Source organism: Notamacropus eugenii, chromosome 7 (assembly GCF_028372415.1).
Source record: "Notamacropus eugenii isolate mMacEug1 chromosome 7, mMacEug1.pri_v2, whole genome shotgun sequence".
Classification (NCBI taxonomy): domain Eukaryota; kingdom Metazoa; phylum Chordata; class Mammalia; order Diprotodontia; family Macropodidae; genus Notamacropus; species Notamacropus eugenii.
This window is the reverse complement of record NC_092878.1, coordinates 37,791,763-38,359,527: the sequence shown is the minus strand read 5'-3', so window position 1 is coordinate 38,359,527 and position 567,765 is coordinate 37,791,763. Positions and strand designations below refer to the sequence as shown.

The 567,765-nt window shown below is 39.0% G+C and overlaps 1 protein-coding gene and 1 pseudogene across 1 annotated transcript; one reads left to right on the top strand and one right to left on the bottom strand.

Moving 5' to 3' along the window:
- Nucleotides 1–38,457: 38,457 nt before the first annotated feature.
- Nucleotides 38,458–39,068, bottom strand: LOC140514649 (arginine/serine-rich protein PNISR pseudogene; annotated as a pseudogene).
- A 214,006-nt stretch (nt 39,069–253,074) lies between these two features.
- On the top strand, nt 253,075–550,281 carry SLC24A4 (solute carrier family 24 member 4). The gene is made up of 17 exons (XM_072624485.1): nt 253,075–254,217; nt 256,565–256,675; nt 438,642–438,718; nt 445,426–445,500; nt 447,509–447,593; nt 451,033–451,136; nt 453,355–453,429; nt 457,302–457,327; nt 460,689–460,742; nt 461,918–462,060; nt 469,289–469,458; nt 484,371–484,584; nt 513,653–513,819; nt 519,119–519,233; nt 534,198–534,310; nt 536,863–536,928; nt 540,660–550,281. Exons 1-17 carry the CDS (start codon nt 254,055–254,057, stop codon nt 540,810–540,812), a joined length of 1,911 nt encoding a protein of 636 aa, XP_072480586.1. The 5' UTR covers nt 253,075–254,054; the 3' UTR covers nt 540,813–550,281.
- The last annotated feature ends 17,484 nt before the right edge of the window (nt 550,282–567,765 follow it).

Here is a 567,765-nt window from a genome sequence, read left to right as displayed (position 1 = left end):
AGATGACTGGGATACAGTGGGAAACCTGGGCCTTTTTTTTAAGGTAAGGTCTTCCTAGGTCTCACTTCAGCTGAGGCAACAGCCATTCATTGATTAAGGCTGGTTAAGAAGTGAGTGAAGGAATGGCCCCTTTAATAGGGGTGGGTGAGTGGGGAGGAAGAAAAATTTTATCCTTGAAGCAATAGGAAGTCTCTAGAGTTGATCTGATCCATACTTAAAAAGCACTTTGACAGCAGAGTCAATCATGCATTAAACACAACTGCTATTAAGCACTATGTGGTGCTAAGAACTAGAGATAAAAAAAAAAAAGTCAAAACATAGCCTGTGCCTTCAAAGAGCCCACAATTTAATGGGAATACAACATCCAGAGAGAAAATTGCAGGCATAGGGGACAGAAATTGAAAACATAGTTAAGAGATGACGTGTGTGAAGAACATCATGGAAAGAAGTAACGCTGGGTAGTAAGTATGTGGTAGAGAAAAGATGTAAGACTGTAAAGGTAGGAAGATACGAAAAGCTTTAAAAGCCAAACAAGGTTTTGTATTTGTTCCTAGAGCTAATGGGGAATGTCTGGAGTTTATTAAATGGCTGTGGTCAGACTTGTGCTTTAAAAGTTCCCTTTGATAGCTAGATTGGAGGATGGTCGAAGAACAAATCCTAGGAATAATATGCAAAAGAATATTATGATGAAGCAACGTAAGATTTCTGGGATGTAGCTAAAGACGTTGTCAGGAAAAATCACATCCCTATAAACATCCTTAATAAATAGGAAAAAAAAGATTAATGAACTGAACTGAATACACATTATTAAAAATTAGCAAATCAAAACAAGTATGCACAAAGGAAGATATTAAAACTAGATGTGAAGTAAATGCAAACAAAAATATAACAAAACTAGAAGCTGGTTCTTTGAAAAGATTAATAAAATGAATGAAATTAGCTAATCTAGTTTAAAAAGGAAGAAAATCAAACCAGTAAAACAGCAAATGAGCAAAATCAGAAGAAATGAATAATTTACAGTTGGATTAGACCTCAGGTTCTGCTGACTCCAGAGCTGGTGCTCTATCCACTGGGCCTCTTAATTCTTTTAATATTAATGATATGAAGGTGTGTTGTTTTCTCCATACAGCAGTTGATAGCTTTGCCTTCTTTTGACAACTGTCTATATTCTTTGACCATTTGTCTATTTCATATGTTTGTAACACTTCCCTATATATGTTTGCCACTTTAAGGTTTCCAAACGTGCATATGTGCACACACACAAGTATACATATATCCATATGTACCTATATATAAATATACCCTTGTTTATCCTTATAACAGTCCTATGAGGCAATTGCTATTATTATCCTCATTTTATAGGCTGAGAGGGAAGTTGTGACTTGTCCAGCGCCACATGGCTAGTAGCTCTCTAAGACAGGATTCAAACTCTGGTCTTCCTGACTGCAGGTTTAGTGTTCAACCAACACTATGCCATTTCCATATCCTAAGTATCAGACCTTTCTCAGAAATTTGCTGCAACAATTTTCCCTCCATTTGACTGTACCTTTCTAATTGTGACTACTTTGATTTTGTTTGTGCAAAACCTTTTCAATTTTATGGCAATTTCCCTTTTTAAAGTGATGTAGCCTAGATGCACTGAAACTGAATCCATTAATCATCCTTAATGTGATGTCAGTGGACCAAATACTCAAGACAATGAGGGTTCATAACCTATCAAGGCAACAATTAATGACAGAGCAAAGTGTCAAATGTGGTGCCAATAAGTGTGTTTATGCCAGAACAAAAGCCTCTTCTTTTAATGTTGTTAACCTGGTTTCTCCTGTGCACACCTTCTGCAATAAATCTTCTTTTGGATGTGTTCAGATCTAGTTTACAAAGTCACAAATAATCAAAAACCCTTTCCTACCTTTCCAGTCTTCTCACCTTCTACTCCCTAGTATGGATTCTACAGTCCAGCCCAGCAACATGATCTCTTGCTGTTCCCAGGCTACGCCCCCCCCCCCCCCCCCAGACATCTGGCTTCCCTCAAGAATTAGTTTAAATACTACTTTCTGCAATAGGCATTTCCTGGTCTCTTCATCTGGCAGATGGTTATCTATCCAAGATCTAGAGTGGCTGCAGAAAGGGCCATAGAGTGGTCAACATGGTGTTTGCTGTCAGGAGAAATGTCAAGAGCACGAGAGAGGTTTATACACAATATTCATTGACCTGGCCAAAGTCTTTGGTACTGTCACTTGTGAGGACCCATAGAAAATCATGGTGAAATATGGTTGTTCAGAGAAGTTCAGCAGCATTGTATGTTGCTTTCATGATGGCACGCTTGCATGGGTTCTGGATAAAGGACGATGCTCTCATATTTTCCAGTCACCAATGGAATGAAACGGTGCTGTGTGCTTGCTTGCATGCTTTTTAGCATAATCTTTTCTTCCATTTCAGATGCTTTCAACATGGAAAAAAATGGCACTGAGGTCAGCTATTGCACTGATGGTAAATGATTTAATCTGAAAAGGTTACAAGCCAAGACTAAAGTGGAGGGAGAATTGTTGTGTGACTTTTTCTTCACAGATGATTGTGCACTCAGTGCAGCCTCTGAGGCTTAAATGCAACAGAGTATGGATCAGTGCTCTGCCTCTTGTACTAATTTTGTCCTAACAATTAACACCAAGACAACAGAGGTTCTCAGTGCCAGCACTGCACCTTCTATATGTGGAACCATTGGAGAAATTTTGAATGCTGTGGATGAGTTCATTTACCTTGGCAATACACTTTCCAAGGATGTCCATATAGATGATGAGGTTAACACATGTATTGCCAGAGCTAACTTAATACTTGGAAGGGTCTAGAAAAATGTGGGAGAGAGAAGAGTTAATAGGTTGTCTACCAAAATGAATGGTCTACAGAGCTGTTGTGCTGATTTTATTGTTGTATGTCTATGAACCTGGACAGTCTACCAGTGCCATGCCAGAAAATTGACCCACTTCTATTTGAATTGTCTTTTTTAAGATTATGAAGATTACCTAGCAAGATAAGGTACCAGACAATGAGATCCTTTTTCAAACTGAGTGACCAAGCATTCATTCTACTGCAGGGAGCACAATTCCAATGGGCTGGCCACATTGTTCGATTGTCAAACCTACATTTACCTAAAAGACTTTTTACAGAGAACTCAGGCAAAGCAAGTACTCACACAGAGGTTAGAAGAAATGATACAAGGACACTTTCAAGGTCTCTCTGAAGAACTTTAGTTATCAATTATGAGACATGGGAGACACTGACACAGGACTGCCTAGCATGATGGGCCCATATCAAAGAAGGTAGTGTGCTGAATGAGCTTTTGCTGAGAATTTCAGTAGCTCAAAAGAAATGTGAGATGCACAAATTTAGAGACAGCTCTATTCCACATGTTGAAGTGGACTATTGATAGTCAATGTGTGGTAGAGTTTTCTGAGCTCATATTAATCTGATCAGTCACAGTTGAACATGCCTTGACCGTAGAATTGTGATGTCATTTCAAGTATGAAGAAGCAACAATATCTGTCTATGCTACATGTGCGTAGTTGTTTGTATATTGTCTCTCCCATTAGAACGTGAACTCCTTGAAGACAGGAACTTGTTTTTGCCTTTTTTTAATTTCCAGTGCTTAGCACAGTGCCTGGCACACAGTAAGTGTTTAACAAATGTTTATTGACTGGATGGATCAATGATCATTGATTATGATCTTTTAAGGACTCAACATGATTACTATAACAGTTTATTCTTGACTCAATGATTTTTGACCTTTTCAAGCTTTGCCACAGGGAGAACCTTTGAAACAATGGGCCATAGGCCCTGAAGACAATTCCAGAAGAGGACTTGTAAGAATTTTATCAATAGTGACAACATAAGTAGAAGAAGCATGTAGCCTCTCTGGGTGACATTAGTTTAGATGTACAATTCATGAGGAGTGTGTTTTGTGTGTGTATGTGTGTGTGTGTGTTTTTACAGGCACATTACTTTGCCTCACCCTTCAGATCAAGAGAATAAACCGTGTGGAGAAGGTCTATGACTTGAAGGAAGTGAGTTTTAAGTAAGCCTGGTCTTTAAAAAATAGTGAGGAGGGAACACGATCCAGACTAAAAAAATCAAAATAAGCACAACAGCGATTTTGATGAAGTGATGAGGAAAATTTTTTCTTCTTTTTCCCCCCTTTTACAGTTTGCTGCTTTAGCCTTCTGGCTTAAAAAAAATTTTTTTGGTTACATTTTGAGTACTAAGCCATCTCCCTCCCTCCGTTCCAACTCTGCTCAAGAAAAAGCCAACATTTGACATAGATGTAACTATATGAAACTACACAGTACTTAGTTCCATATATCAGTTCTTTTTCTGGAGATGGATAGCATTTTCCTGTATAGGTCTTTTGTAGTTTATTTGAATATTCATAATACTCAGAATAGCTTAGTTATTCACAATATGAATAATATTGTTGTTATTGGATGCAATGTATTCTTGATTCTGTTCATTTCACTCTTCATTATTTCATGCAAGTCTTTCCATGTTTTTTCCATGTTTTTCTGCTCCTCATACAGCACAGTATTATTCCATCACAATCATGTACCACAGCTTGTTCAATCAGTCCCCAATTAATGGAAATCACCTGTTTCCAGTTCTTTGCCACCACAGAGAGAGCTGCTATAAACTTTTTAGAACATAAAGGTTCTTTTCCTTTTTCCCTGATCACACTGGGAAACAGACTTGATAGTGGGTCAAAAGGAATGCAAAGTTTTACAACTTTGGGGGCATAATTCCAGATTGGTCTCCAAAATGGTTGGATCAGTTCACAGATCCACCAATAGTGTATTAGTGTCGCTATTTTTCTACATCTCCAACATTTGTTATTTTTCCTTCTGTCCTTTTAGTCAATTTGATAGGTGTGAGATGGTATCTCAATTTTATTTTAATTTGCATTTCTCTAATCAATAATGATTTAGAGAATTATTTTCATATGATTATATATAGCTTTGACTTCTTTCAAAAACTGCCCACTCATTGCTTTTGACCATTTATCAATTGGGGAATAACTCATATTCTTACAAATTTGACAAAATTGTCTATATATTTGAGATTATGAGACCTTTATCTGAGAAATTTTCTATAAATCCCCCCCATCAATTGTCTGCTTTCCTTCTAATTTTGGCTACATTGGTTTCATTTTTACAAATCTTTTTAATTTAGTATAATCAAAATTATCAATTTTACATCCCACAATGCCCTCTATCTCTTGTTTTTTCATAAATTCTTCTCCTATCCATAAATCTGATAGATAATAAGTTCCATGTTCTTCCGATTCTAGTTCGAGTCTCTGACTTTGCAAAATAGCTGCCTCTCACTTTGAAATGAAAATACATGAGCAGTTTGATTCAGTTCCATGTTAATGCTATTTTATAGCTGTCACTGCAAAACAAAGACTTAACTGTGGCTGTCATTTTGCATCAGTTGGATCTTCCACCCCCTCTACAAGATCACTTGTATGAGTAACCTCTTCAAGTTTTTGGAGCATCAGACTCAAGCTTATAATGAAAATTGGGACTTTCTTTTACTGAAAAACCAGTTATGCCTCAATTCCTTATGAATAGTCTTAGGTGGGAGGACAAATACTGTACCTGTAGATAAATGATTCCGAGGTAATCAAAGACTAGTGCCCCATTATGTAACAAATATGGATTATTTTGGTACAATAATCATTGGAGTGAATTCATTCCAGTGAGAAAATAGCCTAGCAAAGCCCTAATAATTTATGCATCAGAGACTTTTATTCATATGTTGGAAGCTGTTGCTCAAAATCATTTGTATGGAATATTCTAATATTCAATTAGCCTCTTTCTGTCTAGTAATAAAAAAATGCCTTTATGTTAGTGGATGTGGTACCAAGTTAAAAAAAATTGAATTTGCAAACTTTTATCTTTTCAAGCTAGATTCTGTTTAGAAAATATCAAAAGACATTCAGAGTCAAGTATAGTGAATAAGTTAGCCATAATATTATTTTAGGTCCCAACTAAGATGACCATAAAATAATAGACTGTAGAACTTGGGCTCCAAAGACCTGGGTTCAAATCCTGGCTCTGCCATTCACCTGTGCAACATTTGACAAATTACTTAATCTCTCTGGGTCTCAGTTTCTTCAGCTGTAAAATGAGGTGTGTTGAACTAGATGACCTTTAAGGCCTGTTCCAGTTCTGTATCTCTGAGACTTTTTTTAATTGAACAAGATTACTGATTAAAATCCAGGAAGTTTACCAAGCATGGTTAAAATAATGTAGAATGAATCGTGGAGCCAAGATACACAAATGGTAGTAAGCAATTTAGTGAGCTGCCTCACAAACTTTTCCAAACAGATCTAGCAAATGCACCAAATCAAATCTCTTAGAGAAATCCAGAAAAAGTTGCAGTGAGTCATTTGTATAGCACAGCTTGGCATTGGGGATAGGAGCACTGAGCAGAACACTCTGGCACCCAGGGAGAAGCTATGCACTAGGACAAGAGGAGGTTTCAGGCTCAGATCAAGTCACCTGCAGACCCATACAAGAGCATTGTGATGGGTACATGTGCCAACTGCCAGCTTTGTCACCTATCATCCAGTTCAGGGTCACAGATCTAAGACAATCTGAGAAGAGGACCAGCAACAGTACTTTTTAGCAGGGAGACCCTGAATAATGCACTGAGAAAGGAGGAAGTTCAGAAACCAGTTGTAGCAGCAGTGAGACTCAGACCTCAGACCTGGAGTAGAGTCACACTTAAAGCATCTAGACAAAGTCCACAGAAGAACAACCAGGGCTGGAATCCCAGATTAAAGAGGATCATGGAAGCTGAATCCAGCAGCAGTTTACTTTTGCTCAGAACCAAACTCAGGTCAGGAACTTGCAGAGCTCAGATGGGGTAGGGGTGGGGGGGAAAGAGAGTTATGGAAGAAAGAATTGGAAAAGGAATTAAAAACTTGCTTATCACAGGTACAAAACCTTGCCAAAGCAACAAACACTGAAAATTAGAATTGGCCAAATAGAAGCCAGTGATTCCACAGGGCAACAAGAAATGTTAAGACAAAGTCAAAAAGGCTGTAAAAACAGAAGAAAATGTAAGGTATCCTGGAACAAAATTTAGGAGAAAAAGAAATTAAGAATCATTGGACTATATGAACATCATGACCAAAAAAAAAAAAGCCTAGCTATCACAGTTCAAGAAATCTTAAAAGAAAACTCCCCATATCTCTTAAAGCCAGAGGGCAAAGTGGAAATGGAAAGAATCCACCAGTCATCTCCTTTTAATTTATACCCACTCCCTCTATCTATGTATATCTCTTTTATATTTCATAATAAATATGCAGTTCTCAAGATGAACAAGTATCATCTTCCCTTATAGGGATACAAACAGTTTACCCATATTGAGAAACAAGTTTTTTTCCCCTGTTTATATTTAGATACTTCTCTTGAGACCTACATTTGAAGATCGAATTTTATATTGAGTTCTGGCCTTTTCATCAGGAAGGTCTGGAAATCCCTTATTTCATTGAATGTCCATCTCCTTGCCTGAAATATTATACTCAACTTTGCTGGGTAATTAATCCTTGGTTGTGGTCCCAGCTTCTTTGCCTTATGGAATATCATATTCCAATTCCTTCGATCTTTTAAAGTAGAAGATGCAAGGTCCTGTGTGATCCTGACTGTAGCAACTTGATATTTGAATTGTTTCTTTCTGACTGCCTGTAGTATTTTTTCCTTCACTTGATAGTTCTGGAATTTGGTAATGATATTCCTTGGTGTTTTTAGTTTGGGGTGCTTTTCAGGAGGTGAACAGTGGATTCTTTCAATGACCATTTTGCCCTCTGGATCTAAGATTTCTGGGCAATTTTCCTTGATGATTTCTTGGATGATATTGTCCAGGCTCTTTTTTTCATCATGGCTTTTTGGTAGACCAATAATCCTTAGATTTTTCTCTCCTGGATCTATTTTCCAGGTCACTTGTTTTTCCAATTAGATATTTTACATTTTCTTCTATCTTTTCATTCTTTAGATTCTGTTTGACTGATTCTGGATGTCTCATAGATTCGTTAGCTTCTACTTGCCCAATTCTAATTTTTATCAAATTGTTTTCTTCAGTTAACTTTTGCATCTCCTTTTCTATCTGTCCAATTGTTCCTTTTGAGGAGTTATTTTCTCCATTTAGGTTTTGTATTTCCTTTTCTATTTGTCCAATTGTCCTTTTAAATTCTTCTGTGATTTCTTTTTTCATATTTTTAAAGTCATTGGCCAGTTTTTCTTCTATTTCTCTAATTTAGCTTTTAAAATTCTTTCTGAGCTCTTCGAAGAAGGCTCTTTGTGCTTCAGACCAGTTCATATTCCTTTCTAAAGTTTCAGATGAGAGTATAGTCTCAATGCTGACCTCTTTGGTATTTGTGTTTTGGTCCTTGTCCCCATAGAAAGATTCTATGGTCTTTTCTTTTCTGCTTTGCCTCTTACTCATGACAATTACCCTTTTCCTGGCTTTTAAAGTAGATCTCTGCATCTGGGGCATAGGGGTCTCTGTCTCACAGTTCTTGTGCTTAAAACTTGAGGTTTTGTGTGTTGTGGCCTCTGGTTCTTTCAGCTAGAAGCTAAAATGCTGCATCTTACCTGGTGCTGAACTGGCTGGTGTTGGAAAGCAGAGGCCAGGTGAGGTCTTTTTGGATTTCCCCACAGTTACCCTGGAGTTAGCTCATTAAGTGTGGGGGAAGGATGGTTTGGCCACAGGAGGTCTCCTCTGATGAGACAGAGCATAGGCAAGCTCAGTGGTTGGTGATCCCATCTGCACTAGTATCTTTTTGATTCCCCTAGGGTGCTGAAGCACACCTGGGGTCCTGATGTTGGCAGTTGCGGGCTTCATCTCCCTGAGGCTCAGGATCTTCTCCTGGTTTGTTGAGGTGGGATTGTCTGGGACAGCTCTGATCCTGCACTGGTTCCCTTCAGCCACAGCGAGAGGGACCTTCCTTAGTGATCTTCCTAGCCTCATGGGCTAAGGACTGTTTACCCCTTCTGCTGCTCTTACTGTTCCAAGATTTTTCCCAGGGAGATATTCTCTGGGCTTTTCAAGGTCAACAAAGGGAGGGAGATAGCAATTATTGATCACTCCGCCCTCTTTCCACCAATCATCTTCTGAAAGAAGTCCTAAAATTAAAACTCCCTGGAACATCATGACCAAAATCCAAAGCTTTCAGAAGGTCAAAGAAAAAAATATTGCAAGCAGTCAATAAATAATTCAATCAATAAATATTTGTTAAGTACTTATCATGTGTCAGGCACTGTGCTAAGTGCTGTGCTTTCTTTACAAAGAAAGAATTCAAGTACTAAGGAGTCACAGTTAGGATCATTCAATCAATTAATACTTATTAACCAATCAATAATTATAATCACTATGTTCCAGACACTGTGCTAAGTGCTGGGGATTCAAAAAATGCACAAGAACAAACAGTCTCTGCCCTCAAGAAGTTCATGACCTATTGGGGGAGAGAACAAGCAAACAATTATGTATAAATAAGTTATATAGAGGATAAATAGGAAATAATTAAGAGCAGAAAGGTACTAGAATTAAGGGAATTTGGGAAAGATTTCTGTAGATGATGAGATTGGGGGTGAGGAGCAGGGATCTAAAAGAAGTCAGGGAAGCCAGTTGGCAGAGATGAGGAAGGAGAGCATCCTAGCTGTGGGAACAGTCAAAGAACATACACAGAGTTGAGAGATGGAGTATATTGTTCATGGAACACCAAGGAGGTCAGAGTCACTGGATCAAGTAGTACCAGGTGGATAATAAATTATGGTTATTATCTAGAGCTAGACATCTGGAGAATGAAGTCAAGTGGGCCTTAAGAAGCATTGCTAACAATGACTAGTGGAGGTGATGGAATTCCAACTGAACTATTTAAAATCCTAGAAGATGATGCTGTTAAAGTTAAAGTGCTGCACTCAACATGCCAGCAAATTTGGAAAATTCATTACTGTTCACAGGATTTGGAAGAGATCAGTTTACATCCTAATCCTAAAGAAGGGCAATGCCAACGAATGCTCAAATTATTGAGCAATTGCACTCGTTTCACATTATTTATTTCATCATTATGATCAAGATTCTGCAAACTAGGTTTCAGCAATATGCAAACCAAGAATTATCAGAAAACCACGTTGGTTTTCTAAGAGGCAGAGGAGCTAGACATCAAATTGCCAACATTCCCTGAATTATGGAAAAAACAAGGGAGTTCCAGGAAAACATTTACTTTTGCTTTATTGACTATACTAAAGCCTTTGATTATTTGGATCATAACAAAATGTAGATTCTTATTTCCTGAGGAACCTGTATGTGGGCTAAAAACAGCAGTTAGAATGGAACATGGAACAACTGATTGGTCTGAGATTGAAAAAGAAGTACGACAAGGCTGTATATTGTCATCTTATTTATTGAACTTATATGCAGAGTAAATCATGCAAAATTCTAGACTGGATGAATCTAAAGCTGAAATTAAGGTTTCTGGGAGAACTACCAACAATCAGATGATAACCACTGTGATGGCAGAAAGTGAAGAGGAATTAAGAAGCTTGTTGATGAGGTTGAAAGAGAAAAATACAAAATCTGGATTGAAGCCTAAAAAAAATCCAAGATCTTGGCAACTGGTCCCCTTACTTCCTGTCAAATAGAGAGAGAAGAAATGGAAGCAGTGTTAGATTTTATTCTTGGGCTCAAAGATCACTCCAAACGATGACTGCAACCATGAAATTAAAAGACACTTGCTCCTTGGAAGGAAAGCCATGGCAAATCTGAACAGCATACTTAAAAACAGAGACATTACCTTGCCAACAAAGGTCCCTATAGTCAAAACTACGGCTTTTCCAGTAGCAAAGCATGGTTGTGAGAACTGGACTATAAGGAAGGCTGAGCCCTGTAGAATTGACACGTTCATATTGTGGTGCTGGAAAAGACTTGATGGTCGTTTGGAGAGGAACGGGATCAACTCAGTCAATGTTTAAAGAATTTAATACAGACTATACATTGGAAGGCCAAAAACTGAAGCTGAAGCTTAATTACTTCAGCCTCATAATGAGGAGACAGGACTCATTGGAAAAGATTCTGATGTTGGGAAATATTGAAGGCAAATGGATGAGGATGAGATGGATAGTGTCATGGAAACAACAAATGTGAACTTGGACAGACTGTGAGAGACGGTGGAGGATAGAAGGGGCTGACATGCTATGATCCATGGGGTCACAAAGAGTCGGACAGGACTGAATGACTAAATAACAACAACAATGTAGGGCGTAAAAAGACTAGAAATGTAGTAGGGGCTCAGTTATGAAGGGCTTTGAATATTTTGTATGTGATCTTGGAGGTAATAAGGAGTCACTGGTATTTATTTAGTTGAGGAGTGGAGGGATGATGTGATTGGGTCAATCCTTTAGGAAAATCACTGTGTTGGCAGAATATAGCATAAATTAGAGTGAGGAAAGATCTGAGGCAGGGAGATTCACCAGTAGGCTATTACAATAGTCTAGGCATGAGGCCATGAGGACCTACACCAGAATGGGGGTAGTGTCAGAGGAGAAAAGGGGGCATATTTGAGTTGCATAGGTAAAATCAATAAGCTTTGACAACAGACTGGATATGGATGGTGAGAGACACTGAAGAGTTGAGAATGACACCTAGTGTGTGAGCCTGAGGTACCGAGAGGATGGTGTTGCTGTCTGAAGCAATAGGGAGAGCACTGAAGGGAAGGTGTAGGGGAAAAGATAGTAAATTCCATTTTGGATATGCTGAATTTAAGATGTCTCCAAGACATCCAGTTTAAGATATCTGAAAGGAGATGCAATATTAGAGGTCAGCTGAGAGGTTGTAGCAGGATAGGAAGATTTGAGAATCATTAGCATAGAGATGGTAATTAAATTCATGGGAGCTGATGAGATCATCAAGAGAAATAGTGCTGAAAGAGAAGGCAGAAACCCTAGAGAACACGTATGAGATCAGACTTGATTTAGTAGCCACTACTATAAAGAAGTGGAGAATTTGAAATACAATATTCTAGAAGGCAAAAGACATGGACTTACAAACAAAAAATAATTTACCCAGAAAAACCTGGATATAACGTTACAGGGGAAAATAGATTTTTAATGAAATAGCAGACTTTCAAGCATCCCTCATGGAAGACCAGAGGTGCAGAGAAATGTTGAAGTTCAAAATCAGAAGTTAAGAGAAGCATAAAAAAGTAAGTATGAATGAACAGTGATAAAAGACTAACTAAACAAGAATAAATTACTTACATTTGGTACTGGGACATGATACCAGTGCACCCTCCAAACCTTAATTTCATCATTGTTCATAGAGGGAATTCAGTTAGACAAAGCCTGGGTATGATTCTGTCATGTCTTGATGATCCTAAGAAAAGAATGAAAAGAAAGGGGAAGAGGAATACATTGGAGAGAGAGGGGAGAGGGAAAGAAAAGTTAGGGAATTTTTTTTTATATAATCAGTGCACAAGTAGACAACTATACAAAGAGGAGGGGGTAGAGGGGAGCAGCTAATACTTGAACCTCACTTTCATCTGAATTGGTCAAAAGAAGGAAGAATATGTGCATACACATGCACAAAGTTGGCTACAGAAATACATTTTACTCAACAGGGAAAAATAGGAGGGAAGTGGAGTCAGACAGAAGAGAGATTAAGGAAGGGAGTGTGTGTTCGTCCTTTGTTGCCGAAGAAGACCATGCCATCAGAAAAATAATGACATGACTTGCACTTGACTTTGTTTTGAGTGAGGGAGGGCTGTGCAGGTCACTAGCCTCACTTCTCCTCCTAGGCCATCTGGATCCAGTGACCAGATATTCATCAGGATGACTGGAGATGACCCAGGATGAGGCATCTGGGGTTAAGTGACTTGCCCAAGGTCACACAGCTAGTGGGTATCAAGTGTCTGAGGTAAGATTTGAACTCAGGTCCTCCTGACTCCTGCACTGGTGCTCTATCCACTGTACCACCTACCTGCCCCAAGGGAGGGAGTAGTCCTAAGCAAAACACATTCTAAGGATGTACAAAAATATAGATCTTTCAAAGTGGCAAAGAATGAGAATCTGGGGGGGGTGCCCATAAATTGGGACTGGAGTAACAATTTATGGTATATAAATGTGATGGAAAACTATTGTCCTAAAAGCTTAACCAGGATTCCAGAACACTACTGAAGAAACATGTTACTCATATCCTTCCTGATAGAGAGCATTTTTTCTTCCATTCACTCCTTCTCCTCTCCCCCTTCCTCCTCCCTCTCCTTCCCCCCTCCCCTGCTTCTCCCCTTAAACCTTTGGGACTCTGAAGTCCATAGATTGGACAGCGTTAGCTATTTAGTTATTTTTTAGTTATTTAGCTATTTTTTTAGTTATTTTTAGTTATTTAGTTATTTTTAATTTGGCTCATTAAAGGGACCATCCGCTGACTACTTCTTAAACAGGCCTATTCACTGAATGGGCATTACCTCACCCTAAGTGAGTACCTGGATAGGCCTTGGCCTAAAGGGGCCAAGGTCTCCCAGTGCATCCTGAGCCATCTCCAGTCATCCTGATGAATATCTGGTCACTGGATCCAGATGGCTCAGGTGGAAAAAGTGAGGTTGGTGACCTTACACAGCCCTTTCTCACTCAAAACAAAGTCAAGTGCAAATTATGTCATCATTCCTCTGATACGGACTTCTTCAAAAACAAAGGATGAACACAAGAGAGGGGAAGGACACAGAGTGAAGACCAGGAAATATTTTTTTGAACATGGACAATGTGGAAATTTGTTTTGATTAACTATATATTTTTAATTGGTTTTGGTTTTTTTATGTTCTCAATTGAGGAAGAGCATTAGGGTGGGAGGGTGAGAAAGCAGATCTTGGCTGATAAAAACAGATAAAATGCTTTTTAAAAAATTACCATTGGGAATAGTCCCAGCACATTAAAAAAAAAAAATCTCCCTTTTTTTTTAAAAAAAGAAAATGTTTACTTTTTTCATTTGTTACTCAGAAATAATCCAAAATTTTAAGTGTTCCAGATCAAACTCTATACAAAGATTAACAACTCTTTATGTAGTGCACTTTAGGGTAGGAGAAAGGCACTATATAAATGAATATCTAATCTCTGAGTATACCTGGCAAGATTCTAAGATCAATCATTAAAATCATTCAAATGGTGAAGTGTGGTTTTGTGTAGTATCAAGTCTGGCATTTTATGTAGCATAATTTTTAAGGGGTATGTAGAGCAGCACAATTTAAAATGGAATTTCTGGCCTGCATTCTACTCCATCTTGTGTCCCTTTGCCAGGCATCCAAAATTGGAATTGTGAATGTTTGTTGTGATGGTCATTAGGTACAAATTCTTCCTATTAGCTGGAGAAATTTTTTGAGGGAAATTAGAGGTTCCCTTTGAATTTCAAAACATGTAAATATAGGGTAGTTCAGAGTGAGCAACCTGAAGTCAGGAATACCCAAATTCAAATCCTATCCTCAATAGCTGTGTGATCCTGGACAAGTCACTTAACCCCATTTGCCTCAGTTTCCTCATGTATAAAATGGGCTGGAGAAGGAAATGGCAAATCACTCCACTACCTTTCCCCAGAAGTGGTCACAAAGGGTCAGGCATAACTGAAAATGACTAAACAACCAAAAAGGTGGTTTTCAGGTGACAAGAAAATCAAAGTTATGGCAGCATTTTTCCTTGGGGAAAGAGATCAAAAAGCAAACACACAATTGCTGCTGTTGCTGATAATATCAGCAAGGAAGAATTTGGTCATAAAGGACCCAAAATTCACGTAATGAAAAACTGACAGGTTTTATTCTAACCTGGATTTGTACTTAAGAAGAATTAATCAGCATTTATTAAGTGCCTACTACACCAGGCACCATGTTAGGAGCTGGGGATACCAAGAGGAAAGTGAAAAAGTGCCTACGCATAAGGTTTATCAATCAGCCAATCAATAAGCATTTATCAAGTCGTTATTATGTTTCAGGAACTGGGCAAAAAGTGGCAAAAGATAGTCCCTGCTCTCAAGGAGTTTACAATCTAATGGGCAAGGCAACAAACAATTCTGTATAAAGCAAGGTATTTACAGGATAAATAGGAACCAATTAACAGAGGGAAGATACTGGAATTAAGAGTGGTTGAGGAAGGCTTCTTGTAGAAGGTGGGATTTTAGTTGGGATTGAAAGGAAGCCCGAAAGGTCAATAGGGAGAGGGAGAGCTTTCCAGGCATGGGGAATAGACATGTTTAACATGGGAGACAATGTATACACACACACACACACACACACACACACACACACACAAGAATGAGAATTACAGAAGCATGTATGGATTGCAATTAGCACTGGAGAAAGGATTAGCCACACACATGAAATCAGAAATCCACCAAGGTATGATCCTATAGATTGTTGTTGTTCACACTTCATTCTTGAAGAGGAGCATGACATCAGGAAGGTGATGCCATGACTTCCAAGTAAATTGGATTTAAGTGAGGGAGGGCTGTGCAAAGTCACCAGCCTCACTTTCTCCTCCTGAGTCATCTGGGTCCAGTGGCAAGATATCAGGAGGACTGGAGATGGCCCCTATGATGCTATAGTGCTGGCTAAAGGAATACTTAGGTAGGTGAAGTCACAGATCCCTGAGGTAATGTCTGGAAAGCCCAGGGGGAAGTTGTGAGAAAACACGAATAGGTAATATTTGTATATCATTCCGCCAATGAAACATTTTGCAGACTTGACAGTGTTCTACCGAATCTCTGGAGAGATGTCACAAAAAATTCAGGTAGAGCAACCTGAAATCATTGACAGGAGACAACAATTAATTCAGGTTGTCCTACCTTAATGTTTTGTGACAGCCCTCCAAAGATTCAGTAGAACATTGGCAAATCTGCAAAGTGTTTCACTGAAATTTCTAAAATACAATGCTGAATTTTGTACTCAGGCTATAATTGAAGAAAGAATTGTTTAATTTGTTTCTGAATTTACTCTTATGATATTTAACACTAATGAAAGAATCCTGTCTTTAAAAAACACAAACTGTATTTTACTTCAATATTTTTAAGGCTGTATGATTTCTTTGGGGTGGATATTTCCTCTGCTATATCACAAATCCTCCCATTCACTGAGGCTTACCCCCTAGCTATCATTCTCAACTCCTCCTTCCTTCCCTGCCCCCCACATCCAATCAGTTGCCAAGTCCCATCATTCCCACCTTTGTTACTTACCTCTCTCATATATAGCACCTTCTGTCTTCTGACAATACCACCACCCAGCTGTAAGTCCTCATCACCTCACACCTGGACTATTGCAATGGACTGATAGTTGGTCTTCTTGTTGGCCATCCTCCCCATTCTGCTGTCAAACCAAGAAGAAATTATCTGACAACCTAGCATGGTAAAAGGAGGGTGGGAACGTGATTAAGGCACTGACTCCTCTATATACTGACTTCTTCCTGGAGTTTTTCTCTTTTCAGGGACCTTTGAAACCCAATATTTCCTCTCTTGAACCTGGAAGCCAGAACAGAGTCTCTTCTCCCAAGCTCTTGTCAGGTTTGCCCTCACACAGGCTGGAGAGTGAGTAATCATTCTCCACTAATAAGGAGAGTCTTACACTCATGCCCTTGAGTCCTGGCTTTCATTTGTACACTGTACAAAGAGCTGCACACTTTTTATGTGAACACTTTGTCAATAGCATATTGCTCAATGCCCTCTTCTAAACTGAAGGAATGTTCTCCAGATGTTGAGAGGGACATTCACCAGAATGTCTGGTGCCCAGAGATAGAGTCTATTGTTCACAGAATAGCCAGGAAGCCCATGTCACTGGATGGAAGAAGTCATGTTAGGGAGTTCATTAGGTGGTTTGCCTGAAGTCACATAGGTAGGAAATTGAATCAGGATTCAAACTCAGATCCTCTGACTCTAAAATCTAGCACTCTTTATATTATACCTCAATGCCTACACACATGTTTCTGTGCTCAGAGGAGATGCCACAAGGCTGATCTTTGTTGGAGCAGAATGGATGAATAGCTCCCAAGCAACTGACCTGGATCAGTCCTGACACTGAATGCAAACTCTCACAAACTCTTCAAACTATATGCAATAGTCAATTTATTTTGATGGGGTTTAATCACAGATTGTATGACATTTCCCCTTTCCAGATTTCTTGGCAGTGGAGAAACACTTAATGCTACTTTACCTACAATCTTGTACATCATTTTCATGCTGTTAACATAGCCACTCTAAATTGAGCTCAACTCAGTGAGCTGAGACAAGGAAGGTACCAGTGATGAATACGAATTCAACAAGTAAGTAATATCTGTCCAAGTAGGAGGACAGAGATGTACTTGACATAATGATTAAAAGATTACTGGAGATACGTGACCTAGTTTCTTTGGTCATTCTTTTCCTACGGGGAAAGCCCAAGAGCAATTAAGACAAAAACCACTTGGCACTAGATATTAGGCTTTTTCTTAATTGGATGACTCTCAAAACTTGGACTAAAATTTTACTCTACCATTCTTATGGGACATCACATGTGAATATGCTGTCTGCGTATTGTTAGATCATTGACTTGATAGGGCAAAGATCAAAGAAAAGACAGTGGAGTGTTATGTTCTCTATATCTTAGTCAAGTACAGAGTCTGGAAGTATATGTCTGTATTTATACAATATATATAAGGATATAAATCTGCGAGAAAGAATAATAATGAAAAATATTTCACATTCAACTGTAATAGCTTTAAACAAGTTTGTTTTGTCATTTTCAGTAGTGTCTGACTCTTCATGACCCACCTTGGGGTTTTCTTGCCAAAGATACTGGAGTGGTTTGCCATTTCTTTCTTCAACTTATTTTACAGATGAAGAAACTGAGGTTAACAGGTTAAATGACTTGTATAGGGTCACACAGTTAAAGTGTCTGAGGCCAGATCTGAACTCATAAAGGTGTGTCTTCCTGAATCCAGGCATGGTGTTCTGTCTACTGTGCTGCCTACCTGCTTTTTTAAACAAGTTACTGATAATGAAAAGTGGGTATCAGACCCTGGAAACTGTGTCATCACCAATTAGAATACTTTCATATACAAGTTTAATATAAGCAAATCAATACTTACAACTAAAGAGACCAAAAGATGGGCAGGATGGATGGAGGGCAAGCTGTATCATTGGAGGGGACATCCAGATCAATGAAATCTCAGATTAATTTGGATGCTGAGGTAATAAGTTTAGAACTGGAAGGCTTAAAGTCTGATATAAGAATTTTAGAGAAAACTTTCCAAATGGTTTTCTCTGAATAGGAGAGGTTATTATGAAGCATTTAAGACCATAGTTTTAGAGAAAGAAGAGACCACAGACATTATCAGTCCAAATTCTTTATTTTACTCATAAGGAAGCTGAGGCCAGAGAGGATAAATGACCTTCTCAAATGACCATTCACATGGTCAGTGAATGGAAGAGTGAGGATTTGAACTCAGGTCCTCTCTGAACTCTGAACTCAAATTCAGCACTTTCCCACTGTATCATGCAGCTTCTCAACGCTGAAGCCTATTGCTGGACCTCAACAGTGAAGGTTGGCTAATGACTTCTTGCGGAATGTTGTAGAGGCAATTTTGGATTGGGTATTGGTATCCTGAAGCCAGCTCAAACTGGCTCTTGGGAATCATTGCTTAATTGTCAAAGTGAGCATTTACATCTCAGAAATTAGCAAAAGGTCTAAATCAAGTCTTAATGCATTGTTTTGTTGGCTGCCTAGACTTAATAAAGTGATGGAGAAAATTTCAATAATGCAGATTAATCTTTTTTTTTTTTTGGTGGAAGTTAGGATTAAGTGACTTGCCTAGGGTCACATAGCCTTTAAGTGTCTGAGGCTGGATTTGAACTCAGGTTCCCCCAGGCTGTTATTCCAATGCAGATTAATCTTAAAGGTGAGTCCTGCATATATTTTCTCCCCACCAGAGAGCTAGTTATTAAGCCAGTTACCAGTACCTGACTGATTACATGACCTCTGAGATATCTTCTAATTTTAAGATTCTATGATGTCTCAGGATAAAATATTACCACAAAATGACCTTTAACAAATCTCCTAATCCCTTTATTTCAGTTTTCTTTTACATAAAATGTGTAAAATGAAGGCGTCGCATTAGGTAATTTTAAAAATTCCTTCATAGTCTGATATTTATTCAACAAACATTTATTAAGTGCCTACCTTATATAAGACATTGGGGAAATTAAAAACATATCATCCCTGATCTCAAAGCATTAGATTTTTAGGTGATATCTAGTAGAAGATAAAAGACATGTATGGAAATACCTATCATTTAAATAAAGTGTGGTAAGGGAATATTCGAGTTAAGCATAAGGTAAAAATGATAATTAACACTTCTGTAGTGCTTTAACTTTAATTTTAAAAATAAAATTATTTATTTTTAGCATTCATATTTTAAAAATTTTGATGCTTTATGTTTTATGAAAAGCTTCCCTCATGACATTCCCATGTAATGTGTTGTTATCTTCCCTTTATAGATGAGGAAGTTGTAGCTTAGAGACCAGTCCGTGCAGGGTTGCATAGTCCAAAAATATCATAGAATGGACTCAAAACCAGGACATGCAACTCTAAGACTCTTAAGAATAAGCCATCAATTCCTCTTAAAAGTATATTTGTATTGTCCTTTAAAGTTTATAAAATGCTCTCCTCACAGTGATCACTTTCCCTGTCATTTAGCAGTAGGTGCTCTCTAAAAGTATGATTTTTGTGCTAAGCAAGTCATCATATGAAAGAAAGGAAGGACAGTTCATGAACAAAACACATTTATCCAATCAAGATTAATTGAAAGATTTTTTTTTTAATAGCTAGCTGAAATTTCAAGGACAGAAGAAATAGGGAACTGCAAATACTTCTGAGAAGCTGCATGTTATTTCAGGAGTTATTGACCAAACCGACCAGGTTGGTTTGTGGAAGGCAGCAGCAGCACAAAAATTATCTTTCAATTTTCCTCCAACATTTGGGACAAGTCTTATCTCTTCCGTTTATTAGTGATGATTCATAAGTTTTTTCCAAAGGCTTTTAGGATAGTGCCTTGTTGGGAGATAGGGTATTATATGTCACCTCTGCTTCCAGCGTGTTGCTTTGGGATCTTTGAGCATTATAATTGATCACAGAAATAAAGGAGGGTGAAGATGGAAAAGAAAGAGAGCTGAATATGACTTATTCCAGAGGTGGGGGACCTGTGGCCTCGAGGTCACATGTGGCCCTTTACGTCCTCAAGTATGGCCTTTTGACTGAGTCCAAGTTTTATAGAACAAACCCTTTTATTAAGGGGATTTATTGAGGGGATTAAGGGAATTTTCTGTGAAGTTTGGATTCAGTCAAAGGGCCACACTTGATCTAGAGGGCCACATGTGGCCTTGAGGCCACAGGTTTCCCATCCTTGACCTGTCCTGTGATTGAATTTTCAGATTTATTGTTCATTGAGTTGTGATGGGGCCTACTCTCATAGCATTGGCTGGAATCTGAGACCTGGGGCTTACTGCTCTACATAGATCACCATTATACATATACCAATAGCTCATTGGGGGTTAGGATAAGGTGTTTCATAAAAATACAAGGTTGGGAAATAGCAAAAAAAGAACAAAGATGCCATTAAATTTTGTTCATAGCTTGGATTTCTGACTTCACTTTTAACTCTCCTGAGCCAAAAACATGCTCTCTATAGAGTTGTGAGTATAGAATTACACGTGTATGTATATATTACATATGATATAGAAATAGTATTATATTATTATACCATATTATTAAATATTAATATTATTCTGTAAATATATTCTACAATGCTATAATACTGCTCAGGACTTTAGCTCAACACTTCATATGTTGGGCCTTTTTGATTTGATCAGTAGATAAATACAATACTACCAGAAGTGGCCTAGAGGCTAAGTGGTTTGGCAATTATTAAAATAAATAATTGTGCTGAGAGGCATTACATAGTAGAAAGAGAAGGGATAATTATGGAAGGCTTCATGGAAAAGGCAGTTTTTGAGCTAAATCTTAAACTGTGACTAAAATTTTAGTGTCATATGTTTTCCACTACTTATAGAAAAGTAAGACATACTTGTAAGGCTTAAATGATCATTTTTCAGATCCCAAATATTTGGAGGAACAAGTTTTGGAAGAAAACATCTGACAAGTGAATATATTCCCTAACCACCAGCAGAAAGTAAGAGTTTATTCCTTGTTTTCTCCTGTTACCATAGCAATGCTTCTATTAGATTATGTATTAAATGAATTTTACCTATTGTTCTCAGCAAAGAGGAAAAATTGCTTATGTTCGTTCACTGCTCCCACTGATGTACCTTTGTTGGACTGATATATCTCCGCCTTACACTTTAACTGCGAGAAAATCTTTCTTGTAGAAATTGCTATCCCCTGATGGTATTTTCATATTAAAACTACATTTAGTTCTTAACAAATTGAGTTTATTACTAGTTTTAAATAGCAGCAAATTTAAAGGATTCATTCCTGACATCTAATCTTTAAAAAGGTAATTAGTTGGATTTATCAAAAACTCACTATCCTACAGATTTTTGAAAACTCATGCAGAGCTCCAGGAAACATTGATTTTTTAAAAAAATTTTTTTTGCTGCATAATAACCTCAGCAAATGAGATACCATTTAGAAATGAGTAGTCCTATAAAAAAGGACTTGAAGTGATAAATCTTTAATGCCATGGATGATCTAGCTCACTATTTTCAACTCAGGGAAGAAGATATAACCAAAAGAAGTAGAAATAGAAATGTTAGAAGATTGAAACATGTACATATAACTAGAGAATGTACAATTTAAAAGTCAGGAAAGGTTTTTTTCATTGGCAAGGAACTAGACTAAGAGATGTCACCATTTGGAAATATTAAAAACAACAATAACAACCAAATGGAAAAAATACCACCCACCTAGAAAGGAACTAAAAGATTCTTATTCAGTCAAATAGCCCTGAGCCAGATTCACATGTCAAGCTTATGGAATTACACCCATTCAAACTGAAACAATCTGTTTTGTGATCAGAAAATATAGAAATGGAAATGTTATAATGCATGCGTATATTGTCCCTTGACTACAAGAAGCACATGAAGAATCTTGAATGTGTTAATATCATAATATTAGCAGACATTTATTTATAAGGTTATAAAAAGGACTTTCTCATCCATTATTTAATTTGATCCTCACACTCCCTTTAGGTTGATGTCAATTAGGCTCTATTTATTGATGAGGAAATTGAAGCACCAAAAAGTTTAGTGACTTGTCTAAGGTCACACTGCTATGAAGTGGTACGGAAGGAACCTGAAACCCAGTTCTTATGATTCCATGACCAGTGTTCTTTCCATTACAACACCACCTCAGACATTAACACTGAAATCACCCTAAAAGTTTGATTGATACACATTTTTAGTCACTCAGCACTTTTGGAGAATTGAGCTAGTTTTGTGGCAGAAATTAAAGACAGAGAAGACCTTGTTCTGTCACTTGAGGACCATACTGGCTCATTCAATGAAAGGATTATATCTAGTCTAGACATAGGTGAATAATAACTATCATTTATCACTTCAAGGTTTGCAAAATACTTCACAAATATTATCTCATTTGATAATTATCACAATAACCTTCAGAGGTAGGAGTTATTTTACTTTTTTTATTTATTTATTTTATCCCTATTTTACAGATAAGGAAACTAAGGCAGGGTAAGTCATCCAGTTAGGTAAGTGTTTAAAGTGGAATTTGAACCCAGTCCATCCTGACATCCAAGCCCAATGCTTAATCTGCTGTGCTACATAGCGCAATGAGACACTCACATGTGTAATTTGAAATGAGGTTTATTCCAAGTGTTTCAGGGACTGGCACACATAAAAGGTACCTCTGGCCGCGTCTCCTCAGGTGGTGAGGCTGGGAGCTGCTTCTGGGCAGGTTGTGATGACGTGTAGGAAAATTCTTTGGAGAGATTGTTGGAGTACGGACAGACATTTTATAACTGGTTCCAGTCTACCGACCACGTGTCTAAGAGAAACCTCTTTGATTGACTTTACAGTGAGAACTGGGGCACTTTCAGGAAGTTTTAGTTGGCTTGTAAGTGGCGAGGCAGCTCTCACTCTTGGTAATTTTGGGGAGGGGCAGAATTTAGTAGTGTAACTAGAAGCACCAGGCTAGTCAATTGTATCAATTTGATGCATTTTTTTAATATTTAAAAAAATAATCTTATTATAATTTTACCTATCTGTGGAAATATACTTTGAACAAAAATAATTATAAGCAGATATAAAAATTTTACTATAAAATTAAAATTTCCATTCCAGTTTTCTAATATGTGCAAATATATTCTATCAGTTGATGCCCTTTGATCATTTGAGCAATTCTTAAATTTTTGTCCTTCTTAAATTGAGTATGGGATGTTTGTATTTATTTTATAGCCAAGTGAGTATTATCTTAAAGTCAAAGGGAGGACTCATCCCTTTTAGAAGAAAAAAATGAAAAAACTTGAGGGGTCGCTCTCCAGATTATCAAGGACAATGAGATGGTCTTTTTAGAAGCCAGATGGTCTTCAGTGTGAAAGGACATAATTAAGAAAAGAAAAGAATCTGAAAAGGCAGAGAGGAATCTTCTTTTTCTTGGTTCATATATATTTTAATATGTTGAAATCAAGATGTCATGGTTCCTCCTCCTTGCCCCCAGCACCAATCCAAATTCACAGAACCCTTGAAAGCACAGGCTAAGAGTGCCTGCTCCTGATATTTTGTGATATTTTTGGTGGGTTCTGTGGGGTGGCTCAAGAAGCTAGTTTTGGTTCCACTGTCATATTTCTGGTGGTGATTTGCCTGTCCTTCTTGTCAATGACCTTTTGCAGAGAGGAGGTGAAGAATGAAAAAAATGTCATGTGGAGAAGGAAAGGAAGGATAACTGAACATTTAGGGCTAAGAGACAAATTTGAGGAGCTTCCTAAAGAAGAAAGAGGTAGTTGCTTTGAGGAAGCAGTGGCTCATCTTCAAAGAAGATCCACATCTGTTGTCAGGTAAGAAATCAGCTGCTAAGTTTCAGAAGGAGACAGGAAGAGAGGTAGTTGATGATTCCCTGCAGAAGGATGCTGAGGCAGCTATTTGTTCACCTGCCAACAATGATGGTAAAGGGCTGTTGTCTTCTTGGAGAATGGATCTGTTAAAATTGATTATCTGACATAAAAAGGAAACTGAGGACAAAGTTACCGAGCTACCTATGATTTAATTTGCAGAACTAGCATTTACATGTTATACCAAGCCAGCTGCCTCCTCAGAGGTCAGAGACAAGGAATGATTTACAGAGATAATTTTTATAACAAAAACAAAAAAAACGGGAATAAAAAAATGACACACACTTGTTTTGAACATAATTCAATTGGACAAGGCAGGTCATCTGACTAGTTAGCTTCTCCCAGATGTTTCTTAATCCTATGCTAGATGTCCTTTCCTCTAGTTGGTACCTTTTGTAACTAGGAAGTGAACTGGGAAAGAGGAACTTGTGGTCAGTGTTAGCAGTCACCCCACCCTCCCCACTCCCCGACCCCATCTTCCTTAGCAGAATTCATTACTAACTTGGAGTGTAGCTAAAGAAAAAGAAAAGGGGGCTCAACCTACCTCTGGCAAACCTTTCTCCAGTTGCTATAAATGGGAACTTGGCCTCTGGTCAACCCCACTTTCTGCTGGAAAGGGGTACTTTTAAAAAAAACCTTAAAATCTTATGGTTATTTGATTCTTTTAAATTTTCTGCTGCTAAATGGTAAAGTCTTCTCAACTTATTTATTCACTAAATCTACAGGTAACTTAGACTTAAGAAACTATCTGTGTTAGGCTGGCTTGGCTTAGGGCTAGCTCTTTCTACAGAAGGAAGCCTAATCCTGTAATCAAACTCAAAATAAATCAAAGCAATCAAAATGAGCTTATTCCTTTTCCATATCCAAGTCGTGAGAGAGAGAATCCCAAAGACTTGTCAGGAAAGATGGCTGCTACTTATTTGTGGTGATTCACTTGAGCACTAATGAAAAGACAGTATTATCAAAGATTATAAAATCTTTTTTATATTAATTTTATTTATTTTTAGTGTTCTATAATCACTACTATAAAACTTAGATTTTTCCCCCCCTACCTACCGCCAACCCCTCCCCCCCACCCCGAGATGGCATCCAATTTTATAGGATCTACACGTACATTCTTATTGAATACATTTTCATTATAGTCATGCTGTGTAGAAGAACTAAAATGAATGGGAGAAATCGTATAACAAACCAAAACATAATACACACACACAAAAATGATCTGCTACATTCTGTGATTGACTTCCATAGTTCTTTCTCTATATGTGGAAGGCATTTTGCCTTAGAAGACCATTGGAAATAAATTTTTTTTAAGTTCTTGCATTACTATGAAGATCCAAGTCTACCAGAAAAAACTGTTACGCACTGTGGTCATTGTTGTGCACAAAATTCTCTTGGTTCTGCTCGTTTTGTTCGGCATCAGGTCATATAAGTCTTTCCAGGCCTCTCTGAAGTCTTCCTGTTCATCATTTCTTATAGCACAATAGTATTCCATTACATTCATATACCATAATTTATTCAGCCATTACCCAATTGATGGGCATCCTTTTGATTTCCAGTTTTTGGCCACTACAAGGAGTGCTGCTATAAATATTTTTGTGCATGTGGGACCCTTTCCCATTTTTATGATCTCTTGGGGATACATCCTAGAAGCAATATTGCTGGGTCAAAGGGTATGCACATTTTTGTAGCCCTTTGGGCATAGTTCCAAACCACTCTCCAGAATGGCTGGATGAGCTCACAGTTCCACCAACAATGAATTAGTGTTCCAACTCTCCCACATCCTCTCCTACATTTATCATCTTCCTGTTCTGTCATGTTTCCCAATCTGATAGGTGTGATGTAGTACCTCAGAGTTATTTTGATTTGCATCAATCTAATCAAAAGTGATTTAGAGCATTTTTTCATATGATTATAGATATCTTTAATTTCTTCCTCTGAAAATTGCCTATTCATATCCTTTGATCATTTATCAATTGGGGAATGACTTGTATTGTTGTACATTTGACTCAGTTCTCTATATATTCTAGAAATGAGGCCTGTATCCCCAAGATTAGCTGTAAAAATTCTTTCCCAGTTTTCTACATCCCTCTGAATTTTGGTTGCATTGGGTTTGGTTGTGCAAAAACTTTTCGGTTTAATGTAATCAAAATTATCCATCTTGCACTTCATAATGCTTTCTATCTCTTCTTTAGTCAAAAATTCTTCCCTTCTCCATAAATCTGATAGATGCACTATTTCTTGCTCCTCCAATTTGTCCATGATATCAATCTTTATACCTAGATCGTGTACCCATTTGGACTTTATTCTTGTGTATGGTGTCAGGCATTGGTCTAAGATTATAAAATCTGAAACAAGCAACTAAAGACTGCCTTGGAACAGGTAATTTTTAAATGAATGCTGCCTATTGATGAAAAAAGGAAAGTTGAACTGGGAAAGGAGGAACCCATTAATGGTGGTTGCTGAGAATGAGATTTGAATTCCTAGACTCACAGCTGAAAATATAGGAATATCACTGGCTCTGGTCAAGGATAAGGTGCATCTAACCAGGGTTGAATGTAATGATATTTGTGCCCTCAGGATGTTACAGATTTTTTGGGAAAGGTCCCAAATAACACCAAAATATTCATAGCAGCATTTTTTTGTAGTAGCAAAGGGCTGGAAACATAGTTGATACCCATTGATGGGGAGATGATTAAATGTTACAGGGACAAACCCATAGAACATACGCTGTGGGGATCCATGGGAATGGAAAGGGGCTTTGGCTCCTTGCTAAAGGCACAGTGCTTTGGTTGGTTCCTGGTTGGTTGTAGGTTCCCAGGACCAGGTGCCATGTCAGGGATGATTGGTGACTTTGCTAGGATGAACTGCCCCATCTGTGTTGTATAAGAAATGTGGAAAAAGTTCCATTTTCCTCTCATGGTAAGCTGGTACTCTCTTGTGACACATCCAAACTGGTCCTCTTCCTCTCTTCTAAACACAGGTATGGTAGCCTGAAGTGAATATTTGACATTGATACTAAACATGTGCTTGCTTAGGTGAGCCTGAGGTAGGACCTCAAGTCCTGGGCTATTTCTTCTGGTTTGTATTTCAGTACCTGAACCCAGGTCACTGAACAAACATTCTGATAGATGGGCATTTCCAGTAGTTGCCTTACAAGTTTGAGAGGTCTGGAGTCCCTAAATTGCCCTGTGGTAGGTGCTTCTTGCAGTTTCACTGTTCTTGGAAAAGATAACCACTTGCGGAAGAATGCTACAGGTAAAAGAAAAATGAAAATCCAAGTCATACCTAGCTGGAAAGAGTTTCTTGGGCAGTATAGTTCCAGGATGAATGTGAGTATCTATTCAACAATCCTTCAAGGATCAGAGGACCATGAGTCATTTCAGTTGTGTCTGACTTTTTGTGACCCCATTTGTGGTTTTCTTGGCAAAGATACTGGAGTGGTTTACCATTTCCTTCTGTAGATCATTTTGCAGGAGGAAACGGAGGCAAACAGAATTAAATGACTTACCCAGGGTCACACCGCGACTAAGTATCTGAGGCCAGATTTGATTTCAGGAAGATGACTCTTTCTGACTCTAGGTCTGACACTGTGCCATCAAGCTATGGTTTAGAGGACCATATATTTAGAGGAATAAAAGTGATGGGTTACTGTTTCATGCTTTAAGTATTGGTTTATGCTTACTTATGAGAGGAGGGAGATGGCAGGGTTTCTCTGATCCGTTCAGCAGCATCAAGCAGCAGCAGCTCTGGCCACATCACCCACAACTACTCCTGGGACACTGGAGAAGCAAAAGCTAGAGTGAAAAGGTATAAAATGGTAGTTTTTTAAAAAATAAAATTTCTGTTGTTTGCTTAGGCAACTGGAGTGCTGAGATCAAAACAAAATAAAATAAAAGCCAGGCATGCAGGTACTAGGCAACCTTATTGTCTTCCCTGGACTGAAGACAGGTGAGACATTTTCATATTAGTCATTTTATTCAAGAAGATGAAAGAAAGAAAAAAAGAAAGAAAAAGGAAGGAAGGAAGGAGGATAGCATGCTTTGGTCTGCATTCAGACAACATCAGTTCTCTCTCTGGAAGCGGATAGTTTGCTTCATCTTTAGTCCTTTGGAATTGTCTTGGATCATTGTATTGCTGAGAATTAGCGAAGTCATTCACAGTTCTTCACTGACCAATATTGCTGCTATTACATACAGTATTATGCTATTATTACATTCATATGTATAGTATATGTATGTATTCTCCTGGTTCTGCTCACTTCACTTTGCATCAGTTCATGTAAATCTTTCAAGGGTTTTTCTGAAATCATCCTGCTTGTCCTCTCTTACAGCACAATAATATTCTATCACAATCATATACCACAGCTTATTTAGCCATTCCCCAATTGATGGGCATCTCTTTGATTTTCAATTCTTAGCCATCACAAAAAGAACTGCTATAAATATTTTTGTGCAATTAAGTCTTTTTTCCTTTTTTTATGTCTTTGGGATATAGACCTGGCAGTAGTATTGCTGGATCAAAAGGTATGCACAATTTTATAACCCTTTGGGCATAGTTCCAAATTATTCCAAATTTTTAAAGGTTGTTTGCCAACATAAATACCTCTGACCTTGGGTGGCTATTGTGGGATCCATATGTAAGGAAAATCAAGGAATCTTAATCTGGTTCCATGGACCCCTTGGGTTCTGTGGATAAATTTCAGAGTGTCTATAAATTTGGTTAGTTACATCTTTGTTTCAATGTAGTTGGTTTCCTTTGTAATCTTTGGTACTTTATTTTATGCATATGAAAACATTATTTTGAGAAGTCTACAACATAAAAAAAGGTTAAGAACCTCTACTATGGACAGTCACCATCTGAGCAGAAAAAAGAATCATTTTCTGGCCTTTCAGTTCTGGGAATGTAAATGGATTTGTTTTGCATGAGCATGGACTGAATATGAAAATCCTGATTGTTCAAGAACTTGAAAGACAAAGTTCAAACATTCCACCTCCATTTCTGACTCCCTATATCCTGACTCTTGCCTTAATATCCCGGAGAAATGGGGAGACTACTGAGGTATCACTAACATACACCAGAAATGAGACTTTTTCTCTCCATATAAAAAGACCTCCTCTCATGTGGCTGCCATCTCAGGAGCTGAATCTGTGGATGTATAGCCACTGACAATACAAGACTTAACAAGTCTGGACAAGAGCATATGGGAAAGCATGTGAACAAATATCAGCAGTTATGTTCTTAGCATTCCCTCTTTATATGAGACCTAGTCAGCTCTTTCATTAAATTTCACTAGTATATCTAAGTTTAAGCATCACTGCAACCTTTCCTCTACTGTGCTGGCAGACATCATAAAACCACTTGTTTAGAGAGCATTTGCTAAGGAATGCTGGGGAATAAATAGGAAAGACTTAATCCCTGAAAACTAGCCTTTCAATCCCAGAATACCACTGAGTATGTATGTGACCAGAAGCAGATAAGATAGTTGAATAGTGAGAAAGAAGTGAATGCATAGATATCCTAGGAGTGCTGCTTTGACACCCCCGAGATACCAACTACGTCAACAACAACAAATAAACAAAGGAAAGTCTTCATATTATTAGATTGATCTTTGGAGTATTTATTGAAAGATATGGACAAGAATCACAGAGAACGAGCAAATCTGTGTGTCTGCGTGTTTGTTGGGGGTGGGGGAGTAATCTGCATTGATGGAAAGAATACCTACATTGATGAAATAATTAAGATCATGCATCAAAATATACTTTCATACTTATTGAATGCTAAGGAATCTGATTTAGTGTTTTTCCCATAGAGGTAACCAATAGTAAGTAATAGTCTTAATAGTCTTAATGACTGATGCATCTACGTAAGTTTTCTGTCACATCCTTCATGATTGTCCTGACTGTTCATATCAGTCAATGTACCACCATCTCCTTGCTCATTAGCACAGGAATCCTACTATCATGACATGTTTGGTTTTTTTTCCTCTGAATCCCGTAACAGACCCCTTTGTTCCTGATGGAATTTATGTATCACCTTCTATGGAGCATGAGAAGCTGCTTTCTCCTCCTGACGCATTCTTTCTGGTGTAACACCAGTGGGTGGCATTGTAGAATGTATGTGATCTCTCAGCTCTAACTTTCCTTCTAGAAGAGAATTCTAGAGCCGAATCTCAGCTTTACCTGAGCCTCACTGTCTTCATCTGGACTTTATTTTTCTCACACAGAGATTGGAGATTGAATCAGCCATATCCTATCACAACAATCAATTTAGGACAATATAATGGCATTCGGATCTCTCCCTTTCTCTGCTGTTTTATGGAGTTTACACCAGATAGAAATTCATTAAATAATTACAATAGCTTAGATCCCCCAGTTAGAAAAATTCAGACAGAAGTTTGTTCTTGGCCCTAATTATTTTTTCGCATATATCTCCTTCTGCTTTTTGTTTATTGACTGACTGATTTCTCTGTATTTGAGTCCGTTTCATGACCCAGGGAACATTTAAGAAAGAGAAATGTGCAGAATATAGTACAGTGTCTGTTATTAGACAGCCATGGTAAGAAGCTGGGGAAAGAGCAAACTTTTTTTTTTTTTTTTTTTTGCAATTTCCCTCAGATTTTGAAGAGGTTGGTACCACTGGTAATTTCAGTCCAAGTCCTCTATTCCAAGATTCCTCTGGATTTCTCCTTTTCTTGTAGGTCAGCTCTCCTTTTCGGTTTCTCCTGTTGCTCCTGTTCTCCTGATTCTTTCAGCATAGCTAGTTAAGTCAGGCTTGGACTCTCCATAGCTTTCGCAGTTTCCACTCCTTTGTATCTGCTCTCTTGAAGGCTATGTTTCTTTTTAAAACTCCCAGGCATGATTCAAGCCTTCCTTGTGGCTTAAAGAGGGTGAGAGCCTAAATTGTCCTTAGGGTTGTGAGGGCGTACTTGTCCCCTTGAACCACAAATCCCAGAATGCAGTTCTCAAACCTCTGTTACGACTAATTTTGGAACTCCAATTTCGCAGATATACATTTCACATTCTTTCTTTGCATCAGTTTCTTCTACCTTTTAACCTCTTGATGTGAGGACACTCCTTTTTGGATCCCCCTCTTTTTTTCTTATTTTTTTTCTCTTAGAATCTTTTATGTATATATATTGCTGAGGGAACCCTCTATTTTTCTTAATAAGCCGGAAAGTAGAAGGACATACCATTATCCTTTTATCTTCCTTTCTAGGACAGAGCCCAATTCACACTTAGTACACTTATTATTGATCACCTATGGCAAAAATAAACATAGCGTCATTTCTGTAGGTCGTTGGAACATTTCTCCTGTCCTTCCCAAACCTTCTAGAAACTGAGATCATTTTGTCATTTGGGGCACCTCTAGCCATCCTTACTACTACCCGACAAAATAACTTTCCTGTTTGCTGTGCCTGTGTTTTTCCTCTCTTACAGCTGTGTCAGAGTGGGTTTAGGAGCCCCAGATTTTATAGGCTGTCGAAGTCCTCTTCTCTTGAATTTTCTCTCCTAACCTAGTCTTCTAGGTTGAATAATCACAATACTCAATACCCCAATTACTCCCTAGTATTTTCAAAAGCTTCAATTAGCTCTCAGAAGAGCTTAGAAAAAAATTTAATGTCACTCACTTCTTCCTTTGTCTTCTCTCTTCTGTTACCTCTCAGAAGGGGGATAAGTGATTATATAGTACAGTTAATTCTATGCCTAACTGTGGTCAGTAAGGAGGAACTGACTTGTGAGTGAAAGCAATCTTTGAAGGCTGTAACCATTCCAACTTAGAGTTAGTGACTGATAAAGAAGGAAATGCTAGACCTCATCTAACATTTATATTAGTGTTTATGGGAGCAGATTTCAAAGTGTGCTGAACTAGGATCCCATTCTTGAGATTCTATATGGGAAGTCATCTCCAGACACATGGAATGTTTTCAAAAGCAGAATTCTGCTGTGATGATCCCAGTGAGACGTCCAGAACTCAGATTTTAAAAGAACACATGATACAGCGGAAAGTGTTAGATTTAAAGCCAGGAAAAAATGGGTTCACGTCTTGCCTCTGCCACTTATTATGAGACCTTTGGCAAGTTGATTAACCTTTCTGCACCTCCATTTCCTCATCATTCTTTTTTCTTTTGTGAATAATTTTTAAAAAAAATTTTTAAAAACATAAACTTTCTATGTACACAGCAGAACATAAGAGAGGATTCTATACAAAACAATAAATCTCCATTTCACAAAAACCTATGTAATAAATCCTATACTTTGTTTCAAAGCAACCCAGCCTTTCTGTACTTTCTTCTAGGTTTTATTTTGTTCTCTGCAGCGTACTTTTCATTTTAATTTTTTTCCTTCTTCCCTCCCCCCCACCCTAGAGAAGGCTACAATTAAACACAAATATATACATATATATATATACCCATACATATCCATAAGCATACACTCATACACACACACATACATGAATACACACTTAAACATATATGTAAGGCCATACTATGCATATTCCTATTTATCAGTTCTCTCTCTGGAGGTGGATAGTATCGTCTTTCAAGGTCTGAGTCTTTCCTTGTTTTTTTTAATCAATCAACTCATAATTTCTTATATCACAGCAGTATTCCATCATAACTATCTATCTATTATTTAGCCATTCTCCAATTGAAGAGCAACTATTATTTTAGCCAAACTGATAGTGTAAGATGATATCTCAGTTATTTTAATTTACATTTCTCTAATCAATAATGATTTAGAGCACTTTCTCATATAATTATATATTTTTTATCTTTTTTAAAATTTATTTAACTTTTAACATTTATTTTCACAAAATTTTGGGTTCCAAATTTTCTCCCCATTTGTCCCCTCCCCCCACCCCAAAACCCTGAGCATTCTAATTGCCCCTATTACCAATCTGCCCTCTCTTCTATCATCCCTCCCTTCCCTTATCCCCATCTTTTCTTTTGTCCTGTAGGACAAGATAACTTTCTATACCCCATTACCTGTATTTCTTATTTCCTAGTAGCAAGAACAGTACTCGACAGTTGTTCCTAAAACTTTGAGTTCCAACTTCTCTTCATCCCTCCCTCCCCACCCCCTCCCTTTGGAAGGCAAGCAATTCAATATAGGCCAAATCTGTGTAGTTTTGCAAATGACTTCCATAATAGTAGTGTTGTATAAGACTAACTATATTTCCCTCCAACCTATCCTGCCCCTCATTGCTTCTATTCTCTCTTTGGATCCTGTTCCTCCCCAAGAGTGTTGACTTCAAATTGCTCCCTCCTCCCCATGCCCTCCCTTCCATCCTCCTCCCCACCCTGCTTATCCCCTTAACCCCCACTTTCCTGTATTGTAAGATAGGTTTTCATACCAAAATGAATGTGCATTTTATTCCTTCCTTTAGTGGAATGTGATGAGGGTAAACTTCATGTTTTTCTCTCACCTCCCCTCCTTTTCCCTCCAGTAATAAGTCTTTTGCTTGCCTCTTTTATGAGAGATAGTTTGCCCCATTCCATTTCTCCCTTTCTCCTCCCAATATATTTCTCTCTCACTGCTTGATTTCATTTTTTTAAGATATGATCCCATCCTCTTCAATTTACTCTGTGCACTCTGTCTCTGTGTGTGTGTGTGTGTGCATGTGTGTGTGTGTAATCCCACCTAGTACCCAGATACTGAATAGTTTCAAGAGTTACAAATATTGTTTTGCCATGTAGGAATGTAAACAGTTCAACTTCAGCAAGTCCCTTAAGACTTCTCTTTGCTGTTTATCTTTCCATGCTTCTCTTCATTCCTGTGTTTGAAAGTCAAATTTTCTTCTCAGTTCTGGTCTTTTCATCAAGAATGCTTGAAAGTCTTCTATTTCATTGAAAGACCAATTTTTCCCCTGAAGTATTATACTCAGTTTTTCTGGGTAGGTGATTCTTGGTTTTAGTCCTAGTTCCTTTGACTTCTGGAATATCCTATTCCATACCCTTCGATCCCTTAATGTAGAAGCTGCTAGATCTTGTGTTATCCTGATTGTATTTCCACAATACTTGAATTGTTTCTTTCTAGCTACTTGCGATATTTTCTCCTTGACCTGGGAACTCTGGAATATGGCCACAATGTTCCTAGGAGTTTCTCTTTTTGGATCTCTTTCAGGAGGTGATCTGTGGATTCCTTGAATACTTATTTTGCCCTCTGGTTCTAGAATCTCAGGGCAGTTTTCCTTGATAATTTCATGAAAGATAATGTCTAGGCTCTTTTTTTGATCATGGCTTTCAGGTAGTCCCATAATTTTTAAATTGTCTCTCCTGGATCTATTTTCCAGGTCAGTTGTTTTTCCAATGAGATATTTCACATTGTCTTCCATTTTTTCATTCTTTTGGTTTTGTTTTGTGATTTCTTGGTTTCTCATAAAGTCATTGGCCTCCATCTGTTCCATTCTAATTTTGAAAGAACTATTTTCTTCAGTGACCTTTTGAACCTCCTTTTCCATTTGGCTTATTCTGCTTTTGAAAGCATTCTTCTCCTCATTGGCTTTTTGAACCTCTTTTGCCAGTTGAGTTAGCCTATTTTTCAGGGTGTTATTTTCTTCAGCATTTTTTTGGGTCTCCTTTAGCAGGGTGCTGACCTGCTGTTCATGCTTTACCTGCATGTCTCTCATTTCTCTTCCCAGTTTTTCCTCCACCTCTCTAACTTGATTTTCAAAATTCTTTTTGAGCTCTTCCATGGCCTGAGCCCATTGAGTGGGCTGGGATACAGAAGCCTTGACTTTTGTGTCTTTCCCTGATGGTAAGCATTGTTCTTCCTCATCAGAAAGGAAGGGAGGAAATTCCTGTTCACCAATTTCTTTTCCCTTTTCTGGGCATTTTCCCAGCCAGTGACTTGACTTCTGAATATTCTCTTCACACCCACTTCGCCTCAGGATCCTCCCAGCCAGTGCTTGGGGTCTGAGATTCAAATGCTGCTTCCCAGCCTCAGGGCTTTGGGCGGGGGCAGGGCTGCTACTCAGTGTGAGATCAAGTTTAGGTGCTCAGGTGGGGGCAGGGCTGCCTCAAGGGCTCAGTTCCCTCAGGGGGTTTATGCAGAGACCTTCAACAATGGATCCGGGCTCCTGCCTGCTTGGGAAGCCCCAGTCTGCTCCTGTCTCCGCTGCTGCCTCCCAAGGGGGCCCGAGCCACGGGGACACCCCACTCCCCTGTCGGCCACCCAAAAAGACTCTCTCACTGACCCTTGTCACCTGTGGGTGGAGGGACCCGCTTGGCCGCTGGAGATTCCATCCCTGAAGCCTGCTCGGATCTGCTCCTCTTGGTGCTGGAGTGGCCACGGCAGGGCTGGTCTGGGCTCCTGGTCCGGGATGCAACGGACCTTTCTCGTGAGGTCTGTCTGGAACAGAAATCTCTTACGCTCCATTGTTCTGTGGCTTCTGCTGCTCCAGAATTTATTGCTCCAGAATCCTTTTTACAGATATTTTATGGGCTGTGAGTTCAGAGCTAGCATATCTGCATCTTTCTATTCCACCATCTTGGCTCCGCTCCCGAGTTAGCCTGTTTTTCAAGGTGTTATTTTCTTCAGCATTTTTTTGGGTCTCTTTTAGCAGGGTGTTGACCTGCTTCTCATACTTTTCTTGCATCTCTCATTTCTCTTTCCAGTTTTTCCTCCACCTCTCTAACCTGATTTTCAAAATCCTTTTTGAGCTCTTCCATGGCCTGAGCCCATTGAATATTAATTATAGATGTTTGGGATACAGAAGTCTTGACTTTTATGTCTTTCCCTCATGGTAAGCATTGTTCTTCCTCATCAAAAAGGATTGGAGGAGATATCTGTTCACCAAGAAAGTAGCCTTCTATGGTCTTATTTTTTTTTCCCTTTTCTGGCCATTTTCCCAGCCAGTGACTTGACTTCTGAGTTTCCTTTCCACACACACACCTCACCTCCAGATCTGCCCAGCTGGTGCTTGGGGGCTGAGATTCAAATGCTGCTTCCCAGCCTCAGGTCTTTTGGCAGGGGCGGGGCTGTTATTCAGTGTGGCTTTAAGCTGCTCAGGTGGGGGCAGGGCCACCTCACGGGGCTCACTTCCCTCAGGGAGTTTATGCAGAGACCTTCAACAATGGATCCTGGCTCCTGCCTGCTTTGGGAGCCCTTGTCTGCAGCTGCCTCCCCTGCTGCCTCCTGAGGGGGCCTGAGTTATGGGGATACCCCACTCCCCTCTTGGTGAGCCAAAAAGACTCTCTCACTGACCTTTGGCTCCTGTGGGTGGAGGGACCTTTGCTGCTGCTGGAGATTCTGTCCCTGAAGCCTTCTTGGATCTGTTCCTCGCGGTGCCTCATGTGGCCAAGGCAGGACTGGGCTCTGCTCCGGGTCCAGTGCACAACGGACCTTTCGTGCATCAGTTTTTCAGGTCTCTCTGGAACAGAAATCTCCTCCACTCCATTGTTCTGTGGTTTCTGCTGCTCCAGAATCTGTTGGGAGTTCTTCTTTACAGGTATTTTATGCACTGTGGGTCCGGAGCTAGGATATGTGTATCTTTCTACTCTGCCATCTTGGCTCCTCCCCCTATAATTATATGTAGTCTTGATTTCTTCACTGAAAAACTGACTTTTCATATCCTTTCACCATTCATCAATGGTGGTATGACTCGTATTCTTACAAATTTGACAAAGTTTTCCATATATTTGAGAAATGAGCCCTGTCTGAGAGATTGCCTATGACAGTTTCCTCCCAATTTTCTGCTTTCCTTACAGTCTTGGCTACATTGATTTTATTTATGCAGGAGCTTTTTAATTTAAAATGATTGAAATTATCCATTTTACAACTCAATAATGCTCTTATCTCTTGTTTCTTCACATATTATTCTCCTATCCATGATTCTGATAGGTAATGTGGGCCGTGTTCATCTAATTTTCTTATGTTATCTCCCTTTATATCTAGGTCCTGCATCCATTTTTACCTTATCTTGGTACATGATTTAAGACATTGGCTTATGCCCTATTCCTGCCACACTGCTTTCCAGCTTTTCCAACAATTTTTTACCAAATAATGAATCCTTATCCTAAAAACTGAAATCTTTACATTTGTCAAACACAAAATTGCTATAGTTCTTTACTACATTGTATGTCTATTCTGTTCCACTAATCCACCTCTCCATCTCTTAGCCAGTATCAGATAGTTCTCCTATCTGTTTCCATTTTATGCGTAAATTCATCCCATTTACATTCTAAATTGTAATTTTTGTGAATTTTCTTCCATCTTATTTTTCCTTATTATCCTTCTCCATTTCCTCATTTTTTAAATGAAAATGTTTGTGTATATGACTTCTAAGGTCAGTTCTAATTCTATGATAAAAGTCTAAAATATAAGAGCAACTGAGGATGAAGAAAAAAGGATGGCAAGATCCTATAATACTAATGTTAGGAGACTGGTCAGATGTTGTAAAAACGTCTAGCTCCCCAATGTTCCCATTAAAAGCAACGGTAGAAATGCCAAGCAGAAGGGAGGAAAATTATAGAATGAAGGAAATAAGAGATTTGCCTACTCTTATTCCCAGATTTTTTTTTTTTGTCAGCGCTAAAGCAAGTATTTTTTGAAACATATCAAATAATAGTAGAGAAAATGAAACTCTTTGCTTTACCTCCAATCTGATTGGAAAGGCCTCTAGGGTTTCTCCATTACAGTTAACATTAGGTCTTGGTGTTAGATAGATAGCATCGACCATATTATGAAAAGTTCTACTAATCCTATACATATTTTAAATATACCTAGCATACTTTGTCAAAAGTCTTGTCTACTTCTCTTAATGTATATAATGTATTTTTTATCATTTTAAAATTTAAACACATACACATGTTCATAATTTCCCTAACATTTTGCCAACCCTACATTTCTAATGGGAATCTACCAGTTGTAATGTAGAAACTTTTAAATATTTAAAAATTTAAATATTTAAATTAGCAAATAATTTTTGCTAATATTTCATTAAATGTTTTTGCATCCATATTAATTTATTGGTCTGTGGATTTCTCTCTCTCTCTCTCTCTCTCTCTCTCTCTCTCTCTCTCTCTCTCTCTCTCTCTTTCTCTCTTTCCCCTCCTTTAGGTACTGGGACCTATATCACAGAAGGAATTGTCTTCTTTCTCCATTTTTGCAAACACTTTATGTAATATTGGAGTTAATTACTTTTTATATATTAGGTAAAATGAACTTATAAATCTACCTGTACCAGAGGTTTTTTTCCTTTGAAAATTCCTTTATGGTTTATTCAATTTCTTTTTTTTCCTGCTAACTTAGGAAATCTAATACCTTCCAAAAAGAAATCTGTAATGCTTTTCATAATAAAAAGTAGAGAACACCATTTAAAAAAACACACTCATACCAGTGCTTGTTTTTACAGGTCTATAAAGTAAAACACACATCTTAGATATTCTTGGTGGGACACCAACAAAGTTCAGGTCTATTAAAGTATCAAAAATATTTTTTACCTGATAATTAAACTGGTTCACTGGCCTCATTACAAAAGTATTGGATAACCTACCAAAGTTGCTGTTGTTATGGTTAAATATATGCTATGGTGAGGGTACAAATTCTCCATTATCTTGACTACTGCCATCTTCAGAAGGAGGGACACTATCCATTGGACCTAGTATTGGTAACATCCATGAATCTGGAAGGAGGTGGAGGGGCTGGTGATGGATTACCTATTCTGGTTGCCATATTCTGCTGTATCTCCTTGAAAATTCCCATAGTTATTTGGACCAGATTCTATCCCAGACATGTCTTGCCCATTTGGCATTATTCCCAGAGGCTACACCATCTCACTTTACTGACCTGAGGTTCTTTGGGTAATTCATGCTTGAGCTAATGTTGCCCAATCAAACTGACTTGGATTCTGTTGGTGCTGGAATGACTACATCTATTATTGATGAAAAGGCCATTGCGGCCAAGGCTATCCTTCTCTATCCATCATTTTGCTTGATTATAAATTATATTTCCTATCTTAAATGTTTACTTTACCTTTAAAACTCAGACTGCCTCACACATATAATTTAGGATAATAGCAGCAAGTTCATTTGTATCCCATTTTGGCCATGCCACTACTGTGGTCACTATAGCATCTTCTCCATCTGCTTTACTCCTTTCACTTTTTCTTGAACCCTTGCTATGCTTTTTCAATGTGGAAAGAACAAGAGGAAATGGATTTAGTTAAGGCATAACGGATAATTTCCTGTCCACAAGGACAGTTCCATATTGAAATGTGTTGCTGACAATGACTGTAGATAGTTTCTTATGGAGGCTTCTTAAAGAGGAAAGAATTAAAGTTTATTGAGGGACATGCCTGGAGTTGAGTTGTTGAAATATTTCAACATATTTTTATTGCTATCTTTTGTTTTTATATCACTTTACTTTCTCTGACTTCCCTTTCCTCCTCAGACAGCCACCCCTGGTAACAAATAAAAAATAAAAGAGAAGTGAGAGGAGTTCAGCAAAATGAATCAACACAACAACCCTGCTTGACAGTACACGCAATATTCTAGACATAGTCCCTTACTTCTGCAAAAAGTCGAGATGCATTTTGTCCTCTCTTCTTTGAAATCATCTTGATCTTTATATTTGCACTTTTGTTTGGAACTTTTAATGGTTGTAGTCATCGCATATATATTTTTTCCAGATTCTGTTTACTTCACTTTGATCAATTTATAGAAGTCTCTGCATGATTCTCCGTATTCTTCATATTCATCATTTCTCTCAGCAGAATAATCTTATAATCACATTCATGTACCACAATTTATTTAGTCATTTAGGTTAATAGATACCTACTTTATTTACAGTTTTTGTTGTGAAAAGTATTGTTCTGGATATCTTGAGACTTCTCTTTCCATCTTTGACTTCCTTTGACTAACATGCAGGTATGGACATTTTGATCACCTTATTTTAGGCTAATTCTAAATTACTTTCCAGACTTAATGACTAGTCCAGTATTTTCCCCACTACATCATACTTAATCTTCCAAGTTTGGAAATGAGACAGAATGCACAGGTGACATGCAACTGTTTTCATAATGAGCAGATTCCCCCATGTTGTAATCAACCAAGTTAATTCAATAAACATTCACTAGGGGCTTATCATGTTCATGAGGTTATTTTCAGTACTTGAGGTACAAGCATAAAAAGGGACATAATCCTTGCTTTTAAGATGTTTACAATCTGATGGAGGAAAACAACATATACATATGAAAAGGGAGACTATGAAAAGAGCAAAGATGACATCTTCAGTGCTTCTTAAACTGTGGGTTGTGACCCCATATAGGGTCACAAAAAGTTTGGCAACAGTAAAAAGTTTTTGAATGCACAAAGACCAAAAATTAATTAAAAATCAAACTCATAATGAATCCAAGGTGCTTCTGGAAGGGCTTGTCCCATCAAGCAACTTCACTGATACCTTGGTTCTGAACCTAAAGCATGTATGCTTGGCACTGCACATGTCCTCAAGCCATGTGATGCCAAAACATAAAAAGAGGTCCCAAGTAGAAAGAGTTTAAGAATACCTTATAAAATGCTACAAGAAACTTTCAGAAGAAGGCTGGGGGAAGTGTGAGGGGAGAGGGAAAAATCTCCAGTGTGTGAGGATGAGCCTAGCTCCTGGAAGAGGTGATATCTGAAGTAGACCCCCAAAGGAAGAAAATGATCTCATTAGATAGAGATATGCAAGGAGTGTGTTCCAGGCATAGGGGAAGAATTGTGCTAATGTCCAGAAGCAGAAAAAAATCAGGGTGAGATTAGGAGAACAGTTGGTAGTCCAGCATCTTTCTAATGAAAGTATTATGTATTAATATATTTTTTTTACTCCTCCACAAAATTCCAACTCCTATGCCTCCTACTGTTATGGAGGTAAACTTGGTTTCTTTTAGCAGGACCCCAACTGGAAAGACTAACTTCATGCCAGACTTTGTTACCTGAAGAATATTAAATATAAAAATTAAATTAATAACATGTAAAAAAACCACTTAGCCATTAGGTTGACTATGGCAACTCATGAAACAAAGACAAATATAAAATGCCCCTCACTCTCTTTCTGTTTTCACAGTGGTGGTTGTAGAGTGGCAGAAAAGGGGTCAAAGAATACTAGGAATCATTTTTTAGACAATGTACATACATTAACTTAACTATCATTACTATAAATGTGGGAATGTGATCCAATAACCCGACACAATATTGCAGAAAATAAATGTCAACATTGACACTCACATTATAAATAGTATATTTGCCTAATTCTGAAAAGGTGCTCAATTATTATTTTTATGTCTATTTCTCTTTGTTATTTGATTAACTTTTTTCCTTTAGTATGTAGATGCTATGTCATTTTGTATAAATATTAAGTATCGTAAATATTTCATTATCTGTCATATTATTTCATTACCTATGGTGGAATTAAGGATGCTTTGTTTATATACCTATTTTTTACTGTTGCCTTTTCTGAGATGATTGCTACCCTTACTTTTAAAAAATTCATTTGAAGCATATTAAGTACTGTTCCTGCCCCACAGTTAATTCTGTGTAAATCTTTGTGTTTCAAATGTTGAACAACATATTTTTGGATTTTGACTTTTAATCCATTCAGCTATACTCTTGAATTTTTACATTGAGTTCACTTGATTCAATTAATATGATTTCAATTGTGTATTTCCCTCCATTATAGCTTCTTTTTTTTCTTTTCTCTTATGCAACTCTTGGTAAAAAAAAAAATAGAAAGTAGAGATAAAGAAGGAATCTGATTGATACTATTTATCTGTAACTGATATGGTCAGTTCTTACTCCTCTTTCTTCATCAAGCACAGGATATGATCTCTTAAATTGTTCTTTTTTTCTTTTTAATCTCCCCTTTATGATCAACCATATGATGATGATGTTTGCTTTGTTTGTGGTTATTCCTCCCCAATTCTGCCCTCCCTCATCCTTTGTCCATCATTTTTCTTGTTGAATTTAATGTATTTCTACAACAAATTCTCCTTTGCTTGATTCAGATGTGATTATGAGCAAGGTTCATGAGATATCAGGTTCTCTCATCTTTCTCCATTTTTATATACTTTTCTTCTCCTATAACTCAATTACTTGGAACAATACATTTCATCCCATCCACTTCTTTCTTGTTGTGTTAATTTCTTATTCCTTTTTTTTCCTCCCTCAAAATCAGCAAAAAAGATCAAAACCATCGTCATTCTCTGTGTTTTTGTTACTTAGCCCTCTCTGTGGCCGTTGGTACAACGGGAGTCTGAAGGCACACATCTCTTTCCTCTCTACTAGAAACACTTCAACATTATTTAGCCCCTTCCAATTGCTCATGTGTACTTACCTTTCCAGGTTTCTCTTGACTCCTGAGTTTACACTTCAAAGTTTCTGCTCAGCTCTGGTCTTTTCTCGGAAATGTCTAAAAATAATTTATTATCCTAAACATCCATTTTTGTTCCTGTAGGATTATACTCATTTTTGCAAGGTACAATATTTTTGGTTGTAAGCCAATACCTTTTATTTTGGGGCATATGATATTCCAAGAGTTTCACTTCTTTATGCATGTGTTGTACATTTACTCTCTTTGTCTGGGCTTGTTATTGAGGACTTCTCTTAATCTATAGTATTTCATTGCATTTGTTTTATTTTTGTTTGCTTATTTTCCCTAATATAACCCTTCTGCCAAGCTTGCAGGTTTCAGACCCATTTACCAGGATTTGGACTGAATTCCCTGGTTTAATTCCTCTCCTACTCTAGTCATATATATATATTTTTTTGTCAGTTATGGAATGGATGAATGTTCTTGCTTCTGTTGAGGGTAGGGGGAGTATATTGTTGTTTGATCTGGGAACCTCTTAAGGTCTTTGCTCCAGTGTGTGTGGAAGAACCAGATACCTTTAATCCCTTCACATTGTTATCAATACTCCATAGGATGATGTTGTAGGCAGTAATCACCACTCCCCGGGGTAATCTTTTGAGGCAGATATCAGGAATTTTGGGTCCTGGTCCTACTACTACTACCGCTACTACTACTACTACTACTATTACTGCTACTGCTTCTACTACTACTACTACTGCTAGTACTTCTCCTACCACTATTACTGGTACTACTTCCACTACTACTACTACTGCTGCTACTTCTACTACTACTGCTACTACTACTGCTACTCCCTAATTACTCTTCCAGGCTGTCTACTTTTATAGGGCAGTGGAAGAGGAAAAGGGTGCATTTGAAATTGTTTCCCTAGTGGCTATCTTCTCACAGGACAGGTGAGGGGTTAGAGGATGGAAGGGTTGGCATTAGATATCCAGGAAGGAAAGCAGGTACCCACGGCCCCATTCAGCTCTTGATGATCTAGGCTCATGGTGAGGGCTGAGGATTTGTTATAAAAGACAGAAAGTGTTTAATTGTAGCTTTCTGGCATATGCTCCTTTATACATGAAATAAGAAAACATAATTTCTGATAAATGGAAGGATGTCTTAAAGATTACTTTTGGAAAGGATAAAAAAAGAAGTTGCTAAAGTTGGTTTCATCATGTGTTCAAAGGCAATGCAAAACATGAGTTCATAGGACACTCAGTCATCTTGCTTTTAAGTGCTCAGAAGCTGATAAACAAAAAGATAACCTTAAAGGTAATTGCAGCTTATGTCCCCAAATCTACTGCAATAGATGAAGAAGTAGAGAAATCTATGAAGCACTCAGTGAGACCCTCCAATTCACTAAACACATACCTTAATACTTGATAACTTCCATGGAAAGGTGAGCATAAGGGAGGATAATGAAAAATAAATTTTAAAATATGACTCAGGATTAATTTTTTAAAAGATATCAAAGGCTTATAGACTGTTCAGAAGTGCCATACATTTATGACGAATACTTTCTTCAATCAGATAAACAAAAGATACTGAATATAGTGAGCACTGAACATCACAAAAATGAAATGGCTATCTTAAAACAGGAAATGACTTTTAGGCTATGGGAGTCATTTTTTATTCTGTTGTCTGTAAGCAGACATTAATTCGTTGGAACAAAGGTCAAAAATCAACACTAAGCTAGAAGAAAGGAGAAAAATAACAAAAAAACAACCCAACAATGAAATTCTAACAGTTCCAAACTGATCTATTCAAATAAGCTATTAACACTGAAGAAAAATGGATTTTAAAATGACTTGAAATATCATCATTTCCTATAGGAGTTTAACCTACAGAAAGTAGTCACAATAACAGAAGCCAAAAGAATAGAGTCTACCTCAGCTACCAGCTACTTCACGTTGCCAAGCAGGGAGACATAACAGTCAAAAGTCACACTGGTTTCACTTACAAATTCAGTGGCAAAACATTTGAGAGAAGAATAGTAGGAGAATGTAAGCAACATCACCTCACAAAACACCAAAGTATGATGTAGTGAATTTGCAGAAAGCCAGGAATGAGGACCAGTGGAACCAGATCATCCCAAGAGCATTTGAAATGGGAAGGAGGTCAACAAACATAAATGGAACAGATCAGTTAGAATTGCCGCAGCAAGCTATTTTTTATTATTGGTGATAATGGAATCACAATTGGTACAGTAACACATCAATTGCTGACATGCTACGTGAAGAACAAGAAATGACCCTAAACAGATGAAGATGGAAAAAACAGCTGGATCAGACTAAGTACACACACCAGGAATCTTTGCTGGAAGTTGTTGGGATTGGAAGCTCAATTCCGTGTGGACAGTCTCGGGCGGGTAAAGGTGGGAGCTTCTAAATCTTAGAGCTCTCACGAGACCCCCCCCAGGAAATGGCAGGGAATCGAGGTGAACCGAGCTATCTCGAGTAATTCCGCCTCTTCTCGTGAGAAACGTGATGGGAGAGAGATCTCCCCGCCCTCGAGATTGTCCCGGATCTGGGCACACCTAGTTACCTAACAGCACGGTATTCAGATTCAAACTATGCGGCTGAAGGTTAAGTAGGATTGAGGAAGCCTGAAAGCTCTCTTAGCACGTGAGGAGCCAAGAGGACAGTAGGCTCCGCTTCTCTTCTCTTCTCTCTCCCCTCCCCCTCTCTCCCCGCTTGTACTTCTACTTCCAATCCCTTAAGATCTTAGCCTCCTTAGGAAATCTCCCCCTCTTCCTCCTAAGGAAGACCCCCCTGCACTTGTAACTAGACCCTGAAATAAAGCTCAACCCTTGTTCGACTCCGGAACGTCCTTTCTCTCATATGAGCATCCGGTTTTGGCCAACCGAAGACCTCGGAGGTGAGGTAAGAAGACTCGGGTAGCCCACACAGGCCTCTAGGCCTGGCAGGAAGTAACACAATTTTAAAATATCAAGGAATTAATTTTCAATATATCCAAAAGAGAAAGAAATAATTGAGAAAAAATTTGTGGCACTATTTTTTTTTCAAAAAGGGCAATTTAAGGAACAGCAATAACTGTCAATCAATACTTTTACTTTATAAATTTTTTTGACCTATATATGTACCAAGGGACTCAAACATAAGAAAATAACAAGAATGTATTTTTTTAAAAAACCCTATTTTTTTTTACAGTACACCATATTTTTATAGTTCCATAAATAATAAAAAATGGATCCCCTTGTGTTTGACTCCCCCAAAATGAATTCTACCTGATACAACAAAATGCAACTGTATTGAGATTATAGACCTCCTCTCTCAACTGATATGTATATTAATTAGTCTGATTCTCAGAGCTAGAATCATTACATCATGCCTCAGGATTCTTTTCATTTTTTTGGTTTTATTTTTTATTAATTAATTAACTTGTTTTCAGTTTTCTACAATCAGTTCCATATATCTTAGATTTCCCCCCCTCCCTTTCCTTCCCTTCCCCTTCCCTCCCCCCTCCCTCCCTGAGACAGAATACAATTTTATATATGTTCTACACATACATTATTATTAAATATATTTTCACCTTAGTCATGTTACATAGAATTAAAATGAATGGGAGAAACATGAAAGCAAAACAAAACATAACACAAGAGAAAATGGCCTGCTTCATTCTACTATCCAGTTCCATAGTTCTTTCTCTGGATGTGGAAAAGACATTTTGCCTCAAGAGTCCATTGGGAATTTTTTAGGTCCTTGCATTGCTGTGAAGGGCTAAGTCTGTCAGAAAAATTCCTTGCACACTGTGATTCTTGCTGTGTACAAAGTTCTCCTGGTTCTGCTCCTTTCACTCAATATCAGATCATGTAAGTCTTTCCAGGCCTCTCTGAAGTCTTCCTGTTCATCATTTCTTAAAGCACAATAGTATTCCATTACATTCATATTCATATTCCATTACATTCATATTCATTACATTCATTCCCCAAATGATGGTCATTCCCTTGATTTCCAGTTCTTGGCAACCACAAAGAGAGATACTATAAATATTTTTGTACATGTGGGACCCTTTCCCATTTTTATGATCTCTTGGGGATATAGTCCTAGAAGCAATATTGCTGGATCAAAGGGTATGCGCATTTTTGTAGCCCTTTGGACATAGTTCCAAATTGCTCTCCAGAATGGTTGGATGAGCTCACAGCCCCACCGACAATGAATTAATGTTCCAACTCTCCCATATCTTCTCCAACATTTGTCACTTTCCTGTTTTGTCATGTTAGCCAATCTGATAGGTGTGATGTGGTATCTCAGAGTTTTGATTTGCATCTCTCTAATCAATAATGATTTAGAGCATTTTTTTCATATGACTATAGCTAGCTTTAATTTCTTCCTCTGAAAACTGCCTGTTCATATCCTTTGAACATTTATCAGTTGGGGAATGACTTGCATTCTTGTACATTTGACTCAGTTCTCTATAAATTTTAGAAATGAATGCTTCAGGATTCTTGAGACAGCAAGAACATTTATCTCTTTTCTAATACTATTTGCTTGTACTCTTATTCTGGTATCTACTCCCCCTCCCTACCTCAGTTAACCACTAAGGATTAATATTCCAGGTTTAATCAATTAGCTTTTATAAAAGAATATTTATAGTGAAGATATGGATTACAAACACTCCCTACCAATACCTGGAGGCAAATTTTCCTCTATAGCACTTGAGCCCTGGGTGCAGTGGGCTCAAACTTAGCATTTAGCTCCACCTTAACATTTGCCCTGCCAAATTCTGTTGGAAATTTGGCATAGCCATTGGATGAATCTTAACCTCAGTTACTTTTGGTCTAAGTCTCTCAGGTCTTTTTTCCAGGACTCAGTGCTGGACTGGCTGGCCACAAACCTGACATGCACTTTAGCTCCTGGACCTCTAGCTTACCATTTTTACCTTCTGAGTCTCACAAGATTTTAGCATTCTCCAATACTCCTTTACCTAAAAACAGGAAGAGACACAACAGAAACAGAAGCAACAGCAGGACCATATGCTTAGGAGCCATATGCCAATACTCAGAGGCCTTGTTCTTCATTGAGGTCTAAACAATTTCTTGTTCCTGTGCTTGTTCCTGAAAAGATCAAAATGAAAAAATGCAATTGATTTTATACTGTATTGATTTCTATAATTGAGTCTGCATCTGCCTAAAGTTAACTTTCTAGCCCTTGAGTTGAACTCAGAAATTTAGCTTTCTGGAATTCTGAGTTAAAGTTATAATTAAAAGAAAACTTGTTATCCCTCATACTTTAAGCTTCTGGAAAATTGTAGGACATCTATTTATCAGTCTTTGAAGGCCTACAAACTGAACCGCCATATCAGTTAGGGGAGTTTTTAATCTCTCCCAAAGAGGCAATAAGTCTGGTAGTTTTGATCCTCTAGTAAAGATTACAGAATGTGGATGGGTCCCATAAAACAATGAACACTTCTTAGTTGTCAGCAGAGCTAGGTGATATAGTGGATAGGGAACTGGACATGGAGTCAGAAAGACCTGAGTTGAAATCTGGTCTCAGACACTTACTAGCTATGTGACCCATGAAAGTTCTAAATGAGGTCATAAAGAGTTGGACATGACTAGACAACAACAAACCAAATCTTTCACAGTTGATCATCATTCCAGCATTGCTATTACTGTGCACAATCATCTCCCGGGTCTTCTCACTTCACTTTGTACCAGTTCAAAAGGTCTTGCTGTTGAGGTCAGGGAACCACAATGTTGAGGTTTGAGATGCTTGGGATCCCAACATACCAACACCCAGGGTCCTGCCTGAATGAATTTGACCCAAGCCTTCTTTCAGTCAAAGTAAAACAAAGTTTATTAAAGATTTATCATTTGGGGTTGACTCTTAAGAAGCCTCACCATTTGTGATGCTTGTATTGACAAATGGGCCAGATTGAATCTGAGCACCTTTATGGAGGAGAGAGGGAACTTATATACAGAAAGATTGTGGGAGGGATGTAGGAGTGGTCTAGTAGTCTGAGATGATGGGAGGAATCCAAGGAGGATCTTAATGGGACTGAGGTGACTACAGGTCAGAATCAAGAGAGTGGGATTCTGATGTGATCAAGGGTGGGAAACTGCTGGAGGCAATCAGGAAAGTAACAGACAGTGGAGGGTTGGGGTGGGAAGCAGGTGGGGCAATCCAGAGGTAACAGACAATGGAGGGCCAGGCTAGGTTAAGGATGATAGATTTGGGTATGAAAAACTGGATTAAGTGGAAAGATTCAAGGAGAGTTCAAGAGTCTATACCCCATCATTGCCATGATTTTTTTCTGAAACCACCTCCCTTGCCATTTCTTATAGCACAATAGTACTCCATCATAATTATATGCCACAACGCAATTGTTGAGCATCCCTTCAATTTCTAATTCTTTGCCACCACAAAAAGAGTTGCTATAAATGTTTTTAAACATATAGAAACTTTTCCTTTTTCTTTGATCTCTTTGAAATATAGACCTAGTAGTGGTGTTTCTGGGTTTAAGGATATGCCCAGTTTTATAACCCTTTGGAAACAGTTCCAAATTACTCTCTAGAATTATTAGAAAGTTGACAGCTCTAATAGTTTATTAGTATACCTATTCCCTCATCCTGTCTGGCATTTGTCATTTCTGATAGGTATGAGGTGGCACCTCAGAATTGTTTTAATTTGCTTTTCTTTAATCAATAGTTATTCAAAGCACTTTTTCCTATGACTATGCATAACTTTGATTTTTTCTTCTGAAAACTACCTGTTTATGCCCTTTGACCATTTATCAATTGGTGAATGGCTATTGATTTTCTAATTTGACTCAGTTCCTTTGTATTTGAGAAATGAGGCCTTATTAGAAACTTATTGTAAAATATTTTGATATTACTTCATTATTTATAGGACCTTTTAGAAAAATAGTTACCCTGATTATCTCTTTTAATTAGATCTATTTTTGCTTTTGCTGTGTCCCAGACCATGATTGCTACCCCTGCCTTTTTTACTTCAGCTAAAGCATAAGGGATTCTGCTCCATTTCTTTATTTTAACTCTGTTTGTCTCTCTATTTCAAATATTTTTTTTGTAAACAACAGTTATTATTCCCACATCAATGGGGAGGGTCACTAGGACCCTGAGATCTGGAAAATCCCTGTAAAATTTTTTGGCCCTCACTATCTGAGTCAATTTTTTTTCTTTCTTTTATGGGTTGTTTACAGGACCTTCTTGTAAAATTTGGGTTAAATATTTGCTCATAGGCCCTGTGTCTTCTGCTGGCTTTTGCAAATTGAGTGAGATGAGGAGATTTTGAAGATTTTTCATAATAAAAATATGGGGAATATTGGATTTTCTAAATAAAATTTCTCTTCCATAAGGCCTCTCTCCCTGGATACCTGAAACTCAGGTATCCAGGGTTTGTGGTCAGTCAGTTGGCTTCTCCCCCCACAACCCCCATCAGCTACCAGCTTTCTTTGTGAAAATGCTGTGGGCTGTAGGTAAAACTTGGAAGTTACTTAAATCTCGCCTTTGTTTGTGGTACTGTTGCCACATTAATGTTACCAGCTCTCGCTTCTCCCCCTCCCCTCCTTTCTAAAGCCACATCAACAGTTAAGTTAGATATTAGATGAGGTAATTGTGTTGGGATAGGTGAAGATTTCCTGAGGTTTGTCTGGTTTTTCGCACTTAGATTGTGAGCTTGCCTCCCAGCCAATGGAAAGGTGGGATAGTGGGGAGGTGGGATTCTCTGCGTTACGGTATAAAAATTATGCTTCAGTTTCTGTAAGTTGCCTCCTTCCATCAGATTTCCTGACCCGGTGGGGGGACACCCCTTTCTCAAGAATTGTAATAAATCTTTTCTTTCTGTTCTTATTGAGAAGCCTCTTCATTTATTTAAAATTTTGAGTAAGAGTCTTTTTATCCCATACACAAGTCATCTGTGATTTCCACAAAACTCCCTCCAAACTCCCATTTAATTTCTTATGCTGACCCATAATATTGAAACCTCAATGGAGAAAGTTATGGTGTGGAAGGGACAAACTATTGTTGGATTTTGGTTTCTAATCCATTCTGCTATGCCCTTCCACTTTGTGGGTAAGCTCACCCCATTCCCATTCACAACTATGAGTACTAACTCTGTATTTCTCCCCATCTTATTTTCTCTATTTATCCTTCTCTCTTTTTATCCTGTCCCTCCTGAAAAGTTGGTTTTACTTCGGACCACTATCTCTTTTAATTGACCCTCCCTTTTATCATCCTCGCTGCCCACCCTCCTGATCTGTCACTCTTGCCCTGGTCATCTTTTTTCCCCTTCTACTCCTATTTCCCTATTGGGCAAAGTAGATTTGAGTACCCAACTGAGTGTGTGTACACACAGACACACACTCCACACAGACATGCATATATACATTTTATATATATAATACAGATATGTATATATATATAAAATACAGATATATGTGTGTATATATATGTATATACCCATAGATATTCTCTTCTCTTTGTCTCTCTTTTTTCCTCCACTATAAAAACCCTTCTTTGTGCATCTCATTTATTTGAGAAAATTTCCCCCATTCCACTTCTCCCTTACCCCTTCTCCCAGAACATCCCTCTTTCTCACCTCTTCATTTTTTTCAAGATCATCCCAACATTCTCACATTCATGCCTTCTGTCTATAGAGACTCCTTTTAACTGCCTTAATAATGATAAAGTTCTTGAGAGTTACGTAAATCATCTTCCCATATAGGAATGTAAAACAGGTGAGCTTAATTGAGTTCGTTATGATTGCTCTTTCATTTTTACCTTTTTGTGCTTCTCTTGAGACTTGTGTTTAATGTCAAATTTTCTATTCAATTCTGGTCTTTTCATTAGGAATGCTTAAAAGTCCTCTACTTCATTAAATTTCCATTTTTTCCCCCCTGAAAGATTATACTCATTATTGCTGGGTAAGTTATTCTTGGTTGTGATCCTAGCTCCTTTGCCTTCTGAGATATAATATTCAGTCCCTTTCCTCTTTAACACACATCTTGTGTGATCCTGACTGTGGCTCCATGATACCTGAGTTGTTTCTTCATGGCTGCTTGCAATATTTTCTCCTTGAAATGGGAACTCTGGAATTTGGCTACAATATTCCAAGTAGTTTTCATTTAGAGATCTCTTTCAGGAGATGATCAATGGTTTCTTTCAATTTCTGTTTCATTCTCTGGTATGAACCTGTTCCAGCATACCCTTAGAAATTCTATCTGGAGGATTTATGAGAAAATGTGAACAAAAATAGCCCAGGATGAGAAGAGTAGAAATCTACATCATTGAAGGGGATTCCCATATTATTGGGAGTAAGAATATATGTAAGTATTTGTAACTCTTGTGTCAGAGGCTCTCTCCTGACACAAAGGGTATGGGTACATTTTGGGAACTTTTCATTTCTCCTGCTTATTACTTCCGCCAAGATGATCTGGAAACTTTAGAATAGGATACTCTCCAAGAGCAACCAAGAACTTCCTTTCCAAAGCACTCAAGGCTCAAAATAAAAACATTTTAATTTAAAAAATTAATGAAAATGAATAGGACTTGTACCTGAGCCCACAGAAATAATGATTGCTATCTTCCCACCTCAAAGGAGCACCCTTCCCTCAAAATTATCCATGTCTAGTCTTCATGCCTTAATGTGCTAACCAAAATGGCAATTCAACTTCATGGAATTGGGATTTGTTCCTTTGCCATGATCCATAGCTCTTCCCTTTTGCTATGTTGCTTTCTTCCTTGACTCTTTTCTTTGATCACTACACACCCAATCAGTGGCCAATTGCCATGTCTTCTGAATTCTCCCTCCATGGCATCTCTCATATCTGCCTTGGTCTCTCTGTTCATATGGCCACCACCCTAGTTCAGATTCTTATTTGGACAATCCCAATAGCTTTCCAGCTGGTCTCCATTCTTCTAGTTTTGCTCTTCTTTTATATATCTTCTACAAAGCTGCCAGATTAGTATTCATAAAATGCATATCTGAAAATGCCACTCAATAGTCTTGATTGGCACCCTGTGGCTTCTGGGATAAAACACAAATTCCTCACCCTGGCATTTAAAGCTCTCCACAATCTTACTCTGACCTATTTTTCCAGACTTACTTCACATATTTCCCTCTCACACACTGTTTCAGTCAAATTGATGTTTTAGAGAGGGAGGTTTTTAACCTTTTGGGGGGTATCATGGACTCCTTTGGCAGTCTAGAAAAGCTAAGAAGTCCCTTCTCAGAATAATTTTTTAAAGAAAATTTTTAGAGTAATTAAAAATAACTTTAATGATAATTGAAGGAAACACTAAATTTCAGTTAGAGATTAGTGAAAATACAGATTGAACTTTCCCCCCATCATTTCATGGACTCTGAAAGCTATCATGGACCCCTTGGAGATGTGTGGATTCCAGATTAAGAATCCCAAGGTCTCCTAGCTTTTTCTCAGACAAGGCTCTTGTTGCTGTGTCTTTGTATAGACCACCTTCCAAGTCTAGAATGTATTTCCTTCCTCACCTCTGCTCAATGAATCTCTATTTTCTTTTAAAATTCATTTCAGGCCCTACATCTTATATGAAGTCTTTCCCAATGTGATTCCCATCCCACCCCTAACTATTAGAATTAGCTCCCTTTTGAAATTAACTTTGTACATCTCATATATCCCCTTACTCCCACCCCCCACCCAGAATAAAATAGCATAACCTCCTTGAGGCCGTAACTATTTCCATGCTTTTTTTTCCCCCTTTGCACCTGCAGTGCCTTGACCATAGGCCCTTCATAATATGTTTGCTTGATAAATGTTTGCTGAATTGAAATAAAACACTTCCAGCTGCTCGTTGCCTCCAGCTAGTATACTGGTTTATTGTTACACTCTAGTCCACCTGCCCCTTATCCTTCCTGTTTGTGGTTTTCTGTAGCTTTTCTCTCTGCAGTTCAGCTCTCCTCCTGAAGACAGCTTTTATGACCTTTTCTAGAGGACCAGCTCACTGACCTGGCTTATATGTGGTAAATATCTAAGGATATTTTTTAACAACTCAGAAAAAGCATACCACCAACACTTTTAAGCATTTTTTGGGGGGGGGGGGGATGGGGAGAAGGCAAGGCAATTGGGATTAAGTGACTCATCCAAGGTCTCACAGCTAGTAAGTGTCAAGTGTCTGAGGCCAGATTTGAACTCAGGTCCTCGTGACTCCTCTGTGTCACCCTGCTGCCCCATTAAGGCCTCTTTTGTACATAGTCTCCACATCCTCAACATTCAAATGGCAGGTTTATGGGGTTGGGAGTGGTGATGGTAGTGGCAGCTGGTGTAATAATCCCTTTCTTGCACCACTTAAATGTGTCCCTATCTCATCTTCCATACAGAGAGGTAGAAGAAAAGTGTAAAGGTGATGGAAGAGGAATCATCAGAAATCTGGGTTCAGATTCTGCCCCTGACATTTCCTAGTTGTGTGACCATCGTTAAAATATTTTATCTCTTTAGGCCTCAGTTTTCTTATCTGTAAAAATGGGGAAGATGATAATACCTGTAGTGTCTACTTCCTGGGATCATCATAAGGCTCAAATGAGATAAAACATATCTTAAAGTGCTCTATAAATTTCAATTATTGTTATTATTGTAAGCTCATAGTGAGTCAGTACTGTTGACCTCATCTCTTCCCTAGCTGCCAGGTAGTGCATCTCCTATCCATATCAGCAGCCCTGGCCCCATTTGCACTATACCTCAGATTCTACCTCCATCCCTTATCATCTGTGGCATCTGGGCAGGGTAATTCAAACTATTCCTGAGCTGCTTCATCACTGTGCCCCAAGGCATAGTGAATAGAGTGCCAGGCCTGGAGTCAGGAAGACCTGAGTTCAAATCTGACCTCAGACACTTACTAGCTATGTGACCCTGGGCGAGTCACTTAACCCTGTTTGTCTCAGTTTCCTCATTTATAAAATGAGCTGGAGAAAGAAATGGCAAACCACTCCAGTATCTTTGCCAAGAAAACTCCAAATGGTGTCATGAAAAGTTGGGCACAACTGAATGATTGAACAGTTCTCCTCTGAGTGCCTCACACACAGTAGATGTTGCTGAATCTAACAAGAAACCATACCTCCCATCCATTCATATGGCTCCACACATTTGTTTCTAGACCACAGTCAGGAGGGCCCCTCAATACAAACTGAACCCTATAGTAAATACTGATTTTTGACTAAAGGTGGCGCCAGCTCTTTGCAGATACTTGGGAGGCTTTATCTAGTCCTGCCCCTCCACCCTCCTCTAAACCTGAGCATTTAATCTTCAGAGACAGACATTCCATTTACCCATCAGAGACAGCGAATATTTGCATCTTTATTTTGCTACTAGCTGGGATGAGAGGAAGGGTGCAACTTTTTTTAATTGAAAAAACCTTTTCCCAAATAGATTAAAGCCATGCATTCTGTAGTCTCAGACTTGGTTTTTATTTCAGAGCTAAGGAAAACTTGCTGCCAAGAAAACAACAAAACAACCCCCAAAAAAGATAAACCCAAGGTTGGCAACTTTCGGTTTGCTCGTTATTAATGAGCCACATTGAACACGCACCTTGGCAAACTGGGAGCCCTGGCCTGCTTCCTGTGAGTGTGCTAATGAGAACAGATCCCCACTAATGACTATTTGTTTATTTTTCTGCAAAAGACAAGCAGGAGTGGAGACAGGCAGTTCTTCGTTCCTCAGCACTACCAACTGCTTCTTTGTTTAGAAGAGCTGCTGAATTTATGTCAGGCTTCCTTATTCCAGCACATGCTTTCCAAGCACACCTGGTGGCCCCTTCCACCTCTAAGGCTCCCACTAGGGATGCAGGGACATAGCACAGGTCCCGAGTACCAGAAGAGGTGATTCAGTTCACAAATACTCCAGTGTCACTGGGTCTTGGCCCAGTGAATGCAAAAGAGAAAGATGTTTGGGAAGGGAGTGAGGGCGGTATGAAGGACTGAGGGATGTAGCAGGTGTTAGGAGAAGTATGCTGGAAAACACACTGGATGAGCAATCAGGATATCTGGGTTGAAATCTTGCCCCTGCCCCTTGCCATCAACACTCCACTTTTTTGGGCCTTAGTCTCCACATCTGTAAAATGGTGGTAATGATTACTGACATAGTTCACCTGGTCTTTGTGAGCACCAAATGATGTGTAATGGGGTTTGATCAGGGACTGGTCCTTTCGGAGAACCCTGGGAGTTGGAAAGTGGGGCATTCCCAGATGCTGCCGACATAATGGATTTGAAAAGGCTTTGTAAACTGTAAACTCCATATAAATTTAAGGAATTAGGGTCAGGGAACCTGCCACTTTGAGGCCACATATGGCCTTCCAGGTCTTCGTCTGCGACCTTTAGACTGAGTTCAAGTTTTACAGAACAAATCCTTTTCTTAAGAGGATCTGTATGTGAAGTTTGGATTCAGTCAAAGGGCCCCACTTGAGGACCTAGAAGGCCACATGTGGCCTTGAGGCTGCAGATTCCCCACCCCTGAATTAGGCTTTAGGGAACAATGTTCAAGCAGGCATAATTTCATCCACATACCACCTTCAGCTTTCCTTTCCTTTTCAGAACCTTGTTCACTAATGCATCTTATTTTGACCTAGCAAACACTTCCCAACATTCACCCCCTGACAGATTACATTCTTCCAAAACAGTTCAGCAAAAAACCCTAATAGTCACTCATAGTAGATATCACTTTCCACTTCTGTAGTTAATTTATTGGTAACAGAAAAGGCAGGATGTATGTTTTAACTCTGATTATATGGTGTTAACACTGCTAAATGTGCCCAAAGTTTCATCGCCTTTTAGTGTGGACTTTATGTACCTAGCTGTAGTTATTTTTATTTTGGTTCTTCCCTTGTCATTTTTCCTCTCAATTCCTCCCATTCATTCTTCCTTACAGACACTTATTTTTGCGGGGGAGAGTAGGGCAAGGGAAGGACAGGATCTGTGATTTTGTCACTGTAGGGAGTGACTGCTGAGGAATTTTCTCATGCAAAGCAGATTTTTCCTTCTCTGAAGTCTTAGAGACTTGCCTAGAGACAATGAAAAGTGGCTTACTCATGGTCTCACAGTCAAAAGGAGAGCCTGACTCTGGGGCCAGCTTTCAATCTACTATATCATATGTCCTTTTTAGTTATATACCACATTTTTCCTCCAGTTTTTCTCCTAGTGTTGGGCACATTTTATTTCTAGCTTTTATATTATTTCAAACAATGATGCTATGAATATTTTAGTGCTTCTGGAACTTTTCTCATTGTTATCAACCTCCTTAGGGTATAAATCCATGCTATGATCTCTGGGTCAAAGGATATAAACAATTTAGCATTTTTTTTTTAGTATCGGTTCAAATTGCTTTCCAGAACAACCGGACAAGATGAGCACTTATTAGCCATGGATTTGCCGGCCTGCCTTCCCATAGTACACCAACATTAAGTTCTCCCATATTTTCTTTGCCAATTTAATGGATGCAAACTGATAGCTCAGTTGTTTTAATTAGCACATCTCTGATACTAGTGATTTTGAGTCACTTGTGAAATAGACATTAAATTTGCATTTCTTCTTTTGAAAAATATTCAGACTTTAACAATTTATCTGTTAGGGGTGTAGCTCTTAATTTTATGGATTTGTAGCTTTATTTTCCATAAAGGCTTCCTCCTCATTAGTATACTCTCTATCCTTGGGTGCCAAGTCTCCCTTGACCCCCACTGCACTATGTTAACTAGGTCAGGTCTCTCCCCAGCAGTTTGCTTCCCATTGGCTCTTTCTTAATTCCATATCACCCATACCTTGTTTTCCAAACATATATTGGCTCTATTCTATTTCTTCAGTCACTGTAGCAAGTCAATGGGGGAGGGCAGAAGTGCTTAGAATCATAGCATGTGTTCAAAATCATGTCATTCTTAGTCAACTAGGCAAAGGATTGAACAAGGTCATCCTATGTAAGTTCATCATTGCTGCAAAATGAATCAGGAGCAAATCCCGAAAAAACTCTCTGTGTTTTCTCCTTTTAGGTGCCAAAAGATTTCAGTTATAGGGCTTGAAAAAAAATCTGGGCAAAAGTGGTGATGTCCAAATCATGAGCCAAAGATGCCTAAACTAGTGGCCAAGTTGTGTCCTGGATCTGGTGAAGGAACTAGATGTAATACGCCTAGAGAAAAGAAGGCAAGGAATAGGAGAGACATGACAGCTGTCTTTAAATATTTGAAAGGCTAGCTCCTAAAGAGGTATTACACTTATTTTCTTTGGTCCCTGGAGGCAGAGTTAGGAGCAACGGGTAGAAAGGCAAACCAAGACTTTCTGTCAGAACAAACTTCCTAACAATCAGAATTTCCCAAAGGTAAAATGGATTGTCTCTAAAAGTAGTGGGTCTCTGGTGAGTAGAGGTCTTCAAGCAAAGGCTGGATGACTACTAGTCAAATACATTGTAAAAGGGATTTTTGATTGGGTAAGGGTTGGACTAAAGGGACTCTAAGGCCTCTTCCAGATTTTGAGATATTGTGACATCAAATCACAGAAAACTCAGAAATAGGAGCAGAAATTTCAAGCCAGGGAAGTCTGCGCTTACCAGGAAATGTCTGAAAGTGACTGTGATATAATCATTTCCCCTGAAGATTCAGATTTTCTCTGGTAATGATATGCATCCTGCCCCTATGTGTCCCTGATGGAGGTAAGGTGGTGTAGTGGAAAGGACACTGGAAAAGGAATCAGAAGACCTTGACTCAAATCCCAATTCCACACTTGTTAGCTGTGTTTTTTACTTATTTCAGTTTTGCCCAAGTTTTTGTGATTCCACTGGGGATTTTCTTGGCAAAGACACTAGAATGGTTTACCACTTCCTTCTCTGGCTCATTTTACTGCTGAGGAAACTGAGGTAAGCAGAACTTGCCCAGGGTCACATAACTAGTAAGTATTTGAGTCCAGATTTGAACTCTGGAAGATGATTCTTCTTCCTGACTGTAGGCCTGGCACTCTATCCACTGCACCACCTGACTGCCTCTCTCTTCTTAGCTATATGGCCTAATCCCAAGTCATTTCAACTCTTCAAGTCTTATTTTTCTCTTTTATGAGATGGAAGAATTATTGTAAGAAAAGTGGTTTGTGAACCTTACAGAGTTATTTAAACATATTTCTCTTCTTAGAGAGAAAGCTCAGAGTGGTATAAAAAACACTGGACTCAGAGATAGATGATATGAGTTTCCATCTTGGCTTTGATACTTACCATATGACTTTGGGCAAGCCATGTGTGCTTCCTGAACCTCAGTTTCCTTACTTGCAAGATAAGAATGCTTTTACTACCTACCCCACAGGGATATTTTTATTACATAAATGTGCCAAGTCACAACATGCCATCATGGCATGAAGTTCAGCCTTTTCTTTTTTCTCTTTCCAATTTAACGAAGTTGATGATCTTGTGGGTTAACAACCTGTAGCAATTACTGCAGCATACAACGGTGATAACTGACAAGAAATAACACTAGCACCATGCTCTCTCTATAACACTAATAGTTCACATTCAAACAGTGTTTTAGACGTATAAAATACTTTCCTTACAACAACTCTATGAGGAAGGTTGTGTCCATATTATCTCTATTTCACAGATTCATTCAGTCACCAGAAATTTATCAAGTGCCTACAGATGAAGGCATAGAGGCTCTGGACAGTTAAGTAAATGTGGTCAGTAAATACTAGAGTTGAGATTTGAACCCAAGTCTACTGATACCAGATCCAGTGCTCTTTCAACTCCTTCCAAGGTGGGGGGACAGGGAAGTCATACATAATACAATTGTGAAGGGAGAGTCTTTTCTAACATCTATCTCCATTTGGAAGGAATTAAAAATAGCAGATACATACACACAATCTCCAGCATGTGTGAAGAGACTTTCATATTTCTTGCTGTTCATCTATTATTCCTTGCCATCTTGTCTAAGGTCTGTCTGGTGTTCACATTTTGGAAAAATATGTGCAATCCCATCTGTGCCCTTCTGTCTCCTTAAGAATCAGCAGACAAGACTTTTTTCAGTCCTAGGAGCAGGCAGATCCCATAGGGAACATTAAGAGGAATGAGAGACAGTCTGGTACCAGTAGGTTCAGAACTTTCAGAGTAGATTGGCATCTAGGAAGATGGGAAGGTCAAGGTTAGGGTTGGTGGAACTAGGGAGAAAAGAAATGGAACATATTTTAAAACCATGTCTGCAACAATATTCAGATTCCTGCTTCACCTCCATCCATTTAACTCTGTGTCCAAATAAAAGAAGAGTGATGTACTTTCACCCCTTATTCATGGAGTTTCCACCTCTGATTTCTAGCCTAGATTGTTTAGGGCTTTCACCTCTACTTTTAACAATTCAACAAATGACATGGGATATCATTTTATCTCTTTTTCATCCACCTTTCCATCCATTAACTTTCTTCAATACTCCTAAAGTTCTATGATTTGATCTTTGCGGGCTCTAACTCCATTCATAAAGATAATAACTCCTCTGACCTTAGTGGGCCAGTTTCATGCATTGCTCGGGCTAAAAAACTTCATCCCTAGAAGGCCAATGTCCAGAAGACACCTTACTCTCTTTTGTCTTTGTGCTTCCCTGTGCCTTAATTGTGCTTCCCATTGCTCACTCATTAATTTTCTGTCTTTTAAAACTAAACTTAAATGCAAACACCGATATTATGCTTTTTCTGATTCCCATCTTATCCAAAGTAGACAAAGATCTTGTTCCTCAAGCCTTCTGTAACCTTTTTTTCATACCCCACCAAGTCACTTATGCTTACTATGTATAGTCAGGCTTCCAACTGGGCCTGGATCATTTTGTTTGAAGCTGTGTTTGTGGAAGGAGATATGACTCCTAATTGGTGGAGAGAATGCTGAGGTGATACTGTGTACCTGGGGGAGAAGGGGAGGAGTTGGTGCGAAGATTTCTTTAGAGAGAGACATGTGCCTCCAGAGACTCTTTAGGAGACAGAAACAAGGAAAGATGAGATTCTGGGGAGAGGAGGGAAAGACTTAGGAAAAGCCAAGCATGTAGGCAAAGCCAGTTCCTCAACATGTCCAAGATTTTCACCCTAGAGACTTTCAAGGGATAACTTTCTCTTGGGTGAGACCAGGCTCTCTCAGCTTGAGCCAAGATCTCATCCTGCTCCTGGCTAAAGAGTTCATTCATAAATGTATATTCTTTGGTATATTTTAATTTGTATAACCTCTCATTTCCGTTTGCTATTTGTTTGGATAAATGAGTTTTCTTGAAAATTGTTATTTGTGATGGTCTTCTCTGTGTCAAGCATTTGGTGGGAATGAATGAGCTGATGAGTGTTAGCTTGGGGCTACTTGTCCCTAAACAGGGAAGCAGATTTTGTTCTTGAGTTATTGTACCCCAGACCAACCATATTTGAGAGGGAAAATGGATATAATTCTACTACAATATTCCACTTAGAGACCGGAAAAAAGAGTATCCAGCCTCATAGTCCTCCTGATCTTCTCCTTCCTCCAGCTAATTTTCTGATGTGACAAGCATGGTCTCTTCTCCCTTCCTCTCTGTATATGTGGGCCAGATTCCAGAGACATTTCTCTATACAGATAGTCACTTCCATATATTTACATAACCCATGCAGACACACATATCTTGTATGGGAACATACATAGCCTACATATAGTTATTTAAGCATCGAATTTTAGATTATTCTCTTACTGAACTACTAAACTGTAAGGTCCTACTAAGCTCTAAATTCTTTTTTTTAAATTTATTTACTTATTTTTAGTTTTCATCATTCATTTCCACAAGATTCTGAGTTCCAAATTTTCTCCCTATCTCTCCCCTCTCCTCACCCCAACAAACTATGCATTCTGATTACCCCTTCCCCCAGTATGCCCTCCCTTCCATCACACTCCTCCCTTCCCTTATTCTCATCTTCTCTCTTTTCTTGTAGGACAAGATAGATTTCTATACCCCATTACCTGTGTTTCTTATTTCCCAGGTGAATACAAGAACAATTTTAACATTCATTACTAAAACTTTGAGTTCCAACTTCCCTCCCATCCTCCCTTCCCACCCATCCCCATTGACAAGGCAAGCAATTCAATATAGGCTATATATGTGTAGTTTTGTGAAAAACTTCCATAATAGTCATGTTGTGTAAGACTAACTATATTTCCCTCCATCCTATCCTGCCCCTCATTTATTCTATTCTCTCTTTTGACCTTGTCCTTCCCCAAAAGTGTTTACTTCTAATTGTTCCCTCTTCTTATTTGCCCTCCCTTCCATCATCCCCCTCACCCTGCTTATCCCCTTCTCCCCTACTTTCCTGTACTGTAAGATAAGTTTTCATACCAAATTGAGTATGCATGTTATTCCTTCCTTGAGTTAAATGTGATGAGACTTTTTCCCTCTCATCTCCGCCCCTTTTGCCTCCCTTGAAAAAAGCTTCCTCTTGCAACTTTTATGAGATAATTTACCCTATTCCATTTATCTCTTTGTCCTCCCAATATATTCCTCTCTCATCCTTTAATTTTATTTTTTAGATATGATCCCTTCCTATCCAACTCACCCTGTGCTCTCTGTCTATATGTGTATGTGTATATGTGTGTGTGTGTGTGTGTGTGTGTGTGTGTGTATAATCCCTCCAACTACCCAAATACTGAGAAAAGTTTAGTTACAAATATTATCTTTCCATGTAGGAATGTAAACAGTTCAACTTTAGTAAGTCCCTTATGATTTCTCTTTCCTGTTTGCCTTTTCATGCTTCTCTTGATTCTTGGGTTTGAAAGTCAAATTTTCTTTTCAGCTCCAGTCTTTTCATCAAGAATGCTTGAAAGTCCTCAATTTCATTGAATGACCATTTTTTCCCCTGAAGTATTATACTCAGTTTTGCTGGGTAGGTGATTCTTGGTTTTAATCCTAGTTCTTTTGACTTCTGGAATATCATATTCCATGCCCTTCAATCCCTTGATGTACAAGATGCTAGATCTCATGCTATCCTGATTGTATTTCCACAATACTTGAATTGTTTCTTTCTGGCTACCTGCCATATTTTCTCCTTGACCTGGGAATTCTGGAATTTGGCTACAATATTCCTAAGAGTTTTTCTTTTCAGATCTTTTTCAGGAGGTGATCTGTGGATCCTCTCAATATTTATTCTAGAATATTTGTTCTAGAATATCAGGGTAGTTTTCCTTGATAATTTCATAAAAGATGATGCCTAGGCTCTTTTTTAGATAGTCCCATATTTTTAAATTGTCTCTCCTGGATCTGTTTTCCAGGTCAGTTGTTTTTCCAATGAAATATTTCACATTATCTTTTATTTTTTTATTATTTTGGTTTTGGTTTGTAATTTCCTGGTTTCTCATAAAGTCATTAGTTTCCATCTTTTCCATTCTAATTTTTAAAGAGTTGTTTTCTTCAGTGAGCTTTTGAACCTCCTTTTCCATTTGGCTAATTCTGCTATTTAAAACATTCTTCTCCTTATTAGCTTTTTGGACTTCTTCTGCCATTTGAGTTAGTCTATTTTTAAAGGTGTTATTTTCTTCAGCATTTTTTCAAATCTCCTTTAACAAGCTGTTAGCTTGCTTTTCATGATTTTCTTGTATCGCTCTCATTTCTCTCCCAAATTTTTCCTCTACTTCTCTTATTTGATTTTCAAAATACTTTTTGAGCTCTTCCATGGCCTGAGACCATTGCATATTTATTTTGGAGGTTTTGGATGCAGTAGCCTCGACTTTTATGTCTTCCTCTGATGGTATGCATTGTTCTTCCTCATCCAAAAGGGTAGAAGAAAATACCTGTTCACCAAGAAGGTAACCTTTTATAGTCTTATTTTCCCCCCTTTTTGGGCATTTTCCCAGTCAGTTACTTGACTTTTGAATCCTTTGTCAAGAGGAGGGTATACTCTAGGGATCTGTAAGTTCTCAGTTCCTCCAAAGTGGCACAATCATGGGAGAGGAGTTTGCTACTCTCTTGGCCTGTGCTCTTGTCTGGGAGCAACCACAAGCTTTTCTGCCTAGGATCTGTGAGTAAAATTCCCTCTCCAGAGCCTCCACTGGCTCAACCAGGCCAGTGCTCCTCCTCACCTCAGGTCTTCCACTCAGGACTGAGACCCAGATCAGCTGCTCAATTCCTCCAGGGTCTTTAGACCAAGGGCTCCAAAAAATGGATGCTGCTGCCACTGCCTGGGACTAGGGCTAGGGCAGGTCCTTGCTCCTCTCTCACCCAGGTGAAAGAGCTTTCTCACTCACCTTTGAAGCTGTCTTTGGCATTTGTGGGTTGAGAAATCTGGGAATCGCAGCTGCTGCATAGGATTCTGTGCCCTGAAGCCTGCTCTGGTCCTGTCCATGCCACGTGGTACAGCCAAGGTTGGGCTGCCCTCTGTGGGATGCACTCTGTAGGCTGTGCTCCACTCTGAGCCTGGTGTGATAGACCTTTCCTGTCAGCCTTCCAGGCTGCCTTGGGCTGGAAATCTCTTTCACTCTGTCATTTGTAGCTTCTGCTGCTCTAGAATTTGTTTAGAGTCACTTTTTACAGAAATTTTATGGGCTGTGGGGGGAGAGCTTCTACAGGTTTGTCCTTCTACTCTGCCATCTTGGCTCTCCCCACAAACTCTAAATTCTATACCAAATTATAAGCCTTATGGTGATAGAGAACAATTCAGCTTTATCTGAACTTATGTTTTCTTCCAACAGTATTTTATACATAATTAGAACTTATAAAATATTTGTTGAATGAATTATTTTGAATTCTAGTGTCAGTGTGCTGTACTAAAAAACAACAACAACAAACTTGACTTCATGTGATTTAGATGCAAATAAGTCTTGACCATGCCACTTAATAACTCTGTGATTTTGGGGCAACTCATCTAGTCCTCTCTGAGACTCAGTTTTTATAAAATGGTTGTAGTGATATTTGCATTACCAACCTTATAGTTGTGAGGAAGTTTGTTTGTGAACCTTAACATGTGAGTTGCTGTTATCTCCTTCCCATCTTTTCAAAAGATGTTCAAACTAAAATGATTTTTGGACAAGTTGCTATCCTGTTATTATTTCTTTACATTCAGTGTTCTAGGCACTATTACACAGATGGATAAAATAACCTCTTTCTGTAGTTGAAGAAATATATTAGAATATTAGCTTATATTCTGTAAGCTCATTGAAATCAGGCTCAGAATAATTCTAGTAACAGACAGGACAACAGGAATGATAGATACCTCATCTTGTTCCCAAGTGACATTGATTTCCTTTGTCTCCTCTACTCTCTATCCTTTGAGAACTTTTCATTCCATGTATCTAGGAAATTTAGAGTATTTGGGGTGGCAACAACTATGTCATAAAGTTCTTAAATGTTTATTAATTAATGTTATGTCTGGTTGATTGTAAGCAATAGTTTGGTATGCAATAACAGTTTAATTCCAGTACAGTTTGTCATTTGAGTTTTCCAGTATATTTTGAAGTCCATATTTGTAGAATGGGAATCTGTCATCTCTTATGACAGCTGGTATCAAATAGAAAGTTTCATACATACAATTCTGACACTATATCATGTCTCACTGGGTATTTGGTAGATGCTAAATTTTTACAGCCTTCACTGAAATGTTGCAACGTCTCCACCATTTCCTTGCATAATCTACTCTATCATCAAGTTAAGGTAATCATTTTGTAGTTTCTAGTGGTAATGATCTGGTCTTGAATGGACACCATAAACCCTGCTGTTTCCTCAAACAAATTTGCATGATTGAGACATTTGTTTCTTTCTTTGTTAACATATTGCTGGCTGAGTTCATTGTATAGATGTTGCTTGTGGAGGGTCCTTTAATTACACTCTTGAATCTTAATTGTTTCATAGACTCCATCTAGAGGTAAGCCAAATCTCAATTATATTCAGCAAATCCAATGACAGACACTTGTTGTCATTCTTTACTACTGCTCAGTAAAGTGATATCTACTTATTCCAGAGGTATTCTATAGGTTTTTGACAAGTTTGTCTTATACTTGAGAACCATCTTATTAATGTTTTTCCTCATTTTGTTTTTGTTCTGGAAGTATTCTGCAGCTGCCTAAGAGTGGTGGGTCCTATGTTTTGTCAACATTATACAGATCTTTATTATTTTCCAGATCTGTTACAATTCTTTTGTAATTTCTAAAATATCCATTTGGATTGGTATTGTATTGATGTTAATTGCTTTAAATATCTTCCCATTTAGCTTTTATTTCAGAATGTCAATAAATCTCTTAAAATATTTGGCCATAGTTTTCTCGATATCTCTATGTTAATGTGTTTTTCCTGGAGGATGCCAAGATATGGTGGTGTCAATGGAAATAATAAGGAGGGGCGGATGTAAGAGCTATTTCAGAGGTAGAATTCTACCCCGATCATTTTCTTGCCATCCCTAGTTATCATAATTTCCCCAAGACCACTGACCCTTGCTACCTGCCTGGCTGCTGTGACTTCCAGGGAAACATTCCTCTGAGCTCAGGAACTCCTTCACTGGGATGCATACCATCCTGATTGGGAAGTATATTACATGACATATTTTATTCAGCAAGCCCCAGCCATATTCAAAAGCCATTTCCTTGTCATCTGTTATGGTTGCCATAATGATTGTCATAATCCATTCAAGACCACTGGACCTTGCCACCTGCGCTGCTGCTATATATGTATGCTCCGTCTCCTTAGATTTTCCTTCAGCCCAGTAATGACTATTATCCTCCTGATGCAAGCAACCCTATATGCCCTATCTTATGACTTCTTTTTAAATAACTACCTAGAAGTATGGGGGCACAGTCTCCTGGGAAATGGAGTCCTGATCAGGTAAGCTTGTACAAACCACATAGAACCCTGGGAAATATAGCCCTGCTCTTGTCTGCATCCTGTCACCACCATTTTCTATCTCTAGATTCATAATAAAGTCATTGTTTTTTAATATATATTTTTTATTTTTCAAATTTATTTACTTTTTCAATTTCCAATAATCACTTCCATAAGTTTTAAATTTTTTCCCCCTCCCTCCCTCGTATTTTCCCAAGATGACATACAATGTTACATGGGCTATACACATACATTCCCATTAGACATATTTTCCCATTAGTCATGTTGCATAGAAAAAATTATAGCGAATGGGAGAAACCACGAGAAAAACAAAACAATACATAACAAAAGAGAAAATAGTCTGCTTCATTCTGCATTTCAATCTGTAGTTCTTTCTCTGGATGTGGATGTCATTTTGCATCATGAGTCCTTTGGAAGTGTTTTAAGTCCTTGCCTTGATGTGGAGGAGTAAGTCTATCAAAAACAGTCCTCACAAACAGGGACTGTTAATGTGTGTAATATTCTCCTGGTTCTGCTCATTTCACTCAGCATCAGCTCATATAACTCTTTCCAGGTTTTTCCAAAGTTCACCTGTTCATCATTTCTTATAGCACAATAGTATTCCATTACATTCATGTACCACAAGTTGTTCAGCCATTCTCCAGCTGATGGGCACCACAAAAAGAGCTGCTATAAATATTTTTGTTCATGTGGGTCCTTTTCCCATTTTTATGATCTCTTTGGGATATAGTCCTAGAAGCGAGCCCTGGTCTTCTTAAGTCCAAAGTCAGCTCACACTAGCACAATACCATACTTCTAGGAACGTAGTAATCTACTAATTAAGTAATTTTTCATTCATTGATAAAATCATTAGTATTTGGATATGTGGGAAGAAGTTCCCTTTTATAACTCTGGATGACTAGAAGAATTATGCTGCTATTGTAAGATAGAGGAAAATTAGTAAGAAGAACAGAATAAAGGGAAAAGAATAAATTTGGTTTTGAAGAAGCACCCCTTGAGGGAATATGGTGAGTTTGAGAGTTGATGAGACATTCAGGTGAAGACATGGAGAAGAGGGTCAAGGAAGAGCCTTCAGGAATGTCTGTATTAAGAATGGCTGATTGGTTGTTGCCCTTCATTCAAGAAGAGGACCAAAATGACATCACTGTGTTAGATTCAAGTTGTAGTGTGTCCAGCTGTGGATGATCAAAGCAATAAGAGCTTGGAATGTTCTACCACACATTGGCCACAAATAGTCCATGTGAACATTTGGATTTTCTAAATTTGTATATCTTGCATTTCTTTTGACATCTAGCCCCTTTCTTACACCAGGAGGTGAGCAGTGCAATCCTGAAAAGGCTGCTCAGACACTCAGGGGGCTGCTGAATCCCACTGCTACTTCCAGTGAGAAGACAATCCTGTGACCTGGGCCACTTGTGTGCAGGGTTGTGACTACCACTTCTGGTGTATCCACACTTCCTGCTTTGTCACTTGCCTGTCACCACAGGATTTTGAGATAGGTAAATAGGGTAAAATGGTCTTTTGATTCATGCATAAGTTGTATTTAAGTGAGGCAGTGTTGCACAAAGTCATCAGCCTCACTGTCTTTCAGAGACATCATAGTCTAGTGGTAGGATAGTCAAGACAACTGGTGATGGCTCAAGATACAGTGGATGACCTCCAACCAAGCGCCTGCTTCAGCTGCCTTCATGGCTATCAGAACAAATTGTTCTCATCCATCCATTCCACAAGGTAATGGATGTTTGGAGTTGACATCCCCCTAACTCACCCATGGGTTTGAGACCCCTTGGTTGTCCTCAGTATGGTTTAGCCCTTCTGCCAAAATGGTTTACCAGGATGTGGCTACTGAGCATGCTACAGCTTCTTGGAACCACAGGTGAGAGCTAGGTGGAACAGGTGTACACCAAAGATGGAAAACAGACCTCACTTCAGAGGTACTAGTCTTCCCTGAATAATCCCTACACCCCATGTTAAGAGTATGGAAAGAAGGGAAGTCAGCAAAGAAGATAGAGAAGTAGGGGAACCACAAGATTATGATATTGTAGAAGCCAAGAGAATAGAAAATATTGACAAAGGGCCAATGTTTAGCAGTGCCAAATATTTCAGAAATGCCAAGGATGATGAAGACTAAAAAAATGTCATTAGATCTAGTAGTTAGTGATCTCTGACAGAAGAATTTCAATGGGGTGATGATGGATTGGGTACCCAGGTTGCTGGGTACTGGAGAACATGTGGGTAGTAAGTAAGTAAGGGTAGCAAGTATGGGCTACTAGTCCTAGACATCTAGCAGTGAAAAGGATAAGAAAGAAGTGGCAGTAGTTTGAGAATAGAGGGCATCAGCACACATAGATGGCTACTTATCACTCTGCAAAAGGGTAGAGCAAGACTGATTGGCCTATGAAATGCAGATCTTATGACTGGTCAAGCGAAAAATTCAGTCTTCTTTAAGATGCAGCATTATTGTGCTCCAAACTTGTTTGGTTAATCATGGTTTCCTGAACTCTTTCCACTTTGTTCCCCTTCCAGTGACTGGATCTTCATTACTCTAGTCGACCTTTGCACCAGATCCCATATTCTACAATTTTTTTTACTGCTGCTATACTTTCCATACCTAAGTTATACTTCCAGCTAACTCTGTGAGAGGGTCTTCCATTTGGCTGTCATCTCATATACCCAAATGACATCTTCCACATCTCCTGTCAGGTTACTGTTGGGGCATCCATATGATTATGGGGCTCAGGATCAATAGTGGAGTAGGAGGAAGGTAAGATTTTTTCCCCAAAGGATTAGGGAAATCTGAGTAGAGAAGAAGTGGTAGAAATAGAATATACACAAGATAAGATAGGAGATGCTTGGCAGAATGAAATCTTAGAGTCCTCTGGCCACAATTTTTGTGAGTTTGCAGATAGAATAACAAATTTTAGAACTAGAAAAGCTAGCCAATCAGGAGTTAGCATATTGCTGTCTTCATTAAGTTGGCATTAATATGGTGAGCCCCATTAAGCAGGGAACCACCAAGTTGCCTGAAGTGAGTCAAACTAGCCTAGGTAAGAAAATAAGTAGTTCATGACTCCTGTGCTGGTCAGTAGTGAGATTAGGCACATTATCAGTCCCTGTATTTCTACCCTGCAAGAGATAGAGAGACTCAATGTTAAACAAAACAATAAGGAAACTGGAAGGGAAATTAGAACATCCCATACAATACCCACACTTTATTTTTGGCTTATGTGCCAGATAGCAAACTCTCATGAGTTTGAGTTCATATTTGTTGAGGACATCTTCTCATAAATGTATTTCATGTGGCTCAAGTTCCAACTTCCTTGTCAACTAGGGAACCTCTAAAATCAACACAGTCTAGATACTTAGTTATTATCATGCTAACAAAAACTCAGGCAGGCAATAGTATAGACTCAGTACAGGCATACCTTGGAGATATGGGTTCACTTCCAGACCACTGAAATAAACCAAATATTTCAATAAAGCCAGTTTCCTGAATTTTTTGGCTTTCTAGTGCATATAGAAGTTATATTTACTCTATTATGGTGTATTAAGTAGATAATATTATGTCTAAAAAACAATGCACATTTCTTAATTAAAAATACTTCATGCTAAAAAATGCTGACCATCATATAAACCTTGAGCAAGTTGTAATATTTTTGCTGGTGGAGGGTCTTGTCTCAATGCTGTGGCTTCTGACTGATCGTGATAGTGGTTACTGAAGGTTGAGGAGACTTTGTCAATTTCTTAAAATGTAACAGTGACATTTGCTGCACCAATGGACTCTTCCTTTTACTTGAACACTTAGAAACCACTGTAGGGTTATTAATTGTCCTAATTTCAATATTGTTGTGTCTCAGGGAATAGGAAAGTCCATGGTTAGGGAGAAAGACAGGAACCACCAGTCAGTATGCACACAATTATTGATTAAATTCCCTTCTTATATGAGTGTGATTCATGGTACACCAAACCAATTACAATAGTAACACTAAAGATCACTGATCAACATAACAGATATAATAAAAATGTAAAAGTTTGAAATATTGGGAGAATTACCAAAATGTGACTCAGAGACACAATAAAAGCACATACTGTTGGAAATTTGGAGTCAATAGATTTGCTCAAGGAAGAGTTGCCACAAACTTTCAATTTGTAAAAAATGTAATATCTGCAAAGCACAAAAAAGCAAAGTGCAATAAAAAAGGTATATTTGTAAAAGCATTGAAAATGAAAAACATTAGGAACATTTTCAACACACATTCTTCAGTTGAAAACATTTCAACTCTTTTCTTTCCTGTCATAATTGGGAGGGAATTTCCCCTGGGAAGGTTCCCATTTGCAAAATGCAACAAACAAGTCTCAGAAACCTTAATATTTATAATTTTCCCAGTCTCCTCTGCAGCTCTGATAGAAAAACCTAGGAAACAGTCATCTGAAAAAAGATTCATTCAGGTATGGGAAAAATGGTCTGGAAAATTGGTCTTGGCGTGGCCAAGTGAAGAGTGGCCCACTCTACCTATGTAGCATCTGACTCTCTAGTTGGAGGATACTCTTGTCTCACTTCCTCTCACAACCTGGATGTCTAGTTTCTTTGCTACATAGGCACTAAGAAATCTGTCTAAATTCGTGGGTCCCATTGTAGTATCCTTCTATATAGTTCTCCTTCTTCCCCTAGCGCGCTAGTCTCTGTTAACCCCTTGATGCAATCACTCATTTATGCCATATATTTCTCTTTGTTACACAATCTCCTTGCACTGTGGGCATGTATTCTCCTGGGAAATGGAGTCCTGATCCTGCCACACAGCACACACTGGGGAGTGTAGATTTACCTTTCTCTGAACCCCTCACACACTTATGAGGAAACTAAGATCCAGGGTGATGCAGTAGATAGAGTTCCTGGTCTAGAGTCAGGAAGACTCATCTTTGTGAGTTCAACTCTGGTCTCAGACACTTATTAGTTGTGTGATCCTGGGCAAGTTACTTAATCCTGTTTGCCTCAGTTTCCTCATCTGTAAAATGAACTAGAGAAGGAAATGGCAAACCACTCCAGTATCTTTGCCAAGAAAATCCCAGAAGGATTTCAAAGTCTTGGATGTGAGTGAAATGACTGAACAACAAACATACAACAGACAAGTTACAGAAATGAGAAGTGATTTGCCCAGGGTTATATAGTAAGTTATATAGCCATACATAATTATAAATTTGGGGAATTTCTTATAGTAAAGTAGTGCCTGAAAGACGATACCTGAAATGCTGATTTCATATTTCAAGTTAAAAAATTGGTTTGCTAAATAAATGTAGAAAATATCTTCTACCTTTTAGAGTCAAATTCTTCCCCCCCAAAATATAAAAATTTATTTCATATGTCTTAAAATAACAATAAATTTATCTATTATACTACAATATTTTTTTAAAAGACAGTGCAATGGGGGTGTAAATCTCATGAGGAAAATTGTGTTTAAATATTCTCAGCTCAGAGTTATAAAGCAGGAAAATGGAAAATAATTAGAAAGAAAAAAGTTGTATGTACAACTATGTTTGTAAAAAGAAGATACATTTTAATAAAAACAGATCCTAGGAGCATTTTGAAGTATTTTTTAAAAATGTCTACTATGAGTATGCTTTTTAAAGGAAAATCTTACTTGTGGACTTGTATTTTCAGGGAAAGAAATTTGAGTTTATGTACAGTACCAGAAACATTTTTAGTGGTTGGTTCTAAAGTATTTTCCCCATGATTACATTTTAACAGTTTTATAATTTGTTAAAGTCTAAGGAGATATTGATAATTTAGCTGTGGTCTTTGTCCTATGCAAAGAACTGTACTAAAAATAAAACCTAGCCTTTTTTACACAAACACACAAAAGTTGTAGTCAAAATCTGTATTAGAATCCAGGTCTTCTGTTACCCAAATAAGGTCTCCACCATGCTAGACCTTTTGAAACCAGACAGCTTTGCAAATGTGAGTTTTAACTTTTCACTAGTTTTTCCTGCCCTGGTTAGATTTCCAGGGGTCAGCTAGAAAATGATTCTCAGGGAATCTTCATAATATGGAGACAATACTTTTTAATCTCTGTTTCAAAATCTCATTATATTCTGCTTAATTGCATTTTGAAGGACAATTCTGCTAAGCTTGTTTGTAACTAAAAGGAGATTGAATCAGAAGCTGGTTTATAAGAGCTGAGGGCAGCAAGGGTCATTGCTAAAGGGAGGGGAAATGGAAGATGTGTTTGAACTAACAATAATATAGACCTTAGAAATTAGCTGCAACAATTCATGGATAAGGTGAAGCAGATTAAGAGTCAAAAAAGACCTGCAATCCTGCCTCTACTTGAATATGTCTCTCCACTTCAACCGAATTATGAACAAGAAGGTCAAGAATACTAGTTGAAATGAAGTGACACACACACAAAACTTGAGGATCAAAAGTCAGAGACCAGATGAGCTGGAGAAATCGAGAGGAAAGTATACATCAAAGAGACAAGACAGTGGGGTGTCCAAAGTCAGCAGCCAGAAGACCAACTGAAGATGGAGACTAATCATTGAATCTCAGAGATGAAATGGATTTTAGAGATTATTAGGTACCAACCATTTCTGAACAGAGAAATTCTTTACAATAGTATTATCTAATGGGTTTAGAGACCAATGATGGTTCAGTTGTTATTAATACCCTATCTTTTGAGGCAGCGTATTTGACTTTTGCACCCCCTGCCCCAACCAACAACACAAAGAATTATTTTCTTATATGGAACTGAAATCTGCCCCTTCCATATGCCATCTATTGCTCCTGATTCTGATCTCTGAGGTAAATTAAAACAAGACACGTCATCCTTTCAAATTTTTGGTGGTACTTATTGTGTTCTCCTTAAATCTTCTTTTTTCTTCCAGGTTACTTCAGATAATCCTTGTATGACATGGTTTTCAAGCCCTTCATATGCCTGGACATCCTCTTTGCATTCCAGTTGCTTAATGTCCTTTCCAAAATGCAGCAGTTAGAAGTGATCGCAATCCTCCATATGAGTTGTAACCAAGATAGGGAACATAGGATCAGGCACCTTCATCACTCTGGCTACCACAAAGACTATTTGTGCAGACTAAGACCGCATTAGCTACCATGCCAACACAGGTGACTCTCATACTCTGCCTGCCATTCATCAAAACCCCTGGATTTCTTACATGGGAACAGTTCCCAAGCCACAATTTCCAAATCCTGTAATTGTGTAACCAAATTTTTGAACCTACGTGTGGAATTTTACATTTACCTCTATTAAATATCATCATATTAGATTTGACTCATTCTAGCCCATCATGATCATTCTTTATCTTGACTCTATCATTCAAAATATTAACTTTTTCTTCAGGATTATGTTAAGAATTGTTTAACAATCAGGAGGAGGAAAATGTATTTGAGTCACACTTTTATGTTTAATCTACATTAACACTTTCTTAAGCCTTGACAAAAATCAAAATAATAAATCAAGTCTTGATCTGTATCAATGAAAATTTATCAGTTCATTTTCTGGAGCTGGTTCAGATTGGCTCCAGCATACCTCTGTCTTCCTCCTAGCTTCAGGGCACATGCTATTATGATGAGCAAGTGTCCTATGGACTTATCCAGATAATATAAAGATATTGAACAGCCTAGGCCATTACTAGATTCCTGAGGCACTTTGCTAGAGACTTCCTCTTAAGTTGGCATTGAATCATTGAATCAGATGATAGTTTGTTTCTAGTCATTTAATCAGTCCTGAATTCACCCAGTTTTGTCCTTAAGGATAATCTCTCTCTCTCTCCCTCTCTCTCTCTCTCTCTCTCTCTTTCTCTCTCTCTCTCTCACACACACACACACACACACACACACACACATCACCTGTTTTAGGTTCATATGGGCTTCCCACATGACCACTCATGAAAATGGAAGGAGAGAGATGAAGAATACCACTGCCAAACGCTGCTTTGAACTCCACAAAGAGATATTTTCTTGGTATTGTCAGGCCAAAGGTAGAACAAGAGGCAGAGAATTGATCCATACTCTGCTGAATTTCAGCCTTGGAGGTTGGACTGAATGCATGATCATCTGTGAACAGAAAGTTGCACACCAATTCTCCCTCTACTTTAGTCTTGGCCTGTAGCCTTTTCAATGTAATTTATCATCAGGGCATTACTCAACCTTGACGCCATTTTTTTATCTTTGTTAAAGACATCTAACAGCTTCACTGAAAACATGCTAAAAAGCACTGGAGAAGACATACAACCCTACTTCATTCTACTGGTGACAAGGAGCACAAAAGCATTATCAATTATCCAGAACCAGTGCGAGTATGCTGTTGTGAAACTGGTGTACCAACTTTTGTCGTGATCTTTCAAAAGTATGTTCTTAAAGTATGGCACTTACCATGTCACCCCTTCCCCACCATTCAATCAATTCCGCTGGCTCCCTATCACCTCCAGGATAAAACACAACATTGTGTGTTTGACATTCAAACCCTTCATAACCTTGGCCCTTCCTACCTTTCCAATGTCCTTGAAGGTCACTCTCCATCATACACTTAGATCCAGGGACACTGGCTTCCTTGGTACTCTTTTTATAAGACATTCCCTGTCTACACTCTGCATTATCACTGTCTCCTGTGCCTGAAGTGTTCTGTCTTCCCTTCTAGTTTTCCTGGATTTCTTCAAATCCCAGCTACAACCCCATTTCCACAGGAGGCCTTTCCTAATCCCCCTTAATTCTAGTTGCTTCCCTTTGAGATTCTCTCCAATTTGTTCTGCATATATCTTGTTTGTACATAATTGTTTTCATGTTATCTCCTCCCTTAGACTGTGAAGTCTTTGAGAGCAGGGGCTGTCTTTTGCCTTTCTTTATATCCCCAGGACTTAACACCTGGCACACAGTATGAGACTAATAAATGCTTGCTAATTAACTGACAGAAAGCAGAGAGTGTCTTTCCTTAATATTCTGTTTTACCACAGTAGAGGCAAGACACAAGGGAGCCAGATGGAACATGGCAGGGTCCATCTCATTAATTGGCAACCTAAATAGAGTGAATATATTGTTTCTGGCTTGGACACCAAGATCTGCAAATAAAATGAATGATCACACAATATAATGTACCAAAGTTCCATAAGTCTTGGTACACCACCTTGTCACTATCCTCAGTCTCTCTGATTGAAGGGTGGAGCCATGAACTCCAAAACCTCCTTTTAAGGAGAGATCAGTGCAGAACATCTCATTTCTCATCTGGCTTCATGACTTTGGGACTCCTCTGACTTTTCTACTGTGACCCTGAGTTGGGCACCCCCTCTTCCTCTTTTCAGTTTCCTTTTATGTGGTGTCTTCCCCTTTTAGATTGTAAGCAACCTGAAAGCAGAGGCTATCTTCTTGTATTTGTATCCCCAGCACTCAGCACAGTGCCTGACCCATAATAACTGACTAATAAAGGTTTATTGATGATTAAACTGGTAAGTTATTCTGTGCTTGATAAACGGACTGCTAGAGGCAGTTCCCAGAGTAGATTCCAGACATATTCTGTGCAATTCATTTGGTTAACAATGCACTTGTATGGAGCTACACAGTTTTAAAGGCATGTTCCTGTATGCAGTAATGAATAATTATTCATATTCCTGTACATCAGGTTAACAAAGCACTTTCTTCACAACAACCCTGTGAGGAAGAGAGTGCCAGTAATCTTATCATCTCTATTTTAAAGATGAGGTTTCCAGGGATGTTGACTGACTGTGAGCACACAATTAGCAAGAGTCAGGACTCAAACTCAGCTCTTCTGGCTCCAAGACTGGAGTTCTGCTCATTTGATTCCACTGCCTTTCATTATTTTGTTACATAGCATACCAGACCTCAAATTCAGAAGGAAACTCAGAGAACACCTAGTCCAATTTCCTCATTTTACAGGTGAGGAAATTGAGGCCCAGAAAGGTGAAACGGCCCAGGGTCATGCAGCTAATAATCAGAAGAGTCTGAATTTTAGCTGTTGTTGTCTGACCCACAATCCAGTGTTCTTTTTTGCTATGCCATTATTTGTACTGGCTCATTTGTTATTATGATATATGTCATTATTTTATAGTCAAACTTAGTAAAAAGATCCTGAGCACTACAGGTGCCACCAAAGATTATATTATTCACTTGTACATGATACTGTTTTTCTTCTGGGGACTAACTCGCTTATGACAATCTCTTCCTAAGGTCTAGACAAGTAGCAGTAATATCAGCGCACTGAAGCTACATCTTAAGCATCTGTGTGAGTTTCACCCATCAGAGATTCTTTGACAGCTTACCTGGTGTAGGCAGCCTCAGAACAGGTTTCTTCATCTTTACACCAAGCTGATTTCCCCTAAGACAGATGGGTGTAGAGCCATCTGGAACCTGAGATATTTCTAGTAAAATCATCCCAATAAGATAGACCAAGCACTGGAAAGTTCATGGTAAGATTTTCCACTTATAGATGTATGCAATACGTTTCATTAGGATAGGAACATAAGGGATTTTATTTTATTTTTTAGAAAGGTGAACACTCATTGAAAATGCAATTGTAAAAAACATTATTTTTATTCTCCAAGCAAAACAAACTAAAGCTTATTTTTTCAAACAAATGGCAATTATGTTTTATTTTTAAAATACAAATTTTAAAAATGAAAGAAAAAATAATCAATTCCTACTTGATAATGAGGTACATTAAAAATACAGTGAATTCTCATGATTGTTATCTTTAACCTGATATTGAATAACAACCCTAATTAGCCAAAATAAAGTTCCTTCATCTTCTCATGCTACAGAAATTCCTATCACTGCATTATAATTAACTCTTTATTCAATATACAAAATCATGAGTGAGTCAAAGCATTGTTGGGACACTATATTTCTGCTTTTTAAGTACATTTCTTTTTAAAGGGCTCTTTCTCATGATTAGCTTGTAACAGTCAAGACTGAAAAGCACTAAATAAATTGTAGAGCATCTAGAACACGGAAGACTAATGGAATTTCTTTAATCATGCCATTCTCTGGTGGTGTTTGTAGGAAAAGATTCATCAAAACCCTAAACCATCTGACTTCAGCTCCCAATGCATCCAACTTTACATTTGTTGGCAGGGTCTAGTTCCCTAACAAGGTGTAAGCTCAGCAGTTTTCCCATTTCAGCATAATTTTGCAAGTCTCCTGTTCAAATCACTGAGCAAAGCCAGCTACCATTGAGCCTATGAATGGGTGAAATGAAATTCTTCCCTCCTGCTCCTCCCTTTGTTTCAAAGTTATACTCTCATCAATATGAGTAGACATATTTCTTTTCATAATGGGAGAAATTCATATATATCATTCTCTACACACGTTTCCCCACCCTCATTGAAAGCATTTCCAGCCTTCTTCTCACTGTAGCCAAAAAGTTTTTTCAATCTTTTGCTCCTCTCGTTGAGCTATATCTATAGTTAGTAACTGGGTCTGACTTACATTTACCATCTTCCACAAAACAGTATACATCATGTGAAAGGCAAAGATAAACCCTAATGAGTTCAAAGTTCATGGATGAGGACCCTGGCTCTTTTTAAGCATCAGTAAGATGAGTTGTATCATTAATCTCTTATAAAGCTTATAAAATGATGGAGAAATTGTCTAATATCAGATATTCTTTCTGCTCTGCGTGTCCATCTTGTGTTTGACAGCATCTTCAGAGTCTTTAACTGGAATCTTCATTCTGGTTGAGATTATCTCCATTACTATATGCTGCACAGAAATCTACGAAGGAAGACAGTCTGAATGATATTCCTCTCGTTCTCCAAAGTTAGATAGTTTAATTTTGTTCTTGAAGAATATACATTATTAGTGTGTAGTTCAAATGATGCTCATAGATTATTAAGTATCTGTTTCTCTCTTTACATTCATTTAAACTACTAAAGGAATCCAGATATAGTAGATATATCATTAAGATATCACTAGTGCCAAGCGTGTTATTTAATTGGTCAAAAATGGCTAGGCATCAATTACTAATAGTCCTTGGACAGATTCAAAAATGTTCAGCTGGACCATGCTTTTTATTGTCAAAATGTCATACTACAATGGGCATATATCTATTCCTAGTGTCCATGGTCAGTAGCACTATGTTATTGTTTACTCATTTCAGTTATGTCTGACTTCCTGTGACCCCATTTTGGATTTTCTTGGTAAAGATACTGGAAGAGTTTGCCATTTCCTTCTTCACCTCTACAGATGAGAAAACTGAGGCAAACAAAGTTAAATGATTTGCCCATGATCACACAGCTTCTAAGTTGCTGAGGCCAGATTTGGACTCATGAAGATGGTCTTTCTAATTCCAAGCTAGTACTCTATCCTCTGTACCACCTAGCTGCTCCAGTAGCACTATGGACAACTATTAATGCCTTTTCCCTCTCTAATGAAGACATATTCTTTTGTCATACAACAGTTATGAATCAGGCTTGCCTGATTCAGGCCACTCCAGTGGTTCAAACTTGGGAATGAGATGATATGAGAAGCTCACAAAAGGAAGTTTACTTGACTATAACATGGAAAGTGTATTCCAGCAAAGATACAGTGAAGTATATACAGACCCCTTTTTTTTACACAGAAATATGTTTAGCCAGAAGGGTGTATGGACTCATATCACCATGGAACATCTATCAAGTCTAGCACTGGGCATTCGACACTATTAAGTCTGGACATTGATTCTCTCTGGGCCAGCCTTTTTATTCTGTGAGTGATTGGAAGCCCTGTCAAAGACTCAGGCCTTACCTTCAATGTACCAACAAAGTCTAAGGGGTAGTTCCCTTTCATTTAGCCCAGCCTCTGTGGCCAGGCCTTCGGTAGCTGTTACTCCTGCCACAATGACATTGTGCAAGGCCACAATTAAGTCTCTTTGAACAAGATATTTGAAATGTTTGAGAGTTGTTGTACAAGCTTTGCCATTATGGAAAACATTGGATTGGAGCATGCTGACAAAATTTAGATATGACCTTTTCTCAAAATTGCCAGCTTTTTCATTGTGATCTGCGAAGAGCCTCCCATTTTCTGCCAACATAGAACAATGTTAATCAGTTGTGCTCCATTACAAAGCAACATTCTTTCTCTTTACTTAGATCAGTAAGACTGCTTGCCTTTATCCAATAATACATCCATAAATTTCTCTTCATGAGAACTTGATCATGAGGAACAGCTCAACACATGAAGGTTTGAGGGTTGGTGGTTTTTAAAAGTTTACATAGAACCCCATGCTAGTGTGGGTCTTCCTTACCAATAAATCTCAGATCATTGTGACCTTCGCTTGCTGCAATAATAAAAATAAAATGCTGCATCCTTTGATGGGTTGTATTAACTGTCTCTACGTATACCACCCGGACTAAGAACTTCTTTGTGAATTCTCTAGTTTATTTTTAGAAAACATACTTAACCTATGTTGAAAAATACTGCTAGGTAATTGAAGTTGTAATTTTAATTTTTTTTTAAAATATTGCTTTCTGGGTCATCAGATAGAATGTTTGATCACTTGGAATAGGAACTACACTGACCTTGTGAGAAATGAATATTTCTCTCATATTTAATAACTAATTAATATATTAGGACCAAGGTTTTTCCCTTTTTCTATTTCCTCCTCCAGAAATCAATCAGTATGAGAAATCTCTCTTAAAGACTTACCCAGGCCGAGATTTCACACAGTAAAAACAAAAAACCCCAAACCCTTTCATGGGTATATCAATGTATTTGCTCAGAACGGCCTGGGAAAATGTTGATTCTTCCTATCATCAAGACAAGTAAGATGGAAATTGATATCTCTTTGGCCAAGATTTGAGTGACCTAAATAAATCACTTACCCCAAGATAGCCCACCTCCCACTTGTTAACCAGTCAGAATTGAGTAGGCACCCCTTGGGAACACCTCCTCTTCAAAGGGCATGTAAACTGGGATTCCAGCGCCATTAGCAGGTCTTTGGTTTAAAAGAAATGTCCAAATGACCATCCTTTTATTAATAACCTTCTGGTCTTATTAACAAAAATGATAAAATTACCAGAAACTATGTCTCTTGAACCTTTTTAAACATCATAACCTGAACCAAGAGACAAAGTTTGTTTTTATTGTTTATTACTCATTTAATTGCATTTACTTGAATTGGCAGCAACATTATCTCCAAGTAAATTCTTTGCCAAAGAATTAAGGATCGGAACATTTATTATCATTCAGCTTGTCTGTTTTTTTCTTGTCTTAACAACAGAACAAATTCAATCAATCAATAAACATTTATTAAACACTGACTATGTTCCAGATACTATGCTTGGTGCTGGGAATATAAAAGAAGCAAAAGACAATCCTTGCCTCAAGGATTTTGCCATCTAATAGGGGAGACAAAGAGCAAACAAATAAAAACAAAGGAAGCTACATAAAAGATAAACAGGAAATAACTGAGAGATGGCTAGGTGGCCCAGTAGCTAAGGGCTGACCTGGAGTATGGAAGACTCATCTTCCTTTGTTCAAATCCAGCCTCAGATACTTACTAGCTGTGCGACACTGGGCAGATGACTTAACCCTAATTCTCTCCATTTCCTTGTCTATAAAATGACTCAGAGAAGGAAATGGCAAACCAGCCGAGTACCTTTGCATTGCACCACTTATCTGCCCAACCTTCTTCTCATGTATGTTTTTGGAGGTGTTTTTTTGAGCTGTCCACAGAGACATACACTCTACATTGTTGACTAAAGTACTAGCTGCTCCTCAAACTCATCATCTGACTCCTGAGTTAGTATATTTGCATAGGCTAACTAATCCCCACTGGAATATACTGTTACTTCATATTGGTCGTTTGTGAATGGCTGCTGAGATTCCTTCCAGTTCTCCATATCTGTGATAAATGCTGTGATCAAACAAATTGTGGTGTGTGAATATAACAGATGTATGGCGTATTTCTTATTGAACTGAAAGAAACAGCAAATATGAATCAACCCGTGTTCCTAGCATCCTTTCCTCACCTCTAGCAGATTGTCCTCCTCCATCATTCTTTCCCTTTCTTACTTTCTAATCTTTAATCTCCTTTTCCACTGGCTCCTTCCTCCCTGCCTAAAACCATGCTTATCTCCAACTTTAAAAAAGCCTTTCCTAGATCCTACTATTTCCTTAAACTATTGTCCTATGTTACTCTAGTTCTCAAGTAAATTCCTAGAAAAAGCAATCATTACATTTATCTTCTTGCCCTTTCCTCAATTCTTTGCAATTCAGCTTCTAGACTCAACATTCAACTTGCATTGATCTCTCTCCAAAGTCATCGATGTCCTCTTAAGTGCCAGATCCAATGGTCTTCATCATCGTCATCATCATCATCATCATCATCATTACACTTACAACATGCCAGGCACTGTGATAAGCACTTCACAATTATCTCATTTAATCCTCATACTACGTAAGCTCTGCAATTATTACCTCCATTATACAGATGAGGAAACTGAGGAAAACAGAGGTGAAGTGATTTGCTGAGGGTCACCCAGTTTCCTTCTTGACCTATTTGTTGATCACCCTCTCTTCTCTGAGTTTTCCCAACACTGCTCACTTTTGATTCTCCTGGAGTATGACTGACTTTCCCTTTTCAGTATCTTTTGCTGGATCATTAACCATGTCATGCTTCCTCATTGTGGGTGTACCCCAAAGATCTGTTTGAGATTTTCTTCTCTCTTAGTGACCTCATCTGTTCTCACAGGTTTAATTATGCAAATGACTCCTAGATCTATGTATCTATCCCTCTTGGCCCCATATCACCAATTTCCTATTAGAAATTTTGAATTGTATGTCACATAGGCAATCCAAGCTCAATATGTCCAAAGTAGAAGTCATTACATTTCCTCTCTTCTGAAAGTCCCAATTTTTGTTGAGGGTATCAGCATCTTTCAAGGTAGGTTCTCAGTTTCAATGTCATTCTTCAGTTGTCTCTTTTACTCACACTGTATTATCTACTCAGTTGTCAAATCTTGTTATTTTTACCTCCACACATTTCTAGCATCAGTCCTAATGAGGGCCCTCATTACCTATTGCCTGAACTATTCCAATAGCCTCCTAATTGGCTTTCCTGCCTCATGCTTCTTCCCTTTCCAATCCAGCTTCCACATAGTTGTGAAAGAGGTTTTCTTAGCATAGGCATGAACATGCCACTCCTCTACTGCATAAACTCAGTGGCTTCCTATTCCTTTGAGGATCAAATATAAATCCCAGTGTTGACATTTAAAACTCTTCATAAAGTGCCCCCAGCCTAACTTTCCAATCTTATTAAGCATTGCTCTCCTATAGTATGGAGCAGCTGAGAGAGATGATTCATTGAGGACCCCTACTCAAAATCTAATTGGTATTAGTTCATTATGATTCCATAAGGGGTAATGATCATTTGCAATTGTTTTACTATACTCATCTAGTAATACACATTTAGTTAATCATCTAATAATGAATATAAGAAAAAGCAATGCATTAATCCATATTTTGTATCATCACATAGGAATATAGGTTCTAACAGAAGGAACCTGTAATAGGCCCCATACTTTAATGTAATATTCACTGCATGTTTACCAGCCATGGAACTTACTTGTGTAACCACTAGAATGTTGACACGTGTATCTCCATCTTGTTTTGTTCAAACTGCATGACCAAACCAAGCATGGGGGACATGGTATGGAAAGTCCCCCTGCACCCCGATATATTGTTGGAGCATATATGTAGCTTGTCCCATCTCCTCTTGCCTAACTTAAAGGGAAGTCCATCTATCTTGTGCATACCTAAGTATCAGAGATGTTCCTGCTTCACTCAGTCTGTGACCCTGATGACATGCAATGTTTGTCATCGTGTGTCAACATGATGTCATCATATGTCAACCAATGGTATTCTTTACCATTGTACTTTGTGTAGTCTTCTTAGAATGTTCGGGTAATAAATCAGGGATCAAGCATTATAGAAGTAAGGCATTGGAAGGAGGGAGTATCTCAGCCCATGTGGAAGGTCTGGGGACCCACTTCATTAGAGGGGGCCAGGTCCTGTTAATAAAGTACTTTGGATAGGAGCTCTGCCTCAGTTTCTCTTTTAGTTGTTTGAGGTGATTTTTGTCCCCACACAGCAAAAGTGACTTTCTTACTTATTTAGTCATGTCTGACTCTTTGCGACCCCGTTTTGGGGCTTTCTCGATAAAGACACTGGAGTAATTTGCTATTTCCTTCTCTAACTTACTTTATACATGAGGAAACTGAGGCAAAGATGATTGAGTGAGTTTCCTAGGGACACACAGTTAATAAATGTCTGAGATCAGATTTGAATTTAGGAAGATGAGTCTTCTTGACTCTAGGTGCAGTGCTCTATCTACAGTGCCACCTAGCTGCCCCCTATTCTTCACATTGAATGTTACATCTCCCATCTTTGTATCTTTGAAGCCTAGAATTCATTCCCATCTCATGGCCATCTCTAAAATCATCAGTTTTCTTCAAAGCCAGGCTCAAATGCTACCTCCTACATGAAACTTTTCTTGATGCTCTCAAGTGCCTTCCTTCCCAAATTACTTTGTATATTTTTCTACATTTATACATCTCTCCCTGATATAGTATAAGCTCTTGAAGGCAAGGCTGCTTCGCTTCTCTGTTTATAGCTTCATTTCTTAGCACAGTGCTTCACACATAGTAGGTACTTAACAATTGCTTGTTGATTGATTCAGAGAAGCAATGGATAACTTTTATGAAGTGATGTAGAATGAAATAAAGAGAAAACAGAAAACAATATACAAAATGACAATAAATGAACCATAAAATGAAGCTGAACAATTTGTAGTTATAATATCCAAACTTGGCACCAGGGAAGAAATGAGAAAATGCATCTCTCTTTCTTTATTGAAGAGGTGGGAGACTGTGGGTGTAGAGTGTTGTATGTGTTGTTGGGTACAATTGATGTGTTTGGTTAGTTTATCGGAGCTGTTATTTTCTTTTTTAATCTTTGTTATAAGGGAAGGCTTGATAGATGGCAGGGGAGGAAGGGACATTTTTAGAAATTAATGTATCATAAAAACAAAAGAATTTTAAAAAGAACATTGAGATAGGAATTAGGAGAGCCTAGGCTCTAGTACCTGCACTGCGACTCCCTAACTATATGCCCTTAGATGATACACTTAATGTCCTAGCTCTGTAAAATCAGCACAAAAATAGTTGCCCTTCCTACCTCACAGAATTACTGTGAGGCAAAATGCTATAAAAGAAGCAAAAGTACTTCAAAAAGCATAAAATCATGGCACGAATATAAAGTCTTGCTAAAATAGTATTTGATTTACATTTTATTTACAGGTTAATTCTGATTGCCAAAAAAAAAAAAAATCAAGGTCCACCTATGTTCACTGACAGAAGGTTATACAATAGATAGACATTGCTGTCTGCTGGAAACAGTCTGTTTTGTATAGGGTTGAGTCCCATTAGAGATATATATCAACAGCATAGGAAGCATGTGATAAATATTTGTTAATTGACCGACTTTGAACCATGATCCCAATGTCTGTTTCATGACTCTTACCAAAATCTCTGGATTTTTCTTTCACCAGTGATCTTTTTGACTTGTGTCTGGAAAGTATTCTGATGAGTCTTTTGGACTGTGGCTATGATGGTGTCCTTCCTTCAAAAAATGATCTCCCACTTCCGGGTCCCTAATCACTGGCGTGAGCTGTCCCCATGTTTTTTTTACACAAGCTGTTTCCACCTTTTTATTGGGCAAAGAGAAGAGAGTGATGTAATTTATTTTGTAGCAATAATGCAGCAATAACTTGGCTATATAATTTAATTTCTTGTAAGTGCAGAGAGTAGGTTCTGAATGTTTTCTCCTTATTAACCTAAGGAACTAGAATGGTGATTACTAATGGCGATGATGATGATGATGATGACCAAATTTGCAAATGTATGCTTGTGCAGAGACTTTTACTTTACTTTGGACAAGTCGCATAGCCAGCAAGTGTCTGAGGTTGGATTTGAACCTAGGTCTTCCTGACTCCAGGCTTAGTCCTTTATCCAGTAAGTCACCTACCTGCACTAAAACATAAATGGTAAACACTTAATAAATGCTTTCTGACTGATTGAATGAATGACACCATTTAGTGTGTAAACTACCAATTCCCTTTTCAAACATCCAGTTCACAAGGTTCAAAAAAAATGAAGAGGTTGGTTAAACTTTGGGTCATCACCCCATAAGGGGTCACATAAAGGAATGCAGAGGTTGCAAAAAAATTAACCATAATAAAGAGTTTTTGAATGCACAATGACCAAAAATTAATTCAAAGTCAAGCATGTAATGAATCCAAGGTGTTTCTGGCGGCATTTGTCCATGTTGCATTACACAAACTTCACTGTAGCCTTGGTTCTGAACACACAACATGCACACTTTGCACTGTGCATGCCTTCATGCCACATAATGCCAACGAATGCTGCTAGAAACACTTCCAGTCAGATTGGAGACTACTGTATGTTTTGAATTACAGTGTTTTTACTGAACATATAAAATTTTCTGCTCTTATAGAAACATAATAGTTTAATTACAGAAAATAAATATTTTTTAATATTTTCCTACTGTTATCTAAGTATCAAATTAGTATATCGTTGGATTGTATTATGTTACAATGTTTGATTTTAAAAATTGCTCTTATCTCCTTCTTTTACAGAAACATATATGTTTAACTGCAGCAAATAAAGACAAAAGCCCTTTAATATTTCTCCACCATCACTGCTGTATGTGTAGATAAGTGTGAATAACAATTTCTAAAAATTTAGCACAAACAAATGTAATTTCATACTAAAGCTAAGATTTATTTGATAAATTATTAGCAATATTTATTTATATTTTAGGACAAAAATATTTTTCAGTTATGGATAAGTGGCTAAATTTAGACAGAAAAGGCAAAAATACTAACGACAGTGTGGCAATCTGTGCTGCCAGGCTGTAGTACACCTAAATTGACAAATAAAAGAAAATATGTCAAATCATTTTTGCACTATGGTTTTACTTCTAATAATGATGATGGTGTGGAAAAACTTCTTTGCTTAATTTGTAATGAAATTTTGGCTGCGGAGAACATGAAACCAGCCAAACTAAAATGACATCTTAATACCAAGCACACACCGTACTGCAGTAAACCAAGGAATGTTTTGAATGACTTATTTATTTATTTGATTTTTAACATTCATTTCCACAAAATTTTAGGTTCCACATTTTCTCCCCATTTCTCCCCTCCCCCCACCTCAAAACCCCAAGCATTCTAATTGCCACTACCACCAGTCTGCCCTCTCTTCTAACATCCCTCCCTTCCCTTATCCTCATTTTCTCTTTTGCCCTGTATACCCCATTACTTGTATTTCTTATTTCCTAGTAGCAAGAACAGTACTCGACAGTTGTTCCTAAAACTTTGAGTTCCAACTTCTCTTCATCCCTCCCTCCCCACCCATTCCCTTTGGGAAGGCAAGCAATTCAATAAAGGCCATATCTGTGTAATTTTGCAAATGACTTCCATGATAGTCGTGTTGTGTAAGACTAACTATATTTCCCTCCATCCCATCCTGCCCCCCATTTCTTCTATTCTCTCTTTTGATCCTGTCGCTCCCCAAAAGTGTTGACTTCAAATTGCTCCCTCCTTTCATTGCCCTCCTTTTCATCATCTCGCCTACCCTGCTTATCCCCTTTTCCCCCACTTTCCTGTATTGTAAGATAGGTTTTCATACCAAAATGAGTGTGCATTTTATTCCTTCCTTTAGTCAAATGTGATGAGAGTAAACTTTATGGTTTTCTCTCACCTCCCCTCATTTTCCCTTCACTAAAAAGTCTTTTGCCTGCCTCTTTTATGAGAGATAATTTGCCCCATTCCATTTCTCCCTTTCTCCTCCCAATATATTTCTCTCTCACCGCTTAATTTCATTTCTTTAAGATATGATCCCCTCCTATTTCATTCACTCTGTGTGTGTGTGTGTGTGTGTGTGTGTATGTATGTAATCCCACCAGCTACCCAGATACTGAAAAGTTTCAAGAGTTACAAATATTGTCTTTCCATGTAGGAATGTAAACAGTTCAACTTTAGTAAGTCCCTTATGACTTCTCTTTGCTGTTTACCTTTTCATGCTTTTCTTCATTCTTGTGTTTGAAAGTCAAATTTTCTTTTCAGCTCTGGTCTTTTCATCAAGAATGCTTGAAAGTCCTCTATTTCATTGAAAGACCATTTTTTCCCCTGAAGTATTATACTCAGTTTTTCTGGGTAGGTGATTCTTGGTTTTAGTCCTAGTTCCTTTGACTTCTGGGATATCCTATTCCACACCCTTCGATCCCTTAATGTAGAAGCTGCTAGATCTTGTGTTATCCTGATTGTATTTCCACAGTACTTGAATTGTTTCTTTCTAGCTGCTTGCAATATTTTCTCCTTGACCTGAGAACTCTGGAATTTGGCCACAATGTTCCTAGGAGTTTCTCTTTTTGGATCTCTTTCAGGCGGTGATCTGTGGATTCTTTCAATACTTATTTTGCCCTCTGGTTCTAGAATCTCAGGGCAGTTTTCCTTGATAATTTCATGAAAGATGATGTCTAGGCTTTTTTTTTGATCATGGCTTTCAGGTAGTCCCATAATTTTTAAGTTGTCTCTCCTGGATCTATTTTCCAGGTCAGTTGTTTTTCCAATGAGATATTTCACATTATCTTCCATTTTTTCATTCTTTTGGTTTTGTTTTGTGATTTCTTGGTTTCTCCTAAAGTCATTAGCCTCCATCTGTTCCATTCTAATTTTGAAAGAACTATTTTCTTCAGTGAGCTTTGAACCTCCTTTTCCATTTGGCTAATTCTGCTTTTTAAAGCATTCTCCTCATTGGCTTTTTGAACCTCTTTTGCCAGTTGAGTTAGCCTATTTTTCAAGGTGTTATCTTCTTCAGCATTTTTTGGGGTCTCCTTTAGCAGGGTGTTGACCTACTTTTCATGCTTTTCTTGCATCTCTCTCATTTCTCTTTCCAGTTTTTCCTCCACCTCTCTAACTTGATTTTCAAAATTCTTTTTGAGCTCTTCCATGGCCTGAGCCCATTGAATATTTATTCTGGATTTTTGGGATATAGAAGCCTTGACTTCTGTGTCTTTCCCTGATGGTAAGCCTTGTTCTTCCTCATCAGAAAGAATGGGAGGAGATATCTGTTCACAAAGAAAGTAACCTTCTATGGTCTTATTTTTTTCCCCCTTTTCTGAGCATTTTCCCAGCCAGTAACTTGACTTCTGAGTGTCCTCTCCACACCCACCTTACCTCCAGATCCTCCCAGCCAGTGTTTGGGGTCTGAGATTCAAATGCTGCTTCCCAGCCTCAGGGCTTTTGGCGGGGGCAGGGCTACTATTCAGTGTGAGATTAAGTTTAGGTGCTCAGGTGGGGGCAGGGCCACCACACGGGACTCAGTTCCCTCAGGGGGTTTATGCAGAGACCTTCAACAATGGATCCGAGCTCCTGCCTGCTCTGGGAGCTCTTGTCTGCTGCTGCCTCCACTGCTGCCTCCTGAGGGGGCCTGAGTTATGGGGACACCCCACTCCCCTCTCAGCGAACTGTAAAGCCCCTCTCACTGACCTTTGGCATCTGTGGGTGGAGGGACCTTTGCTGCTGCTGGAGATTCTATTCCTGAAGCCTGCTAGGATCTGCTCCTCTCGGTGCTGCGTGGCCAAGGCAGGGCTGGGCTCTGCTCCCTGTCCTGTGCTCGAGGGACCTTTTGGGTCAGTTTTTCAGTTCTCTCTGGAACAGAAATCTCCTCTGCTCCATTGTCTGTGCCTTATGCTGCTCCAGAATTTGTTGGGAGTTCTTCTTTACAGGTATTTTTATGGGCTGTGGGTTAGGAGCTAGCCTATGTGTATGTTTCTACTCTGCCATCTTGGCTCCTTCCCCTTGAATGACTTTTAAAATCTTCAAATAAAGAAAACAATGTTTTGAGAAATTTGTTTGTTAATGAAAAGTATTTATTTGTAAATAAACAAGCACATCCATCTTAACAGTACGCAAGTTTGCTTTTATCTTTAATAAATGGTAAGACTGTATGTTTATTGAAGAAATTTTGAAAAAATAAATTTCTTTATGATTTATTATCAGTAAATGTTTAATTTGTATGCCTATTTTCATACCTGTATACTTGGGGTGATGTAAAAATTTCTCTGATCTAGATGACTAGTAAGGTGATTCCTTCTAGCTTTAAATTTATCATGCTCTTGAATAGGGTCCATATGAGGGCACATAAAAAAAATAACAGCATCTTTCATTGGGTAATCCTTCTTAAAGGTCTGTCATCTCGGGTACTTAGAGCTCTGCTGAATAGGCGTTACCTCAGGGTGGTTATTCAATACAAGGTTCTGGTGATGCTTTTCATATCCCTTGTTGGATGCCTGTAGTCAATTCATATTGGTACTTCCCTTCTCCACTTTTCGTGGGGAAAAATGTCAATCTCTTCCCAAATTGTTTCTTAGTCTCCCACAATTTGTTTTTGCTTTTATTTATATTTCGAGTTCTTAGCACAATGTCTGATACATAGTTTGTAGTTGTTGTCTAGTTATTTTCAGTCATGTTTGATTCTTTGTGACCCCATTTGGGGTTTTCTTGGCAAAGATACTGGAGTGGTTTGCCATTTCCTTATCCAGCTTATTTTACAGATGAGGAAACTAAGGCAAATAGGGTTAAGTGACTTGCCCATGGTCACACAGCTAACAAGTGTCTGAGACTGGATTTGAACTCAGAAATTCCTAACTCCAGGTCCCTTACAGTATCCGCTGTACCACCTCATTGTTCTCTTCTACACAGTGAGCACTTAATAAATTCTTATTAACTGCCTGAAAATTCCTCTTAGGTGTAAGTGTGAGGCTATGCAAATTACCTAGGGCTGTTTTGGTATTGTCATATACTAGACAGAGAAAATGTGTGTGCATATGTGTATGTATGTGTGTATTCTTTCATAGTTACAAGGTATTTTCTCATAAACTATCTAATTCAACCCTTATAATGCAATGCCACATACTGGGAGAGGAAATACTTGTACATATGTATGTATACACACATATATCCTTTTACAGTTACAAAGTATTTCATCATAAATTATCTAAAACATCTACCACAAAGTATTTTTATCACAAATCATCTAACAATAACTCTTTGAGGCAGACAGTGAAAATATTATAACTGTTTTACAGATGAGAAAACTAAGGCTCCAAAAGAGTAAGTGATTTGCTTAGGATCACACATTTAGGAAGTGTTAGAGATAAGATTTAAACACAGATTTTCAGACCATAATAAGTCCATTGTTCATTGCATTACAACATTCTGACCGCTTTATCCTTAAATGTTCTAGTCTGCATCTATTTCACAGAATCATAGAATTCCATAATTAGAAGAAATTTTCTAAGTCTCTTAGTTCAACTCCCTGCTCAGTACAAGAGTATTGTCTAGACTGTCTCTGACAAGTGGTCATTCAGCTTTAAGATCTCCAGGGTGATGGGGAATTCACTACTTCATAAGGCAGCTTTAATTTTGGCTTGTTAGAAAGAGTTTTTATACCAAACAGAAAGTTCTTTCTCTGTAACTGTCATTCACTGTTCTTGGTTCTTTCCTCTGGAATGAAATAGAATTAAGCCTAATCCCTAATTTCACATGAATGCCTTTGACCTTTCCTTGTGATTTGAACATGCTAAGCAGCATTCCTCGATTGTACAAAAAACATTCATGCATACAAACCATCTGTACTTAGAAATCTGTCACACTTGGAGATGGAACTAATGTCCAACTGAGATACATCATTGACCTTAAAATCATCCATCAGCATCTGCAGCAGTCCTGACTATCCATCAAAACCATTTGGAATCAAGTTCTTGGTATTCAGAGTGAGAATCATTTTTTACAATCTCAGGGCAAGGATCTGAAATTAAAATGTCCAAAGATCAGAAAACCAGAAGGTGACATTTTGTTGGACTTAGCAAGCCACTAGTTTTTGAGACACTAGAGTTTCTATCTGCAAGTGTGTGACTTTGTGTGTGTGTGTGTTTGTGCGTGTGTGTACTCAGATAGGGGAATATAGGGGTGAAGGAATTCAGCAAACAACTGAATTTCCAAACTAATTTGCATCTTGACCACTCGCTAAGATTTTGCTACAAATGTCAAACAAATAGACACCCTGTTTAGCTTTCTTCAATATAAATCCAAACATTCTCCTCCAGGTCAGATTCATGAATATAATATGGTGTCTAATATAGTCAGTGCCTGGCACATAGTGGGCACTTAATAGATGTGCATTGTTTGATTGATTGATACAGCCAAGCATTTCAGAACTTATGGTATTATTTTTTCTTTTTTGGGGGTAGTATATACATATCTTAGAGATTATAGTTTCCTTGGATAGTAGTGGGGAGGAGGATTAGGACCTGGTAGCAAATTGATTTGGCTAATTTATTAATCTAGCCAGTTTAAAGGAAGCTAAAAGGCAGGGTTGATTATATAATTTAGCTGAGTGAAAAAAATTCAGGTTCTCATCTGAAGCTAGGGGCGTTGTGTGATTTGTAAAATATCATATCGGTAGTAAGCATCAGAAGAATGTTTTGAAATTATGTCCTATTGAGGTCATTCACAGAATGTCAGAGTTAGAAGGAAACTCAGAAGTCATTTTGACATTATTACACCCCTTCATCCTTAAGGGTGATTTATCTTCTATACTATCTATTGTGAAGTCTCTCTCTATAAAACATGGTATAAATAGATATACTATATAATATTATAATACCACATATAGTATTGTAATGTTATATATGTTATATTAATATGTGATGTATTAATATATAATAGAATTGATCGATTAATCCAGGGATATCTTCTATAATACCTACTGTGAAATCCACCATTGTCTCTTCTCTCCAACTCAGAACTTAGATATTCAGCCATCTTTTCTCTCTTCTCTCTAGTTTCCGAACTTTGCCAGGACCAACAGCTCTGCCTGGGGTTCTGATACTATCCACTCCCATCTCCTATGACCTAATGACCATTCTCTCTTGTTTAGCCATCATCAGTATCTCCCCCTCTAAAGGATCCTTCCTCTCTTCTTACAAACACCTCTCTTCTAAAAACAAAACAAAATCCACCTTTCTTTGATCCTGCCAACCCCTCCCAATTCCTCATGCTATCACTTTATTCCTCTACTCCTAACTGCCAAACTTTCAGAAAGAGTAATTTACATTGCTCTCTGAACTTCCGTATGGCCCACTTATTCCTTGCAATTTGGCTTCTTTCCCCACCACTTTAGCTAAAAAATTCTCTCTGAAGTCATTTATGACCTCTTTATCATTAAACCCAATGGATATTTTTTTCTCCAGTCTTAGACATCTTGAGTGCAATGATTGTACTTAGAACTCTGTCCCTGGTTGTATTGTCAGATTTTTCTTTAGTGATGATAATACATTTCTGAAACATCCTAGAGCTAACATATGTGCTATGGCATTTGTCCATACCTTCAACCTTGAGGGTGATTTGAGACTCCCATATATAACAGCCTGGTGTGATGTATGGATTTGATGCCAACACATCTGAATTTGAATTTTGTTTCATATGTTTACTGGTCAGGTGACCTTGGATAAGTCAAATAGTCTCTTTGAGCTTCCAGCTTCACACCTATAAAAAGTTAAATACCAGTCTCTCCCCACTTCAGTCCATCTTCTACTCAGATATCAAATTAATCCTTCTAAAGTATGGAACTGACCATATCACCCACCCCACCTCCACATTCAATCAACTCCAGTGGCTCCGTCACCTCCAGGGTAAAATACAAAAGCCTCAGTCTGACATTCAAAGCCCTCGTTGCCTGGACACTTCCTCCCTTTCTAATTCCCTTATATTTCATTCCCTATGATAGTCATACATCCAGTGACACTGGCTTCCTTGCTATTCCTTGTACAAGACACTCCCTCTCTACACTTTGCATTTTCACTGTCTTCTATGCCTGAAATGTTCTTTCTTCCCTCCTCTCTCTTCTCTTCTAGTTTTCTCGAATTTCTTCAAGTCCCAGCTACAATCTGGCTTTCTACTCCTCCTCGATGCTAGTGCCTTCCCTTTGAGATACTCTCCAATTTATCCTGTAAACATCTTGTTTGTACATAGTTATTTTCACGTTATCTCTCCCATTAGACTAAACTCTTAGAGGACAAGGACTGTCTTTTGCCTTTATTTATATCTTAAACACTCAATACAGAACTGGCACACAGTAGGAGACTAATAAATGCTTGTTTATTGATCAACAGAAAACAGAAAGTATTCTGTTTTACCACAGTAGAGGCAAGACACAAGAGAGTCAGATGGAACATGGCAGGGTCCATCTCATCAACTAGTAATCTAAATAGAGTGAACATATTGTTTCTGGCTTGGACACCAAAATCTGTGAATAGAATGAATGATCACACTGTATAATACTGCAAGGTTCCATCAGTCTTGGTACACCACCTTGTCACTATCCTCAGTCTCTCTGATTGAAGAGTGGAGCCATGAACTCCAAAACCTCCTTTTAAGGAGAGATCAGTGCAGAACATCTCATTTCTCACTTGGCTACACGATTTTGAGACTTCTTTGACTTTTCTCCTGTGACCCTGAGTTGGGCACCCCCTTCTCCTCTTTTTCAGTTTCCTTTTATGTGGTGTCTTCCCCTAGATTGTAAGCAACCTAAGGGCAGAGGTTATCTTTTGGTATTTGTACCCCCAGCACTCAGCACAGTGCCTGTCCCATAAAAAGTGATTAATAAATGTTTATTGATTGACTAAGCTAGTGAGTTGTTTTGTGCTTTGTAAACCGACTGCTAGAGACAGTTCCCAGAATAGATTCCAGACATATTCTGTGCAATTCATTTGGTTAACAATGTACTTGTATGGCACTACATAGTTTTAAAGACATGTTCCTCTATGCAGTAATGAATAATTATTCATATTGCTGTACTTCAGGTTTACAAAGCACTTTCTTCACAACAACCCTGTGAGGAAGAGAGTGCCAGTAATCTTATCATCTCTATTTTAAAGATGAGGTTTCCAGGGATGTTGACTGACTGTGAGCACAGTAGCAAGAGTCAGGACTCAAACTCAGCTCTTCTGGCTCCAAGACTGGAGTTCTGCTCATTTGATTCCACTGCCTTTCATTATTTTGTTACATAGCATACCAGACTTCAAATCCAGAAGGAAACTCAGAAAATACCTAGTCCAATTTCCTCATTTTACAGGTGAGGAAATTGAAGCCCAGAAAGGTGAAATGGCCTAGGGTCACACAGCTAATAATTAGAAGAGTTTAGATTTTAGCTGTTATCATCTGATCCATAATCCAGTGTTCTTTCTTTCTATGCCATTATTTTCTCTGGTTCATTTGTTATTGTGATTTATGTCATTAATTTGTGGTCACATCTAGTAAAATGATTCTGAGCATCATTTTTCTTCCTCATTGGCATTGTTTCCCTTTTTTATTTCTTCAGAATGTATTTCTTGAGCATCTCCCATCACTTCTGGCTTGACTCTCCCTCACTTTTTTGGTCCATAGCAGCCTCCCTGCTTCAGGGAGGACTAGCACCTCTGATGGGAAGTCTTACTTAGCCCCTTTCAGGTCTACTCATCCACTTTTGGAGTCCCATCTGTCACTCAGCACTCATCTGTGGCTTTAAGAACCTGCAGCGTACACAGAGGCTGCATCTTTGTAAAAACCATCTTGATAGACAGGCTAAACCAGGTTAAGGGTATCTGACAGGTCTCAAACCTGTCAGTGAGTTAAGAAGATGCCTACTCCAACCATGTGAAGATGTACCATGGTAGAATGGGTGTTTAGGAATGATTTTTTCCAACACATGTGAAGGTGGCTGAAGCAGGTGCTGTGGAGGGTCTAACTGGGTCAGACATTGAAGATGCCAAGATCATCCAATGCATCACGGACCCTCACCAGTTTTCCTCAGTTTTGTCCTACCACTGGATTTCTATGACTCTGAAAGAGAGAGTAAGGCTGACAACTGTATGCAACTCTGACTCATTTAAATCTGATTCACCAACAAGTCAAGACATCACCCTGGGATGTCACTGGTCCTCTCCAAAAACAAGGTCCTGCCCTGAAAGAGTACACAATCTAATAGATGAGACAACTTACAAACAACTGTGTACAATTTTTGAGGTTTATGCAGGATAAATTGAAAGTATTATCAGGAAAGAATTTGTGCAGAAGATGGGATTTTAAGAGAGACTTTATGGAAACCAGGAGACAAAGATGAGGGTAGAGGGAGTTCTACAGACAGAACACAGTCAGCAAAAATGCACAGACATGAGAGACAGTGTCCTGGATGAGGAACAAGAAGAAAGCTTGTGTCATTGGATGGTAGAGAACATAGAGGGCAATAAAATTTAAGAAAAGTGGAAAGGTAGGAAGAGGTCAGATTATGAAAGGTTTCAAAAACCAACAGAAGATTTTATATTTGATCCTAGAGGTGAAGGGAGCCAGTGGAATTAATTGAATAAAGAGGTGACCAGGTCAGACGTGTGCTTTAGGAGGATCAGTTTGACAATTGAGTGGAAGATAGACTCGAACAAGGATCAGCTTGAAGCAGGGAGACTAATCAACAGGCTATTTTAATAGTTCAGGTATGAGGTATTAATGACCTATATCAGGATGGTGGCAGTGTCAGAGGAGGGAAGGGGAAATATATGTAAAAAGGTAGAATGTGGAATCAAAAGAACTTGACAATAGATTGTATATAAGAGGGTAAAAGTGCAGTAGATAAGGATGATACCTAGGTTATGAGACTGGGTGACTGAGAGGCTGATGGTATCCTTGATAGTAACAGAGAAATTAGGAAGAGGCGAGGGTTTGGGAAAGATGAGTTCAGATGTCTAGAGGACATTTAACTCAAGATGTGCAATAGATAGTTGGAGATTTATCCATGATGGCTAAATAAGTTGATCTGAGAATCATCTGAATGGAGATGATAATTGAATCCATGGCAGCTGAACCAGCAGCTTAGAGATCATGAAATGAAATGATATACAGGGAGAAGAGAGGAGCCCCCAGGTCAGAGCCTTTGGAGAGATCAACAGTTATCAGGTATAACCTGGATTATAACAAAAGAGATGGATCATTCAGATAGGCAGAGGGAGCAGGAGAAAGAAGTATCTTGAAAACCTAGAGAGAAGAGAATGTTAAGGAAATGAAGGTAGATGATAGTGTCAAAGGTTACAGAAAAATCAAGAATGAAAAAGAGAAAAGACAGTTAGATATATGAATTAAAGGATCACTAGTAACTTCGGAGAAAGCGGTTTCAGTTGAATGATAAGGTTGGAAGACAGACTGCAGGGAATTAAGAAGAAAGAGGAGGAGAAGTGATAATTCCTGCCCTTCCCACCTCAGAGGGATATGTCCAGGAAGAAATTACATAATGCACATGAAAAAGTGCTTTATAAATTGTAAAGCACTATCATAGTATTATCAAGTAATAAGTATAAAGACTTCTTGATGGATTAATAATTGATTGAGGTTTGATCACCCAATTTCATATGTTATCAAAAAACCAAGTGGCAACATTCAAAGATGAAGAAGCAGAAAAAAATGGAAACTTTGTACAAAGTGTCCTCTAGTAAAGACAGATTGAAATCATAATTATGTTTAGGACAAATTTAGACATCCCTACATCCTAGGACAGTTCAAAGTATATAGATTTTCAGTTTTCTGGTGACCCATATGGCAATGGAGAGAGACACATGGCGACTGTGAAAAGGCTGCACTTATATTATAAAAAACGACTTACTTGAAAAATGTAGAGTAGAAGAAATTAATTATCACTAAAGAAAGTGGTAGGCAAGGTATACGGGAAAAATAAGGAATAACAACAGATGGACAGCCTGAATGTTGTGCTAGTGTCCATAAAACATTAAAGGAATTAGAGGTAGGCCTCCTGTGGATTAGGTGAATCAGCTAAGCAGGTTTTATAGAAAGATACAGTTAACAATGATCAAAAAACAAAACAGCCCCACCCTTCCCCCAAATCGATCAAATATTCAGTATCCCATTTTCCAGAATAGCGTTGTTTTGAGTTGTGCTTAACATAATGCCTAGGGTTTGGCTCATAAAATGCCCTAAATAAATAACTACTGAGTGATGGGTTGTGATCGAGCGGTGGAACAAGAGACTTTTTTCAGAGTTCATCTGAGCGATGGAAGCCCTGAGTTGGCTCCTGTTCAATCCCATCTCACCTGTGAGGGTTTGGAATAGAATATGAACCTCATGCTTGTAGAAGGTTATTTTCCTTTTGCAGAAGGAAAGCTTCCTGATTTTGAGAATAAAGAGTCTAACAAAGCCTATTAAAATATTTATAAAGACTTCCTGAATATCCAGTAACTTTGTCCAAGAAGTGATTCAGTGACTGATGTTTAAGAAACTCCAGAAATGTACATATTAGAAGTCCCCAGAAATGTATGTTTTTAATGCCTGTGTTGCTTCTCTCCTTACAACTCCCATTTTGCCACAAGCTCCTCTCTTCTCTTCTTGCTCCAACATCTGACATTCTCCATGCCTGGCTCCTATTTTTATTAATTCTTTTATTTTGCTTCTCCTTTTTCTGTCCTCTTCCACTTGAGTTAACTGCTTTCTTGTTTTAAATCCTTTCTCAAAACTCTCTGCCTCTGTAAGGTCCTCCCATCTGTTTTTGTCAAAATTGTTAAAGCACTTACTCTGGATGAAAAACCCACAGCTTAAATTAAGCCAGTCTCCAACTAGAAGCAGTATATGTTTTTTCTCCATATGTAGGACACAAGCAGGGCTCCCCAGCTCCTTGCAAAATTATGAACTAGGCAAAGTTTCCTTCATTTAAGTCTTCTTCTGATGTCTCATTGTGCCTTGGAAGTGAGCTTGATTTTTTTCCATTTGTCTGTTTTTATTTTTATTTGTAAATAGTATTTTATTTTTTCCAATTACATGTAAAGATAGTTTTCAACATGGACTTTTTATAAGATTTTGAGTTTCAAATTTTTTCTCCCTCCTTCCCTCCTAGCTCCCCTTCCCAAGAGAGCAAGCAATCTAGTATAGGTCATACATGTGCAATCATGTAAACTTGTTTCCACATTAGTCAAGCTGTAAAAGAAAAAAAAGAACAAAAGGAGAAAGCCACATATACACAAAAAGTGAAAATAGTATGCTTTGATTTGCCTTCAGACTCCATAGTTCTTTCTCTGGATAGGGATAGCCTTTTCTATCATGAGTCTTTTGGAACTCTCTTGGATCATTGTATTGCTGAGAAGAGTTAAGTCATAGTTGATCATCACACAGTATTGCTATTATTATGTACAATATTCTCCTGGTTCTGCTTAGGTCACTCAGCATCAGTTCATGTAAATCTCTTCAGGTTTTTCTGAAATCTGCCTGCTCATCATTTCTTATAGCACAATATTATTCCACTACATTTATATACCACAGCTTCTTCAGCCATTCCCCAACTGAGGGGCATCCCCTCAATTTCCAGTTTTTTGCCACCACAAAAGAGCTGCTATAAATATTTTTGTACATGTAGGTCCTATTCCCTTTCGATGTTCTCTTTAGGATACAGATCTAGTAGTGACGTTGCTGGATCAAATGGTATGAATAGTTTGATTGCCTTTTGGGCATAATTCCAAATTGCTCTCCAGAATGATTGGATCAGTTTACAACTCCACAAACAATGCATTAGTGTCCCAATTTTTCTACATCTTCTCCAAAATGTATCATTTTCCTGTTTTGTCATGTTAACTAATCTGATAGGTATAAGGTGGTATCTCAGAGTTGTTTTAATCTGTATTTCTCTAATCAAGAGTGATTTAGAGCATTTTTTTCATGTGACTATAGATAACTTTAATTTCTTCATCTGAAAACTGCCTGTTTATATCCTTTGATCCTTTATTAATTGGGGAATGACTTGTATTCTTATAAGTTTGACTCAGTTCTCTATATGTTTTAGAGATGAGGCAAAAACTGGTTGTAAAAATTACTTGCCATCTTTCTGATTTCCTTTTAATCTTGGTTGCATTGGTTTTGTTTCAGCAAAACCTTATTAATTTAATGAAATCAAAATGATCCATTTTGCATTTCATAATGTAATCTCTTGTTTGGTCATACATTCTTCCCTTCTCCATAGGTCTGTCAGGTAAACTATTCCTTGCACTCCTAATTTGCTTATAATATCACCCTTCATGTCTAAATCATGCACTCATTTTGACTTTATTTTGTTATACTGTTTAAGATGTTGGTCTATGCCTAGTTTTTGCCATAATATTTTCCAGTTTTCCCAGCAGATTTTGTCATATAATGAGTCCTTATCCCAGAAGCTGGAGTTTTGGGGTTTATCAAACAGTAGATAACTTGAATCACTGACTACTGTGTCTTGTATACCTAATCTATTCCACTGATCCATCACTCGATTTCTTAGCCAGTACCAAGTGATTTTGATGATTGATGCTTTATAATACAATTTGAGATCTGGTATGGCTAGGCCACCTTCCCAACCATTTCTTTTCATTAATTCCCTTGACATTCTGGACCTTTTGTTCTTCCAGATGAATTTTGTTATTTTTTCTAGCTCTATAAAATAAATTTTTGGTAGTTTGATTGGTAGGGCTCTGAATAAGCAAATTAATTTAGGTAGAATTGTCATTTTTATTATACTGGCTTGGCCTACCCATTGACATTTTCCCAATTGTTTAGATCTGATTTTATTTGTATGAAAAGTATTTTGTAATTGTGTTCATATAGTTCCTGGATTTGTCTTGACAAGTAGACTCCCAAATATTTTATATTGTCTACAGCTATTTTAAATGGAATTTCTCTTTCTGTCTTGTCTAGTTGATCTTTTTTGGTAATATATAGAAATGCTGATGATTTATGTAGATTTATTTTATATCCTGCAACTTTGCTAAAGTTGTTAGTTATTTCAAGTAATTTTTTAGTTGATTCTCCAGAAATCTCTAAGTATGTCATAATATCATCTGCAAAGAGTGACAGTTTTGTTTTCTCATTGCCTAGTCCAATTCCTTCAACGTCTTTTTCTTCTCTTATTGCTTTTGCTAACATTTCTAAGAGTACAGTATTGAATAATAGTGATGATAGATCTTGAATTCTTAAAGACTGTGTCAGTGTAGTCCAAGTTCTGGCAGATGGTGCAAAGCTGAAATAAATCATGAAGCATTTATTAAGCACCTACTATGTGCCAGGCACTGAGATAGGGACTGGGGATAAAACGACAAAAGCAAAAATGACCTCTGCTCTTCAAAAGCTCACAATCTAGATGGGGGGGGACAACATGTGCTTATAAGTGTGTGTGCATGTGTGTGTGTACCTGTGAATGCGTGCATATGTGTATGTGTGCATGTGCACACACGTGTATGTACATGTGTTTATGTATGTGTGTTTGCATGTGTGTACATGTGTAGGTATGTGTGTACACACATGAAATAGATACAGAATGACTTTTAAAGGATAGGTACCAATATCTGGGAAGAAGATGAAGGCCTCATGTAGAAGGTAATGGCTTGAGCCAAGCCTTGAAGCAAACTAGGATTTCTGAGAGAAAGGTAGGAAGAGAGTACATTCCGGGCATAGGAGACAATTAGTGCCAAGGCGTGGAGATGGAACTTCAAGTAAAGACCTGGTAACAAACTATATATATGTTTATCATCCATGAACCAGACTATCTAAGTTCAGAAAGACTTATTATCTGAAGGCTAACTACCAGGTTTTGATATATATGTGTGCATATATATATATACACATATATGCATATATATATATATACACATACATATATACATATACACAAAATGTGTACATATGTGGGTATATATGTACATAGGTATTATATATAATATGATACCTATATGGGTATTATATATTATGTAGGTATTCATAGATGAGTGTATATATGCATATACCCATGTATACATATGTATTATGTATACACATGTATGTGTGCATGTATATATATGTACAGATACATACATCAGTTGGAAGAAAAATGTGAAATTAAAGTTTGTCCTCAGTGACATCCCTTGCCCGGCCAATTGTGGTACTTATTGGAGAGGTGGAAGATGCTATACGTATTGCTGGGTACAGTTGACAGATTGAATGAGATTGATCTCATGATCTTTGAATCTGGATTGTTTTAAGCATCACATGGATTACAAATGTCAATAATTAAGGGCTATATGGGATGACTCTTATGGGCTCAAGTGAATGAAAATTAATCTTTCATGACAAAAGGCCTTGAAGAGTAAGCATGCAGATCACGAGATATGGAACTTTGAGTTCTAATTTTATCATAATATAAATGTATATATATTTTTAAAAACTCAGTATTAATTATCTCCGAAGACCATTAACTGGTTGCACCCATCTTGCCTTTAAAGGTTGCTTAAGTCTTTAAATGGCAAGTCCATTTAACAGATATTGAGCGCCTAGGATGTTAAGAGTTGGAAGCAACCCCAGAATGTAAAATGTTTAAGCTGGAAAGAACCTTGATCAAAAAATGTTAAATCAAAGAATATTAGAATTTGAAGGGACCTTAGGGATCATTTAGTCACACATACAATATCACAGAATTAAATATACTAATATGTAATATATAAAAGCGTACAATTTAATATAATATGTAATAATATGCAACATCACATAATTCAATATATTAATATATGTCATACAATGTAATACAAAATATATATGCAATGTATAACACAATATCACAGAATTTAGAATATAACATATACAATGGTATATTGTGATACAATATCACAATATTGTGATGTCTGTGATACAATATCACAGAATTTAATACATGATATATGTATAATATACAACGTAATTAAATATATTAAATATTACAGAGTTAAAAAGGACTCCAGTGGCTTTCTGATTTCAATCATATCTTATAGTAATTGTCACTCTAATATACCTCCATTTAAAGTCCCTCAGTGAAGGGCAGCTCACCACCTCCCAAGGAAGGCCTTATTTTTTTGGATAGCTCCCCCTGACAATGATGGTTTTTCCAGACAGTAAACTAAAATTGGCCTTTTTGCAACCTCCGCCCACTGTCCTTGATATTTCCCTCTGGAGCTAAACTGAATAAACCTAATTTCTCTTTCACAGGACAATCCTTCAGATACACTCAAAAATAGTCACCATGTCTTCCTGTGGGTTTTTAAATTCTGTAAGTTAACAATGCCCAGTTTCTTGAACCATCTTCATATGACATAAACGAAAGGTTCTTCGCTGTCTGGGTTACTCTCCTCTGGACAACACCCAACTTATCCATTTACTTAAACTTTTATATCCAGAACTAAACACAATGCTCTACTGGTTTTGTAGTCTCTTCTGAATGCTGCTTGAATAATTTCTTGCACACTTAACCTCTTTTTTCCTTAGTCTGTTTAAGTGTTCGACTACTCTTCCTCAAGAAAAAAAATAGATTCAAGTTCCTAGGCTTTTTTCAACTCTTTTAGAAAAGGCAGAAACCCTAGCTGAACCAGCAAAAAGCTTCTCAGGTTTCTTCTCTTTTATTTCCTCAGCAGAAGAGTTGTTTGAAATCCAAGGGCCAAGCTCTTTAGAACATAGAGCAGGGTTCCCCCAGCTATCCCAGACATAGCTTTTTCTTTGGATTCCTTGTGTGGTCTAGTAGCTTGGGTCCCTTTGTCAGAGATCTCACTTTAGCTCATGGTGAGCATGCATTATACTTCCCAGTTTCTTACCTCTGAAGACTAAATTATTAACCAAGGAATGGTGATTAGCTCAATAATGACCAAAGAACTCTGGGATACAGAGTAGCCCATACTTCTTCCATTTCTGTGTCGATGAGTCAGTGGAAAATACTCTGAAACAAACTAAACCTAGAAGGAATGATGAGTGACTAGATGCATTCCTGACTCTAGCAAAGATGTAGCCAGTCCAGAACCTCAGAGGGGACTTCTTGACATGTTCTTCTAATTCCTTTTTTTGGCAGCCACATCGTCACATTACTCGTTCATATTGAACTTCGGGTTCAGTAAAACCTCACATCTTTTCCAGACAAGCTCTTCTTCTAAGCATGCCCCCCCATCCTATAATGATGTTGAGTTTTTGTGTTTTTTCATCCAAGTATAAGACTTTACATTTATCCCTATGGAATCTTATTAGATTCAGTTCAATGCTTTTGCACATCAGGGTCTTTTTGAATCCTGAGTGTCAACCTGAGGTTTTAGCTAGCATTTCCAACTTTGTGTCATTTGCAAATGTGATAGGTTCGCCTTCTTTTTATCCAAGTCATTAATAAAAATGCAAACTCAGGGCCAACTATAGATCTTTGGGGACAATCCACTGCATAATACTTTCCAGGTTGACAGTGGAGTATTAATGGCTTGTCTTTGAGTCTATCCACTTAACCAATTCTAAATTCATTGAATTTTATTACTATCTAGTCTATATCTCTCTATTACCTCCACGAATCATGTGGTATACTTTATCAAATAACTGATTAAAATATAGGAAAATGACTTCTATAGTATTCTTCTGATCTATTCATTTAGTAACACTGACCAAAAAAATAGAAACAAAAGCAAAAAAACACACACCATCACAAGGTTAAGCTGATACAATTTATTCTTGACAAGAATAGATTGACTCTTTGTAATCACTGGTTCCTTTTCTAGATTTTACTAATCCTCTCTTTAGTGATTTGGTCCAGAATTTCCCCAAGAATCAAAATGATGCTCACTAGCCTATGGTTTACTAATTCTTTTTTTTCCCTTTAAGAAAAAAGGAAAAAATGCTTTTTTTCAACCATTTAATTTTTTAAAATTTTATTTTCAAATCTGCATTCAATACCTCCCTGACCCCCTTCCCTCATAAGAAAGCAAAAACAAACAAACAAACAAAAAAACCCAAAACAAACCTTCTGTTACAAACATATATAGTAAAAAAAACAAACAAACAAATTCCTATGCTGCTCATGTCTAAAAAAAATAATGCCTCAATCTGAACTCTGAGTCCATCACCTCTTTATTTGGAGGTGGATAGTAGATTTCATTTTGAGTCTTCTTGAATTGTGGTAGGTAATTGTGTTGATCGGAGTTCCTAAATCTTTCCAAGTTGTTTGGTTTTTTTTATAATATTGCTGTTATTATATAAATTGTGCTTCTAATTCTTCTCACTTCATTCTGAATTTGTTCATACAAGTCTTCCCATGTTTCTCTGAAAGCATTCCCTTCATCATTTCTTCTAGCACAGTCCATCATAAATACCTTCTCTTTCCCTTCTTTTCTTAAGATTATCAAAGTGAAACAAAACCATTCCTAAGCTTTGTTTAATTAGACTCCTAATGTCTCATCTAAATGCTGGATAACAGGGTTGAGAGGATACACATTTATCATTTCCCTATATTTGTATGTAAATAGTTTATCCTTATTTAGTTGCTTGCAATTGTTTATTTGATTTGGCTTTTTCTGTTTCTCTTAAGTCTTGTGCTTGAACTTCCAAGTTTCTATGCAATTCTTGGGTTTTTTTTATCAGTAATGTTTGAAAGTTCCCTGTTTCATTAAAGATTAATTTTTCCTTCTGTAAGATTATACTTAGTTATTCTTGGCTATAAGTCTCTATCCTTTTCCTTCTGGAATATCTTATTCTCTCCATTTCTTTATAGCGGTGGCTACTAAATCATATGTGATCTCGACTGTGGTTCCTATATATTTGAATTTTTTTCTGCCTGGCTGCTTTTAATATTTTTTCATTGGCTTGGAAACTCTGGATTTTGGCTGTAACATTCATGGGAGTTTTGTTTTTTGTTTTTTTGTTTTTTTTAGGATGAGGTTGGTAGACTTTTAAAATTTTTTCTGCTTTGCCCTCTGGCTGTAAGAGATTTATGGGTTTTTTAAAAAGATTTTTTGAAATAGGATATCTAGGTTCTTCTTTGGATCGTGGCTTTCAAGTAGTCCAGTGATATTTAAATTATCTCCCCTGGATCTGTTTTCCCAGTTCAGTTCTATTTATTATGAGACACCTTACATTTTCTTCTTTTTTCAGTCACTTGACATTATTTTAATATTTCTTGTTGTCTCATTGAGTCAGTAGCTTCTATTTAGTCTATTCTAATTTTATGGGAATTTTATACTTGGGTAGGGTTTTGTTCCAAGCTGTGAATTATCTTTCCAAATCTTTCTTTCATAGCTCTCATTTCTTTTCCCATTTTTTCCTCTCTAACACTCTCACTTGGTTTTTAAAAGAATTTTTAGCTCTTAAAAAAATCCAACAACTCCTGTTTCATCTTTTCCAGGAATTCTTTTCCATTTATGTCCAAGTTGGATTTTATGTTGAAGCTTTGCTTGTAGATATTTTAGTCATTTTCTTTTTCTGGCTTATGTCTTGAATTTCCCTGTCATCATGTTGGCTTTTCATGTTGGGATTCTTTTTTTGTTTGTTTGCTCATTCTTCTAGCCTACTTTCTGACTTTGGACTTTATGTTTAGGGTTGAACTGTGTACATTTCTGGATGAAATGTCTGATTTGTTCTTGCTGTTACTTCCTTGGAATATTGAATGTGATATTATTCCAGGATCTCAGAGATAGCTCAGGCTGGAGACCTGCAAGCTTTCAGTACCCCCAAAGTGGTTTGATCCAGGAAATAGTCTGATTGTTGTTCACCTGGTATGAGCCCTGCAAATTCCTGGCTTGGGTTTGGGTCTGAGCAATATGCCTGTGGGATTGCACCTGGTTGCAGTTCCAGTAGGCTGCTACTGAGCTGGGCTACTATCAGTCAGGTGAAAAGATCTACTGGTTCAGAGCAACAGATAGGCAGATTCTCTTTTAGTCTTGTCTTTCTGAGCTGGTTATTCCCCTACAGGCTTCAGACTGGGTTGGAAGTCAGAATAAGTTTCTCCTCTGTGCCTAGGATCAGAACAACATTGCTACTGCTTGTTTCTTTACTTGATATACAGCCTAGGACCCACCACCATTCATTACCCTGGAATACTACCTTTGGCTTAGGTCTCTTCCTCAGTCTACCTTGGAGCTGTGAGCTAGAACTGGGTAGTGAGCAACAGTCCTGCCATTTTGCAGCTATTCCCATACCCTGAACAAGTTTAGGCCCCTCTGTGTTGGAATTTGAACCCCTCCTTGGCCTTATGTACATATTCTTCTCTGTGCCATAATGCTCATACAGTTCACTCCTGGCTAGATCTCAGTGTCTGCAGACCTTTCTGCTTCCCTAAGGCAATCTAGACTGGAAAAAAAATTACTGTAATTATTATTTGAATTTTCCAATCAGAACTCAGCCTCGTGCATTTTCTAGATCAGTTTGGTGCAGCTGTGGGAGAGCACTTGGCTATATGTCTTCCTGCTACTCTACCATTTATGATAGTATATTTTCAAATGTATGTATGTATTATGTACGTATCTATGTTCATCCTTTGTTGCCAAAGAAGATGATGCCATCAGAGAAATGATGACATGACTTGTACTTGACTTTGTTTTGAGTGAAGGAGGACTGTGCAAGTTACCAGCCTCACTTCTCCCCCAGAGCCATCTGAACCCAGTGACCAGATATTCATCAAGGTGACTGGAGACGACCCAGTATGAGGCAATTGGTGTTAAGTGACTTGCTCAAGGTCACGCAGCTAATGAGTGTTCAGTTTCTGAGGCATCTGAGGTGTTTTCAAATACTTCATTCTAAAATGCCAAAGAAACAGCTTATATCATAAAGGGTAGAATGATAGATGTGCATATGGAATGTGCCATCTATGTCCAAGAACTCTAGAATATCTCAAAAATGTTATTTCGTCTTTCATTTTTAAGTTGTTAAATGTGGTTGTTTATTTTTTAAAATTAAGTTTAAATTTTATTTTTTGTTTGATGCATAAAATAATGTCCTTTATGATTGAGTATTCAATAAATGCTTGCCTTCAAACATTTTCCTGAATACATACTCTTATGAAATAACATAGTACAGTCTTCTGGGTAGAATCTTGGTAGAATTAGAAAGACTTTGGTTCAAACCTCACCTCCAGTGCTTATTAGCCGTATGATCATTGGTACATCACCTAATCTTTCTGAACTTGAGTTTACTTCCCTAAAAAAGTGAGAATTAATAATTGTTATGAAGCCTAGAGGAGACAATATAAGTAAAGCACTATACAAAAACAAGCTATTTTTGCATGATAAAGAATTCGTTTCCATATCTCTCCTCATTCTTCCTTTTGCTCATTTGCAATTAATTTAATGTTTCCTGTGCCCTTCCAATACTATGGAAAGGAAATTTAATATTGGAATAAAATTTCTGCCTAATTTTAGACTAACTCCCTCATTGACACATGGGACTCAAGTCATTTTTTGTACTTTTACTGAATGTTTTGAACTTTTCTCATTGGAATGTGGTAATAGAGCAGACTCCCTGACTTTCAAATGTGAATCTAGAGAAATTTCAGATCACTTGGGGTCTTTGAGATTGATTTTTAATGGCAAAAGGGGACAAAGATTGGCGTGTTTGTTTTTCTCTTCCTTTTCCTGAAACCCAATGGCTCAAGATCTGTGGTCCTAACATGTTCTGTTGGATTTAAGATCCATAGACAAAATAGAAGCCATCCTTCCTAAGTAATGGTGACAAATGGGTTCTGCTCCTGGGGAGGAGTGGTAGTGGTGAGTGGTGAGTAGTAAATGAATCAATGAGAAGGAACCATTTTTCTTTCTGAGAGTGAACCATGGCAGAAGTGGCCTCAATGCTAAATTTGTCATTTGTTAAGGAATATGGAGTAATAGAGCTGGGGAGTAAGTACAGGTATGACATAAGGGCGGTTGTGAAGAGGCATAAACATTTGTCTGTTGTAAGCGGATTAGAGTGCTACATGGCTGGGAGCTGGAGGTATAGGTAAGTAATACAGGTAACTGTGTGGCATAACTGGGGGTGGAGGAAGTTTCCTTGACTGATTTTCTTGCAACGAAACATATTGTTCTGTGTCTGAAAGAAAATTTATTTGGAAACCAAACCAAAAAAACATGTTCAGGAAGTACAAAGCAGGAGAAAGCATAAAGCATGAAGGGTTGCAATCTGTATTAATAGAGGAAGTATTTATGATAATGAAACCATGCATGACTGATTCAAACTAAAATAAAATTAACCTCTTTATTTTTTTGACCATACAAAGAAGATTCCTTTTACAGAGGTTTTCAGAGTGGATTAGACAGGGTAGATCTTGAAGGCTAATTCAGAGTTGGACTAGGTTGAGTAATCATGGGAATGCAAAGGAGAGGCAGTGTGGGATAATGGAAAGAGCATTCAACTTAGAATCAGAAGTCTCATATCTTATCTACCAGATATGTGCCTTGGAGCAAATCATTTCAATGCTGTGTGCTTCAGTTTTTCTTGTAAGTCAAGGAGGAATGGGCTAGATGGTTTTTCAAGTGTCTTCCATGACTGGGTGGCACATTAGATAGAACACTGAGCCTGGAATCAGGAAGATCTGAGTTCAAATTTGGCCTCAGATAACTTTCTAGATGTGTGACCCGGGGGAAGTCACTTAAAAAATTTACTTGCCTCAGCTTTCTCCACTCTAAAATGGAAACAATAACACCACCTGCCTCCCAGGGTTGTGTGAGGATAAAAGGTACTCAGCACAGTGCCTAACACAGAGTAGGCACTACATATATGATTATTCCCTTCCTCTTCCCTAATGATCTGTGGTTTTATGAGAGTAGCTGGCTTGAAGAGTGGCTCATTGTAGCACCCAGGCAATATTCATAGCACTGGTGGTGACTGCGAATATGCTGCATAGTTCAAAATCGCAAAATCTAACAGACTCTCCATATAGAAGGCAGAAGAAAAACATTTATTTAGACACTAGAAAGCCAAATCCTAACATCAGAAAGCCAAATCCATCATAGTAGCCAAGAAGTCAATACACATTATCACTGCAGGGGATAAAGCCATTTCCAAGCCTCCTCCTACCCCCTTCCCACAAACAAACACTCACAAGCCTAGCTGTCTGCTTGCCTGAGTCCTTTCTCTCCCTCCATCCTAACTGTTCTTACTCACTTCCTCTCAGGTCTGCTCTACCCTTCCTGTTTTATCTATTCAGCAAGTTCCTCCCACCACATGTGACTTAGGCTTCCAAGATTTAAGCAGGTCACATGGGCCTATTAATGAATGGGAAAGATCTTCCCATTTAAATTGCCATTACATTCATAGACTTAGAGAATTGTAGATTTAAAACTGGAAGTGATCTCAGATTCCATACCCCTCATTTTATAGATAAGGAAGCTGAAATCCAAGAAGTTTGATTTTCCCACAGTCTCACGGGGAGGAAGTATCAGAAGCTGGGTCTGAGGTTATCTGAATACAGAGATCATATACCTTCCACTGTACCATAATTACAATAGCATTATGCAAAAGGTATGTAAGTGCCAGAGAATAAGAAGAATCCTGGTATATAGGTGATTTAGTGCTGGCAGCAGCTGGACTTTGTGGTGAGAGAGTATACTGTGATAGAGGATTTGGTGAGGCAGGAAAAAGATTGCTTGAGGAAGGTAGAAGCTGGCAGGTTTCTTCTTTTGGTCTCAGCACTCCTTTCTCAGCAGCATCAATTGATCAACATTTATTAAGTGCCTGCTTTGTGCCAGGCACTGCCCTAAGCTCTAGGTTCACAAAAAGAGGCAAAAGAGAGCCCCTGCTCTCAAGGATCTAGTAGGGGAGACAACATGTAGAATAAAGAGGATAATGGGACACAACAGAGGGAAGGCACTGGAATTAAGAGGGGTTGGGGTATGTAGGGGGGGCAATTAATCGGCAAGCACCTATTAATCACCTGCGGTGTGTCAGGTGCTAGGAATACAAAGGCCAACCCCAAATAGGTCTTGTCCTCAAGGATCTTATGCTCTATTATAATTCATGGGTTCTTGTGTCAGATCAGATTCATAGTTTATATTGCTTCAGTGCCCCTAGAGAGTATATAGCAGCACTATAGAATCAAGCAGTGATGAAAATTAAAGTCAGAAACATCCTAAAGTATGTGAGTTGGACCAGCTGAGTTTGCTTCCCAATTTCTCTTCCAAGAAATAGTTGCTTTAGAGCACTTGGCAACCTATGACTTTGTTCTCTCCCACTTCCCTGTCTTCCCAATCTGTGTCCTTTCCCTGGCTTTTCTGTCTGTAAGCATCCAGGCTTTCCTGATTCCCTGGCAGAAGGGTAAAGAGTCAGAACTTCTTGAGCCATGGGACATACCTCCATTTCTCTCTTTCCTCATAAAAGGACTCTGTGAGGCAAGAACTTAGGTCCAGGCAGTAAGTCCCCAATATTTAACTAATAGCTTACTATGCCAAGAGCTCTAGGCTGTGGCCTGTAAGGGATTGATGAAGGAAGAAGACATGATCCTTTTCCTCAATTGGTGCCTCTTCTGAGACTGCCAATATGGGTGCTAAGCAGAGCCAAATGATTTGGTTTGGGATAGTGAGGATCCCAAAACTATCATGACAGCTTCAACCATCTGGTCCTCCATTTTGAAAGCATGCTAATTCTGTCTTGAATGCATTGACACTATCCTTGGATCATCACATACCTAAGTAGGTTAGAACTGTTATCTTCTTGCCCATCCTTGTGTCTAAACTGCTGACCAGGTAAAGGATAGAGGTGCCTCTTTCATTTCTGATCTAGTAGGTAAGTGAGAGTGCTTACTTTTTTTTCTGTTGTTTGGGTGATGTTTATTTTTACTTTTTTTTAAAGCAGGAAATCAGAACTCAGTCAACTGTGTAAAACATCAGCTTGTTAAATGAGCTTGAACTGGGGGGAAAATATAGAATAAAAAAACCATTCCCTGAGCAAATGAAATGAACAGGCAGCCAGGCAAGTACTGTGAAGGATGATTCTTCCTCCCATCCACACAAAGCCCTGACCCTCTAACCTTGATCCAAATGAAACTCATTTCTCCAGTTCTCCAGGTCAACGGCTTCTCGGTCTTCATTAGACTGGAGAGAAGCAAGACATTTTCCTACTTAATACTGAGCAAACCTGGGGGATGGTAGCCAGAGTATGAGGCTCCATCAGGAATGTCTTTCAAGCTATTTAAACTTGTGGAATGACATGCATACACATATTTATAGAACTATGCCTATACATACATGTACATATAAGATGTTGTGAGAGCAGATAATACTAAGAAAAAGGATATGATACAAATGAATCAGAGCAAAGAAGACAGTATATCAGGAAAGTGTATAAAATTAGAATTTTTTTATAGAGTGAAACATTGAGTGAGAAGATGTAATTTGCTCAAATTCACGTGCACCTGCTTAGTCTTTTTCTATTTCCTCTGTCTGAAATAAATCTAGATCCTGACTCATAACCTTACCCATGCAGCTTGGACCCAAGACCACTGCCTCCTTGCTAGAGATCAGTAGCCAGATCTGTTTGGAAATGGAAGAAAATGACATCAACACATGTAAAGTAGTCTCAGAGCCATATGGATAAGAAATCTGAGGAAAAAGCTAAGCACTTGCATTATCATCTGTATCCCCAAGGAGATTAGCTTGGGGAAAGAGAAGACAGTGGGAATAATTTCACAGGGTGAAACTTATCAATTGTTACTCTAGAGCATGAGCTCCATATATATTGTGTCTCTACCTGTTTCCATGTTGTCTCCATGTAAATTTCCTGATACCAGGGATTGTCTTTTAACCTTTTTTGTATCTCCTAAGTACAGGGTAGATATTAAGCACACAGAAAGGGCTTAATAAATGTTTGCTGTGTTAACTCGAACCTTCTTTTCTATTCTGCTTGGTTTAGGGGAAAAGGGTTTCTATGAATCAGATCTTTGATTTTATTGGAATCAGAAACTCTACCACTATAGATGAATACTTATCTGGCAATTTATAGTCTTAGTTTTCTAGGCCACTGAGAAATGAGATGATTTTCTCAGCATCAGATAGTCTTTATATACTATGGATGGGGCTGAAACCCAGGTCTTCCTCACTTCTTTTACTGTCTCCAAAATTCTCATTCCTAATACTGATCCCCCTGCCTAGAAGGGCATCCCTTTTCCTCAGTCTACCAAAGTTGTGTTCACCCTCCGTTCAAATCTCATTTCTTACAAAAAGCTTCAATCAGGTCCCTGAGACTCACTCTAATCTTTATTCTCACATTCTGTTCATTATCTGAATCACTCCTTTGGATGGAAAAGGAAGGAGAAGGGAATAAGCACTTATATAATGCCTACTATCTAATTTGATTCTTCCAATGGCCCTGTGAAGTAAGTGTTTATACCCATTTTATAACTGAGGCAAACAGCATTAAGTGACTTGCCCAGGGTCACACAGACAGTAAGAGTCTGAAGCCAAATTTGAACTCCAGTCTTTCTGATTCCGAGACTAGTGCTTTATCCACTGAGCCATCTAGATGCCTTTGGAAACAATGCCATCCTGTTTCACATTAACATTTCTTTGTTTCATGTGTGTCCTCAGTCTTGGCTCCTCAGTTCAACTGGGACCCCCACAAAGGAGGGCTATGCTCAACATTTCTTTTATATCATTCTGAGTGCCCAGTTGGGACATATTGCTTAAAATGAACTTACTGAATAATTGAGTATCCAGTTTGTCTTGCTGTGCCCTTAATTCAAACAGTGGCAATGGGCTATCTGCTATAGAATTGCTTACCAGATCATCAATATGATTAGATTTGCTAGAATCAATAGGCTTAGTGAGTGCCTGAAGTGTTCTTTTCCAAATAAAGCACATGAGTTACAGCACATGGATTTTGTGATGTCTCTTTTGGCTTTTAGAGCAGAGAAAGAAATAGCATTAAGAGAACAAGATTGGGAAAAGCAACTATATTAGACCAAGTGTACACAGAGGAAGGCTATGCTGGAGGCAACATAGTTGTGAGGGCATTGAGGGATCCTTTCATTAGGAATATGAAGGAAGAAAAGATACTAAAGACACTAAAAAAATTCTCCAGCCTTATTAATGCCAAAATAAGGGACCCAAGTAAACATAAAAATCCACTAACCTATGTGCCTATTTTCCAATATTACTATATATTTTCATGAGAATAATATACTTTGAGGAAAGTATTAGTAGGGAATAGAAAGACTTTTGCAAACAGTTTCCCATAGGAGACTACATCTTTGCCATTATACAATTGACTGAAAGATGTAAGACATACAGGATCCCACTCTGCTAGTTATTTGTTGACTGTAAAAAGATTTTGACTCAATAGAGCAAAATGTTGCTGTAAATTATCTCTGTCAATGAGATGTTTCTCATATCTATCCTTGAAAGACGTAACAACAGAATAACCTTGCTTGATGATCCTCTGATAATTAATATATGGGTCAAGTTATAAAGCAGGAAGATCTATGTTTGCTAAACATGTTCACTGTGACTGAGAAGATTCAGTTTGGAATTCATGTTGAAGAGGGATTCCTTATAGACGGTAACCTCTAGAGCATTATGTTTATGAATGACATCATACTGGCTGCATCAAGTCTCTAAATGTTGTGGAGGTTCCTGGACAAGCTAACATAACTGCTTAAAAGAGATTGGCTTAAAACAAATGGGTGAAGAATACCCACTGTGCAGATGATAAACACGCAATTAGATGGACAACCTATAGAATGCGTTCAGCAGTATACAATTCTTGGGCAGATAGATAGTGCAAATGGACACTAAATTGAACCCAGAATTAAACAGGAGAAGGGAAGACTAGATCATCTCTGGGAAATTGCAAACTCCTTTAATAACCCCCAAAATTTCCCTTAATGACCTATCTTTTTGAAACCTGTATTCTATTGATTTTGGCTCACTCAAAGACATTCTTCTTATGGCTTTGAGTCATGGAGTGCTGCCCCCCCCTCAAAGAATTAAAAGGAATTCTCCCCTAAGCTAATGGAGAGACTCATGATATATATGAACAGATTGGGAAACAAAAAAATAATTAAGAAATACTCAGAAGGACTGAAGTAATAGATGTCATCAAAGAAATGTATGATTTAAAAGAATGGGCTCATCATGTGGAAAGAATGAGGGAAACCAAATGAGTAGCCCACTTATTCACATAGTGTAAGAAGAATTTGGAGAAGGCTCATGTTATATTAGCTACAAACTTATGGAGAACATGGATAAGAGTCATAAAGAATGCATAGGCATGGATTGGTTGCAATCTGAATCTCTGGGGGTAGTATCCATATTCTATGATAAGACCACAAATTCACTTTAATATTTAGTATTTTACTTGCTACTTTTGAGATAGTAGAGGTTTCCAGATGAGCCAATTCTTTGTAAATGACATGTTACTGTGCTTACGTAATACCTTCCTCTTATGTCCTTTAAAAACAAATATTTATAGTTAGAAAGGATGGGCACAAAGAGAATTATGGAAATTGTTGTTCCTAGTTGCCTTCATTAATAGGCTGAATACCAGAGGCTTCTAGCTACAATTTCTCCTCTGACTCCAAACACTTGATAAGAGTAATTGAACAGTGGTTAAACAATTATACTTTTTACTCTTAGCAAATAGTCATTCATACCTTTTTAACTGATCTGACTAAGCCTTCAGAGAGTGGTTCTTGCTGTGTTTAACAGGCAGAGAGTTTAATAATCCTATAAAGAAGCAAAGATATATTAGAACTATGAAATATAAAATTATGCACATCATTTTGTGGAATTCCCCACCGAGTGATCTTGGCTTTGGAGAGATGGAGTCATCACAGGGATTCAGATGTAAAGCAGAAACCTAGGACCCAGCAATGAACTTACATTACTTCTAATTTTATATTATACACACATATGTATATATGTATGTATACACATACATATATACATATAGGTATATACACTATATATGTATATATGAGACAGGAAGGGAGGAAGAAAGAGGGAGAGAGAGGCAGGGGGCAGAGATAGAAAGGTAGAGATAAAAAGAGATAAAGAGACAGAGACAGGCAGAGATAGAAATAACAAAAGAAACAGAAAGTGAAAGAGATAGAGACAGATAGATAGAAGAGTGAGTGAGACAGAGCAACAGAGAGACAGAGACAGAGTGGAGATAGAGCCGCTTTGAGGAGTGCCATCTCTGGTGTCAGAGAGAGAAAACGAATTATGGATTCAAAAGAGAACTAGCACTGGTGATTAAGAGCCAAGCTGTGGAGAGGAACAGGTACAATGAGCACAGCTGAGCAACCTACCCAGAAGAGACATTGCGCCCAGGGGGATGCAGGGTGAGGACAGTGTAAGTACAGAAAGGACATTAACATTTCAAACTTCCCTATGCCCCCTCCAAACTTCTACTGTTCTCAAGGGCACTGTTATCTTCCCAGTCCCCCTGAGTTGAAATCCACATATCATCCTCTACTCATCATTATCTCTCACTGTTCTCCTCAATCCTCCCACCCACCTACTGCTGCCATTCAGTCTATTACCAAGACCTATCTATTGATTTCACATCTGTTGAATACTCCTCTCCTCTTATACTGCCACTATCTTGGTGCAGGGTCTTATCATCTCTTGCTTGGACTATTATAATAACCTGCTGGTGAGTCTGCCTGACTCAGGTCTTTCCCTCCTCCAATTCATCTTCCATTTAGCTGCCAAAATAATTTTTCCTAAAGCAAAGGTCATACCACATCATCCATCTACTCAATAAATTCCAGTGGCTCTTTATCACCTCCAAGATCAAATATAAAATCCTGTTTTGGTGTTCAAAGTTATTCATAATCCAGTCCCTCTCATTTACCTTTCCAATCTTCTTATACCTAAATCCCTAACACATACAGGATTCACATATGATTCAGTGACACTAGCCCCTTTGCTATACCATGATCAAGGTATCTCTTTTTCGGGCATTTTCTCTGGTTGTCTCCAGTGCCTGGAATGCTCTGTCTTCTCATCTCTGCCTGCTGGCTTCTTTGCTTTCCTTCAAGTGCCAACTAAAATTCCATCTTCTACAAGAAGCCTTTCCCAGTTCCTCTTACTTCTAGCGCTGTCCCCCTGTTAATTTTTCCATATTTATGCTGTGGGGCAGCTAGGAGGCATAATGGATAAAGTACCAGGCCTAGAGTCAGGAAAACTCATCTTCTTGAGTTCAAATCTGACCTCACATGCTCACTAGCTGTGTGAACTTGGGCAAATCACTAAATCCTGTTTGCCTCAGTTTCCTTATCTATAAAGGAGCTGGAGAAGGAAATGGCAAACCACTTTGGCATATCTGCCAAGAAAACCCCCCAAAATATATTAAAAAATCAGACACAATTGAACAAAAATGAATGCTGTATATAGTTTGTGCATATTTGTTTGCTTGTTATCTCCCCCAGTCAGATTGTGAGCTCCTCAAGGGCAGGGACTGTCTTCTCTCATAATCCCTGGCACATAGTAGACATTTAATAAATACTTATTGACTGATGGATGGCCCTTCAGTACTGGGGGGGAGGGGATTGAGTTTTCTAGGCCACATGTGTTTACTATCGTATGCCTCACTATCAATAGACTCTAATGACTTTGTGCCCAATCTTTCCACCAATGTTGTGTCTATTTGTGGGATAGACCACCCTGTGTTATGGCAAGAGGAGGATTATAGCTACTATTCTTACTAGGTCATTTGAGTAGATGTCTTTTCTCTCAACTAATTTTGTCTCTTGGCTGACTAACACAGGTAAGCTCCCTGTTAGGGGCTTGTGAGTTATAGTACTAGGAGTATGAACCAAGCTTAGTGTCATCTGCCTGGGGACCCAAACTGTGAACCTTCAAATTGTGAAGAAATCCCCGAGGCAATACTGCTGATACCTTCAGAAAAGTTACATGAAATTTGAGTAGGGTGAGAGAATAGGGAAATAGAAAAAAATATAAACGATAAAAATAGTAATAATAGACCATTTCTAGAGTTCTTTCAAGTTTACAAGGTGCTTTTCTCTTAAAATCCCTGTGAGATCCATAATATAATTGCTAATATTCCCAGTTGTTACATATGAAGAAACTGAGATCTATAGAGGTTAAGGGATTTACCCATGGTCACATCTCATACATCTAGCAAATGTCACAGCTACTCTTTAAACCCAGATCTCTGGATTCCAGGTCCTGTGCTTTCTGTACTCCACCATAGGAGAAGGACCTGAAGTTTTTTCAGTCTCTTTTTCAGTCATGTCCAATTCTATGTGACCCCATTTGGAATTTTCTTGGCAGAGATACTGAAGTGGTTTGCCATTTCCTTCTCCAGCTGATTTTATAGATGAAGAAACTGAGGCAGACAGGGTTAAGTGATTTTCATCTTTGTAGTCTTAGTGCCTGAGGGCACATGGTCTTGCCAACTATAGATACTTTATAAATGATCATTGTCTTAAATTTGTTAAATTGGACCGAAAAATCTGTGCTGTAGTGCAGAGGTTACTGAATTTGGAGTCAGAGGGTCTAGGCTTAGATTTCCGGTTCCACTATTTGATACTTGTGACCTTGGACAAATCATTTCCTTTGCCTGGACCCTTGTTTCCTGCTTTGTAAATGAGGTTTTTGGCCTAGTTCTCTAAATTCTTAATCAACTCTAAATTATATATCCTGTGTTTTAAAGAAATGTAGCTTCAGTGGATTTTACTATACCCAATAATACCCAATAACTAGAATTACAATTACAAAATATTATCAAGTACAGCTATCGCTGGGCCAGTTTTAATGATTCAATAGGATGAATTTGTAATTAGCACGTTGTTTGAATGCCAATAGATGTTGCTTACAGACTTGAAAAGTGTTTTCTCTTCAGTTGGTTAAATATCCCCTTGACCAATATGCTTACAGTGATGGGTTTCTTTTTAAATAGTGAAAAAGTAAATATTAGCTCAGCTCTCATCTAAAAATCCTGAGGAAGCATGATTTTTTTTAAAAAAGGTTGCTTTTTTAAAAATATATATCCAGGAATCTGGGCACATTGTTAAGACTAATGAAATTATAAATAGTCCCATGCTAAAGTAGATGTGTCACTGATGATATCAGCTGAACCTGTTCCTTTGAAAGAATGTTTCTGAGTTTGGGATTCTTCATAACTCTTACCTACTGAGACAGTCTTTTTATATGTATCTAATGACGGTAGTGGTGATAGTGATGAGTGTATGTGTTGGTGTATGTTTTGGGGTCTGGGATTTCTCATGAACCCTCTGGAAATGAGAATCCTCAGGGAAGACTCCCTTCCTCATCCAATCTGTAAATATTCCATGACAACCAGATTCATGGGCTATCCGAGTCTCAGAGCTGGAAGATATCTCAGAAGTCATTCAATTTAACCCATTCAAGAATAGGCCTTGACCCTGATTTATAGTCAGATACTACTTGTCTCCTCTGGTTCTCCTCCTATGACATAGCTAAAGAGACCATCTAGTCTTTGTTGAAGACCTCAGGTGATAGAAACTCAATGCTTCCTGAGACAGCCCACTGTACTTTTTATATCACTAATGGTTAGGAATTCTTTCTTAATTTCAAAACCAAAATCTCTCTGTAACTTGCATGCACTGGAAGAGAAGCTGCATGATGGATTGGAAAGCACCCAGAAGAGAGCTAGAACCAGAAGAGAACTAGCTTTAAATGCTGTCTCTTATACTTAATAGCAGTAACATTTAAAAGATATTTTTCCTATTACACGTAAAAACAATTTTTAACATTTGTTTTTAAAAATATTGAGTTCCAAATTCTCTCCCCTCATTAAGAAGGCAAGCAATTTGATATATGTTATACATATGCAGTCATATTTCCTTGTTAGCAATGTTGTGAAAGAAAACACAGATCAAAAAAGAAAACAAGAAAAATGAAGTTTAAAAAAAAGTATGCTCTGATCTACTTTCAGATTCCATCAGTTCTTTTACTTGGGATAGATAGCATTTTTCATCATAAATCCTTCAGAATTGTCTTAGATCATTGTATTGCAGAGAATATCTAAGTCATTCATAGTGGATCACCACATAATGTTGCTGTTACTATGTACAATGTTCTTCTGGTTCTGCTCCCTTCATTTTACACCATTTCATACATGTCTTTCCAGGTTTCTCTGAAAGCATCCTGCTTGTCATTTCTTACAGCATAATAATATTCCATCATAATCATATACCATAATTTGTTCAGCCATTCTCCTATTGATGGACATGCCCTCAATCTCTAATTATTTGCCACCATAAAAAGAGTTGCTATGAATATTTTTGTATATAAGGTCCTTATTCTTTTTAAAAAATCTCTTTTGGATACAGACCTAGCAATGATATCACTAGGTCAAAGAATGCAATAATATTGATATTACAAATATGAGCAATTTTGAAGACTTTAATAAACAATTTATATAATAATGCTATAAAGACAAACAACTTTGAAAGTTGAAAGAACTATGATCAATCTAATAACTGTCTATAATTCCAGAGGACTAATTATGAAGCATGTTATCCACTTCTTGGCTGTGAGTTGATGGATTCAGTGTGTAGACGAAGACATCTATTTTTGAACACAACCAATTAGGGAATTTGTTTGCTTAAATATGCATACTTGTTACAAGAAATTTTGTCTCTTTTTTTTACAATGAAGTAAAGGGTGAGATGGAGAGAAAATAAATTTCCACTAATTAAAAAGATAAAATTTTAGTAAATAATTCATCAGTGTAGCCAAAAGTTTTCTCCATCTGTAAAATGAGAAAAATAACAAGTAATATTGAGAGTGTACCTGAACATTTTCAAAGTGCTTTACAAATATTTTCTAATTTGGCTTGAATCTCACTACAATCCTGTGAAATGGATACTATTCATATCCCCATTCTACAAATGATAAAACAGGCTGAGAGAGATTAAGCAACTACCCGGGGTCACACAGTGAATAGATATCTAAGACAGGATTAGAATTCAGGCCTTTCTAAGATCCAGCACTCTATCCACTGTGGTGGCAGCAGCAGGCAAGCAACACCACCAGCACCACCACCACCAACAACAACCTCAAACTACCATCATTACGATTACCACCAGCAACAACAACTACAAACCATCACCACCACCAAAAAACAACCACAAACCACCACCAGGAGCAACCCTAAACAACCAACAACCCAGCATTCACCACAAACTACCAACAAGAACCACAAACTACCAAGCACAAACCACCACCAAAAATAATAAGGAACCACCGCCAACAGCAACCATAGAACAACCAAGCAACAAGCACCACCCACCAACCACTACCAATCAATCACCACAAACTACCCACAACAATAAACCTCCACCACCACCAATAGCCACAAAGCAGCAGCAGCAACACCACCACCAACTCCTTCCCAGGATTCTTGTGGGTATCAAAATGATCTAGCAGATGTAAATAATTTTGTAAAACTTAAAACATAGCTCTCCCCTTTGGAACCACGCAGAAAAAAGCCAGAGAATTACCAAATATATGAGCTTAAAGGGAGGCCACTTAGTCCAGTCCCTAAGTAGAATTCCTCCTGACATACTTGACTTCCAGAGATTTAAAGATGGCTATAGCACTGCTCTTAAATGTCTTCTTCTGATTAAGTATACTGAGTTCATTCAAATGATTTTTGTATGGCATGCTTTCCAGTTTCCTTGTGATTCTGGTCATTCTCTACTAGGTATGTCTCAGGTTGTCAAAATCCTTCTTAAAATGTGACTTCTGTTTTTGCTCAGAACCCAGACCACTTTTCTCAATAAGCTCTTTGAATCATTCATACCCAGTGTAGAAGTTAGAGAAAAACAATTTTGCATTTTTCTTAATAAATAGTGAATCACCATGTCTTAACAAAAGAAACAATTTAAAATTCATTAGAGACCAATAAGTGTGTGTGTGCATGTGTGTGTGTGTGTGTGTGTGTGTGTGTGTCTGTGTTGGGAGTGACAATGAATAGGAAATAGGAGGGAGAAATGGTTTTAATGTATGCCATTAATTAACAGTCCTCTAAATTAATCAAGGTGTAGGTTAGTTTGATGGTCTCTGAAAATACATTGAAAGTGGTTCATTATGTTTCTCAGTCACTGCTTCAAAAAAAGGCAATGGAAAAATTGCAGGGACAAGGCATGTGTCTTATACCCTGGCAGTACCAGTGGATTCTCATCAGTTTTTTCCCCTTACCAAATGAACTTTGAGCCTGGTACTTTGATCATAAGGGAAATAATTTGCTCCCTCTTTAGAACTGTATTAGTTTTGTATTAGTTTTTTCATTCCATAAGGAAATTTCATACCTAAATAGGATTTTCTACTTTTTTTCAAATTATCAAAACACAGTGTCTAGTTGTAATAATCAGTTATTGAGGAATAGGCAGTGAATGTGCCATTATTCCTATTTGACAGAAGAAGAAATCAAGGCACAGATAAAATATTATACTTTCTAAACAGTTTTTATAGTCATGAGATTTGTCACACATATAAAGAGACCTAGAGCTTAGTCAGGACATTGAGATACTATCTAGTTCCTCAACTGTACATAAGTGAATCCTCTTCTCATGATTATATAAGCACAAACCTCAAAATGAAAAGAGAACTGAAGAAGTCTTTTGATCTAGACAGACTTCAGGGAGTTAAGGTATTATTATTCCTATTTTATCTCAGTTCAGGGTCTGAAACCCAAAGAGATAAATCTACTTGCCCAGGGTCACATAGGTACTAAGTAGAGAATGTATACTTTTTTGGTACTGTAGTCTTTCCTGCCTTGCTCTCAGGGAAAAAAGATGGTAGACATCATAACAATTAGTCACCCATGCCAATGTTTTCTCATCCTGGCAATCAGGAAATCTTTCTTTCTGTTTCACAAAAGTTATTTTTCTTAGGCTGTCATTTGGTTTTTTCAATTGGCAGAAGCTTTCTCGCTGAAGAAAACTCAGAAGAAGTTGGAAGGCAGGCCTAGTTGCAAAGGGCTAGATATATATTATTTTAGAAGGGAACTGAGACAACTATTTTTCTATCTCAGAGCTTTATTGCTTAACTTAGTACCAAACTAGTAAAGCCTCATCCCATGGAGTCTACTTCTTATTCATCTCCTTGAATTTTCTTGAGACTTCAGATTTTAACCTTGGCTGTGATTCAGATATTGATTGCCTCTTAGGTCGCTTAAAGCACCGTTGCAAGGTGTCAGCACCATGGCCAGCAGTTGTGGCAAAGCTGAAGAGAGGTTGATAAATTCAGCACTAAAGCTGGGGATAGCAACATTATTGCTCAACATTTGCAGGATGGTCTTCCTGGGAGGAAGATGGTTTTTATTAGTGCTGGTTGATTTAATTAGAATTACTGATCTTTGTATTGTACACTAGACTACTTAAGCATTTAATAATAATAATAATATTTTTATAAATATAATAATATTTAGTTTGAAACATTTAAATGTGAAAAACAAACAAGCATATGGCATATTTCATGCTCCCCACTGCCATTTACAGACATTCCCATTGCCACTATCTTTAAGCAACCACTTCTAATCCTTTAAAATTTACTCTAGTCTCTCCAGATCCTTGTTGCTGTCATCTGTGAATGTTCAGATCACTCCCCCCTTCCTCAATATGCTAATACATGGCTAATAGTCTTTTAAAAAAAGTTCTGTTGATGTGTTTCATTTTTATTTTGCAACCATTTCCAAATTATCCACTCACCCACCTGCCCACACACCATGGGAGTTCTCTTGTAAGAAACTAAAACAAGTAAGCAAAACTAACAAAGCAGTGACCTCATCTGAAAGTATATGCAATATTCCACACCTTTATCTCCTCAACATCTCTTTTTAAAGTTTTCAAAAAACCAACAGACATCTATTTTCTCTCCTTCTGAAATCCAATTCCATTAAAAAAAAGATAACATAAAAACAAATTCTTTATAATAAATACACATATGAAAGTAAAATAAATTTGTCTGATTATATACATACATATACATACTCGTATGTCCCAATCTACATCTTAAATTCATTACCTCTCTACCATCTGGTAAAGAGTGAGTTTCATCATTGGCCCTCTGGAATAATGAATGACCATTACATTGATCATAGATTTCAACTTTCAAAGTTGCTTGTCTTTATAGAGTTTTTTTGTCATTGTATAACTTGTTCGTAGTCTTTCCTACTTCAACCCCTTTTCTCTATCAATATACTTGCATCCTAATTCCTCAATCTTCTCAACTCCCATGACTCCTGTCTTTCATCTACCTCAATCATAAACAAGACTGGTCACAACTTAGATACTGTAAGTACAACTGAATTTCCCCAACATGCCGAATCCTTAGTTATAACACTGATAATTCTCAACTCTGCACTAACCTTCATTTGGGGTAGGCAGAATAGCTATTTATCAGCTCAGATTATGTTTCATATACATAAAATTTGATGCATCACTGGGAGAACTGCTTAGAAGACTCCCAAGTGTATGATAGTAATCAAATGTAAGATAGGCAAAGAAACTTTAGTTGAACTTTGGGAGGACAACCACAGGCAGGCAAGTTTTCTAAAAACTCCATATCAGTGGGGGCATTCCTTTGACTTAGTAATCTGTTCTCACAGATTGCCTGGTTTTCGGTACTATTTATTTGTGAGCCCCAAGACAGCACTGTCAGCAGGTCCATGCTCCAAGTTTGGCCCTTCTCTTTTCCATGCTTTGACGGACCCATGTTTTAATCTGTGTCTTCCATCCACTATTGTAAAATTCATTCAACTCTCATTCTGCACACTGTGCAATATTTGAGTTTTTGTTCAAGAATACATGTCCATTCCTTTTTGAAAGTCTTCCATTGAGGATTGCAAGCTTATGAAAGCCATCTTCTGATTCATTTACTATCTCATGGATTCCAGTGCAATACCTGGGCTGTCCTTCTGCTATCCCTCCCTTATGATACTTAAATGGACTTCCTGTTTTCCTGGTCACATATATCCTTTCTAAGCACAAATTTAATAAAATACCTTAGTAATATACAATAAAAAAAAGTATCAAATGCTCTCACCAATATATACATTCTAAGTAGGAAGAGTGAACATGCACAAAGATCATTCCTGAAACATACACATATCGTGAACATGTGAAATCAGGGTGCCTGAGTGAATAGTTCATGTACTGAGAACATAGGTAGTCAGCGGGCACATATAGAGGGGGCATGCCTATAATGCTGGACTTCTGATTTCTTCTGAAGATGTTACCATGTTGCTTTTTGCTAGGTCACTCTCCATTAGGCATCATGTCCCAGATGTCCTCGGTGGGTATCACTTTCCACTGATCTTAGGTGAGCCTTGCTTTCCAATGCAGTTGGTCTTTAACTACCAAACTATCTTAAGGATGACCTAGTACTCTGTCCACTTTCTACTGGGGATTTTGTGGAAAGTAAGCCTGTCTCTTTTAGGGGAAGGCTACAGTTCTTTTCATTCAGCTCTTATAGATGCCTACTAAGCTTAGTCATAGTTATAGTATATAGTTATAAAATGTAGTTATAGTTATAAGCTTTAGTATATAGTTACAGTTATTTTAAAATCTGCTGATACTACACCTACCATCCTCTGTAGGAGTGGGGAACAGTACCATAGTTAAATAAGCCACTCCCCAGCAGAGGAGGTCTACAATTTTTTAGTCAATAGTAATTTCTGTAGGACCCCCTTAAACTGCCACTAACACATTCATTTATAGTATCTAGTACGTAATTTCAATGGTGTTTCTTATGCTGGTTTCTTAGAATTTTGTAACTTCAAACATTGTCTTTCCTCTGGAAATGTAAATCAATTGCTATAAAATATATACACAAACGTATATATATTTATACACAACTATGTTAATAATTGTCATAGGAGCTCTCAAAATAAGTAACTTCATCTTGAATTTGTAATGAGCATTTACACTCGAAGCTCCTAAATATGAAAACAACTTGATCATGTAGGTTTGATAATCTGATGCTTGTGAGGAGGACTCTAGTTATCTGAACCAAATGCTTTCTACACTAGTCAGGATGGTCACTTCACTTTTTCATGATTTCTCTTACACACTTAGTCACTTTGAAATGTGACATTTTTATGCATTAACACAACCCTGGGCAGCACTTACATCAACTGAAAGTGGACTAAACAATTTTTCATTACAAGTACAATACACTGAGTCCAAGTTGCCTTTCCTGGTAATGATAGAATATTATTGCTTTTCAGTCATGTCCAACTCTTAGTGATCCCATTTGGGGTTTTCTTGGCAAAGATACTGGAGTGGTTTGCCTTTTCCTTCTCCAGCTCATGTTACAGACAAAGAAACTGAGGCAAACAGGGTTAAGTGACTTTCTCAGGGTCACACAGCTAGTAAGTGTCTGAGACTAGATTTGAATTCATGAAGATGAGTCTTCTTGACTCTAGACCCAGCACTCTATCTACTGTGTCACCTACTTGCCCAATGACTGAATAATAAAATACTAAATAGAGATCAGTCATGTGGAATTAGAACTACATTCATTTGTAATGACTCAAAATTTGAGAAAAATAAAAACCACGTCAATATCCTATGACTTCATAGAATTCAGAGAGGATTGATTGAAGCCTCGTTAGAGACCAGACCAGGTCCACATCTTTTGGGTCTGTTTGTATGCAGCTCCTCATACCCTTCACTCTTGAACTTCCAATCAAGAATTATTATTTCCACCATTCTGGGGATGGAAAAATTATTCTGAGAACTTTGAATGATATGTTGTTCTGGATATTCTTTATTGTAAAGCTCAAGGAATTAAGATGATTTCCAACATGCTGTGTGGGAATCAGAGAAGGGGTTTTCCTCCTCTCGATTAAGAAAACTGAGTGAAGTAACTGAGTGTATACATAGATTGATTGATCGAATTAGCCAGCATTTTGATTTTCTTTGAAAGATAGCAATCTCAATTTTGGCTATTCTTTTCCACATAACGTCTTCAGTACTTACACTCAAGATGTCAAGTAATAATAGATAATGTCAATCAAGGTAATGATTGATATCTTTTCCCCCATGTTATGGCCTTTGTATAATGGAAATTTATTTCTTCCTTCTTTTATAAGTTGATATTTATAAGTAGAATCTTAGGAGGAAAAGGTATAAGAATTAGTCTAGTGTTCAATAGTCTCAAAGACTCTAGCTACTGGAGTAAAAAATTGCTAGAAAAATTGGAAAACTGTCCGACAGAAACTAAGTTTGTATTATCATCACACATCACACACCAAGATAAACTCCAAATGGATACATAATTTAATAAAAGATTACATTCAAAGGTTTGGTAAATGGTTGACAACCATCTCTCTGAAGGGATACTGGGGTGGAGGGAGGAAGTGGGGAAAAGTAAGAGGGTATGGGGATAATGTGTACATGATACTTTTAAGTTTAAGCTGTATTATTAGCATTTTATCCATCACTTTCTTAAGTCTAGACAATCAACAAAACAATAAATCAAGATCTGATTTGTTATATTTCTAAAGCACACATGCTCACGCTCAAAATTTAATTCTCTTGAGCTAATTCCAGCATACCCCCAGAATTATAGACAAATTAAAGGAAAAGAAAGAAATTTCCTTTCCCAATTAACCTTTTTCTTTCTCACTTAGACACACTGGATTTATTTGCACAAAAATTTTAAGAATTTTATATACTCACAAATTGTCCATTTTATCTTCTGTAACCCTTTCTATCCCCTGTTTGATTATGAACTCTTCTGCTATCTAGGGAAGACCTGACTGGAAATTTCTTTCTTCCTCCTCTAATTTTTTTTATGTGACCTTTTAATATGATATATTCATTTAGAGTTTCTCTTGGTATGTGGCATGAAATGATGGTTTAAGCCTAATTTTTGTCAATGTGCTGTCCAATTTTCTCAGCAGTTTTTGTCACAGTTCATCAAGCACTCAGCTACTAGCTTCATTTGTTTCTATATGTTATGTTATTAATCTGTTCCACTGATCAACCTCTCGATTTTTAATTAGTACCAAATTATTTTAATGATTATTGCTTTGTAATACAGTTTGATATGTGGTACTGCTTGGTCCCCTTCCTTCCCCCCCCCTTTTTTTTTTCATTATTTCCTTTGAGAGTTTTGATCTTTTCTTCCTCCAAATTAATTTTGTCATTATTTTTTCTTGTTCTATAAAATAATCCTTTGGCTGTTTGATTGATATTTATATAGAGTTGTAATTTTGTTGCACTGGCATGGCATACGAATCAACAATTAAGCTATTCAATTATTTAGGACTATTTTTAATTACCATAAAAATTGACTTGTAGTTGTATATGAATGGTTCTTATGTATATCTTGGAAGGAAGGATCCCAATCTTTTATGTATTCTGTGGTTATTTTGAATGAAATTTCCCTGTCCCCTTCTGCTGGATTTTGTTTGTAATATAAAGAAATGCTGATGATTTATGTGAATTTACTTGGTATCTTGCAACTTTGCTAAAGTTATTGTTTTAATTTATGTTTAGGTAAATATTTAAGATTTGCTAAGTATATAATTATATCAGCTATAAAAAGCAATATTTTTCCTTGTCTATCTGTTTATTGCTTTGATTTCTTTCCTTGTCTTGTTTCCATTGCCAAAATTTCTAGTGCCATATCAAATATTGACAGTGACAGTAAACATCCTTGAGTTTACTGGAAAAGACTCTTATTTTTCCTTATTATATATGGTTTCAGAGCCACATTATATAACATGTTAAGGAGAGGTCTGTTCACTTCTATAGTTTCTAGAAGTGGATGTTGTATTTTTTTCAAAAGTTTTTTCTTTATTAATGTAATCACGTGATTTGTTATCCTTATTATTAATATGGTCCATTATGCTAATAGCTTTTCTAATATTGAACCAATCCTGAATTCCTAGTATAAATACATCCTGATCACAGCGTATAATTTTTATGGTATGTTTCTGTAGCCACTTTGCTAACGCTGAAAAAATTTTTGCATCAGCATTCATTTGAGATATTGATCTATGTTTTTATTTCACTGTTTTCACTCTCTCTGGTTTAGATATAAAGGCTATATTTGGTATTGTGGAAGGAATATAATAGGATCTCTTCTTTTTCTATTTTTGCAAACAATCTGTGTGATATTGGAATTAATTGTTCTTCAAATGTTGATAGAATTTACTTATAAATCTAACTTGTTCCACAGGTTGTGTGTGTGTTTTGTTCCTTTGGGAGTTCATTTATGGTTTAGTGTATTTCTTTTTCTGAGGCTGAATTGTCTAAAATCTTCATTTGTTATTCTGTTAATCTGAACATTTTATATTCTTGTATATATTTGTCCATATCATTTGTCACTTTGATTGTCATATAGTTAGGTAAGATAATTTATAATAATACTTTTTTATTTCTTTTTTGTGAATTCTTTTTAATTTTTGATGCTAGTATTTTGGTTTTCCTCTTCAGTTTTAAATCAAATCAGCTAACAGTTTATCTATCTTATCATTTTTTTAATTCTTAGATTTCTTAGTTAATTCAAATGTTAAACTTTTGATTTTATTAATCTCTTCTTTGATTTTTAATGTTCTATTTTGGTGTTTAATTAGGGTTTTTTCATTTTTGTTGGCTTTCTAGTTATTGTTATTTGAGTGGCTTGCCCAATTTGATGATCTGTAAATGTTTAGAGATGTAATTCTACCGTTTCTCTCTGTAAAATAATATTCATTTTTTTCTAGGCAAGCTATTCCTGGCTATAAGTTTATACACTTTATCTTTTGGAATGTAATATTCCATGCTCTCCACTCTTTGTAGAGGTAGTTATTAGATCTTGTGTGACGCTGACTATAGTTCCTCATTAATTGATGTCTTTCTTTCTAGGTGATTGAAATATTTATTTTTACCTGGAAGTTCTAGCTTTGCCTATGACATTCTTGGGAGTTTTCACTTTGAGATTTCTTTAAGGAGGTGATTGGTAGATTCTTTTTATTTTCACTTTGCCCTCTTGTTCTAATATTTCTGGGCCTTTTTTTAAAAAATTATTTATGACCCTTTTATGACTCTGTTTTGCTGGCCAAACTCTGTTAGGATCATTGGGGTTGAGTGCATGATCATGACCCATCCCTATTCCATAGTTGTCCTCTTCACTTGACTTTGGTTCAAATTTGTGATCTTGGGCTGCAATGGTGGCCCACTGTGGATTCTTTTCAGATTTCCCAATCACCACTCTGTGAGGAGTTCTCAGAGTTTGTTCAGAGAATAGTCCTGGGGGGAGATTATAGCAGCTCCTTTTGAAGTGGCAAAAAACCACCAAAAAAAAAAAAAACCCAAACTGGAAACTAAGGGGGTGCCTATCAACCAGGAAATGACTGAACAAAGTTGGTATATAAATGTAATGGAATATTATGGTGTTATAAAAAATTGTGAAAAGGCAGTCAGAGAAGTCTAAGAAGACTCATATAAACTGATGCAGTGTGAAATAAATAGAAGCAGAACAATTTGTACAATAACAATAATGTAATGACAAATAACTTTTTATTTATTTTATTATTATTATTTTATTTGTTTTTAGTGTTCTACAATCACTTCCACATATTTTAGAATTTTCCCCTCCCTTCTCTCCTTCTCCCCTTTCTCCCCCCTCCCTCCCTGAGTCAGCATACAATTTTATATAGGTTCTACACATACATTCCTATTAAAAACATTTTCACTTCAGTCATGTTGCATAGAAGAATTAAACTGAATGGGAGAAATCATAAAACAATCCAAAACATAATACAAAAGAAAATGATCTGCTTCATTCTGCAATCAAATTCCACAGTTCTTTCCCTGGATTTCGAAGGCATTTTGCCTTAAGAGACCACTGGGAATTATTTAAGTTCTTGCATTGCAGTGAAGGGCTAAGTCTACCAGAAAAATTCCTTGCACACTATGGTTGTTTCTGTGTACAAAGTTCTGCTGGTTCTGCTCCTTTCAGTCAGCATCAGTTCCTATAAGTCTTTCCAGGCCTCTCTGAAGTCTTCCTGTTCCTCATTTCTTATAGCACAATAGTAATCCATTACGTTCATATACCACAGCTTGTTTAACCATTCCCCAATTGATGGGCATCCCCTCAATTTCCAGTTTTTGGCCACTACAAAGAGTGCTGCTATAAATATTTTTGTACATGTGGGACCCTTTCCCATTTTTATGATCTCTTGGGGATACAGTCCTAGAAGTGATATTATTGGGTCAAAGGGTATGCACATTTTTGTAGCCCTTTGGGCATAGTTCCAAATTGCTCTCCAGAGAGGTTGGATCAGCTCACAGCTCCACCAACAATAAATTAGTGTTCCAACTCACCCACATCTTCTCCAACATTTATCATCTTTCTGTTTTGTGACAAATAACTTTTAAAAGACAGTATTGCTAATATATTTAAGTTTCTAAGATTCCTGGGAACTGATAATGATGCATGTTGTCCATGTCTGATGGAGAAGTGATGGACTTAAGATGTAGAATGAGATATACATTTTTGAATATGGCCAATGCAGGAATTTTTTTTGGACTGCCTATGCATATTTGTTATAGGGGTTTTGTTTATCTTTTATTTTCTTTGCATGGGATAAAAAAAGAAATGCTTATTAATAAATGTGAATTTTACTTTTAAATAACACCAATTTAGTTCCATATTTTCTCCTCCTTTTTCTCCCTTCCCCCTCCGAGAAGCAATTTGATAGAGTTTACACATGTGCAATCTTGCAAAACATGTCAAATGTGATTTTTATGAAATTTTATGAAAGCTGTAAGCATCTCTATCTGAGGACCTCTGATCCTCCCTTGAGATGACCAGGGTTATCTTCCTGGCATTGGCCAAGCAATTTAGAGGCAGAACTCTTTGGGAAGACTTGTGTCCGTATGAATAGATTAATATAGCTTTAATTGCTTCTCATTTTCTTTTGCTTTCACCCCTAAAACCAGCTGAGATACTCTTAATCTATTTCTCCAATTATAATTTCCTAAATAAATGCTTACCTGAACTCAAAAATCTCAGTAGTCCCTGAGATTCGAAATGCAGTTTTCCACAACTCATTCATTGTCAACCTTGAGCAGATTGGGAACTATTCAAATTCTATATTCTTATCCTCTTAACCAATGACTGTATTCAAAGGTTCCAAAGGATAAATGGGGTGGATATAACTGATAGCACTTTGTTCTCCATAATTTGCCATCCTGGAACCCCATGGAAGGAGGGAGCATCTCTATATCAGAAATTAAACTTGTTCTGTACAAAAGGGGAAAGCTGGGAAGCCATTGTTTGGAGCTACCATGGTGCTTCCTACCTCCAATCTTTAGCCATTCTGAGGTTTCCTTTAATAATTATCATTTGGACATGTAATTTTTGCGTGGAGGTTTTCTCCTTTTCCTCTTTGTAGGGTCAATGCCAAATTCCCATATGATTACTTATAAAGAAGACTTTGCTGACAAATGTAGGAATTGAAATGGATAGAAGCTAACCAAGTTCTTATTTTTAAAATCTTCAAATTCATTTGGAGATTTCCCATTTCAATAGCAATGAGTCACTCTAATTCACTTGTGAATCACTTTCCCTCAGCCAGGATGCACCAGAAGGTAGCATATAACAAGGATAAGAACATGTTTTCTCTTTGAATTACTCTCTCCTTCGTTACCTCCTCAGATTTCCTCAATTTAACATATCAGAATCCACTTTAATTTTTAGCTCTTATCGTATTTCCCCTATTGAGGCAAATATCCACATGCGTTTCTTTTTTTAATGCTTCCCAGTGGGTTTTTAAAAAAATTATTTAGTATTTTATTTTTCCTCAGTTACATGTAAAAACTACTTCGAACATTTGTTTTTAAAACCTTGAGTTCCAAATTCTCTCTGTTCTTCCTTCCCCATTCCCCGTCATCGAGAAGGCAAATAATTCAATATAGGTCATACAGCACAAGTATTTCTTTAAACATGAAATGAAAAAGACCTATGTGATATTGTGATGAGGAAACTGTTCAATTTCTCCATCATGCCTTTCTGCTCTATGCAAATCCCACTTCTTCCTAGGAACAAATTACAACATAGTCTCTGATTACTCTACATATTCCAGAGGAACATGGAGCCAGAGAGGTTAAATGATTTGCCCACTGTCATGCAAATAATACATAGTAAAGCCAGGGTTTGAACCCAGTCCTCTGCAGAGACTCAGGGCTTGATCTATATTCATGTGTTCTCTGCTTTAGGGAGGCTATAAAGTATGAGTTAATCAAATTTCATTTGTTCACTCTGAGTCCCCAGTTTTGACAGGGAAGGATCCAGCAGTAATAGCATCTCTTTTTCTCTTTCTCTTGTGAATCTCACCACCCCTTGGCTTTCTCCTATCTGTACTTATCCCAGGGACACAAACAAATCTATAATGCAACATTATCTTAGATAAACCAATCTATTTTTTTTAAAAAATGAAGCAGAAAGCAAAACAAACTTCAGGAGCAAAGATTGGGAAAGTAGTCACCTATCTGGCCTAAGAAAAGCAGAGCATGGGAGAATATAAATGACCAACTCAATCTCAGCAGCACAACAGGTAGGTTACTTGGCTCAGTGCTCCTGGTCACATAGTCTTTGACTCACTGTCCCAGAATCCTCTTTGATTCTGTACCCCTGGACTGGTACCTCTCATATTGTAGTATTCATGGTAATGATGGAGCAGAAGGACATAGCCACAACAGCAACTATTTCTTTCGTAGTAGCTGCTGCTGCATGTGTCCTGCACTTACATCATTCTCAGTGGTAGTGCCAGCTTAACTTCTGCCCAGGGCCACCTCTGTTTTTGTGCTTGGCCCCTGCTGTAGCATTCTCAGTGGCCTCAGCTTTCCAGTTGGGCCCACGTACACTTGCCGTGTGTCTTGTTCTCAAATTGTTTCTGGTGTCCTCTCTCTTTTAGGATGGAAGAGATTAGCCGTTAGACAGAATCTCAACCCATTCATTCTGTAGGTTAGGGAATATTGGAGAGTTTTTATTTTGAGAATAGATCTCCATCTCTAGCATCTATCCCAATTCATTAACAATGAGCATCGGGCAAGACATTTAACCTCTCTGACCCTCAGTTCCCCATCTATTTAATAATAGTGCCTACCTCCCAGGGTTGTTGTAAGAATCAAATGACATAATATTGGTAAAGCTCTTAGCACAGTGCTTGACACATACTAGATACTATATAAATGTTAAGTATTATTATTTGTATCTATATATTATAAATATACTAATACAGGCTGTCCCAAAAGTCTTAGTGCAGTTTAATAGCTATTAAAGTTTAAAACCGTATTAAGACTATTGGGACACTCTGTACTGTGTATGTACCCATTGTCTCCTCCATTAGAGTATGAGCTTCTTAAGGGCATGGTCTGTTTTTCTGTCTTTTGTGTCCTCAGCACTTAACACTGTACCTGGCACATTGAAAGCACTTAATAAATATTTGTTGATTGATTATTGATTGACTGATGAGCCCTCTTGTCCCACCTCCCAGCTGCACATCTTTAAACCTTTCTACATTATGACCCATTCTCTCCTACTTTGCTAGAGTTTTAGAAGATGAGATGCTTTCCAACCTGCTAAGGTATGACCTTGATCCCATCTTCTCCCATTTCCTTCATAAAGTAGCCTATTTAATCATTCCTTTTAACTCTTTCTTTGATATCTACCTACTGGCTCTTTTTCCACTGCCTACAAGCATGATCAGGTCTCTAATTCACTGGACCTTATCGTCCCCTTAAGCTATATATTGGCTCTCCTTTGCTGTCAAATCCTAGTCATCTCTTCCTCTACTTCCTCACCAATACCTCACTTCTCACTGCTTGCAACAATGCTGCTGACTTTACCATTCCATTGAAACTGCAATGGAAAATGAAATGGAGGAGCATTTATTTAGTACTTACTACGGATAAAGTACAATGCTAAGTTCTAATGGTACAAAGAAAAAGGTGAAGTGGTCCCAACTCTCAAGGAGATCTCACACTAATTGGGAGACACACAAAGGAGGGTTCAGTTAATGGTAAATGGAAAGGCCAGTGAGTACTTAGATTCTGGCAGGTCCTATGGGAAAGCCTCAAAGACCTGGGAAGCAATGACAAGACAGAGGGATCAGCATTTATCTTAGAGTTTGCATCCAGTACCTGATGGCAGCTGAGTACTGGGGGTTTGGTTGGAGAAGGAGATGGTCCACAGCTCCCTGACATAGAATCTAGTGGTGTTGGATCCTCTGGTGTTACTGGTCCTAGTCTTGATGATCAAGTCTCCCCTTGACAAACTAGAGTGGAAAAAGGGGAGATTTATGACATCATAGCAAGAGACTATCAAACTTGGACAACATCTTTAAGAGTCTTCTTGACTGGAGGGTCCATCCAAGAAGTTCCAACTCTGGCTGCTCCAGCTTCCTCATGGAATCTTGACTCCTCTGGAGAGAAAGCTAGGGGCAGTGTCAGCAAGAAGCCTACTAAATCCAATATTCTTCTCTCAATCTTTCCCTTTCTTTTTACATATATTACCACCACTCTAATTTGGATCCTCTTCACTTCCCAATAAGTTCCTAATATCTCACCCCCCAATATATCCAGATTTCTTAATTCACTTTTCACATACTGGCAAAGCAATCTGCCTAAGGCAAAGATCTAACTAGTTCACTGCGCTGCTCAAAAACCCTTAGTGACTCCCTATTGTCTCTAGGATAAAACGGAAATTCACAGTTGGACTCCAAAATATCTCTTCAGCATCATTTTTCATTACTGTCCTCCATGCTTTCCATGTTTTAGTTAAGCTGAACTGCCAGTAGGTATCCCCAGGTACCTAAGTGGTGAAATGAATAGAGTGATGGACCTGGAGTTGGGAAGACCCTAGTTCAAGTCCTGTCTTAGACACTTACTAGCTGTATGATTCTGCATAAGTCATTTAACCAATTTCTGCCTCAGTTTCTTCAACTGTAAAATGGAGATAATCATGGCACTTTTTAGTCAAGATTGCAGTTAAGGTAAAAGGAGATAATACATGTATGGAACTTAGCACTGAAAGTGGCACATTGTAAACAATCAATAGATGTTCATTCTCTTCTCTTCCTCACCTGAACCCAAAGTCTCATTTCCTGCTTTTGTGAAGTTGCTCAAGCTGTCCTACATGCCATCTTCACCTCTAATTTTTCCTTAAAAATTTAGCTCACTTGCTCCATCCTTCATGAAATCTTCTCTGATCCCACTGGCATAAATTAATACTTTCTACTTTGAGAGAAATGATTACTAATAACCCATGATTTGGGGAGATCCAGAGTTCTCTCCCTTTTCTACAGTTCTCATTTCAAGGCTCAATCCCTGAAGGACAGTACAAATCACAGCAGACAGAATTAGCAATGTCCTCAATCTAGGCACCACTACACCATTCAACTGTATAAAAGTGACACGGGCTGTCTTTGCATCCCATTGTCTGGCACATAGGATGTGTAGAATATAATTAAATTGAGGAGCTAGTAAAATGGGAAGTAGTTGGATAAGGCATGCTCCATCCACAAGATTTAAAGAATAAAACATTATTGGAGTTAATCTGCCTCAAAGCTTGAGATAGAACTTAGCATTCTAAATTTCTATTTAGTCCTGCCTTCTCTACAAGCTAGGACCGTAGTCTTATTAATTTCCTCTCTCTGTCTCTCTCCCCCTCTCCCCTGCTCTCTTCATGACCACCCCCCTACCCCTACTCCCAACCCCAACAAGTCTTTGACACAGGACCTTAATAAATGTTCATTGCCTGGAACAGAATGAAATCAGAGACCCCCAGTAACAACTTCTTCCACAAATAAATGTATGAATGAATGAATACCTGTGTTTAAGTCCCAATTTCCACACTTACTAGCTCAAATCCTGTCTCTGTAACTTTCTGTTTCTATACCTTTGAGCAAACCACTTCCCCTTCTCTGGGTCTTGGTTTCCTCATCTGTAAAATGGGCCTATTCCTTCAGTACCTAAATTGTGGGTTTGTAATGTGCCAAGCACTACAAACATGTAAGTTATTTGTTAAGGAAGTCATGTGTTATGTTGCCTTCAAGGTTTAGTACAGCACCAGACTCCTGGAAGCTGCCTGCTAAGAACTCAGTGCTTGATTGACAGGGAATGCTTGAGAGAGGGGAAACCCACACCCTGCAATGTTAGTTGTTCTGGGTGGACCGCTCACAGCTCCAGTTGCTTTGCTATCTAATATGTTGCTATGTGCAATTTTCTTAAAAAATAAATGAAGTCTGTCATGTGCCCACCGCATGCTTCATAAGGAATGCCTAATTACATATTTAAGTGAGAGTCTGGAACCACCTCCCTCTCCTGGGCAAATAATAATCTACCTAATTGTGTATTGATCTAAGATACATTTTCTCAAGTAAATACCACATAGTTTAGAAGCATCCTAATTAGATATTTACCTCAGAGATAGTAATGGCCCTTTTCTGCTCCCTGGGGTGAATATTAGATTCTGTATGAGCTCTGACACAGACTGAAAAACAAAGATGGACACCTCCTTCCCCCCCAAAAATACGAGTAAATGAACTGTAAGGATGATTCCATGGGCAACCCTGAAATATATGGCCAGGTGTCTGGGCTCCGATGAGCGGGAGGAAGGCTGACCAGCACATTCCAAGTAGGTTGAGTCTCTGGAGGAAAGCCCTCTGGAGAAAAGGAACTGTTGGACTGTTTCTTTGCCTTAAATCTTGCTTGGCCAGAAATGTAAATTTAGAACAAGACCAGTGGCCTCAAGGGAAGGGTTTTTTTCCACTCAACTAACTTTTACCCTGGTAGCTTTGTGTAAACCTCATTCTACTTATTTGTTAATGGGGAGCTGCAAGTCCCATTATTTGGAAGGAAGGTAAAAAGGGGGTAGTCAGGTTCACTTAAGTGGTCAATTCAATTTCTTTCATTTTTTTCTTCCAAGTAGTTCTTTAAAAAAAAAACCAACTTATTTTTTTAATTAATGTCTCTAATTTTTACATCACCATCATTTCCAAATATATCTCTTTCCATTTTCAACTTGTTCCTTGTAACAAAATGTATATATGTATTCATCCTTTGTTGCCGAAGAAGACCATGCCATCGGAGAAATGATGACATGGCTTGCACTTGACTTTGTTTTCAGTCAGGGAGAGCTGTGCAGCTCACCAGCCTCACTTCTCCTGCAGAGCCATCTGTATCCAGTGACCAGATATTCCTCAGGATGACTGGAGATGACCCAGGATGAGGCAATTGGGGTTAAGTGACTTGCCCAAGGTCACACAGCTAGTGAGTGTCAAGTGTCTGAGGTGAGATTTGAACTCAGGTCCTCCTGACTCCTGCACTGGTGCTCTATCCACTACACCACCTAGCTATCCTTGTAACAAAAGTACAGCAGGAATGAAGGAAATACACATTCATTAAACACCTACTGTGTTCTAGGCACACCACAAATATTTTTACAAATGCGACCTTGTTTGATCTTCGTAACAACCCTGGGAGGTACACGCTATTGTTTTTCTCACTTTACAATTGAGAAAACTGAGGCAAAAAGAAACTAAAAGATTTGCCCAGGATCATACCACTGGTAAATATCTGAAGCTGTATTTGAGCTGTTCAGTTGTTTCTGTTGTGTCCAACTCATGACCTCATTTGGAGTTTTCTTAGCAAAGATACCAGAGTGATTTGCCATTTTCTTCTCCAGCTCATTTTACAGGGGGTGGGGAAACTGAGGCAAATAAGGTAAAATGACTTACCCAGGGTCACACAGCTATTAAGTGTCTGGGCCCAGATTTGAATTTAGGTCTCCCTGACTCCAGGTCTGGCACTCTATCCACTGCTCCATCTACCTACCCAGGAAGGACACTAACAATTCAATCAGAAGTGGGTGATCAGGATGTTGAGAAGATTCAAATCCATACTATATGAACATTTGTTAAAGAGCTAAGAGACTTAGTCTAGAGCAGATTTTTTGAAAGCCATGTGGAATAGTGGTAAAGACAATGATTTCAGAGAGAGTCTTAGATCTGATGCTCTGCTAGCTTTGTAAACTTGGGCAAGTCACTTAATCCCCAGAGAGAAGAAATAACTCACCAAACTCATACAGAGAACCAGGACTTGAACCCTGATCTTAGGTGGAAAATTTCCACTACATCATGCTAGTTAGAGCAGAGGACTGTGCTGAAGAGTATTAGAAAATGAGGCTAGATGGAAATGATTAAGACCTTAACAGCTACTCAGAGGAACTGAAACATTCTGAGAAAACTTGGGAAGTTCTAGATTAGGGAAATGAGCTGATCTGGGATAGATTGAAGTAGTGGAGAAGAGGAAGAAGAACACTTTGGGAGAGGAGCAGAATGCTTCTGGTTCTAGGCATTCTATTCATTCATTCATGTATTTGCTTACTTATTCATTTATTTATGTATGCATTCATCTACTTATCTATTAATTAATTTATTTATCCATCCATCTTTCGGTCCATCCTTCCATCTATCCATCCATCCATCTCTCTCTCTCTCTCTCTCTCTCTCTCTCTCTCTCTCTCTCTCTCTCTCTCTCTCTATCTATCTATCTACTCTATCAGACATTCAGGTTTAAGTGACTTGCCCAGGGTCACTATGATGGGGTGGTTGGGTGAATGTGCTTGGACCCCAATTCTAAAATCACATTTCTTCCTAGCCTGAAAACACTGTCTCATGCAGTTTCTCCTCAGCCCAAGGACACAGCCTGCCCCAGTGACAACTGTTATCTCACTTCCTGCTACAGTAGGTAGCTGTACCTATAGAATTTATTAGTCTGAACCAGCTGTGTACTGGCTGAGCTAGTTGTATACTGGGTCATAATGACATTTAACACTCACTGACTAATCATACGTGTCCTAGACTTAGACATATATATACTCCCTTACATTCATCTAGTCTAATAAGAAATTGATGAGAGTAGCCTGGTATTCCTCACTCAGTCCTGATCTCTAGTTGACTTAGTGACAATTCAGAACTAAAACCACACCTCCATGTAGCCCTTTCTTGGGCTACTTCCTGATGAACTCTGGGTAAAATACCTTCAAAGTAGATACTAAAAGTGCATGTTAAGAACCAACCACTCCCTAATCCCACCCTGCATCACCTACTTAGCATATTTGGAACATATTTTACTATATTATATCCTATATAAACTTTACCTGTACCCCTCTAAGTTTGCAGGTTCCCTAAGAACTCTTGCCCACTGAAAAGCATAATAAATCTTTACCTTGACCCCAACAATGCCTGAGTTCATAAACTCTTTTCCAGATGGCCCACACAGGCAACTCCAGTCTCTATCTCTCCAGTCCTCATCAACACAACTAGCAAGTATCTGCTGATTCTATGACCAGTGTTTTATCCACTGTGCTATCTGCTGCCTTTTTTTCTTATTTATTTATTTACTCATTCAGTCATTCATTTTGGAGGCAATTAAGCATTCTAAGTAAAGACAGAGACTGCTGAAAACTATATCAACTCCTTCTTCTCCAGTTTGTGTCAGAGAAATAGTATTTCCAAGTGGGAAGGGACTGCAGAGATTATTTGGTTTGTAGGTTTCCAAAGTAGGCAAAACTGCCCTGTGTGGGGGGTGCTGGAATCATCCATGAGGGACAGTAGTAGCCTTGGGCACAACTGGGGTGAGCTTGAATAAAAAGAAGGGGGCAGTGGAAGCATAAGGAAAGATGATGAGAAAATCTTGAAAAACTGTTTGTACATGTTTCATCTGTTGTCCTACTTAAACAGGCCTATTTATTGAATGGGCATTACCTCACTCTAAGTGAATATCTGAATAGACCTTGGCCTAAAGGGGCCAAGGTCACCCACTGCATCCTGGGTCATCTCCAGTCATCCTGATGAATATCTGGTCACTGGATCCAGATGATTCAGGAGGAGAAAGTGAGGCTGGTGATCTTTACACAGCCTTCCCTCACTCAAAACAAAGTCAAGTGCAAGTCATGTCATCATTTCTCTGATAGCATGGTCTTCTTCGGCAATGAAGGATGAACACAGCAACAGAGTTAAAGTCATACTGATTACATTATTTTCCAAATAAACACACAAAAAGCAAGTTATAACCAATCAGTGATCAAGTCTGCCAACAGGTCTCAATAAGCAAGTGTTGGCAGGCAAGTGTGTCATACATTGTTGGGAAGTCTAGCACACATCAGCAGGAATATGTGCATGTAATGACTTATTTACAGTGTGGTATTATAAGATTACATGATTGCATCATCAAAATTTCAATGAAGGAAAAACTCCCACAAATTTATAATAAATTATTAAATTTAAGATGTCATTTGTTTAAAATATTTGATATTTTTTTGAAATGATGCAAATTTCCAAAGAACCCATTGAACAGTTAAAGAAAGTAGATTTCCAGGGGGGTGCTGAATAATTTTTTTTAAAGGGAGGGTAGGTCAAATAAGTTTGGAAAGCTCTGATTTAGTCCAACCCTTACTTGATCTGAAATCCCCTTTAGACTATCCCAAATAAATTGCTGTCTAGCACCCTGTGTGAATACCTCCAGAGATGAGAAGGAAAGGAAAGGATAAGAAGGGAGAAAGGAATAATCATTTTTAAACACCTAGTATATGCCGTGCCAAGTACTTTACAAATGAAAAAAACTCATTGGATCCGTACAACAACCCTACTAGGCGCTATTATTATCTCCATTTTGGGGTATGGAGTGTACAGGGAGGACAAGCAGCTCTGGCGTGAGGGCTCACTGAGCTCTTTGCAGGGCTGCTCGTCCAACTTTGAAGTCCACCTGTTACCCAACTCTCACCTGTGACTTTAAGAAGCTATAGCCTGTGCAGAGGCCACATCCCAGTAAAACTGTGTTGGCAGATGGACTAAACCAGGATAAGGGTAACCTATAGGCCTCAAATCTGTTTGTGAGTTAAATCCCAAGCATATGAAGATTTCCCCCAAAGGAATGGACAGATGAGGACAATTTGTTCCTATAGCCTGGAAGGTGACTGAAGCAGGTTCTGTAGAGAGCCTAGAACTTGGTCAGATATTGAAGACACTAAGGTCATCCATTGCATCCTGGGCTATTGCCAAACTTCCTGACTTTTGTCATGCCCTGGGCTTCAATGACTCTGCAAGATAGAGTGAGGCTGACGACTCTGTACAATTCTGCCTCACTTAAATCCAGTTCACACATGAGTCAAGAAATCACCCTTTGATGTCATTGGACCTCTTCAAAAACAAAGGACAAATAACAAAACAGTCTCCATTTTACAGAGGAGGAAATTAAGGCAGGCAGAGATTAAGTGATTTGCCCAAGGTCACATAACTAGTATCTGAGACTGGCCTGGAATTCAGATTTTCCTGATGCTAGGCCCATCACCCTATCTACTGAGTCACCTAGTTGTCCATAGGTAATTTGCTATTACCTACAGAGGCAGCCTCGTTTCATGTTTTGTACTCATTTAGTTATTAGGAAGCTTTTTATTACCTCAGCATAAGAGTTATGTCCTACAGGACACTTTCTGTAATCCACTCCCATCCCATCTAGCTACTAGAAACTCCCCTCAAATGTGTATGTGTGTGTGTGTACTAGTTGGTGCAGTGAATAGCGTACCACTCCTGGAGTCAGGAACATCTGAGTTCAAATCCTACCTTAGACACTTAATAGCTTTGTGATCCTGGGCAAGTCACTTAACTCCCATTTGCCTTGGTTCCTTATCTGTAAAATGGGGACACACAAGAGAAAAAAATGGCAAAACTTTTCATTATCTTTGCCAAGAAAACATGGACTTTATCCATGGGGGTCACATAGACTTGAATACAACTGAACAACAACATATGTATGTATGTATACACACATATGCATATCTATCTATCTATCTGTTTATATCATTGTGTACACTGGATCTTTCTGTCTTCCCCCACAGAGCAGGGATTTAAGAGCAAGGATCATTATATTTTTTCTTTGTATCCTAAACATCTAACTCAAGGACTGTTATATAGTAGGCGCATAATAAATACTTGATTGAATGACTACCTGGAGCTGAAGTCATCTGAGATCTCCTTGCGCTCTAGACCTGTGCTTCTAGGAATTCTGCCTCCTTAATACCTCTGTGTACTACTTCTAGCTTTACCCTCTATGGCCAAATAGAATCAATGTCCCATATAAAAGTCCTTCAAAGAATGGCTATTATGCTGGGGCTCCCAGCCCCCAAACTAAGTATCTCTTACCCAGTCTATGTATCCCCAGTTCCTCCAACTGATTTGTAAGGAACAAATCTTTGTGATTTTGATCCTAAGTCAGCAGTTCATAAATAAAACCACTTTACAATGCCCGGTTCTGCCTTCTTTCTCAGTTAACCCAATGCAAGCACTCATGTTCGAAGCCCTGGGACCCATCAACCCCTCAAGAGGAGGCCAAAGCCCCAGTGCTGAGACCTGTGGGGATCAGGGTAACTTAGACCTGGCCAGCTTAGGGAGTAACTCAAAGGCAGAGGTGCCGGCCTACCTGCTCCTCCCCCATTCTCCCTTGAGGGGCAGGAGACTCCTGTGTATGTGTGGTGGATTCTTGAACTGAATTTCAAATAGCATTTTTGGAGTAGGCACTTGCTTCCTTCTAAGGGGGTTGCAGCTGGTGCTGTGAGGCAGGCTTTGAGCTACCCTTGGGTGGAAACTCCTTGTTACTAATGTTTGTTTCTTTTATTTTTTATTTTCTGTTAATTTATGTGTTTTCAGTTTTCTATAATCACTTCCGTAAGTCTTAGATTTTCTCCCCTTTCTCCCCCCTCTCTCCTTGAGAAGGCATGCAGTATGGGTTCTACACACACATTCTTATTATACACACCTTCATATTAGTCATGTTGCATAGAAGAATTAAAATGAATGGGAGAAACCATGAGAAAAACCCAAACAAAACAAAAGAGAAGATATTCTGCTTCATTTTGCATTCCAATTCCATAGTTCTTTCCTTGGATGTGGATGGCATTTTGTCTCAAGAGTCCTTTGAGAATGTTTTAGGTCCTTGCATTGCTGTGAAGGGTTAAGTCTACTAGAAAAACTCCTTGCACACTGTGGTTGTTACTGTGTACAATGATCTCCTGGTTCTGCTCTTCTCACTCAGTCCTTTCAGGCCTCTCTGAAGTCTTCCTTCCTTCCTTCCTTCCTTCCTTCCTTCCTTCCTTCCTTCCTTCCTTCCTTCCTTCCTTCCTTCCCTTCCTCCCTCCCTCCCTTCCTCCCTCCATCCCTCCCTCCCTCCATCCCTCCCTCCCTCCTTTCTTCCTTCCTTCCTTCCTTCCTTCCTTCCTTCCTTCCTTCCTTCCTTCCTTCCTTCCTTCCTTCCTTCCTTCCTTCCTTCCCTCCTTCCTTCCAGCACAACAGTATTCCATTACATTCATATACCACAACTTGTTCAGCCATTCCCCAAATGATGGGCATCCCCTCGATTTCCATTTTTTGGCCACCACAAAGAGAGCTGCTATAAATATTTTTGTACATGTGGGATCCTTTTCCATTTTTATGATTTCTTTGGGATACAGTCCTAGAAGCGACATTGCTGGGTCAAAGGGTATGCACATTTTTGTAACCCTTTGGGCATAGTTCCAAATTGGACATAGTTCCAAACTGCTCTCCAGAATGGTTGGATTAGCTCACAGTTCCACCAACAATGAATTAGTGTTCCAGCTCTCCCACATCTTCTCCAACAATCCTTGTTACTTTTTACTGAAAGGTAATTAGGTGACATTGTGGATAGAGGGGACAGAGAATTAGAAAGGCTCCAGTTTATATTCAGCCTCAGGCACTTACTAGCTGTGTAACCCTGGGCAAGTCACTTCACCTCTGTCTCAGTTTCCTTACTGAGGAAAATAATAACAACCACCTCCCAGGCATTATTGTAATAATATTTGCAAAGTGCCACATAATTAATTATAGCTATTATTTTTATAACTCCTATTATTACAAGATATAATTATTATTCCTCCTACCTTGACACCAGGCAGTAAAAAGTTCTGGGGACATATGCAAACTTTTCCTTTAGCACTTTCCCACCACTCTAACCTGGCCCTCCTCTCTCAGGGCCTGCTCACCCCTAGGTCACAGGAGTTCTTAAGGGATCCTAAAGGGATACATGGATAGATTTCAAGGAGTCCTTAAATGTATTGTTTTTTCTTTTCTTTAGCATTTTGATAAATATATTTCAATATTCTAGGTTTCCTTTGTAACTCTATGTATTTTATTTTATTTATTTATAAACATGATTTAGAGAAAGGGATTTTTTCCCCCTGATTGCCAAAAGGGTTCATGTAGGGGTGCACTGGAGTCTGGTTGCACCAGCTCTCCTGTCAACTGTTAAATTTTCAATATGAGCATTTACACCCAGGAAATCAGTAAATACTATAAATCAGGGCTAGACTTATTACAGGAGAAGGGAACCTGGAACCCTGAGGCCACACGTGGTCTTCTAGGTTCTTGGATGCGACCTTTTAACTGAGTCCAAGTTTTACAGAACAGACCCTTTTATGAAGGGGATTTGTTCTGTGAAGTTTGGATTCAGTCAAAGGGCCACAAGTGACAACCTAGAGGGCCACAAGTTCCTTACCCCAGTAGACTTAAGAAAGTGTTAATAATACAACTCAAACTTAAAAATGTGTTAGGCGTGATTGTTTTTTCCTGGAGAGCTGGTTATTAAATATTTACCAACATACCACTGAATTAACCATGACACAAAAAAAGATTTAAAATCCTGGGCTAAGGACGATGCTCAGGGATCCTAAATTACCACTACCCATCACCAGACACACTCACACACAAAATCCAGAAGCAGCAAACTCCTGTTCCCTCAATGCCCTGTTGTCAGTTTTACTATCTCAAAGGAAATTGAGCTGGCAAACTAATTTATAGTAAGGTATGAATAACTAATAAAAGTTTATAGCCTGATTTAATGAAAAGAATATTGGATAATAAAACCCTATTCCATTTTTGGACACTTCTAGCTATTAAGAAGCTTTGAGATCTTGTCTTAACTCTATCACCAACTCACTCTTTGACCTTGGGTAAGTCACTCTTAAGGCCTTAGACTCCCCTGAAAAATAGGGAGGTTACCACTTGCTCTCCGTACATCATACAGCTGCCATGAGCATGAAATGGAATAATGTATATGAAGCATTTTGTAAACCATGGCATCTTCTATCAATCTGTGTGATATTATTCTTATGGTTATACATAAAATAATGGAGTTAGATAATTTCTTTTAGCTAACATTTCATGGTTTACTTTATGGCTCACCTACTCTGGGGAATATTTGAAAAAAAGAGACAAGTTGGAAAAGAAATGCTAAGGAATAGACTAATTTGTAATAGAAAGAGGCTCTGTATTGTAGTGGAAAGATCACTGGACTGAGAGTCTGGAGGACTGGTTTCAAGTCCTGGGTTTATCTTCTGGTTGTTGTCCTCTGTCTTCGAAGAGGACCAAAGTGATATCACCATTGTAAAGTGAAATTTCAGTGTGTCTGACTCTGGCTGATCAGACCAACATGAGCTCAGAACGCTCCACCACAGGTTGGACACAGATAGTCCATGTGAGTATTTGGGGTGGATATCCCAAATTTGTGTATCTTGCATTTACTTTGTGCTGTCTCAATTCTGCTTTGCTCAAAGAGCACAGCACCTTTTCTTACGTGGGCACACCATGAGCAGTCCTGTGCCAGAGTCTCCCATGTGGCAGAGTCTAATCCAAAGTTCTTGAGAGTGTCCTTGTATCATTTCTACTGGCCACCATGTGATCACCTGCCCCATGCAAGTTCTCCATAAAATAGTCTTTTTGGCAAGTGTACATTTTGCATTCGAACATGGCCAGCCCAAAGGAGTTGAACTCTCTGAAGCATAGTTTGAATACTTGGCAGCTCAGCTCGAGCAAGGGCTTCAGTGTCTGGTAACTTATCCTGCCAGGTGATCCTCAGAATCTTCTTAAGGCAGTTGAAATGGAAGTGATTCAGTTTCCTGGCATGGCGCTGGTAGACTAACCTAGGTTTGTCTCCTAGGTGGCTTTGGATAAGTCATTTTTCCCCTCCCATCCTCAGTTTCCTGTTATAATATGTTGAAAAACTCCAGGAAGTAGAGTGTGTGTGAATGTGTGTATATGATTATGTATTCTTGTATGTATGTGTGTATCTGTATGTGCATGCAGGCATGCATGTGTGTATGGGGGGGGGTGTTGATAGCCCTAAAAATCACACTATTAAAGGCAATTTTGTTTATGAGCAAGGCCAGCCTTTCCTCCCCAAAAGGGTAAATTTATTTATTGGAAACTGCTCATTGACCAAGAATCATATACCTCTCCTGGAAGTTATTAGGCTCCAGGGACTATGTCTGAGTAAATGGAAAAGAAACAAGAGGTGCTAACTTTGAAAGTCTCCATTACAGGAAGCTAAGAACCTTTGGTTTTGATCAGCATCCTGGTTACTAATGGCAGTGGAGGTAGGGAATATTACAACCAATAGACAAGTCAAATACTTTTTTGTCAACAGTTTAACTTTCTCCCTTGATTTAGAAAACTTAAACCGATTTACTTTTGGCCTCCCTCACCTCCTCTCTACCTTATACCCTGGCTTCTCTTAGTCACTCTCGGGAGAGTGGGAATAAGCTTTAAGAGAAAGCCAGGGCTCACTAATCCCTAAACTGGTAAATCAGGCTGGGAATAATGATGGGTTGACAATGTGGGGTTATGTAGGAGGAGTTTTTGTACCCAAAGCCAGACTGGGGCAACCCTTAACAAAATTGTGAAGGAAGACGGATTTTTCTTGGGATAGTTTTCCTGTAACGTCTTTCCCTCTTCTTTCCAGCTCCCACTTTTAGTCTCATCCCACCTCCACCCAACCTCTACCCAAAAGTCTCTATCTAAACCTGTTCTCAGGTTATATATAAGGTAAGAATGCTTAGTTAATCTGTTAATGAATATTTATTTAGCATCTTCTATCTGCCAGGCACTGTGTTAAGCGCTGAGAATACAGAAAAAGGCAAAAGACAATCCCTCTTTCTTAAGGGGCTTATAATCTAATAGTGCAGGCAAATGCAAATAGCCATGTACAAACCAGTTATACACAGGATACATTGGAAGTAATCAGTAGAAGGAAGGCACTAGTATCAAGAGGAGTTAGGAGATACATTGTTGGTGGAACTGTGAAATGGTACAACCACTTTGGAAAGCAACTTGGAATTGTACAAATAAAGTTCATACCCTTTGAATCAGAGACTCCATTACTGAAACCATCAATAAGAAGAAAATATTCCATATGCTCTAAATTATTTACAACAATACTTTTTATGATCGCTAAGAATTGGAAACAAAGTAGATATCCATCAATTTGGGGGAATGGCTAAACAAATTCTGGTACACAGATGTAATGGAATACTATTGTGCCAGAAGAAGTGATCGGTATGATGAATACAGAGAAGCATGGAAGGATCTGTATGAACTGACGCTGAGTAAAGTAAGCAGTCAAGAAAGCAATATACACAGTAACTACGGCGATAACTGAGAATTAGCTAATGAGAATCCAGTCCTGAGAATATGTACAGGGGACCTATGATGACATTTGGTGAGCCTGTTCATGTTGACTTGGAATGGAGGGACAAATTAGAACATTCTCTATTTTCATTGAGTTGGGGGATAAAGGTCTTTTGGTCGGCTGCCAAATCAGTACTGAGTATGTGCACAAAGGGCCTTGAGTAGACAAACTGTTCTCTTTCCCTGGCTGTGTCTGAGTAAGGAGGATGAAGTTCTGTTAGCCTCTGGATGGGGAGGGACACTTCAGACCTTCATGTCCCCAGTTGTGGCCCACGAGTGCATGACCTTGCTGTTGTTTCTGTCCTTGGTGCATTTATTCCTTCCTACTCTTAGGTGAAGGAATTTTGGAGATGGGACAGAGTAGGCTGCAACTTAGTTAGCTTTGAAAGTTCGGGATAGTCACTGGGGTTCAAGAACTGGGAGTCTGTCAGTAGCTCAGCCCAGTGAGTCACCAGTACAGAGGAACAATCTGCTTGACCCATCCCAGGATATAGCAGCAGAGCCATCCCATGTCCTGCAGCAAGTAAGTGACATTCAGTGGTTATACCACATTTGGAAATGAATTTGGTTGGGTGAATCCTTTTAGCAACCACCTTAAGTCTGAATTCAATCTCTTCAGGAACCAAGGTGGTAGGGAGGAAGAATCACTGTGCTAAGAACTTTATAAGTATTGTCTCATTTGATTTTCACAACAACCCTGGGAGTTAGGTGCTATTATTATCTCTATTTTAAAATAAAGGAAACTGAGGCAAATAGAGCTTAAGTGACTTAGCCAGGGTCACACAGCTAATAAATGTCTGAGATCTGATTTGAACTGAGGTCTTCTTGAATCCAAGTGCTTGACTCAATGCTCTTATCTACTGTACGTCCTACCTCCTCTAGCTGTTACAGGGAAAAGAGTGTCCCTGGTGTTGACAGTGTACACACCAGTACAAGGGCTTAAGCCAACAACATAAAAAATATATACCAAACCTTTGGGGGTATCCCTGGATCATTGAGGAGGAGATGGAGCCAACCTTGCTCGAGGGACCTGACCTTTCAGTGGATTTTGAAGGTGGGATAAGGACCCCTTTGTGCATAAGTCTAAGTCTCTATAGGTATGTCTATTCATACTTAATAACTATAATAGATATATAATACATTATAGACTTACAATATAACATATTTTATATATCATATATAATATGTTGTAAGTATATAATACATGTTCTGCTAGTGTGTGTTAGTGTGTGTTCGTCCTTCATTGCCGAAGAAGACCATGCCATCAGAGAAATAGTGACATGACTTGCACTTGACTTTGTTTTGAGTGAGGGAGGGCTGTGCAGGTCACCAGCCTCACTTCTCCTCCAGAGTCATCTGAATCCAGTGACCAGATATTCATCAGGATGACTGGAGATGACCCAGGATGAGGCAGTTGGGGTTAAGTGACTTGCCCACACCACTAATGAGTGTCAAGTATCTGAGGTGAAATTTGAACTCAGGTCCTCCTGACTCCTGCACTGGTGTTCTATCTGCTGCACCACCTAGCTGCCCTATAATAGGTGTTATATAGTGTAGGTATATATTATATTATTATACATTTGTGATATTACAAATAAATATACTATGTATTACTATATTTAATATATTACATCTATTTCTGTAATATCTCTCACGTTTATCCCTTCTCTACCCCCACTGTCAGACCCTCATTAACACCTATCTGGATGATTGTAGTAACTTCCTTATAGACTTTCTTGCCTCATCTACACCACCACCACTACCATCCCCACAACCACCACCACCATCACCACCACCACCAATCCATCCTTCTCATTCATGCTGCTAGATTTATCATATATATAGAAACATAAGAGATATTACAGAGATAGATATTAGAATTGGCGATCAATTGGATATGAGAGGTAAATCAGAGGTAATTGATTTCCTAACATAGCAGTGCCATAGATAGAAATGGTAAAGGCAGAAGAGGAACAGATTTTGGTGGAAGATGATAAGCTTGGTTTTGGACATGTTAAGTTTGAGCAGCAGGTGGGATAGTCATGATGATTTAAGTAGGAGTTATAGACTCCATTGAACAGTATGGCACATTAGACTTGAGATGAAAAGGAATGGGTGGAGAAGTATTTGCTACCATAGGGTTTCTCATGCCTGAGGTCGGGTCCCTTAGGGCTCAACCCTAAGCCATTAGCAATTTGATTTTTGAATGTCCCAGGAAAGATTTTTACACACTATGTCTGATGAAGAAAGGGGCATCTGTTAATTGGGGGAAAATTTCACTAATCTCTAACAACTAAGAGGTATTAATTACTTCTGGATTGAGTAAGAAAGGGGAGAGATGCCCCTAGCAATGAAGTTTAAGACACAATCCCCAAGCTGCTCATCCAAAGGAATCTCTCCCAGCAGGATTTACTGCCTCATTCATGAAGCCTGTCAGCATACGGAGCTAACAATCCCTGACCTGCTTCCTTCACTCACAGGGTTATAGTGAGGAATAAATGAGATAACGAGTACGAATACTTTATAAATTGTAAAGCAAAATACAAAAACAAGAAGATGATCTGTTCATTCAGCAAACATTTCTAAGCACCTAATATGCACGGAGCACTGGGCAAGGTACTAAGGAAGATGCTTAAACATAGATAAGAATTAGTCCCTACCCTCATTAGACTTATGGTCGTCACTCCACTTATGGAGTGGGGAAAAATAGAAATGTACAATTAAGATACAACATATTACATCACAGGATAATTGATTTAGAGCTGGAAGGAATCTCTGAGGCCACCTAATCCAATCTCCTCATTTTTCAGATGAGGATATTGAGGCTGAGTGGTTAAGTGATTTGCCCATGGTCACACAGCTAGTACGTATGAGAGGCAGATTTTGAAGCCAGGGTTCTTGACTTCAGAGCTAGGGTTTCATAGGCTTACAGCTACAGATCTGGAAAACTCCTCAAAGGACATCTAGTCTAACCCTTTTATTTCACAAATGAGGGAATTAGGGCTGAAAAGGTAAACAACTGGTCTTAGATCACACAGGTTCTAAGTGTCAAGGGCATGATTTGAACACAGATTGCCTAACACTAGAGCCAGTGTTTGTTCACTGTACCACATTTTCTCCAGGTACATTGTTGTTCAGTCACATCTGATTCTTGGTGACCCAGTGGACAATATCAAGGCAATCCTGTCCATGGGGTTTTCTTGGCAGAGATACCGGATTAGTTTGCCATTTCCCTCTCCAGCTCATTTGACAGATAAGGAACTGAGGCAAATGGATTAAGTGACTTACCCAGGGTCACACAGCTAGTAAGTGTCTGAAGCCAGATTAGAACTTGGGTCCTCCAGGAGCAGTGCCCTAGCCACTGCACTATCTGGCTGCCTCTATCAGAGGTTTATAAATAAAAGTGCCATGTGAGGTCCAAAGCAATCAGAGAAGGATACATGGAAGAGGTGAGACTTGAGTTGGTCTTTAAAGTATGGATAGGAATTCAGCAGGTTAAAAAAAAAAAGTCATTCTAGGCATTAAGCATAATGAGTGAGGCAACCAATCAATGGGCATTTATGTAGCTGTTCTAGATTCTGGGCATACAAAGACAAAAATGAAGCTGTTTTGCCTTCAAGAGGATTAGATTCTATCAGAAAGACAACATGTATGTACAAAAGATACACAAGATAAATGTCAGGTTAAATAAAATAGAAGGTTGAGGGCAGGGAGAGAATGCTATCAGCTAGAAGAATCAGGAAAGGCTACATAAAGAAAGAAATACTCAAGCAGAGTTCTTAAGGAAACAGGGGATATTAAAAGGCAAAAAAGCAAGGAGAGCATTCACTCAAGACCTGCATGGTAGAATGGGCTAGAAATATAGAGGAACACAGGGTACCTATTCCTACTGAGCTCCTGATGCTTTAGAGAAGCTGATCAATGCTCATTTGTTATCTGGTAAGAAGAATGATTGATTACACTTTAGCTTTGTGCTGGAGCCAGCTTGGCCAAGAATCGATTGTTAACAAATTTCTACTCCAGAGTGAGCATCTACACCTCCAAATTCAGCAAATACTATAAATGAGGGCTTGATTTATCAGGAAAGTGATTGAGAAAAATGTCAATGCAGATTAAATGTAAAAATATGTCTTGACTACATTATTTTCTTTCCTAAGGGTCTGGTGGTTAAATCAATGTTTACCAGTATCCGTGATATAGTTTTTCAAGAGTGTGGAGATCCTGGCCAATGAAGCCAGTTTGCAAAAATAATTATTTGGGGTCTGCTATGGCCATGGTATAAAGGTGTTGGTATTGTGTCCAGCTCATAAGATTTCAAGGGCTTTGGGATGCTTCAGTTGTTTTGTTCTTAAAATTGCCCTCAAATACACCTTCTCCCAAGGGAGAATATCCTGAATTGCCTAAGATTTTACATGCATTCTGATGTCCCTCTATAAGGGCATTAATAACCTCATTCCATTGCTTAGAGATGAGGCAGTATGTGAGTAAGGGCTGAGAACAGTCATTTTGATAAGTAAAATCTGAGTGTCAGGGGACGTCTAGTTTGAGGAGACTCTCTTGGTCAGGGACCTTTACCTTTTGAGGTGAAATGGACTCCTTGGCAGTCTGATGAAACTTACAGAATCCTCCAAATAATAGTTTTAAAGAATTGAAGGAAAAGCTACATTTTAGTTAGAGGTTAAGAAAATAATGATTCTCTCCCCTATCCAAGTTCATATATCTTGTGAAATCTCTCCACAATCCCCTTAAGGGTCTTAGGGACCCCAGTTTAAAGACCCCTGCACTAGATTACTAGGAAAGATACCTGAGTTGGATTGCTGCTCTCAGACTTATTGAGTGATCAAGACTTTCATTTCCCCACAAGTCCATCAGACAAAGAAATGTAAGAGAAAGTAATCATGTCTCAAAGTTCTTCCTCTTCATGAGGTTATGGAAACATTTACCTGAGGACAGCCTTCAGATCCTGGGACCTCAGGGTAGACAATACTACCTGAGTGTCCAAGGGTCATGGAGTCTTCCTGCAGCTGGGCCCCTTAGGCAGCCATGGACCCTGCCACCCACTCTCAGGTGGGTACAGGCTCTGAGATGCTGGTGGATTGATTGTTAAGACTGGTGGCATGTGTTGAAGAGTATTGGATCAAAGAGACCAGCCTTCAGAGAAGGTCAATGGTTGTGGAATAGGAAGTGTGTAAGAAGAAAAGATCACATAGTTCTTGGGTTTGTCTTGGCAGGCAGATTTTACATAATTGTGCATGTATAACCTAGATCTGATTGCTTACCATCTGAAGGAGGTAGGAGGGTAGAGAGGGAAGGAAGGAGGAATAGGAGTGAAACTCGAAATTTTATTTAAAAAAACTACAAATGTTAAAAAAATGTTTTAACATGTAATTGGGGAAAAATTGTGTGTATGTGTGTGTGTGTGTGTGTGTGTGTGTGTGTGTAAAAGATCCCATGGAAGAGTGAGAAGAGTCTTGCTGGGGAGAAGCTTCCAGGAGTGGAGCCTCCAGGCCACAAATGGATTAGTTCTGTGAAGCTGTATTCAGTCAAAGGGCCACACTTGAGGACCTAGAGGGCCACATGTGACCTCGAGGTTGCAGGTTCCCCACCCCTGCCAGCTAGATGGTATTAGTACTGTGGGTGGGGGAAGGGTATTACAATGGAAAGATCACTAACTCTTAAAGCAATAGAGCTGGGTTGCAATCCTGCCTCTAACATTTATTCCTTGTGTGATTTTGTCAAGTCACTTAGCTTTGTCAGAAGTCAGTCTCCTCATGTGTAAAGTGAGTGACTGGGACCACTACACGGCATTTGAGGTTCTTTCTGAGATCACCTCCCACCTATTCAGATGTGTATTACAAACCTGCCAAATTAATATTCCAGAGACACAGGTGTGACCCTACCACTTCCCTGCTCAAGAAACTCCAGTCAGCTTCCTTTTGCCTCTAGCATAAAACATCAACTCTTTTCTTGACTTCTTAAGGCCTTTCAGGTCTGGCTCCAGGTTTATTGTTCAGGATTCCTTCACTCACTCCACTTTCTACTGTCTTACTTGTTCCCTGCTCACAACACTCCATCTCACATCTCTCTGTATCTTTGTGGTGGCCATTCTCCCTCTTTGTTTCTGCCTCAGAGAATTCCTAGTTTTAAATCAGCTCAAGTGCCACCTTCTACAAGACACCTATCCTGCTCATCTCTGTCCCTAGCTCCCTCCTTCACCCCCAACCCCCCTCCCCCCACTCCCCTACTCTCTCCAGCCCCACCAAGATTACTTTATATCCATATGGTATTGATTTTGCTGGGCTCCAGAGGAGGGATGGGGGGGGGGAGAGGAAGGGGAAAACTAGAGCACTTTTCATCTTTTTCCCCATCAAGGACCCCCTCTCAGCTTTGGATCCATGTATTTGTGACCTATATTTCCACCCCAGATCCCCAGAGTAAATTACTTAAAGCTGAAGTGTGGCCTATGCTTCATCTATGAAATAAATGGGTTGTATTTGATGGCCACTAAGGTTCAACTCTGAATATATGATTCAATGGGAGAAAAGAAAGCAACCCTATTCCTTCAAAGGGGCAGCTAGGTGGCACAGGGGATGGAATCAGGAAGACTTATCTTCATGAGTTCAAATCTGGTCTTAGACATTTACTAACTGGGTGACCCTGGGAAGGTCATTTAACCTTGTTTGTCTGTTTTCCTCATCTATAAAATGAGCTGGAGATGGAAATGGCAAACCACTGCAGCGTCTCTGCCAAGAAAACTCCAAATGGGGTCACGAAGAGTCAGACATGATGGAAACAACTGAACAACAATATTCTTTCAAAAGTCACCTTTTCTGATCCCTCCTTCTGAAAGTGATTTTTCCCTCATCAAATTTTCAATCTCCTCTTTATCACTGTCACACTTTACCTTGTACCATGCTTATCAGTATTCATATAATGTTCTCCCTCCTAGAGTGTAAGTGCTTTGTAGGGTGAGTAGGTAGGCTGGAGGATGTATTTGTGGATTTATTTACACAGTTGCTATACTGGAATAAAGAAAACATTTTTTAGCAAGTTGTGCACTGGTATTATCTCAAGTATGCTTAACATGTCATATTTATGATTTACATTTTCTAAGTCAAAGGCAGTAACCATTATTAGGTGAAGCTATTAAATTTTGGTTGATATTTTTATAGCTGCTTTATATTTGGAGAAGTAACACTTAAGAGATTCCCAGATTACTGTAGGTTCTGGTGGCCCATTGGATCCTGGTAAAGGTTAGTTAGTCAGGATCAATTTGTCAGCAGCTCAGCCTGAAGATCATGCTGAAATCCTCTGTCCTTTGCAATATGACTTGGGGGAGGTGGGAGAAGGGAAGCAGGAATGCACAGCCATAAGCAAACAGAAGGCATTTGACACAAGGAGGAAATAGCTAGTTTTCTCTAAGAAGCTTTAGAAAATTCTTTTAAATTACTTTAAAAGGTCTGAACCCTTGTTGGTGTAGGGACTCTGGTCAATTACGCCAGACTGCAGCAATAATTATGAGTGTCTGCTATGTACAAAACCCTGTGCTAGGTTCTAGGAGACGATGTTTAGATGATCCAGTGATCAATAAACCCTTTCCTTATGAAAATTATGGTTTGATAGAGGGATGAGGCATCAATTTTGTGCTTCAAAGATCTGTCATATTTTGGAGGGGGAGGTACCATGAGTGCAGAGCTCAACATCTCTTTGTGAGTTGTGATGGCAAAAACTCCATTTCTCTGGGTCTAACCTAGTAATGAGTCTCCCGTAACTTAGTTAATCTGGTTCTTGGATAGCAGATACTGAGGTCCTTGGTAGGACCTGCCATAGTTTTTCCTCTGCTAGTGTAGTCTTAGAGAACCTGAGGTCACTTTTACCCCAGGACAAGGCATCAGACTGGGACTTTTACAAGGAAGACACTTACCTAAGTAAATATAATAATACGTAGTAAGTTCATTAGAGAAATTCAAAACAAACCTCTATCTGAGATCTGAGTGGCAAGGTTGGTATTGACAATCGGAGAAGGAGCAAGGCAGGACTGCACAGGACATAGAATCCTGAAATGGGAGTCAGAAAGCCTTAGTTAGAGCTCTGCCTCTCCTAGCTGTGTCATCAGGCAAATGCCTTGGCCTTCCTGAGCTCCAGCTTTCTCAGCTGTAAAACAGGAGGATTGTACTAGATGATCTATCTCTAAAATGTTTTCCAAATCTAACATTTTATTTTCAACTAAACAAATATTCATTTTCTCCCCCTCTCACTGTACCTCCTCCATTGAAAAAAAAGAAATAGAAAAACCAAAAGTCTTCTAAAAATATGTATAATGAAGTAAAACAAATTCTCACATTGGCCATGTCAAACATATATCTTATTACACCTCGTAAGTCTATCATCCCTTGGTCAGGACCCAGTCAGTCAGTCAGTAAACACTTATTAAGCACCTACTATGTGTCAGGGACTCTGTTAAACTCTGGAGATGCAAAGAGAGGCTGAAAACTAGCAATGCCCTCAAGGAGCTCACAATTTAATGGGTAATTAAATTGTGACCATTCCTCTGGAATGGTAGTTGGGGATTGCATTGATTAGAATTCTGAAGTCTTTCAAAGTTGTTGGTCTTAACAAAGTCTTTGTATAACTATTTCTTTGCCATTATAAGACAGACCTACCATTTTTAAAGGCAGCTTGGTGGTGCAGTGTCTAGAATGCTGGGCTTGGAGTCAGGAAGAATCATCCTCTTAAGTGCAAATTGGGCCTCAGACACTTACTAGCTGTGTGACCCTGGGCAAGTCACTTAACCCCATTTGCCTCAGTTCCTTATCTGTCAAATGAGCTGGAGAAGGACATGGAAAATCACTCTGGGATCTTTGCCAAGAAAACCCCAAATGGGGTCATGAAGAGTTGAATACAACTGAAACAACTGAACAATACAAAACCTTTTTCAAAGGTGTTTCCTGTGAGATACATACATATATACATACATATAATATGTATATGTGTATGTGTGTATGCACATATACATATATATATATATATATATACACATATATTGTGTCTGTGTGTATACAGACCCAGAAACAGACACACAGAGACACATACACACACACATATATCACCAGGTAGTCAACTTTCTAGTGGCAGGCAAGTCACTTAACCCTATTTTTGCAGTTTCTCTGTACTTAGCTAGGCTGGTCATTTCGTGAAAGACATAGCCTATTATTGGCTCTACACTGAAAGTCAAAGACTTGCTAGACCTTATGCTCTGCTGGCATTAACCTTTGAGAGCCCAAGGTCACCTCTAGGCCTTGTTGAGGCACTAGAGGAGAATGTCAATGGATGGAAATATTTGGACACTTCTAATGAAATTAAATGCAAGCTTTCAGCTAGTCCATTTAAAGACACAGTGGTTAGGTTTCATTTACAAATCCTAGGTACCCTGTCCCAGGCAGGTGTGGCAGTCTAAAGGGAATGCCGTTCCCCCAAGGTGACTATCTCCTTAGATATGAAGTGATTGGGAAAAGCAAGCCTAACTTGAATAACATGTTAAAAATAATGATCTTGTTACTTAAGGCTGAATTGAAGTGGAAATCCTATAGATGCATTTCTGACATTCCCATTAATGCTATGTGGGCTCATTATGATGGATGGTGCTAATAAACACCCAGGGAATAAGAAATGATTGATTAGGCCATTACTTTAAAGTGTTGCTGAAAACTGCCTTGCAAAGTGTACTTGCGTCTCTGTAAATGAAAAATGTATGTTCAAATAGTGTCAGTTGTATTAAATTATCTCCCTTCTGTCAGAGTGTATGTAAATTTATGGGCACATCCACAGCTCAAGAGTGAGGTGGGGTATTTTATATGGGCATGCATTTACATGGTTGGGGATGCATCCCTATTTATAGTTACTATGAATAGAGCTGGCTAGCTCAGTTTGTTATCACATAGTACTTGGGAGACCACTATCTTAGTATAGTCCCATATGGTGCCTTAGCTCTGTTCTCTTTAATGGCCACAGGGTGCAACCCAATCACAAATGGCTATTGTGCAAAAATGTGTCTTTGGTCACAAGTGAAAATGAGTAACCGTCTAGATGGATCCATGTCAGTTCTTCATTACTACCCAAATACCAGTACCCTAAAGGGCATGACCTATTGACAATGGGATGTCATCTTTGAAATCAGAAATGTTTAATATATGTATTAATATAACTCAAGGTTAAAGATTCACCCAGCGCCTGGCATGTACAAGCAGGCTCATTGGTTTGATAATAGCTAATGTTTGCCATAGGTAAGAATAATCAATAATGATCAAATATGATTTTGTTTACATCGCCATTTTAAGACTGCATTTATTTTAGACTAGATTTATCTTAAATAAGACTAACTAGATTTATTTTAAGTAAACTTTTCTATTTTGATTAAAGAAACCAATGGATATAAGCGACAGCACATTTAAGTACACACACCCTGAATTTCATGCTAACGGGCCAACTACAGCCAAATCTTTCATATCACAAGGTTTTTGATACTCTATTACCTGTCACAATAAACAAAAGGATAACCTTTTCTTGATTATTTTTTCTGTGAATATTAATTATAATTATGATATGATTCATTAGTAATATTTAGTTATAACTTACAAACAGGGTGATTCTGAAGTTAGCCTTATTGAATAACATGTGAACTGTCTTTAACAGGGCAGTAGAGTAAGATAATAGCAATAATCCAACACAGGAAGATATCGATTTTCTCTAGATTGAGAAGGACCCCCAATATTTCTTTATCAATGAGGGGGAATGCCATATTCTTCTTCTCCTAAGATGGGAGGAATGGCCTTATATTTACTGTTCAGAAAGGCTTCAAGACCAAGTAGAAAAAGAATCCCACCTAAGTGGCTAATTGGGTGTTTAAATTCTGGGGCAGCAAGGTGATGGGTAGAGTTCTGGGCATGGAGTCAGGAAGACTCATCATATTAGTTGTGTGACCCTAGGCAAGTCACTCAACCCTATTTTTTCAGTTTCCTTATCTGTAAAATGAGCTGGAGAAGGAAATGGCAGACCACTCCAGGATCTTTGCCAAAAAGAAAAAACAAATAAAAACCCAAACCCAAATCCAAATTGGGTCCCAAAGAGTCAGACACAACTGAACAGTCTGAACAACAAAATCTTATGGGCTTTAGGACATCTGCCTGGTTAGAATTATTTGTACAATTAGACAAAGTAGATTTGGTATGAGGACCAGGGAACCCCTTTAGAAGTAAGACCGATAAACACTAGTGAGTGAACTTTTGGATATTTCTTTTGACTCTTCAGAGTCTGAAATTGTATTAATTTTTATCTAAAATGCTTGTTCTTGGATGGATTTGGATAGGTGAGTGAACTAGACAGACAAGGGGCCTCTGGATAAGTGATGGATTGCTAGATTTATTTTCTGACTGGAAAATGCCACTCCAAACCTTCTTTCAGCAAACCATTTCTGTTTATTTTCCAGAATAATTCATTTCCAAGGCAAGCTAAATGCTGCCTCTCTGGAGTCTTGCTGGGCGTATCTAAGCAGTTTCAGGGCTGCACACCACAAGCATCTGGTCTAAATGTAACATATTTTACATAACTAGAAAGCTCCAATAGGCAACTGGGGCTTTCCTTGGTTCTGGTTCATGGACACCCATATTGAGAGCAGCCAGAAAGTACAAGAAAATATAGATTTTAGAATAATTGCTATAATTTATGTATAAAGGTAATGAAACATGTTTCATGATTAGCTAGGACAGAATGTGAAAAAAGGAGGTATTTTTAACTTGGACACTGAATGAGCCAACTTGGAGGCCAGAAGATAATAAATGCTTGAATATGACTATGCATATGTATAGTGTGGTGAGGCAGTGTGGATAGGGAGCCGGCCTTGAAGACAGAAAGACCTGAAACACGTGGACTATGTGACCCTAGGTCATGAACCTCTAGGCAACTCTACGTTGGTGTAAGGAATGTCCTCATCTGAGAGTTCCCTTTACCGATGAGTGACAGACCTCGTTCCTATAGCTATATAGGTAGGGTATGCATTATCTTTGTATGTGGAAAATATTACCACTCTCTTACCTCTGAATTAACAGGTTTATCTTCATTAATTACCCATTCCTCAAAGCCCAGTTCATATGCCATCTTCTCCCTGAAACCTTGATTGAGTTCCAACCTAAAACTAATCTTTCCCTTATCTCATCTCTTAATATTTTGTATTCCTCTTATACACTCATCATCATCATCATCATCATCATCATCATCATCATTTTCTTTTTTTGAGTTACTTTTACATTTCATGAAAACAGAAGCATGTGATTATAATACCTGGGGTACTGGGGTGAAGTGATTTGCCCACAGTGACACATCCAATACGTGCCAGAGGCAGGATCTGAATTTATGCCTTTCTGACTCAAAGGTCAGTTTTCTATCAACTACTCCCACTGTCCTTGAAAGGTAGTAGTAGCTAGGCACGGTGGCGCACCCTTATGATTCTTGCTACTGGGGAGGCTAAGGTTGGTGGACCAATTGCACTTAGGGGTTCTGAACTGCACTAAGACTGATGATGAGTTGCTACACTAAGTCTGCAACATTATGGTGAGCCACTGGGAATGGAAGCTGCTGGAGGAGGAATGAACCAGATCTGGTCAGAAAAGAAGCAGGTTAAAGCTTCCTTGCTAATTAGCAGTGGGATCAGGCCCAAGAGGGGTTGATGCACTTCAAGCCTGAGTGAGATAAAGTGGAAAAAAGGAAAGAAGGAAGGAAGGAAGGAAGGAAGGAAGGAAGGAAGGAAGGAAGGAAGGAAGGAAAGAAGGAAGGAGAGAGGGAGGAAGGGAGAGATGAAGGGAAGAAGGAAGAAAAGAGAGAGAAAGGAAGAAAAAGAGAGAAAGAAAGAAAGAGAAGGAAGAAGAAAGAGGAAGAGGAAGGAATGAAGGGAGAAAAAAAGAAAAGGGAAAAAACACCCAAATGAAACACTCCAGCTGTCCTACTCACTATACACCTCCTTTTTCTAAGTATACATATCCTGGATGATGTCTCTGATGCTATTTCTTAAATGTGAGTAATTTTTTAACGCGTTGTAGCTTACTTATCTTTATGTCACCCTTTGGAGCATTTATGGAAAGATACAGACAAGAATCATGTAAGTGAGCAGCGTAGATAGGTAGTAATCTGGTCCAAGAGAGGAAGTACCCCTGCTGATAGATTCATGAATCCATTAAAAAATTATTCACGTTTACATAGTTTTGTCATGTTTTATTTTATTTTAGGTATTCATGACAACCATGAAAGATATGTCATCCCTATTTTATAGATGAGAAAACTGAGATTCAAAGTAGTTAAGTGACTTGCTTCTGATCAGAGTCCTAGTAACTATCACAGCTGATAGATCATTTGCATGATGGACTGTAGGTTGTTGGGGACTTGACAGGAGTTGGTAGGACAGATGAAAATTGGTACAAGTGTTCAATCTCCCATGTCAGAGAAATCTTTTTTTTTAAATTTTGGGGATGCAGGGTAGATGAAGACACGCTGCAGATGATCTGAAGTGAAGAAGAGTAAATGAAATGAAGTTACTCTAATTCAAATAGGAATAAAGGATGGCTGGACACCATGATGCACACCTGTAGTTCCTGTTGCTGGAGTGTCTGAGGCCGGTGGATTGCTTGAGTTCAGGAGTTCTGAGCTGTAATAGGGCTAAAGTCAATCAGGCATTTGTACAAATATTGGCACCATTATGGTCAGCTCCTAGCAGCGGAGGGCCATCCGGCTGTTTAATTAGTTGTGGTTAGAAAATCAGAGCTTTGGATGCTGATCATTTTGGGGTGTGGGTTCATGAGTGGCCACTGTAATTCCAGCCAGGACAAGTAGAGAGACTGAGCCTCTGAAAAAAAGGGAAAAATAAAAGGGAGTTAAGGAAAGGCTGGTGAACTTCCACAGGAAAGAGTGAGTCAAAGAAGTCACATAGCTCCCTTTTGTATACCTGTGAGACTTCTTAATGGGTAAGGTGAAGAATGTTACTAGCCTGGAGAAAGGTTGTGCTTCAAAGAGTTATAATACATCTTAAGCCAGCAGAAATAGTGACAGAAGCTTCAGGGGCAGTGTGACGATTCATAGCAATGGTTCCTTGTCTTGTTGAGAACTAAGAATCACCAGAATTCCTGGACCATGCAAAAGAACTGTGTGCTTAAGGATTTCTGGGGATCTATTTCTACCTCCAACCGCCACTGTAATAATCTGCAGAATATCATACCTATTTTTGTATTTGGGGCAGGGGGTGCCAAAAATGACTCCATTTTTAATTTCCCCTCTGTTATTTACCTTGCTATCCTATTCCAATTAAATTTTTTGTTATTTGACTTAAGAATCTTGCCTGGTTTGTTAATGGAGTATGCATGAGATGGAGGCGTTGTCTAATATTATCTCCACAATGAACCCAAGTTACTGTGGAATTTCAAAGGTGAGTCAACTACCCATTACATAATCTTTTTTTTGCTCCTTACTTCTTTGAATTAAAATCCAGTTCACCATCTTACTTTGGGCCTTTGGCACTTCCCACCTGTATTACAACACAAGAGCAATTAATAACTTTTTCCCAGACTCAGGCATCTCATTTACAGAGTTCCAAATTGGGTTTAAGAGCCGTGAAATCATATCCTACACTAGAGAGAGAAAAATTTGTTCATATAATTGCTTTGAATTCCTAACTTTCAAAAAAAATTTATTTTTTTCAATTAACAAGCATTCATTTTCTCTCTCTCCACCCCTTCCCTCCCAAATGAACAAAGAAAAAAGACAAAGAAAGCCTTCATAGCAAATATTGACTATAAAACAAAACAAATTCTTACATTGGTCCCATCCAAAAACACTTGCCATTCTTTAAAGGACACCTCACCTACCCATCAGGACCCTTAGTCTGTATCTGATACACTTAGTATATAACTATTGTGGACTATCCTTGTCCGTGTCTGTTTCTTATTCCTTGGCTCAATAGTTTTCTCCAAAAGATCAGTGACCTTGGTTTATCTGCCATATCTTTCACAGGGTCTTGTATATGTTGGACATTTTATTTATTATTATTTTTTCAATAAACAAGCATTTATTTTCTTTCCCTCCCAGCTCCCGCTCTACTGGGAAAAAACCCAAAAGTCTTATAACAAATATATACAGAAAAGCAAAACAAATTCTTATATTGGCCATGGTCAAGAATGTGTGTCACATTTTTAGCATACTTTATTATTGATCCTCTGGTTGGTCATTGCATTGATTCATGCATTGTTTCCCTTTACAATGTCACTTTTTAAAAAAATTACTTTTTTATAATGTTATGTTTAGAGTACAAATTGTTTTCCTGGTTTGGCTCACTTCACTCTGCATCAGTTTATACAAATCCTCCCAGGTTTCTCTGCGATTGTCCCTTTCCTAATTTCTTATGGCACAATAGTATTCTCTTACACTCATACATCATACTTTGTTCAGTCATACTCCATTTGCTAGGGACCCTGTGGTAGACATTTCACAAAGTTTGTTAAACAAAACCGTTTCTAAGCCTGTTTGATGTACAATATCTCATTTAATCCTCATGACAGCTCTCTCAGATAAGGAGGAATTATCTTCTCCTTTGAATAGTAGAAGAAACCAAGGTACAAAAAATTAATATGAATTATTCAGAGGCACACAATTTAGCGGCATTTAACTGTAAGCAAGGTCTCACTGAAAACCTCAGACCTATTGGCTGTCACGGATTACAGTCTCTTTCGCCTTATTACTCATACAAAAGTCCTTTGATCCTTATATAGAATGAATGAATAATGAATGTAGGCTTTGGACAGTTAGTGCAGTGGATAGCAGAGCACCAGACCTGTAATCAGGAAGACCCGAGTTCAAATCTGGCCTCAGACACTTAGTAGCTGTGTGACCCTCGGCAAATCGGTTAACCCTGTTTGCCTCAGTTTCCTCATCTATAAAATGAGCTGGAGAAGGAAATGGCAAACCATTATAGTACCTTTGTTGAGAAAACCCCAAATGGGGTCACAAAGGGCAGGACACAACTGAAATAAATGAACAACAACAAGGCCTTGGATTAAGTAGAAAAGATACAAATTAAAAAAAAACACACAAAATAATTCCTTTTCTTAAGGAGTTTGCATTCAAAAGGAGTAAGATTATACATATGGGGGGAGGGTGGCCAGGGAAATCACAAAGATGATGATGAGATGATGAGGGCATTAAAGGAGCTAACCCTTTCCAAAAGCAACAGTACTTACTATTGATTTGATTACTATGCCCAGAGCAAGATGTGGAAAAACAAAGTTGTCCCAGGAGACAAAAGGCAGATGGCAAGATGGCCTGGTTGGACATCTGGGTGGGGTATGAAGCATAGTCTGGTCTGCTGTGGGGCCAGCTGGATATTGTGTACTAGGTAAGATATAACTCAGGAGGAATTTGAAAGTCACGTGGATTATCTTGAACATAGCTTCTATCAGTGCACTAATCCAGGTGAGGAGAGGTGGAAAAGCAGGATAGATGAATATGTGGCTGGAATGTGAAGCAACGATCCATGATGAGAAGCAGTTAGGTGGCATAGTGGCTAGGGTATTGGACTTGGAGTCAGGAAGACCTGAGTTCAAATCTTGCTTCAGATATTTATTAGCGATAAGGTCCCAGGCAAATTACTTAAATTTCTCTGTGCCTCAGCTTCTCATCTATAAAACAAGAAGGACCTCATGACCACATGATTTTAACTCTATAATATAAATCTATAATCCTATGATCTCCTTGATGTAAGCCATCACTCTACCAACATAGATGGCAACTCCTCTGCAACTTTATATCCTTGGTAACTCTTTCCTTGATAGCCTATGGATGAATCACTTATACTGAGGATCTGTCCAAAGCACTGATGGAGTAGGGGGTGGGGGGATTCTTCTGAGCCTTTTAATATCTCATGGTTATCAGCACATCCAGAGTTGAACTGTACATGGGGGAACCGAGAAATGGCCAAGCAGAGGGAGAAATGGGAAGGTCACAGTAGCAATGAGAACAGTAAGACTGGGAAAGGGGAGAGGCACAGAGGGAATCCTTAGGGGCAGCTAGACCAAAGGGAGTCCCAACTTTCTCCCCTTTGGAGATTGGAAGGAAAGCAGGTCCTGAGAGAGGGATATCATGGGATGAGTCTCTGGGGGCTTCAGCAATGAAAAGTTACAACCTGTGCCTTCTGAGGACCTCAAGGTGAGATACGGGGATGGATGTTGACTTTTGGAGTGACAATCGACATACCACCTGAGTTTTGGCACCTTGTTCATCCAGTGGTGCTTACAGCTCAGCGTGCAACACTCAAGTTTTCCAGCTTTTACCCAGACTAGTTTTAAGAGGTGGCCATGGTTTAGTTGTTAGAACGTTGGAATCAGAAAGAACTGAGTTCAAGTCTTACCTGTGACATGTGGCAGCTGGGTGGCTTGGGGTAAATCATTTGAACTCCTTGGGCCTCTGTTTCCTTATCTGTAAAATGAGAGGGACAGAGTAAATGACCTTTGAGTTTATTTCTACTTCTAAATCTATGTTCCAATGATCCTAAAATGGCACTTTAAGCATGCCATTTCCTTACAAAGGTGCCCCAGTCACCCACAGAATTAGAATCTAGATTCCTCTGACAGACTGTCAATAACACATATCTTCAATAGTTTGGCCCGACCCTGTGTATACAATCTCCTTTCACGGTATTTACTTGTAAAATTCTCTAACCCTGTCAACCTGGTCTCATCATTGGTCTATGACAGAAATGCCATCCTTACCCTGCCTGGATACCTTTGTTACTGCTCCTGGTCCAGCCTAGACTGCCCTCCCACCTCCTTTTCACCTAACAAAGGTCTGTCTAGCTTTCAAGGCCTATTTCAAGTTCCAACTCCTGCTGTAGTAGCTCAAAGTGATTTTTCCCTTGTCTTCTCTATTCCCTTTACAATTTGAACCTTACCAGGTAGTACCTGATTATAAAGTCTTGTATTAAGCTCTAATTATTTTTAATGCACTATTCTGAGCTTTGTCAGCTTGACTGTAAGCCCCTCAGGCACAGAAATCATGACTCTACTTTCCTTGTGTCCCCCATGTCCTTAACCTAATGCTTGGCACATAATAGGAGCTCAGTAAATATAATTTAATTGACTGAATTCTCTCCCCATTTATTATTCACTTCTCTGTGTCTTCCTTTATGACTCTGGCTCTTTAATGACTGATACCTATATAACTCTTTATGATTTAGTAAAGTCAAGTCAACAAGCATTTATTAAGTGCTTACTGTGCATGGGCCAGGCATGGTGCTAAGCAATAGGGATACCAATACAAGCTGAAAGACAGTCACTATCCTCAAAGAATTAGAGCAAGGATGGGGAATGTGTGGCCTTAGGCTACATGTTGGCCCCTAGGTCCTAGACCATGGTCCTATTCAGTCAAAGGGCTGAAGGGCCGCACTTCAGGACCTGGAGGGCCACGTATGGCTTCAAGGCCACAGGTTCCCCACCCCTGGCCTAGAATCTAAATTTATAATCTTACTCAAAACCTGGTTGACATGGGCATTCACTTGAAAATGAAGATTCTGGGAAGACGAACCATTTAATCAGAGGGAGAGGCTGAAGGGGTGGAGGGTACTTCCAATATGAGAAACCCAGGAATGCATTGAAACTTAGAAGGTGAAGAGGTTTCTGTGGCGTATAGTAAGAAAAAGTCCTGGGTAGAGTCAAGGGGAATGAAAACAATTGACAAAGGACCAATCCTGTGACATAGATAGTGCAAGTATTCTCCCCCTACCCCCCCCCCTCCATTTTACAGATTACATTTTAAAAGGAAAACTGAGGCCTAGAGAGGTCAAGGGGCCTGCTAATATGTCACATGACTTACAAGGATAGGAGCTGGTGTTCAAATCCAGGCCAGAGGATCATAGGATTTAGAGCAGGGAAGGGTGTTAGCAATCATGAAATCCAATCCCCTTATTTTACAGCCAAAGAAATAGCCTCAGAGAATTTAAATGATGCCAAGGTCACGCAGCTAGTAAGCAGCAAAGCTGGAAGTCAAACAAAGGTCCTCTGACTCAAAGTCCAGTGATCTTAGGACTCTGCCTCTTTAATAATATATGACTTCAGATTTCCCCACCCCCAGCTGCTCTAGTAAGTGTCTGTGTCAGTGGTTTTACTTACAGTGAAAGAGAAGCTTCAACCAGACAGGCAGAAAATGTTGATTCAGGGCTGGGCAGAGGCTGGATAAAGCCCTGGTGACCTCAGACCCATAACTGTTCCCTCTAGAGCGTCAAGCTCATTCCCAGGGCCCTACACATCATAGAAGCCAGTTAAGCATAGGGGGGGCCCCCTCTAATCTCGAGAATCTCCCTGCCCCTTTTGCTACCCTTTTTTTTTTTTCATTTCAGCTCAAAGGCTGTGCCGAGTTGGCAATTAACTGACAATAGCTTTTCGGGACTGAATGGGAAATGCTGTCTTAGCTCTTAATAACAGGTCAATAATAATGATAATCAGAGCTGACATTTATATGGCTCTTTAAAGTTTGCAAAGGGCTTTACAGGCATTTTCTCATGTGACCCTCACAACAACCCTGTGAGACAGGTATTGCAAGTGTTCGTTTCCTCCCCCCCTTTTTTTAAAGGTGAGGAAACATGCCTTGGAGAGATTGACTGGCCCCTGGTCACACAGATTGATAACGCACAGGGCATGAGATGAGCCAAGATCTTCCGGACTTCAGTATGTATAGCACTCTGTCCACTACCTCTTAAGTGATGTCAGTTGTCCTTACTCACGCTTAATGAGTGCTTCAGTTTCCCAAGGGCTTGGTTAGCCATTCAGTGCCATTATAGGATCATAGGATTTTGAGATACAATGAATCTCAAAACTCAAATAGTCTAACCCCTCATTTTACATATATGGAAATTGAGATCCAGAGGTGTTAAGTGACTTTCCTCAAATCAAAAAGAGTTGGCATTAGAATCTAGGTTCTCCAATCCCAAATCCAATGTCCTTCCCAATAAACTATTGCTTCTTATCTCTTTTAGGGAAGCAATATAACATAATGGGAACAGCGTTAATTTGAAGTGTCAAGAGACCTGGATCTAGCCCTACTTCTGCCCTCTTCTTTCTCTGGGCCTCAGTTTCCTTACTGGCAAAATAGTGGGTGAACTGACTGGATGATCTCCATGGTCCCTTTAAAATCTAAGGTTCTAAAATTCATTTTCTTTGTATTCTTTACCTTTCCTTATTTTTAAAATACTTTCCCTAGTAACTAGTAACTAGTAATTTTCCCTAGTAACTAGACAGGAGCTAAGGACAAACTCATACCTTACTATTTTGTTACTTTGAGAAAAGGTTGATGGAGGCATAGGTGAAAATCATTGGTAGAAACAAGTATTTCTGATTATCTGTGGCTTTCAAATTTCCGCGCCACTTGGCCTGGTACCATGCTCCTAATTGCCCCAGATATTTGAGAGTTGGTTGTAAATCACTACTAGCAAGAGGACCAGAAAGAAACACCACCAACAACATAGTTTTCAAGGTGCACAGAGAGAGGGAGAGTAGAGGAGGGGTATAGGGTTAAGACTGTTAAGTATTCTTCATTTGACTTCCAGTGCCTTTCCTTGGAGTTACCATTAGACACAAGTTGGAGACATAATTGGGTCTTTTTTTTCCACTCCAATGTACAACATTGAAAGAAAGAATAGGTCTGGGAAACACACCAAGAATGGGCACTTTCTTGTTCAAATTCTTGCTACACTACCATGGGCTAAAAGCCATTTTGTAGGTCATACCCGTAAGAATGTCCTTGAAGAAGGGAAAATAAGACATCCTTGTTTTTAGGTATCAATTTGGGCATTTTTTCCCCCTGACAACCTTTCTTTCAATTCTTCCACTCCAAAATGTTCAAGAACTCATGGTGTGAAAGTGCTCTCCACAAATACAAATTGCTATCCCTCCACATTTATGAAAACATCATCATGATATAGAGAAAAAAGCAATGAACTGGGAGTCAGGAGGTCTAGCTTCTTTTTCTAGAATTTTGTTTTTCTCCAGTTACATGGAAAAACAATTTTTAACATTCATTTTTAAAACTTTGAGTTTCAAATTCTCTTCCCTTCTCCCTCTTCCCCCCGCATTGAGAAGGCAAGCAAGTTGACATAGGTTATATATGTGTAGTCATGCACAGAATGCTTCAATCTGCATTCAGGCACCATCAATTCTTCCTTTGGGGATAGGTAGCATTTTTCATTCTAAGACCTTCGGAGTTGTCTTGGGTTGTTGTATTGCTGAGAATAGCTAAGTCATTCACAGCTAATCATCTTATGTCATTGTTGTTACTTTGTATATAGTACATTTCACTTTGTATCAGTTCATGCAAGTCTTTCCAGGTTTTTCTGAGTGCATCCTGTTCTTCAGTTCTTAAATATACCACAACTTATCCAGCCATTCCCCAATTGATATGCATCCCCTCAATTTTTAATTCTTTGCTCTCAAAAAGAGCTGCTATAAATATTTTTGTACATATAGGTCCTTTTCATTTATGTTTTTAAATTTCTTTTGGGATACAAACCTAGTAGTGGTATTGCTAGGTCAAAGGGTATACATGGTTTTATCGCCTTTTGGACATAGTTCCTAATTGCTCTACAGAATGGTTGAATCAATTCACAGCTCAACCAACAGTGCATTAATGTCTCATTTTCCCCACATCCCCTCCAATATTTGTCATTTACCTTTTCTGTCCTATTAGCCAATCTAATAGGTATGAGGTAGTACCTCATACATATATAATGAGAAAGATCTTATGAGTTACAAATATCATCTTCCCATGTAGGAATGTAAACAGTTTAACTTTATTAAGTTCCTTATGAGTTCCCTTTTCTGTTTACCTTTTAATGTTTCTCTTGAATCTTGTACTTGAAAGTCTTTCAATGTCTATTTTACCCTCCAGTTTTAGAGTATCAGGGAAGTTTTCCTTGATAACTTCTTGAAAGATGATGTTTAGGCTTTCAGGTAGTCCAATAATTTTAAAAATTATCTCTCCTAGATCTGTTTTCCAGGTCAGTTGTTTTTACAATGAGATATTTCACATTGTCTCCTATTTTTCCTTCTTTTAGTTTAGTTTTGTTTCTTGATTTCTTATAAAGTCATTAGTTTCTATTTGTTCCATTTTAATTTTTAAGGAATTATTTACTTTGATGGGCTTTTCTGCCTCCTTTCCCATTTGGCCAGTTCTGCTTTTAAAATCATTCTTCTTTTCACTGGTTTTTTGGACCTCTTTTACCATTTGACCTAGTCTGTTTTTTAAGGTGTTATTTTCTTCAGCATTTTTTGGTGTCTCTTTTACCAAGCTGTTGACTCATTTTTCATGGTTTTCTTTCACTCACATTTGTCTTCTCAATTTTTACTCTCCTTGTCTGACTTGATTTTCAAAATCCTTTTTGAGTTCTTCCATGTCCTGAGATCAATTCATATTTTTCTTGAAGGTTTTGGGTATAGGAGCTTTGACTTTGTTGTCTTCTTCTAAGTTTGTGTTTTGATCTTACTTGTCACCCTAGTAACTTTCTATAGTCAGAGTTTTTTTTTCTGTTGTTTGATCATTTTCCCAACCTATTACTTGACTTTTAGGTCTTTGTTAAAGTAGGGCTCTGCTTCCAGGATGGAGGTTATACTGTCCCAGACTTCATGGATTTTGTGCAGCTATTTTCAAAGATTCTTGTAGAGACCTTTAAGTTTTCATTTCTTCCAAGTTGGTATGATCTAAGGAGAGGTGTTTACTACTCTCCTGGTCTGTGCTCTGATCTATGAGTGACCATAAATACCCTTTTCCGCCCTGGAACTGTGAGGAGGGTCGCCCCTCTATTGTGACTGTAAACTCTGCTATACTAGTGCTCCTCCTCACTCTAGGACTGCCACCCAAGACTGGGACCCAGATCTGAGTACAGGCAAAGCCTCAGTGATAGCAAAAAGACTCCTGTAATCTCCTTCTGATCAGTTGTTCAACCCCCTTACTTTCTGTGGGCTGAGAGCTCCAGAAAGTCACTGCTGCTGCTACTGCTGATTCTATCACTCCCAAAGCTTGTTCCTGGTTTACTGGAGTTAGGGCTTTACTGGCACCACCTGTACTAGACTGCACTCCACTCTCACCTAGGTGCAACAGACCTTTCCTGTTGATCTTTCAAGTTGTCTTGGGCTGGGAATTTGTTTTATTCTGTCTATGAGTTCAGCTGCTCTAGAATTTGTTTAGAGTCATTTTTAAAGGTATTTGGAGGAGTTTGGGAGAGAATTCTGGTGAATTCTTGCTTTTACTCAACTTGGTTTTGCTTCAAATGATGACTCTGATACCTCCTGAATGGGTGACCCTGAGTTAGTCACTGAAGCCCATATGAGCCTCACTTTATGCATCTGTAAAATGGTAATAATAATTCTTACACTGTGTCCCTCACAGTGTTGTCATGAGGAAAAAGCTTCAAAACCGTTAAAGCACTATATGAGTATGTGAGTTATCTTCCTTTTCATGAGTGTCTATTTCCTCCCAAATTCATCATCTGGTAGTTAAGTCTCCAATAATGAACTTTTCTGCATTTAGCTTTCCTTTGGACCAGAAACACATAGTTGAGAGTTGTTCTCAATGCCTTCCTAGCTTGTTAGATCCTGGGAGAGCTTACCCTCCACAAGCTTTTGACACCTCTGTCCTAAATCATTCCAGCAGAGCCATATGTATAGGTAGATTCTATTTTACAATAGGAGCACATAGGAAAGGAATTTTAGAGGAAACTCATGTCACTCACAAGGAAAAAGAGAAGAAATCATAAGATCCCAGATTTAGAGCTGGGAGGGACTTTTAGAAAGATCAGGAAAATGATACCCAAACAGGGAAGTGACTTGACTAGGGTGACATAGATAATAAGTAGCTGAGTCAGGATTCAAACACAGGTCCTCTGGTTCCAAATCCTGTGTTCTTTTCAACTATGTTACAGCAACTGTTAAAAAAAATTGGGAGGGAAGAAGAATTGTAGTAAAGAGCCCGCCACAGTGTATTTAAAGAGCTTTCCCTTTTCATAGGTATGACAATGCACGCCATGATTTATTATGCATGAAATAAAGATTTGTGTAGCAGTCTAAACAAACATCATCCTTTACTTTTTATTATTGTGAACTAGAGACTATCAATGCCTGCTAAAGGAATTTTAATGTCAAAATTTTAATGTCAAACCAAGACAGAATAGTGGTTGATTTCTGAAAAGCAATTGTGTGGAACTTATGCAGAAGCTTATCAGTAGAAAATTCCCTGTAGAGACAAATCTACAAATATAAATCCTTCGTGGAAGCCCATCCATTATTTTTGTTCATTTCCCAAATGTGGCCTTAAGGAGTATGTATGGTATAGGTATAAAACTTCTACCCAGTTGGAGCATGAAGGATAGATAGTTTTATTATCTGTTTATTTATATTTATATATAATATATTTACATATATAATATATAAATGTATGTATTTATATTTAATATCTATATTATCTATTATTTGTTACAATTATCATTATCAATACTTAGTTTTTAATACTCCAGTATAGGCAAGCTGGGGGTTGTACTATCATGGGTACCACTGAGTGATCCTCACTTATGAGTGACATATTACCATTGTCTATCTTAGGGACTGGGAGTCTGAGGACCTAGGGTGCCACATGTGACCTTGAGTTTCAGTCAAAGGACTGCACTTGAGGATCTAGAGGGCCACATGTGGCCTCAAGGCTGCAGTTCCCCACCCCTAGACTCTATCTGATATACTTCCTTTCTCAATTTTCTCCTTTCTTGCTTACTCCCTCTATCTCTCTCCCTTTTCTCTTCTCCTATCCACCTTTTCCTTTTCCTTCCCCCATTTCCCCTTTCCTTTGCCTTAGCGAATAGACAACTGAATCTGGAGTCAGGAATTCTAGAGTTCAAATCCAGCTTCAGACACTGACTAGTTGTGTGATCCTGGTGGGCAAATCACTTAATCTCATTCTGCTTCAGTTGCCACTATTGTAAAATGGGGATAATAATAATACCTCCCAGGGTTATTGTGAGGATAAAATGAGATAATGCTTGTTTCCTTTCCTAGGCTGGCTACTAGTGGCTGAGAACACTTGGGCATTATGATTAGTCACACTAGTGATACTAAAAGAATCAAAAATTAGTCTATCTGCATACCCAGCAAACTCCAATTCTCTCTCAGTTTCAGGCATGCTGATTCCCCAGCTTTCTAATTGAAAATCATGCCTGTTCCTCCATCCTTTTCAGGCCTGTTCCTCTTGGATCTCAGTTCTGTTCATTCTTTCCATCATGCTTTCTGGAAAACATCTTAATTTCTTCATTTTTAAAATGGAAATAATACTGGCTGCAGCTAGGTGGTGTGGTGGGTAAAATGCTGGGCCTAGAGTCAGGAAGGTTCATCTTCCTGAGTTCAAATCCAACCTCGGACACATACTGGCTGTGTGACCCAGGGCAAGTCATTTAGTCCTGTTTGCCTCAGTTTCCTCATCTATAAAATGAGCTGGAGAAGACAATAGCAAACCACTCTAGTAATTTGCTGAGCAAACCCCAAATAGGATCACAAGGAGTTGGACACAATTGAAAAAGAGTGAACAACAATAAAAACTGGTTGCATTCCTTCCCTTCGTTAGGTTGTTGTGAGTATTGAATGAGATAATGTATCCGAGTCTTTACAGCCATAAAATGCAAATAATTCCACATCTCTGAATCCTAGTAAAATTTGTAAAATAAGGATAATAATACATACACTATTTACCTTTCAGGATTATCAAAAAGAACATACTTTGTGGAACATTGAGGTGTGGGCTGGTATAAAGAAAGGAGCCCCAGATTTGGAGTCTGGAGACCTGGAGTAAAATCTCGGCTCAGACACATACCAGCTCTGTGTGCATGAACAAGTCATTAATATTCCTATATCATAACTGGGTTAACCATTTCCCAACTGATGGATAATCCCTTAATATCTAGTTCTTTGCCAAAACAAAAAGAGATGCTATAAATATTTTTGTACATATTGGACCTTTTCCCCCCTTTCTTTGATCTCCTTAGGAGTAGAGACCTGGTAGCAATTTTGGGGTTAAAGGGTACATACAGTTTAGTCATTTTGAGGGCCATGGTTCTAAATTGCTTCACTGTTGTTTTTTTTCGTTTGTTACAAAAGAAGTATTACAATTGGTGAGCAGGTGGGCAAGTTTTATCTGGAAACTGTTGTGATGAAAAACAAAAGGTATCAGTAAAACTTAAAAAAACATCTTTTTTTTCAAGGAAAGCACATCACAAAACAAAATATTATAGAAATACGAGCTGGGAGATACTGCTACTAAATAAGATCCTTATTTATGTACCTTACTGGGTCATAGGAAACAGTGGTCTGGAAAGACTGAACTGAACCCCACATCAAGGAACAGAGCTTGTGCTATAGAGTCGAGGTGAGCCCCCAAGTTAAAGAGCTGAAGTGACCAACGGAATCAATGGAAATCAAAGGGTTGAGTCACATGCAACATCCACCTCATTAGCAACCAGTAGGTTTAAAGGGTTGTAGGAGCAGATCAGGACAAGTGGTCAAGGGGCCAGGCAAACACATTTAGGAGGGTCAGTGAAACAGAGATCAGGAAGAAAGAAGGTGGCAAAACACACACACACACCAACAGGAAAGGAAGAATTTCAGTAGAGAGTCAATTTGTTGCCTCATCCTCAACTACCTTTCAACCTGGTTAGAACCCACCTGGTTCTAGACCTGAAGGTGAGAATGTTGGCACATCTGGTGTCTGGGCACTGAATGCAGAGGTGGAGAGCAAGCAGAAATTTTCTTACTATGGGACCTTGGGCATAGAATCATAGATTTCAATCTGGACAGGACCTTAAATCCAACCCCCTCATTTTATAAGTGAGGAAGTGGAAGTTTTAGCAATTTTTAGTTAGTTTCTAGTTTAGTTAATTAGATTTTTTTGTTAATAAGGTTTCAAAGAAGGATTTGAATCCATGTTCAACCCTCTGATCATTGTATCACCTAGCCAACTCCACATAAGTAACTTCTCTAGGCCTCAGTTTCTTTATCTGTAAAAAGATGATATTGGGCTAGATGACCCTTGTTCACTTCTAGACCTAAATCTTTTATCCTATGACATCATTCTCTTGCTTCTAGACCTAAATCTTTTATCCTATGACATCATTCTCTTGCCTCTGGGTAGACTCTTCTTTCCTTTTTCTTTGGACATCCTCAAAAGCTAAGTAGTGGGAGCTGGCGAAATCTTTAGCATCCTTAGAACTTCGGAATAGCTTTATCATGGTCTTGAAGGTTACACTGGCCAATACCCACTGGAGTATTCTTAGGTTGAGTATTTAACAAGGCATGTATGAAATAACTACATCTGTGTGCAAGCCCCATACCACTACTATTTTGGTTGTTGTTGAAGAGGACCAAAGTGACAACAATGTGTTGGAGGCAAGGCACAGAGTGTCCAGCTAGCTGATCAAACCAATACGAGCTCAGAAGGCTGTACCACAGGTCGGACACAAATAGTCCATATGAACATTTGGGGTGTACATATGTCTAAATTTGCAGATCTCACATTTCTTTTGAGGTACTACAATTCTTCTTTGCTTATAGAGTACCACACCTATTCTGATGAGGGCATGCCATACTGAGCAGTCCTATTTCAGTGTCTCCCATATCACACAGTCAATTCCAAAGTTTTTTAGAGAGACCTTGAGAGTGTCCTTGTATCACTTCTTCTGACCACCATGTGATCACCTTCCTTGTGTGAGTTCTCCATAAAATAGTCTTTTAGACAAGCATATGTTTGGCATTTGAACAACATGGCGAGCCTCTCAGAGTTGTACTTTCTGCAATAGAATTTCAATAGTTGGCAGTTTAGCCTGAGTGTCCAGTACCTTATCCTGACAGATGATCTTAAGAATCTTCCCAAGACAATTCAGATGGAAGAGATTCAGTGTAGGGTGTGTTCAGGGAAGCACCTCTGGTGTGAGGGCTATTGAGCCCTTTTCAGGGCTTTAAAACACCCAAGAAAATCTCAGGCTTTTTTGAGTTGAGGTAGCAACCAACCCCAATGTCTATTGGCAGAAAAAATAATGAAGTAATTGGGGTATATTTTTAGGGCTTTTCCATACATATGAAAGCCCCTATCCTTCCCCTTCATATCCCATCCATACCCAGGTATACAACCCTTCCTCACTCAGAATGTCATCCCATGTTAGTATCCAATACTTTGATGCTTTTAAAAAATTATTCAGGTATAGAGATATGTTTTGCATGACTATACATGTTTAACTTATATTAAATTGCTTCTCTTCTCAATTCAGGGAGAGGAATGAGAGGGAGAGAATTTGGAACTCAAAATTTTAAAAACCACAGTTAAAAATTATTTCACATGTAGTTGGGGGACAATAATAAATACATGATTTAAAGTAATTTAGGATTTCATTTTACCCTCTCCCCAGCCATTCCTTTTCCGATTTTTTTCTTCCATTCCATTGAAATTCACTAATCCTGTGTCACTTTTCCTGAAGTCTGGTAGGTGATAGGCTAAGATGAATAATCAGAGATAAGATTTTATTACAATAGTTTATTCTAAAACCACAGAGTACTAGGGATCATTTAGTCCAGTCCCCTCATTTTATATGAAGTTCCAAAGGTGTGGTGACTTGTCCAATGCTACATGGCTAGTAAATGGTAGTCATACCAATTAATTTATTTAATAAGCATTTGTTAAGTACCTATTGATCAAATGAAATATGAATTAAATGCCTAGCACAGTGTTTGGCATGTGGTAAATGCTTAATAAATTCTTCCCTTCTCTATTGTCTGCCAGGCACCGTATCAAGTTCTGTTTATGGAGGAGCAGAATAAATGCTCATTTCCACTTATGCTCCAGGGAAAGTGTTTCAATCCAAACATCAGCTACAAAGACAAAAGTGAGCAGCTCTGCCCTCAAGGAGTTTACGAGATAGGCAAGGGTGGAGTGGAGGAGAAAAGCTGTGTTGTAGTGGAAAGAGCATTGACTCTAAATACTCATCCATTTCATTTAGGCTGTCAGTTTCATTGGCACAGAGTTGGAAAATAAATAGCTCTTAATAGTTGCTTTTATTTCATCTGCATTGGTTGTGAATTTACCTTTTTATTTTTCATATGTATAATTTAGTTTCTTTTTTTTAAAGTAAACTAGCCAGTGGTTTATCATCTTATTTTTCAACAAACAGTTTCTCTTTATTAGTTCAATAGTTTTTTAATTTCAGTTTTGCTAATCTCCACTTTAGTTTTCAGAATTTCTATTTTGTTATTTAATTGAGGGGTTAATTTGTTACTTTTAAATTTTTTAGTTGCATACTCAATTCACTGATGTACTCTCTCTTTTATTGAGAAGAGGTTCATGGTTTGTAACCCTCTTCTAACATTATTCATGTCATCTTGGACAAGTCACTTAATCTCTCTGAGTCTCAGTTCCCTTATCTGTTAAATGAAGAAATTGGACTAGATCAAAGATTCTTAACCTTTTTATGACATTTATCTCCCTGACACTAGAGAAGCCTACAAACATCTTCTCAAAATCGTTTTTAAATGGATAAAATAAAATATGTAGTATTATAAAGAAAATAAATTATACTAAAAAAATGTATCTATCTAGATATCTATAATATATATGTATGTATGTATGTATGTGTATATATTTAAAGTTCAGAAACCCCAGGTTAAGCCCCTCTGGACTAAAAAGGTCTCTGGGATCCCTCCCAGTTCTAAAACCACAATCCTATAAAAGATACAAGAAATTTATAAATAAATGAGAGCCAGTATTGGAGTTAGGAGGGTTCAAGTCCAGTCATAGATCCTGTCTGTGTAGCCCTGTATATATCACTTAAACACGCATTGCTTCGGGGAATTTTTGAAGGCTGCAGATTAAAGAGTAGTCACAAATCTCTACTGGTAGATAGAATTCCTAATATCAAAGAAGTCATAGCTACACACACACACACACACACACACACACACACACACACACACACACACACACACACACACACACACACACATAGTAAATACAAAGTAAATTCCAAGAAGACAGGGCACTAGGAACTGAGGGATAAAGGCTAAGCATTGGAGCTGTGCCTTAAAAGGAGTCAGGATTCAAGCCCATGTTTTCTAACTCTAATCCCATTCTGTTCCCTATACTGTCACATTGCCTCATCTAATAAAAATTAAGATCCCAGCTGATAATTGCTTATTAGTGCTTCCCATGTAAAGTGAGTATTAGGCTCCTAGAGCAGTAGTTCCCATTCAGTGGTTTGTTCAAAGAATTTACACTAAAAATTCTTTAGTTATGCCTTAAGCAGTAAATAATTGTAAAGAACATTACAGTTTTTTCTCTAATACAAAGGGCAATATGAACCTGGGGGTTCATGATAAGTTGTTGCTGTTGTTGGGTTTGTTAGGAACCACTGCCCTGGAGTTTATTTACTGGGGATCATAGGATGGCAGTAGAGGATCTTGAGAGATGATCTAGCTCACCCATCGCCACCCTTTCCCTATTTTACGTATGGAGAAAATAATGGAAAGTGACTTGCTTAAGGTCCCAACTGCTAAATGACCATTGTTATCGTTCAGTTGTTTTAGCGGTGCTCAGCTCTTTATCAGCCCATCTGGGGTTTTCTTGGCAAAGATATTGGAGTGGTTTGCCATTTCCTTCTCCAGTTCATTTTACAGATGCAAAAATTGAGGCACACAGGAGTAAGTGACTTGCCCAAGGTCAGACAACTAATAAGTGTCTGATGCCAGATTTGAAGAGGAGTCTTCCTGACTCTAGGCCTAGCACTCCACCTGCTACACCATCTACCTGCCCCCAACTGGCTAAGCCAGGACTAAAATCCTGGTCTCTTTTTTGCAAGTCCTGCACTATTTTTTTTAATCAACCCATTACCCCATACTAGGATACAGAGTCAGGGCAAAATACGTGTGTGCTCTCAACAAGGTTTAAAATTATACCTTCTGTCCACTGAAGGCTTTGAGCTTTTGTTTATCATGGGAAAAAATCCTCAAGTACCATGAAGAGACAGGAATTTCTTGGCATGACACATATATGTGCACTGAAGAAGTTATATTGCAAAATGTGTCTTGTGGTACCCCTTGGGGCAACCTGAGAATTTCTCCAGCCTGCTTAGCTGGCACCTCTTCAGTAGCTGTCTTCGCTGCTCAACTTTGAGCCTGGCTCTGACAGAATGATTTAGGGCATAAGTGTCAAACCTGTAGCTGGGAGGCCACACATAGATCACAATGCTACCAAGTGCTCCAAAGTAGATTAAAAACATAATTGGGAAATGGTTAACAAAATAAGGAACAACATAATAAAACATAGATAAAGTTAATGTGTGGTTTTCTAAGTGAACGTGCAACCCACATGCATCCTTATGTGTGTTTTATGGTTCCTTTGAGTTTGACACCACTGGTTTGAGGCATTGTCAATTCCTTCAGCCTTTTTGTGGCATTGCCTGGGTGTGAGCCTAGGTAAGAGAGGAGGGATCCAAGCAACTTTTCTGAGTCAGGATATCTGTACCCTAGCTGGAGAAATTCTCAGGATGACAGGTAGCTGAATGCAGCTGGTAAGGGTAGGGCTCCTAGGGGCTGGTGATGTCTTGGGTCAGGTCATGGCGGCAGAGATGGAACTTTTAGTCCCAGAAAAGGGCAGGCTGTCTTCCTGGGGCAGATGCCTGAGTCCCTCTCTGGGGACCCTTCCCTCTCGTCTTGTTTGTGTTCCCTGCTTCACTTGAGGCCTCCGTGAAAGCTGCTGGGTTAATTAGCAGAACAACATATAAACGAGGTCTGGCTCCCAAGAGGATGCTCGTTTTCCCTTAGAGTCAGTGGCTGAGTAGACTTGATCTCATGCTCAAGATTCCTCTTCAGTTGTTGTTACTTTTCCTGGTTTAGTGCCCCAGGTAGCAATGTTATTGTCACGTTGCCAACAGACATTTCCCCTCTTATTCCCTGGGAATGCCTCAACTTGTGTATTTCCTATATGGCCTGTTTGCAAAAGAGAGATGACCTTGCCCCATTGTCACTTCAATACAAATTAGAACTTTAAAAGGTCGTTGAAGGGAACTTAGAACCCAGAATGTCAGAACATAGAATATTAACAATAGAATTTGGAAAATAGACACTGGAACTTAAGACACTGAAATGTTAGAATGTAAAAAGAAAAAACAACAACAACAACAAAAACCTGAGGACACAGAATTTTTGAAAACCAAACTAGAAAAAAACATCAAAGAGCATATGAATTCACTTCCCATATTTTACTGATTGGGAAACTAAGGCATGGGAGTTTAAATTCAGCTGGGCCTTCTTGGGAAGCTAGTTTTCCTTAAGCCTTGGTTAATTGTAAAGCAGATCCATTGTTTGATGTTCAAGTTCAGCCAATCAGATTTTTTTCTTCAATCAAATACACTTCCATCAGCATCTTCCCTCTTGGGTGGGAGAGAAGTAGGAAGACTTTCCACCATGATGAGGGCTATCTTTTATTCCCTGACTTTTTCTTGTTCTCTCCTCAAACCCAGGATCCCCGGAACCCATCTGGAGGCTACTCATGTGGCTTGAATGGGATGGCAGTCATAAACTGCATTCTTTCTGTTGAGATGGAGAACCACGAGGTCTTACCATCTGCCCTCCCTTTACTGCCTCCCCCTCCTTCTCCAAGTAAGGACTTCTCAGCCTTCCCAGATTCCTTCTACTCCTTCACCTTTAGGATTTTCACTTTTTCCAGCTGCCAGGCAATTGATCCTCCTTTTATGTGTTCTCTTTCTCAGTAAAGGTCCCTGGAGAGTGGGGGACTATCTCTGTTTTTTCTACTTCTACCTCCAGAACTTAGGACAGTGTTTGATACATGGTGGACATTTAATAAATGATTTTTTGTTTCTTAATTCGTTCATTCACTCAAAACAGCTGCAAACATTCTCTCTTCCTACTGAGAAATGAAAGGCAGGTACGGTGTGGATCTGGAATCCCTATGTTAATGAATATAGGAAAAGGAACACAGAGTGATTTTATTCATGTATCCCTTTTTTTCTCACCTTCTGTAAGTGGAGGATTAAGTACATTTGCATTCATGTTTGCATATATATATGCACATATATCTACATACACAAGCATATATATTTATATACATATGTATAACAATAATGGCAGTTAACATTTATATAGCAGTTACTCTGTACCACACACTGGGCTAAAGGCTTTGTATTATTATCTCATTTGGTTCTCACAACAATCCTAGGAGGTAGGTACTATTATTCTTATATTATATAATAACAATATAATATTAATAATAATAATATAATATAACATATTATTATATACTATTATTATCTTCCTTTTACAAATGAAGAAACTGAGGCAAACAGAGGTTGTGACTTGCCCAGGGTCACTCAGCTAGTATCTGAGTGTAGATTTGAACTCAGGTGTTCCTGACTCCAGGCCTGGTGCTCTGTCCATTGTGCCACCCACCAGTTAACTAAGCTGCCTATGTATGTGTATAGAGATGGATGGAGACTAGACCTGTGATTTCATTGATATCCGGAATTCCTTCTCCAATGAAAGTCAATGCTTTTCCTATAATTTATAGTCTTAGAGAGTTGCCTAGAACACACCAAGAGGTGCTTTCCTAGGGCTACACAGTCAATATGAATCAGAGGCCTGATTGGAACCCAGATCTTCCCAGCTTCAAGGCTGGTTTTTTATCCACTGTCATCTTGTTTATTCCCTCCCCTCCCCCACAATATATGTTTACAAGTTGCTGAGCAGTCTTTCATTTGCCCTTAAAAGGGTTTAATTTTAAATATTAAAAAAAGACCAATCTTCTATTATTGCATATCAAGGAAATAAGGGTGTAGAATGGATACAGTTGTTAGAAAATGCACATCTGTCCAGGTCCCAAACCATCTGGCTCCTACCCATTAGCTAGCTCCAAATGCACAGACTGGGAATGTTGAAGATTTCCCAGGGTCTGGTGGCAAGTAAATCTGCCTTAAAACTACAGGATGACAATATGAACTCTTGAAAAATTTCCACCTTGGATACCAGGCCTGGATCTTCTCTCCTCCGACCTCCTCAGAGGCAATAGTTTTAATCCCCTTTTCCCCTTCTCCATCTCTACCCCACACTACTCCTACAGCTAAACTACTTTCAAGAAGTAAACCAAGTGATCTCAATGCCAACTCTAATCTATTTGCCCTTGGCTTATTTTGTTAAATAAAACTGAAATGACACCAGAGTAGCACCTAGTAAACCACAAATGGAATATCTCTCTGCCTATTGCTGCCCAAAGCCTGTGAACTGAACCACCTTTGCAAGTCGAGGTTGTTGCTGAGATGTTTCCGGTCTGTCCAACTCTCTGTGACTCCATTTAGGGTTTTCTTGGCAAAGACACTGGAGTAGTTTGCCATTTCCTTCTCCAGCTTATTTTACAAATGAGGAAACTGAGGCAAACAAGGATAAGTGACTTGTCTAGAGTCACACAGCTAGTGTGTCTGAGGCCAGATTTGAACTCATGAGGATGAGTCTTCTTCATTCCAAGCCCAGTGCTCTATCCACTGCACTACCTAGCTACCCTGGCAAGTTAGGGACATTCACATTATTTTCACCTTTTGCCAGGTGATAGTTACTGCTTTACAAAGAACCCAAAGTGATCACTGTGAAAACTCCCAAGGTTAGACTTATTTACAGTTTTCTGGGTTGGACATTTGACTTAGTAATTAGGACCAGAGGACAAGTTTTTGAAACTCAGAAAGTGTCAGGGACTGCCACTGGTCTTGACTGCATGATGCCTTAAAATGCTGTGTCCTTCCCTCTGCAGAACCTTTTATACTAGACCCTAAGGGCCTTATAATTAAGAAAGACAAAACAAAACAAAAAGTAAAAATCCTGTGTAAGGAGAAAGAACATAGTGAAGAGTATAGCAAAGTACTCAGATGATACCAGGTAAACAGATATTATGAGGCAGCCAGGTGGCTCAGTGGATAGAGCACTGGGGCTGGAGTCAGGAAGACCTGAGTTCAAATCCAGTCTCTGACATTTACTAGCTGTGTGATCCTGGACAAGTCACTTCACCTCTGTTTGCCTTAATCCACTGGAGAAGAAAATGGCTCACCACTCCGGTGTCTTTGCCAAGAAAACCCCTTGGCCAGCCTTGATCCATGAAGGGTCATGAAGGGTCAGGCATGACGGAACAACAACAAAAAGACGTAACAGAATTCAGAGCTGGAAGGTAGGGACTTTAGAGATCTGATTGTATGAGGAAATGCAGACCCAGAAAAGAGACTTGCCCAAAGTCACGTCGTGAGTCGTAAATCCAGAATTCAAACTTAGGTCATTTGACTCCATATATAAACCAAGAAGCAACAGAAATTGAAATCAACCGATTAATCACTTATTAAGCACCTACTGCTTTTAAATACACAGCTCTATGTAAAGAGAGAATAAAAAGTTTAGACAAAGCACCTCTTTCTCTCTAGGACCTTACTACTGAAGACCCTCCCAAACAGACAACTATAATACCCCAGATATCATATAAATATAGTAATACATAATATAATAAAGATAAAGATATAATATAATAAATAGAAACATACTATATTTCTTATATATTATGTATTATTATTAATATATTGTGTATTATTACATATAACCTTAGTAATTCACCTTATTAATGTAACCTTAGTAACACTAAGTGGTGACAATGAAAGTCAGGCTCATCATCTTAAATCCAAACAGCGCAGTCAGTGCGTTCGTTAGAGAGGTATACAACAAAGTGCTATGAACTGAGGGTGCACGAGGGGGAGAATCAAGAAAAGTTTCAGAGCCGATAAATCATCTGAGATGGTAAAAACTGGTAAACTGGCTGACAAAGATGAAGAAGGCACATTCTAGGCATAGGAACTACGCTGGGTAAAGGTATGGAATTAGTGAATGTTCAGAGGTGCACAGAGATATTTAATTTGTCTGGAATATAGCATGCCTGGAGAAGAGTAACATGGAATAAGCCTGGTATATTGTCATGACAGATTATTAGAGGCCTTGAACACCAGGTGAAGATTAACTTTTATTCAGGTAGCAATCAGAAAGAATGACATGGTCAGATTTATTCATATAAAGCATTCTAAATCTTTGTAATAAGGAATGACTCTCTAGAAGGTGAAGGGGAGAGGGATATAGAGGGAAATTGAAATGATATAAAAACAGAAGATATTAATAAAACCTTTTAAAAAAAGAAAATATATTCTAGCAGGAGTACGAAGAATAAATTGGCAGAAGCATGAAGAATGGATAAGAAGACTTTTAAGAAGAGTAGGTATATGGTAATAAAAGCCTGAACTAGGGTGATAGTAATGGAATGGAGAGGTGAGGACAGGTTCCAGAGATGTGGCAGAGATGAAACCAACAAAACTCAGACATCACAATATGCTAAAACATCTTGATAGGCTAGAAGGATTAGGCAAATCCAATGAGATGGCATTTGGTAAAAGTGAAATGCTATGCTTGAATCCCAAATATCTACCTGATAAGTGTAGAATGGAGAAAGGATGACTGGACAATCATTTATATTAAAGAGGTAAAAGGATATGGAATATAAGTTCAAAATGTGTGAAATGATATCTAATATGGGCTGCATTATGTAGAGTCTGGAATTCAAACTGATAGTCCTGAGCTGGTCAGACCACAACCGGAGTATTGTGTTCATCTCTTGGCATCATATTTGAGGAATGACATTGATAAACTGGAGTAAGTCCAAAGGATTACCATGATGGTGAGGACATTGGAGACCACACCACAAGAGGAATATTTGAAAGAAATGAGGACTCTACCATCCTCCTAGCTGACTGATCTTGCCCATCAAGTCTTATCTGATTAAATATAAGTTCGTTGAAGTCAAGGACTGTTTCATTTTTAATCTTTGTATTATTTAAGTTGGAGAAGAACAGACTTAGTGGAAGCAAATATAGCCATCTTTAAGTACTTGAAGGTTTGCAGGTGGAAGATGGATTAAATTTATTCTGCTTGGTCCCAGAGAACTTTGTCATTTGTCTTTTGTTCTCAAAGAGGACCAATGACATCAAGAATGTGATGTCTTAATTTACAGGTGAATTGGATTGAAAGGTCTGTGGAAAGTCACTGGCCTCACTCTCTCCTCCAGAGCTATCTGGGTCCAGTGGTAAGATATAGATCAGGACAGCTTGGAGATGGCCCCAGATGCAATGGGAGATCTCCGCCTTTTTAAGCTAAAGTCTTTCCCATGTCTTAGTTTGTCTGAGGCAACATCCATTCAGAAAAAATGAGGCAAAAACCCAGAGGGTAGGACTGGGAGCAAAGGACTGAAGGAGGAGAGAGCAAATTTTGGCTTCATTTAAGCTTCCTTCCAATCGAAGCTTTCCAAAAGAGCTTGTCTCAGGCAATGAGGTTCTGATATTTTTAGGTGAAGGTCAAATAGCCACTTAGTAGAAAGGTATAGAAGAGATTCTTGCTTATGTACAGGTGACTCCTGAGATGATTCTGTGGGAGAAGTAAAAAAATGGTGGAGAGGAAAGAACCAAAAATAGCCCCAAGATTATGGACCAGGTTTAAAAAAAGTCATTGGTGACTTTAGAGACTTCTCTCAGTATTAGTGGAGGTGGTAACCCAATTTCAAGGGATTGAAATGAGAGTAGATAGTGAGAAAATAGAAGCATTAGATGTAGAGAACTTTCAAGAATTTTGACAGTGAAGAAAAAGGAAGAAAAAAGAGAAAAAACAGGAAGAAAAAGCTGATTTTTCTAAAGTATAGGTCAGACCATGTTATTTCCTCTGTCTCTAGTAGCTCCCTATTGCTACCAGGATCAAATAAAAACTTCTCTATTTTGGCTTTTAAAGCTTTTAACAACTTGGCCCCTTTCTACCTTCCTAGTCTTTTTTATACTGTACTCCCTTCATGCACTATCTGTGATCCAGCCATGCTGGCCATCTTGCTGCTCCACACACTTACATGACACTCTGTTTCCCTTTGGTCTCTGAGCCTTTGCACTGTCTGGAACTCTCTGCCTCTCAGCCCTGCCTCTAGTTTCTCCAGCTTCTTGAAAGATTCAACTCAGATCCCATCTTAGGAAGAAGGTCTTTCCCAGCTCAACTTCTTTTCCTATACCAGTGCATTTCATCTGATTTTTTCCTTCCTTCTACTCTATATACCTAATTATTTACAAGTTGTCTTCTCTATTGGAAGGTAAACTCATTAATGGTAGGCACTGGATGGTTTGTTTGGTTTTTTGCTTTGTTTTACCTTTATTTTTACCCACAGAGCTTAGTCAGTGTTTGGCACGTAGTAGCTCTTAATAGATGTTTGTTATGGTGAGGACATTGAAGACCATGCCAGAGGAAGAATATTTGAAAGAAATGAAGATTTTTTCATCCTCCTATTCTAAAGATCTTACCCATCGAGTCTTGTGTGAGGTCAGGGACTGTTTCATTTTTTACCTTTGTATTGTTTATCCTGGAGAAGAACAGATTTAATGGAAGACTAATGGATAGACTAAAAGGATGAAGGGAAAGGTTTTTTTTTTAGTTCTATAGAGACCTAAGCATGTCTGGAGAGGAGTCACTCGGGAGGGAGGGATTGAAGATGAATGACAGAGAAGAAATGACTTCTAAAGCAAAGTTCTAGAAGAAGATGAATCAAAGAGACACTTAGAGACTTGGGGAGAGTAGGTAGAGATATCTCTTCTGTAACTGGAGGGAGAAAGAACGGAGAGGGTGGTGATGCTAAAGCATATTTAGCAGAGGAGGAAGGGTGCTGAGGAAGCCAATGGCAGATGGCCTTAGTCTTCTTAGTAAAGTAAGGGTGCAGTTGGTAGCACAAAAAAGGTTTGGAACATTCATTGTGGGAGAAGACAGAAGGAGTCAATAAGGGTAGAAGAGAAGGCTTGTTAAGCAGAAGGGAGGGTGCAGCTGTATTTATGTAGTGTGAATTTGTACTAGCTTGATTTGGTGATTTTCTCCATCAATGCTCAGCAGCCCCAGAACAGAAGCAAAGAAATCAAATCTTGGTTGTTAGAGAAGAGGGTTTTAAAGGTAAGACCATAAGAATATTAGAGGTTTGAGGGATTCTGGGGTATAAGCCAGGGAGGCATTTAAGCTGTCAAGACTGGATATGGAGGAAAGGAAATGCAGGACAGAAAAGACAGAGTAGGAGAATAGAGATTGTTTAAATGACTGAATGTCATGACAAGGGCAAATAGAGGTTTAAGTCTGACAGGAGATATGAGGATAATATCAGTGAGTTGAAGAAATAGGAGAGGAGGTTACATAGACTTCAGAGTGGAGTTTATTTGTAAATTTCAAAATACAGTTTATCTTCCCCAAAACCTGTCTTTCATTTAGACTTCCCTATCTCTATTAAGGACACCCCCATCCTCCTAATCATCCAAATCTGTAACCTCAACTTTTCCTTTTCCCTTGAGTTACCTTATTTGCTGGGGATGGAAGCTCGATTCCATGTGGACAGTCTCGGGCGGGTAAAGGTGGGAACTTCTAAATCTTAGAGTTCTCATGAGGCCCCCACGAAACACCAGGGAATCGAGGAGTGAGACCGAGCAATCTCGTGTATTTCCGCCTCTTCCCGTGAGAAACGTGATGGGAGGAGCATCCCCCTCGAGACTGACCCGGATCTGGGCACACCTATTGTTATCTAACAGTCACGGTATTCAGGTGCAAACTATGCGGGCCGGAGAGCTTAATGGGATCAGGAAAGCCTGAAAGCGTGCTTAGGCGGGAGGGGCGCGGAGTGGACAGGACAGAAGGCTCCGTTTTCCCTCTCTTCGCTCTCCCCTCCCCCTCTCTCCCCACTTACACTTCTGCTTCCAATCTCTTATTGTAAGATCTTTGCCTCCTTGGGAGATTCTTTGCTCCCTCCTAAGGAAGAATTCTCCCTGCACTTGTAACCAGGACCCTGAATAAAAGCCTAACCCTTGTTCGACTCTGTAAAGTCTCTTCTCTCATACGTTTATCCGGTTTGGCCAGCCGAAGACCTGCGATACAGGTAAGGTAAGACTCGGGTAGCCCTCAGGCCTCTAGGCCTGGCACTTATTGATTGAAGGAGTCCAAGTACCTTTCATTTCATTCTGAAACCAAAAAGCAACTCCAAATACTGATCATCTCACTCTCAGCCATCCTTTCAATGCTGTGATTGGAAGCAGAGCTCCAGCACACTCAGATCTAACTCACATCAGGCTGATACAAGCCCCCTTAGTTGCAAATGCTCCAGCAAAGCGTATCAATAGCTTAAGTAAAGGGACTGAGGAGCTCACCCCTTGCTAGAGGGGAATTGGGGAGGTCTCAAATCAATAAACAAAAGTTATGTGTCAACTTTGTGTAGTAGAAAGAACATTGGATTTGGAATTGAAAAACTAGAGTTTGATTCTGGTTCTACTATTTGCTAGCTGTGTGACCATGGGCAGACTAGTTTACCCTGTGGGGCCTCGGTTTCTTTATTTATCAAATAAGGGGGTTTGGACAAAGTGATTCTAAAATCCTATAAACCTATACACAGCTGAAGAGCGCATCGAGGGACCTAAGTGTAGGTCAATCAAAGGTTGAGAATGTAGCTGGGATATAAACCAGAAGTGGAGGAATCAGGCAGACAGGACCTGGGAAACCCTACCTGACTGCATGGGAGCTGATCTGCAGAACATATCTAGGTCAGATGTACATGGAAACTGAGGCATACAGGAATAATTGATGAATTCTCCTTCTGTTATTTATCCTTTGTTCTCAGCAAAACTGTAAGTTCCCAGAGGGCAAAGATCATGTCTTCTACTTTTTTATATCCTCAACACCTGGCACAATGGCAGGCATACAGTAGGTGCTCATTTGCCCAGCGAATGAATGAATATAACTTAAATCATTCCAACTAGTTAACCCATCACTATTTATTAAGAAGTGGATGCCATGTAGGAGTAGAAAGAAGCAGAAGATACATTCTAGGGGATATTGTGAATCCAACCTTCCTTCAAGGCTCAGCTCAAACTCTGCCTTCTCTATAAGTCTTTCTGATCCTGCCAGATAGTGTTCTCCTCTTGCCCCTTCCCCACTTCCCCCTCCTTACCCTTTCACAGCACAAAGTTGATACCTCCCTGATGCATAGAATTTTTTATGTCCCTAACTTATCATCTCTACTAAACTATTAGCTCCTTGAAGACAGATACAGTATCTTATTCACTTGTGTTCCTTTCATTGTAGAACCCTGAACATAAAATGACATATTTAAAAAAATTTTTTTGAATTTACCTTGACTATTTACAGACATTTACCTTGACTAGTACTATTGACTGGATTAAAGATGAATGGTGGTGGTGGTTTTGTGTGTAGTGTGGTGTGTGTGTGTGTGTGTGTGTGTGTGTGTGCGTATGTAGTATAAATTGTCAAAAGAAATGGTTACCTCACAATAAAGGTTTGAATTTTGTAAATGATTTGAAAGTGTCAGTGTTTTTAATCTAAGAGCCTCAAAAATCTCAACATGGGAGCCATTAACATAAGAAGACCAACCATTGTTGGAAACTGAATATGGGTTAGAAGTGACCTGTGATGAACTTTCAGCATCTGTTCTGCTCTCAGGTTGCAGACAGAGTAGGAAAAGCTCGCATACTACCTGAACACTTATAATCCTAATAAATAAGGAACACAATTGCCACTGTCAGAAACACTGATGGAAGTTGCAGGGGACCAGAGAAGCAATTTGTGCAATAAATCCTGTGAATTCTCATTAAGATTTTCAGACAGCCTAAAAATAAGAATTCCCAATAATCATATGTGGAAAACAGAAAGGATAAGGTAGAAATTTGTCAGCCGGGAACCCCTAGTTATCTATAAAGTAGCAAGCAAAAGGAAGCTATGTGTGGTGATGTTTTCCAGAATATATGGTAATGTATGCCAAGGAGCCAAATTTAATTAGACAAACTTTTTAAAGTGGAAGCATTGAAAAATTTCCCCAACTTCCTTCTACTTGGAAACATAATTAAAGTCAGTAGGAAGAAGACCAGGTAAGATTTAATTGTTAGTCTTACATCCTATATCTGTGTTATAAAATTTATCTTATATAATATTATATATAGATTCAATTTTTATGGTTAGTCCTGTTTTCTATGTCTATATTCATATCTATGTAATGTCGTGTAGGTACATACTGTAATATATACATTATGTTATGTTATATTATACAATGGTATATTGTACATTGTTTTATAAATATATTATCATATAAAATATTATATACCTAGAATATAATAATGTAGATAAGAGAGGGACTAACAGTTGTACCTGACCTTTCCCCTACACACACACACACACACACACACACACACACACATTGTTGTTCAAGTGCTTCAGTTGTGTCTGACTCTTTGTGACCCCATTTGGAGTTTTCTTGACAAAGATAATAGAGTGGTTTGCAATTTCCTTCTCCAGCTCATTTTACAGATGAGGAACTCAAGCAAGCAGGGTTAAATGACTTGCCCAAGGTCATACAACTAATAAATGTGTGAAACCAGATTGGATCTCAGGAATGTGAGTCATCCTGGTCTCAAGCCCTGTACTCTATCCACTGTCTCACACAGCTGTCCCAAACAGATACACACATATGTATGTCTATGTGAGTGTGTGTGTATGTATAATATTCTATTGGATGAAGTGACAATTAGAATATGATTACATATATATATGTACATATATGTAAAATGAGATATTTGTAAAGCACTTAGCACAATGCCTGGCACATAGCAGGTACTATTTAAATGTTTATTTCTTTCCTTCCTTTCCCTTTTTTTCTCAAAGAAGAAAATCCTATTCAAATGCCCCGTTCAAATGACTTTGGGGAAGGCTTTTCAGAAGAAACTTTACACACCCTGGCGTTGTCTCCTCTTTATGATCATTAGCGATCTCAGAGGAATATTGTATAACAGAGGAGGGATGTGTATATTGGTGTCCTTGGCAAGGTCTCTGGGAGCCAGTTACCATATTTACCGTATTAGGTCTCCTACACTTCCCCTGACATTTTCTATGTAAGATAGGGGAAATGTACCAGTGTCTGGAATCTGCTGTAACTAAGAGTAACTAAGAGTAAAGGAGACAAAGTATTTATTTTAAGCCCTCTCTGGGAAGGTGTGTATGTGTTAGCATGTTTTTGCTAAAAAGAGAGAAAGATAAGAGAGGGAAGGGAAAGAAGGGATCCCCAAAGTAAATGGAAAGGAGGGTTACATAGAGAATTTCCTTTCCTTTCAAGTTTCAGGTTTTAGACTTAAGTATTTTTAGTTTGAAGAAGGATCAGTCAAGTGGAGTAGTTCCAGTTCACTCTTCTATCTGCTGGCAAAACTGAAGGGACCTTGTTTCCTCTCTGATACTTTTCACAGTTTTTGTCTAGTCCACTTTAACACAGCAACCCAGGAAAAGTAGGTGAGGAAAAAAAAATGTTACAAAGAAATGGAACAGAAAGGCAGGTTGGAGCGTACAAATTAATGAATATTAATTCATTCTCCATTTCCCCAACCTTAGTCATTATTAATCACATTGTCCTGTTTCTTGCCACTGACTGAACCTGGTCTGGACCATTTGAGTGGGTCCAGAGACAGGGGCCCTTTATAGTGTAGAGAGGAATGGGCACAGTGTCCCAGCCCCTTGACCCAGCTAGGGTATCTTAATTTTAGACTTCTCAACTCAAATTTTGATATTGTTTGGTTGTTTTCAGTCATGTTCAACTCTTTGTGATGCCATTTGGGGCTTTCTTGCAAAGATCCTGGAGTGGTTTTCCATTTCCCTGTCCAGCTCATTTTACAGATGAAGAAACTGAGTCAACCTGGGTTAAGTGACTTGCCCAGGGTCACACAGCTAGTATGTATCTGAGGCTGGATTTGAATTTAGGTCTTCCTGATTCCAAGCCCAGCAGTCTGTCCACTGTGCCATCTAGCTGCCCCCAACTCAAACTAAAGAAGTCTAAAATTAAGGTAGCTTTTGTATCGTGGGAAGTCTACTCTTTGCTGCTACATGTTAAATGGATTGGTGTTATTAAGGCCCCCAAGGAAGGTGTGGCAGCTGTGATGGATATTTCAAAAAGAAGAGGAAAAAGTGTGTTTCCAAGAGTGAATCTATTTGTGCAAGTGTATTGGAGAAGGTAAAATAAATTTAGATGGGGGCAGAACAGACATAGAGTTAGATTACCTAACAGGGACATTCAAATCACAGATGTAGAACCAGAGAAGACCTAATAAATCACTTGATCCAGCCCCCTAATATAACAAAAAGACTAAGGCCTCAAAAGTTTAGTTGACTTGGATATAATCACACAACTAGGAAGAGAGAGTAAGAAATTAGAGGTTAATTCATTTTGCCCTCACTCAGTTGGTAAGTCGATGCATCCTGAGAACCTATGATGTTCAGAGCACTGAACTAGGTGTTGTAGGTAACATCCAGAGAAAAACAAACAAAACTCAAAACGATAAAGAATAAAAGACTCAGTCCTTCCTCATCTGACAGTTTCTAATTCCAATTTTTCTGTGAGCACATAGACAGATCTTTACCTTCTTCTTAGCTGAGGGTGTCCAGTGGCAAATCTATGGTGAACAAGATGGATAAAATTCAATATCTCATCTATGAAATGGGCCAGAATGATCTCTAAGGTCTCCTTATTATGGGGATCAAATACCAACATTCTATATAATCAAATAATTCAAATTTTTGCAATGGTTTACAACCCACAGAGTGTTTACTTCTCAATAACTTGGGAAGTAAATTGTATAAGTATTATTATCACTGCTTTATGGTGGAAAAGTGATGTGTTATGACAGATTCCAGACTCTGAAACTTACTAGCACTGTGATAGTGGGAAAATCCCTTTAATTAACTCTCTAAGTCTTAGTTTCTTCATTTGTTAAATTGAAATAGTTGTTCTAACTCTGCCTACTTTATAGGGTTATTATGAGAAAAGTACGTTATAAGCCTTAAGGCACTACAACATTACAAAGCATTAAATGTGAATTCTAGGAAAACTGATGCTTTAAGGAATAATGTGCTTTGCCTGTGGTTACACAGCAAGTAAGTATCAGTCAGCAATGGACAGGAGTATCAATTTCCTTTCGTGCCTTCCCTTATGGAGGCCAGAAACTATATTTTTCAACTTTCCTGCCTCTTCTTGTGTATTGTATCCACTCCCAACCCCACCATTAGATTGTAAGTTCCTTGAGGCTGACCGCCTTTAATTGTAATGTAATTGTAATTGAGTCCTTAGCACACAGCAAGTACTTAATGAATATTTGTTGGACTAGATTGGATCCACTGATCCCAAGTCTAGTGATCTTTCCACTACACCACATTGCCTCTCTATTCTGAGAACACAACCACTTTATTTTATAGTATATAATTATACACATACTTTCTCTCTCTCTCTCTCTCTCTCTCTCTCTCTCTCTCTCTCTCTCTCTCCCCCTCCCTCCCTCCCTCTCTTTCTCTCTCTCTGACTTCCTTTCCCTCTATCCTTCCATCAGTGTCCCGAAAGTTTTAAGGTAGTTTCAAGAAATTAAATATTAAAACTGCACTAGATTTTTTGGAACACCTTGTATAATATATAGTTATTCATATTCAAGTTTGATCTTCCTTAGTATTTTTAAGATTAATGAGATAAGGGACTTGATCTTACTCATTTTTGTATCCTCCTCAGTGTTTAGTGTTGTGTGTAATTTACCTATGGGAAGTGCTCAATGTATTCAATTGAATTGAATAGCTTTGCATAGTTCCAGATAGATGAGGAGCTGATGGCATATGGGATAATTTTTTTTTTATTTGTAGGTGTACTTAACACAGTGCCTGGCATATAGCATGCAATATATAGATGTTCATTCTCTTCCCCCCTTCCTTCTTTATTTTATTTTACAATAAAGAAATATGAGGCAAAAATAAATTACTGTTCCTGCTCTGACCTTACCATCACTTTATCTTTTACCTCTTTAATCCCTTTACCATATATAATTTAACTTGTGTCAGAGTCCTTTCTGATACCAAAGACCCACACGCACACTTTGGCGTAATAGAAACTTCTCTGACTCATTTGCTCTCACCTTTTTAAAACTTGAGGACTTCAGCATTTTATTTATTTTGTTATAATTCTTATTTTATTTTATTTTTGTCGGTAGTGGTATAAACTCCCCTTATAAGCGTGTTGGCTCACAAAGCATCAAATACTTAGTAAATTTTTATGCAGTAATGGGTAGAGAAATGATTCATATCTTCACCAATAAAGATTTAGTAAAGCCTACTTTCTCTTCCAGAAGAGGGAGGAAGGGAATAGGCATATATATATATATATGTATATAAAATATGATAGCATATGATATATTATAATTATGATATAATGGTATTATATATTACACATATATACAATATTATATCATATTATATCACATCCTATCATATATTATAAGCATATATTCCAGTCAGTGTGCTAAGTATTTTACAAATATTTTCTCATTTGAACCTCATAACAAGTCTATGAGGGAAATGATGTTATTATTCCCAACTTACAGTTCAGGAAACTGAGGCAAGCAGAGGTTAAGTGACTTGCCCAGTTAGTGTCTTGGGTTGGATTTGAACTCAGGTCTTCCTGGCTTTGGCCTCAGCACTCACTCTGCTATCTAGCTCCCTAATTAGCTCCCTTCTCCCCACTCCGGGGACCTGTCCTATGGAAACAACCTTTTTTTCCTTTGATATGACTGAGATGATCAAACTATCCATTCTCTAGTGTATCCTTGATATAGTTCTACTCAAGATGAAAGATCAGGGTTGCACCTACCATCACCCTTTAAGGTGCAGTTGCCCTGTCTGGTGTTATCTCTTGCCAAAGTCTTCCCTGCCTAGCCAGCATCCTAGTCTTTCTCCCCACTGCTCCAATCTCAGTTTTGCCTCAATTTGATCCTCTGGATATTTGCATTCTTTTGTCCAATGCTCCCTAGCATTTATCCCTTCCCTTCAGGAGATAGGGCCAACTCTCAAACAGATGTGTTTAACTTGGATAGCAGATGACATCGCTCTAGGGGTGAGAACACCTCTGGCGTCAGAATGGCTCTGGCCTCTTTATGCCTTCTGTTATTTTACACCATCCCCAATACTCCAGAGACTCTTTGGGGATTGTGGAAATCACCTTTATTTTTCCCTCCTGCCTGAGGTGGTTAAGCCATCCCTTTCTCCTGCTTGGTGAGAAACTTCTACAAATCTTTTTAGAATGTGCAAATGAGCTTGTGTTCCCTTTCTGTTTGCCTTTCTGCTTCCAATATTCTTCTAAATGACTGTGCTAAGCCGTACAACTGATCTCTGATGCTTCTTCAAGAATCATCAGAATATTTGTAATTCTCAACAGCCCTGGGCGAAATAGTAAGTTCATGCAATACAGAAAAGAAGAAGTGATCCAGGAGCTCTCTGTGTTGTATCCTTCAACTCATCTCTAAGCATAAGATCAGAGACCATGCAATCCTATATCTTCTCTGACACCTAGCATAGTAGTATGCACCCATAATGCTCTTAATACATCTCCTAAGTGAATGAATAATGCTGTTGTAAGCCTGTCCTCCACAAAGTCCTACTCCAATGGTTTCATCACACTGGGGACGTGACCCTGAGTTTTTGAAAGCAATGACAATAGGATGCAAGCTTGGCAGGTCCTACCATGTTGGAAGGTTTTCAGATATGATATTGGCAACAAACTGTATCTGCTATTTGAGAATCAGCCTAGTTTGGCACATAGGGACTCACCACTAGCAGGCAAGGCACTTAGTGATAAATTCTTCAGCTTTGGCAACCCATGAAACAAAGAAAAATAGAACATGGCCTATGTAACCTCTTTCCACACCTGCTTTGATGGTGGCAGAATGGTAGAAATAGAGAAGAAGGTTCTAACAATTATACTGCTTTTATACCAACTATCAATATTAACTAGACTGTTGGCACTCTAACTATGAGATCAGGTTTGTGTCATGACAAAGGAGAGGTCATACTACTGAAGTACTTGAAACCTATTGATTTTGACGGTCTTGTCATACATGAAACCCAAAGACAAAGTTGCAACCAAATGAAAGAATGGCTTGCAGGATCTTGTAGCAATAAATAAACGAGTGTGTGACATAGATTTTAACACATTTCCAAATTTCACGGGATACTTGACATCTTGACTATAGTGCTCATAATCAGAATTTGCAGAGAGATGACCATGAAAACAATTTCAGCTTATGGGCCACCATCTGCTGCAGAAAATGAGGTGACAGAAAAATTCCACAAAAAAATTCTTTACCAGACACTCCAAATTAAGTCAACATATGCTTTAATACTTAGCTACTTAGATGCAAAGATTGGCTAAAGGGAGAGAAATATGGGAAGAGTCACTGGACTAAACCAAAGATAGAAGAATTTTGAGCTAATGATAGAAAAAAACATTGGGAAGATGGATAGATTGATTTTCAAGATATTTGCCTGGGGGGAGGATACCAAAAACTTAGATAAAAAATCAAAAAAGGACCAAGAATATGTTGGAAACTACCAGTTCTAGTGCATATTTTCCCATCTGTACAAAATCTTTGAGAATAATCTATACACAGAAGCAAACATATTTGTGTACAAGTATACACACTGAAGGCATCTCTTTCAAAAAGAATAGGAAGGCATTTGCAAATGAAATTTGATAAAAGATCCCTTCTTTACAATTACACAGTTAGATTCAGGTTCTAGAGAATATAAGGTAGCACTATTTTTTTGTTTGTTAATGATTTTTTTAAAGCCATTGTCTCAATAGAGCATAAGGGTGTCTTGAATTTCCTCCTCTAGCAAGAAGTTGCCACGGACTTGCTGCAGGGGCTGCCAATTGTGAATGCTGAGAGATCATGAAAGAGGAAAAGACACGGGCCAGGCGGAGAGGGTAAAGAACAGCTCCTGTTTATTATTCTAACAGTAAGGGTTTATATAGTCTTTTTACAGGCAAACAAGCAGGGTTATTCCCATGAGGACAGTTTTAGTTTACTTCTTATACTTCCTAATCTAGTTCCTCCAGCAAGACCACCTCGGGGTGCACAGGCAAGGTCAGGATGTTCTTATCCTTGTATATCATGAGTGGGATGGTGAGCCAATTTTCCTGATAATGTCAGCCCTCATGTTAGTACAAGTCTCAAGTAAAACCTGAACAGTACCTCACATTCCAGACCCCATCAATACTGGCCCTCTATAAGAAGTCAGTCAATGAGCATTTATTAAAATGTTACTATGTGCCAAGCATTGTGTTAAGTGTTTGGACGTTTGTTGTTCAGCAATTTCATTCATTTCTGACAACTCTGCACAGCTCTGCCTCACTTAAATCCAATTCATTTGCAAGTCATGACATCATCCTCCTGATGTCATTGGCCCTCTTCAAGAATGAACAGCAACATCCCAAACAACATTCATGTCTGACCCTCTGTGATCCCATTGGGATTTTCTTGGCAGTGCTTTGCCATTTTTTTTCCAACTCATTTTACAGATGAGGAGACTGAAGTAAACAGGGTTAAGTGACTTGCCCAGGGTCATGTAGCTAGTAGGTGTCTAAAGCCAGATTTGAACTCAGGAAGATGAGTTTTCCTGATTCCAAACTCAGTGTTCCATCTACTGGGCCACCTATCTGGGGGAACAAAGAAAGCTAAGAATAGCCCCTACCTTCAAGGAGCTCATGATCAAATAGGGCAGGCATTTCATGTAAATGACTGTAAAATAAATAAATAATGAAATGTAAATAAAGAAATATCTAAATAAACACAAGATACATACAGAATAGGCAATGGGAAAGGAAGGTACTCACAACTGAGGGCACTAGGAAAGGCCTCCTGTGGAAGGACTTTGAGCTAAGTACTGAAGGAAGTTAAGAAAACTGAGAGTCAGAAGGGAGGGATAGAACATTCCAGACATCGGGGAAAGTCAGTGGAAAAGCAAAGCAATGGGAGGCAGAGGGTCATATCTGAGGAGTCGTTTGTAAGCTATTCTAGTGGGATCATGGAAGACGTTACGGGGGAAAATGTATAAGAAAACTGGAAAGGTAGAAAGGTTATGAGGGGCTCTAAATGCCAAAGGAATTCATATTTGATCCTAGAAGTAATAGGAAGCCACTGGAGATCATTGATTAGAGGTGTGATATGGTCAGACCTAATGCTTTAGAAAAATCACCTTGACAGTTGAGGATTGTTTGGAGTGGGGAGACACTTGAGGCAAGGAACAACCCCAGATCTGCAGGCCATTCAGGGCATGACTTGGGCTTTCTTAGTCCTTCTTGCCACATCATTTGGATGGCATCTCCCACTGAGCAGTCAGCATCCAACTCAGAAACTCTTCATTTCTTCTTTTTCTCTTGTGTACTGAAGCAGGCAGGTACTGTGGAGTGCTCACAGCATGGTCAGATGTAGAAGATACGGAGGTCATCCACTGCATGGCCATCTCCTGTCATCCTGACTTCCATCCTGCCACTGGACTTTGACAACTCTGGAAGACAGAGTGAGGTTGATGACTTTGCACAACTCTGCCTCACAAATTCAATTCACACATAAGTCAAGACATCACCTGTAATATCACTGGTCCTCTTTGAAAAGGACAAATAAGAAAACAAACAAAATACTCATCATCAGGTTACCACCAGACCTGAAACTATCCATTTCTCAGTATTGTTGGGCCCTGGCCCTTGTGTTCAGGGAAGAAAGTGAAATGCAGAAGAAGGAAGCCAAGGACTTGGGCTCACCAAGGCAAGTACATGTACTCACTGCCAAGTGTTTGCTGCAATTGGGGCTGGAGAGGAAGAATCAAAAATTTCCCTCCCTTTCCCCACCTCCCTGACCCAATTAGAAATCCAAAGGAGAGGAAGTGTTGATTAAGTCCCCCCAACCCCCCAAAAAAGAATGAGCTGTTTCTCCTTAAGTTTTCTTAGAGCCCACTGTGTAGGTGACTCCTCTTGATTCTGTGGTCAATCATTTTCAGTTCTACCCGCATCGCTGATGACCAGTCTGAAGCTGCTGTGTCACCTCAACAAAGCACATTCTCTCCTGCAGGGGACCAGAGCACATGGCCCACAGAAATAGACCAGAGCACACAGAAAGCTTTATAGGAGGTACCCAGTCCATCAGATCAAGGGGTTCCTCTGATTACTCCCATCGTATGTCATATGTAACAAAGATAATACCCAAAGCTGTTTACCACTGCCAGAGAGGGTTACCAATAGGAAAAGGGTTCACTATAGATAATGAAATATTCCTATATTTCTATTTGAAAACAACATTATGCTGATTGTATAAAGCCTCAGAACAATATAGATCCTCCCAAATGAGATCCATAGTCTTTCAAAAGAGTTCATCTACTTGGGATGTATAAAGTGGATGAAGCATGCCTATCACCCAGACTATGATATACATCTGGATCATAAAACCATAGAGCTAATGTATCATATACATAGCTTGAAAGACACTGCAGATAAACAATGATCTGAGTGAAAAATTGAATGTGAAGAAAGAGTAAGACAGAAAGCCTTTGGGAATTATGCAATATTTTAATGAACCCAAGTTTCTCCCTGAAACAAAGGCCCATATTTTTAACATCAATATTCTTCTGACAAAGCTGTATGACTGTGAGTCATGGAATGCTACAGGCTCTGAAGAATAAAGGTTACCCAGAGGGCAATGGAAATGTGTATGGTAGGTATGAGAAGGCCATACCATATTACCAAGGGAAAAAAAGGTATGTAGATTTTTGTATATAGCTAATGAAGGAATTTGTTTTGTTTGATTATGTACGCTTGTTACAAGAAATTTGTTTTTTTTTCTCCCTTTTTTAAATGGGGGATGGGAGGGATAGAAAATAGATTTCTGTCAGTTAAAAAACTACCAGTTTAAAATAAAGGGGGAGGGGATGCTAAAAATATGGAACGTTGACTGAACTTTCAGATGAGGCCACTGTATTGTCAGTTTGGCTTAAATCTATTTTTTGTTGTAAGAGACTTCTCATGGAGTAGGGTCAATATGTAAATGCTTACAATGGCTAAAAAAAGTATATCAATAAAACTTAAAAAAAGATGAATACCTCACTGTTTATCAGATGTAGATCGTAGGCTGTCACAGATCCATTTACAGATGAGGAAAATGAGATTCAAGGAGATTATTAATTCACTTACTTATCTGAGGTCACCCATGTAGTAAATCAAAAGGAAAATTTGAACTCAGGTTTTCCCAGAGCCAATGTATCTTTACCAACAAAGGGGTCACAAACAGTCAGACAAAACTGAAACAACTGAACAACAAAAAGGCATTCCAGCTAGGTCCCAATTAGCAAGAATAATAAATACTGTGAAATGGGCATGTATCTGAGTTCATACTATTGGAAATTATAATTATGTAACTAGTTCTAGCTCAATGGAAATATACAGTCCAAATATGAATGATATGACCACTTCATGGGATGTATTATTCACAGTAATCCTAGCTATATTTCTTTTCTTTTGAACCCCTTAAGAAGCCTTTAACTGATACTATACCTTCACTGTCTGTCTCATAGAACGAGAATTTTAGGTTGAGAGGGACCTTGAGAGAATTCAGTCCTATCACATCATTTTAATTTAATTTGTAAAGACCTTAACACAGTGCCTGGCATATAGTAGGCACTTAATAAATTCTTGCTCATTTCCCCTCTCTTTGTTAAAAATAAGTTTTATTGATGACATCTTTTTTTTATATCAGTCATTTCTTGATTTATTCACTTCCTTTTTCCAATTCATGAAATGTTCTCTTTTAACACAAAAACAGAATTTAGCAAAACCCCCTCTTTGAAGTGATTGTATCTGACACTGTATGCAAAATTCTACAACCACAATCGTTCACCTTTGTGCAAAAAGGAAGCAAGACCAGCAAATTTAAAGGAAGGAACCTTAGAAGCCATCTAATACAAGCCCTTCATTTTACAGATAAGAAAAGTGAGGCCCAGAAAAGTGACATGACTTGCTCAAGGTAGCAACATAAGGATTTGAATCAAGTCTTCTATCTCTAAATCCAAAGTACTTTCCCCTGTGTCACCTCACAGTGGTAGGTAGGTGGTGCAATGGATAGATCGCTGGGTCTGGAGTCAGGAGTTCAAATCCAGCCTCAGACACCTACTTACTGTGTGATCCTGAGGAACACACTTAACCTCTGTCTGCCTTTGTTTTCTCATCTGTAAAATGGAGACAAAGCACTTTCTTCACAGGGTTTTTCTGAGGATCGAATGAGATAGTATTTGTAAAAAGTTTATCACAATGCCTGGCACATGATTGTTGTTCAGTCCTGTCCAATTTTTGGTGACCCTGTGGATCATAGCATACTAATACATAAAAGTACTCACAAAACTATTTTTTTTGTATTTAAATTTATTTAAGTTTTCAAAATTCATTTCCACAAAATTTTGGGTTCCAAATTTTCTCCCCTTTTCTCCCCTCCCCCCACCCCACAATGCCAAGCATTCTAATTACCCCTATCATCAATCTGCCCTCACTTCTAACATCCCTCCCTTCCCTTATCACCATCTTTGCTTTTGTCCTGTAGGGCAAGATAACTTTCTATATCCCATTACCTGTATTTCTTATTTCCTAGTTGTATGCAAAAACAATACTCAACAGTTGTTCCTAAAACTTTGAGTTCCAACTTCTCTTCCTCCCTCCCTCCCCACCCATTCCCTTTGGGAAGGCAAGAAATTCAATATAGGCCATATCTGTGTAGTTTTGCAAATGACTTCCATAACAGTCGCGTTGTGTGTGACTAACTATATTTCCCTCCATCCCATCCTGTCCCCCATTTCTTCTATTCTCTCTTTTGATCCTGTCCTTCCCCAAGAGTGCTGACTTCTAATTGCTCCCTCCTCCCACTGCCCTGCCTTCAATCATCTCCCCCACCCTGCTTATCCCCTTCTCCTCCACTTTCCTGTATTGTAAGGTAGGCTTTCATACTAAAATAAATGTGCATTTTATTTCTTCCTTTAGCCAAATGTGATGAAAGTAAGCTTCATGTTTTTTCTCTCACCTCACCCCTTTTTCCCTCACTGAAAAGTCTTTTACTTGCCTCTTTTATGAGAGATAATTTACTCCATTCCATTTCTCCCTTTCTCTTCCCAATTTATTTCTCTCATCCTTTAATTTCATTTTTTAAATATATGATCCCATCCTATTCAATTCACCCTGTGCTCTCTGTGTGTGTGTGTGTGTGTGTGTGTGTGTGTGTGTGTAATCCCGCCAACTGCCTAGATACTAAAAAAAGTTTCAAGAGTTACAAATATTGTCATTTCCTGTAGGAATGTAAACAGTTCAACTTTAGTAAGTCCCTTATGATTTCTCTTTGCTGTTTACTTTTTCATGCTTCTCTTGATTCTTCTGTTTGAAAGTCAAATTTTCTTTTCAGCTCTAGTCTTTTCATTAAGAATGCCTGAAAGTCCTCTGTTTCATTGAAAGATCATTTTTTTCCCCAGAAGTTTTATACTCAGTTTTGCTGAGTAGGTGATTCTTGGTTTTAGTCCTAGTTCCTTTGACTTCTGGAATATCATATTCCACTCCCTTCTATCCCTTAATGTAGAAGCTGCTAAATCTTGTGTTATCTTGATTGTATTTCCACAATACTTGAATTGTTTCTTTCTAGCTGCTTGCAATATTTTCTCCTTGACCTGGGAACTCTGGAATTTGGCCACAGTGTTCCTAGGAGTTTCTCTTTTTGAATCTCTTTCAGGAGGTGATCAGTGGATTCTTTCAATATTTATTTTGCCCTCTGGTTCTAGAATCTCAGGGCAGTTTTCCTTGATAATTTCATGAAAGATGATGCCTAGGCTCTTTTTTGATCATGGCTTTCAGGTAGTCCCATAATTTTTAAATTGTCTCTTCTGGGATCTATTTTCCAGGTCAGTTGTTTTTCCAATGAGATATTTCACATTATCTTCCATTTTTTCATTCTTTTGGTTTTGTTTTGTGATTTCTTGGTTTCTCATAAAGTCATTAGCCTCCATCTGTTCCATTCTAATTTTGAAAGAACTATTTTCTTCAGTGAGCTTCTGAACCTCCTTTTCCATTTGGCTAATTCTGCTTTTGAAAGCATTCTTCTCCTCATTGGCTTTTTGAACCTCTTTTGCCAATTGAGTTAGTCTATTTTTAAAGGTGTTATTTTCTTCAGCATTTTTGGGGTCTCCTTTAGCAGGGTGTTGACCTACTTTTCATGCTTTTCTTGCATCTCTCTCATTTCTCTTCCCAGTTTTTCCTCCACCTCTCTTACTTGATTTTCAAAATCCTTTTTCAACTCTTCCATGGCCTTAGACCATTGAACATTTATTTTGGATGTTTGGGATACAGAAGCCTTGACTTTTATGTCTTTCCCTGATGGTAATCATTGTTCTTCCTCCTCAGAAAGGATGGGAGAAGATATCTGTTCACCAAGAAAGTAACCTTCAATAGTCTTATTTTTTTCCCCTTTTTTGGGCATTTTCCCAACCAGTTACTTGGCTTTTGGGTCCTTTGTCAAGGGTAGAGTATACTCTGGGGATCTGTAAGATCTCAGTTCCTTCAAGGTGGTACAATCAAGCGTGTACACTGGTCTGGGAGTAGGGAGAGATTTTTGTGCCCAGAATCTTAGCAGAGTTTCCTCTCCACAGCCCCCTGGCCTCCAGTTCCACAGCCATTCAGTTTGAGATAAAGATCAGCTCCCTCAGGGCCTCTGCACAGGGCTGAGGTAATAATCAGCTCTTCAGTGCCCCCAGGGTTTTTACAATCCAACAATGGATGTGGCCTGCTCTAGGGGTGGCTGGGGAACTCCTGTGGCCTGCCTGATGTGGCCTCTGTGGCTGCTGCCTGAGGCTGGAGCTATGGGAAGGTCCTTCTCCCTTCCTGGCCAGCTGAAAAAGCCCTGTCACTGACCTTTGGCACCTGTGGGTTAAGGGATCTGCAAACTGCTGCTGCTGTGACTGGAGGTTCTGCCCCCAAGGGCTGTTCACTAGCTGCACAGCCAAGGCTGGGCTGGGCTCTGCTCTGCACCTGGTGCAACAGACATTTCCCGTGGGCTTTTTCAGGTCACCCTGGGCTGGAAATCTCCTCCACTCTGTTGTTCTCCACTTATATTGCTCCAAAATTTGTTGAGAGTCCCTCTTCACAGGTATTTTATGGACTCTGTGGGGAGAGCCAGCATCTCCACCATCTTGGCTCTGCCCACAAAACCATTTTTGTTGTTGTTGAGTCATTTCAGTCATATCTGACTTTTCATGACTCATTTGGGATTTTCTTGGCAGAGATACTGGACTGGTTTGCTATTTTCTTCTCCAGTAAATTAAGGTAAATAGAGATTAAGTGACTTGCCCAGAGTCAAGCAGCTAGTAAATATCTGAAGGCAAATTTGAATTAAGGTTTTCCTGTCTCTAAACCCAATGTTTTATCTACTGAACCACCTAGCTGCAAATATTAAGCACTTAATAAATGTTTGCTGCCTTCCCTTCCTTCCTCTTCCTTTTGGAATGTGACCTATTTAATCTTACTCCTAGACTTCATTAATTGTCACACTCTGGGACCAGTTGATCTATGGATTCTAAACCACTTAACTGTACTATCATTCAGTTCACATGTTCCACTTTATCTAATGTTATATCATGACAACTTTATCAAAGAGGGTTTCATTCACATCTAGACACAGATCTGTTCTCTGAGACTAAAATTCAACCACCTCAAGTTAAAGATGAGGAAATTGAGACCTGAAGAGGAAATGTGTCTCACAGGTTAAGCAAATAGTTTGTACCCAGGTCTTCTGATTCCAAATTCTTTGTTTTTTCTACTTTGCTCTCACTCTATTAATGTTTCCAGATTTACTTTGGAAAGTTTTCTGGAGGCTAAATTCAAAATTCTGAGCCCAGATTTTAGCAAAATAAAAAATCTACTATGCACTTTAAAGAAAATGATCTCCCTTGAAGAATATATACTTTAACATCTTCCAAGGTAAGGTTGTGTGGTGCTATAACAGAATGACATAATACTTTTCATATCAACAGCCTCATTCAGTAGCATTCAAAAATCCTGCAGCTTCCTCTTCATATCTTCATTATAATTAGAGACTTAATTAATTAGGTAGATTTAAGTGATTTAAATAACATTTGGTTATTAAAGCTAATCAAATATTCCAGAATAATTCCCTCAACTATTTTTATGGGCTATTATCATCTCTAGTATTGTTATGATAAAAATTCCTAGCTTAGATAAAACATTGTTCTATATTATGCATATCTCAATATGGTCAGAGTCAAAATGTACCCAAACCAAAATAGCTTTTTTGGGAGAATTAGTCACAGCACGTGATCACAGCCAGAAAGAGTGAACCTACTCTGAAAAGCTCTTCTCTTGTAGATTAGGTTCCATTTGAGAAAATGAAAAGCAAGACTGGGTCTATGGGCACAGCTTCTAAGACAGCAAGTCAGGCCCTCCCCTGACCTGTGGTCTGGTAGAAAGAGAGCCAGACTGGACCTTAGAAAACGTAGCAAAGAGTCTTCATTATGTCACTAACTAGCTATGTGACTTTGGGGAAGTTGTGGCACCTCTCTGCCTTTGAGTTTCCTCAATTTATTTAAGCAAAAAAATTGAAATAGATGTATTCCAAAGGTCCATTTTAGCTCTAAGGGTCTATATCAGGCCTGCACAGCATTTGATCCACAGACCACTTACAGCCTGTGAAACGATTTCAGGTAACCTACAAAAAATATAGATGATCTAAAACAGGCCTGGACAACATACTTCCCACAAACCATGGGCCATATGTTGTACAGGCCTGGTCTATATTCTAATATTCTATGTTTTAAGATTTCTTCTAGCTCTAATAGTCTAGATTCTAAGTTGCAGGTAGTATTCTAAAATTTCTTCTAATTTTAAGGTTCTATGATCTATCCATGTAGTGAAAATGGCTTTGAAATAAAAAGACTGAAGCTTGCATACTGTTTTTTTTCCCTTTCACTTATTAGCTAAGTGACCTTGGACAAGTCACTTAATAAAAATCGTAACTGACTTTTCAGTAACAGTTTAAGGATTTCAACTAGCAAAGAGACAGCTGGTTAATACCTTGTGTTTATTTATCCATGTAATAAACGTTGTTTCACTCTGGAAAAAACAAAACTCCAAACCTTTAAGCCTCCACTTAAAGCTTTCTGTGTTTCATTTTTCTCATCTGCAAACAAAAAGGGAGATATTAATACCTGCATTACCCACACCACAGGATTGTTATAAGAATTCAGTTCAATTCATGCTGCATTTCTTAGCACCTACTATGTGTCAGGCACTGATAAGTGTCAGGGCAAAAATGAAGCTGCTCCTGCTTTCAAGTAGCCTGTATTCCATAGGGATTTTCTTACCTAACCTAAATCACTGAATGGGTGTTGCCTCACAAGACTTTATTTTTAAAAAGACTGAGATCTCCCACTGCATCCTGGGACCATCTCTAGTCTTCCTGATCTATATCTTGCCACTAGACTCAGATGGCTTAGGAGGAGGCAGTGAGGCTGGTGACTGCACAGCCCTGCCTCACTTAAATCCAATTCACTTGCATGTCATGGCATCACTTCCCTGATGTCATCGTCCTCTTTGAGAATGAAGGACAAGCAACAACGACAATAGAGCTATGATGAAGAGGAACCAAAACACTTGGAGCACAGTATTAAAAAAACACAAAATATTAGCAAAGTGACTCCCAGAGAGAACACAGGTCTAATAAGAAAGTCAAATACAGTGGGGAATACAACACGGAAGGACAAGGATTGATCAGAGATCCACTGCTGGCAGGAGACCTTAGAGGTCATCTAGGCTAATCCACTCATTTTACAGATGAGCAAACTAAGGCAGTTAAGGAGTTTCTCCAATATCCCAAAGGTAGTAAGTGTCAAAGTTTGGATTCAAATTTAGATCCTATAAGTCCAAGATGTGTCATTTATTTACATTGTACCACAATGCCTCTCTGGAGCAAGATAGGAACACTGGAAGGAGAGCACAGATATGAATGGATATGAATGAAATTAGGTAATTTATGTAAAATGTTTAGCCAACTATAAAGCGATACATAAATGTCAGTTATTATTAATTACATACAAATTATCTATCACCATTAATTAATTGGCTAATTAATATTAAGGTGGGCAGCTGGGTGGCACAGTAGAGAGAACGTCTGGCCTGGAGTCAGGAAAACTCATCTTCCTGAGTGCAAATCTGGTCATAGCCCCTTTCTAGCTGTGTGACCTGAGGCAAGTCACTTCACCCTGTTTGCCTCAGTTTCCTCATCTGTAAAAAGAACTGGAGAAGGTAAGGGCAAACCACTCCAGCATCTTTGCCATGAAAACCACAAATTGGGTCACAAGAGTTGGATATGACTTAAAAGAACCGAAAAATAAAAATATTAAGGTCTCTTCCAATTCTAACAGTCAATGATTTTGATTCAGGCCCAGATCCAGAAAATAAACATAAAGACTTACTTTATTTCCTCACTTCACAATATATCTCTGCTTATAGGAAATGTTCTTGCTGTTCCTGGAGCCTAGAGATTAGTATCTCACAGAAAGGGCACTGATAGGAACAAACTGTGTGACTCTTAGAGGACATTCTAGGCATTCTACCCACTGTGCTGCCAAGTTGCCCATCCCACAACCCATTAGGCCCATTTATTTCCTACAAAATATAGACAGGTGTGGAGTGGCATTTGACACAATGGTATACCTGTTGTTGTGAGGTGACTAGGAAATCAGCGTGCTGTGTTCGTGAGGCTTCCACCTTTCATTACAGCTGTTTAGAGAATGATATGTCAGCTAACAGTTTACAAGGCTTTGATACTGTCAGACAGTTGTAGACTGTCTGTGGATATTTTGCCTACGTCCCTCTAGAAAGTCATCTTGGCCAAACAAAAGTAATCTTTCATCCACTGAAAGATCATAAGATTTAAATCCGTAAGAGATCTCAGAGTTCATTTAGTCAAAGTATCAACAGGTAGCAGCATATCCACAACAGGAATGTTCCTGAGGAGCCCAAACAGTAAAGAAATGGTCTTCCTAATAGTCTGATAGATTGAAAAAACTAGTAATGTCTAGTCTGGAGAGAAGAAGATTCTACACTTTCTTGATTTACAGATCAGTAAACTGAGGCCCAAAGGGAACTGACTTTCCCACAGTCACAGAGGTAGTCAGTGGCAAAGCCAGGATTCAAAGTCTTCATTCTCTGCCTTGAATCCAGGGTTTATTGTCCTTCTCACTGTGTCTATCTTAAACAACTGTCCACCTTTCTCAGCCACCCTTGGACATCCTTTAGGGTTGTCCAAGTTAAAAGTTAGGTTCCAAGAGATAGCATTTAACATCTACCAGGCTGTAGCAGACATATTTTCTAACTAGTGGGAAAAAAATTAGGAAAGAAAGTCAGATATTTGGAATTATTTAATGTACCTAGATATGAAATGCATAACGACTTGCAGAACCATCCATGTATTCATCAGTAAGGGTTAAAGTGATAGAATCAGAGACATTTAGGGTTAAATGCTGCCCCTTTTAGGCCATCATCTTTATCTATAAAATGAAGGAATTAGAGTAGATGATTTTTACGGTCTCTTCCAAACCTAAATTTTCAACATTCCATTGAGTACAATGAACTCTGATATGCTGTTAATCAGAATCTGACATTGATTGGCACTTCTACAGTCATACTGTATGTTGATAAGTAATGTTCAAAAGAATAGTCTGGAGGTATACAGTAGTTTTTAAATGATAAAAAGGGTTAATATATATTCAGCACAGTTTTCATTGTGGATTTTCTTTTAAAAGTACCATGCCAATGGACATCATTTTAACTGAATGTTTAGTATAATTTTTCTTGTATGTATTCTAATTCTTTGAAAAATAGTGAACCAGGCATGGAATATATGCTAATATCAAACTATTGACTCCTGTCTGTATTTTGTAAGAAATAAATGGACCTAATGGGTTGTGGGATGGGCAACTTGGCAGCACAACGGATAGAATGCCTGAAGTCAGAAAGACTCATCTTTCTGAGTTCAAATCTAGCTTCAGTCACTTACTAGCTGCGTGATACTGGGCAAGTCACTTCACCCTGTTTGTCTCAATTTTCTTAACTGTAAATGAGCTGAAGAAAAAAATGACAAACCGCTCTAGTATCTTAGCCAAAAACCCCAAAGAGTTGGACATGTGTAGCCTTGCTTGTTTTATTACTTGCCCTCTTTTGTATCTCCATTTCTTCTTCTATGAAGTGAGACTATTTAATAATGTTTGCACTCCTTCAATCCTTATGTCATATCTGGGGTTCTCAAAACTATCTTGAAGATGATGGGATAGAGTGTCAAGCACATCAGAGATGCAGCCTGAGATGGTTCTATATGACCTTATCATTTTAGACTAGGCTGTTTGAGAAAATTAGCTGTCACTGGTAAGGTAAGGAAATAGAGTCATTATATACTTTCCCCTCTGCCACCTTCCTGAGGGTCTTTGTGTTAGGAGAAACACACAGCAGCATACCCATATCGGGGGATTTTCCTAAAGAACCCAAACAATAAAGGATGACAGATTTGATGAACTAAAAGGGATTAGCCTTGAGAAGACTCTGAGAAGACTTTTCCCACCTTCCCAATCTACTCAGTTCAACGTGATATGTATGTGAAGGGCTTTCATGTGCAAGAGGGATTAGCTCTATTTGCTCAATCCTAGAGGGCAGAACCAGGAACAGTGGATAGAAGTGGCAAGGAGGTAAAATTGGGCTCGATTTTAAGAAAAGTTTCCTAACAAATAGAGATAACCTAAAGCAAAATGGATCACTTAAAAGAGAATGGGTTTCCACTCACTGAAGGTCTTCAAATGGAGACTGACCACTTGGGTATGTTATAACTGAAGTTGGAAGGGCTGGAACTAGTGTTAATTAAGGTCTACTATATTCCAGGCATTGTGCTAAGCACTTTACAAATTTAATTTAATTTGATTTAGTTTAATTCAAAATGGGGGATTCCTTTTGAGTATAGATCATAGATTTGGAGCTTGAAAGCACCACAAAAGGTTATCTAACCCCTTATTTTATATGCAAAGATATTGAGGTCCAGAACAAAGTTCCTTGCCCCCACTGGGATTCAAATCTAAGTCTTTTGGTTTCAAACTCACCATTCTTTTCACTAAACTAATCTAACTCCTGTGTTGGACGACATAGATGTCCACTGAGAATCCTCCCACAGGCTTCTTGTAAAAGGTGATATTTTAGCTGGGAATTGTGGAATCAAGGAAGCCAGGTGGTAGAGATGAGGGAGGGCATCACAGACTTAGGGAACAGTCAATGGAAATGATCGGAGTGGGGAGATGAGGTGTCTTGTGACACAACGTAAGACACAGTATGCTTCAGAGGTGTGTGTATTTATGTATCTGTGCGTATGAATATGAGTGTATACATATTATGTGTGTATATATATATATGTTCCATGTATTTATATATTTATATGCTATTCTTGCAGTTCAACTATGCCTTTGTTTCAGCCCTCATTTTCACTATCCCTTTATACCTTTCAGCCTGATTTTCAAGCTAACAGTCTCTTTGTCCTAACAGTTAAATTTGAATTTTGAGTCCCATTCATCTATTTCCACTTATCACCAGCTGCAGTTACAAGATTCACATGATGGAAAGGGGGAAGGTAAAATCATCTTCTTCTTGGGGAAGTAATTTGTGTGCCTGCCACTTAGGAATTATTCTGAGTTTGTGATTTGTGGAAGGGTAGCAAGTGCTTATTGGAATGGAGCTAACATGTCTGATGGAGTCAGTTCAATTCATCTAACTTTTATTAAGTGCCTACAACATGCAAGGCTATCTCCAAGTTGGGTTGTTTGATAGGGAATGAGTACCTGCTGCCTCCTGGCTTCCACTTGGGTCCTGACCCAGGAACATCTGGGTGGTAAGGAGGAGTATTGCAGGCAATGATAAGACCCTTTCCCCAAGCCTCCTCTCTCTTCCCAATCTGGTTCCTTCCAGGTCCCTGCTCCAGGACCATCTCCAATAGGGCATTTCTCTCCAAGAACAAGATCTCTTTTCTCTCCTGTCCCCCAAGGCCTTCCCCAGGGGAGGCAAAGCAACCACCTCCCTCCCGTTGATGGAGACCCATACATCCCTTTTCTCCTGCTTGTTTTGAAGTGGACCTCTAGGGGGCCTCGCATGACACATCACCACCTTTCACAAGGTTGAACCTCAACAGAAGACCTCTCTTCTATCAGAAGAACTGATATTCTTCCTGGACTCATTCCTCAGTGGTTAGCGTAGTACATGTATGCTTTGGCAGGCTTCTTATCCTAACTCTCATTCACACTGGTGAATCAGATCATCAGAATGTGTCTGCTATGGCCCCTGAGGGGCCTACTTGTAACTCCAATGGGATGGTTTCTAGTGCTAAAAGTTATAAGCCCCTACTAGTGTGCCTCCCATCATAATGATCAGTTGATATCAATGAGTTAGCCAGACTTAATTAACTTTTATAAATCAGTATTTACTAAGATGATAGAGTGAGAATAGTTGATGTAAAATATCCTCCCCAACCCTTACAAATGGATGACAAACTCTTGCAAACACTATAAAGTACAAGGGAAAGTGAATTCAGGCTTAGAGAGCAAATATGTCAAAGGTATAATGCCCAGCTCCTGGGAGTCCTTTTGCTAGAGTCCCTAAATGAGGAGTGTTATTCGCTTTACATATGGTACAATACTTATACCAGGTTCTTTGAAGAGCCCATCTCTTGAATTTGCCTTTCTTCAGTGTGTCTTGTTTGTCTCTAACTCTCAATGCAGAAACTGCCAACTGCTGATGTGAAAATATAAATCCTTTGGACTTTTAAAGTTCACTAGGGCCTTCTCCAGTCAAGGAATGGGAAAGGGAGATTGGGGATAGGAAGGAGGAGAAGGAAAACTAGACTAAGGCTAGGGAGCTCTCCTTGACCCCCAGCCCCAAGCAATTTCTTTTCAGGGGTGGCTCTTCTCTTCACCAGACACTTGACTCCTTGGGTTTTGAACTAAGTTCTCATTTTATAAGCTTCTTCTGGAGAGAAGGCATGATGAAGTTCCTTAGTCAATCTGAGGAAGACTTCCTTTTATATCTAGGGAATTGTCCAGCTCTTGTTTATGTCCTTACTTGATAAACGTATCAAGGTTTGACATCTGGACACTTACTTTAAATGACATGGGGGATTTTATTTGACTTACTCATTTGACCCTCACCCACCCTTAGACTGCTATACACCTACTTCCTTATAGTTGCCTCACCTCCACAATTCTGATCCCCTGGTGGCTATGTAAAACTCATCCCTACCCTCAAGTTCCCTTATTCCTATATGCTGTTGTTTAGTCATTTCAGTCATGTCCAATGCTTTGTGACCCCATTTGGGGTTTTCTTGGCAAAGACACTGAAATAGTTTGCCATTTCCTTCTCAAACTTATTTTACAGATGAGGAAATTAAGGCAAATAGGGTTAAGTAACTTGCCCAGGGTCATACTGCTAATACATGTCTGAGGTCAGAGTTGATAAAGATGAGTCTTACTGACTCCAAGCTTGGCACTTTATTCACTGTGCCACCTACCTGCTCCTACTCCTATCTACCACAACCCTAACTCCAAATGTTTCACTCTAGATTTCGCCCATCCCTTTCACTATGTCCTCTGTAATGCCTATTCTGAAATGATCAAACATCTTTTTGTCTTCAAACTTTTCCACATTCACTCATTTCACCTTCAGACACTAAGATCTGGCTCTTTCCTGAAGATGTTTCCTAACCACCTTGTCCAACACTGGCTATGCTTTCTCTCATACTCCCTGACTCACTTGGTTGTGGTGATGGAGTTACAATTGTTCTCAATTGCTATTGGTCTAACTTCTTCAGTAAGAAATCCCTTCTCCTATGAGAGTCATACTCTCTAAATTTATCACTGAATCCAGATCTTTACTGGCATTTATCCATTGACTCTCCAAACAATTTCCTTCCAGCATGAGTGAGTTCAGTACCTGGTCCGTGGTCTTGCCCCAAGCCATCTCCTATTCTCATAACAGGGCACTCTAACACCTACGTTGAAGCTACCCCAAATAGTTTAATTTCCCATTTTCTCAATCTACTCAGTTCCCATTACCTACTCCTCCCATATGCCTCAGCTACATACAGAGATGGTCGTACTCTTGATCCTGCCATCATTCATGATTGTTCTATTCCTATATTCACAAAGTAACTGATCACACTCTTTTACTATTCTATCTCTTCTTATTCCTTTGACCTCCTAAGTTCTTTGTTCTCACTATGACCTCCATATCTGTCACCCTTATATTATTCCCAAGGTCATCACTCTGCACTTGTTACCCTCTACTCTCTTTCTATCTTGAACCTTTGGTAAGTAAACTTAACCATTCTTCTTCTCCTTTTGAATTCCTTGTCCTCACTTCCTATTGCCTCTCACACTTTAGCAAACCCATCATGGACTACTCCCATCATGTACCTCCTTTACTCCTATTCACACACTGAATGCAGCTGGAGGAAATCACAAAACCACACTAACTGGGTCCACTACAAATGTGTTAACTAATTTATACGGTCCCTTACTTTAGCAAGGTAATCATTCTGTTCCTGCCTAATCAACTGGCAGTTCCACTCCACAGCAGCTGTTCCAACCCTTCTTGTCTCTTTTCAAGTCTCTCATGCCACCTTCCTCTCCAGCCTCTTAGGGGAGAACCTGGCCTAATACTTCATAAAACCATTCACAAAAACCTTCCTTTTCTCTCCTCCTCTTCCTCCTCCTTTCATCCTATTCAACTGTCTTCTCCTTTCCTGTGTCTGAAGGGGAGGTGACTACTTCTTGCCAAGGTAAACACTTTCACATCCCATCTCTTCTTGTAGGGGTATGTTGGAGCCAGCTCTAACTGGCCAATGAGAGCCAATTGTTACATTTTTAGTGTGAGAATTTACACCTCAGAAATTGGCATCACTCTAGATCAGGGTTTGACTTATTATTTTATGATTGCCTAGATGTAATAAAGTGTCAAAAGACAGATTAAATATAAAATTGTAGGGGCATTCCCACGTAGATTCTGATTGTTAAACTTTCACCAACGTGCCTCTATATTGCTCTATAAACATAACTTAAGCTCAGCAGGAGTGCAGTAAAAGGCTCAGTTAATGAAATCATCACCAGACTAGTACAATAGTAGTAGTAGTAGTAGTAGTAGTAGTAGTAGTAGTAGTAGTAGTAGTAGTAGTAGTAGTAGTAGTAGTAGTAGAAGAAGAAGAAGAAGAAGAAGAAGAAGAAGAAGAAGAAGAAATAGCAATAGTAGTGGTAATAGTAATAATTAATAATGATAATTGGTATTTATATAGCACTGTAAGATTTGCAAAGTGCTTTGCATCCATTATCTCAGTTGAATCTCACTACCCTCCTGCATGTAGCTGTGTTGTTTGAAAGTATTTTTGCTCTCCTTCCAGTCATGTGCTTTCCTCCATTGGAGCCGGGGAATCTGGTGCTCACAGGTGGAACACCTTTCACTCTCAAAGGTGGAGGGGAAAAGAGCATTCTCCAGAATCAGATGAGTTTAAATCTCATCTCTGACTATTAATATTTGTGTGTGGTGTGTAAGTCACCATTTCCCTGGCTCTCAGTTTTCTCATCTGAAATATGAAAGAATTGGGTCTATCAGCTCATGTTCCTAAGTCATTTGCTTTGGTTCTTCATTAATTAAATGAGGGGGTTGGGAAATATGAAAATTAGTTGAAGGAGCTCATGATATTTAGTTTGGAAGAGACTAGTGATTAGATTTATGCTTAATTACATGTGACAAAAGTAGGGCAGAAGTTGCAAAGAAATAGATTTAAGCTCAGTATGAGGAAGAGTCAAAACTGCCCAACAATGCTAGCATTTCTCACAATGCCTAGCACATAGATTAGTTATCTGACCCCCCTCTCCTCCCCTTCCCCCATCATTACCAGGGGATCTTCAAGCAAAAGCTGGATAACCACGTGGTAGGGAAGTAAAGACAACAATCTGCGCTCAGGCACAGGATGAACCAAGTGACCCCTAAGGTCCCTTCCAATTATGAGACTGCACAATTCTGTGATTTTTTTCTACTCGATGGTTATCCAACAGCAACCGCTCCATAAACAAGCTAATTTTTTGGCTTCTGTAGAAAACACAAATTTATTTCCCTCTCCCAATTCTCGGATGGAAACTTAGAAATTTCTCTAACCAAATCCAGACTGGTTAGTAAAGTTCAAGGGAGTTTCTTGGGTAAGTTTTTTTTAATCTACCACCCTTAATGAATGCATAGAGACTAGACCTGTAATTACATTGGCATAGGAAACTACCCCTATACCTCCTCCATAATTTTTAGTCTTAGAGAATTGCCTAGAGCACTAAAGAGATTCAAATGTGCCCGCTGTCACCCATCCAGTACGTGTCAGAGACAGGATTTGAACCCAAATTTTCCTGGCTTTGAGACGAGTCCTCTAATCACTACAGCATGCAGTGTCTCCTCATGAATGGACCTCAATCGATCAGATCTGCCAAGGACTGTGTGCAAGTAAAGAGCACATGTTCCTTGTCCCTGCCAGGATGCCATACTGTTTCCCAGAGGGTTGGTCATAACTATTGGTGGACTGGTACCAACATTGTTCTTTGTCTTTGACCTGAGTTTTGTTCCCTCTCTCTGTGTTGTCCTTATTTGCACTGTCAGTCATTTAGTATATTATTTCTTTCTTCCTATATTTTTCTGAGTTTTTTATATTTATCATTTCCTTATGGGTGTAGTATTCTTCCATCACATCCATGGGCCACAATTTGATCAGTCAAATTTGTTCATCAATCACTTGACAAACATTTTGCTTCAAATTTGTTTTGTTATTACAGATCATGCCGCTTTGAAAAGTAGGAGGACCCCACTTTTAAGGTGAAATTAGAAAAGTGCTGTAAAATAGGCAGCCTAATATTGTAGAAAAAGCACTGCACCTGGGCTTATGTTTTAACTCTGAGTGACCATGTAAGTATATACGTATAAGTACATATATAAGTATGTACATAACGTTGTTCGAGTGCAAAACATATGCTTGCCCAAAAGACTATTTTATGGAGAGCACACATAGGACAAGCATTCACATAGTTCAAGTCTCTCTTAAGAACTATGGAACTGATTACGTGATGTGGGAGACACTGGCACAAGACTGCTCAGCGTGGCGTGCCCACATCAGAGAAGGTGCTGAGCTCTCTGAGCAAAGCAGAATTGAAACAGCTCAAAGGAAATACAGGCTGTACAAATTTAGAGTATCCACCCCAAACGTTCGCACAGAGTATTAGTGCCCAATCTGTGGTAGAGCTTTCTGAGGTCGTATTGGTCTGATCAGCCACAGCTAGACACATTGAAACTTAACTCTAGCATGAGTGAAGGACATCAACCAACACACATATGTATGTATAAGTACATATGCTTAACCTCTATGAGTTTCATTTTCTTCATTTCTCAAAAGGAGAGAATAATTTGCATTTCTGACTTCAGGGTTACTGTGAGGAAAACTCTCATTCTCTTCTCTTCTCTTCTCTTCTCTTCTCTTCTCTTCTCTTCTCTTCTCTTCTCTTCTCTTCTCTTCTCTTCTCTTCTCTTCTCTTCTCTTCTCTTCTCTTCCCTTCTCTTCCCTTCTCTTCTCTTCCCTTCCCTTCCCTTCCCTTCCCTTCCCTTCCCTTCCCTTCCCTTCCCTTCCCTTCCCTCCTCTCCTCTCCTCTCCTCTCCTCTCCTCTCCTCTCCTCTCCTCTCCTCTCCTCTCCTCTCCTCTCCTCTCTCTCTCTCTCTCTCTCTCTCTCTCTCTCTCTCTCTCTCTCTCTCTCTCTCTCTCTCTCTCTCTCTCTATTATAAAGCCAATAAGGAACTATGATTGGTTCCTGTACTTATATGGGACTTAGGGGATTTCACAAAAGAATTGGGCCAGCCAATAAGTCACAAAGCAATAGATTTTTCATTACAACATGTTTTAATTGACATGAGAAAAGTTTCAAGAGCTAAAGCAAAAAAAGAGTTTGAGGGAGCTCATACAGGAGGAGAGATTTAGGGCAAAGCACACAACCAGGTCTCAGGCTTTGGCCTCTGAGAACTTGGAGTGAAATTGTCTTGAGGTCACAGCAGGAAGAGGAGGTTCAACAATGGTTCTTCAGAGAGGCTGGCCCAGGATTTGGCATACCAAGCTTGGCCAAGCTCGGCCATTTCTCCAGTATGTGTGGGATGCTATGTCTGGTTAGCAATCACCTTCATTCCAAGGAAGCTTGCTGAGGTGATGCAAAGTCATGGGCTTTATAAGGAAGGGCAGGGTCCCACTCAGGCTCCTCTGATGTCACAGGCAGCAAGATGCCAGGAACTGGCTGGTATTGGGGGTGGGGCACAAGCAAAGGTTATGAAAGTTTCCAGAAAATATCAAGGAAAAGGGTATCAGGTAGGAAGATGGGAAAAGTCAAGTGTTCAGAGACAACCTGCCACAGCCTGCTTGCACCCTGTGGATCTTAAGAAAGGCCTAGAAGCTTAGGGAATTGTGAACTATCTCATGCTCTATTTTTATTATTATTAAGGTTCCAAAATATCTCCCTCACCAGCCTCCCTTGTTTGAAGTAAAGATTAAAATCAATCTTTTGAGTTGATGTTCAATAATTATAAATAAGAGGAAATGTAATAAATCTAAAAATTTCCAACCTAAGAAAGTTTTGTGAAAAAGGCAAAAAAATTTTCTTTCTTTCCTCCAGTCCCTCCAAAAGGGTGATACACCCCTCATCACAGCAGGGGGTGGGAGTAGAGGCTGTTTGGCTTGAGGAAGTATAAGGCATTCCTTCTCTCTAACCCCCATCACCCTATGGGAGGAGTGACCCTTTCCCAGGTCCTCCTTTGTGGCTTTGTGAGGATGAGTTTTCCTCCCAAGATGAAGAGCTGAGTGAGGGGCTTTTTAACCTGTTGGTGGGAGGAGAGAGAAAACAACAAAGCTAAACTTACCTGGGGCCACGGACTCAGAGGATACTTCCTGCACTTCTACTTATGAGCCACCTTTCCCCAGAACACTGCTGATCTAGTGTGTCAGTGATCCATGATTATCTAATGATCAATAAATTCAAGGAGATCTAGATTAATTTAATTTTCCCTCTGCTTTGGTGAGTAATAATAATAATGCAATAATACCTAAGACACAGATAACTTTAACATTTGCAAAGGACTTTATAAATATCATCTCACTTGATCTTCACAACAGCCCTGTAAGGTAGGTGCTATAGTTCTTTTTACATACCCAGAAATTGAGACTGGAAGGTTAAATGACCAGCTGGGAGCCACACAGATTAATAAGTATCCAAGACTGGATTTGAACTCAAGTCTTTCTGACTCCAACCCCATCATAGCCCAGAGATGCTTGGGGAGTTTCCTGAAAGATAACCAACATGTGACTCCCTAAAGTGACTCCAGATTGGCTGAGAGATTTGAGATAGACAGGAAAGGGGAAAAGAGAGAAACAGAGATGAAAGAAGGGAGAAAAAGAGACAGAGAGGGAGGGAGAGGAACAAAGAGACAGACAGACAGGCAGAGAATATGCCCTGAAGCCACAGGTATGTGGAAAAGGCTGGAGCCTCCAGTATGTCCCTTAATTTCCAGCTCCTATGAAGAGCAAATGTCTACAGTGAGGTTGTTTTCTATTTGACTGAGAGGCTGGACCACAAAACACTGTAGAGGCAGGGTTTCTCCCAGGAACAAGATCAAAATCCCTTACTCTCTGAACATTCTTAGAGTTGCAAAGCTTTGAAGAAACATTTAATGTCCTAAAGTGGCCCAACATAGTGGTTTTCAAACCAGCAATGATCAGGGATCCCTAACTGGTTCTTATGGACTACTGCTTCTTGGGACTATTGCAAGAATAAGTGGAGATGTTGCCTGTTGTAAGTAGCCCTCAATAGCAAGTATAATGTTGAATGCAAACACCTGATGGGCTGGCCATGTCAGCACCATGGCCAGAGGCTTGCTCCAACCTATGGTTGCTGACAAAGTAAGCACATCTCCAAAGTTATGTAAAACTACACATGGTCACATGAGTACAAGGCACCACACTACCATGGAACTTCTTATCAATTAGCAGGCCCTCTCCTAGTGTGATCCTACACCTGAACTAGTATATGCAACACAGGTAAGTTTTGATGGGGGTCTGAGGGGTGTGGGTTTTGGAAATGAGGAAAGAGAGTGATAAAAGTTTACAACACTCCAAGAAATATAGGGAACTGAGGAGAGATGAGCCAGGCAGTGGTAGAGGAGGTTGGGAAGGTGGAGTGGATGGAGCAAATAAAGGCAGCTGTGGGAGAGAAGAACCAACTATAGAAAGAGACAGTGTATGGCTACCAAGCTAATCTAAATCAGGAAAGTCTTTACACCAAAAGGGGGGATCAGCAGAAAACTAAAGCTGAAAATTCAAAATAAAGTCCAAATTCTAGACTAAATAAATAAGAACAGGACTGGAAAAAAGCTTTTTTTCTAGTTCTTTATCATAATAAATTTGGGTACTTACCCATAGAGATGTCCTAGGCTCTATTCTCTGTCTTCTCTCTCCCTTGAGCATCTCATCCACTTCAAAGACTTCAAAAATCACCTAAAATTCTACCTTCTACAAAAAGCCTCCCCAAATTCCCCTTAATGTTAACATTCCCTCTATTGATTATCTATAATTTATTCTACATATACATCTTGTTTGTACATGGTTGACTGTGTGTTCCTTGAGAGTAGAGACTTCTATCTTTCTTTGTATCCCCAGAACTTAAAACAGTGTCTGGAACATAGTAGGTGTTTAATAAATGATATTACCTAATTTCATGCAGATGACTACCCAATCTAGCCCTAACTTTCCTTGAATTCCAATCCTATATTTCCAACTTAACTGCTAGACATTATCAGTAGATATCCAACCAGCACCACAAATTCATCGTGTCTAAAACTGAACCAATCATCATTTTCCCCAAAGCTTCCCCTTACTCTGATGTCTCTATTTCTGTTGATGGTACCACCTGTCTCCCAATCATTCAGACTTGAAACCTTGGAACCTTTTCTGAGAGTGTGGCACCATGTAAAGAATTTGGAATCAAAGGACCTGGACTCAAAACTAAACATCCCACTTAGTACCCATGTGACATTTTACAAGTCACATTACCCCTCCAGCCTTAGTTTTCTTATCTGTCAAATAAAGGGGCTGCATTTGATTACCTCCAGTTCTAGATCTTGGATCAAATTAGCTTATTTCTCTCACCTCACACATCAGATAAATTGCCAAATCCTGTAGGTTCTAATTTTACATAATTTCTTACTTCTCCTCTTTCTATTCCCATGGTAGTCATTGTAGTTGTATCCCTTATCTCCTTCCAATTGCGTAATTATGCTACCTTGATAACTGGTCTTCATGCCTCTGGTCTATCTTTGCAATCCATCCTTCACATGACAGTTTAAGAAATCTTCCTGTTATACTACTATGATCACATCACTTCTCTATTAAAAACAAAATATAAAAACAAAATCAAAACCCTCATTGCTTAAGAAATAAAATGTTAATTCCTGATCCTGACTTTAACTCTCTATCTAGTCTTTTCTCCTACTGCCACCCACTCACACACTAGAATGCTCTCGTTCATGTTCTACAATCTCCTGTCTTTTTCTTTGCTGATACTATATCCATGACTAGAAGGAACTCTTCCTCTCCTATATGTATTTGTTATTGGTCATCTAGTCCTCCAGTGCCCAACTTAGTTTCCATAATGCCTTTTTGGATCTCTCCTCTTACAGAGCCCCCAGCAGTGAAAATGATTTCTTTATCCTCAAAATTGTCTTTGAATGTTGTGTAGACTTCTTTTCACTTATCATCCCCCTCCTTTTTATTATATTTATTTGTATACACATCATTATTCTCTGTTATACCATGAATTCTCTGAGAGTAGAGTCTGTGTTGGTTTCCATCTCTATCCCCAAAGCACAGGTTCTTAAACATAATAGCTACTCAATAAATCTTCATTGCATTAAATTCAGCTCCTAGAGTCAAAGATAAACCAAGTTTAAAATTGCTAGAGAAGTTAATCAAGTATGGGAGCCCAGGGTTGTTAATGAATTTGAAAGTTTGCTTGCTCAGCACATGCTAAGGGATCCTTTTAGGGGCAGATTTGATTTTGTTGTTACACTCTCTTCTTGAAGGCACAGATCTATTTTTTTAAAAAGACTACAAAAACCTTGCCTTGTGAAGCTTTGACACTGAATATTAACTAAATAATCAAACAAGCAAATGAAAATGAAAACTTCACACCTTCACAATTTCACTAAAGAACAATTTCCTAACTTAGGAAATGTTAAAATTTACTTGACATTCTTTCTCACAAATAAATGTTATTGCTTTTAATCAACTAGTAATCTCCAGTTTTAAAAGGAGGGCCATGTGTGGATATTGGTGGCCTGCTCAAGAGCATGATTTTTTTATGGAAAGTAGCCCAAGAGTATATTTCACATGTTTAATATTGGATTGTTTTCCTTAGTATTGAGTTGCCACCTCGCTTCACTGTTTCTATGGCAACATTCCTCAAACATCACTTTATACTCTGAATACAAAATGTAAACACAATCTGTGGATAGGAAGGTTTGCCTATTTAGGTGGATAAAGCCAAAGCCTGCAGGCACTATACAGCATACACAGCCAGCACCAGGAAACTTCAGAGAATCTATTTCATTGTTGGATGCTATCTTCTTCTAAATAGGATGTAGTTGAGGATCCACATGTGTTGACTGTGGGATACAAGAAGATCTTATTCTTTTAAAACAGCTAGTGAACCACAGAGTCATGGATGTTAACATCAAAAGGGACCTTAGAATCATAACTCACAGAGTGTTAGAGGTAGTAAGAAAAGACCTTGGAATATAGAATATTAGCACTTAGCATATTAGAACTGAAAGACATCTTTAGAAATCCAATACTCACATTTTACAGAGGTGGAAAATGAGACCCAAAAAAGACAAGTTACTTCCCTAGGGTCATATAGGCTAATTAGTGGTAGGTTTGGGGTTAGACTAGGATCTTTGACTCTCAACTACTATCCTGAGGCTAAAAACTGAAAAAAAAATATTGAATTACTTTGCATTAGAGGAAGTGGAAGTAGATTCAGAATTTTAATCCTGTGAAGAGCTCAAAGTACTTTAAATATCATGAACTTTCATCATGTTTGGGTAGTTTTGGTTAGATATATATCAGGCTCTCAATTGTTCATGCTAATGGATAATTTTTTTAAATCCTACATAATTCAAATTATCAAAAAATTTCTTTGCTTTTTAGAGTCATATACTTCCAGAATTTTCCTGTAAAGACACTCCTCTTCTCTAGAGAGAGGTAAAATGTTTAAATGTCAGCGCCCCAAAATATGCCAGCATAAATCACTATATTTAATTCAGTTAAACATATTTATTAAGCCATGCAAGGCAGGAGATACAAAGTTTAGATGCAGGATAATCTCTGCCCCTGCTAGAGCTTCTAGTCTAGCAGTGGTTCCCAAAGTGGGCAATACCACCCCCGGGGGGGGGGGGGTGCTGATTCTTTGGGGGAGCATGCAGCCTTGAGCACAATTGGGAGGTGTTGAATAAAAATAAGGAGGCAATGGATTCATAAGGAAAGAAGAGAAGATAAAATTTTGAAAAACCATTCATACACATTTCATTTTTTGGGTAACAGCATTCAAGTCATGGTGATGACATTATTTTCTGAATAAATACACAAAATGCAAATTGTAACCAATCAGTGATCAAGTCCACCAACAGGTCTTAACAAGCAAGTGTTGGCAGGCAAGCATGTCACACATTGTCAGGAAGTCCAGAATTCATCAGCAGGCACATGTGCATGTAATGATTTGTTTACAATATGATACTATATGTTTATACTATGCAATACGGCATCATCAAAACTTCAATGCAGGAAAAAATCACAAATTTACAATAAATTATTTAATTTTAAGATGTACCACTTTTAAAAATATTTTACTTTTTTTTGAAATGACTCAATTTTTTTTTAAAAAAACTGTTAAAGGTTAAAGAAAGCAGATTTCTAGGGGGAGGCACTGACTAATTTTTTTTTAAAAGGAGCCAGAAGGTAAAATAAGTTTGGGAACCTCTGGTCTAGTAACTATGTAAATACCTGGTAAAGACAACATAATAGAGTGTAAAGAGTACTAGATTTGGAGTCAGGAAGCCTGAATTCAACTAAGTTATTATCTATTAGTAAGTAATTAAATAATTAGTAACATACTTATCAGTGCAGCTCTATGGTGAACATTTACAACTCAGAAACTAGTAAATGCCACAAATCAAGACTCGATTTATTGTTTTGTTGATTATCTAGATTTAAAGTTATTGAGAAAATGTTAATGATGAAGAATTAATTTAGAATTGTGTCATGCTTTCATTTCACACCCCTCCCCAGAGAGCTGATTGCTAAACATTTAACAGAATAATGCTTATAACCATGTGACCACAAGGAAGTCAATAACCTTCACTGAGCCTCAGTTTCCTCAGCTGTATAATGGTAAAAACAGTTACACCACACAAGTGTGAGCCATATGACCATGAGTATGCCAATAACCTTCACTGAACTTTTAGTTTCCTCAGCTATGAGATGATAATACCTGTACTACCTAATTCACATATTTTTTGCTTAAAACACTGTGCAAACCTTAAAGAATTATACAAATGTTGGTTTTTTGTTGTTCTCACTACTACTATTTATGCAATCTTTGAGGACAAGGTCCACGCCTTCCTCATCTTTGTATCCCACATATCCCAGTAAGTGCCTTGTACAGAGAGAATTCTCATTTAATGTTGAATTAATTTGATTTTGTATCACGGTGGAGGGCAACCAGGTGGAACAGTCAAAAGTTCACATCAGACCTCAGATGCTTACTAGTTGTGTGAGCCTGGGCTCATTTTGCTTATCTGTAAAATAAGCTGGAAAAGGAAATGGCAAAAACATCCCAGTATCTTTGAGAAGAAAAACCCAAATGGGGTCACAAAGAGCCAGACACAACAGAAAAGCGACAACTATCACCACAGTTCACAAAGTGTGTAATGCATATCCCCAGATTTGAGGTGACTTGTCCTGACTGACTCACACTCACCTCAGACTCTACTGCCAAACCCCTTTTCTTCTTAGTCCCCCAGTTCCATTCCCATTTCTTCCCTTTCTGAGAATATCACCCCACTTACCACTTTACTGAGATGAAAGCCATTCCTTTTGAGAATCTTCATCCACCCCTCCTACTGAGTACTCTAACCTCCCTAGGTTGTCAGAACACTACTCTTCTCAATTTCATTTATCTCATTTTTGCCTCATAAGTATAAATATCCTCCAAGCCTCTCAGACTTTCTCATTTTCTTCTACATTCTCTCCCTTGGTGATCTCATTCACTCCCTTCAGTTCAATTATTATCTATAAACAGGTGAATCTCAAATCTATACAGACACTTAATAAATGACTATGGATTTGAATTCACTATATATCCAAGCTATTAAATTCACTATGAAAAAAAGAGTCAGTTCTAGTACATTCACCAGTGACAGAAGTATAGACACTTGATAGGATGTAGAGAGATGGAAAAAAAATGAGTGAGCAAAGAACAAAATGAAAATAGTCATGAAAAAGAAAAAGAAAGTATTGAAGCAAGAAAGAGGGAAAAGGTGGAATTAAGAAGGAAGGGAAAGATAAACTCAAAAATGCTACAAGAAAGGGAGGAAGAATGAAGTTTGGAGGACTTTGATTTAAATACTGCCTCTGACTTTGGACAAATCACTTAACCTCTTTGGGTCTCAGTTTCCTCATATTTAAAATGGGGGGAGTCAAACCAGATGGCCTCGGAGACCCCTTCTGGCTGCAGAGATCCAAGACTATCATAAATTCACAGAATTTTAGAACTGAAAGGAAATAGAATATTAGAGCTGAAAGGGACCTTGAAAAATGAAATCTTAGAACACAGAATAACAGAATATTACAGTTATAAAGACACTAGAATATAGATTATCAAACCTGAAAAGAAACCTTAGAACATGAGCTATTTGAACAGAGAATCCTATGGTGTATCCTCACCATTAAGACACTTTGCTTCAAAAAGCTTACCTATACCACTCCCTTGAATTTTACAAGGACTTTTGAGAGTACATGTCCCATTCACTCATTTATTCAAACTGCACGGCTGAAATGGGTCTACTTCATTTGGCAGAGGTGTTTAGGGGACTCCATTTTCAAAGGAGATTCAGGAAGTGTGTCCCTGAAGTTCAAAAGAAGATAATGTTTCAAGAAAGAATTTGAATCATTTTTTTTTAACTACTGTGCTTGTGCATAGCTTGTAAATAAGGAGGAAATTATAAAGTCTAAAACCTTTGTGTATAATTTCATGCTAATTCATTTGGTTTTGGTTAGCAAAAATTAACTTCCTGTCCATTGCAGAAAAAATGACAAACAGGAACCCAGGGTATGGGGAACCTTGGGGTAGTGGAAAGTACATTGACATGGGAGGCAGGAACTGTGGGTTCTAATCACAGTTCTGTCACCAACCAGCCAGCTGTGTGCAGGGGTATGGTGGAGCTAGCTTAAACTGGCTCTCAGAAGCTGGTTGCTAAAATTTCAGCATGAACATAATTGAAATTGGTGAGCTACTGATCAGGGCTTAGTTATTGCTTTGTTGACTGATTAGCCTTAAAAAAGCAATGGAGCAAATGTTAATAAAGCAGATTAAATTTACAAGTATGCCCTGAAGAAATTTTTTTTCAGAAAGCTGGTTGTTAAATATTTGCCAACACACCACTGACTTCAACCCAACTTTTCCAGTTTCTCCCTCCTCTGGATACCTGTAGCAAAGATATCCATACAATTCATTTGTCAATTAAACTTTTGGCCTCAGAACAGCTCTGCTATTGCTTTCTTGGACTGCTACTGAAACGATTTATTGTTCAACTTTCCATTAATAGGCAATGTGGAGTAGTGGAAAGACATTTGGCTTCCGAGTCAGAAAAATCAAATTGAGACCTGCTTCTGCCACATATTAAGTGTATGCCAATGGACAATTTGCTTGATCTCTTAGTGCTACAGACAACTTCCTAAGACTTGAATGTGCAGAGCAGGTGACTATCTGTATCAGTAAAGGGAGTGTCCTCATCGGAGAGTTTCCTATAGAGAATCACAGATCCAGTCCCCATTCCTATTTTTTCCTGCAGATGTGTTTTATTTCCTGATTTATAACTGATTTGTAAACTCTTTGAGGACAGCAATGATATACCTTTGTGTCTGTCACAGAAGCTAGCACTGGAGGCTGCTTATAGCAGGTGTTCTGTGGATATTTGCTGATTTGGTTACATCTACCTGAAGGATTTGTTTACTCCTGTTGTCTGGCTCCCAGGCTAACACTGGTACAGCAGCAGTAGGAGCAGTCAAGCCTAGCCAGAATAAAAGACCATCTTCTTGGTCAAGGAAATTGCTTAAGTAAGACAAACTGTCATTTTGCCCACTACCAAAACACTGCTCCTCACTGTAACATGTCCTCCCTGAATATGTGAACTTCCCAGCATTAGATGACACTTGAAACTCTGGTGAACTTTTGGCTTAACTTGACATGGCCTCAAGTTTATTTTCTTTCAAATCATGACTTGGACCTTTTATTCCTTTTAATATGAAGAGGAATTTTTTTCCCCTCAGGCCCTGGTGATTACCTTAAATCATTTGTGGGCCCTATTCCCACCTTAGTAGCGTCCATTCATTGCATGCCCACTCTGGACCAAGAAAATTCACTCTCTGAAGTTGGACTGGGCCACCAAAAAAGTTATGATGTCCCCTTCCCCTTTCCCCCATAGACCACATAGGTCCCTGGGAACCCACAAGAAAGAATGAACTAGGGACAAAAAGCAAATAAAATATCAACTCAATTTAGGTAAAGTATAAATATGTTTTTTCCTTTTTTCATACCAAATTTAGTGAGCAAGTTATTCCTTCCTTAAGCCATAGGAGGAAAGAGTAGCTTCACTTTTCCCCTCTCCCTTTTCTCCTCCATTGAACAAGATTTTTCTTTATCTCTTTTATGAGTTATAGCCTGCCCCATTCCATTTCTCCCTTTCTCCTCCCAGTATTTTCTTCCCTCACCCCTTAATTTTTATTTTATATCTTTTTTTGTGGATATCATCTCTTCTGATTCAACAAGCCTGTACTCTGTGTGTGTGTGTGTGTGTGTGTGTGTGTGTGTGTACAATCCCTCCACCTACCCAATACTGAGAAAAGTCTCAAGAGTTATAAATATTTTCTTACCGTGTAGGAAGGTAAACAGTTCAGCTTTAGAAATTCTTTTATGATTTCACTTTCCTGTTTACCTTTTCAAGCTTCTCTTGAGTCTTGTCAAATTTTCTATACAGTTCTGGTCTTTTCAACATGAATGCTTGAAAGTCCTCTATATCATTGAATGACCATTTATTCCCTTGAAGTATTATAGTCAGTTTTGCAGGGTAGGTGATTCTTGGTTTTAATCCCAGTTCCTTTGACTTCTGGAATATCTTGTTCCAAGCCCTTCAATTCCTTAATGTTGAAGCTGTCAGATTCTATGTTATCCTGATTGTATTTGCCCAGTACTCAAATTGTTTCTTTCCAGCTGCTTGCAGTATTTTCTCCTTGACCTGGGAACTCTGAAATTTGGCCACAATATTCCTAGGAGTTTCTCTTTGTGGGTCTCTTTCAGGAAGTGATCAGTGGATTCTTTCAATATTTATTTTGTCCTCTGGTTCTGGAATATCAGGGCAGTTTTCCTTGATAATTTCATGGAAGATAACGTCTAGGCTCTCTTTTTGATCAAGTACTACTTCCAAGTGGTCCCATAATTTTTAAATTGTCTCTTCTGGATCTATTTTCCAGGTCAGTTTTTTTCCAGTGAGATGTTTCACACTATCTTCTATTTTTCCAAACTTTTGGTTTTGTTTTCTAACTTCTTGATTTATCTCATAGTCATTAACTTCCCTGAACTCAATTCTCTCTTTCAGAGAACTATTTTGTTCAGTGAGCTTTTGAACTTTCTTCTCCATTTGGCTAATTCTGCTTTTTAAAGCCTCCTTCTCCTCATTGGCTTTTTGGATGTCTTTTTTCCAATTGAGAGCCTCTTTTTAAAGGTATTATTTTTCTCAGCATTTTTTTGGTTCTCCTTTAGCAAGCTGCTAACTTGTTTTTCAAGCTCATCTATTGCCTGAGGTCAATTTAAGTTCACTTTGGAGGCCCTGGAGGCAGGGGTCTTAACTTCCGGTGATAGTAAGCCTTGTTCTTCCTCATCTGAAAGGACGGGAGGAGACACCTGTTCACCAAGAAAGTAACCTTCTAGGGTCGTATTTTTTTTCTCTTTCTTGGGCATTTTCCCAGTTACTTGACCTCTGAATCCTTTGTCAAGAGACTAGCCTCAGCTGCTTTGTTCCCCTGGGCTTTGGGTGGGGGCAGGGCCATCACTCAGGGCTGGGGTTTAGATCAGCTGCTCCCTACCACCAGAGTCTTTAAGCTGAGCTGCCTGAACAATGGATCCAGATTGCTCCCAGCCTCTGTAGCTGCCTACAGTCTGATGCTGTGGCCTTTGCTGTTGCCTAGGGCTATTGCTGGAGAAACCCCCATTCCCACTCACAGAACTGGGAAAGCTCCCCCACACTGACCTTTGGTGCTTTCTTTGTCACTTGTGGGTTGAGGGATCTGGGACCTTCCCTGCTAGGAACATTGTCCTAGAGGTTTGTTCAGGTCCTGTTCCTCCCACCTCACGGCCAGGGCTGAGCTCTGTTCTGGTCAGCATCCTGTGAGATAGACCTTTCCTATTGGCCTTCCAGGTTATCTTTGGCTGGAAACCTCTTTCACTCTGTTGTTCTGTAGCTTCTGCTGCTCTAGACTTTGTTGAGAGTCCTTTTACAGGTATTTTGTGGGCTGTGGGGGAAGCACTAGAGTATATATATCTGTCTACCCCTCCATCTTGGTTCCACCCCCATGCTTATTTTTTTAAAAGAAAGATATTGTTTTCCTTTTTCAATTGAGGTAGGAAGAGATGAGAGTAAGAGAAAAGTGGGGAAAAAATTAAATAAAAAATATCAATGGCAAAATGAAATAGGGCTGGTATATATAATTAGTGAAATAGATTTACCTTCCACTTCTTCTCTTCATCTCTTGCTTCCCCCTTCCCTGGCAAGAGAATGCCTAGCAGCCAGGAAAGTTCAGGTAGGTAGTCTAGATATTGGATATCTGGATACCACATTTACTTTTTAAAATCACATGGTTTTAACTAGATAACTAGATTTCTACTTGTGAACCAGATTTTATTTGCTCGTTTAGGTTTTGTTTTATTTCTTAAGGTCACTTCCTGATAAGTAAATTAAACTTCAAGGTGCTTCCTTTTGTTTCCTCTCCTAAGTGAAAACAGAGAGCATAGCAAATGGAAGTACAGGGAGATAGCTGCAAATTTGCAAAAAAAGAAAGATAAGTGAGTAGATCTAATTAGGCAAGACAACTGGATTACTGTTTGTGGATCAACTTCTATTTGTTCCTGTCCACAAGAATATGTGTACTGCCAATTAAAGGCACTGAGTATTCTACATTGGGTATTGCCAGAAAAGAGAGGAAATCTACCCTTTAAATAAATTAATCCTTATTCAGGAACCCCCAGAAACTGAATCCTCAATGTAGATGTAGGAAAAAGTATGCAAAGAAGGAAGTTTGTCACAGTAGTTAACTATAGGGATTAGCCAAGAGAGCTACAGATTGAGAGAGAGGCAGAGACAGAGACAGAAACAGACAGAAACAGACACACAGACACACACACACACACACACGCACACACAGATAGACACAGACAGAGACAGAGATACAGAGAGAGAGAGAGAGAAATTCCTGCAGAACTTGTTTTGAGCAACTATTGATGGGAGGAGAATTTGCTGCATTTGTTTTTCTGTTACTACCAAGTAACTCTTACTTAGGTACACAATGAAAGCTGGTCTCTAACCTAGAAGATAAAGTGAAAAGGCTAAAGGAATGTGCCTCTGCTTTCCAAGATAATAAAATGTTCCTTGAAGGAATGGAAGAAGAGCTCAAAGAAGACAAAAAGAAGAAAAAATACAGGAAAAAAGCAGAGAGAATTCTTTTCTATAGCAGATTGGTAAGAAGAAGGGAAGGTAGGTGGCACAGTGGATAGAGTTTCTGACCTGGAGTAAGGAAGACTCATCTTCCTGAGTTCAAATATAACCTCAGACACTTACTAGCTATGTGACCCTGGGCAGGTCACTTAACTCTAGTTGTTTCAGTTTCCTTATCTGTAAAATGAGCTGGAGAAGGGAATGGCAAACCACTTCATTATCTTTGCCAGGAAAATTCCAAATGGAGTCATGAAGAGTTGGACATGACCAGAAATGACTAAAAAGCAACAAAGAAGAAGGGATACCTCTTCATGTGGGAAAGACGTGAGGGAGTGTATATATCCAAAATTGAACTCATAATCCTTCCTTCAAAATCCTGTCCACTTCCAAACAGATGAAAGAAGTGGACAGGTCTGGAGAAGGACACTGAAAGAGTAAGATTTAGATAGGAGAAGAGAGAACAGGCAGTAGGGGACAGGGAATGGGGATTTGTACAACAACATCTTGGGGCTCAGGATCACTGGGATGGGGAGGTATGGCAGATGTGGGAATATGTTACCCTTTGAGTAAAGAGCTCAGGTAGATCAGTGACTAGAGAAAAATTCATTGAGGGAGGGAAATTATTAGACCATTAGACTATCCCTCAAATCCAGCCTTTGTGCCAGGTGGTGATATTGAGTTCCATGAGGCCCAAGAAGTCTGTTTCACAATGGACAAGAGTAAATAAAGTTAAATCCAGTAGGAGCAGGAGGAGTTGGGAGGAGTCTGAACAGGGGGCAGGAGCTGGAGATTTGAGATAGGCAGAACATCTGAATGGCATCTACAGAATTCAAGAAGGTACTAGGGGTGGAGACAGAACTCAAGAGACATGAGGCCTGGTTCTAGGGCAACCTTTGGGACAAGGAATCTTTGGAAAAAAAACTCAGAAACAAGAAGGCCACAAGTGGGTGGAATGGATGCTAGGCTTCATGAGAAAGGCCTGTCATAAGGACAGTCCAGCTGGATGGGGCAAAGCAGTGATCCCTTAGAAGTCTCAGAGCAAAAAAAATGGAAACTAGAAGAACATGACACAGAAGTAAGGGAAGAACAATTGAACATCTGATGCTAAGTTGTCAGATATGGAACTTTTCCTATAGAGGGGATAGCTGGACCATCTCAGGAGAAAGCACCTTTGTGTACTTTGAGGAATGATTATGGGGATCCACAAGTGTCATGAAACAGTAGTCAGAATAAGTAAAAGTAAGCAATAATGACTGGTAGCTCCTTGCTGAGAGGCATCAGGTTAGTTGTTTATTGACCTGACATAAGCAGAAAAACCTGTAGTCATGGAGAGCTTCATGAGACTTATCAAACTTGATAACTGCTAGTCACTGCTGGTAATTCATATTAGAAGAAGAAGCTAGCTAAAGAGATAGTGTCTGAGAATTTGAATTTCTAGACTTTGTCTTAAATTAGAAATCTCTGTGTTCTTGGCCAGGTATGGATTGAACCTAATAAGAGTTCCAGCAGTTTCCTAGAGTCTTATAAATATCATCAAAAGGGCTCTAAATTGGAAAAAAGAGATGGAGGTAGGAAAAGTCAGCCTACATAGATCTACCAAGCTTGGTACACAGGAGGAATGGCAAAAGAATTAGAAATTTTAGGAAGACAATATCTAAACAGGAGTCAACAATAAAAACCCACCATCTAGGATATCTGTATGCAAATTTACAAAGGATAGATAACACACAGGGTCAACTAGAGTTTCTGACAGCAGGAGGAAAATATGACCTAATTATTATCATTGAACCTTCCTGGGACTTTTCATGGCTAGACTATAGATCTAGAACAGTTTCCTAATTTGAGATCTACAAATATACACAGACACACACACACACACACACATATATTTGTGGCTATATGTTGGCTACATGTTAATATATTTGTATATAATGCATAATGTTTATAGCATATTTTAACTTAATTTGTTTCCTTTATGATCCAATATATTTATTTATTTATTCACTTATCTATTTCTTTATTCACTTATTTTAATGTTATATAATTGTTTTATTCCAGATTTCAGGACCATGGGACAAGAGTAGCCCAGTTTTCTCCAAGGACCAACTTCAGAGGTTTTTGATTAACTGATAGGGTCAATAAAGAAAACATCTTATCTAGTTTGGTTTGAGGAAAGGCTTCATTAAAATCCTTAGTGTTCATCTGTTCAAATGGAATTATATAACTGATCTTGTCTAGCTGTTTCTCAAGTTATACAATCCTAACATTTGAAGATTCTGTGAAAGCAGAGCTATTTTTTTACCATCTTTTTTTTCAGTATTTGTGATGAATTTCTCCTCTGACAAAGGAACCTACAGGGCACTGAACTTCTTAGACTCATCCACAAGGTCAGCCTTGGCTACCTCATTCTTGCAGAAAGACTAGTGGGTGATTGGTGGCATCTCCATTAGAGAAGCTTAACTCAATGACAAGATATTCATGAAGAGATTTCAAGGAGCTAGCAACGACATTCTGGTTTTTAGATGTTAGCTCCCCAAATGTTGACCAGACAATATTTTTCTGAACAAGCTGGTCATCTTGAAACTCTTCGTTAATTATAGCAGGGCAAAGCCCTCCTATTTTATGCATTTAATAATATTTTCCAAGAAAGAGACAGTATGTGTCACCAGACTGCTAAAGGAATACATGACACACACACACACACAAATTAAGATACACAAATACCATCCTAGAAGGTATGCTTTATTCAAAAGGAATATAATACATATACATATATATTACATATAATTATAACTTCAAATAATGCTACTTCAAATACATGCTACTACTTCATAGGATTCATTATTTGCCCTAATCAAGACCTAGCTGTACAGATGGAGGTGTATAGAGCATGGTCTATAAAAATAGATTCCTGTGATGAAATCCAAGAACCTGAAGAGGGCAACATAAGATATTAAGAATGGAGATTTAAATTTAAAAAAAAAACAAAAGGAACCCAGAGGTCATCTCTTCCAACCCTTTAGTTTTACAGATGTGGAAAGTTAGATGTTGAGAAACACAATGACCTCCCAAGGTTACTCCATACATACAGGTAAGTGGGGGGGGGGGTTAGGTGTAAACTCACACCCTCTATAGAAGATAGTATTTGTATGAGTATGAATGGAGAGAAGAACAGAAGCAATATTCTCATGGGAGTCTACTATAGACAACCTGGACAGAAGGAGGAATTAGATGAGAAGTTTGGGGACCAGTTCAAACACCTGGAAAAGAAGCATAATACTGCAGTAATGGGATATTTCAAGTAGGTATCTGTTAGGACACGCTTCCAGTCAAAAGCAGAATGGTCAATAAATATATGACTTGCGTAAGTGATAAATTTCATCTTTTTAAAGGTGGAAGATACAGCATGGAAAACTGCTATTATGATATCTGCTGATTCCAAACAGCAAGGAAGAATGATTTGCTGAAGTAGAAATAATGGGAGCCTTGTGGGTGAATAACTCTTTGATCACAGAATTTGCAATGGAAACATAGAAGAAAGCCAGGCTTTCTTCATAGGAAAGAGAGTAACTATATGTCACAGTCTGACATGTTTCCAAGATTTTAGCAGAGAAGATTTTAAAGAGTTTTGAGAAAAAATTGAATCCAATGACTTAAATTTTATTGATCAATATACTATGTGAATGCTGAGATGAATGCTTTTTTGTGTAAGAAAATTTGGAAGTGCATTCACCTGAATTGGTAATGGTTGTATTTCAAATTTGAAAAACATAAACACATAATATTTTATGGCATGATTAATACTTCTAAATTTTCTTTATTGTGTAATTTGGTAAATAATTGTCTAAGCTATGCTATTAGAAAAGAAATCTTATAATCTAGATATTGCTAGATTAAGAATTATACTATTTAAAAAGAGAGAGAGAGATTAAATGCTATTAGGCCATTCTATCAGCCTTGGTGGCAATGTGTTATAATATTCTGAAGTACCATAATTTAAGAAATTATAAATTCTTGGGGGCAGAGCCAAGATGGCAGAGTAGAAAGATGCATATACTCCAGTGCTTCCCCCACAGCCCACAAAATACCTGTAAAAAATTACTGCCAACAAATTCTAGAGCAGCAGAAGTCACAGAACAACAGAGTGAAAGAGGTTTCCAACCAAAGGTAACCTGGAAGGCCAACAGGAAAGGTCTATCTCACAGGACAATGAGCAGAATGGAGCCCAGCCCTGGCCACACTGCAGTGGGAGGAACAGGACCTGAACAGACCTCTAGGGCAGAATTCCTAGCAGAAAAGGTCCCAGACCCCTCAATCCGCAAGTGACAAAGAAAGCTCCAAAGGTCAGTGTGGGAGGGCTTTCCCAGCTGGGAGGAAGGGGAACAGGGTTCCTCTAGCACTAGCTACAGTGGCCAAGGAAGCAGCCTGGGTCCACTGTCCAGGCAGCTCAGCTTAAAGCCTCTGGGGGAATTGGGCAGCTGATCTGAACCTCAGCCCTCAGGTGGCCTCACCCCCACCCAAAGCCCCTGAGGGAGTTGAATCAGCTGATCTGAATCTCAGCCCTGAGTCTAATACTAGAGAGAGGAGGTGCACTAGGATCCTCCTCTTGACAAAGGACTGAGAAGTCAAGTAACTGACTGAGAAAATGCCCAAAAAAGGGAAAAAATAAGACTATAAAAGGTTATTTTCTTGGTGAACAAGAGTCTCCTTCCATTCTTTTGGATGAGGAACAACAAGGCATACTGTCAGAAGAAGTCAAGGCCTCTACCTCCAGTACCTCCAAAATGAATGTGAAATGGGCTCAGGCTACAGAAGAGCTTGAAAAGCATGTCAGCAGCATGCTAAAGGAGAACCAAAAAATTCTGAGGAAAATAATACCTTTAAAAAGAGGCTAACTCAATTGGAAAAAGAGGTCCAAAAAGCCAATGAGGAGAAGGAGGCTTTAAAAAGCAGAATAAGCCAAATGGAAAAGAAGGTTCCAAAGCTCACTGAACAAAATAGTTCTCTGAAAGAGAGAATTGAGTTCAGGGAAGTTAATGACTATGAGATAAACCAAAAAGCTAGAAAACAGAACCAAAAGTTTGGAAAAATAGAAGATAGTGTGAAACATCTCATTGGAAAAACAGCTGACCTGGAAAATAGATCCAGGAGAGACAATTTTAAAATTATGGGACTACTTGGAAGTAGTACTTGATCAAAAAAAGAGCCTAGACATTATCTTCCATGAAGTTATCAAGGAAAACTGCCCTGATATTTCAGAACCAGAGGACAAAATAAATATTGAAAGAATCCACTGATCACTTCCTGAAAGAGACCCACAAAGAGAAACTCCTAGGAATATTGTGGCCAAATTTCAGAGTTCCCAGGTCAAGGAGAAAATACTGCAAGCAGCTGGAAAGAAACAATTCGAGTATTGTGGAAATACAATCAGGATAACACAGGATCTGACAGTTTCAACATTAAGGGATCAAAGGGCTTGGAATAAGATATTCCAGAAGTCAAAGGAACTGGGATTAAAACCAAGAATCACCTACCCTGCAAAACTGATTATAATACTTCAAGGGAATAAATGGTCATTCAATGATATAGAGGACTTTCAAGCATTCATGTTGAAAAGACCAGAACTGTATAGAAAATTTGACTTTCAAACACAAGAATCAAGAGAAGCATGAAAAGGTAAACAGGAAGGAGAAATCTTAAAAAACTTTCTAAAGGTGAACTGTTTACAATCCTACATGGAAAGATAATATTTGTAACTCTTGAAACTATTCAGTATCTGGGTACTGGGTGGGATTACACACACACACATGCACACGCACACACAGAAAGTACAGGTTGAGTTGAATCAGAAGAGATGATATCCATAAAAAAATAAACTAAAGATTAAGGGGTGAAAATACTGGGAGGAGAAAGGGAGAAATGAAATGGGGAAGGCTATAACTCATAAAAGAGATAAGAAAAATCTTGTTCAATGGAGGAGAAAAAGGAGAAAGTGAGAAGGGAAAAGTGAAGCTTACCCTCTTCACATATGGCTTAAGGAGGGAATAACATACTCACTAAATTTAGTATGAAAATCTATCTTACACTACATAAAGTAGGGGAGGAAGGGACAAGTGGGGTGAGGGGGATGATAGAAGGGAAGGCAAATGGAAGAAGGGAGTAACTAGAAGTAAACACTTTTGGGAAGGGTCAAGGTCAAATGAGAGAATAAAAAAATGGGGGGGACAGGGTAGGATAGAGGACAACATAGTATTACACAACATGATTATTATGGAAGTCTTTTGCAAAATGATACATATATAGCCTGTATTGAATTGCTTGCCTTCTCAGTGGGGAGGGGTAGGGAGGGGGGAGGGAGAGAAGTTGGAATTCAAAGTATTGGAAACGAATGTTGAGAATTATTATTGCATATAACTGGGAAATAAGAAACACAGGTAATGGGGTATAGAAATTTATCTTGCCCCACAAGAAAAGAGAGAAGATAGGGATAAAGGAAGGGTGGGCTGTGATAGAAGGGAGGGTACATTGAGGGAAGGAGTAATCAGAATGCAATGTATTATGGGGTGTGGGTGGGGAGAGATGGGGAGAAAATTTGGAACTCAAAATTTTGTGGAAATGAATGTTGAAATCTAAAAATAAATAAATACAATTAAAAAAAGAAATTATAAACTTTCAGGTTTTGTCTATATTTAAGATGATGTTCACCTAAAATTATTTGACCATCACATATGAAAATGATCAGATTGTTAAGTAAGTTACTTGGAGTTATTGTTTTAGTCAAGTATTTACATAGGTACTTTAAAAAGGGAAAATTGGCAGTTATACAGAGAAAAGTAAACCTGCAAGGATTCTTAAGACGATCTAGTTGTAAATTCTTATCAACCCTGTGCAAGAGCTTGTTGTATTGTGGAATTCCTACTGAGTAAATGGGAAACAAAATGGGGGTGTCATTTTCAAGTCAGCTTCCTCTAAGGATATAAGGACATGTACTAATTTGGAGGCTTACAGTAATTGGCCAGTGTTCATTTTCTAGGGGTTTAAGTGAAGTATCACATTTTCCCTCTCTATGAGAGATTCCAGAATGTAATTATCTTGATTTTTAGTGAAATATTTTAGGACAAAGGGAACAAAAAATATTGAATAAATTTTTAAAGGTCTGGTAAACTTGGTGATAAAGCTAAATTAATCTGGTATATTGTTGTTTTTTGACTTAGAAAAACTGAATCTCCTCTTCATCATAAACACTTTTTGACTAGAGGAAGGTAGTACTAAGAAATTTCTGATGATTAGGTATTTATTTTGGTTTTTAAGACTTTGGGGATTTATTCATGATACTTAAAGACTTTTAATGTTAGCTTAGCTTTGATAAATTCCAGTTTTGAAGATTTATTTTTGCTTTAGGGCTGATCATTTTCATATGTGATGGGGAATAATCACTAAGTTTAGAGGTTTCCAATTAATTTACTTTGTGAAAGTTTAGTGATTATTCTTTTTAACATTAGGATAACTTTTAATCATTTTTTAAGAAGGAGAAAAACTTTTAGGAAGAAATATTTAAGTAAAATAATCTTTTGCAAAAAAACAACAACCTGTTGTGTAATTTTTAGACAGCCTGCTAATTTATTTGTAAGCTAATTTAATAGTTTTGAATTGTAATAGTTTTACAATATTAATAACAATTGTGTCCAGACCTATTGTGATCAGTGAGACTTTTTTGTCAGAGGGGAAAATTTTTCAAAGATCTTGAATATTCTTGGGAGTTTCATTCTTGATTTGCTATATCTTTGGATCACCCTTAAATGGTCTCTTTAAGAGAAAGGTCAGCAGTCAACAGCTCAATGAAAGCAACATCTAAGACCCAAGTCTAGTGAATGTATGTTCCTGGGAATAAGGTAGGGAGGTTACCTTGGGAAAGGTTGGACATTACCATTCAAGAAATTTGTCCACCTGGTTCCATATTTTAGACTACATATAATGGTATAGACCTTGAGGATCAATTTTCAGGCTGTTTAAATTGTCCTTGTTCTTAGCTCTCAGAACAAATTTCTATTATCAGAGTAGACAAAAACATGGAAGTTTACCATTGTAATACTGAATCTATCAGTTATTACATTAATACTAAAATATCTAAATTACTGTAGGAAGCTGTAAGTGGGAAAGATCCTACGGTTTTGATTTGAACTTATAGTCATTCCATGGCCTAAGCCAGAATTATATTAGTATTTGAATTTGTCATATATATAAGATTCAATTCCTAAAGTATCTCATTCTTTCAAAGCGATATCATTAGACAAAGGTCAACAAACTTGTGAAACAAAGATGTAAATCTATTACATTGTGAGGTTAAAATCAGAAACCTCTTTTGTTTATGTTTTAAGAAGTAGGGATTTCAGTACAGACAGTTATATTAGTAAAGAGTAGCAATTTATGAACTACGTTGAGTCAGCCTCATGAGAAATCTGACTTTGCTTATGTTTGTTAATTAATCTGAGATTCGAACCTGTGTGTAGAACAGGTCCTTATTCCTTGAACATGCTGATTCTTAAAGTGTGGAAATCCTCTGGGCCTTTTTAGGAGATTCACAAGGTCAAGGATATTTTTCTAATAATACTAAGACATTTTAATTTCAACTATAGTAAATATTGACAGGGCAGTTAGGTGGGTAGAGCCTTGGGCCTGGAAACAGGAAGACTTTTCTTCGTGAATTCAAATATGGCCTCAGACACTTTCTGGCTGTGTGATCCTGAGCAAGTAACTTAATCCTCTTTGCCTCAGTTTCCTCATTTGTAAAATGATTTGGAGAAGGACATGGCAAACTTCTCTAGCATCTTTGCCAGGAAATCCCAAATGGGTTCATGAAAAGTTGGATGCAACTGAAAAAATGACTGAATAACAAAATATAGGCAGACATAACTCATATAAACAAAAGCTCTTCAGAGGGTTCTCAATAATTTTTAAGAGAGTAAAGGTATCCTAAGACTTCAGTTTGAGAACCACTGCCCTGGCTGCTATTGTCTTTGTCCCCAGTTTCTCATTTATCTATTTGGTATAAACAAACATACTCACATGTAACCTTTCCCATTCTAGCCCTGCCTAGTTTGTTCTACATATCCCCAGTTCTTAGCAAGTGCTTGGCACATAGCAGGTGATTCATGAATGTTTGCTAATTGATTCATTAATTGAAGGTCAGTTAAAGAGTTTGTCTAGTTCTTTGGTGATCAGTAGACACCTTAAAGGCAGCAGAGATTAGGAGGAATGAGAACCTAGATAGGCCCTCTGTTATGGAAGCATACTTAGGAAGAAGGAAGAGAATGCTGAGAGATGGAGAGACACCACAAAAATACACACATCATAATGAGCTGGTCCGGACACCCACAACGCCTCCAAATCCCTTCCCCCGTCCTCATCCCTTCCACTAAAAATCATCTCCTGTGGTGCTGCAGGTTGCCAGCCCCTACTGGAGAATATTAATGCCAGGGAGCAGGGAAGAAATTGCTGACTCTTTAGAAATGTTTTATCTCTTTCAGGTCACTAGGGTCCCATTTATTTAGTTACTACTTGAGGGCACAGTTGTTTTGAAAGAAAAAATGTATCTCCCCAAATGTCAGCAGTTTTCTCTCTGCAATGCCAGAAGAAAGGTACTTTTAAGCCGAGAAATATGTACCAGGGTTAACTTTGTGGTTGTTAATAATAATATTTCACATTTGTATGAGACTTCAAAGCACTTTCACAGAACAGCATCTCACATAAAGTTGGACTTGAAATCAGAAAGGTCTGCACTCAAATGGTGCCCTCTCTGATACCTTTCTGTATCAGATCGCTGTGTGACCATAGGCAAATCATATATCTTTCAGAGTCTGACTTTCCTTACTTGTAAAATGGTGATAATAACCTCTGTAATATCTGCCTTGAAGGGTAGGGATGCACATCTCCATTTTACAGAAGAAGTAACAGTTTTAGACAAGTAAACTGAATGACTTAGGATTCACCTAGCTAATAAGTGGAGGAGTCAGAATTCGAACTCTGATCTTCTGACTCTGAATCCAACTACATCAAGTTGTTTCAGTTAAGGAATCCAGCCTGGACACATGATGATCTTTCATTAGGTCATCAGAGTATTTGTGAGGTGCCCAAGAAGATCCAAATGTATTATTTGTAAAACTGAGAATAAAAGACTCTCTAAAGGAGCAATTCAATCAATATGCAAATCCAAACTTTAAAAGGAAAAGTTTTAAAGTTCATGATTCTGGCCATTTAGTGTCTTCATCACTAGCCTTTGAAATAGACTACTAATCATATTGTTATGCATTATTATTTACTAGGGGCCTGAGGGATTAATGGAGACCAGGCTTTGAACTGAAACTGACTGTTTCATGCACATGATTGAGGGGAAGTTAATTTCAGCAGCTGGTCCTGGAGTATGTGCTTAAATCACAAAAGATCTCTTCATTCCACCCTCTTCCCTTCTCTCTCTTCATTTTCCCTCCCATCATCCTTTCTCCCTTTCCTTCTCACTCTCTTTTTCCCTTCTTCTTCTCTTTTCCTCCCTCTTGTATCTTTCTCTCCTTCTCTCCTATCCTCCTTTTCTTTGTCTGTCTCTCTCCCTCACTGTTTTCCCTGTCCCTGTCCCCCTTCTGCCTGGCTCTGCTGCTCTCTCTCTCTCTCTCTCTCTCTCTCTCTCTCTCTCTCTCCTCTCTCCCTCCCTCCCTTTCTCCTGCTCTTTAATTTTTCTGTTACTTTACTGTCTCACACTAGCCTATGCATCTCCACCATACAGCTCAGTATTCTAGAAAGTTTGATTTTAAAACCTTAAAAAAATAACAACACAAATCCAACTACCAATCCCCACTGAAAAAAAATCTTTTAAATTAATTTTAAATGCTGAGTCATTCAGAACACACCAACATTATATAACCACCATTAAAGCATTAGTATTACTACTGGGGGCACTTGATTATGCAACTGAATAGTAAATCTCCTATGGGGGACTCTTTCAAAAAGAGTTTCAATTCGCCAATTTATTTTCAGGCTGCTAACAATCATTTCAGCGTCCCTTTTAGCTTTTTTAGCTTCAGGGAGAAGGTGGGTAGGCCGTGCTTTGAGATAATACCAAAGAGTTGAAGTATGAAGTATACATAATAAAATTGTTTTTTCCTTTCCAAAATACTTGAGAGGCAACCCCATTTTCAGGGCTGTCCTGAGAGTGGAGTGACCTCTGTTGAGACCACCTTATAGTAAGCTAAACCTTTAGGTCTTTGGCCCCCTTCAAATGTTAGCTGGATATTTAGGGCAAAGGACACAATGTTCTTTGCTTGTATATCCAGGGAAGGCCTACCTGGCATTGAGGCAAACTCGCTGTGGGCAGCTGCCCAGAGCTGGCATTGCTGTTCCTGCTGCCCTCTGACCTCTGGATAATGGTCCATGGTAGTTCTACCCAGATGCCAAAGGGCCTTTCTGAGGATGCCTGGGCAGCTGTCCATGTTCAGAAGACATATTAGTTAAGTCTTCTGTACCTCTTCCCCTAACCCCTCTCCCACCAAAAAGTCTGAGCCTTCAGACTACAAGGAGAGCTGGAATTTGTAGGAACATTTTATGGCTGCTTCTAAAATAAACAAAATGGAACTTCTTTTCATTGTCTGTACCTCCTCCCACCCCTACCACTAGACTTCCAAGCTCTCCAACTTTAGGATGTGCTAGAGAAATTCCTGCCGCACGTAGTTTGTTTCTGAGAGGGAGTTTAATTATAGTCTCATGATTTCCAGTAGTCCTGGAGATGTTAGATAATCTCATGTGGTAAGGGGAAAATTTGCATTGGTTGATTGGCCAACAGGTTTTTAAAAAGAAGAGAACTTAGGAAAGTAGTTGTAAAATTTTGCAAGGTCCCTTACAGCTCCCAAGTCCATAAATTTAGTAGTTCATAATATGTTGTGGATGGGTTAACAACTGATTAACAGGTAGGACCCTATTAACCCATCCGGTAAGTGTGGCATATTTTCAAAACAGAATGCATTTTTCCAATCATTAAGAGTAATTAAAAAGTAGTCCCAAGGCTAGAATCTAAATGGTCACAAGATAGCAATCCAAGGAGCTTGTGAGCAAAATGAAGCCTGAGTTTAGAACAGCAAATCCAAAGCCAGGGGGTGGCCCATACGGAACTAGGTCAATTATACACCATGGAGAAGAAAAAACAAAGGGGGAGCTCACGACTAAAGGCATCACAACCATAGGCTCAAGCACACAATCCTTAATAGAATAACTCAAATATGCAAAAGACTATAATGTAAGTTATGATAAGTGCATGGAAGAAATCCAAACAGAATCAGGAATACATAGATTGTCCATAGGTAGAGGAATCCTGGAAAGCCTCATGGAAGAGGTGGTACCTGAGTAAACCCTGAAGAAAGGGAAGTTTTCCAACAATCAGAAATGTCATTGCTAAATATATTATGCACAAAACTAAGAATAAAAAAAGAGTGTCTAGAGAAGGGACCAATTAGTGCATAAACTCAAAGCCTCAAATGTAAGTTCCAAAGTTCATTTCTAGAAAAGGGGAAATAACACGATGAAGCGACTAAGATGTGGAAAATAACAGGAAAAGATGAGAGTATGGCAAATAGGGCAGTCTGGATGGAAGAAAGAGCATGTCAAGGATAGTAGTATTATGAGACAAAAATGGAAAATCAGGTTAGGACTGGAAGGTGCAGTATCCTGAATGCTCGGTTAAACAAGTTGACTTTTTATCCTACAGGCAATGAGGAATCATAGATCTTTGAGGGGGATTCATTTGTATGCGTGTATGGGGGAGTGGTTAGCGCTTTAGTTAGATCATAAGGGTAACAGTGTGAAGGACAGAGTGGAAAATAAGATATTGGAAACAAGGACACTATTCAGATAGTTCAAATGAAAGATATGGGCAGTGTGAATGGAGAAGAGAGGATGGAGGCAAGGGATATTACAAAACTGTGCTACTTTCCAGAAGTGGTTTCCAGAAATGGAAAGCCTGGGTGAGCTTACCATTAAAAAAAAAGAATTAATAAAGTAGATGAAATAGTCTATGTTGAATTCTGATGGGATGAGATACAAGATGAAAGAGTGTGAAATGGATGCATAGCATTTTATTAAATGCTTAAATTTAGGCAGCTAGATGACAGTGAATAGAAGGCAAGGCTTTGAGTCAGAAGACTTGACTTCAGCCCCTGTCTCTTACATTTGGTACAATTGTTCAAAATTGTACAAAAGTTCAATTGTGTCTGACTCTCCCTGATCCCATTTGGGATTTTCTTGGCAAGGATGCTGAAATAGTTTGCCATTTTCTTCTCTAGTTTGATTTACAGATGAGGAAATTGAGGCAAACAGGATTAAGTGACTTGCCCAGGATCACATAGCTAGAAAGCATCTGCAGCTAGATTTGAACTCAGGAAGAAGAGTCTTCCTGCCTCTGGGTCCAGTGATCTATCCACTCTGCCACCTAGCTGCCCCACCTCTGACACTTACTAACCAGCAAGTCAACCTCTCAATCCCAGTTTCTAAATCCATAAAATGGGCATAATACCAGTACCTACTTCAAAAAGTTGCCCTGAGTATCAAATGAGATAATATATGAAAACACTGAGCAAACCTTAAAACACTAACTTAGCTATTGTTAGTTTCACTACATATTAAGCACTATGTTTTATTCTGGGGATATAAATATAAAAGCAAAACAGCCTCTGTCTTCAAGGATCTTTCATTCCAGTATGAGCAAGTCTCAGAAGGGCACTTTGGTTCATGAAGGCACAGAGACAGTGAGTTACAGGCGAGTCATTTGACACTCCCTTTCCAGAAGCAGCAGTTGTACGCATTTGATTAACATTCATGAAGCAAGAGATAGAATGGAAGACAGCAAAGGGATGGCTTGGTGGACTAGGAAGTGTGATCTGGGATCTGAGGCCAGCTGGATAGAGCTGGTCATGTTGGTTTGTGATAACTGATTCACTAATCAATACAGCACAATCCTAGGGTGGTGGTCCCTCACTTAAATCAAAGTCAACTGCAAGTCATGTCATCATCTTGATCCCATGGTCCTCTTAGAGAATGAAGGACAAACACAACAAGAACAACAAAGAGTGGTGATAACAAAGTTGAGTGTAGATGGATTGCAGGCTGAGCCTTGTACTGTGGGCAGAGTTCCCAGGCAATGGAAAGCTACCTGGGTTTAAAGGGAACGTTGGTTGACTGTCTGGTCATGGTGGTGGTAACAGAGAGTCACAAAAGAAGAAAGAGACCAGTCACACCTACTCCACAGTTTTTGCCAGTGGCTACCCCTTCAGACCAAATAAGCAATTATCTCTGCCTGTGTTGTTGTGTTGGAAAGATAATTTTTAAAGTAACACAATATACATATAATGATAGCTTAATGATAGCTAGCATCTCTATAGAGCTTTTAAGGTTTGCAAAACGCTTTACAAATAGTGTCTCATCTTATCCTCACAACAACCCTGAGAGGTAGGTGATATTATTATCCCCACCCTGCAAGGTAAATGCTTCATTATGCCCATTTTACTGTTGAGTAAACTGAGGCAGAAAATCATCAAGTAACTTGCCCAGGATCACATAGCCAATAAGTATCTGAGAGAGGTGGCATTTAAATTTAGGTCTTTCTGATTCCAGGTCCAGTGCTCTATCAACTAAGCCACTTAAGACTGTTATTTCATCATAAAATTAATAGCTATCCATTACTACCAACCTACTACAAAACAGAATGATAGAGCTGCAATGAGCCTGAGATTTGTTGAATTAAAAAAAATTTATTCTGAGAGATCTGATCAATCTGTAGATGAGTCTACTCTCATCCAACAGATGAAGTTTTAACCTAGGAATATTAGTTAACAATGGTTTGTAGTGATGGTTTGGGGTTCATCAACAATTTTGTCTCATGCTATGTTAGTTTTTCACTTATATTTCCCCAACTACACTGTATCCTTTTTGAGGGCGGGGAACCTGTTTTATATAAAATTCTCCCCTTTGCACTTCAGTTGATGAGCACGATGAGATAGGCTCTCAGCAAATACTTGTTGGAGGAAAATAAGTGTATAAGACTAAGTGAATATTAAGGACCCTTCCAGCACTGACAATCTGCAATTCTGTGAAAGAATGTAGACTATAGATGGTTGATACAGTATAGGGATAAACAGGATCCTGGTTTGGTAACTGTCTCTGCCTAAGCGAGGCAATGAGAAGATGTCCTGAGAATGATCCCCAAGGAGTGACTTAGAACTGAAATAAAATTGGGACTGATAATTTTTTTTTAAGTAGCCTACAAATAAAATAAACTTCAAATAAATTAGCAAAAGGAAAAATAAAATCATATACAAAGCAAATTATAAACAATTTGCCAATTGTTTTTAAAATGTATGTACAAGCTTTAGCAAAATAATTATGTTGTTCAGTCATTTCAGTTATGTCCTACTCTTTATGACTTTATTTGGGGTTTTCTTGGCAAAGATCCTGGAGTGATTTGCCATTTTCTTCTCCAGCTCATTTTGCAGATGAGGAAACTGAGGCAAACAGAGTTAAGTGACTTGTCCAAGGTCATACAGATACTAAGTGTCTGAGGTCATTTAGAATTTGAACTCAGGAAGTAAAATAGTTGTAAAATAGCAAAGTAACTGTTAAAAAATTGTTACCATACTTTATAATCTATATATTTTTCTTTCTGTAGATATTGTCTGATTTTATTGCTTTTATCTGTCTAATCATCTAGTTAGCTATGTCATCTATCAAGAGATACTTAGTCTTCCAGTTACTACCCTCCCTTAATACCTTATTATCGTATAGAGGTGATCTAAGTTCTCAAAGGCTATGTGAATGAAGTCCAGGCTTTTGCAGGTTCTACTAATCTGGAAAGATTTGGAGTATGGCCCCAGTGATGGACTGTCTGTCTATAACCTAAGAAGCAGCCTAGCTAAGTCTGGAAAAACTCGTCCCTCACCCCCATCTATTACTGTGGTTCCAAGGTAATGAAGTTTCCAGACTCAGCAAAAAGCTACAGAAGATTATCTTCCAAATGCTAGAGAGGTTACAGTCTTCATAATGGAGGAAGCATCCACATAAAAGGAGATAGCTCTCTGAAGCAGAATCATGGTATTTGAGAATAAGTTTACTCGGCTTTCTTGTCTCAGCTTCACTTCTTTCTCACATTTCTTTATGTTCTTCATATTTGCCACTGGAAGGTCAATTTCTAGCTTTGTCCCATATGGCAGTTCTTCAACAGGGGAAACTATGACCTCAGTCTAGATGGTAATCCAGGATACCCACCCAGAAACTCAAGAAGGGAGTTTTCCATGAAAACCAACTTCAGAATATGTCCCCTAGTCTCATGTTTAGGGTCTGTGGCAAGCCATGGTAAATCATAAATTTTCACTGGCATCCCATAATGGGAAAAGATGAAAATTGAAAACAAGAGAAATTGTTTTTGAAAATATTCTTTACATTCAAGCTTTTGTACACATCAGAACAAACTCCCCTTGGATGATTAGTTACATTGGTGACAATAAGTAGGAGGCCTTAGTAGTTGTTTATTATTGAGCCTGTGATATACACGGTCTTTAAAGTTTAGTTTTCTGGAGTGGGATGTAAAATGCCTTTATTAAGCACTTTGCTATGTGCTAAGCATTGTGTTAAGTGCTAGGGATACAAATAGAAAAGCAACACAGTTTCTGCTTTCAAGGAACTCACATTCTAATTTGGAGAGACGACATATACAAGAAGTTTCAGCTATAAAATGGATAGAAAAGCACAGTGGTCCTTAGGATGCTATGGCAAGACAGATTTCAAAGTCCAGGAGGTCGGATACAGTGCCCAGGGGTCCAAAGGACACTGCATCAGGATAGATGGTAAGATCTACTAGTGCATCCTCTTACAGAAAGGATTACAGGTAGAAATATCCACTCATTCAAGCAGTGTGGACAGCCTTGTCTCTAACAATTGTTGGAAAAGACCTAAAGGGGGTGAAGCAGAGTCTTGGGATCTAGGTGGAATACAAGAGGTGGAATAGCATCTAGCAAGGAGTCATTTACCCTCTTTGGACTTTAATTTCTTGATCCAAAAAATGAAAGAGTTGGACTGAATGGTCCCCACCATCTCTGAGTCTATGATCCTATGAATTCAGCCAAAAGAGTCAATAAAATTTGAGAAAGGAGGGCCTCAAAGTTCAGTCAATAGCCATCAATGTTATATAGCAAGAAATTCTAGATCTAAAGGATTTTAATCAGATATATAACCCACGGTGAGCCTAGGAACTAATTTTCCATGTTTCCAGGTTCACTGATTCAGAAAATGCTTTTGCATTCCTTGAACCTGAGAAATACTTAAAGCCAAATCCTGGTCTGCTGCACTGAGTCCTTAGTACTTCCGATGATCCTTAAATGAAGCAAAATATACAGTTTCAAATAAATTGCTTTTTAAACTGTCAGATAACATGACTCCATTTGTGCATGTGAAGTGATTTAGAGGATTTTTACTGTTAGCTGAAAGCAAGCTAAAATGAAAAAAAAAGCTAAGAATAGGGAAATACTCCTGAAAGGAATGTGTGGCTTTCATAGTGGCTTTCATTTCCATTATTTGTTGAAAGACTTTCCTCACGACCATCCCTATGATGTGGTTAGCATGGACTAATGGGAAGAAATGACTTATCCTCATTTTACAGAAGAGGATACTGAGGATCAGAGAAGGAAAGCAACTTGCTGAGGGTTACACAGTTAGTAGTTGCGTGGGCCAGGCATCAAGCTCATGTCATCTGATTTCACACCCTACCAAAAGACTGCCTAAATTTAAAGAAAGAAAATGAATGAATCTTTCTAGAAATTTCTTGGCAAAAAAAAGGTAGTCTAGAACATGGACCACAAAGGATGTAAACTCTTGAGTTTCATATTCATAGAACTCTAGAAATTCTCTCTCCCCTTCCCCAAAATGCAAATATTTTCCAACTTAACTATACTCAGGCCCCAATTACAAGTGTCTTCCTCTTCTTCCCTGAACCACCCTAATCACCCTAGTTGTACATGTATGTTTATGTGTGTATACACACAACTAGTGAATTATATATACCTGTGTTTATGTATATAGAGAGAACAAGAGGGAGAGAGGGAAAAGGAGGAGGGAGAGAAAGAGGAGAGAGAGAGAGAATATCCTTTCCTTGCTTCCTCCCCCGTGCAATTTTTTACAGACAAGGCATTTCATTTTGCTATCCAAGCACCTAGCATTGTGCTTTGTGCATAGTAACCACTTAATAACTATTTGGTGGAATGGATTAATTTGAGTAGAGTACAGGGGATTCCCCAAGATGACTCCTTGGAGGTCTTCTCTAGCTCTGAGGTTCCACAAAACATTGTGGTTATTTTCCTTTGGCCTAAAAGTTTTGCCAAGATTTGTCTGCTGGCCATCCAGATGGCACTCTGTCTGTTGCCCTGCGATTGTCTAGTTTCTCTTTTCTACGGGAATTACTGAATAGCAGCCTGAAGAGAAAACAAGTCTTCAAAAAGTACACGGAGATGAAGACCATTCATTTTACTTCCACATGAATTTATCAAGTGCCTTTTCTGTCCAAGGCTTTGTTTTTGGAATATGTGTTTAATATAAGCATAGAAGTAGCCAAGTGGAACTGGTGGATAGAGCAGTGCACCTGGAATCAGAAAAATCAGAATTCAAATTCAGCCACTTAATTCAGACACTTACCAAGTGACATCTGAAATGAGGATAATAATATCACATCTTCCAGCATTGTAGTTATAATGATAATTATTATTATATCTGTATCATGAGTAAAAGCTGTTTGTACAACGGATTGCATTTTAGACCAAAGGAAGTGAGCTCGTTATGTAGGGAGATGACCCCATCACCAATTAATCGGCAAGTGTTTTTAACTCTACCTCAATGATACCTTTCAGTCCTATTGTCCAGTAAGGTCTCGTTGTTTCTTATTCAGATCATTGTAATAGCCTCATAATTGGTCTCCTTGCTTCCAGACTTTCCTTTTTCCAATCCGTCCTCCACACAGTTGCCCAAGTAATCTTCCTAAATGCAGGTCTCATTCTCCAGTTCAAGAAGTTTAAAAGTCTTGAAGATTCAATGTCTCTCTTCACTCTAGGATTAAAATATATGTAAGGTGGGAGATAGAATGGATTCACTGAATTGTTTTTTGATGAATTCTCCACCCAACCTAATGAGATTAAATGAAACTGCTCCCCCAACAACTTAATGAGATCTTATAGGGTTCAGAGTTGGGCATGGCTATTGGCATCTTGTGGAATTGGTTCCTGGCTGCCTACATTCTTTCTGAGACTTGGGGAACAGACTCTCATCATAGTAGCCATCCCTCCACTTGGCAAAGGCAGTTTCCCTCTATTCCCCTCTGCCTCTGTCTTTCTCTCTTTGTGTGCCAATGTACACTGTCCTCTCTCCTGGGAGCAACTGAACATGACTTGTGGTTGAAACACAGCCAGCAGCGCACCAGCTGAACAGCTGGTTTGAGAGGGGAGTTCCTGGGCCTTGTGTTCCTAGCTGACTGCTGCCTTTCTGTTTTTTCTGGGCACATGATAGACAACATTGAAAGTTGAGATTTCCTTTGGAAGCAAATGGTAGAAGCAGATAGGGACATGCTTTCTTGCCTCTTTGATCTCCATGATGCTGGTGCAGACTGTAACCCATCTATGTCTTTTCTTTTTATATGAGTTTTGTCATTGTTTTTCTGTGCATCTCAGAGAATCTATTAAATGTACTGCCCCTAATTTTCTGAACATTTACTGCTACCAGTATAGCATTCAAATCCAACTAACAGTTAATCCCTAGCTCTCATTACATAATGGGCCTATGTCCTTTTCCAGTCATATATGTCCAGAATGTGTGTATATGTGTGTATATGTATTTATATATATACATATACATAAGTAAATGTATATATACACATATATACATATACACACAAATATTTCTTGATACATATAAGTGTGGTAATTACAAAGGGGAACTAAAAAAGCTACAAGAAATTTGAATAGAGATTTGTTCTAGATGCAGGGAGTTGAGGGTGTATTTGTTACAGGGATGGAGAAGGTCATGGAGCGGAAGGAGCAGTGAAAGAGAAGTTAAGGAAGACTTCGTGGAGGAAGTAGAACCTGACATTTTTTTATTTTGTGATCACATAATCTTCTTTTATTCATTTGTGCCTGCATATCCTTGGCCCTTGGTGAGAAATACCTACAGAGGGTATCTAAGTAATTTGTCTATCCATGAAATAGAATACAGTGGCCCAGAAACACAAGGCCAGGCTTAGAAAAGAATCCTGACTCTTATGTATGACCAGACCTTTGCTTAAGTTGAGATTACAGTCTGAATGGCAAACCCTTAGGTAGATTAATTAAGATGAAAGAATCATAATTGGATGTTTCTTTTTGAGATAATTTCTTAAAATGGAATATAAAACTTTTAAATAATGCTAAGAGAAATGAATAAATTTAGCATATTAGTTGCTCTAGAATTTTCTGTGAATACTCAAGTAATTTTCCATAGCATTGGAAGAAATATTTTAAAACCTAAATTTGGGGAATTCAAAGACTACATTTTAACATACATACATTTCAGGTCCCTGAATTCATAGGCTTCTAATAGTGTGGGCTCCTTTCATGGTAGACGCTATTACTCCACTCATTAATTTCTATGTTTGATACAAAGTAAGTCAAATGGAAGGTAAGTTTTGGATATTATGTCTATGCTGATGACATGGATTATTTCCCTTGGAGTTTTCTGATATAGTAACCTCTGTTTTCAATAAATCCAGTATTTTGTAGGCTACTGAAGCAGTTTTGTGCTGCTACAAATAATTATGGCCTCTGTTACAAGTTTTGGAACCTCAGAGTAAAGTACCAGTGACATCGCCTCAAGGGGAGGCTGGGAAATGGATAAGTAACTGCAGAAAATCAGCATGGTACAAGGAAAAGAACACTAGGTGTGGTGTCAGAGGCTCTGAGTGTGAGTCTAGATTTGCCACCTGACAGCTCTGTAATTTTGAGTAATTCCCTAAACCACTTAGAAAGTTTCCTCTTCCATAATATGAAAGTTTAAATATTTGTATATTCTACCTCAAAAGTGTGCTGAGGGGAAAGCACTTTGTAAACCTTAGAGTACCATGTAAATGTGTTATTTTTTCTGAGTTTCCAATGAGACTGTGTATATAAGTCACAATATAAATGAGCTATTATTATTATGAAAATTTGAATTGTTAACTATCTTGCAATATAAATATAGGATCTTGGACCATTCCATTAAACTAGGGGAAAAAGGACCTTGTTACAAAACCTCCCCTGCAGAAATTTTGCTGCACCACTGTTTACAAAAATACCACTGATTGAATGAAAACATGTCAGAGACTCTGTTTCATAATTACCTCCTCTTCCCCTCCCCCATCATTTCTTTTCTCAGTCATTTAAGATTTAGAAGCTTGGGTCTATCACTGAAAACACACAGGCTTGTGAGCACACACATACAACCCTTGAGAAATAGACTGAGCAGCTTGAGAAATTTTCATGCTTTCTCTCAGTGGAGTATGTAAAACCTAGTCCCAGGGACTTTTTAGCCAGATCCCTGCATTGGCTTAACTCAACTTCACCAACAGGTGTCCTTTGGGAGAATGCCTTAGGAGGCCAACGCTGATGTTTTCTTGATGGAGTACTGTTTGTTAGCAAAGTTTCTATCATCCATTTTCACTTATTCCTTTGGTACTCCACTCTGCTCACATGCATGGAAGGCAGAAGACCTAGGTTCCATTCTCTGCTCTGTTCTTTGCTACCTGTGTGACCTTAGCAAGTCATTTACCCTCTCCAGTCCTCTGCTTTACCATTGTTAAAATAGGCCTCTTCCAAGTCTAAACGTTATGATCCTAAATAAGAGGCTGGCAATGAAAACAGAATTTGAGGATATTAGACACAGGAGTCAGCAAGTTTGGACTGGAGTCAGGTTATGCCTTGTTGTTACTTTGTATGCCTCTTTGTAACCCCATTTCTTGGCAGAGATACTAGTGATATCCCATGTCCTTTTCTAGGTCATTTTACAGATGAGGAAACTGAGACAAACAGGGTTAAGTGACTCTCCCAGGGTCACTTAAATATATATATACATATACATATACATATACATATACATATATATATACATATACATATACATACATATATATATGAGGCCATATTTGAACTCAGGTCCTCCTGACAACAGTGCCATACCAGTTGGCAAATTTACTAGTTTACCAGTTGGTTCATTCACCTTCTCTGGATCTCACCTTAGCATCTCCATCTATAAATCAAATGGATTGGATCACAGCATTTAAAGCTCAAAGAGACCATAGGGTTCATCAGGTCCACTGATTTTACAAATGAGGACAATGAGGCCCGGAGAAGTGATTTTCTCAAGGTCACACAGATTTAAGTAAGAGTCAGGGATTTAAGACAATTTCTTCTGCTTCTAAATTCAGATTCTAAATTCAAATTTTCCAGAGTATCTAAATGATATCTAAGATCCTTTGTAGCTCTAATGGTCTATGATATTTTCCTCCTCAAGTTTGCTAGGCTGCTGCAAAATGGTATAGTGAAAAGAGCTTGGATTTGGCAGTTAAAGAGGATTTAGCTTTGTATCTCAGCTGTACTACTTACTGCCTAGGCCAACTGAGACTAATCGCTCATCAGCTCTGAGCCTCAGTTTCCTTATCTGTAAAATGAAGGTCCTGGACTACATTATTTCTAAGGCTCACATTCTATGACCCTCTGGGATAACCTCTGGGAAAGGGGTTAGCTCTATAACTATAAAGATTATCCCAACATAAACTGGTCCTGGGTGGGGAGGGGTGGAGGGCACCGATGGTAATCAGAATGAGCCCTTGTGGGAGAGAGCTACTCTGCAGAAATCTCAAATTCTAGATCTACTTAAGGTTTTAAAAAAAGAGCTGCAGCAGCCGAGGATTGCACAGAAACATTGCATTTCTTTACCAGGGGGCGGAGAAGGGGGGGGGGGGGAAGGAGAGGGAGATTATTTACATTGGTCACTAGCTAATCCTGGGGGCGGGGGCGGAGAGAAGCGTGAGGGAGAGAGCGCCCTGAGGGAGTACACACGTGTGTGTGTGTGTGTGTGTGTGTGTGTGTGTGTGTGTGTGTCTATGTGTGTGTCTATGTGTGTGTGTATAGACACAGAGACAGGGAAGGAGGCGCTGAAGCATCTCCGACGCAGGCGCCAGGAGTCGGGGAACCTTGTGAGAAAGTTACCGGGGGAGAACTGGGGCCCGAGGCAGGAGCTGGTCCCCTCCCAGCCCTCCCAGCCATCCCGAAGCCAGCCGCCCGCGGGGTCTCCAGGCAGGAGTCGGGCCCGGCCCCGCAGGCCCGGGGCTGTTTGGGGCTCGGGAGCCCGGGCCGCCCAGTCCCCCGGGCCATTTTACCACCTGCGCTTTGCACACCAGAGGAGAGCAGGAGCAAGCGCGGGCGAGCGGGTGGCTAAACTTGGAAGGAGGATGCTGCCCGCCGGAGGGGCGATTCCCGGGCGCTGAGCCTCGGGCATCCCTTGGGGCTGTCAGCTCTAGGACCCTCCCCTCCCGGAGCAGGCTGCGGGGGCCGTGGGCTGGCCGCGATCGTGCCCTCCGGCTGAAGCCCGAGCTCCCCCGGGGAAGCCGGGGCGCAGCAGCTGCGGCGGCAGCGCCCGGGGGCCGAGCTAACGGAGGCGGAGGTCGGTCCGGCAGGTAGCCTAGCCGGGGTGAGCCCCGAGGGCTCGGTAGGGAGCGGCTGCCGCCGCCGCCGGCTCCTCCTTTTGGTCCCCGGGCCATGGCTGGCGTAGGGCGCAGGGTGGCAGCCCGGCTCTGAGCGCTCTGAGCGCTCGTCTCTTCCCTTTTCCGACTCCTCCAGCAGACTTCGCCTCCGGGCCATGAAGACCTCCCCGAGAGCCGCTCGCTTTTGAGAACCCCCGCTCTCCTCTTTCTCCCTTTCCTCGAATCCGCGGGTTGGCCTCAGGGTCGCTCCCCATCTCCGACCGCTCCGGACCCTTGTGCCCAGGCGAGGCGGCGCTCGCCGGGATGGCTCCGCTGCCCCTGCCGCTGCCTCCTGCGCGCGGGCTCCAGGGGCTTCTCCAGTCCCGGAAAGTTCACAGGAGGCGAGAGATGTGGCTGCAGCAAGTTGTCTTCGTCTGCGGGGTCCTGTCCTTGGTGTGGTGCGCGACCAGTGTGCTCGCCAGCCTCGGTAAGTGGAGGGAGGAGGAGAGTGGCGGGGGGTCGGTTTGAGAGTGAGGGGGTCGTGCGAGGGAGGCGGAGTTTGCATCCCTGGAAGGGCATCTCCGAGGTCACCCCTTTGCCTTAGGCAAGGTGCTCACCCACTCCTCCCTCCCGGGTTTGTGAGCCCGGAGAGTGCATAGGATTTAAAAGATCTGAAAGGGATCCTAGGGATGATCTCGTCCAACCTAGACGTTTGTTTTTGTTGTCACGTTTGGCTTTGAACAAAAGGGGAAACCGAGGCTGAGAAGCTGAGGGACGTGCCCAAGGTCATACAGGTAGATTGGAACCAAGATCTAGCTCCATGCTCCCTTCCCCTATCGCCAGCGCTAGTTTTGCATTACTGAGTTCCCTGGTATTCTTTCTAAGCACCACCTCCCACCACCCCCACCACCATTTGCTACTCGGAGTGCCAGTTTACTGTGAAAAGCAAATCTAATATGCCCCAAACCAGACCTGGTCGAGCTCCAAGCAGATGTATCCTGGTGGTAGGGATCCTAGGGTAGTATCCAGCTGTGAGAACCTTTTTCAGGGAAAAGGAAAGGTGAAAGCTTGGGACAGTGCATTTTTTCCAGGATCTCCTTTCCTTTTTGCTCTTTGCTTTACCTGATAGAAAGAACCGAAGGTACACCGTGCCATCTTCCCCCTTGAAGTGCATCACGAAAGAGAGATAGAGGGTCTTGGAAACTGTCATATTTCATTCCAGAGACTGGTCATCCATTTGGGGTGGAGGTGTAGGGAAGAGACAGACGAAATCAGACAGGGGAGCAAGGAAGGACGTATGAACGGTGATGCCATTAGCTAAATTAATGAAATCTTTCAAATCCCCTGAATGCCTGTGCCCCAATCATTCCGTCCCTGTTGTTCAATGTCCAAGAAAGGCAGAGGGTTACAGTCTTTGCCAAGAAGTCAGTGCGTCAGCTAGCATTTATTAAGCACCTACTGTGTGCCAGACACTATAAAGCTTTGGAGAAGCAAGTCCAGTCTGCTTTTCAGAAAAGATAAGTAATAGGGATCATAAGGTACTGCTGGAGAGAGTGAAATAGGGTGGGACACACGCTAAGCTGTTATGTCTAATTTCTATTTTAAACTACCTGTACTAGACAATTTGAGGACACAGTAAAAAGTGGTTCTCTCAGATGCAGACAAAAACCAATTATTTATGTTTTCAACTGGAGCAGTCAATTGAATACATTGATAACGGCAGCTTTGCAGTTGGATGCATGTGATGCCTTTTCTATCCAGTTATGTACTAGAAATAATAAAACACTGTACGGCCCCTAGATGATAACATTTATTCTGTATCCTCATATCTAACTTAACAGCATTGAGTCGAAGATGCTTAGAACTGAAAGAGATCTTAGATATTGTCTAGTTCATTTACTCATTTTACAGCTGAGAAAATTGAGACCCAGAAAGAAGAAATTACTTACCCAGGGTCACACAGTTAGTTAACGGCAAAGCCAAAAGTAAAATTTCACCAGGTTGCCTGGTGCTTGGTCCAGTACTTTTTTTTCCCACTAAGCCAGCCAGAGAGAAAAGAGGAGCATTTTCCTCTAAATAGAGAATGATGTAAAATGATCATTTTAAATATAGATCAGGAGTAACTCTTAAAATACTTATGAAAATGTATACAATTACTGTCATGTATGTACTAGACTGCTTGTGATGTAAATCAATGACTATGCACATATTCTAGGCATATTCGTTAAAAGAATGTCCTACAGGTGGAACAAAGAAATAAAACTATCATATTTGCAAGAGAGGTAGTTATGGAGGCTGGAAAGAACACTTCTAACTAGAGTAGACAGACTGGAGCTCGTGTGTCTTCTCTGCCATTTTACTAGCTATGTGATTTGTGGCAGTTCACAAGAGTGCTCTCTGAACCTCACTTTCTTTTCTTTTAAAATGGGAATGTCCATTTTCAAGATGCCTAACTATCTCTGAAGGAATGATGGGAGAAAAGTACTTTGTACATTGTAAAGTACTGTTGAAATGCCTGTGGTTATTCTACTGATTGAATTCTAGATGATCAAATTTTGTGACTCTAGGGAACATGCCGAGATGTGAAATAGAACTTGGTGGTCCTGTGAATAGTGCTGGATCAGGGGTCAAGGAGAACTGAGTTCCCTTAACCTCTATTTGCCTCACTTTCTTCATCTGTAAAAGGAAGATAATAAAAACATCTGCCTCCCAGGGTTATTTTAAGGATCAAATAAATGAGATAATAATTGTTAAGCTCTTAGCACAGTGCCTGGCACATAGTAAACACTATGTAAATATTAGCTGTTATTAATATTATTATTATTTGCATATAGAACATGAAACAGCTTCCAAAGACAAACATCGAATACCTGAAGTATGGAGGAACAGAAAGCTGATGGCATCAGTTAATGGAACTCAGGTGGCCAAAAACTGCACAGATCCTGGTAAGAAACCAAAAATCAACCCCCAGGCGCTTATTAGTCCCTTGGAAATACGGTATATGGTACGGTTATGGTGAATAACCACAACATTGAGTTGTGGTAAAAGATTTTTTAAAAGAGTAAAATGGTAGCTTTGTGAAAGGTAATTTATAAAGAGTATAATTCCGTGTGCTGCTAAGCAACTCAAATACTTTTTGTATTCAGCAAGTGAAAAGGTCATGTGCAAGAGAACAAAAAATATATATATTTATTCTCACAGTGCTTCTAAAAGCTAAGTGTTTTCTCATCCCCTTGGATTTACTCTTGTGTGTGTGTCTGTGTGAGTGTTTGGTGGTTTTGCTTTTTGTTTATCCTATCCATTTGCCCTTCTCTCCAGGGGCATCCAAACAGACAATATTCATTTCAGAAGCTAAACTGTTCCCCTCTCGTCACTGTCTGTGAATATATTTATGAGCCTAATGCCTGGAATGAACTCTATCTTCTTCAGTTGAAATTTCTTTTTCTTCAAGATACAGATCAGGTGCTAATTCTTCCATAAAACCTTCCATGATTCTCCAAGGCATTCAGTTCCCTCAACCTCCAGCCCCTCTTGCTTCACAAGTCATGTGCATGTGCACACAGACACACACACATATGCACGAAAATAGTATAGGATGCTAGGATTTAGAACCGGATTGCATAATCCAACTCCATTTTAAAAATGAGGAATCCTGAGGCCCAGAGAAGGGAAGCAATTTACTCATAGTTCCAAAGTTGAGATTTAGACCCTGGCACTATGACTCTAAATACAATGCTTTTTGTCCACTGTTTTGGGATATCTCTGTTTATCTCCTCAATTTCCAGAGAACTTTGACTCTTTACTTTGTCCCTATCACATTATGTGTTGTATGTTACACCAGAAATATTGTCAAATTTGGATTCATAAGGACTGGGGTCAGACACCAGCTCTCCTACTTACTATTTGTGTAACTTTGGGTAAATCACTTAACCTATTTAGGCTCCAGTAAGGGGTGGAAGAGGCTCAGATTAGATGGTCCTTTGAGGTCCCTTCCCTTCTAGCTCTAAATCTAGGACGCTCTGATTTCTCCTAACTTCTGCTTGTATCATCCTTATCTGTATACATACCTTATCCTCTCTGGTAGTTGGAGAATAGGGACAGTTTCATTATTGGGATTGACTCATTGTTCTTTGGCATCTAGTCCAGGGCCATGGTATATTGGATGCTAAATATATATTTGTTGAATGCCACATCAAAGTGGCATGGCATCCTCTATAAAGCACTAGATGTTCTTGGTGGGATAATCTCTGTCTCTTAAACAGTTTAATTATTGTATAATTAAACTTAAAATTTGCTCCCTTTACCCCATACTGTTGGGCTGGCTCTGTTATTAAGGCAGTGGTTGATTATTTTTAAATATAGTAATAGATCAAATTTTATAGAGTGCTTTTTTTACAAAGTGCTTTCCTAAATAGAAGTAATGTCAGAAAATCAAGAGAACAATAGTGATCACCAGCATGTGTTGGATTTGGCATCAGGAAGGGCTGGGTTCAGATCCTCTCTTCAAGGTTGTGTGACTATGGGCAAATAATGTGTCATTCTTTGAACTTCAATTTCTCATCTTTAAAACAGAGCTAATAATACTTGCTGTATCTATCCCAGAGAGGGTTATTGTGACATTTGGATGACATAATACATATAAATCTCTTTGCAAAATGTATATAAATGTCTATTACTATCATTATTATTTATCACATTTTTTTCCTGAGGCATGCTTTACCTAAACTGCTTCAAGACAGAAGGTATCCTGATTTTTCCTATAGAAGAAGGAGCCCATGGGGAGATAACGTGGTGTAATTAAAAGAGTACCAGAGCAGCAGTCAGGTATCCTGGGTTGTAGTCCTGGCAAAGTTCCTATCTTGATGTCATAGCAAGGTAGGCTAGGTGCCCAGTGGTTAGAATGTGGGCCTAGAATTAAGAAGATGTGAGTTCAGATTCTGTCTTAAACACTTATTATGTGTGACCCTGGGCAAGTCACATAACCTCTGATTACCCAAGTTTCCTTAATTTTAAATTTGGGATAATAATAGCATCTATCTCTGAGAGTTATTGTGAGAAATCAGATGAGACAATGTCTTTAAAGAGCTTAGCAGTGTCAGACACATAGTAGGTAAGCACTGTATAAATTCTTGGAAGCACCTAGGTAGTGCAGTAGATAGAATGCTGGGCTTGAAGTCGGGAAGATTCATCTACCTGAGTTAAAATCTGGCTTTGGACGCTAGCTGTGTGACCCTGAGCAAACCACTTCACCCTGTTTGCCTCAGTTTTCTCATCTATAAAAATGAGCTAGAGAAGGAAATGGCAAACCAGTGTCTCTGCCAAGAAAACTCCAAAAGGGATCATGTCAGACATAACTGAAACAACTCAACAACAACAAAAAAAACCCATCATATAAATACTTATTCTCTCCTCTTCCCTCATATTGAACAAGTCACTTTCATTTTTTTTGGATCTTGGTTTGCGCATCTGTGAAACTAGGGGAAGAGGGTAACACCTGCCCAATCGTGTGTGTGTGTGTGTGTGTGTGTGTGTGTGTGTGTGTGTGTGTGTGTAAGGATAAAGGAAGAGAAAGTACATAAAAGCACTCACAAAACTATTTTTGTTATTGTTCTTTTGTTTTAGTCATGTTTGAGTCTTTGTGATCCTGTTTGGGGTTTTCTTGGCAAAGATATTGGAGTGGTTTGCCATTTCCTTTTCCAGATAATTTTACAGATGAGGAAACTGAGGTAAACAGGCTTAAGTGACTTGCACAGGTTCACACAGCTTAGAAATGTCTGAGGCTGGATTTGAACTGATGAAGATGAGTCTTCCTGACTTCAGACCAAGCACTCTATCCATTCCACCACGTAGCTGTCCCCACCCAAAAAACTATAAAAATAAATGTCTGGCATATTATTCTATTACCTTTCATAGCCCTGTCCAAACTGTTTATGCTTCATTTGGCGTTCTAAGTAGATAGCTTTCCTTGCCCACTGCCGACCTTCTGTGGGTAAGGAAGGGAGGGACAGATATCCAAGAAGGCAATGGCTCACAGAGGCTGCTGCTGGGACTTCCCATAGTGTGTGTTTTCTGTCTATTCAGGTGCTTCTATTTCCCCCACTTACCCTATTGCCTCCTTATAACTTAGTCAGCTGTAGCTCTGACTCTGTCACCTAATTTTTCCCAGTGCGTGTTTCTTCACCAGTCATGAGTGGTGGGTGTATGTGCAGAAGGGAGATACATGCTGCTGAGGGCGTCAGCTCTGCAACATTGAGAGCCCCAGCTTGGAAGGAGGGGGATGTGGGAGTGCTGGAGCCTTGGTGAATCACAAGCCCCCTTTCCAAGGTCATTGCCCAGGGTCAGGGGAGAGTTAGATCTCTGTTCCTTCAGAATCTAAGTGGGCAAATTCTTGCCAAGCTCAATAAGAGATGAGGTGAGCAAGGCCACTGCTCTTCAGAATTTACATGGGAGTGGGTAGATGGGGTTAACAAAATGACCTGTTAACCCTTCTCCCTTTTGGATGATGCCTTACGATTAGCAAATTGTTTCACAAACCATATCTCCTATCTCTTGATCTTCACAGGAACCCTATGAGGTAGGAAGGACATAGGTTATTCTTCTTCTCAAAAGGGCTCAGAAATGCCAATGGACTTGTATGGAGTACATAGTGGGCAAATAGCAGAGCTGAGGCTTCATCCCTGATCTTCTGTTTTCTCTTTCAGTATTCTTTCTACTATATTTTCTTTCCTTCCATCTGGCCTAAATCAAATCTGTAATGGGTGTGGGGAGGGAGTCTGGAAAGGAATATGATTCTATGCCTCTTTGATCTCTCCTTTCTGGCTTATTGCTATCTCCTGGACTGGGAAAAATGTGCTTTTTCTGATGTGACAAATATGGTATATATCATTGTAGTTTAGCTTAAGCATGTCCATTCATACAGAGCATATCTATAGAGCATTGTTCTGGTGAAGAGCCTCCATCTCTATATCCATGGTTCTCAGTGCAATTTTCAATCAAGTTGATTTACTGACTCTTAAAATACTGTTACTAGGCAACTACTAGGCATTAATTCTTCCCCTTTTATGATTGGGGAAACCAAGGTACTCGAGGGGTGAGTGAACAGGAGTATGGACCCAGTCACAATCTCCTGTCCAGCCTCCCAAGCCTTGTATCAGTCATGAGAGACAGAACAGGATAGAGGAATGAATTTGGAGTCAAGAATCAGAAGATTGAGGTGCAGGTGTCATCTCTATCCCTTGATAGCTGTGTGATCCTGGCCAAGTGACTCCACTTTTAAGCTTCCTCTTCTGTAAGATGACAATGATTAGTGCAATTATTAGCTACCTCAGAGGGTTGTGGAGAAAAGTACTTTGCAAACTCTGAAGTCCCATAGAAACATGAGACATGGCAATAGTAATTATTATTAGATGATATCTGTTAGTTGAATTGATCCAGTAAGTAAGTATTGTGGATCTGACCTGGGACAAGTGTGACATAGTCCCCTCTAGGAGTTTGTTGTTTAGTCCTTTCAGTCATATTCTTGGTAAAGATACTGGTGGGCTTTGTGATTTCCTTCTCCTGCCTATTTTGCAGATGGGGAAACTGAGGCAAGCAGAGTTAAGTGACTTGTCCAGAGTCTTAAGTGTCTGAGGCCATATTTGAACTCAGAAAAATAAGTCTTCCGACTCCAGGCCTAGCACACTATCCACTGAAACACCTAACTGCCCCAGGAGATTAGAATCTACCATATTAGGCTGAATAAAAATTGTACTTTTCTCCCCAATTGTAACATTTATACAGCCTGAACCCGACTTATTATTGATATTTTTCAGTGTATACTCATATTATGTCCATTTCAAATAGAACTCATTTTAGAAGAAAGTGAAAGGGCAGTATAGGAGGATAAGGCAGTATAGGGAGGCCACTGAGTAGTTCAGTGGATAGAGCACTGGGTCTGGAATAAAGAAAACCTGAATTCAGATTCACCTTCAGTTACTTAATAGCTGTTTGACCTCTGGGCAAGTTATTCAACCTCTGTTTGTCTTAACTCACTGGAGAAGGAAATGGCAAACCACTCCAGTATCTTTGCTAAGAAAACCCAGTGGACTGTATCTGGGTGCCGTGGTGCACGGGATCACTAAGAGTTGTGCGCTACTGAGTAAACAACAACAAAGGGAGTACAGTTATTGCCTATATTTGAAATGCTAACCTTTTTGCCTATATTTGAACTAGCACCGCAATTAGGAAGACATATATAATCAATTAAATAATAAGGAAGATGTTATTGGTTGATTGAACCAGATAATAAATGCTGTAGTAGTTCAAAAAAGGGAAAGGTCCATGTGGGCAGCTTCTGATAGCCCCTTTTCTGGGTGGGTATCATGGGCTCCTTGTTTTAGATATGAGTCATTTTTAAAGATGAAAGAGAGAAGAGCATAGGCTGAGATGTCTAGTGAGTATACTAAGGGACCTTAGAAGCCATCTGGTTCAATCTTCCTGTTTTATAGAGGAGGAAACTGAGGCCCACACTGGTTAAATGATTTGCCCAAGGTCATATCAGTGATGGGATTTGAACTCAGATCCCTTTGACTCCGGGGACAGTGTTGTTCCCTCTATTGGCATTAATAGAACCACTCAAATGAGCACTGAATTCTAGAGGTGTACCCAGCATTGTACATCACAGAGTTTGCTACCTTTTTATCATTTGAATTTCCAACCATCCAGAGCTGTGCTGGAGCCAGCTTGTACTGGCTCATTAGAGCCAATGGTTAAAATTTCCGAGTGAGTATTTACAGAGGACTTGATTTATTGCCTTGTTAATTGTCTAGACTTAAGAATGTAATGGGAAAAAATCTTAATAATGCAGATTAAACTTAAAAGTGTGTTGTAGGCACAATTTTTCTGGGATACCATTGAACATTTACCAGCACATCCCTGCAACTGTCCTTCAAGGATGAGCTGCTCCAAGGTCATTTCTTCTATGTAGCTCACTCGAAATACCTCACCCTTCGCCTCCCATTAGAAATGATCCTTTTTTTTTGAACTTTCAGCGTATGTTGGATCTCTCTTATGCATTGTTACACTTTTGATTATATTTTGCAAGTCTTATTTCCCCAATTCCCTTGTCCTTTGAGGACAAGGGCTATGTCTTATTTCACTTTGAATCCCGCCTCAGTGCCTGGCATAGTGCCATTGCAGGGAAGAGAGTGGAGACGGTCCTTCCAGGTCCTCAGCAGCTTTTACTCCTTCCTTTCCTCCCATCCCTAATGTATCCCTCTGACAAAATCTTTCCTGTGGATAGAAGGCTGGGCCTGGAGTTAGGAAGACCTGAGTTCAAATCCAGCCTCATACACTTAAAAATGTGTGACTCTGGTCAAGTCACTTAACTCTAGTTTGCCCCAGTTTCCGCATCTGTAAAATGGGGGTAATATAGCACCTATCTCTCAGGGTTGTTGCAAAGATCAAATGAAATGAGCACTTTACAAAATGCTTAGCACAGAGCCTGGCATATAGTAAGTGCTATGTAAATGTTAGCTATTACAATTTTCTACTGCTTGACAGCATCTGTACCAGGATGTTCCTGCTGGTCTCCACTGGATCATAGATTTAGAGCTAGGAAGAATTTTATAGACCATCTAGTCAAACCCTCCCACTTTGAACAGATAAAGAAACTGAGTCTCAAAGTGTCTGAGTCACGTCCCTGAGATTACACACATAACAAGTCACAAGCAGAATTTTAACGTTCTTCAATTCTCTTCAGCCTCACTGTTCTTACTCCCCAACACTGACGTCATAGACTTTTCCTCCTCAATGCAACTTTCATCTCTTTTTTTCCTTTTTCTATATAGAGGAAACCGTCATCCTTGAGCCAGTTTCCCAGCCTCAAAATCTCAGAGTCCTCTTTGGTCCTTGCCTCTCCCTCAACATCTCATTGATTTGTCCTATCATATTGGACTTCCAAAGCAAAAGCTTTGAAAGGAAGCAACTCCTATGGAGACAGGGCCTGCCATCCCTGTATCCCAAAAGCAGTCACTGGCAACTGTCAATGATGAGCATTTATTAAGCATTTACTGTGTGCCAGGATACATACATATACGCCAGGTAAACTCCGGAACCCCAAGAGTAACCCTGCTACCATCAGCCCTGCTACTAGCCCAACCCCCTCAGCCATGGTGGCCTGTTGCAGCCCCTGCTTCCTCAGCATCCACAGAGCTATGAAGAGAAGGAAGGAAAGCTCTTAGCCTCCAGTGTATGCATTTTTTTCCTGCTCCTCACCTACCTGGGTTAAGCCTCAATCACCTCTTGCACTGAATATTGCAATACCCATCTTGTCTTCTTGTCACCAGTTTCTCCCTTCTCTAATCCATCCCTCAAGCAACTGTCAAAATACCCTTTCTAATTGGGGGGAAGGGAGAACAGTACTGCTTAATGGGCATTAGGAGTATTCTCACTCTCCTTCCAACTTCTCTATTCTGCAACATGGTTGTTAAGGAAAAAGCACTCTGATGGTCTTCATATCACTCTATAAACCTGAGGAGTTGGCTTGTTATACATTCTCAGGTATTCTCAGGGGAATAATCATGCCATTCCCCTGCTCAAAAACTCTCAGTGAATGAGTAAACATAGGAAAATACATTTTTTAAGCACTTACTTTTCACACAGCATTGTGCTAATTTCTGGGGATACAGAGAAAAGAGAGACAGTCTCTGCTTGCAAGGAGCTCACATGGATTGTGGAAAATAGGGGAAATGGCACATAGAGGAAATTTCAACAGTTAGTCTGATGGAATGGCCTCATGGTCCTTAGGGTACAACAGCAAAACAGATGGTAGTGTCTTCTCATCAATGTGACTTCTGTAGATAAAACCATATGGATTTCTGAAGTTGAGTCCCTTGACAATCCACTTTGCAGAGTGAAAATTTTCTTGTCCTACTCTTCTGTAGGGGTGGCTGCCAAGGGGCAGGGGCTGAAGCAGGCAGAAATAGTTGACAGGTGAACCCTCCACAAGGATTATTCCCCTAGATCATGGCTGGGGGAGCTGTGTTAGTAGCAGAGTTGAAGGCCTGTTGGTGACAGTTGGTGTTGGTGAAGGTGGAGATGACAGATCTTCTCCACGGGGTACTAATCCCCTTGGTAGTAGCTGTGGGGGTCAGGCTGGAAGCAGGGTCCATGGTCACTGGGAGGAGGAGAGAGAGAGAGAGAGAGAGAGAGAGAGAGAGAGAGAGAGAGAGAGAGAGAGAGAGAGAGAGACAGAGACAGAGAGAGAGAGAGACAGAGAGACAGAGAGACAGAGACAGAGACAGAGAGAGAGAGAGAGAGAGAGAGAGAGACAGAGACAGAGACAGAGAGAGAGAGAGAGAGACAGAGAGAGACAGAGACAGAGAGACAGAGAGACAGAGACAGAGACAGAGAGAGAGAGAGAGAGAGAGAGAGAGTATGTGTATGTGTGTGTGATTGTTTCTTCTAGGAATATCTAGTAAGCACTGATAAAGCAAAGCAAGATGTTTTATAAGAAAGCATACAAAAAGGGCATTGGGGGGCAATGACATTGAGCCACTTCCTGTTATTTGGAATCTCTCATCAAGTACGTCTGCTTTTGGGAGCTGGCAGCAGCTTTAGAAGAAAATTGAGAGGCCTGAAAAGATGTAGGGTTGAAATCATATGATAAGAGATTTGGAGTACTTTCGGGAACACACTTGCGAGGGCATGATAAGAGCCAAGCATCCTGTTGAAACATTTCTGTTTCTCCCTACCTGGAAATAGTTCAAGGTTCAGCCTTTGTTTGAAGGGTGGTGGCAGAATTCACTACATTTTAAAGACTGGACCAACATTAAAAAAGAGAAACAATGAACTGGAAGGGCATGTTTTTTCACCTTTAATCCTGGATTTGGAGGTGGAAGGAGCCTCAGAGATCATTTAGTTCAACCTTCCCTCTCATTGTATAGATGAAGAAACAGTCTCAGAGAAGTTCATTGACTGGCCTCAGATCACAGAGCCAGGACTCACCCCCAATCCAGACTTCTTCCCTCTCTGCCACATTGATGGTGGTTCTAGTTGAAGCTGGAAAGGATGGTTTTTTGGGGTTCCCCACAAAATATAGTACTTTCCCTAAGCTAGAATTTTGGGGTTTTTTTGCCTAACCAGTGATCTAAGAGGTTGATGGAAGCTAAATTTATCAGAAAATGTCTGTGGTCTGCTACCTGGATCCTCAAGTCAACTGTTATCATGAAACAGATATCTCTAAGGCCAATTTATGCAATGCTGATGCAGAATCATAAAAATATCATAGCTGGAAGGGACTTCAGAGATCACTTTCTTAACAGTGTGCATGTGTGTGTGTGTGTGTGTGTGTGTGTATGTGTGTGTGTGTGTGTGTGTGTGTGTATGTGGAATTAGATGCCTTTGGTATCTAATGAAATCTGTAAACTCTTTCTCAGATTAACAAATAAATAAAATACACAAGATGGCAAAGGAAACCCATTACATCGAGACACAGGTAACAAAATATTTTTTTAAGTTCACAATCCCAGGTTAAGAATCATTAAGTTCCTAATCCAACCTTGCCATTTTATACGTGATCAGGCGGAGGCCCAGAGAGGAGAGGTAGCTTGTCCAAGGTCATCCAAAGACTAAGTAGAAGAGCCGGGACAGGGATAGTATCACTCAAAAAAGGAGGTGATCAGGCTAAGAGTAGAACTCTAATTTAATTGATTCTGCCATGGTAGAATGTTGAAATGGACATGTCCAAGAGAGGACTGGGATGTGGGGGAGGAAGAGATATGAAGAATGGTGAACTTGGGTAACAGTGAACTGCGAGGAGTGGATATAGAGGTGAGGAAACATGATCAGAAGTCAATTTCTGATTTCTTGTGACTTATGAGCAGCCTGGTTCCAGAGGATTTATAGATGCAAAGCTAAAAGAAACAATTGAGGGTGACCCCCTCATTTTAGAGGTGTAATAGATGGAGCCCAGAAAGGCCAGGTAGGTCAGAGATTGAATTTGAAGCCAGGCCCTGTAAATCTAAAGTCAGTTGTCTTTCCCTTGCCTCACTCTTAAAGTCCTCATTTGGGGAATGGCAAATGTCCAGGCTAGTTGTCTTTTGGTTTTTCCATGAAAGTAAAGCCTTATTTAGAAGAGGAGGGAGAAATGCAGCTACCCCAGAGTGGCCTGAAACTGCCCTCCCTGAGGAAACTCTTAAGGAAGGAGAGTTATTTCAACTAAAACTTGGGCAAGTCTAGTTTAGGAAAGTACCATGTTTTGTGGGGCACCCCATGCTATTCTCTTTAATTACATACCATATTTCATCTCAGGAAAGGTATCACATGGGGACACCTCGGAAATCATAGACCATAGCATTAAGAGCTGGAAGGGACCTTAGAGATTAGCGACAATTCTATTATTTTACAGAGCAGAAAACTGAAACCTGGTGAGCGGAAGTGATTTGCTGGGATCACATGGCTATTAAGGGGCAAAGCAAGGGATATAGATCTAGGTCTTTTGAATCTAAATTTACTACTATGTCTCTTGATTTGGGGGATTTTAAAATGGCAGTACTCCCATTAAAAACCAGCATGGATAGGAAATATTTTCCCCCACCAACTAAAATGAGAGAATAGGTAGTCATTTTTTTTCTTTTTCCCTTGGAATACTGTCTTAATTAGGATAAAATCAACTGAAAATTAAGAGACAAGGGCTCTAATCCTGGCTCTGTCACTATATTAACTTGAGCAGGTCATTTCTCTTCCTCATTTTCCTAATATATGAAGACATAATATGGTACAGTGAAGAGGGGACTTGGAGTTAGAACGTGTAAGTTTCAGTCTCTTTTCTGCGGCCCACTACTTTGGGTGATTTGGGGCAGGTTGGTTTATCACTCAAACTCTGTTTCATCATCGGTTAAATGTGGAGATTAGAGTAGACCATTCTAAGGTTCCTTCCAATTCTAAGTCTTACCACCACTAGATGATTTCTTCCCCTTTCAGGGCTAACTCCAGTTTCAAGTATATTGGGAGTCAGGAGATCTGGGTTCTTACCCTGTGTGATCTTCTTACCCTGTGTGATCTTCACCTCTGGTCCTCCATGGTCCCATTTGTAAAATAAGTCTGGACCACATGACCTCCAGAGTCCCTCCCTGATCTCTAACAGTCTATGGTCCTAACTCAAAGTAAAGAGAAGGAAGGTAAAAAAAAAAAAAAAAAGAAAAGGAGGGTGATATAAACTACAAGTTTCAGGCCCTAAAACCTACCCAGGTGACTCTCTTGGTGTGTGTGAAACGCCTGTCCATTATAGCAGTAAAAGTATCCGCGTGGGTTGCGTTTCTTAGTATGTTTCTAATACCGATTTGTTTGCAATCAAAAGTTTTTTGTCTTATCCAAACTATCAGTGCCATCTGCTAGCAATCTCCCCAGCTTACAGGCCCATCTGCTAACCACCAACTTACAGATTCCCTGCTCTGACTGCCGTGTTGCATACCTCCCTTGATTCAGAGAGCTCCCACTCTGTTTGCTCCAGAACCCTGAGAAGCATTTCTCACAAAGCTAAAAATGGAAATCATTAAATATTACCATGTGTTGTCTTAGGTGGACTAGATCCAGACTTGAGTCAATTGAATACTATTAGAAAAGTAAGACAGTGGAAGGAGGATCTTTTATTAAGTCATCGCCCATTATTAATTAAATTGGCTGCTCAAGCATAATATTTTACGTATTTGAAGTGTGAAGTATATTTGAAGTATGAAAAATAAATGGACCAGGATAATTTGCTGTTCCTGATGAAAGAGCAGATGCTACATTTTGAAATGAAAGGAACTAGAGGTCATGGGAAAACCTGGAGATTCAGAATAACTGTGATCTGCATAAGAGCTCTTCGCTGATGGTTGAATCATTTAGCAAGCATTTGTGGAGCACCTACAAGGCCCTGTGCTAACTTTCTGGAGATATAGAGAAGACGACAAAACAGCTCTTGCCCTCAGGGAGCCTATGTAGGGTTTCCCAAAATTCTAAAAGCTTAAAAGTGCACTCATTCTTTTGCAACAGCCTGTGTTCCGTTGGGGTGCAAACATGTACATGTGTAAGAAAACACAAAATGTACACAAAGTAAGTAAAAAATAATTTCAGGGGGACACTATCAACTGGATGTGATCTGCTTCCTGCAGGAAGGGACACTTGAGATGTGCTCTGAAGGAAGCAAGAAATTCTAAGAGAAGATTCAAGGAGGGAGTGCGTTCCCTTTGTGGAAGAGAGCCTGTGCAAAGCACAGGGAAAGGAGGCTGGATGTCATGTATGAGGAACAACACGGAGGCTCTGTTAGCTTCAACACAGAGTGTGAGAAAAGGAAAAAAACATCAGAAATTTACAAAGAGACACGAGAACCAGTATTAAAGACTTCAAATGCCAAACAGAGAAATTTTTATTTTTTCATAGAGGCAATGGGGAGCTTTTTGAGCAGGGGAGTGATAACAGTCAGGATCATAGGAATATTGGTTTGACAGCTATGTGCAAGAGGGATTAAACAAAGGGGAAGACCCAAGGCCCTCAAGCATTGATTTTTGCAGCTTTGTTGGTGTTATCTTATAAAAAGTTGTTGTGTCCAAGGCTTCCTAACTTCACTTGGGCTTTTCCTGGTAAAGATGCTGGAGTAGTTTGCTGTTTCCATCTCCAGCTCATTTTACAGATGAGGAAACTGAGGCAAGCAGAATTAAATGACTTGCCCAGGGTCACACAGTTAGCAAGTATCCGAGGCTAGATTTAAACTCAAGAAGAGGAGTCTTCCTGATGCTACGCCCATTGTGCTATGCACCGAGCCACCCAGCTTCCCTGTTGCTGAAGAGCCTGAGGATTAAAGAGAAATGGTAACTTATCCAGAGTTACTGAGGGAGGGGGAAAAAGAAAGCCTCACTAAGCCATAGCAGAATCATTCCCAGTACCTGGAGGAATGCTTACTAGCAACCAGTGCATCTTACTCATTGACTATCCAGGGGTAAAGAGAAAACAAACCTCTCCTAAGATCACTGCTGCACAAGTGTGAATAATTAGGCTTTGGGGACTTAGTGAAGAGTTCGGTTCTCAGCCAGCAGAGAAGTCTCATAGCTGCACGCTGAATCAGATGGCGTTGATGCTTGGGAGAAGGAAAGTGAATTTGGTCCTGTGGGTGAGGAGGGCAATGTGGCTAGCCTGTTACACTTGGCTATGGCATTTGTGAGAAGCCAGCTAATCTGAGTTCTTTATTTATTTAATTTTTTACCCCCAATTACATGTAAAAACAGTTTTTAACATTTGTTTTTTTAAAATTCTGAATTCCAAATTCTCCCCCTCCCTCCTTCCCTTTCCTTCCCCTCATTGAGAAGGCAGACAACTTGATATAGGATATATATGTGCAGTCATGCAAAACATATTTCCATATTAGTCATGCTGTGAAAGAAAACAGACCAAAAAAATTGCAAGAAAAATAAAGTTTTAAAAAGTATCCTTCAATCTATATTCAGACTTCATCAGTTCTTTCTCTGGAGGTGGATAGCATTTTTTCATCATGAGCCTTTCAGAATTGTCTTGAATCATTATATGGCAGAGAATAGCTAAGTTATTCAGTGTTCTTCATAGTACAACACTGCATTTACTGTGTACAGTGTTCTCCTGGTTCTGTTCATTTCACTTTGAATGACTTCTTGTAAGTCTTTCCAGGTTTTCTGAGAGCATCCTGCTCATCATTTCTTACATAGTACAATAATAATTCCATCATGGTCATATTCAGCCATTCCCCAATGGATGAGCATCCCCACAATTTTCAGTTTTTTACCACTACAAAAAGAGCTGCTATAAATATTTTTGTACATAGAGGTCCTTTCCTTTTTTGTGTTTTTTTCATCTCTTTGGAATACAGACCTAGTAATGGTATCGCTGGGTCAGCGGATATGCTTGGTGTTACAGTCATTTGGGCATAGTTCTAAATCGCTCTCCAGACTGGTTGGATCACTTCACAACTCCAGTGACAATGTGTCAGTTTTCCCACATCCCTTCCAAATTTGTCATTTGTCTTTTCTGTCATATTAGCCAATTTGATTGGTGTCATATGGTACCTCAGAGATGTTTGATTTTGCACTTCTCTAATTAATAGTGATTTAGATTAGTGCTTCTTAAATCATGGGTCACAGGCCCAAATAGGACCTCAAACATTTTGGCAACAATTAAAGGTTTCTGAATGTGCAGTTACCAAAAATGAATTAAAAATCAAACTCGTAATGAATCTGAGGTGTTTCTGGAAGCGTTTGCCCATGTTGCATCATACAACTTCACTACAGCCTTGGTTCTGAACACAAAACATGAACACTTTGCACTGTGGTTGCCCTCAGGCTACACAAGCCAGTGACTACTGCCAGAACTCAAAAAGGGATCAGGAGGGGGAAAAGCTTAAGAAGCATTAACCTTTAGAGCATTTTCTTATATAACTATAAATAACTTGGCTAATTTGAGTTCTTATCCCTGGAAAAGAAATTTTGTCTCCTACCCATTTTTAATTAATTTCAGTGGTCAGAGGTTTTTGGGTTTTTTTATTGTAAAGAGACCTTGTAGGGGTCATATAATTTAGGGTGTCAAACTCACATAGAAATGGGGGTCACTAATACATACATACATAAGAATCCCTGATGGCTTCATATTCCTTAGTTTTAAAATGTAACATCTGTGTTTTATTATATTTTTATTTATTTTGTCAAATATGTCCTAATTAATCTGGCTCAGACTGCAGTTGACGGTGTTGTGGGTCCCCATGTTTGACGTCCCTAATGTAGTCCATCACCATCATACATACTTAATTTTACATATGAGGAAACTGAGGAGCCAATATTCTGTGACACTCAGGTAGAAGTAGTCAAGCCAGGATTCCAACCTAGGTACTCCAATTATAAATCTAGCAATCAATCAGTGACCATTTATTAAGTACCTACTAGGTGCCAGTCAATTAAAGGCATTTCTTGAGAACCTACTATGTTAAAGTCTTAATTCTGACCCATCCTGGCTGTATTGACCCTGGGCAAGTCACTCTCTGGGACTATTAAGTTGCAGAGAAGTTACTAACCTGTATTGGTAGAGTCAGTTTCCTCCTCCAGGAGTTCCTTAAATCAATGAAGTCACAGACTCAACTCCTATCCCTATTATGTGCCAGGCACTGTGTTGGCATAGAGTAAAAAAAAAAATTTAAAATTTAAAAATTTAAAATTTAAAAAATTTAAAATAAAAATTTATAGTAAAAAAATTAAAATTTTAAATTTTAAGTCTCAAGTTCTTTTCTACTGTATTGTGCCATCTCCTATGAAAAACTCCAGGAATTTTCACATATGCCTTTGATTTTTCTTCTTTTCTTGCAAAATAGGGGAGAACAAGTATTTTTCTTTCCTGTTTTTAACAGGTTTGTTCATAGCACCGTACCAAATGCAGTTACAGGAAACACAAAAGGCAGCAATTCTATCAATAGGAAAAATGGAATTTGTCTAAAGATCCTAGTGTGAACGTACAGTGAACTTGTTTTAAGGAACCCATTATCATTAATGTATGCACTCCTCAGATACAGCACCATCCATGGCAAAGTGATTCCTTCACCTCAAATTAGAACTAAATTTAATATAACAGATAATTTATTGACTGATTGCCATGTGCAAGGCAGTGCCAGGGGTGTAGAGTTGAATAGTGTGCGATGTCTTCTGTCAGGGAGAATACAAGCTAAGAGGAAGGAAAGAGTATTTCTCAAACAGTAGTACTCAAATAACAGGCAATACAAGGCAAGCTATAATCTGTCAGAAGTACAATCATATAGCTATAGTGGTTAAGAGAGATTGTGTCCTGCAGGAAGATCAGGAAAGCCTTAACAAATGGAAGTGGAATTTGAAGATTTAATATTTAATATAGGCAAACTATGAACATCCCCTATGTGGGTGTTACCGCCTTCTAAATGAGTACCTGAAAAGGCCAGCCTAAAAAGGCCAAGGTCTCCCATTGCATCCTGGGCTATCTCCCGTCATCCTGATGCATTGATGAATATCTGGTCACTAGATCCAGATGGCTCAGGAGGAGAAAGTGAGGTTAGTGACCTTGCACAGCCCTTCTTCACTGAAAACAAAGTCAAGTGAAAGTCATGTCATCATTTCTCTGGTGTCATGGTCTTCTTTGAAAATGAAGGACAAACACAGAAATGTACACAGATGCTTGAATGTTTGCCCAAGCTCATAGAGGGAGTAGATTGTGTCCTAGAACCTTGACTTGTCAGCTAGAACCTCATGCTCTAACATGTGGTCCACGACTCACAGCATGGCTTATAACATTCGCAAGTGTGGTCCAAACCAGGTTAAAATATAGTTCCTATCTAATCTTAATGTGATGTTGTGATAATAAAAAAAGAAATATATGAACTCATGGTTTTCTGAGTCAATATGCAGTCCTCAGGCCCTGGTTTTTGTTTGAATTTGACACCTTTACTCTAGCTTGTTGGAAGATGCTGTTGTTCTGTGTGGGTGATTAGAACCTTGTGAGAAGACTTCTAGAAAGGAAGAACGGCCAGTAGGCATCTTTTGTGTCCTGGGCTGAGGCATTGGCATTCAAGACTCAGAAACGCCATGGCAGCCTTCCCTCTAGCTTCCCTGTATTACTGTAGACATTCTGAGTCCCATTCTCTCCCTGTGAAATAAAGTGGAGATCTGATTTTCCTCTCAGGCATGAGGAGTAAGTAATAAAGCATCATGAGGCTTCTTACATTTGTAAGATGCCAGGAATAAAGCTCTCCTCTCTGATATTGAAGTTAACCACTTTAAAAAAAAATCAACCATCTCAGTATATAGAACCACAGCATCCTAGGGGAAGAAGGTGGGAAGGTGGTCTTGGAAGAGAGGTCCACTTTGAGGTAGCTTCTACCTCCAATTACTTTGTTTTATAGATATCTCTCTACATTATCTTATCTTTCCAGTTAGATGGGAAGCCTGTGAGGTCCAAGGAATATGTTCTACTATTTTAGAGTACCAACTCAAGTCAATAAGGATTTATTAAACATCTCCTATATGCCAGACTGGTGGACACAGTTGGTACAGTTTTGTGATTTTTTTCCCCTCTGTCTTCAGCAGCATATGAGTAGGAGCAGTAGATAGTGGGGGTAATTCAAGACTGAGGCTTGGCCGGGCAAGATTGGAGCTACAATAAAGGCACAACAGACTTCAGAGTAAGGACAGTGTAGAGTTGAACTGGGTCACCAAGGGACAAGATGGGGAAAGAGAGAGAATGTAGCAGTAGAGAGATAATAGTCTAGGAAAGAACTGAGGGTTGAAAGGACTGGAAATCTTGGTAAGGACAAAGAATAGGTTGATAGAGGATGAGGAAGCGGTGAAATGACAACACATTCTGATCAGATAAAGAAATTTTAGAGTTCATGAACATGGAAGTGGTGCATTGGTAGGTGAGGGCAAGACCAAGGGTAAGATCCTCTCTCTGTGGAAGTGGAATGGAACAATACATCATGGGAAATGAATAAGTTGAGTTAGTACATTTGAGGGAATATCGATATGTACATTTCCATGTACACAATTGGTTCTGTGACTTAAAGCAACTCACCTTGACTTTTCTGGGCTGCCTTATCTGTAAAATGAAGGAATTGGACCAGATCTGGAGTTTTTTACTTTTTTTGTATCATGGACATAAAGTCTTTGACAGTCTAGTCAACTTGGGACCCCTTCTCAGAATAACATATAATTAAAATACTTATTGAAATATATCTATTAACTATTGAAATCCTGTTTTGACTATTATAAATGTAGTATATATAATATTAACACATAATATATTGATTGTATATTATATAGTAATATAATTATTAATATATTATATAAATATTATGATTGAAAAATTATACTGAAATACCACTATTAATCAATCCATCAATAAACATTTATTAAGCACAGTGTCAGCCATTGTGCTAAGCACCAAGCATTCAGCAGGAGGCACCTATCCTAAGGGAGCTCACAATTTAATGAATTACATTTTTTTTAAAGTTTACAGGCCCCAGGTTGAAATGACCTTTCTCTAAAATGGTTTCCACTTCTAAATTCTCTCTTTCAAGATCATGTCCAGATGTGAAATGTTTTGATTCTATAAATAAATTCAATTCTGCCCTCAGTTGAATACACACTGTATGGCCATGGGTAAGTTGGTTAACTGGTCAATGTTCCAGACAACTCTCTGACTGTAATTAATAGATAAGTTGTTCATCTCTTTTAGTGCCTAAGTTTATACAGTCAATAAGCAACAGAGATTAGATGTGAATCCAAGTTTTCCTGACTTAAAGTCTTCTCCAACACTCAGCACTCATCCACTATACCACTCCAGTCCTCTTGGCTTAAATACCATTATTCAATTATACCTGCATCTGAGCCCACTCTGTTACTAATTTCCATGGGAATTTTGGGTAAAAGCCAAGGCCTCCATTTTCTCATTAATAAGAAGAACCTCTCAGGCTTCCTAAGATCATAGGAATCAGTTCTAGAAGGGAAGAGATGATCAAGTCCTGGAAATGGACTTAAATTCAAGTGCATGCCTTCTGTGTATCACGCTTTCTCTCATTTAGTCATGCATTGCCTCTCTAGCCTTGAATTTTTAAACACAAGGAAATTTAGACCCAGAAAAGGAAGTGATTTGCCCAAGGTTGCATTAGTAATAAAGGTAGATTCACACCCAGGTTCATTTGCTTTCAGAGCCAGTGATCTTTCCGCAACCACAACGTGGTTAAGTGATAAGGCAATTTGCAAAATATTCAGTGTTACATAAATGTAAGATGGTATCCTTCCAGCTAAATAACTTCATTTTCTGTAACCTTTCCTCAAACTCTCTGTCCTCTTAATCACCTCTGAGCCTTCTCTTAGAACTTTCTCTATTCTCCTTGCCTTGTATAACCCAGGACTATGTGGACCCCCTGTTTAGGAATAGTGTGTCCAGTGCTAAACATAGTGGGAGGTTTGTTTTTTTGATTTCATACTACAGTGTGCACTGCTCCCTTTTATATCACAGGGGTCAATTGTCATCTACTATGACCGATGGATCTACATATGTTTCCTCTAAAACCCTATCATATTTATAGGTACCACCTTCTACATTATGGCAACCAAATTTATTTTATATTTCTTAGCAGCAAGACATCATGTTCCTACACAGTTTCAAGGTCACAGATTTACTCTTTAGCACTTTTATTTCAGGCTTTTGATTCATATCCAGAAATATAATTTGAATGACCAAGTTTACTCTTGAGAAGGACATAAGAAAATAACATCTGAAGTAGGGGATTCTGGGTATGGAAAATTGCATTCATTGGGTTGATGTGGGTTTTTTTGGAAATTCTTTTGTTCTTCTTTTGTTATAAAAGATGGCCTTCTGGTAAAACAGGGTTATATTCAGAAATGAAAATTATGTAAAGGCAAAAAATAATAATTTTTAAAAATTCATTATAAATTAAAAATATTTTTCAAATACTGATAAGATTAATGAAATTGGAAGTATTATTCATTATGTGGTATACTGTCTGATCAGGAATCAAAGCCTTGGAGCATTTAGGGCAAGGCCTTGAACATAGTAGATCTTCAGGTAATGTTTCTTTGTTTATGGTTCGGACTTTTATTTCATTGATATAGGGAACTCAGGTGGGGAAACTTCCTCTCATGGAGTGGGCAGCAAGTTCAGCAACTTATAGCCTTAGATTATTGCCTGGAGAGAGCAAGGGCTCACCTAAGGTCACAGAAAAAGCTAGTATGTATCAAAAACACAGACTGAAGGTCAGATTTCTGCCTACTCTGCCACCTATCCTTGAATGTGTTTGGAATGACTCCTAATTCCAGTTCCCCCATTTGCTAGTCTTATAACCTTAAAAGTCATTAAATTCTCAGAATTTCATTTTCATTCTCTTCTGTAAAATGGGCACATAGATAATATTTTCCCAGCAGCACTCATAGAGTGGTTGTGGGGATCAATTGAGATTATGAGTATAATCTACTCAAATGTCAAGTAGTGTTATGTGAAAAAGATTCCTAGCTTTTTTTTCTAGAGGATAGAAATGGACTCATGTTTCCTTTCCATCTCATTTCCTGTCCTTCTATAATGGTCATTCCTCTGGAGAGACCCTATGTAAAGCCAGTAGAGGGCTCTGAAGGAAGGTAGTTTTGTGGAGGAGGAGGAGGAGAAGGAGGAGGATGAGGACGAGGATGAGGACTGGCCTTAGTCAGGGGACCTGGACTGAGGTCCTGGCTGGAACACTTATTAGCCATATAACTGTGGGCACATCACTTTAAGCCTTAATTTCCTCATCTGTAAAAAAAAAAAAGGATAAATGATATTTATTTTACCTACTTCACAGAGCTATTATGAAGAAAATGCTTTGTAAACTTTGGAGGACTGTAGAATATACCTTGCCATTATTTCGTGACACAGTGTGTAGAACATTCAGCTTACATACTAAATATCTACTGTAAGTAATTATAATTATCATATTATGTTATATTACATTTATTATATTATAGCACATTATATTACACTATACTATATTATATTATACCATATTATATCATATTATGATTATTATATACGATATACACTAAAATATATATAGATAATAGAATGTTGTACCTTCTCATCTTTACTTCTAGGCTTGAAGCAGATAAAATTCTACCTTCTATGTGAAACCTTTCCAATCCCCCTTAAGCTAGTACTATCTTTGCTCAAGTAATTATCTCTAATTTATACATACATACATATATGTGTGTATAGGTATGTATTGTATGTATATGTATGAGTATGTGTATGTACACATATCATTGTTATTGTCCATTTTTTTCAATTATGTCCTAAATCACTTGCCCTGACCCCATTTGGGGTTTTCTTGGCAACCTGGAGTGGTTTGCCATTTCCTGCTCCAGCTCATTTTATAGATGAGGAGACTGAAGCAAGCAGGGTTAAGTGACTTGTTCAGGGTCACACAGCTAGTAAGTGTCTGAGGTCAGATTTGAATGTAGGAAGATGAGACTTCCTGATTCTACTTCTGGTGCTCTAACCACTGTGCTACCTAGCTGCTACATCTACATCTACATGTATATGTGTATGTATGTGTGTGTATACATACACATGTACATATGTATGGATAAAGTTTGCACATAGTCGTTTGCTTCCCCTATTAAACTGTGAATTCCTTGAGAGTAGGTCTTTGAATCCCCAGTGGTTATTACAGTGCCTGGCACATAGTAGGCACTTAAGAAATGTTTAATGACTGGCTGTCATGAGTGTTACACAAAGCAACAAAAATCACAGAATTTCAGACTTAGAAGAGACATCAGCAGTCACTGAATCCAACTGGTACCCAACACACAATTTCACTACACTTGAGGTTTTCAAATTTTCTAGGTTTACTGTCCCTTAACTTCTCAATAATTGTTTTGTGGCATGCAGAAATACCTAATAGTTTGGTTTGTTAAGTTTATTAAGTATTAGATCCAAACAACTTAATAGCCATTTGTAAAAATAATAAATATGAATTTTTAAAAGACCTTCATTCTTAAGCAACTATAGTTACTTACTAATGGGATATATGAGCCTGTTTGAACATTGCACAACTTTTCAAACCTTGGAATCAAGTTAGACATAACCATCCTCATTTCCTGTTCCACATTGATTTTCTGGAAGCATTTGCTCATTTGTCCCAGAAACCACTGCCACCTCCAAAAACCCAACCTTGCAAAGATATGAGGTCACAAATGAGAAAGTTCAAGGAGTTACCAGTATGGCCCAAAGCACAAGTATACAAAAACTTGTCTCAAACACTAGAAAACTTCTTGAAAAGTAATATAGCCTGATCTAATGTTAAAACTGAACTACCTCAGCTGGTGGCATACTATTCTACAGATAGTGAGTAGAGTTGTGTTTCCCTAAAAAATATAAAATATCCTGAGGCTGCACAGTTTGGGAACTGTAGCTTTACATTACACCTCACAAAAAGTCAGAGGGCAGGGATTTTTAACCTGGGATCCAGAGACCCCCCAAAGGATTGATGGATAGATTTGGGGTGAGGATTCTATAAACTTCTATGAAATAGCCTACTACCTTTCTGAGGTGTGATCTATTACACTTTTGCATAGTTTTAACTGTTGAGAACAACTCTGGCACAGTGGATAGAGGGCCAGGCCTGGGGTCAGGAAGACCTGAGTTCAAATGTGGTCTCAGACACTTCCTAGTCATGTGATCCTGGTGGGCAAGTCACTAAAACGTGCTTGCCTCAGTTTCTTCATCTGTAAAGGGAGCTAGAGAAAGAAATGGCAAACCTCTCCAGTATTTTTTGCCAAGAAAACCCCAAATGAGGTCACAAACAATAGGACACAGTGGAACAACAAATGGTTAGGATGTTTTCCTTGACATCAAGACTAACTTTGACTCTTTCATTTTCCACCCATTGCTACTCATTTTACCTCCTGGGGACATACCGAAGAATTCTGAGCTCCTGTCCACACACCTTCAAACACTTGGAAACAGAGTCTCAGCACTGAATTTGGATTTGAAAGACCTAAGTTCCAGGTCTAGCTCTCCCCCTATTTGCTTGATCTTGGGCACTCCCTTTTCTTGGTCTCATTTTCCTTATATAGAACAGGAGCAGGTTAGACTGGGTGATCACTAAGGTTTGGTTCCTTCTGGCTCTAATCATTTATGAATCTGACTTACTCTGGAGCTTAGGGAAAGCACCAAAAATTGGAGCTGCCTTGTTTTTAAAATGTTCTCTTTTTAGGGAAATATAGTAGCAGGAGAAGTAGACAATCAAGGTGGAATTGAAAGAATACCAATAAAGGCGATTAACGGAATAGATAGAGTGATTTATAAAGACAGATTAAGGCCCTAAGTAGCTCTGGCTTTCCTAAGCCCCAGTGAAAAAAGGGATATGTTAGCAGTGCAAACACCAGAGAGTGTTTAGTGATAATTTTACAGTGCAGGAGTGACCTAAAGAGAGAATGAAATCAAATCGAGGGAAGAAAAAAACATAAGCTGGCTATACAACTAGCCCCACGATTGAATTCCAGAATTCTGGGAAAGCCTCCCCCAAGAAAATGGACAAAACTCCCATCACCTGGGATACTTCAATTAGATTGGACAAAACACGGGAGGATTTATTATAGAGAGCCATCTGTGCTGGTAGGGGAATGAACTGAATGCCCTGTTAAACCTTTTCCAGCTCTAATTTCTGTGGCTTTCTTCTGTGGACCAGAGCTAGAGCAAACCACTGAAAGGACTGCTTTGAAATTTCTCTGAGTATTTAAACAGATTGCTTTTTTATCATCTGAAAATCCCAATACTGTTTGATATGGTGACTATCAAAATGGCTTGAAGACTTAGACTAACCTCCTAAGAGGGGCAAGGTTGGGATAGGGGGTGAGGACGTGCCAGGAGGAAGCAGCAGTCTTTTTTGTTTCATACATCCCTTTGGCAGTCTGTTGAAGCCTATGGATACTTCAGAATAATATTCTTAAATGCATGAAATAAGATACATAATATTACAAGGAAATCTTTTTATTGAAAGAAAGATGTGATTTTTTTTCATTCAAGTTTACAGACATCCTCACCCCAAATCTGTCCATCAGTCCTTTGGAAGTCTCTGGATCCCAGGTTAAAAATCTCTGCCCTAAAACAAAGAGGGAATTTAGGGATCTAAATTCAAGTTTTGTTTTCTGTGGGAGAAGACTGAGGCTTCTCCTACATTGGAAGAAAGAGGGAAGGGTTAAAGTCAGCCTAGTTGGCAGATACCATATGATGAGCTGTTTTTGCTCTGCGCCCCAAACTCATAGTGACTATTTTTCCAATCTGACAGTTTACCTCTGCTTTTTTTCATTCCTAGCTCCCCTCAAAGCTTAGTTCAAAGGCTTCCTCTTACATTAGACTTCTCCTGATTCCCATGATTCCCAGAAAATATTTTGTATCTCTTTTGCATATATTTTATTTGCATATCCAAGGACATGGTTTTTCTCCAGGGGAAGACAAGCTTCTTTAGAGCAGTCTTTTGTTTTTGTCTATGTGTTTCCAGTACTTGGCACATGGTAAGTGTTTATTAAATTCTCATTGAATTGAATTGGTGGGAAAAAAACCTAACAACCCACAACCAAGTACAAGTAGGTATTTACTATGTACCCAGAAACCATCAGTTTCTGCCCCAAAGCAACCTGTGAAGCCAAGGAAAGCAAAACCAGGGACGTAAAACAACTGGAGGATTCCAGACCACAAAAGATGAGTGCTAGAGTGTGTGCTTTGTCCAGCAATCCAGGGAAAAGCCTGAGTTTGGGTCCAAGTTCAGGCAGCAATTTGCTGTGTGGATGGATTACTTTTGCTCTCTGGGCTTCTTCATCTATGAATTGTGGGTGCTGGAGTAGATAGCCTCTTACTTAAGTCCCTTTCAGCTCCGTGGTTCAGTATGTATCCTTATTCCTCTTTAACCCTAGAAAAACGAAAAATTAGGAATTTTATAAACATTTCTGGTTTTTAAAAAGGGAAACAAAGTTGTTATATAAATAGAGTAATATATTTATAGTCAATAATTTTATTTATAGTCAACCTACAGATTTCTTTGCTTGGCGTTGTCTGTTTTAAAGATGAGTTTCTCTTGCCCTGATGGCGTCATTCCTGTGGGTGACACGTGTGGCCCTTTATTGCCTGGGCTCTTTCTTACTCAAACGTCTTTTGCTTCCCCTGGGAGAGGAGCTACTGAAAGATTACTTGGAACCGTTTTAAGTGGGCCTTTTGAGATCAGCCAACAACAGTTTAAAGGCATACCATTCCTGTTTAATTTCAAAGGTTTCAGCATCTTTTCTATTTTTTTAAACATTTACATAGCATTTCCTATTTAAGCACTTTACAGTTATTATCTCACTTGATCTTCACACAATCCTAGGAGGTAGGCGCTGTGATTATTTATCCCCATTGAAGGTACAGTGATTATCCCCATTTTCCAAATAATAATCATAGTTCACATTCGTATGGTGCTTATTATGTGCCAGGCACTGTGCCTCTTTACAGGTATTTCATTTGATCCTCATAACCATCCTAGAAAGTAGGTGATATTGTTCCTATTTTATAGATGAGGGAATTGAGGCTGAGATTTAAGTGACTTGCCCAGGGTCACATCTAGGAATTGTTTGAGGATGGATTTGAACTCAGGTCTTCCTGACTCCCAGCCCAGCATTCTATCCACTGCCCCACAATGCACTTGATGCAGACCTCATAGATGGGAGGTCCTAAAAAGACTGACAGGACCTGTAATGATTGTAGGTGGTTATTTTTTAAAGCCATTCTTAACTTAGCAAAAGATAAATTCATCAGCTTTTTGTATTGTTGTATCTAAGTAAATTCCTAGATCTATCTCCTCTTCCCTTTCTTCCAAAGACAGGCAGTTGAAATGGTAGATAGCCATAAGCCCAACAGACCTCAACATTTTGTCACAACCTGTCAAGGGGAGGCCCTTGGGCATTGAGATCACAAGATGAACTCTGGGGTAATGTGTGCATTTTCCCAGGTTGACACACAGCTTTGTTGGAAGGCATCAAACCCATAGTAACTGAGCCTGTGAATTAACTTGAAGCATAGTAACCAAAACCCAACAAAACTGAAGTGTTCTTAGGGGAAGAAAGATACTTTAAATTCTTTTTTTTTTAATGGACCTAAAGTGTTTGGTTTTAGTGTTGCACAAGGAGCTATTACACTTCTGTTTACTTTTTTTCTAAATGTTTTTTGCGACTAATGTGATTTTATAGAATTGGTTAAGCAAAATTTTTTCCTGAACTATAAGCAGGAAAGATTATGAAATATGCAATTTGTTATATAGAAATTTAAATTGTATTGTTAATTTGTTATAAGATTTTAGTATACATAGCACAGGCGAGTAAAAGTTTCAAGGGAGTATATCTCAATTCAAAATAAAGGTAGGATTTTCTGATAATTAGTATGTAATCAACAATTGACAAGCATTTATTAAGCACTTATATGTGCCAGACACATAATTACAGCTGATCCACTGTGGGATAGGCTGCTTGGGAGATACTGAATTCTCTGATATTAGAGGGTTTTGAGTGGAGGTTAGTAGCTCCCTTGTTGGGGTTTTTGCACAGGGGATGCCTTTTCCAGTTAGTGGTTGAACTACATGGTCTCCAGGGTCCTTTCCAATTCAGAGACTCTGTGAAAAGGGAACATAGGGGTTCCTGGGTACAGTAAGAGTCATAGATAGTAGGGAAGCTTAGAACTGGAGATAGGATAGCCTGGCCTTCAGGCTGATTTATCGTGTATAACCTTTTGAGCATTGTCACAAGCTCTCTGGTCTTACTTGGACCAGGTTCAGTCTTGGGAGATTCTCCCAAAATTCCCTTCTTTGGTTTGTATTACACCCATCCAGAGTTACCTTGGGTATATCTTTCAGTACAACTTGAACAAAGCTCATGTCTGGGTCTCCATATGCATGAGAACAAGTTATTCCAGCAGCCACAAGCAGGCACTGTAGAGCACTTATAGCTTGATCAGACATTGATGATGCCAAGGTCATCCATTACATCCCCTGGATCCCCCGGCCATCGCCAGTCAACTTGACTTTTGTCTTGCCACTGGAAGAGAGAGTGAGGCCGATGATTTTGTTCAATTCTGCCTCACTTAAATCCAATTCGTATGCAAGTCAATGTGATATTACTGGTCCTCTTTAAGAAGGATGAACAACCATATAAGCACTCAAAGTAACAGTGGATATTAAACATAGGTCAACTTGTAGTTCACCCACAGAAATTGCAGAGAACTTAATAAGGACTCGAAGTGACCCCAAAACAATTGATACCTTTTTTCTCCTTTTCTAATGAGTCATACTTTTTCTGTAGAGCCCTATAGTGAGAATCATAGCACCACACTATAATTTTGACTTTCTTTAGATACTTTTGGATACTTAGACATTCCAGTGAGTTCTGCATTCATTCCCAAGAGCCCACGAAGCATCCAGTCTTGTGGTACTACCCTGCAATCTTGGATTCTTCCTAGAAGAGAAGTATGCTTGGAATTATTGTACAACCAACCCCTTCCAAATTGGAACTACCCACATAAATTAGGATAGCAGCAAAGGGCAAGGTCATGACTTTTTACTCTCTCATGTTGTGGCTTTAGTCCTTAACTACTCTTCCAGTTTGAGGGAAGGAGTACACAATCCTCCTTTCCCCCAGGAAGGTGGAGAAAAGGATACTCCCTAGCTTCTCTAGAATGGGGCACAGAACTCTCAGATTTGCATTTAGTAGGGGAAATCCCAAGGTCAGCCCTGCCCAGGATCTCCATTTTTCCCTCTAGAAGATTGAGGTTCAGAAATTCCCATTGCTGAAACTTGCGGTTCTCTTCTCCTGGAGCTATTTGATTAAGAGCATATGTTCTTGCCACTGCTTCTCCAAAGCTGGGTCTAGTTTCTCCAAGTTCAAGAACAGGAGGTTCAGTAACTCTCAAAACTCCTCAACTACCTCAGCTTCCATAATTCCTTTTCACAAAAAAAAAATTACTTATTTTTTAGAGTTTTCTTTTTAAATTTTTAAATTGAGTTCTAAATTCTCTCCCTACCTCCCATTCTTCCCCTCCCATTCACTGAGAAGGCAGGCAAAAGAGTATATGAAATCATGCAAAATATATTAGCTTATTACCCATTTTGCAAAAATAAACTAATTTTAAAAATTCAATTTGTACTCAAATTTATCAGTTCTCTTTCTGGAGGTGGGATACATTTTTTTTCATTATCAGTCCTTTGGAATTTTCTTGAACTGTTGTACTGATTGGAGTTAATCAAATCTTTCATGGTAGACTGTTGTTACAGCATTGCTGTTACTGTGCACAATCATCTCCTGGTTCTTCTCACTTCACTTTGCATCATTTCATATGTGTCTTCCCATGTTTTTCCTGAGACTACCCCCATCCTTGTCATTTCTCATAGCATAGTATTACACTGTTATAATCATACATCACAATTTGTTCAGCCATTCCCCAATTGATGAGTATCCCCTCAATTTCTAATTCTTTGCTGCCATGAAAGAGCTGTTCTAAATATTTTTATATAAGTCCTTTTCCTTTTTCTCTGATCTCTTTGGAGTACAGATCTAGTAGTAGTATTGCTGTGTCAAAGGGTACGCACAGTTTTATAGCGCTTTGGGCATAGTTCCAAATTGCTCTTCAGAATGGTTGAACCAGTTCACAAGTCCACCAGCAGTTTATTAGTGAACCTATTTTCCCTCATCCTCTCCAGAATTTATCATTTCTTATAGGTATGAGGTATGCCTTAGAGTTGTTTTAATTTGCATTTCTCCAATCAATAATGATTTAGAGAATTTTTTCATATGACTATAGACATTTTTTATTTCTTCTTCTGAAAATGCTCATGTCATGTTCATGTCATTTGACCATTTATTAATTGGGGAATGGCTCTTATTTTTATAAATTTGACCCAGTTCTCTATATATTTGAGAAATGAGACCTTTATCAGAGAATCTTGCTATATAAACATTTTTATATTATTTCATTGTTTATGGTACTTTTTGTCAAAATGTAGTTTCCCTGATTGTGTCTTTTAATTAGGTCTAGTTTTGCTTTTGCTTTGTCTGAGATCATGATTGGTACCCTTGCTTTTTTTTACTTCAACTGAAATAGAGTCTGCTCTATCTCATTTTTTCACTCTTTATATGTGTCTTTCTGATTTAAGTGTCTCTTGTATTCAGCATGTTGGATTTTGGTTTCTAATCCATTCTGCTATTGCTTCTGCTTTATGGGTGAGCTCATGCCATTCATATCCATAGTTATGACTATTGTATATTTCCCTCCGTCCTATTTTCCTTAAAAGTCAGTTTTGCTTTTGACCACTGGCTCTCTTAATCTGCCCTCCCTTTTATCATATTCCCCCCCACTCCATCTCTTATGCCCTTCCCCTTCTATTTCCCTCTTGGGTAAGATAGATTTCTGTACCCCAAGTGTTTGTATATGTATGTATATGTGTATGTGTGTATATTTATTTATATGTAGTCTTCACTCTTTGAACCAATTCCAACAAGAATGGGATGTAAACCTTACCTGTAATCTCTTTCTGACCAGTTTTCCAACCCCCTTACCATCTCTGAAGCTGAGAACTCCCAAAGCTGTTGTTACCACTCCTATTATATTCCTACCTCTGAAACCTACCACTTTTGCTATTGTGTGCACTCTAGGCTAACCCCCCAACCCAGTATCACAGACCTCTCCTTTCAACCTCCTAAGTTGTCTTAGGCTGGAAAAATGTCTCACTCTGACCTCTGGTTGGCTCTGCCACTCCAAAATTTGATTTGAGGAGTTATTTTTAAGTTATTTACAGGAAAATATTGGGAGAGTGCAGCTGGGTTCCTGCCTGTATTATACTATCTTGGTTTCACCCCCTGCCACCATATCTTAAACCAAGAAGCTGTTGTCTCTGAGGCTGAGACTTGGGGGGGGGTGAAATAGGCAGTCTGGGGTGGCAGGCCTCTGCTGGCAAGGGTTGAGTCTTCAATGAAGATTCTCTTTTAAAGGCTGAGAACAAAGGATTAATTCCATCTAACCAAACCAATTCATCTCCAGTCTATCTGAGTCAATCATTCATCCCCACAGATGAGATTTAAGGATCTGACCTCATTTTCAGTTTCAGTAGAGTATTATTTGGTAAGCAGCATTAAAGGTCCTGGAAAAATCTTACTTAAGATTGTCAATAGGTATATCTATTCCCTTCATGGGAATCCATAATGTCCCAAAGTCTTGCTTCCCTCTAAGTTCATCAAAGGAATCAGGGAACTCTAATGATCAATTTAATACACACACACACACACACACACACACATTTACATATATAAATACATTCAAACTTAACTCTCTAAAAGAAGCTTTTTTAAAAAAAATTATTATTTCCAGAGTTATATCTCTGGCTTCAAACCATTCCACAATCCTGTCGTCCCTTTTCCTATCACATATTAACTATTCTTGTCTTTCTTCTCTCAACCATCCCTGTAAAATGGATTTGAAAGGTCATCATAAATTAGACAGTAAAACATGAATATTTGCTAATCCTGGTTTCAGGTCAGTTTAGGACATGTCTCTGAAAAGCTGCTTAATTTTAAAACATCACAGCCATTAAAAGATAATTTCATAGTACTACGGCATCCATTTTTTTTAGCAGGAGGTCATGAGCAAAAATCTATATGTGTTTGGGCCACATTTATTCTCTTTTTCCCTTAAATCCAGACCTGTGATTTCATCATTGTGGAAAATCCCTCCACTAATGCAGATTGGCAAATTCTCTATAATTTAGTCTTAGAGATCTGCCTCTGAACGATGAGTTACATGACTTGCCTATCGTCACACAGTCATTGTATCACATGCAGGATTTGTAGGTCATCTTGACTCCAGTGCTAGATCCCTGCCTACTATGCCACATTGTTTTCATTCAATTTTTACAACTACTCTGGAACTAAGTTTCATACTATCCAGAAGCAGTCACAACATTACTATAGTTATCACATGAAAAGCGTAGACCCTACTGGCCCATTGGTTCATAGGTGCTAGCTAATAAAGCAAATCATTTTTGGCTACAAATCTCATGTATCCCCATGTGAAGTGGACTATATTCACTTTGTGGGACACTCAGACCTCAGAACCTGAGTTTATTAAGTCATTATCGTTGATACCATTTCCATAGGTTATTATGTGCACTAAAAAAGAAACTCAATTAGCTAAGATTTATTAAATGTTTGCATTGCGTTAAACACCGATGCTTTACAAAAATGAAATGGCCCATTTTCTCAAGGGGTTTACTTTCTAATGGTGAAGATAACATGTACACATATAAATAAATATACATGGAAATATGTTTCCAAATGATTGGAAAGGAGCTCAGAATCAAGTAGCTGAGGGGACCAGGAAAGGTGTCATATAGAAGGTGGTGTTTGACATGAGTCTAGAAAGAAATCAGGGATTCCATTTAGCTGAGGTAAGGAGAGATGCCCAAGGATGGCGCATAGCCAGTACAAAGGCATAAAGACAGAAATTAAGTTATCTTCTGGGCAAAATAGTAAGGAGGCCAGTGTGACTGGATCACAGAGTTGTAATGAAGGAAGTAAGGTGTGAGAAGAAAAGTTGCGAAGAGATTTAAATGTCAAACAAAGGAATATAAAAGGATTTTTTAAGTTAACAAAGTTGAATATATTCTACTTTTTTTGCTTATTGTCTTAACAATTATGGTTTGCATAATTTGATGGATTTAAAATCTATTGTGCTATTGAACTGGACACTAAATAGTAGCATATTTTCCAGAATGAGGGCAGTATTAGGCTTCTGTTCCCTGCTCTGGTCTGATGACAGTGGGAGGTTTTGGGAGCCACATTTTAGAAAGGACATTAACAAGCTTAAGTAGGTCCTAGATAATAGTGACCCAGAACATAAGGGTATTGGAAACTATTTTCCATAAGCATCACTAGAAGGAACTGAAGATTTGGAGACATGATAACTATTTTTAAGTATACAAAGGGCTATCATGGTAGGCAGCATGGTGGTAATCATAATAACTACCTTTTATATAGTGCTTTTAAGGTTTGAAAAGTATTTTACAAACATTTCATCTGATCTTTACAACAACCCTAGGAAGTGGATACCATTACTATTTCCATTTTACAGATGACAAAACTAAGGTAAACAGTGTGACTTGCCCAGGGACATGTAACTAGTGTCTGAGGCTGGTTTTGAACTCAGATCTTCCTGATTCCAGGTCCAATATTCTATGCAGTGGCTAGCTGCCTCTAGAAAAATGGAAAGAGTTCTGGGTTTGGAATCAGAGAACCTAGATTTAAAGCCTGACTCCACTACTGACTCCACACTACCTGCACGACCTTGGGCAAATCATTTAATCTCTCTGACCCTCAGTTTCCCCAATTGTAAAAACAGGAGCTGAGCCTTGATGATCCAGAAGGTCTATTCCAGCTTTATACCTATGATCTGATCTATGATTACATTTACTCTTCTTGTCCTAGAGGGTAGAATCAAGAACAATGGGTAAAATAGAGTCAGATTTTAACTTAATGTTAGGAATGTTACAATACACAAAAGTAGAATGCAGTGCCTCCCCCCATAACCAGAGATCTTCAAGCAGTGGCTAATGACCACTCAACTAGGATACTGGTAAAGAGATTTTGTACTGGGTACCATTTGGACTAGAAGATGATTTTGGAGGTCCCTTTCAACTGAGATTCTCTGATTCCAACAGAGAAGAGCTTTCATACAGAAAGTAACATTATTCAGTGTCCTAAGAGGGTGGAAAAATGGAAGATGACCTTCAACTGGAACAGAATGGAAATGTTAAAATCACCATCATCATCATCATTGTCATTTCTCTTATTTGTATGGCGGTGTATACTTTACAATGTGCTTTCATATTCATGATCTCATTTGCTCATCATAGCAATGTAATGAAGTAGACAGGTCAGGATTAGTATTTCCATTTTTTAGATTAAAAAAACCACTCAGAGATAGGGACCTGTTCAAGGTCACACAGCTAGTGGGCAGCTGGTAGCAAAGAGATTTTTATGCAACATCTAAAAATTGAATTTAGTGCTTTTTCCAGTTTAGCTTTCAATTTCCTCTTCATTTTCATGAAGGAATATATATCAGTTATAGCTATATGGGGAAATGTAACTTTGAAATGACTTAGCCAACTCAGTCCTTGATATTTTTTGTCGGTAATGATTTTTAATTTGCATATGTATGTATTCGTTCACTTTTGTAAGTATCCTTTGTGTTAAAGCTCCAGCACAATAAATGTACATATACACACATATATACTTGAATGTCACTATCCATTTTAATTTTAGCAACTTGATTCCACTTCTGCTTGCATCAGGAAGGATTTGTTAAAATTTCTATCAAAAAATTGTCATCACTTACCAGTGTTATGTGTTAATGGAAATGTAGCCCCCTCTCAATTATAGGTAGCAAATACTTCATTTCCTCTTGGCTTATTCTGCCACATGGTATATATCTAGACAGCTTTCTTCCTCTTCTCCCCTGCCTTCCCATTACAAATCTGTATCTGCTTTATAAAGGCAAAATGAACACAATCCTTTAGTGACACAATTGGGAAGCAAAGCCTTCCTTGCCTGCCCAAGTTTAAAAAACACACAAACAAACAAAAAATGACACTACTACTAAAGAAAACCAAATTAAATAAAAATAATGATTGGATTCTCCACACCTCTGTTACTGCCTTGGCAAGAGTGTCAGGAAATGCAATTTCTAGGCCTGTAACTAGACATTTTTCTCCTTGTAAAGACTACAAATTCATACCCACGACAATGGCAGGAAATATGTCTTGAGTAAGGGAGAGAGGAAACTGGCCACTATCTTGTGTGAGGGACGGGGAAGAGAGCCTCCAGGCCACAGGTACAAGGCTGCTGCTGGGAAGGCTTCAGTGAGGTAGAAGGGAGGGCAAAATGGTCAGGAGCTCAAATTCCTGTGCCCCGGGATAGTTTCCCTATTTTAATGTGTTATTTCGGATAACTAGGTGCTAAGCTCTGCAGTTGCTGAAGATCTGAAAATAATGTGGGTGCTCTCCAAATATGGTGCCCTGATCACCTTGTCTTAATTATGGCTCTTCCTTTCATTCACTTTCCTTTTCTTGTGAAAAGCAGCTATTTTGTGCCAAGTCAGAAATACCTGAGTATGAATCCTCCTTCAGATATATAATGACTGTGTGGCCCTGGGCAAGTCACATATCCTTTCAGCCTTAGTTTCCTCATCTGTAAAATGGGGATTATAATAATATCCTATCTCACAGGATTGTTGTGAGGCTCAAATATTTTGAAATACATAAAAAGCTTTGTAAACCTCGGTGCACCATATAAATGATAACATTAAAAGGAGGGGTAAAAGCTAGTAATGCTTTCTTAGATTCCCGAGATTCTATGAATTTGACAGTATGAGTAATCAAAAGTTGACCGAATGTCATATAATACCGTGGAAAGAGCACTGGCTTTGGATTTGTAGGACTCAAATTCAAATCATTTGTGACCTTAGGGAAATTACATAAACCTTCTGAACCTCTATTTTCTTATCTTGTAAATTGAAAGACTTGGAGTAGATGACTGTCAATGTCCCTTCCAGCGCTAACTTTTTCTTATGAACTTTATAAATACTGGGTTTGCCTAATAAAAAGTTATTCTGCTGAGGAGAGTCACTAAATACTGGGTGTGCTGTTCAACGCTACTGAAATAAATGTTATGCAAACAATGTGGAGGTGCTGGGTAGCCGATATGTGGAGAAAAAAGGAAAACTGGATAGGTTTTGGAACTGAGACGGAGAGGTCGTGCCAGGCCCTGGAGGACAATTAGAAGAGACAATAGGAGGTACTGGGTCGCATTACTCAGCACTGTGCTTTCTATATTCAGCCTACTGTCAGGCTAATGGAATAGATTCCTTGTGAAAAATCTTCTGATTCTCAAGGAAATTGATCTCTCTCTCTCCCTCTCCCTCTCCCTCTCCCCCTCCCTCTCCCTCTCCCTCTCCCTCTCCCTCTCCCTCTCCCTCTCCCTCTCCCTTTCTCTCTCTCTCTCTCTCTCTCTCTCTCTCTCTCTCTCTCTCTCTCTCTCTCTCTCTCTCTCTCTCTCTCTCTTTCTGTTCTCTCTTCCTCCCTCCCTCTTTTTCTTCCCCTCCCTCCCTTCCTTCCTTCCTTCTGTTTAAGAGTCATCATATTCTTCATTAAGATAGAAGGATTTGAAGCCACATGTAGAGAAGTCCAACCAGTAATAATTAGACCTATAAAATCACAGAATTATCAGTGCTAGAAGTGACCTTTGGAGATTATCTAGTCTAAGATTCTTATTCTGGTGTCTATGAACTTTTAAAAATAATAATTCAAAATAATCATTTTCCTTTGTAACATAACGTATTTATGCATTTAAAAACAATATTATGACAAGGCTTCACCAGACTGCCAAAGCTGGCCATGATTTGCACAAAAGTTAATCTAATCTAGTCCCTTATATGCAGATGAAGAAGCAGACATCCAAAAAAGGAAAAATGTTAGCTCAAGGTCATTCACTTAGCAAGTGTTAGCAGCAGAATATGAACCGAGGTCTTGACTTCCAAGCCAAACTGAAATCTTGGAAAATAAGGTAGAAGCTGCTTTTCTTTCCTTTAAATTTTAGTTCACCAAGACTCCAGGGGGTGAGAGAAAGGTATAAACAGAGCTTTACTTTTATTCTATAACATAGATTAATATTAAAGATGATTTTAATGTTAGATATTCATTCACTTATTCAACAGTTATCAAATCTATTAAGTAAAAACATATTCTCTTTTTGTAACTAAGCTACAAAAATAAATTATTCATACCCTCTGCCCCAAGTAGTTTAAAATCAGATAGGGGTGATCAAAGATCTATGGTTACGTGGTTTAGTAGATATAAGACCTCATCATTGTGAGTACTCCCTCTTAGTAAGAATGGCAACCTCTTTGTGCCTTCTCATCTTGTGTAGCTCTTGTCTGTGCCTTTTCATTAATTCTTCACTCAGAGTGCACACAATACACTGGTCTTCCTCCTGATGTTTCCAGAGCAGCAGTGAGGCTCTTGTTATGTAGTTTTTTTCATACATACCCCTGATGATGATGATGCCTCTTCAAGACTAAACCTCCAACAATAATAAGCTATAGCTTATTATTATTAATGAGCCTCCTTGTGCTCACTATATGGCTTTCTATTGTCCTTTGAGTCACCAGCAATTTTGATTATTCTCAGATAGAAGTGTTTCATGATTTACCTACATACAGCATCTTAAAGAGAATAGAGCAGTAAGAAGCTTGAGATATTGAAAAATTTTGGAATTTTTCAAATGTATTCTAGCCTGAATACATTCAGTTCTAGACCCAACTCATTGTCCATTTATAGTAGATTAACTAAATCAACCCTATCTATATGTGTATCTATAGTATTTTACATGAATAGACTAACTTAGTGGGCTGCCCCTCCAGCTGCACATAACAATCTGGGCAACATGTGTTTTTCATCCACTTTGTTTTTCCATTATGTATATGTAGTCTAATCCCAATTATCCCCACACAAGTAACTAAAGTATTAAGTAAAATGTATAATAAATGCATAAGAGGAGTTTTAAAAAGTGCTGAAATCAGATAAGAGAGCATAGGATCATAGTTTTAGAGCTGGAACAAATCTTAGAGATCATCTGACTCTCATAAGGTCACAAGTCAGAGGTCATCTGACTTGCACAAAGTCAGATGTAGTTAAGTGGCAAAAATGGACCTCAAACCTAGGTTTTCAAACTCCACATCTATTACTTTCTTTCTTATTCTCTCTTTTAAGCCACGATAGAAAATCTGATGGTTTCAAGGATCCCAAAGATAATAATATAATAAAATAGTGTTAACATTTGCAAGGTAAGAACTTTCAGCTGGAAGAAATTATGAAGGATTTCATGGAGGAGGTAACATTTGAATTAGGCATTGAAAGATGAGTAGGATGTCATGTTGTTGTTCATTTGTTTTCAGTCATGTTTGACTCTTCCTGATCTGATTTGGGACTTTCTTGGCAAAGATACTAGAGGGGTTTATCATTTTCTTCTCCAACTCATTTTACAGGGAGGAAACTGAGGCAAACTGGGTTAAGTGACTTTCCCAGGGTCATGTAGCTAGTGTCTGAGACCAGATTTGAACTCACTAAGATGAGTCTAACTGATTCCAAGTCCACGGTTCTATCCACAGTATTTTAGATGTGATGACATCTTTACTTGTGAAAGTAAGACTTTTACATCTATGAGCCACTCGCACTTGAAATTTAGAAGGTTTTATTTTTGTCTTGCTTCAAATGAAAACATTTAGCATAGAGATTTAAACGGTCTTGATTGTCCTGAATGTGGCTAAATATTGTCACAAGTATTCTTGGATTGTTCATAGAACAAGTGCTGTCTAATCTAAGCTAGTGCTGGGATGGTCAGGCTGTTGAGAGGAGTTAGTCCTTCCTAATTCCATAAGGTTTTAGAACTAGAAGATACCTTTGAAGTTATCTGGTCCTTCTAACTTTCCTAGTCCAATCAAGAACATCACCATCCATCTGGTCAACTAGCTTTGCCATCTAGGACTCATTTTCAGCTCTTCTCTTGTTCTCGCTTACATACAATCAGTGACCAGGTCTTCTTTTTAAAAAAAAATCATTACATTTTAAGTTCCAAACTGTGTTCTTCCCTCTCTCCCCATCCCACACTAGGGAAATCCACAATTTGGAATAGATATGTAAATATACGTAAAGCCGTACTATACATACTTCTATTTATCAGTTCTTCTATGGAGGTGGATAGCATCCTCCTTCATAGGTCTTTGTAGCTGATTTGAATATTTATAATATTTCAGGTAACTTGGTTGTTCACAATTATTCTTCAAACAATTTTGCTGTTACAATGTTCTCTTACTTCTGTTCACTTTGCCCTTCATTATTTCATGCAAGGATTTTCATATTTTTTCTAAAATCAATCACCTCATCATTTGTTACAGCACAGTAGTATTCCAGACCAAGTCTTCTTGATTCTATTTCCATATCATTTCTGGCATCTGTTTCCTTTTCTCCATTCATACCACATCCACTCTAGTTCAGATCCCACCATCTTTCATCTATAGTATTAAAGGAGTCTCTTAAGTCATTTACCTGTTTCCAGTTCCTTCTATTTCTGCACAGCTGTCATGTTCTAAAACGCTTGATTTGACTCCCCTGCTACTGAAGCTTTGACAATTCTGTATTGCTTCTTGGATAAAAGAAAAATTCCTTTGTTTGGGATTTAAAGCCCTTCACCACCTGGCTCCAAGCTACTTGGAGGCATTTTATACATTACTTCCCTTCAGTTCAGACTGGCGTATTTGCTATTTCTCATAGACACCATTCAGTCTCCCACTTTGGTGGCTTTATACAGTCTGTTCCCCATGCCTCAATTGCTCCCCCTTCACCTCGTTTGAACCCCTGGTTCCTTCCAAGACCCAGGTCAAATGTCACCTCCTCTCCAAGAGTCCTCCATTTGTCGGTACACCCTGCCTATTAATATTTATTTGCATATATTTTCTATTTTTTTTCTAAGCAATTTCTACCTAGTGGCATATAAGCTCTTTGAGGACAGGTACAGTTTAATTTTTATCTTTGTAGCAGTGCCTAGCACAGAGCGAGGACTAAATACTTGCTGAATTGAATTGAACCCATCCATCATTTTATAGATGAAGAAACTGAAGTCCAGAGACATTAACTCAGGTAGCACATGAGAGAGTCACAATATGGACAGCTGGAGATACTCTCTCCATTCCATCACATGCTTGAGTCCTCTGTCTGTTAGACCCTGGACAAGTCACTTAACCTCTCTGACACTCTGCTTCCTTATCTGAAAAATAAGCATAATAGCACTTGTGATGTAACTGTGTATCCAAAATCTGTTACAAGAAAAGTTTGTTGGTCAGTCCGCAGGTACTTATTAAAGACTTACTATGTGCCCAACTTTGTGTTGAGCTCTAAGAGTACAAAGAAAGACAAAAAAACCATGTTTCCTAAGTTCATGAATGAAGCTTACATTCTAAATGGAGAAAAAGCATGCAAGTAACTATACACATATAAGATAGATGCAGTTTAAGTGGAAGGTAATTTAAGAAGATAGGCTATACTAATATTGAGAGAAATAGCATAGTGCCTAGCACATAGTAGACACTTAATAAATGCTTATTGATTGATTGGTTGATAGGATCAAGGGAGAAAGACCTTTGGGAAGTGGGGCTTGAGCAGAGACAATGCTGCCATATTAATGACCTTTCTCAAACATCTAACACTATAATCTCTTCTGTGTTCCATTTTCCCTCCCCTGCCCCCATATTTAGCCTTACAAATAATAGGGACTTAATAAAGGTTGGTTGAATTGCATTCCACTAAATCAGGAGGAAAAACAGCAGGAAAAAAAAATCTTGCATATTAAGAAAGGCTCCTGCAGCTTGATTAAGATTTAGCTTTTGAATTTTCCCAGTGTTTCAGAACTGAAACCCTAAGTATTGAAAGGCATTTGAAAGACATGCTTTTGTTCAGGTAGAGCATTTGAAAAGATAAACTTTCATAGATTTTATTTTGGAGGGGTGACGTTGGAAGTGGGAACAACTACAATTTTTAAAAGAAGGCCTTTTCATAAGAGTTGTTAATTTCTTTTAATTATGTGCTTTTTAAATATGATCTGCAACCATGAATCTTGTTTCTAATAGCAAAGTGTCTCCTCGCTGAATTCTGTATGAAGGACACATACAAACTGATTATGTTTCTAATATGGCAATATTTAAGTTAGTTGGGGGGAGAGGGGGAGGGAGGTGTGTGGAAAGAAGAATTATAGATGGATAGAACAGTTTCATAAGCCAAAAGTTTTCTATTCTTTTACCTGCTCGAGAAATTTTAGAAATGATCCTTTCTAAAGGAACTGTATTTGGAGTCAGAGGACGTGAGTGAGAATTCTGGTGTGCTCTTGATCATTCTCTCCAAGTCTCAGTTGCAAAATTGGAGTGTTGGACTAGGTGACCTCTGTTACCTTGCAGCTCTAAATTTGGGCTCCTGTGATCTCATGAAGAGGGGCATTTGGCCTGACATTCAATGTGATTGTGGATTTCCCTTCAGGACCAATAAACTTTGACAATAGAAGAATGAAGAAGACAGTTGAATATACTCAACAGTAAATCAAATAAACTGATCCATCATTTATGAGCTCTGTAATGATAATAATTAATAGCTCATATGTATGATATTTCATAGTTCTGTGTTTGAGACAACTGGGTTTTTTCCTTCTAATTTTTTTGTAGCAGACACAGTATCAACTTCAGACAGAATGTCCTGTGCTGTAGTTCAGTGATTCTCAAAGTGTAGTCTGCAGACCCCTGGGGGTCCCTTAGATCTTTTCTGGAGGTCCTTGAGGTCATAACTGTTTTCATAATAGCACTAAGACATTATCTGCGTATTAAAACACTCCTCCCTTTTCCAACTGCATGTCTGTGTGAGGCCATATATCTCAATAGATTGAATACAGAAGCAGATACAAGAATTCACTTGTCTTCTATTAAACCAGACATTAAAAATATTTGTAAAGCTTTGTGCCACTGTCCTCACCAAATGTTTTTTGTTTTGGAAAATATAGTTATTTTCAGAAAAATGTTATTTTTATTAACATTATTAGGTTTATTATTTTAAATAAATTAATCAATAATTTTAAATAATTTTAATTTTGAATATGGCAAATATCAATAGATTGACTCACATAAACAAAAGCTCTTTGGAGTCCTTAATAATTTTTAAGAGTGTGAAGAAGTCCTCATTCATATTACACAATGTGAAGAGGCCCTGCGACCAAAGCACTAGAGAACCACTGATCCAGGAGAGGATCCATTGGAGGACTGTTTGCTTTGTATCATATTTTTTTAATGCTTTACAGATTCTTTTTGTTTCATATGCCCTTCCATAATTTCCCTCCTTACCTCACCATCCCTCCCCCAGAATCTTCCCTTTCAAAAATGAAAACAATCAAAGCCAATGACCATGTCCCACTTTTGTCACAGTACCTGGCACATAGTAGTCCCTTAATAAATACTTGTTGACTTGTTTGCCAGCAGCTATATCCTGGTTAAAAAAAGTTTGTGGATTTTCCAGGACTCCAGACCCAAAATAGAGGCAGGGGAAAAGAGATAAGCCAGAGTCCATTTGTAGAGGAATTCTTCAAACACCAAGTGTTTCCTAGAATTGAGCATATAAAGTGGACCAGGCTTGCCTTTTAGGAGCAAGAATCTCTACAAGGGATTGGTTCACCTTGGGTTTGGTGATTATTCAAATCTCTTATTTGAAAGTTAATTTATTATAATAAGGCTGCGTAATCTGAACATCAATGTTGTTATGAAGAGGCTGCTTAGTACAATGCAGAATAGTAGTATTGGAGGCAGAAGAACTGAGTTCAAATCCCATCTCATCTGTATCATTTAATTTCTCTTGTTCTTAATTTCCTCACTAGTAAAATGAAGGAGTTGAACTAGCTGGTCTCTAAAGTCCATCCCATGAAGTTCTAAGAGACTTAAAACTATACGGACACTCCATACCTGTAGTCTATCACCATTGTAATTGGAGAAGGGGAGTGTTTTATCACTGTATATACATCATGTTTATTATTAGGATAGAAAGATTGGAAGCCCAGTGTTATTAGATTCAAGAGTTACAAGATATCAGGGTTGGAAATCATCTTGTCTGGGCCTCTCATTTTTATTTTGTTTTTGTAATTGGTCATTTCAGCCTTGTCCAACCCTTTCTGACACCCTTTGGAGTTCTCTTGGCAAAGATACTGAAGCGATTTGCCAGTTTTCTTCTTTATCTCATTTTACAGATGAGGAAACTGAGGTAAACAGGATTAAGTGATGTGCCCAGGGTCACACAGCTAGTAGATATCTGAGTCTGGATTTGAACTCAGGAAGATGAGGCTTCCTGACTCTAAGCCCAGCACTCTCTCCACTGTACCACGTCTCATTTTAGGGGGTGAGCAATGCAAAGTACAAAGAGAAAGTTATTTATCTAAAATCAGACAGCTAGCCAAAGAGGAAAACCATGTCTCAAACCCAGGGCTTCTGGCTCCCAAGTGCAATGTTATTTTTATCATGTCATGCTGACTTTTATACGATCACTACCTTTAAGAAGTCAACAGTCTGATTTGGGGAGACACTGCATACATTCACAAAAGATTAAATAACAGTGCAAGGCTATCAAATAAGACTTATTGCAAGATAGTAGTAGCTGATAAGTTGTCAGATGGATAGATAGCTTTTCATGTCCTCAGTTTCCTCCTCTGTAGACTGAAATCATGCTAGGATCATCAATTTTAGAACCCCAAAGGATCTCAGATTATCTGTAATACAATCTCAATGGGAAATTTAAGAATCAGAGAAGTGGTTCGGTCAGAGTCACAGGGCAAATAAGTGAAAGAGCCAGGCTGTGAACTCTAAATCCTTTGTTCTTTTCACTGGACCGTGAGGTTGGAATAGATGACTTCTGAGATTCTTTTTAGTTCTATAGTGCTTATGTTTAGACAACATTTCTAATTCTGAACATGGTCCCCCAAGAGCATCACGGATCAAAACAATAATAATTGTTTTTAAGGTTTGGGCTTGGTTTGGTCCAAATGAATAAAAAATGCGAATACTGAGACAGAGCACTAGTGAATCCTAAAGACAAAACAGAATAGTGGTTTGGGCATTGGTACCTTGGTACCAAAAAATTAGACTGCTACTGTGAGACGCTTTAGCAGAACATGCTATTGGATCATGTGACCATTGGTTTTTTTAATTATGCATTCTTTCTATTTAATATTTTAATTTTTTCCAATTATATGTAAAAATAGTTTCAACATTTTCAAAAAAAATTTGAGTTCCAAATTGTCTCCCTTCCTTCCCTCCCCCCTCCTTGAGAAGGCAAGCAATTTAATATGGATTATACATGTACAGTCATGCGAAGCATTTCCATCTTAGTCACGGGAAAGAAAACGTAAACCAAAACAAGCAAATAAATAAAGAAAACAAGAAAAAGAGTTTTTTTAAAGTTTGCTCTGATCTGCATTCAGACTCCATCAGTTCTTTCTTTTTTCATCAGTCTTTCAGAGTTGCCTTGGATCATTGTACTGCTAAGGACAGCTAAGTCATTCACAGTTGATCATTGTACAGTGTTGCACAGTGTTACTGTATACACTGCTTTCTTGGTTCAGTTCACTTCACTTTGCATCAGTTCACGTAAGTCTTTCTGAGAGCATCCTGTTGGCTATTTCTTATAGCATGTATGATAATAGATTTAAAGATAAAAGGGCTATCTGGTTTAATGCCTGCACTTTATAAGTGAGGAAACTGAGGCTTATGGAGGTGAAGTAACTTGCCCAAGGGTTGTGGATCAAGAACCTGGTGGATTGGGGGAAGTATGAGTTAATCTCTCCCTTCCTCTCTCCACCCACTGCATATACTCCAAAATATGAGCTAGGATGGCTGTGAACAAGGAAGTTGTGGTGCATACTTGGAGCATCTGGGGTTAACTTTGCAATCACTGGATTCATATGGAACCCAGCTGGAACATAAAGTTAACAACAAGACTCTGACAAGTTGCTCCTGAGATCTTCGGGAACCTTCTTGCAGACTGATTTTAACTACCTTGCTTTTATTATCTTGAGGTTTAAAAAACTGCCTTTGTACTGCTTTTACTATGGGGTGTTTGAATATATTTTTATTTAATGGATTATTTGCTTTAACCCTTGAGTTCTGAGTGATCCATTGAATCACCTCTGACTTGGATAACAAGGTCACACTTTAGTCCTCATACTCCAAACTCACAGCTCTTACCCACTCTCCCCAGCTGAGTTGGAATTGATACTCAGACTCCCAGTTAGTGGTGGGAGGTTTACAAATCAGAATGGTTCACTGGAGAAGAAGAATAATGACTTGAAAAATAGACCTCTTAATAATACAGGCATGCAGGGACTTTGAGGATGAGAAGGCAACTTAAAGAAGCCTAGCTCTCCCGCAGAAAATCCTGCAAAAATCAGAAAGACCAGTGATAAATAAAATCAAAGAAAAACAGAAGTAGGCTCCTCCATCTAGTTTTGAATGGCACAAAGAGATGGCTAGAAGCTGGTGGATGGGTTGTACCAGGGAAACCAGAATGAGCTCAGGTGAACAAACCAGAAATTAGTGGAAGGGGAGAAGGGATAGCACCAGGAGCTGTGGGAAAAGCTGGTAGAGGGAAGGTCAGGAGACTTGCCAGGGAAACTAGCATAAGTTCCAGAAAATGGACTTGAAGGCAAACTACAGTCAGAACAGGGGTTTCACAAGTCAGCAGTAATAAGGGTCCTTAAGTTGAAACAAGATTAAAAAAATAAAAAGAAATGAAACAAGATTAAAACAAAAACAAAATTAGCATTTGGGAAGAAAAAAAAAGAATAGCTTAGAAAAGAAGGTAAAAACCTTAGCTGAGTAGTGGACTTCCTGAAAAACAAGAATGTATGAAACAAAACGCAATTACTCTATGAGACAATGATAAATATTAGAGCAAAGTCGGTGAGTGAAAAAATAGAAAAAAGGTAAAAGAATGTAATATAAAAAAACAACAAACCTGGAAAACAAGTCAAGGAGAGGTAACTTAGTAAATCATTAGACTCCCCTAAAACCAGGACCACACAAAAAAGCCTGGACACCCTCTTTCAAGAAAACATAATAGAAAATTGCCCAGATCTAGTGAAACTGGATGACAAAGTGAAAAATAAAAAGAATTTACTAATCTTTGTGGGGGAAGAAAGTGGGGGATGGAGGGGTGCTGTGTCTTTGAAAACATCTAGGAAAGTCAAAGGTAAAATTCATAGTTTCCACATCCAAGGAAAAAATGTCGTAAGCAGCCAGAAAGAAAGAGTTCAAGCAACAGAGACCCATGATTAGGATCACTCAGTACTACGTTACAGTTATTCTGCAGGAGAGAAAATAGAACATAATACCGAAAACCAAAGAGAAAGAATTTCAACCAAGAGTAAAAACTTGCAAAACTAAACCTAATCCTACATCTTCTACATTTTGCTATATACATGTATATATAAAATACAGGAATTTAAGCATTCCTTATAGAATAGAAATGAGTAGAAACTTTGAAATGCAAACACAGGAGTCAAAAGAAATCCAGCATTTAAGCAGTTGGAAGGAGATAAAAGATAATAAAGTCTTTATACTTTAATAGTGGAGGAAATGACAGATGTCCTTTCAGAATTCTAATGTCTTTAAAAGTCACAGTGGGAATCATGGAAAACAGACATAGGGCCTGAGTGATTTTCCTTCTGTTTTGTTTATTTTAAAAGAAAAACAGAGAAGGAAAGAGGAATACACTAGGAGAGGAAATGAATTTTTTTATATAAATGAAGGGAATATTTAGAAAAACAAGGATATACAAATATGAGCAAGTGGTAGAAATATAGGTTTCTCATGAAAACACTTAACTGGACAAAAGAAGATTTAGCACACAATTTGGTGTAGAATTACATTAAGCTAAGTAGGGATATAAGGGGATCAGGAAGAGGGGAGAGAAGATTATAAAATGGAGAGTAGAATCAGGAGGGAAGTCCTAGGCAAAATAGATGTCTGCCTGAGAGGGTAGAACATGAAGTGAGTGTTAGAAAGAAAGAAAATGTTAAGGACTAATGGTCTGGGCTTGGTGAAGACAGGAGATGCAGAGGTAGAGAAACAGACTACTTCATTTAAAGAATGATATTCTTTTCATTCCCTTACCCCTTTCTTGAGTAGGGCAGGAGGAAATGAGGAAAAATAAAAGCAGTAGTGATGAATGAAAAACATTTTTAAAGCACTTGCTCCATGCAAAAGCTGTGTTAAGTGCTGGGATGTACATAGAATGGACATGTGATCCTATTCCTTAGTAGCTGTGGATGCTGAGGAGCTGAAGAGTAAAGCACTTAGAGAGGCAGGTGCCAAGATGTGTTCCCATAAGGGCTGCTTCACTGGATAATGGATAAGAGGGCCAGGCTGGTAACAGGGTTTGTGCTCTTGGGTGGGAAAGAGGGCATCTCTGTTCCCATGACTCTCGGATTCATCTGTTTTTCAATGGCACTTGAATAACATTTGCCATGGTTGTTGGAGGGTATGGTAGATCCCTTCCCCACTAGGGTTGCCCCCTTCTGTGATGGCTCTAGCAGCTGGACTGGAAACAGAATTTGGGTTTGGGGGTTACTGCTATGCCTGGGGTTCTTGATGGAGGAAAATACTTAACAATCATAATAGTGAACATGCGTGAAATAGACTTACTCATTAAAACATAGAAGGTTAGTGCAATTGATTAGAAAGCAGAATTCAACAATGTTTTATAAGAAACATGTTGGGATTGGAAGCTCAGTTCCGTGTGGACGGTCTCGGGCGGGTAAAAGTGGGACTTCTAAATCTTAGAGTCTTACGAGGCCCTCCATGAACAGCAGGGATTCGAGAAGGTCAGACTAAGCTAGTTCGGCTAGCTCGGGTATTTCCGCCTCTCCCCGGGAGATACGTGATGGGAGAGAGATCTCCCCGCCCTCGAGATGGTCCCGGATCTGGGCACACTATTGTTATCTAACAGCATGGTATTGAGATGCAAACTGTGTGGCTGAAGGTTAAGTAGGATTGAGGAAGCCTGAAAGCTCTCTTAGCACGTAAGGAGCCAAGAGGAGAGGACAGTAGGCTCCGCTTTCTTCTTTCCCCTCTCCCTCTCCCCCTCTCTCCCCGCTTGTACTTCTACTTCCAATCCCTTAAGATCTTAGCCTCCTTAGGAAATCTCCCCCTCTTCCTCCTAAGGAAGACCCCCTGCACTTGTAACCTAGACCCTGAAATAAAGCTCAACCCTTGTTCGACTCTGGAACGTCCTTTCTCTCATATGAGCATCCGGTTTTGGCCAACCGAAGACCTCAGAGGTGAGGTAAGAAGACTCGGGTAGCCCACACAGGCCTCTAGGCCTGGCAGAAACACACTTGAAACAAAGAGTCACACAGGTAAAGTAAGAGCTAGAGCAGAATTTATTATGTATCAGGCAATTAAAGAAGTGGCAGCAATCACATTTTAGGCATAAAAACGGTAATCAATAAAGAACCTTTTATTTTTATTTTTTTTATTTATTTATTTATTTATTTTAATGTTCTACAATCACTACCATAAAACTTAGATTTTTACCCCCCACACCTATTCCCCCCCACCCCCCTCCCTCCCCAAGATGGCATACAATTCTATATAGGATCTATGTATACTTTCCTATTGAATACGTTTTCACTACAGTCATGCTATGTAGACGAACTAAAATAGATGGAAGAAATCATATAACAAATCAAAACATAATACACACACACACACACACACACACAAGCATGATCTGCTACATTCTGCAAATGAATTCCATAGTTCTTTTTCTGAGTGTGGAAACTTTTGCCTTAGAAAACCACTGAGAATTTTTTTTTAAGTTCTTGCATTATTACGAAGTTCCAAGTCTACCAGAAAAAACTCTTGCACATTGTGGTCATTGCTGTGCACAAAGTTCTCCTGGTTCTGCTCCTTTCACTCAGCATCAGATCATATAAGTCCTTCCAGGCCAACCTGAAGTCTTCTTGTTCATCATTTCTTATGGTACAATAGTACTCCATTACATTCATATACCATAATTTATTCAGCCATTCCCCAATTGATGGGCATCCCCTTGATTTCCAGTTTTTGACAACTACACAGAGTGCTGCTATAAATATTTTTGTACATGTGGGACCCTTACCCATTTTTATGATCTCTTGGGGATACAGTCCTAGTAGTGATATTACTGGGTCAAAGGGTATGCACATTTTTGTACCCCTTTAGGCATAGTTCCAAATCGCTCTCCAGAATGGTTGGATGAACTCATAGCTCCACCAACAATGAATTAGTGTTCCAACTCTCCCACATCCTCTCCAGCATTTATCATTTTCTTATTCTGTCATGTTTGCCAATCTTTGCATCTCTCTAATCAAAAGTGATTTAGAGCATTTTTTCATATGATTATAGATATCTTTAATTTCTTCCTCTGAAAATTGCCTGTTCATATCCTTTGACCATTTATCAATTAGGGAATGACTTGCATAGTTGTACTTTGAGTCAGTTATCTATATATTCTGGAAATGAGGCCTTTATCCCCAAGATTAGCTGTAAAAATTCTTTCCCAATTTATTACATCCCTCCGAATTTTAGTTGTATTAGGTTTGGTTGTGCAAAACCTTTTCAGTTTAGTGTAATCAAAATTGTCCATCTTGCATTTCATAATGCTTTTTATCTTTTCTTTTGTCAAAAATTCTTCCCTTCTCCATAAAACTGATAAATACACTATTCCTTGCTCCTCCCGTTTGTCCATGGTATCAATCTTTATACCTAAATCGTGTACCCATTTAAACTTTATTCTTGTGTATGGTGTCAGGTATGGGTCTATGCCTAGTTTCTGCCACACAATTATCCAGTTTTCCCAGAAATTTTTGTCGAACAGTGAGTTATTATCCCAGAAGCTGGGTTCCTTGGGTTTATCAAACAGGAGGTTGCTATATTCCTTGCCTTCTGTGTCTTGAGTGCCAAGTCTGTTCCACTTGTCTATCCTTCTGTTTCTTAGCCAATACCAAGTGGTTTTGATAGTTGCTGCTTTATAGTACAATTAGAGATCTGGTAGCGCTAGGCCACCTTCCCTAGCATTTCTTTTCAGTAGTTTCTTTGATATTCTGGACTTTTTGTTCTTCCAGATGAATTTTGATATTATTTTATCCAACTCTAGAAAATGGTTATCTGATATTTTAATTGGTATGGTGCTAAATAAGTAATTTAGGTAGAATTGTCATTTTTATTATAAAGAACCATTTAATAAAGGATTCAAACTTAGAAAACTAGATCATTTTTTCTGAAAGAGTTGGTTGGTCAAAAGGAGAAATCATTGAAACAATAGATAATTTCATTAAAGAAAATGACAACAGTGAGTCTTCTTTTGGGATGAAGCCAAAGCAGTCTTTAGGGGAAAGTTTATATCTCTAAACACTTTTGTCAACAAAAGAAAGAACAGATAAATGAATTGTGCTTGCAACTGAAAGCATTAAAAAAGCATCACATGAAAACCCCAGCCAAACACAAAAATAAAAAGTCTAAAAATCAAAAAGGAGATAAAATTGAAAACAAAAAAGTCATTAAATTGGTAAAACTAAGAGCTAGATATTTTTAAATGAAATTAGTAAAATAAACGATGATCTATTCTTATTTTTTATAAGACCGTGAAAAGCAAATTGCCAATCTCAAAAACTGAAAAATGAGAATTCACAATAAATGAAGAGAAAATAAAAGGATCATTAGAAATTATTTCATCCAAATTTATGCCAACAAACATGGTAAACAAAATGAAGGAATATTTCAATGAGTATAAGGTATCAAGATTAACAGAACAGGAATTTAAATAGTCTAATATTGAAGAAAGAAATGGAATGAGCAATTTTAAAAAAACTCCCAAGAATGACCCAGCATTAAATGTACATACAAGTGATTTCTATCAAAGTATATTTAATTCTAATGTTATGTAAATTAGTTGCAAAAATAGGTAAAGAAGTTATCCTGTCATACTCCATCTATGAGACAAATAGAATACTAATACCTAAACCAGGGAGAGATAAAATGAAAAAAGAAAAAAATTTGATAATTTTCTTTATTGAAGGGTAAAATTACATATTAAAGAGATTATGCACGTTGGATTTGTGCCATGAATTTAAGTTTGTTTCAATATTAGGAAAACTATAAATCTAATGAACCATATTAATAATAAAATCAATAAAAATCAAATGATTATATTAATAGAGTAAAAAGACTTTGACAAAATATCCATTTATGTCTAAAAAATTAAGAAGTTTAAAAATAAAGTGATCACTCCGTAACAGAGTATATACAATCTATCTAAAGCCAAGAGATAGCAGTATCCCCAATGGAGAAATGCCAAAGGACTTTTCCAGTAAGATTAAAGGTGAAACACAGGTGTGCATTGTCACCACTGTCATTTGTTATAGTTCAGAAATGCCAGCTTCTATCAATAAATTAAAAAAAAAGAAATCAAGAAAATAAGTACAAGGAAAGAGGAAACAAAATTACAGCCTTCTGTAGATGATAGGAGGGTTTACTAAGAATATTTTAAAGATTCAAATGCAAGTTAATTAAAATGACAATTTCATATAGCATATGAAATAAACCTGTAAAAATCGGGTCTCTTTTTGTTACCCAGAAAACTCCTCAAGAAGAGACAGAAAAAGAAATTTCTTTAAAAATAGCTACAAAATGCCAGGTATTTTGCACATCTTGTAATATCTGCTACTGAAGTAGGCTAAGGGTAGTGGATTACTTGACTTTGGGAGTTCTGAACTTCAATAGAGCTAAAGTCAATCAGGTGCTTTTAGCTAAATCGGACACAAACATGATGAGCCCCCTGAAGTAGCCAAGGTCACCAAGCTGCTTCAGAGGATAAACGTAGAGGAAAGGGAGACAAAAGAACCAGTCCAGGTCAGAGAAACAGAGAGTGTTGAAGCTTCCATGCCTGTCACTCTTGGTATTGAGTCCATGAGTGGGTACTGCCCTTCCAGCCTGATAGAAATAAGGAGACCCAGTCTCAGAAACAAAAATAACAACAACAGTAACACAAAAAAATGCATAATACACTTAGGAATCTAACTACCAAAACACACTTAGGAATTATAACAATATAACTATATTATAACAATATAACTCTTTACAGAAATTGACAGATTTAATAATTGGAGAGGTGTTCATTTCTCATGGCAGGGCTGTGACAACATTATCTAAATTAATTTGGAATTTTAGTGCCATACCAAACATTTGGCATTAGTGCCATGCCAAACCATTTAAAAACAATTTTCATGTATAAAATTGTTCATTTTTTCTTCTGCAATTTGATCTTTGATCCCTTTATAGGACTTGAAACAAAATCATTATGATGAATAAAAGATCAAGAATCTCAAAGAAAAAAAAATTAAGTAAGAGGGAAGGGGACCTAGCATAATCAGATCTCAAACTAGACAACAAAATATAAATCATTAAAACTAACTGTATTGGTTAAAAAGGGGGAAAGTTATGGAGAGAAAGTGAAAGCAGATTAGGGACACTGGATACAGAAGCAAATTAATATAGTAGTGTAGTATTGGATAATCCCAAGGCCTCCAACCACTGGGATAAGTTCTTAGTATTCAAAAAAAAGCAAGCTGTATTGGGAAAACTAGAAAGCCGTCTAGCAAGAACCAGGTTTAGACCAACATCTTGTGCCATATCCCACAGTAAATTCTAAATGAATACATAAGCTAAATATAAAATGTCATGTCACAAACAAATTAGTGACCAAGGAGGAGGACAACTTTCACAATAGAGAGGAAAAGAGTTCTTGGTCAAAGATAGGTAAGAGAGGATCACAGAAGATAAAATAGACAATATTGATTACAGAACATTGAAAAGTGTTTGCTCAAACAAAATAAAAACATTAAGAATTAGATGAAAAATGGCAAACTAGAGAAAATTTTATAGTAAATTTCTCTAATCAAAGTATATTATCCAAGATATGTAGAGAATTAGTGGGGGAAAAATACACAAAAACAAAAATCACCCTCTCCAATAAATAAATACTCAATGGATATAAACAGTCAGTTCTCAAAAAAAAAAGAAAGAAAGAAATCCAAGCTATCAGCAACCAAATAGAAATATGCTCCAAATAACTCATAATAAGAAAAATGCAGATTGGCAGGAATGAAAAAGGAAAATTAAATTTTTTGTAGGATGTGTAGGAGAGCAAGTATACTGTGCATTGTTGGTATAGCTGTGAATTTATCTGTTTTGCTAAGCAATTCAGAATTCTATCCCAAAAATCCCTAAGGTTTTATTTATTTATTAAAAAATGCCCTTTGACTGAACAATACCACTACTAGGTAGACATATGTCCCAAAAAGATCAAAGAAAGACAGAAAGGATTCATGTTCATAAAAATATTTATGACAGCAATTTTATTATTATTATAAAATATTATATAATAATATAATATATTCTTATAAAGTGTTAAAGCATACTTTAAAGGCAAAGAGGTTCCCTATCAATTGAGGAATGGGCAAACAAATTATGGAATATGATTGTAATAGAATATTATTGTACCAGAAGAAATGATGAAAGGGCTGGATTTGGAGAAATGGGAGGAATTGCATGAACTGATGCAAAATGAAGCAAGTGTAACTAGAAGAACAGTTTATTCATGATAACATTGTAAAGGAAAACAATTGTGAGAGTTTCAAGCTATGACCAATGTAATATCCATCACAGCTTAGGAAGACTAATGATGAAGCACACTTCCAACCTCTTGACAGAGAGGTAATGTACAGACATGGTATATGTGGATTTGTTTTACTTGACTGTATATGTTTGTTACAAAGGAGTGCTTTTATTTGAAGAGATGGAAGGGCATTAATGATGGTAATACTAAAAAGGAGAGAAGAGCATGAATGAAATATTTAAAAATACATCAAAGAGAGTAGAAGGAAAGTTCAGAAAGACACAGAGAAGCCGGACAGTGTCAGAACTACCATATTAAAATGGAAATTATTCCCAAATCTTTCAATACAGATTTGCAGTGTAATCAGTAGTGACCTATGATTTAGATCATCAACAAAGATCATAATCTTTTGATAACTTGTCATCATACAGAATTGCCTGAGGCTCTGAGAATCTATGTGATTTACCTATGGCCTTAGAGTTATTGAGTATGGAAGGCAGGATTTGAAAACGCAGTTTTTAACAAAACTCTAAAAGGTAGTTTCTTATCTTCAGGAGAGTTTCTATTGAAATGTGACCAGTGGAACCATGACAACAAGCTTAAAGCAAGTGTAATAGATTAGATCAGAAACATTAGCTATTTGAGAGATATTTAAAAATATGCAGAAACTTCATTTTAACATATTTTCTGAATTGAAATTTAGAGACTAAGTAAGTGCTAAGAGTTATGGGAGAAGAGAGACAAGGGATACCCAATCAGGGGCATATTATTCCCAAAACAAAGGACTAAGTACTAGATAAGAGTTCTCAAGGAGAGAGTCCTACTACTCTTAGGAAAAGGGTAAAGTTTTCTTGGCTTAATAGAGAGGGGTTAAAGGTTTTCAGGGGGAACCTTAATCAAGCCTGATTAAAAGCTCTACAATGTGTACCAGTCTGTGACTTGAGGCAACAAAAACTCATTGAGAATGTTAAGAAATAGCCTAGCACATACATGAACAGAATCCCCTTGACAACATCCCAGACAAGTGGTCATCCAGTCTAGTTTTATTTATGTTCTAAGTTTACTGAAGTAAAAAAGTATTTTGTGTTAATATTCTTTTCCCCTAACTGACCTTGAGTTATCTGGGAAGACAGTATGAGATCTTACAGCAACACAGCAACAACTCTGTGCTCAAGTGAACACACTAATTATACACCAGATACACACCTATAACAACATTCAATCAACAAACATTTTTTATGCCCATATTCTGGGTCAGGTAGACATTGTGCTTAAGTACTGGGGATCCACAAAAACAAGCCAGTCTTTGCCCTTGAGGAGTTTCCAACAGAGGAGAAATGTACATAAATAGGTATAGAAAAAGACTGATGTAAGATAATTTGCTGAAAGATTTATAATTGATCTTTGAACAGAGAGTCATTAGAGTTTAGTCTTTTCAAGTTCTTACTTTGAGTGTGGCAACACCCATTCAGTGAATAGGCATCTTTAAGAAGTGAATCAATAAATAATAGTTAAATGATAATAAATAATAAATTAATTTAAAAAATTAAACTGGAAGGGGAAGACCCTCAGGGTTGCTGGCTGAAAGAAAACAGTTACCATTTACATTCACTCTGAGCAAAGAGGGCCCAAAAACTAACTAGTAAGTGGTACAGGGACCTACTGTGGTCCAATCCCTGAGATCCAGAGTGAATTGGGTTTAAGGTTTAGCTTAAAAGGGACCAGCTCTCCCACTGCATCCTGGGCCATCTTCAGTCATCCTGATCATGATATCTGACCACAGGACCCAGATGGCTTTGGAGGAGAAAGTGAGACCGGTGACTTTGCACAGTCCTTTCTCACTCAAATCAGTCAATTGCAAGTCATGTCATCATCTCCCTGATGTCATGGTCCTCTTGAAGAAGAAAGGACAACCATAACCTGTGAGTAGTCTGAGCTGCTTGAATGGGGACCCAGCTGGCCAGTTCCATTTGGCAACCTAGTTCTTCCTCTCCTATCCTACCCTCTCCCCACCTCTCCTCACCTCTTCTGTCCCCCTTTCTTCTTCATAAGTCTTTTGTCATTAACTTGGGTATAAAATGACTTATTCCTTCAAATTTGTTTTTTAAAACAAAATTGCTGTTACTGTATACAACATTCTTTTGGTTCTGCTTATTTTGTTGTTTTTGTTTCCACGTTTTACAGTTTTGAGTTCCAAGTTCTCTCCCCGTCCCTCCCCTTCCCCATCATTTAGAAGATAAGCAATTTGATAAAGGTTATATGTACAGTCAGGGGCAGCTAGGTGGTGCAGTGGATAGAGCACCAGTGCAGGAGTCAGGAGGACCTGAGTTCAAATCTCACCTCAGACACTTGACACTCACTTAGCTTGGGCAAGTCACTTAACTCCAATTGCCTCATCCTGGGTCATCTCCAGTCATCCTGATGAATATCTGGTCCCTGGATTGAGCATGGCTCTGAAGGAGAAGTGAGGCTGGTGATGTGCACAGCCCTCCCTCACTCAAAGTCAAGTGCAAGTCATGTCATTATTTCTCTGATAGCATGGTCTTTTTTGGCAACAAAGGGAGAGCACAGATCATTACAGTCATGCAAAACCTATTTCCAAATTAGTCATGTTCAAGCTTCAAACATATACTTTGAAAAATAAATCACTTTGTCAGTTATACAGAGATGGGATTGGAGTGGGTAGAGATCAGAGTTGGGAGTTAAATGATCAGGTTACTTTAATAGTCCAGGCTAGAAATGATGAGGGTCTGAACTTATGTGATAGCCATGTTAGTAGAAAGAAAGGGACAAATTCAAGAGATGTCATGGAGGTGGAAATGACAATATTTGACAACTGCTTTGATATATGAGGTGAGTGAGAATGAGTAAGTTGAAAATCGCACTGAGGGAAGAAAATCCAAGACTTATGGAAGTGATTGTAGAAAACTGAAAACAAATTAATTTTTTTTAAAAAAAGAAAATAACATTGAGGTAAAGTAATTGGAAGGAACATGATGCATATAATAGAAATATAATATATTGTGATGCATATAATAGAAATAGTGAAGGCAGACAGGGGAATAGAGGATTTAGAAGAGGGACCTTTTTTGTGCCATGAACCCCTTCTTAGAATAGTAAAATATACAAGATTATAAAGGAAACCAATTATATTGAAATATAGTTAACAGTTAAAAAAAAAAAGTTCATAGGCCCAGATTAAAAATCCCTGGTTTAGAGGGAAAGATAATGATGTTTTGGCCATATTGATTTTGAGAGGTCTAGGAGACATCTATTTCTAAATTTCTGACAGTCATTTCTAATGGGCAACTAGAGCTTGGGAAAGAGAAGAGAGCTGGATATATAGATCTGGGAGTCATTGACCTAGAAATGGTAATTGTCCTCATGTCAACTGATGAGGTCACTAAAAAAGAGAGAGTATAGAGAGATGAAAAGAATGTCTCAAGACAGAGCCCCACAATTAGGAGACAGCATACGGGGATGATGACCCAGCAAAGGAGACTGAGAAGTAGTGAGTTAGGAAAAAAAAGCAGCTTCTCCAATTTAGCTGGACCTGCCTGAACGAATATTTCACTGGTCTGGGCATCATCTGCTAGGACCTCCCCCATATTACCTTGTAATTTTGTACCTGTTTTCATATATGATATATATATATATATATATATATATATATATATATATACACACACACACATACATATGTGTGTATGTATATGTGTGTGTTGTGTGTTGATACATATATACACATATGTATGTATATAAAAATAGCCTCTAATAGAATATATACTCCTAGGAGATTGAGGCCCAAAGACATTTTTTCTTCCCTGGCATCAATCACAGAGTTACTAAGTATAAGAGCAGGGAAACTTGGACCCAGGACTCCTGTTTCTGAGTCCACTCCTCTTTTCTCCTTCTGTGCTTTGTCACCAAGAGAATTTACTGCAATATTTTGATGAATGGCATGTTTTAGGTTTTAGCAATAATTGATGGTAAAGCTTTTTTTTTTGGCCCAATGTTAAGGTTTGGAGTAGAATTAATTAATACATTTGCATTTTGTTCCTTTTAACTCTCTTTTTACTTTATTGAGTACTCATTTAGTAATTACATCCTTCCCTCAGTGTTTGGGCTATTTTTAATCCATTCTGTGTGGATTTAATAGAGCTATTTCATCAACTTTGGCTGATTGATATAACAACATTCTAATTTGGAAAGATTGGCTCCCATCATCCCTGGCATTGCTTTAATTTGTGTGTCTGTATTCAGAGCAGTTCAGGTCCAGTGAGTACTATTCTGGTAAATAAAGATACAGACAGGAAGCTTTATTTATCAGACAGATACCCTGGTTTATAAACAGAAATGGAGGCATTTAATTGACTTCTATTAAGGAAAATTAATTCTGAGAGCACAAGTGGCTCTACCTTGGCAGTCACAAAAATGCTTTCTGATCCATCACAGGCAATCTTTGGTGAAATGAATTAAATAAGGAGCTGAAGCAGTGTCAATGACTCTTGCATGGCTTATTATCAAGAATTTCATTTATCGAAAGTGTCTAGGACAGGTTATTAATGGCTTTCTGTTTGAGATTGCTGGGATGGAGTGGAGAGAAAGCAGAGAAAACAAAGCTGGTTCTTTCCTTACTGACAGACGCCTTTTACCTGGAGATAATGTTTTCCAATTTTTGCCTCAAGGAACATAGGATAGAAAAGATGTAAAGGTAACTGGGGAAAAAAAGTTGGTGTGTTTAGATGGGCCATTTATATATATTCCACCAGGAAATGGGGTATTTCTTCCATTTAAAGAGGAGAGGTTGGTGACCTTTTTAAAGAAGAAAATATAGATGTATGTTTGGCATCATTACCATGAAAAATATGGTTTTGTGGTGGTACAAAAACACAAGAATCTTACTTTAAAAGCATTTTTTCTCTCAAGTTGTCCTTTCAGGGGATAAACCTCTTCCCTCTCTCCCCACCAAAAGCATTATGTAGAATCATATAGAATGTCAGAGGTAGAAGGGACCTCTGAGGTTGGCTAATTCAATTCCATCATTATTCAGATGAGGAAACTGAGGCCAGAGAGATGAAGGGATTTGCACAGAGGGAGATAGGTAGTAAGTGGCCAAGCTGAAATTCAAGCCCAGGTCTTTTCTGACTCCAGATCTGTACGTCATCATGCCACACTGCTTGATCATCCTAAATCACTAATCTGACCATTTGTTGTAGCAAAGTCATTGCAGTCACGTCTGACTCTTTGTGACCCTATCTGCTGTTTTCTTAATAAAGGTACTAGAATGGTTAGTCATTTCCTTCTCCAGCATTTTTTTACAGATCAGGAAACTGAGGCCAACAACATTAAGTGACTTGCTCAGGATCATACAGCTAAGAAGTGTCTGAGGCCTGACTTCCAGATTCCAGGTCCAGGGTTCTATTCCCTGTGCCTCATAGGTGCCTCTTGTGCTACTTAGCTGACCCTTATCTCTCTCAGAAGCCTCCTTTTTATCTGTAAAGCCCTTCATAACTTGCCCCCTTCCTACTTTTCCAGCTTTCTTATGCTGTACATCCTTCACCCACCCACTAACTGAGATCCTGAGATCTAGTTACAGTGGCTTTCTTGGTATTCCGGAACCAGACACTCACCTCCTAACCCTGAGCATTTTCACTGGCTAATCCCTTACGGCTGGAATTCTCATCTCCTTCCCTTCATCTCCCTGGGTTTCCTCAAGTACCAACTAAAATCCTAGTTTCTGGAAAGAAGCCTTTCATGAACCTCCTTAATGTGAGTGCCTTCCCTCTGTTACTTACTTACAGTTTTTCCTTTATAATTGACCTTCTATATATCTAATTTGTATGTAGGTTTTTCATGTTGTTTCCTCCATGACACTGTACACTCCTTGAAAGCAGGAGCAGATTTTCTTTGCATGCCTGGTCTTTAGTAAAGTGCCTGGCACATAGTAGGCAGTTAAGAAACGCTAGTTCACTAATTGTGTGGCATTGAAAAAGTTTGAGAGAAGTAATTTCTGGGTAATTAGTCATTTTACTACTAATGCCAGCATTTTGATAAAACGTCAGTGGCACTATTGAATGCCAAAGACGTTCATGGTGGGGCTCAGGACTTATATGCCCTTGGAAGAGCAGGTGTCACAGAGGATGGCAGTCAACTCTGATTGATTAACAATTAATGAGAGAATGAATATGATAATGAGGGGCTGGGCTATATTCCAGTGAGAGTCTTGAAGGTACATCACTTGGATCAACCAATCTTGGTCAAAGAATCTTACTAATTTCCATATCATCTTTCTGACAAAAGGGAAAATCCACATTTTCTCAGATTTGTTTGAGTAAGGAGCAGGAATCCTCCCATTAGACTAAACTTAGAATTTCTTTTACTGTCTGATTAGATCTTAGCCTGGGTAGGTCTTTACCTAAGATTTCCCACACTGGTTGATTCTTAGATGAGGAAGTAGAAAAGGGGAAGAGTCTTGGTCCTTATTCAATAATTAGTTATTAGTAAGAGAGAAATAATCATTTCTTTTGACCAAATTTGTATTCTTGTCAGCCAAGGGAAAATTTGTGTCATGTTACTTAAAAGAATAAGAAATTCCTATTTAAATATTGAGATTGACCAAGTTCATGGGTATTTTAAGTGTTAGAACTAAATGTGTGTGCCTTTGAACTAGAGTTCTCTGCTAAATATGACTAGGTTTGTAGAGTAATTAGGAAGTATGTCTTTGCCTCTACTCCCCTTCTTCCTTACTCAACCGCTGAAGTGGAAGCTGGTAACTTGAGTTTTATAGTGGTGTTCCACACACTGTGTGCTGTGGAATCCTAGTGAATTGCACCCTAGGAATAGAAGTTCTGCGAGAAAATGTTGATGCCAACAATATTTTGCTTTCTAAAATGATACATGGCATAAGGCGTACATCTAAAATATTTCTTATGACTCTTTTTTGCGGTGTGAAAGGTTTCATTTCCTCTATTTTGTTGCAGAAGTTTCCTAAGCCACTTATCTTTCCTGACCCATCTTTTATAAACTCAAGGGAATTCTCTACTCTCACAATCTCCTAGCAACTTTTATGGGTTACATCTAGAGATTTCAAGTCCCAAGCTATTCTGTGGACAAATGAACTTGGGAAATGTTGGCTTCAATTGTTAGCCTTTGCAAGTATACTGACACTATATTTAATAAGACACTTGGAGACAAGAAAACCTTCCAGATAGCCAAAGGACTTGATCTCACATGGTAGAATTTCCTAGATTTTAACAGGGTGGTAAGGGAGATGTTTGGGAAAGCCATTCCAGTTCCCTTCAATCCCATGACATACTGTTCTCTAATGAAAGAATTACAAAGATGTTCTTAACCTTGTTTGTGTCATGGACCTCCTTGTTAGTTTGATGAAACCTATAGACTATGCAAAAGATTCTTCAGTGAATAAACTTTATTCATTAAGAAATAATATTAAATGAATACAATAAAATACATAGAATTACAAAGTAAGCTAATAATATTGAAATAAACTTTCAAAATATTTTGGGGAAAAAATCCAGACTCTGGGTTAAGAAGCCCTCTTTTATGGCATTTATTATTGTTCAGTTGTTCAGTCATGTCCAACTCTTTGTAATCATGGTTTATATCATGCCATTACTGTCCATGGGGTTTTGTTGGCAAAGATACTGGAATGGTTTTCCATTTCCTTCTTCAGGGGATTAAGGAAAATAGAGGTTAAGTGACTTGCCCAGGGTCAAGAGCTAGTAAGTGATTGAGGCTGAATTTGAGATCTTCCTGACCCCAGGCCTTGGACTGTATCCACAGAGTCATCTAGCTGACTCCAGTTAGTTTGATAGTGTAGTAACAATAATAATTATAATTAAAATAGCTATAATAAGGATAATTATTATAACTAGTATTCACATGGTCCTTTAAGGTATACAAAGCACTTTACAAATATTATTTCATTTGATCCTCCCAACATCAAGAAGGTGCTTTTATTTTCCTTATTTTACAGAAGAGGAAACTGAGGCAGACAACAGTAAGTGACTTGCCCAGGGTCACACATCTAGGAAATATTTGAGGCTGGATTTGAACTTGTCTTCCTGACTCCAGGCCCTGTACTCTATCCACTGCACCACTTAGCATACAAAATTAAGATGAAAACTCTGTAACTATAATATTATCCTTGCATCCTCACTATAGAAAAATAATTAGAACATGGAGGTTGAAGTCATCGAAAGACACTTCTCCAACAAAGATGCCTTATGGGAGGCATTGTGGTACAATGGAAAGAACACTGCATCAGGAATCTAAAATGAGTTTGAGTCCCAGCTCTGCAATTTATAGTGTATATTAATGGACAGATCACTTGACATCTCTGAGTCTCAGTTTCTATATGTGTAAAATTGGGACAACAGCTATCTTACACACCAGCATCATTGTGATAAAAGTGAGTCTGCCTGTGTCACCCCCCTAATCAGGAAACTTCAGTGGCTCCCCATTATCTCCAGGATCAAATATAAAATCCTCTGTTACCCAAAATTTCTTCTTACATCTCAATCCCCCCTATATTATCTGCCGTCCAGTGGTACTGGTCTCCTTGCTGTTCCTTGCAAAAGATACTCCATCTCCTTTCTCTAGACATTTTTACTGACTGTCTCCCATTCCCAGAATTCTTTCCTTTCTCCTTTCTATCTCTTTACCTTCCTATGTTCCTTCAAGTCCCAGGTAAAATCCCATATACTTTCCCTTTCCCCCCTCTCTTGATTATCTCCAGTTAATCCTATGCATATATTGTTCTGCCTAATTGTTTGCTTGTTGGCTCCCCTGTTAGATTGTGAGCTCTTTGAAAGCAGGGACTGTCCTTTGTCTTCTTTGTAACCCCAATCTTTAGCACAATGCCTTGCATAGAGTAAGTACTTAACAAATGCTTACTAAAGAAGTACACTCTTAACAAATGGTTATTATGCTTTTGGTAGTGGGTGATGTTCATTGTCTAAATCATAAAATAGATGACAGCTAGATAGCTCCCAGTGTGCTGTTAGGCCATGGTCTTCAAGTGAGAAAGCATGAGTTTAAAACACAGGTAAATTTGTTGTTTGTCCTTCATTCTCAAAGAGTACTGTGACATGACTTGCAAGTGAATTGGATTTAAATGAGGAAAGGCTATACAAAGTCACCAGCCTCATTCTCTCCTCTGGACCCATCTGGATTCAATGGTACAATACAGATCAGGACGACTGAAGATGGTCCCCAGAACACTGGCCTTTTTAAGTTAAGGTATTTCCCAGGTCTCTTTGATTGAGGCAACAACCATTTAGTGATTAAGGCTAGGTAAGAAATGAGACAAAGAATGGCCTCTTTTACCTAGTGAAAAAAAAATCTATCTGGGAGGGGAAGACCAAAACAGAAACACCTGCTACTTATACTCACTCCAAGCCATTGGATCCAAACAGTGACCAAGTCACAGGTATTTAAATGCCTAACAATATGCCAGACCATTTCAGAAAGATTTCCAAAGGTTAATGGTCACATATTTCTTACCTAGAAGGAGGTATTGACCACTTGTAATACATACTTCCTACTAAAGATAGCATTTAAAATTGAGAAAAATGTCAAAAAATGCAGTCTTCAGACTTTCTCCTTGGAAAATGTCATAGGGGAGGGAAAGAGAAAAATGAGGAAGCTTATTTGAAAGCATCACTGTCTAAGAATTTATAAATCACCATATTGATAAGTTGTCTTAAGTACCATTGTGAAATCAATGAGTAAAGCAAAATGCAGATGTCTAGATGAAAAGTAATGGTTTCTTTAACATAAAATGATTATCAAAAATGTCTTGTTTATTTTATGCTCATAAATCTTTTCTAAAATGATTTGAGAAATGTAGATTGTTTCCTACTATGTTGTGATAGGTTGAGAATAATTTTACTTTGAATTATTTTCTTTTCCTGGCCAGGGATGAGCTCAGAAATCACTGAGATTTCTTTTGTCCTTCACATTTGAGCCCTTGTATTCAGGATTTCTTTCTTCTGGGAGAAGTGACCAGAATGAAACAATGACTCAGGGCAGCTTTGTGTAAAAATCGGGAAATTATGAAAGATGGATGATCATTTGATGAATATGAGCTTTCTGATTACCTGGGACCCAACTTGGCTAAATACGTACAAGCCCATGTCCAGTAGCTCTTATTTCAACACAGCTATTGTTGTTAACCATAGGCATTTTGTTGAAGGACTGTGAAACTGTTCGATATTTTTATGATTTGTTAGCAGAGAATTTGGCATTTTAATAAAGTAACAGAGGGGTGAGAAATGAAATAGAAATATACTATCAATTATCATTTTAAAATATGGGGTACTTAAGACCTATCTCTCTTTTCCCTGAGTCCTATCAAAGTCTTAATTTGCAGCTGTGTTTTTTAAGTGGCATCTTAGAAGTGGAAGGCAGTTTAGTGACACAGAGCTAGAAAAGACTTCAGAAGTCTTATAAATCCATTACCTTCATTTTATGGATGAGACCCCAGTAGGGAAATGACTTGTCCAAGGTTTTACCATTTGTTAAGTGGTGGAGAATAAAAATGAAGCAAATATTTTGTACAAATATCTCATCAATTTCAAATAGTATTTTTGTTTTATCCTTTACTTCAATTCTATGCTTTGTATAGTGCTGAGGATTTGGAGGATAATGAAGAAAAAAGATTTTCTCTTCCATTATGGAGTCTATAAGTAGTGGAAACAAGACTAATTGAATATGGAAAAATTATATGTGAGGCTATATAATGAGCTTGGTACAGGAGTTAAGAGAAAGTAAGATTGACTATGGACTAGAATAGTTAGGGAACTCTTTGAGATCTAACTTAGCTTCTAAATTTTTTCCTAAAAGGCCCAAATGGGGGAATGCTGTTAAGTTCAAATTGGAAGACTAGAGAAGAGACTGGATTATGGAAGGCCTTGAAAACAAGGTGGAAGAACTTATATTTCAAGCATTAAAAAACTTGAGTCTGTTTAATGTTTCTGAGGGGAAGAATGACATGATCAAAGTTGTTTGATGTGGTGAGAAAGCTAAACAAGATTTAAGTTTAGATTCCAATTCTGCCATTTAATATTCTATCATCATCATTATTATTCTATTATATATTACATGTAGATAGGTACATATATTCATTCATGCATACATAGACACACATGTACATACTACTCCTTTCTATTAGTATTTAGCAAGTCCTGAAATTTCACTGGGCCTCACTTTCCTTGTCTGTAAAATGCCTATAAGATGGCCTATTAGAGTCCTTAAGTGCTGACATTCAATGAATCTGCTCTGATGGCTTTGAAAAGTTAGTCACTGACGTGTTTGCAAGTTTTTTTCATCTTTTCTGAGACTCAGTTTTCTTTTGGAAGCAAAAGGCCTGGAAAGAAGAGGGAAAAACATTTATAATTACCTACTGTGTTCATGGTGCTGTGCTAAATTCTTTACGTTTGAGGAAATTGAAGCAGAATGAGAAGTTTAAGTTAATATGGCTTACTTCTGCCAAGCAACAAGGAGAACTTTTCCTAAATCTAAATCTGTCCATTAACAGGGGGCTCTATCTGTTGATAAGAAAAGTTTGTTATTTTTTGGTGTTATGTGACTAACGCCTGTGTTTTGTGCCCATGTTCTTGAATGTTGCAAGTTCCCTGCTTTGTGGTCACATCCCTGGACTTTGTAAAGTGCCCAACCCACCTTCTTCTTCTTTCCTGTCTCCCCTTACACATTTGTTTCCCCCTTCCCAACATCTTTCCCTGTGGTTAACTGCCCATGCCCATATACCCGTAGCTAGCTGAGTCCCCAAAACTTGGATATAAAAGCAAACCTCTGTCTTATCTCAGGCTGCTAGTACTCCTAAGGACTAGCCTGATGCTTTTGTATCAATGAAGCCCTCTTGACTAGGAGAGATCCTCTGCCCCCTGAATTCTTTGTGGACAACCTGACTCTGAGCATCATAAACTTTGTCCAAGTGACTTACTCAGGGTCACATAGCAATTAAATGACAGATTTGAACTCAAGACTATATGAATCCAGCCTGTGTTTTCTACGCACTGTGTCACCTAGATTCCTCTGGGTAGTTTCTAGGGTCCCTTCATGGGACTACCTTTATTTTATGCCACATAGACATCAATCATTTCTGGATTACACCGTATCCCTTCCCCTTCTGCCTTCCCACTATTGAACCCTCATGGGTAATTAAGAAAAAGAATGAAATAAAAAGAACTGATGGAATGACCACATATGACATTTTATGCAACATTCTGCATTTGCAGCCACCTGAGTATCTGCCATATTGGAGCTTTTGTCTTTTCTCTGGGGCCAACATCAATATCAATATTAATAAATATATTGTTAGTCAGTAGGATTTTGTTATTCTTTCTTAGAGTTTAGATCTCAGGATCCATGGCCAGAACAATCTCTAGTTCCCAGGTATTAGATGATATTTTCCAGGCCTATTTCGACTGCACAGTGAGATAAGGGGATGACATAATGTGATGTTTGCTAGGCTTGCACTGAATGATAATACTGCTAAAGTTAACCTGTGAAGTTATTGCTGGCAATACGCCTTCTTTGTGTGCTGCCCTGTAAATCAAGGGGGTACTGGCCAGTAACTGGGGATTTGTGATTTGGGTGATGCATAGAGGAATGCATGTACCTCCCTGGACCAGCCCCTACTGAGGCTTGGGGAAATTTAGGGCAGTGCAAAAGCTGGAATGCTATGCCAGTCTCGACTGACCCCATCGAGTCTGCCCCCTCTTCTTGCTGGCCCCTGTGAGAAGGGTGATTAGGGGATCCTGTAGGAGTTAGTGCTCCATTATTAGCAACCCCTTGTGAGAAGAGTAGGCTAGAATAAAATAAGCTTAATTAAATGCTTATTATGACTGTTCCTGTCTTTCTGTCTGCTGGAACCTGTGCTAGAACACCTGTGAAACACGTTTTAAGTGCCTACTCTATGCCAGGTATCATGCTAGGTGCTAGAGAGAGAAAAAGACGCAGCAGACTGTCCCTACCCTCAAGGAAGTTATGATCTAATGGAGGAGACAAAATGCAAATAACTATTAACAAAATTAGCTATATATAGGATAAATAGGAAATAACTGTCAGAGGGAAGGCATTAGAATGAAGAGGCAGTGGGAAATTGTTGTTATATAGTTGTTTTAGTTGTGTCCAGCTCTCTGTGAGCCAGTTTGGGGTGTTCTTAGCAAAGATAACAGAGTGATTTGCATTTCCTTCTCTAGCTCATTTTACAGATGAGGAAACTGAGGCAAATAGTTAAGTGACTTGCCCAGGGTCACATAGTTATTGTCTGAAGTTGGATTTGAACTGAGGTCTTCCTGACCCCAGACCTGGCACTCTATCCACTGTGCCACCTAAAGGCAGGATTTAAGTTAGGACTTAAAGGAAGGTAGGGAAGGGAGAGCATTCCAGGAGTGGGAGACAGCCAGAGAGAATGCCCAGATATGAGAGATGGAGTATCTACATCATGGAATAGTCAGGAAGCCAGAGTCATTGGATCAAAGACTATATGGTGGGGAGTAATATATAAAAATACTGGAAAAAAATAGAAGAGGGCTACCTTAGCAGTACAACAACTATTGGTTTTTCAGTTACTTGGAGTTCAGTTTTCTTTTAGTGATCTTTTCATTAATATTGGTGTTATCATTGTGTGAATTCTTCTGAGTCTGTTTATTTCATTCTGCATCAATTTATACAAATCATTCCATGCTTTGATGAAATTTTCATATTCGTCATTTCTTACCTCACAGTAATATTCCATTACGTTCATATACCACAGTTTGTTCAACCATTTCCCAATCAATGGACACCATTTATTTCCAATTCTTTGCAACCACAAAAAGTGCTGCTATGAATTATTTTGTATATTTTGGACTTTTGTTTCTGTTTTTGACCTCCTTGGGGTATATGACAAAGAAAGTGCACATGGGGTAGAGGGCATATGTCAGAGTGGCCTGGATGGACGGCTGAATGGAATGTGAAACAGAAAGGATATTTTAAAAAATAAGTAATATGTATAGCTAGGGAATATGAGCCCCTCCCCAATATTTTTAGAATGTGTGTGTATATGTGTGTGTGTGTGTGTGTAATAGCTACAGGCTACGTGTTTCTTACATGTGATATTATCAGAAGATGACTGATCATGAGGAAGTTTTGGTGTAATTGGAAAAAAAACATTGAACTTGGAGTCAAAACATCTAGATTTGAGTGTTGTATCTTCTATATTATCTAAGTTTGTTACTTTCATCATCTACAAACATTAAATCAATGGAAATAGCAGTTTGCAATCTGTGCTCCCATGGGATTTAAGGAGCATGAGGCACTATATTAATATGGATTGTTAATGTTATTATAATAACTGCACCCTGGTCCATCATGTACATATAGGCATAAACTGCTAGTTTTAATAAATGGAAAAATGGAAGTTAAAAAAAACAATTCAGCTTCTAATTAAAAAAAAACAACCAGATTTCAACATTTATTAAGCTCCTGCTAATAAATAGCATTTAATTAATAATTTAATCAAAGCATTGTAGCAGGCGCTAGAAATGTGAAGATGTAATTGATGCCCAAATGCATTTTGCATCAATTACTTAGTCACTTTCACCTTGAGAACTGTTTCTTAAAGTGTAGTCTAGGGACCTCTGAAAGTCCTTAAGATTCATTCAGGAGGTCTGTGAAGTCAAAACTGTTTTCCTAAAAGTACTAAGAATGTTTTAATTTTAGCAGCAAATATCAATAAATACAACACACATAAACAAAAGCACTTTGGTGTTGTTGATAATTTTTAAGGTCATAAAATGGTCTTGAGACTCAAAAGTTTGAGAACCGTTAACCTAAACCAATGCTAGCTAGGCTTTTACTCAATAGCCTGCCATAGTTATTGAGGCTATTTATTAATCTAATAAATGAGAAGGTATTTCAAACAGACAGCTTTGCCTGGCCACTTCAGGAATTGTTTAGGATGGTCATTAAAATTCCTGATTGCTCTGTTTGAAAAAAAATCTTTGGTATGAAAATTCTTCCTGGCTTTCAGAGAAGGATTATATGAAGTCATATTCTCAGTGTGTATCGTAACAGAAGAGGGAGAGAAGAGAGAAAAATTAATTTCCTATTCAGGATAATCTATTGGTTAATGCATTTATCTGCTCCTTACAGAAGAAACTGTTAGTAAAGTCATCCTCCTGTGTGGCATTCAATGAATTGACATGAATTTCTTTAGTGCTTGCTGTGTTCAAGGACCTGCTAAGCACTGGGTATTCAAAGAAGCAAAGGAAAACAGGCCCTGCTTACATTTTAGTGGGAGTGACCATATGTACTCAAATAGGTGCATAACAGATGCACACCAGAGAGAAGAAAGGTTTGCTTAGAAGAGAAAGCACTGATATCTCAGTTTGGGAGAGCCTTCCTTCAGAAAGTGGTCCTTAAGCCGAGTTTTAAAGGGAGTGAGGGATTCTAAGAGGGAGAACAGAAGAAAAAGAATCTCCTAGGAATGGGGTACAACAGATGCAAAGATAAAGATACAGTAGGAGTGTTGTGTATGAACCACAGCAGTTAGATCAGTGTGGTTAATTGTGGAGTGATTGTGAAGTGTATGTGAATGTATAAGAAGGGCTCAGGATGTGAAGAACTTTAAATATCAAACAGGAATTTATATTAGATCCTAGAGGTAAATGAAAGCCATTGAAATTTACTAAACAAGGAGATGGCATGGTCAGACCTTTATTTTTCAAATTTATTTATTTTTAATTTTCAACATTCTCTTCCATAAGATTGTGAGTTCCAAATTTTCTCCCCATCTCTCCCCTCTGCCCACCCCAACACATCGTGCATTCCTATTACACCTTCCCCCAATCTGTCCTCCCTTCTATCATATCTCCCCCTTCTCTCATCCCCTTCCCCTCTATTTTCTTGTAGGGCAACATAGATTTCTATACCCCATTGCCTGTATGTCTTATTCCCAGTTGTATGTAAAAACAATTTTTAACATTCGTTTTTAAAACTTTGAATTCTAATTTCTCTCCCTTTCTCCCTCCCCACCCATCCCCACTGAGAAGGCATACAATTCTATGTAGGTTATATATGTATAGTCATGTAAAACACTTCCATAACAGTCATGATGTGAAAGACTAACTATATTTCTCTCCATCCCAGACCTTTATTTTTTTAAAAAAATTCTCTTGTAGATAGTATTATATTTCTTCCAATTATACATAGAGATAATTTTTAACATTCATTTTTATATAAAATTTTGAGTTCCAAATTTTCTCCTTCCCTTCTTCCCCTCCCCCTTGCCTAAGATGGTATACAATTTGATAGAAGTTATAAATGTGCATTCATGTAAAATATATATCCATATTAATCATGTTGTGAAAGATGAAATAGAAAGAAAGGAAAAACACACAAAAAAAGGTTAAAATAATATACTTCGATCTGTATTCTGACTCCATCAGTTCTTTCTCTGGGTGCGGATAGCATTTTCCATCATGAATCTTTTGGATTTGTCTTGGTTCGTTGTATTATTGAGAAGAACTAAGTCAATCATAGTTGGTCATCACATAGTGTGGCTGATACTGTGTACAATGTTCTCCTGATTCTCCTCAATTCACTTTGCATCAGCTCATGCAACTCTCTCCAGGTTTTTTGACCAAAACTTTATGTAGATAAATTGTAGTTGAGTGAAGGATAGATTGAAGGTGGGAGAGACTTCAGGCTGGGAGTTCGTTAGAAGACTCCTACAGCTGTAGTCCTGGTGAGAGTTGATGAGGACCTGAAGTAGGTAGTGACTGTGCAAATAGAGTGGAGAGAACATATATATATATATATATATATATATATACACGTATATATATATATATATATGAGAAATATTGTGGAAAAGGAAGTTACAAGATTTGATAGCTAATCAGACATATGGAATGAAAAAGAATAAGGAATCAAAGATGACATCAGGATCATAAACTTGGGTAAGTGCTCGCAGGTTAATAGTACCTTGACATTAATAGGGAAGTTCAGAAAAGGAGAGGTCTTGGAGAGGAAAGATGATGCATTCTCTTTTGGACATGTTGAGTTTGTGATGCTTATTTTATGCTGATTTGAAAAGTTTAATAAACTTGTGAGTCACTTATGTAGATAGGATAGTTTAAGCTATAGTCCAGATCATGCTTCTCATTCCATCCCCTTCTTTTTCTTTCCCATCTCCAACTGAAAGTGATCTCTCCCTCAGATTTCTTAGAAAACAAGACCTCTCTTATCTAGGCCTCTCTTCCCCATCCCACATCACATGCTACTTTGCTTTTGGTTTTTTGTATATATTTTGTATACATTTCACGTCTGTCCACTTTAATTCTAAGCACTTTGCGGGTTTGGATTGCGTTGTTTTTCATCTATGTATTCCCATCACCCAGCACAGTGCTCTGCACATAGTAGGTAGAAGAAGAAGTTTATTGAAATTAATTGAGCAGATGAAAGAAGAGAAGGAATCTCTATGAGAAGGAATCTAGACAACAGCTCTGAAGATTCACCCTTTAGGAGCATGAACATATATGTAACCAAGAAGAGAAAGGCCACCCACAAACAGAATAATTAGTTCTTAATAATTAGAATATGAATAATCCTACTAAACAAATTGTATTTTATACCTGCTTGTGACTGTCCTGCCTCTCTCCTAGTATTGGTAAATTCAGATCTCAGGTATTGCCTCCTCTCATGTACCAAAACCTGCGCATGATGAGATTAAGGAATCAGGCTCCAAAAAGATCTCGACATTCTAGAGCTTTGAATTAAATCGAATAAACTGAAATTTAGTAGGTAATCATGTAAATTCTTACACTTGTATTCAAAAAATCGATTTCACAAGTATAACGTGAGGAGAGACATGATTAGATAGCAGTTCATCTGAAAAAAATCAAGAGATTTTAGAGATTGTAAGTTCAATGTGAATCAGTAGTGAATGTGACAGGCAAAATGAGGATGAATGGTGATTGTGATGGTGATGATGATGTGATCCTGGGCTTCATTACAAGAGGAATAACTTCCAGAAATAAGGAGGTTGATACTCCATACTCAGTCCTGGTCAACCTCATTTGGATTATTGCATTCATTTCTGGACACCACAGTTTGAATCCACAGGAGTGTGTAACCAAGATGGCGAAAGGTTTCAAGATCATGTCATATGGGGATTGGATGAAAAAATTAGGGATATGTAACCTAAAGAAGAGGAAACTCAATGGGAACATGATAACTGTCTTTGAATATTTGGAATGCTAGAAAGGGATTAGACTTATTCTAAAGGCAAAACCAGGAGTAATGGGTGGATACCTCAAAGTAACAAATTTAGGCTTGAGGTCAGGAAAAATTTCCCAACAATTTGTTGTTGTTGTTGAGTCATGTGCAACTCTTTTTGACTCCATGGACAACAGCATACCAGGCTCTTCTATCCTCCACCATCAAAATCTGTCCAAGTTCATATTCATTGTCTCCATGACACTGCCTATCCATCTCATCCTCTGCTGTCCCATTTTCCCTATACCTTTGGTTCCACTGTGTCCCATCATCTTATTATGTGGCCAAAATATTTAAGCTGAGGTCTCTTTTCAATTTCTATGATCCTGTGTGTAATAGAAAGCCTAAAAGCTCTTTGATAATCCAAGGTCCATAACTTGGGCTTCAGATTTCGCCTATGAAAAATGAAGGCATTGTACTAAATGATCTTTAAGGTACTTTCCAACTCCAACATTCTGTGTTTTGAGGTCTCTTTTAGAATCTTTGTTGTGTGTTCTAAAGTCCCTTTGAACTCTAACATTCTGTGGTTTAAAGGGCTTTCCAGCTCTCACATTCTATGGTTCCCTGGCATGGAACTCATCCTTGAAATCAGAGTTCAGTATTTCTTTTAAATTTCCTAATTTTTCCAGCCCCATTTCTGGGGCCTTCTCCCTTCCTTCCCCCAAAGTCTCTAGAAAGATTTATAAATCTATGGTTTGGGGGAGGGGGAGCTTATTGAGTCAATTCTGTCAATTGGGCAGAAGGAAGCTGGGTGATCTCTTTACCAGGGAGAAAGAAGGTAGTCATTGCTAGCCAGCCTTTGAGACTTCATTCTCTTTCAGGACTTAGCTGTTGGAGAATTACATCCTCTATTTTTGGTCCCTTTCTCTTTCTCTTATGCAGTTCTTCAGCCTCTTCCTTGTACACCAATTTGATTTTTTTCTCAGAATGAAATCAGCTAGTCTAATCTTCTATTTTACAAATATTGAAACCCGGAATATGCCTACATCACAAAGCTAGCAATGTGACAGGGCTGAAATTTAAACCCAGGTCATCTGACTGTAAATCCAGTGGTCTTTCTACTATACCACACTGTTGCTTCCTTCCTTTTTATCTCTCCCTCTTTCCTTAAATTTCACCTGTATGGCTCCAAAGGGCATTTGGGTCAGATAAAGGATCCATTTGCAAAATATGTCAGACTGAATATAAATTTAATCCAAAGTCATCAAATCAATGAGACAACCTTAAAAACAAAGATGAATCTAAAGATTCAAGACATTTGTGGCTAAAGGAATCTGGCAGTGTTCTGCAAAAGAAGTGAAATAAATTTAGAACTCTCTCCTTTCCCCATTTCTGTTTTCTTTCCTCTCTTTTCTGTTCTGTCTCTTCTCCTCTCTCTTCTCTCTTCTTTCACCTTTTCTCTTTCCTCTCCTTCCATCTTCTCTCCTCTTTTTTCCTCTTTGTTCCTCTCTGCTCCCTTTCTTTCTTCTTCTCTTTTTTCTTCTTCCATCTTTTCTCTCTCCTCTCTCTTCTCTTTTTTTCTATCATGGTGTTAGAAATATGTGTTTTGAGGAGGAGTGCTAGGAGTATTAATCATATTGGTAATATGAAAGGGTTGTGATGGGGGGGATCCTGACTGGAAGTCAGGAGTTCTTTTCTCATAATTCACTGTGTGTATCCTTGGGTAGGTTAGAGTACTGCGGAATGTCAGCACTTGAGCAGGGGTCAACTAGTTCAACCTCTTCATTTCACAGATGGAAAAACTGAGTCTAAGAGACCTGTCTGAGGTCACATGGTGACTTAGGAGAAGATCCGGAGCTATAACACAAGTCTCTTGACTTTGAGTCCAGTGCTCTTTTCTATGCTGATCTTTTATCTAAGCCTCCATTTCCACATATGTAAAATTGGGTTAATTATCCCTGCCCAACCTTGCCCTACCACATGATTGTGAGGCATAAATGAGTTAACGAATGTGAATACCTTTTGAAAACCATAAATGCTATATTAATATAAGGCATTGTTATTTTTATTAGGGAAAAAATTATCAATCACACATAGGCAGAGCCACTGGGAATTTGTTAACTCTATACTTAAAAAAAAACCCCAACTATTCACTTTCTGCTGGTAAGGGCCAAAAAAGCTTCCAACTAGCACATAGGAAAACTGAAATTTGGTCTACAACAAAAAGTCGTAGCTGTCTCCTGAATATTGTACACGCTGCATGATGGAACAGACCAAGTGACCACAAGCTTTCTTATTCAATATAACAGAGACCCAGAGAAGTAAAATGATTTTCTCAAGTCACTAGTTGGTGGCAAAGTATGGATTAGGCCTCTGGAGAGAAAATGACAAACTACTCCATTATATTTGACAAAAACAAAAACCTACACAAAACAAAATGGGATCACAAAGAATTGGACACTACTGAAAATGACTGAACAACATGGACTAGAACCGAAATTTCCTATTTTCTAAGTCCAAGCTCTTTCCACTACACCACTGTCTTTTATTTTGAAGAAGCATCATAAGCAAAAGATTTTGATAATTTGGTAAAAAATGGGATAGAATTGTGTGAAAATAAATTTCCATTGTTTCTACTGCATTGACTTTGATTTTTAAAACCAGTCAGCAGTCACCAAGGATTAAGCACCTACAATGTGTGAGGCATTAGGTTAAGTATTCGTGATACAAAAAAAAAATGACAAAATACAATCCATGCTTTCAAGGAGCTCATAATCTAGTGGGAAAGACAACATGTAAAAAACAAATGCAAAAATCCTATGTCCAAATGAAGAATCATTGGGAAATAATCAACAGAGGAAAGGCACTGGCATTGGGAGGTGGGGGGAAATTTGGAAAGGCTTCTTGTAAAAGGTGGGATTTTAGCTGGGACTTGAAGGAAGCCAGGACAGGGTGATAAAGAAGAAGAGAAAGTTCAAGGTAAGGCTTGAATATCTTGGGCAAGAAACAGCAAGAAGGCCAGTGCCACTGAGCCTTAAAACAAAGATCTAAGTAATGGAATAATTGATGTTTTCTTCCTAATAGCAAGTAAGTGGCAGAAGAAACATTGACGAAAGAGACACTTCTCTAAATTTTTCAGACGCTTGACTGGTCACCACATGATGCGTGTGAATCATATTTCTCCACTTCTTCATCCTGTGCCTTGAGGAAGGAAAGTTTTTCATCAGAGCAGTAGAATCATAGGATAGAAAGAAGACTGTAGTGGCTTTGAACTATATGGGCTTATGAACGTCATGAAGTGAGAGGTGGAAAGGTCCCCTTGCAACAGCAATTACACGCTTAACATGCCCTTGAGTATAAAGAGTGGAGAAAAGATTGAAGAGAATTATGTATTTGATCTATCCTTTCTTTTCCACAGAAGGTCTTATTATGTACACCAGAGTTTATATACCAACCCATACTGAGTAAGTCATTCTCTCTCTGGCTTGATGTCTGTAAAATGAACAGCTTGGATTAGGAGATTTCTAAGGCCCCTTGGTGACTAACATTCTATTTTCTAAATTATCTTCCTGTTCCAACATTCAAATGTTCTGTGATTCAATCTACTTCACGTATGGCTGACCCTACTTAAAATATTTCCATAAGCAAATTTTTTTCCCAATTTGTTTATTTTTATTTTTTCTCAATTACACATAAACAAAAACATTTTTAACATTCATTTTTTAAAAAACATTTTGAGTTCCAAATTCTATTCCTCCCTATTCCCCCCAGAAGGCTAGCAATTTGACATAGATTATATATCATCGGTAAATGTTTTGGTTCATGCACTCTCACCACGTTATTCTATTTTCCCTTCTCATTGGCATTGTGTCTTCTCTTTTCCAGTCATGCAAGTGACCTTATTTTCTTTTCTCTCTCTGAGCCTCAATATTCAGGAAGCTATCTCACAATCATCTAATTTTCATTTCCCACAGCTGGGCCCATAATGGTTGAGCTATTTTCTAATGTTGGTTTTGCACCTGGGCATGTAGTTTGGACCAGGTTCAGTCCTGAGAAGTCTGGTCTCCAGTGAAAAAGGGTGTTCCCTCTACCTGTTAGCTCATTAAATCTCTGACACTAGTGCCAAAGCAGATAATTTTACTTCTAGCTTGAGTTTGGCTCATTTTGAGGGACTCCTCAAAAAGAGGAAAGTAAGTATAGAGATACAAAAATAGAGATATGAGGGATGGGACAAATTAATTTATTCTTCCATACAAAAGTTAGGGGCAGTTAGGTGGCACAGTGGGTAAATGCCAGCCCTGGAGTTAGGAGGACCTGAGTTCAAGCAAATTTGTGACTAGCTATGTGACTCTGAGCAAGTTGCTTAACTCTGCCTCAGTTTCCTCATTTGTGAAATGAACTAGAAAAGGAAATGGCAAAACACTCCAGTATCTTTGCCAAGGAAATTCTAAATGGGGCCACAGAGAGTCAGACACAACTGAAATGAGTCAACAACAATGCCATGTACAAAAGTAACGCTAACCATATGTTGGCAGGGTTGCATTCTAATTAATGTTTTATTCCTGTAGCTGTGAACTCTTACAACCATTCTGGAAAGAAATTTGGAATTATGCAAATGGAGTGACTAAAATGTCCATATCCATTAATGCAGAGGTTGCTCTAATAGGCATATCCAACAAGGAGGTCAATGATAAAAATAAAGGCACCATGCAGACCAAAATATCTCTACCAGCACTTTTTTGTTGTAGTAAAGAGCTGGAAACCAAATAGATACCTATAGATTGGGGACTAGCTAAACAAAGTTTGATCCATCAATGTAAGGAAATACTACTGTGATGTTAGAAACAATGAATATGGTGAGTACAGAGAAATGTGGAAAAACTTTATATGAAGTGACATAAAGTGAAATAGATAGAACCAGAGAAACAATAAATTCAATGATATCACAATATAAATGGAAAGAAAAACAATCACCAAAGGTCTGAAACTGTTTTTTAAAAAATTATGAATAAACTTGACCCCAAAGAACAGAAAGTACCTTTCTTTATCCTTCAAAGCATAGACTACACATATAACATCAGATTTTTTTCTTTTTTTAATTAATTAATTTATTTTTAGTTTTCAACATTCATCAGTGTTTTTTCAGTGAGCTGAATGGTTTCACTGATAGTTTTCTTCTTCCTGTTTTTAAAAAAAAATCCTTTGTTATAAAGAATGGGTCTCTAAAATAGAGGAAAGAGGTACAGAGAAAATTGTAGACAATATAACCAGAAATAGCAAAAATTGAAGAAAAAAAAAGACTAGCATTTAGTACTGCTACAATCTACTGAGAGGCTAGTATTTACACCTCATTGGAATAAAACAGAACTGCTAAATCAGGCATTTCACCTTATTTCAACATTTCCCTTAGGATATTCACTATCTATTTGCTGGAATATGATCAGGCATGGCCATTCTTCTTTTGGTTGGTGGCCAGTGTCTCCAAGAAGTTGGATTAATATTTTTGTCTTTGTATCCACCAAACATTGCAAATGATAAATGCTTAATATGCACCTATTTGTTGGCTGGCTGTCCTGGCAATAAGCATCAAATCAGTCAGCCATGGTATAGTAACCAATTAAAATAACAACTGACTGAATTGTTGCTGAGTGATAGCTCAATCAACCAGTGTGTAACACCAATGTGATACCTATAGCAGCCACTATGAATATGTATTTCCAGGGTTAATTCACAAAATATAAATAACTCTCTAAAAACCAAAATATTATTTGAGACATCATTAGAATACCAGGAGGTAAGATTTAACAGGGTCCTTATCACTAATCCACAGAGTGCTGACATCTTAAACCTTGCTGTCAGGCCTCCCCACAAAAACAAGTACTCCTAGACCAATTCCTCCCTCTGCCCACTCACAGTTTGCTTCATTCTCTCTCTGCTCAGCCTGCTCTCACTCCCTGTTCATGCTCTCTTTCTCTCTCCTCCTTGGGCAAACTCCTGCCAGTCTGAGCTCCATGTGACCCAGGCTCCATGTGACCACAGGCTCCTTGTGATCTCAGGCTCCATGTGTTAGGCCTATTAATGGGTAGGAAAGATCTTCCTATTCTGTTAACATTATATTCGGTCCCAAGATCTTTCATGTCCATTACATAGACTAACAGGACTTTAGGAGTAACTTTTATCAACATAACTTGCATGACAATATAAAAGGGGTAGCACAAACACATAAAACAATAGCTTAGGGTGGGGGCTTTGGCATAAGCACGCCATCATTCCCCCCTCAAATGAATGGGACTCAAAATTCCTTGGAGTAAGGGACAAAGGTCTCATCTTCTGAAACTACTCCCTTCTGAGATTGGGTATGGAGCTGTCCCTGGCTCAGGAAGTCCCATTCAAGGAGTCAGTTCCTTAGCCAGTACTCAGAGCTTGGTCAGTGCCAACTCCAGGCATGGTTTTGAACAGAGGCTGACATCCAGTTTAAGCAGTCATCTACAAGTGGAGGGTGCTAAGCCTATAGGAGACAAATCTAGCAAACAGGTTAAACAAACAAACAAAAGCCAAAAAGAATAAGCAGACAATAACCAGAAGCAGGGTAAATATAGCGTCAGCCATACTTTTGGAGCCCATGAATCCACTAGAACTGCATCAATTCCTATCTTCCTTACTGCAAACTGGTATCTCCCCTAAGGCAAATTTAAAATCATACTTCTCAATATATCTATCCCAATGATGTATTCAGGAACAGGTACAATTAACACTGTATATTCTTTCTTGGGTAATTGCCTAATTTTCATCATTAGTTTAACTTGTCTGACTGGTATTTCAGCCCCTCCCAGTCCTGTGATGGTTATAAAGGTTCCATGTTTAAATTTATCAGGGTTTCCATATATAAGGGAGACTTCCACCCCAGTATCTATTAATGCCTAGTTACAGTGGTTGATCTATTTTTCCAGTATATAGTTAAATTGATATGGGGTCAATCATCCTGTCTGTGTACTTCTTTAATCTGAGCTGGGGCTTGGCCCATTTTCTTTTCTCCCTGAAGGTGTGACAAACTTTGATAAAATGATTTGGGAGGATTTGTAGGAGCAGTTCATACTTCCCTATTCCATTTAATCTTAAGTCCATTTTCCTGGTACATCTTATATAATTAGTTAGTTGAAATGCCATCTATTCTTCCATAATCTATCCCTGCTTTACAGTAAATATTTCTCTCTTTGTTAATCTATTCTGACTTTGAATCTGCTGGCTATTTGCTCTTCTCTCTTGAGAAAATTTGTTTTTTCCCCTTTCCCCTAAGTCATCTAACTGTGCGATCTTATCTAGCACTTCCAAAAAAGGGTTCCTTATTTCCCCAATTAGTAGAGTCAGAATTTTTTGTTTATAATCAGGAGGAGCAGTCTTCACTATTATATTTCTATGAGAAACTATTAAGGGAGTGCTATGAGACATATCTGTACCTCCAATCATAATTGCAGTTTTCATTCCCTCTTCCTTTAACTTTCTCATACAACTTTCTCTCTAAGTGAATTCCAGAGTCTATTTTCACTCAGCCACATAAAGTCAGTGGTATACTGCATCCCTCAGCAGTTGAAACTAACAAATTAGTTCCATTAGTTCCTCCTTGAATATGATAATCCCTAAAAACTTCTTACATATAAGGATTCTAATACCTATAAATTTCAAACAATCTATGCTAACTACCCATACTCCTCTGGCCCCCTCGTCACTGATTCTCATCATCCAAGATACTAGCAATTCTCCAATTTTTTTGGGTGAATTGATTTAAAATATGTGTGACCTCCTGCTGAGTCAAATCCTCGATTACATCCTTAAATACTTTGTGGTCCCCCTGGTTCTCTTACTTCCTTCATAGTATGGAGGGGCATCCCAGAAGCCAATTCATCTAAATTTGTTTTGTTTTCCTCCCAGGTGTCTGGGTCCCATACAGGCCCCACACGGACAAGGGTTACATGCACTTTCCTCTTTTTAACTTTTCTTTTTCTGAGATAAACTCACAGCTATCTCTTCCGCTGTTACCTGATACTTTCTAGTTTTCTCTTCTAAAGAGAAGTTCTGATGCTGTAGCAAAGAAAACTTCTCATGCAAATCAGCTAACTTCTTTTTTAGCTGAACCTTTTTCTCTAGTAATTTGTCTCTACTTTTACATATAATGTAACTTGTTAACAATGCTTATCCTCTTTTACATACCCCTGCCATTTCTTTCCCAGGTTCTATTGATATTCCTTGAAAAACTCTTTCTAAATCGCTAGGTTCTCCTTTCTCTAGCTTCAGTTCCCAATTTTCACAAAGTCCTATGCTTTTAGCCCATTCTCCCACCAGGGAGGAATAAGGTAAATCCTCCCATCTCAGGATACCCATTTCATTCCCTAGAGCCTTCCTGTTTCTAAGTAGAGGTTTTATATTTTGCAATTCCATCCTCTTCTCCATTTATAACAATAATGCAATACCCATAGCAGCTGCTGTGAATATGCATGCACATTTCCAGGGTAAATTCACAAAATATAAGTAATTCTTCTCCTCAAAGGCAAAACCAAAACCAAAATATTTATTTGGGACATCATTAGAATACCAGCAAGTAAGATTTACTTACAGGGAACTTATCATTTATCTAGGGAGCACTGACATCTTAAACCTTCATTCTGTCAAGCCCAGGGACAAGTGCCCCTATACCAGTTCCTCCATCTGCCCACTCACAGCTTGCATCTCTCTCTCTCCTCCTTGGGCCAACTGCCCCCTCTCATCCCTTGCTTCTCTCTTTCTGCTCTGCCTACTCTCACTCCCTGCTTGCGCTCTTTCTCTCTCCTTCTTGGGCAAGCTCCTCGCAAACTCCATGTGACCCAAGCTCCATGTAACTACATGATCTATGTGATCACAGACTCCTTAAGTTAGGTCTATTAATGGGCAGGGAAAATCTTCCTATTGTATTAACATTACACAGTGACATTGATGGAAGGAGGGAGAATGCATAGTTCTCTCTGTTTATATTTGTATATATCCAGTAATATTAGGTTCATAGATTTAGAGCTAGAAGTGACCTTAGAAAACACAGTCTAATCTCATTTTACAGATAAGGAAACTGAGATTAAGAGAGGTGAACTTCATAAATATATTTTTTAAACTTCTGATATTATTGCTGTTCAGTCATGTCCAACTCTTCATGACTCCATGGACCATAGCACACTAGGCCCTTCTATTCTCCATTATCTTTAGAAGTTTGTCCAGGATCATGTTCACTGTTCTCATGGCACTATCTATCCATCTCATCCTCTGCCATCCTCTTTTCCATTTGCCTTCAATCTTTGTAAGCATCAGGGTCTTTTCCAATGAGTTTCATCTTCTCATTACGTGACCAAAGTATTTAAGCTTCAGCTACAAGTATTTGTCCTTCCAATGAATAGTCTGAATTAATTTCTTTTAAGTATTGACTGATTTGATCTCCTTACTGTCTGAGAGATTCTCAAAAGTCTTTTCCAGCACCACAATTTGAAAGTGTCAGTTCTGTGGTGCTTAGCTTTGCTTATAGCCCAGCTCTCACAGCTATGCATTGCTACTGGAAAAACCACAGCTTTGATTATATTGTTTGTAGACCTTTATCAGCAAGATGATGTCTCTGCTTTTTAGTAATGGTGTCCAGATTTGCCATAGCTTTTCTTCCAAGGAGCAAGTTTCTTTTAATTTCATGGCTGCAGTCACCATCTGTAGTGACCTTTGAGCCCAAGAATATAAAATCTGACATTGCTTCCATTTATAGTAAGTGTCTACGGCCAAATTTGAATCCAGAGAGATGAATCTTCCTGTCTCCAGCACTAACACTCTATCTACTGTGCAACTTAGCTGCCTAAACCCCTGGTGTTACACCTTTCAGCACCAACACTTTAGGGGATTAGGAGGCCTTCTCCAGTCTCCTGAAATCACATCAAGTAGAAAATCACCTACTATAATTACTCTTATTCCATTTTGTGACAAGTATTATACTAGGCGGTATAATGTAGGAGGGAGTGAGGGTATAAAAGTTTTGGAATCAGAAGTTCTGGATTTGAATGCTCTGCCACTTATGATCTTAACAAGCAAGTCATTTAACTTCTCTGGGACTTAGTTTCATCTGTTAAATGACAGGGTTGGAATAGATGACCCTTAAAAGTATCTTCTGGCTTAGATCCAGTGATTATGAAAGCAAATGAGGCCACATTAAAAGTCTGGCAAAGCTCCACCCAAATTCCAAACTCTTTTAGGGAAGAAAAAATTGAATTTGATTGGTCATGTCACATTTATTTTTAAACTGACTTCAGTACTTAATGACTCCATGCCCTCATTGATAATCCCTCTGCGAGTGAAGATTGCAACCCAGGCATATTTTTTATCATATACAATTCTGAATCATATCTTGTATAAATACTCCTTAGACAATTTATCCAGTGTGCTGCAGGTGCTCCTCTGTTTTCTTTCATTTTTGTTGTTTTTTTCTTAAGCGAGGTACCTGCACAATACTTAGGCTGTCCACCTATTCACCCTTAATTTTGCTTTTTTTATAGGTCATCCACCTCTTTTTCTAGTCTTACGTGGCCTTAACATCTCTCATACTACTTGTTACACATTGAGAAGTGCCTAGAGTATGGACCAAGTGTATTAAAGTGTGCAGGCAGACCCTGGAGCAAACAGTGCTATTGAATCCTCCCCTTCCTTGTGTAAGTGTCTGCATACACAACTCATACTCTTTTTACATGTATGACCCAAGCCATTAATGGAGAAATGCTTCACAATCTGCTTACATACATAATACATCTTTATATTGTCTTTTGGGTCACCAGCAAATGTGCATAAGACCCATTTAAGCCACTTAACCTTCTTGGTTTCAGTTTCCCCAACTGTAAAATGAAGAGGTTGTTCTGGATGACCCCTGAGGTTCTTTTCAGTTCTAGATTAATCATCCTGCAAATATTAAAAAAGCAGCTATAATAGTTAATGATAATAATAGCTAACATTTGCATAGTACTTGAAGGTTTGCAAAAGCACTTTAGAAATATCTCATTTGATCCTTACAATGACTCTGGTGGGTAGGTACTGTCATTATCTTCATTTTATAGATGAGAAAACTAGGACAGACAAAAGTCAAATGATTTGATCAAGGCCAAACAACTAGTAAGTGTCTCAGGCTAGATCTGAACAGATATCATCTTTTTATATGTAGTATTTTTTCCTTAGTCATATGTCAGGAAAATTTTTAGCATTCATTTTTACAAGATTTTGAGCTCCAAATTTTTCTCCCTCCCCTCTTCTGAAAATGGTAGGCAGTTTGATATCGTTTATACATGTGCTAACATATTAAAACTATATCCATATTAGTCACAGTTATAAAAGAAGAAACAGATTTTTTCAAAAATCATGAGAAAGAATAAAGTTAGCGAAAAAAGTGCTTTAATCTGCACTCAGAATCCATCAGTTCTTTATCCAGATATGGGTAACATTTTGCTTTGTGGGTCTTTTCTAGTTGTCTTGGATGATTGTGTTGCTGAGAAGAGCTGAGTCATTGATAGTTGACCATCACACAGTGTTGCTGATGCTGTATACAATATTTTTCTGGTTCTGCTCATTTCACTTTGCATCAGTTCATGCAAGTCTTTCTAGGATTTTCTGAAATATCTCTGTTTATCATTTCTTATTGCACAATAGTATTCCATTACATTTGTATACCACAGTTTGTTCAGCCATTCTCCAATTGATGGGCATCCTGTCAATTTCCAATATTTTATCACCATGAAAAGGTCTGCTATAAATGTTTTTGGATGTGCGAGTCCTTTTTCCTTTTTAAAGATCTCTTTGGGATACAGACCTACTAGTCATATTGTTGGATCAAAGGGTATGCAGAACTCATATAATCTTGACTCCAGGTCCAGCACTCCATCCATTGTACCGTCCACCTGTGGTGCTCTTTAGGAACATGTATTGTAAATGAGAAGAGAAGACAAAAACAGAAATAAAGGCAGAGGTAAGGATAGCATTACGATAGTATGCTGATGGGGACCTGGATATGAGCTGTTGTATGGGCAAGAGAGAGTAAGTACGTGATTTACTTCAATGGATGATTTAGACCATAAATTGATTCAATAAATATTCATTGGCTGTGTATTATATGAACAATGCTCCACTAAACCTCAGATAGTGTCTGCCAACCCAAATTATATTGCTGACCAGTTGAGTCTCTTAATTCTCTACCATGGACTCTTCTATCTTCCACACTCCCAGCAAGGTGGCCTCAGCATTTGAGGAGTCTGTGTCTGGAAACTATGGAGAATGAGGAAGGCAAGGATTGAAGAAACAGGATGCAGGACTAAAAAGAAGTCAGATTTTTTTAGTTTGTAAGTTTTAAGAAGAGGGGACTTCCAATTATAAAACTTTAGCAGACTGATAAAAATCTGTTACTAAAGAAGAACAGAAAACAGTGTTCTAAGAATTTTGTAAGAATAGGGAACTGTAACTTTATGCGAGTCTTGGCTTTGGTTTCCTCAGCTGTAAACTGAATAGTTTAGATGAACTTGAATGTCTTTTCCAACTCAAAATCTATATAGTTCTATGATATATGACCTCAAGGAATGTATATTTAGTTAGAGAAAGAAGACATATGCACAAGAGACAGTATGGACAGTGGATAGAGTATTGGATTTAGTTTGTCAGTCAGGCAATAAACATTTTTTATGTGCTTACCATGTATCGGGCATTCTGCTAAGTGCTGGGAATACAAAAAGGCAAAAAGATAATTTCTGTTTTCAAAGTCACAGCCTAATGGAGAAGACAACAAGCAAACAAACATCTACAAACAAAGCATATACAAAATAAAGAGGAAATAAATAACAGAAGAAAGGCTTTCAAATTAAGAGGTATTGGGAAAGACTTCCTGCAGAAGGTGGGATTTTAGTGGGGACTTAAAGGAAGCCAAAAAAACCAGGAGACAGAGATGAAGAGGGAGAGAAGCATAGGGGACTGCCAGAGAAAATGCCCAGAGCCAAGAGATATTGTTTGAATCCCACTTCAGTCTTTTGCTGGCTGTGTGATCATGAACAAGTCACTTAACCTCTGAGACTCAGTTTCCTCATCAGTCAAATAAGAATAAAACTGTCACTGACTGCCTTTCTGAGGTGATAAGAGTAAAGAGCTTCAGTGTTAGGAGCTAGGTGGTGCAACGGAGAGAGCACAAGCACTGGAGTCAGAAAGATCTGATTTCAAATCTGTCCTCAGAGACTTGATCCAAGGCAAGTCACTTAACCTATGTTTGCCTTGGTTTCCTCATCTGTAAAATAGTGATCATAATAGCAGCTACCTCCCAGGATTGTTATGAGATAATGTTTTTTTAATTTGAAAGTGCTATATAAATGTTAATTATAGTACTTTGTTGGGACTGAAGGGGAAGAGAAACACAGAGAGAGAGAGAGAGAGAGAGAGAGAGAGAGAGAGAGAGAGAGAGAGAGAGAGAGAACATTTAAGTTCTTTAAGGCATGTAAACATTGATGATACAAATATAAGCAAACAAAACAGTCCTTGCCCTCAAAGAGTTAGAATTCTGATGGAAAAAGACAACCCATTAAGGCATGCTGAGAAGGGGTCATAGGGGTTACCCACAAAAGAGCATGTTGAGAAGACAGCCAAGAAATGAGGAAGTGGTGTAGCAACCTGGGCCTGTCAAAAAAGGCAGAAATTCACTTCTCAGAATCAGGGGACCCAGGGGGCAGAGTCCAAGGTTCCAGTGGGGAAAAGGTAGTGAGGAGACATCCAGGAATTAGTGTGGAAGCATGAGCCCTCGAAAAATTAGACGGAAGCACTATGTAAGTGTAAGCTATTATGATTATGAAAAATTCATTAACAGTGGTTAAGCTAAATTAGCCATATTAAGCTATGTAGTCAGATGGTTAGAAAGTAGATGATGAAATGAGGGATAGGGCCACACTGTTCATGATGGAAAGGACAACAGATAAAAGACAGGACTGCTCAATTCTTATTTTTCTTCTGTTTCCTCTGCCAAAGAGAATGTTCTTTGGAATGAAAAGGATAAAACCAAAAATATAGCGTTCCTTGATGAGTTCAAGTCAAGGCCTTAGAAGTATTAAATCACAGTGACATAACAAATAACAACTGGGGGATGCAGTTACTATACCATTATCAGCAGTTTATGAAAAATCATGACAACCAGGCCAGATGCTGCAGGCTCTAGAAAAGGGCAAATTTCCTGATTTTCAAAACTGGGAAGAGAGAAGATTATGCACATTCTTGGTAAAATTCTAGTACATATTATTAAAGGGAAGGCAAATGAACATTTAGAAAAGAAAGCAGTGATCACAAAGATCCCATATGGCATCATCCAAAGCAGGTCATGCCGCATTAATATCAGTTTCTTTTCTGACAGGATTATTGGATTGGTAGATAAGAAGAACATCATAGACATTATGTTCCTAAGTTTCAGCAAAGGATTTGAGAGAATCTTTTATGCTATCTTTGAATACAAGATAAAGAAGTGTGAAGTTAAATGATAACGTAGTTAGGTGGATTTGAGGGTGTTTGAATGGCGGCCCCAGGCTAGTTGTTAATAGTTTGATCATAACTAGAAGGGATGTCTCTAGTGGAGCCCTGTGCTCGTTTTTGTTAATGACTTGTGAGAAGGTAGAAGAATATTTATCAAATTTGCAGAAGGGGTAAAACTAGGGAGATAAGCTAAATGGAAAGATAAAAAGATTAGGTAGGATCTTAAAATGGAAATAAGAGAAGCTAATAGAAGCATTTATGTGGATCCTACAATGTCCTAAGAGCTTTTACAAATATGATTTTATCTGATCCTGGCAACAGCTCTGGGAGGTAGATGCTCCTGTTATCCCCATTTTATAGTTGAGGAAACTAAGGTAAACAGAGGTTAAGTGACTTGTCTAGGTTTATACAGCTTGTAAGTGTCTAAGGCTAGATTTGAACTTAGGTCTTCCCTCTCCTGCCTCCAAAAGATCTCCACAAGATGGAGTATTGGATCAGTTGAGTAGGGATAAATGTAGAATCTTGCAACTTGGGTTAAAAAAATTTCATGAATACAAGATGTTGGGAGCTATTTATCTGAAAAAATATCTTCCATAATGCTATACAGCAGCCTCCAAAACATCTAATGCCACTTAAGACTGTATTAAGAGAGACATAGTACCCAGAATGCCACATATGACAATCTCTGTATTCTGTGTTGGTCAAAACAATTAAGATTATTGTGTTCAATTTTAGGCATCACTTTTTATTTTAATTTTTTAATTTTCACATTAGTCGTGTTGTAAAGAAGAATTATAACCAATGGAATGAACCACAAGAAATAAATAAAACAAAACAAAAAAGAGAGAGCAAATAGTATTCTTCAATCCACATTCAAACTCTGTAATTCTTTGTCCAGATGTGGATAGCATTTTCTCTCATGAGCCTTTTGGAGTTGTTTAAATCCTTGCATTGCTGAGAAGAGCCACGTGCATCAAAGTTAGTTATTGTATAATATGGCTGTAACTGTGTACAATGTTCTCCTGGTTCTGCTTCCCTCACTCAGCATCAGTTCATATAATTCTTTCTGGATATTTCTGAAGTATGCCTGCTCATTGTTTCTTATAGCACAATAATATTCCATTACATTCATATACTCAGGAAGATGACTTTTTCTGATTTTAAGCCCTGGGCTCAATCCACTTAGCTACCTCCAAGAGAGGACATTAGGATTCCTCTATTCCAGTGCCCTCATTTGAGAGCTAATGAACAAAATGAGAAGCCAGAGAAGCTAATTAACTTACCCAAAGACACACAGGTAGTAAATAAGTATCAGAACTGAGGTCTGAACCCAGCTCCTTTGCTTTCACATGTACCTCTCTTTCTCCTATGTAGCAGATAACTTATTTTAAGTCCCCAGGAGAAGGATGAAATGATTCCCATAGTTGCTATAGAGGAAACTCTTATTCAGGAATCAGCTGATTATTGAATGGCCTCCAAGGTCCCTTCTGTCTCTGAGATTATGTGATTTTTGAGAACCTGTTATGTGAAAGATCCTAGGGCAGCATAAGGCAAATCACTCCAGAGTTATAATTTAAGAGTTATATGAGAGACAGAGAGAGAGAGAGAGAGAGAGAGAGAGAGAGAGAGAGAGAGAGAGAGGAGAGAGAGGAGAGAGAGAGAGGAGAGAGAGAAGAGAGAGAGAAAGAGAGAGAGAGGGAGGAGAGAGAGAGAGGAGAGAGAGGGGGGAGAGAGAGAGAGAGAGAGAGAGAGAGAAGAGAAGAGAGAGAGAGAGAGAGAGAGAGAGAGAGAGAGAGAGAGAGAGAGGAAGGAGAGAGAACTGGGCTGACATATTTTCGGAAAGCTTCATGGTGAAAGTAGGGCTTGAAGAAGGTGTAGGATTTAAATAATAGAAGAAAGATCATGGAGGGAGGGATGGAGTTAGCAAAAACACAGGGCTGTGATTGTGCTGCTGCATTTTGTTAGGATGGTAAGTAGACCAGCCTCACTGGAACTAAGGGGTCGTCATACCAGGAGTAGCAAGACTTGTAGATGGAAAGGTAGGTTGGGGAGAGATTATGCATATTGACTGCCAAGAAAGAAGAATTTGGAGTATACCCAGAAGATAACAGCTGAGAACGTCACAAAGAGCTTCAAGAAATAACACCTGGATAGAAACTTGAAGGGAGGTAAGGACCCTTGAAAGATTGAGATAAGAAAGCGCTACACTTGTCATATGGAAAACAGCTCTTATGCATACAGGGAGGGTAGGAAATAAAAGGTCTGGCAATGTCTGTAGTGGTATATTGTGGTATATTGTGAAAGTAGACTGGAAAAGGTTAGAGAGATTTTAGAGGACCTTAAATAATTAGGATGAGAAATTTGCATTTTAATAGAGCCAGTTATATGACATTGTGGACTGAGTGTTGAACCTGGAGTTAGGAAAATCTGAGTTCAAATTCAGCCATGACAGATATGTGACTCTGGACAGGTCATTTAAAACTCTGTCTCAGTTTCCCCAACTGTAAAATGGGAATGACAGCAGCATTCTCACAGACTTGTTGTGAAGAACAAATGAGATATTTGTAAAGAGTTTAGTCTAGGGCCTCCACATAGTAGGTGCTATAAAATGCTTACTTCCATTCCTACCATAGTAACTATAGGGAGCTGTTGACTGTTTTTAAGCAGAAAAGTGATCCTTTGCCTTTGGAAGACCCTTTGGCACCTCTGTGGAGGGTAGATTAGAAAGGATACAGACTGAGGGCAGGGGGACCAATTAGAAGTCTGTTCTAAGAATCCAGTGGAAGAATCATAAGGGCCTGTATTTTAGTGACAGTCTTGTAAACTGTAGAAACCAGAAGATACTATGGAGGTGATAGCTACATCCCTTGAAAATTCATTGAATATTGGAGGTGGGGTGGCTATGAAGATGAAATTGGCAAAGAAGACTCTGAGGATGTGAATCTGAGTGACTGATTCTCTCAAAAGAAAAGGGGAAGTTTAGAGTGATGTAAGTTTAGGGAGATGTTTGAGATATGATAAAATTGAGAAGCAGACAGGACATTCACAATAGAGAGGCCCAGAAGGCTCTTGGAGATGTGAGGCCAGAGTTCAGGAGACACATTAGGTTTTGATCTATATGATTATATATGATAATTAGTTTTTGGTCTATTAGATTTTTATTTGGAGTTGTCTGCCTAGAGATGATGGTTGCATCCATAGGAACAAATGAGATCGATCGCTAAGGAACAGAATGTAGGGAAAAAAAGAAAGAGAGAGAAAGCCTAGGATAAAGCTGTGGAAAACAACCATATTTAAGAAGTGAGAAATAGATGGTGATCCAGAAAAGGAGGAAGAAAAAGAAAAGTCTAGACAATGAGAGGAGAAATGAGTGTCATGGAAGAGGGCATTCAGGAGGAGAAAGTAGTCAACTGTATCAGAAGCTGGAAACAAATTAAAGACCATGCCACAGAGCAATTAAGAGACCATTAGTAACCTGTGTTAGAGTAGTTTTGGTGGAGTAATAGCGTTATAAGCCAGATGGTGGGGGGCTGAGGAGTGAATAATTTATAAAAGAAAAAAAAAAGCGAAGAAAGCTGATATAGACTGCTCTTTCTGAGAGTTTAGCAGTGAAAGGTAGGAAAAGAATAGGTGATAGCTTAAGGGAATTTCAGTGTCAGATAAGGGGTTTTCGGGTTTAGGGAGACCTGAGGTTATTTTTAGATGCAGATGGCTCTAGATGAGAAGAAATTGAAGGAGAAGGGATGATTGATGGAGAAAAGTTTTCAGAGGAGAAAGTAATGGGGTCCAGGGTACAAGTAGAGAGGTTTGCACTGGTGAGGAGGTCCATCTTTTCCTCAGAGATTGGATCAAAGGAGGAAAAGGATGGTTGAATATGTAGAAAAATATTGAGGTGTAGAGTATGATAAATGAAGATGCTAACAATGCATTGAGACACCTTGGAAGAGTGAAGAGCAGCCTGGATTACAGTCTCAGATCTGTTAATTCACTTGTATGACCTTGAGTAAGTCACAAATTCTCTAGACCTCATTTTCCTCATCTATGAAATGAGGGATAGAAGGCTAGAGAAACTCTAAAAATCTCTCCAGCTCTAAATCTGTCAATCAATCAAGTATTTACTAAGTAGGAGGCAGCCAAGTGGCACAGTGGATAAAGTGCTAGGCCTGGACCTGAGTTCAAACGTGACCTCAGACACTTACTAGCTGTGTGACTCTGGGCAAGTCACTTAACCCTGTTTGTGTCAGTTTTCTCATCTATAAAATAAACTGCAAAAGAAAGTAGCAAATCACTCCAGTATCTTTGCCAAGAAAACTCCAAATAGGGTCACAAAGTGTCAGACATGACTAATGAACAAAAATTTATTAAATACTTATTACTGTACACAGTGTTAGTCACTGGGAATACAGATAAAAAAATGAAAACCTACTCTCAAAGAGCTCATACTTTATGGAGGAAAACTATGTAAATAAATGAATACATACATATATCTATGAATAAATATAAAATACTTGCAAAAGTTAAATACCTTGGAGACATAGGTAAGGAGGAAGTACATTTCAGGAAGTACAAATTTTTATATTTTCCCCAGAACCTACTTAGCTCACTGCTCCACATGTAGTAGATTCTTAAATAAATATAGGTTTAATTGGAGGAAATAGGAAGGCATCTAGATGATAGAGTAGATAGGACACTAAACCTGGAATCACATTTAGAGTTCAAATTTGGCCTCAGCCATTAACTATGTGACTCTGCGCAAGTCACTTAACTGCTCTCTGCCTCAGTTTCCTCATTCTAAAACGGAGATGATAATAGCACCTACCTCCCAGGATTGTTGTGGTGATCAGATGAAATACTGGTCCCTAGAAGGCTTTTTGCAAACTGGTAGAGCATTATATAAAATATCATTTATTATCATTTATATATAAATTATGTATCTAAATATCTATTTTCATTTGTCACATATATCTTCACATAGGCAATCCATGATTGTCCGTTAACAAAGTTGATGCTAAGTGCCTAGCTAAGATTTAAAATTTGGTCTTGAATTTAGCTGTTTAGTTTTATTGGATCTTTCCCAGGCTCCTTGCAGAGTAATAAATCTGATTTACATAGAGCATTTTAATTCTGTGAACCATTTCATTTCATTTGATAATATTCCAGGCATTCTCCCCTTTGCGTCATGTGTCTTTTTTTCCAGTGAAAGTGCAGACCTACGTATAAAATATAGTTTTAGTAGAGATACTCAGTTCAGCTCTTTATTAACTCCTCAAGCAATGAAGTTCTTCAAATTTAATAGTGGGAACTACCTCAACAAAAGGATGAGAGGCTGTCCTTCTTAGTTTGTTGACAGAAAAGTTTATTTGCATCAAAAAAATTTTAATTCAATTCAACAAATATTTACTAAACATTTTCTACGTGTAAAGCATGCTGATAGGTGGTTCCAGTTTTTCCTGAAACAAATAGTATAATTGAGGGGGATGAAATTTCAGTCAAACACTAGAAGCTGAAGAGCAGCAATCTTGGGTCTCTTTCCCTTGGAATATGACCTGACAATTATTCCCTGGGAAAAGGAGGCCAGTTCTTACCATGCATATACCATGTACACACAACCAATGTTTTCCGTCAGTAGTGTCTTTGGCTGGTGTTCTGGCTGTCTTACATAAAGGGAACAACCACAGATGGTGGACAAAAACTATGCTTTGGAATTCTTTCAAAGCATGTTGGACCCAGAAGGGAACTTAGTTAATAGAATGTGAGAACATAGCTCATAGATGACTAGAACTCAGAAGGATCTTAGAATTGAATGCTAGAACTAGAAAGGAGCTCAGAATTTAGAATAGTAGAGCATAGAACAGAGGTTCTGAGACTTTATTGTGTCATAGACCCCTTTTCAGAATAAAGTTGATTGCCTACATTCATAATGGAAGGAAATGCTAAATTTCAATTAGAGACTAGCTTAAAAAAGATGTATTTTTCCCATTCAAAATCATGGGCCTTTTGAAATCTGTTCTTTCAAAGATCCTTTTGGGGTCCACAGACTCCAGGCTAAAAACCCCTACCACAGAGCCAAGAATGGTGGAGATGGAAGGGAGACCATAAGACATACAATGTAGAATTGGGAGGAAATTGGGGATATAAAATGTTATAACATCAGAAATAGAATGTTGAAGCAAGAAGGAAGGAACATTATAGATCTTGTAAAGCTACCACATTCTATTTCCCTGGTGTCTCCTTCATATAAGGGGTATTTGTTTATCAACACAGCTGATTGACCAGGGCAATAAATGACTAAAAATCAAGGTGAGTGAGGAGGGAGGAGGGGGAGAGCCTGGACCTGGTTGAAGATCCCTCCTTCTCTCCACCTCCTCCCATTTTCACCCTTGCTAAGGTAGAGATAAGTCATTAGCAAAGAAGAGGGAATGATCCACAGTCCCTGCATACATCCAGCTAATTCTACCCACTGTCCCTAGTATTTTTGAAATAGAAAATAGGGAATCAGATGGAGAATTCCCTCAAAGGAAATATAATAATATCACCAAAATTATTCTGAAATGCTTACTCATGACTGACTTTGTGAGTTTGAGAACATAAGAGTGTAGACTTTTTAGCTAAAAAGAACCGCAGGAAGTTACCATCTAGGCAAACTTCCTCATTTTACACATGAAGTTATTCAGGTTTGGAAAGGTCAGGACTTCCCCCAATTAATAAAGACAAAGAAGAAGAAAAGGAGAGGTATCTTAAGGGTATTAAGAATTAAATAATATATTTGTATATAAAATATATATACTTTAAAATTCTAAATGATACATATTTATATATCTTACTCAGTATATTTTCTTTGTAAAGAAAATATTGTCAATCCAGTTCCTTGTCTGAATTTTAAGAGATGCTTACTAGGGGCTAACAGGCATATTAACATACTAATTGGATGCTTTCTTCCTGGGGAGTCAGTGCTCACAGAAGAACTCTGTGAGTGTCTTATTTCTTCAAGTTGCTCCAGGTAAGAAGTGCCTATGATGCCTTGTGGTTCAGCTTGCCCGAAATAACAGGATGAGGGTGATAATGACACCATAAAAGTTCCACAGCTGCCAGGATTCATTTGCTATTTATGTCTTTTGGACTTAGAGGAGAGAGAAAGAACAGAAGAGGTCCTAGGGATTGACCCATTCCTTAGCATCTGTATGCTCTCTAGTTCAAGGTTGAAGTACGTTGACATACTATGCTGGTTTTAGAGAAGAGGGGAAGGTAAAGAAAGGGGGGAGAATTTGAAAGACAGCCAATATTTTAGAAAGAACAATGACCCAGGAGCCAGGAGACCTAGGTTCTACTTTCAGTTGGGCTGTTTACTGGCTGCGCACCCTTGAACAACTAATTTGACCTCCCTTAATTTAGAGACCCTCATCAGGAAAATAGGAATAATAAAAGCCGTACGTACTACCTACATTTCATAGGAATGTTGAAGATCTTATAAAATATTAATAATAACAGCAGTGATAATTGATGTTCATAGAGTGCCTCAAAGCTTACAAAGAATTCCTTGTACAGTGTGAGTTCAATTGACCCTCATAGAAGCCCTGTAAGGTACGTATTTTAGATATTATTGTCTTTATTTTACAAATTAGGAAACTGAGGACTTGAGAGGTTAAATGACTCCCCTGGAGTCGCACAGGAGGCAGGTGTTAAAGGCAAGAATGTGAACTCACTTCTCCCTGAATTCCAAGTCCAGAACTTTTACCACTACAATATAATATGTATAAAGTGCTTTTGTGACTATAGAGTTTGCTACAAATGTGAGTTGCTGTTAATTCTAGTTATCAAAAAGGAAATTATGTAAATGTCTATGAATGGCTATTTCAAATGCTTAGGATATAATAGCTTGCATTTAAATAACGAAGTATTTCTACAAAGTACTTTCCTTGTAACTTGGGCAGGTAGGTGACTCAGTGGGTAGAGCACGAGGACTAAAGTCTGGAATGCTTTCATTCAAATCTGGTCTTACATATTTACTAACTGTGTGACCCTGGGCAAGTCACTTAGTCTCTGATTCAGTTCCCTCAATTGTAAAATGGGGGTAATAAGAGCCACTAACCCCAGGGTTGTCTTGAGGATCAAATGAGATGATCTATGTCAAGCAGTACAACGCCTGGCACGTAGTAGGTACTGTTTAAATATTACTTATTGTTGTTGCCTAGATATATATGTTCTGTCTCTGTGAGACCATAAGAAAATACGTAGTCATTTAAAAGAAGGAACAGGCAGTAAACCAGGGTCACTGTAATTAGAAGTTGTTGTGTGGTACATGCTGGCTCACAGAGCGAGCCTTATATCACCCTGCAGGCAGATATACTCTAGTTCTGCACAGAAATTATTTGCACCCAGTTTGACGAGGTCTTGGGGCTTCCAAAAAGAAAACTGTATCTTCTGAGGAAAGATACCTCATCCCTTCCTTCCCATCCCCTCCCCTCTCTTACTTTTCCTTTTACTTTTTCCCTCTTTTTTCCCTTCTCCTTCTTCATCCCCTTCCTTTCCCTTTCCCCTCGAGGTCAGGACTATTATTATCCCCTTGCAACTGAGGAAATTGAAGCAAACAGAGGTTAAGTGTCTTGCCCAGGATTAATTAGTGGTAGAGGTATCGCTAAAACTCAGGCTTCATGACTCCTGAGTAAGTACTACTTCCACCATTCCTTACTTAGCTCTCTATATGAAGATAGGTGTGAGCTGGTGTTGGCTGGTGCTGATGGTTTTGTATTATAAAGACTAATTTATCCTGAGCCAGATTCAGGCTTTCTAACCTGTTTTCTCTCAGAGGTAGGAAGAGATGTCAGCCTCTTTGCATGAAGTTTGGGCCTTTGGTGTAGGGAAAATATCTGTGATGTCTTTGTGGAAATGAGATGTAGTAGAAGAATGATACAGAACACTAAAAATCTAACGTGATTTGTGGTGACTTCTTCCCTATGTCCCCAGATGGGTACCTTCTCTCCTCTCTGTCTATCTATCTATCTGTCTGTCTGCCTGTCTGTCTCATCTGTCTACCATCTATTTTGAAGATGCTTCTGGGAACATACTATAAGTCTATACATTTTGTAAATCTCTTCTTCCTTATGTTAAATAACACAGAATAGATTTGTTAAATGTAAGTGCATTTTTAAAGTAATCCATGGCCCACGTGCCCTGGATTTCTCCTCTCACCCAGTCCCCACAAAATCCTGGACTAATAGAGAGTGAGGTTAAATTCTAGAGGCTGACTATAAAAGGGTCATTATTTCTATTTGGCTCATTTCCCCCTCCTGGATTTGCTCCAGGAAAATCTAACATATTCAGAGTCTAGTTTACGTCTAGGTTTTCCCAAAAGTGAATGAATGGGGTCTCTAGTTCCCATACAAGCACTTAAGGCACAATACAGATATTGGCTATAGGACAGGCTTTTTCTCCCCTTGAAAAAAATTAAGAGATAGGGAGGATTGAAAAGAACGCTTGAACAAATAGAGAAACGTATAAAGCCTTTAAATATTCCATCAACTACCCCCGACAAGGAAATGAACTTGGAATTACCATTAGGGCAACTGCATGACTTTGTGGTCAAGTATCTGTCTTATCCACAGGATTATACGTTGTAGCTCCTAGATTTGTAGTGTCATGCTTTGGTTGAGATTTGTCTGGAAGATAGACTTTGGGAATTGCTAATACCCTTTTACTATGTTGTTTGGATATAACTCCTTGGCTTCACTCATCAAATTGGATAGTTGTATAAGAACTACGTGTTCTATCCTCTTCTTTCTCCAGGAGCCAGGCTAAATCAGGACATCTCCTCTCTTTAGAAAGTCTAATCTCAATCCTCTTCTCTTTATAAAGAACATTCTGCAGCAGGAAATCCTGTCTCTCCCTAGAAGATCATATCTCCAAAATCTCAAATTGGAAATTCTTGAGTTTAGGATGATCCAGAGAGTATTATCCAAGAAAGTTCCCTTGTTTGGTTGAAAGGCTAAATTACTGAACTATGCTGCCTAAGAAATCCAGAATCTCTACTATGTACCCTAGGAGTTTGAGTTCATAGAGATTGCCTAGGAATTACTCTCTCGCAGGCCAAATGGGCATATGTAATCTGTTCCATATATATATGTGTGTGTGTATGTATGTGTATATGTATGTATATGTGTATATATGTATGTATATATCATTGACTTAGCTGTTGCACTCCTGGAACTGAGGGGTTTAGCATGGGAAAAAGCCAGAAACACCAATAGTGAAAATATATGACATTTTTATTATATATGATATATTATATCATGTAATAAGTACATTAAAGAAGTGTAAAGCAAAGTGTTATATGTGATCTGGGGCTGGGTAATCTCATTACATCCTGGGGGCCAGAGGAGGGAGGCTTCATGGAGGAGATGACCTTTGAATTAGGCTTTAGAGAATGAATAGGAATTTGACAAGGAGACAAGAAAAAAGAAATGCCTTCAAATGTATTTTCCCCTATACATTTTTACTACATCAGATAATTCACCAATACTTTGTCTGTGTTCTAGGTAAGGATGTTTTCAATGCAGGTTTACTTGGCATTTAGTAAATGTTGGCTAAATGTGTGCTGGAAGGGAGGAACAACCTACCAAATCTATCAAACACTTCCCTGCCTCCTCAAACAGAGCATAATGAACGTTATTTAAACATCAAGAGATGACTCAGAATCATCATGAATATCCATTTTTATTGTATTGAGCTCTAAAATGGGGGAGCTAGGTGGTACAGTGGATAGAGCGCCAGGCTTGGAGTCAGGAAAATCAGGCCGCAGAAAATTATTAGATGTATGACCCTGGGCAAGTCACTCTAGGACTCAGTTTTCTCATCTGTAAAACGAACTGGAGAAGGATATGGCAAAACACTCCAGTATCTCTGCCAAGACACAAATGAAAAGACTAAACAAAAAAAAATACTCTAAAACAGGAATGAAATACCCTCTCTATACCTGTTGAGATGTGTAGGATTGGCTTACCCCTTTGCCAACGGGTTCCAGACTACTGGGCCTTTTTGAGTTCTTGCTTCAGTTTTTAAAATCATTTTTTCCATTTCATGCTCTCCTGTTAGGTTGTCAGCTGTCACCTTATATTGTCTGTGTGCGTGCCTTTTAGCAGCCTTTTCCCTACTCACCTTCTAATCTGCTTTGGGATTGGGAAGCAACTAAGCTAGATTGTTAGAATTAAAGAGTCAGTAGGAGCTAGTAGAGACCTACCCCAAAGAGATCAAAGGAAAAGGAGCCACTTGTACAGAAGTATTTACAGCAGCTATTTTTGTGGTGCAAAGAATTGGAAATCAGAGGAATGTTCATCAGTTGAGGGACAACTGAATAAGTTGTGGTTTATGATTGTGATGGAATATTATTGTACTGTAAAAAAATGAGAAAGGAGATGGTTTTAGAAAAACCTGGCAAGACTTATATGAACTTATGGAAAATGAAGTGAGCAGAACTAGGAGAGCATTGGACACAGTAACTGCAGTACTGTAACAGTCATCAACGGTGAAAGATTTAGCTACTCTGATCAATACAATGATCTATGACAGTTCCGAAGACTTCATGAAGAAAAATACTGTCCACCTCCAGAGAGAGAACTAATGGACCAGGAGTGCAGATTGAAGCATGTTTTTTCACTTTGTTTATCCTTATTTATTTATTTGCAATATGGCTGATGCAAATGTCTTACATGACTTTTTATGTCTAATGGGTATTGTATTTATTGCCTTCTCAATAGGTGGGGAAGGGATGGAGAGAGGGAGAGAATTTGGAACTGAAAATAAAAATTTTAAATTAAAAAAAAAACCCTATAGGCTCTGAGTGGGAGGCTGAGCCCAAGAAGCTCTTATGCGTAAAGTAACATGGAGTTTGATGTACATGCTTTGTGGCATTTATTTTGCTTGCTCAGAAGCATTATTATTTAATTTATGAGTTTTAGCTGAGTCCTAGGTAAAGTTTTCTGGAAAGTTGAGTTCCAGAGAGGTGAAATTATTTTATTATTTTGATTTAATTATTTTTTATTTATTTATTATGATTACCTGGTCATTTTATTATGGACTTCAGTAATGACAGAATTAAAAAGATATTTCTGTTTGAAAGGGGGTCTCATTCCCTTTTATTATACTCTCAGAACATTTCAGTATAAAGAGAGAAACCTAGAACCAGGACCAATTTGCCCATCGGTAATGCTTATGGAAAACCATAAACTTTCCTTGCTTCTTCCCAGCATTTTTCCTCCTTTTATCTTCCCCTCACCAACCTCCCAACAAGTCAGTATTGTTGATCTGAAATTTCTTTAAAAGAAATAAAAATTTTAATTCTGTCCTAAGAGTTAAGGTTTAAATTTTACCTTTCCTTGAAAGTAAAGTATTTCTTAAAATTCACACTCAAATTTACATGACTCATGGATTTTTGTATTCATTTTTTTAAAATTATTAAGCATTTTTCCCCCTTTCCATTTCCTCTTCACCTGAAAAAAGAACAAAACTCTTGTACCAAATATGCATAGTTGAGAATTCCCATATTGATCATGTCCAGAATTTTACATCTCATTCCCACATATTTTGCCCATCACCTACTATTCTGTTAGGAGGTGGGCAACATTTTTCATCATCTGTGCTTTGGAATCATAGCTGTTCAGAATTGTTCATTTATACGGTGTTATTATGTAAATTATTCTCTTGGCTCTGCTCACTTCATCCTGCATCAGTTCACATAAATGTTCCTAGGTTTCTTCTGTCCCTTTCATGATTTATTTTAGCAAAATAGTATTCCATTAATTCCTATACCATAATTTGTTCAACCATGATCCTTTCTTGAATATAGATTTTGATAAGGCAAACTTTGGGAGTAGGGTGAGAGGGGTAGAAGGTGGAATTTCAAGAAGAAATTGGAGAAAGTTTTCTTGGAAAGGAGAAAATTAAACCATCTCTTATCCTGGTCAAACCATATCTGAAATACATGTTCAATTTTTGGAACCACATTCTAGGAAGGATTCCTTTATAAGTTTGAGCATGTCTGCATGAGATTGATGAGGATGGATAGGAAATTGAAGACTGTATAAAGAGATCTATTAAAGATACTAGAGATACCAAGCCTTGAAAAAGGAAGATTTATTGAGGGGGAATTGGGTAATAAGAGCTATTTTCAAGTGTTCATAGGACTGTCATTTGGAAGAGTAATTGACTTATTTTGCTTCTAAGTCTGCGAAAGAAAGCTGAGTGACCGTTTAGTAGAGGTGTTATAAGGGATTCTTGTTCAGATACAGGGTGGAATAAATGGTTTCTAGGGTCCTTTCTAGCACAGTGATTCAATGATTCTCAACTGCAGAAAGGCATGAGGATCGTGAGCAAAGAAGACAACCTTTTAGATTCCACCTGCAGCATGATGTTGCTGAAGACTATGATTTTATTAGTGAAGAGAATCATAGGAAATTACTGTGTAGCTTTGAGGCTATTTTGTTCTTTTTTGAACAAAAAATAGCAGTTTGTGCTGTTTTTCTTTTGTGGCTGTTTTGGGCTGTTTTGTTCTCCTTTTCTGTTTTCTTTTTAATCATAAACAAGGTTGATTTTTCTTTTGGTAGTGGTCAAAAATGACTTTCAGAGCACACAAAATAAATGCCGCAAAACATGTACATCACACTCCATGTTACTTTACTCGCAAGAGCTTCTTAGGCTCAGCCTCCAACTCAGACTTTGAAACGCATAGCCAAGCATTTTGCAATGCTTATAAACATATTGATCCACTTTTATTTCTTTTTAAAATAGACTATTAGATGCTAGAAAGAAAGATCACAAAATCTCCAAGATGAAATTGACTTTAGTGGCTATCCAATGCAACCTATGATTGAAGAGGAAGCTCTTCTACAACAATCAGGTGGTAGAGTGGATAGAATGTCAAGAGCATATGAGTTCAAATCCTGCCTCAGTCACTATTAGCTGTGTGACCTTAGGCAAAATACTTCTGTTTGCTCATCTGTAAAGTTGAGGAGTGGTATTTGATGACTTCCAAGATCCCTTTCAGTCCTAAATCTATGATCCTGTAATCATCTAACTTCTATTTGTAGACATACAGTAATGGAGACCATAATATAAAAAAGAGAAAAGTTGATTGACCTTAACTATAACTCAAGCCCCCATAAAATAGGAACAATAATAATGACACTACTTCACAAGATTGTCGTAAGGATCAAATGAGATTATATCTGTTACGTAAAGTGCTTTGCTTTACAGACCTTAAAACACGTAAAACTTCTATTATTCCAAAGCTGTAAATAGAAATTATTTTGAGATAAAAAGAGTTTTGGGTGGTAGACAGCTAGCAGCACAATCGAGTCAACAAGCATTTTTAAGTGCTTGTCATGTGCCAGGAATTGTGTTTAGTGGTAAAAAAAAAAAAAAAAAAGACAAAGGACAATCTAACCTACAGATTCAGGTGAGCAGGGACAAGGGAGTCTAAGGTTAGGTGAAAGTAGGCTGTGAGGGGGCTTCTCCATCAAGGTAACAGTGAGGGATGACTAAGGGAAGAGATATTCTACAGGGAACTATAGATCAATTACTCTTCCACTAGAAGAGAGGTATCAAACTGGTTGTTGCCATGAGGAGGGAGTGCTTTGCCTCCACGGGAGGAATCACACTCTGTCTATTCCTCTAGGAATATTCATATCCATTCCTAGATTCTGAGCCCCTGGAACAGAGTTCTTTTTGCTTGATCCTTATTACAGTTCTGATTCCTTCACAAGGTTTTCCTTAACTATTTCAGCTGACACTGAGCCCTTCTTTCTCCAAATTCCTGTAGCACTTTGTGTCTCTCCCACTCATTTGGGCTCTTGGCCATACACTGTCTGCCATTGCCATTTAACAGTTTCATATGTGTATGTGGCTTGTCTCCCCATAGACATTGTAAACCCATTTTTTAGAGCAACTATATTTTATATTCCACTTGGATCCCAGTGTTGATCCCATATAGATAACCTGCTGAATTGAATTATATTGGCAAGGACCATAACCAAAGAAGGTAGACTATGGGAAATGGCCTTTCTGAACATCATATTTCTTCTATCTTCTGTCTCTCATTTGTCCTTCTTGAATATAAAAGAGGTTTAAGCCCTCCGATGCCCTTTGTGTTCCGTCGTCTCCCTGTTCCTGTTCTCTAATATTAGGAAAAGGTGAATTAAAACTGCTATAATGCAGACAGGCATGCTCAGTGTCCAAACAGGGTCTGGCTGTGAATAGAAAGAACTTGGCCAGAAGTGTGAGGTGGGGTCATTAACTCCAGAAAGCAGCTTGGCTCCATAAGCATCTTAACTGGTAAATTGATGTTGACATTTGCCAGAACCTAGTCCTGCCTATACCCTGATTTTACTCAGAAGGAAATACAACTGAATCAAAGAAAGTTTGAGTTTAAATAAAAATTTCCTCCCATTATTAGTTATTTCCTCATCTATTTATTTTTGATAGTTTTTTCATTTATTTGTTCATTTGTGTATTTATTTATACAAATTTAGTGAATATCTATAAAAGGTTATGCTTCAATTCATTGAATAGTTCAATCAAATGATAATCATTTATTGCCCAATTACTATGTGCCAGGCCGCATGCTAGATCCTGGCGACAATGTAGTTCCCTGAGAACTGAGACTCTCAGGGGCTCTAGCATGTCTCTACAAGCACACACTAATAGTAATGAAATGTCATAAAACATAACAACTAAATATTATCGAATCATTTTCTCTTTCAGATCATATTACGGACAGACTGAGATCTAAGATTCAGGATAACACGCTTTTGCCTATAGTTTTGCATAAATTTAGGTCAATAAGCATTTTAAATGCTAATCGTTGGGGATATATATATTAAAACAGAATTATCCCAGCCCTTGATGAGCCTATATTCCACTGAGGGATGAGAGCTGGGGAAATATCTTGTCCATTTAAGGAATGAATGTCAGAGAATACCAGGGAGGAGAAAGTGTCTAGGAGAGGGAGTGAGTGGGCAATGTTATATAATGTTAAGAGGGATATCAAGAAGGATAAAGATGAAGAAAAGGCTATTAGATTTCACAATGAAGAGATCAATAGTAACCCTGGAAAGAGCAGCTTCAGGAAGATGGTAGGGTTGGAAGCCATATTGCCAAGGATTGTCAAATGAATGGGATATAAGCAGTGATGTGTTGGTAAATCTTTTAATTACAGGCTCTGGCGAGATAGGAAAATGCATGCAAGACACACTTTTAAATTTAATCTGCACCATTAATATTTTCTCCATCACTTTCTTAAATCTAGACAATCAACAAATAATTAATCAAGCCCTGAAAGAAGTTTGCCAGTTTTTGAGGTATACATTTAACTTAACATAGATTTAACTTAATGTAAATTTAAGAATTATCTTGAGCTGGCTCAGCATACATCCCTATGAAGCAGAGACAATGAATGGAGATTTCTTTTAGGAATTTGGCTTTCATTGATTCATTAGCAAGCTTTTAATTTGCTGTCTTAGTTGTCTTAAAGTAAATTAATTCTTCTCCTGGAGGATCGGGCATTCTATTGTCCTTCATGTCTGGAATGCTCTCCCTCCTTTTCTCTGGTTTTTGGCTTTCAAAAGTCCCAAGTACAATTCTACCTTCCACAAGAAACTTTTCTCAACCCCGCCTAATTCTAGTTCTTTCTCTCTGTTTATTGTTTCCTACATATCTTTCTTTGTTGTCTCCCCATTAGATTGTGAGCTCCTAGAAGGCAGGGACAGTCTTTTGCTTTTCTTTGTATTCTCAGTGATTAGCATAGTACCTGGCTTATAGTAGGTACTTAATAGGTACTTAATAAATATTGACTGACTATTGGAAATGACACATAGTGTGGTACAACATGAAAAGAGTACTAGATTGGAATCCAAGGACCTGGGTGTGGCAGTAAGCACACCAGCATACACAGGAGGGCCTGCTGTACAGGTTCTTAGATCTGCTTTTCTACAAGGAAAGCAACTTTTAGGGGGTCAACAATCTCCTTTAATTACATTCACCAACAGAGAAAATACAAGCAGAGAAATAAGGATCAATAGACAGGGCTTTCAGTTGTCTGACCACAAGCAATACATACATCACAGATCAACAGACAGATCAAACTGTCTGATCATTACATACATACATAGTTACCAGAGATAAAAGTACCAATATCTGCATTTTCAAAGCCGGAGGGGGGCGTGGGGGAAGGCGTACTCCTTAGCAGCAACCCAGAGTTTCATCTGGCCAAACAAACACTTCCAAAGAGTAAGCTCCAAAGTAAAACCTGACCTCAGAGTATTTATACACTTTTCAGAGCCAGAGGGTACAATCCTCTGACCCAATGCTTCTATAGATATTAACAAAAAATACTGAGACCTATTAAGTGGCAGGGAAGATCTTTAACTCTTCCTTCCCCCCCACTCACCATTAACCTTATAGTAACATTACATTGAGTCTCATCTTCTTCCAGCTACTTACAATCTATGTGATCTTAGGCAAGCCATCTTACCTCTATATTTCAGTTTCTTCATCTCATAAAAAAATGAGAAGGGAAGAGAGAGTTATCAAATTCATAAATTTTTTTCTTGAAAGAGAAGTTTGGACTTAAATGACCTTCAGGATTCCTTCCTAAATCAATATAAGTAAAGGACAAAAAGATAAAATAATAGCAGAATATCATAGGTTTTAGAGCTAGAAGTGACCTCTGAGATAATTTTGTCCGACCCCTTATTTGTTGGAAGAGGAAACTGAAGCCTTGAGAGAAGAATGAACTCATCCAAGGTCACACAGAGACAGGAATCAGAATCAGAATTTGAACTCAAATCTCTCTGCTCCAAATTTATGATTTTGTCTACCACACCATGCTGTCTCTTAAAACTTTTGTTGTAGTATCCTAGCTTGTGTGTGTATGCCTTGTAGAGGTGTCTGTTTAGATGTTCACCATCTAAAAACCCTTAATAACCATTGCATAGGAAGGGAACTGAGAAGTTATATAATAATAGCCATAGAATCTGAGGGATATCAGAGGTTATACAACCTGAGCCCTACCCATCACATGAATTCCCTTTGCATCCATTTCAACAGATGGTCATCAAGCCATTGTTTAAAGAGCACTGGTATTTCTCATGGAACTACCTTATGAGCTGTTCATGTTGCCTAGAATGTGCCCAATACGGGCCTCCAAGTATAGGGGTTCTCCAAATTGGATAAGATAATTAGCTTTGGAGTCTCTACAGCTGAGTAAATAATGAGCCAAAATCAAGACTGGAAAATTGTCCTATAATGGGTAACCATCTGGGCTAGCCTCCTGGATAGCTTAAGACTCGCTGACTTTTTGAACCTGTTAAGTGGGTGGTATGACATGGTATCTTGTGACTGACAGAAGGAGCTTTTATATAAATACTAAGATGTCAAAGCTTGTTGAACGTAGCAGTGGGATGTGATGACTCTCCCTCACACTTCCCCAAGTCATGTATTCTGTTTGCTGCAGCATGGTAATGCCATGTCACGACTATGTATTATCAAGACTTCTGAGATCACCTTGTCTGATCCCTTCATTGTTTAGCTGAGGAAATGAAGGCACAAAGAGGTAACGTAATTACATGACTCTCCATTCTTGAAAGGTACTGTGTTGACATTTTATGGGTTTGCAAAGTAAGCTTTTCAGTTGTTCACCTTATCTCAGAAGTTCAGAGCTAAAAGGGACTTAGTCAGAAGGATCACAGGTCTCTGGGCCTAGAAGGGAACTCAGAAGACATCTAGACCAACCCTTCCATTTTACAGATGAAGAAATCAAGGCTTAAAGAACCATATTATCCAGCTGACTCATCAGCTTGAAGGTTGCTATGTTGACTTTTTGTACACTCCTGATGTTAGGCCTTAGAATTTTAGAGCTGAAAGATGCAAAAAATTGGCCAAGCATTTCATTCTAAAGATGAGGGAACTGAAGTTTTGAGAGGTCAAGATTCCCATAACTATTAAATAGAAGAGCTAGGATTCGAACTCAGATCTTGCGCAAACTGATGCTTTCCACTATACCATACTACTTCCTCTTCTCTCCTTTTATTGAGGAGCAACCTGAGACCCATAGAGGTTAAGTGACTTGTTCAAAGCCACGCAGCTTATTAGTGACAGACTCAGTGTTAGACCTTGGGTCTCCCAATTTCCTATCTCATGCTTTTCTCAAAGCACCATGAAAATTTCTCTGTAATTTGTATTAAATGCAGTTAGAAAGCTGTAATGTAGTGTCTGCCTAGCAAGTAGGTAGAAAACTAGTCTTTATCCATCACTCTGGAATGCTAGTTTTGTCTTTCTGACTGTCTTTGAGAACATGGCATGATTCCTCCTGTATCTGTGTCTTCCCATCACCCCTTTTTAATAGTAGTAGTTGGTCCTTTCCATCTCTAAATTCCAGGATCTTGGAAATTATAATGATGGACACTCAGTACCTGGAGATGAGCTTTCCATACTTGGCTAAGAACTCTATCATGTTGTTCTTCAAGTAAATAGTTAATTTTTCAATTATTTAACAGTTATTGAGTACCTACCAACCTCTTATTCCTCTCCTGACACCAGAGGAGACATGAAAGAGGTACAGAATATAGTCCTGATCCTCAAGGAATGTACCTTCTCTTTAGGGCCGTTAAAGTGTTCACCCATATGATAACATAAAGAAACAAAGCTTTGTAATAAAACACAATTATGTTATAAAAAGTGCCAAACAAATCACCAACCCTGAGTTCTTGCATCGGAAACCAATATTATGTATTATACTGCTTAACTTTTATTTGAAAAGATAACTACAAAGAAAATTTTAAGCTCTCCCTAGGTTTCCCAATTTCCTGGGAGATGGTCAACATTACAAACTTGCCTCAATCTCCCAGGTCACCTTCCAACGGGCTGGGGAAAATCATGGGGTAATGGGGAGAGAGAAGCTGAGTAAAAGCTATAAGAAGCTGCTTTAAGTTTCTGAGAGAATTAAATGAGGTTATTCAAGGTCAAATGAAGTACTGAAATTCTTTCCCCACTTCTCTTGCAATATGCTTTTGAAATACGACCTCTTCCACTTTTCTTCTTCTACTGGGCTTCCCCACATTCAAAAAGACTCATAGGAAGATTTATAGGAACAGAAGCAGGATCAGATAAATAGAATCAGAACCACAATAAATAAAATGACTAGAAAAAGTAAAAGAAAACAGGTACTTGGTAATGGCCAGTTTGGGTCCCACAGAATTGTTGATGAAACAGAATTCCCACTTCTAGAAGCCAAAGCTGAAACCCTGACCTCAAGAAGCTTCTATTCTGCTGGGGCAGACACTGTCAGACATGATTGCTATTTTGGTTGATTTTTCTTAATTTTCTTTGTTACAAGGTGAGTTATAGTTCTGGGGAGCGGGAACATATATCAGGAAATGACTATGATGTATGTAGAAACAAAAGATGCCAATTCATCTTTTAAAATGGGTCACAGCATCTCAGAGTTAAAAGGAACCTCAGACATCTTCAAGTCCTGTGTTTTCTAGAACATCCCTGACATCCCTCATCCTGCTTCTGGAAGCTCTTGAGAGCTTGCTTCATTTTTTTTTTTTTTTGTCTTTGTATCACCAATGGTTTTTAGCACAGTGCCTAGTAGATGCTTGATATATATGTATGTATATATATATATATATATACATATATATATATACACATATATATGCTTATCTATTGATTGATTGCTTGAAATCCTCCAGTGATGGAAAGCTCACTAGGTTAAAAAGTGGCCCTGCTTCATTGTTGGACGCTCCCGATGGTTACTGAGTTCTTCCTTGTGTTAAGCAGATGATGATTCCCCTGCAAGTTCCACATATGAGTCCCTGTTCACAGAAGACTCCAACTTCCTCTGAAGTTGGGTATCTTTTGTAACATTTACCATAGAACTAGGCTTTTCCATAGTTCTTTCAACAGTTTTTCCTCATTTGATGTTCAGAAACCTTTGTGTTAGTTTGAGCATTATGGCAATAGTAACAACTAGCTTTTATATAGCGAGTTAAGGTTTGCAAAAACTTTACAAGCATTATCTCACAACAACCTAGGAGTTAGTTAGGCGCTGTTATTATCCCCATATTAGAGGTGAGGAAACTGAGGTTAAGGGGCTTGCTCAGGGTCCCATAGCTAGCGAGTGTCTGAGTCCAGATACTGGCTTTCATTAAATGGCCAATAATAGACCCAAATAAAGCCTCCATGGCTCATTATCTAGGTTTCGATGGCTTAGAATGAGTGTATATAGCAATTGTTTTCTGTTCTGGTCAGAAACTCAGAGGGATTGATATATTTGTAAAGGCAAATTAAGTCATCTCTTGTTTCAACTCTTACCTAATCCTTAGTCTTTGAATGGGTGTTGCCCCAGACAAACTGAGACCTGGGAATGACCTTAATTTAGAAAAGCCGAAGTCATGCTGCATCCTGGGCCATCAGCAGCTATCTTGACCTTTGTCTTGCCACTGGACTAACATAACTCTGGAGGAGAGAGTGGGGCTGACAGCTTTGCATAGCTCTGCTTCACTTACATCCAGTCCACGTGCAATTGGAGACATCACTCTCATGTTCTCCTTGTTCCTCTTTGAGAATAAAGAGCAAACGACAATGATGGAGAATTGTGCAAATGCAGATAAATTACAAACAGATTAAGTTCACTGCTCAAGATTCCACTCTGATTTGATAATAAAATCAGGACTAGAATCAGTCTCTTGACTGTTACTCCTATGTTCCCAACTATGGCTGCCATGATGTGTCATTCAATGAGTATCTGAAAATAGCACAAAAGAGCAACCAGTTTTATAAGCAGAGACTTGATTTCAACTTTCAATTCCACCATTCACTAGCTCTGTAGTTAATTCACTGCACCTCTCTGGTTGGGCCTCAGTTTCCTATGAAAAGGGATAATTATACTTGTTCTACCTACCTTATGTGATTGACATGAGAAGAGCACTTACAAACTGAAAAGCGTTGTAAAGGCATGAGTTATGGTCATTATTATTGAATGAAGAAAGGCAGCTAAGCCTTTTCTGCCTCACTATATTGTGAAATTTCATAGGAAAATTGCACTCTATTGGGAACTCAGATAAGTTTCAATTAAATATTTAGTTCAGTTTATGAAAGATTGATTAAGTATCTGTTATGTGGCTGCAGTTTTTCTTATTGTGATTGTTCTTAAAAGGAAAACTAAAGAACCTTTTTGGCTTTGCATTTTTGTTTTTTCCTTTTTGGTCAGTACCATATTTATACCTCAGCTTAGCTCCTCTTATATATAGGAGATGTTGTACTGAACACATCGAGGCCAGGAACACTGTGACACCTCCTTGATGAAAATAATGATCTCTCCAAAGTGTTTGGCCTGACTATCCACGTAGAAAAAAATCAGGAAGATGAAGAATAACTAATGACCAAACTCTGATATGCAGTGAGCTGGACAGCCAGGGAGTTGGTTTGCCAGTAAACATATCATGGATAGATACCATGGGTAAAGAATTAGTTGGGTTAAGAATTGAATGAAACTAAGATTGAATTTTGACTTTTAACATTTATTTTCACAAAATTTTGGGTTACAAATTTTCTCCCCTTTTATCCCCTCCCCCCCCATACCCAAGCATTCTAGTTGCCCCTGTGACCAATCTGCTCTCTCCTCTATCCTCCCTCCGTGCCCTTGTCTCCGTCTTCTCTTTTGTCCTGTAGGGCCAGATAGCTTTCTTAACCCCTTAACCTGTATTTCTTATTTCCTAGTGGTAAGAACATTACAGTTGATCCTAACACTTTGAGTTCCAACTTCTTTAGCTCCCTCCCTCTCCACCCCTTCCCCTTGGAAGACAAGCAATTCAATATAGGCCAAATCTGTGTACTTTTGCAAATGATTTCCATACTAGTTGTGTTGTATGGGACTAACTATATTTCCCTCCATCCTATCCTGTCCCCCATTACTTCTATTCTCTTAAGATCCTTTCCCTCCCCATGAGTGTCGGCCTCGGATTGCATTCTCCTCCCCATGCCCTCCCTTCCATCATCCCCCCCACCCTGCTTGTGCCCCTGTCCCCCACTCTCCTGTATTATGAGATAGGTTTTCCTGTCAAAATGATTGTGCATTTTATTCTTTCCTTTCATGGAATGTGATGAGAGTAGACCTCATGTTTTTCTCTTGCCTCCCCTCTTTATCCCTCCACTAATAAGTCTTTTGCTTGCCTCTTTTATGAGAGATAATTTGCCCCATTCAACTTCTCCCTTTCTCCTCCCAATATTTCTCTCTCACTGTTTGATTTCATTTTTTTTTAAGATATGATCCCATCCTCTTCAAATCACTCTGTGCACTCTGTCTCTATGTATGTGTGCGTGTGTGCATGTGTGTGTGTGTACTCCCACCCAGTACCCAGATACTGAAATGTTTCAAGAGTTACAAATATTGTCTTTCCATGTAGGAATGTAAACAGTTCAACTTTAGTAAGTCCCTTATGACTTCTCTTTGCTGTTCACCTTTTCATGGTTCTCTTCATTCTTGTGTTAGAAAGTCAAATTTTCTTTCCAGCTCTGGTCTTTTCATCAAGAAAATTTGAAAATCCTCTATTTCATTGAAAGACCATTTTTTCCCCTGAAGTATTATACTCAGTTTTGCTGGGTAGGTGATTCTTGGTTTTAGTCCTAGTTCCTTTGACTTCTGGAATATCCTATTCCATTCCCTTCGATCCCTTAATGTAGAGGGTGCTAGATCTTGTGTTATCCTGATTGTATTTCCACAATACTTGAATTGTTTCTTTCTAGCTGCTTGCAATATTTTCTCTTTCACCTGGGAATTCTGGAATTTGGCCACAATGTTCCTAGGAGTTTCTCTTTTTGGATCTCTTTCATGCGGTGTTCTGTGGATTCCTTGAATATTTATTTTGCCCTCTGGTTCTAGAATCTCAGGGCAGTTTTCCTTGATAATTTCATGGAAGATGATGTCTAGGCTCTTCTTTTGATCATGGCTTTCAGGTAGTCCCCAAATTTTTACATTGTCTCTCCTGATTCTATTTTCCAGGTCAGTTGTTTTTCCAATAAGATATTTCACATTATCTTCCATTTTTCGAATCTTCTCGCTATGTTCTGTGATATCTGTCTTTCTCATAAAGTCCTTAGCGTCCATCTGTACCATTCCAGTTTTGAAAGATCTATTTTCTTCAGTGAGCTTTTGAATCTCCTTTTCCATTTGGCTAATTCTGCTTTTGAAAGCATTCTTCTCCTCATTGGCTTTTTGAACCTCTTTTGCCAATTGAGTTAGGCTAGTTTTCAAGGTGTTAATTTCTTCACCATTTTTTTGGTTCTCCTTTAGCAGGAAGCTGATCTGCTTTTCATGCTTCTCTTTCATCCCTCTCATTTCTCTTCCCAGTTTTTCCTCCACCTCTCTAACTTGATTTTCAAAATTCTTTTTGAGCTCTTCCATGGCCTGAGCCCATTGGGTGGGCTGGGACACAGAATCCTTGATTTCTGTGTCTTTGCCTGATGGTAAGCGTTGTTCTTCCTCATCAGAAAGGAAGGGAGGAAGTGTCTTTTCTCTGAGAAATTACCCTTCAATAGTTTTATTTCTTTTCCCTTTTCTGGGCATTCTCCCCAGCCAGTGGCTTGACCTCTGAATATTCTCCTCACACCCACCTCATCTCCTGATCCTCCCAGCCAGCGTTTGGGGACTGGGATTCAAATGCTGCTTCCTGCCTTAGGGCTTTTGGCGGGGGCAGGGCTGCTATTCAGTGTGAGAATGAAGTTCAGGTGCTGAGGTTGGGGCAGGGCCGCCTCTCAGGCACCGTTCCCTCCGGGGGTTTATGCACAGACCTTCCACAATGGATCCAGGCTCCCGCCCGCTTGGGGAGCCCCTGTCTGCAGCCGCCTCTCAGCTTCTATCTCCCGGGGGGGTCCGAGCCATGGGGACACCCCACTCCCCTCTCGACCCGCCAAAGAGACTCTCTCACCGACCCTCGTCACCTGTGGGTGGGGGGGCTTGTGCCGCCGCTGGATATCCCGTCCCTGAAGCCTGCTTGGATCTGTACCTCTCGGAGCCCCGGCTGCCGCAGGTCTGGACTGGGCTCCGCGTCTGCAGCGTGATGGACCTTTTGCGAGAGGTTTGCAGGTCCCTCTGTGGGTGGAGGGACCCGCATGGCTGCTGGAGATCCCGTCTCCGTAGCCCGCTCGGATCTTTTCCTCACGGTGTCGCGGCTGCTGCAGGGCTGCCCTCTGCTCCCAGTCCCAGCGCCCCGTCCACAGCGCAAAGGACCCCCCCGTGAGAGGTTTGCAGGTCTCTCCAGAACAGAAATCTCCCTTGCTCCAATATTCCGTGGCCTCTGGGTGCAGAATTCGCCATGAGTTACTCCCCTCTAGCCGTTCTGTGGGTTGTGGGTTCGGAGCTATGTGTATGTGCATCTTCCTACTCCGCCATCTTGGCTCCGCCTCCCTAAGATTGAATTTTGGAAATTGTATGGTGCGTAGTGCCACAGGGATCAGTGATTGGCTGCTTAACATTTTTATCCGTGACTTGAATAAAGATATAGATAGATGGCATATTTTTCCAGATTTGATAGAAGAGCTAACATAGAACCTGGATCCAAAAATATCTCAGCCGCCTAGAGAACTGGGCTGAATGGAATAAAATGAAATTCAATAGGGATAAATGTAAAATCCTACATTTACATTCAAAAACTCAACTTTACAATTCAACTAAAAAAAGGCTATGGCTTCTCATTAGTGGACTATAAGTCATGATTCTCTGAATGCACCCAAGATTTCATTAGCATTTGGGAAATGCTCTGTCTTCTGCTTCAGTCAGTTCACATATGGAGTACTATCTTGAGTTTTGGGCTCTGTGATTTGGAAAGGACTTTAGATGAACTGGAGAAAACCTAGGAAAGGGCAACCAGAAAAATAAAGGATCTTAAGTTTATCCCATATAAGGATCAATGAAAAGGACTGGGGACATTTAGTCTGGTGAAGAGAAGACTTCAGAGGCTATGTTCAAAATATAAGAAATGCTGTTAGTCTGCTCCCTCTAAGGTCCCACACAACATCTCTGTAAGTTTATGGACCAAAGTGCCCCATTCTGGCCACCACTCCCCTATATGTCTTGTGTTCCCTCTTTAGAATGTAAGATCCTTGAGAACAGACCCCAACTTTGTTTTTAAGGTCCTAACACTTGGCACAGTGTTTGGAACACAGTAGTTACTCAGTAAATGATTCTTTCATGCAAGCTGTCATGTGGAAGAGGAATTAGTTTTGTTTTTTAATCTATAGAGCCCAGAATGGACACCTAGGAGGTACAGTGGATAGAACATGGGATCTGGAGTCAGGAAGATTCATCGTTCTGAGTTCAAATCTGGTTTCAGACACTTACTAGCTGGGTGACCCTGGGCAAGTCACTTAACCCTGCCTCAGTTTTCTCATCTGTAAAATGAACTGGAGAAGGAAATGGCAAATCACTCCAATATCTTTGCCAAGAAAACCCCAAATGGAGTCATGAAGCGTCAGATACAATTGAAATGACTGAACAACAATAGAGCACAAAGCAAGGAACAGTGGATGGAAGTTACAAAGAGGCAATTTTAATTTGATGTCATGACAAAATCCCTAATAATTAGAGCTATTCCAAAATGGAAAGGATTCCCTCGGGAAAATAGTGAGTTTCTCTTGTTGGAGGCATTCAGACAGAAGGTGGGTGACCTCTTGTTAAGTGTGTTTTAGAGGAAATTTCTTTCAGATATGAGTCGGAGTAGAGGACTGACTTTCAAATGAGAAAGACCTACATTCAAGCCTCTAAGACATTGGCTTTGTTACTTATTCAAGTATTGTAGGCAGTGCTACATCTCTAAGCTTCAGAGTATCGGTCTATATTGGAGGGATTCGTCTCACTGAGAGTTCCTTATGCTAATACAATCACAGTTCTGGTCCACTTTAACTATATGTATGTGTTTGTGTGTGTGTATAAATATACACACATACATATATATAAAATCATTATATGTCTTATATGTACTATGTATTACACATATATGTATTTCTATGTCTATATTTCTAAATATCTCTACTCAACGAATATAGACATATATAGTTAGATAGAGATAGAAATATATAGACTTAGATTTTTACTTTTTCCAACATTAGCTACCAGGCTTCTCTGATAGACCAGTGGCTACCTTTAAAAATGAATATGTTCAACTTAAATGGAATCTTTATATTTTCATTTTGATGACTAAGCAACTCATATTCATATCCCTAAAGGATCAGGTTATTTCAGAAAAGCCAAGAAAGTAGAAAGCCACTAGATTAGTTATTTCTTTAAATGGAATGCACTGGTTTAAATGTGATCATGCCTTGAACATTCTGCCCTCCAGTGTTAGTTGTGGGAAGTGCACCATAAGTGAAAAATAATCCCCTTGCCTCTCTTGCTAAAAAATAGAAGGAATAAGGCATGTGGGTGATGGAAGAAGGAACGTCCAGAAAAATTGATTCTAGAGTTGGCACCCTTGCCTTGTGACTTTGGGTGAGTCATTACATTTTCATGGGTCCCAGTGCCCTTTTCTATAAAATGGTGGTGATTTAGCTTCCCCTGATTACCTCACAAGATTGTCAAGAGGCTCACAGGATACAATATATGAACATTTTTTCCTTACATTGGTGCAGCCATGATCTCATCAGAGTGGGTCCCGTATTCTCCAGTGCTGAATGTAATTTCATTCTTGTCAATGTCTTAATGTAAATCCTTCATGGAGAATGCTTGAAGACTACAATTGGGTGAATGTCGTCCCAGTTCTGAAAGTACATGTGAATTGGGTTGAGGAGAGAAGCTAAAACTGTGCAAACTATTATAGAATAGTAAACTTGATATTAATCCTTAGAAAAAGTCCACAACATATTGCTTTGAAAGGGAAAGATCACTGCCTTGTCGTGGCTTGTGTAGCTCAATGATTGTGTAGCTATGCTGTGCAGGGTTACCCAAAACAGACAGGTCTTAGTGGAAAGTTTTGACAAAAGGTGATCCACCAGAGAAGGAAATGGCAAACCACTCCAGTATCTTTGCCAAAGAAAACCCTTGGACATCAGTCTACAAGGTCAAGAAGAGTTGGACACAACTGAAAGACCAAAAAACCACCATCAGTTCACAAAGATTATGTCATATAGAACTAACCAATTTCCTTTTTTAGAAAACTGTAATAGACATAGTATATATTTCAGAAAACATTAGAAAAGATCACATATTGTAGGGGTAGAGAAATATGTATAGGAGCACTAGAAGTTGAGTAGAGTTTCATCTGCTTGAGCAATTATACATAGAAAGTATGGATTAAGGGGTCACTGTCATCCCAGAGAGAGGTTTCTATTTGCATTTCACAGGACTCGGGATCCTAAGTGCCATATTAGTCATCTTATATCACTCCAGATGGTGGTTTCCTTTCTCTATTCTGTCATATTTACCAATCCCTTAACAGTGTTTTTGACTTTCTCTTGCTGCCTAGTCCACTTGGAATCCCCTGTTCTACATTTCACTAAATGCTTTGAGTGAAGGTACAAATCTGCAGGTGACACAAGGTTGGGAACTAATATATTGAATACTCCTTACTCCTATCACCAATCACACCTTGCCAACTTGAAACCCAGAATTACTCCCACCATCTATCTCCTTACCTTCTATTCTCATGTTTCTAAATGGAGCTAGAGAAAATCATAGAAATCATGCTGATTTGGTTCACTACAAATTTGTTATGTGATCTCAACTGGGTTATCATTGCAATAAAGCAATCTTTCTACTCCTCTGTAAATGATTCTTTATCTCACTTTCTACAGCAGCTGTTCTGAACCCTCTCATCTCTTCTTAAACCTCCCATAATATTCCCTTCCCATCACCCTCTTGACAGACTACCTTCATGAAAAAATTGAGGCTTTTTACCAGAGATTAGTATGCATTGGTGAAAGAAGTTTTTTAGTTTCATCAATGTGGGGAACTCCCAGTGTAAGAATTTCCTCCACTAATGTAGATTGTAACACTGGTCATAAAACATAGATCATAGGGTTGTAAGGTCATAAATTTTAGAGCTAGAAGTAACCTGAGAGGCCATCAAGCACACCCACCCCTTCTGTGTGTTACAGATAAAGAAACTAAGATTCACAGAGATTAGGATATTCCAGGTATCCCAGGCCAAAAAGGTTGCAAGCTGTGTAGGCTGTATTCAAACCGAGATCTTCCTGTTAATAATAAGATTTATGTAGTGCTTTTAAGATTTTCAAGGTACTCTATCCACTCCATCTCATTTGATTCTCACAACAATCTAGTGAGGCAAATCCTTTGCTGTCTGTTCCTCTAGCAACTTTCCTGATTCCAAGTCCTATATCCTATGTACTTGGGCAATTCTAGGGGCACATAGAGTAAAAGATTTGCTGAATATCGCATGATTAGTACAAGTCAGGGGAAAAATTGGAATTTAGGTCTTCCTGACGCCAAGCTCACCACTCTGTTCACTGTGCTGTGTAGCAGTAGTATACAGGCACGATGCTTAAGACAAATATAAATGTTAAAACAATTTTGGAACAATGTCCTACAAATAATTTATTATAATTTAAAATATGGCACCAAATTACAATTCATTAATGGTCCTCAGGCCTCATGAATCTCTCCATGACCTCCAGTTGAAGTGGTCTCCATGGCAACACAGCAGTCTATAGGCTGTTGTATTGTTCAGTCATGTCCAAGTTTTTGTGACCCTGGGGACCATAGCAGGTCAATACTGTTGATGAGGTTTTCTCGGCACAGATACTGGAATGGTTTGCAATTTCTTTCTCCAGTGGATTACGGCAAATAAAAAACTTGTCCTGGGTCATATAGCTAGTAAATGTCTGAAATCAAATTTCAATTCAGGTCTTCATGAGTCCAGGTCCACCACTCTATCCACTGAGCCACCTAGCTGCCTCCACTATACAGTTGGTCTTTGTGATGAAAGATGCTAGGGTTATACCCCAAGTTTAGCCCTCCATCTACTCTATGAATCTGTCTCTTCCTTTTTGTTTAAAAAAAAAAAAGCAGCTAAGATTCTCATGATGTTGTGGAAAGAAGAGTCAGAAGACTTGAATTCAAGTCTACCCTCCAGTGCTTGCTACCAGAGTGACCCTGGGCAAGTCACCTAACCTCCATGATCCTTAGTTTTCTTATCTGTAAAATGAGGAGTATTAGACTTGGCCTCTGAGGTCCATTGTAGGTTTGAACCAATGATCCTATGCTATTACTTGTTTGCAAAGGTTTAATGTTCTCTTATTTATTCAAAAAACATTTATTAAGCACCTACAGGTTGCATGGTGAGGTGGCTAGAGAACCAACTCACTCTGGCCTCAGAAAGAATTGGCCTTAGGTTCTACTTGCCTGGGTAAATCATTTAAATTCTTAATGTCCCCACACAATTATCTAAGACTATAAATTGCAAAATAGATATCAATCTGAGATTTCCCTGCACCACAGAAGCTACAAATTCCATTTTAAAAAACTGTACTAGACACTGGTAAAGTTCAACAGACTATAAACCCTTGAGGGCAGGGACTATCTTTTGTCTTTCCTTGTATCCCCAGTGCACAATCCTTTACTACCCTGGGGTAACATGGAATGGGACTAACCACTTAACTCTCTTCCCATACCAAGAATCATAGGACCTCAGAAGTGGAAGGAATTCCAAGTTTCTTTAACCCTTATGTATCCTGAGATACATATGCCCTGTACAAGTGGCCATACAAGCAACTGCTACAACACTACTTCTGGAGATGGCTAATAAATTGCCCATTAGAAAATTCTTCCTTATCGAAATTTACCTTCCTCCTGCCTGTTAGTGATGGGGCCAAACAGAGTAAGACTAATCCAGGGGTGGGGAATATGCAGCCTGGAGGCCACATGTGGTCTTTTAGGTCTTCAGGTGTGGCCCATGGACTCAATCCAGACTTCATTTGTTCTGTAAAGTTTGGATTCAGTCTGAGGGCTGCACTTAAGGACCTAGAGGGCCACATGTGGCCTGAAGGCTGCAGGTTCCCACCCCTGATCTAACCCCTTTTTCACATACACCTGAGGCAACCAGGTTTTTCTGGGAGAAATTAAATGTGTTGGCTTGCTTTTTAAAATGCTGTTGGCTCCTATCAACGCCTATGGAATCTTTTCATCTTAAGGTTACCCAAAGTGACTCTGCTTTGTTTTCTTGCTAAGGAGACCTTGGAAAATGGCTGTGGGTTGTCCAGTACAGAACTTCATTGAATGTGGTGGACAAAATATTGATGGATACCTAGTAACAATAAAGTTCTGGCAAAAATAAGGGAGAATTAGGCTCAAGGAAAGTCCTTAAATGAATTCTGATATTATAAAATTAGTCACAAACCAGCATACGAGGAGTCAAATGTGTTTTTGATTATTTCTTGGGCAGACTTTGTGTGAATATTTCTGTTTAAGACTCATAGTTGTTAGTTCTTGTCTCTCATTCGAGCATGAAATATCTTCCTTAGCACTTCGGAAGAGCTTGGCAGCCAGTGCCTTTTGGGTAAAGTAATATTGGAAATTATAAACATCAGAAAGGAAAATTATAGACGTCTTCAGGCAGAGGTTTTAGCTTTGCTCTTGTAATTAAAATTTACTTCAAATGTCAGGGTTGGGTTCACCAAGACTTCAGGGAGAATGTGTAACATAACCCTTGTTAGGCCTTTTTGCAACAGAAAACTTTTGAGAGTTGATATTTTCCAAGCTTGTTGACATGCAATTGAATATGGTACCATATTGCATTGAAAGGAGTTTTTAGAAGTTACCTTTCCTGCCAACTGAGTCTCAAAACATCTTATTAAATAAGAATCTTTGTTTTTTAAATTAATCAGAGGGCTTAGAAATTAGAAATGTGTTTATGTCTTCCATATGTTGTTGATAGCAATAGACTAACCTGTCCTTTGGGTATAGAGGAACTAGTTCTATTTCTTGTCTGGTTGTGGATGTAGTGAGGAAAGTGCTTTGTAATTTGGCTTAAATTTCTACTATGTGAGCATCACTGGCCTATAGAAATGTAAATTATTATTGCTAATGGTAATGATTAAGATAAAAAAAGAATAAAGATGGGTTCCCTCTATGGGGAATTTGCTCTGTAGTGACCTTTCTCTGCTTCAACTCTCACATAGCCTTTGGTTTGTATCCCAATAGTGCCTTTATTATGCCTTATTTTTAATTATAGTTATCTGTTTATATGTTTTATCCCTATTCCTTTGTAAGCTCTGTGAGAGCAGGGATGTCTTATGTATTAATAAATTTTATATTTCCCTCAGTGCCTGGCACAGTTCTCTGTACTCAGCAGGTTATTAATAAAGATTTGCTGAATTGAATTGAATCATAATGAGGACTGTCCTGGTAATTTTCTCCTTAAAATCTGAATCAAAACTCATCTTTTTTCCAGGAAGCCTCCCCTAATTTACTCCCTTGAACTCTGAACTCATCTCTTACATGTGTATGTTCAGGACTTCTATCTTCAGTCTGTCCTACTGCATATGAATGTGCTTTCCTTTGTGGTTGTGGTTCTGTTGCTTTGAATATAATCTTCAGTTAACATTTTTAAAAATAGCCAGCATTTATACATATTTACATACATACATACATACATATGTACACACACATAACTAACGCTTCAGGGTTTGCAAAATGCTTTATATATGTCATTTCACTTGATTCTCTCAACAGTTCTGCAAAGTAGATGAAATCCCTCCCCCCATTTTATAGATGAGGAAACTGAGGTTGAGAGGTCAAGTGACTTGACCCGAGTTTCCAAGGTAGAATTTGTAGCAACATTTGAACATTTTCTGAGTCTACATCTTGCATTATACCCATTTTATCACCTAACTGCCTGGCAAACAGCATTTTATTTAAAAATTGTATTTTTTGTTTCTTTAGGTGATGTTAATATAACTGTATTTCAGTATATTTGCTTTTTTTTTGTAGTCCTGTGCAATTTATTTTGTACACTTAAAAACATTATTCTAGGGACAGCTAGGTGGCATAGTGAAAAGAACACTGGCTCTAAAGTCAAGAGGACCTGAGTTCAAATGTGGCCTCAGACACTTGACACTTAACTAGCTGTGTGACCTGGGGTAAGTCACTTAATCCTGATTGCCTCACCTTTCCCTTCCAAAAAAAACCAAACAAACAACCCCCAAACCAACATTGTTCTGAGAGTTGACCTTACCAGATAGCCCAAAAGGTCCATGGTCACCACCAGAATTTAATCATTAACTCTGACCCTAAATTTTACATTATGTATTCTGGAAATCCACATAATTTCACCAATTTTTTTAAAGAAAACTATAATTCTTTGGGATCAAGATGGTACCTTTGACAGTAGACCAGGAGGCACTTTTGTGAGAAATCCATGATTATGAAGTTGGTCATGTCAATGGAGATAAGATCAATAAGCTTTTCTCTTTTTTGTGTTATGTCTACAAATAGAAGCTAGATGATTACAGGATCATAGATTTAGGATTGAAAGGGACCTTAGAAGTCATCAAATACCACTCCTGTTATAAACCTACCACTGCTCAAAACCAAGGTCATGGCAGGAAACCAGGAATGGCTGCATAGGTCCTACAGCTTTTGGTTGGGCTTCAGTTCATTACTGAACTTTAGTACTGGACTCTGTCTGATCATCAGTATTGGCAATTCCCTTGTTTGGTTCTCTCCTAGGTGCCCATCTAGCAGGGCATCATGATAGCCCCATCATGATGAATGACATTCCATGTGACCCCTTTTTAGCATAGTGGAGACTGACACTTATCCATTGAGTCTGGCTGCCCTGATATTTCAACATGACTATAGAAGAACCTGGAACAAAAATGGTGCTCTATCTTTTCTCCCCTCCATATATTCTTTTAAGTTCTCACTCTGGGACAGTGAGTGTGCCAGGATATCCTTGATATCACTATGCAAAGTGAGGTAAGCAGGACAGGAGAACAGTTTATATAATAATATAAAGACAATGTGGAAAGACTTCCCAACTTTGATCAACACAACAACCAACCATAATTCCTGAGGACTCATAATAAAACACACTACAAGCTTCCTGATAGGGAGGTTATGGACTCACAGTGCAGACTGAAGCTTATTTATCTATCTTTCTACCTATCCATCTAGGACATAACCAATGCAGGAATTTGTTTATGCTTGACTATACATGTTCATAGTGTTTTATTATCCTTGTTTTCTCAATGGCAAAGGAAGGGGAGAAAAGGAAAGAGGGAGAATATTTGGACTTAAAAATAAAATGAAATCAAATTTTTAAAAAGATACATGAATCACTAACAGGTAAAAAATAGAGCAACAGTTTTATGTATCATGTGGGACAACACTTGGATAGAAGAATTTGTGCTTTAAAATATACTATCAATCAAGGAACACAAATATAAAAATGAAAACTACATTCTATCAATATGTACATGTAAAAATATATGGTGGATAAGGGATATTTCTCTGAGAGGAGAATGCAGATCATGTAAGAACAAAAGATAAAAACATTTTATTTGAACGTTTTAAATACATACAAAGTAAGTACAAGGTATTGGGGAGGATCTAGAAAATGGGGGGCAGGTAAAAGGAAAGGCTTCAATAGAAGATGGTTCTTGGGAGTTAAGGAGGAAGTACGTTCTTGGCATGAGGGATGGTCTGTGCAAAGACAAGAGACTGGGCACCATTGCGGAGTAGCAAACTCAGTTTAGCTGGATTATTTAGTGTGTGAAGGGGAATGATGTGTATGATTGTGATGGAATATTACTGTGCTATAAGAAATGATGAGCTCGATGATCTTAGAAAAACATGGATGGACTTGCACAAAATAATGATGAAGGAAAAGGCAGAACCAAGAGAACACTGTATACAGTAATAACAATATTGTTTTAAGAATACCTTTGAGCAACTAAGTCATTTTAACTAGTATTATTGCCCAAATTAATTACAAAGGATCTATGAAGGAGGATGCTATCTGTATCTAGAGAAAGAACTGATAAATAGAAATGTGTATAGAATGATTTAGCATATGTATTTACATTCGTATCTAGGGGAAGAGAAAAATAAAAAAAATCATGATAATTTTATTATATATTTAAGAGAAATAGCAAGTTGTATGTAATAGGTTTGCAGTTTTATCTGCAACTACCTTCTTTTGGTGTTCTGTTCTACTGTATTATGGAAATGTTTGTTTTATTTAAGTTCAGAATTTTAAAAAAATTAGAATATAACAAAACTGGAAAGCTAAGTTGAACTTTAAATACTAAGCACATGTTTATGTTTTATTCTGGAGGTAATAGGGAATCACTGGAATTTATTGATGAAGGAAGAGATAGGGTTAGACCTGTGCTTTAGGAATATCACTTTGGCAACTATATGAAGGTCAAATTGGAGAAGGGAAGGAGTAGAAGTAGACAGATCAATTAGGAGTCTGCGGAAGAAGTCCAGAGAGAGATGAGGGTTGGAACTATCATGATTGGTCATATGATCAGAAATATGGAGATGGATGCAGGAGTTATCATGGAGATAAAACTAACAAGACATGATAACTAATGGGAGAACGAAGCATTAAGAATGAGTTTTTGGAACTAGGTTACTAAAAGATTGATGTTACTCTTGAAAGAAATAGGGATGTTTGGAAAAAGTGTGAGGTTGGGAAGAAAGATAATGGGTTCAGTTTGGGACATGTTAAGTTTGAGATGCCTATGGGATATCCCATTTGAAGTGCCCAGTAGGCAGTTGGAAATGTGGGACTGGAGCTCAGGACAAAGATTAGGTATGGTTATAGAGATCTGGAAAACATCTGTATCTCTATGTTAGTGAGTACTGTCATCAGGTGTCAAGCTCCTTCCAGATTTATGTCACTACACACAATACATCCAGAGTTCCTTTAATTGCTATTATTTCTTTATTATAACACATTTTCTTTCCATAGGGCCAAGGGGACATAAATTGTAAGTTAAAGATATTGCATGATTGCTAAATTTAATTCCTCCTCTTTCCCTGCATTTCTTTGGCTATGCCAAGACCATCTGCTACTAGGAGGGGTAAAAAAGAAAGAAAGGCACACTTGGAATCATGATTCAGTAGCAGTGGGATCATCATAGAGGTCTGAAAGGTCTTTGTCTGTTTCCCAGTGAAACTATCTTCATTTCATGAAATTGAGTGAATAAAATAAAATTTCATAAAATTCCCTTTTGGTGCCTATCCATTATGAACGCTCTAGCACAAAATATAAGTTTAAAAATTACAGTTAATAGGATCCTAGATTTTCTAACTAAAAGGAAACCTAGAGGTTACCTAATTCACTCTTCTCCCATTTTATAAAGGAGAAAATGGAGACCCAGAGAGGTTGTGACTGGCCCAAAGTCACACAGTTCAAAGAAGTTATCTCAAAGCCTTCATTCCAAGGCATACTTCCAGTTCCATGTTGCCTACACATATTTTGGATTCATTTGTAGTCCATCTGGATCTAAAATGAATTCCAAGAAAGTCAACCAAGGAACATTTCTCCAACTTGAAATATAAACAAGGTGTTGCCACTGGGTTAAAACTTCCCTCATGTGTTCTCATCAGTGGTATGAAAAATGCAAAAATATCTACATACATGAACAGACTTGTCCAGAAGATTATAAAAGATATTATCAATGAAATATTGGAAAGTTGCTGAGGTATTGGCCAGTTCAGAAATAACCCAATATTCACATTGTCTAAATCTAGTATGAAAGTCTGTCATCATTTATCCTGGACCCTCATTCTTATTTTTATTTATTTATTCATTCCTCCAACAAACATCTATTAAGTGATAAATATGTGTAAGGCACTGATTGTGTTAGTTGCTGAGCATGTACATCAAGCACCCAAGAACTGAGAAGTTTACATTCTATTGAGGGAAATAAGAGTGTGTACCTAGATAAATAAATGTGAAATATATGCGGAATTCTGTGTGATGGGGAGGGCACTAATGAGATGATCAGGAAAGACCTTATGTAGGATTTGACATCTACACTGACCTTTGAAGGGAGGTGAAGATTCCAAGAGACAAAATTGAAGGAGAACCTTCCCCTGAAATCCAGTATGTTATTAATATGGATACCCTTGCAGGAATGTCATGAATGTAGGGAAGCAGATAATCATTTGGATTCATTGTTTTTGAGCCCCCTTCCGTGTAATCCATACAGGACCACAGAGGACTCCCTATCTTCCCTCGTATACACAGACAATTTTCTTAGGGACAGAAGAATGCATTTTTTGCAGTCATTGAAGTTGTTAAATAAATTCCTTATTCACATTTTCTGCAATATTTTCTCAGAGGATTCATTTCTTTTGAGCATTTGAGACATAGATATCTGCACACAAAATGGAGATGTCCCAAGAAAGTCAGTGGGGGTAGTCATAGACCTGATGGGATGGCAGCTGATTCTCTCTTTTGGTTAAATGGTTCTTACTAAATCTAGTAGGCCCTTTAATTGTAACTAACAGTCTTTGGGTATCACCAACTGTCACTGAGAGGGATCGTTTGCTTGAGGAAAGTACACATATTCATGTCCCATTCAACCTGAACACCATCCTAGAATCTTAGTATTTGAATGGGCCTTGGAGGCTTAGGCCACTATGTACCTGAAAAGGAATCTCAGTAACCTAAGTACTATAGCTACCACCCTGTCAGTTACTCCCCAGAACTAGTCATCCTCTGCCACCATCTACCCTTCCAAGTGAGGGAAGTGGTTTTATATCACACAAGATCTTTCTTCCCTACTAGTCCTCTTACTCAAAGGTCTTCCTTCCACAGTTACTACATATTCATTTATTATCCTTGTAATGAAGAATGGTTCACATTTTCTTACCAAGTCCTGAGAAAGAGAATAACCAGGTGCTCCGTAAGTCTTTCAGAATCTCACTTTTCCCCCTATTTTTCTCCTTCCTAAGATCCCAAAACTTTGCTGTTGAGGGTAGTTGGTAGGATAGGTAATTTCTCCTATCTCCTTAGGTTTCTCTCCTGACTTCCTGGTGAGCTCTTTGCTGGCAAACCAAGAATTCTCACTACATTCTCAGCTAAGGTGTGCTGTGCTCCCCTTGTACTAGCTTCTAGCTCTTCTGACCTTTGCCTGTAGTCCTAAGCCAAATGGTTAGGCTCACCAAAAATAATAAATGATAGCTAATGTTTATATGGTGTGTTGCCAAGGACACTTTAACTTAACCCTTCAGAGTTGTTATTTCTTCTCATCAACCCTGGGAGGTAAGTGGTATGATTATTCCCATTTTACCAATGAGGACATTGAGGTAGACAGAAGTTAAGGGGCTTGCCTACACAGTAAGTGTCTGAGGCCACATTTGAACTCAGGTCTTCCTGACTCCAGGCCCAGAGCTCTGTGCCATCAAGCTGCCCAAATAATAGAGCAATGTGTACTATGTCCTTTAGTCTCACAGCCTGGGTGACTAAGGATGATAAAATTAGTCGGAAGCTTCCAAAGTCCTAGTGAAGCTGTCCAAAAGTAGAATGTGCTGCCTTGGAAGATGGCACATTTCTCCTTAATGAAATTCTTTAAAGAGAGACCTGATGTGACCACTTGTGTGTAAGAGGAGATTCCTGCACAGAATTGGCCTAGATTATCTCTGAGATCTCTGGCAAATGGACTTCTATTTTGACAAGTCTGATTAGAGTTATTAGTAACCTTTGGTTCACATGACCAAGTCATTAGGAAGGTATGGTAGTGATTAAACTGTTGTCAATTTCTACCATAGAGAACATGGGCTTCAGTTTACGTTGGAGTAAAAAGGTTAGAGAAAAGGAAAATCTTGCAGTTATGAAAGTTTATGACATGATTCTATGATGGAAACAGCAAAGACATTGGTCCATGGTCCATGGAGGCAATTAGCCAGTCATTTAGCATTTATTAAGCACCTGCTACGTGCCAGGCTGTGTACTTACTGCTGCAAGGAGGAAGAGGTCATCTCAGAATGACTCCTGAAGATTTCTTTCTCCTGAAATGGTTAAAGTGCATTCCTCCTAACTGTATTCCTCTTAGGGACATAAAATATATTTCTTTCAGAATTTGAATAATATTTTTTGTCTCGCTGATCTTTTGCTGTTCCATATGAAGGGATTTTGTGGGCAAGTCAAAGGCTGTCTTTTATCCTTGTTTGTGTAATGAAATATTGTTAGAAATAAAATCCCCTGCAGTATCTGAACCAGAAACAATTGGTATGCACCTGCCTAGAAGCTTTAGACATTTCTATCTGACTAAAGTTTTTGTTTTATATTCCAGGTAACATTTTTAAATAATCTAAGTGTCTATTCAGGTCAATTCAGCAAATCTTTACTGAATGAATGCCTGCTATGTCTAGGACACCATTGTAGGCTTCGCAGCTAGACAGAAACTAAGAATATAGCTTTTCATCCACCTCGTGTTGGACATGTAAATCACACTGGACTTGCAGTCAGAAGACCTCTGCTCAAGTCCCAACCTGAGAGCTTATTAGCTACATCACTTTGGGTCCATCACTGAGCCTCAGTTTCTGTAACTAAAATGAAAGTATTAAGATTTGATCATCTCAGAGCATTGTTGTAAGGATCAAATGAGATATGTGTTGAATGACTTGTAATCATAACAATAAACTTCTTTAGAGATTTAAACTCTAATTATCCTTTCATTTAAATGGTCTCTTAATTATGTTGATGCCTATTTATATATTAAGGTTTGGTTAACTTGGGGGTGGTAAGATTTCCAAATTTTCCATTGAAGAATATGTTTTTTCTGTTTCTATGAATAATTATTCTTCCCACAACCCCATGAGGTAGGTAGTTCAAATATTACTGTTAATTTGTATTATATTAATAATGGGAATATTAATGAGGAAACTCCAGCTAAATGACTTGCCCAAAACCACACTGGTAACCTAGGAGTCAAACCTGGGGCTTATTAGTACCTTGTGATTCCAAGTTCTGTTACATGAAGTTTTGGTCTCTGTTTCGCAGCACATTGTGACTGTCTTTCTGAAAAGCTGTATATACGCTGAATTATTTCCATTATGAGATTTGAAAGAACCCTGAATTGAACCTTAACTGAGGTTTTTCCATTCAGGGAAAGAGCTGCACTTTTTAGTTTATGGTGAAAATACAGCAGTTTCCTAATATGATTGTCATATCCTCTTCATTGTGGTCCCATGGAAGAAATTTCTAGAAAGGAAATGGAAATCAGGACCCCTCCCATAGAGTCAATACAGACTGTTTATCTTCTGCAGGTGCAATTAAACCCATTTTGTGAATAGGAAATTGAGGTTCAGTGACAGGAAATGACTTGCTCAAGGTCACAAGATTACTAAGATATAGAGTGAGGAATAAAAACCTGGTCTACCTAACTGGAGCCCAGTGTTCTTTCCAATATACTGTTTCACCCCGGTATGAGGCAAAATACTGCAGCTTTAAGGTCACAGAGTCATATGCCATTGGATGGGACCTTTAACATCACTTAACCCAGTCTCCTTATTTTGCAGAGGGGAATAGCAGTGAAAGAGGGAAGAAAGGTGATTTGCCTCAGGTGAACTCCGTGAGAGCAGGGACTGTTTTGTTTCCCTTTCTTTTAATCACTAGGTATTAACACTGCACCTGGCACACAGTAGGTGCTTAATAAATGCTTGTTGGCTGACTGATCAGCAAGGTCACAAAGCAAATATGTAGCAGAAATGACATTAGTATTAGACTTCATAACCTCCTAGTCCAGGTATCTTTTCCTTGGACTCAAGTGACAAAAATGTATTCTTATCTATTTCTCTTTCTGATATTTCTCCTTACATACTGGTTTTCTGAAAGCATCCGTTTATTCCCTTTTCTTTAGTACCAGTGACTATTAAGGTCCCCTGCCACCCATCTGCTCTTTTCTTTGACTCTTTTCAGCACCTTTCCTCTCCAACTTGACTTCATCCTTAATTGTCCTGCTTCAGGTATATACATCATTTACATAATCACAAACCTAGAGGTACAGGGGGCCATCTAATTCATCTATTCCAACCCCCTAATTTTATAAATAAGGAAGCTAAGGCCTATGGAGATGAAATGACTTGTCTAAAAGGTTACATAGCTACTAAGTGGCAGAATTGTAGAACTATGACTCCTTTCATCTCCCCTCCCTACTAGCAACCATCCTCCACCTTCCCTCTTGTCTATATTCCATGAGAAAGTCATTTATAATGGTAGCCTTAATTTCCTCTCTTCCCACTGAATTCTAAAGCCTCTAAAGCTATCTGGCTTCCAACCTCATCACTTGAAATCAGAAACTTCTCTCTAAGTCACCCATGATTTCTTACCCCCAAGTCATCTAATGGCCTCTCCTTGTTCCTCATCCTTCTTGACCCCTCTATAGCCTTTCACACCATTAATCACCCTCTTCTGGATGATTTCTCTTTTCCAGGTTTACATGACACTGCTCTGTTTCTTTTTCCATAAGTCTGAGTGCTACTTCTCAGTCTCCTTTGCTAGTTCTTTGTCTAGGCCATACTCATGAACTATGTGTATCACTCAAGACTCTATCCTGGACCCTCTTCTCTTCTTCCTCTGTACCCTCTTGTTTGGTGATCTCATCATCTCCCAGGGGTCCAATTATCATCTCTATGTAGATGATCCCTAGGTCTCCAGTCCTAGATATATCCATCTATGTCCAGCCCCAACTCTAACCCTATATGTCCTTCTCCACTCCCACCCCCAGCTCTCTTTTCAGCTCCAGTGTCAGATCAGCAGCTGCCCCTGGGACATCTTGCTATTGATTTCTATAACTATCTCAAACTCAACACATACAAAAAGGAAATCCTATTTCCCCCAAAAAACTTTTCCCTCTTCCAAACTTCCTTGTTAATGCCAAAGGCACTACTATCCTCTTAGTTACCTGGGTTCCCAAGAGTATCATCATTCTTAACCTCTCTTGCATCCTCTCTCCACATGTCCAATCTATGGCCAAGTCTTGTCATTTCTACCTCTTCAGCATCTGTAGTATATATACATCCCCTTCCCCCACTAACACAGCCATAGTTCAGGTCTGGTTTACTACGGTGGCCTGCTGATTGGCCTCTACTTCAAGTTTCTCCCCACTCTCACCCATTCTCTACTCAGTTACAAAGCAATCTTCCTCAAATACCAATCTAGAGATTCACCCCTGCTCTGTAAACTCCAGTGGCTCCCTACTATTTCAATAGATCAAATGTACAGTGTTCTCTTTGGCATATAAAGCTCATCACAACCTACCCCTTCTTAACGTTTCAATCTTCTTATATGTAATAATCTTACACTGTCTCCTTCCATATAATTGATGATCTAGTGATATGGGCTTTCTTGCTGTACTCAACACACCATTTTGAGACTTGGTGCCTTTGAACTAGCTCTCTCCTATGCCTGGAATGCTCTCCCTCCACCCCTTCTTTATGGTTCTCCTGGAATTCTTCATGACACAGGTCAGTCTGTCCCCTTCAGGAGGCCTTTCATACCCTCACTTGTGGTGCTTTCTTTGTGAGCTACCCATCACAGGAAGTATTCAAACAGAGGCCATGCATCAGGAATATTGTAGAAGGGATTTCTACTTTTAGTAAAATTAATAATTCTAAAATTCTACATTTTTCTGATATTATAGTTATATGACAATAGGATCATAGACTGAGAGCTAGAAATCATCCATTCAAATATTTGATTATAAAGAAAAGGAAACTGAGGCTGAAAAAATGTTAAATGACTTGCTCAAGGTCATGGAAGTAGTAAATAGCAAAATTGAGATTTGAACCCAGATCTTGATAGTGAATTGTTCTTTCCCCTAATCAATCAGTCAATCAATTGTTGATGTTGTTCAGTCATTTCAGTCATATCTGACTCTTGGAGTTTCTTGGCAAAAATACTGGAATAGTTTGCCATTTTCTTCTCCAGCTCATTTACAGATGAGGAAACTGAGGCAAATAGTAGTAAGTGACCTTGCCTAAGGACACACAGCTACTAAGTGTCTGAGGTCACACTTGAATTCATGAAGTTGAGTCCTCCTGATTCCAGGCCCAGCATTCTACCCACTGCACCTACTATGTGCCAGGGACTGAGCTAAGTGCCTACCTTATGGCTTTTCTAATAGGAGGTCATGTGATGTAGTAAACAGAACAGTGGCATCTGAAGTCATTGTATGATAGCCCCAGACATGACAGCGGCCTCAAAAGACATCTAGTTAAATCCTTTCATTTTACAAATGAGCATGGGCAACTAGGTGACTCAGTGGATAGAGTACCAGACCTGGAGTCAGGAAGACTCATCTTTCTGAGTTCAAATCTGGCCTTAGATGCTAGTTGTGTGACCCTGAACAAGTCACTTAACCCTCTTGGCCTCAGTTTCCTCGTCTGTAAAATTAGCTGGAGAAGGAAATGGCAAACCATTCCAGTATCTTTGCCAAGAAAACCCCAAATGGGGTCATGAAGTGTTGGACATGACTGAAACAGACAAACAACAAAAACGTGCCATTACTTTACAGATGAAGACTTTGGAGTCCCAGAAAGCCAAGTATCTTGTGCAAGGTCACACAGATAAGAAAGCTTCAGAAGTGGAGGTCCTTTGTTCTCAGAGCCATTGCTTTTCTGACTGCTGTCATAGCCACCTGTGTAGCCCTAGACAAAACTCATCCAATCTCCAGGTGTCTTTTCTTATCTGTAAGATGAAGGGCTTGGGACTATATGATCTTTAAGGGTCCCTCCATGTCTAACTCAGAATGTTTTTTTGACTTTCTTGTCCCTTCTATTTCCCTCACCCTCAGGTTGTCCTCTTTCTCCTGCTACTCCCCTTCCCCCTTCCCTTCCTCTTCCTTTTTTTCTTTGTCTTCCTCCTTCCCCTTTTCCCCTACCTCCTCCTTCCTCCTCTTCTCGTGCTCAGTCTGCTTCTCGGACTGTCTCTTCACAGCCCCAGGTTGACAGCTCTCTCCTTCCCTCAACTCCAGCACATTTAGCTCCTCTCTGGGTTGAGGTTTGCCCACGCCATCGTCTGTGTCGATACTTCTCCCAAGCAGAGAGGCCACAGAGACTGTCAAACAGGACCCGAATTCCTTGCCTCCCACTCGGCTTCATCAGCCTGTCAGCCGTTATTCATTTAAGATATTTTTGAACATTTCCAAGACTTTTTTTTCTACTTAAAATGTGGCTCATCTTACAGCTCCCCCCTCCACTCCACACCCCCTTGCCAGCCAATTAAGATAGAACTATATCTTCTTTTGCCATGTGGTGTTTCCTTAAAAACTTTTCTTTCCTTAGTTTCTGGTCATACCTCTCATCCATTCTCTTTACGATATCATAAATAATTTCTACTCCTATTATAACTTTAATGTCCTCACTTCCTTTTCTCCCCTGGGCTTGGGAGCACTGCTTTACGATGTGAAATATACATGCCCTGATCCATTTTACCTTAACATGTATTAACAGCATTAACCCCTTTAGTCAAGATCATAATAGCATATCATTGGGCTAGAGAACTCCTTACCTATTCCCTCACAGGGAATAACCCTTTGAGGTTAGTACTATTATTATCCTCCTTTTATAGTTGAGAAAACTGAGGCAGACAAAGGTTCATGCACTTTTAACTGGTCACTTTAATAGTTTAAAACTGTACTAAGACTTTTGGGACACTCTGTATGAGGAAGTTTCACCAGTAGGGTAGTACCTTGTTGTTGTCTTATTGGGTCGTGTCCAACTCTTAATGACCCTGTGGACCATACCACGCCAGTACTGCTCATGGGACTTTCTTGGCAAAGATTCTGGAGGAGTCTGCCATCTCCTTCCCCAGAGGCAGAGCTAGCCTCAGAGATCACCTAGTTGAACAACCTCATTTTGCAGAGTAGGAAACTGAGTCCCAGAGAGAGGAAGGGGAAGAGAGAAGGGAATAAACATTTATATAATGCCAACAATGTGCCTGGCACCATCATAAGCACTTTTCACAAATATTATCTTATCAGATCCTCACAACAGCCTTGCAAGATAGATGCTATTCCCCAACCTGGAAGGCAGGAGAAATAGCTCAAAAAAATATCCTAATGTATGTGGTGTCTTTGGGAGATCAGGGTCAGAGTAGTCTGCCTGGAATGAAGAATTCATGTGGAAAGGATTAGGAGATAAGATTAGGGAGGTGGACTGGACCAATTGTCCAAGGCCTTGAATTTCAGACTAAGAGATTTGGATTTTCTTCAGTAAACAAAGGGAAGCCCATACAGGTTGTTTTGTTTTTAAGCTGGGAAGTATCATGATGATAGTAGATTTAAAGGAAGAACAATCTGGTGTTATCTGATTCAGGGTAGGTTGGAGAAAAGTTTGAGGGGAAAATATGAAACGAAATATTGAAGACCATATAGAACATTATATGCACTGCTTATGAATTAAAATCATAGATTTAAATCCAGTTGGGACTTTAGAGAACCTCTGATCTCCTTCATTTCATAAATGAGGAAACAGGCCCAGAGAGGTTCAGTGATTAACGCAGTCACACAGGTAATAAATAAAATTATCCCCTGACTAGCTTGGAAACCTTATGTGGCCATGGTGAGTCTTATCTAAATTTCATATCTTTCTGTAGTGCAAAACAGAGTGCCCTGAACACAGTAGGTACTTAATATTCATTTAGCCAACAAATGCATAGTAGCTATTAGGTGAAAAGAATATTTTCATGATGCTATTTCAGTCCTTAGTGGATTGACATAGCAGTGAGCTCCATATAGTTCTTTGCCCATAGAAGATAGGCAGGTACATGTGATGATATACTTTCGTCATGAATTTTGGCATGCATATTGTTGTATAGTCGTTTTTCAGTCAGGTCCAATTCTTCACGACCCCATTTGGGGTTTTCCTGACATTTCCTTCTCCAGCTCATTTTACAGATGAGGAAACTGAGGCAAACAGGATTAAGTAACTTGCTCAGGATTACACAAGGTAGTATCTGAGGTTGGATTTGAACTCAGGTCTTCCTGACTTCAAGCCTAGTACCACCTAGCTGCCCTTTGTCATAAGTAATCAAAATTAAATGAAGTAGCACTGACTCACAGGATTATAGGGTCAGAGGTAGGAGACTATCATTTCTAACCCCCTCATTTACTCAAGACCCAGGCAACTTAAAACAACTTTCTTTGGTATTGCTGGCTTTATGAGAAGTAATATAATGTAATGCCAAGAATATTGGATTTGGATTAAAGACACCTAGGTTCCCTTGGTCCTGGAGTCCAGAGGACCCGAGTTCAAATTTGACCTCAGACACTTTCTAGCCAAATGAATTTGGGCAAGTCACTTAACCTTGATTGCCTCCAAAAAAACCCTCCAAAAACACCTAAGTTCAACCCTTAACTCTGACACAATAGTTATGACATTTAGGGCAAGTCTCAACTTCAGCTTCTTGATCAAGAAAACGGGAATTCTAATACTCAAATTTCCTATTTCAAAGGGTTGTTGTGAGGAAAGTATACCCTAAACTGTAAGGTACCATAGAAATGTGAGTTGTTTAATGAAAGACCTAGAATTTGTACCCAGATTCTTTGACAAGAACTTCATTCAGATCCTAGCATAATTGCTCAATTCCATGTGTGCTGAGTTAAAAATATAATCCAGTATGTTCTGACTTGTCATCAATTTGCTTATGTGTTGCCTTGATTTTGATATATGGGAGCTGGGGATAAAGATTTGGTTTAGCATGAAAATTAACATGAAAACAATGGATTAGAGTATCTAGATGTTCTTATTCCAAATACAGACCAGGCTTAAAAACAGTTATCTTTCTAACAATAGAAGCTATGCAAAAATGGGGTAGACAGACTTGGGAGCTAGAGTTTTTCTGTCATTAGAGGTGTTCAAAGAAAAGTTGGAGAGGGGCATCTAGATGGTACAATAGATAGGGCGTTGACCAAGGAGTCAGGAGGACCTGAATTCAAATCCAGCCTCAAACACTTACTAGCTTTGTGACCCTGGGCAAGTCACTTAACCCCAATTGCCTCAAAAAAAAAAAAAAGGATAACTATCCACTTATAAAGGATATCAAAATAGAGACTCCTGCTTTCCTTGGGCTTAATGACCTTCAAGGCTTAACACTAAGATTCTATAAGCCTATGAGATGTATGACTTAAGAAACCAGAGGAAGGAAGTTGGTTTGTCACCAAAATGGAACGGAAAATAACTTCTCAGAATAGATCATTTTGCAGCTGCCTTTCAGTCGAAAAAAAAAATTATCTGGAGGGTTTGATAATGTTCATGAAGTTGACACTTAAATTAAATATTTCCCTATCTTTTGGTCAGAAATTTTATTGTCTCCTACAAGCAATTCTCTGATCCAAGAGTATTTGAGGTTATTAATAGTGGCATTTCTATCTCAGAGACTCGTCTGTGATTGGTTGGTCTATGAGCTCTGTTCATTAGCAGGTGGTTTGGGGTAGCAATAAGCAGCACATTTATTCCTCTGATGCCCTATAACAAATTCTTGCAACTAAACATTATTTCTACACGATCAGAGAATTAGTAGAGTAGAAGGTGCTAAGTGCACAATAGAGCTAATGATTGCAAAAGGAGTTAGAAAAGAGAGAGATAGCTGGGAGGCTAGTGGGATGGGCTTCATGGAAGATGTACAGCTGAAATGGGACCCTGCAGGATAGTCAGCACAGGCAGGTGGAGAAGGGAGGATGAATAGTGTAGGAAGGTACATAAGCAAATGCAAAGGATGCAGTGTTTCTCTGTAACTGGTTAGAAAAACAAACAAATCCTAAAATAAAAACAACAGAGAGTGATAGATTATGAACCTATTTCTCTACTAAAGTTCTCCTCTGCTAGCATGAAGTGACCTGTATGTCATTAGATTACATACTCTGGCAGGCCCTCTCAAGATAGATTGGCGGCTGAAGGTACAGGTCATATGTGACTGTCATTCAATTCAATTTGACATGTATTTATGAGGGACCTGCTATTCCAAAACTTGGCGTAGGGCAGGGGTGGGGAACCTGCGGCCTTAAGGCCACATTTGGTCTTCTAGGTCCTCATGTGTATAGTCCTTTGAATCCAAACTTCACGGAACAAATCCCCTTAATAAAAGAATTTGTTTTGTAAAACTTGGACTGAGTCAAAAGGCTGTACCCTAGGACCTAGAAGACTGAATGTGGCCTCAAGGACACAGGTTCCTTACCCCTGGGTTGTTTCATAGATAATACACAGGGAACACTGAAATTTTGGCACTCCAGCCTCTAGCAAATTCATTCTTGATCCAGTCAGATAGGCAGACTCATTTTTGTATCCCTTCATGCCTCAATGGGGGCCAGTTGAGGCACACAGAGATTCCCCTGTGGGTTCCCCGTCATCTCCCCCATGATTTATCCCAATGGATTCCCCACTCACTGACCAGTGCCTACTTGCTTTATGGGGCAACAGACAAAGAAGTCATCTTGCCAACAATAGCCCCACAGGTTAACTTTAGCATTATTGTCATTCTGCACAGGCATAGTAAATATCATATTGTGTCACCACTTATCTCACAACTCAGCTTCAGTAGGACTACCTGTCACTATGATTCTGGGTTGTTATGTTTGCCCTTCATTTTCAAAGAGGATCATGCCATAAGAGAAATGATGACATGACTTTGTTTTGAGTGAGGGAGGGTTGTGCAAGGTCACCAGCCTCACTTTCTCCTTCTGAGCCATCTGGATCCAGTGACCAGATATTCATCAGGATGACTGGAGGTGGCCCAGCATGCAATGGGAGACCTTGGCCTTTTAGGCTAAGGCCTTTTCAGGTACTCACTTAAAGTGAGGTAATGTCCATTCAGTGAACAGACCTCTTTAAAAAGTAGTCAGGGGGATGGCCCCTTTAATAGAAAATAGTAGGAGCAGGAGCCTCAGGGTTGTTACCATTGACATTCACTCCAAGCCAGAAGGGTCCAAAAACAGCCACTGAGTGGAGGGTGGGCAGGGACGCATTGTTGTTCAATCCATGGGCTTCAGAGTATACTGGGTCTAGGGGAGACAAGAAGGAAGGAAGGAAGGGAAGGGAAGGGAAGGGAAGGGAAGGGAAGGGAAGGGAAGGGAAGGGAAGGGAAGGGAAGGGAAGGGAAGGGAAGGGAAGAGACCTAGCCAGTGTACCTCAAGGAATCTAGTTAACTAGATTCCAAGTTAACTGGGCAGCTTCTGGCCATCAAAATGATTTTGGGAATTCTTATCTAGAATACTTATAAGTATTCTGGGAGTTATTATCTAATACCTGGAAACTAAACATTCCCATGGCCCTGGTTCCTGAGAAGATGAACTCTAAAAAGGATAGCAAAATCCTCCTTACATCCAAGGGTGTAGAGGGCCTACTTTACAGTTAGGAAGGCCCATGCCTAAGCGCTGCCTCTGATAGCTTTGTGATCCTGAGCAAGTTACATAATTTTACATAATTGAGTTGCTCATTTCCATTAGTGGAAGGAGTTAATACACCAGGAGATCCCAATAACAATAGAATCGTGTCTTAACCACTTGACTCACTCCATCCTGCCCCAACAATGTCTGTGTGGAATAGTGGATTTGGAGTCAGGAAGGTCTGAGTTCAAATCCTACCTTAAACACTTACTAGCTGAGTGACCATAGGTAAGTCACTTACCCTTTCTCAGCCTCAGTTTCCTTATCTGTAAAATGTGGAAAATAATATTACCTGTCTCCCATGGATGTAAAGATCTAATGAGATTATGTATGCAAAGAGTTTTGCGAACTTTTAAAGTATTCTATGGGATAAAAAGACAAAAATGACTTACAATCCCTGCCTTCAAGAAGCTTACTTTCTACAAAAGGGTACACAAAGAAAACAGATAAAGATAGCTTGATGAGGAAGTAAGAGAGGACCAGAAATGGCTTCCCATAGGAGGTAACACCTGAGTTGTATAGACACACCAGCTGAGGACCTTCCTAGCTAAATTTAGAAGCTCATTGCCAAAGCTCTGGCCACTAGCCATGATTTTTTGGTCATAGCTACTCATGAAGGTGGTGTGCTGAAGTATAGAACTGAGAGTCAGTTTACACAATGCCAACACTGAAGTCACTGACCCTTGAATTATAGTGAGATAACAGCAGCTAGATGGCACAGTTAACAGAGTACTGGACCTCGAGTCAGGAAGACTCCTCTTCTTGGGTTCAAATCTGGCCTCAGACACTTCCTAGCTGTGTGAACCTGAGCAAGTCACTTAACCCTGTTTGTCTCAGTTTCCTCATCTGTAAAATGAGCTAGAGAAGGAATAGCAAACCTTTGCCAAGAAAATCCCAAATGGGGCATGAAGAGTCAAAAACAACTGAACAATTGCAATGACATACTTTATGTTGTCATAAAGTAAATCAATTTTGTAAGAGGAGGGATGACTTTTAGCAAAGACTAAAATGGGAGAAGGACTTTAAAATATGGTAGGGAAAAGAGCAACTAATAGAAAAGGAAGAAAACTCTTCTCTCTTCCCTGCTGCTCCATTCTTCCATCTCCCTTGAATGGCCTCCCGTCTCCCAGAATCCAAAACTAGGAGTAGTACTATGGTATTCATTCTGGTCTTCGTTGAATTCCTAGGTTGTCTTCTTAAGACTGGCCTGGAAACCCAACCACCGTTTATAAAATTATTTCTATGAATGAGTTCCATGTTTCAAACGCTTAACTTAAAAATAAACTTGGGGTACACAAAGATACACTTCATGTCTATTGAGATCAGAACAACCTATTTGTCCTCTTTAGCTGGTTTGATTGATGCATGATGAAATTTTGGGGTAGTTGGAAATATATTCGATGGTCTATCTTGATTTCTATTTGAGGGTAAATGACTTAGAATGTAAGACAGTTAAAAATGTAGTCATGAGAGCCAGTATATTTTCTGGCTATATCAATTAAAAAGTTGACGGCCATAGTAAATTAAGTTGTAATTACAGTAAGCACTTAATAACCTTGTTTGCCTCTGATAAGTATTTTTAGAAACATGTTAAAGAGAATTTTATCTCCTGCTTTTGAATTACAGTGTCTTTCCTCTGGCAAACATTTATTTCAGATTTGCCCTTGTTTTAAAAGAGTGATAAAAGCAGATAAATGTTTTCCTGTAGTCTTGATTCACAGAGTGTAGAATATTTAAATGATTTCAAACTGATGAGTTCTGTTGTTTTAGGCTATTAAAATAAGTAGATGTTCACTGGTCTCTATCCTTATTTTAAAAGAAATTGAAATCAGTCAATGGCCTAGAAAAAATGGATTCCCACCTATCAGCAGAGTGACCTTCTCTGATACTCCATTTTCTCAGCTATAAAACAAAGCTCCTTGAGAGTAAAGGAGTGTTTTATTTTTGTCTTTGTACCCTCAGCATCTAGTGTACAACATAGTAGGCATTTGAATGTTTGCTGACTTGAATTTGGCAGGAACTGTCTTTGACCTCTTCTTGTATCCCTAACACATAGTAGGCGCTTAATAAATGTTCACTGAGTGATTCATCGCACTGAGGGGTTTAGACTAAATAATTGCCAGGTTCCCACACTGCTTTGACATTCTTTGATTCTATAAATGTTTTGCCCCTCCATTCTTTTCCTCTTAAAGTAACTTTAAGTGAGAAATTGATAGACAGATAGAACATATATCAAATACCTGCTATGTGCCAGGCAATGTGCTAACTGCCAGGGATACAAATACAAGCAAAAGAGATAAAGATAGAATGTAAGGTCTACTAGGCGAAGGCAAAATTTAAAAGGGAGCTGGAAAGGAGGAAGGGGCAGGCAGCCAAAATAAAAACGAAGTGGACAGGCAAATGAGCAGCGGATTCAGTGTTTGAGAAACTGTGTTTTCTCAAAATACACATCCATGGCCATGTGGTCTAGTCATCTCAAGAAGAAGGACAAAAACAGCTCAGAGGATTCTATAGCCATCAGACTATGGTAATAATTACAGTTATCAGAGACTTGGATGAAGGTTTAGGCAGGTTTTCATACAACACAAAGTTCAGTAAGGACAGCTAATAAATCAGATGGTAAAGTCAAGATAACTAGCTGACAGTTAATATTTATGTAGCACTTGCTATGTTCCAGGCACTGTGCTAACCACTCTACAATTGTCCCATTTGATCCTCATAACCCTGGGAAGTAGGTGCTATTATAATTCCCATTTTACAGATGGGGAAACTAAGGCAGAGATTAAATGACTTGCCCACGGTCACACAGCTACTAAGTGTTGGAGGCTGCATTTGAACTCAGGTCTTCCTGACTCTAGGTCTGGTGCTATATCCACTGTGCCACCTTGCTTCCCCAAAGATCTCCATTCACTGCTGTTGCACTTGTTGATGAGATTAAACTTAGTAGAAATAGATATTATATACTTGGGTTCAGAAGTCAGCAGTAGAAGAACAGGATGGGAGAGATGTAACTAGAAAACTTTTCTTCTGACAATGTCATAGGGGTCTTAGTAGACTGAAAACTTGATATGAGTCAATAGAAGACAAGAAAGCTAATTTGATCTTAAATGAAATTAGTAGAAAGTGTCCAGATTTAGAGAGGTAATAAATAGGCCTACTGTATTCTTCCATCCGGATCAGGCCACCTCTGGAGCTTTGTGTTCTGGCTCAGGTACCACATTTTAGAGCAAAGGGTCTGTGAACTATGATGGGAAAAATATTATATTACAATTTTGCTAACTTGTGATTTTCTTTGTAATCCTGTGAATTTTATTCTACTCATTTAGAAAACAATTATTCTGAGAAAAAGTTCATAGGCCTCTCCAGACTTCCATAGTGGCTTATGACATAAGGATAAGTCACAAAGTTGGCCAGCTGGAGACATGTCCAGAAGAAGGTGATCATGGTGTGGAGGAGATTCAGAACCATGCTAAATGAAGACTAGTTGAGGGACCTGGGGGTATTTAGTCCACAGAGATGATTAGAGAAAGGGGAAAGAAGCTGGGAAAATATGATCCCTATCTTTAAATATGTAGGTGACTTATTTTAGTGGCACAGAGGGTAAAAACTAAAATTAATAGCCAGGACTTATTTACGGATTTGCAAAACACTTCATTGACCTTATCTCAGATGAGCCTTTCCACAAGTAAGCGCTACATGCATTATTATTCCCATTTTATAGATGAGACCAGTTTCTTTAGTAAGCTGCCCTATCACGTAGGGAAGTCTTTGTTCCTAGAAGTCTTTAAGCAAAACCTGAATTCTGACTGTTTTGGGATATTGTAAATGAGATTCCTAATTTGGATGGGCAATGAAGCTAGAAGACCTTTGAGATCCCTTCCAACTCTAAGATCTTCTATTCTATGAAAAGAAACTCTCTTAACCAATGTAGTTGAGATCATGGCAAGTGTAGCCCCTAAATCACATTTTGGAGTGTAATTGATTTTTAATACTCTCTGCAAAGCTGAAAAATACCCAGAGAGATGTGGTTCTTTATCATCTTTTCTAATCCTCATATCTTCTTTATTCCCTCATAGAATGAAACATGAGGATGAACATTTTGGAGTTAGTCGTGCAGCTAAAAAATGAAAATAATTCTAAACAAACCATTTTCTGAAATGCAAATGTTTTCTCTCATGTTTCCTCATTTCCACCTCTCTTCCTTCCCTTCCCCCCCATCTCCACTAAATAGGTGCATACACAGTGATTCTTAGGATTTTTTTTAGTCAATAATGTTTTTGACAGCCCATTTTCACATAGCTCAGAGTACCTTGGCAAGAACCACTTTCTACAGTATAGTCCAATCCCAGCCCTGTCATACTAAATGGATTATGTTGAAATGGATGAGGATAGATTGTAATATGCTCTTGTTTTAGGGATGATTTATGTGTCTCATTCTATTGCACCATCAGTATAGATGTCAGCAATTCTACCAAAGTTTTCTCACCTCCAGAATTGTCAGGTTTAGTCTTGAGCCAGGGGCAGCTCTTAACTTGTGAGTGGTCAGATTTATGTTCACCACCGACCTCATCCTTGCCCTCAGTGCCTCAGCCAGCAGCTCAAGAACAAAAGATTTCTTTTCTCCACCCTTCTCATGCCTGTTAAATAATCTGTAATAAAAATGGTAATGATAATAGCTCATGTTTACATGGGGCTTTACATAAATAATCATTTGAGACTTACAGCAATCCTGTGCAAGAACTAATAAAGCATTCCCATTTTTACAGATAAGAAGACTGAGACTCCAAAAGATATATAGGATCATAGGGTTTAGAGCTAGAAAAGCTTTCAAAAGCAAATATTTTACAGATAAGGGAACACAGGTCCACTTCTCAGCTCCAGGTCTAGCATGCTGCCTGTTTTACCACACTCTCTGAAGTGACCTGCCTGTGGTCACATAACAAGTATGTGGCTGAGCCAGGGTTTGAAACCAGCTCTCCTGGTTCTAAGTCTAGTGTTCTTTTCAGTGTACTCCATTTGTTCCATAGAGAAGCATCTTTAACTTGCGTCACATCTGAAAGTGACTTTGACCTTGCTTCTTTAAGCAAGATCAAAATCTGAAATATCCAGGGAACATGGAAAATCTTTTTCTATTCTCTTGCCTCACCTCCCCCACCCTCTGCAGATTTGTGTAAAAGTAAATGTACTATATACACAGTATTTGAGGTACAGTGGATATGTGATTTAAAAAGTGAGTGTATTCACGAAAACTTAGGCTGTAAAAGAGAAAGGTGATAGCTATTTCCATAATAACTCTAGGGGTATTCTCTAGATTTTTAGAAATGAAAGTAAGAAATTTTAAAATTGGAAAGACCTTTATAGATTAACCCAATTCCTTCTTAAATGAATTCCTTCATAAGACCAGGGCAGAGGGGAAAGGGCTTGGAGGGGGAATTACCAGAAAACGATTATGGCCTTTAGATATTTGGAAAGTGGTGCTGTGGAATAGGAATTGGACTTGTCCTGTTAGACCCAGGAGAAAACTATTATCCACTGGATCGAAGGAAGTCTTAAAGAGGTCAGATTTTTTGACTCAATATAAGAAAAACATCATAAAAATAAGAGGTGTCCAACAGGATAAGGAACTGCCTTGGGGTGGGAAGAGTGAATTCCCCATCACTGGTAGAGTTTGGGTACAGACTGAGTGATTATTTGTTGGGGATATTGATGTGATTCATGATTTGGATAGAGGTTAGACTAGATGACTTTTAAGGTTCATCCCAACTTAACAGTTCTTTAACTGGTTTGTGTTGTAAATGGAAATAATCACCCAGTGAAGTGTAACGTCAGCACAGTTACACTTTTCCCAAGTGGATTTCCAAAATGGAGCCAATAAAGAAGGAAATGCTATTGGGTCAAAGCTTTGAATCGTCCTGAGAAGCTGTCTCTAAGTATTTAAAGGACTTTGATGTTCTGTTTCAACTGAGAGGAGCAGTGAGTGGATAGAAGTTATAGAAAGGCATATTCTCTTGACATAAGAACAACTCCCTAACAATCAGAGATGTACAAAGTTGAACAGGCTACCTCAGGAGATAGTGGGCTCCCCATCACTGGACAGCAAGCAGAGGTTGGATGACCACTTGGGGAAGTTAGAGAAGAGAACTTTTTTAGGTTTGGGTTAAATTAGGTGGCCTTTGGTCCCTTATCCTCTGAGATTTTTCTGATAGGCATATATGTATGCCAACGTACATGAATATTTGCATGTATGCACATATATGTATATGCATACAAAAGAGAACTGGACTTAGAGTCACAAGACCTGGCAGCCCTTGATATGGCATGGATGGGCAAGATTTCAGATCCATGAGTCTTGGCCTTGATGATGCTGACAGAACAATAGAATCTTTACCAACAATTGCTTCGATTAACTTCAAATTATATCCACCAAAAATCTAAATTTAACTCTTTGTGGCCCTGTTAGGTAAAACATTTATGCATTAAATTACACATTTAATTACAAAGCTTATCAAAGTTTTAGCAGTGGACAGAGGGAGCCCGAAGGGAAAGGAGGGAACAGGAAGGGGGCCTTTTGTCAAAAAAATGAAAAGACACAATTAGTTGTAGCTTGGAACATCAACCTACCAAAAAATCTAAAGTTAATTCTTTGAGGTCCTGTTTAGGCACAGAGCCAAATCATCTTTCTCCTGGAGGGTTGGATTCCATGAAGACATCAATCACTCTCATCACACCAGATTCTAATACCCAACTCAACAAGCTTTTAACCCTGAGTCAGAAGCAGGCATCACTACTCTGGCACCCCTCTGATGGAGTGGCTTTGGGTTGTTTACCGCTCCAGACCAGAACTGACCAACTTGGATATTTTTTTTGCAATGAAGATATTGTAGGGGAAAACCAGGTGGCATTTGACACAACAGAACAAAGATCTGAAATTCCAGCTCTGCTGTTTACAAACTTTTGTAAATTGAACAGGTCAGAGAAAGACAGAGGGACAGAGATGAGTAAGAAACAAAGAAGAAAAGCACAATATTTAAGCATTTAATATGTTGTACGTGCTAGAGATATAAATACAAGCAAGTGATTCAGTCTCTGCCTGCAAGGAGTGGACTTTGTAATGGGGGAAGACAACACGTAAAGGGGAACTGAACAGAGATGAATGTGGGGACCTGGTGGGAACATGGCTGGGAAATGACATGGAGTTCCAGTTTGGGATAAGAGGAGGCAAAAACTAACCTATCAGAGCACAGTCCAAGGTTCCAGTGGAAAGGAAAATGAGCATAAGGGTGTAGAAAAATGAAGAGATTGGAATCCTAGATTTGTATTGGAAGGGACTCTAGTAACCAACTATTTGAATCCCTTTGTTTTTATGAGGAAACTGAGATGGAGAGAAGGAAAGTGATTTGCTCAGGGTCACACTGCTAGCAAGTATCAGGGCTGAGATATGAACCAAAGTCTTCTTACTCCAAATCCAGCCCTCCACAGTGCCAGTTCTGGGCACAACATTCTACCTCTAAACATTAACCTCATATATAAATATATAATCCTCTGTGTACATCTCTATACATGGGTGCCTCTGTAGTTCACGTATGTATGTATCTGTACATACCCATTTCTAATTCTGCTTCATGCGCATGCCTTTGTATACTTAGACATAAATATATTTTCATGTGTGCTATTTTGGGCAAGATGGTATGCTTTATTTTTCCTATACTCAAGAGGAAATGAGTTAGAAAAAGAAAAGATGACTTAATCTTTCCGGGATTAGCCTTTGTTATTATATTCATCAAAGTAAGTTTAGTCCTCTGGGTATATTTGTTTAAGGAAACAAATGATCTAATTATTTTATAAGGTAAACCAAAAGCACCTAATGTACATGTCCATAACTTTCTAAGCTAAAACTAATTCTCTACTTTTTTTTTTAATGAAAAGTTCCCCCTTTTCCCAACCCCCCAATACCTACTTTTAAAGCTTTGACAAGCTTTGTAATTAATTTATGGAATCCTAGAGACTGCTGAGCTCTTGGCGGTTATGAGACATTTACTTGGATCATAGACTTTTATGAGTAGTCCACAAATTTCCCCTTCTTCTCCTCCCAAACCAGGCTTCCTGGGCTGGCTCCTCCACTGTTGGGTACACGCACTTAGGCACAAATATTATAAAACAGGGAGAGCAATCCTTACTAGTACCTACCTCACAGAGTCATGAGGATCAGTGAGATAATGTATGTGTGCAAAGGACTCTGTGAACCTTAAACGAATATAGAAATGTCAGCCCCATCATTATTATGTGGCAAGTAGGAAGGCTGACATTAAGGAAGCTGAGCAAAGCTATTCACACTACCAGTAATAAAGATGGAACAAAAATTCAAGTATAATATTCAATTCACAAGTGCAAATGCTTTACAGTAGAGGTGTCAAGAGGCCCTGTGTGCCCCACAACATCTTCAATCCCTCCTGAACCAGATTAAAATGTAATTCCTATCTGATTTTAATGGGTGGATGCATTAATAAAAAAAAGAAATATATAAACGTATGTGGTCTTCTCAGTCAACATGTGGTCCACAGGGATCACTATGTAGGGTTTAGTGGTCCCTGTTGGTATTTGAGTTTTACACCCACTGATTTGTGAGTTCTAATGAGAAATTAGCCTTTAGATTTTGAGAAGGCTTAGATTCAAATACCTTCTACAAATTAAAAGCAGGGGAGTACCTTATTTTATGGCTGAGTGAAAAGAGGTAAGAGTCAGGAGACTTAGGTTCTGCTCCCACCTTCCTTGCTGTGATTCTTGGCTGAATAACAACTTCTCTGTGTCAGCTTCCAGGTCTGCCCCCCCAAGATGTCCTTTATGTCCTTTGTCCTACCTGTCTCTCCATGTTGGTTGTCAGGATCAAATATGATAATGCACAAAGAAGCCATTGCAAAATAAAAAGCACTGCCCAGAGCAGAGTTTTTGTTGCTGTCACTGCAGTTAAATTGTCCCTTTGATGTTTGTGGTACAAGGTGTTGTTGAAAATCCCCAACCGCCAGATCTGTTGAGTTTTATGACCTTTCATAATTTTATCTATGCATAGAATTGCAGGATATAGAACCGGAGGAGACCTAAGAGACAATTTAATCCAATCTTTTTTTACAGAGGAGAAAACTGAAGTTGAGATTATACAACAAAGTAGTCAAAAGCAGTTGAGTTGGGATTTGAACCTCATTTTTCTGATTCCATATCAAGTGTTCTTTTCACTACAGTGTATTTGCTCATTCACTTACTTATTCAACATGTATGACTGAGGGTGTGCAAGTCTCTTTGAGGGTGAGAGAGTTGTACAAAGCAGAGAGCTTGCCTTCAGTAGTATATAGTCTAGTAGGGGAAATGAGACAAATACACAAATATCTATAGTCAAGTACAATCTGCACGTGGCCATCAGTGCTGAATCATACTCAAGAAGTAGACTTTCATGTGCACAGAGTTCATACTGCTTGGTCTTGAATAGAAAATCAATATTGCCTTCATCCATTCATAGAACTGAAAGGAACGCTAGTCTCCTTCATGCATTCTCCAATCCAGAAAAACCATGCCTTTTCCCAGACTCATCCTTTCTTCTCCCTTCTTGGTATCTGGCCACTGCTATTTCCCATAGGATTTCATTTTGCTTTCAGACTTGCTTATCCTTTCTTCAGGGCCAAGCTTAGTCATCACATCCTCCCAGAAGTGTTCTCCAATCCCCCTGTCTAGAAGTGATATTTCCTTCCTGAAATCTCAAGCTTCCTCCATGCTCAGCCACTGCTGCCATTACCACTTGCAAGAACATTTATTCAACCCTCTGTTACCTCTGAAGAAAGCTGGTTTGATTTTCTTTCTGTGACTGATAAAGCCAACACATGTCTCCACCATCTACTCTGCCTTTTGTCATCATAGAACAACATCTTACTTGGAATAGTACCTCCTTTATCCCATGACCTTCCCAATTGCCTTTCCCATATTATGATCAGTAACCCACCAGTACTTCTCTTGGCTTAGGGTTAGCCAATATTCACTTCTGGCTCCCTTAATTTCTGATTCACAGTGAGAAACAAGTTGTTGTTTAGTCATTTCAGTCATGTCTAACTCTTCACGATCCCATTTGGGGTTTACTTAGCAAAGATACTGGAGTAGTTTGCCATTTCCTTCTTCAGCTCATTTTACTGAGGCAAACAGGATTAAGTGACTTGCTCAGGGTCACACAGCTAGTAAGTGCCTGAGGCTGGATTTGCACTCAGGTCTTGCTGACTCCAAGCCCATTGCTCCCTCCACGGGGGCGCCTAACAGCCTGAGAAACAAAAACTATGGTAGTGACAATAGCAACGCCCACTGTAATTTGCTTCCAGTTTACTTTCCCAGGTGTATCTCATACATCTTTCCTTCATGTATGCTACATTTCAGCCACATTAGATGGACTCTTCACCATCCCTTTACATCTCTGGCATTTCCTGCCTCCACACCTTTCTCCTTTTCTTAATTCCCACCACTGATATTTGAGCTGCATTTTAGGACCCAGGTCAAAGGCCACTTCCTCCACAAAGCCTGCCCTGATTCTCTGAGGTAGAAGTGATTTCTTCCTCATATGGTCTTACTTTATATCTCATGTGTTTGTATTATTTTTATCCATGTCCAGATTGTACACTCTTTGAAGACAGGGGCCATGTTTCCCCGAATGCCTCATGCAGTATGTTTTAGGAAATTAAGAAATGAATTAGCAAATGAATCAATCAATCAATCAGTCTTGAACTAAGTAGGCTTAGAGTCACTACAGGGCCCAAAAAATGTGGTTTATTGCCTTTTGCTCCCACCTACAGCCATGATCATCCAGGAAGATGATCAAGGTTTTTCCACCAGTTTGCATATCTCCTCTTTCCTACTGACTCTTCCACTGCTGAGGGAGTTTCTTCCAGTAGCTAACATTTTCCATGTTCTGCCTGAGGTCCCTGCCCCATATCCTAACCATCCCTGAGACCAAGTAATTCCCTTCTTTCATTTAGACTGTTACCTGAAAGGTATTTATAGTTAATGTTCCCTTGAGTCTTCTTGCCCTCCTAGCCTAACCTGCTCATATAAGACAGAACAATATCCTTGTAGTTTGACTTGGGTTTGGATTCCCCATAGCTTGCTCAGCTCTTAATTGGTAAGATCAGGAAACTCCGCATTGCTGTCTAAAGATTCTTTTGGAAAAGTTTCATATAGCGTTGTCCATTTCCTACCCTCTTCCTCCATCTATATTACAGGGGCGGGGAGGGGCAGGAGTGGGGAGGAAGGAATAGAGAGCTGTATTTTTCCTATCCTGCCTGAACAAAATCCTCCCTTAACCCGTTGTATATTCTCCTGAACCTAAATACTCACACTTCTCTCTGAAGGTGATAAAAATAGATAGTTGTCATGGAATGTTTGTATTAGAGGGAGCATCATGGAATCTTCAAGTGTCAAGGGTCCTCAGAGGCTACATTATACAACTATACCTCAACAGGAATAACTTCTAAATGATCCCCCAGAAGTGATAATCCAGCTTTCATCTGAAAACTTTTAATGAGGTCTACATACTACCTCCTCAGTCAGTTCATTCTACTTCTGGCGAGCCTTAATTATTAGGAAGCATTTCCTTACATTGAATGGAAATCTTACCTCTTTGCAATTTCCACTCACTGTTTTTAATTATGCCCACCTCTATACCTGCTCCTGGACCAAAGAGATCAATTGTAATCCTTCCACCTAACAACCCTTCAAATAACTTGAAAATGGCTATTATATATCCCTTTCCTTTTCCCTCCCCACCTTTATACACACAACCATTTTATAGATTAAGTGGTGTTTTGTCCAGGTAGGATAGGCTGCCCTATCCTGGTCCTTTAACTCTAAACACAATGGTCCTTCAACTGTATCAGGACCTTAGAAGATACAGCATTGGAACATAGATTGTTAGAATTGGAAGGAACCTAAGGATATAAAACATCAGAGCCTGAAGCAAAGAAGGAAAGAAAAAGAAAGAAAGAAAGAAAGAAAGAAAGAAAGAAAGAAGGAAGGAAGGAAGGAAGGAAGGAAGGAAGGAAGGAAGGAAGGAAGGAAGGAAGGAAGAAAGAAAGAAAGAAAGAAAGAAAGAAAGAAAGAAAGAAAGAAAGAAAGAAAGAAAGAAAGAAAGAAAGAAAGAAAGGAGGAAGGAAGGAAGGAAGCAAGAAAGGAAGCAAGGAAGGAAGGAAGGAAGGAAGGAAGGAAGGAAGGAAGGAAGGAGGAAAAAAAGTCTAGTCAAGTTCCTCATCTGAGAGGTGATGACTGATACAGAGGTACTTTTCTTGTTTAGTCATGTCTGACTCTTTGTGACCCCATTTGGGGTTTTCTTGGCATTTTCTTGCTATTTCCTTCCCCAGATCATTTCACATATAAAGAAACTGAGGCAAACAGGGTTAAGTGACTTTCCCAGGGTCACACCGCTAGTCAGTATTTGAAGCTGGATTTGAACTCCAAAAGATGAGTCTCCCTGACTCCAGGCCCACCAGCACTCTATCCACTGCTCCATAACTGTCCCTTGTCAGCTATTGACTGCTCATATCTTTCCTACTACACCATCTTTACATGTATTGTAATGTACAGATATCCTCATATCTCCCCTCCTTATCCATATCTTTCCCACTGTACCATGCTGCTTCGTTTAACAGTATCTATCTTCAGAGTATGTGTTATAGCATAAATGTGGGAGCTGGTTCATTTGCGGATTTTTCTTACCTAAATGCCATGAAATATTTGGATCATTTAAACTTATTGACTTTGACTTCAGACAAGCAGGATAGGTACAAATAGGTCACATTATTGATCATAGTGTATTTCCCATGCTTACTTAGGCACGAGATGTGGTATACTGAATATTATCCAAAAATGCATCGTTAGAAAAGGAGATGAACTGATCACATCCAGGGCAGGGTAAAAACGTGGATAGGGCTACCTGCAGGGGGACCACAAAATGTTTGATTTTTTTAACCCCATGGCAAAACTTCCAACACGAGTAGAACTTTTATGAAAGATATATTGGAAAACATAGACGAGAACAGCCGCGGATGAAAAAGTAAGAATGAATTGCAGGTCTCATAGAGGGAATATCCACATTTGTCAGTAAGCATTTATCCCTTATTATTACTACAAATGGTAATTTATTTATTATCATTTATTTAAGCTCCTTTAATTCCTCTGATTCAAAATAAGGAACAAGTTTTGTTCAGTTGGTTCAGTTGTGTCCTACCCTTCATGATAGCTTTGGCAGATCATGGCGTAGTTTGCCATTTCCTTCTCCAGCTCATTTGACAGGTAAGGAAAATGAGGCAGATAGGGTTAAGTGACTTGCCCAGGACCTCAAAGCTAGTAAGTGTCAGAAGCTAGAGTTGAACCCAGGTCTTCCTGACTCTAGATCTGGAACTCTGTCCACTGTATGTACCACCTAGCTGCCTTTAGGCTTTTATTAATTACCTGATATGTGCTAAGCACCACACTAAGTGCTTGTAAGAACAAAAAAAGTAAATGAATGATCCCTGCTGTCAAGGAACTCATAGTCTAATGGTGGAGAAAATGTGCAAATAACTACGTACTCACAAGATAAATACAGGATAAATTATACTTAATCAATAAGGGAAGGACACTAGAATGAAGAAAGATAAGGAAAGGCTTCCTATAGAAGATGGGATTTTAGCTGGAACTTGAAGGAAGCCAGAGAAGTCAGGAGAGAGATGAGGAGGAAGAGTATTCTAGGCATGAGAAATAGAGTGTCCAGAGTTGAGAGATGGAGCCTCTTGTTTGAGGAACAATAAGGAGGCTGAGGTCTCTGAAATACAGAGCAGGGGGGAGAAGGCGGGGAGGAGGGAAAGGAGGGAGATTGAATATATCAAAGAGCTATTGAAGTTTTAAAGAATGACCCTAAGTCCACAAGTCACCCTTGGATGACAGTGATTTCCCTTAGCCAGTTCTCTGCCCAGGGCAGCCCCTACATAGGGCTATTCATAGACTCCCTCTACCAAAGTGACCTGACTTGAGCATCCTACCAAAAACAAAGGCTCCCAGAGGCAGGCGTTGATGCATTATGCCAACAGAAATATACCAACAGAAAGATGAAATATATTTTACTTTAAATGTTCACCATATGGACTCTCATCCAAATTGTGGGACCTTTGAATAAAAATTTGCCAATTGTGACTCACTTGCCCCTACCCAGTACTAAAACTAGGAACTTCTCAAGTTATCACTGATGTAGGTTTTCAGCTACTGACTATACTAACGATTGTAAGCAAATAATAACATTGGAATAATCAACAAATGCTTAAGCATTACAGAAAGGAGTATTAAAGAAATGAAAACAGTATCAGCTGCCTTCTTGGATGAGCATAGAGACGTTTGGCTGCTCTCCTCTAAGACTTCAGTTCATCCAAACTCTCAACTCAATTAGTAGAAGGATGAAGTTATTAGTCTCTCACCTTGCAGTTGGTATATATGCCTGAATGGCCTCCGGCCTGAAACCTTCAGGGAATAACATTGTCTGTATCTAAAATCTCCTGCTTCCTCTGCTTTTCTAGAGAAGACAGCAACTTTCTCCATGTAAGTCCCTAATGCATGTCTCTGCTGCCCACATCCATCACTCCTCCATAATCTTCCTTCCTGGTCATTTCACAGAATGTAGAGGTCAGTAGCCTCTCAGGCCTCTTTTGCCTTGGTACAAAAACTCCCTCACGCCCTTTCTTCTTCCCTCTACCTAATGTGCAATGAATCCCTCTCCCTTTGGACATAAAGGCAAGAAGAATATGGAAAAGGAGCTACATATGGTATTTCAAGTACCTGATGGCTACATAATTAGCACTTTATCATTTCAAAGTATTTTACCCACATTATCTAATTTGATCCTCACAACAGCCCTCTCAAGGAGGTGCAAAGTTTACATTTGACAAATGAAAAAGCTAAGATTTATTATAAAGAGTAAATGAACCCAAACTTACACGGCTAGAATATAGTAGACCTAAGTCTTAGGATACTGATCTCCTCTCCCAGTGTCCTGTCTAGTTCTTTCCACAACACTACAGTGTTTTGCCCATAAATCATAGGCTCTCAACCCAAAAGGCGCCTTAGAGATCTCATCCATCTTCCTTATTTCACAGGAAGAAACTGAGACCAAAGAAACTACCAGAATTGTCTACCATCATACATGTATTAAATAGAAGAGTTGAGATTCACATCTAGGTCATCTTATTCCAAACCTACTGTTCTCTTCATGCTATTATCCCTAATATGTCTCCACATTTAAGCAGGGATATCGAGCTTATTTGTACTTTTATCATTTTGCACTGAGAAAAACTTGCTTCATCACGGGGGCCTGTAACATGTAACATGCCATCTCTGCATGTATTTTGTTCTAAACTTCATCAGCATAGGCATACATTGCAAACTCCTGAAGGATAATGATGGTGTCTGTTGATCTCTATATGACACTACCACCAAAAAAAAGTCAATCCAAGAGACTAGCTAAATAAATTCTCACTTCCCATGTTTTCCATGGTTTCACATGGATAACTGATATAATGATCATTGCTTGCCTTGTCAATGAGGGGAGGAGAGATGGGAAGGGAAGAGTGAATGTGGAACTAAAAATTTTTTTAAATGAAAGTTTAAAATAAATTTATTTAATTAATAATATATTAAAATTAATCATTTTAAATGAAAGTTAAAATAAATAATAACAAATTTATTTAATAAATAACAAATTCTCACCCTCCTCCCAAAATATATGTTTTATGCCTGTTACTATGCTGGACACCACAAAGAGAGTTGTATAGACCTCATCTCTCCACTCTCAGGGACTCAAAGCCTACTTAGAATTTCATCACCAATCGCTTCTTGATTCCACAACATTCCTCACTATTGTCAAAACACCCTAGGGCACCTATGTGTATCATAAAGTCCTCTTCTGATGCCTCATCATGGTATGAAGATGACCCAGGGGACCCCAAGATTGGACCAGTGGCATCCAGTCTCCCTGAGTTTGCAGCTTCAAGTTACAACCAGGTGATTGACTCTGTGTCCCTATTGTCCAAGGACCAACCTTGTCATGTGTGAAGAGGCTTTCCACCACCAGAGGATGAAACTTCTAAGCATCTTATGGATTTGCATACTGAGGCATAGAAGGCTTATATTCTGCAGGAGAGCAGGGAAATATTCACACCAGGGAAAATAGAAATTTTTGAAAATTTACATACACTTTTTTTATGTAAAGCTTAAAGCTAAAACAAATTTCATTTGGTAGTTACACTGTTTGGTAATTTTCTTGCTTCTAAGGAAGCCATAGTTCACTGGAAGATCATTGGATTTGGGATCAGAAGCCTTGGATTCAAATCCACCACTGGCCACTTAACCTCTCCATGATTATTTTGTCATGAGGGAGTTGGATTAGATGATCTCTGTAACGTTCCTTCCATCTCTAAATATGTGATCTTATGAAGGTGATGTTCCTTGGAGAAACAATGAAATGTTAAAAACCGAGATTGAGAATCCTCATTTCAGCAAAGACACTTAGTCACACATACTAATGGGAACCAGTATATGTTTATGAAACAAACAGATGGCAGAGTAACCACATGAAACTAAAACTTGACTAGACAGGAGAGTTACGTTACATCTCACATAGATAAAGGGAAATGAAAAGGAACATTTCCCAAATACTTTATGATATGGTCTGAGTCAGGTCATTGAAGTTTGGAAATAAAAAAACAGTAAAATTTCCTCACATTATGTGTGTTCATCCTCTAATCTTCTATCTTACAGAGCCTATACTCCATCAGCCAGTCAGTTAGTAAGCATTCATTAAGGACCTACTAAGGCACAGAGCTAAATGTTAGGGATACAAGAGAGATGAAGGACGGTCCTACTTTTAAGGAGCTCATATTCTAATGGAGGAGACAGCAAGCAAACAAATATGTACAAACAAGCTATATACATGATAACTAGGAAGTAAATTAGAGAGGTTGGGGGTGCTAGTGATAGTGGTGGTGGTTGGCATCATCATGGTCATCATGTACAACTTTTCATGACCCCATTTGGGGTTTTCTTGGCAAATCACTCTTTGCCATTTTCTTCTCCAGCTCATTTTACAGATGAGGAAACTAAGGCAAGCAGGATTAAGTGACTTGTCCAGGGTCATATAGCTAGTAAGTGTCTGAGGCCAAATTTGAATTCAGTAAGATTGTCTTCCTGATCCCAAGCCCAGTGTGCTGTCCACTGCACCATTTAATAAGAGGGGGACCACACTACACCTGGGAGGGATTGGGAAAGGTTTCCTGCAGAAGAAGAAATTTTATTTGGGACTTGAAGGGAATCAGGAAAGCACTGGGGGGAGGCAGAGATGAGAAGGAAGAGTATTCCAGGCATAGGGAACAGCCAGAGAAAATGCCTAGAGCTGAGAGATCATGGGTCTTATATATGGAACAGCAGAGAAAACAGTGTCATTGAACTGAAAAGCATACCTCATGAGGATGATTGCTCGCATATATTAGGACACTCAGTAACCTCTATATATGAAAGGCTATCAGACAGAAAGAAGGAAAGCAAGCTGTGTCTATGACTTGGTTGTGGAGGAAATCATAACATTCAACCCTTTTCAGGTGGATAAATATTACCTCTAGGTCACCTGAAAGGGAATGGGCAAAAGTCAATGACTAAGATGGTGAGGGCTCCTGATCTGCGTTATCATTCAAGAAAAGAATATTGGCTAATAAAGGCCAAATATAGGGTTAGAACAAAAAGATTTGAGTCACTGTTGCATGGAAGGAAGATAACAGCTAGAAGCATTTGGAAATACAGTTGCATCAAAGTCAATATAAAGCAGGAGCTTGGTTAAGGTTGAAGTATTAGTATAAGCTGAGGGGTCAGGAATAAGCCAGGATGATAGGGCCATCAATTTTGAGATTGAAGAGTCCATCATCCAATTTTCCCCTTTTATAGACAGAGACAGGTTCAGTGATTTTGATTTGGCCAAGATAGCATAGCTAGCAAGTGGCCGAGCCAGGATTTAAAGCCAGCTTTTCTTCTAGATGAGATAGGAAAAAGAGTGCTGAATTTGAAGTCCAGAAGACCTGAGTTCCAGTCCTGCCTGAGATACTTATTTACTTTCTGACCCTGAACAAGTCACGTAACTCCTCTCAGCCTCAGTTAACTCATGTGCAAAATGGTAAAAGTTTAGCATTTATCTGGTAGGGTTTTAATATATTTTCAATTCTATAGTCTTAAAGCATTATAAAATGTTTGCTAGTTATTATGAGGCAGCAAGACTTTAAGTGAATGTATGGTTTTGCTATACCCACCATCCTCTCTGATAAGATAGATCTATGCTGCTTCCAAGATCAGTAGAATAGAACGCTAGTCCAGGAGTAAGACCTGAATTCAAGTTTAGCTTCAGACATTTCCTAGTTATGTGATTCTAAGCAAGTCACTTTGCTGTCTGCCTCAGTTTTCTCATCTATAAAATTGGGATAGAAGTACCATCTGCCTCCCAGGTTTGTGAGGATTACATGAGTATATATTGGGGGGCGGAGCCAAGATGGCAGAGTAGAAAGATGCACATACACATAGCTCCGAACCCACAACCCACAGAATGGCTACAGGGGAGTAACTTGCGGCTAATTCTGCACCCAGAGGCCACGCAATATTGGAGCAAGGGAGATTTCTGTTCCGGAGGGACCTGCAAACCTCTCGCGGGGGGTCCTTCGCGCTGCTGACTGGGCGCCGGGACTGGGAGCTAAGGGCTGCCCTGCCGCGACCGCGGCAGCGAGAGGAAAAGATCCGAGTGGGCTTCGGGGACGGGATCTCCAGTGGCCACGTGGGTCCCTCCACCCACAGAGGGACCTGCAAACCTCTCGCAAAAGGTCCGTCGCGCTGCAAACGGGGAGCCCAGCCCAGCCCAGACCTGCTGCGGCCACGGCACCAAGAGAAACAGACCCGAGCAGGCTTCAGGGACGGGATCTCCAGCAGCCGCACAAGTCCCTCGGCCCACAGGTGTCGGGGGTCAGTGAGAGAGTCTCTTTGTCGGGTCGAGAGGGGAGTGGGGTGCCCCCATGATTCGCCCCCCCCCCAGAGGTAGAAGCTGAGAGGCGGCTGCAGACAGGCGCTCCCCAAGTGGGCGGGAGCCTGAATCCATAGTGGAAGGTCTGTGCATAAACCCCCTGAGGGAACTGAGCCTGAGAGGCGGCCCTGCCCCGACCTGACCACCTGAACTTAATTCTTACACTGAATAGCAGCCCTGCCCCCGCCAAAAGCCCTAAGGCTGGAAGCAGCATTTGAATCTCAGTCCTCAAACGCTGGCTGGGAGGATCAGGAGGTGAGGTGGGTGTGAGGAGAATATTCAGAGGTCAAGTCACTGGCTGGAAAAATGCCCAGAAAAGGGAAAAGAAATAAGACTATTGAAGGCTACTTTCTTGGAGAACAGGCATTTCCTCCCTTCCTTTCTGATGAGGAAGAACAATGCTTACCATCAGGCAAAGACACAGAAATCAAGGCTTCTGTGTCCCAGCCCACCCAATGGGCTCAGGCCATGGAAGAGCTCAAAAAGAATTTTGAAAATCAAGTTAGAGAGGTGGAGGAAAAACTGGGAAGAGAAATGAGAGAGGTGAAAGAAAAGCATGAAAAGCAGATCAGCTCCCTGCTAAAGGAGACCCAAAAAAATGTTGAAGAAATTAACACCTTGAAAACTAGCCTAACTCAATTGGCAAAAGAGGCTCAAAAAGCCAATGAGGAGAAGAATGCTTTCAAAAGCAGAATTAGCCAAATGGAAAAGGAGATTCAAAAGCTCACTGAAGAAAATAGTTCTTTCAAAACTAGAATGGCACAGATGGAGGCTAAGGACTTTGCAAGAAAGCATGATATCACAGAACAAAGAGAGAAGAATGGAAAAATGGAAGATAATGTGAAATATCTCATTGGAAAAACAACTGACCTGGAAAATAGATTCAGGAGAGACAATTTAAAAATTTGGGGACTACCTGAAAGCCATGATCAAAAGAAGAGCCTAGGCATCATCTTTCATGAAATTATCAAGGAAAACTGCCCTGAGATTCTAGAACCAGAGGGCAAAATAAATATTCAAGGAATCCACAGAACACCACATGAAAGAGATCCAAAAAGAGAAACTCCTAGGAACATTGTGGCCAAATTCCAGAGTTCCCAGGTCAAGGAGAAAATATTGCAAGCAGCTAGAAAGAAACAATTCAAGTATTGTGGAAATACAATCAGGATAACACAAGATCTAGCAGCCTCTACATTAAGGGATCGAAGGGCATGGAATAGGATATTCCAGAAGTCAAAGGAACTAGGACTAAAACCAAGAATCACCTACCCAGCAAAACTGAGTATAATACTTCAGGGGAAAAAATGGTCTTTCAATGAAATAGAGGATTTTCAAACATTCTTGATGAAAAGACCAGAGCTGAAAAGAAAATTTGACTTTCAAACACAAGAATGAAGAGAACCATGAAAAGGTGAACAGCAAAGAGAAGTCATAAGGCACTTACTAAAGTTGAACTGTTTACATTCCTACATGGAAAGACAATATTTGTAACTCTTGAAACATTTCAGTATCTGGGAACTGGGTGGGAGTACACACACACACATGCACACACGCACACATACATAGAGGCAGAGTGCACAGAGTGAATTGAAGAGGATGGGATCATATCTTTAAAAAAAATGAAATCAAGCAGTGAGAGAGAAATATATTGGGAGGAGAAAGGGAGAAATGGAATGGGGCAAATTATCTCTCATAAAAGAGGCAAGCAAAGGACTCATTAGTGGAGGGATAAAGAGGGGAGGTGAGAGAAAAACATGAAGTCTACTCTCATCACATTCCACTAAAGGAAAGAATAAAATGCACACTCATTTTGGTAGGAAAACCTATCTCACAATACAGGAAAGTGGGGGACAAGGGGACAAGCAGGGTGGGGGGGATGACAGAAGGGAGGGCATGGGGAGGAGAGTGCAATTCGAGGTCGACACTCATGGGGAGGGATAGGATCAAAAGAGAATAGAAGTAATGGGGGACAGGTTAGGATGGAGGGAAATATAGTTAGTCCTATACAACACAACTATTATGGAAGTCATTTGCAAAACTACACAGATTTGGCCTATATTGAATTGCTTGCCTTCCAAAGGGAAGGGGTGGAGAGGGAGGGAGGTAAAGAAGTTGGAACTCAAAGTGTTAGGATCAACTGTAATGTTCTTACCACTAGGAAATAAGCAATACAGATAAAGGGGTAAAGAAAGCTATCTGGCCCTACAGGACAAAAGAGAAGACGGAGACAAGGGCAGAGAGGGATGATAGAAGAGAGAGCAGATTGGTCACAGGGGCAATTAGAATGCTTGGGGCTTGGGGGGGGAGGGGATAAAAGGGGAGAAAATTTGTAACCCAAAATTTTGTGAAAATGAATGTTAAAAGTTAAATAAAAAATAAAAAAATAAAAAAAAATACATGAGTATATATTATATGTGTGTGTGTACACACTAATAAGAGTTAACTAATTATAGTTAATATTTATAGTTAACTAATTTAACAATATATAATATATTACATAATATATATTTTACATATGTATCACTTTGCAAACCTTACAATGTTATATAAATGTTAACTGTTATTAGTTTAAGGGCAGTTACTTTCCTTCTTGAAGGATCTCTTGCAACAATTTAGTGACTACTTTCTTTCCTTATTCAAAGTTCTTGGAAATTTGTCCATCCTCCAAAATCCTGTGGGAGATTTATTGGAAAAGTGTTCCTCCATGGTTTCTTTTTTTATGAATTATTTCGTTCCCTAATGTCTATTCCAATTGACACCAAAAAATCCCATAGGAAAACCTCACAGAGACAAGTTCTCTACAGCGACACCTGGAGGAGACAAGGCACGTTACATTTATTCACATCACATTCAACATCCTGGTTCCAGTGACTAAGATCCTTCACTTCTGTGGCTGACAGTGTGCCATGAATCTTGAGCTTAATTTGGTGGCTTTGCTGGATAGGAAGCAGGTCTTTTCCACTGCCACACCTAGCAGGCAATCCACATTCAGCAAATAATGACAGGTCGCACAGTTCAAGAACTATTCTGGTTTTCTGTTTCATCACTTAATTCTCTTGGAAACTTAGAATGTGACAACCTGACATCCTTTCAGGAAATGGAAAGCGGATAAATTGCTTTGTTGGGATTTTTTTTTCTAAGAAAGAGAATTTAAAAGAGTCACTAACAAATCACTTGCCTTTATAAGATTTATACTGGATGGGCAGTAGAATATGCTGGTATTTCCCTGTACTTGAGTTTGAGGGGTTTCCCTGAATTCTTGGACACTGTATTGGTGGGTAATTTATAGAATTCAGATTTCATTGGACAGATAAACTGAGTAAAGTTGGGTCATTTAGAAGCTTTTATTTCAGTGTATTGGAAACAAACTTCTTATGCTTGTTACACAACCTTAGAGTCAAAAAAGAGTTTCAGAGATCATTCCAGTCCAGTTCTCTTATTTTACAGAGGAAGAAACTGAGGTCTAAAGAGGGAAGGTACCATGCCCAAAGTCACATAGCATTATTGATGAAGACAACCAGGACTAGGACCCAATCCCTAAGCTTATGTTTTTTCCACTTTATTTGATACGTAAACCACAATATGGTTCAGTTCAGAGAAAATGCTAATATCCTGGTTGCAATTGAAAATAGATATTGAGTTACAGAAAGATCTGGGAAGGGACCTTAGAGTATAGCATGTGAAAAATGGGACTTACGGCCTCCAATTCTGTTGTAGAAGTGGAGGTTCATGGGTGTGAAGCATTGCGTATAATGTCAGATTTTTTTCCATGTACCTCAATTGGTTTTGCTGATTTTTTCCCTCTTCTTACCCCTTTTCTTTTGTCTTTAAAAAAAAAATTTCTTTGTTATAAGAGATGTCTACTTGGAAGGCTGGGGAAGGGACATAGGAGAAAATATAAACAATGCAAAACCAAAATAGATCAGCAATATTTATTTTTTAACTGATCTCATTAGAGCTAAGAGAGACCTTTGAACATAGACTATCTGATGAGATGTAGAATATTTGAGCTGGAAGTAACCTTAGAATCTAGAAAATTAGAATAATAATATTAGAATAACATTAAATAGAAAAACAGGACTCATTATCCTAAAGCAGCTATCAAAAGATTAATACTTCTTCAGCAAAAAAATGAGGAAAAGAATGGACAGACACAATAAGAACATATGACTCATAGTTCAGAAACTTGCAGAAATACTTTTGAACCAAGCAAACATGACTTCTTGAACAACAGTAAAGGGCTGTTAATAGATACATGGCATTGGATCTATCAAATGTAACTGAAAGTGATTTGCCTCTGGATGGAGCCTGTGAAATGACCAAGATCCAAGACAAATCAAAAAGCCCTCCATGGGGGACATCTGCATGAGCTCAGCCAACAAACAGTATATTGACAGAGAAGCATCAAACCAGTGGTTTACTCGTGCAGATTCTTCTGTGGAAACGCATTGATTTATGAGTGCAAGTTGGTATAAAGTAATTGCCACCAGAAATTAGAGAAAGGTTATCTATCCTTAAGGAGGAAATGGTTGAAACTGTGTTTCATTATTGCAGATTTTAAAGAGTTAACCTCTACTGAGTCTTTAGCAAGACATGACCTGGGGGTTAGAATTATATAGCAGAAGCTTATCTTTTATGGACTGACAGAAGACAAATATTCACGCTAAAAATTCAAACCTCAAGATGCCTTGGGGAACTCAACATGCTGTACTAGAACTGGACCAAATTGTTGCCCACAATTGCTTGGATAGAACACTGATCCATAAAAATTTAAGTACAACATTTTTAATGAATGTCACCCTACCAAATACTAGTAATCTCAAGATAGAGGAAACAAAAAGTTTTCAAATCTAGAGACCCCGCAGAAGAGATCTAAATTATGTGGGAATAGGACAAGATGTGAATCATCCTTGTTTTCCTATCTGCTACTGGATTTGTACCAATGATTCTTTCAGACAGCCTATAGAGGATCAGCTTATGACCGAATGCTTTTATTCAACTATAAAAATACAGTTGTTTTCTCTAGCTGTGCAATAATCTGTTAAACATTAAATACAAAAGAGTAATAGTAGGATAGTGACTCTTCCTGCATCTCTATCTGAGCCTCATCAAAAAAAGGCAAGAAGAAAATGATTGTAGGCTTTATATAGCCTTTGCAGTTTACAAAATGCTTTCCTCACCATAATCCTAAATCACCAGCTTAACTATTATCTCCATTTTGTAGGTTAGCAACCTCAGCTTAGAAGTTGATGTAGATTGTTACAGCACTGGGAGGCCTTAGAGATCATATAATCCAGGAATTCTTTTTTTTTTTTTGTAGCATGGGCCCTTTGGCGTTCTTGTGAAACCCATGGGCCCCCTTCTCAGAATAAGATTTTGTTTCCTATCTTCACAAATTTAAGGAAATGCTCAGTTTTAGATAGATCGTAAAAAAAATAAAAATGTAATTTCTTTCCATCCAAGTTCATGGGCTGTCACCCAAAATCTATCCTTGGCAGTCCCTGAACCTTAGGTTGATAATCTTTGATCTAATTTCACCGTCTGATTTTACAGGTGTGACAAGAGAGACCAGAGAGGGGAAGAAATCACAGGCATATTTGTAATCATGATTCCTATCAGGGATTTCAAGTCCCATCTTAGCCAAGTCATCTAATTCCTCTGGGCCTCAATTTTATCACCTATAAAATGAGGGGGTTGGACTCAGAGACTTCTGTGGTCTCTTCCAACTCTCATTCTCTGATTCTGTGCTCCTTTTACTTTTTAAGTAAATTCCTAATCATTTCTTCTGGATTTTTAAGGTCTTCTGCAGGCTCCTCCTCACAAAATAGTGACAGAGAACTCTTTGCCTGCCACATAGTCCTATGAAAGATCAGAAATGGGGAGGAGGAAGGCAATAACCTTGACCTTAACACTTAGCTTTTGGACTTGTTCCCCTCTTCATTTGCACTTCAGCCATAAAGCTTTTGGGGTCTCCCAGAGTTCTGCAAGTGTTCAGATCCATATAACTCTGTAAGTTTTCTTTAGCGGAGCCTCCAGAAATGAGTTTGGGAGGCCCAGAACCACATGAAGAATTAAGCGTAGAGCTACGTGATGTCATTGCACTGGTTCCACCTGGTATCCCTCCCTATTGGTCATTCCAGATGATTACTCAATGATTCTGGGACCTATGGAACATGGAACTCGTCTTTGCTTCTGGCTTCAGTTGGAATCCTCAACTGAAGTGTGACCTTTCTTTTCATAGGAGGAAGAATGGTCTCTGCTATTCCTCTGTGATTAAAGCCAGAGTTTTTTCTGCCATAATTCTGGTGATAAAATGGCAGAAATCCAGTCATTAGACTAGGGGAAAATACTCAATGACTTTTTTCTAATCAGAAAGTTTATTTGAGCTTTGGCAGGAATAGGCATTTTATCCCCATGCAGAGATTCCTTGCCCTCCATGGTAAAGTCTCTAGAACTCAAGAACCAGAACTATCCCAGCTAACTATGGTCTTAAGCCAATATTTGTTTTATGAATTCAGTCTCTTCATCAACCTGAACAATTGTTCTATCAGAGACCTCACTCTGATTTAGAGTTCAAAATTCCATTTAATTCTTTCTGGGCATCTGGTGCTCCAAAATCAATTTAAGGGGAAATACTGCCAAGGAAACCCTAAAAGAAGACTCAAAATTCCATGTCTTCCATGCAGACTGATCTGAGGAAGCACGGAAAATAAGCTCAGAGGGTGAGATAGTTATCTTTTATTGGCATATCCACATTTCTGGCCACAGACAGACAGACAGATACATAGATAAACGCACATACATTTACATGTATGTATGTATACACACATGCTAAACTAAAGTAAGCTAGAAGTTTCTCTTAAGTATTACTGTGCAGTAACTAATATGGAAATGTTTTGCGTGACTACACGTGTATAATCTATGTCAAATTGCTTGTCTTCTCAAGGAATGGAGAGAATTTGAAACTCAAAGTTATGAAAGTGAATGTTAAAAATTGTGTTTACATATAATTGGAGAAAAAATACTAAATAATTTTTTGATTATTATTATGTAGGAAGGAAAGCTCCCTGCGGTCTTGCATTTTCTGTGTTAACATTTACATAAAAACTTGAATGATTTCAAGAAGTCAAAGCAGTGACCACCGATAGCTAATGTAGTCTACCAATTTTCATGTATCATACGAGAGGCTTTTCATTGAAAGGTCTCTACCAGATTATAAGCTTCTTAAGTCAAGAACGATGTCTTGGTCTATCTGTAGCACAAAGCACCTGTAACAGTGTCTAATCTATAGTAAATACTCTGAATATTTGTTAATAATAATTGTTCACTTGTTTCCATTTGTGTCTGACTCTTTGTGAACCCATTTGGGGTTATCTTGGTAAAGACATTAGAGTGGTTTGCCACTTCTTTCTCCAGTTCATTTTAAAGATGAGGAAGCTGATGCAAATGGGTTAAGTGACTTGCTACGAGTCACACAGCTCATTAGTGTCTGAGGTCAGAGTTGAATTCAGGTCTCCCTGACTCTTGGCACAGCACTCTGTCTACTGTGATGTCTACATGCCTTATAATTATTGACTGAATGAGCAGCATATTAAAGGCTGGAGATATTCCATGTGTATAATAATCATTATATACAATTCCTTAAGGATCTTACCTTTCATTGATTGAACCACTGACTCTACCAATACAAGCCACAACCCCTCCCACTCATGCTTTTAGTAGGCAATCTTTGTGAGTTGCTATGGCCAAGAATATTTTTTTCCATCTTTGTCCAACCTCTTGCTAATGATTCTTTCTGAATTATCTAGGTTGATTCACAGATGATAGAATCATACCTGAATAAGGCTTTTGGATTTTGGTAGGATATACCAGATTTTGCATTTCTCTTAGCATAAACCTTTGAAAATCCAAGGTCACTTCCATACCATGATGAGGTATCAGAAGAGAACTTTAGCAGAAGAGGATAATAATAGTTCAGGTTTATGATACTTTATTCATAATAGCCCCATAAGATAAGAAATACAAAATGATTATTACCATTTTGCACATGAGGAAACTGAGGCCTATCAAAGGCAGATGACTTAACTAACATCAAATTTCCACTTAGTCACAGAATTGGAATTGGGATCCTTGGCCATCTGACTCCAAGAATGGTCCTTTTTATTATGATTGGCACATATTAAATGCTTAATAAATGCTTTTTCATTTACTTGTTCATTCATTCATTCCATTATACCACAGTGTCTAGGGAAAGGGGGATAAAAGAGGTAGTGATTCTCCACTCTAGCAGCAGAATAGAGAAAGAAGATAGAAGTATTTTCTGACGAAACATTCACGTTGATTATTACAGTAATAAGACATGAGACAGTTAAGTACTGTGTGATGCAAACATAAGGTGATGGGGAATGTGTGTACTTGATGTCATTATATCTTGGTTCTGCATCTTCAGGGGAGATAGATCTTTTCTGACTATGGGTCCTACCTTCCCTAGTCCCTGACAATATATGCAGAATTAAAGAATCATAATATGTACTTAGAAGTGGAAGGGATCAAGTCAAATTCAGAAGATTGCATAGGTTTCTGGAAATTAATATTTTCCTTCCTTATCCTTTGATCATTACTCCTCACCCCCATTCCTACTTCCCTGATTCAACTTGAGTCTGCAGCTGCCTGAGTTATGGAAACGCACAGTCTGTTGCTACCTGGTGGATATAAAAGCACTTGTCTGAGGTCCCACAGAGTTCATTTAAACCAAATTTACTAATTAGTGTTAATTTTTACCAAAGATAAATCCTGACTTTATGAACATTTCCAGGCAGATAAGCGAATTTCATTAAAACGAGACCTTTATAATACCTGTGTTAAGTGGATTTAATAGAGTTTAGTCATTAGGTCTTTTTTTATAATCTGCCACACGGTGCAGCTGAGATAATCATACTTGGCAACCTCTCCTCAGGTTGATTCAAAGAAATGGAATTAGTGCACAGTCAAGGTCAGATTTGTTAGTGATTCCCTGCTGCCTGGCAGAGAAGAGTTAGCCTCAGAAGAGAAAGAAATTGTACTACCTTTGCCCTATGGTGCTCCTTTTATGGGTAAATTGGCTTTGATTTCTGCTTTTACATAAAATCAAGCTGATCCCCTGTGAAACACTTACCGAAATATGACTTGACCTTGGGCTTAGCTCCTATGTGTTTTTATTATCTAGGCCAGGGATGGGGAACTGCATCTTCGAGGCCACATGTGGTTTTCTAGGTCTGTAGGTACAGCCTTTTGACTGAGTCCAAGTTTTACAGAACAAATCCTTTTATTAAGGGTATTTTGTTCTGTAAAACTTGGACTCAGTCAAAAGGCTGCACCTAAGGATCTAGAGGACTAAGACCACAGGTCCACCACCCCTCATCTAGGCCCTGTAATTGATCATATTTCTGTTGAGAATTACAGTATACTACTCCCAGAGTTACAAGCGTACACAGGGTAAGCGTTTCCTGCCTCCCCCACCCACCCACCCAATAGCTGAGCATGAGTGAGCCTCACCTTCCTCAGTGAATCTATTAATCAGTTCCTATCCAATCATTTCCCTCCTCACTGCCACAGTGCTATTTGAAATATTCTGTATTATTGTTGCATAGAAGTTTTAAGGTGCATAGCTTTTGGATGTTTGTTCCCCCCACCCCCAAATGGTAGCATTTCTGTTATCTCAATAGAACTGAGTTTACTGCAGGTAACTTAGATCTCTCTTGGCCCTTGCCAGGAGAAAGATGAAGACCTTTCAACTCTTCCTCTCCCTCTCCCTTTTTAATTCATTCTAGTTCATCTTATTTTAAAATCTAACCACTTTTTATTTCTATTCATGATTGGAGTAGGGGAAGCTGAGTGGCTACTTTAAGATGATCAGACTACTGCTATTAAAATGTGCCATTAATTCTTAGAGAAGTTATTTTTGAAGATATAATTGGAGGTAAAAGAATGCTTTTTTTCCTCTTTGAATTTGTGGAACATTTAGTTTTCATTATTCTGATGTCATTTCATGGTAAGAAGAAGATTCTGTGTGATCTAGAAGAAAGCAAACTCTTGACAGGTCCTACTCAAATTAGACACAGTAACATAGGTTTATCTGTCATTCAAGAACTAGCCTAGTTAATCAGTCAATCAGTCAGTTAACCAAAGTGAATAGTGCATCAGACTGGAATCAGGAAGACTCATCTTCCTGAGTTCAAATCCAGTCTCAAACACTTACTAGCTGTATGACCCTGAGCAAGTCACCTACCCTCAGTTTCCTTATCTGTAAAATGAGTTGGAGAAGGACATGGCAAACCACTTTAGTATCTTTGCCAAGAAAAGCCCAAATGGGATCATAAAGAGTTGGACGCCATTGAAATGACTCAAAAACAACAAAAAAGTGTCCTTTATTGTGTTTGTTGCTGAAGTTGCAAAGACAAAGTGAAACAGCCCCTCCCCTCAAGGATCCTACAATCTAAGTTCAGAAAGCTCTTCAGAAGAGGTTGGCCACAGGATGATGAATTTTTTTCAGCCACAGAAAAATTACAAAGACCATTAATTAAAACCCAGATCAGAGGTTCTTAACTTTGTATCACGGATCACTTTGATAGTATAGTGAAATGTAAAATAACTTACACAGGATTACAAAGGAAACCAATGATACCAAAATGAGGTTATTGATTTTTTCAAGTTTACAGACCTCAATTTCGGAACCTTTGGTATAGATGGAATAACTCACATTTATACAGCGCTTTAAGGTTTTCAAAGTCATTTAGAAATACCATCTTGTTTTATGTCTATCATCCAGTATTTTCAAGCATAGACCAAAATAAAAAAAAACCCTTAGTGTCAGACTCAAGGGGCAGCTAGATGATGCAGTGGATAGACTACCAGCCTTGGAGTCAAGAAAACTCATCTTCCTGAATTCAAATCAGTCCTCAGACACTTACTGTGTGACCCTAGGCAAATCAATTAATTCTGTTTGTTTCCCTTTCCTCATCTGTAAAATGAGCTGGAGAAGGAAAAGACAAACTATTGACTTTTGCCAATAAAACCACAAGCAGAGTCACAAAGAATCAGATAAGATAGAAATAAAATTTAAAAAGTCAAACTCAGAAAGAAACAGGGATCACTAATCCATGCATAAGGATCCCTGCAAGCTACATATCGACTTTATTTAAAAATGTAATATTATCTCTTTTGTTGTATTTTTATTTATTTTGTGAAATATTCCCCAACTTTTTGACCTCAGGACCATACTACATTCTTAAAAATTTTTGAGGGCCTTCCCTAGAGAGCTTTTGTTTACATGCTTTATTAAAAATTAAAATATCTTAGTATTATTATGAAAATACTATTGACCTCATGGACCAATTTTGAGAACCATTGCATTAATTAAAGATGGGCAGATAGAAAACATTTCTACACGTAGAGTTCCCCTGTTACCTGATTCTTGACATATAGGTACCGATTGGATTAGGTGACCCCCATTGATCTCTTTCAACTCTTGAGATTCTGAAGGAGATTACAATCAATATCCATTGGACTCATAGATCTTTGAGGTATTGAGATGTAGTTTCCAAAACATATATGTGACAGATATATACGGACATAAAACTAGTATTTGTGATATGTAAATTATTACTAACTTTATAAAACTGGAAATTGTTTTCCTCACAACAGTCTTATACAGAAAGTAGTCCATTGTGTGACAATTTTATTCCTGTTTTGTAGTTGTGAACCTTCAGGTTCAGGAGAGACTGACAGCAGTTGCACAGCCAGTAAACAACAAAATTGATGCTTGAACCCAGGTGCTTTGACTCCAGATCCATTCACAGGCTCAGCTTCCCAGGTTTATTCCCATGGATTTACAATATTTTTTTCTACAGGGTTATTTTGTGGATTATTTTTACCAGAATAGTAATAACAATAGTAATATTGTTAAAATATTAAAATAGTAAATAGTAAAATAGTAATAACAAATGAGATGTTTCAAGGAGTTTCCCCCCTACTTTAAATTTTCAGTTAATGGCCTACATTCCCCAAAGGAAATCAGACTAATTAAAAAGTGTTCGAGGCTTAGTATCCAAGAGAAAATACATCTCTATTAAAAACTTTACATCTCATAAAACATCTTGGGGGGCAGAGCCAAGATGGCGGAGTAGAAAGACGCACATACACATAGCTCCGAACCCACAACCCAAAAAACGGCTACAGGGGAGTAACTCACGGCGAATTCTGCACCCAGAGGCCACAGAATATTGGAGCGAGGGAGATTTCTGTTCCGGAGGGACCTGCAAACATCTCGTGGGGGGTCCTTCACGCTGCAGACTGGGCGCTGGGACTGGGAGCTGAGGGCAGCACTGCCATGACCGCGGCACCGAGAGGAAAAGATCCGAGCGGGCTTCGGGGACGGGATCTCCAGTGGCCACGCGGGTCTCTCCACCCACAGAGGGACCTGCAAACCTCTCGCAAAAGGTCCGTCGCGCTGCAGGCGTGGAGCCCAGCCCAGCCCAGACCTGCTGCGGCCACGGCACCAAGAGAAACAGACCCGAGCAGGCTTCAGGGACGGGATCTCCAGCAGCCGCACAAGTCCCTCGGCCCACAGGTGATGGGGGTCAGTGAGAGAGTCTCTTTGGTGGGTCGAGAGGGGAGTGGGGTGCCCCCATGATTCGGGCCCCCCCGGGAGGTAGAAGCTGAGAGGCAGCTGCAGACAGGGGCTCCCCAAGCGGGGCAGGAGCCTGGATCCATTGTGGAAGGTCTGTGCATAAATCCCCTGAGGGAACTGAGCCTGAGAGGTGGCCCTGCCCCAACCTCAGCACCTGAACTTAATTCTTACACTGAATAGCAGCCCTGCCCCCGCCAAAAGCCCTAAGGCTGGAAGCAGCATTTGAATCTCAGACCCCAAACACTGGCTGGGAGGACCAGGAGGCAAGGTGGGTGTGAGGAGAATATTCAGAGGTCAAGTCACTGGCTGGAAAAATACCCAGAAAAGGGAAAAGAAATAAGACTATTGAAGGCTACTTTCTTGGAGAACAGGCATTTCCTCCCTTCCTTTCTGATGAGGAAGAACAATGCTTACCATCAGGCAAAGACACAGAAATCAAGGCTTCTGTGTCCCAGCCCACCCAATGGGCTCAGGCCATGGAAGAGCTCAAAAGGAATTTTGAAAATCAAGTTAGAGAGATGGAGGAAAAACTGAGAAGAGAAATGAGAGAGATGAAAGAAAAGCATTAAAAGCAGATCAGCTCCCTGCTAAAGGAGACCCAAAAAAATGTTGAAGAAATTAACACCTTGAAAACTAGCCTAACTCAATTGGCAAAAGAGGCTCAAAAAGCCAATGAGGAGAAGAATGCTTTCAAAAGTAGAATTAGCCAAATGGAAAAGGAGAGTCAAAAGCTCACTGAAGAAAATAGTTCTTTCAAAACTAGAATGGCACAGATGGAGGCTAAGGACTTTGCGAGAAAGTATGATATCACAGAACAAAGAGAGAAGAATTGAAAAATGAAAGATAATGTGAAATATCTCATTGGAAAAACAACTGACCTGGAAAATAGATTCAGGAGAGACAATTTAAAAATTTGGGGACTACCTGAAAGCCATGATCAAAAGAAGAGCCTAGGCATCATCTTCCATGAAATTATCAAGGAAAACTGCCCTGAGATTCTAGAACCAGAGGGCAAAATAAATATTCAAGGAATCCACAGAACACCACATGAAAGAGATCCAAAAAGAGAAACTCCTAGGAACATTGTGGCCAAATTCCAGAGTTCCCAGGTCAAGGAGAAAATATTGCAAGCAGCTAGAAAGAAACAATTCAAGAATTGTGGAAATACAATCAGGATAACACAAGATCTAGCAGCCTCTACGTTAAGGGATCGAAGGGCATGGAATAGGATATTCCAGAAGTGAAAGGAACTAGGACTAAAACCAAGAATCACCTACCCAGCAAAACTGAGTATAATACTTCAGGGGAAAAATTGGTCTTTCAATGAAATAGAGGATTTTCAAATTTTCTTGATGAAAAGACCAGAGCTGAAAAGAAAATTTGACTTTCAAACACAAGAATGAAGAGAACCATGAAAAGGTGAACAGCAAAGAGAAGTCATAAGGCACTTACTAAAGTTGAACTGTTTACATTCCTATATGGAAAGACAATATTTGTAACTCTTGAAACATTTCAGTATCTGGGAACTGGGTGGGAGTACACACATACACATGCACACACGCACACATACATAGAGGCAGAGTGCACAGAGTGAATTGAAGAGGATGGGATCATATCTTTAAAAAAAATGAAATCAAGCAGTGAGAGAGAAATATATTGGGAGGAGAAAGGGAGAAATTGAATGGGGCAAATTATCTCTCATAAAAGAGGCAAGCAAAAGACTCATTAGTGGAGGGATAAAGAGGGGAGGTGAGAGAAAAACATGAAGTCTACTCTCATCACATTCCACTAAAGGAAAGAATAAAATGCACACTCATTTTGGTAGGAAAACCTATCTCACAATACAGGAAAGTGGGGGACAAGGGGACAAGCAGGGTGGGGGGGATGATAGAAGGGAGGGCATGGGGAGGAGAATGCAATTCGAGGTCGACACTCATGGGGAGGGATAGGATCAAAAGAGAATAGAAGTAATGGGGGACAGGATAGGATGGAGGGAAATATAGTTAGTCCTATACAACACAACTATTATGGAAGTCATTTGCAAAACTACACAGATTTGGCCTATATTGAATTGCTTGCCTTCCAAAGGGAAGGGGTGGAGAGGGAGGGAGGTAAAGAAGTTGGAACTCAAAGTGTTAGGATCAACTGTAATGTTCTTACCACTAGGAAATAAGCAATACAGATAAAGGGGTAAAGAAAGCTATCTGGCCCTACAGGACAAAAGAGAAGACGGAGACAAGGGCAGAGAAGGATGATAGAAGAAAGAGTAGATTGGTCACAGGGGCAATTAGAATGCTTGGGTTTGGGAGGGAAGGGAGAAAAGGGGAGAAAATCTGTAACCCAAAATTTTGTGAAAATGAATGTTAAAAGTTAAATAAATAAATAAATAAATAAAAGAATAGAGAACACTAAATTAGTAGATTTGATACAGCTCAATACCTGCATATACCAGGTATAAAAAGACACCAGATGAAGCTGTCAAAAAAAATCATTTGTATAGATCAATTGATCTATTTTCAAGGTCTTTTAAAAAAAAAAAGTTTGAATTTCTGTCAATGAAAATAACTGCTTCATTATTAAAGACTTGAGATCAAAAAAAAAAAACCTTTATTCATCATAATCGAAGAAGTCATTTGGGAAGGAGTCAACAGAGAAAATTATTTCATTCCTTTCCTACCATCTTGGACAGATTCCCTTTTGCAAAGCTATGGATCTCATCTCTTAAGTAGTCAGAAAGTATGTATGAATTCTAAGAAAACAAAGTAAAATCAACTCTTTGTCCTCATCCATCAAACAACTGCCATCAGCCTTCCTCCAATCATTCCCTTTTGCCTTCATTCAGATCAATTTTGATCTAATTCTGGCTAAAAATATATGGATTATATTATATATTATAGATATTATGAAATTATATATACACTATATAATATTATATCTACATACATACATACATATCCACACACACACAAGTGTGTGTGTGAGTGTATGTGTAGTGGCCTGGAAACATGATCAATCATAAGTAGAAAGGATGAGATAATATTTAATAAAGATCTCATCCACTTGAGATTTTACTCACTACTATAGCAACCTCTAAAACCCAGTGAGGGTTTTAGAGGCAAGGGGTGGGAAAGGCAGTTTTCAGAAAGGATGACAATCACTTCACTTGCCAATTTTACCTTTACAGATTCCAAACACTTTCCCATATTGTTTAGCTTACTTGGTCCTCACTGCACCCCTATGATAGAGGCAATATTATTATACTCATTTTATAGCTGAGGAAACTGAGACTTAGAGAGTAAACAGTCTTGCCCATGGCCACATAGCTAAGAGAGAGAGGTGGGCATTGAAGCCAGGTCTTCTGACCACGAGGCTGGTGCTCTTTACACGTCATTGAACTTGGAGTTGCCAGACCTGAGTTTAAATTCCCTGCTCTGTTATTTACTATATATGTGACCTTGGATAAGTCCTCCTTGTACCTTAGTCCCCTCATTTGAAAAATCAGACACATCCTTCTACCACCACCCATCTTTTCCTACACTAAATAAAACATTAGTTAGTACAAGGTTTCTTAACCCTTTTTTAATGTCATAAACCCCTTTGGCAGCCTGGTAGAGCCTATGGGCTCCTTCTCAAAATAATGTTTTTAAATGCATAAAATACATAGAATTGCAAAGGAAACCAATTGTTATGTTGAAATACAGTTATTAAAATAATAAAACAAACAAATAAATTCACTGACCTTAGTTGAAGAACCCCTGGGTTAAAGCAGTATGGCGAAGTAGATAGAATGCTAGGTTTCCCTGACACCCACTAGCCAGGAGATCTTGGCCCAATCCTTTAATTTCCATCTGTTCCAGTAAACTTCAGATCTGAGTCACTAAGTCAATGGCCTAAGGACTTTACATTCTTAAAAACTGAGTGCCTTCCCCAAAGAGTTTTTGTTTTTATGAGTTATTTATATTTACCATTTTTTAAATTTTAAATAATTATTATGAAGATAAAATAGTATTGACCCCATGGATCACACTTGGAGAACCATTGCATTCATTAAAGATGGGCAGGTCGAGGGTGTTCCCATATGGAAAGTTCCCTATGTTACCTGATCCGTGGCCTGTTCAGGTAAGGGCAACAATGAAAATGCTGAGTAAAAAAACATAGTATATTTGCTTGATGGGTCTTTATTAACTAGATAGCATTGAAGGATTATACCCTATCTCCTGAAAGAGAAAGTAAAACAATAAGGCCATAGGAAGGTATGATGATGATGAATACCTATCAAGGAATTGCAAGCATAGGACCCAGATGCTCCAACGGCTTGATGGTGGGGTTTGGCAGAGTTTTAAAAATTTAGTTTTTTCTAATTTAAATTTTAAACTTAAATTTTAAAAACTTTTAAAATTTTAAAAATTATTTATTGGTTTTTGCATATTAGATCAAATGAGATAACATCCGCACATCTCTTTGTAAATTTCTATTGACTGTTATTAGCTATGTAAAGGCTAGTATCATTATCATAGTTCAATTGCCAGCCCCAATACGAATTCCACTTACTGACATTGATTAAGTTAATTAGTCTCTCTGAGCCTCTGTCATCTGGGAAATGAAGGGCATAAGTTTTCTGGCCTCTAGGAACTCTTTTGGTTCTAAACCTATATTCCTATGATTTTCAATCTTTTCAGCAGACTGCATCATTGAATGGTTGGTCTCGTGTTTCTCATTACTAGTGATAGTGTCAAGAAGAAATCCCATTGCCCATCAATTGGGGACTGGCTGATTGTAATGGAATACTATTGTGCTATAAGACATGATGAGCAGAATCTCAGAAAAACATGGAGAGACTTAAATGAACTAAGGCAGAATGAATTGAGTAGAACCAGGAGAACATTGTACACAGTAACAGTAATATTATATAATGAACAATTGTGAATGACTTTGCTCTTTTCAGCAGTACAGTGATCCTAGACAATCCTAAAGGACTCATGATAAAAAACGTGCTATCCACCTCCAGAGAAAGAACTGGTGACATCTTAATACATATTGGAACATAATATTTCTTTCTTTCTTTTTCTTATTTTCTTCCTTCTTTTCTTTTTCCTTCTTTTTCTTTTTTTGGTTTGAGTTTTCTTCTACAAAATGACTAATGGAAATGTGTTTACATGATTGCACATGTGTATAACCTATATCAGATTACTTACCATCTCAGGAAGGGGAGGGGAGGGAGCTATAGAATTTGGAAGTCAAAACATTTTTTTAATTAATTTATTTAACTTTTAACATTCATTTTCACAAAATTTTGGGTTCCAAATTTTCTCCCCATTTCTCCCTTCCCTCCACCCCAAAACACCAAGCATTCTAATTGCCCCTATCACCAATCTGCCCTCTCTTCTATCATCCCTCTCAGCCCTTGTCCCCATCTTCTCTTTTGTCCTGTAGGGCCAGATAACTTTCTGTACCCCATTACCTGTATTTCTTATTTCCTAGTAGCAAGAACAATACTCGAGAGTTGTTCCTAAAACTTTGACTTCCAACTTCTCTTCATCCCTCCCTCCCCTCCCATTCCCTTTGGGAAGGCAAGCAATTCAATATAGGCCATATCTGTGTAGTTTTGCAAATGACTTCCATAATAGTCATGTTGTGTAAGACTAACTATATTTCCTTCCATCCTATCCTGCCCCCCGTTGCTTCTATTCTTTCTTTTGATCCTGTCCCTACCCAAGAGTGTTGACTTCAAATTGCTCCCTCCTCCCACTGCCCTCCCTTCCATCATCCCCCCCACCCTGCTTATCCCCTTCTCCCCCACTTTCCTGTATTGTAAGATAGGTTTTCATATCAAAATGAGTGTGCATTTTATTCCTTCCTTTAGTCGAATGTGATGAGAGTAAGTTTCATGTTTTTCTCTCACCTCCCCTCTCTTTCCCTCCACTGAAAAGTCTTTTGCTTACCTCTTTTATGAGAGAAAATTTGCCCCATTCCATTTCTCCCTTTCTCCTCCCAATATATTTCTCTCTCACCGCTTGATTTCATTTTTTTAAGATATGATCCCATCCTATTCAATTCACTCTGTGCTCTCAGTCTCTCTTTGTGTGTGTGTGTGTGTGTGTGTGTGTGTGCATGTAATCCCACCAACTACCCAGATACTGAAAAGTTTCAAGAGTTAAAAATATTGTCTTTCCATGTAGGAATGTAAACAGTTCAACTGTAGTAAATCCCTTATGACTTCTCATTGCTGTTTAGCTTTTCATGCTTTTCTTCATTCTTGTGTTTGAAGGTCAAATTTTCTTTTCAGCTCTGGTCTTTTCATCAAGAATGCTTGAAAGTCCTCGATTTCATTGAAAGACTATTTTTTCCCCTGAAGTATTATATTCAGTTTTGCTGGGTAGGTGATTCTTGGTTTTAGTCCTAGTTCCTTTGACTTCTGGAATATCCTATTCCATGCCCTTCTATCCCTTAATGTAGAAGCTGCTAGATCTTGTGTTATCCTGATTGTATTTCCACAATATTTGAATTGTTTCTTTCTAGCTGCTTGCAATATTTTCTCCTTGACCAGGGAACTCTGGAATTTGATCACAATGTTCCTAGGAGTTTCTCTTTTTGGATCTCTTTCAGGCAGTGATTGGTGGATTCCTTGAATACTTATTTTGCCCTCTGGTTCTAGAATCTCAGGGCAGTTTTCCTTGATAATTTCATGAAAGATGATGTCTAGGCTCTTTTTTTGATCATGGCTTCCAGGTAGTCCCATAATTTTTAAATTGTCTCTCCTGAATCTATTTTCCAGGTCAGTTGTTTTTCCAATGAGATATTTCACATTCTCTTCCATTTTTTCATTCTTTTGGTTTTGTTTTGTGATTTCTTGGTTTCTCATAAAGTCATTAGCCTCCATCTGTTCCATTCTAATTTTGAAAGAACTATTTTCTTCAGTGAGTTTTTTAACCTCCTCTTCCGTTTGGCTAATTCTGCTTTTTAAAGCATTCTTCTCCTCATTGGCTTTTTGAACCTGTTTTGCCAATTGAATTAACCTATATTTCAAGGTATTATTTTCTTCACCATTTTTTGGGTCTCCTTTAGCAAGGTGTTGACCTGCTTCTCATGCTTTTCTTGCATCTCTCTCATTTCTTTTCCCAGTTTTTCCTCCACCTCTCTAACTTGATTTTCAAATTCCTTTTTGAGCTCTTCCATGGCCTGAGTCCACTGAATATTTATTCTGGATGTTTGGGATACAGAAGCCTTGACTGCTGTGTCTTTCCCTGATGGTAAGCATTGTTCTTCCTCATCAGAAAGGATGGGAGGAGATATCTGTTCACCAAGAAAGTAACCTTCTATGGTCTTGGGTTTTTTTTTCCCTTTTTTGAGCATTTTCCCAACCAGTTGGGTCCTTTGACTTTTGGGTCCTTTGTCAAGAGTAGGGTATACTCTGGAAATCTGTGAGATCTCAGTTCCTCTGAGGTGGCACGATCAAGCGTGTCTGGATGCAGAGAGGGATTTTTATGCCCAGAATCTTAGCATTTACCTCTCCACAGCCACCTGGCCTCTATTTCTGCTAAGTCAACACTGGGGGCTGGTTTTCAGATAAGCTGGATGGGCAGGGCCACCATTCAGTGTGAGACAAAGACCAGCTCAGCCAGGGCCTCCACCCAGGGCTGAGGTAAGACTCAGCTCTTCAATGCCCCCAGGGTTTTTTACACTCCAACAATGGAGCTTCCGTATGGGCTGCTGTGCTGCCTCTGTGGCTGCTGCCTGCTGCCAGAGCTATGGGAAAGCCCTTCTTCCTTCCTGGCCAGCTGATAAAACCACATCACTGAACTTTGGCACCTGTGGTTTGAGGGATCTGAGGACGTGTTACTGGGACTGGAGATTCTGCCCCCACGGTGTCCTCCTCCCAGAGGCTCATCCTGCCGTGCTGCTCGGCCAAAGCTAGGCTGGGCTCTGCGCTTGGCTCCGTGTCCTGGTGCAACCGACGTTTCTGTGGGCCTTTCAGGTCACCGTGGGCTGGAAATCTCCTCCACTCTGTTGTTCTCCACTTCTGCTGCTCCAAAATTTGTTGAGAGTCCCTCTCTACAGGTATTTTATGGGCTGTGGGGAGGACTCTGCGTAAGTGTGTCTTTCTACTCCACCATCTTGGCTCCACTCTCTATTATGAGATTTTTAAACAAGGTGTTGTAGAGCGCAAGACTCAGGTAGGAGGCTTGAACAATTGGCTGGACAAGGTCCCCTTCATATGGCGTATTAACTGTGCAAAATTTCCTGAGAAACAGGCTCCTGCTACCTCTGTAGGCAACTAACACTCCTCCTTTTCTCTCTTCCTCTCCAAAAAGAGGGAAGTCAAAACATTTTTAAAAGAATGTTAAAAATTGTTTTTTCATGTCATTGGGAAAAATAAAATATTATTTACAAAAGAAGTAGTATGAAAATGTTGTTGTCTTAAGAGGTTTGCAGATATCTTCTTGGCAGACTACCCTGAGTCAGATAGGCCACTGAAATGTGGAATTTATCCGACCTAAGAGTAAGAAGATGCATAATCTAGCATAGAAGTGTCAAAAACATGGCCCACAAGCCACCTGCGGCCTCCAACATTCCTGGGTGCAGTCAGAACCAGATTAAAATATAAATGGGAAATATTTAACAAAATAAATACAAATACAAAAAGCATAAACAGTATTACATTTTAAAAGTAAGTCAATATGCTGCCTACAAGGGTTCTTGTGTATGGTTTAGTGGTCCCTCTTTCCTTCTGAAATTAATCTAGCAAGCATCAAATCATATCTAGAAGGAACCTTTAGTGATCATCTATCTCCATTCTCCCTTTTTACTGTCAGAGAAGCTAAGACCCTAGAGAGATGACTTGATCAAACAGTAATTTGTAATTACTAGTAATTACAAATTAAGTATACTAATTAATTACCAGTAATAGATAGTAATACATAACAAAGGTAGGATTCTGACCCCAATCTTCTCTCTCTCTCCACTACAAGTCTACTGCACACACATTCTGCTCTGATCTATACAAATGTGCCCTTTAACAGTGAAGGGGAAATGTCTATGGAGGACTTTGCTTCTCCACTCATCGTGTTAGACCGTATATCCATCTTGTCCCTGGTGATGGACCCATCACTTTATGTTAAGGAAATATGACTTTAAATTACAAAACTGATTTGGAGTACATCTAAATTAGTACCATCTATTTCAAAAGATTCCACTTGGGGGACCATAAATTTATTTTGGTTATCAGATCCAGTCGGAAAGTCACACACAAATCCATTCTTATTTCTTTATGATTATGCCTTCTGTTGCCCCCCAAAAAAATTGATTAAGAACCTTTGATCAGGTCTAATCTACTCATTTTACAGAGGAGGACAACTGAAGGTCCATAAAATTGACCTGATCAGCTGGATTTAGCTAATGTCCTGTGCCCCAACCCAAGGACTCAGAGATTTCTCTAGCATTGTTAGGTCTAGAAAGCACTTTCCTCACAACAACCCCACAAGATAGATGGCAAAAGTGTTCATTTCCTCCAATGTATATCCATGGAAACTGAGTCTCAGAGAGGTGAATATGCCTACAATCCTACAATCAGTAATTGTCAGAGCTGGAATTTGAGGTTCCCAAGTTTTTAAATCCACTGCTCTTTTTACACATCCACTCAGCCTTTGTATTTAGTTTAAGATCATGTTTCTTGCACACCAGCTTTCTATGTGTAGACCATGAGGAAAGGGTAAAGCTCTAGGTCTGACTTCTGCCCTATTACTGTGAGATAGAGTCCATTTTCTGGGAGAATTTTGCCTCCATTCTTCATAAATTTTTCAATGATGAATGTCTTGACCTTTGCCCCTAAGGGAAATGAAGATGAGAACTGAGGGAGTGTGGATTCCTGAAATAGCCATTAACCATTCCATCTCAGCCTCGTCTTCCTCCTTGTTCTGTCTGCAGCCAGTCCTAATAGCAGGATCAGATGGGCTTTGTTCTCTCACTGGAATATTTGTTTTCCAATCGCAAAAGAATAATCTCTCTGAGCCAGCTTCCCCGCTTCTTCTTTGCACTCAGCTCCCACCTCCCCACTCCCAACCATAATTGATGCTGGCATGAAGGCTCGTCCCAGTTACTTTCAAAGCTGATGTGACTGATGGCTTAAGGTGTGCTTACATGCAACCGAGGTTCATAGTTGAAATTACATCACCTTGTCTCTGGATAAGCATCTTTGAGATGCCACCCCAGTTCTCCACTTGAGCCCTAGGGGACTTCTTTCCAACAGGCTTTGAGAAAAGGAAGGCTTTCTTTAGGAATCTGAGATAAAATCCCATTGTCCTTTTAAATTTTAATGTGCCTGACCCAACCACTCCCCAGTTTGGGATTTCCTTTCTCCTTTCAACTCTGTGTCCCTTACTTTTAGAGTTTCATTTTTTTTTTTTAATGCTCCTGGTCTAACTTTTTCATTTTAAAGACCAAAAAAGAGAGCATAGGATAGTTGGAAAGAATGCAGTGCTTATTAGATCACAAATTAATTGTGTGACTTTAACTGGGCAAATCAATTATATTATTTCTCTGAATCTCCTTACTTTATCTCTTGTGGGTAGAATGGAAGGAGAATCCTTTCAAATGACAGTGGGTGGAGCCAGTAAATGAATGAAAAGCATTTATTAAGTGTTTACCAAACCTGCTCAAAAGTTGTGCTAGATGTTCTAAATGCTGGATCATATAAATAATAAAAACAGCAGTTCCTTCTTTCAAGGAGCTCATGTTCTAATAGGAGGAGAAAACACACGTAAGAGGTTTCCACTGTACATTAGATGGAAAGGCCCCATAGGGTACAATTCAAAGGAGAAAGTAATGCTGCTCCTAATAATATTTTTCCACTGATAAAATCATATCCATTTAAAAGTGACAGCTGAGTCAATTAACAGTGCCTAAGGACTTTGATGCTGGGAACTTTATTTTCCTAGTGTTCAGTAACTGTGGCTGCTATGGAGACCAGGGCTGCAGTACCTACAGAAGCAATTGCCAGGTCCCATCTCCACCAGGGTTGATTCTCTGAATGATGGATGCCAAGGTTATGCTGGAATCAGATCAGTGATCTGGGAGAGAAGAGAGCACTGCTATTCCTGGGACTTTGAATCTTGAGTTCTAGGCAGTCTGCATCAAGCTCTGAAGAGGGGTGATGGTCACAGTGGTGGCAGTGATTTGATTTGTCTGGCATATCCTTTTTCTCCTTCATCGTGCCTTGGTGCTTCAGGTAGGCTGGTATGCCTCTCCTGTGGGTTGACTATTGGTCAGGGTTGGGGTTGGCTGGCTTCTTCTGTGTAATGTTCAGGGGAGGCCTCCCTCCCCTGAATGACAGATGCAAGTGCTAACTGGGAAACAAGGCTATTGGTCTGGGTCAGGAGGGAGGAAGGGGAATGCTGGGATTCTCAGGGCTCTCAGGCTGACTGGCCCATCAACGGCAAGTTGATCAGTGGTTGGTGTTTTGGTGAGGACCAAATAGATGACTCCTAAGTGCCCGTCCTAATAAAAGAGTCCATGAGTCTCTTTCTAAACTGAAGCCTCAAGTGACTGCCATAAGATGTCACAGAAAGCTAATGATAGAACTGGTACTAGAATACAGGCATGCATTTCCAAGGAAGGTAAAATAAGATAGGAAACATGGAAAAAGAAGGGAATGCTATATGCAAAGTCAGGAAACCTGAGTTTGTTTCCCTACCTCAGATATTGACCTAATGTTTGATCCTAAGCAGTTCACTTAACCTCCTAGAGACTCAGTTTCCTCAAGGATAAAATGGAAATAATAACTTTATCATTTATCTAGTGAGGTTGTTGTGAATAAAATGCTTTATAAACTTTAGAGTACTATAAAAATGTGAGTTAAAATTCCCAGCCCAATGTTCCTTATTTTATTTTCCCTAGAAATCAGCTTTTATTTTCAGTTAAATGACAGATTGGTTTGGTGTCAATATCAGTGGGAAGAAGGAGCCATGAGACCTAGCCTATTTCTATGTTTTCACTGGATGTCTCCCATACTCGAATGCCTTCTCTCCTCATCTCTGCCTCCTGCCTTCCCTAGCTTCTTCCAGGTCTCAGCTGAAGTCACACATTCTGCAAGAAATCTGTTTTAGTCCACCTCGACCTTAGCTCCTTCCCTCTGGGATTACACAGTTTATCCTGTATATATCTTGTTGGCACATTGTTGTTGGCATGTTGTCCCTCCTGATAGACCATAAGTTCCTTGAGAGCAGGGACTATCTTTTGCCTTTCTTTGTATCTCCAGTGCTTGGCAGAGGCTTGGCACATAGTACCTGCTTAATGAATGCTTATTGACTGTTGACTGACATATATTGTTGAGTATTACTTGTCTAATATCTCTGTTCGCATCTAATTATTTCTTCCCCATGATTTCTTTTGTTGTTTCATGTTTTATTAATGTGCTTTATTTACATTGCTAACAGTTCCCAGTAGCATCTCCCATCCATGTAGCATCCTCTCTTTGTTTAAGAAAAACAAGCTAATACATATCTTAACAGCACATAATGTGTGATGTACGTTAAGTCCATTTTCCTTTCTACTGGGAGAAGAGAGATATAACCCTTCTGGAATCAAGACTGGTCATCACACTGATCTACATTCTCATGTCTTTGAATGTTGTTTTTCTTAATAATTCTGTAGTCGTTTTATTTTTGTGACTGTATTGGCAGTGAGATGTGGAATACCACTGCTTCCTCAAGACTAAAAATTGTATTACAGAGAGGGCAATGGAAAGATGTATTTTTGGTGGGTAGGTGCAGCCTGCAAAATACAATCAATGAAAGACAACCAAAGAAGGACATGAGTACAGAATGTCATAACAGAATGATAGTAGAAAAAAAATGAACTATTGTAGTCACTTATGGCAAGAGTGAAAGATACAGGTGGGTAGCCAGAAGGCACCATTGGGACCCTGGCAGTAAGAGGAGAAATAGGAAATGGCAAAAGCAGGAGAAAGTGAAGAAACCTCATGGACCTTAGGTGCATTGAACCTTAGGGAAAGCATGGATGAGGGTTGCACAGGATGGGCAAGCATGAATGTGTTGCATTCTGTGCCATTGGAGAGGGCTCCCAAATCAATGGGATGACAGACCTGTTTGAGTATTGTGAACACATGCATATTGGTATCCTGTTTCCACTTACTTTAATCTGTATCTGTGAACAGAAGTCTTCCCAGGTTTCTCTAGTCATTATATTCATCATTCTTCATATCTTTATAATATGCCATTATATTCACGTACACAGGTGTGCAGCTATTCACCAGAATAGTCATGTACTTTGTTTTCAATCTTTTGCTGCTACTAAAAGTAATGTTATAATTAATTTGGTATACGGGACCTTTCCCTCTGTTTATGATCCCCTTAGAATATAAGGCCAGTTGCATCATCACTTGGACAAAGTATACATGTAATTTAGTCCCTTTTCTAGTATAATTGTTTCAAATTGTTTTCCAGAGTGTTTGGATCAATTCATAGTTCCACTCACAGTCTATTAATGCTCCTGAGTTCCCACAGACCCTCCAACATCCACGTCTCTTTTGACTACATCCATGCTGCCAGCATTTGATAAACCAGTGATCAGCTTTCACATTAAGTTGGAGGTATATGAAAATCTGAGAAACCTTGACTTGGATCAGTTTAAATTCACATATCCCAAACTTCTGAATTATTTCATGCAAAAAAAAAAATCCCAGCTGCAAGGCATGAAAAGCTTTTTAGTGTTGAAGGAAAATGCATTTGTAAGCTCTCTCTCTCTTTCTCTCTCTCTCTCTCTCTCTCTCTCTCTCTCTCTCTCTCTCTCTTTTTCTCCCTCTCTCCTCCCCTTCTCCCACCTGTAATCCCTGAAGAACAGAGAAATTTTTCAATTAAATTATGTCCTTGCGCTGACAAAAACAATTCTGCTAAAGTAGCACCATTATAACATTGGGAAAAGATATATATATATTTCATTAAAAAACAGTGTGTTACAATGGGGGGGAGTGGAATCATTACACTGGTAATAAGAGGATCTGAGTTGGAGTTCTAACTCTGTGACTGTGAAGTCCTTTCTTTTCTTGAAGTCTCAGTCTTTTTGTCTGTAAAACAGGAATGATAATGCCCATGCTGCTTACAACGCATCAATGCTGTAAATGTCAAATGAAGTGTTTGTGGAGATGGTTTGTAGCCTATAAAGTCCTAAAAAATGTAAGGTATTATTTCTTATCATTTCAAGTAAGAACATTTTTTGGGAGTGGGTGGGTACGGAACTTCCTGTTTCTCCTTTTTCCTTTTTTTTTTTTTTTTTTTTGAAGTCTTACAGACACCTCTTGGTTTTACTTCATATTCATTTCCACTCACTCAATGAGCCTCCCATTAAAATAAAGAGAAGCATCTTTGCAAAACCAACCAGGATAGCAAGTGCATCTGAGAGCATCTGCAACATTCTGCACCAAGATTTCACCGCCCTGTTGTAATGCTTGTCTTTTCAATGGGTAGGGAAGGGACTGGAGAGTAGAAAAGAATTTAGAACTGAAAAAAGGAAGGAAGGAAAAGGAAATGAAACTCTAGTTAGAATCATGCAAGACAGGCAGGAGCAGTGAAGAAAAAATTATTGAAATAGAATTTACTGAAAAGCAAAAATAATGGCTTGTCAAACAATAATAATAATATATCCTAAAAAACTGAAAACAAATGAACTTCAAGAAAATAAAGGAACTTTAAATTTTAAAAGAGTCTACCCCTTGACCAAAGAAAGGATGGAGGTGTATTTCCTCATCTCCTCTCAAACGCCAAGTTCAATCATTATGGTTTCATTTTAGTATTCTTTCGTTTACAATATTGTAGTCATGGATATTGCCCATCTTGTTCTGATTATTTCCCTTTGCCTCAGTTCAGACAAGTCTTGGCCTTACTTCTCTGATTTCTTCAGTCATTGTTTCATACAACACAATATTATCCTATTACATCCATATTCCACAGTTTATTCAAACACTGCCTTACATCAGAATGCCCATGAGGGCATTCACTTTTGTGCTTCCAGGAAAAGCACTGCCATCAATATTTTGATAAATATCACCCTTCTTTAAGTCTTTGACATCCTCACGGGTATTTGTCCAGCAGCAGGATCTCTGGGTCAAAGGGCATGAATAGTTTAGTGACTTCTCTCACATAAGTCCACATTATTTTTCAGAAGGGTTTTGTTGATATTTGAATGCTGAAAGAGTATTTGTCTGCCTGGGTTTCCACAGCTTTGAGTAGGAAAATAATCCTGTGACTTTCATAGTCTTATTCTCCCAAGCAAAAGAATGATAACTACTTTGAGGAGCATCCTCCAGGATCCATTGTTTCCAAAATGCTTAAAAGGGCAAGGTGGTAGATAGACTGATGGCTAGAAGTGATCCCCAGGGATTGCATTTAGTTCTGAAACAGCTTCATAAAAAAAATGGAATTTTGAAATTAGATCCCTCAAAAGGCCTTGCACATTTAATAAATGTTTTAATGCATGAATTTTAAAGAAACTTTTGTATTTTAAAAAATATAGTGATAAATCTGTGTGTTTAGCAAATACTTATCTCCTGATTTGTCTTTCTTGAAAATCTGAGCTTTTATGTTCATTCATTCATTGTTTGAGCATTTATTAAGCTTCTGCTATGTCCCAGGTCCTAGAAGAAGATACAAAGAATAAGGCATTGATCCTGCCCTACAACCTTAAAATGGGAGATGAGGCACATACACAGTAGCCATAATTCAAAATACATTATAAGAACATCTAAAAACTTTCTGTTGAGTTTCCCTTAAAGAAGGTGCGCCTGTTATGTGAAATATTGTAATATAACCGAGTTACTGACCTCCAAAAAGTTAAAGCTCTCCACAGATATCTTTTGATTATCCACCATATTCTAGGAGAGGGTATGGGCTTATTCCTAGTTGTTCGGTTTAGCCAAGCGTGTAAATCCAAGCTTTGATTGTCATGATCAGACCACAATATACACTTATTCTTCAGATCTTGTATGGGGGTGGCAATTTGGGGCCTCTTATTCTCACCAAGTTCTCTTTTCTTCTCTTTCAGCAATCCATGAGTTTCCCACAGATTTGTTTTCCAATAAAGAACGGCAGCATGGAGCAGTCTTGCTACACATTCTTGGAGTAAGTTAACAATTTTACTTTAGTATGAGAGATGGAAGGGCAAGGAGAAGAGGGGAAGGAATTTCATCCTGTTTTGGATAGGACACAGTGCAGGACAAACTCCTGGTGAGAGTCATTTCAAAACAAGGTTCAATGTTTAACACCTAAATTACACTATCACCCTTCCTTCTCCAAGAGTACCAATGAAATCATGAGGGGGATATCTTGATTTGCAAGTGAATTTGGATTTAAGTGAGTCAGAGCTGCCCAGAGTCATCAGTCTCACTGTCTTCTCCATGGCCATCAAAGTCTAGTGGCAAGACAGAAGTCATGAGAGCTGGCAATGACTTGGGATACATTGGTAACCTTGGCCTTAATAAATAAAGCCCAGACTAACTTTCTCTGACCATCCAAGGCCATTAATAAAGATGTGCCTAAGAAATGAAAAATTTACCCTATATTTTTCACAGAAAAACTTAGGTGGAAATGTGTTTTGCATGACTACACATGTATAACCAATGTAAAATTGCTTGCCTTCTCAATTGGGAGGGAGGGGAACAAGGGAAAGAGCTCAGAATCTGAAAAAAAAATGTTAAATTGTTTTGCATTGCAATTGGGAAAAAATAAACTATCAAATGAGATTTTTTAAAAAAATACAATTTTACCCTAACTAGAAGGAAACACAGACAAATAAGACAACCTTGACAGTTATACATTGAATTTTTATATATTTAAAAGAAAAAGCAAACTGCATAAAAGAGATGGACAATTTGATGTACTATCCAGTTTTCTTCACCTACCTTATTACAAAATATTAATTTTATTTGGGGGTTGTTAAATTCAATTTTTTCTTTATTAAATCCTAAGCTAGCCAAAATTGTTTCAATAGAATAACAGCTGGAAGTGGCTTGGTCTGGCAAGAACATGAACATAAAGTGTTCTAAAATTGAACCCAAAGGTTTGGGGATTAGTCATTCTTTTTGTTCCATCTGCATTTGTGAAGATAATCTGGAGTTAATTATATTTGTGTATACTGTTTGTATGCTTCGAAGGAATTATATAGTCAATGTATCAGGCACTGAATTTGGCATCAAGACAAGTTCAAGGTCTAGCACAGTTAAGCCTATCACTGTGGGCCTGCCATTTGATCTCTGAGTCTCAGTTTTCTCATCTGTAAAATGAGGGTGATAATTAACCTTTCATTACCTACCTCAAGTAATGTAAATTGCAGTTCCCAGTCTCACGGAAGTGCTATGATCTGTATCCTAAACCTCTGTTTTCTATATTCTAACATTCTATAGCCTAGAATTCCTTCCAACTCTAACATTCTGATTCTGTTACTGCTTTGTTTTTTTTCTTAGACCAAAGTGCATGTGCCCTCAATGACCTCAAGAAATCTATAATGACATTTTGGTTTTTAGTGTCAAAAACCAATCATTCTGATCCTTGTTAAGGATTTAATGTTGCTCCTAAATTGAAATGCAGATTTTTTTTACTAGCCTAGGATTTGAATGCACATGAGAAATATAGATGTGTCTTGCTTTGGGCTATATTCTATTCCTGACAATGTGCAAGATTTTTGTAAATTAAACCATCTTTTAGGTATACACAAGAGTTCATTATAAGGACCTTGCAGTGAATCCCTCTTGCAACATGAATATATCAGTTAATTTACCACCAATGTATTTGTTAAATCATATTACTTTGTCTTCATTTTCTTAAAATGAATTATGCACAGTGAATTTGAGCCTCTGTATACAGAGGAAGCTGAAGAATATGTGTTGGAGGTGGGGAGGGAAGCAGGGAATTTGGAGTCAAAAGACTTAGAAGCTAATCCCAACTGTACTGCTGACTGGTTGCATGACTTTGAGCAGGTCACTATACTTCTGTGGGCCTCAGTTTCTCCATCTGTAAGATGAATTATTCAAGCTTTAATATCTATCACTAAGAGAATCTTTGATGTTCTGTGCTTCTAAGATCCTCTGCCCATCCCAGTGCCTTTCTGTAGCTCTATCAGACTTTAAGATCATTAATGGAGGATTTCTAAGAAGAATTTTTTGGGGAGAAGGGAGAAACTTATGGTGATGGGAAAGTGAGGAGAAAGAACAAATGTCTCATTTACTGATTGTTAGACCAGAGCTAAACCACCTCAAAGTCTTGGATGCACAAAAATAATAATTTGTGAAATTTCAATTAAAAGGACAAAATAATGAAAATTGATGCTTTCCTAGGAAATCTATTCTGATTCCTTTTTGAGAGGCCAATCAACTAATTAGGTGGTATAGTGATAGAGCACCAGGCCTGGAGCCAGGAAAACCTGAGTTCAAATCCACCCTCAAACACTATCTGTATAATCCTGAGCAAGTCACTTAACCCTGTTTGCCTCAGCTTCCTCACCTGTAAAATGAGCTGGAGAAGGAAATGACAAACCACTCCAGTACTTGTACCAAGAAAACACAAAATGGAGTCATGAAGAGTCTTAAATGACTGAATAGCAAGGTCAGTTAATTATCTAATTGAGTTATATTTCTATTTTCAAATGGTCTGAGACTTGCTCATTGCCCATCTTTCCACATTGCATCTTAACCTGGGTTCAGTGCTCCAGGATATCTGTGAGTAATTTCTATATTGTTCAGGAAGGTCCAGTGAACAAGGAAAAGATTCACCATCTCCTTTTAAGTCTTCAGTTTTGTGTTAGGGGAAGTGGTGGTTTGTGGTCAAAAGCATACTTGCAAACCACGAAATCAACTTTCTCCCTGGCACTAAAATTTCTTTTTCTGTCTTCTCCTATCAGCAAGATTGTCACATCCTCTCTGTGTAGAAAGGAAAGATTTCTCTATAGGGCCTAAGGGTTTCAATAGAAAGGATGATGGAAGAGCAATGAAACGAATTTTGCAAGCCAGGAAAACAGCATAATACAATGGTAAGATTGGTGGATGTGATGTCAGAGGCCATGAGTTCCTTGGGCAAAGCATTCCGTAAGATTCAGTTTTCCCATCTGAAAATAAGGGGTTTGGAATATATGCTTCTGAAATTACCTTCTAGTTCTAAATCTGTGCTCCTGTGTTTATGCTTTGCCTGGGTGCTTCCCCCAAGGATTTCCCTAGGTTAAAACCATCAAGCTGAAGTTAATTGCACTGCCTCTCAGATACAACATTTAAGGAATCCAGATAAAGAAAAGGCTGCTGATATATTTTTTAACTGAAACAGTGGTGAAACAGTTTCTAGTGTGAGCAAAGGGAGTGAAAACAGCCGTGCTAAGGGGTTTTGAATATGCAACCAGAGCATATGGGTTTAAATCCTGTGCTTAATCTGACATCTGTGTGACTTTAAGTGAGGTACTTTACCTCTGGTTCTCCCCTCTCTCCTTTGTAACATGAAGAAGCTTTCCAGATGTTTTCTAAGGTCCCTTTTAGCTCTAACACCAATGAGGGCTGGGGAGAGACCCAGGAGAGAGCAGTGGCACCGTCCTGGACCTTTCCCCCACCTTATGTCATTACTGCAATGGGTGGGATTGTTCAGAGGCATCTGTCACTTTGGAGATGAGACTTATAGCTCCAACATAGTCAGGCACACTCAGTGTGCACCAGAATTGGAGGAATAAATGATGAGGAAAGCTGAGGTCAGATCTTTCTTCGAGTTATATGTCTCTTAAAATAGTTGAGTTTACTGCTACATGCTGATCCGTAGGATCAGAGAATCTTAGAGCTGGAAAGCACAGGTGCAATGGTAAATTTTAACGACCAGCCCTTCCTCTCCCTCTTCCAGGAAAGAACCCCACAGGACACACCTTTTAGTTTAATCTGTATTATTTGCATTTGCTCTATCACTTACGTCTAGACAGTCCATAAAACAATAAATTAATAAAACAACAAATTAAGCCCTGATTTGAGGCATTTACTGAAAAGCACTGAAAAGTTAACAACTGGCCTGGCCAACTCCAGTTGGTTCCAGCACACCCCTTATTGGAAGAGATTTCAGAGGTCATCTAATCCAGTCCATATGGCACACATCTGCCTTGTGATTCAGGACCACCAGGAATGTTGAACTCATGACCTCTAAGGTATCCCATTCTTTTTATGGATAATATCTTTTTATTATTAGGAAGATTAAGCTGATTTTTCTGCCCCCTTACAATTTCTGCCTATTTTTTCCTATTCTTTTACTTTTTGAGGTAGTGAGGGTACAATGGAAGAAATATTAAATTTGGAGTCAAAATTTGTTGTTGTTCAGTCATGTCTGACTCTTCCTGACCCCATTTGGGGTTTTCTTGGCAAAGATGCTGAAGTGGTTTGCCTTTCCTTCTCCAGCTCATTTTACAGATGAGCAAACTGGGGCAAACAGGGTTACGTGACTTGCTCAAGGTCACACAGCCTATGAGGCCAAATTGGAACTCAAGTTCTCTTGATTCCACAGCTGGTGTTCTATCCACTGTGCCACTTAGATGTCCTGACTGCCCTTTAGGTGACTGATGTTTTAATGCTCTATTGAGAAGCCAGGCTTTGATGACATAGGAGCAAATGGTCATAGAATTTGATCTAGGGAAGACCTTATCCATCCTTTAATCCATGGGTTCTGAATCTTGGGTTCATGGAACTCCATAGCAATTTCATGAGGTCATGAACTTGGATGGGGAAAAACGCATTTTTATTTTCATTTACCTTTGTAATCTTATCTATTTGATTTTATGCATTTCAATGCATTTTTCTGAGAAGGGGTGATACATTTCACCAGATTGTCAGAGGGATCCATGATACAAAAGATAAGATGGACTCCTACTTTTAAAAATGGGTAAGCACTATAGCCCAGAGAGAAGTGCCTTGCTGCTCAAGGTCACATAGCTAATTAATGTCAGAGCTGGAACGAGATCCCAGGGTCTCTTGGCTCCTGAGTTAATGCTCTTTCCCCGCTATACCCCACTGCATCCCATTTACATGTCTCCACATATTTTAAATAAGGGGTAAGATCACATGTCACTTCAAAAGATATTAGATTAGCTCAAGGTTGACTCTTGGAAACCCTAGGACTGAGCTCCAAAGGCAGGAGTTTTTTGGTTACCTGGGAAAACAGTGCCCTCACTGAGCACACGAGAAACAGGACAAATCAGAACTACAGAGTCTATTTTTTAACTGTCCAAAGCTTTTATTATTCCCTAAACATTTCCTTCCTGGCCCCGTAAAGGCTGGTCTCAGATCTCACTTTTTGATGTGCCAGTCTGATTGCTGGAGTAGGTGTTTCCTCCTCAAAGGACAGGGAACTTATGATCTTCTCCTGTGAGAGGAAGCTGTTCTATTCTGACAGTCAAGGATTTCTGCATCAAAAGGTTCCATCCTAAGGGGTAAGGAAGAAAGTGCTTAGAATTAGAGTTTAAATGGTTTTAGAAATAGTTGTGGTTGGGTCAATTCAATAAACATTGATTAAGTTCCTTTTATAAGCAAGTTCAGCACTGGTGATACAAGGACAGATTCCTTCACCTTCCTTTCATGTTCAGTAAGATCAGTTTCCCCAAGGCTGCAAAGAACTCAACACTTATTGCAATATTATGCACCTACCAACATGGACAGCACAGTTTTGTCATGGGTAAAAGGGTTAGTCTGTCAGTCAGTAAGCATTCTTTGTGAGGTTTTCTTGGCTAAGATCCTGGAGTGGTTTGCTGTTTCTTTCTCCAGCTCATTTTACAGATGAATAAAGTGAGGCAAACAGAGTTAAATGACTTGGCCAGAGTCACACAGCGAGTAAGTGTCTGAGGTTAGATTTGAACTAAAGAAAATAAGTCTTCCATTGCTTCAGGTCCGGCACTCTATCCATTGCACCACCTAGCTACCCCACAGCAACAACCACCACCATGGACAAGACCAGGGGCAGCTTCAAAGCCACATGTGGCCTTGTACGTCCTGAAGTGCTGACCTTTGACTGAATCCAAACTTCATCGAACAAATCCCCTTCATAAAAGGATTTGTTCTATAAAACTTGGACTCAGTCAAAAGGCCACACCTTCGGACCTAGAAGGCTGCATGTGGCCTCAAGGCACATTTTCAAGACAATTTCATCGTCGGTAAAATGGGTCAGTCTGTTAGTCAGCAAACATTTAAGTCATTAAGGGGCTGTCATTATAATGAAGGAAATAACATTCACACTGTTATGTACCAGCAGGATACATATGGGTTGAACTGGAGGCCATCTCATTAGGAAGGCACTAACACTGGGTCTAGGAAAGGCCTCTTGCAGAAAGTAGAATTTGAACTGATTATTGAACACTTATACTTCTTTCCTCATAGGATTTTTAGGAGGAAAGAGCTTTTCAAACCTTCAAGTACTGTACAAATCTGAGATGGGGATGATGTCAGCTAAGACCCTTTCAAGTGCCACTTAATTTTAATCTATGCTTAAAATGTGTGGGAACCTTTTCAAAGGAGAGAGCACCTTGAAGTGGAGTAATCACTGGATTGAGGATCAGGAGACCTGAGTTATCTTTGCCACTTAGATGTGTGCCCTAGAGCATCACCTCCCCTTCCAACCTCAGTTGTCTCCTTTGTTTAAAAAAAAAGGATTGAGAGGGTTCCAAAGGCCCACAGCCCTCTAATAGTCTATAATTCCTATCCGTATTATAATCCATTTTCTTGTTCACCTTCTGCTTAGCTTCTGGCCCTGGTCATTTGGGCATTAAATAACTAGCCACATGCTGTCAATACATGAGTGATCACGTGACCCCCCCTTTTCTTTTTCAGGCACTTTATATGTTCTATGCCTTGGCTATAGTCTGTGATGATTTCTTTGTCCCATCATTGGAAAAAATCTGTGAGGTAGGTGAAGACATTTTGAGTGAGGGGGGAGGGAAGGAACGAGATACAGGCTCTGAGATGAAAAAGCAGAAAAAACCATAACTCAAAAGACTTCCCTTTAATTTTGTCCAGTGGTAATGGACACTTCCGTATACTACTTTTGTGCCATCTGTCCTACCTGAGATTCCTCAGTTTGGAGCTCAGTGTGGGATCTTTGAATGTATTTTTTCAAATTTTGAAGAATGGATAGAAATTCAGTAGATTAAATGGAGAAAAAGAGGACAGGCATCCTAGAAATAGGAAATAGCATGAACAAAGACATGGAGGGGTATGTATGAGAAATACCAACTTCCTCCAAGTGGTCAGAATGTAGGATATGTGGGAGGAAATATACAATAAGATAGAAACATAGAAAAACACAGGATTAGAAAGAGCCTTGAATGTGAGGCTAAGAAATTTCAACTGTACTTGGGAGGCAGACATTGAAGGATTTTGAGCAATACATGTGATATGTGTGCAGTGCATTTTCACATCTACATATAAGAAAGACTACTCTGGCAGATGTAAAGTGTTGACGGTAATAAGTTAGCAGGGGAGAAGGATGCAGAGAGAATGGAAACCTCTACTCTACCGTTCTCTAGATCCCAAATGGTCTCTGCACAACACTAGACCAGCAGAGTAGATGTCAGATGACAGGTTGCTCCCTCTAGACCAAGAGTGGGGAACCTGCAGCCTTGAGGCCATGTGTGGCCCTCTAGGTCCTCAAATGCAGCCCCTTTTTTCATTCAAAGAGTTTCACTTGAGGACCTAGAGGGCCACACATGATCTCAAGGCTTCAGGTTCTCCACCCCTGGGATAGACTGAAGAATTTTATCCAGTTCTTATAAATTGCAAGACCTCTATGAACTCATGCAAAATGAAGTGAGAAGAACTGGGAGACCGTTGTGCACAGTAATAGGAATGCTACAATGATAAATGAACTGTAAAAGACTTGGCTACTATGATCGATACAATGATCCAAAATAATTCCAAAGGATTCATGATGGAAAAATGCTATCCACCTCCAAAGAGAGAACTGATGAACTTTAAGTGCAAATGCAGTATATTTTTCTGGGTTTTTTTTACTTTGTTTTGTAATGTGGCTAATATGGAAAATTTTTTGCATGACTTCACATGCATAATTGATATCATATTATTTGCATTCACAGTGGGTGGGAGGGAGAGAATCTGGAACTCAAAATTTTAAAAGAAAAGAATATTAAAAAGAATGAATGTCATTGGGATATATTTGACAAAATAAACAAAGATGGAAAACAAAACAAAACAAAAAAAAGAATAGATATTCAACAGGATGGGAAGGTGTCTCGTTAAATGGACCATAATGTTGGTTAACCCTAGCCCAGTAAGCCTCCTGATAAACCCATTGAGTCTCAGATAGATAGATACACAGACAGATAGATGTGTGTATGTACATATGTGTGTATATACACATATATACATATACACATACATGCGTATATATGTGTATATGTACACATCGAAGACTCATCTTTTTAAACTGATAGGTCCTGATGAGGGTAGTAAGCATTTTCAAAGGCAAGGTGTGTTAGAAGGAGAGGTGACACTGTATTATAGTGGGCCAGGAGTCAGGAATTATGGGTTCTAATATTGTCCATGTTGTTAACCTGATGTATGACCTTGGACACAAGTCATTTCCTCTCTTTGGGATATAGTCCCTCCTTGGTTAAATAAAGGAATTAGACAAAATGATTTCTAAGATGCCTCCCAGCTCCTAATTTCTATGCTACTGGGCTAAACATTTACTATAGAAACCTCTAATCCTGATATGTGCTGGGCCTTCAGCTAACCCCAGGACCTAAGGGAGGTGGTGAGTTGAATTTCCTTCTTCCCTGGGCAGCTAATGTCCTGTGCTTTCCTGTGTTCTTTCTGAATATCTCATCAAAGATCATGTCAGTCCTCTGGAAGTCCATGTAATGGCTTAATGATCTTACGAGCATATTTGTTTCAGAAACTACACCTGAGTGAAGATGTGGCTGGAGCCACATTTATGGCTGCAGGAAGCTCTACGCCAGAACTCTTTGCTTCTGTCATAGGTAAGAAATCCATCCTCCCCAGGGTTACTGCATCCAGTGATTTCAATCTAAGGACCTGCATGTGAGACTCAGGTCCTCTCAGTCTTGGTTTCTTCTCAAAGTTCACAGTTTCCTCTTCCATATAGTGGAACTAATAAGGCCTGCCCTGCCTGCTTCACTAACTTACTACACGAGTTGAATCAGATAATGCATAAAATGTGATTTGTAACCATAAAGTGCTTTATAAGTTTAAGGTGTTATCATAGGATATCTTCCTTTGGAACAGAAGTTCTTAACTTTCAATCCACCAACTCCTCAAGTGATCCATGGATAGATTTTAGGAATTTTATGAACTTGGATGGAGAAAAAAATTACCTTTTTATTTTCATTAACTTAGGGTTTTCTTCATAATCCTTCGTATTTAATGTTTGAAACATTCTTCTCAGAAGGGGTCAGTAGGCTTCACCAGACTACAAAAGAGATCCATGACACAAAAAAGTTAAGAACTCCTGCTTGAGAGCATCTTTTAAAATTGAGCAGATTCTTGTCACTCTGGAGTAGCTGAAGCATAGGCCTCTTTTTTGACAGAAGGGTGAACTCCATGACCATGCTAAATCCATGCCTATTCATGTTTGTTTTTCTAATTCTACTCGTCATTCAAGTTGTCAGACATTGACCACCCCCAAGTCAGTTTTCTCATCTATAAAAATGAGGTGACATGGCAAACCTGATTACAATCTCATAAGAATAGTGTGGTGGCAGATAAAGAGACTGCTCCTGTATTCATAGTATCCTTCTGAGGCAGCTGATGGTCTAGTGGGTAGAGCACTGGAATGGGAATCAAAAGACCAAGTTCAAATCCAGCCTCAGATACTAGTTGTGTGATCTTGAGCAAGGCATATAATCTCCAGTTGCTCCAGTTTCCCCACTGTAAAATGGGGATGATAACAATAACATCAATCTCCCAGAGTTGCTGTGTGGATCAGATGAGGTATTTGTAAGGTACTTAGCACAGCATCTACCACATAGTGGGCAGGAGCTATTATCATGACTTTGTGTCTTCTCACGGTGATTTGTATATCTTACCTTGGGGTCATTGTTCAGAAGAGGGCTTGATACGGAGATTGACAAAGAGAACATGGTGGCATGGGAGATGGTTCAGTGGGATAACAGATGTTCAGACCACATTCTTCCTTGGCACCCACACAATGTCGAGAGACTCCCCCCCGCCCCCAATGCACTGGATGGACTCCTTGTGGCAAACTTAAGGAAGGATGTGGATGAAGACTGAACAGGATGGGCAGGCATAGATGGTTCCCGATCTGCATTATTAGAGGGAATCCTTACTTTGATTAGATTACAGATCCTTTGGAGTATTCAAACTGGAATAAAGGAGAATCTCATCCTATGTCAAAAACCAATGCTATGGGTTTCCTGTGTCATGGTAAGGGATGCAACTTACCATCGCATGAACTTATTATTAATAATAGCTAGGGGCAACTGGGTGGTACAGTGAAGACACGTATGACTGTGTGACCCTGAGCAAGTCACTTAACCCTGTTTACCTCAGTTTCCTTGTCCATAAAATGAGCTGGAGAAGGAAATGGTGAACTGCTCCAGCATCTTTGCCAGGAATGGAGTCATGAAGAGTCAGACACAACTGAAAACAATTCGAACAATAATATAACAGCTAATATTTATATAGCACTCGCTATGTGCCAGGCAGGCACTGTACTAAGTGCTTTACAGTTATTGTCTCCTTTGATTCTCACAACAACCCCATCAGGTAGGTGCTATTATTGTCTCCAGTTTACAAAGGATGAAACAAAGGAACTTTATGTATATTTGTCGATATGTTTGATTCTGGTCTTTGGCATAGCCTGATCTGTGTGCTGGGGATCACCATTCACACATCACAAGTTATATGCCAACTGAATGGTTATCTGCTCCCTCAAATATGACTCCCACACTCTCCAGATTCCATGTCTTTGCTCCTACTGTTCTCAACACATGGAATGCCATCCCTCCCCCTCTTTTCCAGTGGAATTCCCTTCCATTCTTTGTAACTCACATCAAGCACCTCTTCTTTCATGAAGCCTTTCTTAATTCTTCCTTTTGATAATTATCTTCCTCCTCACCCTGATCTATCACTTAGTTTTATAACTTTATAATAGCTACCATGTAATATATATGTGTACGTATGTATATATATGTGTGTGTATATATAATAGCTGCCACTAGTCTGACTCATGTGTATGTCTCATCTCCCTATCAAATGTGAAATTCTATGAGGGAAGGAACTACATCTTTCCTTAATATTGTATTTTTCCTCAATACCCGGTACATACGCTACTGTGATTAGCTGTTTAGAGAATATTTATTGAATGAATAAAGGGACACTGTGCTAAATACCAGGAGAAAATTAAAAGCGAATGAGACAAAGCAGCAACCCTCAAGGAGTGTACAACTCAGTAGGCTTTGCTGCAATAATTGATGGGCCGGATCCCATTCTCATTGGATGTTTTGAGAGGAATAATAAATTTGTTCTAGGCCCTTCAATAATTTACCAGCTATCTAGGCCCTTATTAAGTAATTTTCTGAATGGTTGTCTAGTCTAGAATTTTTCTTATAGCTCATCCTATAAAGTCACCAGATTTCTAAATACTAGAGAAATACTTCTGAGGTACAAATTGATTTTATACTCAGGTCTTTAAAATGGCTATTGTACACTCTTTTCATAAGAAATTCAACCTCCCAGAACTGCTAGATGGCATAGTGGATAAAGCTCCAGAGTCAGGAGGACCTCAATTCAAATCTGGCCTCAGATACTTACTGGCTGTATGACCCTGGACAAGTCACTTAACCCCTATTGCCCTCCAAAGAAAAAGAAATTGGACCTCTTTCTACATATTCCCTATCCTTCTCCCTTGTTTGCTGTGTTTCAGAAACATGCAGTAAATAATTCTGGATTTGGTAAAACGCAAAGCAGTCAGACTCAAATCAAAACAAATTCAGAAAGAACAGAGGTAGCAGAAAGAGTATCTGACTTGGAGTCACATAACCTGGGTTCAAGTATGGGCTCCATCACTCACTGGCTTGTGAGATTGAACAGATCCTTTTCCCTCTCTCTGGTGCTCAGATTCTTTATTTCTGAAATGAAGGATTTCGGTCTGACAATCTCTAAGGTCGTTTTGGGCTCTGATATTGTTTAGAAGTCCCTTTCTGCTCTAGTGCTCTATAGTTCCTAATGTCTATCACCACTGGACCTGCTTCACTGTTCTGAATAAACGTTGCTCATCCGTTGGACATAGGAGACTCCCAGTCCATGCCACTGCCAGATGGAAATTGACAGCACAGCCTAGTTAAAAGGGTGATGGAAAACACATGTGTTCCCACATGTTCCCTGGCACATAGAAGGAGGTCCAGGTGTCTCATCTTGTTCTGTTTTCTCTTTTTTCAGGTGTATTCATTACACATGGAGATGTAGGGGTTGGCACAATCGTCGGTTCTGCTGTTTTCAACATTTTATGTATAATTGGAGTATGTGGATTATTTGCGGGACAGGTCAGTGGTTTTCAACACATCCTATGGTTCACAATCTGCATTTCATTACGATTAGTTTATAGGACCTTTAACCTTTGAGCTGAGGGTGCTATATCAGAAAGACAGTTTATTGAGAGTACAAAGGCTTGGGGCACAATGGATAGAGTACTGGGCCTGGATTCAGGAGGACTCTTTTTCCTGAATTCTAATCTGGTCTCAGACACTTACTAGCTGCATAACCCTGGGTAAGTCACTTGATTCTGCTTGCCTCGGTTTCCTCATCTGTAAAATGAGCTGGAGAAGGAAATGGCAAACCACCCTAGCATCTTTGCCAAGAAAACCCCAAATGGGATCATGAAGAGAGTATAAGTATAAAACAACTGAACAGCAATAGAGACTTGACTTCTAGAACTGGTTTTGTTACAGACTAAGTGTGTAAATCCTTGGGTAATTTTTTCATTTCTCTAGACTTCAGTTTCCTTGATCTGCAAAAGGTAGAGCAGTAAGGGAGGGGAATGCCTTGATTGGATGACCTCAAAAGTCCTTTCCAACTTGAATATTCTAGGGTTCTTTGTTACCCCTTCAGATCTTCCTAAAAGAGAGACTTCTCTCTTTATTAAGATCCTTATCCATTTTTTGAAAGTTAACTTTTAAAAATCTATGATTTCCCTGGGATGGGCATTCTTTCCACTAATGCTTATCACAAATATCACCATATCTTAATAGACAATTTTGTAAATTTCTATAGCCAAAAAAAATTCATGTAGAACTCAAGCATGTATAATTTCAGTATTTGTACTCCTATAACTATCAAAATCTCCTGGGTATTTAGTGAGGATGTTACTGGGATCCATCAGTGGACTAGAGGGAACTGTGCAAAGTTTATTCTTCTTCCAGGGAATATATATCACAGTTCAGCTTTTCTCATGATCAGCATCTGAATATACTCCAGGTTGTCAATGCCCTTCCTAAAAGATGGCCTTCCAAAGTGAACACAGAAACCCATTTGTGATCTAGCCAAGACAGGACACAGTGGAACTTTCCTTCTAGATGCTATGGTTCTATTAATACAGCTTAACATCACATTTTCTCTTTTGCCTACTGACTGAATTTATAGTCTACTAGAACAGGTCTTTTTCACATGTACAGTTGATTTTTTTGAACCAAGTTTAGAACTTTTCATTTAACCCTATTAAATCCCATTGTCTTAGCCTCCTCTAACAAAGAAACTGTATTTTTTTACATCATCCCATCTCTGTCCTCCTAAGTAGGATCTATGTAAGCAGTAACCACTGTTTATACTCTAGGGATAAGTAGCCTATTTTGAAATGCTTTGGGATCCCAGATTGTACTCACTCTTAATTACCCATTTCTTTGTAGCACCTCAGAGAAGGATACAGAAAAATAGACTTACAAAACAGTGTTGTCCTCATTCATTCATTCAACAAACATTTGAGTGTCTACTATCCTATCCCAATTCAGTTAAATTCAACAAGCGTTTGCTAAATGCTTACCGTGAGCAAGAATCTATGCCTTATAAAATAGGGTCCTTTCTACTCTAAATTTAAATGGATTGAGGTGATCTGGAGACATGTCCTGTCTCTGCCACTTACCAGCTATGTAACCCTTGGACAAGTCATTTACCCTCCCTCAGTACCAATTTCCCTCCATTCCAAAATGAAGATAATGACATTTTTATTACTAACCTCATAGAGTTGCTGGGCAATGAAATGATGTACCTGAAGAGATTTGTAACTGTAGAACAATATAGAAATGCAAGGTATCATAATTGTTATTCTGGGACATTCTATTCAATGAATCCATGAGAGGAGATGAGACCAGAGTAGCACACAGGTGCTACACATGACAGATGGTTGAGATGGCAAACACTTGGGGCTGAGAACATGCTCACCCCTGGAGCAATCTGCTTGCTCTCCAGAGCTTGGGATTTGAATACTTAAAGAAATAGATAGCTTTTGTGTAAAGCACTTATGAACATTACTCGGTTTCACTTCATTCCACAAATAAAAAAAGGGAAAAGGCACGCTTTGAAGACTAGCGGCTAAGCTCATTTTGCTCTTGTGAGAGGCGGGATTAAGAGGATATCTGGGAGACATGGGTTTTCCCCTGAATAGTGGACCAGTTCTAATTATGCAAATAGGAACCTTTTAGCGCATCCTCTCCATCTCTCCTCCTAAATAAGGGACTGTGGAATAGCTAACGTCTGCTTGTTTTCCAGGTGGTCCATCTGACCTGGTGGGCAGTGTTCAGGGATTCTGTATACTACACCCTGTCTGTCATCTTTCTCATTGCGGTGAGTTTCACCACCTTAGTTTCAAAGCTTCAATTTCACCAGTGGTCTAAGTTAACAGGTTTTGTTGCTTGACGGGATTTATTTACTTTAGTATTGGAAGGGTATGAGGTTTCATTGTTGTGAGTTCTCCCTTCACTAATGAGGACAACAGTTCTTGCTTAGTAGATGGTTTTTGAGATTGACTATGATCCAAAAATCTATTATCCTATATCTGTACTCTACAAACTTGTCAATGATATATCTCAGATGACTGTGAGACCTTCCAGAACTTGTGTGCCTTTGGCATAGCCATTAAGAATCCAAGATCTCCTCCATCCCTATCATGATGAGACATTGCAGGAGGACTTCAGCAGAACATAGGGATCTGAATTAAGAAAGAAAAATTGAACAATCCACCAGTCACACATATTTTATATTCATTAATGACCACTGACAATGTTCTCCATTAGGAGAAATAACATTTCCCATATTCAGGGGTCATGGTCCAGCCACATCAGTCATATCACACAATGGAAAACCTAGAAGAAAGCATACAACAAAAAAGTCATCTTCCACGCAATAAAAAGTTCATGTCCCAAAGTTCACACATTTTTCTCAAGATTACCCCTCACCCAGAGTTTATTGACTCTTACTTTACTTATGATTCTATCAGAATGCTATTCCACTTCCACAAGCAGATTAGAAAAACTTTAAGAGACTGTAAGGGCTGTAAGAGACAGGAAAAAGTAACAGAGGAGGTTGAAAAATTATAAAAAGCAGGTATAACTCAAAAAGCCCAGAATCTTGGAGCCATTTATTAGAAGAGCATATAGCCCAAAGCTTCAGTAGCCTCTCAGAGCATCACTAGATTACAGCACAGTATAATTGATGTCATAATGGTAGTCCTGAGTGCTAATCATCAAAAATGATTGAATATGCATATCATCTTCTGTTTAAGCAGGAAAGGAAATAAATAATGTATTTATTTACTTGTTTGTTTGTTTGTTTTTGAAACTGGGTCTCTTTATCTCACCCAGACTGGAAGTTCAAGGGCCACTCACAGGCCCCGTCCCACTATTAATGGGATGGGAGCTTTGACCTGCCCCATTTCCAACCTGAACCATATCATCCCTCTTTAGACAACCCAGTGTCCCATTGCCAGGGGCTCACCATACTGATGCTGGACTTAGAGTGGATATCCAATAAATTTAGCCCATTGCAGCATGGAACTACCCAACTCAAGGGATCCACCAGTCTCAGCCTCGTGCGTAGTAAGAATTATAGGAGTATACCTGGCACATGATATATATTTTAGAAAGGTTTCCATCTCAAATGGTTAAAATAAAATTTTGACAATTAAAGGATAAATTTCAATTATCTGGAAATGTAAGTTTTGTTACCTCATTCCTGAAAATGCTAGATAAATCATGATTTTGAGATCATGAAAGACCAGGAGTCCCTTAAAGTTAGTTGTATGCCCAGTATTGACACCTATGAAACAAAATGGGCACAGAAAGTAAGATAATCTCATCTATAAGAAACTAGTTCTGGAAGTCAGTTCACAAGCATTTGATAGCTGTTTCCTATGTACCGGGCATTTGCTAAGCTTTGGGGATACAAAGAAAGGCAAAAACATATCCTGTTCTCAAAGAGCTGGCATTCTAATGGGGGAGAAAGCACATAAACAATTATAGACATAAAAGATTTTGTATATATATATATATATATGGAGAGAGAGAGAGAGAGTAGATGCAAGGTGATCTCAGAAGAGAATATACTAGTACTGAAGTGACTGAGAACAACCTCCTGGGGAAAATGACATTTGAGCTAATATTTGAAAGAAGCCAAGGAAACTAAAAAGTGTGGGATGAGCATTCCAGAAATGAGAAAAAGCCACTGCAAAGACACAGAGTTAGGGAGATAAAGTTACATTCAAGGAGTAGCATGTAATCCATTGTATATCTGGGTCACAGAGTTTGTGGGGGGGAATAAAGAATAAGAAACCTAAAGAGGCTGGGCACAGTGTGGTGCAACGGAAAGAGTCACCTAAGTGAGTCAGAAGCCCTGGATTTGAAAACTGACTTTGCTGTTTATTCTCTGTATAATATAATCTGTAGAATGAAGAACTCTATTCTTGGATCTTTTCAAGTTAGTAAGAACTGTCTGGGCTTATATTCATCATCCTTGAGAACCCAGAACCAATGGGGAAGTGTCATTAGGGCCTGTAATGGTTAAGATGCCTTTAGCTCTAAGTCAGATGGTCCTTTGTAATAAAGCCCAATAAACCAGATTATAAACCATAATCCCAGTAGTCCATTGCTGTAGAGTCTTCTTGGATACATCGATAGAGAGCTGCTACCTCTAGCTTGTACTCGCTTAGAAATTATGCCCCTAAAATCATAGGCTGTTAGGCCTTTACTAAAGAGAAAAAGAAGTGCTTCTAGGTATTTGTGGCCTGGGAAAAAGAGATGAGGCTCTGTCTGCTGGGAGTTGCTGCCAGGAAGATTGCATGTGTACCTCAGACCTCCTAATAGTTTGAACTATACCAGCCAACTTCAAGGGAAGGGATGGTACATTTTTCTCTTCATGTTTTCTGAGTGTTATTTATTGTGCTGAGTTTTTGTAATTAGCATGACATAGTGGAAGGAGCCTTGGACTTGTAGTCAAAAGATTAAGGTTCTAGTTCTGACTGTGATTATGTGGGCAAATCTTTAGATTTCTAGTGCCTCAGTTTGCTTATCTGGAGAATGAGAGAGTTGGATTAGATGATCACAAAGGTCCTTTCTAGGGTTAACATTCAATGAGTCTTAAAACAAACTCAACTAGCTTTTCTTTTTTTGTGGTTTTTAATATTTTTCTTTGTATCCTCAGTGCCTTGCACATAGTAGGTGCTTAATGACTATTTATCATTGTCGATTTTCTTTTTTTTTTCTTTTTCTCTCTCTCTCTCTCTTTTTTTTTTTTTTTTTTTTTGGTAACTTCATGGTTTGGGTTTTTTTGTAGTCTCCATTTAAGCTCAAACAAGGACAATGGCTTTCTTGCCTACGGCAGCAGATTTGTGAGATACAATGATGTCCTAATCATTTATTTTGCATGTAAAATAATATAATTGGGCTTCATTCTTCAAGTCTTATTGCTGTCCCAAGTTTCTTGTAGGGCCATTTACTATAGCTGCAGAGTTGGGAAATGATAATAGCTAATAATAATAGTTAACATTTAGAGAGAGCAGTTCTCAAAGTGTAGTCTGGGGACCCTAGGGTGTCCCTGAGACCCTATCAAGGGGTCTGTGAGGTCATAACTATTTTCAAGATAATACCAAGATGTTTTAATTTCTACTAAGGTAAATGTCAATACATATAACCCACATAAACAAGAACAAAAGCTCATATCTGGGAGTAAATTTTAAAGATGCCTTGAGCCCAGAAAGTTTGACAATCATTGATAGAGACAATGAAGGTTTGAATTCTAGGGGCTGAGTGGGGATAGCCAGATGACAATCTGGGAAATGCACAAAATGACCAAATGTGAACAGTACCAGTCAGATGAGGGAGAAGGGGGTTGTGTGATCTCCACTCTATAGTCCATCACTTACTATGTGACTTTGAACCTGCTCCTTCCTGAGCCTCATTTCTGGAAAATGGAAGGAATTGGATGAGATGGTCTCTGAGTGCAGCATGAGTGCTACCTCTCAGATAAGAAGATGGAAGCAAATTATCACCAGGTTTCCTTCCAGAGCCAACATCCTCTGTTCTTACATTCTATGCTCTAAGCTCCTTTCCAAATCCAACATCCTACAAGTCTATGATTCCCCCATACCTGTATAATCTAAGTCATCTTTTGCTTTGTGGTGAGTAATGAGTGGGTTTCTTTTCATCTGTTTCTTTGCCTTCCAGTTCATCTATGATGAGGAAATTGTGTGGTAAGTTTTTAGTTTGTTTCTACGTTCCACCTTTGTAAGTGTCTAGGATCCCTTGTTAGCTCAATATATCTCGCTCTTTGATAAACAATATAAACTTAGCAAAGTCCTTTCTGAAAATAAAAGTTGTACTATGTTAAACAAGCATGACTTTGTTCTTGTTTTCCAAATAGAAAACCTATTCTTTAACATTGACTCCTTTTTTTAATAGGGCCTGATACTCTTCAGGAATTGTCTTAGAAGACAATTCAGAATCTGCACAATCTACATGATAAAATTTGAGGAAGAATAGTAATTAGACTAATTGACTAAGAAGACCCAGCTCCCCATCATCAAGAGCAATGTGGTACAATGGAAAGGTCATTGACTAGGCAGTCAATAACAGCTAACATTTATGTAGCACTTCACAAATATTATCTCATTTTATCTGAATGATTGCTCTGGGAAGCAAGTGCGATTATCATCCCCATTTTACAGATGAGGAATCTCAGGCAATCAAAAGGTTAAGTGACTTGCCTAGGGTCACACAGCCAGGAAGTATCTGAGGCTAGATTTGATCTCAGACCATCCTGATTCTAGTACTCTGTCCACCGTGCCACCCACCTGCCCTATGTTAACATTGGAAGGTTTGCAAAGCATTTTCCTCCCAACTCTATGAGATAAGTAGGGCAGATTTTATTATTTATGTTTTGTGGATGGGATAACTTAAGCCCAGGGATATTAAATTAACTTCCCAAGATCACAAAGGAAGTAGATAATAGAGCTGGACATTGAAACCAGGTCTTCTGACTCTAAATCCAGTGCCCTTTCCCTTATACCATTTGTCCTCTAAGACAGTAAGTCAAAGAAAAAGTGTGTAGACCTGTGTTGGCAGAAGGAGTTCATTCACCTAACCGTTCCCTGTACCAGTGAAATCATAGTCCCAATACCTATCCCTACCATCTGCCAGGCCTCACCACATGATGGTGGTGACCCTGGGTTCTTGAGGGCTATAAGAGAGAGACACAAATTCTGGTACATCACAGTTTGAGTTGCTGGTCTATCACTATTCAACAGTATGACCATGAGAAAGCTACTTCTTACTGAACCTCAGTTTCAAACCTTTGATATTATTGGTAAATGACCCCTATGTCCCTTCCAGCTCCTATATTCTATGTTAGCAAAGGAAGAATTTTGGCTTTTTTCAGTGGTCTGCTATAAGAGAACATAATCATCAGTCTGACCTGTCCAAGAAAGGGTATGTCTTGGAACCCACATCATCCATGTCTCCCCCTGTGAAAACTAGTACATTTCCATTTTATATCAACCAATCATCATGACCATTTCTGGAAATTTGGGCCCCAACTGATCATTTAACATGAATCCCTATAACAGGACTATTGGTAGATCTGATCTACAGTCCAGAAGCTTAAGATGTCCCTTTTCAGGGTTGGATTAGGAAAAGAGAGAATAGAGAATCTAACCTGACTCTTGAACCAACTCTTAGATCTACCTTAGATAGAAGACAATTCTAGGTCCTCTTTTCCTTCACACAGCACCCTAATTCCAGCCAATTTAGAGAGCTTTGTGGTGTTTCTTATAGCCTGGAATTTAAAGAAACCCTAAAGCCAATATCTTTGCTAAAGGTGAGAAGAGAGAAAAAACCTCAAGTATTCTTTTGCCTTCTCCCAGGGGGTGTTGTCTCCAAGATAAGGATGATTAACCCTCTTTGGAAGACTAGATTCTTGAGTAAGTACCACAGTGCAAACAGTCTGGGCTCACATCCCAGAAACACTCTTGGGTTTCTGAGGGATTAGCAACAGATTCTGTGGCTGATGGGCTAAAAGCCAGGAAGTAATACTACCATCCTCAAAAATGAACTAACCCAGATTCCTTATTGAGTAGCAGGGTAGCATAATAGGAAAAGTATAGGACTTAAAAGTCAGAAGATATGGGCTTAAGCCCCAGTTCCATATTTTGACTTGTGGGTAAAACATTCTTCTAGGCCTCAGTTTCCTACTCTTCAAAATAAGGTTGCTATTTTCCTCACAATTAGTAGGAAGGAAATGCCTTGTAAACTTTATGAATTTTAAATATTATTTGAATATTTCAAGGATACATGATTGATTTTGTCTGAAGGGTCATGCCTTCCTCCACTCTCACCATAGACAGACTTAGGGAATTACTGTGCCTAAAGCATTATATGCTAAGGTTAGCTTGGTGATAAGCATCTCTGATCATTGTATGTCTGGTCCTTTGAGGATGGATATATAGCCCATTATCCGGGCCCATTCTTGATAGTATTTCTAGCTTGCTAGGACTGACCAAAATTTGCACCTCTCTGTGATAGCCCTCAGGACTCCAACATCACCTCCATGCCATGGGGAGGCATGTGAACCTGGCATGGTCCCTGATACACAGTAGGGACAGGGACTTGGCTTGTGATTTCATTCATACAAGGAATTTTCACATGAGCTAACTATTCCTGTCAACACAGATCTGCGTCTTTTTTGAAACTTAGGGTCTTAGAGTGGTGTATAGAGCACTGAGAGATTAATGACTTGCCCAGGGTCATACAAATATGACCCTATATGTCTGTCCTCAAAGGACTAGATAGGCAAAGTTCAGAGATGCTTGTCACCAAGTTTAGCACAGCATGTAATGATTGTTTAGTATGGGATCTGAGGCAGGCCTTGAACCCAGGTCTTTTTGGCTCTGAGGTCAGCTCTCCATCCACTATGACACCATGTTGCCTCTAGCTTTCTACATGGAATAATAATTAATTGGCTGGCACAATGGATAGACTGATGGGCTTGGAGTCAGGAAGAACCGAGTTCACATTCAGCCTCAGAAATGTCCTACCTGTGTGATCTTGGGTAAGTCACTTAATCTCTGTTTGCCACTGGAGAAGGTAATGGCAAACCACTCCAGTATTTTTGCTAAGAAAACCTCATGGACAGAGGTCCATAGGGTCACAAAGAGTCAGACGCAACTGAACAACAACTATCCATTTAATTGAAGTATAATAGCCACCAGATACCTACCATAGGCTCAAGCACTGCATTTTATATGAGGACTTTCAAGATTCCCAACCTTCTAGTGCCCTCTCACCCAAAAATACCTTGTATCTCTTTGGTATATACATATATATATATAGGCATATGTTGTCTCACTTGATAGTATGTAAGATCTATGAAGGCAGGGACCTTTTCCCTTTTGTCATTGTATACCCAGAGATTAGCCTAGTGTCTGACACACAGTAGGTGCTTAATAAATGCTTGTTGATGAATTGTAGCAGTCAAATTTATTCATGTCTGGCTTTAACTTTACGATTTAAGAACCCTTGGACAACATAATTAATTACTTTCCTGTTTCTTTCTTTGAGGTGGGAAGGTCTGGTGCTCATCATTATGTATGCATTTTATATACTTATCATGAAGTAAGTTCTGTATCTTTTTCTGTTCTGTGCTACTCGTTTTGTGAGTTCATCTAGTTCTGTAGCCTTCCAGGTGGCTCAAAATCAGTCTTGTCAAACGTTCTAGGGACAGAGGCAAAACACAGAGAAATTGATGGGATGGAAAGAGGTTATTGGGAGAGGAAGGGAACAATATTTCCAAATGGTCCAAAAGAAATACTGTTGAATGGAAAGTGATTGGGAAGTTGGGAAATGGGACTGAATGAGGATTACTAGCCAAAATAATTCTCTACTCCTTTTCCTCGTTCTTGCCTCAGTCATAAATTGATTCAAAAAGTTTTTATTCCCCAAATTGTGATTTCCATTTTTTTCTACCCTATTCTCCAAGATGGGCTGACCCTGAGGGGGAAAAGATACTTTGAAAGGCAGCTGCAGCCTGAAGATCTTACATCTCAAGGACAAAGAAGGCCCTAACCAGCCCTAAACTTTCTTGTCTAAAGCAGAATTGAGCTCCCTTCCCACCATCCCCAAGTAGAACTCCTGGAATGCCAGCTCATCAGAGATGCAGAGGCATGTTATTGTTTTATCTGGCCCACTTGTGCTGCCCCTGGAAGTAAAATCCTCTCTGATGGCTTTTATGAAGGCATAAATCACTCCCACACTAGTTTATGAAAAAAGGTAATAGATAAATGTGGACATTATGAAGTAAACAGTCCCCAATGATCTCCCCACATAGGACATTTAAACTGGGAAGCCAGTCTTAGGGGCTTACCTTGCAAAAAAGAAAAGAGAAAGTAGCTCATGGCTGATGCAGGTATGAGAAATGCTCTTATGGTATGGGGGGAAAAGAACTGAATATGGAGTCAGAGGGCCTGAGTTCTAATCACAAATCTTGCTACTTATTACCTGTGTGACCTAAGGCAAATCACCTCCCTTAGTCTATAAAGTAAGGGATTTGAACCAGATATCATCTAAGGACCCTTCTGGCGCTAACATTAAGTCTTCAGTTTTTTGAAAACCTCTGCTGAACCTTCTATCCTCAACTTGTCCTTGCTGCGAACACATTCTGTGTGTCTCCCATGTCACCTGGTCATCGTGGATGACATTAAGCCTAATGTATGGAACTGGAGACTAGAGGGTAGAAGATTATTTCTTGCTGTCATTCGTACAGTACTTACACCTCTCTTTGCCTTGTTTAGGTACAATGTGAAGATACAAGCCTTTTTCACAATCAGACAAAAAAATATTGCTAACGGAAACACGGTGAACAGTGAGCTGGAGGATGGTAATGATTACTATGACATTAGCTATGATGATCCTTCCGTGCCATTGCTATGGGAAGGTAAGGCTGAGCAGACAGGAGTTGGAGGAAGTCCTTAAATACAACAGCTCACACACAAATCCCCCTAAATTGTCATTGTATCAGGATGACCCTTAGCCTGTTAACAGTCAAAATAAATGAGAAAGACTGGGATGTTTGTCATGTTGTTACCTAAGCTTTGGAGCTTTTTTTTTTTTTTTAACGAGGAGGGAAGTAGAGGGACAACTAGGGATTGGGGTTTAGGAAAGGAGACTTGCAATCCAGTCTTTGGAAATCTTTCCAAGCTTCTCCAGAAAGATCTAAGAGCCTACTTAGCATTTGACTCATTTTATGACTACATCTCACTCAGTGATGACAAAATAAATTAGGAGACCTTCGAAAGAAAAAGCATCTTGGTACAGTGCAAAGAATATTGGATTTGGAATTAGAGGACCTAGGTTTAAATCCTAGCCTTACCATTGTGTGACCTTGGGTAAGTCACTTCAGGCACACTCTGTGGACCTCTATTTGCTCCTCTTTAAGATGAGGGGAATGACTGGACTAAATTATCTCCATAGTCTCTTGCAATTCTAAATCCTGTGGCCCTGTAAAGAGACATTTGGATGCAGAGAACTTAAAAAGGAATATCTGACTTAGAATTTGAGGTAGAATTGTTAGGCAAGGAATGATATGCAAAAGTTTGCCCTATGGGCTTTTAGGTCTGGGAATGGGTATAAGCATTAAGGTGAGGGAGAGACCAGGGATCAGAGAAAGGAATCTTAGTTTGAAGAACAGTGCCTCTCTTACCCTTTGGGCAGCCACTGACCTGTTCGATTGGAGCCCTTGGATACTATATCTCTTTCTTCAGTCTTGGTCTTCTTGTCTAGAGAACGAGGGAGAGTCATTGCCTTTTGGGCCCCTCATCTGTCTGTGTCTCCAGAGGCTTCTGCATCATTGGGTGTCATTTAGAGCCACTTCAGCATCCTTTCTAGCAATCCATGCAATTTGCCAAGCAGCTTCTACTCTAGGACAGGCTCACTAAAGGTTAGTGAATACCTGTCTCAACACTCCAAGGTCTTCCTGCTTTCAGTCAATCATTTATTAAGCACCTACTGTGTACTAGGCACTGATCTTTGTCTGTGTGAAAAGTCACTATGCCCACACAGATCACAGCCTATCTACCTATCTCAATAAAGGTATTTCATGGGTGATGGAAACCCAAAAGCAGTTCATCCCCTGGCAGCCAGCCTTGTGCTCCTGAACCTGTCTCTACCCTTGGCTGGGCTGGTCCTCAGATAGCAGACAACAGAATCCATCACGAATGGTCCCAAACAGGAAACCTTTGCAGCATGCCAGGAAATGCCACAACAAGCTTCCCTTTGAGAAACTAGCGCCACTTCTGTGAAAAGACACCAGAGGGAAACTTTTAGGACAGAATGATTTGACATGGAATTTTTTAAAAGTTTCAAATTCACCTTTGAGTTCAAGTCCAGAAGTATGTATAAAGTGCCTTCTTTGAGCTCTAGGGATACTGTAACCCTAAATGCACTCCTGGTAGTGTGGGGCAACCTGGTGTAGTAGAAGTAGCACTAGGTTTGGAAAGACCTAGGTTTGGATTTTACACTTAATCTCTGTGTTACCTTGCCACGTACATTTCCTCTGTGGGCCTCAGTTTTCTCATTTATAAAATGAGAATCATAACTTACTGTGTCTATCTCACAGACCTTGGCATGAGGGGCCATCAAACCTTGAAGCGCTATGTAAATGTGCAGATTACCCTATGGGGTGATTGTGAGAAAAGGGCTTTTAAGACCTTAAGGTATTATATATCTGTGAGTTACTATTCAAGAGGGTAGAAAATTCCTCCCCTACCCCAACCCCTGGCCTTTTATTTTAAACAGTTGAGTTTTATTCCCATTCTGGAGCTGGACTGAAAAGACCTCAGTCTGAGTCTTAGCCGTACCACTTGTAGATGTTGGTCAGTCACGTCTGACTCCTTGTGATCCTATTTGGGGACTTCATGGCAAAGATACTGGAGCTTTATTTTTTGTCTGATTACCATAGTCTGCTTAGATAAGTAATTAATATAATAATAATAACAACAACCCAGTTAGCACATGTTCAGCTCTAAGGATGTGCCAGTTACTATGCCAAGCTCCTTACAAAATCTGATTGACATAACAGCACTGGAAGGTAGGTGCTATTACTATCCCATTTTCATTGTTCAGTCTTTTTTTCAGTCATATCTGACTCTTTATGACTCCATTTGAAGTTTTCTTGGCAAAGATAATGGAGTGGTTGCCATTTCCTTCTCCAGCTCATTTTATAGGTGAGGAAACTGAGGCAAACAGGGTAAAGCGACTTGCCCAGGGTCACACAGCTAGTAAGTGTCTGAGGCCATATTTGAACTCAAGTCTTACTGACTCCAGGCCCTGCACTCTATCTATGGTGTAATGACACCACTGAGCTACCACCATTTGAGTCTTGGCTATACCATTAATTAGTTATTTAACCTTGGGGAAGTAATTTAAGAAATATCTCATACTGTTGTCATTTATTAAAGGAACTCTTTCAAATAGGAAAATTACATTCAGGGTGCCTGGGGCTATGTGACAAGGTTATAGGCAAGGACACAACTGAAAAATAACAATTGGCCAGGTCCGGAGGGAAGGAAGCTCACGTGCAATAAAGCTTTGGTGTGGGCGTGTGTTTATCATTTTCATGGGCACCCACTGCCAAACCATAAAAGCTCCCATTATGAGATTTTTCATAAAATATAAAGCTTTCCATCCTAGGAGAAATTCTGTTTCCAAGACCACATCTTCATAAGGGAAGGAAAATGATTTGTCCCCTGGGTAATGCTGTTTGATATTCTAGCAGGTCAAGTATAATGCTTTGGTGCCCTTGTTTTGATTGACCCTCTAGAACTATTGACCACATTGACCCTCTAGGACTCTCTCCAAAGACCTAAGTTTTATTACTCTCCTAAGGCAAAGTCTGGTGAGAAGATGCCCTGTGTTCCCAGATTCCTAGGAGTAGCTTACTGGTAAGCAAGCACAGATGCCTTCCAGTGAGTTGTTTGTGTAAATGTTCCCTCAGAACAATGATTATCATAGCTCACATTCTTTTCATGCTCCTTAGAATCTACAAAAGTCAGCTAAGTGGCATAGTGGATAGAGTGCCAGACCAGAAGTCAGGAAGACTTGAGTTCGGTTCTGGCCTCAGACACTTGCTAGCTGTGTGATCCTGGGCAAGTCACTTAATTCTGTTTGCCTCAGTTTCCTCATCTGTAAAATGAGCTAGAAAAAGAAATGGCAAACTACTTCTGTATCTTTGCCAAGGGAAAACCTCAAATGGGGTCACAAAGAGTCAGGCATGACTGAAACAACTGAACAATATGTTAGTGCTGGTAATATAAAGACAAAAATTAAGTTGACCCTGTCTTCAAGTAGCTTACATAGCAGAAATGATTTCAAAGGTGTCTGTTAGTCTCTGTATTTTTGATTGAGCAAGAAACAGGATTCCACTCTACTCCACCCCGTTCCCACCTCCGTTATTGCTATGAAGACTTTAGATAGGAAGGTACCTCTGAAATGCATTTCTTGTCATTAGCTGGTCTCAACTTTCCTTTTCTTAAAACTATATAGAGGAGATTACACCATATCTTTCAGTTCTAATAAGATGGTGTCCCGGGTAGATAATCAAAATTCCTCTTTTCAAGTGTAGATCTGTCTTCACTAGAAACAGGAAAACCATTTTGCTCTATTGATCCAAGATCCCTCTATTTATTTAAATATTGTTACAGAATGTTGATTAGAATTCTGTTTGCCAAAACCAAATAAACTAATTTCCTTTCCCTTTTGCTCTTTTGTTTTCCAAAACTTTGATCATTTTGGTTGTTCCCTGTTGTTTCTTTTACAAATTTTCTCTATCAATTTCCACTGTGCCTCTTATCTAATAGGGGGTTTGAGGACTAACTAGGCATCCTGTGATTTGTCTCAAGCTCCTATTAACACTCAGAACCGGGGCTCGTTCTCTCACAAATAGTCTCCGAGTGCTGAAGCTTGAAGGTTCATTCTTGTTCCTGCTTACTTATGGATCCCAGAAAAGTGCTTGCCTTTTTAAGCAGTATCACTACTTTGTGGACTGAAATTTAACTTTGCTAAGTCCACTGTGACCACCATATGTCTTCCAACCAAATATTCACCAAGCCCATCCTGACCCAATGTTTATAGTTTGTTCTCAGCAGCCCCACCGCCACCACCTCCAAAAGTTGTCACCCTTTCATTCATCCCTCTTCATCTTAATGTCCTGGTCAATACTCTTCCCTCTTCTTTTTGAACCAAAATGTAACTTTAGAGTTTGAGGTGTACCTTCTCTTGGCTTTAACTTGGAAGATGACTGTAATTTAACATTCCTTTTCTAATGCAACTCAGTATTCAATACCATCTAGAATCCCCACCACCAAAAACATCATAGGGTCGGAGGGAGGGGGGAGGTTGCTATGAAATCATCTCTTCAGACATTCCCATGACTCATCCCGCTCAGAGCAGCTGGCAACCCAACCAAGGGTGACCAGCTAGTCCCTTCAAAGAGACCACTCTTTATTGGAACCCAAAGACTACCTGTTGTTTCTCCATGGGGCCAGATGACTATGACTAAACTGACCAAAGCAGATGCTAGAGGCTGCTTGTAATAGTTCTGCCTCTCCTGAGAAGAAATGGAGGCTTTGGTATAAAGTCTGTGAAATATCTTACAGCTTAGGGGCCCAGAAGTGATGAAGGCATAGTTGGGGCTCTAATGCTGAGCAAGGAATAGGGAAAATCAGTATTCAACCAAAGCATGTGCATGAAGGAGAAAGCTGTAGGCTGGAAGCTTCCATGGAGCAGACTCCTCTGCAAGAGGGCCCTGGTTACTAATGTCCTTCTTTAAAACACCTACTTCAGCACCCCTTTGGCAAATAATCAAAGAAGCCTCAATCATCCCAGCTGCATTTGAGCCGGATGACGAGAATGCCCCCTTCTGTCATGGGTCTTGGGAAATGAATGTTATTTTTTCCAGACCGAGGCCTTGGCTCCCACTGCACACTAATCATTTCTGGCAGTCACTGTTTGCTTTTGTCTCCTAAACTCTCCTCCTCCTCTTCTTAATTGTAAGTAATCTGCTCGCATCCACGCAATAACACAACATTTGAAACAAATACACACATAAACCCCAAGCCATTGGAATGTTTCCCTTGCTTCAAGGTCAGTTTTCATCTCAATTCAATGCATGGTATCTCCGGCTTCGTTTTTTTCTAACACCACATGCCTCCTGTCTGCTGAGCCTTGCTGTGTGTTCACTTGTGTGTGTAGTGTTTAGTGTGTGTGGCCACACTTGCATGGATTTGCTGTTTAGAGTGGTTTAAGTGGGTGAATTTGTTCTCCATACAGAAAACATTGGGAACTAATAACTAACTTGGACTGATGTATGTTATTTTAGGAAAATTGAGCCTGCTTGTGTTCTAGCTAGTACATGAGGGATTGGTCAACATTGAGAATCATTCTGGGCTTTGGGAACCAAATCTTACAATTCTCCACAAATACAATTCATTTGTTCATCTGTTCATTCATTCACAAGCATTTATTAAGCACCTACTACATGTAGAACAATAGGCTAGCTTCTGGGGAGATAGAGAAATAAGACATGGTTCCTACCCCCAAGAGTTTATTATCTTAAAGGAGATAAAATATGAGTATAGAAAAATATAATGAAATGTTAATGTTGGTCATATTCACAAGCTCATATATTCCATTAGGCCTTCAGAATTGGGAGTAGGAGGGTATCCTTCATTATTACCACAGAGGATTAGTGTGAGTGCCACTAACTCATTGTGTGACCTTAGGCTAATCACTTCCCTTTTTGGGTATGTCAGCTTGCTCATTTGTAAAACTGAGGAGAACAGACTAGACAATCTTTAAGCACCTTTCCAGCTCTGACTTCTTTGACCTGTGACTGCTTTCCTATGAGCTCCAAAAGAAGTGCCCGCCTACCTAGGGCAATGGATTGTGTGTTCAGGTATTCCAGGCATGCCCTGGTACAACCTAATTGTCTCAAAAAATTGAGAATTTTTCATTTCATTTTTTTGTATATTTTTAGTAAAATTCAGTTGTTAATATTTTCAAATTGTTATGTTTATTTAAAATGGTTATTTAATAGTTATTTAACTATTTAAAATACTTACATTTATTGTCCTTACTTTGATAAATAAAAGTGAAATCCTTTATGACTGAATAGTCGATCAGTAGTTGCTAGAAAGAAAGAAAGAAAGACCAAAAAAGAAAAGAAAGGGAAATTTCCTGGGTGCACAATCTGATGAAATATGCTACCCACACCTCTGTCTGAGGACCCAGAGTTACCACCTAAAAGAAAAGGCCAAAACAGTCATCCAGAACATATGGCTATGTGAGGACTCCAATTGGTTTCTTCAAATTTTCATTCCAAGAAACCCCTGGAATGCAGAGTCTAATTTTGCTTATAAAAGGAGAAGCAAGTGAAGAACAAAGACTCTCTATCCATTGATACAAATTTATGCTAGATCAAAACATATGTAAGTTGCAAGATGAAAAAGATATGCTGTTCTATAATAATGATGGGAAATTTGGAGGACAAAAAGTAAACATGCCCAGTGCCCTCTCGTAATGGTGCTCACCTGTCCTGGGGCCCTTAAATTAGGTACCAGGTTGCATGCTTTTTTAGACAATGCTTGAATTAGGTTAGAAGGGTGTAAGGATGTTGACTAAGAAGGTGAAGGATGTGTAGACTATGGAAAGAAGCGTCTAATAAACACCTTCCCAGAAGAGCCCAGGCTATCAGGTCACACCAGGCAAGTCTTCAGAACTTTTTGTCATCACATTGTACCCCACACATGTAGGTTTTGACACACTCTTAAACAAGGAACATCAGTGCTAGTCTTGTTAGTTGTTTTAGGAGAAATATTACCCTCTGGGGAATTTTTGTGAGGACATCATGCAAGAATCTCAAACATTTTGCTGCAATTCAGCTGTGAGGCCCTTGGGGAACATCAGCTGAGAGCAGGAAGTCAACCTCACATTGACATCTGTAGGACAGCATGGACACCACTCACTCACTGTAGATGACACACACATAGTCAATGAGGAGAGTCCAAGAAGCAATATACATGTAGGGGTTGGGAGTGGGGGATGGGTCCAGCACATAAATGTTCCCTCATGGAAATCCCAAGACTAACTGTTAACATTGTGATCAATAGTGAAGGAGAAGCCTCAATATGGCAAAAATCCAGTGGTGATGGTGGATGAAATCATGAACTCCAGTCCCCCCCAGTTCAGTTTCCCTGAGGCTGGATTACGCATAATGATCACTAATAAATTTGGGCCCAGGACCAGGCTACGGATGGCAAGCAGAATCATAATCAATGAGGTAAGTCCACTTCAGGACAGAATCAGTTCAGCTGAATGTGCTTTTATTCAATGCCTTATGTATGCAAGCATACTAGGGATTCAAAGTTAAAAAGGAATGAAGTTGTGGTTAGGGCGCCGCCATGGAGTCAGAAGGACCTGAGTTCAAATCCAGCCTTAGACACTAGATATGTGACCCTGGGCAAGTCACTTAACCCTGATTGGCTCCAAAAACAAAAAATAATGAAGCACCTTTCCTTACAGTCTGATAGCAAGGATAGGAAATAGACACAAGTATAGAACAAGATAGACAATAATAACCAAGGAGATACCCAGACTGAGTGCTCCAAGAAACTCTGAAGAGGGAGCGATCTCTTTTAGTTGAGGAAATGGAAGAAAGGGTGAGAGGGCTCCTGAGTTGAACTTTGAAAGAAGAGAAGGATTTCAGCTAATAGAGGCAAAGAGGGAGGAGGATGGGGGAGAGATTGGGGATGATCTGAATAAATCCATCCATGGAAAAGAGAGAGAAAAGGACCAGGAAGGTCAAGGAAATGTATAATAGTTGTTTGGCTTATTTATCATTTACTTCGGTTTATTTATTAAATGCTGATTTAAAGTAGACCATGAGGAATCAGGTCAGATAAAGTGGAAAGATAAGGGAGAGCCAAATTGTGATAGGCCTTAGACGTCAGACTAAGGAGTTTGTTTTCTGTCCTAGTAGTCCTAGTAAGACAGTTCTCTTTCACATAGCCCTTTACAGTTTGTAAAGTGTTCTACATACATTACCTCATTTAATCCTCACAACCATCCTGAGAGACAGTTGCTGTTATTTTCATTCTCATTTTACAGATAGGGAAACTGATGAAGAGAAGTTAAGGACTTACGCAGGGTCCCTCAGCTAGTAGGTATCAAGGTAGGATTTGAACACAAGTCTTCTGACTTCAAATCCAACATTCTATCCTCTAATAACAGCATCCGCCTCCCAGGGTTGTTTTGAGATAATAATGTTAAATGCTTTGTAAAACTTAAAATGTTATACCAATGCTAGAGGAGATGATGATGGAGACAGCATAGCAAAAAAGTTCACTGGCCTGGAAAACACAAGACCTGAATTCAGTCCTGACCCCATCACTAAACAGCTATGTAAACATGGCCAATTCACTTCGTAGAGTCCCTAGGCTCCTAATCTGAAAAAGGGGAATAATTACAGTTGTCCTTCTTTGCCCATAGGGTTGTCGTGAAGATCCAGTGGGATCATGGATATGACAGTGATTTGTAAATCGCTATCCTCATGTAAATAGTTGTTTTCTTTGTTAGTATTAGCTCAGTTATGCCTAGCCCAGGCAGTGACATATAACATCAGTGACATGTAACAGCAGCTGTAATAGTCAAATCTCTTATAAATGTTGTATATAACACAAGATCCAAGCGTCAGCCCAGAAAAAGGGCTCCAGGAATTCCAGTTGATGTAGCACCCAGTCATGCTGTAGTACCAGAACTCACACCGCAAGACACATAGACATGTACAATATCTCATGCTTTATAAAGATGTACTCCTGGGGAAAAAAAAAACACCTGTCAGTCAAATCCCATTGTCCCATTTATTGACCTTCTAACATCAATGTGATGCAAGTGGATAGAGAGTCGTCCTCCCAGTCAGAAAGAATTAGGTTCTTGTCCCTGATGAGTACTGGCTTTGGGACCCTAGACCAGGCACTTCAATCTCTCTGTGACCGTAACAGTTTTCTAAGACCGTAAATTGCAGAGGAGAAGTTGATTTGCATTGGTGGAGGGAGTTTACTCTATGAGAATTACCTATATCCATGGAACCCCAAGTTCAGTCTGTGCCATCACAGTATCAGACTTGATCTACCGTCATTTCTTATTGATCTATTACAATCTGGGTTCTAATATTCTCCCATTCTAAGGTCACTTCCATCTCTAACAGTGTTCTAAAGCCCCTTCCAGCTCCAGTGCTCTAGGCCATGCGTCAAACTCAAATAGAAATGAAGGCCACCAATGAAGGTTATAGTTATTCATTTTTTTTCAGTCATATCTTCATGACCGCATTTGGGGTTTTCTGAACAAAGATACTGGAGTGGTTTGCCATTTCCTTCTTCAGCTCTTTTTACATTTGAGTAAACTGAGGCAAACAGGGTTAAGTGACTAGCCCAGGGTCACATAGCTAGTAAGTGAAGCTAGATTTAAACTCATGAAGATGAGTGTTTTTGACTCCAGGCCCAGCACTCTATCCAACCTAGCTACCCTACCACTGAACCGTGCAAACTAGCATCTTGGCCAAGAAAACCCTATAGACAGTGTGGTCCACCAGATCACAAAGAATCAGACTCCACTGAACATCAGCAAAGTCATACAAAATGATTCCTGTGAGTGGTATTGACTCAAAAACCACAAATTAACATTATCTGTGTTGTATTGTCTTTTCATTTAATTTATTAAACCTGTCGTAAGCACATTTTAACATGGCCACACTGTGGAGTTTTTGCAAGTGGCTTAAAGGCCTGTCTGCCTGAGTTTGATACCTCTGCCTAGAAAAGCAAGATTGGATAGTAGAAAGAACCTTGGATTTGGAGTCAGAGGGCCTGATTTCAAAGCCAAACTTTGCCTCCAGCTTCCTACTCCTTTCTCCTTCTTGCCCTACCTCCCCATCTCCTCACATACTTTAAGGAAAATCATAGGAAGGACAACCTGGTGCCATATAATGAGAACAAGATTCATAGTTAGAAAATCTAGGTTAAAATCCAGAGTCTGCTCCTTACCATCTTGTGTGATATCGGCATGATATTTCATCCTCCCTGGGCCTTAGTTTTCTCATCTGTGAAATAAGATGGTTTGACTAGATCAGTGTGTCATAGGCCCCTCTGAGAGTCTGGTGAAGTCTATGGAATTCTCAAAATAATGTTTGTTGCCTACATTCATAATTGAAGGAAATGCTTGATTTCAGTTAAAAATAAGTTAGCTTAAAGGTGCAATGTTTTCCCTCCTCCAAGTCCATGAAGCTCCTGAAATCTCTGCATACACCCCTTGGAGGTGACCCTAGAAGAATCCCTGTCCTTTTTAGTTCTAAATCTATCAGTGTCCTGTGTTCCTGACTCAGTTTAGAGTTACTGGGTAACTCTAAATGCCAGGGTACAGGGTGGTGTCAGCTTGGAATGAATTCACACACTCAACCCATCTTCCAGTCAAGTGGCAAAGTTTATCGTAACACCAATAGAAGTGGGCAAGGTTCCTTAGGGAACTTGCATACTAATAAGGATGAGGCTGATGCTTATATACAGAAAGGACAGGGAAAAGGATATGGGTGGGATTAAGAAGTGGTAAGTAGTCTGGGGTGCCTTGGGCAGAGGCACCAGTGGTCTGGGCTGGGGCCCAAGCACAAGCATGCCATCATTCCTCCATGCTACTTACTGGGGTTCTCTATCCTGTATCTGTACATTTCTTTGAACGAAAGTCCCTGGGTCACTTAAAGGAAAGCTCTTTGGCAAATCCCTCTAATCCATTTGTAATGCGAATACACTTTCCTCCCCACGCTACTTGGTCCATTTTGTAAATTAAATTGGTCATGTGTTTTCTTTGAGTAGTGCTCACATGATAGGAATCCCTAGGCTCCTTTTGGAAAAAGAAATAAACTGTTAGCTCTATGGCTACTGATGTTGCTGAAGGAGATTTAGGTTTAAGACACCCAGAAGTGAAATAAAAGGTTTTTCATTGACAAATTCCCCTTCATTCTTGAAAAGTAAGATGTTGTCATAATAACAGTTTACATTTTCTTAACATTTTATAGGATGCTTTGCGTATATTAATTTATTTAATCCTTACAAAAACCCTGAGAGGTAAAATTGTGGATTATTACTCCCCTTTTACAGATTACTAAACTGAGGCTCAGAGACTGGATGACTTACCCAAGGTTGTACGTTTCACAGCCAAGACTGAAACCAGGTTTTCTGATTCAAAATCCGATACACCTTTAACACCACAGAAGCATCTTTAAGAGATGAGGGTTTTGTTTTTATCAGTTCCAAAGTTCTGTGATAGTGTCTTGGGGATGAATCATTGACTGGGATATAGTCCCATGCTGGAATAAATTAGATGGAAATAATAACAGTCTAGCAAATATTAACTCTTGTATAGCGGTCATGATGGTATAACAGTTCAAACAAACATACAATCTCCACATTGGAAGGAACCTCAGAATTCTTCTAGTCCAAGGGTGGGGAACCTGTGGCCTCAAGGCCACATGCGATCCTTTAAATCCTCAAATGTGGCCCATTGACTAAATCTAAGCTTTGCATTCAGTCCCAGAGCTGCCTTTGAGGACCTCCAGGCCCTTAGGTTCCCCGCCTCTGATCTAATGCAATCCATACCTCAATCTCCTGTAACACTAATGTTTCCATCTGACTGGAATTTTATCCGAGAATCTGGGGTGTGATTGCTGAGGTGGCATTTTATGGTTGTCTTCTCTTTTTCGTTGTAGTTTCCCTTTTTCCATCAGCCTCAACAGGCTATTGACCAACCTCTTATTAAAGTACTCTTGTGTAGGAGAACTTACTACCAATGAATCAATCAAATAAACATTTCTTAAATGATTGCTATGTGCCAGGCATTGTGCCAAGCCCCTTCAGAAACAGCCCAGTCTACCTCATCCATCTAATTGTGAGACAGTTAAGTTGTTTATATTTTTTTATAGAAACGAGAGAAAAGGAGAGAGGATGGAATTGGAAGTAGTGGTGAGGGCCAATATAGAAAATACGCTTCTTTGAAGTGTTCCTTTTCTATCTTCCTAGTTTACTAGTATATCCCAGGGCCCCCTCTCAACTATTACTAGTTTCATAATACCATTGCAATACTTATCTATTCAAATTCAGAGCTCTGAGTCCCAACTGATATATCTCTTTATACAACAAGAAACCAGACTACAAATTAATTCAAAGCAAAAGGCATTTAATAAAAGAAATGGAAAATGTAAGCTCAAGGAATTGAAAAAGATATTAAATCCTGCTAGCACCCACTCCGATATAGGGGCCTCTCCCAGCATGTTTCTCAGGAGGTATAGTTCCAGCTCTCAGGTAAGCCCTTGGGCTTCCCAACCCATTAAGAGAGGGATATAGCAATTCAGTATTCAAGGTACCATTTTGCAGCAATCTTAAGAATGATGGTTTCTCTGCAAGGCAGCTAAAGAGAGTTGTAGATTGATTTATCTCAACACATCAATAGCAGTTTGGGCACTCCAGACATTGTCAGTGCCTCAAGCTGGGGTACACCAGCATGTCTTGACTTGGAAGGGTACAGATGAAGACACTATTTTTCTTGTCCTTCTTGCATAGTTTGGCTTTCATGAGCCTCTGATTTCCCAGCCTTTCAGTGTGTGCTGGGTAACATCACCATGCTGAGCGAGTCCCACACTCTGGGAGATGTGATTCAAAGAGAATTCCCTCTAATAAGTATCTCTCAGCCTCAGCCATTGTGGAAACGTAGGATCCATACGCAGACACCATCCACTAATATATCAGCAATAGAAAAACTCATCCTTGGGCGAGGAACATTTGGTCCAACTCATTGTCTGTAGAGACTACTATATCAGTTTAATAAACATTTATTAATCTCATACTATGTCTAAGTAACTGAATTAGGACATCTTGCTAGAGTCCCTTCATCAGGGTAGAGAGATACCACTGGTTGAACTAAAGTATACCTGGAAGTCCTATAAAGAAGGGTGGAGCAACCTTAAAAACCTACTGAAAATTATCAAGTGCTTAGAGACCAAATAGAAATAATACAGGCAAAAACATCACTGAATGGGGAGTTGATTCCAAAAGAACCATGGGAGAGGTTCGGCTGTAGTCTGTTAACAATTTTATATTACTTCGGTCAGGACATTTTTAGGTGGGACATACTGTACCTATAAAATGCTCAGCAAACGATTATCCCTGTCCTATCCCATGTAAAGAGAACAACACAAGCCTGTAATTTAAGGCACTGGAATAAAAACCAGGAATTCTTACCTGGGGAAAAGGAGTGGTTTTAAAAGTGGGATGCAAGTAAGCAAATCGAAGGCCTACCTGGCCAAGTAGGAAACCTGATTTCTGTGGAGTGATGAAATCTGAAACAGGATGGAAAATTGGGTACAGAAGTAGAGATTTCAAACCAGAAAGGTCAGCATAGGACCTGGAAAGTGACTCTTTGCTAGACACAACCTACCTCAAGCTTTAAAACCTTTTAAGGCAGTTTGCCCTGCACCCAACAGCTCAGGCCCTAAATCAGCTCTGTCTCCTACTGATGGAGTTTCTCTGGGAAGGTCCCTGGGATAATTATTTTTGGCATTGGGTAGATCTGTGCTCTCATTATGTGAATTAGATCTGGAGAATGGATGGGTGGAAGTTACAAGGAAACAGGTGACTGCTCAAAATGAGAGAGAAGTCCCTAGGGCCATTCTTCTTTGTGCAAATTTTGATTAAATGCAATTTTATATCAGAATTTTTGCTTTCTACAGCTCCACTGAATTGTAGGTAGTAGCTTCAGGGCAATTGTTGCTATTTGTTAAGTGCCTTATGTATGTCTTTAAATATTTGACCTGAAAAATATGCATCTATAGGAAAGCAGAGTGATAAAGTCCTCATGAACACAAGCCAAACACTCAATCAATGAGCATTTATTATGAACATCACACAGCCAGTATTTGGTGTTTGGTCTTGGGATGGGCCAGTTCTGAAATACTAACCAGAGGTGACTGGTCTCTGGATGGACAAATGAGAAGAAAATTCAGAAACTGCAGGCCAGATACGGTCACATGCCAATTCCTTTGGTCATTTCCTCTAGAAACATCATCATAGGACCCATTGCATTTAACAACTGGTATGCCGGGGGATGGTAAGATTTCATCTAACAATGAACGAAAGCTTTTAGAAAGCATTATTGCTCTGTGTACAAGATGAAGCAAGGAACTCTCTGTTTCCAAATTAAAATCATATACAGGACTGAAGGACCAGGATAAAGAGATACAAACTGTTCTTTGATCACAATGCTGGTGTTAGTGAGTGCAACAAGTTCAGCAATCTGGGCAAAGTGGGCATAAGGGAATGAAAATGCTTCCAATGTAATCTGAGTGCAGACAGAACATTCTGTAGCCTTAAATGTCCTTAGCAGGTCATGGTGGCAGTAGCAGCAGATACTCAATGACTCTAAAGTATGGTAGGTAGCCTTTTAGAAGAAGAGCTATGACTGTATGAAGGATAGCACCTCTTGAGGCTTCCTAATAGCAGTTTAGCCAGAAGTGTTGATGGATCAAAGACAAGTTGGCAAGCTGGCCACCACAGTGTCTAAGACAGACCCAAGCAGGAAAAGTTGGCTCTCACTATAAGTCAAGAATACACCGTCCTTTTGAAGGCGGTACAAAGTGAAGGAGTATGAGAGTGTGTGTGTGTGTGTGTGTGTGTGTGTGCATATACATATACACATACATACCCATATAAAATATATGTACTGTCATATACATGATATATATGACATATGGTACATATAAAAAGTATACACATTTAACATAACATATATACATGGTAGCATATCTGGTAGTTTAAGTAAGATAGCATAAATGATAGTATATACATGTATTTAAGATGGTATATATCATGCCATATTATACATCTTATATATTATTATATTAGTTTATATCATATCATATACTATTCTAATTTGGAAGAAGAAGGACAGAAGCTGAGGACAGGGCTTATTTTCAAAATGATCAATGTTACTTCAATTTCCCTGGATCAGGATAAAGGTGAAAAAATGTTGTCATAAATTAGTTCCTACAGGATTTTCACTAGGGTAATGTAACCTAAAAGCCATAGTACAAAAACCAGCTGTGCCCTAAATTCCTCACATCTGTTTTGGATTAGTGAGGCAAGAAAAGCCTGAACTCTGTCAATGAAAATGTGCTTCCCCACCCTGAAATGTCATGGCCTGAGTAGTGTACCACCTGGGCAGTCAGGTGGTACAGTGGTTAAAGTGCTAGGCCTGGAGTCAGAAAGACTCATCTTCCTGAGTTCTAGTCTGGCCTCAGACACTTACTAGCTGTGTGACCCTGGGCAAGTCACTTAGCCCTGCTTTCCTCAGTTTCCTCATCTGTAAAAATCAGCTGGAGAAAGAAATAGCAAACCACTCCAGTATCTTTGCCAAGAAAATCCCAGCTAGGGTCACAAAGAGTCAAGCTGAAACAGCTGAACAACAAATATAATGTGTACATAGGAGACAGCTGTAACTTCCTCCCAGAGACCTCATGACCTGTAAGAGCCAACACAGAAAGGAAGTTCACTGTATTCTTTTTACATACTTCCAAGTTTGGAAATGCTAACAGTCACCGATATTTCAGAAAAGGGTAGCTCCACCAGGGAATGCAGTGGAATAAAAGCCATTTTTGAGGATTTAGGAAAACAGTTAGGGACTTGGGAATAGCATTAGGGAAGTTTTGTTCAAATATATTTAAGTGACTGGTAGGTAAATGCAAATAGGAAATGATTTTTGAGGTGTAGGAGAATGAAGAAAGCAATGCAATGGTCTTCCACCATGAAATACATGACATTCCTAACAGGTGCAGGAAAGCATAGTGTCTTGGTTAGGGACTATGGGAAAAGCAGGCAGAATGGAAGTAATCACAGTTTGTGGGTTCTGGAAAAAACCAATGGATATGTTTTGTGGTTTCTTGAGAGGGAAAGTAGGTGTGGAAAATTAGAAACAGGTGGGAACAATAATTTCCTGTTTGAGAAGAAAGTAACTGCTAATTGAACACCTTCCTTAAAGAGAAGAGATTGTGGAACACAAGGGAGTAGTCTAGTTGGGCTCAATGTGATGCGAATCAGTTAGTGGTTAAAGAGAGGACCAAACCGCATTTGCAAGAGTGACTCAAAGGCAAGGTGATAATTGTGGCCAACAATTCCTGTTACAATGAGGAATCATTGGCATTAATGTCCTTTTCTGCTAGGAGTGTCAAAATTTATTTCCCACAATTCTAGAATATCCAGATAAACCTATGGGATCATATATCTCAACTTACAAATCAAATCCCTTCTCAATAAGTTGGCAGGAGTACAAAGGCTAAGTCAGAAGGCCTATTTATCGGATGCAGGACCAATAGAAATTGTGGTAGGGACAGAAACTGGATGAGAAATAAGCTGCACTCCTTAGCATTCATGGCTTCGAGGGATGTGCACAGGGAATTCAGAGGCTTGCAAAGTGGAGTGAGAAGTTCTAGTGACAAATGACAGAATATAATTTTCCTAGAGTTGGAACATTGTACTATATGGACCAGATTAGGCTAAAAGGACTGCAGGAATGTTAATATCACAGCGATCTTCGGCAGCATTTCTCCTAAGATCTTTTCAGGGGAGGTCTGTAAGATCAAAACTATTTTCATAATACTACTAAGACATTCTTTACCTATTAAAATACTCCTCCCTTTTTTTACCTACATATCTGTGTGAGGTCAGATTTTCTTTTCTTTATATACTTCAACCGAAATAATGTAGCACAAAAATTGAACACAGAAGCAGATAGAAGAATCCAGCTGTCTTTTATTAAACTAGACATTAAAGAGATTTGCAGAAATATATAAAGCAAAACCCCTCTTCTCATTTTTTTTGTTTTGGAAAATATGGTTATTATCTTTAAAATATAATAGATTTATTTGTGGTATTTTAAATGAATTAATATTTTTGTAATTTATCTGTTAATTTCTAATGGTAAAAATAAATATCACCATGTAAACAAAAACTCTTTAATGTCCTCAATAATTTTTAAGCATCTAAAGAGGTCTTGAGACCAAAAAGTTTGAAAGCCATTAATCTAGAATATGATTTTTGGGGCCTAGAAGTTGGTAGTTGGGTGGAATGGAGTCAGGTAAAACTAAGTTCTTTCTAAAATCTATAAAAATGTGAGCACAGGCTGAATCTTCTCACACACTAGGCACACATACTGCGTCTTCTCCTAAATAGATTCTTATGAGAGTTCCTGGCTATTCTCTGAATGAATCAGTCAACCAATTAGTCACTCAAACAATAATTATTAAGCATCTACTATTTTCCAAGTGCCATGTTAAGTGCTGAGCAAAGACTCTGGCCCACTAACTACATTAACAGGGCTTCCTCTCTTGTAGTTCCTCTGGTGACTAGTGAGATAAGCCTGTTTGAACCCTTCAAGGACACTGATCACATTCTAAGTGAATTTTATGATTCAAATAGAAACTTATTTGATGTTTAAATTCTTTAGTACACTTATCACATACATAGAGTTTCTCTGCTTTGTGTCCCCTTTAATGTTTGGACAAATGATGGAAGTTTATATTCTTTTCCACTTAAGGGAAGGTCGGGTCATTCTGACTTCCTGGATTTTTCTTACTTGCAATAATGATCCCGATTGTCATAATTAGAGAATTAACATAAGAAAATTATAGTATTCTGATAGGCTGGGCTGATTATGCCCCAGGGTCTGCTCCTTTTCCCTCCACCATTATTGATCGTGATTATGATTTTAATCTGGTCTTTGAGCCTGGAGCTATACAGGACCATCAGCTTGGCTTCCCTAGTCTGTCCATGCTATTGTGTTGGGAATAAATTGCTGCTATCAACAGCACCTAACTTTGGTTAGGTCCTTATCTCCTCCTCCTATTATAGCATCCCAGAGTCTCTCCTCTCTCCTAAGATTTAGTACTTGGATAGAAGATGCTACTGCTGCCTAGGGTGCCTGCCAGACAGGGTCACCCATTTCTGATCAATACTCACCTGTTTGTTTAAGCCTTTCTAGATAACCTTCTTAGTATTCACCTTTATTTTGTTTATAGATATTTGTCTTAGTCCAGCTTGTCTTTATGGATAATATGGCAAGGAGATCCTTGTCTAACCTTCTCACCTATCAAAAGGCTCCTGATTTGGAGGTCAGTTGTAGACTACAAAAAATGCAGCATGGCTTCCTTGAGCTTAACATCTCATTGATTAATATTGATCCAAGCTAAGTGGCAACAATTTATAATAGTCTATAACTTCTTGAAGTTTTTCTTGATCTTCTGTGATCTCAGGGAAATTTGGGGTCAAATTGTAAAGATCACCTGGCTTCCAAGGGACATGAACTGTAATGACAATGTTTCCAGGAGTCTCTTTCCAGGATTTAGAGTGCAGGAAGGTTAAAGGGATGGATTTGAAGATCCCTGTGATGGAAGTTGTAAGGTTGAAGGATTGAGGACAGAGAGGCTGAGTTTGGGGAATGGAGTAAAAGAGATACTAGGAGAGTAGTAGGTACACTCTACATGGCTTTTTCAACACAATAGAGGGGTTAAGATCCAAAGACAATAATAGTGGTGTTTTATAACTGGGTTAAAGAGAGTGGTAGAGAGGTATGACATATAAAATTTGAGAGAAATAGTTTCTGGGTAATTAATCATTTTATTAATCATGCTAGCAGATAATTAATCAAAGGCACTAGTGGCATTCTTGAATGCCAAAAAACCCCTCATGGAACCCACTCAATGCTTATAAGCCTGTGAAGAGTGAATGTTCTGAGGGTGGCAGTCAACTTGGATAGATTAACAAGTAATGAGAGAATGAATATTATAATGACAAGTGGACTTATTCTAATGAGGAGCTGGGGGGGTTGACTTTAACCATGTCATTTACTTCTAGACTACCAATCTAATCAAAAAATGTATCCCCACTAGAGCCTGAGTAAAACACAATGAGTGAGAATTATTGATGTTTGTCCTTTGTTCTTGACATCAAGGAGATGATACCACAACATGCAAATGAATTGGATTTAAGTGAGGCAGGGCTGTGCAGTCACTCGCCTCACTTTCTCCTCCAGAGCCATCTGGGTCCAGTGGCAAGATATAAATCAGGATAACTAGAGATGGCCCTGGATGCCCTGGGAGATCTCAGCCTTTTTAAGCAAAGGTCTTTAACAGGTCTTATTTTGACAACACCCATTCAGTGACTAAGGCTAGGTAAGAAATGAGACAGAAAATGGCCTCTTTGTCTAGTCTAAAAAAAAAAATATCAATCTGAGAGGAAAAGACCCAGGACCTACTGTTAGCCAATCAATGAGAGCCAGAGTGATTTGGGTTTGAGATGTGGTCCTTAAGAAAAAAAGATTTCAGTGATCAAAATTTACATTCTTTTGGGCAGAGTAGTCACAGGTAAGGGTTTAATACCCTATGTGGACATAAGGAATAGAAAGAGAAAGAAAGTAATTAAATTCACATTAAATTCTTTTCAAGGTTTTCTAGTTGAGTGGGGCAACCACTCCACCTAGATGAGCTAATCTAAGTGGGGTAAATTTTTAGGAAAAGTCCAGGATCTTCTCAGTAATTTATTTAATAATCATTTCTCTCAGAGGGCATTATCTGGATTGATGAATCTAAAACATCTGACTTAATTAATGAGTTTAAATCCTCCTATCAGGTTAAAAAAGAAGGTCTTCACTTAGTTTGGGAAGCAGTCAATTTCTCCCTTGCATCTTTCCATTATGATTTGAGTTTTCCTTGTGAATTTTTGTAGCTTTTATCCATGGCTTCATTTTTATGTTTAGAAGCTTTTGAATACCAATCAAAAAAGGCATCCCATTAGGCTTGTTCCACTTTCAACACAAAAGACTGGAGAGCTCCCATAAACATACTGTTTTGTCAACATCAAATGGTCATTCCACAGGGAATAACATAATGGGGTTGCCCATGTCCAGAAATTGCAAATCTTGGAAGAATGATAACCCTACATATTATGGGCTGGAGATCCCTTGGAGGGAACTGGAATTTGTTCGGGATGACCTGTTCCTATCATAGGCACAAGGAAAAAGCTTACTCAGAGTGTTCACTTACTTTTCAACCTGCAGACCATGTCAACAAAGAGAGATTCACCCCATGGCAGAGTGGTCACTGAGGTTACACTGTGCTCATGGTAAGGTTCTGCCAAGGTTGGGGTCAGAGTTATCAAACAGGCAGTTCATAATCATAGGTATGCACAGAGAGAAGAGATGACAGATAAGAGACAACAAGGACAATCATGCTGACCTGCAAATACGTACTATCTGAGCCTTCTGAATGTGGTGGCTTTTGTAGCAGGCACCAGGTGGCTGATGGGAGCCCAGAGGCACCAATCCCTTTCCCCATCCCCTTAAACACAAAATCAGGTAGATTCTAATGGAGGAGATAATAGGTACAGGTTAAAATCTGTGGCACAAATATAGTTGATAAATACAAATATATGCAAAATGTTAAATACAGAGTAGTTTGGGAGAGAAAGGACTAGCAGTCAGGGGCACCATGAAAGGCTTGGTGTAGAAGATGGTGCTTAAGCAGTATCTTAAAGGAAATGAAGGCTTCTGTAAGGGGGAAGTGATGAGGGATGGTAGATGGGAGCATCCTGTGTGAGGAAGAGAGAGGAGGACAGTTTGGCTGGATTGCAGAGTGAGGGAAGGGAAGTAATGTCTCCTGGGGCTGAAAAGAAAGGTTGGAGCCTGTTTCTATTGGGCTTTAAAAGCCAAATGGAATTTATATTCTATCCTGAAAGCAGCAGAAAACCACTAGTTAGTCAGATCTGTGCTTCAAAAAAAACTATTTTTGGCAGCAGTGGGTAGGATGGAGTGGAGTAGTGAGAGATTTAAGGCAGAAAGACCAATTAGAAAGTTGTAGCAATAATTTAGTCAGGAGATGATGAGGGCCTGGACTGAGATAGTCTGAGCAGAGAGGAGATCAATGAGATGTGAGAAATGTTAGAGAAGATAGAAGTGGCAGGGTAGGGCAACTGACTGGACATGTGGGGTCACAGAGATGACAAGAGTCCAGGATAATTCTGAGATTGTGAATCTGGGAAGCTACGAGGATGGAGGATGGGATGGTTTCTTTAACAGAAATGGGGAATTTTGAAAGATGGGGCAAATAACCATTTTAGACATATCAAGTTTGGTATGTTTTAAGAATGTCCAAATTAAAATGCCCATTAAGCACCTAATGATTTGTACCTAAAGCTCAGGAGAGATTTGGGGATGGAACTATAGACATAGTGTTTGAAGAACCCTCTAAGTAGAGCTGATCATTAAGCCTGTGACATCTGAAGATGGGTCGGTCACTCGTTAAGAGTGAGGAATAATCTGAGTTTTCCACTGGTAGCCTCACTACTTAAAGAGAAATAAACAAAGGCCTCCCACATATCAAGTAGACCAAATGGGGAATCAGAAGTACAACACTATTGCTTACTTCCCCTGTGATCTAGGGCTAGTCATTTCTCTTCTCAAGACCTCATCTCTAAAATGGGGGCTGTCTAAATGCCCTAACCTCTGCTAAGGTCTCTTCCAACTCTAAATCCTAAAATCCTGTGACCTTAGAGATCAAGGATTCTTATTCTTAATCTGGAATCCATACTCTTGTTGAGAAAGAAAAAGAGAGAAGGAAGGAGAAAGGAAAAGAGATAGTGTTTCAGCACAGTTGGTTTCTTTTGTAATCTATTGCGTTTTATTTTGTGGATTTAAAAACATTATTCTGGTGAGAGGTCCAAAGGCTTCACTAGACTGCCCAAGTCGTCCAAGACACACATACACTCCTCAGAAATGTTAAGAACTCCTGAAGTCTCAATTAACCCCTTCATCTTTTGGAGGAGTAAACTAGCCCATTTATATATTATCTATTATTAGCCAATCCCAGAGCAGATCAAAACTATTGCATGGAATTTTTCAAGATGAGAATCAACCAACCCAACCAAATTATCATGAAGCTAGGCTGTTAAGTATTTTGCATGGACTCTTCCAAGCCAAGGACAGCTTCAGCTATCTGCATGCTGTTCTGTGACCCAGAGAATGAAAAGAAAATAGGAAAGCAGGGTGCTTGTGCTGTTGTCTGTCTTCCTAGGTTCACTCTTGGTTTCCCTTATCTTACTCCCTGTGCAGAGACAGAGACTGATTAACTCTGCCAACTGTGTGAGTAAGCCACTGCAGAATGGGACACATGAGAACATTGAGAATGGGAATGTGCCTGTGGAGAACCAGGAGGATCAGCCTCAGCAGCCACAGCCGCAGTCGCAGCAGCAGCAGCAGCAACAACAGCAGCAGCCAGAACCCGAATCGACAGAAACAGATTTCCTCTCCCCCTTTTCCATGCCAGGTGAGTTCTGAGCAAGATTAAAGAGTCAAAAAAAGTGTCTCAATTTAATTTTATATTTTTTCAGTGAATAAAAAAATCTTTTTTTCTCCCTTTCTCATATCCTGCCACCCCAAATTGGGAGGAAGAAAAACAAAACCTTGTAATAAATATACAAAGTCAAACAAAACATTCTCATGTTGGCCATGACCCAAAAGGTTGTGTTTCAATCCATTACCTCTTGGTCAAGAGTTGGGGAAAGTGTTTTATCATTGTCCTCTGGAGTTGTGGTTGGTCATTAAGTTGATCAGAGTTCTTAAATCATTCCTAAGTCATTTGTCTGTGCCATGTTGTTGATGTATAAATTGTTCTCCATTTGAGGAGGATCAGAATTATAAATGATAGTGAAACCCACAAGGCATTGGTAGGTACAAAGGAACAAGAGAATTAGGTCACTGTTTGGTCAGACACTCACCCCTAGGTTCAGGATGAAAGGGCAAAGCTAACCAGAATGGGTTTTCTTAAGTACTACAGCTTTAACAGATGGGCAGGGCAGCCTGATGTCAGGCTGGAGACCCGACATCATAAAAAAGTCATATGAAAGAGATTCTGTCTGAGATAGGATGACCAAAGGTGTATATGAGGATAGCTCTGCTGGCAATTTTTAGAAGTGAGCGTGAAGTAAGAGGGAGTTTTGCTTTGTTCATTCATTTCACTTGTGACCATTCTTTGAGACCCCATTTTTGGTTTTCTTGGTGAAGATACTGGAGTGGTTTGCCATTTCCTTCTCATGTTACAGATGAGGAAATTGAGGCAAATGGGATGAAGTGATTTGCCTAGGGTCACACAGCTAGTAAGTATCTGAAGCCAGATTTGAACTCCAGGCCTGGCATTCTAGGCACTGTGCCACTTAACTGCCCCCAGAAAGGCGTAACCAGAAGCAATGAAAAACCAAAGTTCAAGAGCATCGTTGAGTAAGATGTATTGTTGGTGATAATTTGGGTAGAAAGAGTATAAAGGACTTTCTATTCCCAAGCTCGTGAGGGAAAAGAAAATCCGTTCTGCCATTCCTGGTGTCTACAATTATTAGTGATCTCTCATGCCCTGAAATTATCTTATTTCTCCAAGCCTCAGTTTCCTCATCTGTATAATGACAATAATGATATTTGAACCACTTACCTTCATGCTGGTTGTGAAGACAGGCACTCTTGAAATGGAACCTCCAAAGCCTTGGATACTGAGGCTCCTGCTGATTCCTTATCACCCTTCAAGGCTCAAGTGAGATGCCACTAGCTAGAGGATACCCTTCCAGACGTCCCCCAGTTGTTAATGTGCCAGTAACTATAATCTGAGGTTGAATATGAAAGTGCAGTAATAGGTAGTTTAGAAGAGAGAGTGATGATTTTTCACTGAAAGTTTCAGGGGAGTATTCATAGAGAAGGTTTCATTTGAATTGAATTGTAGTGAATAGACTGTGGAGGCAGAACTGAGGTAGTGGGTATTCCAGGTCACATGAACAGCATAAGCAAAGTGATGAGGGTGGAGGTAGGGACACTAAGGGAGGAAGGAGGTGGCATATTTAAGGAATGGCTGGAGCATGTGAAAAGAAAGGGGTAACAGGATATAAAGAAGGAAAGTGGGATTTAGGCCAAACATGTAGGACTTTGAATAGCAGGTGAAGGAATTACAGAGATTAAGTAGGTAATGAGATACTTTAAGATTTTTGAGTGGGGGATTGGAATATGTCCTTATCAGGGCTAGGAATCTTCCTAAAGATGTTGCTGCTCTGGAATCAATGCATGTCTGTATTGAAAGGGGGAGAAACTGGAGGTAGATAGACCAGTTGGCTGAATGTCATGCTAATCCAAATGGGAAGTGATAGAAGATCTGGGTCTTTGTTAGTTGCATGATAAGGCTGGAAGAAAGACTGTAGAGAATGTTTGGAGAGAATGAGAGGAGAAGTGGAGGTACCACTTGTGACTATGGGAAATCACTTTATAGTGACCTGTGGCCATGGGAAGAGAGAGGAATGAGAAGTACTTCAAAAATAGAAATGATGAAATAAGCAACCAACTGGACATGGAGGATTAACCCCAAGCCCTAAAGAGCAAAACACCTGTACTCTTCACGGACTCATAACAAGAGTACATTAACATCAGAATCCAGTTAGGACTACAAAAAACAGCCCCATCCCTGCCTTCAAAACGCTTGTAGTAGAGTAAGGCAGAATCATATATTTTTGTTGCATTTCCAGACCTGTTGGCTGTTGGCCTTCCGTAGACTGTTGGGTAGTCTGCCCATCTACCAAATATCTGTTAGAACAAACCAGAACTGACTTGGAATTGTGATTTAGAGAATCTCAATTTTTGTGCTCCAAGACTGCCACTAAGTAGACCCTGAAAGAAGTTTAGCTCCAAATAGATTTTTAACTTCTTTTTAAAAAAAAAAAAAAAAAGAAAAACAAAAAAGAAACCACCCTCATTCCTTGGGTCTCTGAGTAGCCATTTGCAGTCTTACTTTGTGTAACAACAGGGCTCTTTGTTCCCAATTTCAAAATATTACTCTGCCTAAGCAGAAGTGCCCAGCAAGGCAGTGCGACCTTGGGATGTAGTAATGGAGATGCAGTTTTCAGCAGAGTGATACAGGAGAGTTCAGGCCTATAGTCTAGGATACAGTGTTCTTTTTGAAGATTTAGAGCAAACATCAATCCATAGGATGAAATTATATTGTTTTCAAATATGAGAATTTCTAGATAATTGAAAGCAGCCTAGGGGAGAGGGGGAGAGAAGTAATATGTGATACATCTCTCAGCCTCCCTTCTGTCTTTGTATATGGGAAACAGAAGCAATCATTTTCATGAGTTTAATTCCATACTTACGGGAGTCAATAAGGTGAACTTCTGTAGATCTATAAAATAATTTAATTTCAGAAACTTGAAGAAAATGTTGCTACCTCCATATTTACAGAACTATGAATGCTGTTATCCTTGACTTGGCATAGTAATGAGGGTATAGAGTGATGCATTCACTTAGATTTAATCATGTCTATGAAAAATGAAAATTTACCTTAGTTTATAGGATTATAGATTTAATTTGGGAAGAACCTTCGAGACAATCTAGTGATTTTACATATGAGAAAACTGAAGCTCATGATGATTGGTTCTATCACTTATTAGCTGTGTGACCTTAAACAAATCACTTGATTTTCCTCACCTGTAAAATGGGGAGAATAAAACTCACCACTACCTATTTCCTAGGGTAGTTGTGAGACTCAAATGAGACAAAAATGGTAAATAAGATCCTGCATGGAAAATGCTTTTTTGTTGTTGAGTCATTTATAACTCTCCATTTGGGGTTTTTCTTGGCAAAGGTAATAGAGCAGCTTGCCATTTCCTTGTCCAGGTCATTTTACAGATGAGGAACTGAAGTAATCAGAGTTAAGTGACTTGATCAGGGTCAGACAGCTAGTAAGTGTCTAAAGCCAGATTTGAACTCAGGAAGATGAGTCTTCTTGATTCCAAGCCCTGCACTCTATCCGTTGTGCCACCTAGCTGCCCCATGAAAAGTATTTTGCAATCAGTCAATAAACTTTTATGAAGCACCTACTAAGCATTATAAATGTGAGCTATTACTTTTTAAGTCCCTTCTAACTATGGCATTCTTCTAGTTTGTTGACTAGTCACTTACTAGGGACAATTGCCTTCCCTTCCGTTCCCTTCCCTTCCTTTCTCCTTAAACCCGCTACACTCTGAAGCCCATAGATTGGACAACACTAGACCCTTGCCTAAGCTCCACTTAAAGGCTGTTTTCTGGACCCTCCTGGCTTAAGAGTGATTATCAGTAGTAACTGTTGCTGTCTCCCTCCCAGCTTGATTTAGTTATTTTTCTTTGGCTTATTAAAGGGGCCATCCCCTGACTACTTCTTAAACAGGCCTATTCACTGAATGGGTGTTACCTCATCCTAAGCGAGTACCTGAATAGGCCTTGGCCTAAATGGGCCAAGATCTCCCATTGCCATCTCCAGTAATCCTGATGAATATCTGGATCCAGATGGCTTAGGAGGAGAAAATGAGGCTAGTGACCTTGCTTAACCCTCCCTCACTCAAAACAAAGTCAAGTACAAGTCATATCATCATTTCTCTGATGACGTGGTCTTCGACAAACGAAGGAACAAAGCACTTTTGCATTGGCACAAGACAGACAGTCTTTCTGCACATAGTTCAAAAAGGTAGTAGGACATATAAAAGGTTGGAGAGACATAGTTTCTGGGTAATGAATCATTTTGTTAATCATGCCAGCAGATAATTAATAAAAGGGATAAGTGGCACTCTCAAATGCCAAGACCCTTCATGGAACCCACTCAGTGCTTATATATGCCCTTGGAAGAGTAGTTTCTGAGGGTTACAATCAACTCTGATTGGTTAATAATTAATGAGAAGAATGATTATTATAATGAGAGGTAGAACCATTCTAGTGAGGGGCTAGGGGCATAACTTTGATCGCTCTTACTCCCAGACCACCGCCAGCCTCAGCAGTGTAGACAAAGGATATGCCTGTACTCAGACCTGGCTGAGTGGAACACAATGGGCTGGAATTCACTTTAGATTAAATTCTCTATAAGACTCTCTAGGTGAATGGGGTCTTAGGCAACCTCATCCATCAACAATGTCCTTCAATTCAATGTAACTCAATATTTGATCATTAATATATAAGAGAAATAATCATTTCTCTCAATAACTATAGCCCAGAGGAAGAACACCTGAGAGATTAAGCGGGAACTTGACCTTCAATAATTATATCTATACACACACGTACATAGATAATTATATATCAAATTATAAGGGCAAGGTAGAATAGAGAACTAGACCTGAAGTCAAGCATGCTTAAGTTCAAATCCTGCCTCAGACATTTACTAGTTGTGTGTACCTGGGAAATTCACTATCCACCTCATCTATAAAATGATACTTACCTCTCAGGGTTGTCATAAGGATTAAACAAGATAATATTTGTTAAGGCAATTGGCAAGTCTTAAAATACTATGCAGTTACTAGCTCTTACTGTTTTTCTCATTATTGTTCAGCAAAAACAATTGATTGTCCCCTTAATACATTCTTATCTTTTGTATACACATCTAATAATAGAGCTCCTGAAAATAGTGCCTTCACTAACATACAGAAGGGTGGATAACTGAAAGATGACATCACTGTTTCTCTTTTCCCTAAATCTGATTTTAAATGTTCCATTGTCAAGAAATTCTTAGTACCTTTGCAGTCTTTTGAAACAACAGAGTTTTGACTTGATTTGAAGCCCAATCCTTGATCCAGGAACCCTGAATACGGTTCAGCCAGTCCATAGTAGGTTTTTCCATCACAATGTGAATGGATCCAGGACCGAAGCTTCCAATAGCATTTCTGACCCCTAAAGAACTAAAGACCAAGGATGCCAAAGTCTCCAGCCCAGGAAAGCAAACTATTGGCCCCATCTGTCCAGCTAAGCAAATCTTAGAATAACTTCCATAGATCAAGATGAAAGATGTAAATGTCCATGGAGGGCTTCCTGTTATTCTCCAGAGGATACTAATTTTCCAAATGCCTTACCCCTATCAATTTTCAGTTTTTCTCATTTGAATATTTATTGAGTCCTGTTGTATGTAAAATCTTTCACCAGGCACTTTGAGGAGATACAGTGTTCCAGCCTTCGAGGAGTCAGCTCATAACCATATGGAATGGGAGAACTCAAGAAATGTTAACAAAGCAATTTAGAAACATGTATTAAGTACCTCTTAGGTTGCAGGCATGATGCAACAAATGCAGGTGTATGGTGCAATGCAAAAAAAAAAAAAAGCAAATTTGGTACAAATACCAAAAAAATTCCTTGGGAATACAAAGGAAAAATGACTGAGCTCCTGTTCTCAATTTAATTGGAAATGTGGTTGGAAGGCTGATGAGGCAGCAAGAAAATGTGTTATGATGATATTAAGCTAATCATGTTCAGGGAATTTAAGGAACAGAGATACAGTCATACTCAACTTAGGGTTTATTGGATAATAACCTACACTTCTCTAGTGTTATTCTGTTACTATTCAGCCATTTTTCAGTTGTGTATGACTCTTCGTGACCCCATTTGGGGTTTTCTTGACAAAGACATTAGGGTGGTTTGCCATTTCCTTCTCTAACTCCTTTTACAGATAAGGGAACTAAGGCAGACAGAATTAAATGACTGGCCCAGGGTCACCCAGCTAGGAAGTGTCTGAGGCTGGATTTGAACTCAGGAAGATGAGTCTTCCTGACTCCAGGCCTGACACTCTATCCACTGTCACCTAGCTGCCTAGATTTTTAAGCTCCTTGAGAGCAGGGATTGTCTTTTGCCATTTTTTGTATCACCAATATTTAGCGCAGTGCTTGGCACACTTAATAAATGCATATTGCCTGACCTACTGCTGAGATGGCCTCGGTGGACAGTACAATGGGATGTGAAGCTTAGAGCATGTTATGGTATCTAGGACCATCCAGTAAATATAATGGACTGAGTAGGCTAGTTTTGGGCATATTCAGTCACCAGTCAAATGGGTCAGTTCCCTAGGCTCCAGCTCCGAAGGAGACTAGACTAACTTTCCCAGGCACTAAAGTGTGATTTCTAGAAGACCTAAGTCCAGATCTCTTGTCTGGTATGGAGGAAGATGCTGGTTCAGCTTGTTTCCACTTCTGTGAGTCAGAGGCATCAAACACACAGCTGGAATATGACTCAAACCAGGTTAAAATGTAATTGGGAAATATTTAATAAAATAGATAACAATAAACAAGATATAGGTAATAATACACTTTGAAACTAAGACAGTATGCAGCCCATGGGAATCTTTATGTACAGTTTAGTGGCCACCCTCATTTCTGTTTGACCTCGATACCACTGCTCTAAACTAAACACTCTCCTCACTTCCTTCATCCATATCTTTCTATGATGGGAGGTAGTTTTCAGTCCCACAACTAACTCTGCTCTGTCAGTATGGTTAGGGGATCTACCTCAGCTTGCCCATGTCCTTATTAAAATGCAGCCTGGAGAGTGGAGCACCGGTGCTTCAGATATGGTCCATCCAGGGCAGAGGACAACATTAAGCATAATGTCAGTCTCTTGTTCTGGACTCCAGCTTGAGCTCCCATTAGCCTTTGGGGCCACTGGATCGCCTAACTGCTGAGGAAATGTACAGTCAGCGTGTGATGGAAGAGGGAGTGGAGTCCATCCATCAAGTTTTTAGTATGACTTTAGAGGTATGGAAGATTTCATTGATTTGTACAAGGGGAGTTTCTGCCCCAGCCTGAGTCCCTAATGAACCTCCATCCATCACAGAAAGCACTGGAGTAGTCAGAATGTGCCTCATGCCTTTACCTTGCCAAGTGACCTTGAAGTCAATAATTCTGTAAGGTTCTTGATCCTGGCCAGTTTTTAAGAGGAAGCAGTGCTTTTCAATTTCCTAGAGTACTGAGACCACCAAGGGAAAAAAGTAAAAGAGAACAGCTGTGTGATACAGCACCATGGCTAGAGTGAAGAGGACCCAAGTTCAAATTTGACCTCAGATACTTACTAGCTGTGTGACTCTGGGTAAGGCACTTAACCCTATTTATCTCAGTTTCCCCATCTGTAAAATGACCTAGAGAAGTGCATGGCAAACTACCCCAGTGTCTTTGCCAAGATAAGCCCGAAAGGGCTCACGAAGAGTCAGGCATGATGGAAAAACAACTCAACAACCTCAACAAACAACATAGCAAGAAGGAATAAAATGTGTACCGCCAAGGAAAGGAAAGGATGCTCAACTATTGACTGTATTTTCTTCTCTAGTGGAAATCCTGATAGGCCAGGAGCAGTGAGGGAGAGACCATAGTGAGGGATAGATGAGGCAAAATCAGCTACAGCACGAACTTGGAAGCCTGCCTAGTAAAATCTGACTGAGTACTTAGGAAACTCTCTTTCCCTAAGAAGGGCCTCAGTTTCCCAATTCTGTCTGTAAAATGAAAAAGTTGGAACCTCCATCTATCATCACAGAATGTAGCAGAATAGCCAGAATGAACATCATCTCTTTACCTTGCCCAGTTCCCCATCTTCTTTTAAGTTCCTTCCTACTTTAAGTTTAAATTCTCTTCTATATTTTATGCATTCTAATGCCCCTTTTAGTGCTACCATTCCACAATCTTTTGCTAACATTTTATGATACTGCTAGTGAACTTTAAGGTACTCATTGGCAATTCTTGCTATAAAAGGGGAACATTCTATGTTTTCATCCCTTCAATGAGCTACCCTGGCTCCTATGCCACACAATTAAAAAAAACAAAACAAAAACCTGATGCACAGTGTTTCCTCTCCTACCTTCCAAGTAACAAGGAAATGCTTATTTGTAATCTGAAGGCCACAAGGAATGAGTGGGAGCTTTCTGACGTCCCTCTGGGAATCTCTCTTTGTGAATTTGTGCAAGGACAACACTTTGAAATCATCAATTATTTCCTTAGTTTTAGATTATCAGGAGCAAAGGGTTGAAAATTTCTCTCTCCATCTGCTTCCCATGTATTTTTGTAGGGCAGCCATGAGAAAAACCTCTGGTCTGTGTGCTCCAAGTCAAAATAAAATTAATGAGAAGTAGGCAATGAAAATGAAAATTTCAGCGTAACTCCAGCCCTGTCCTCATATTTCTTCTCTCATCACAATGATCTGAGCATATGGGTAGTGAGTTTGGGTGTATGTGTTGCAAGCAGGGAGATCATAGGGTTCCTAGTTCATTGGAACTAAAAGGAACCACCAAGGACATCTAGTCCAATGCCCTCATTTTACAGATGAAGAAAATGAAGGCTTAATTGCATTCTCTTATTGTAGCATCTGCAGAGGAGCAGAAGAAACTAAAGATAGCCCTGGAGGGGAAAGGAGAAGGAAATAAGCTTTATATAGTGCCTACTATGTGCTTCCTAGACACTGTGTTAAACACTTTTTAACAAATATCTCCTTTGGTCCTCACAACCCTGGGAGGTAGGTGCCATTATTATTCCCATTTTATAGTTGAGGAAATTGAGGCAAACGGACCTTAAGTGACTTGCTCAGGATCACACAGCTAACAAGTGCATGAGGCCAGACTTGAGTTGAGGTCTTCCTGACTACAGGCCCAGTGTTCTGCCTACTGTACCACCAGCTGCTTGCTGGAGGTTGGTATCAGGGGTGCAGTGAAGATGTTTATCAATTTTCCTGCTAAGGATAAACTTTGGGATTCTTGACTCTCAGCCTAGGTCTCTAACACCATAAGTGTTTGCCTTCATTTCCTCAGTTGTAAGAAAGAAATAACAGTAGCACTTACCTCCCCAAAGTGGTGAGGACCAAATTCAATTCAGTAAACATTAATTAAGCACTTCCTGTGTACTAGGTACAGTGTTAAATGCTGGGGATATGAAAAGAAGGAAAAGGTAGTCCCTGCCCTTGAGGAATGAAGTTAGGAAAGGCTTCCTGTAGAAGGTAGCATTTTATCTGGGACTTGGAGGAAACTGGGGAGGTCAGTAGTTGGAGTGGAGGAAGGGGAGCAGTCCAGACATGGGGGACAGTCAGAGAAAATGCCTAGGTCCAAGAAATGGAGTGTCTGGAACAGCCAGGAGGCCAGTGTTACTGAACAGAGAAGTATATGTAGAGGAGTAAGGTATATGAAGACTGAAAAGGTAGGAGATATCAGGTTATGAAGGGCTTTGAACACCAAACAGAGCATTTTGTGTTTGATTCTGGAGGTGATAGGGACCCAGTGGAGTTTACTAAGCAGGGAGGGTGATATGATCAGACTTGTATTTTAGGAAAATCATGTTAGTGGAGAATGAATTGAAGTAGGGAGAGTTCTGAGGCAGGCAGATCCACCAACAGACTATGACAATAATCCAGGCATGAGGTGATGAGGGTCTACACATGGCAGTGTCAGAGGAGAAAAGGGGATATATACCAGAGACGTTAAAAAGATGAAATTCACAGGCCTTGACAACAGCTAGGATCTGGTGGGGGGCTGCGGTGGAATGCGGTGAGAGGTAGTAAAAAACTCAGGATGATTCCCAAGTTATGAGGCTGAAGGACTAGGAGGATAGTGTTGCCCTTTATAGTAATAGGAGGTGAGGGAGAGTTTAGGGGGAAAGATAATGAGGTTTGTTTGGGAATATGAGTTTAAGATGTCTGCTGGACATCTAGTTTAAAATACCTTGAAAGGGAGCTGGAGAAAAAAAGACTGGAGGTCAACAGAGAGATTGGGGCAGGAAAGGTAGATTTGAAAATCATCAACGTAAAGAAGGCAATTAAATCTGTGAACATGGATCAGATCACCAAGTGAGATAGTATACAGGGAGAAAAGAACCCAGAGACACATGTGGATAGAGGGACTGATCTGGAAGAGGATCCAGCTAAAGAGACAGAGAAGGAATGGTCAGATAAGTACAAGGAGAACCAAATGAAACATTTGTTTAAAAAAATGCTTAGTATACTGCCTAGCACATAGTAGGCTCTATAGAAATGCTTTATTCCTTTCCCTTCCTTTAATAAGCAATGATTAATCCAAGTGAATCCAATGGTTGATCCAAATGAAATAACGTATGTAAAACTATTTGTCAACCTTAAAGTGCCAACTCAATCCAATTATTATTATAACTGTGGTCCTGTTGGTATGGATTTCAGGTTTGCTGATCATCTGAATGAGTCTGAGCAGGCTAGCCATACTTCCAAACCATTATTTCATTCTGAGTCATATTAGGATTTGTCAGCTGGTTTAATTAAGGGGAGACGAGTGGTCTTTGTTGGAATAGGTTTCTAATTATGGCAGCTAATCTTCTCAAGCAGAACCCTTTATAGTCCCTGTTTAATAGTGTCCTATCAATGTTATTAACTAGAGATCCCACAAAGATCTGAAGCTTTACAGAAAGAGAGATGGTAGGCCCACGTGCTTTGTCTTAGATCCTAAGAGAAGTACTGTTTTTCAGTTCTAGAGATAGAAGTCACAAAGTGTACTGGCAAGGTGGAGTGTGTCTGGAAGAGAGTAACCCCCACACAATGGTGACAGTAGAGGAAACCATGGCAAACAGGGAGCACTTGAAGGAACTGGGGATACTTAGCTTGGAGAAGAAAGGATTTAAGGGGGAACCAGAGAACTATCTTCAGGCATTTGAAGGGTTGTCAGACCCCTAATAACTGTATAACCTTGAGCAAGTGACTTAAACTTAATGTCTGTCTTCCTCAGTTTCCTCAACTGTAAAATAGAGAAAATTATCTCACAGGGTTATTGTGAAGATCAGATGAGGTAATATTTGTCAACACTTAGCATAGTGCTTAGTGTGTAGTAGGTATTTAATAAATGCTTATTCCCTTCCCCCTTACTATGTAGAAGAGGGCTTCCACTTCATTAGCTTGACTGTAAAGGACAGAATTATGAAAAGGGGAGAAGGTGCATGGAGGCCTATTTCAGTCAATATACAGATTAAAATAGGATGGACTGAGCCCTCCACTGTCTGGCTCTCACCTTTCCAACCTGATTTCATATTTCTCCATTTCACAATTCCACCTTGTAGTCCAACTGATCTCCTTCCCTTCTTGGCCTTCCTTCTCCTATCTCCACTTCTTTTCATAGCTGGTACTCCATGTGTGGATCATCCCTTCCCACAAGGATCCCTGGCTTCCTTGGAAGCACAATTCAACTGCCACGTTTCTTGTTTACTTGATGCTTTGTGACCCCATTTGAGGTTTTCTTGACAAAGCTACTGGAGCAATTCGCCATTTCCTTCTTCAGCTCATTTTACAGATGAGGAAACTGAGACAGTGACTTGCCTAGGGTCACACAGCTAGTAAGTGTCAGAGGCCAGATTTCCTGACTCCAGACAGGGCACTCCATCCTTTGTGCCACCTAGCTGCCTCTCAGCTGCTACCCCCTATCCAAAAACACTCCTTATTCCCCCAGTTGGTAGTGAACTCTCCATCTTATAATTACTTCACAAACTGCTCTACAAGTTTTGAGACACTGTATATTTTATATTTATAAATACATTTTATATTTTTTTTTTCCTATTTTCTTGTCAACGTATAGCTTCTATCCCTTGGTAGAATGGGAATTCCTTAAGAACAGAGACTTTGATTTTTGTCTTTGTATGTCTAGCAGCCAGCACGTAATAAATTTGTTGAATTGAATTGCCCCAGGAGGTAATAACAATACATAAACAAATGCACATATATACATGCATGCATAAAGTCTGTCAGTGAACCTACAAGCATTTATTGAGTGCTTCCTGTATGCCAGGCACTATGCTGGGGATACAAAGAAAATCAAAGACAGTACTTGTGGTCAAGAAGCTTGTAGTCTAATGGAGGAGAAAAAGCAAAAGACAATATACAAAATACCTAAAGGTTAATAATGCATTCCATAAATGTGAACTCCCCATCATTGATGGGGTATTTAAGCAAGGCTGAACTCATCTGGGATATTTTAGATAGGATTCATCCTCCAGGAAGGGGCTGGACCCAAGTGATCACTGAAGATGCTTTCAATTCTAGGATTCCAGGGTTCTAGTATTCTTTGATACTGAGGGTGGCACATGGCAATTTGCCTTTTCCCCAAGTTGACATGTGTTGGCATCCCACTGCCTCCATAAATATCCTCTAAGCTACATATGTGCTCCCAGGCCTGGGTAAGGTTGAAGCCATGAATTGCCTGAAGAAGGATTAAAATACAGGCAAAAACAGGAAATTGAACTCCTCCTGGTGGCAGCTCTTTACTTCCTTCTCCGAGGTATTAGGTAATGAAGACTGAATCTATAAGAAAGGACCAGGAGTAGTGGGAGGAAATGCTAAGGTAAAACACTTGGACTTATCAATATTGGAGCTACTCAGAAGCAGATACTTTTCACTTGTCCGTGGTCAAATGACCAGCTGTGTGTCAGAAATAGAATTTGAACCCAGGCCTTTCTGGCTGTAGACCTAGTGTGCTTTCTGTCATACTTTGTCGATAGTGCTAGGTGGTCAGTGGATAGCACACTAGGCCTGGAGTCAGGAAGACTCATCTTCCTGAGTTCAAATCTGGCCTCATACCCTGGGTGACCCTGGGCAAGTCATTTAACCTTGTTTGCCTTAGTTTCTTTATCTGTAAAATGAGGTGGAGAAGGAAATGGCAAAGTACTCCATTATCTTTGCCAAGAAAATCCCAAAAAGGGTCACAAAGAATCAGACACAACCGAAAAATGACTCATCAACAACAAAATGTTGTAACACAACACTTGAACTCAGGAGATGCCTAAGGTCAAATTGTCTTGTTTCTAAATCACCTTAAGCAAGCAGCTCGCTACAAAATTGTCCTGCAGTGTAGATGAGTGGGTGGAGTAACACAGGATGTCTAACATTAATACAAAAAAACCCAAAAGTTTATACAGAAGAATATTATGATGTGAGACAAAAGGGAAGAAGGAAGAACAGGAAAGCAGTTGATTAAATTATTTTGGAAGACTGTGGAGTTCATGTTTAACACCCACCTGGACATGGCGAGGCTTGAGTGGATCTGCTTCCAGTTTTGCTGTTATTCAGTTATGTCAGATGCTTCATGACCCTGTGGACCATAGCACTCCATGCCCATCTATCCTCCACTGTCTCCCAAAGTCTGTCCAAGTTCATGTTCGTTGCTTCAAGTAGCATCCATAATTTATCAGGCATTTGTCCATCAAATCAGTGTTTTGGGAAATAGCCTACTTTAGTGGTAAAAATCAAAAAAGGCCTAGGTAGACTGTCTGGGCAGACAATACTATCTGTAAAGTTTAAGAAATGAGACTAAACTAAGAACTACGTATGCTACCAAGAAAATATAATTTAGCTACCTAGTCTAAAAATGATCAACATCAATATTTTGTAACAGGTGTGGAGAAGATTGCCTCCTTTCTTAAAAAGAGAGATTAAGGATTTCGTAATTGTTTTACATCAAATTTCAATCTTTTTGTCAATTTTTTAGGTATTCAATTTGTAAAACACTCTGCTTTGTACTAGCATACAGAAAATAGGGTATTGATTTAAACTTTTCAAAGCCAGGTGATCAAGTACATTTGTAATAAAAGTCAATGGATCAAAAAAAGAAAGGAAGGAAGGAAGGGAGGAAGGAAGGAAGGAGGAAGGAAGGAAGGAAGGAAGGAAGGAAGGAAGGAAGGAAGGAAGGAAGGAAGGAAGGAAGGAAGGAAGGAAGGAAGGAGGGAGGGAGGGAGGGAGGGAGGAAGGAAGGAAAGAAGGGGGGAGAGAGAGAGAGAGAAAGGAAAGGGAGAGAAAGAAAGGAAGGAAGGAAGGAGATTAAAGACAGAACATACCTGGGAAATGTGTCCAAGTATCATGGAACTCAGAACACTTGGAAATTATTTGGGGAAAATATTCATGGGGAAACAGCTCTACATGTTACTTTCTAGCCTCAGACACTTACTAGCTGTGTGACTCTGGGTAAGTCACTTAATCCTGTTGACCTCAGTTTCCTCATCTGTAAAATGAGCTGGAGAAAGAAATGGCAAACTACTACATTGTCTTTGCCAAGAAAACCCCAGTTGAGATCACAGAGAAACAGACACAACTGTAGCTCACCACTTAAATTATTTTGCCTACCATCTCTTTGAAGGGGCTGAAAAACCAAGTTTTAAAACAAAGCCAGCCAGAATTCTTTTCCCTCTCCTTTTTTATAATTGACATCTTGGTGGGCTTTTTTCATAGGGTATGTTGGCTGTGACCTGCATCCAGTAACCTCCCCTCTTTCTAGCTGGGCTTCCTCATCTATAAAATTTGGGGGTGAACTAAATTCTCTAAAGCCCTTTCTGTCTCTAATAATTTCTGATTCTAGGTTATTGGTTTATATTCAAGTTTTAGCAACATTTCTAAAGTTATCACCACTGAAAGCGATCCCTCCATCCTCAAATTTGTCAGACTCCCCCTTTCCTTGGATTTCTCCTTTGCCCTTACTGCCCTCCCCCTTGTATCAGGTATTGGAACAAGTGATGGACCTGAAGGCAGAGATCTGGGTTGGAATCATAATTCAGCTATTTAGTAAATGTGTCTTTAGCAAGTCACTTAACTTCCCCGAACTCTGAACTTCCCTCTAGTACTTTTTCCTTCCTGTTTGAATGGTGTATCTTTAAAAAAACACACACACTTTTTGATGACTTTAGGTTTTACAACACTTACACATCCCACTGTATCTCTTCCCAGACTTTCTCAGAGAATTATTCCTCATAATAAAGACTTTAAGGGAAAAAACTGTTAAGCAAAACTGATCATCATATTGAAAAAGTCTAACATTATATGAAATGTCCCATTCCCATGGTTCCCCACCTTTGCAAAGAGGAAGGGGGAGGTGTCTCCTCATATCCCTTCTCTGGAGCCAAGGTTGGTTGTTATCATTTCACAGCATCCATAGTTTCCATTTCCATGTTGTCTTTTTCATTTATATCGCTGTAGTCACCATGTATATTGATTTCTTGGCTCTGTGTATACCATTTTGCCTCAGTTCATATGTGATTCCATGTTTGTCTGTATTTGTATTTTTTGTTGCTGTTCAGTCATTTCAGTCATGTCCAATTCTCCATGACCCTATTTGGGATTTTCTTGGCAAAAATTCTGGAGTGGTTTGCCAGTTCCTTCTCCAGCTCATCTGACAGATGAGGAAACTAAGGCAAACAAGGTTAAGTGACTTGTCTAGGGTCACACAGCTAGTAAGTAAGTGTCTGAGGCCACATTTGAATTCAGGTCTTCCTGACTCCAAACCCAGTGAACTGCACCACCTAGCTGCCATATTCATATTATTCAATACGATTCCATGATAGTCATACACCACAGTTTTCTTAGCCCTCTCCCAGTCAATGAGCATCTACCTCGTATTCAGTTCTTTGCTACCATAAAAAGTGTTCTGGTGGATCTGGAACCTTTCTTTTTGTCAGTGACCTCTTTGGGTCATACGCCTAGTAGTGGGATTTCTAGGTCAAAGTGTATGGATAATTAAATCACTTTCACCTCCATGTCTTCTTCAACCAAAAAAACGAAAGCCTTTGACACAGTTCTTAGGACAAAGCCTGGTACATAGTAAGTACTTAATAAATGTGTATTGATTGATTAACTAGATGATTCCCAAAGTTATTTCATCTCTAAAACCTACAACCCTCTGATCCAATGAATCAACCCTTTCTCCATCCCAGATTAAACTATATGCTTCTTGAAAGCAGGTCTATGTCATATCTACCTTTGTGTACCTTGTACATAGTACATTCTTGTAGCCAATGTTTATTTAATGGAATTGAACCAGCATGGAGAAAATGGAAGACTTCTGGGATTTTTTTATATGTTTTATGCTTCTGGGATTTTAGTTTTTGCCTCTGTCCCTGCTCCTTTCCTCAAACAGAACATGTTCCATGATTTTAAAAAAGAAAATCACTTGAGCAATTAGAGCCTTTTCATTATCCAAAATTCAGTAAGGGCTTGGAGAATAAAATGCTTGCAAACACCCACATCTACTCTTTGATCTTGGCTGCTGTTTGAGTGGATAATAGGGCCAGAACAACTGTTAGGAGACAATTTAGCCTTTCTGATTAGCTAATTTACATATTAAATTTCATACACTGATCCAATCAGCATTTTGCCCCCATAGAATAATTCTTTTCAGTGGAAATGTTCCTGTGCCTTTGACTGCTTTCAGACCTACCAGGTAAACTGTACTGTGCATTGTTTCACATCTCAGGGTCCAGCTGGAACAGAATGTTCCTATATTTGAAGTACTGATGTACAAGCAGGAAGCCTAATTAGGGCCCAAGAGAACTTTATTTAAAACAAAAAAACTACTATTACAGAGTTTTAAAGAGAAGGATTTTCATTTTCAATCCAAAGCAAAGGTAAATGCAGTGGGTTTATATATAGATTTAGAGCTGAAAGGGAATTTATCAGCCATCTGGTTCCTCCCCCACATTTTACAGATAAGGAAACTGAGACCCAGATAGCTTACTTGACTTGTCTGAAATCATACAGATATTAAGTAGCTGATAGAAGCTTTAAACCCAGGTCTTCTTGACCTCAAAACCTGTGTCTTATATATTGACTATACCAATTCAGCCCTATTTGTTTAGAGAATTCTAAACAAGCCATGGGAGAAGAATTAGGAAGCCTGATAATGGTGGGGAGGGCACTAGACTTAGGATGACACTGAATTTGAATCTGCTAATCAAATGACCTTGGGCACATCACTTCACTTGCTCAGGCTTTAGATTCCTCATTTTTCAAATCGGGCCTAATACTCATGCCACTTTGTAGGACTAAGTGTCATCTACATGTGAGGTGATATTGCGAATCTAAGAGCATGGCAGAGACATGCTGAGGCTGTGGCAGTCTAGTGCCGACTCATGAAGAGGAAAAGGAAAAATAGCATTAACCACCTGAATGTTTTACCCATGTAATGCCAGAACAGCCACATGTTGGCAAGCATCTAGCTGGCACACTGAAGTTTTCACTCTTCATCTGGATGTTTTCTGTTCAGTATGTGCCAATTAGTTAGCACATATGGAAGGCCCACTCCACAGAACCCTGTACTGGCACTGTGAGATTCAGTTCAAGAATTTAAAAAACACATAAGTGCCTACTGTTTTGCAAGACGTGCTGGCTTATGGAGCTATAGAGACAAAAACAAAATAATTCCTACCTTCAGAGAGCATACATGGAGCAGGGGGTGGGGTGGATTCAGAGGAGAAAGGAGAAACATATAGATAAGCCTAATATCAACCATTCAACATGCACTTTTATTGTTATTCAGTTGTTTCAGTCATGTGTGATCCCCTATTTAGGGTTTTCTTGGCAAAGATATACTACAGCGGTTTGCCATCACCTTCTCCAACTCCTTTTACAGATGAGCAAACTGAGGCACAGGGTTAAGTGACTTGCCCAGGGTCACCCAGCTAGTAAGTGTCTGAGGTCAGATTTGAACTTAGGAAGATGAGTCTTCTTGACTCCACACCCTGTGCTCTGTCTATCCACTGCACCACATAACTGCCCAGTATTGATAAGTAGCTTGGCATAATACAAAGCATACTAGACTGAAAGTCAAGAGACCTCCATTCAAGCTCCACCACAGCCCATCTGTAGTTCTGGACAATCACCTGGCCCTTGAGTGTCTCAGTTTCTTTAACTAAAAAACGGGTATAATACTTGCACTGCCTGTTGGAGAGAACAACATGTACACATATAAGTATGTGCAAAGTAGACACAAATTAAATTGCGGAAAGAGAGAGTACTAACTGGGGGAATCCAGTATAGCTCCATGGAATAGCTGAGCTGAGCCTTGAAGGAAGGCAAAGATTCCAAAAGGTGAAGATGAGAAATAAGGTATTCCAGGAATGGAGACCAACCTTAGTAAATAAATGCATGGAGAAAAGAATGATGGAATGCTGACTGTAGGGCTCCAATCAATTGATAAGTACCTAGTAAGTCCTTACAATGAGCTAGGTACTGAGCTAGAAGCTGGGCCTACTTATTTGGCAGAAACTACTAGTTAGAACTAGAGTTTGGGAAGGGGAGTGGTAATAATAAGGCTGGGATTTGTTTTAATTCTTCTATGCAACATGACTAATGTGAAAGTGTGGTTAATAAGAATGTATGTGTAGAATACATATAAGATTGCAAGCCATTTTGGGGAGGGAGGGAGAAGGAACGGGGAGAAAATTTAAGACATATGGAAGTGATTGTTGAAAACTGAAAAGAAATAAATTAACTAAATTTTTCAAATAAATAAATAAGGCTGGGAAGGTAGGTAGGAATCAGATGGGGGAGGGCCTTACATGCCAGGCTGGTTGCATCCTATTCAGGCAGAGGCAAGTCAATGGTTTTTCAGGGGGAGGGGGTGACATGGTCATACCCATGCCTTAGAAAGATTATTTTGGAAGCTATGTGGGGATTGAATTAGAGAGAGAAGAAACTCAAAGCAGAAAGACCAAGAAGGGGCTGTTACAGAAAGATGATGACGCAAAAGGTGAACGTGTTTGAAGAGCCCTCAACGTTGCTATTAACTCTTCAAGTACACAGACATGGTTTGGCATAGAGAAGATGATTATGGGATAAATACTGAATTTCCTGCTACTAGAGAGTCAGGAAGACTTATCTTCCTGAGTTCAAATCTGGCCACAGATACTTACTAGCTGGGTGACCCTGGGCAAGTCACTTAACCCTGTTGGCCTCAGTTTCCTCATCTGTAAAATGAGCTAGAGAAGGAAATGGCAATCTGCTCCAGTATCTTTGACAAGAAAACCCCAAATAGAGTCATGAAGTCAGATATGACTGATAACATAAAAATGAAAAGAAGAGTGATGCAATCTCTACCGTTTGAGGAGTTGACAGTCTAGTTGGGAAAACAATAGTTGGATGTGAAGATGAATTTCAGCATTCAAATACTGATGTCAGTATGACTTTTGGCAAGCCATTTCACTTCTACGGGGCTCCTTTTACTCCATCGTAAACATCAAAGAGACAGTACTACATTATGTTTAAACTCTCTTATAGCTGTCGGTCCTGTGATCTGTGGTCCCTTTCAGCTCTAGCCTTCAATTAAATTAATATTTATTTAGCTTGTAGTCTGTGACTAAGGCACTGGTACTATTCTATTTCTAAATGTATTCTAGAATACCACTAACTATTCTCTCTTGACCTCAGTTTCCTTATCTGTGAAATGAGGGAATTGGACGAGGTGAATTCTAAAAGCCCTTCCAGGTCTGAGTCCTGTCTCTGCTACTTTTTGTAGCTAGAACTCTTACAGTACTCTTCCCCTCATTACAACATTCACCAGTCCAGAAAAGACAAGCTGAATGACTCTGTTTGGGGATAGTCAGCATGGCAACCAAACAATAGATGAAACCTTACTGGCAGAAGACAAAGGTTGACTTTGCACATCATGGCAGTAGTTCAGCCATATGAAAATACGTTTCACCTTATAAAAATCCAGTGTACCAAAAACCAGTCTGAATTTAAGCAGCAAAATGGTAGGTAGGCATGTATAATTTCTTTTGTATAACTTCCTCCCCTTAGAAAAGATTTTGCCACCATCTTTAGAAAAGAAGATTTTATTTGAGCATTTAAAATAGATTTCAGTTAGTTATAGAATGCTCTAAACAGTGTATCCCAACATTTCAGATAATAACAGCTCATATCTTTATAAGGCTTCATAAGGCTTTCCTCACAACAACCATGAAAAATAATTTCTGTGTTATTATGCCCATTTTACAAATGGAGAAATTGAGTCTCACAGAAGTAAAGTGATTTGTCTGCAGTCACACACAGTGTTGGAGCTAGGATCCGGATCTAAGTTTCTTAATTCCAAATCCAGTTCTCTTTCCACTCAGCTTCAAAGCACTTGGCAGTGCTGTGCACGTCGGATTGCTTAGTATATCTTTGTTCAATTGTTTTGGACAAGTGACTTAGACCCAAGGGTCTTTGACCCAAGGGATACATCTGGTTTGTCACCTATTTCTGTAGGGTCTGTGAATTCATCAGATCATAGTTTGCCAGCCCCTGGCTTAGACAAATGGCAATATCTTGGACAAAGGTCTTTTTACAGATGAGGCACCTGAAGAGACTCTATAGTTAGTGGAAAATTCAAGGATAAATTCAGGCTAGACTGTTGTGATGGCATCAGTATAGTTTGTTGTTTTTGTTGTACTTGATAAGCTCTGGGATGGAAAAAATAAACAGCTTGTTAAGGACTGTGTGGTATTTTAGCAACAGATGAGAAATAGCCCCAGGGACCAGCCTACCTGCTTTATTGACATGTCCAAGACCCAAAGCATAAAAGATAGTTGGGCAAAAACCAGAACAACAGATTACCGCTAGCAACCTAATAAAGAAAGTTCATTTCTCTAATGAGGGGTTGGAGGCAGAAGTATGCACACCTGTCCTCAAATCACTGAATCTCAGAGTTGGAAAGGACCTGAGAGGTATTCTAAACTAACCCCTAATTTAGAAAAAATCCTTTCTCAATAGGATATCGCTAACAATAATTATCCTGTCAATTCTAGCAGAATTCCAGTGATTGAGAAACCACTACCTCCTCAGAAAGCTCAATCTTTTTTAAAGTTACTCATTAACCAGAAGCTCTTCATCATATAAAGCCTTAATTACCCTCTCCCAACTTTCAGTCATTGCTTTTAGTTCTCTCTGGAGTCAAGCAAAACAAGTCTAATCCCTTTTATTTTTCATTCCCTCCTTCCTACCTCTTCTCCTTCCTTCCTTTTTTCTCACCTTCTTTTCTTCTCACTTCCTATCTTCCTCCCTTCCATCCTTCCTTCCTTTCTTCCCTTCATCCTTCCCTCCTTCCTTCCATCCATCCTTCCCTCTTTCCTTCCTTCCTTTCTGCCCTTCTTCCTTCCTTTCCTCCTAAGTAAGGGACCTCAGAGGTAATACCTGAACAAGCATCCTATCTGCAGTACACTCCAAAAAAGGTCATTCAGCCTTTTCTTGAAGATCTCTAACAAAAGATACTTCCCAAGATAGCCCACTTCACTTTTATATAGCTCTAATAGTTAGAAAAGGAAGGGAAGGGCAGGGGAGGGAAGGAAGAAAGTCAGTCACAGTGCTGCTGTGCTAATTACCTAAGGGACAAGAGAGCATTGTGTCAAAGTGCTGTACAAACATAAGAGAGAAGTCCAGAGCACCTAGTTCAAGTCCTGGCAGTGTTATTCACTATCTGGGTGGTGATCTTTAGACCACAGTTCCTTCTTCTATAAAATTCAGGAACTGGACCAGGTGGCCTCTTAGGTCCATTCCAGCTCTAAATCTATGATCTAATTATTTCCTTAGGATGATAAAAAAAAAATTGGTTCCAGAGTTAAAATACAGAGTAGTTTTCAGGAGGCAAAGTGGAGGTGGGTGGGTGGTGCCTTGGCTTTGGTTTGGTTTGTTTATAAAAGGCAGAAGCATGAAAAGTCACACCTTCCATCGATGTCAGTTTCCTAAAAATTGAAGTTGGGGAAAAATGCTCTCAGGGAGACAGAGTGTTAGAGTTAGAAAACGTGTCTTGTCTGGCTTCGCCTTAGGAGCAGCAGCATTTCCGAAGTGCCATCCATGCAATGCTCATGGGGTGTTTGAGAACTGAGACTCAGAATTTAGAGATGCCCAGAATGGAAAGCAGGAGGCTTCTGTGTGTTGTACACATAGTGTGTCACAAACATTCTGTCATTTGATCTTCACAGTAATCCTGTGGCAGTTGGCAGAGCCAGGATTATAAATTATAAAAGTGACACAAGACTTTTGAGATCATAAGGGTGTCTTAGGTTCCTTAGGCAGATTTTGGCTGATGGCACCATGGGTGTACAAGGTTTATCGAATAGTGGTAGAGATGAGAAGTGATCAGAAAAGGACTAATTCTTATATTTCTCAAATGGAAGAGAGATGGCATGCTCCTCTGAATGATGCATATTCTGATCTAAAAATCAAAGAATTATGATGTGTTGATGTTAGAAGAGACTTTGGGAAAATAAACACAAAGACTCATCTGAGTGACCTTAAAATCATAGAACTATAGAATGATTGGGGTTAGAGATGGTTTCATTTTTGTTTGTGTATCCCTACCCAGTGCCAATCACAAAGTCTTGTATACAGTAAGTGTTTAATAAATGTTTGTTAAACTTAATTATTACATTAAAAACTTTTTCAGAGTGAGAGAAGACATAAGTAAGCTCCATACCCTCCTATACCAAGGGGATCCTTAGGATATAGCATCATAGATGATGGAAGAAGGAATGTTGGATCTGGAGAGACCATTGAGGCCAATATCTATATTTCATGAGAGGAAAAGTATTTGGTGACAGGGCAAGGATTGGAATATAGATTCCAACTCTTGGCTCAGTATTTTTTCCACTAATCTCACATGGCATCATTTGAGGATTTGCCTGTCCTGAAATGGAGTGATGGAAAAATGTGTGATATCATAACAATTCCCAAAGAAGCATTAGATGATACATGGCTTATAATTCAAGTCAACAAGCATTTATTAGACATCTGTTTTGTGCAAGGCATTGGACTAGGTAGGCCCAAAAACAAGCATGAGAACAATCCCTGAACTTAAGAAACTTATATTCAGTTAGGAGTATATAAGATGCATATAGATGTGCAAATAGAAGATACATCTAAAGTAATTTTATAACAGGAGTAGATAGCACCAGTATCTGGGGTAATCACTGGGACTTGTAGAAGAGGTAGCCTCTGCAATGAACCTTGAAGTAATTCTGAGAATCAAACAGTGGGGTGGGTGGTTGCCCTTAGCTCTTGAAGAGGACCAAAATGGCATCACTAGGCTAGAGTCAGATTTCAGTGTGTCCAACTGTAGCTGATAAGACCTGTGCTAGTTCAGAATGTTCTACCACAGGTTGAACACCAATAGTCCATGTGAACATTTGGGGTGGATTCTCTAAATTTGCGCATATTGTGTTTCTTTTGAGCTGTTTCAATTCTGCTTTGTATAGAGCACAGCATCTTTTCTGATATGGGCATGCCATGCTGGGCAGTCCTGTTCCAGTGTCTCCCATGTCACACAATCAATCCCCAAGTTCTTAAGAGAGACCTTGAGAATGTCTCTGTATCACTTCTTCTGACCACCATGTGATAGCCTACCCTTGCAAATTCTCCATAATATAGTCTTTTTGGCAAGCATATATTTTGCATTCAAACAATGTGGCCAGCCCATCGGAGTTGTGCTCTCTGAAGCAGAATTTGAATGTTTGGCAGTTTAGTTTGAGAAATCCTGCCAGGTGATCTTCAGAATCTTCCTAAGACAATTCAAATGGAAACAATTTAGTTTCCTGGTTTGGTGCTGGTATACTGTCCATGTTTCACAGGCATAAAACAATGAGGTCAACACAACAGCTGTGTAGACCTTCAGTTTAGTAGACAGTCTAATATCTTTTCTTTCCCATTCTTTCCAGCCTTTACAAAGATGTCGCAGTGGGAGATAACATAACAAATAATAATTAGGCCAGTATGACTGGAATATGGAATCCATTTGGCAGAAATAATATGAAGTCAGTCTGGAAAGATGGAATGGAGTCAAATAGAAAAGCTTTAAATTCCAAACGGAAGATCTTATAATTATTTTATCCTAGAAATAATAGGGAGGTATTAAAGCTACTTAAGCAGGACTATGACAGGGTCAGACCCAAGTTCAAATTTGACCTCAGACACTTACCAGCTGTGTGACCCTGGGCAAGTCACCTAATCCTGTTTGCCTCCATTTCTTCATCTGTAAAGTGATCTAGAGAAGGAAATGGCAAACCACTCCAGTATCTGTACCAAGAAAACCCCCAACGGGGTCACGGGCAATCAGATATAACTAAAATGACTCAACAACATTAATAATAGGACATTATTGTAATTGTTGTGTTCCATAAAATAACTTGTCCGTATTTCGTTCTGAATATAGATTAAAGCCTTAAGCAAAGGAATAAGGTTTTGACAAGGAAGTTTATCAACAGAAAGTTAGAGGAGGTATGTAGGTTTAGCAGGGCCTTTCCCATGTTCTCAAAACCTGCCCTTTCTGGTATAGAACAAAATACTGTAATAGAGCAGTTGACTAGAAGTCATGAGATGTGAATTATATGACTTGGGCAAATGACTTTGCCTCTCTAAGCCTCAGTTTCCTCATCTGTAAGACGGGAGGAAATGGTGACATTCACCGAGGTGATCTGGAATTCCCCACCAGCTCTCTGATTCTAGGAGGCTCTGCTGTATTCTACTTTTAATGATCACAAAATGATTCCCACGTGCAGTAATTCAACCATTCCCCCTAATTGGAGTGTTTAATTAGTTAACGGTCCAAATTAATTTGGTTAAAATTTTTAAATGGCAACTACATCTGTTGTTAATTTTTCCCCCTCCAATAGGATTAGCCATCTGCTTCATGACAGCTCATCTAAAAACATTTTTCATATAATTAAATTGTCATTATCCACTTGAAAGAAGAACCCTCTGTTTGCTCAGCAAAAGGAGAAGCCATGTAAGATGTAGGAACACACATCTCCATTGCTTATTTTCAGATATCAAGCAGTTAATTAACAACAAGTTTTTACCGGGAGCCTCCCCTGTGGCCTGTCCTGCATTAGGTTACTGCAGAAGATCAAAAAGGAACTGCACATTCCTTGTCTATAAGGAGAATGCAGCCTAGCAAGACAAACAAGAGATGCTTATATATGTGAAGGACTTAGTAGATAAGTGTGGAAGATAATGGAATGCCAGCAGTGAAAGGGACCCATAGGGATTGCCCGCTCCATCCAGTCTTTTTAGAGGTGGTGAGGCCTGACAGTGCAATTCATACAGATCGTAGGATTTTTCCTTAAAATAAAAAGGAGACTTGACCCAGGTTCTCTATGCATTTTAATTCCTACACTTAATGGCATCTGCCTTTCTAATTGAGTGAGTCTATGTCCAAAATAAGAAAGGAAAAAAGGAGAAAATTCATGTATGGAATTTATGTTAAAGTTTGTAAAGAGCTTTTTACATATATTAACTCATTTTATTCTCACAACTCTCCCGTGAGGTAGGTGCTATTATTATTTCCATTTTAAATATGAGGAAACTGTGGCACAGAGAAGTTAAGCAACTTGCCCAAGGTCTCACAGCTAATCAGTGCCCGAGGCAGGATTCAAACTCAGGTCTTTCTGACTCCCAGTCCCACACTTTCTCCGCTGTTCCCTCGGCAACGAGGTGGCAAAGTGGACATAGCAATGTACCTGGAGTTGAACAGGCCTGAGTTCAAATCCTATTATTTCTTTGTTGTTATTCCATGGTTTTCAGTTGTGTCCAACTCTGTGACCCCATTTAGTTACTGGAGTAGTTTGCCATTTCCTTTTCCAGATCATTTTACAGTTGAGGAAACTGAGACAGACAAGGTTAACTTGCCCAGGGTCACACAGCTTAGGAAGATGAATCTTCCTTAACTCCAGATCGAGCACTCTATCCACTGCACCACCTAGCTGCCCCTAGGATTACTACCTAGCTTTTCCTTTTGTACAGGAGGATAATCATCTCTGAAATCTGCCAGTGATATTTTTGCCTGTTTCCCAACCTTTCCAGGGGCCTCTCTGGGACAGTAATTGGTGAGGAAATAGATGGTATCTGTTAACCTCCATTTACAAACATACATTTTGAAATCCTTGAGCATTGTAACTGGCTGAGGGGTTAGAAGAGTGAGGAAAGGAAAGGGAGAGAGGTTCTGCTTCATCTGTTTCTAATGGCTAAGTTCTAAGAATTTTTTCTAGAACCCAGGACTTTATCGCTCACACAAGTAACCATTAGCTTAAAGCAAGCCTCTTGGCAAAACAAAGACTAAAGGTGCCAATTTTCTCATGGTCTGAATTTCTGATTAAATTAAAGTAATCAAATTAAATTTTTACCTCCCCAAAACAGATTAGAGCCTTTTTTTCAGTACTTCAATACACCTAGATAGATAGATGGACGGATAGATAGATAGATAGATAGATAGATAGATAGATAGATAGATAGATAGATAGATAGATAGATGATAGATAGATAGGTAGATAGATAGATAGCCAGATAGATAGATAGCCATCATAAATAGATGAATATGATAGAGAGGTGGATGAATGGATGGATGGATGGATAAGAGACAGAGAGAAGAGAAAGCATTTGTTAGGTTCTTACCATGTTCTAGGCACTGTAGTGTTAGACCTATGATGTAGGCAATCAAACAAATGCCAGGGGGCTGGGCCGCTAGCACAGGCCCAGTGCAGGGAAATGATTTGTCCATGGTGAAATAGATATGGCAAAGGCAAGTCTAGAACCTGGGTCTTTTGACTTACTGACCAGTACTCTCACTACTATGCCATACTGATCCTCGCTCTCCATCTCCCATCCATCACCTTCTTTGTATTTCTGGCTCCAGATAGATGTGTAAAAGACTCAGAGAAGAAATTCAGGTTCAGCATTAAGAAAATATTGCAGTTAGAGCTGTTACAAAGCAGAATGCGCTATTTCAGGAGATATTTGGTTCCCCTTCTCTGGAGGCGTTTGAGAGGAGGCAAGATGACCAGATGGTAGAGGTTCCTGGAATACAAGTGAAGATTATACTCAGTCTGTACAGTGCTGCAATTCTGTGATTCTAGTTGGTAACAACCAAAGACAAGTTCTCTTTGCCAAGCCCATTGCAATAGTCCTCTTTTTCTTTTTCTTTTTTATTTTCTTTTGGAGGCCATCAGGGTTAAGTGCTTGCCCAACATCACACAGCTAGTAAGTGTCTGAGGCTGGACTTGAACTCACATCCTCCTGACTCCAGGGCCGGTGATCTGTCTGTCCACTGTGCCACCTAGTTGCCCCTCTAACAGTCTTCTAATAGGCATATTGTTTGTTTTGCCAAATTCTCTGCCCTTCAATCCATCCTTCATATGCTACTAGACTCATCTTTCTTTTCATGTCACTCTTCCACTCAAAATCTTTAAGTAGCTCCCTATTGCCAACCAAGGTCTACTAAGCAGGTACAGGGGATATACAGGCACTCAATCCATCTAGCCTAAGGTGACTGAGGGCCTGGAATCAGAAAGACCTAAGTTCAAATCCATCCTTAAAAGTTAATAGCTTCGTGATCCTGAGCAAGTCATTTAACCCTAATTACCTCTTTAAAAAAAAAAGGTAGGATTTGGCTCAGACAACTGAGGAAGTCAAGACTGGGGAAACTGAGAAACCACATGAGCACAGGTATAGATGTGGGTGAGCATGGTGAGTAGCAAAGGCTGGTCTCATGAGAACAGAGGAATCCTCTTAGGCTAGAGTGGGTGATAGAGTTGGCAAAGTCGGGTGAGGCCAGATTTTAGGGCATTTGAGAAACCAAGTCTAGTAATCCACGTTCTGCCATGTAGGAAGAACCTCTTTTTAAAACCACCCTCAGAATAGTTAATGTAACATGATAGAAATCACACAGTTGTTACTCTGTGTTTTTAAGAAACTGCTGCATCATGATGAATTAGCCTAAATAGAAGGAATACCGACTTGCAAACCAGGGTACTTGTGCCCAGGTGCCAACCTTGCCCGCTAGTTTGTCTGTGGGTAATCTTGGATGAAGGCCCACCTCTCCGGTCCTCAGTTTCCTTATGTGTAACAGCAGTAGGTTGGACTAGATCATTTCAAAGAACTCCGTCAACGAGAAGATTCTGTCTCAGATTTTGTCTCTTGTGGAGGCTTTATTTGGAGTGATTAAAAAAGGGAGGGATCAATGGTGTCATGGAAAGAGCACTGAATTTGGAAATAGAGAATCAAATCCTGCTACTTACCATCAACCTTGAATGGATCATTTAGCTTTTCTAGGCTTTAATTTCCTCATCTATAACATGAAATGGGGAAGAAGAGGCTGAATCAAGGAAAAATCATCTGGGATCCCTAAATTTCTTTTTTTTAATATTTTGATAACTGTATTTCAACATAATTGGTTTTCTTTGTAATCCTATGGATTTTTTGATGCATTTTAAAACATTATTTTGAGGAGAGAACCATGCTCAGACTGCCAAAGGGGCCGTAACCCAAAACAGGTTTAGAAATAGAAAACAGATTAGATGAGATTTAAAGTCCTCACCAACTCTACATTCTTTGTAAAATTTCAGGAGATAGGGAGGCAGAGCATAGGCAATATTTAGGTTGGTTTTTGTTTTTTTTAGTTTAGACGTGTTAAAAGGTGAAAGGCTACATGACCGTGTTTTTTTGGTGGGTTGTTTTGTTTTGTTTTTAATAGCCTTTCTAAGGTCAGAAGCTTAGCATAAATACACATTGACTCTCAGTCATTAACAAAGCCATCTCTGTTCTGTTACATTAATGTATGCAGTTTGAAGCCAGGTACTGGCCTGAATTCATCGCCTAGGAAGTAGAAGCAAGTAAAATAAGAGAGAGCTAGCAAGGGCTTGTGGAAGGAACAGTGTGGCTCTGGTGACCTTGGGGGAGTACCTGGCCCACTCTGGACCTCAGGTTCCTCATCTGTAACACAAGGATGTTAGACTCTGATCTACAAGGTTTTAGCTGCTAGTTCTAAACTCTCAGATTCCCAACTCCTCTCCTGCTCCTCATTTCTATCTCTTCAGAGGCACCCATGGACCGAGCAAAGTGGATCTTCAGCTGGCCGCTGATATTCCTACTGTTTATCACCGTCCCAAATTGTAGCAAGCCACGCTGGGAGAAGTTTTTCATGGTTACCTTCATTCTCTCCACCCTTTGGATTGCTGTGTTTTCCTATTTAATGGTGTGGCTGGTAAGTGATGGGTCATGGTTGTTCAGTCATTTCCATCGTGGCTGACTATGATTCCATGTGGAGTTTTCTTGGCAAAGATACTGGCATAATTTTCCATTTCTTTCTCTAGCTCATTTTAAAAGTGAGGGAACTGAAGGAAACAGAGTTAAATGATTTGCCTGGGGTCACACAGCTATTAGTGTCCAAGGCCAGATTTGAACTCAGGAAGATGAGTCTTCCTGACTCCAGGCCTGGCACTCTGTGCACTAAGGTGCTACCTAGCTGCCCTTTTATACTTCCAGTGATGAGGAATTAACCTCTTTCTGTTTTGGGGCAATGCTAGTTGATAGGCATTTTTTCCTTACATTGATCTGAAATCTGCCTCCCTGCAACCTTCCCCCATCACTTCTAATTCTGTCTTCTGGGTTTGGTTTTTTTCTTCTTGTCCCCCCTTTTCTGAGCCCCTGGTTTCTTCTTCCTTCACTGTCTTCACCACACCAGAAGTATTTCAATGAGCACCCAACCCAGGCTTACCAAAAATCCCAGGGGCCTCCACATTATCTCTCTATCCTTCCTTGCCACTCACTCATGCTATCCCAGCATTCCCAGACTTTCAGGACAGTGATCTCAGCAAGGACAAACTGATTAAACGAATTAAATTCAGCAAACATTTAGCAAATGCCTCCTACCATAGTTCCCTTTCTAGGCACTGTTGTCATTGTTCAGACATTCAGGCTTCTCTAATTCTTCATGACCCCATGGACCATAGCACACCGTGCCTTTCTATCCTCCACTCTCTCCTGAAGTCTGTCCAAGTTCATGTTCATTGTTTCCATGACCCTATCTATCCAGCTCATCCTCTGTCATCCCCTTTCCCATTTGCCTTCAATCTTTCCCCAAATCAGGGTCTTTTCCAGTGAGTTCTGACTTCTCATTATGTGACCAAAGCATTTAAGCTTCAGCTTCTGTATTTGACCTTCCAGTGAAGAGCCTGAATTAATTTCTGTAAGTGTTGACTGTTTTGATCCCCTTGCCATCCCAGGGACTCTCAGAAGTCCTCTCCGGCACCACAATTTGAAAATGTTGATTCTCCTTACAATACAGGAAAATGGGGGATAAGGGGATAAGCAAGGTGGGGGGGATGATGGAAGGGAGGGCATGGGGAGGAGGGAGCAATTTGAGGTCGACACTCATGGGGAGGGACAGGATCAAAAGAAAGAATAGAAGCAATGCGGGGGCAGGATAGGATGGAGGGAAATATAGTTAGTCTGATACAACACGACTATTATGGAAGTCATTTGCAAAACTACACAGATATGGCCTATATTGAATTGCTTGCCTTCCAAAGGGAAGGGGTGGGGAGGGAGGGAGGAAAAGAAGTTGGAACTCAAAGTTTTAGGAACAGCTGTCGAGTACTGTTCTTGCCACTAGGAAATAAGAAATACAGGTAAAGGGGTATAGAAAGTTATTTGGCCCTACAGGACAAAAGAGAAGATGGGGACAAAGGAAGGGAGGGATGATAGAAGAGAGGGCAGATTGGTGATAGGGGCAATTAGAATGCTCAGTGTTTTGGGGTGGGGGGAGGGGACAAATGGGGAGAAAATTTGGAACCCAAAATTTTGTGAAAATGAATGTTATAAGTTAAATAAATAAATAAATTTTTTAAAAAATGAGCTGGCGAAACATGACAAACTACTCCAATATCTTTGCTAAGAAAACTCCAAATAGGGTCATGAAAATTGGGTCATTGAGATATGTTCTCCAGGATAAATTTGATTTTTGGTCCTTTATAAGGAAATCAGGTGTTAAGGGGAAAAAATGAACTTAGTATTTGACATTAGGACAATTTGTTTAGGAACTGCAAAAATAAGTTTTGATAAAAGTACAATTTTACCAAAATTATACTGCACTGGACCTGAATGCAACAAGTATAGGATTTCAAAAGTCAAATGGGAATGATGTTCTTTGTAAGTTACTTTTGAGATTCATTGAACTCAATTGATGCCATTTGCCTGGCAATAAGTTTCATTCTCTGTTTTAAACCCACACTGTTGTATATCTTATTATTGTGTTGTAATATTTTCTTAAATCATGAATTTTGGAAAACTATTGAATAATAAATGTTAAGAGAATGATATCAAAAAAAAAAAAGAAAATGTTGATTCTGTGACACTCAGCTTTCCTTATAGTCCAACTCTCCCAGCCATACATTGCTACTGGAAAAACCGTAGCTTTGACCAGGCACTGAGGGAGACACAAAAATGAATAAGAAAGAGTCCCGGTCCTCTTGGACCTTACAGTATAGTCTTAATCAAATCAGTCCAAGGAAGAATAGAAAACATTTATTAGTGTTTTCTCAGGATAAAGCATTATAAAGTTAGCTAACTTTATATAATGCTCTAAGGTCTGCAAAGTCCTTTAGATGTATTAAATCATTTTATCCTCATTACCCTCTGAGGTAAGTGCTATTATAATCCCTATTTTACAGATGAGGAAACTGAGGCAGGCAGTTCAATGACTTACTCGGAATCACACATCCAGGAACTGTATGGGACTGAATTTGAACTCGGGTCTTCCTTCGATCCAGTGCTCTATCCAGCTTCCCACTTTAGCCAAAGAATTCTGCAATGTGTTCCTATTCCCTGACTGAGAGTCATAAATCCTCCATTTTTCCTGCCCCAGTTTTATCCATGAAAGATACTCCTTATCATCTATCATAATATATTAACTCAACCTACCTTTGACATCTCCCCAAAGCCCTCCCTTTTGTGCTTCTTGTAGGTTGTGGGCAGCCTTCAGCACCCCAGGGACAGTTCCACATCCCCAGCCTATAACTCATCCCACTCCCTTACCAGTGTTCGAAAGCCAGAGATATTTCTTATTTATGGACAAAAAAAAAAAGTCTGGCAACTGGCTTCTATTATCTCTCCTTCATGTGATCTTCTTGAATTCCCTGTAATTTCAAGGTTGGTAGAAGGTTTATGGTTTTTCCAAAGACGAACCATTTGGATCCAAGCTAGATTTTGTTCTGGTGGTTTTTTCCCTCCTGCCTACCTTTCTCATTACAGTTACATTATGGTCCCGCCTTGGTTACCATAACAGTCATAGCAAAGAATGTTTCCTCATCTGTTCTGATGATAGTGAAAACCGCTATAGATTCCCAAATTCAGGTGAGAACAAAAGATGTAGAGGGTAAGCCAACATCTAAAATGCCAGGCTGATTATGTAAACCACCGTCAAAAGTGTTTTGACTACTTATGTTAATGCCAAACATAACGATGGCACTTTTCTGACTGCAAGGTGGAGTCTTGTCTTTTTTTATTTAAAGATGTATAAATATTCCATTCAGTTTACCTTCCATCAGTATAAATTGGCTCTTGCTCAAGCACCCTCCCAAACAGACATTACAAGAAAAGAAAAATCCTTTGCTGAGGTTGCTATAGGAATGTTTGAATGTGAGGAGTAGGAAAATAAAGTTAATGAAATCATGAATAGCACTTCTCAAATTCTCTCTAAAAATAAATTACTGTTCAACCAGTTTGAATAACTAGCTATTATACAGAGAGGTTCATTCAATGTTTCATTAAATATGAATAATAATATTTAATAACACTGGAAATCCCAAAGGCCAGGGAATATCTACCTCACAGTCTAGTTTTAAAAAAGTAATGGTAAATGATTTTTTCTCAGAGAAAAAGAAGTAGGAGTTTTAATATTTATTTATTTAATATTTAATATTTATGTTGCCTATTTAAATAAAAGTACAGTTGCCACAGACTCCCCACTTTTGCCCCACTCGCTTTGTGGCGCGTTATATCCGCACAGACACACACGGCTGAGCAACATCCCATCCATCCTTCTGCATGCAACAATTAATATTGATATTAATAGTCACACCTCCTAGCACCTTGCATTTGCACAGGACTTAAAAATTTCCAAAGCATTTTCACCTTCATTATTTCCCATGATCCTCACAACTACCTTGGGAAGCAAGCAAGGTTAGGGTTTTTTCCTACTATTAAACAGAAAAACCTGACACCTAGCGATGCTGTATGCTGTTAAGTTTAGGCAAGTAGCCCAGAACAGGCACCAGATGATATGTTGCTTAAGCTCTCATTAGTAAAACAACTCAGTAAGACTGTGAACTACAGAGAAGGTGCAGGTATAGTGGACCAAGTGCTAGAGATGGAGTCATGAAGACCTGAGTTCAAATCCTGCCTCAGACACTTACTAGTTGTGAGACCCTGGGCAAGTCACTTAACCCTATTTACTTCAGTTTCCTAAAATGGAAATAATAATAATATCTACCTCCCAGGATTGTGGTGAGAATCAGACGAGATGGTATTTGTAAAACACCAGGCACATAGTAGGCACTTAATAATGCTGCCTTCCTTCTACCAGGGCTTCTTCTGGTAGCCCCTCCGTGCCTTCTAAACCTTTGCAATCCTTGTCTACATCTTCCCATCATTCCTCCATAGAGGAACTATCCATTACCCTGGAGACCTTCCATCTTCTGTCCCTTGCTCTAACCACAGGTCATACTAAGCACTGAAGATACAAAGAATGCAAATCCACCACGTTCTCGCCCATAAGGAGCTCACTCAATGTCCGGTACATTGTTAATGCTTAACAAATGATTACCGACAACTGGAGACAGCAGGCAAACTATGTATAGACAGGTTGTATGCATAATAAATTAGAAATAATCTCCAAGAGTTTCTTAACTCTAAGGTTAAGGAGGACCAGGAAAGACTTCTCCTTCTTGCAGAAGGTGGTGCTTTAGCTGAGACTTGGAGGAAGTCAGGCAAACCAGGAGGCAGAGACATGGAAATGAAGAGAGAATTCCATGCATGGGGTCAGCCAGTGCAAATGCCTGGAGTCAGGAGATTCAGTGTTGTGTTGTGTGTGAGCTACACAACAAGGATGCCATGTGTCCCTGGATCACAGAATATGTGGGGAGCTATATGGTGTGAGAAGACTGGAAAGATAGTGGGGAGGGGGGTTATGAAGAGCTTTGAAGTCCAAACAGAGAATTTGATATTTGGTGCTGGAAGCAATAGGGAGCTACAAGGGCCACATACTCTGACCTGTGCTTTAGAAAAATCAGTTTGACAGCTGGATAGGAGGTAGACTAGAGTGGGGAGAGACTTGGGAATTAGTAGGGAGCGTCTGCCAAACCAGGTTAGTACCTTTTCTGACTCTACCTGTCCTTGGTGGTACCCAGCTAAGGATGTTGTTATGTTCTTCCTATATTCACTGAAAACGAAAAGTTTCCAAGACGTCTCATGGCTATTTCAGTTTGTTTTGTTTTCTTCCGCAGGTGACTATTATTGGATACACACTTGGGATCCCTGATGTCATCATGGGCATTACTTTTCTAGCAGCGGGAACAAGTGTACCAGACTGCATGGCCAGCTTAATTGTGGCCAGACAAGGTAGAGTAAGCGACATGGCGGGGTAGGGGAGGAGAACCCTGGAGGGAAAGTCAGGATACCTGGTATCTACTGCCAGTCCTGCTGCTGAATTAGCCTTAGGTTGCTTCAGCAGTTCACTTCCGTTCTCTGGACCTTGATTTTCCCCATGTGCCATGAGGAGGGTGGACAGAATGATTGATCCCTAAGGCTCCTTCTAGACCTAACAATCTCTGATTATATATTATTGAGACACCACTGGTCACACTGGATTTTTAGTCAAAGGACCTGGGTTTGAATCTTGCCTCTGCCAATAGACTGTGTGACCTTGGACAAATCATTTTACCCTCACTGGACCTCAGTTTCCTCATATGTCAAATGGGAGGGGGGAAAGGGGTAGATACAGCATCTCTAATGTTCCTTCCAGTTATAAATCCCCCAATCCTAAGAAGGTCCTTCTTTTAGCATTCCGAAGTGATCAATATCAACAGGCAGCCCTTTCCCCCCCAACCAAAATTATGAGTGGTTATTACATGTAGTGTAATATTACACGTAGGCTTAAGGTTACCTGAAGATGTCTTTATTATGACATATTATTATTAATATTATTCAGTATGCATTAGTTATCAATCAAAAAACATTTATTAAGCATCTGCTGTATGCCTGGCATTGTACTAGGCTCTGAGGACACAAGAAAATTAAAAACTACTCCAAAGAAGCTCACTTTTTTTCTTCCTTTTCCTTTATTTTTACACGCATTTATAATCTGTCCTTTCCATTGCCCCTCCACCTGAGGGGCAAACTGAAAATTAAAACCTTCACGATAAACACATTTAGGCCAGCAAAACAAATTCTCGCATTGAACATGCCCCCAAATGTGTGTCTTTCTCAGCATTTTAAGTTCATTGCCCCTCTGGCAGGAGATGAGTCACTTTTTTCATTTCTGCTGTTCTAGACTTGTGGCTTATTGTTGTGTTGATCAGAGTTCTCATATCTCTCAAAATTTTTCCTATACTGTTTTTGTCAGCGTATAAATTATTTTCCCAGTTGTACTCACTTGGCTCACTTTGTTTGTAGAAGTCTTCCCGGTTTCCTCTGAAATGATCCATTTTGTCATTTCCTAGGGCATAACAATATTCCATTCATTATGTCCATATACCACAATTTATTTAGCCATTCCCCCTTATTTTCCAGTTTTTATCTGCTATGAAAAGGATTGTTATGAATATTTTTGTATGCAAAGGTCCTTTTTCTCCTTCTTTGATTTCTGGAAGACAGAGGCTTAGAACTCTTAAAGGGAGCTCACATTCTAATGGGAGATATAACAAGTACCTGTAAAAATATATACAGCATTAAGTATATGTCATAATACAAACATATGCAAAGTAGTTAAATACAAGATCCTGTAAACTGACAGATCTCCAAATTGTGTTGTTGTAATAAAGTTCTGTGAAACTGAGTGTGTTACTAAAAATAGTGTTTCCACTCTTTGGAAGACAAAGAGGAGGCCACACCCAACCTTCATGGAATTACAAAATTTAAAGTTAGAATCCGGTAGGCAGGGAAGGAAGGGAGGGAAGAAGAAAGGAAAGGAGGGAGGGAAGGAAGGAAGGAAGGAAGGAAGGAAGGAAGGAAGGAAGGAAGGAAGGAAGGAAGGAAGGAAGGAAGGAAGGAAGGAAGGAAAAGATTCTTGGAAGGAGAAGATCACTTGGCAGGATAAGATGCCAGACACTGAGGTCCTTTCTCGAACTAACCTGACAAGCATTCAAAAATCTGCTTCAGAGAGCACAACTGTGATGGGCTGGCCATGCTGTTCAAATGCAAAACATACACTTGCCAAAAAGACTTTTTTTTTTTATGGAGAACTCACACAGAGCAAGCAAGCATTCACATGTTTGTCAGAAGAAGCAATACAAGGACACTCTCAAAGTCTCTCTTAAGAACTTTGGAATTGATTGTGTGGCACGGGAAACACTGGAGCAGGACCACTCAGTGTGGCATGCCCACATCAGAGAAGGAGCTGTGCTCTATAAGCAAAGCAGAATTGAAACAGTTCGAGGGAAACAAAGGATGCACAAATTTAGAGAATTCCACCTCAAGCGTTCACACAGACTATTTGTGGGAAAACATTCTGAGCTTGCATTGGTCTGAGTAGTCATAGTCAGAAACAATGAAACTTGACTCTAGTCTAGTCATGTCATTTTGGTCCTCCGAGAACGAAGGACAGCAACTAGCCAAGCTTTGTGCTAAGTTCTTTACAAATATCTCATTTGATCCTTACAACAACCCTGAAAGATAGATGCTATTTTTATCCCCATTCTACAGTTGAGGAAACTGAGGCCAACAGAGATTAAGTGACTTGCCCAGGGTCACACAGCAAGTATCTGAAACCGGATTTGAACTCAGGTCGTCCTGACTCCAGGGCAGTGATCTATCCATTTTGCCACCTAGCTGCCCAAGGAACTCAAGAGCATGTCATAAAAAGATTAGTTGAAGGAACTAGGTGATTTTAGCCTGGAGACTGGGTGGGGTCCAGGTATAGCAGTCTTTCAGTATTTTGAAGGGCTATTTTCCAGTGTTTGAAGATGGCGTTCTTTTAATTGGTGATGAGATCACACCATTGACTCAGGTCAAGCTTGTAATCCACTAAAATCCCCAGATCTTTTTCATACACATTGCCATCTAACTTCACCTCCTTCATCATATACATTTGGCATTTTGTGGGACTTTACATTTTATTCATATGAAATCTCGTGTTCTCTTTGGGCCACTGCTCTAGCCTACTGAGATCATTTTAGAATCCACACTTTAAGACTGACATTGATAAGGATGCCAACTCTATCTTCTTTATCTTCACAGATAAACATGCTGAACCACAGAACAAAGCCAAGGGCAGATCCCTCATGCTGCTCACTAGTAATTACCCTCCAAGTTGATATTGACCCATTAAATATGACTCTTTTTGCCATGACACATCAAGAATTCCACTTAACTGTTACTGTTGTCTGTGCCTTATCTCTTTATCCCATTCACCAGAATAGGTTAACGAACTTTGTTAAATTTCCAAAATCTTGGTGCACTATGGTTACCAGTCCCCTTATCTATCAGCTTAGTGTGTGCAAAAAAAAGAAAAAAAGCTGATCTGATCTTTTTGGTTTTCATTCAGCAGCCATTAATTAATGAATTTCTAAAGCAGAAATTACCTTAATGTGATAGTTGAAGTTTTTTTCAAATGTTAAATTTTTATTTAGAGTCTTTCAGTTTAGCAGAAAATTAATTATAACTTATCTTTTTTTATAGTCTATCTTTTAAAAAAAGTTTTTAAAAAGATTTTCATTTTAGTACTGTAGTTTCTTCCCAATATAATGCTCACCATAATTGAACCTTCCCTTATAAGGTGCAAATCAGTTGACCTGGAAACTGATTGACAGCATATGCCACATTCTACACCCAAAGTCCTCGGCTTCTCTACAGAGAGAAGGAAAGTATGTCTTTTAACTCATCATTTGCTCTCCTGAACCAAGATTAGTCATTATAATTAATCAAAATTCTACAGACTTTCAGTCGCATTTTTACTTATATTAGTTTTATCACTGTGTATAGTGCTTTCCTGGCTAAACTTACTTCATTCTCCATCAGTTCCTACTTCTCTGAATTCCTCAACGTGTTATTTCTAGACAGCTAGGTGGCGCAGTGGATAAAAGCATTGGGCCTAGAGTCAGGAAGATCCAAATTCACATCCTATCTCAGATGTTTAGTAGCTGTGTGACTTTTGGCAAATCACTTAACCTCTCTCTGTCTCCATTTCTTCAACTGTAAAATGAGAAGAATAATATCTTTTGTTATTCAGTCACATCCAACTCTTCATGACTCCATCTGGGGTTTTCTTGTCAAAGATACTGGAGCAGTTTGCCATTTGTTTCTCCTCCATTTCTCCATTTGTTTCCTCACAGAAGAGGAAACAGAGGAAAACAGGGTTAAGTGACTTGCCCAGAGTCACACAGCTATTAAGTGTCTAAGATCAGATTTGAACTCAGGAAGATGAATCTTCCTGACTCCCAGCCTAGCACTCTATCCACTGTGCATAATAACATCTTCCTTCCATGATTATTGAAAGGATCAAATGAGAAATATATATAAAGAGCTTAGCACAGTTGCAAGCATAAATTCATGTTGCCTTCCTTCTTGTGCTACAATAGTATTACGTTAAATTTATGAATTACAGTTTGTTTCAATTATTTCCCAAAAGAACAAGTACCTATTCTTGATGAAGACAAGGACTCAGATACAATTTCAGAACTGTTCCCTCTCTATCCCCAACTTTTATGTCATCTATGATCTAATATCTACTTGACTGAAAATATACTATTGGAACTGGGTTTTTGAATGGCCTTTCTGTCTTTGAATTACCTATTAACCTACTTCTCCTACCTCAGAACACACACACACACACACACACACACACACACACACACACACAGAGTGCTGATTTTATGTAACAGAATAGACCAGCCACACCTATTTTCTTTTTCACTGACCTCTTCCACTTGACATTGGACATATCACCTCACCCTACCCCTGGATCTCTAAAGTCTTTTCTTCTAGTTTGCATGTTCCTTATTCTAAGAGCGCTCAAGCTCTAACAGTCAGTGTTTAATTTGATTCAGCAGACATTTAATAAAGACCTACTATGTATAAGGCACTGGGCTAGGTTCTGGACATTCAGTCCCAAAAATGAAATAGTCTATTCCTGCTCCACCCCCACCCCTCTCAATGAACTTACTTTCTCCTGTGGGGTAAGATAGACATAATGCACATAAACAAGTAAAGACAAAGTCATTTGAAGAAAAAAAGCCCTACCTGGAGTGAATTAAAGAAGACCCCCCCAAAGCAGAACTTTGAATGAAGATAAAGGATTTGGGAAAGACTGTGAACAGGAAGGATTTTTAGGCCTGAGGAGAAAGCACATGCAAATGAAGAAAGGCTTGACATGGACCCAACAAGCTATCTCCACTATCAGAGAGCTTAGATACAAGTGGGGAAGACACTTTGGATTGAAGGATAGCTAGCTGGTAGGCCAATTTGATGGGAACAAGGGGTTCATGAGTGAAATTCGTGTGAACTAAGGCTAGCAATGTAGGTAGGAACCAGCTTGTCAAAGGCTGAGGAGTTTTTACTTATCTTAGAGGCAGTAGGAAGCAGCTCAGTTTTTCGGCTATGCCCTCTGGAGGTTTTCTTGGCAACTATGTAAAGAGCAAAATGGAGAGGGAAGACCAATGGCAAGGCTATTTTAATAGTCCAAAGGAGAAAGATAATGAGAGGCTTAAGGAGGATGATGGCTGTGTGAGAAGAACAAAGGGAACAGATGCCAGAGATGTTGTAGAGATAGAATAAAAAAAACATGCTAGACTTTGCATAATTACTACTGAATGTAGTATACCTGTTCTTCAGTATTGCGAGTACCTTTACAAAAATGTATCTTCATGCCAAGGCACAAAGCACTCATAAATACAGAAAAAGAAATCGACAAAATTTGGCAATTGATTGAATGTGATGGATGAGGTAGAAGAAAAAGTTAAAGCTGTCTCCAAGGTTCTGAACTGGGGTCACTAGAAAGATAGCGTTACCCTCACTCAGTGGGAAAAGGGAAATTTGTTGGAGGGGAGGGTTAGTGGGGAAAAGATAATCAGTTCCATTTTAGACAAGTTGAATGTAAGATGCCTATAAGATATCCAAGAAGAAAGATCTTTGGAGTTCAGAGGACCTGCATTCAAATGTGGTTTCAGACACTTCATTGCTTTGTGACCCCAGGCAAGTCACTTAATCCTGTTTGCCTCAGTTTCCTCATCTGTAAAATGAGCTCGAAAAGGAAATGGCAAACTAGTCCAGTATCTCTGCCAAGAAAACCCCAAATGGGGTCAAGAAGAGTCAGACACAATGAAAAATAATTGAATATCACAAAGAGAACTTTGGGATGGGAGATGAAGATCCAACAAGGAAAACTTAAAAGAATCAGTTTAGCAGTTAGGAAGAGAACCAGAAGAAAGCAATGTCATGAGAACCAGGTGAGAAAAAAGTATCAGGGAGGAAGAGATGGTCAGGAGAGTCAAAAGGTGTCAAGGACTACGAAGATGAGAAAAGACCCTTGGAATTAACTGAATGGAGTTCAGTTAACAGCTAGACATTGTAAGTTCTAAGCCTTCCATGTTCTAGGGTCCCATCCAGCTCTGACATCCTATGCCCACGACAGTGGTGCTTGGCTTGGTTCCTTTAAATGACAAGCCGCCTGCTGTGCATCTGAGTTCCTATTCAATGCTTTACACCCAGAAGATACCTGTGGGTGGCAATTCCATCATTCCTTTGTTTAAACTAAATTAAAGATGAAAATGTATTCATACATCTCACACTTGGGAGAAGAAAAGTGATTTAATAATAGTTCTTCCAGGAGTTTCAGCTCCTATCTTTTCAGAGATGGAAACTTTTGCACCAGGTGACAGCTTTTGCATACTGAGCCCATTCTTAAGAATTAAAACCCCGGAAGGAAACCTATAATCATTCCCCATTGAAAATAAAATCCTTTTGTGTTGGCCAGGGTACATGAGAGTTATAGAGAAGAATTCAAAGTACTGTCTATCTTAATATAGAAAGCTTTCTTTTTGTTAAAAGAATTTCCATTATCCAACTTTAAGGCAATGGGTTGATTTTATCTTCCCTAAGATCGTGGCGTAGAGGAGACAGTGGTTTCTTTCAAGTACACAAGCAGAATACAAATTCTAGCAGGTTTCAGCCTGGAAAGGTTTCAGGTACAGGCCTAGAAACAGATTGGATTGTGTGTCTGCCCTCCAAGGATACTTATCATTTGAAGACTGATTTCCTCCCCCCACCCCCCCCACCTCCCCACCCAAGATGATTTTTTTTTTTTTGCCTTCCCCGGCCCCAACTTATTAAAGTATCTATAAAAGTGCAGAAAGTTGCAATTTGCATTCATGAAGGGAGTACCCACAAGGTTGATAATATATCTCTAAGGTGCTTAAAAAATGTATGTTCAATTGAAGATCTGACATGTCAATTACATTATAAAGACAATATGATACTTTGTAATAATTGAAATTCTGACAAATTCCTCTTTTGTATGAGACCACGTGGCAGGAACTATGGGAAATTAAAAGGATGCCTGAGATGCGCTATCACCCTCATGAAACTTACTGCTTAGGATGGGAGATGGGATACCCAGGCAACCATCACACTTTAAGCAGTTTAATTCCAGTCAGCTTTTGTATGAGCAATGGTCCCCTTGCCTTGTAAATCTTAGCTGGAATAGAATCAGCACCAGGTGCTTTGCCACAAGAAAGGAGCCTAATGGCCCTCAAAACCTCTTCTTCAGTTGGAAGCTCATCTAAGGAGGGACTGACTTCAACCTGAGGTAAACGGTCAATGGCCTCAGCATTGATTGATGATGGTCTGTTGAGAACACTATGGAAGTGTGCAGCCTATCTCTCTAGGATCATGACCTTATCACTAATCAACATGGCTCCATCAGCACTGAGTAGTTGTGATGCACCATAGGTTTTTGGTCCAAAAAAATAGCTTTTCAGGGAATCATAAAAGTGCTTTGGATTGTTATTATCAGCATAAAACTGGATTTCATCTGCCTTCTTACTGAGCCAGGAATCTTGCATCTCTCTAAGCTTTGCTTGTACTTTGTTTTTGATGGAATTAAATGCTGTCTTCTTAGAGATAGATGAACTATCCTGCTGGTAAATCCTGGGGAGTTCTCATTTTTCATTTAGCAGCTTCTGAATTTCCCCATCATTTTCATCAAACCAGCCTTGGTGTTTGCGAGTGTTCTAAGCTGCCCACTCCTTTTCTGTTCCACTATTGCCAACTGTGTGTTGGATCAACTTTCCCTCTGAGTTAGCAACAAACTGTTCATGTTCAGAGAAGAGCTCTAATTTGTTGACATTAATTCTTCTGGTAGTTATTTTGCCTTGGGGGCAGTGCTTTTGATGATTGCAAATATTTAGCTTGGAAAGGATAAGTCTATGATCAGTCCAGCACTCTGCACCACACATTGCCTTTGTCACTCTCACATCTTGTCTGTCTCTCCTCCTTATCATCACATAGTCTATTAGATGTCAACGTTTGCTGTGAGGGTGCATCCATGAAGTTTTATTGCATTTAGGTAAGCAGAAAACTGTTGGTGATGAGAAAGTCATGCGATGCGCAAGTCTTCAGCAGTAAATGACCTTTGCTGTTGCTGTTTCCAACTCCATTCCTCCTTAGGACTCTCTGCCAAATCTGGTAGTCTGAGCCTACTCTAGCATGATAAGCTTGTCCTCTTTTGGCACGTTGACAATAAGGGCCTCTAGGTCTTCATAAAATTTTTCTTTGACTTCATCAGGGTTTGTTGTGATGGGAGCATAGGCACTGATGATGGTGACATGGCATTTTCCTGTGAGTGGCAATTGCATTGTCATGAGCCTGTCATTCACTCCTTTTGGCAGGCATACCAGCTTGTTGATTAGATTCGTTTTGATTGCAAAACCCATGCCATCTTAACGGTGCTCCCCTTCACTGCACCCACTCCAGAAAAAAGTGTATCCAGCTCCAGCTTCAGTGCACTGGCCTTCATTTGCCAACCTTGTTTCACTCAGAGCTGCAATTTGGATGTGATACCTATTGAGTTCTCTTGCAGCAAGAGCAGTTCTTCTTTCAGATCTACTGGATTTTGTGTTGTCTCTTAGTGTGCACATGTTCCATGTGCCGATGGTGAATAGAATCATCTTTGTAAATGTTGTCGTATATTTTGTACATTTTGTCATGTTTCAACCACATAGTAGGATTCCCTGCCTATTGGATAAGCAGATAATGTTTAGGTTACCTTTTCTAGCCCCCTTCCTCACACCAGGAGGTGAGTAGTGCAATCCTTAAAAGGCTGCTCAGACACCTAGGGGGCTGCTGAGTCCCACTGCTGCTTCCAGTGAGAAACAACACTATGGTCTGGGCTGCCTGTGTGTAGGGTTGTGACTACAGCTCCCAGTGTATCCACACCTGCTGCTTCATCACTTGCCTGTCATCACAGGACTTTGAGGCATAATAGTGAAACGGTATGGGTGATGTCTTTTGATTCATGCATAAATTGGATTTAAGTGAGGCAGAGTTGCACAGAATCATCAGTTTCGGTCTCTCCTCCAGAGACATCATAGTCCAGTGGCAGGACAGAGTCAAAATGGCTGGCAATGGCTCAGGATACTGTGGATGACCTTGGCTTCTTCAGTATCTAACCAAGCTCTAAGTGCTCAATATCACCTGCTTCAGCTGACTTCATGGCCATTGGAACGAATTGTTCTCATCTGCCCATTCCACCAGAGGAAGTCTTCACATGCTTGGGGTAGATATCTCCCTAACTCACTATTGGGTTTGAGAACCCTTGGTTACCTTCAACCTGGTTTGGTTCGTCTGCCAAAACGGTTTACCAGGGTGTGGCTGCTGAGCATGCTACAGCTCCTTGGAGCCACAGGTGAGATTTAGGTGGAACATGTGGACACCAAAGGTGGAAAGAGCCCCCAAAATGGCTCAGCAGCCATTACACCAAAGGTACTGGTCCTACCTGAACACACCCCACACCCCAGCAGGAAGAGTGACACTGTTAGTCATGAGGGCTTATGGAAAATTATGTCAAAATTTGGTTACCTGGAGAAGTTTATCAATATTGTACATCAATTTCATGATGGCATGTTTGCCCGGGTTCTGGATAATGGACAATGCTCTTGTGCCTTCCCAGTCATCAATGGAATGAAACAGGGCTGTGTGCTTGCTCCCATGCTTTTTAGCATGATGTTTTCAGCCACGTTGACAAATGCTTTCAATAAGGATAAACACAGCATCAAGTTCAACTACTGTACTGATGATAAGTTCTTCAGTTTGAAAAAGCTACAAACCAAGACTAAAGTGAAGGGAGTGTTGGTGCATGATTTTCTGTTTGCAGATGATTGTACACTCAGCGCAGCCTCTGAAGCTGAGATGCAACAAAGTATGGATCAATTCTCTGCTGCCTGTGCTAATTTTGGCCTAATAATTAACACCAAGAAAGCACAGGTGCTCCATCAGCCACCACAACAACATCCATACGTGGAACTATCGATTACAACAAATGGAGAAGTTTTGAATGCTGTGGATAAGTTCACTTACCTTGGTAGTATACTTTCCAGGGATGTATACATTGACAGTGAGGTTGATGTACACATTGCCAGAGCTAGCTCAGTGTTTGGGAGGCTCCAAAGAAAAGTTTGGGAGAGAAGAGGTATTAGACTGACTACCAAACTGAAGGTCTACAGAGCCATTGGGCTCACCTCATTGTTATGTGCTTGTGAAACATGGACAGTCTACCAGCGCCATGCCAGGAAACTGAATCGCTTCCATTTGAACTGTCTTAGGAAGATTCTGAAGATCACCTGGAAGGATAAGGTACTAGACACAGAAGTCGTTGCTCAAGCTGAACTGCCAAGTATTCAAACTATGCTTCAGAGAGCGCAACTCCGATGGGCTGGCCACGTTGTTTGAATACAAAATGTACGCTTGCCAAAAAGACTATTGTATGGAGAACTGGCATGGGGCAAGCAATGACATGGGTGCCAGAAGAAGTGATACAAGGACACTCTCAAGGTCTCTCTCAAGAACTTTGAATCTGACTGTGCAACATGGGAGATACTGGCACAGGACCACTCAGCATGGTGTGCCCTCATCAGAAAGGGTGCTCTTTGACCAAAGCAGAATTGAGACAGCACAAAGTAAATGCAGGATGTGCAAATTTGGAGCATCCATTCCAAATATTCACACAGACTATCTGTGCCCAACCTGTGGTAGAGCATTTCGAATTCATATTGATCTGATCAGCCACAGTTGGACACACTGAAATTTCACTTTATCATGGTGATGTCATTTTGGTCCTCTTCGAAGACGGACAGCACCAACCACCAATTCTTCCTGCCTCAGACTCATCCTAACTGTGTGGCCCTGTCTGGGTCACTTAATTAACCTTTTTTGCTCTCAGTTTCTTCATTTGTAAATTGGGAATTATACAAGGTTGTCTTGAGGATCAAATGAGACAACATATAATATATTTTTAAACCTTCTACGTGCTATAGAAATCTTAGATGAGTATTATCCTCATTATTGTTATTTCTGAAAAAGTTATTGTGAATAGAAATGACATAAGTAAAATAGGATTTTTTTCATAAAAACAATATAATAAGATTTTATATTTCTGACCTCATACACAAATTTTTATAATGAATATGTCTATATAATATATATAGCATATGATGTATGTTGATATATATAGTATATGTTATATGTCTATCTAGTATAAAATATTCAAAATGTATAAAAATCAATGAAATAGCTAAATCACCTAAAATGTCATTAATATATTCATAATGTATCATAATAGATATCATTAATATTATATAGAATAGTATATAATAGAAAGCTCTCATCTTTACTTCTTCATATTTGCAGTCCTATTCTTAACTATATGAAATCAGATATTTAAGGAACACCCTTACCAAGCTTATAAAACTCAGAAAGGTGATTTTTTTTGATGGGGGTGGGATTTTGAGAAACATCTTTGAAAGATACTAGAACCACTAGATGCCTTATTAATAAGCACATCCAGGGATGCCTGTTTTTCTGTGCTCGTTTTGTATTGTAAATTTTCCTCTAGCAAAGGTAAGCATTGGAAATCAAGTTACTGGTCTTTCTGTCTTTAAAAGCAGTAAACCTTTCTGTTTTCTTCACCTCTTACTTCATTCATGCTAGTTGCTTCACATTTTCTCTTAATGAGTACAGTGAAAAGGCAAAAACCACTGATATTGGAGCCAGAGGCCTGAGTTCAAGTCTTGACTCAATGAAAAACAGAGTTTCTGGGTAATTAATAATCAGTTTATTAATTAGGCTAGCTGGCAATCAATAAATCAGTGGTCAATGATTTCTCTTGGTAACCAGAAATGACCCATGGAGAGCCTGAAAGCCTGAAATACTTTTTTGAAAGGGAATAAATGCCTCTTACAAGTGAAAATCAAGCCTGATTAGTTGACATTTAATGAGGAGTTGGGCTAGAAGTCTTCAGGTCCACCTGCTGAGAGTGTGGCTTGATCATGTCAAAAATCCTCAATATTTTGGCTTGTACGGTGACCAAATTCAAAGACCAGGACCCACATTTGATTCTGAATCCACAAAAGTCTTCCCATATGAACTGAACTACAAGTTCTGCATGTCTATAATGAATTAATTGTTATTAGAGTATAATTTTTCCGTTTTATTGACCATTTTTTATCTATGTGATGTGACTGATTTTGCCTCCAGCAATCAGGACAGAGAAATCCCTCTCCATCCAGAACACTGTGATTTGGTTTTCTCCTTCATGAGCTGGGTCACCCTAAACTCTAATGGAGAGGTATAGAATTCACCCAGACTAGATTCTCTTTACACTCTAAACAGAAGTTGAGTCTCCTAGTTTGGTGGGGTCCTGACCAAGTTAAAGAGCATGTTCCTTGAGGGCGAGGGCAATCTCATGACTCAGTTAAGTCTTTCAGAGACTGACTTTTTACAGGAACTGGGCCTTACATAAGGAAATGAGAAGAGCCTGGGTCCCAATTTAATAACTGGAGATCAGGGTAGAGAAATGTTCTAATTGACACCCAAGGACCCATGCAATTCAAAACACATTTTAATTTGCCACTTATTGCTTCAAAAGTGCCAAAAATCCTCAATACTCTGGCTTGAATGGTGACCAAACTCTAGACCCCACAGAGGACTAGATTTTATTCTGAATCCCCAAAAATCTTTCTGAACTGCGAGTTCTGTGAGTTTTAGTGGCTTAAAACTGTCATTTAGAGCACAGTTTTCTCCTTTTATTGGCCATTTTTAAGAACTGGATCTGTGATGTGACTGCTTTCCCCCCTCGTAACCACACAAAAATTGAAATATCAAATTGAGCATCATTCTTCCAGATGGTTACTTCACTTGATACATATTTGGAATGCTTTACTTAGAAATAACTTTAGAGCAAGATTACTAGTGATATAATAAAAACAGAGTCAGGAAACCCAAGTACTGGTCCCAGTCGTGCTGTTAACTGTGTGAACTAGAGCAGATCAGGCGTCTTGGGACCTTGGTTGGCACCTCAATAAAATGAAGCAGCTGAACTAGATAATGTCTAATTACCATGTGTAATTAATCCATTAATAATATTCGTTGACTGTTTGTGCCAAGCACCATGCTAGGTGATGGTATACAAAGATCAAAATGAAACTGTCTGAGTCTTCCAGGAAATTATATTCTATCATGGGAGAGCATATAAACACAAAGTATAGACAAAAGCATACAGAGTAATTTTGGAAGAGTGCATTAACAGCTGGGGGGAATCAATAAAACATTTATTAAGTGCCTACTATGTGCCAAACGATGTGCTAAGTTCTGGACATACAAAAAGAAGCAAAAGACAGTCCCTTCCCTTGAGTTTATAATCTAATGGGGGAGACAATGTGTAAACCTATATACAAAGCAAGCTATATATAACATAATTAGGAAGTAACTCAAAAGGGAAAGAACTAGAATTAAGAAGGGTTAGGGAAAACTTCCTGTAGAAGGAGGAATTTTAACTGGGACTTAAAGGAAGCCAGGGAGGTCAGGAATCACAGTGGAGGAGGGAATGTTTCAGTCATGGAGGACAGCCAAAGAGAATATCTGGAGCCAAAATATGTAGGTCCATGGAACCTCTGGGAGGCCAGTGAAATGGGATGGAAGAGTAGCTGTTGGGTAATAAAGTATAAGAATAATGGAAAGGTTGGAGAAGAATGAGTTATAAAGAGTTTTAAATACCAACCATTATTTTGTATTTGGTCCTGGAGAAACTAGGAAGTCACTAGAATTTATTGAATGGGGGGCTGAGGCACGATAGCCCTCACGCAGTAGAGTTGACATGATCGAATCAATAAAGACTTCCTGTAGGAGGCACTGTTTGAATTAAGTTTTAAAGGAAACTAGGAGCGATAAAAGGCAAAGGTGAGGATTGCATTCCAGGCATGGGGGATATAGCCTATGCAAAGGCAGAGAGAATGGAAAAGAGAGAAAAGAAATTGCGGTCATGTGTGAGGATAGAGAGACAAAGCTTTGGAGAGGAGAAGGAAGGACATGAGCTAGGCTTTGAGGGAGGGAGGAACAGCCTAATTGAAATATAAGTGTGCAAGAGGACCTAATAATTGGTTTTTGATCTTTCCTTCCTCTGACATCTAAACACTATTGTGGTTACTAACATGTTAAGTGCCACTGAAATGTCATGCAAATTGAAAGTTTAGCAAGTTGTCAGGTAAGAGATCAATAGACTATACAGCCCAATGTTTAGGCTTTAAATTTGTTCTAGGCTTCAGAGTTCCCTGAGCTGTTTAGCTCTCTGTTGTATGCTTAGCATGGAGATACAAAGATGTCGAAGATACAGTTCCTTCCCTTCAAGGTGCCTATAATTTGGTTGGGGAAAGGACTCTCACTCAAAGAAAACAAATTGGGAATAGGCTAAGGAGATCAAAAGCTTGATGGTGAACCCCAGATGAAGGTGATGAGAAACAGTATTATGGGTCTGGGTAGCTAAGAATGTATTCATAGAAGAGACTAGACCTTCAATTGGTCTTAAAAGAAATAGTGAATTTATTCTCCTGCAAGGATAGTGAGCATTTTGGGGTGAAGTAGCTAAATGAACCTGTTAAATATAGGTATGAAAATGTTTGTACTATTTTTTCCTTTTGTCTTTTAACAAAAAGAATAAGATACTCTATACAGAATTTATTGAAGGTCATAGCCAACAATTGCTTGGGAGATGAAGGAATAAGAGGAGTTAAGAGCTATACCAGTGAAGAAAATACCTGTGGAGATCACAAGACTCATTAAAGCTATGCAAATGATTAATGAAATCTGGATTTTTTTCCCTAGGTCTTGGAGATATGGCAGTATCTAATACCATAGGGAGCAATGTATTCGACATCCTTGTAGGACTGGGAATACCATGGGGACTGCAAACCATGGTCATTAATTATGGATCAACTGTATGTATACTTTTCTTATCTTTTAAACAAATTAAACTGTTTCTTTGAAATGTAAAAACAACTAGAAATAAGAAATGACAGGTCAGTTCTCTCTTGGGCATGAAGAAAACTGTTTCTTCTTCTTCCCACCCACATAACCTGCCCCTAAACTCCATGTCTCTTTTCAATAGCATAATTAGTGAAAAAAGCATAGAAATTGAAGTCAGGAGCCTGTGGCTTGAATCCCAATTCTAATACCTAGTAGCTGACTGACCTAGAACATTTCCGTACCTCTGAGACTCAGTTTTCTCATCTGTAAATTGTTTCTACCTTATCTCACTGACAGCATGGTTATAAGGAAAGTGCCTTGTAAATCTTAAAGCATTGTATGAATGATTGGATGGATGGAAGGATGGAAGGATAGAAGGATGGATGGATGGATGAAAGAGCATTTATTAAGTGCTTATTATATGCCAAGCACTGTGCTATATAAATGTAAAGAGTTACCATTAGTTTCTAGTTCCCCAGAAAGTGGTGACACAGTTTCCTTAGGCCAATATAAGGACTTTTTGTGATTTCTAGTCTTCTCTCCACCAAGATACTGGATAGGTGTCCCTCTGAAATCTCAACACTGAGGCAGGATATAAGTTCAATAGATGAGGCTCAGAAAAATTCTGCCACTTGGGACATGATTTGTGAAAAAAAAACCCACAACCCCATCCTACACTCTCTCTCCTCTTTCCCTTCCCTCTCTTTCTCCCTTGCCTACCCTTTTGCTTCCATTTCTAGCCAATAGCTATTCAGGGACATCAGTAACTAAAGTTCATAAAACAAAGCTGAGTTGTTACTTTTAAGTGGGTGCCTGAGACTAAATCACCAAGGGGAGGTTTGTAGCAAGAAAATTCAAAATCGGAGTCAACAAACAAAGGTGAACCCCAGTACATGAAGGGCTCTCTCAGGAATAGATCAAGAAATGGTTCTATTGATCTCAAGCCATAACCTAAGAAGAGCCATGCTGACTTTTAACTATGCCTGCTGACACCATTGGGCCAGGCTCTATAATAAGGTTGTGGGCCATCTGTGGAGCAAGGATATCTATAATCTTCCCCTGTTAGCAACCATGACACCCGGCTCTCACCTCCATTCCCAACTGTCATAGCAGCCCTTTTCTAAGTATTCACTGAAATGTGTTTATCACAGAAAAGGTAAAGAAATATCTAGTTTACTAACACCCGTCTTCAATCAATCAATATTTATTAAGTACCTACTCACTCAGGCATTGTGCTAAGGGCTGGTGATACAAAAAAAAGCAAAAGAGAACCTGGCCTCAAGTTGCTTCCAATTCAACGTATTCCAAAGGTAGCTAAATAGTGAAATGGATCAAGCACAGGGCATGGAGTCAGGAAGATGCCTATTTCTGAGTTCAAATCCAGCCTCTGGCATTAACCAGCTTTGTGACCCTGGGCAAGTCACTTAATCCTGTTTGCTTTAGTTTCCTCATCTGTAAAATGAGCTGGAGAAGGAAATGGCAAATCCCTCCAGTATCTTTGCCAAGAAAACCTCAAATGGGATCATGAAGAGTCAAACACAACTGGAACAACTCAACAACAAATTCCAAACAACACCAGTTCAACAGACAGTCATAAAAATAACTCACATTTCTAGAGTGATTTCAGTTTTACAAATCCCTTTCCTCAAAAGAACCCTGCAAACTAGATAGTGCAAATAACAGTATCCCCATTTCACAGATGAGAAAACTGACCTTCAGAGAGGTGGAATGATTTAACTATTTATTAAGCATGTCCTATGTGTGAGGGACGTTTAGAGGTCAGGAAGAGATACAAAGATAAAATATGTTCCTGTCCATGCTTTCAGGGAACTTAGAATTGCTTTTCCATCTATCATTACTTACAGCCCTTCAAGGCAGAGAAGGACAGGTATTAATCTCCCCAGAATTAAAACAGTACATAAGCAAATTCCTTTCTTTCCAGTCCAAATCAGTCTGACTGGTGACCTTATATGCATGTTGGTTAAAGTAGAACAGAATTTAAAGCTTCCCTGTTTCTATTAAAATCAGTTTTATTTGATTTTGTTTTTAACGGAGATAGTACAGTCACTGAAGAGTGAAAGTAATAAAAATTCTATTCTGGATGAATGGTGGACAATGAATGTGGATAACTTCTTTGTGTCAGTTTCCTTATCTATAAAATGAGGAAATATAGGACTGAATGATCTCTGTGCTCCTTCCTAGCTGTAAAAATCTTTGAGACAATACAATATAGTGAAAAGATAATTGAATTTGGAGCAAGAGGGCCAGGATTGAAGTCCGTGGACATCACTTCCTTTCTCTGGGTCCCAGATTCTTTCTCAGTGAACTGAGAGGGCTGGACGCAGATACCCCTAAGGTGCTTCTTTCTAGCTTTAAAATTCTCAGATCGTATAAGTTCTACAATGTATATATATACATATATATATACATTGATTATAGGATGATTTGGGCGATGCCTTTGGTTGTATTTTCTTGTGTAGTAGTAACAGTCAAGATGAAAGCTTTTTTCCTTTTGTTTTTCTAGGTAAAGATAAACAGCAAGGGGCTGGTCTACTCAGTTGCGCTATTACTCGGATCTGTTGCTCTTACTGTAAGTTTTTAGAAATTTAAAATAGACTCTGTGCCTTTATTTTCATTTCTGCTCTCAGATGAATATTTATATTTGCATGCTATATGCATGTAATGGCGAACCGGTGATCATCTTACCACCAGTTCTCAGTAATCCATGGTAATGAGGGTAAAGCTAACATTATTTAACCAAACATATGATTTCAGTGATATTTTGTTGTTATTCATTCGTTTCAGTCGTATCCAATTCTCCATGACCTCATTTGCGGTTTTCTTCGTGAAGAGTGATTTGCTATTTCCTTCTCCAGCTCATTTTACAGATGAGGAAACTGAGGCAAACAGCATTAAATGATTTGCCCAGGGTTACATAGATAGTAAGTATCTGAAGCCAGATTTGAATTCAGGTCTTCCTGACTCCAAGCCCAGTGTTCTATCCACTGTGCCACTTAGCTGCCCTTCAGTGATACAGGTGCTCTTTATGATAAATTTCTATGACTGGCCCCTTCTCAGTAGTTTATAGTCTTAAATTGTTGTCTGGATCACTGGCTTTAAGTGATCTGTCTAAGATCATACATCTAGAATATGTCAGAGTCAAAACTTGAACTCATGTCTAAGTCGGAGGCCAACTCTCTATTCACTGCCATTGCTACCCTTGAAAGGTAACAGGTAGGTGGTCATGGTGGTGCTCATCTGTCATCCTTGCTGTTGGGAAAGCTGAATCTGGAGGATCCCTCAGATGTGAGCCACAGTGATCTGAAACAGAATAGATCAAATCTCTTATGCCAATCATGAGTGGGATTGGACCCATGAGAGTGCCAATGAGATATGGGGGACAGGAAGGAAGGAGAGAGAGAGAGAGAGAGAGAGAGAGAGAGAGAGAGAGAGAGAGAGAGAGAGAGAGAGAGAGAAACAGCAATCCCAAAGAAAGTGGCTATTTAAAAAAAAAAAATGTCCTTGGTGTCATATTAACCATTTTCAAATTGACTGCAGAGAGTGAATCTGGCCTCCTATGGAGAAGACAAAATAAAACTAAGAAGCAGTTCAAAGACTGGGACTGAGGTTATACAACTTGTAAAGCGGTGTGCCCACTGTAATGCAATGGAACACACTTTATTAGGTATCTGGTATGCTTTGAAGAACATTGTGAGCTGCACTAGACACAAAGAATGGTTTAAAAATGCAGTCTTTCCTCACGCAGGGAACTTCCAACAGAATTTAAATTCCTTCAGGGCAGGCACAGTTGTGCTTTTTATCTTTCGATCCCCAGCCCCTAGCTCAGTACCTTGCACAAAACAGATACTTTAGAAATTATTATTGAATTAAATTAAAGAAGCTTAGGGTTATACAGCTGTGTGGCAAAATAAGATGCCAGTAGATCTAAATATAATGCTCAACTAATACATGATTGGTGTATTAGAGAGTTACAATACAAAGTACTATTGAATACTAAAAGGCAAGTTCATTATACATTAGGTAGATTAAGGAAGGCTTCCTAGAGGAAGTGACATTTGGGTTGGACTTTGAAGACTTGCTAGGATGCAGCTAGATGGCTCAGTGGATAGAGCCCTGGACCTGGAGTTAGGAAGACCTGAGTCCAAATCCTGCCTTAGAAACTTCCTAGCTCTGTCCCCTTGGACAAGTCACTTAACTTCTGTCTGCCTTAATCCACTGGAGAAGGAAATGTCAAACCACTCCAGGATCTTTAGAGTATCTAGGTGGTATAGTAGATAGAGTACCAAGTCTGACATCAGGAAGACCTGAATTGAAATCCTGCCTGGACTTACTATTGTGTGATCCTGGGCAAGTCACTTAACCCTGTTTGCCTCAGTTTTCTCCTCTATAAAATAAGCTGGAGAAGGAAATGAAAACCACTCCAGTATCTTAGCCAAGAAAACCCCAAATAGGGTCACAAAGAATCAGACACAACTGAACATCAGAAATTCAAGAAGCAAAGAAAGGAAGCAAAGGTATTCACTGAATTTATTAAGTGCTGACTATTTGGTGGATACTGAGATAAGTGCTGAGGATACAGAGAAAAGCAAAAGACAGTCCTTGCTGCCAAGAAGCTCTTGGTCTAATCATTGGAGACAACTTGCAAACAATTCTGTACAAACAAGATATAATCAGGAAAACTGGAGAAAATCAACAGAAGGTAAGCATTATTATTAAGAGGGATTAGGAACATCTTCCCATAGAAGGCAGATTTTAACTGGGACTAGAGGGAAACCAGGGGGCAGGAATGAGGAGGGGGAGCATTTTAGGACAGCCAGTGAAAAGGCCTTGAGTCAGGAGGCAAAGCACCTTGCGTGAGGAACGGCAAGGAAGCCAGTGATACTGGATTGCAGAGCACATGGTATATTATCAAGTGTAAAAAAGTTTGGAGAGGTGGGGTGAGGTGCAACAGGAGGCTTTGAACACAAAACAGATGTTTATGTTTATTCCTGAAGGCAATAGGCAGCCTCTAGTTTATTGAATAAGGGGGTAGTGACATAGTCAAAGCTACACTTTAAGATGATCATTTTGTCATCTGGATGGAGGATAAACTTAGGAGCTGAGAGAGATGGAGGTATGGGAGTGTGGTGCATGTTGAAGTAAGACTAGAAAGGTAGGGTGGCACCAGGTTGCAGAGGGCCTTAAATGTCCATCATTGGAGAACAATTAACTTTGCTCAGGAGGTAATAGGGAATCACTGATAGTTTATAAGTAGAAAAATGACTCTAAAAACCTAAGATCTAAGGCTCAAAAATATTCTGGTAAAGGTATGAATGATGGTTTGGAGAAAGAACAGAAAAAGGAAGAGAGAAGACCTTATAAGAAGCTAATACAATAATCTGGATAATTAGTAGTACAGAGACCTGTACTAGGTTCATGGTAGTGGAATTAGAGAGGAGGTAATTGATTCAAAAGATGAGAAGGAGACAGCATTAAAGGGCCTGGCAATCAACTGGTTATGGAAGGTGAGAAAGAGAGAAATAACCCCAATATTATAAACATGGGGGACCAGGTAAATAGTAATGCCACAGACTTAGTAAAATCAGAAGGAAAAGCAATTTAGGAGGATAGATAATGATCTTAGTATTGGTCCCACTGGTATATCTTGATAAAATTATCCTGGAAAAGGCTAGAAATCATAGGATCAGATAGCTAGAGTTGGAAGAGAACTCAGAAAACATCTAGTCCAACTGTGAATTGGATTTCAGAAGGTTAGTCAAGGTTGAAGTTAGAAATCAAGTTTTTGATCTACATAAAGGTGGTTGAAGGCATGATAATGGATGAGAATTCCAAGGGATAGAGTATTGAGAAAGAAAAGATGTCTATCATGGCCTGACTCTTGAGGGTCACTCACTTTAGGAGGTTGGAGAGAAAATGAAAAGCCAGCAAAAGAGACAGAAAAGAAGAGGTTAAGGAAACAGGAAAAGTAATAGAGATATATGATTCTATGGAGCAAAATATGAGCATTTATTACATTAGGCTATGATGTCAAAAGCTACAGAGGTCCAGAAAAGAGGCTATTGGTTTTGGCTATTGGAAGGTGATTGGTAAATTTTGAACTACTCTTGTAAATTATCCAGTAGGTTGGTTTGTTTAAGGAAATGTACAAGTCACCCACTCTTTCTACATTCACCATTGGAACATGATTACTGAACCTTTGCAATTCTTTTACATTTTCCCTTTGAGTCGATATTTTCCTTTGAAAGGACTCATAGCCCTTGATTCCCTAAGAGGCCTAACATCTTATTTCTTTGCTTCCAGGTGCTTGGTATCCATGTAAATAAATGGAGACTTGACAAGAAACTTGGCATCTACGTGCTGGTGCTCTATGCTGTTTTCTTGTGCTTCTCCATAATGATAGAGTTTAACGTCTTTACTTTCGTCAACTTGCCAATGTGCCGAGAAGATGATTAAAGTAAAGCCGCTGCCCCTGGGAGGGAGACCGAACTATCTTGAGACCTCATGAAGAGGGCATTTTACTTCTCTGAATTTCGATCCCCAAATATGAGCGTCTTTTCTAGCAGCCACCTTTTCACTTGCTGGAAAGAAGAGCAGATGCTGACCTTTGGTGGGTTACAGGAACTTTAAGGCCCCTGAGGTTTTTCTCTCCTCTTTGGAGGTTCTCTCTCAAGGTTGCCTAATATGGAGGAGCAGGCACAAAAGGAGTCTCCCAGAATACTGATCCGCAAGGTCAAGGAGGGATAGTTAGGCTCTCCTTTTGCACACTACAATGAGTGAGACTAGTATGTACCCCTTCTCTCCAATCTCTGTTATCCCCGACATACAGCATTTGTCTTTCCCTGCCTCAAATATTAATTTGAGTCTAGTAAGTCAGAACTCTCCTTGGCTGCATTCAAAGTACAAACATTGCTCTCGAATTTAACTGCTGGACTGGGAAGCCAAATTACATTACATGGCATGCACTGTTGAAAACTTTTACTTCCCCCTGGAAAGGCTTGATTTATGGAGGCCTGTGTCCTTGGCATGTTGGAGCATTCAGTGATGACATTGAACTTGCCATCCCATGTCTTGAAATCTTTGAAGAATACGCACAATTCTTACAGTGGAAGACGGATAAGTGGCACCTGCCATCACCTATGATGATGCACTTAGAGCTTGAGCTATGAAATATTAAAAAATAACACCTGTGCAGATAATCACAATTGAATATGTCATACCACCCAAAAGGAACATGGTAGAAAATGAAAAAAAGTTATTCTTATGGGAAAGCAAGCCTCTTGCAACATTTTCACTGGCACTAAAAATCTAAGCTAGAAATAGAGAAGACAGTAAAAAAAAAAACAACCTTAAAATTTAATTGGGTGCTAACTCAGTAATACAATGGAAATTGTCAAGAATAGCTTAAAAGTGTGTTTCTTACATAAACACGTTCTGTATCTTCTATGTAACAAGTTGCAACATCAGTTTCGGTTTATCATTGATTGCATTGTTAACACTCCACTATTGAAACTAGGCCATTTGTCAAAACATTTAGTTGTTGAGATACTCCACCAATTAATGAAATGTGGCTATGAGAATGGCTATGTGAAGTAGTGCCACTATCAGTGAACAATGACAAGGATAGAGATGTCCTGGCCCACAGATCCCTTCGTCTGTATAGGTAAAAGCAACTATTAAAACCATAATTTAAAGATCCAAGTTACTCAGACCTCATGGTATATTCTATGTGAGATGCCAGAAATGGTACATCAATTCAAAATAGATTCAACAGTATAGTTAACATTTTTTTAAAAAACTGCTATGTAGCTCTGAAATAGGTATTTAAAAGACTTATTGAAATAAACCATTCGAGCTTTCTTAAAAAAGCACAATTAATTTTCTACATAGATTTTTTTTATTTTTTTAACGTTTATATAGCAAAAGTCTACATAAGATTACTAAATACTCAATGCATTTTTAATATTAGAATATTTTGCACTTAACAGTAATAGGAGTTACCCATGATCACTTTAAGAAAATCATATTTTAAAAGCCCACAAGGAAACAGCCCCTCAGTGAGAAAAAGAGTGAGTTTCCATCAAATAGGGAATTTCTGAAGGCTTTGATTGCCCTGATCTATATATTATACTTAAGGGTTTTAGGGGTGATGTAAAGGCTTGACCACATTTTCCTGTGCCTCTTGTGAATTTCAGTAGTCTGAATTTTCATAGGAAGAAGCATTCTTGTGTTTCTCTCATCAGTTCCATTTAGCATTGTCCCATTCTCCCTTCTGATTCTAAATCAGTATTAGTAGTCACACCAAATCAAGGCTTTGGGAAGGGTGGTAGCTAGATACTAGACTGTCCAGTCCATTAATTGACCAGAAAGCTCTGTAAATAAATCCATGTATAGGGAGATGAGGACCCATTCCCTGTTGTGAATTCTGAAAATTCTGAGACAGATTTTCTCAGAATAGGGAAAACTTGCATAATTTTAACTTATGGCTTGGTTCCTGTTGGGATAACCCTTTGTTTATTCAGATTTTAGTCAAACTTCATCAAATACTTGAGTGATCTATAGGCTCTCAAGGTCACATCCTACCATTGTTCCTCACTTAAAGATCTTGCTGAGGACTGCAATAGATTTTATAACAAAATGTCAGAATAAAACCTAGATTACATGGTCCCAGCCATGAGGGACAGTGTATTAATATGGAAAAAAATATCCTTCTGGGGCAGGGTAAAGAGTTCTGAATTAGCAAACCTGGGTTCTGCCACAAATTTTCTAGGTGACCTTGGGCAAATCGCTTCCACTTTCTGGGCCTAAATTACCTCATCTACCAAATGAGAGAGTGGAACTAGAAAACCTCAGAGGTTAATTCTAGTTCTAACCTTCTATGTTGTACAACTTAGTTGTCACACACAACCATCCAATTGCCAATTTACCTTTATGAAGTTCAATTATGAGGAAATTCTAATTATAAGCCTCCTCAGAAAATCAATTTGAGATGAGTGTTGGGTTTTTTTAAGTAATTTATTATCATGATTTGTTTAAAACTTTAATTACAAAATCACTACAGCTTCCAAGTAGAAAATAACAAATGTTTTTAATTTATGAAGTCCTTGTGTTTTGTTTCCTTCTAAATTCAGTGTGCCAATGGAACTCCTTTAAAGCCTATATACATTTGATGTACATGCGTATACATACACTTTAGGTGAAAATATTATTTTTAAACTGAAGCAGAAAATTAAGCACCAGAGCAATACATACCAAATGCAAATTTGAAAGAATTGTTTGAGTAATTAGGGTTTCATTTTTAAAACATCTTTTACCAGAGCCTTTATTTTATTCCTGGAGCTGATTAGCACATGGAAATATCTATTCTACAAGCAAGGAAAATTAAAGAGATATAGTCTTAAGGAAGAAAAAATACCTCATTTTAATAGTATAGATTTACAAGGGTAGAACCTGGGCCTTGAGGGCACATGTGGCCCTCTAGGTCCTCAAGTGCGCTTGACTCTTTGCTTGAATCCAAACTTCACAGAAAATTAGTTCTGTGAAGTTTGGATTCAGGCAAAGGGCCATATTTGAGGACCTAGAGGGCCACATGTGACCTCGAGGTCACAAGTCCCCCACCCCTGGCAAAAGTTGTCTATAATAGCAGTTTGACTGTTCTGTCACCTCCATTGTGTGAAAGTGTGGGACTGTTTAAAAAGTACTAAATTCAGAGTCAGGATGTCCAATTCTAATTTTGCTGTTTATTGCTTCAGTCACCTTTACCTGTCTAGGTCCCAGTTTCCTGACCAATAAAATCAGGAAGTTGAACTTGGTTAAATGACCTAGTAGTTCCTTCCCATGCTAAAGGCTGTAGACTTTTTCAGGCTGTGTTCCCTATTCTCGCATTTTTGAGGTAGGGGTGGTAAGAGGTGATTTGGGTATCTGGCCTAGAGGTGAGTTCTGGACCAGGAGTATTAGGCAAATTGTACACACTGCACAGTTTTCTCCCTTGTTTGAGTCAACACCAACTCTCTTTTCTGTTATCATTCTGTAGTATGCCGTTTTCGCAACAGAGAGCCCAATCCATCTTGGTCTTGCCTTGTTGACTTTCCTTGTAAAACTTACGTTTTCTGTCTTCCATATTTATTGAACTTATTTAGGGTCTTCCCTGCTGACTGGGAGAGTTGAGGCTGGTGGGCCATGAGCTCAGGAGTTCTGAGTTGCAGTGGGTTGAATTTATTGGGTGTCTGTACTAAGTTTGGCGTTAATATAGTGTGCGGAGGAAGGAAGGATATAAGACTCACCTAAGGAGGGAGAAACTAGCCCAGGTCAAAAACTAAACAAGTCAAAGCTCCCATGCTGTTTGGAGTAAGTCAGCCAATGAATAGAACCTGTACTTTCAACCTAGGCAAAAGAGGAAAATGCAGCCTTTTAAAAAAAAATGATAATAATACTTTTTTTTAATAAGAAGAGATATTTAAGCTGTTTGGTTAATTTGTATAGTTGTGGTCATTGTTTTCTCTCACTTCTCTTTGTGCTGTCCTAGGCCTAAGGTAGCATACAGAATATTAAGTAATCATTAAACATGCTCACTTAACCAAAAAGAGACAGCTGTAGCACAGTGGCAAGAATCCTGAATTTGTAGGCAGAAGACCTGGGTTCAAATTCCAACCTTACCATCTGCTTACCACATGTGTGACTTTAGATAAGCCATTTCAGCTCTTTAGGCCTCAGTTTCTTCTTCTGTAAAATAAAGAAGTTCAGTTAAATAGCCTTGCAAGTCCCTTGAACTGATGATCGTGAGTTTGCCTTTCATTACTAGACTGAGTGATTGTATACAGAATCTACATCGTTATCAGAGTAACCCTTCAGAAAGCACCTTTAACTAGGAGAAGTGAATTCTACCAGAGATTAATTGTTGTAGGGCCTAGAGACACAGGAAAGACTTGGGATCTCCGAGCCTATTAATTTCCTTCTTGTGACAATTATTTATGACAACATGGAAGGCAAGAGGAAAAATGATCAGTGCTGTCCCCTTAATCCCCAGAGACAGGGCTTCCTGGGGAAAAACATATTTCAGCTATGATAGGATTGAGAACCATTCACAAGGGTCCTTCCTTCCTTTCCTCTTGGCTCTTTTCCCTGGAATTTGGTTCATCCCCAAAAGTGAGTCTGGCGGCTGTGGAGTCACCTGAGTTCCAGAAACAGTAAATCCCAAAGCACATGCAGATGACCCAAAATAGTGAATGAATCTCCCTCCCCAACCTAGTTGGGAGAGGTGTGGGTAGAGCCTGGCACCTTTAAAGATCTTTTTGAAGTGAATCTACTCTTGTCCTACCAATGCCTTCTGTGTATATGAAGTTTATTTGTGCTATTTAATTGAATGCAACTTCAGGGTCTCCATTTCCCCCTTTTGAAACTTTTGCTCTGGGAAGTAGACAAGAATGCCTTTCTGTCTTTCTTAGGAAGTCAGGTTTCTTGCAGTCTCCATGTTGATCCGTGTTCATTTCTTCATGGGTCCAGGGAATAAAAATAAAAAGACTGGAAAAAACAGATGCACACTTTTCCCCATTTCACATAGCGGTGAGGTAACTAAAAGTATTCAAGAAGTAGACACTTAGTGATTGTGGAAGGATTTAAAGAAGCAAAGAGAATGCTGGATTTGGAATCAGAGGATCCAGGTTTGAATCCCGACTTCTACTTACTAGTTACGTTACCTTGGCCAAGTGACTCGATCTCTCTTGACTTAAGTTTCCTCATCTTTAAAATGGAGGTGTTAAACTAGGTGACCTGTAAAGTCTCTTCTGTCTCTAAATCTGTGGTCCTAATGAATGACCTTTATGTTTGATAGGAAAAGAAATTTCCTGGGATTCCAAGCACCTTTCTTTTGTGGTATGTCTTACTGTATCCATGGATATATCTAATCATATCTATAAACATTAACCTACTACTCAGGGTAAAGTTTACGAGTATTTTCCAGGTACTTTAATGAGCCCCATGTCTTTGCTACAAACACTAACCAAGTCCTGGAATTTTTATTAGATTAGCTTTGAGTAAACAGATACCTACCTTCCACTCCATTCCTACAGTTCTTCCCCACCTCACATCTTCCATTTGCATTATTCCCCATTGTTTAATATGCTAATCTGAAAAATATCTCACCAAAGTTTCAGACTTAAAGAGTTTAAGCATTCATTATTTCTTCCTGATGAATAGGATCCCAAGGACTTACAAATAGAGAGAATTTTAGAAATCATGGTATCAAAGAGGAAATTGAGGTCCAGAGATCAGAAACGAGATAGCAAAGATTCCAATCCAACTTCCTTGACTTGGGATCCAGCATGCATTCAACTGTAGCATGAATGTTTTCTGTTCTCCTCAGTCAACCGTGCAAGTCCCTCTCTATGGAGAAACTTGGTTAGCAACTTCCTTAAAACTGTAAGAAGGGGCCTTTCTAAAAACCACTAATTTTGAATAATCTTTTCTAAATACCTGTGATGCAGCCAGTACCGGAGTAAGAAGAAATGAGTTTACCCCTCATCCATTTCTATTCTTGAACTCTTAGTGAAAATAAACTTAAGTAACTTGTCATCAGTGACCTTTGTTGATTAATAAGAACAACTTCTTTCCATCAGAAGTAAGTTTCCAAGTTAGATAACAGAACATTAGGTTGCCATGTTTTGTTCAATGAGGATAGCTGAACAAAAGACACATTCATTAATCAGGACCCCAATCTGTCAAGAAATTTTGCATTGGTTGTAGTTAATTTGTTTTAAAAAACACCACAGGCTTGTATTTCAAGCCAAAGACTTTTGGTTCAAGATTTGGCTCTCTTATTTGCCTATGTGGCAAGTCATTTCTCTCCAGGCTTTAGTTTTTCATTCTTGAAATGAAAGAATTACTAAGATCAAAGATTTAGAACTGAAGTTCAACCCCCTCATGTTATGGATCAGAAAACTGAGTCCTAGAGAGAGGGGTTAATGACTTACCCAAAGACTTGAAAGTATAGTGAGATAGAGGCTGAGATTTGACTCCAGGTCACGACTGAATCCTGTGCTCTTCCCATGTTACCATGGTGCTGGCCTCCAGTGTCCCTTCCCAAAGTAAATCTCCTGTAAGTCTAAATAGAAAGGCTCATTTTATACTAAGATTAGAAAATTGTAGCCTGGCTATCATGTTGCTTTCAAACAGAAATTATGCATCCATGTATAGCTTAGAGGGATAAACATTTTAATCTTGATACAGCCTTCCTTCATTTACAATCCCTCACTCTCACTCATCACAACAAAGAGAACTACATGATATTATTGATCAGATTGTTTTTATAGGGTCGTGTATTTAAGAAAACTTTGGCACTTAAGGGATCTGTCATACAACTCTGGTTTGTAACAGTCTGAAACAGGTCTGAAAATTTCATGTGGTGGCCAATCATCTCATGATGAGCCTCTCAGAATTTAGCCAGGCCGGTTCTTGGATGTTAGGTATCCAGTCCATTACCAGGACCATCCTCAAAGTCCTCCTAGCTTAATAGAACCTACCAGAGCTACTAGTGCTCTGATGGCATAGTCTTCCATGTCATAGCCAGGGTCTACCTGCCTTAGAGGAACATGGGATCATAGTATTCAGAGCTGCAAGAAAATTTAGAAGTCTTCTACTCCTTACTCTCATTAAGTAGCAGAATCTGGATCCAAGCACAAGCCCCCTAATTCCAAATCCAGCAGTTCAGATAGATAAAAGCTTTAGGGAAGGTTTAAAACAAAAATTCTTATTTTTAACTAAAAACTTTTTGATCTTGGCAATTTTGCTTTTAATGATACATTCCACTCCTTTCATGCCTCTTGTGGATTCTTCCTTCATTGCATATCTCTACCATAGGCTCAGAGCTATGGCTTATAACAGTACGCTTTTTCCAGTTTCCTGTAATGCTGTGTTTCTGAAGTATTCTGCTTGTGTGTGACATTAGTGTCCATCACAACGTTCAGCTGAGAGCTTGCCCAATTTGTATATCTTCCTTAGTTCCCTAGGTAGTAGTGGCTGCGGGGAGGGGGGGGAAAGAGTGCTTGATTTCTAAACTGATTAGCACAATGTTGAGAGGAAAACATAAACTTTTAGGAAAATTAAAAATAAATACTGAGCCCATGGGTAATTAAAGAACCCAACTGTTGGAGTTAGAATTTTGCAATCATCTGCTCTTTATTCAAACATTCTTAAAATAACTATCAATTTAATCTATATATAATTCTACTGTTTGCCAGAATTCACACGTAGTTTCTCATTAGCTCCATGGGTCAGGACTTTTTCAGTGATGCATCAAGAAGGTATATGACCCTATAAAGTGCATTCAAAAAAAAATAAGGAAAACATTGCAATTTGTTGTTGGGTTGTTTTTTTAATTCACACAAGATTTTGCTGGGTTTATCTTCATTCCTCAAAGGAAATACCATTCCAATAGTCAATAAAGACTTAGCTTCCCAGTCCCTAACCCAAATCCCCATGTTGATGTGTTTTTCCCTTACAAGTAGGGAGGAACAAAGCCATCTGCCATCCTGTGACCTTGAGAGCCATCATAATATCATACCATAGATTTGAAGTTTGGAAAGAATCTTAGAAGCCATCTACTCTAAACCCTTCATTTTACTGATGAAGAAACAAGCCATGAGAGGTAAAGAGACTTGCCCAAGATCACCCATGTGGTGAAAGAGGCAGGGTTTGAACCTATGCCCTCTGATTTCTATTGAGATCAATGGGATCATTTAAGTAATCTTGAATGATTCACTTTAGCTCTCTGAGCCTGTTTCTTGCTCTGTAAAATGACAAATATTAGATCAAATTAGAAGACCTCCTCTAATTCTAACTTATATGACCATGGAAGTCAACAAAGCTTTCCCACAATAGAAGGTTCCAAGATGGAGCATCTTTAGCATGTACCTTTTATGTCCCCTTATAGGAGTAGGGAGGTTACAATGCAACTGTGGTCACCCCAGCAAGCTATCCCTCTTCTCCCCACCCCCACTGGTATCATATATGAATGGAAGTTCAAGATCTGAGCTGTGGTTGACCTGTTGACTTGGGATGTGGGAGGAGGAGAATGAAAGTAGTTCCATTGAATGGGCCATTTGTTTTCCATGCTATTTCAGAGATGCTGCTGGACCTTCGATGCAGAGTACTTTGGAGGAGGGGGGTAGGTTGGGAGGAAGGGAGGGGAAAGGCAGAATAGATTTGCTTCTAAGTCTCTGGACATTTGCCAAGGTGGAATTATTCCTCAGCACTTTGGATTACAAATAAAAAGACCCTCCATGACCTTAAGAAGATAGAAAGGGGCCTTCCAGATGTGGCAACTCCTGGACACTCGGGGCAGAACCCAGAGAAATAAGGTTTGACATAAGTCTGAAATTCAGGCACAGAAGATCCCCACTCCACTCCTAAGGGCTCGAGCAGCAGGAAACAGCTATGTACCATAAATGGTGTGGTCAGAGCCTCTGCAGAAACCCATTGATTTACCAAGTAGCAATTATGTGGCAGGAGATGATTTAGATTCCACTGAGTACCAAGGATGCAGCTCTTTCCAGGATGTGTTCATCATCAGGAAAGAACCCTTTATAAAAATATAGCTTCTGAAGCCACCACACACATCTATTTGTGGGGTTCATCTGGGCCTTTCCGTCTGACACACTGGACTGGACTCAAGTGCAAGATCTCTTTAATAGGAAGGCAGGAGACAATGAGATGGGAAATGATATAAATGCATTATTTATTTTTTCAATGACTGTGACCTTCTGCACTGTGAGTACTCTGTGATATGGGGTCCTTAGTTTAAAAAAAAAAGCTGTCATTAAATCTGAATGAATTCATGTTCTTGATTTTTAAAACACTGGCATGATTTTCTGATTATTTTTATTGTGAAGAATAAAAGCATAGAATAAATATGAATTAAGCCTTTCTAAGACATCTAGCAGTCAGTATTGTGATGCAATAGCTAGATCAAAATCTGTGCACTCTCAATAAAATGAATGAGCACAATCTGTGTTTTCTGCCTTGTGAGGGGGTGAGCTCTCCATCGCTTACAATCCTCAAGCAGAGCCTGAATGACCATTTGTCAAAAAAATACTAAAGTGATGCTCCAAGTCTGAGTTTCTAGATGATTTCTAAAGTTCCTTCTAGTTCTTGGATTTCATGTTTCTCTAGCATAGATTTTTCAGGTCAGATAGATATGGTTTTCATTTTTTAATTAAAATGCAATTCACCTCTTGGGGTTCATATGATTGTTTGAAACATAAGTTCTTTTTGTATGGAGGGGGAAAAAACTTCAAAAAAGGATGAAGGTTAGAGCATTTTAATACTAATAAAGTTGATCAAAATCCTAATGACTTAATTTTGTCAGAATGAGTGATTCCAAAACAACCATAAGCCATTCTTGCCTAATCATGACCGTCCTGTTGGAACTGCTGATAGAGTTAGCAAAATCTCATTCATTCATTCCTTCAACAGATGCTTGGGAAGCAGCTAATATGTTTATTCAAGACACTGTGCCAGATGCTGAGGGTACAGAAAATAAATAACTTGGAAAAATAGAAGACTGAGGTTGAAGGAAGGCCATAAGATCATAGGATTTACAGCTGGAAGAGATCTTAAAAAACATCTAGTCTAATCAATCCCTTCATTCTAGATAAGGAAAATTAATGAGAACTGGATTAGTATCTTCAGATTTTCAAAGGACTATCCTTTGGGAGGGGAATTTGATTTATTCTAACCGAGTTCAAATCTGGCCTCAGATACTTACTAGCTTTGTGACTGGGCAAGTCACTTAACCCTGTTTGCCTCAGTTTCCTTATCTGTAAAATGAGCAGAAGAAGGAAATAGCAAACCGCTTCAGTGTCTTTGCCAAGAAAACCCCAAATGGGGTCATGAAGAGTCAAAAACAACTCAACAACAGCCAACTCTGATGTGGTCAGGAGGATTGTGCTCAGTTCTGGTTACTACATTTTAGAAAGAGCATTGATAAACTGGATAGATCAGAGGAGGCCAGTAGGAATAGGAAAGGGTCTCAAGGTCATGCTATATGAGAATCTATTGAAGGAACTAAGGATGTTCAGAACAGGAAAAAGAAATACATAGTGGCTAAGTTCAAGGGTTTAAAATTTTATCAAGTGGAAAGAGTGACTAGATGAGATGTTTTGTCCCCAAAAGAGCAACAGATAGAACTTTCAGGAAGTCTTGAAATCAAATCCTACCTCTGACAGTTGTGTGTCCCTGACCAATTCATTTAACCTCTTTCCCTCAGTTATTATGTTAATGGAAATATCAATAGCACCTACCTTATAGGGCTGTTGTAAGGTTCAAAGGAAATAATATTTGTAAAAAGTCCTTAGCACAGTGCCTGGCACGGAGTAGGTGCTATATAAATGGTTATTCTGTTCCCTTCTCCCTCCCCCTTCCTCCCCGCCCTTTCCCCTTGCAAAAAAAAAAAAAGCAGATTTAGGCTTAAGTAGAGAAAAAAGCAGGATTGACTGCCCTCTGGAGGTAGTGTTCCCCCTCACTGAAGGTCTTCAAGCAAAGGTTTGCTAAACACCTGTCACTTACGAAGCAGGTGCTTTTTAGGATTGAGTTAGATGGCCATTGGAGGGGGCGATATTTCCACCTGTGAGACTGCAGGATCCTCTGACAACACAAAGCTCTACTCCTTGGTTATACTGTTGCCAGATTTTAGCTGTATCAAAGATGAATCTGCGTTCCACTCATTCTTTGGAAAGCTGGGGATGCTGTTTCCAGAATTTGCTGCTTTCTTTCTTACCTAAAAGGCAGCTCAGCAGCCTTCAAAGCCTTCAAAGTGGACCTCAGATACTTACTTTGTAATCCTGGGCACTCATTTCATCTCTGTTTGCCTCCATTTCCTCATCTGTGAAATGGGGATAATCATAAAACCCACCTCCCAGGGTTCTGGTGAGAATCAAATAAAATGATTTTTGTAAAGCATTTTGCAAATCTTAAAGCACTACACAAATGCTTGCTACTTTTCAGGGAACACAACTCTGATGTTTGAATGCAAAACATACACTTGCCAAAACGACCATTTTATGGAGAACTCACACATGGCAAGCATTCACATAGTGGTCGGAAGAAGTGATACAAGGACACTCTCAAGGTCTCTCTTAAGAACTTTGGAGCTGATTGTGTAACATAGGAGACACTAACACAGGACTGTTCAGTGGCATGGTGTACCCACATCAGAAAGGGTGCTGTGCTCTAGGAGCAAAGCAGAATTGAGACAGCTCAAAGGAAACACAGGATGCCCAAATTTGGAGTATCCATCCCAAATGGACTCTTTGTGCCCAATCTGTGCTAGAACATTCTGAGCTCCTCTTGGTCTGAGCAGCCACAATGGGACACACTGAAACTTGACTCTAGCCTAATGATGTCATTTTGGTCCTCTTCAAAAACAAAGAACAACAACTAACCAACCAGTAGTAGTATTACTATTATCATGGCTACCTTACAGATTCTTTCTAGTTCACTTATAAAAATCTGTGCAGGTCACTGGTGTGAGTTCTTCACAGAGACATACACTGCATTATACCGCACAAGCAAAGAGGGGTTAAGCAGGCACGTAGATGAGTCATAGCTGCTAAGGTAGGAATTTAGGTGAAAAACCACATGGATTTCATTCCTCAGAAGAAAACATCCATCTGTAGGAATATTCAATCTGCCTTAATTTTAGAGGTAGTATGGTAAATCACCAGACTGACAGCTGGAGATCTAGGAAACAAAACTTGGATTCAGGCCTAAATATCCCTGTGCCACCATGGATGGATGGATGGATGGATGGATGGATGGATGGATGGATGGATGGATGGATAGAGAGGAATGGATGAACAGCATTTTTTAAAAATTATTTATTTATTTATTTTTAGTTTTTAACATTCACTTTTATAAGATTTTGAGTTCTAAAATTTTTCCCCTTTCTTGCCCTCCCCAAGATTGCTTGCTATATACACCTGACGTATAAGCTATACATATGTACAATCATATTAAACATGTTTCCACATTAGTCATGTTGTGAAAAAAACAATCAGAACAAAAGAGAAAAACACAAAAAAGAGAGAAAAAAAATAGTAGGCTTCGACCTGCATTCAGACTTGGTGGTTCTTTCTCTGAATGTGGATAGCATTTTGCTTCATGAGTCTTTTGGAATTGGCTTAGATCATGACATTGCTAAGGGGAGCTAAGTCTATCATAATTGTCATCGTACAATGTTGTTGTTACCCTGTGCAATGCTCTCCTGAGTCTGCTCCCCTCATTCAGCATCAGTTCATATAAATCTTTCCAGGTTTTTCTGAAGTCCACCTGCTCATCATTTCTTATGGAACAACAGTATTCCATTACAATAAATAGCATTTATTATGCACTTGTGTGTCCCAAGAACCATGCTAAGTTCTGGGGATACACATAGAACAGTGAGACAGTACCCACTCTCAAGGTAATCACTTTCTAATTAGAGGAGACAACTCACATTAGAGGATTCAGGTACAGGGCACACAGCAGTGCCCAGGGATTTAGAGGGCATAATGACAGCACAGATTTTAGGGTTCAGTAGTCTACCATCTTACCTGAAGAATATAGTCAGTAACTCTCTGTTCATCCAAGTGATAACAAATCTTATCTTTGCCACTCACTAATTGTGCTAACCTACGCAAGTCAATCTACAAATCAATCAACAAACATTTATTGGTATATGCATTTTATAGTTGAGGAACCTGAGGCAGACAGATGGGAAATGATTTGCCCAGGGACACAGCTAGTAAGTATCTGACGCCAAAATTGAACTCGTGTTCCTGATTCTACCTTTGTCTCTCTATCCACTGTGCACCCAGATGTCTTCACAGAGAATAGTTTCAGTTGTATGATGAGGCTAGAAGCCAGAAGAGAGTGATATGGAGAAACTAGACAGTTTTTTAAGGAGTTCAGCTAAGAAAAAGGAAAGAAACACAAGATAACAGCTAATAAGTATGTAGGATCTAATGAGGTTTTGGGTTTTTTTTTTTTAGGATAAGCAAAACTTGATTGTGTATATATAGGCAGTAGAGAAGGAACCAATAGATATGAAGAGATGGAAGATTAATGAAAGGTGAGCAATGATGAGCTGGAGACAACAGAAGGAATAGGACAAGTACACATGTACAGGTATTGGGGTTGGCAAGGAAGAGAGGAGTATGATGTCAGGGGGATAGAAAATGAGGAGAAGAGGGAGTTCACGGTAGAATGTCCTTAATTTTCTAGGTAAAGTATGGAGGTTGTCCTCAGTTGAGAGCATGGGAAGGGGAGTTGTGAAAGACTTGAAAGGGTTTAGAAATTCATCATCGGATTTTTCTCTGGGCCCCAGTGTCCTCATCTTAAAATGAGAGGGGATAGATCATCCCTAAGATTCCTTTCAGCTTTAACATTCCATGCTACTATTACAAATACAGTAAACAACAATGTTGGGACCAAGAACATAAGCTATTAAGAGAAGGACAAAAACTTCTAGAGAAACTAGAAGGCAGTTTGTCAGATATTAGCCATTTAGATTAGCCATTTACAATATATATCAAAATAGGTGAAATATGGATAAGCAACCTTAACATTAAAAAAAAAATTACATCATTAAAAAACACACAAACAATACACACACAAAACTAGAGGTGGACAGAAGGAAATGCCTTCCAAATCTAGGGGTTGAGGAAAAAATTAATGACCAAACAAGGAACAGAGATCACAAAAGACAATGAACAATTTTGCACTAATAAAATCAATTCAACCAGGATAAAAGAGACAGAGAGAGCAAGGAAGGAAAGAAGGAAGCAAACAAAAAAAATGAAAGAATAAGAAAGAAAGAAGAAGGAAGGAAGGGAGGAAGGGAGGAAGGAAGGAAGGAAGGAAGGAAGGAAGGAAGGAAGGAAGGAAGGAAGGAAGGAAGGAAGGAAGGAAGGAAGGAAGGAAGGGAGGGAGGGAGGGAGGGAGGGAGGGAGGGAGGGAGGGAGGGAGGATCATAGAGCTAGTAAGGGTCTGAAATAAGATTTAAACTCAGGTCTATACTGACTTCAAATCCAGGACTTTATCCTTACACCACATACTTTCCTTTTCTCAACAGAGAAGTGGTAAACTACAGGTATAGATTTTAGCATATGCTAATGGACATGGTTAATATGACCTTCTTTTGATTAATTGTATTTCCTCATTTACAAGAATGGGTACTATTGGGAGTGGTTATTGGTTGAGGTTGTTGGGAGGAGTAACTCGGAAGTGATAATGGGGGGGATAAAATACATTATTTAAATCAATAGATACAATGGGTAGGATTGAATAGTGTGACAACATATAAGGAGGACATTTTTCAGTTTCCTCATCTCTAAGATGAGCTGGAAAAGGAAATGACAAATCACTCCAATATCTTTGCCAAGAAAACCTCAAATGGGGTCACAAAGAATCAGACATGACTGAACAACAACAATTACAAGGGTGGATGCTGTTAGGAAGGGTTAATTTTTGGAAAGGGTAACTGAGAAGTGATAATGTAGAGGAAAATAAATAAAATCAAAACATTTAAACAACTAAATACAATGAACGGGGTTGAATAGCATGGCAAGGGATAAGGAGGACATTTTCAGGATGTGTCATGATTAAAAACAACAACAAAAAAATTAATCATGCCTAGTAAGGCCAGGATGAACACAGGCTTATCAGACTTTGACATACTAAAATAAGGGGATATATTTTGAGCTTGAGAGAGATAAGTTTAGAAAGACTCAAAGGAAGTCTCACTATGCACATCTGGAAATAAACTTATGACCCCCATTACCCAAGAGGTGCTAAAAATAAAAGTCCATTCAATACTGAATTAGAGAAATTCACAGATGACTGAGCTATGATGACAAAGTGAAACTGAGATATCTTGGAAACCTAGCTAACTTTGACATCAGGGTCATTATCATTCCTTGATGCTGTACAGACCACAAACTTTCTCACCCAGAAACGTACATGATAGACACCATAAGGTATGAGCATCCACACTTAAATAGATCTCAGACTAGGAGATTCCTGGGGGAACAAATTCCTTCATCATTCTATTGTGAGCTCTATTGTAACTGTACCCACTTATCAGTTGACATTTTTCAGTTGTATCCCTGTCTGCCTCTTATTGATCTGCCTGTGAACTATATCACATCAATAATGTCCATGCAGTTCTCTTGGCAAAGACACTGGAGTGGTTTGCCATTTTCTTCTCCCATGGATTAAGGCAAATAGAGGCTAAGTGACCTGCCCAGGGTCATATCTAGTAAGTGTCTGAGGACAGATTTAAACTTGGGTCTCCCTGACTCCAGGCCCAACTTCCTGACCTCACTGTGCTGCCTAGCTGCTTCCCTTCTATCAGTAAATGCATTTCATTCAGTTTGGTTCCTCATTCCCTCCCTCAACTCAGTCTAAATAGAATCCAATTCAAAAAAAATTTTTGAGCACTTATAATGCACAATTTTCCACTTGTCAGTGCTCTTTCCATCTTGAAATGTCTTCATGTGACTTTATATTTATTCTTATGCAACAGGGGACTAGAAACTAGTGTCCAGTCCTTGGACTGTATACAATATGCCCTTCCTAATATCAACCAGATGGAAGCTTAGTGAGCCTACTTCTGGGTATGTGTAATAGAGAAGCTTTACCTCCCCTCTTCAGATTTATTTTATGACTGCTTTCTATCAACTTATTGTGTAGTGATAAAAAGCCTTTAAGTGACTGTTGAGCCAGAACTCAGTGGGTATACAAAAGGCACAAACAGATAAAATTTCCCTTCCCTGGTGGGCAGCAAAGCAAAAACTGCTATTAGCCTCCAGGTGAAGAGAGAGAGGTAGGAGATAAAGGGCCCCATGGCTGCCTTTGTTCCTTTTGTCCTGGTTGTATCCATTCTTTTCTTATCTTAGGGGAGTAAGCATCAGGGGCAGAATATACTAGATTACATCCTAGAGAGTTTCAAAAACTCATAAGAACCTGCAGAGGTCCAGCAACAGGAGTCCATAGTAGTTGTAGCAGTTAGTCCCAAGGAGGAAGTAGGCCTAAGGAGTAATGTGTCAGACACAGCCCAAGGGTGGACTGACCCAGCAGCCAAGATGCTGTGTCCCACAAGCCCAGGAGGGACTTCCATTGGCTAAGCCCTGGAAATACAAAGATGAAAACAAGATAATCCTTGCCCTCTAATCTGTTGTTGTCCTTCAGTCATTTCAGTTCTGTTCAACTTTTCCTGACCCCAACTGAGATTTCTAAGGGCATCTAACTGGCAAAGTGGAAAACGTGCCAGGTCTGGAGTCAGGAAGACCTAATTTGAAATCCTGCCTCAGACATTCACTAGCTGTGTGACCCTAAGCAAGTCATTTAACCCTGTTTGTCTCAATTTCTCATCTGTAAAATAAATTGAGCAAGGAAATAGCAGATCACTCCAGTATCTTTGCCAAGAAAGCCCCAAATGGGGTCACAGAGAGTCAAATGTGACTAATTGACTAAACAGCAACAAAATGTAAATTCTAGAGCAGTAGAAGCCACAAAATGACAGAGTGAAAGTGACTTCCAGCCCAAGAGAGCCTGGAAGGCCAACAGGAAAAGTCTATGGCACTGGGCTCAGAGCAGAGCACAGCCCACGGAGTGCAGGTGGCATGGCATAGACAGGTCTGGAACAGGCTTCAGTGCACCACCAGCAGCAGTTGCAGTTCCCAGATTCCTCAACCCACAAACTCCAAAGACAGTTTCAAAGGTCAGTGAGAAAGCTCTTTCACCTGGGTGAAAAGGGAGCAGGGTGTTCCCCTAGCCCTGGCCCCAGGCTGCGGTGGCAGTGGCAGCTCCATTTTTGAAGCCCTCGGCCTAAAGACCCTGGGGGAATTGAGTCACTGATCTAGGTCTCAGCCCTGAGTGGCAGTCCTGGGGTGAGGAGGAGCACTGGCTGGTGGAGCTGGTGGAGGCTCTGGAGAGGAAATTCTACTCACAGATCCTGGGCAGAAAAGCTTGTGGCTGCTCCCAGATCAGAGCACAGGCCAGAAGAGGAGTAAACTCCTCTCCCTTGACTGTGCCATCTTGGAGGAACTGAGAACTTACAGGTCTCTAGAGTATACCCTTCACTTGATAAAGGACTCAAAAGTCAAGTAATTGGCTGGGAAAATGCCCAAAAGGGGAAAAAAATAAGACTGTGGAAGGTTACTTTCTTGGTGAACAGGTATTTTTCTCCATCCTTTCAGACGAGGAAGAACAAAGCATACCATTAGGGGAAGACATCAAAGTCAAGACTTCTTCATCCAAAACCTGCAATGATCTCACGCCATGGAAGAGCTCAAAAGAGATTTTGAAAATCAAGTAAGAGAGGTGGAGGAAAAACTGGGAAGAGAAATGAGAGTGATACAAGATAATCATGAAAAGGAAGTCAACAGCTTGCTAAAGGAGATCCAAAAAATGCTGAAGAAAATAACACCTTTAAAAAATAGACTAATTCAAATGGCAAAAGGGGCCCAAAAAGCCAACGAGGAGAAGAATGCTTTAAAAAGCAGAATTAGCCAAATGGAAAAAGAGGTTCAAAAGCTCACTGAAGAAAATAGTTCTTTAAAAATTAGAATGGAGCAGATGGAAACTAATGACTTTATTAGAGAAATCAAGAAATTACAAAACAAAACCAAAATAAAAGATAGAAGACAATGTGAAATATCTTATTGGAAAAACAACTGACCTGGAAGATAGATCCAGAAGAGACAATTTAAAAATTATGGAACTACCTGAAAGCCATGATCAAAAAAAGAGCCTATATATCATCTTTCATGAAATTATCAAGGAAAATTGCCCTGATATTTTAGAACCAGAGGACCCAATAAAAGAAATATTGAAAGAATTCACCTCCTGAAAGAGATACAAAAAGAGAAACTCTTAGGAATATTGTAGCCAAATTGCAGAGTTCCCAGGTCAAAGAGAAAATATTGCAAGCAGACAGAAAGAAACAATTTGAGTACTGGGGAAATACAATCAGGATAACACAAGATCTAGCAGCTTCTATATTAAGGGATCTAAGGGTTTGGAATACGATATTCCAGAAGTCAAAGTCAAATTAAAACCAAGAATCACCTACCCAGCAAAACTGAGTATAATACTTCAGGGGGGAAAAATGGTCTTTCAATGAAATAAAGGACTTTCAAGCATTCTTGATGAAAAGAACAGAGTTGAATAGAAAATCTGACTTTCAAACACAAGAATCAAGAGAAGTATGAAAAGGTAAACAGGACAGAGAAATCACAAGGGACTTACTAAAGTTGAACTGTTTACATTCCCGCATGGAAAGATAATATTTGTAACTCTTGAAACTTTTCTCAGTATTTGAGTAGTTGAAGGGATTATACACACATATATATAGACAGAGGGCACAGGGTGAGTTGAATACAAAGGGATGATATCTAAAAAAAATCAAATGAAGGGGTGAGAGAGGAATATATTGGGAGCAGAAAGGGAGAAATGGAATGGGGCAAATTATCTCTCATAAAAGAGGCAAGAAAAAGCTTTTTCAAGGGAAGGAGAAAGAGGAGAGGTGAGAGGGGAAAAGTGAAGCTCACTCTCATCACATTTGGCTTAAGGAGGGAATAATATGCACACTCAATTTTGTATGAAAATCTATCTTTTTTTTATTTTTTTTTATTTTATGTTTTTTCTTCTTTTTCTCCTTTTTTTATTTTTATTTTTTAATGTTTAACAATCACTGCCATACAATTGCGATTTTATTCCCCCCCACCTACCCCCCACTACCCCCCTCCCTCCCCACGACTGCATACAATTCTGTATAGATTCTACATATACTTTCCTATTGAGTATATTTTCACTATAGTCATGCTATGTAGACTAAGATAAATGAAAATCTATCTTAACTACAGGAAAGTAGGGGAGAAGGGGATAAGTGGAGTGGGGGCCATGATAGAAAGGAGGGCAAATGGGAGGAGGGGGGTAATTAGAAACAAACACTTTTGGGGAGGGATAAGATCAAAAGAGAGAATAGAATAAATGGGGGACAGGATAGGATGGAGGGAAATATAGTTAGTCTTTCACAACATGACTATTATGGAAGTCTTTAGCAAAACTACACATATATAGCCTATATTGAATTGCTTGCCTTCTCAGTGGGGATGGGTGGGGAGGGAGAAAGGGAGAGAAGTTGGAATTCAAAGTTTTAGGAACGAATGTTGAGGATTGTTTTTGCATGCAATTGGAAAATAAGAAATACAGGTAATGGGGTATAGAAATCTATCTTGCCCTACAAGAAAAGAGAGAAGATGGGAATAAGGGAAGGGAAGTGTATGATACAAGGGAGGGCAGATTGGGAGAAGGGGTAATCAGAATGTACGGTGTTTTGGGGTAGGGGAAGGGAGAGATGGGGAGAATATTTGGAACTCAAAATCTTGTGGAAATGAATGTTGAAAACTAAAAAAAAAATTTTAAAAACCAACAAAATGTCAAAAAATGTTAATTGGTTAAATTACATCGAGGGAGTAATCACTGGTTGCATATCTAGCAGTGATGCAGGGAAGAATTAACCTGATGGGGGTTCAAGAATAACAGTATTAGAAATATTATTTCATCCCCCCAACCCCTCAGAGTCACCTCTGTATTGCTATGGGAAGAAATAATAGTTTCATTGTGGGAACCCAACCTTCTCATTTGAGTAAGAGTAGAGAGAATAATTCAAGGTATATGTGCTACATACTAACATCGGGCCAAGTATGGCACAGTTGCTTAAGGATTGAAACTTCATTGACCAGTTACATCATTATATTTACTTATCATATACACATTGTATCCCCCTCCCCTCACTCCCACCTTCCCTATAGAACATGAGCAGAGAAGCCAATTAAGAGGCTATTGAATTAGTTGAAGCAAGAAGTGATTGATAAGAGTCTGAAATAGGACCACAGCTGTGGGAGGAGAGAGAAAGATACAAATGGTACAAATATTTTACAAGTATTTCATCTTGCAGTGTTGTTCTGCTTATCATATCACCTCCCTAACAATTCTTTGATTCCCACTCACCTCTTTTACTAGAGGCAATGAAAAGTGGTCCTATCAGAGGTAGAACACTGGAATGAAACAATGGTACATGAAATACACCACAAGTGTAGTTTGTGCTTCAGTAAGTTGAGAAGATGCCTTTTAATTCATTTTTCCCACAAATAATATGCCAAGCCTCTCCAAGCACCGGCATTCTCCTTGCCCTGTGGACTTTTACAATTAAAGATGTTACTGCTGCTAATACTAACATTTTTGAGTTTGTTTAAAAGGACAGTTTTGTGATCTGATAGCTTTCTTGAGCTGACCCATTTATTGTAACACAGCTATTTTTAGTAGATCCCCCAAGTTTATGGCACATTGAAAAAGAGTTGAGGAAGCTGGGTTGATTTTCATAGGAAGTAAGCATCCCAACAAGGAGAAGTGAGAATATGAAAACAACCAAATTAGATCAAGCCAACAGAGATGGATTTAGCATCCACTCATTGTGCAAGGGACCACTATTAGGTACTGTTGGAGACAGATTTATTAACAAGACCGAGTCCCTCCTTACAATGATCTTATGGTCTGCTTGGGAGAGAAGACACCAATTAATGAGAGAGAGACAGAGAGACAGACAGAGAGAGAGAGAATTAACAAAATAATAAGAATAACTAACATTAATATAGCAATTTGAGGTTTATAAAGCATTTTCCTCATAAACAACCTAATGAAAGATTAATTGACATGCCCTTGGTTATTCATGTAACTATGATCCAGTGAATGACTACATAGGTTTATGGGAATCTTAGACAAAAAGACAGCTAGGTGTTGCAGTGGATAGAGTACTGAGCCTGGAGTCAGGAAGACCTGAGTTCAAAACTGGACTCAGATACTTACTAGCTGTGTGACTTTGGGAAAGTCACTTAATCCCGTTTGCCTCAGTTTCTTCATCTGTAAAATGAGCTGGAAAAGGAAATGGCAAACCTCTCCAGTATCTTTGCCAAGAAAACCCCAAATGCAGTCACACAGAGTCAGACATGACTAAACACCAACAACCCAAAGACAAAAGGGAAAATGTTGGCTCCCCTCACTTCGAAGGATAGGATTCAGGCTCAGAGAGATGAAACAAAATTCCCACAAAGCCAGGAGTTTTTTCAATGAGTTTAACAAAAAGGAGACTTGAGAAGGAAAGAGAAGGGGAGCAGACAGCAGCTGACAGCAGAGTTATAGGGGCTGTTAAAAAAAAAAAACAGTAGCAATGCCAACGTACTTGCAGAGAAGAATAAAAAAGCTTCTACTGTAGGTATTTCGCAATGCAATTTCCAAGATTAGAGACTACTATCTTTGATTGTCCCTAATGAAAGTTTCAAAATTATACCTGTATATTAATTATATAAAAGGAGAAGGCAAACGGAGGAGACCAGTGTCTAGCTTGGCAAGCACAAAGGGAAGACAGGTCAGGACTGGAGCCCAGTCCAGAAAATTAAGACTTCCTCCCCACTCTCCCTCCACTCCCAACTGGGGAATCCAAGCTAGAATCATAAGAGATGCTTTTGGCTTTAAGTATTAATAATTTTGACAAATTACTCCAGTAATAGAGAGAGACAACCCACATAGATCAGGTCCATTTTCCTCCTAGGCTAAAACAAGTGATTCATTGTGATAACCAGTGATTAGTGAGGGAAGGAAAACTCCAGTTTCAAAAGGAATAAGGTTGGAGGAGGGTATAAATCAAGAGATAATTTTTATTATATTAAATCTTTAAAGGTTTTGCACAAACAAAAGCAAGTAGGATTAGAAAAAAACAGAAAGGTGGGAAACAATTTTTACGGCAAGTGTCTCTGATAAAGGTCTCAATTCTCAAATATATAAAGAACCGAGTCAAATTTATAAGAATACAAGTCATTCTCCAATTGATAAATGGTCAAAGGATAAGAACTAGCATCTTCTAGATGAAGAAATCAAAGCTATCTATAGTCCTATGAAAAAATGCCTCCAAGGCCGTCTAGTGGGAAGAGATAAGTATGACCTGGAAAGAATCTGTCCACCCATCCCCATTACTCCAAGGGAAGAGGGAATTGGTAAAAGCCAGTTTTCACCCTAAACCTTCCAAACCTGCCTCACAACAATCCTTGCTACTTACAAACAGCCAGAGATTGTCATCATCAGAATTTGAACCCAGAACTGCTGATTCTAAGTCCAGTGTTTTTTCCAAGAAACATTATTAAGATTATAACCATCCCTTACATTTTTTGATTAGTTTTCAAAGCTCTTTCGAATGCATTATCTCATCTGATCGTCACTACAGTCAGTTCTGTAGACAGAGTCCTGCCTCTGTTAATATTTGTTGTTTCTTGTAACAAAATAACTACCTTGTAATAAGAAACCTACTTGTGTCTCACGTTGAAATGTTACTCTCCAAAATTCACTGATCATTCAACCTTCGGGTCTAAAGGAAAAGAAAGTACTTCTTAACTTTGAGAATACTGGTCTTTTTTCTTCTCATATCCAAAAAACCACAGCATTACCGCCTTGCAGGTAAGCCTGGAATAACTAAGTCTCTAACCTCACAATACCACCAGGAACATTTTATGTTCTCTGTGCCTTCGTAACAATCCCCTTCCTCCACCTCCCGATATTCACAGTTGATATCTAAAAAGATTAAACACCAACTTAAAGTTAAGAAATATTACTAATTATTGTGTTTTCAGCAGCTTGGAGTAGCTAGGTAGCACAATGGGTAGAGCACCTGGGCCTGAAGTCAGGAAGACTTATCTTGAGTTCAAATGTGACCTCAGACATTTACTAGCTGTGTAACTCTGGGCAAGTCACTTAATGCTGTTTGCCTCAGTTTCCTCATCTGAGCCAGAGAAGGAAATGACAAACCACACCAGTATCTCTGCTATAAGAAAACCCAAACATCAGACAAGACTGAAAGGACTGAAGCTTAGGGAAATCAAGGAAGGTGTGTCTAACTGGGCTAGGTTGCTTGGCCAGGAGCCACTTGCTGTAGGGTTGGGCCAGACTCCCTGGCTTCTCTCAGATGGGCAGATCTTCTCCTTCAAACACTAGATCGTCTCTCTTCAACCCTGTCAGGAGCACTTAACCTTTTCTGTAACGTGAACCTCTTTGGAAGTCTGATGAAATCTATGGAGCCCTTTTCAGAATAATGCTCTTAAGTATATAAAATATGTGGGATTACAAAGGAAACCAATTGCTTTGAAATACAAGTATAAAAAATTTTTTTAACTCAAGTCAGGGACCTCAGGTTAAGAACCTCTGATCTAAAGTATTAGCATGTTTAATTTTATTTTCCAGCTGAAATGCCACAGAGCTCTTTCAGGTAGGAGGATCCTTAGGTTAAGATCACAGAAGACTCTTCTCTTTGACTCACCCAGAGCCTCAGTTTTTCCTTTCCACAAGCAGTGTGGGACCTGGAATCAGGAAGACCAGAGTTCAAATGGGCCTCAGTTTCCTCATCTGTAAAATAAGGATGGTAACAACCACCTCCAATAGCTAGCTATTATCATTAATCAATAGTAATAAAATGCCAGAAATAGTGATTAAATATTAGTTATTATTTGTGGTTACTATTATTGTTCAGTTGTTTTCAGTCATGTCTGACTCTTCATGACACCATTTAGGGTTTTCTTAGTAAAGACGCTAGAGTGCTTTACCATTTCCTTCTCCAGCTCATTTTACAGATGAGAAAACAGGCAAACACGGTTAAAAGACTTGCCCAGAGTCATACAGCTAGTGAGGGTCTGAAACCACATTTGAAGTCAGGAAGATGAGTCTTCCTGACTCCAGGTCTGGAACTCTATCTACTTTACCACTTAACTACCTTTTTATTTGTTATTACTTAATAGTAATTAATTTGTAAATGCTAAATTTTAAATAAATTTTCATATGTTAAATTGTTTAATCTGAAGTCTTATATCTTTTCCCCAGTCCTACAAGATTTATAAATCCACCACCCCCTGTAAGCCCTTCCACCTTACCTTAAGGTAAGTAGTTTCAATTTAATCAGTTTCACCTCCCATAATCCTTCAGGAATCTTAAAGTTTATGGAATCAAGTTCTTTGTCTCCCTGTCCTCTTAGAGCCTCCAGCCTATTCTAGGGTGATGAATGCATATTTTATACCTAACATATTTCCCCCCTTCCATTTCAGTCAGTCTTTTAATTCCTTCAGACCTGCAGCTTTTGCTGAAATCTCACTGGTTACTCCCTCTTATGCTAAGGACCAAGACAGATGTTCTTTGTCAACTGGACCTGGGATGCATCAATTATCCTAGCCTCGCTGTGCAAGGGAGTGACAGTAAAAAGAAATAATATTAACAATGAAAATAATGATAGTTCAATGTCACTGTGCTCCCATCAATGTGGGTACTCCCTCTGTAGCTACTCCTTGTAGATCAGTTGTGTCAAGCTTAAATAGAAACAGAGGCCACTAAACCCTACATAAGAATTCCTGCACATTGACTTGGAAAACCACAAATTAACATTATCTATGTTTTCTGTATTTTTGTTTATTTTGTTAAATATTTCCCATTTTAATCTGGTTCCACTGTCAGAAGTATCACAGGCTACATAGGCCAACTTGTTTAACACCTCTAGTGTGGACCAAAACTCACCACTACCTTTTCAACTTGTTGATTTCCTATCAATTTTCCATAGGGGTCCCCTCCATATTCTGGAAGACTTTTTGGTCATACAGTTACAGCAGGAAGTGCCTCAAAGGCCACTGAGTCCAATTCCCCATTTTACAGATGAGGAAACTAAGACGAAGGAAATTTAAGCAATTTCTTAAGGGTCACCCAATAGTAAACATCAGACATGGGATTTGACTTAGGTCTAGGTGGCACAGCAAGGGCAGCTAGGTGGCTCAGTATATAGACCATAAGGCCTGGAGTCAGGTTTTTGTTGTTGTTTGTTTTTTGAGGTGGTAGGGGTTAAGTGACTTGCCCAGGATCATTCAGCTAGTAACTGTCTGACTCAGGTCCTTCTGACTCAAATCTGGCCTCAGACACTAACTAGTAACTCTACCTTTTGGAACTCCTAGCTCCCTTTGAGGATCAGCACAAGTGCTATTTCCTAAAGGAAACCTAACCTGATTTCCTACTCTCCAACTCTGAAGTTTCTTCAGCCCCTTGAAATTACTTTGTGAGTGATTCATACTTACACCTGTTCTTTCCTCCTTGATAGAATGTAAGTTTTTTAAACGTGTCTTCGTATATTCCCAATGCCTAGCACTAGTAGATATTTAATAAGTGCTGGTTGAGAACTGAATTGGAAATTAGAAACAGTAATACCTGGAGAAGAAACATGGTATTAATGGAAAGATAACTGATTTTGGAGCCAGATAAATTGTATTTACTACTTGCTACTAGTCTGACCTGACTTCTTTCAATTTAACTTCTCAATTTGAAAAATAAGAAGGCTAGATTAGACACAAAAAGTCTCCCTTGTTGGATGTAAATCCTATGATCTTATGGCCATATCTCCGTGTCTAGCCAATAGATTTGATCAGTAAAGCTGTAGGTACCTCTTCTCTGTTACAATGAACTTCCCTCACTCTTAACTCTGGGCATGGAAGTCCTTGACCTTATCATTAGTAAATATCATCGATGCAATTTGTTGTTCAGTCATTTCGGTCATGACCATCTCTTTGTGACCTCATTTAGGGTTTGGGGTCTTTTTTTGGCAGATACTACAGTGGTTTGCCATTTCCTTCTCTAGGTCATTTTACAGGTGAGGAAAGTGAGTCAAACAGGGTTAAATGATTTGCTCAGGGTCACACAGCTAGTAAGTATCTGAGGCTGGATTTCAACTCAGGTCTTTCTGACTCTAGGCCTGGCATTCTTTCAACACAACCCCCTAGCTGTCCAATGTACTCAATTCATATTTATTAAGAGCCTCTAATGTTCCAGGCACCATATTAGGCTCTGAGGAAACAAAGAAAGGTCAAAACAAAACAAAACATACAAACAACAAAAACAACAGTCCTACTCTTAAAGAATCCTCAGTCTAACATGCAAACACCTATGTACAAACAAGATAAATTGGGTAAATTGGATAAAAGATAAAAGGGTAAATTGGAAATAATCTCAGAAGGATGGCACTAAGATTAAGGAGAACTGGGAAAGACTTTTTGTAAAAGATGGGACTTTAACTGAGTCTTGAAGGAAGCCAGGAAATCTAGGAGGTGGAGATAAGGAGGGAGAGAGTTCCAGACATGGGGGATAGCCAGTGAAAATTCTTAAGTGTTATACTTGAGAAACAGTAAAGAAAGTAGCTTCTGAAAAGTTAGCTGCCCAGTGCCATTCAACACATCACACAAACCCAAGTTCTCTCACTGAAAGTGCAGAGCCCTATCACCATAATCTCCCAGAGGTGATGATT

Coding starts and splice junctions, on each gene's coding strand:
- SLC24A4 (XM_072624485.1), top strand. CDS start 254,055: ATGGCTCCGCTGCCCCTGCCGCTGCCTCCTGCGCGCGGGCTCCAGGGG. Junction 445,501..447,508: donor CATTGGAAAAAATCTGTGAG/GTAGGTGAAGAC, acceptor TATTTGTTTCAG/AAACTACACCTGAGTGAAGA. Junction 451,137..453,354: donor GTGGATTATTTGCGGGACAG/GTCAGTGGTTTT, acceptor CTTGTTTTCCAG/GTGGTCCATCTGACCTGGTG.